We start from the raw sequence: 576,716 nt of genomic DNA on the forward strand, positions 1-576,716 counted from the left end.
ACTTGTGTAAAATACTCTTCGTGGGAAAACAGTTAGCCTTTTAGCTTAAAATCGACATTTGCTTTATATTTTTTGTTTTATTGTGTTCACACCCATTAATAAATATGATATTGGATTTTGTCCCTAATATTTAACAAACAAAACATTTAACCTTCAAGTCCCTTGATTATCTGCCGAACTTAAAAAAACATATCGAGTTAGAATCGGAATCTGAACTGAACAAGGTCAACTTCACATTTTCATAATTTGGCTTATTGATAATTAGTAGTTTCGGTGCGTGTGCCTGAAAATTGCCTGTTTAAAAAGCAGGCTTTGTTGAAGAAAGGAAACATTTAACTTCTTAAGAAACAAACGCCAATTATTTTTTGTATTGGATTTCCCCAAAAATGTTTTAAAGATTATGGACTTTGAAAAGTATGCAAGAGTACAAAGGCCACGCCGTAACCGCAGCAAAAATACACTTTTGAGAAAACACAGATAGCCTATGTATATCACGAAATATTTAAAAAGGCACAGTTATCAGGAAGCAGTAATAAAACCATAGCATTACGTCAACTGTATGTTAATTTCATAAGGCACGCTATCAGCCACGTTAAAACGTGTACGCGATTAACGTTAGCTTGAAACAGAGCCCGTGTCGACGTTTATAAATAAGAAGGTAGTTCAATTTTAAATGTTACCAAGTCAATGTTATAACATCTGACAACAAGTAACTCGAGTAAAATTGAGTTTCTTTTGAAATAGTTTAGCTAACAACTTCACACGCACTTTCTTGTGCGATTCTCCACAGGCCTTTCATCTTAACATTGCCGCTTTGAATACGCTGAATTGCCTTTTATAAACTCGGTCGATAGGACAAAGCCTAATTGACAGGTGATTAGCATCACAACAAATTAGCATCACATGACCTCACATTACCAGATAATGAGTTCGTTTAAGATTAAGTTGTTTCTACTTAACATTTTTGCAAACAAACCAAATAAAATCTTTTACATTATACACAATACATTTAGTGTTTCTTAGACATCACAGTACATTCTTAGGAATGTAAAAACAAATTAAAAACTTAAGTTATAAAGCTTCATTACATTTTTAAGTTAAATCAAATTAGCTTTATGAGTCAATTCAACTGACTTCAAAAATCTAGTTGTATTTTACATCTCGATTTTTTAAAGTCAGTTCAATATAATTAAGTTCAATTGACTCATAAAGCTAATTTCATTTAACTTAAAAACTTAAGGAAGCTGAAATTGGTGATTTTTTTACAGTGGGCTACTTTGAACACAACCAAATCTTTTTGATTTACCCCATATTTTAAATGCCAAAAAGAAATGCACTCCCTTTTTTATAACCCCCCCCCCAAAGAAGAAACACCATAATATATCTGATACAATTAAAAATATATATTTTTGCTACTGACCTTATTTTCGTGCATTGACTTTTCTCAAAAACAAGTAAAAGCAATGGGTACTAACATAAGCATTTATTAGTTAAGGATGCTTCAAATATATTCAAAGTTCGGTTTTCAAAACAAAGTTCTTCAATATTTATGTCCAATAGATAAAAACACTCAATAAACAGCTACATACAAGTGCAAATTTTCTGTCTCTGTTGTAATATAAAACAACATGTGCCATAAAATACAGCTTAGAAAATCCAAAACTTTTGTATTACTTTAAGGCAATATTTTAAGGAGAAATCATAACATAAAAAGAACAAATGAGAAAATTACAAAGAACTAATCAATTCTAATAAGTTAAAAAAATAATTTAGAGAACTAATCCTTGTGTGCATAATTTCAGTTTGATGCATAGAAGTAGTTACACATGGCTTACGCGTTTCAGAATGTAAGTGTCTCAGCCACATCTGTGTCTTTGCATCGTTTTAGTTTCTCCATGTTCAGGCAGAGTTTATCCAGGAACCTTTGGAGCTCCTGGAGGTACAGGTAGTTAAAGGTGAACGGGAAAGCCGTTTCGGCTTTGTGCACCGGGGTCTCGTGGTTGGGAAGGGGACATCCGTGTGATATGGCTAGTCCCTCTAATGTGCTAAGGAGAGTTTCCAAGTCCACTTGAACCTGTCGCAGATGCTGGGATGGGGGAACTTGCAGCCTTATTTGCACGTATCTCAGGTGAACAATGACAGAAGTGAGACCGTCAATGGGCGTGTCAATGTCAGGACCAGGAAAGTAAATTTCAGGAGACATCCGGAAGTGCTGTGGAGACATTCAGTTACAGTTACACAGTTACAGTATCAAGTGCTGCTACACTGCTAACTGAGAAACTGAATAATTTTAAGCTTTTCTGCATCTGGTTAGTTTCCCTTATTAATGTTAATATTAAATGTAATATTTTATTCAATACATTTTTTCATAAAGTGCATTGATGTTGCTAATATATTGCAAATGAGTGTGAATTTCCTTACCTGTACTTTGCACTTAATACTGTATCTTACCCCAAAATAGCAATTTTTTATTCCACACTACATCAGTAGGATAATTCTACGCCAGAGCGACTCACAACTGTGATGTATTGTTGAAAATGCATGCATAATGTCATTGCTTATAGAGCTACTTTTGTAGAAATCAAGAACATTTACCTCATCTTTAATTTTTTTAATTCTGTTGATGGTGGTTCGAGCCATGATCCGGATCATGTCCAGCGTTGCTGTGGGTCGGCTCACAGTGAGGACCACAAGGGCTGCCATTAAGATTGAGCAAAAGATCAGTGACGAGTGCATCTTTCTGCAAAAGAACAAGTCATATTGAATGTGAAATGAATGCTTTGTTTTGAAATCATTTGTATTGTCATGTTTGGAAAAATAAAGTTTTTAAGTTTATGTTAGTTAAATCCAAACCTTTTCAAACTTGAAAAGTTGAAACAAAACTGAATTGAATACATACAGTAGTAAAACAGTTGAGTGCATTGTAATAAAAAATCAAGTAACAAAGATGTCAACAATTCATTTCAGTCTCAGATACATGTCATGTGATGTTATGTCTATGCACATATGAGCGTGTGTGAAAAAGTGAGTGCTTACCTCTGGTGTGTTGATGTGCACAATGAGAAACTCAAGCAGGAATCTTCCTTTTATTGTAGTACGTGATTGACTCATTGCTCTGGTGAATCACCCTCCGCTGGTCTAGTCTGGTTCTCATGTTCACCATGAGATCAAATGCTGTGGAAGTCCCGTTCCATACCTTCTGGTCCAAAAAGTATCCATTGGCTCCAGGTAAGGCCATATATAAATATAATATTCTTTGGTGTCAAGCAGATTTGGACTGAATATCTTGCTGGATGTAATGTGTCTGAGACCCATAAATCAAAATTCTCTAAGGACACACAAAACAATGTTGTTAGGCAAGCAATACGTAGGCAGTGCCGTAGGCTGATCTAGCATGGAATATTGTAATAGCATGTCTTACAGTTTAAGGTAAAACTAGTTATTAATTTATAAACTAATTTATTTTTATTAATAAATAAAGCCAAGGTAAATTGTATTATTTTTATAAAATGGCTTTGAATGTGAAATAGTCTTCATGTGTGCTGTTCTGCTTGCTTTATAACTTGTTTTATAAAATAATAAATTGATGTTATTATGTCAAACAGATTATTATCATATTATTTGAATCAGGTATGCTACTTGTTTCCAATGACTCATTTATTATTTTTATTGTATTGATGTTTTTTCTGTTTTTTTTGTGCCTTTTTTGTGAGTACAGTGAAGATATGACAGGAAGTGAAGTGGGAGAGAGAAGGCGGGTGGTTTTGGGAAATTACCAAGAGCCGGGAATACAATAGCGCCATATGTCAGAACACTGGCCACTAGGCCATCGGCTCCGACTATTGTATTGATATTACTTCTATATTATTATATTTAATATTAATTTCATAAACATTTAATTTGTTCTAAGTCAGTTTTTCGAAGAAAAAAAAAATATATATTAAGCGTTAATCCACATTTTACAGCAATTATAATTTATGATCCAAAATATATCTATACATTTTTTTTAAATATTGAAGGACATATATTAAAGGTGTTTGTTTTATATCTATATCTATTTTTTTGTGGATACAATAAAGACATTGTATTGATAGTGGAAACATGTGGACGTGGCCAATTGAAGAGTTAAGCTTTGTAATAATTAATAGTAACTTTGCCATTCAGTGCCATGGTGGTATTATATTATTATGTCGGCAAAACATTTTGTAAGCACAGTGTGTTGTTACCTTGTGCAGTACAACAATAAAATATTAGAGATCAAAAAGAATTCAAATAAGTACTCAACACAAGTTGAAGGTAATAAAATGATCAAAAACTAACTTTTTTATATGTTGGATGAACTTGGTGACCTATACATACCCCTACAATTAATTTGGTTTATATTTTATTAATTTATAATTTATATAAATAAATATAAATATATTTTATAAATATGTTTTATATTTTATTTTTATACATTTTTTATCAACCAGTTGTTTGTGTTTCTATGTCACTGTATGAAAACATATTCATTACGCAGTAACTTTTCGTTATTATGTCATATAACGTTTTATAACTGAAGGCTGGATGGCTGGATGAAGCAATTTCACATTATACTAAAAAAAACTGGTCTGTTCTGGAATACTCATATTCACACTGAATACCCTAGAATACATTCCATTGAACGTACTGATCTGTGTTTGCATGCTCATGCATGTTTCCTGTCCTCATGTGTGTGTATGTATGTCTACTTTTACATGTGTGTGTGTGCGATTGAGTGTGTTATATATGTGCTTCAGGGAAAGTTCCTGGAAATGACGTGTGTTGGATTTTTTTGTTGAGCTTCACCTTCTTTGCTATAGCTGGATGTTAATTTTTGTTGTCTTACTTTTCTAGGAAGAGTACAACACAGACCAGACCATGTATGCAGACATACAAAAAAAAAAAAACTTAAATACAAGCAACAGGATTAGTTATTGTAATAGTAAATTGGGATTTTATGTTTACATATCCCCTAAAGGAAGTCAAAGGGCAATGGGTGGTAAATATTTGATGTACAGCCAAATACAGTTTGAATATAATCTTTTAGTCTAGAGGTGGACTAAATAACGTCATTTACTAACCGTGTGGAACCCAAAAGGAAAAGCTTTGCAGACTGGAAAGGAAAAGTGCAGGATGACTGTAAAATGCATGTCCTATTGTTGATTATAAAAGAACGTCTTACAGGTTATTGAACAAATGACAAAATTCTCTTCACATTCTTAGTGTCTGTGATCAAAAAGGGTTTAGATTGAAACATGTGGTCTTGGTTGTATTTAGTTTGTAAGTATCCTAATCTAATGCTATTTGTCAGGAGCTATGAAACAGCAATAGCACTGTTTACATTTATTATCAGGGGAGAGCGCCCTTGATCAGGACACATTTTGTAATTCAGCTGGTCATCTTCAACAGAAAACAGTGACTTGACAAATTGTTCTGTGAAACAAAAGACTTTGGGTCATTTCCCACAGTGTTACCGTAAACCCTAATTGCTTTTGTTCCTTGCTTTTGCTCTTCGAATCTAGTTACTCAAAAATATGCTAGTAACTATTTTGTCTGGCATAATTACTGTAGAAAAAAATATTTTACGGAACATGTTCCTTGTGTTTTGGAGTCTATATATGCTATAATGAACTGATCATCTTTTTCTTACCATAAGCCCGTTTGGCACAATTGTTCTCAGACACTTGGTTGGTTTGGTTGAGCATTAATTCATGCTCCATTGAGACTCAGTAATGTGTAAGAGTTGAATGCAAGAGGATGTGCAGACAGGCATGATTCACTTCTATTGGAGAATGTGTGTGTGTTTCATACACACATGTATGCTCCCTTTCGATTAAGTTGCAATATCTGAATTGGCCTGAGATTACATGATGTTGAAATCTAATTGTAAGTATGGGAACTGCAATATAAAAAAATCAGCACAATCACATAGACGTTTTGAAATAAAACATATTTACATAGATTTTGACTGATTATTTCCTGAGATGTATAATTACATATTAAACATATCTGATTTGATATTTCTTTAAATTAAGTTTAATACTGTAAAATGATATTATAACAGATGGTAATTTTGCAACACACAACCAACAAAATGTGCACCCTATTGTATATAACTTTGTAAAATTGAATATTGACATACACGTTTATAATAAGGAACATTCTCCAAAATAAAGTGTTATTCCACATTCTTCTTTTCTCGACTTTCTATTGACACATTGAGTTACCGATAGTAATACTCTGCTCTTCTCGTAACCTGACAGTTCATAAATCCTCAGCTTGATATTTTTTTGTTCTGACGCATATTCTCTTCCTGTCCTTTTTCTCAGTTTACTGTCAGAGGTTAGAGTTTAAATCCAGGTCCAATCCGATTGGAGTGCAGGAGATTGGCACATATTTATAGCATCATTCATAAAATCCAGAGGATTTTGATCATTTGTCACATCTTTTCTTAATCATTTTTTACAGCTTCCTTTGGTGGTCATGTGTATATGACCCGACAGAGTATGAGCCAGCAAAAACAGTGGGGAAACAAGATTTCCTGGATTTAATAGCCTGTAAAATATGCATTTAATGAGATGAAGTTAAAGAAAAGAAATTCATCAGAATGGTATTCACATAAAATCAGTTGATGCATGTTTCCCCTTCACTGTGTCTCAGGAGTGTTCATTGTTTTCTTTGTGTCATTGGACAAAACATTTAACGTTATCCCTAACAACGATACATTTGTTTTTTTATAAATCATGTGGGCTTTTGGGTCATGAGTCTTTGTATATTTAGAATTAAGATTCTGTCACGGTCCCACCGTCTTGTTTATGAAATTCTAGTCGTGTGGTGGGATCGGGGCAGAGTTCTTGGGTTTTATGTGGGAAGACCATGAGATGTTTATGCCTCTCATGTGTTTTTCCAGTGTCTCGTCTCTGTTCCCGCCATCTCGTTTCCTCCTTATCCTTCCCTAAGTGTTTGATTACCCACACCTGCCCTGTGTCGTTATCCCTCGTTTGTGTTCCCTATATATACCCTCTTGTTTCTTTGTCCTGGGCTCGTTCGTTGTTCTTGTTCCTGTCCGTACCAGTGTTCTGTTAAAATATTCTAAGTCAAGTCAAGTCGAGTTTTGTAAGTCTGTTGTTTAGCGTTTGTCTAGTGTTATTCAGTTTACCCTGTCTTAGTTCATCTGTGTTCTGTCTGCTGCATGTTATCTTGTTTTCTGGGTTTTTCCCCATCGTGGGTGTTTTAGTTTCTGTTTTTGTTTCTTTGTTAAAATAAAGTATCTGTTAACCCCTTCACTGCTGCCTGCATTTGGGTTCTTTCTGCCAGACCGTGACAGAATAGAATACACGAGCCAAATACGAACCCAGTAGGCAGCATGGGCACGAGACGGTCCCACCAGGCTCGCCTCCTCTGCGGCATTCGTCAGGGGAACGATGACATCGAGGACTATCTTATAGGTTCCTGGATGCCGCAGAGGAGGTGTCTTCGGGGAGGAGGAGGTGGCGGTGCTTTTTAACGCCGGTCTCAGGGACCCCCTGTCGCGGGCGGAGATGCGGTCTTGAGACCGCTGGACTTCGATGTCGTGTGGCAGTACGTCATGAACCGACCGGAGTCCAGGGTCTCAACACGTCACTATCACCCATCTCCGCTGAGCCGCCATACAGGAGGGTCAGACCCTGCAGATCGGGGTTTTAGGCATTGCCACACCGCTCTCCTCAACCCCTGCAGCCTCCGCCACCAGTCAAGCCTGAGGTGGCAAGCGAGGGAGACGTGAGTCTTGGGGACCCACCTCCGAGGAGTCCCAGCCGGAGCCAGCCGTCCGTTATACCTCCTTCCATCACCCGACCACCAGCCGGTGGCTAGGCGGAAGAAGAAGAGGCAACGGCGGGCAGCGGCGCTCCAGGCCGTGCAGCCGGCATCCAGTCCGGTGCAGCCGGCGTCCAGTCCGGTGCAGCGGCGTCCAGTCCGGTGGTCGCGTCCAGCCGGGGCCTGTCCAGTCCGGTGGTGCGCCGTGTCCAGTCCGGTGCGCGTGTCCAGTCCTGTGTCCAGTCCTGTGTCCAGTCTGTGTCCAGCCTCTTGTGTCAGTCTGGTCCAGGCCAATGACCCAGCCGGCAGTCCAGTCCGGTGATCCAGCCGGCGTCCAGTCCGGTGACCAGCCGGCGTCCAGTCCGGTGACCAGCCAGCGTCCAGTCCGGTGGATCCAGCCGGCGTCCAGTCCGGTCGATCCAGCCGGCGCCTCGCGTCCACGCTCCCGTCCGGCGTCCCGGCGTCCCAACGCGCAACTGTCCAGCCGGCCTTCCAGCCGGCGTCAAGCCCTGTCCGCCGCCGGCCTTACCAGCCGGCGTCAAGCCACTGTCAGCCAGCCGGCCTTCCAGCTCGGCGTCAAGCCATGTCCAGCCGGCCTTCCAGCCGGCGTCAAGCCACTGTCCAGCCGGCCTTCCAGCCGGCGTCAAGCCCTGTCCAGCCGGCCTTCCAGCCGGCGTCAAGCCCTGTCCAGCCGGCCTTCCAGCCGGCGTCAAGCCCTGTCCAGCCGGCCTTCCACCGGCGTCAAGCCCTTCCAGCCGGCTTCCAGCCGTCCCTGGGAGACTCCCAGGGTCAAAGACTGTTCCCCCCAGGACTTATCCTAAGTCCCCTAGGACTCCGCGCCCTCGAGCGCAGCCGGGGACTGGGACTATTCCCCACCCCCATGGACTGCCCCCTATGAGCCCTTGTTTTGCCCCACCCCCCTCCCATGTTTGTTGTTTTTGTTGTCCCACCCCAGTCCTGTGGTCTTGTTGTCATGTCTGCCCCTTGTCTTGTTCACCATGTTTGTCTGGTTTCTGTCTTTGGTCCAGTCTGTCAGGTCTTGTTAGTCACCCCTTGGTGAACACCTGGAGGTGTTCATTAAGGGGGGGGCTCTGTCACGGTCCCACCGTCTTGTTTATGAAATTCTAGTCGTGTGGTGGGATCGGGGCAGAGTTCTTGGGTTTTATGTGGGGGAACCATGAGATGTTTATGCCTCATGTGTTTTTCCAGTGTCTCGTCTCTGTTCCCGCCATCTCGTTTCCTCGTTATCCTTCCCTAAGTGTTTGATTACCCACACCTGCCCTGTGTCGTTATCCCTCGTTTGTGTTCCCTATATATACCCTCTTGTTTCTTTGTCCTGTGCTCGTTCGTTGTGCTTGTTCCTGTCCGTACCAGTGTTCTGTTCAAATATTCTAAGTCAAGTCAAGTCGAGTTTTGTAAGTCTGTTGTTTAGCGTTTGTCTAGTGTTATTCAGTTTACCCTGTCTTAGTTCATCTGTGTTCTGTCTGCTGCATGTAATCTTGTTTTCTGGGTTTTTCCCCATCGTGGGTGTTTTAGTTTCTGTTTTTGTTTCTTTGTTAAAATAAAGTATCTGTTAACCCCTTCACTGCTGCCTGCATTTGGGTTCTTTCTGCCAGACCGTGACAGATTCTGTTTAGGGGTCTGATTCAGTCTGATTCTGCTTAGTATGGATACGGCTATTCTGTTACTCGCATTTTCTCTGTGGCGATTTCCATCTGTTTATAATTATGAGCTAGACATAGAAAATTATTTCCACAGATGTCTTCTCATGTGGTGGTATTAGCACTGATCTGAGATCATTCAGAATGGGTTCCAACTTGCTTTTGTCCCAACCAAATCTTGTAAATGCTGCATACTGCTGGGGGTGGGAGTGAAGGAGGGTCCTGTCTGGAAATCGCATGCTGTTGTAATCGAAGCAGGACATGTCTCTCCAAATATGGACACCTTTAACCGTCAAGAAGGGTTTTAGAATAGATTTGTCTTCAGAGAAACATCACTTTTTTGTCACCGATGGTCTTTTTCACAAAGCTGTTTTAGTTAGTGCCTATGACTCTTTGGGTGTTGTTGAACACTTATGCTCCAGGTAGAGGTGCATGTAGGAATTCTTAGTATTTTAGAAAAATGAACATTACAAAACTGCCGTCTCTTCTCCCTGAGTTTAGAGTGAAGTTCTCCGTTTGACCAGCAGGAGGTTTCACTGAGTCAAATACTGAAAAGAAACAAGATCATAGGTCTAATACAAACGGACCACGAGGAGAAAAAGAATAAAACTGTGGATCACAGTAAATCTTCAGAATGATCGGACACAATTAGACAATTATTAGTACAAAAGCACATTTTCTGCATTGGTTGATGACATGCAACTGCATCATTCTGTTGTCCTATTTTTTACATTTAAGATCGATTTACTGATTTTTTAAAGTCTTGGTGGCCCCAAAACAGTTTTCCTGGCAGCTTGACATTTTCTACATCTTATTGTCCCAGGGAACACACATACTAATATAAAATTATTAAACTGAACTCTGTAATGGCGTCTGCCAAACGTATAAATGTAAATGCATTGTTGAAGTATTTGGCACTTCTCTGTCATCTACAGTATCATGCCATAATGCACAAACAATGAGCATTAACATTTTTAACAAAGAAATAAAAAGGTGCAGATACACTGAGATCACAAACGACGTGTCATGCTTGTAATGGATCTCTGTAAAATCAGGTCTAGTAAGACAAAACATTAGGCTGAACATTTAACTGAACTCTTTTTTTTCTGTTTTATGGAAAGATACACTAACAGTGTGAATTGGCATTCTGGGTAAACTCCTGATGTGTCAGGAATGTATGGTTGCTGATGTGTTGTATGACCCTAGATATGAATGGGAATTTATTTATTACAAGAATATGTGTTTTGATAACAGCCTGTGCTTTAATGAATCAGTCTGACGTGAAACTTATTCAATTTCAGAATGTTGGACATTGTTAAAGTGTGCTTAAAAATTTGATGCGGAGGATAGATGCAGGAAAGACACACAGCATGGAAATGCACCAATCATTAACGTTTTTAATGTTAAGAATGATATCATATGCTGTAACATTGCAAGATATGAATTTATGATAATTCCATGTTAAACATTTGTTTCAAAATAAATTAACAAAAGATGAATTACACGTCTTAGCCCCTAACAACGCTCATCTAAAGTAGCGACATCATTAGGTCCATTACAATATTGAGACCCAAAAAGTGGTGCCACAATAATGCGTCCTGCTGATGACATCGGCAGAGCACTGTTCTATTTCCCAAGGCTACAGGGTGACACATATTGTGTCCCATGTCCATGGATCATAATTCAAAGAGACTAACCCTTTTTCACACATTAAGTTTTGGTACATGGATTATGCATTTAAAAAAGACTTTTTTATCCAGATTACATTCACTAAGATGTGATGCCACTTGATGTAATGATATACAGTAGAAACTCATACAATTCTTTCTATTCCTAAACAGAGACTTGATAGAGTTTTTTATATCATAATTTAAGGGAACCTTATTTATAAGTTTTGTCAAGCATATGGTCTCACAAGTGTTGAAGATCTCTCTGGGAAGAACTGGGCAAACGGGAAGGCCTGCGGACGGTATAGAGTCACATGACCAAAGCACTCAGCTGGTGGACCAGTGAATGGGGAGGAAGTTATGGAGATAAATGCTCTGGGCAAAAGAAAACAATCACAAGATGGCCATAGAGCTGGCTGAATGCTCAACTCTTGTATCTTACGGGTGTCATCGGAACAATGACACAGACTCTTTGCCATTCATTAAGGTTCTTTATGACCCATTTAAGACTTTTTTCAGTATACTTCTTTTCTGTATTTTATTAAGGAATAATTAATGCATTAAATTAATGGAACTCTGGGTGATGTTTAGTGATATTTTAAACACACTGGGAATGTGTTGTGTTCTGCTATTTTTCTGCCTTTGGACACTGTATGTACAAAAACTTTAAACAGAAAACATTTTTAGGTTTAAGTTTTTAGGTTAATTAATGGACAGTTATTTAACATAGACCAACTAACACTAAAATAAGTGATTTTTGTATATGGTGCCAATTGTGTGAACTGCCTTGTTACACAGTTTGTCTTGTTGCTTTTTTATATATTTTAATAGGTGTTTTAATGCTTAATGTCTTTACACCAAATGTAATCAAACTCAGCAAAATCAATCAAGTAGGCAGAGAAGTTTAAGTTATGATCTATGTGTATTTCAGGTTTGTCTGCATGGTCACTCTTCATCCTCTGTGTCCGGTTTGTGTCCAAAGATGATCCTTAAATTCTCAACAGATAAAAATGACTATTCTGTTTTAGTTGTCCTTTAGTTGTCATGTTTTAGTCAAATTATATTAAAAGGTATAAAGTGTGTAATTTCTCAACAAAATATGAATAATTTATTCTATGCAAAATAATGTGAAATAATCAATCTTAGGCTTAATGTTAATTTTGTTAGTAAACATGGATTCTCTAAATTTGTTATATACATCTAGATCATTAAGGATGAAGAAGATTTATTTTTTTAAAAGTGAGAGGATACAGAGGTCTTGGTGGTGATGTTGAGAGCTTGTTATGTTTGTTCGGATGTTGTTGTCCTCTGCAGATACTTTTTGGGGTAAGGGCTTCCTGGCTAGTGGTTTAAGGAACAGCAAGCCCAGACCGCAAAAAGACCTGAAAAGGACAAAGAGGGTCACAGAATTCAGCTTCGTCTGTCTAAACAGAGAAAGGGAGAAAGAGAGAAAGAGAACAAGGGGAAAGAATGAAAAGGGAATTTGTTTATTAAGAAGAACATATTTTAATAAATACATTTTTACACAAACACACACATACATTTCTGAGGCCCAAATATCTGGAGAAGTTAGACGCACAAAAAAGACACTTACACTGTATGTGCAACTGATTAAATGACACTTTATGAACATCAATATTTGATTTTTCTTTTACTCGTTGATGGTGCTAAAATCTGTTGGTCTTATCATGCTAAAATGATCTACAGTTTTTGTTTCTGTATAATTGTATGACGTCAGAGGACAGTCAATCTAAACCAATCACACGCAGCCAAAGTGTAAGAAATAGGCCACGTCCTGCAGCCCACATACGTCAGCATCAGATAGCTATTTGCGCAAGTCCAAATATCATTTTAATTGTGGAACTCTGCTCAAATGCACCCCGAGACCCGACAGGTTTCGGATGTGAAAAGCCCCTTTATGCGTTCCTTTTTGTTATTTATTACCCGGGCCGAAGATGCTTGAGGTCCGGCGGAGTAGATGACGTAGGCACCCGTTAGGCTTACCTCACTAAATGCGTCATATGTGTAAAAAGTGTCGGCCTCCCTTGCGCTTCCCCCTCCCTTTTCTGATTGCGCTGCAGCCACGATTCCTTTTACGACTTTAGCGGATTTTCTGTATCTCTTATCAACCAACAAAATATAATGTTGCTGTACAAGTTTATATATTTTAAACGTATTTTTCCTCCATGTCCAGATGTAACGTGTCTTTATATAAATGAAATCGTCACCAGATGAGACACTTAACATATGTAGGAGCCCAGTCTCACATGAAGAAAAGCATAAACAAACGTACTGCTTGCGCAGATGTGATGTATTCTGGTTGATTGAAGGAGGCGCGTTAATTAAACTGGTGCTGTCCATGGTTCTGAACGGGCTGCTGTCCACGGCGCTGAAACCCACCCGCCGCGGTGAACGCCCAGTACTGCACACACCCACAATTTGTGGAAGAGTGGGGGAAGGAAGGGGTTTTCGTCACACTGATGACAAGTTAAATAGGGATGCTTGTAATCTGGAATATAAAATTAAATGCAATCATTCAATATTTTTTTCCACAACAGATTTTCCCTATTGAAGCACTCCCTTTCTTTCACTCTCTCCTTCTGTGTGTGTGTGTGTTTAAGTGTACTTGTTTCAGGGTTGTGGGCATTTTTGTCCTCTGATATTGCAAAGATGTTTGCTTTGAATTCATGTATGCAAGTTTGATCAAGCAAAATGTTTCAATTGTTCATATACGTTAACACGAAATTCGCACATTACAATCCTTTCAGTACTTGTTGCTAATGCTTTTGCGATGCCCAGTCGGTTTGTGTTAGATATGTGTCGTGGTCTATGTAATTAGATATGGCTGTCTTATTATTTCAGTTCTTTACATGCCGTTGGCCCAGACCTTCAAATGTCTTTAATGTCCGTAAAAACACTAACATATCAGTCGGTTAACATATGGCATACTGGTAGGGCATTACGCCTGTTCCACACCACGAAGTTAATACCAGTCACGAGTCAGTATTTCAGAACGTTATCAAATATTTGAAGGCAATTTTAGGATGATTACAGGTACAAATAAGTCAGAACTACAAAATGGTACACATTTCAACAGTTTTAACGACACTAAATGGCTTTTTAAAAGAGCGCAAAGGGACGCAGGGCGAAGCACGCGCAGTATAGCTCATTTATAGACGCTTATAACCGCTGCTCACCTACCCGCTCCACAGAGACCAGCCGAAACAGGGTGTTTTCTCCGTGTGTTGAGTTCAGAGATGAAGACAGAACATGCATCAGGACTGTCGTCAGAAACTACTAAATACATTTCTAAATCTGTCAAACCCCGTTACAAGCGGACGACATGAGACAACGCGCATCTGTAGCCGTTAAATGAAAATACATGTCAGACTTACCGTGTAAGTGATGCTTCAAGGAAGCCGAGATGTTTTTTCTTTGGTTTTTCGCAATGATAATTCCAATAAATTCTGATCTTCCCATTTTTCGGTCGCGCGCATTTTTCGGCTCTCTGATCTTTGCGTTTATAAAATTGCAATCTGATATTTTTTGACTATATTTTAAACTAATCCATTTTGTCCTTTCCGCGTTTCTGGAAAATACTGCAAAATCTAATGGAAGCGCTCAATTCCTCCAGTCTGCTGTTGACCTGCATTGACGTCATTGCGTCATTAGGTTTCCCCTGGAAACACAGGCGCTCCAAAAATAGTAACACATTAATTCAACTCTGGCTGAGGGTTGGCGCGAGCGACTATTTGTATCAATCCATAATATTCTGATTCGCACCCCTCCCCTACATTGTCTTCTTTTTCTCGTTCTTCCTCTTCATTTTCCCATTCCTTATCTTTTTTCTTCAGAGGGTTAAAGATCTCATGGCGCACGAGCAGGCGCGACTTTTCGACTATTTTAAGGAGCAGGCACGGTTATGAAAATCAAAGTGAGGGACAGAGCAGATGAGAGTGTTCTCCGGTTTGTTTTATTCCCGCCCGCAATCAAAAACGGTAGTAAGAGCAGAAACAGCGCCACTGGGACAAAAATAGAAAGTGCCGAGCGCGAGCAGTCATCTGAACGGGAGGAGCTCGTGAGCGCTCGCGTGTTTAGCGGGGGCTCTACTAAAGAAAGCATTCAAAACAGAAACAAAGAAAACAGTGGCTCTATCATGTGCGTTTTGTGCTGTTTTGAGCCACATGCATATTAATAAAATTAGCGAAAATCTTTTGCGCCACTATACTCTATATCTTAACTTGCTATCTATATGTTTTTATTTCAGATTTGCCATATTGTAACCCAGTTTATCTCCATTATTTTCTGTAGTCAACATGATTCAAGCCGCACCGCCAAAACGATAGGTATCCCCTTTTGAGAGTATCCATTGAATAGTGTTTCATTCATTGTCATCATGATATTCTCATTAATTCTTATATCCACACAACTGGCTTATTGTGATATATGAACCAGTCGATGTACATTCACCCAAAACCTCACGAGATCAAAATCAGTTTCCTCTTTATTTTAGAAGCATTTTGCTGGGGCACTCTGCGCTGCCTCGTGACTGAAACGCAGCAGACTGCACATGAGCGGCGTGAGTGCAGCACCACGACTGAAAAACGCCACCATCAATTAATTCATAAGATAAATACAAATCGGCTTCTCTCTTTATCAAATAATACACAGCCTGTGCATTTTGACGTTGACAAAATCCACAAGGCCGTCTACCACGGCTAGTCTTTTTTGGACGGAGAGATTGAGAACTGCACAGGCGCCTATGTCTTGGGGTCTATTTCACTGCACACGACTACAGAAAACGCACACACGCTGGCCTTGATCATCATCATCATCATCATATCTTAAAATGGATTATATGTGTATTTGACTAATAGCGGAAAACCTCAAATGCAAACAGCATTCATTCATTCGTTCAATTTTTCATCCATTCATTCCTTCTTTCATTTTCGTGTACAGTGTGAAAACACTCAAGTTCGAATACATGTAAATATTTTCCGGCTGAGTCTGTCTTTCTAAGCGGTTTGTAATAATGTAAATTGTTGCTTTAAAATGGAGGTCGAATTAGAAATCTGTTTAAATGAGTCTGAAGGGGTTTAGTTCGTTGGGATGAGGATTTAAAAAATCTGTAAAACAGCTCTTTGTTTGTACACACGCACACGCGCACACGCACACGCACGCACGCACGCACGCACGCACGCACGCACGCACACACACACACACACACACACACACACACACACACACACACACAGGTCACACTTAAAAATAAACGTTAAAGTCAAACAAAGTAAAGTAGAATGATTCTGATTACCAAATGTTAATAACCATGCTTATTAAGGAGTATACACCAAAATTTTGTATCTGATTTAAGTAAAATGGCTTTGGGAGCAGTTGGTTAAAGGTAATTGCAATAATAAGAAAAACAGGGAATTTTGAAAGATTACAAAAGGCGCTTGGTTTGACATTTGCTATCTGATGCAATGGCATTAATACATTTTCAGGTTTGCTTTATAATCCCAAATAATTTTTAGAGGCAGTTTATGTCAGAGAAAACCAGCTCATGTATTTGCTTAATGACACATAGCTAAATCTTGTATTGTGATTTATATATTTAGTGACTTTTTTGTTGTAAACAACTGTTTACCGATTATGGCCGTTTACTGCCTACATTCTGTTAGATAACTCGCAGGACATACTGCATAGTATTGTGTACAACATTACTTATGTGTGTATAAAATATTAGATAGATTGACTGGTAGAGCTATAGTTATAGTGAGCATAACCACTGAGTCTGTTTTTCTTTTTCCGGATAGCATGTTGTCTTTTGCTACTAAAAATCATGTATGAAGTCAGCTTTAATCTGGAAAGACAGAACACACAAATTATTTACCTTTTGTTGTAAGTGAATTTTAGTTATTGAAGGATGAAAGTGAGTTATTAAGATTAACATAGCGCTTGCATCTGGGCAAAAACAAATCTTAGGGTCCAAAATCACACAGAGACAGAATAATTACACCCCTAAAATATTTGAGAAATAGAAGGAGAGAGTGAAGGATATATGAGTCCATTGCGTAGTTTCTCTAGTTTCTACTCTTTACATGACAGCCATGTACTGTAAGAAGGTTATCCTCTTTTAACTTTTGATGCCATCTACTGGTAAAATAGAACAACTGCTGATACTGAGGCCTGCAAACTCACATCACAGTGACTCACAGTGAAACTCACATTTCAGTTTTCAAAGTTTTAATTGATCAGAGGCCTCAAAGTGACTCAGATCATAAAGAGTTTTAAAGCTGACAAAGATTAATAATAAGAAATACTAAACATATGTGAGGTAACTTAGCAGCTGAATGCATTTGCATAAAAAAGTTGCTACTGAGTAGAATAGTTGTTTTTATAACTTGTTAATTTATTAGCTTTGTCTTGGAATGATATGAAATCACATCAAGATATCGACTGGTTTAGATATCACAATAAGCCATAATATGTATATGATATATATAAATCTAACCATAGTTAATTCCATGGATAGTTTTAAAAAAGTAGAAAAAATATTAAAGACACTTCCCATGCCACAGTGATTTATTCATGATTTTTTAAACTATTCTAAATGACATTTTATTTGTTTTGGACAGCTGCATAAACATCGGTTACATATTTTTTGACATCAATCTTAAATATGTCAAAAATGTTTCAGTTTCAAGGCATACAAACACATGCATATGACGCAGTTCCATTGACTGGCTCAAAACACTCTCACACTGACCCCTTTTTGTTAATTGATGAAGTAAATTCTCTAGGATGGGATAGATATTCCTATATCTGCTGTGGCTTGGACAAGAAATATAGATGCTTTTTTAGAGCACAGTATTTACATTGTGATCCCACACACTGAATTAACTTGGTAAAGTATTTCAGTATGTTAAGTAAGATGGAGTAAATCAAAACACAAATGAGACTCGATCATTGTGGCACTAAAAGATGTCTGATTATAGGAATGGTAATTCAGTACATTATTTTTCAAGGTAGTAATATATTACAACATCTTTGTTAGTGTATATCAATATGAATATAATTTTAAATAAGCTTGGAAATGTTTAGCTATTTTTCTTTATCCTGGCCCTACATCAGTAATAAGACATTCACTGTTCCTGTAGTAAAATACTTGAAATGTCAGCTCAATCATGTGGCTGTAGCTGGAGTTAAAGGATGGATCATCATTTTTCCCAATTTTAAAATATGCCCAAATTCAATGTAGAAAGGGGAACGGAGTATAAATGAAGTTCATAAGAGTTTGCATAGCGTATTTGGCTATATTATAATATTGAATTAGTTGAAAGCGATTCTGGGCTGAACTCCAGCTGAACCTGGTCAAAATTTTGTATTCATCCATAGATGCATTTAAATTAAGGACACATGCCAAAAATGTTAAACATGCTGCATCCATTAGGTTTTAAAAACGGGTGTACTTCCCCTTTAAAATGGCATCTCTGTTCAGTGAATTTCCAGCAGTCAGATGTTATTTGAACACCAGGGGGCAGAAGAGGTCATTAAGCGATCAGGCTCCTGTTTTTCACTTGGTCTTCTCAATTTAGTCTCCTCTTGGCTGACCCTGCTCTTTTTCTGCTTAAGTGCATGAAGGCATGAGTGTCTATGTAATAGAGAGAGATAAAGAGAGAGAGATCTGCAACAGTACATTTACAATCTTTTTAATTGCTGTATTTGTGTACCTAAAATGTAAAGAAAATAAAAACATCAAACAATCATGCACACATTACAGATTTATAATCAACAATAAAAATAATGTTATACTTTCTGTCTTTGTATTTTTGGAAGTATATCAAATAGAACGATTTAAAATCTCGAGTCAGAGTTCCTTTAGTGATGATTCATGAGAATATGAAAAGAAAGGGAATAAGAGCGATAAAGGAGGTGGACCAAAGGACAGAGAGAGAGAGAGAGAGAGAGAGAGAGAGAGAGAGAGAGAGAGAGAGAGAGATCAAGCTTATCAAAGTTCTTTTCTTCTAGTGTTCCTCAGCTCAGATCTTTAGGAGGTGAATGACCTTGACAACCTTGAGACGAGAACTGAATGCTTGCGAGGCAGAACTACATCTTCAAGGCTCACAGTTTTGGCCTCCCTTTTATTACTAATTAATTCATGTTAATTGCTGGATTAGAAAGAAAAGGTCTCGGGGAACCAAGGACTGCAGAGCATCTGCCCTTCACATGACGTGGAAGAATGTTTCTGATGCTTATAGCATGATGCAATGCATTAAATATTCACATTTATATAAGATAGGATATAAAACCAAGGGGCTCCAAAATAACTATGTACTCCCCTGCATGTTCTTGACAGGCTGAGAGATTCACCCATTGAGGACAATACTGCATATTATTGAAGCTGTTATAAGTGGTTGTGAATAATTGACATTAAGTGTTATTCATTGACACTCTAGCAGGGTGATGTTTATGTTTGGTGTTGCGCCATTATAAATGTATTACATACATAATTATTCACTATTGACATGACTAACAAATGACTCATTTAGTACAGTATTGATTACACAGCACATGTGTGTTACAGGGACACAAAAGCTCATCTCTGCCCACATAATCCTCCAAGCCTCTTAATGCAGAGTTGACTGCTCTGCTGGGGGAAAGTGTGTGTGTGTGTGTGTGTGTGTGTGCGTATTTTATAGGCATCTTCCATTCTGTGCAACACACACTGAATAACGCACCCACTGCAACCTCTCTATGAAACCTGTCATAGCATATTTGCGAGCTATGACAGCAAATTATTTGTGTGTGTGTGTGGTTATGTGTTTATGAATCTGGATGATGTAGACAAGCAGGGTGTAGTCTGTATATGTGTGTGTGAGGATACAATGGGAATCTATGATTGAAGCTTAAATGGAAGGGTCTGTGTGTGTGTGATGGAGAGGTAGATTGTTTCAGACAGGTATTAAAGCGTAATAGGTTATGTCACATCGACTGCTCTGTCTACTGCTGTTAGCTTCAGCGTTCAGCCGTGCCCTTGTCGGTGGCGGTCGTCGCGGGCAACCCCGTCTCCCCTGCGGGCCTTTTGAAAAAGTGCACATCCAAAAGAAATGTCAGTGTGTGCCCTGACTGCCACTCCAAAAACCAAACAACCTCTCTCTACCTACATGTTGTACTCCCCCCTGCTCTCTCTCTGCATTTGTTTTTTTCTTTGTCTTGTATGTTACATACAGAAGCATCCCAGCTTTCTCCCAAAGTCTTGACACAAACTTTACTGGACTGCCCCCAAGCGGTTGGCATGATTTACGGTTTGTTTTTTCTTCTCCGAAGTAATGCATGTATATTTACAAGCTTGCGTGTGGATGAGCGCAGCCACAATACGGTACATCATTAACTCGATCTTTAAAAGAATTTGTCTTGCTTGATCTTGTAGTTTGACTTTTGATGTTTAAAATTCATTATTTTCTCTGCTTTCTTACTGAGGCACCCCCTATTTGGTTTGACTAACCCTGGTATTGTGTAATCTTTCTCTCTTTCTCCCTTCCCATGCTTCTCATTAGTGTGCATGGGCACCTCTGTGAGAGAAGCTGTCAATCAGTCGCTCCTGTGATCTTTACTGCCTGGTTGGTGGACGCCACAGGGTTTCAACTTTAAAAACACAACAGTACGGGAACTCTGACCAGACATCTTAGAATCACAGCACATTGTAACCAGGAGGTCAAGGTTTGGCTGGTTGAAGGGCAAAAAAACTTGTTTCTTTTGTCTGCCATTCAAAAGTAGACTGAATTCTGACGAAATATTTTTTGCAACTTATATACATATTTTTGGAGAGCTTTTTAACAACGTGCAATAGTCAAAGCTTGTACACGGACACCTTTGGTGCCATTAGCATTGTCAAGATGTCAGTTTTTCTGTGGTCACATTTCACGTATGGCTAAGGTTACATTTTTTTTTTTCAAAAAAAGCAAAGATGGCAAACCGTCAGTTTACGTACTTCTGGGGCTAATTGTGCCTTTTAAAAAAGTGCCATTGAGAGGAATAGAAATGAAAAGTATAGTTCACCCAAAAATCATTTACTCACCCTCAAATTGTTCCGAAGCTGTATAATTTCATTTGTTCTGCTGAACATAATTGTTTTTTCTGACCAAACAGCCCAGAGGCATTGAAAAAACTACCATGGAGTCAATGGTGCCCCAGAACTGCTTCGTATCCCACATTTTTCAAAACATACAGTCAGAAATTCTTCAAAATTCTTTAAAATGATGTGTTTAACAGAACAAATGGACTTATATACTGTAGATTTGAATCATTTTGAGAGTATGCAAATGATGACGGAATTTTTATTTTGGGTAAACTATTCCTTAGAAGTCCAGTGTATGAAATTTAGTGACCTCTAGCGGTGAGGTTGCGAATGGCAACCAATTCATTATGTAAGGTCTTTATACACCTCTGATTATATTGCATTTCTGTTAATAGATCCTCCAAAAAATTACATACAGGGCCTTTGTTAGATGTCTCTTAAAAATATATATAAAAAAATCCTATTTCACATTCATAGTGATGTCTTCTGTGTTATATGGCCATAGTTACATTTCTATAGTGTATTGCCACATCACAAAGCCATTTGTTGACATGGTAACAACAACAATGGCATTTCATAGTACTGACACTCCTCTGTATTTTGCATGTTCATCAGTCTTTTTATAGCTTCTTTTTAGTATTCATAGAAAAGAACGATTCCACATAATATCACAGTACTCTCTGCAGAGATACAGTCATATTGGTTCATTCATCATTTCATTTCCATCTTTCCTTCGGTTTCTTTTTCAAAGGTTAATGACAGTGATTATAGCAGAGGTGCTTAATACAGCTCCTGTTGAGATCTGTCATCCTGCTGCAATTAATTCCAGCTGTAATCAAACAGGCCCGAACCAGCTCATCAGCGTCTTTTGGGATCACTTCTTCATTTCAGACAGGTTTGTTAGCGCAAGTTTGGACGTAAAGTCTGCAGAAAGTTAGATTTCTAAAAACACGTTGAAGACTTTTCAGATGCAAATTTGCTAAACAAATCTCTAAAGAAATGTCTGTTAAGAAATGTTTGTTGAAATGTAAAAATGATTTAGAAATAAGCAATAGTGTGAGATTAAATCTAGGGCAGAGATGGATATCTGATTTGTCCAAGTACATAACAGGCTCAGATTTTTTTAAAAAGCGGCATTTAGATTCTAAATCTGAAAACCTCCAGCATTCATTCGCTTCATCTGCATTCATATTCATTGCTTAGCAGGACTGTATCTCTCTTTCACAAATGGCCAGGCATTAGCTGTATCTATACAGTGAAGATATGTCGAATTCTTCTAAAGCTGAGCATTCCGCAAATTCTCCAGACCATAATGAGCAGCAGTGAGCCTTGTGAAATAACACATAGAGAAATGAAATCATGAGCCTTACATACACTATAAGTTTATGGCTAAAAAGACTTGTTGAACCAAAGTGTTATTTCTGAAGATTGTGGAAAAGGTGTTTCAGGTTTGTGCTGTTGGTAATATATCCCTCAGGAAAGATCTTATATTTGCATAATATTTTCACATGACTTTGCCATTGGGCTTCATTAAATGTATACATTTGGTAGTCACTTCATCTAAACCAACATGAAAAGTATTCATTTTGGTCAGTCTGTGTGTTCCAAAGTAATTGAACCCAAGGTCAAAAACTCTTTTTGTGACTGTCAGTAATGACAAGGTGATTTTATGGCGAGCTGGTGAAATGTTTTCACTCCATGAATAGACTGATGACCGTGCCAAAATTCATATAATAATACAGTACCATATTCCACATATGTAGAAGCAGACGGCAAGGAAAGGATATAAAAGTGAGTATATAATAAAAGAGAAAGTTCTGCTCCTCTAGTTTAGCTCTAATGATCAATAGTTTGTAAAGGCCCACATTTGCACATCTGCTGAAGACGCTTTTCTCTTATCTCTCCTCTTTAATGGGAAAACATAATTATAGCACGGAGAGAAAAAAATGAAGAGCTTTACCTTCGATTAGCCACGGCCTCACTCAAACCAAGAGCAGGTCAGGGCAGGGCAGAGAGAGAGAGAGAGAGGTTGGTAATAAGCTGTGTTTGCACATCTTTCACTTTTCATGTTTAGTGGCAGATGAAATGTTGAGTTATGTGCTGCTGCACCTCTTTTCAAATGATTTTCAACTATTATATTTATTTTTTGACATTATTAAAAATCATTCTTTTTTGTAATTATGTATTCTAATTAAACTGTTTATATGACCTCTTATTAATTAAGAGAATATTTTACTTTTAATCTATTTAAATCAACCGGAAACAGTTCATGAAATCTTGTATTCATTTAGTATTGATTTTCAGTTCAACAATTCACTAAAAGTATTTGTCATGAACATTTTTTGTATTAAATTCAAATGCTAAAAAAATTCTAAAGTTTAAATAGTGGTCTTACTTCCACTGTATTCATTACATCATCCACACTGTAAAAAACGTAATTTTACAGAATTTTCCTGTTTTTTTTGTATTATTTTCCACGTATAATGTCAAAAACCTGTAATATTACAGAATTTACAGGTTTTTTGTACAGTTTTTCCTGTATTTTGAAATATGGTCAAAAACGTAAAATTAAACAAAAAGACCGCAAATTTACAGGAAAAACAGAGAAAACATGCCATCTTACAAGGAGAAACTGTTATTTTTACGGTTCTGCTGCCCCAGCTGCCAAATTTACAAGAAAAACAGGCAAAACGTAATTTTACCAAGAAAAAGTCTCAGTTTCGACTGTAACCTCCGTTCCTTGATGGAGGGAACGAGACGTTGTGTTGAGAGACAGACTGGGGACCTATCTTTACATGCCATGGCGCTGAACCGTATCACGACCTCCAGCGGAGCGACACTGACTGGACTAGCGAGTCACAAGTGAGCGCTACTGCGAGACGCAATCTTCCAGTGGGATCAGTACTTAGTACTCAGTACTCTATTAGCGAGACGCCGCCCGGCGCCGTAAGGAACACTGGGGAAACACTGCTCTGTTATGGAGGCCACATCCTACCACAAGGGACATGTGGAGACACCAACATGGTCTCACCAGTGGGGAGAAAAAATTGCCCCAGCCTGAATAGGGGGGACAGAACCCAGGTGGAGTAACCACCAGAGGGGAGGTCACAGGTTCACCGACAGGGGAACCAAGAGTGAGGAATTCATCATACGGGACGACCCTGCAGGGGAGTCACTACGTATGGGGCAACAGTATAGGGGCCCACCTGAGCAGGGATGACTCTACCAATACTGAACTTGGTTACAACAGACCGCTCCGCCCAGTCTGTTACCATAATTGCCAATGCTTAGTGATGGATGGAATGCCTGTACTCCACCCTCGGAGGCTGAAATAGCGCGCTAGACTCACCTGGAGAGAGGAGAAGGCGCTTTCGCAGGCGTACACCGAACCCAGTTGCCGACCTTACACGCCAGCACCACGAGCTGACACTGGTTCTACGCGGAGGTTGTAAAACCTCACGAAGGTACTGGGTGTAGCCCAACCCGCAGCACTACATATGTCTGCCAGAGAGGCGCCCTTAGCCAGTGCCCATGAGGAGGCCATACCCCGAGTGGAGTGGGCTCTCACTTCAAACGGGCAATCTTGGAACCAGTATGCCAATGTAATGGCATCCACGATCCAGTGCGCCAATCTGTTTGGAGACAGCCCTCCCCTGGTGCTGTCCCCCAAAACAGACAAAGAGCTGCTCAGAGCTTCTAAGGCTCTGCGTGCGGTCCAAGTAGAGGCGCAGTGCGCGTACTGGACACAACACGTTGGAGGTTGGGTCTTCCTCCCCGGAGGGGAGCGCCTGCAGGTTCACCACCTGGTCCCAAAAGGGAGTGGTGGGAACCTTGGGCACGTAATCTGGCCGGGGTCTCAGGATAACGTGAGAACTACCGGGCCGGAATTCTAGGCACCCATGGGACACAGAGAATGCTTGGAGGTCCCCCACCCTCTTGATAGAAGCGAGCGCCATCAAGAGTGCCATCTTCATCGTTAGATGAGGGAGACTGGCGTCTCTGAGGGGCTCGAAAGGGGCTGTATAAAGGCCCTGAAGGACCACATTAAGGTCCCAAGAGGGCATGGAGCGCGGTCGAGCTGGATTCACCCTTCTCGCACCCCTAAGGAACCTGGTGACCAGGTCATGTTGGCCGAGAGACTTACCCTCCATGAGATCGGTTACTCTCTCAGGTTTTTCAGGGCTTTAGCCTGAAAAACCTGAAGGACCGCCATAGCGTGGAGGGTGGAAGCGGCCTGTCCTGCAGCATTGTAAGCCTTTGACATGAGTGTCGAAGAAAGCTTACAAGCCTTGGACGGAAGTCTAGGCTGACCCCTCCAGGTGGCAGCTGTCTGCGGGCACAGGTGCACCGTGACTGCACGCTCCACCTGGGGGATGTCGACATAGCCTTTGGCCGCCCCACCATCCAGGGAAGTAACAGCCCCCAAGCCCGCTAGCCGGGAACGTGCCGAGAACGGGGCATTCTAGGACTTAGTGAGTTCCTCATGCACCTCCGGGAAGAATGCCACCGGGGCGGTGTGTGGCTTTGGACCATACTCCGACCTCAGAAACCATGAATCCAGCCGCGAGCGTTTCAGGGAGGGCGGTGTTACGCACGGCTGCCCGGGCAAGCATGGCTGACATGCCCAGGGGAAGTCCGCTGCTCTGCGTCGTAAATCCAGCAATAGAAATTGTGAAGAGTCTCGAAGAGATAATGCTTGACATAAGCCATGCAGGTTCCCCCTTTTATACCCATATGCACGGGGCGGGGACTGGCGTGCGTGTGCCATTCACCAAGCCCATTGGCATTTTAAAATTCCTCTCGGAGATGATAGGTTCTCAAGATCAAACCTCCTCAACACAACGTCGAGAGACCGACTGAAGGGGAACTGTTATTTTTACGGTTTATTTCTGGCGCCCCAACTGCCAGAAAAGTTTCATTTTTTTACAGTGCACCTTAATATTTTGCACTGTATAATATGTAATGATTTTTTATGTATTAAATTAGAAAAATGCAAAATAGAAAAAATGCACAATTTTCACTAGTCACTAGTTCACTGGTCTAACTCCCACCACATTCATTCCATATTCCACCCTAACAGTAATAGGACAAGACTGATTACACTTTTTTTCTATGGCTTATAGCTAAACCTCCTACAATGATTTAAAACATGCCATATAACTATGATACACTTTTATGCAGCTATTATACAGCTAGATTTTTAACAAGATGAGCTGGGCACATTAGTGTAATGGTGTTGCTGCGTTAAGTTATGGGAGGAATATATTTGCAAAATATTTATTGCTAATTCCGAAGCCGTTCAGATGCACACATTCATTTCAATCTATATGCAAACATTTAACACATAAGTGAGCCTGTCCCCGTTTCTATGGCAACCCACAATGTCACAGTCCTGGGTCTCTGCAGTGGGTCCATTTCTGAAGTCTAAAGTCAGCCCCTCTCTCTCGCTTTATTTCTGTAGCTAAGCCAGTATCCTTCACATTGCATTTCTTTATAAGGTGGTTTTCTTTCTCTTGGGTTTTAGATGTGTACTCTTCATCCCTCTCTCTCTCCCCCTCTCTCATTTTAGCTGTAAGCATAAATATTTTGGGCCTTTGCAGTCAGATATAATGTTAGTCTGTCAGCTGAATCATTTCAATGCTAATTTTCTTGGCATCTGTGATAAGTAAATTCTCTGTGGCAAACACATTGTCATCAGCTTTTGAGGACTGTACTGTATTTTTTCACCACTGTTCGCAAAAGCACAAGGATCTTAGCCTGGCACTTGATAAACACACACACAGGATCTGAAGGATAAACGCACAAGCTTGCTTGACACGTTCGCACACACTGGAAAGGCACACACGCAGTGTGCGAGCTCTGATTTTAATTCGCATGTTACATAAGATGGATATCCGTATACTTGTGCGCATCCAGATTTTCACAGTTTTATGTAGTTATTTTCTATTCATGTATGCGGAGATGAAGAGACTGTAAAGCGCTATGCAGTCTTGCTGTAAAGCAGAGGGTCCCACACACATCAGCGCGCCGTGCACATCAACACACACGCAAACAAAGAAAATATAAATACGCTCATTTTGCTGGCTACAGCTTTTGTTTTCGATTCGAGCTAAAGTGATGCTGTACCAGTAAAGAATGCTAGATTACCCAGTGATCTGGAAAATCCAAGATATCGGCGCGTGGCCACCGTTCCTGCAGGGTCACCGGTCCATATCGCACGACCATAGCCCTGAACTCCACACGGGAAGGACATATCCAAGCGTAGCCGAGGCATTCTGCAACAGACGCGGTGTAGCGCACATGTATATATTTAACAAACATCTGCTTGCTCGCTGTCTGGTATAACACTGCTTTGCATAGTGAGAAGTATTACCCATGCATGTACAGTCACCTTGGCCATTACGTCTATTGTACCTACACACGTGAAAGTTACCTGTGCGTGGAGGTCAGGTGTAGTTGTCGGAGCAGGCGTCGTGTAAAGCCAACAGGCCAGCGCAGCTCTGATGCTGACCAGATGATGGCAGACACATAGGGGAGTAGATCTGACCTCCAGATGTCCCCTTTCATTTACCGGCCATTGCACTGACCACTTGGGGAGACTGTGTGGATTTCTGTACTTTTAGAATATGCACTGAATTTGATAAAAAAAACTGTTGAAAAAAGTAGAAACCATCACAGAATTTCAAATGGATTTAATGGTTCTAATGTGAATTGCATTGGTTTTAATGGAAACATATAATGGTCTCTGTGGGTCTGTACTGGTAATTTGTTGGTATCTATTGGTAGGATGTTATATGGCAGTTAGGAACCAATGGAGCACCATATAATGCTACTGGAATAAGGCACAAAACACACCTCATAAAATAGATTTGTAATGGTTTTAATGAGGAAAAATCTGATGGTTTAATGGTATTTGTAATGGAAGACGTTAGAATTTGTAGTGTTTTTTTTACAACTTAACCTAAAGAACGGTTTTTTTCGGTACCTACACTTTAAAGGATTCTTCTGAGTCGACTCACAGTTATCTTAAGTTTATTACTTCTAGGCCCGGTTTCACAGACGAGGCTTAAGGCTAGTTCCAGACTAAAATTAAAGTTTGAGTTGTCTTGAAAATAACTTGCACTGACATATTTTAAAATATGTGCCATTGTTTTGTCTCAAGGTGCCCTTAATGTTTTTTCAAAGGCATTTTTATAAAAGAGACATTAATATCCTAATTTAACCAAGTCATAGTCCTGGCTTGAGCTAAGCCTTGTCTGTGAAACCGGGCCTTAATGTTTAAAAATCTCCTTTGGCCCGGATAACAAGGTGTCCACTGGGTGCGTACTTCTAAATCTTTGCAAACGCAGTATATTATCCAGGTATTGTTTGTCTGCTGTATCAGACATCCTTCTCTTTTGACATTTTTTCTTGGGATAAATAACAAGCCAGCATTTGGGATTTGTTAAGTTTGAGCTTTAGCATACACCACAAATTACGAAACAGACACCGTCAAAATCCGCCAGTCGTATACTGGCCTCAGTTTTGTTCCTCAACGTGAACTCATTAAAATCTTGTTTAGTTGGGTCTTTCAGACCGATTGGAGTGGAGCTAATTCTGCGATGAGCTCAGGCTACTTAGAATTAATTGAGAGTTTTTGACATAGTGTTTTGGAAACAACTGTCTGCTGTATTCTCCCTCTCAGTGTCTGGTTTTGTCAGAATTCCTTAGCGGTGCGGCATTGCCAGCGCCTCTAATCCTTAAAGGTGGTTACTTTGCTGAGTGCCCTCTTATGCCTCCGCTCTCTGTGTTTGTGTACGAGCGTGCATCTGCGTGAGCTCTTAGTGTTGTTCTACTTGTCTAAGCCAGTCTGAAGCTGCAGGACGTAACCGCTGGCCAGAAAACTGCTGCAGGCTTTCAGTGCAATGCCATATCAGTGTCAGAGAGAGTAACACACACTAAATCCAGGACTTTAGTTTACAACGCCTAAACTGGAATCTTCGGTCAAACACTTAAAGTCAAAGTTCAGCTTTGAAAAGCATTTTGTTCATTCTGTAATTCTGCTTATAGTGGCAACATTTCATTTCAAAGGTATTATTCATGGGCGTCACTCAAACCCAAATTGTTTATATAGTGTAATGTTCTTTCACAAATGCGGGTAAATTGCTCGTAATGTAGAAATCGTTATACAAAATTCCATCTCTTTGAGTGATGACTAAGATTTTGTGTTTCTGAATTATAATAGGTTGGGTAAGGACACATATCTCTGTTGCTGCGTGCACCTGTATAAACCTTGTTTTCTCAAATCTCTGATGTTACATTTGGCACAGTGTGTACAGAATTGACTCAACGTTGCACTTGTTTACCCAGAGTGCATCTGTGTTCTGTCTATTTAGAGACGAAAATGAGAACGAGAATGGCAAATAACAAAACGCAGCAGGAGTCAAACAGTTTGATGAGATGATGTGCGGTTTGATTCAATTGCACTATTTTTATCAGACTCTTATCAGACATGCCCGCCTAGGGGTGGGGGAAGGAAACTGCTGACTGCAGAATTGGAGCTATACGCAGCGATTTCTGTGTGAAAAATGTGTTTAATGAGCCACTTTAACTCTGCACATTATCAGCCTTCGTGAATCTGCAGTCCTACAGTGCCTGTTGGAAAGAAACACCACAGAAAGAAAGAGATCGCATTCATTTGGAAACAGAGAAAAGATGCGAAGGGTGGAGAAAAAGAGGGAGACAAATCCAGTAACTAGAAGGCTGATTCTTATCTTAATCCCACAGTTATTGGCCTCAGGATGTCGGCTCTGATCTGGGGATTTTGTAACGGCTCCTTTGAGCCGCCGTCCCGGGCACGTTCCACGGTTTGCCTTGGTTCTACCTACCGGCACAAAGGGACAAGGAAGCAGCTCATCAAACGTGCAACCGCGGGCTCCTTGTGCGAGCTGATTACAGAGGCAAAGCAATCATGCGGTGTTCGCAAACATGTGTGGGTTTATATCTATCCCTATGAGTTTCCCAACAGGAGGCTTGCGCCGAGAACATAGATAAGTATTGTGCAAGATGGCAAAACACCGGCTGTACCTCGTTCAGAGGATATGGTTATTGTGTTTCACGCAAGTTTCCGTTTGTTGGTTTGAGTTAACTTCATCCAATTGGAAGCAGATCAGATGTGAGGGTTCTCTGCAGCATTCTCCATTATAGAGCCCTGTGGGGTCACACAGGAGGTGTGGAAGGGTTGACGTGTGGAGAAATGCACGGAGATAAGAGGCCCCTGAGTCACAGGAGGGTGAATAATGAACTCATTGAAAACTAAGATGGCAGCACAGCTAATAGAACCAGACACATCATTAAAGCCCTACCTCACAGTGTGCATTTTAGGAGCGTGTGTGTGTGCTGGGACTCAATTTCGAGCAAGAGTGTGGTCGTCTTCTTTCTTGTGATATTGAGTCATAAGAAATTGAGAAGGGGTGGAACAACAACTGAATAGGATCACAAAGATGTCTGGGAAAAGATGACAGTGATAGAAGTGATAGAAGTGAAGTAGCGAGCGGATGAATGGAGATGCGAAATAATATGAAGCAAAAAGAAAATGGCTTTGAGAAGTGGAAAAAAATGTGGGCATCTGGGAATGAAAAAGGTACAAAGACGGATTTATCTGAAAGAGAGACGACGATTCAGACTTCTTTGTCAGGCTTGTAGTCTTTTAAATGAATTTAACTAAACTCAAAAGCTTGACGTTCGACCTTTTTCATCCACACCTTACCATACATTTCTATGCGGTTAGCATCACCAGGATAGGAACTGCAGATTATGGCTGTTTTTACCCAGTTTCTGGGATGTCTGTCATTGGTTGGTTAAATAGTTTACATCATTAAGCAAGTGAAACATTTCACTCAAATGACTCTAAGGGATTTATTCTATGAATGTAGCTGGCTCTGCACATGATCAAAAAGAAAGTATTTTAACAATGAAAAACTGAAACGCTTTGCATCATCTGCAAGAATGACCGACCAAGAGGAACTCAAACTAAAGAAGAAGTCATTTGAAACTCTTTGCAGTCCTCTTCCTCAGCCCAGCGAGTCGACAAAAGATGACATGGGCTCACATCACAAGAATGTAGCAACAAAGAAAGAGGGGAAAATGCGGTGGGTGAGGGAGGATGAGAGTTTTTGAGGTATGTGGGTAAATCACTTCCTGTAGAGTGAGCCTTGGGATATTGAAACAACCAAAGCTCTCCGTCTCTGGCGCACTTTCTATTTTCCTCTCTTTCTTTCTCAAAAGATTACTAAAATCAACAAACAAATGGATGTTCCTCCTATACTGCTATGTCTCCACAGACCAATTGTAATTTGGGCAATGTATCGGTTTTGTAATGTGTCTTAGCCACGTTATTTTCTGTATACGTTGAAGTGCTGTGTGGCATGTGTACTGTATGTTTATGATAATTAATATGACTCGCACATGCAGAGAATATTTATCCTGACAACCAGATTGTCTGTGTTTGGTTAACTGCAAAGATATTCCCCGAGGGCAATTGTTAGACCACTGGGAATAGGATTTAGTTTTTTTGGAAAGGAGGGAGATCACAGCTTTGCCTGAGGTGTTCCGGGAACAAACGTGGGAAGTTTATGTGTGTGTCAGAGGTGTAAAGAGTACCTGAAAACCATACTTAAGTAAAAGTACAGATACCGTGCAGTGATGTAAATGACTCCATTACAAGTTACAAGTCACCAATTCCAAAACGACTTCAGTAAAAGTCTTCGAGTATCTGATTTGAACAGTACTTGAGTATTTTACTCATACTGAATGTAGGCTCAAAGCAGCACTATAGTCCTCAACACTTAAGAGACACGTCAGTGAAAAACAAGAAACAGATGATTCGTGAGGAGAGCAATCGCATTTATTTTCTTAAATCATAATAAGACTGAACACCTCAAAATGCAACAAATCATGGTCGACACCATAACCTACGTCATTACAAACACCCAAGTCTCATTTAATCTAAGTGCTCATAAGTAAACCAAACTCCTTCAAAAAGGTCTCTTCAATATAACGGATAAATAAAATAATGTTAAGTAGAATTAAAAAGTCAAAGCCTTTTTGCACTGGACATGCTGGTTTGGGCCTCATGGCCAGCTGCAGTCATGTCCTCATTTCACATACACTGTTAGCCCTTACCTGCCATTTCTACAGTCATATACTGTCAACACTGTTGCCGCTAGTTACTGTAGGTGTTTTACAGTAAACTACTGCAATGGCTGTTTGAAGATACATTATAAAGAATCTATTAAGCACTTAAGTCACACAGTCTTAGATGAACAGTGTAAATACAGATGAACACAATAAATCTGTCAAGATTTCACCAGAGGAGAATTAAACACAAACATCAATAACATCTTCACATATTACAGACACCACTTTCACTTTATTTCTGTCATCTCTGTAAGATCTTTTTGGGGCGGTTTCCCGGACAGGGCTTAGCCTAAACCAGGACTAGGCTTAGTTAAATTAGGATATTTAAGGCGTTTTTAAAAACATGCTTTACAAACAAACATTACAGTGTGCATCTTGAGACAAAACAATCGCACTGATATATTTTAAGATATGCAAGTGCAAGTTGTTTTCGATCAAGATGCCACTCATTTTTAAAGTAGTCTGGGATTAGGCTAAAACCCCGTCCGGGAAACCAGCCCATTGAGATTTAACTCTAGTTCATAGTGGTTCAATTATGTTTTAAGTCACCATTATGGCGATCAGTGTTGCTTTGGTTGGACTCTTTGACTTTCTTGTAGCTTTAAATGTACACTTATACAATAACACTGAAAGGGACTTTACAGGAACCGCAACTTTATGTTTGCTTAGTAACTGAAGATACATCTGAAAGAATTCAATCATTAAATAATAATAATATAGCATTTAAGATTTATTGAGATATGTTTGGTAAAGTGATACATGTTATAATGGAAAGATCTCTGTCAGAAAATCTTTCTTTGCAATTGAGACACAGTTAGACACTTGACATACAAACCTCATCAATGGTGACAAACAATCATGAATGAGTTTTGTACTATGTACCCAGCATGCATTGCAGCATGAAGCTGTTCAGTTGATTGTCACCATTGTTGAGATTCATATGTGGATTGTTCATTTCTCTGTGTCCGACTCATTCTATAGGTTAATATTTTGTCTATATACTGTAGTGTGAGAGCACTTTTGAAAATTGAAATACTATACATTCTCTTTACTGGTTTACATCACTTCATGGCAATAGTCCCACCACATGGTCAAATTTTGAGCAAACATGTTTAGAGCACATTTAGGAAGAGTTAGTTTTAAAAATAAGAGCTTTTGTAGATGTGTGACCTACAGTAACTAGCTGGCAACAGTGTTGCCAATATATTACTGTAGAAATAGCGGGTAAGGGCTAACCGTGTGTAAACCGCCAGCGATTGACATCTACCTGATACTGCACTCATATTCTATAAAGAAGCCATGTTGACAAGTTTTTGTAAGTTAAGGCAAAATCCACAAGATTGTAGTACCTTCATTGCCCCTGTAAATGGCAATATTAATTATAAGATAGGTGCATGCAAAATGTAATGTGTAATTGCATTAGTCATTACAAATGTAGTGGAGTAAAGAGTACATATACTTGTTCAAAAATGTAGTTAAGTAGAGAGTAAAAGTTGCTAATATCTTTAATACTCAGTACAACTACAAAGTAGCCAAAAAGATACTTAAGTAAAGTAACTAAGTACATTTACTCCAATACTTTACACCACTGGGTGTGGTGAGTGTTTACACGTGAGTAGAAAGGGTTTGGATATGGGATATGATTGCAATCTTGGTAAAGAGGTTTGGAAAGTTCATGCAGCTGTCTCGTAGGACACCACACACAGCCAGACGGCACTCGCACGAACACACAGGCACGCACACACACACACACACACACACACACACACACACACACACACACACACACACACACACACGCACACACACACACACACACACACACACACACACACTCACACACACACACACACACACGCACGCACACACACACACACACACACACACACACTCACACACACAAAAAGACACACTCAGCTGATTAATCAGAAATGCATCAGTACTTCTCAGCGCTGACCTCCTCATGTAATCTAGATAATGGAAGGCAATGTGCCATGTCAGTCAGCTCATAATGAGCAAGTACAGTAACTTTACAAACACGCTCTCGCTCATCTCTGAGTCAAGGGGATCAGGAACCCGTGTGACAGTTTAAGTAGGACTATAAGATGGGATGGCGTTGCAGAGACAGCAAAGGCTTCTTAAGTGCGTTTTGACGTGATTCACGTCAGTTCTTCAAGGCACTTCTCAGCCCAAGCATAATGCACTTTGACCTGCACTTTATAAGTGTTGCAGAAGGACACTTGATAGGTGTCAAAAAGGGGCAATTTTATAAGGTTAGCTAACAAGATGCCGGAAGAGTAAAACAGTAAAAATTGTACTGTAGATGCATGTGTGTCATTGTTCATTACATCATTTAAAATAGTGATTTTCCATTAGTAAGGGGAAGATCTTTAATCCCTCTTAAGCATAGTCATAAGCAACAATGTTTCTATTGTATCATACTGATGTTGCCACTCATTATTTTATAAAAGACACCAATGTACAATAATTAGTCGTACTTATTTAGAATAAACCATTATTCTGCTAATTCTTTGCATATTATTGGAATATTTGTGGCTGCCAAACAAAATAGCAACTTTGTACATTTACATATAATATCCAATCAGAATTTAGAGTTGGTTTTCTTTTTTTGTTAACTTATTTTCAATTTTTTCTATTTTGTGTTCGACCTAGGAGCTGAAGGTCAATGTTCTGTATGTAGACACACAAAATCTTTTTTCTTCCATTATGTTTTCATTTATGTGCCAGCATTGCCCATGTAATGATGCATCATGAAAACTGCCCCGTAAAAATCTGTTGCACTCCGAAAGTTGCTAGAAATGGTACTATAGATGCTTCACTCTATAGATTTCAATGGGTTGGGGGCTCCTAAAAGGGTCTTTAGTCATCTGGAGAAGAACATTGCTTCCATGTGCATTATACTAATTCCAGAAGCTCAGCCAATCAGAGCTGATGTCCTTTAGGTTTCTCTCTTTCGCTCTCAACTTTGTGTCCTTTAAGTTTGTTTTTCTCAACTACTAATTTTTGTTTGTCCTTTTTGGGGTTTTCCCTCCATCTGATATTCTTTATTGCCTCCCCATCTTTCTCTCTCTCTCTCTCTCTCATTGTCACATCTCTCTCTTTGTGTCAGATCTCTCTTTCCCTCCGTGCCTCACGGTCCCCCTAACAAAGAAAAATGAACAGCATAATGCTGACAAATTAGAGCACAACCTTAGTAAACAAACACAGCTACAGTTGAGTGAGTACTACTACAGCTTTGCTTCTTATCATTAGCACCGAGCCGCTAATCGCTAATGTGCTGTTTTTCATATTAAAGATAATGTATCTGATCACACAGCAGCTTATGGGAAATGAGGTTAATAATCTAAACTCTGTGTGTGTGTGTGTGTATGTGTGCTCGCTTGTGTGTGCCTTCTGGTGTATTGGAAAAAACTTTTGTTGTATTTGCTGTTCATTCCTTTTCTGCAGATTAGAGCTGTTTTTTTATGTTTTTTACTGTATGTTTGTATGACATCTGTTTCACATGGACTATATACAGTATATGCCTTTTAATGTGCAGTCATATATCTGTGTGCCATGTGTATCAAAGAATAGGCTATGTGATGGAATTTGACTCAAAACACCATTTCAACACTAGATGCAACCCTTTTAATGGACGTTTTTATGGACGCATGGACGTTATGTAACCAAACCTCAAAACTTCAAAATAAGGATATAAATGCAAGATGAGAAAACTGAATAAACGGAAAAACGTGACTCCTCAGATCTGCTGGAGTGTAGCAGCATTTAAAAAGCAAACGCAGCAGCCATCACTGTGAACGCATCAAACGAATCATCACACAAGCCTTTAATACGAGCTGAAAACAGAGCGGCTTTCTGCTCCGGCACATGCGTGAGCCTCAGCGGGGCTTCTGACTGCTCAGAACATTTAGACCACATAACGCTGTCAGAAAATACATATCTGTGTTGTACAGATTAGCATTGTAGCCATGATATCCTAGAGTGTTGTAGGTGGTTGTCAGGGTGTTGCTATGTAGCTGCTAAAATGGCTTGGGGGGGGGGTTATAGCGATGTGCTATGCTTGCATATTGGTTCAGAATTCATCTGCATTCCGGCAAATTGTATAAAAATAATACAATTGAATAATAATAATTAATAATACATTTGTTAACAAGCCGCATGGTGCTTTACAGAAATCTGTTTGAGGAAAGAGAGAGAGTTTGTATATATGGTTAGTGAGAGCTGACAACGGGGAGGGTAAAACCTATTGGCTCCTACCTCTATCTCACTTTCTGTCTTTTTCCTAAAATTGTTTCTATTCTTAAGCCCTTTTGCTCACCCTCCTCCACGCCTTCTTTTCTGTCTCTTTCCCTGTATCTCTGTAGTCTCGCTGCAATCAGAAGGCTCTGTGCTCTCGGGGAGACAGTGAACAGTAGGTGGGCTCACTTTGTATTACCAAATAAAAGACAGACAGGATGAACACCCATATAGGCTGGAGAGGGTGAGTGGGAGAGAGTTAGAGAGATTGAGAAGGGGAGAGAGATAAAGGAAAAAAGATGGAGAAGTGAGTAAAAGTTCCTTGCAGTTGCATATTCTCGCCTGAGAGGGGCAGCAGAGATACAGCTCTGTTGCAGATACGGACAAGACAGGCAGGACTGCAGTGAATTGTGCTCATAGAAACATGTGTAGAGATGATAAAAACATCTAACATGTATTTTACATGTTTTTTCTTTATGTTTAAAGGAGAGTTCACCCAAAAAAAGAACATTTTTGTCATCATTTACTCACCCTCTTGGCATTTCAAACCACCATGACACTATGACAGAACACAAAAGAAGATATTTTCAAGAAAGTTGGTAACCAACCATGCAGGCACCCATTCACATCTATTGAATGGACACCAAACCAATGCAAGCAAATGGGTGCCGGTTAATAACATTCAAAGTATCTTTTTTTGTGTTCCTTTGTGTTCTTGCAACGTCTTAAAAGTATTATTTAGTAATATAATGTAATAGCTTACAATATGGTTAATTATGTTAATGCAATGTTAGTTACACTACCGTTAATAATAATAGTAACATGAGCTAACAATAAAAACAATTGTAACAAAGATATTGGATACACATTTTCTATGTATGTGCATAGATTTCTAGCATTAAAAGTTGTATATATATATATATATATACAACTTTTAATGCTAGAAATATATATATATATATATATATATACTCTGTCTTATACATATATATATATGTATAATGTAGAATTGCAAACTAACATAAACTATTTACAATTGCATAATTATGTCAACCAAACATGAATGTAGTGAACTGTGAATGTAGTGAACAACTAGGCAGAGGATTTATATTTCCCAGCATGCTTTGCGTAAGACTGCATTTTGAGAGTTATTTTCTGTGTTTTTCAGTAAAGAGAAACACTTTTTAGTGTTTAATGTTCATTTATCTTTGAGATTCAGAGGAGTTTGTTATATTTGATATGTTTTGTGGTTACAATTGTTCCGAAAAGCTTAGTTGGCGGTTACATCTTTAAATTTGAATTTCTGTTAAGCTCTGTGTAATACAGTTCAATAGAACGGAAGGAAGGAGGCGCGAACCGGCGAACATTAACAAACTTTAATTCAAAAACAAACAAACAATAATCCAAGAATAAAAGGCCGGCAGCCACCTCACGGTCGACTGCCGGCCACACAAACATAAACAAACTTAACAGTTTCCGGGCCCGGGTCCTCTCTCTCGATGGTCCGGTCGCTCGTCCTCTTATGCTCCCGAGCTCCCCCGTGAGGCTCCCCCGAGCTCGCCCCACGGCTCTCGCCCCGTCTTCCTCGCTACACTCTGTTAACTTAATATCTTGTTAGAGATAAAAGAAAACTTTATGTCACATTAACTAAAAACACATATTTTTGAGAACGTTAAATGAAAATATGAAACCTTAACATGTAAAAATCATGTTTGTTTAACAACCATAAATTTGGCAACTTGAATATAATGAAATTGTGCTGAGTAAACATAACTTTATTATGTGCAACCGATGTGCATAATTGTTTCAGATTTTTTTTCAGTGTAGATAAATTGATGGAGCATTGCGTTAGCAGAAACACCATAGATTTGATTCCTAGAGTACACAAAAACTGATCAAATATACAGTACACCCTGAATGTACTGTAAGTCTCTTTTGATAAAAGTGTCTGCCAAATGTACAAATGTATATATACCATTACAAGAGAAAAACAAGAGAAAATTGTTACTACATTGTTAGTTCCTGTTTTAATCCCACAAAAAAACTTTAATCTTCATTGTAAAGTGTTACTTTCAGCTTCTCACAATGTGTTTCAACTTTCACTCTAATTCAGTGTTTAGCACCCTGTACAGGTAAACATCATCAGCGCTGCAACAACTGCAAATTGGTGCCAAAGAAAGCTAGACACATTCATCACACACACAACGCAATTTTAGTGCTAAAATCTGCAAACATAGCTAGCAGTTTGATAAGCTATCACTAGCTAAAACACTAATCTTGTGAATTCTTCTTCCCCATGTCTGCCAGAGGTGCTGGTTGCTAAATAAAAATTAAACCACCTGCATCTACACATTGCTTCTCCAATTGGACCTCTCTCTTGAGCTGTGAGAGAGCAGCATTAGTTTGATTGTTTTAGTTTCTATCCAAATTGTTTCTGCAGTCAGCGTGTAGAAGTGTCTGTACCTTATCCAGAAGCAGCGAAGCATGAACAATCACATTCATTTGTAGAGAGTAGGATAAGATGTTTGATGTAATGATGTAGTAACTAGGCTATCACCTTGTTACATTAGGCTTTCCATTTTATTTTCAAGGTTAGTGAAGCTATACACATGCACACTACATACATTCTCAAAATTCTTAAAAATAAGTTTGTTGAAAGGTGTGGGTGTACGGTAACTTCCATATCCTTTCTACTGCTCGAAAAGAGTGCCTGTAGATTATTTCTGATAACAATCAAAAGAAACCGAGAAGAACCGTTACTTGGCTAAACTTGCCTCTCCAATATTTTGAATTTAGACTGCGATACCAATCTCAACCGCTAGATGTCAATGGCCCATAGGGTTTCTTTAAATGCGACAAAAGATATACGATGCACTCGACAAATTGTTATTTAAAACATTTATTATACAATAAAATAATTATATAAATGAACATTACCATAAGTTGAATTAAATATAAATAGTGCTAGACACTGGCCAGACCGATGAACAAACACAGGCCGGAACTTAACGGCAGTCCAGACGCACGCGTCCGATTAAACGGTCTATACCTAATTAAAGCAGTTTTGTTTCTTTTCTCGCCTAAAACACCCACACCCACAATTAGCCAAATACCCACTCACACAATTAGCAAATATATTTATTTACAATTTTTTACAGGAAAACAAGACAAAAATTATAATTAAGAAAATTAGAAAGCTGCAGTGTGACATAAAACACAATTAAGTGCATTAAAACCATTTGTTTTATGTAAAAGAAGCTTATAGTAGCCTATTATATTGGTCTGAAACTAATATTGCATATTATTTATGGAAGAAATGACCAAAGGAAGTAAGTTCATGATGTATCTTCATTTTTATTTTTAGCATGTTCCAGATGTTGCCAGTGGTTATTGGTATGGCGGGTTGAAATGTTATTAATCATATGCACACAAGAGAACACACGTAAACACACACAGTCTGAGTGTACCTTTGACGTTTGTAAAAGGTCTTTGTAACTTTGACACATTTCAGAGTAGACATGTTGGGCCTTGGAGACAGTTTGCGTGTGTACATGGTATGTGTATGACTGACTCACTATCCTGAACCTCATGATGCATGAAGGTTTGTTTCCTTCCCCAAGACGCTCGTACTGGCCCATCTGATCATACACACTCTTCATAGCCTGTAGCGAAACACAATCTCACTCCGGTCAAGTGTTCAGATTGAGCATTCGGTTCAAGTCTCTCACCGAACATGACATGAAGCCAATCACTGCCCACTCACCATCGTGACCAATTCAGACAGTACACCCAACCTGATCGTTCAGCCACTCTGGTGCTCACACATTCAGCTCAACACACCTTCACACACGCTCGCCAACCCAACACACCTGCTCAAGCTCAACGAATGACATGGTTGTACGAACAATCTTCATATCACACATTTGAATTTTGAGCTTCGCTCAAGTCAGTTGTATTTTTCATGTTTTAACGTTTATGACACTCGTACAAATCTATTACAACAAACTCCCTGTCAGAGGGCCTGAGGTAAATCTGATTCGTCAGACGCTTGTCTGAATCAACAAAACAAACAGCCTGGAATTCGCTGAATCGTCAATTTAGTCGCGCCGCAAAAGATTCAAAAGATTTATTGGGTCTTTCACACAAAGGACAAAAGAATTCTTACTTAAGCAGTTTTCGTGTTCCGGGCCGAAAAACAAATTGAGAATTGACAAATACTGTTGGGACCTTGTGCTGTAAAATACAATAGCATGTATTACAGCACAATACTGTTGATCCAGAGATCGGAAAGCGTGGTTGATCCCTACTGGTTTGACCAATGTGAATTGCTGGTGTTATGCTAGCTAGTGCTGATTTGGTGCCATGGTGCATCAGAAAAGCCACCAGGAAACCTTGATGGTTACCCAAGAAAATCTTGCTAGTTAAGCTAGTACAAGGGATGGTTCACCTAAAAATGAAAATTCTGTCATTATTTACTCACCCTCTTTTCATTTCAAACCTGTATGAACATTCTTCAAAATATCTTTTTTGTTTTGCAGAAGAAAGAAAGTGATAAAGGGGGTAACTGACAATATTGGGGGGTTAATGATGACAGAATTTGTATTTTTGGGCGAACTATCACTTTAAGATCATAAAGGTCAGTTGCTACAATATGCTGTTTTTTTAAGCAGAGGGATGAATTTCACAAAACCTGTATATCCTAGTCATTTATAACACCAAAATTGTGACATTCTTGTCATTATCAGCAGGTTTAGGGTAGCAAAAGAAAATACTATATTACAATAATGAAACTAAAACTAAAGTAAAACATCTGGACATACTGCATGACAGTATAATAAATATCAATTTAAGATGAATAAAACTTTCATGAAGCTAAATGATTTAAAAGAACAACGCTTCAAATGTATTTAAACATACAAATACCATTAACTGTAAAACTTAAATGAGAACTATAGATAAACACCTTATAAAGACCACATCTTTGTAGTTAGTGTGAAGATTAATTGCTCATTTTTTCAACTCAGCGTGACTTTTGCGTCTCGTCGGCAACTTCCTCATATAATTCTGGAGAGAACGTGACAAGCCTTAACAAGCACTACTTCTGCCACCCACAGTGCTTTAAACATTAAAAAGCAAGCACTCAAACATTCAAATAGCCACAAAGTGAGAGTTGTCTTGACTTATTTTCTGTGTTTCCGTCGAATGTGAGCATTTTCGGGATAGATGCCGTACTCTGGTTCCCAGCAATGCACGGCGGCATGAATAAATTATGGAGATTACTGTGAAGCGTTTATTGTTTTACTGTTTGCGCCTTTATTTATGCTTGTGTTGTGGTATTTGGTGCCACAAGTTCTGGCATGTAGTGATTATTCAGGGCTCATCGGTTGGGTTGGATTGGATGTGAAGTGAAGTGCTGAGGTCCATTCTCGTCTAAGGCGAGTCGTGAAGTTAAACTTCAGTGTTTATTGGATGGATTTAGAGTGTGAGTGTTGGATTAGCTTTCTTACAGTGTATAGGGGATGAGAATCAGTCTCACGTCAGAGCCCTGTTGAAAAAAACTGCATATGCTGGTTAGGTAGGCTTTGAATAATGGTAGCTGGTTTGTGCTGGTTTAAACTGGTCGTGCTGGTTTAATCTGGTCATGAGCTGGTCCTAAACTGGTCGTGTGCTGGTTTAGGACCAGCTTAAACCAGCGCAAACCAGTTACCATTCTTCAAAGCCTACCTAACCAGCATATGCTGTTATTTTCAACAGGGAGTGTCCAGATTTATCCCGTCTATTCTTCACAAAATGTACTGTCCCTATGTACATCCCATGTGTGATACACTTGTGCTGTTTAGAATCAGAACCAGAATCAGAAGAGCTTTATTGCCAAGTGTGCTTGCACACACAAGGAATTTTCTTTGGTGTTGGAAGCTTCTAGTACAGACATTCAACACAATGACACCACAATATAATAAGATTTACAGTCTAAAAGATTCTAAAATATGCATATATAAAATAAAGACTATTTTACAGAACATTTTACAGAAAATGGGGGATAATAACATAAGAAACATTGTGCAGGGTAGTATACTGTATAGTAGAATATACTGTACATATTAACAGATTGTATGTACACTTGTGAAAATGGATAATGTAGTAAGTAGAGGTAGTGTTATATACATGTATGAATAAAATATATACTAATAAGGCAATAAATAAAATAAGGCACTATAGTGCACACTATAGGAGTAGTGGAATATTGCTCTTAAGGAGCAGTTATCTGTTTAGGATGGAGATTGCCTGGGGGAAGAAGCTGCTTCTGTGTCTGGAAGTCATGGTGTTTGGTGCTCTAAAGCGCCGGCCAGAGGGCAACAGTTCAAAAAGTTTGTGTGCTGGGTGTGTGGAGTCAATGATGATTTTTCTTGCCCTGTTTTTCACTCTGGAATCGTACAGGTCCTGAAGTGTGGGCAGAGGAGCACCAATAATCTTCTCAGCACTACGAACTGTCCGTTGTAGTCTTCGTAGGTCTGATTTGGTGGCCGAGCCATACCAAAGAGTTATTGAAGTGCACAGAACAGATTCGATGACCACTGAGTAGAACTGGGTCAGTAGCTCCTGTGGTAGGTTGAACTTCCTCAATTGACGGAGGAAGTATAACCTCTGCTGGGCCTTCTTTACAATAAAGTCTATATGGGACTCCCACTTCAGGTCCTGAGAGATGGTGGAGCCCAGGAACCTGAATGACTCCACAGTGCTGTCCAGGATTGTGAGGGGAGGAAGTGATGGAGTTTACCGACTCATCTCACTTGTACATGAGAGATAAGGGAAGTGAACGAGAGAGCACATGTTCATAAAAACACTCATGACCTACATAAAGATCTCCAGCTCCGTAATGCAGTTTTAATGTAATCTTTCTGCATGTGTCAGCTCACTTGTGATATTTCATCCTGCTGTTATTTCAGATGAGTCCACTGTCCAACAGGCTTTTAACAGGTTGATGTTTGTTGTTGGTCTGCCGGGAGATTGGTATCTGACGGCAGTTGGCCCCACGAGCGGATTTATGTTTAATCTCACCGGACTGATCGGCGCTGTGCGAGATGGAAGAAGGATGAACTTTCTTGTCCGTCTTTGGTTGAAATCAGTCGATAACTCCTTGCACTGCTGGTGCACAGCTTACCCTAAAACTGTCCACATTAAGTGAATCTGTTTACTGTCTGAGCGATTTACATACCCTGTGACGCCTCTTTGTTTGGATCCGGATCGCGGAGACGGAGCGTGTGTTTTTGCTCGAGCTTGCATATTGGAACTGTCTCTTTATCCTTTGGCCCTCACATTCACAACAGCTCTCCTTCACCTTTGGCTTTAAAGTTCTTTTCATACTACTTTTCACATTTTGGGCACCCTAAATATCCCAAAATGCATTTCAACAGCTCCGGGTTCAGGTCGGTTCTCGCAGTTCGGAGTTGAGCGGCAATGAGCAGACAGCAGAAGTGGGCGGCGTGAGTGTATGTGTATGTGTGTTCCCCAGCTGGTGTGTTAATTGATGGTGGAGTGGTGAGCTGCCAGATGGAGTTGGGAAGGTGCAAATTGATTCCTTGCATTCGTCTTCATTAAGGCAACAGACTCAGGGGCCTCCGTGTATTATACTTTGTACGGAAGAGAAAGAAAGACAAGTGTGCGTCTTTGGGTTTGAATGACCTGTATGCTCGTCTATGGCCTTGGTACCTTCGATTGCCTTAGCTTTCTGGATATTACTGTTTGTGTTTGTAAAAGAGCAATAAGTGAGCGTTTGTGTGATCATGTTTGTTGGGTTGAAAGAGAGAGAAAGACAGCGAGAATGGTCAAGGACAAGAGGAGCTTGTCTGCAGTTTTGTTTCAAACAGAGATGGTGATAAAGAGATATAAGTTTGCAGCTTTAAAGGGATACAGTAGTTCACCCAAAAATGAAAATGATGTCATCATTTTCTCACTCTCTTGCCATTTCAAACCTGTATGACTTTCTTTCTTTTGCAAAACACAAAAGAAGATATTTTGAGGAATGTTGGTAACAGAACAACGGCGGTACCCATTGACTTGTATTGGTTTTGTGTCCATACAGTAGAAGCGAGTGGGTACCGCCGTTGTTCGGTTACCAACATTCTTCAAAATATAAAAATATTCAAAATATATAAATCACTGCTGTCCTTCTGAAACCTTAAATCTCCACATTTCTTGCTTTTTTTGCCATTAATCATTTTTATTAGTCACTCTTTATGTTCGTCACTGGGTTTGAAAATATCTAGCCAATAAAAAGTATTAAAAAGTGCATGTCAACGTTGACAACACAGTATTTAATCATTAAAAAAATACAGTGTTTTTTCCATTTCCTGAAAAACGGCAAATCTGGACATCCGAGGTTTCGGAAGGACATCAATAGAATAACGGTTACGTCAATGTTAAATACTGTTAGGTCTTCAGTTATTTTTACGAAATGACCAGATGTATGATTTTTGTTTGTTGGACAATACAACAGGAAAAAGAATTCCATAGGCATTTTGGTGACCAGAATATTACCACCCAACCACCTAGCAACTATCCGGAACCAACCACACAGCAAAGCCCTGGCTTTAACCACTAAGATTTTATTTAGAAAATTGAACAGTTTTGTTTACAACTCTACTCATGATGTTGTGACGTTTGCAGGTACAGAAACGCATGATGGAGCGGTTTGTTTCAGCCCAGTTTTTCCTATCTTCAAGACCGCCAGGTTGCCGTTCCATTCAAAGCGTTATGATAAATGGCTGAACGGGTAAACAAGCTAATTAATCAATGAATTAATTAAACAAACAGGAATGCTTGTACATCCCCTGCATATTAATGGGGGGTTTGTCTACACAGATGAGGTTTTAGAGGTGGGTCACATGATCCTCGCAGCACGGGAGAACGCTTGATTGGGTTTAAGTTGGCAGACAACTGCGCAGATGTTTGATGTCTTCAGGTTCATTCACGTCATGTTAGAAGGATTACACGCAGAGCAGGTAGATGGACGGCGACCCCTTTGCTTACCCCCATGACAAGATTGGAGGAGAAAAGTCAAAGAGTCGCCCTCCTCCTCAGCCGCCCCCTGTCTTTCTTTTTCTCCATTGCTCTTTTCCTTCTTTCCTTTTGCAGGGGAAGCTTACAGTGCATTAATTCACTGGATGCTTACATTCGCCTCAGACCCTGGAGAGTGCTACATTGTCTCTCCAAATATAGCGCATGTTTATCTGATTCAGTCACTTTACCATGGCTGTGTGTGTGTGCTTTTGCCGGGGTTTGTCAGGTTACTCTTTTTCTAAACAACAGGCCTGTCTTTAAAGACCTAGTGAACTGCCTTGCTTTCTTGCCCATCTAGGCAGCTGCCTTCTAAAACAGCATCCTAACCAAATGTGACCCTGGACGACAAAACCAAGGTCTTAAAGGTCAATTTTTCGAAATTGAGATTTTTACAGCATCTAAAAGCTGAAGAAATACACTTTCTATTGATATATGGTTTGTTAGGATAGGACACTATCTGGCGGAACAACAACTATTTACAAAGCTGTAATCTGAGGGTGCAAAAAATCTAAACATTGAGAAAATTGCCTTTGAAGTTGTTAATCTGAGGCACTGTAGCAGGCCATCCACTCACAAAAATATTTTTTTTATACATATACAGTAGGAAATTTATAAAATATCTTCATGGAACATGATCTTTACTTAATATCCTAATGATTTTTGGCAAAAAGAAAAATCGTTAATTTTTACCCATACCATGTATTTTTGCCGATTACTAAAAATGTTCCCGTGCTACTTAAGACTGGTTTTGTTGTCCAGGGTCACAAATCTGAAATGGAAACTAAGAAGCTGCATTGCAAAGGATCTGTACTTGGAGAAGTCTTCGCCATTCAATGTTAATTTCTTATATTGTGGCTAATTTTGACTATCCAGAACAGGATAGTTCACCCAAAAATGAAAATTCTTTCATTGTTTACTCAACTTCCTGTCATTCCAAACCTACTGTATATAACTTTCTTCTGCAGAACACAAACAAAGAACATTGGCCCTCTTTGACTTCCATGGTATGGACACAAATCATTTATTTAGTGTTCCACAGTAGAAAGATCCATATACCGGTTTTGAACAACACGAGGGTGAATAAGTAATCACAGTTTTTTATTTAGGGTAAACTCATCAATATGGTGCCTTATAAATAAGCCTAAAACAAGGTATTTGTGTAAAGCATATTACTGCATATCTTTGAGTACACAAACGTAAATGTGTGTTACTGTGAAAATGTGCTTTGGTTCAATTAACATTTCAATGCATGTGATGTGTCAATCATAGCATGCCGCTACTAAGAGATTTGTGATGAGTAAACCAGAAAGAACAAATTCACGTCAAGCTTTCTGATGTACTTGACTTTATTGAATTATAACCAGTTAATGACTAACCATGATTAGTCTTATCCACTTTAGTCTTAGTCACCTTATACACATACAGAACAGGGCTGCGTTTCCCGAAACCTTCTTATCGCTACGTCGTTCTTAAGTTATATCTTAAGCTGTACCTTATCGTTAATACGTGTTTCCCGAAACCTTCTTAGTTAAGTATACCTTCTGTAAGTCATACTTTCGTAAGGTTAGTCTGGACCGCTCTTAGCTATACCTTATCGCCTTTGATGGTTCATACCACTATGCAAAAAGCTTTTCTACACCGCAGTTTAATTTCACATATAACATTTAATATAATAATTTAATATAAAATTCTATTTAGTATTAAATTTACATTTTTACTTTAACTTAGTTTTAATTTTACAAATAAAATACTCAAGTGTAATACACTCAGTGTAGGCTATTGAATTGTTTTCATGAATAAAATTGTCATACACTGATGGTTGTTCGCCCATTATCCGAAGGCACATCAGCTGGTAAACCATTTGACAGGAAAGGCGTAGTCTATATAAAGGGAATGAATGTTATGGGGAGTTTGGTCCTGATAAATGCAATTTCTACTATTTCTAAAGCGTTTCTTTATAATAAACATTGTTTTCTCAATACTTTACCCACTCTATTATGCAAGGTAGAGCGAACAATCTATTCTCGAGGCATCAACCAATTCAGCACCACCGCCATGGACAGCACCTGCTACATCGCACTTAAGAAGCTTTACCTTAAGTAACCTCAAAAGGTATAGTTCGGTATATATACAAAAGGTATATATACCTTTGGAGTCTTCATCCCAGGTCATTAGAGAGAGAGAGAGTGAGAGAGAGAGAGAGAGAGAGAGAGAGAGAGAGAGAGAGAGAGAGAGGTGTTTATATATCAGTCAAGGACATGTGAAGTAGTTCTGCTGCTTTCTGCGAATGGAGCCTACAAGTCGCTCTCTCTCTTTTTCTCTTCCCGCTCTCTGCTTCCTTTTGTTTTTGTTTATAATAAAGCATGAAAGTGATGCTTCAGGCGAATGCCTATAGCTTTTTTGCTTTTTAATTCATCTGATCAGGTATCCCAGGGTTGTAAGGGAAAGAGAACATTATTACTCTTCAGCTGTGTTTGCCGATGTTCTTTCTGTGCTCATTATGGCAGCTCATGCAGCCGGCCGCTGCTGGGTCACATTGGCTCTTTGGTGGCCTCTGGTTTTGAGGGATTTTGATCTAAATGGTGGGAGGGACTGCATCTTTTGATGTGTGCACTCAGTGTTCATCCATTGCGACGTGGGATTTCAAGAAATCTTCTGAGTGTGTAAAGTGAAGGCATGAAACGTTAATGAGGAGCTTATGAACTTATGACCTGGCTCTACACACACACAAATACATACACAGGCTTCATAGGGAGCAATTCAGAGCATCCTAGGTGTGCTGCCTCTTAACAGACCTAGTTGTGGACAAATTCTAAGGCAACGTCCCATGTTTGGGGTACATTACTGTGGCACGCCGGTTAGGCTGAGGTATCAGAAGCCAGCTGTCTACGTTGGCATTAGATAGCAAGGCATCACACCACGTTTTGGAACTGAGCTGGTTTAATGCCTTTAAGCCTCCATGAATGGCCACATCAATCATATACATCAATCATAAAGTATTCTAGCAGATTTAGCTGCTTGACAGCATGATCCATAAATATGACAACTGACTTCCTTTAAATTGAAAGCAAATTCCCAGTTTAGGTAGACGTGTATATATAGTGATAGTTTGTTAAAACTCAAAAAAAAAAAAAAGATCCAATAGCAGAGCCTATCAGCATGTAAGTGGATGTCATTTGCTAAGCACTTTATGTAAATCTGCTATAGAGCATTTTAGCAATCAAAGCCAAATGAAACCATATGCTCTTATATGCCATATGCTCTGTTAATCAATGGTACTTGCTAAGACAACCACCAATCCAAAGTATTAAACTTTAAAGGGGGAACATCCTGTGCTATTTCTTCTGCAGACATGAATGATACTTCAACTTGTAGAAGAAAGTCATTATATTACTTTTCTATGTTATCTAACACTAATTTTCACATAGCAAGACAAAAAACAGGCAAATGAATCCTATACACTAACATTGAAACATGGACCCGAGCCATGTAAGGACCATTGGAAATTTTGGTTCCACAAAGAACCATTTAGCCAAAAGCTCTTTAAGGAACCATCTCATACTTTTTTATAATCTAAAGAACCCTTTTTCACCACAAAGAAACTTTGTGAAACAGAAAATGTTCTTCAGATGGTAAAGGTTCTTTATGGAACGAAAAGGTTCTTCTATGGCATCGAAGAACCTTTTGAAGCACCTTTTTTTAAAGAGTGCATATGAATATTTTATTGTATATTAATTTTATGAAATTATATTAAAACTACTCAACGGTTATAGATTCTTTACAGAGGTCTACTAGAAGTTAAGTTTGGGCCAAATAACATTTGTTTATGTTGTTGCCAATGAAACCGTCTATAGGATCTGGCAACCAGCTACCAGCATCACAACAACTTTACATTATATGGGCACCATTGACATTTTGCTTAGAAATCTATTTTAATGACTAATGTTCTAAAAGCGAAGCAAGATACAACAGTTTTATAAACTGATATTCACATTACACTGTCCATTAGCGAGCATATTCTTACACATCTGTTGGTATTTAAATTGTCTGTAAGCTTTGGTCAAAGATCAAATATACTTGGTTTATCACTTAGACATGTGGTGATGTAAAATATTTGCATTTGTGAAAGAGCTGATGGGGGTAATTAAAACTGGTTTATACTCAAGTACATTCATTACACTAGCACTCGCGAGTGTTTGTTTTGTAGATTAGACGAACTACATCACAGCGGTAGCAGAAAATGTACACACAGACAAGTGATTTTGATCCTTTCAGCCAAATAAACAGTTACTTTTATAAAGTCTAAAACTGACTGACATAATCCTGGCGTGAATGTTAACGCTGTTAAACTGTCTTATCTCTGTCATGGGCGGTAAATCATTCACAAAACTACAGAACGGAAGGGCCAGATATGTCACTTTCATCGTTTTGGAACCAAAAAAAGAACTTAAGACGTCTGAAATGTTTTGATTGTTAACATTTGCTAGATCATATTTCTCCCCTTGAGGTGTGTTAATGTACTTAATGAATTAAAGGTGTGGGTTTGGGATTACCATTGGTAGGTGACATTTTAAAATCACTTTTGTAAACAGAAATCCCTTACTGTACTTTTACATATTAGTGTAGGTTGTCACTGTATCTAACAGGTGAGTTGATGAAATGTGAATCTGAATTTTGCTAAAATCTTGCTGATTCAGACATTTTTTTAGCCTTTGTGATGTATGTGCCCTCTATAGTGGTTTGCTGCATTAAGCTTGTGTTCCAGTTTTCCTAAACAAGACAACTATTATTTCTGTTTTATAGAAAAATAAAAAATTTAATTTAACGTATATTTCATTTAACAAAGTAATACTTTGAATCAGACATATTGAACATTATTCAATAGCTACAAACTAGGTGTCATGGAACCCACAGACGAGGTACTTCCAAAACACGTAATACGTATTTAATGAGGCACGCAAGATTACAACAGCAAACAACCAGGTAAACCCAATTAAGACTAGACAATGAACAAAGGAACAGATTGAGTATTTATAGTCCATGGGTGATGAAGGGCAGGTGTGGGGATTGCAAACGAGGAACTGGTGTGGGAACGTGGAGGATGTTGGGGAATGGAGTCCAGAGGGAAACCGTGACACTACGGCTGTTAAATTGATTAATTGCGATTAATTGATTAAAAATACTAAATCGTGTGGTGTGTAAATATGTGTAATGTGTTTATATTTATTTTATACATAATATAAATTACATTTAAATATAATTTTTTATATCACTTCTGTCCTTCTGAAACCTTGTATCTCCATATTTCGTGATTTTAATTTTTTGCCATAAATCACTATTAGTCACCCTTTATGTTCGTCACTGAGATTTCCAAATATCTAACCAATAAAAAGTACAGAAAAGTGCTTGCCAACTTTGACAAATACAGTATGTAATCATTTAAGAAGTTCTCAGAATGACAGCGACGATGTTAAGGTAAATATTTGTTAGGGTTATGCATATAAATATACACGGCACACACATATATTTTATGTAAACAAGCTTTTTTTTGTGTGGATTTGACAGCCCTAGTACAAACATGAAAGAACATGAAAGAGTTCTTTATTCTGTATAACGTTTGGAAAGAGTTGAATGGAGCATTAGTCATGTGGGAGGAAATGCTTTATAGGGAAAAATGAGAGAAACCCAAATGATATAGAATAATAGTTAAAAGGGAGAAAATGTGTTAGCGAGGGAGGTATTCCTAGAATAAGAGAGAACATTCTGGACAGCCTAATGGACAACCTTCCCATCATCCCTTTATTTGCAAGAAAGGGAAAATTGCCAGAGCCGTCAATGCAGCGGACTGATCACAGTGTTTGTCGGCCGGCTGCGGCAGTGACATATTTTCCCACATCTGTTATTTCTATCTTCTCCGAATTCCGTCTTATCAAAGGTCACGCTGACTTCAATACTACAGACGGTTAACATTGTGATGGACCTCGTGTGCCTCGGTAGATTGAGGCAGTTTAAAAGCGTTTTAAGAGTTTTCATCACTTTCATGTTGTGCGAACATACAGTACATCACTGTGCGGTGGTCTGTATGAAGGCTGCAGTGTGCCAGAGTCTGTGGTTGGTCTGTGATCTGCCAGGCTTTATAGAACAAGACTGCTCGCGTGTGGCTAAGACCACAGCCTGCATCTGATTTATTGTAACCCACCAAGCTGCTCACAATGAACACGATGGCCATCTGTCTGTCTGTCTGTCCATCCTTCTGTCTGTTTTACAACTGTGATTCTTTTCATTTAAATATTATTTGTTATTTTTTTTATCTCTTTCCCTATCATAAGTGTTGAGCTGTATATACTGCCTGCAGTTCTACATGTAACACACAAGCAGATAAAAGTGTGTGCTTGTTTCTTTGTGAAGAACACCGAGAGATGACTGGACATAAAAGCACAAATCATAGGTCTTTGTTACACACCTATGTTTTGTGTAAGACCTCCCATTTCCTTGTCATCTTGGACACACACTAGATCAAAAGCAGTCTACTGACATTTTGGGGTTTCTGTCTGCGCATGTGTGCCTGTAACTTTCTGTCGCTGTGCCTCTGCCCTTCTGAATAATTTGACAAGGTGAGCTGTCGCTCTCGCCTCTTGCTTTTATCCATTATCGAACATCTTTGAGGAAAACAAAAAAAAAGAGTATAACCTTTTCTGCACGGTGGTGATTAGTCAACATCAATTGGTTTTTATTTAACCAAACAGATTTTTTAAATGTCACATTAAAACTTCGTTTTGAAATGATTTTATTCTTCTTTAATGTATTATTTTTATGTATTTTTCAGAATGAAGTATTTAAAGTGTTATTATATGTTTCATCTCAAGACTTGTCACTACTGCTGTTGTCTTTTTAGTATCAAGTACATCAACTTTCAATTTACTTCAAGGAAGAAAAAATAACTTGTGCGGTGTGAAGAAAATAGTGAAAAAAGCGAGAGAAAAAATCAAGGTAAATATCACATGTGAACAGAATCTTTTCATATCGTGTCATAGTCAAGTTGTGATTTTTTCACTTACTATATGCAGGTGTCAAAATAATGTCTGCTTAGGATGCTGTACAACAGGCCATTCTCATGAATTGCGTATAAATAACACGCGCGTTGCATTATCGTGAAATACGTACGCCAAAGTTCAATTTTGCGTGCATAAATACGCCTATTTTTGCGTGCATATGATACGCCAATTTAGCGTGCGTGCATATTAACCGGCAATTTGTCTTATTAACCTGTCCCCTAACTCAAACCCTAAAGCTAATGTTAGCATGCGTGCATATTATAACCTCTACCCTAACTGAAATAATTATTTTAATTATTTCAGTGTTTCCTCTTCATGTACGTTTCAAAATGGCTGCTCTCCAGCGAGGTGCACGCATACATTGGCGTATTTATGCACGCAAAATCGAACTTTGGCGTACGTATTACACGATAATGCAACAGCGTGTTATTTATACGCAATTCATGTGACCGGGTTGTGTACAAAGGAGACAATGGAGTTTGACATTTTGTTCAAATTTGTTTTGGAAATGTCAACTCCTTGTTATCAATGCAATGTAATTACAATGTTATCAAACACAATGCCCATTTGAATTGTGCCGGAAATTACATGTATGTCCATGTTTGAGTATTGTTAATGCCAAATTAAATTGTTTTAAAACTGTTTGTTTTCAAAAAGTCCTCAGGGCGTTCTAGCATCTGTGCCAGTTTTATCACACCTTGTTTATAAAATGATTCATTTGATCCTTTTATGCTGATTGCCGGCTCAATGGCGTGCCATAAAAAAGCCGTAAGTAAATTCTAATCGTGTTGATGTGCCCTGGTAACGGTGCATCTTTCCATTGATCTGGTGTGATTGATTGCAAGTTTGAATATGGTCTCAAATGATTGCCTATCCACCTCTGAGCCTGGTCTCGGTTCAGACGGGCTTTATGAGTCCGGCCCTCTGAATGTAATGAGATGCATTTGTCTCTGCCATGTTAGCCTTTAACTGTAGCCCACAGAAGAGCCAGTATATGATGAGACGCTTAAACCACAGCGTCTTCTATATATCAGTGATACTATTCACATTTGGACAGTCTATAAATATAGTCTGTTTGATATGACTTTAGTTTGTTTACACAGTGTCAAACAGACTATATTTAACACTGCACAGTGTTGTGTGGCACCGGGTGAGCATTAAGGTTTAGGCTATGTGGTAACTGTTTTAACTAACTGTTGCAGTTTTTCTTATCTGTGTGTATAATAATAAAAGACAGAGTAAAATGAAGGAACTACAGTTTAAAGACGGATATATGGATGGATGGATGGTTAAGCATGAAGCAAATAAACTTACCCCAAACATGTAATAACCTTGTATAATAACCTTGTAAGACGCAAACTCAAATGCAAGTTTGTGTCTGACAAGGTTATTATAGATTAATAACACTATTAAAACATTTCTGTTAATTGTCAAATAAAATATCTGCCCAAATATTATTTGAAAAAACTTAAGTAATAAACTGAAATAAGTTTAAGTTGAGGTATTAAAACGATTAAGTGAAAATAATTAAAACCTAAACTAAATCTAAAATGTAGTATAAATTTAACTTATACAGAAATATAATACTGTAAATAGACCAATACATAAAAAAAGATAAGCACATAAAAATTTCCATAAAAAATATTTTTTCATCTGTTTATCCACTGGAAACTTTTTAGAACAATTAAGTTTGCTGTTGTTGATAAATAAACTAAAAATTTACAAGGAAACGAAAAATATCAAAATAAAAGCCAGCATTATAACCTTCAATGACCTCATAAGTGACTGTTTTGTAATGCTTTACAAACTTAGGCAGCAACTATACTCACAAGAAAAATAGCACGCTGCACTCAACTTGCAATTGATTTCAACAGGCCTTGACGTTAGAATGTTGCTAAAATAATGATGTGATTTTCTAATAAGCATACAAATACATAGCATACACAATATATTGGATAAAATAATCAATTTTTAATTACAAAACTTTTATCAATACTGAAAAGTACAACTTGTATATAAACAATTTCTGTAAACCATATTTTTTTCAGTGAGTTTAGCTCAATGCATTCTGCGATTGCTTTGTCGATGGGATGCTGCCCATGTTTGGAACATGCCTATGATGTCTTCAAATGCAAGCTTTTTGGAACAGAGTGATAAACGTGCCATAGTATGAACTACCTCGCTTGCCTACATAAACTCTTTTGTACAAGCTTTGATTGTATTACAAGTGTCAAGAGACTTAACCAGCTTCCTGAGGATGGAAATAATGTGTAGGATGAATGCACAGCCACATCCTTTCATAGCCCTTTCCTGACAATCCCACTCATAGATTCATTTTTAACATAACCCTAACCAAAATGTGTACTTGTGGTTTCCTATACAGCTATAGGTGTGAGACTTGGCGTCAGTTAACCAGATTATAGCACCTGCTGGAAACAGGCCCTGGCAGCTCTTAAAGTCCAATTCAATTTCACACAAGGAGCAGTGAAAAGACCTCCAAAAAGACGAAATCACTGCTGTAATCCCATTGAAAATCATGCTGAATACAGCCTCTCTCTCTCTCTCTCTCTCTCTCTACAGAAACTGTCCATTCTCTCAATCTCAGGAGAGGAGGATTTGGATTTTTGGAAAAAGAGAAAGAAAAATGAGTTTTAAAAGTTTCAAAGTTTTACAGATAGATGTCAGGTCAAGATCAATGTCTTAAAACAAACTTGTTAAATATTAATCCTTGCCTGTCTAAATATTAAACACTTCCCTATACGACTGATTTGTCATTTACACTACCCACCGACTATTTGATTTGTTTTGCCCATCCCTATTAGAAAGAGAAAGGAAGAGAGAGAGAGCCCTAAGATGTCAGGTGTATGATGGGTGTTGTGTTTAGATGCGTCAGTAAATATCCCACCTGGTTTGAGGGTCTCGGGGTGATTGATGGAAATTTCTGGTCCATAACAGACACTCGGGGTTGATAAAGTGACCCGAGAGCTTCAAGTCATCTGTATTTCTTTGCGAGTGTGTGTGTTCGAGAGAGATCCATCAGGAAACGGTACAAGATGGCCTTCTGGACATTCATTACTCAACACATTTGTCTTCTGCCACGCTGCGGTCTGTGTAGGTTTATGTGTGGCAGTTTGTGTTTTAGAGCTCTGATCATAATAAGCTGCTACCCTCACAGAATTTTAAGGGCATTGAAGGCGCATGCAGATGCGACGGCTGTTCCAGAAGTATAGGCATCAACATTGTACTGCTATTTTTGGCCAAATTTATGGCATTGCATGGCAACCAAAGGAAACAATTCCAAAGTGCATTGCAGCAAGATTAGTCCAAACAACTTTAACATTTATAGCAATTTAGGAATACGAGAGCTTTTAATATTTGTCAATGAGACTACACTGAAGCACAACATACGGCAGAAGATAGTTCTGTATGTTCTGTATTGTCCTGTATGAACTAGAGGATTCCTTTGGGGAGTTTATTTGTTCCTAAAAACAGAAGGTAGACTTGATCTGTCGTATACAGCTGCATACTCGCATGTCATGCCTTCCCGTGTGTGTTGAAGTAAAACTGTTCCTGCAGCACCCGTAGCTTTTTTAATCATATGTCATTGTCAGACGAGAGCTGAGTCACCCAGCCGCACCTTCAAGGTTCTGCTGACAAGATTCCTGGAAGAAGATGAGAATCATGTGCATGAGGGTTAGAGAGAGAGAGATTCTCCGTCCTTTGAGAAGCCAAAACAAAGGAAAGCAACAATGACCTGTGGTTGGTTATTTGACCTTTTCAACAGGTTGTGTGTGTCTTGTGGCCTTACAACAGAATTGTATCACCGCTGAGTATTCTCTCACAAGCTTTCACACATTTCCCGCATTTTACTTTGGCCTTTTAGATTTATTTTTATCATACGACCTTGTTTGCTTGGTTAATGTGAGCCGAGCTTGAGTTGACTAACTTGGGCGTATCTGTTGAGGAACTCTCGCCTAACCTCTTTGTAGGATGGACACACGCACAGCTCTATTCACAAAGCTCGTCCATAACTCCAGCAAAGCAGAGGACAAACCTTCACTGCCAAATTACAGCACACAGGGATCGATGAGGCTTTATATCAGGGGCAAACAGTGTGCTAGGTTGTTGTGCTGGTTTTTTGCGCTTTCTTTCAGTGAGCTCTCGGATACAGGTAAACCAGCGTTTCTGAGCTCTGAGTTTTGTGGGGATTGGGTTAAAAAGCTTCTTAGGACAAAAGAGCACTGTGTGTAATATTTTTTTTTGTATCTCTTTAAAATTTCATGACCAAAATACAGTGATGCTGTCTATGGTCTGTATAGAGAGCTATAGTTTACAATAACATGCAAATTCCATGCAAATGTAAAAAACTAAATTTTAAGTGAATTGTCTCACAACCATAACAGTTCACATTCTTCATAAATGGGCACATGATTATTCAAATAAAATAACTATTTTATGTTCTATAAAGAGCCTTCCCTTCTCCATTTATTTGGTATTATGGCTTCTTGTACATTTTAATTCACAGAAATCCTGCAAAGTATGTTGTCTCACAAAAACATGTGACCCAAGTTGATAAGCATGAGAAAGGACCATAACTATTTTTTTAAACTTTTATTTAAATAAAATTGACTTTTTAAACCAATACTCGTTAATTCGTTGGTGCTTGTTTTTGTAACAATATATTTTTGTATTAGTTGAAGCTTGTGCATATAATTTTTGTCTCTTTTCTTGACTACGCATTTTCAGCAAAGTATTCTGGGATTGTTCTTCTCTGAAAAGGAGACAGTACATGTTGCTACCTTTATATGCTTGTGATGTCTTAAAATGCTGTCTAGGTAGCTAGCCATTTTTGTCTTTGAAGCCTGTATAACTTGTTAGTTCATGTAATGCAGCGTTTATAAGCACTGTGATGAATACTCATGATCCTCTCTGTCAGCAGCAAACATCAAACATGGTTTCTCCACTTTATCAACATGTACTGTATACATGAGATTCAAGCAAGAAGGTCTCCAATTTTCTTTCTTACCACTTATTGAACTGTCAGACAAGGTTCAACACGACTGGATTTCAGGCTTCAGTTCCTGATAGAGATTAGGGCTGTAGTCAAGTCCACCATTGTCGAGTCCAAGACAAGTCCAAGACCAGGACTAGTCGAGACCGAGTCAAGTCCGAGTCCAAAGAGGTTCGAGTCCAAGTCAAGTCCAAGTCCAAAGAGGTTCGAGTCCAAGTCAAGTCCAAGTCCAGAGAGGTTCGAGTCCAAGTCAAGACCGAGTCCAATTGAGACAGTCAAGACAGAGACAGAAAAAAATCATGACTACAAGACCACATACTTAACTATTGATAATTTATGTGATGCAAGAGACAGCATATCTTCTATTCTAAGATAATCATTTTCATTATTGTTTGTAATGATCAAAAAGCAGATAAAATAAGGTCATTTTATTTTTACTATATAGGTATAGCACTAAAGTCACAAAGCCGAAGTGTAACTGTTTATTACTGTTGGGTTTGCCCCACTGAAACTGGTGATTATGATACTGATCACTACAGTACTCTGATCAATGAGTTAGAGACATCGGATTGAGGTTGGCCATTTATTGCACTAGTGACCATATATACATTTGAGGTAGGCAGACATATGTATAAAGGTAGTTTCTGAAATAAATAAAATAACAGAAATCAATATGTAAATAGGATAAATGAGATAACAACTTAAATTACAAATTCAATAAACAATATGTGCATTGTTTAAATATACAAAATCTTAACCAAGGCTTGTCCATTATAATCATAAGTTACATAGCGCAATGCAATTTAACACTTGAAATCCGACTTGTATGACAATTACAAACATTTATACAGCCAGTAATAATGCTAAGTCCTGACAAACGTCAGAGCACCAAGAACATTAAATGACAACTAGAAATTGTGGAAACATTTCCAGCACGAGCCGAGATGCTAGCGGGCTAATGTACTGCAGGTGCAAGTGCAAACATAAACGTTATCTCGTAACCTGGTAACCAACATAAGAATTACACAGATGGCAATCGCATTACACAAACTGTGCCATTGTTAGCAAACATAAATGCAAACTTACTGGTTTATAAACTTTATCTAGCGCATGAAAACGACGCTAGTGCTAGTCTGCTGACGGACAGCTGCGTCTGATTAACTCTATGAATAAGCAGCTGCGCTAAGTCCGCCTGCCCTAGAAACACTGCATTACGTAACTTACGTACCTCGTAACCTCACGCGTCACACCGGTAAAACACAATATACTTAAAGAGGGGGAATTCACAACAATTACTTTTTTAAGGAACTTTTTTATCAGCCCTCCTAACAGCAAGGTTGTGCAGCAATGAACACTTTTGTGCGTGTGTGCGTGCGCGCGCCTGCCCGTGCACGTGCGTGTTCGATAGAGGAGCCGCTTGAAAGAGCAGAGGCTCCACGGCTCGTTTATAAGCACGTCGGTGCCCATCCTTAAATAACATGTTCATCACAATGACAATAAAAATATATGGAGCGAAAATTGTGCCTAAACTTAACAAACAAATCCAGCGTTTTGCAAACAAACGCAACCTTTTTTGCAAAAGAAACTAAACTCTGAAACAAACAGAAAGCGTTTTACAAATACATAATGCAATTCGAGAGAAAATGCAAAGGTGTAACATATAAATGTACTGTGTTTAAGTCTCACCTTTTTATGAGATTCTCTCAGCTTGATTTTCTCACAAATGTGACCGTGCAGATTTTCTCACAAATGTGATCGTCCAGATTTTCTCACAAATGTGACCGTGCAGATTTTCTCACAAATGTGATCGTGCAGATTTTCTCACAAATGTGACCGTCAGATTTTCTCACAAATGTGATCGTCCAGATTTTCTCACAAATGTGATCGTGCAGATTTTCTCACAAATGTGATCGTCCAGATTTTCTCACAAATGTGATCGTCCAGATTTTCTCACAAATGTGATCGTGCAGATTTTCTCACAAATGTGACCGTACAGATTTTCTGAGTTATGCAACTTCTCCCAAAACAGCAGATAGTTCAATTGTTTGACTTAGATTTATATTAGTGTTTTTTTGTGCTGGTTTATTTTATTGCAAAAATTGCCCAAATAGCTTGAAATAGCCAAAAAAAATAGCAGCATTCATTTTAAACCTAAATAGGCTAATGGCAACCAAACAAAGCCGACGACTGACTGAAACAACTGCCACGATGATTTATTTGCTTTTCCATGTTTTATAGCCTAGAAAGCTCTCTACTTTAATGCCATAGTGTTTAGACATAATGTTAAATACTTTTTATCTATGAGTTGTTATTTATAAAAGTCAAACATATGTATCAGTGCAACTTTCATGCAGAAAAATCACTAAAAACCGAGTCGCATCTCAGAAAGAGCTCAAAATACTATACTGAAATCTTACAAAAAAATGACATATAAAAATATAAATAAATATAAATCAGGCCCGGTTCCTGCCAGGTGCAGAAGTGTGGACTTGCAGATATCCTGGGTGGGGATATACCCCAACCGCACAGACAGTATAGCTGCAGACAAAATTAAGAGTCCATTTAAAAAGTATTTTCCTCTTTTTCTGATAAGAATGTGATTTGGTAAAATGATAATTTTTGTTTATTTCCGTGAACTTTTGACAACATTTCTCCCAAATTTCATATAATTTATTTTTATTTATTTGTAGAAAATGGGTGAAAACTGGTGAAAACAGAAAAGATGATCTGCATTTTTAAAACAGAAACACAAAAACAAGTTCATATTTAGTTTTAAGCAACACAAAACTAAGAAAACGTTAGAAAACGTAAAAAAATGTTTTATGAAATAACCCAGATTTTTTTTAAATTAGTTTGTTATCGTGCTCAGTCACTCTTGAGGTTTGCTTTTGTTGGAATTCAACAAACACTGCAGTATATGACTGCAATACATGCAGGATTTAAATGATTTATTTTTATATAAATATAAAAAACAGACAACATTTCATTGATGTTTTACACCTTAAATAAAGCGGTTATGTAAACTGGACATAAATAGAAGCCTACAAAATAAAGTGGGCTAAGAACATTCCCCATTCACTGAACGATCACTGATTTCTGTTTAATTTCTTTTAATGAATTGAATGAATTAATCTGATTACACTGCACAATGAACTTTACATCGTGTCTGCTGTTTTTTATGTGGTATCGTGAGCGCGCATCGCGCCTAAACTGAACTATTTTGCACATTGTTTCGCTACCACCTGCAGAGTGAATTGGGGTGTTTGAGATGGAGAGAAACAGATTTATTTCTGAAGCGGGAGCTTCGGAAGATGGAGCTTTCAGTCATTACTGAAAGTCAATAGGTTAAAATCTAGCCTATATATTGCAAGCAAATAATAGCTGTTTGTTAACAGCACAAAATAAGACCGCAAAAACGAAGAAATGAATCTGATTTTACTGCACAATTAATTTGACATGCTTAATTTTACATATGTGCAGTGCTCTAAAATTCCTTTGCACAGTATTTTGCTTCCACCTGTAGCATGTAGCATGCTTCTCTGTTACAAACTAAAGCCAGAGCAGTGAAGTGAAGAGTGACGTTGCTTTCAGCCAATAGAAAATACAACAATTTTTGGTGTTATTTTTTGATTCTCATTGGGTGGGCAAGACAGATGTTTAGGGGGATTCAGCCCACCCCTGCCCATGCCTAGAGCGCCCTGATATAAACACAAAATTATGTCAAAATTCCCTTATAAGAAAGTATCCTTGAAAAAGTAGTTTGTTTTGTGAACGTAAACAGTTGGGAAACAAGAACGAGAGAATGAGATGGGGTGGAAGGGGTGACAACATTGCAAATGCATCCAGTTTGTTGTAGTTATTTGTATATTAAAACCAATGCATAATTCATTATTTATTATTAAGAACAGCAACTGATTATTATTAACAGTTTCAATAAATTTCATGAGACTAACTGAATGAAACTTGATGAATGAAATTAATTCAGTTTCTGGCACTGGCAAGGGTGGCACGCAAGGTAATGTTCATGGCTTCTTCCTATAGAAACTAATTCCCAATAGCACCACCTGCTGTTGCACATGCATTTGTGAGAAAATCTGCACGATCACATTTGTGAGAAAATCTGCACGGTCACATTTGTGAGAAAATCTGGACGGTCACATTTGTGAGAAAATCTGACGGTCACATTTGTGAGAAAATCTGGACGTCACATTTGTGAGAAAATCTGGACGATCACATTTGTGAGAAAATCTGGACGTCCATTTGTGAGAAAATCTGGACGTCACATTTGTGAGAAAATCTGGACGATCACATTTGTGAGAAAATCTGCACGGTCACATTTGTGAGAAAATCAAGCTGAGAGAATCTCATAAAAAGGTGAGACTTAAACACAGTACATTTATTGTTACACCTTTGCATTTTCTCTCGAATTGCATTATGTATTTGTAAAACGCTTTCTGTTTGTTTCAGAGTTTAGTTTCTTTTGCAAAAAAGGTTGCGTTTGTTTGCAAAACGCTGGATTTGTTTGTTAAGTTTAGGCACAATTTTCGCTCCATAAAAATACGACCAATCTTATCTTTAAGACCTACTTTCCAAACTTTCTAAAATACTCAAATGAAATGCTAACTCTGAAACATGGCATTAACTTACCTCTCTTTGTGATGCCTTTGCAGGTGTCTTACGAAATTGGATGTTGTCCCACATGTTTCGGGGAAAGTTTTGTTGCAAAAAGTTTCCTTTTAAGCGCACTGTCGATACATTTATTATGGTTTGTAAAACCAATCTGTATTATGCCGCTGCTGGCTGACATCGTGCCTGATGAATGAAATGATTGACGCTGGTTCGCGCCGCGGACGAATCGTTCATTTGAACCGGTTCTTTCTTTTTAGTGAACCGGTGGAACCAGTTCAGCTGAATCGTTCCCGTTTAGCGTCTCCCGTAAACACTTAATATTATCCACAAATTAATTCAGTTATTCACTTTATGGCGTGCATGACAGTCCCGCGAACTTGAACCAATATACCAGAGTTATTTAGTTACTACAACAGCACACACTGAACTGAACTGCCTTGTGAAGAGAGAACTTATGAGCACGCGCAGCTCTCGTTCTAGAGTCGATTGTCGGCAACAGTTTTCGGATCATTAGTTTTCGGATCACAAGAATATTGCTCTATCAATGTTTTGTTTTGAAGGATAAAATAAAACATATATCGCTGGACTCGGACGAGACCGACTAGAACATTTTCGAGTCCAATGACCAAGTCCGAGACAAGTCCGAGTTCAAATACCAACGATTCCAAGACAAGTCCGAGACCATTAAAAAACGTCTCGAGTCCGGACTAGAGTCAGAGACCGGACTCGAGTACTACAGCACTAATAGAGATGCAAGCAATTACACATTCCACTCATGTCAATGTGTTCATATGTGTGTTGGTTGTAGAATTCAGTTATGTTGTGGACTGCAATTGCCCTTATCATCCATTTCTTGGCATTGTAACGCAGTTTAATGACCTCTGACCCCTGAATGTCGAATGTTAAGCATTTGCAGTGTTGATACCAACACCTCACAGCCATTGGGAGTACGTGTCTGTGTGTAAGAGCCTGTCCCTCATTAAGCTCTCTCATATACTGTACACGCACAGCTGTGCTGGCATCGAGGGAATTTTGCATAGAGACTGTCTGAATGGCGTTTCTTCATTTATGTAACATGCTCTTATGTGCATCATTATATTTGTGCAAAAAAAGACTGACGATTGAGATAAACGCAGGTTCCTGAAGGGGTTCAGTGCTAATTACGGAGCTATTCCTGTGAGTCCGGTGGGAATGTTTTTTCACTACAGTTTTAAATGCGATACTTGCTTTTAAATGACCTGTTTTTTTTCTAAGCATGATAAACTGCAATATTGACGCCCACTGTTTCAGCTGCCTAGGATGCGAAAGTGCTTTTATCCATAGGCATTTAAAAAAACCTTTATTTAAAGAGTTTCCAGCTCTGAAGGAAACAAACCACCTTCGAGATTAGTCATAATTTGATTTAAAGTAAAACACTAATTTGAATATCAAAGCCGCTCATTGTTCTTGGCACATAAAAACAGTAGTGGTGATTTATGCTTACATTACAACTACGATACAGGTAGACAGCTATGTAGATAGTTAGTGAGACATTTACATTTTCTAGCTAGCCTACGCCAGGTGGCAAAACTCACCGCATCCCTGTTTGTATCAATTCCTGTTTCCATGGTAACAGCATCTCGGTTCAGGATTGTGGGTAGTGTAGTACTTCGCTGGGAATTTAAAAACGAAATTAAAATCACAATGAGGTATACAGAGGCATACATCATTATTTAAAGGGGCTGTAAACCATTTTTTATGGAATGCACATACACAAAACATTTCCTCACCTGACAAATATCAGTGATATAGAATATCACACTCGTACACAAAAACAGACTCTGTAGACTGCAAAGAAGATGTGGCAATGGTCAGGGTCTTTGCAATCGGAACACATTGATGCTCTTTGTGCCTTTCAATCATTTTCAAAACCAAGAAGCTGAAATGAATGGTTTGACGCAAAATAAAAATTATTTTTTGCTATCAATTCCTTTGTCACAATGATGTAACAAATATATAAGGTCATGGCAACTCACTGTTTGGTTTCATACATTTTTTGTTTAGTGTTGACATTGAGGTGACGCACTGCTGCATTGTGACTAACGATCAACTTTTATTTGACAGTTTTGAATGCGATTTTACTTCTTCAGAAATGTGTTGGAGTTGGATTTAGACACAATAAAAAAGATGCATCCGCCTGAACTAATCACTCCAGATGCCTCGCACAGAGAGTCTGTGTGTCTTCTGCTCAAATCTACAAAAATAAACACAAAATTACATAACAGATTTGATATTCTGAGTAGTTAAAACTTTAACTTTTGTTACAGTGTCTAATTCCTGCTGTGATACAAAGTGATTTATGAAGACTTGTTTATGGCTCACTAACACTTTCTCACATTGACAAAAAGATGAACAGTAAACAGCGCTACACAAGTACATATGTTTGTTAGATGATAATACCCTATTTTCATTAACTGAGAGAAAAAGTAATCATTTGAGGTTCTAATTTATGTTTAATTTTTGGAGCCAGAAAGCGTTTTGTTTATGCAATTCCAGATTAAAGACTCTTTCTTTTTTATCTAAGATTTCTGTCTGTTTTTTCGTTCTCCACCACTCTCTCTCTCAGAATCAACACATCTAAACCAACGCTATAAGATCTAACTATTATGGTTCCTCACACCCGATCTTCTAATGACATTACAAATCTGTGTAAAAGATTTTGTGGCTTATACTTTTTAATTATACATCATACCACTAGGCATTTTAAATATGCTCATCTTCTATAAATATGATCTATGGGTTTAGTTCTAGATGGAAACCAGCAATCGGACTCATTTGTGGCTCTTACGTTTAAATATTGTATTATGTGAATGAAATAGTTTACATGAACTAATCTTTTATTTGATATATAATGGAATTCAACAAAAACAAAAAAAGATTTGCAATGTCACAAGTTTACTCACGCTGAGTACTCAGATTATTACCAGTAATTGGGGGCATTTATTATGATTAGAATTTGCATTAATAAGTTTAATCTTATGAAGAAATGTCCAAGTCATATTTCAACCTTGAAAAAACCCCAGAAATATTTCATAATGATGCCTATTATTAAAAACTATAGTCTATTTTAGGACCATAAAGCTTTTTTGCATGATTTTCTGATGATTTGGTCGATTTGGGTTAATGGTTCATTGTAAAAATCTTATTACATATGATATGATATATGATATGATATGGCTTTTTGACATGTCTGTGTAACTCACACATACATGCAGGACCCAGGGCACATAACTGTCTTGAGAACCAGGTAAAGGTGTGTACTCCAATCAAACACATCATTACAAACACTAGTATAAAATCTCACAGGACAAAGAGACAGATGAGGATAGAGGGAACGAGGAGGACGAGAAAAAAACTGTGCTGGTGAATCCATCCGAAAACAGAGTCCAGAACGCTAGAGTTGTAACCCGTGAAATGTGTGCACGTCCCATGGGTCTACAGCAGTCTTAACTCAGAGCTGAGCTGAGATCCACACTGAGGAACTTTTGCAGCTCCCGGGGTCTTAACAGACAGTTTAAGCACCATTTCTGTGATATGTCTACTTTACGTTTTGTTGTCATATGGTTTGCTTGCCCGCAGACATACAAGTCTTATTACATTATGATATTTAATTTTGTATTCACACATTAACATTTAATATGTTTAAATAATGCATTCGTGACAACGTCTTGGAGATTCTATAATTTATTCATGTATTGCATCCAGTAAAGATATTAAATGCCCTCATGCTAAAAAAATCCAATTACATTATATCCAGCGTGAATCACATAAAACCAAAAATTTTCAGCCCAAATGGTGTCACAAATAGCCAATAACAGAATTGTCAGCACAAACAATTTTCTATTGAACAATGTTGCCAGTTCGTAAATGTTTGCAAACTCCCAGCATACACTGCTGCATGAATCAATTATGCATTACTGCTATATAATTCTTGTTTTGTTATTTGTTATTGAGCGTATTTATTTTGTTGTTGTTCTTTTGCTGTCACTGTCAGCTGTTTATTGTGTGGTGATTTTAAAAGCTCTAGTTATTGAGGTATGTCGATTGTTGTCACCGTAAATGAGGTTTGTGTGTTAAGTTTTATTGTAAAATATTTATAATATTAGTTATATTTTATGTTGTATTATTGTAAATAATTATTTTACAAAATGTTGCCTTACTAAAGGCAAAGATTGCAGACCTAACATAATATTAAGAGTCATAAAAATGTTGATTATATTTTTGTTTTACTGACATAAATTGAGTGACCCTGGACCACAAAACCAGTCATAAGTCGCGTGGGTATATTTGTAGCAATAGCCAACAAATACAACATTTTTCTTTTATGCCAAACATAATTAGGATATTAAGTAAAGATCAAGTTCCATGAAGACATTTTGTGAATTTGCTACCGTAAATATATGTGGATGCAGCAACATCGCGAACAAAAATGGCCGGAAACACACCTACAAACTTCGCTCACTACTGCCCCCTTTGGTATCTATGTAAATCTTAGAATTTCTGCTTTCAGGCTAATCTACTCTCCACAACGTCATTATTGCAGTAAGAGCGTTAAAACAAACCTGTTTCTTCTTAGCAACGGCCTGCTACAGCGCCTCTGATGCACAACTTTAAAGGCGATTTTCTCAATATTTAGATTTAGATGCACCCTCAGATTACTGATTTTCAAAAAGTTGTATCGATAAAAAATTCTCAATTTCGTAAAATTGACCTTTATGGCTGGTTTTGTACTTTTGACAGGCAAGCTTTTTTGCAAAGTGACTTACATAACGATAAACTGTATGTATTAAATGTGCCGTAACTATCCCTTTAGAACCCACAATCATGGTTTTGCTCTACTAGTTGAGCTACAAAAATGTATCAACCAAACTAAAATTTTGTATATGTGACCAAATTAATAAACTAATTTACTAAAAAAAACTTTTAAAATACTTCTTCAAAACTGTCTTTAACACAAAGTCATGTACTTTTCCAAAACATAATTTGTGCTCCTGACTAGGTGTGAAAGAAAGTTTTCTTTTGTGCTGCCACTAGGAACACCCTTGAGGGAAGCTGATTGAAAGCGTGTGTAATTTTCATCTGACAAGGACTCCATGAATAAGTCATTCCACCAAGACGTGCTATAAAACCTAATAATTGACTTCTGGCTGAAGTTTGTGTGGCTTCGGGTGGTGTGACACTCATATCAATGTAGTAATGGAGATGCAGGTGTGTGCAAGTACAGAACGTCAAATGTCTCAGAGAGACGTTAGATTAGTGGGAAGATTGAGACAAAACAGGCTTGATTCCTGCTGTGGTTTCTAAAACCGTCTTTAGTTCCCTTTCTCTTAAAGGTCAATGCAATGAGCGTTTTTATTTTTCAATCAATTAAGGTGAATCGTCATGGGGGAACAAACAGTAGGTGAAGGTATAAGCTCTCGGCTCTGTGAAATGTATTATTCTCGGAGCTGTCAGCACTTTTACCTCCACCTGCTTATAGTTTTTCAAATCATTGTTTCGTAGGAACTACACTTACATGCCTGAATGATTTTATTCTGTGCTTTATCATTGAAATAAACTCAGGTAGAAAAGAGAAAGGAATGTGAATGGATGGAGAGGGAGAGCAGAAATGAGATCGAAAAGGGAAGGTGTGCGATGATATGGGCACTCATAAATATTGTAATTGTCAAGAGGTGGGTGGCGGGCGGCAGGTGGACAATAATTGATTGACACAAAGCTGTCTGACCCTTTAGATGGAAGAAACATGAGAGAGAGAAAGAGTTTGAATATGACAAAAGGCTTTTTGTTCCGTACATTTCCTACGGCACAAAAAATAGAGACGTGACATCTGTATTATTATGCATAAAACTGACATTCTACTTGTCTCAGGAGTAAATGTCGTTTTTACCAGTTGATGTACTCTTTTACTTACTCTGACAGGTATTAAAGAAATAATTCTCCCAAAAATGAAAATTCTGTCATAGTTTATTTACTCATGTGTCGTTATAAAACCATATGCTGTTATTTTGTCAGTGATACAAAAAGGAGAATTTCGGGCAGCTGTTTCCACACAATTACAGTTAATATTTATAAAAAAGTATTCAGTTGCAGCTCTCAAATATTATTCTCCATACCATGTTGCTAGACAACTTTTACTGAGACATAAGCCCCAATACAATTCTGATTTGCCCCAGTAAAATTTCACGGTTTATTGTTTGTGTCTCTGTATTCGATCAGCACTAGTACACTGTAAAAAAAGAGTTGAGTCAACTTAAATAATAAGGCAACCTGTCACAAGCACGTTTTTGAGTTAACAAACAGAGACAAAAGTTCACCCAACTTAAAAAATTATGTTTAAGTCATTAGTTGTCACAACATAGTCAAGTTTACCAAATGAACAAAATATGTTTTGTTGGCTGAACATAAATTGAGAATATAAATTGGTTATTTAAAAATAAACAAATTGATTAGTCTTTTACTACAATTGTAGGCCAGTTGTTTTCTGCCTCAAACAGACCAAAACTTTGATCAAATAACTGTTTGAACGGTTTGTGTTGAGCGCATTTATACAGGTCTGGTGTTAGGTCATGCACTTACACCTCAACATTGAACACACAAACCTCAACCATGGTCACAATCAAAAACCATCATTCATTAAAAAAACAGTAACAATGATATTAAAGCATAAATTAAGCCAGCAAGAACAAAAACACGAATACTAATCTTTAAAACAAAACCAAATAAGAAACACAGAATTGAACATGCTGCAGTGCATCTTGGGAACTTTCTGACTCATTTTGCCCAACACTTGAGAATCTAAGTCCAGTCAACAAAATAATCTTCGTTAAAAACATGTTTAGGCTCATTTTGTTTAGTACTGTATATGCAAAACAATCATTTGACTCATTTAACTCAAAATTCTGTGTTCAAGTTACTTACTTATCTTTGTAGGGAGAACATTCTGAAAGTTGGATTTTGTTACAGAATTTATTCACAAGTAGATTTAGTGTACTTGGTCAATGAGAAGGTGATGGATAAAAAGGCTTAGACTTCTGTTATGAATATAAGAGTCACATTAGTCTGTGCTTACAATGATATACAAAACAGTCAAGAATGTCAAAATGCTACTCCCTATATGAATTATTTAATGGTGTTTCAATAATATTTTGTCATTTAATATTTGTTTTTGGAAACATGATCCCTACTTTATTAACATAGTTTCTCCATTGTTTACAGCCTCATTTGCACCATTACGTCAACTCCTTTCCACTATCTACCTGCTCCGTGTCCAACCTAAATCCCTGAACATTCGTCATACGAGATCCCTGGCCACAATCTTGGAGGTAATGAATGGAACTGTCTGTGGACTTTGATTCAAGTTAGAATCCCGGTTGTGAATTGTTTGTGTCTGACCCAAGGTTATTTGTGACAGGGCTTCAGACCATGTACGAGCAGAAACCAGAGAGAGACGAGAGAAAGGGTGTTTTTGCTCTCCCCAATGGGCACGGTCTTAATTGGGATGATGGTTGGAGTGTTTGGCCGCGTGTCTGCAGGATAGAGAGCTTCAGGCTCGGGTGAACAGGTGAGTGAGTTTAATCTCAGCTCAGATCCTGCAGGAATAGGACCGTGAGATGACTGGCACTCGAACTTGTTCCCAAGCATGGATTTGAAATGCTTGTAAAGGTTTTTGTTTGTATCTGTTTTCTTGCTATTCGTTTTGTTGTCCCAGACTGGAGGAAATGTTTGTTTGGGATGCCAGTCTTCCACAGACTTAAAATATGGATTAGCTTCAGAAAGTGGGACTTTGATTTTAGATACACGTTTTCCGTTTTATATACAAAAGTCAAGCCGTATCTAACACACAAATAGGAATGCAGTTCCAGAAAGGGATAGAGATTAGCAAAACGATTGACTGCATACATAGAGAAGCAGTGACTCTAGGAGATGAAACGATGAGTTGACTGCGTTGAAATGCATCATGGGAGTCTTTTCGAGGACTGGGAAATGGGTTGAGTTATGTCTTCTAAATAGACTTTGCAAGCACTTAGCATGTATGTTTAATATCGGCACTCATGACTAATTCTCTTTTCCCCCAGAGCTCATATATATCTCTTCTCTAGTCATAGCGTATCTCCTTTCATGTTAATTACAGGATCTGATCTATAATCAATGGCGCTCATATGCCGCAAATGAGAGCTCGCCGGTGAAATCAGAGCAACCAGACTAATATTTAAAAAACAGAAAAACCATTTTCACCCAGTAAGACTGATCTGTAGCTGTTGTATTTTCACGCCCTGACTTTGAAACCACGAAGCTTCGTGTTGGCTAAATCTCTAATGGGATGCTGGGTCGCGTATGATGCGGTGTGTTACACGTGGACGGCTTACACGCAGCCGAGCAGTTCGTAGCGTTTAATACGCCGCTAATGACTCCGATATATTGGTAGCAGGTCTCCCAAACACACTTCTGCTTGTGTTTTACAACTGGAGTCACTGCCTCCTTGCATTATTTATGTTTACGTTGCGTCCCATAAATTTAGTTCCATTTTTCCTAATTAGAGCTGTTCTAATGATTATTAATTGCTGCTTGCACAGAAGAGGCTTCATGAGACAAACCTCAGCAATAATAATGAAAGCAATAGTGCACTCAAAAATGGAAATGCTGTCATTATTTACTAACCCTTATATTGTTCCAGATCTGTAGGTGTTGTGGCGAATAATAATTAAAAGAGTAAAAAAATCACTCAATCAGATACTGTAGTACCCTGTGGTTAAATCAAGGCTTTGTTGAAGCTTTTATCTTTGGAACATTGGTGTTGGCACAGGGCCTCTTGCTGTGGGCTTCTACGTTTTTATAATAACATTTTGAAATTGTTGTGGGGCCGTATAGACCTGTGGACCTCTATAATCATTCCCACCTTTCACCCCTACTACAGCCCTGGGTGTCGGTCTCAGCATTGACTCTCAAAAAAACCTCAATGATCAGTCAGATCTGTTTTTCAGTTTCGATTCACCTTACCTCTTGGAGAGACAGATTTTGCTTTACAGTACTTTTCTTGTGAGCACAAAGAAACACGAGGACCGCTGCAGTGGAACCGATGTGTTGTCAGGCTTTGACCCAAATCCCTTAAGCTCCTCTTGAGATGTTAGGGGTTCTTTAAAAATATTCCTCTCTAGCACTGTTACACAATTACTCAAGGACTTTCCCGAAGAGACTCCTGGGATATTTCTGTGTGAATGCAGGACAGTGGCTGTATTTAACTAGTTAAATAGATGCCATTGGGGTTCTGCTTGAATTGTGGTTTGTTTTCTTTGCTTGCGTTCATTGACCTTGCTTGTAGCTTGTTCCTTGTTAAAGCCTACAATGAAAGCGAGATCAATAGATCAGCTTCACTCTGCTCAACAGATTTGGGTTTAGAAATAGGCTTTGTTTTTTCCACTTCATTATTTTTGAGCAGGATTGTGTGTATGTGTGCTTGTTTTTTAACTGTATTAATTCTGTTTTATCTCAGAACATAAATTGTCTGTTTCATCTGGGATTCCGAATCATGCATTGCAGTGGTTTCTGTACATGAAAATGTGTTTCTGATGTCCATAGATTAGCTTGATTTGATATGTTTGTATTTCAAGAAATAGGCAATGTTCTTTTTATAAGATAGTAACTTAATTTAATACACGCTGGGAAACAATATTTTAAATCTGAGAATGATATATATTTACAGACCAAAACTGTTTAAAATAATTTAGCAAGGCAGCACGGTGTTAAATTCCTTATAGCCTCTTGTATTTGTTTTTTCTACAACTTTTTCAATTAATAATCAGTTTAAAACCTTTTTCAGTTTATTCTTTATTCTTCCATTGACTATTTGAATTTATAATAAAAGGATAAAATAAAACAAAACAAAAAATATTACCCAACAGCAACTGAGTACAACATCGATGACATATTTTTATATTGTAGCATGTTAGCACTTCCGGTTCTATCGCACCAGAGTCATCGCGTTTTTTTAAAAGGTGCCTGAAATAAGGTGTGTGATTAACAAAACATCTAAGTATTTAGTACCATTATAACCGGCTCGTGATTTCAATCTTTTACGTGTCTTTAACTCTGTGGATGCTAAAACGTAGTTAAAAACGTCTGCAGACGTTGGGGACGTTAAACGTCATCAAACATAAAAATCTCACAAATAATGCAACATGGGCATACATTTCTAAAAACGTAGATAGGGATTCATTCACAGAGTTATTACTTACCAGGGAACAGGTTTTTAATAAAGTTTGAAATAGTTGTCGGAGGCGGCGATATTTATGTTGAGCGACCGTGGTGTGGTCCATTTAGCCCAATGTTGCCTTTTTACTTCTGCCGATTGTATTTACACTTATAACAAATGTTGTTAATAACGTTTTGTGTAAGTATCATAACAATTATCACCTTTGTTAATCACAGAGATTATTTTTGGCGATCTTCCTAAAGTCTATGGGAAAAATCCATAGGCTTTTGGTTGAGGGAACCAGTGTGGTGCTAACTTTTGGGTTAGACTACAAAAATGTTGTACAGTACGTCATCCCTTTATACGGCTTTTTCATTTTTCTACTGGATTATGATCGGTCTTGCATTTATTTGCATACTGAATTTTGAGCAGCTCCAATGCAGCATTTCTTTAGAAAAAATGAGTCGAAGCTTAAAACCTTATCAAAAGATAAAATATTTTTCGCTGCCTTGCAAAATACTGATATTTATGCAAGTTATTTTTGTATTTTTTGTGGAATTCAAACTAATCTGTGACTTAACCTTAAAATGCTTTGAACCATAATGATATAATGATGTACAGTTTCTTAACTGTCTTTGTATCAGATAGCACACAACCACCATCTCCCCACCCCTCTCGCTCTCTATCTCTCTCCATCCCTCTCCCCTCATCGCCTTTGATAACAATCAGCGGAGGAATATTTCCATCATAAAAAGCAGCCTGCAGTCTAAAGTCAAGTCAGCACTGCACAACAAAGAATACAAACAGCTTCCCTATGGCTGCGGACTCTGAGAAAGCCAGTTCTCTCATCTTCTCTTCATCTCAAAACTTGATAATCCAAACCGAAAGCCCCAGATTCCCTTTAATACTGCCATAAATAATAATAATGCAGCCAAAGACAGACTCTGAACACGCGAGGCTCTGAAACGCGGCGACCTTCCTCCCCCTTCCTCTGTCTTCAGGTGGGCCCGTCGCCTTTGATGTATTCTTTGTCTTCCTGTCTGGTCTTTCCTCTCCTTCGCTGTAATCATGCTATAATCGATAGCCTTGTTGATATGTGCATCTGGAAATGCCGCTTTCAGTGTTTGATGCAGATATAATGGATCCCCGTGGCTCCACGGGAGACGAGAATGACCCCGGCACAAGCTGCACATTTCAGAACGGACCATCTTTTACAGCCCACTTTCACGCTAATGGGAAAGATAAGGCCTCTTCCCCCTTGAACAATCAGCGCAGCTTCCAGCGGTCCAGCTGTGTAATATACTTCCTGTGAAGAGATGACCCTCCCCGTGGGCCCGCCAGATCAAAGCCTCTTCAGCCCTGATGTCATAATTGGAGAAAAATGGATGTGGAGGTAGATCATAGGAAGGCTTTGACATTGGCAGGTTCCATTAGTGGAATCAAATCTTCTGTACCCATCTCTGTCAGCATTTATCACTGATGGATCACTTGTTTATCTTACTTACACAAGTAGGCGATTTTTACTCGCTCGGACTAAAATTATGCCCCTGATTACGTGATATTTCTCCCTTGGTGTCATGTCTAGGAAGAGATTACTGTGCGTTCGGAGGGTTTCATAAAGAGCGGACTGTAGGTTTTTCTAGATGATGCAGCAAAAAATGGTTTATTCAATCTCTGCTTTTATTACAGAGGCTTTGTCAGTTTGATGTGATGACACATTTTGTGACATTTATATTCAGAAAGACTGAAAAAATCTGAAAAACAAACCTTTATACCTAATACAAAAGAGACTGTTTCAAACTGTGCTGCTTTGTGACCATTGGAACCAGTTGGCAAATTTACAGTTTCTTTTTGTTCTTTGGTGCTGAAGGAGCGTACATAAAACATCTTTTCTTCTTATGTTGAATCCCTGTTTACCACATTTCAGAATATGTCTGAACTGATGAGTACCAAAGCTTTGGAAAAACAAACAAAATTCTTGGACATATATTCATGAAGATGTCGCTTTTTGTGATATGTTTATATATGTATTTTATTTGTATATTTTGTATTGTATATATAATTCAATATGTTTTGTATTGAATTTTTTGCCTTCTATGTTGTTTTTCGAATGCAAAAAAGTTAAATCTCGTTAAAAACACAGCGCCACAGTGCCACATTAGCTGTCGACAATGTTGTTTGGATACCAATGTTCTTCAAAAGATCTTTTTTTATGTTCTGCAGAAGAAAGAGTCAAATACAGTCTATTCAGGCAGTACATCTCCTGTTCCTTCAAAACATTGCTGCTTGTTTATACGCAAACTTGAAAGTGTTTTTTGTGCAGGGTTGCATGTGACAGTTATTCAGACAAATCTCAGTGTATTGTACATATATTAATCACAAAAAATGCAAAACAAATATTTCACATTTGAGAGAACTTATAAAGATATCAGCATAGAGGTCACATAGTTCTAAATCTGCATGCTTCACCTAAGCACCTGTTATTGAGATGAACGTGTCCTCTTCAGTTTGTTAGGTTATGTCACATCGTCTTAAGTATGTGTGTCCTAAGCTGCCCGCTTTGCCAAAGAAGCACTCAAAATCATCGCAGTGAGCTTTGTGACTAATGCCTCGAAAGATCCTGGAGTACCTGAAAGTTTGTTTCCTATTTCAGAGTCTTCTCAGCTCAGTGGAGCATTCGGAGCTCATTTAGTTTCTCAAAGTAATGTGAGATTCGAGGCAACGTGAAGCATTAGCATGGGAGCCATTAGCAGGAATGAAGAGAGCCTCTTACACTCGTTAATGCTAGCGTTTAGCATTTAGCACCTTTATTTGCTTTTAGCGATAATGACACTTGGAAACGCACACCTGCGAGCGCGCCGTCGAGTTTTTTTTATTCGCCGAATGATATCACGAGGTGCAACTCGCATTAAGAAGCAATATTCATAATCAAATCTCTCCCTGTTGGGTAAAGAGGGATTCGAGTTTCTGTTTTCGTGATGTAATAATAAAAATGCTGAAACTGATTTTATTCTCTCTCCCCTCGCTGTGTGTGCTCTCATTGGCTCTCTGCTCTGGGTACAAACGGTTAATTGCTTGGTTGCTTGAGGCATTTTAAAACAATAAGAGTGCGTGTCAGTATGGATCAACAACCCTTCTGATTGGTTTATTTTTAAATCATTCGGTGTGGTTATTGGGTAAACTGTTATAGCATTTAGGACGGCAGCTATTTAGCATTACCATAACAGCCTGAAGGAAAGCAATGTGTGTATGGACGTGTGTTTTTCGCATAACAAATGACCATTTTTCTATCAAAGGTCAACACTTGTTAGTAGGAATGTGTGTGCGTGCATGTAGTGGTGTGCTGATAAACTAGCTTTAGGCCTGTGCTTTTATCATTTCGGCTTTCTCAGGATAAGAACTTTGGAATTTTTAGCTATTAAAGTTATTAGGGATGTAGTTAGGTTTGTTTGTGTTGTGAAGTGATTCTAGCGACTTGTAACTTAAAATGTGTTAAAATAATTTTACTACAGTGTTGACAGCATTTATGGCAAAAATCATATTTAAGGTAATGCACTTGTAATACAGGTCTATGGGGGAAGACATTTAATTGGGATAAATTTTCAAATAAACACCGTTTTCATATTCTCCCACTGCTACAAGAACAATTTACCATTTAAAGTTCAAATAACACATTATTGTATTGAATTTATGTATATTAAGCTCTTCACTTGTATTAGTATTTCAGTTTTAAAACCTTTGCCCTAGACTTCAAGTTCCTGCTTATTTGAACAAGCCTTGGGACGAGTCAAACTTACTGTCAGGGGCAATCGACAACATGCCACAGATTCTGTCAATTGAGCTTAACTTGTCTTGAATTTAAAACATTTCTTGAAACTTCCCTAAACCCCCAAAATGATCCACTGAATGACGATATTTGATCGATTTAATTTTGAAGCAGTGATTCATTGGCCACGGGGAGGCTCAAAGCGCATTGGTTGTATTGATGTTTGTTTGTTGTAAGTGATTAGCAGAATCCCCCTAAAAGCATCTAATCTGTGAAATCCACAGGAGTGATTAATGTGGACAGAGGTTTTTAGGCCTCTCAAAGCCCAGGCAGGGATCAGAACTGCCGCTGATCGCTTATAATCAGATATCCAATCGGATCTCTTGATCTGGGATTCAGCTACAGATTTCTGGCTGTTGCTGGTTGGAGAGTTCAGTCACTTATCAGGGCTTTAATTACCCGGACTCTCTGATAATGAGCTTCTCATTTGAAGCCTGAGTGCAGGAAAGTGATGTCTCAGCACCTGGCAACAATGCTGAAGGTCAGATTGGGTGGAGAGAAGAGTTTTTAGGCAGGTGAGGTCCAGATAGTTGTACATAATGCAGAACTAATAATAATATTGATATTAATACTATACTCAAACTAATAATAAAAATTGTTTTTGTTTAAATGTAATTGATTAGCATTATTGTCTTGTTTTCCAGATGTTCCTAGACAAGAATATTCTTGTTTGAGCACTTCTCTTTAAGTTTTTTAGAGTTTTTAGATTTTCTCCTGTTTTAAGCATAATAATAAAATTATTTTTATGAGACTTTAATATATTTTCATACCTCCATCTCATTACAAAAGGAAGTGCCTTGTTTTAGGGATGTTGAGACAAGACAAAATACTAATTTAGAGGAGATTTTTTCAGAAAAAATATTATTTTTGTCAGCAATAACATAAATATACATTTAAATAAGTATATTAAAGGGATAGCTCACCCCCAAATGAAACTTATTTGATCATTTACTCACCCTCAAGTCATTCCAAACCTGTATACATTTCAAATATATTTTAAAGAGTGTTGGTAAACAGACAACATCGGCCCCAACTCACTTTCATTATACAACACAAAACCATTGAGACATTTCTCAAAATATATTATTTTGTTCTACAGAAAAATGAATCACATACAGGTTTTGAATGACATCAGGGTCAATAATTTATAACAGAAATGTTATTTTTGGGTCAACTATCCCTTTAATAAATAGACATTTCAATTGTTTATAGAAAAAACTCATTATTTTTAATTCATTGTATTGTCTGCAGCAAATCGATTTCAACAGGATGACAGCAGCTGATTTTATTGTCATTTCCACATGTCACTCTCACTCAGCCACTTGTTTTAGAGTTTTGCTAATGTGCGCATAGTGGATATGTGCCTCTCTCTCTCATTAATTCTCTTCAGTCCAAAGAGACTGAGAGAAAATCATTGAAATCATACACACATTCCCAGGATAGACTCTAAAAGCTCAACAGAACACACTCTTCCTCTCTCTCACCCTCTCTCTCACCCTCTCTCTCTCTCTCTCTCTCTCTCTCTCTCTCTCTCGCTATTGTATTCAAATCCACCAGGCCAGGCGGATTACACAAAGACCCGAACTAACAGCAGAACCTGTGACATTCACTTCTGTAAGCGTTGCACTGTCAGCATTATGGACATATGTGTATTCCATCTCAGACAGACATTAGCATTCCCACCGTGTGTCTGGAATGTAAAATTAATCCTCAAGTAATCTGCCAGAGGAAAGGGATGAAACAGTTTCCAGCACAGAAAGTTGTGCAGAACCGCCAGCACTATTCTTGCTAGGTGTCCAATAACACTTTTTACACAATGGGGATCGTGCATTGACTTTAAAGGATGTATTTTGAGTTACACCATCCAAGAATAGGTAAAGAAGTAATAATATTAATATACAATATTAGGGTTATTAATATTAATAAAGGGTGACCAGACTATCCCATTCCACAATGATGTTGGTAGTCATGTTACAATAGTAGTCCCAACAATAAATTTGTCCTAACTTTTTGTCCTAAAAATTGGTTTTATTCTTAGCTTGACTGCTGTAAATAAGCTTTTAAATGACATCACTGTTATTCACGCTTTATAAAGTGATATATTTATATGTGCTTCTTTAAATCATTAACAGAACAGTACATTTTGCATTACAAACAGACATCTGTTGCTTCTCAGTGAAAGGTACATCGAAAACATTTGGTGTGAATGTAATTGCACAAATAATTCATCCTCCGAAGAAACACATGCTGGTTTTTAATTGGCCACAATCTGACAAGCTCATTTAAAGCATCTTATAGTTGTTCGACACAAACATCCACTCACTTTTGAAAATCTGAGTTCAACTTTTGCTTTGTGTTAAGCTTTGGTATCAACGTGAGAGGTTTGTTTTGACTTGTGTGCACAAAGATCAGATGATTTCCAGCCATAACTGTTTCTATGCACTTCACAAACTATTGTGAATTAAAACAAAAACATTGACTAAAATACCTTCAGATTTAACAGCTGAGAACAAACTTATTTATCGGACCACGTCTCCTGTCTGTCCAAGCTTTTATCTGGGGCAACAGTCACCCTATATTTATACGTTTGGGTTCAAAACTACAATTAAAAGAATTACAATTAAAAGTCTGTGTCTGTGCCAAAGCCAGGATCATGAGTTTGAAACCTATGAATGTATGAACTGATGAAATGTATATATTCAAAGCAGTGTCGCTTTGGTTAAAATCATCTGTCAGATGCATAAAGGTAAATGTAATATATATTATTCAAATGCAGTTGAAGCTAGATAGGAGATTGATAACATTTTTGATGTTGCTCTCCTTACTCATTAATTATGAAAAATATTATATGAAATTAATTATGAGTCTTCCAAATGAATAAATGTAAATGTAATTAGTTTACCCCCAAATCAAAAGTTTTGTCATTTTTCACTCCCTCGTATCTTAGATATCATTCTGTATCTTGTACAAAAGTAACATTTTTGAAGAGTGTTTAAATACCTATTTATTGTGTGTAGTAAGACACCATAATTGTATGGATTTACAATATGTTTCTCCATTTTTGTGTTCCAGAGCAAAAAATAAATAAATAACAGAATACATGTTCAGAATGACATTGAGGTCATTAAATGACAATTGCAATTTCATTTTGGTGAACTATTCCTTTAATTTACAGCTGAAGCTCTCTGTAAGTGATCGCTTTGGATAAAAACGTCTGCTAAATGACTAAATGTAAATGTAAATGAATTTGAACCCCCCCGCCCAATTTTCTTCTACTCTTTCAGTCTTAAATGGATTCTATTTTCCATCTTAGTCCCTTTCAGGAGGGACATTTTTCTTCAATTAATCCTAATCTTGCTGAAACCGAGAAAGAGTTCAGAATGGACAGAGGGTAAAACTCCTACGGGCTCAAGTCAGAGCAGCCCTGCAAAACAAACCACCACAGGCGCTGGCAATGTAATTAAAATGTTGCAGGAACAAGAGGAGTCCTTGAACCTCCGTATTGCAGTCCTCTCGTTGCCATGGCGCTTTCTGTGAACCGAATGATTGTACAGAACATTCCAGAGAGTGAGAAAAGAGCTTTAGCAGTCCTTGATTTTGAGTTTATTTCAACTAAAGAGAAAGCGTTGTGTCTGTCAGCAGCAGTTGCTAAGTAGGCACTTACATCGTGTTTTCTGAAATGCCAAAACCTCTCTGCATTTACATTGACTTACTGAAAAACATGCACCATCTTGTTTTTGTAAAGACTGTAAAAATTGTAGTTTTGATCATAAAACCTACAGAAAAATATACAAATACCTGTGTGTGTGTGTGTGTTTGCATCTTCACTCAGACATAGAGGAGGTCTAACCTAGCTAGATCTAAAGGCCAGAGAGAGCCCAGCAGAACAGAAAACAGTGCAGATTGGGTAATGAGATGTCACTCATTTTGATTGGCGTGTGCAAGAGTGCAATAGAGATGACAGGAGGAAAAATTGAGGGAGAACCGGTATGTTTGTGTAATGATTGATGCATGAAGGCAGGGTAGGTGAGGAGAGGTCATATTTGTTTGATGTTGAACCCCTTTTTTCGGTTGTTTGCTGTTTTGACAGAAGGATGTCTGTTTTGTTTTGGGTACTATCGGTTTGTGCTGTAGTCGAAAAACTGTAGTCAGAATCTCTGTTGTGTTTTGTGACATATCTCTTGGACCTGGATGCTGTTCATGTTTTCTTTGGCTGAACATCGGATGTTTCAGAACTTTCTCAAACAGTGACACGTATAAAACGGTGGCCATGGCAACCAGACACACGGGTGGGCAATCAGGCGGCGAGGTTTAATGTTGTTTGCCAGGATTCGCACTAACCACTGAGATGTTTTCTTCAAAGTCAACATAGTCAAAATTAACCCGATGTTTTTCATTAACTTCTGGTCATGCTGTGCGAGTTATTTCTAATACGGAAAATGTTTGTCTTTCATGTTTGTGGGTAATATTACAACAGTTGCTTTGCTGAAAATATTTTTGCTCCGAGATCTCTCACATTACAAAAGTAATAAGGAATGTAGATGCTTTTCCTTCTGATTTTCTCTTGAATAAAAGTTGCTTGTATATAAGTTCTGTTGCCATTTAAGAGAATCAGGTTTTGTTGCTGATGCACGATCCAAGTCCTCTTGTAACTGTGTTCGACTAGGAGCTTCAGTTACACATACATTGATTTAATTATCAAAAACAGGGACTGGGGTGAAATGTAACTAATCTTAGTCAGTTTGATGAATGGTGTTATTGTACAACAGGCTGAAATTAGCCGGGGAGTGTGCGTGTACTCGCTCCGGCCTGTATTTGTACGGCATTTGGAGAGGGGCTTTTCCATGCCCCTTCAGCAATGTGTTGTGCTTCATTCCGAAAACATGGCATGCATCATCATTACACTGGGTAATAATTGAACCCGCCTGAGCGCGTGAGCCCGGCATGTGCTTCAGATACAAAGGTAGGCTGTTATTTGTGTCTAGATTAGTGCGCCGTGTCATCGGTGAGTGTATGAGTTTGGCAGATACCGAGGGCTATTATTTTTGTGTAAGTTTGCGTGCACATTTGCATAGGCTTTCGTAGGTACGTAGGGCAAAAACTGTTAATAACTGGTGTTATTTGAATAAAGTTTTTCTTTTCCAATTAATTTAGTTTCAAGTATAGCTTATTGCATTATCGAACAGGTAATAAAATGCTCCATGACGCATTAAACTGGCATGCGACGACACCGTACGCTACGCATGCAAATCATCTCAAAATGACATTACTGTTATGTCGAGCATTGACTGGTTGAACAAATGTTTAAACAACAATTAAACGCCCGCGCTGGCATGGAAACGCTCATCTCGGCTGAATTGTATTAGGCCGCTTTTGTTTGCGCTCTCATAATTTCAGTGACAGCCTTGAGACAACAAATAACAAATAATTGCGCCCGCTGTCAGGAAATTAACTCCTCGGTTTGAGCCGTTTCGTCAAACGACACTTATTTGCATTTAGTGCTAAAGTATTGATTTCAGCAGGAAATTTATAAATCAATTGCTTTATTTTGGTCTTAATTGGTCTATTGGATTCGCAGGATTTGATTAAGTTGTACTGCGGCCTATTAAGAGAACAAATTGTAATGAGCTCTTTTGCCGTGGGCCACGGCGGCTAATGAGACGACACAGCCATCATTCCCCTCTGACCAGCGTCTTCTCATACAGCATGCATCGCAGACAGTCATTTTTATTATTGTTGACAAAGGTCTTTCAAATTGGTGCTTCTTCAAAATGAGTGGATTTTTGCTAATGTGCCGCTTTTCAAATAGTAACTCGGAAGATTGAAAAGGTTTATGGCTTATTAAACATCATCTAACATAGTTAAACAAACGGTTCATGCAGAATAAAATGACAGTTTTCTTACTCGCCCACAACGTCGTATACAGCACCAAAGGACAACTTTGTGTAGAATTGTTAAGCAGCTCTTGACATCATTGACACTCTTGTGATCATGGGCTGTCAAGATCAAAAACTGACCATAAAACCAACCACCATGAAATCCCCATAAAAGCGGTCATTACTTTGACACTAAAACGTCATTGATTCTTCAATAAGTAGCAATGGAATAGGATGCAACATTTTTGAATTCAAGATGCAAGTAATAAAGATATTTCTTAGTAACACTTCGCTGTTGCTTTATTGGCTTGAGGGATATTCAACAACACATGACAATAAAGCTGCAATTTAGCCACTATATCGCCATCGCCGTTTAAACTATGAACTATATAAATGCAGGTTACTTTCCGTTCTTATATAAGTTAAAGTAAAATGACATCAAACAGATGTTTGAATTTTTGCGAAATCGTACCCGATAGCTTAACTTCTATTTCATTATATTGAACATATTGTTGAGGCAGTTTTGAACACAGATCCTTTATATCCTTGCTCAATAGTTGATGTTTGTATATTTATAACCCCCCAAAATACAGAAGCAGAAACTCTGATTAAGAGGCTGTTTATATGATGTCAAAAACAGACATATTTTGACCATGGCGCTTTGGGGTCTGAATATGTAAACTTTTGAAAATGGGTCTCAAAGTGCAAGTTTTAGAAAACGGTGCTATTATCGTCGCCGTGTTAACTGCAAAACACAACTTTGTAAAAACGCTGAGGTCACGCACATGCAAATAACGTGTTCAGTCGCTTGAGTAGGCTATACCCAAAATAATAATGCCGACGTCGGGAACAGTGTGCTTGTGCTATGCGACACAGCGTCTATCCAGCAAAAAGTATATGATCTAATGAGACCAGCGGAGAAACATTATTTACATTTGACAGACTTTAAACAGACGTGTACGTCGACCAACGAAATTAAATAGCACTTTCAGCTTTTAGGGTATACATATTTGCGCAGGCAAGCCACGTTTCTTTACAAAGTAGCGTCACTATCCACTGGCCTGGCATGCATCCATGTGAATGCAGATCATTTTGACAATGCAAAAGAAAAAACATCAGTTTTTCATTGTGTAAACGTGGCTTTTATTACAACCGTTCTCTCAAACTAATGTATAAGCAAGTGTGTTTAAGTAACATGTATTTATGAACATAGTCAGTTAAGTGTCCGTTATTAATGAGTGAATGAGAGTCAAGGGTAAGGGGTGAGCCTCACCTGATGGACCAGCTGGGTGTCCTCCTTTCCCATAAGCACTCAATCACCACAACCAGAGGTCAATTGGAAGGTATGAGTTTTCCTCGTACTGAAGAGCACATAAGCCCACAGCTAATGAGGTTTCTTTGACAAATAAGCCATTTTTGTAATGCACCTGCGTGAGTAATCGATGACTCGTTCTTAAGGAAAGAGAGAGCTGCTTAAAGAGACACTTGAAGCTGGTTAGTGCCACGTACAGCTGTGTCAAATGTGTACTTGTGCAACCGTGCATTCTGATTTTTTTTGCATTTACCCCTTTACAAGTAATCATCTATGTGATTCATGAAGAATGAGCGAGCGCTCGATTTGATAGAGGTGGGAAAGGCCAGTTAATTATTTCCATATCAAAGTTGACCGCAGCTCTCTAGCCCTCGAGTGTTCCCGTGATGCTCTCCTCTCCTCTTATCGTTCTCATTCACACACATGTGGAGGGTCTGGCTGCCACTCTGGAGGGATACAGAGTGAGACTGATCAGAGGAGATAACCTTTAAATCCATCCAGACAGAGGGAGGAACGTTACCCCGGAACCCAGCCAGAGACCGGGGGCCGTTGGCAGGTCGCCGTACTTTGGCGATGCCAGCGCTCTCTGCTTAGGCCTGTCTGCGGGCTCAAAGCCAGGCCCACAGAACAGCATCACTCCGCAAAATAAGTGCTGTGGGTTGTATAAGGACGTGGGTGACAAATGCAAAGGTGGGAAGCACAATGTAAAACGTAGTTGGAGTGAAACATTGACACCATCAAGTGGTATTATGGCTATTATTGGTAATGCAACAATAAACATCCTCGAGCAGCAGTTAAGAGCGCAATATCAATAAATAAATGTGAATTGGTGTATCACTCTTAGCAATAGACTGCAGGCTTTGTTTGCAATCTCTAAAATAAGCCATATACTGTAAAGGACTGCTACTATAGTCATGTTTGTTGAGGTTCATCGCCTTCTTTGTAAACGGGCTAGCATGCTATCTGAAACACTAGACACGCTTCAGTAAATACTTTAATAATATTAAAATCTGTTCACTTTCTAGGCGCATATCCTTACTTTTTGGTTAAGAATTGAAGCTACATCAGGTTGTCTTTCCTGAAAAGATCAACATAGGTCTTATCATGAGCATATGTTGTTTTCGATGCTGGTGTGCTGGTGTCGACCTCACCATCCATTCCAAACCCAACCTTAAAGGGATAGTTCACCCAAAAATGAAAATTGTGTGGAAAAATAAAATATAATTGGTTCTTTTATGAAGTTCTTTCACCTTAATTTCTCAGTGTCTTGCTGACACATCTCGGTTGTTATGGCCACAATCAGACAGCTGTTTACTTTTGTAAGTGCACACAGAAATGAAAAAAAAATCTTCAAATAACAGATTTATTTAATTTCTTTTTTCAACACCAAACCCATGTTTGTGCCTTCAGGACACTTGAAATATACAACATGAGTCACGTGAAGTTATTTTATAATAAATGTCCTTATTTTTCTTTGAGAAAATAATCCCCATTCACTCCCATTGTAATCAGAAACTTTTTTAAGTCAGTGCTTTGGTTTCAAAGATCAAAAAAAGCCATAGAGGGTTTGAACAGTAAGTTAATAATGACTAAATTTTCACTTTTGGGTCAAGTACCACTTTAAAGTCCCAGTGAAATCAAAATGAAAGTTTTTTTCTTTTGATTAAAAACGAGTTAGCCTTAAGGACGTCAATAAACTGATATGTTCCTATGCGCTGACAAAATTCCCATTTAGAAGATATAAGCGTTCAAAACTGGCAGGTGCATTCAAAAAAATCTAGAAATTCCATGACCGCTTTAGAATCCGAAGAGTCCCGCACCCTTCACTATGAGAGCTGCGGAAGCAGCGCCTCATAACAGTCACTTGTTCACACATTTATTATGTCCTACATGGTGAATGACATTGTAATTCTCTAGATGGTAGGGATGATCCAGACAGTGTAACCATTAACATTTAAGTCTTAATGTCGCGTTAGTGCCACGCGAGTGGTTGCATCTCTATGGAAGAGATCGGACATCACAGCCTTGATGAGTAAAGTAGAAGACAAACGCCAGTGTCACTCACCAACGTAAATAACAAGCTTAAAATGACACATCACTGGTATCACTGATCTTCCGATTCTTTTCGATAGACTTTTACACCACTGTGGCTATCACCCTGTTAAATGCAGCTTTGCAAGGTTGACTGTGTGCCGTAAAGAAACGCTATTGGTTATTGTAAAAGGGGGCAGGGTCACTCGAAATGTCTCACGCTCTCTGCATTTTTCAGGGCTTTAAGCAGTACACAAAGCTCATATTGCATATACAGTAACAGCCCATAGAAGTCATCTTCAGAAACGTTTTGTAAGTTGTTCTTTAAATAAATCCATATGAACGAGAAAAGGTGGCATCAGTTCATAATTGACGATTTTTAGCACAGTCGGTCTGTCAGATGGCGCTATGGTACGTTCAGATGTTACGTGGGATTCAGAGCTGATGTATGTGAGAAATGTATTTAAATTAATGCTACAAAGTCGCAGCTCAGCCACTGGTGAGTATGGCATTAAAGCAGTGAGAATAACACACACATTATTTCCCAGAATAAACCTTAACACTTGAGCTGTTAATATATGAAATGTTGAGAAAATACACAACATAATGTGATCAAAATAAATCTGATGTGCATCAGTGCGAGTAATAATATGTAGGTACAGAGGGGTTCAAAAAGTATGAGACCATATTGAAAATGTGGGATTCTAAATGTAATTTATACCTACAGGAAAATAGTAAAGCAATAGAGCAGTATACATTTTAGGTCTATGAAATATTATGACATTAAGTTAAATAGGTGAAATTACGTGAATGTATGGCATTGACCAGTTTTCTCATACTGTACAAAAGAGCAGATTTCACTGGGTCTATTGAAACACATTCACAAACCATGCTGTATTGTCAAACTTTTGGAATTCAAGTGCATGTCAGTAAAGCAAAAGAGGAATTAAATATTTATTATACATTAGTAAATGCATTTACTAACATGAACTAACAATGAGCAATAAAATTTTTAGCATTTCTAAGTTTGGTAATGTTAGTTAAAGTGAAACTAAATGTAAATTCTGTCATTATTTACTCACCATTTTGTCATTGCAAACCTCTACGACTTTCTTCCGCAGAACACAAAAGAAGGTATTTTGAAGAATGTTTTTAACTGGCACCCATTCACTTGCCTTGGTTTTGTGTCCATACAATAGAAGTGAATGGGTGCCGCAGCTGTTCGGTTACCAACTGTTCAATTACCAAATTAGTTTACTTAATTACAATTAAAATGTGCAAAATGTAATTATTTTAGTTAATTGTGCTGTACTGGACTGTACTATACTGTAATCACGTCAAGAGGTAATCTGCACCACAAGATACAGTAGAGTAGACAGCTTGAATGAATATTTAATCGTACCCACAAACACTTAAAGCAGTGAGAGTAGTTGCACAGAGAACACACACATCTGTTTTTTTTTCCGTTCACGTCTAACCACTGTATGATATATTGTCCTCCCTCTGGAATCGTTCTGTTGATGTGCATTTTGGACTATTGGGACTCCGACCAACTCAGTCAGCTCTGTTTTATCCTGCATACGGATTCAAACACTTTTTTACAGAACTGCTCAATTTTCCTGCCTTGCCAAAACTATCATGAAACCACAGCGGATTAATTTGTGTAGAAGATCATGTTACGGTGCTTGGCAAATGGTCCCGCAATTCGCCTTCCAAACAAAAATTGACTTTTTCCCTGTTATCGGGCAGATGCCCAAGGCTGTCATTGTGGTTTCTTCTCACCCGCTGGAGTGAAATAAACCCTAACGCAGACAGACGGCAAGTGTCTGCCCGCCGCCACCCTGGGTAAAGCCATTTAGCCCGCTCCCTGACGGAATATTAATGAACGACGCATAGAAACAAAATGCCATATTTATTTTCGCGCTCGTTCATTGAACCACTAAATGGCAGCGTGAAACTCGATCAATATCACTTTGCTGCACTCACTGCGGATTCCGGCACCTGCTCGGGGTGCCGTGTGGCTGCGAGGGTGCCCGCTGGGCTTGGCGACGATTCCTCATCATCATCATCTTCATCGACCTGCGCCCGCTCGCTCGTTAGCTCCCACCAGCTGAACCAATAGGCATCTGTCGGGGTCAAGGGGGCAGCTCTCAGTAGGTTAAAGAGGTCTCAATCTGATTTATAAAGGATGGCGGGCGCATTTGGAACGTGCGTGTGCCTCTGCCTGGGCCTATTTTCGGACAGCCAGATTTAATCAAGCTGACATGTGAATTGTCCTGGTCTTAGACTAATTGTGTCGGTACAGATGTCACATTCTAGACGGGTGAAAGCTTCTGCCAGTCTGAGTGATAAAACTGGTTATCTACTGGATGGATGTGGAGAGTGAAGGAAATCTTGCATGTAATTGCATAAGTCAGGCGGTGATAGGTTTCGTTTGTATGGATGGGAGCATGTTGACCTCACACAGTCAATAAAGGAAGATGTGTGTTTATGGTATTGTACAGTCTTTGTTGTGTTTTTATAGAGTATGATTCATAGATGTTTGATTCATTCCTCATATTGTTTAATTTATATTGTTTCATTCCGGTTTATGTTTCTGAAGATTTTATTGTTTGGGTTTTATTAGTCTTAGCCTCACGTGACATGCCCACTAGCCATGCACAGTCCATCTACTGACCATCTGATTCACATTGCTCTAAAATCTGGAAAGCACTCAATTGTTCTGGCAAACTTTACACAAATTTTGGAGTTGTTTATATCAGTCTTCCCAGAAACAGAAGCACAAACAATATTTATTAAAACATTTCTGTTAATTAAAAATTTTAATAAAATGTCAGGCTAAATATTATTTACAAAACAAAATTTACAACTAAACAAAAATAAGAAATTTTGCCTCGGCAATAAAAAAAAAGTTTATTTGAGGCACTCAAATTATTAAAAATTATATATATAAAAAATATATAAAATATATACATGTATAAAATAAATAACAATAAATTATAATATTGAATAATAAATGTAATATAATAACAAAAAACTGAACTACAAAAAACTGAAATCAAAATAAATTTAACATGGCAACATACAAAATAAAGAAATAAATTGTCAAATTTGGATAACATTTGCTAAAAATGAAACTGAAATCAACATGACAACTAAACATTTAAGAATTAAAATAATAAAAACTACAATAAAATTTAAAACACAACTATAATGCTTCAAACAAAGGCAGTAAGGCAGTAACTTCAGAATACTATACATGAAACTAGCTTTGCATGCATTTATGACTTTAAATAACATTAATTACATAAGTAATATCTTTATAAAAAACAGATTTTCAACAATTTTCAACAGACCTACAAGCAGATGTTTTTGAACTGCGCCAACCTATCAATACCACAGATTTCCTCTCTCTTGTTAATTGCGAGTGGCACCAGTACGACACAAATGTATTGCTTGTGGAATCCACAGGCACCCTATCGCCATGGCAACTGCTGCAGTGACTGAGGTGAGGCCACTCCACTAAAATATGGCCAAATGTATCTCATGAGATGTCTGGATTGAGGCTGGGATCACTGAGGTGAACTGCGGCTGAACCGATGAGCTGAATCGCTGCATTACTTTATATGATTTGTAGCTGTTGTCAACCCAGAAAATCATTGCACATGGGATGCATAGCTGCTAAACATACTCCTTTTTTTTTGGATTGGACCCTTTATTAATTTATTATTCGCTGTGAGAAGAAAAGCGAGAGAGGGAACGTTTCGGCTTTGGTAATGATCTAATCATAGTGTGTGCTGACAACCTCTTTTGTAGGCAGGTCTCCAAGCCTCTGTTTCCTCCAGTATTTATAACAGCACAGGAGCTTATATTAATTAAAAGAAGTGCATCTCCAAGATTAATGAGCTTGATAAAGAGCAGATATAATGTCTAGAAGCATACCACAGTAGACAAGAGTGATTTTTTAAGAACCCACCCCCTTTCACTTCTTCCCTGAAGCTGAGTTACACGTGGGATTAACATGTCATTAATGTTTTAAAATGGTCCTAGGAAGATTGCATTTAAAGGAAACTGTGCTAATGTCTAGGGCATATTGTCTTTTAATTTGCTGCTGCGTTATTTCTTGACATAATGAGATATATTGGTAAGATATTGGTCAATATCGGACCTGCTTTTGATCACAATTTTTTTGTGTGTTTGGAGTTTGTGGGCTGTATACACTATGGTCGTTCTTCAAATCGGCTTCAACTGCTCTAAACCTCTTAATCTCCAAATCTGTCAAAATCAAGTGAATCTAATGCCTTCTCTAAGATGAAAAATGTATATTGTACTGTTGATCATGTCCTCCATCGTTTCGTATACTTGTCTGCAATGAAACACTATTTGCTTTGAGTATTTCCATTTCTTTATAGTTTACTTTACTGTTTATAGTTTACTTTACTGTGGCCTTCAAGCCGTTCAATTAAATTTGACAAATATCATATCCATCAATCTGATTTTTTATTTTAAAAAACCCTTTTGCAAACGAGACAAGCAAGAGCAAATTTTGTCCGTGGTTCTGAGATAAGACATGTTTGATTCCCAGTGTTTTGACAGATGTGTGATTATCTTGTTAAGCTAGCTCCATGATAAAGATCCTCATTCTCTCATGTCCAGGATCTTGCTCCTGCTTTACAAACCTTTCATAACAATTACTTTGTCTAAAAAATGTATATTAATATGTAACATTGGTTGAAGATACTAGATAATACCATTTTAATTCGATTTTATTATCATGAATATATATTTATCGCATAATATAGGAATGTATTGCGGTTTAATGACAATAGCAGAGATGTATGTTATATGTTTTAACAATACGTCCATTAAAATAAGTGAAGCAATTGTCAATTTTATTCTTGAAACAGAATACATTTTTTTATCATTTATAACTCCTACCTAGTCAAGATTTAAAAGTTGAAATGACTTGTACAGTTAGTTAGATTATACTAACAGAATTATCGCAGCAGCAAATTAAAATTCATGTTCTCATTGTTTCTGCTATATTTCTGCTAGATTATGTATGACTTTTATATATATATTTTTTTCTTGGAACAACATGAAGCTTCATGAACAGGGTTGGAGTTAGTTTGATCTAAAATGATGGTTCCAAATGCATTAGCCAAAAGCTAATCATATTAGCTCTGCATGTTGAGATGGTGTGTCAAGACCAAAAGAACAATAGGAGAGGCTTCTAGGGGCATTCAGCTATTATCGGCACAACATAAATAGAAAAGTACTGTGGAATTTTAAAAAGCGACAAAGTGATTTGATTATGCAACCCACGTTACACCCAACACCGCAAAGCATCTCTAAAAGAACTCTGTACATGACGAGCCATTCGGGATTCTCTTATAGCCAGAGGGCAAACGCTTTTTCTGCCATTAGAGAACACGCTTTCCTTGGAGAACAATTGCATTTTACTCCTACTAAACAATTGCATGCTTTGAAGGAAATCTGAATAGAGTGGGAAAAGAAGGAAAAAAGACACCCACGCACATTCTACCTGATAATTAAGTTGCCTGTCTTTCTGTTTTTTTAGGCTACATCTATGACAACCTTACAATTCCCTTGAGCTCGAGACCCAGATCTGGCAAAGTGCATCGGAGAGTTACAGATGTTCGTTAAAATCGCTGCATCTTTTCTTTCTTCTAAATTATAATTTTCTTACTCCCAAAAGCTTGTTCAACATTCTGAATTTAAACAAGTCATGCATTTGTATTCTAGACAATTAAGACCAATTTGTAACCACTGCTGAACTTTCAACTGAATTAAGTCCCGCTAACAGGCATGATGGCGTGTAATAGATTGTAATTTATTAAATCCAAGACAACCGTCTGCAATAAGCCACACAAGGGATGTGAAAATGTCATGCTGTTTTAATAAATGCATCAACTAGCTTCAAAGGAGTCGATCTGTATCATTCCTATTGTGTTTTCTGTGAGCATAATCTATATTTAACTTTAGCTTATTAGCAGAGCTTTATTTGATTTTTATTTGCATTGCATGCAACGCCAAAAGATCAAGTTAATCTACATAAACCCATTTATGTTTTTTCTTCTTGAATGGGCTGTTGTGATGAATAAGGTCATATCCTTAATCATTTTCAGAATGACTATCACTAACAATTCGTATATTCCTTTATCTCTTCGTTTTGCTTGACTCAGTGAACAACAGCAAAGCCAACACTAAGCAAAACGCATTGTTCTTTTTGCAGCTGCTTTAGATATAAAGTGCTGGAGATGGAGTCCAGTGATTAAATTGGTGGAGACAGTGCTGTAATCACGGGTAACATGACTCAATGCCTTGGCAGCAACAAGTGGCGAACGGCGCCAGCCAGCCAACATGCAAATGCGCTAGACGCAAAATGCCTGCATCTGCTTCCGAGATACTTGGGCCTCTCCAATAAAAAGGAGATCAGATGTTCTTTTCACGTCCTTTTTTGTTTCTCCTCACATTTCCCGAGTGAGCGGTGAGTGTTTTGAGCTGTATTTGTTTGAATGTTATTTAGGGAATTGGCACACAGGTGCGCCTCCCGTCTCAAATAAACGAAGGCTCGCCTCTTTTGGTACCTTGTGCATGTGAGGCATGTGTAGTGAACTGGATTGGAGAGGTTTCTGTGCCACTGTGCTCATTCTTCTGTTTATAAAAATGTCACTCTCATATTTACTGTCAACATAGACTCTAAGCTTCAAAATCAACTTCTCTGGCAGTCTGCATCTTTTTGGAAATCTTTTCTGGATGCAAGGCATCAGCCGCTTTTACTATATTCATCAGTATAGTCTTCAATTTAATTATATTTGTATTATGTTTTTATTTGTGAAAAATTGTGATACGATTGAAAAATATAATTAAAAAAAGGTAAAGACGTACTTATAAATAGTTCTCTCTTTTTAATTTTCTCAGTTATTTATTCCGACAAGGAAAACAGGGCGAAAGATCCATGAAATGTGGTTGCATTTGCAACCTGAGACGTGAAAAGCTCTCATACCACTTTTTGTTCTTCAAACAAAGTCAAACATTCAGACGACTTTTAGTGGCACCAGAGGTCTTTACCACCAGGCCATGAAGGACTCCGCTAACTGAGTGCACCTTAATCTTCCTCCTTTGGAGCGAGTCGGAGCGGAGAGATCTCTATCAAAGCTGGACCACTTCATCGCCTTTAATGCACTTAAAGCGGCTTAATACAAATGAACAGGGCACAAAATAACTCTCTCAACCTTAATGCAGGTAAAGTCTCGGACTGGCCTATCTTAAGCACTTGAATGACATGCGAATCAAAAGCCGGTCATTATAGATGCAGAGAACGGCCCACAGACCAGTTTGGGTTTTACTGGAGGGTGGGAGATCAACCCGAAGCGGACGTGAAGCGAATGGCGATAGTTTTCTTCTGTTATAAGTTACCCGTAGCCCTTAAACGCTGGGGTTTGAGAGTAAATCTGTGCGAGAAGTGAGGGATGAAAGACCCAAGAGTATTCTGGGATGGAAGACTCGGAGTTCTCATTAAGGGGTGGTGCTTTTGAATTGAGCCTGACAGAGCATCTCTTTCAGTGCCTGTATCTCGTAAATAAGCTGTCAGTGAACACAAGCCGCCTCTGTAAGGCTTTTATCCCAGAACTGATTTCATATTTTCTCTCTCTCTGGGACTACATTCATTTGATTTGGAGATTTTCACACCAGCTGTCGAGAAAGGAACTGTATTGAAGCACCACATGGTTTTACAACGGCGCCTTGCGTGAGGGTTCCAGCTTCCTCCAGCCATCCTGATTGGTGCGAACAGCAGGGGGAGCTCTGACAAACCGGGCAGAGTTGTGGTGTGTCTCCTAGCAGTCCTCAACCACGGCGAAACATCTGTCTTTATAGCTTGAACATGATTCCTCATTATGAGTGCTGAATATAATTACTGTGCATTTCTCCAAGCCATGGTCAATGAAGGCTTCCATTCACTTTACTTACAGCGCCGTGACATCTCTTCTCATGAAAAGTTGCCCTTGCATTTGTTATCTGTGACATGTTGCGATTAGCTCTGTCACTGGGGCTGTATTAATGAGGCATAAACAGATGAAAGAGGCTTCTCCTGCTCTCGCTCATGCAGGGTTACACACGCTGCATTTGCGTTTGCAATCTCTTTCGCTATCTGGAGTACTCTGCTACTGTATATGTTGATAGGTGAAGGAACACTTTGGATGTAAATAAGTGCTGAGCATGTAGAATACCAATACACACATACATCCAAAGCGCCTGATACTGAGCCGTGTAATCATTCAGCTTCAGACGACCTATCTCTTGCTGATCCTTGCTTCCTGTAGTGACACACACACACACACGTGCGCACACACACCAATCTCAGCTTGTGAGTGTTAGCCCATGGTATTTAACCCTGCAGCAAAACCCCGCCATCAGTCACGCACGAAACACGATTGATTTCCAAGATTCCAATGGTTACCTTTTGTTGCTCGTGCTCACATAGAGGAATGGGACTGAAAAATAGGGAGTGATTTTAAGAGAAGACGGAAGGGTTGGTGGCCCAAAGATCTCTTTATTTAGTTCTGCTGATTTGTGCACAAGTGTGCATAAAGATGATGACAGCCTCACGTTTCTGAAGGCTGAGCGGTTGACAGAGCACAATTCAGATGGCCGGTACGAGATTCTCATGCAGTTGGGACAAGTTCAGATAAGTTTGCTGAAGTGAATCTGTTTGTTGAAGATCCCTTCTCATGATCGGTTTAAAAAGAAGGCATCATCTTGTTTTACTGGTATGCCATCACCATAGATGGTATAAGATTACAAATTTAAATTTAGGTTCTAGACCACTTTGGAAGATGTAACGACTGGTCCAGAAGCACTTCCGGTTTCATTTTTAAATTGTATTTGTTTTAAATTAATTGTATTTTATCTTACATATACAATTAAATCTTAAAGATATTCGTTAACCCTTGTGCATCAATTAAAAAAACTCACACATAGGATGAAAATGGACAAAAATGTCCAAGACAGCGTATAAGGGTGAATTCAGTCATAAATGTCATGTTGGCTGCGTTTTGTTCGAACGTTTGTGCAATGTTAAAAAACTGAAACAGGAAGTTCTAGTGTTGGACCAGTGTTGTTTACGTTTTCCGAGGTGGTCTATAGGTACAGAGATACAGTCAGAACGTTAGTGTAGGTGGAAAAGGTCAGACTCTCTTCACTACTGAATATGTTTATTCAAGATTATCTTTCTAAATATGAGAAAAATGTGACACTTGGCAAAAACATACACAAAATTATGTGCTAAATTGATAAAGACAGTGACTACAAAATAATACTACACGAGAGGTTCAATAAATATTAAGTGCAGTCAATGCAGCATATGCTTTAATTCCTGTGAGCTTTTAGTTTTTTGTTGTATATTAGAATTAAAGGCATATTCCCTGACACACTGTAGTTTGCATTTTTGCCAATTTATAATGTCCAATAAACACCTAAAAAGTTGGTGTTTTGTCCATTTTCTTCACTACACCTTATATTTTCTGCACTCATATTTTGATATTGTTTAATTGTACCTATAGGACATTAACAGCTAATATAGCACAACAATCCCACTACTGTGGGAAACGGAAAGATAGAAAGATTCAAAAGTGTCCAGACCCTCTTTGCTGAATTGAATCTTTTAAAATTAAAACATGAGATTATTTTATTTGGTTGGTATTGAGATGTAATGGAAGATCTCAAACACAAAGGTCAATAGGTGATGTGTGTAGGTGAAGGTGAATGATGATCATCTGTACGGTTGGAGAAAAGTTGCTAACTGTCTGTCTGTCACCTTCTACTTGGCAACCCACACGTTTTTGGTTTTCTATCAAGGCGATAACTTTATCAACTTTGTTTTTACACTGAGGCTAATAATATTCTCCATCCACTAACTTTAAACCTACCCTTATCTTAGTTATCTCTTTTATTTAGTTTTAGATTTTTTTTGTATGTTTATGGAGACTTTTTTCATGTGACATATTTGAGAGGAAAGAGCTGTGTCAGAATATGACTTCTACGCATGTATGCAGAGAAGCCTGCAAGGTTTGATTTGACCTTTAAAATGAGCAAGAAAGCCATCTTCATTAAACTATGAATGTATACGGACTGCATTAGGACCTTTCTGGCATGAATTAATGATCTGATGGTCTAAGTGAAGTCCGACACGTTGTATTTCAGCGTAACTGTGCAGAAAAAGTCAAGCTGTCAAACTTCACGAGAGGTCGTAATTCGGCTACCTCGGCCTGACTTTGTGACCGCTGATGCACTAAAAAACACTTTCCTCAGAGCAGGTTTGGGGGCCTCGTTTCTTTGCGCTTTTTGTTCTTTATTGAGCCATAAACTTTTGCATTAACGGAAGAAACCCGCGGGAGAGGAGGAAAACAATAAATACTTGTCTTTTTTCATCTTCCTCTCCTCGCTGAGTGGATCTAATTAGCGCAAAGCAAAGAACCAAAGCGTACTGCTGTGCTGCAAAGCAACCTTTACCTAACAATTGATTCGCTCACAATAATGAGAGAGGGTGAGATAGAAGATGGACAGCTCACAGAAGAAAAAGCCCATCACTCCCCGGTGAGCTTAAACAATGTTTTTGTGGTGCTTCCAGGGCTAGGGCTTTGTACACCGCTGTGAGATACAGCTAAGCTTTTGTTGCAGTGTGACATCCCACCGGTTCTGCTCTTTCAGTCTACGTGCTGTGCCAGGACTCTGATTGGCTGCTGGTGACACATCCTGGGGATTTGATTGGCCGTCCATGCGCAGTGGGCCCGGCTGCTGTCCTTCAGGTTGAAGGTGTATGCATGGGATGGAAGTCAATTTGAACAATGTGCATTGCGAGCCTTGACTGCTCAAATAACTACAGGAAGAAAATTGGAATGATATTAATCTTTTGTTTATGAGAATATAATAAAAATGTAATATAATTTAAAGACCCTACCCCCACTGCTTGGTGCAACCATGAATGACACTTAAAACCATGTAGCTTGCCGAGATTTTGATTTTCTATGACGATTTTCACCCAGCAGTCGATCAAATGAGAAAAAAAGCCCCTAGACTTGTATAGCAGGAGACCCAACTGCAAAAATGAATTTCTTAGTATTTTTGTCACATCAAAAATATGTGAATTACAGTCACTTAAATGGTATTAGAAAAGTTGATACATTCCTTATTTCTGTACTCTTTTCTGAAGAAAAACATTCTGACTACACAAATGTTTTTCTTACGCACACTCTTAAAAGGATTATGTTCATTATTATGACACATTATATCTTACACAATAACATATTTTGTGTTGATTTTGTGGGAAATAAATGAAAGGGACAACACAGAAATGTGTAGTATTTTTGCTTTCCAGTACAGTTATCTAAAAATGTTTCAATCAAGACACGTTTACTTGAAAAGAAAAATGACGCAAGATATTAAATTTGTTTTTTATGCCTAAAACAAGTAAAATTATCTGCCAATGCGTTAGGAAAATAAATGTAAGTTTATTGAATTAAATTGAAACTTGAATTACGTTTATTTTTTTACTCTGTAGGCAAATATTTTGTGTTTAAAGCATAAACTTTTTTTCAGTATTTTTTTAGACTACACCACTATTTTTAGTTAAAGTAAATGTATCTAGATGCATGAATTTGGTAGAGATTTGTACTGGAAAACAAAACACTTGTCATAAGACATAATGTGAAGTTTTGCATGACTCACATTTTCTTCAAAAAAGTATAAACATGATTCATTTATTACCTTTTGATGCACATATTTTTAATTTCTGCGGGCATCTTGTTCTGTTTTGTTCTCAGTTGTGCTAGTTTGCTGGAAATAAACTTTCGGGTACATCTGGACACCCTTGACGATTTATTCACGACAATGTAAAGGGCTAAATGTTATTTTCGCAAGCCGCCCATAACATCTATTTTGAGGCGTTGATGCGGGCCGTAATAGACAGACTCGTTTGCGACGTGTACTGCTTCATTAATCATAAATTGCAGCTGTGCTGCTGATTAGCAGAGTCCCAGCAGGCCCACCACTCCGTTAAAGACCCAAAACAAAAACAGACGAAATGCTCAAAACCAGCCACTCTTGTCGAAGCTTTCTTCTTCCTATTCACTATCAAAAAGACATCCCCAAATATGCATGGAAAGACCTTGCAGCAGCTGATGTTTCAGTTGGGAAATAAAATCGCTGGATAAACACAAACGTGCATTGAAACAAACACTTAATATTACACTAAAATAGCTTCACAGTGGTACCGTTGTGAAATTCCATTAAGACCCTCATAAGAATCCGATTCTCCAATTTAAAACAAATTTCCCATTATGCTTTGTAGACGTGGCTTTATCATATACAGTATTACAACTCTGAGAATTAAAACATGACTCAGTTTTCATATTTTAGGTTAACAATTTCTTTAAAGACAAATTTTCATCAAGTCTTTGCTTGCATGTGTTAGACTTTAAGGATGTCCACGTCACTTTCTGACTGATAAGCTACATGTTCACGAAACCACACATGGTCCCTCAAGGCCTTGTGAAGTACTGTTGCACACACGCACACACGCACACACACGCACACACACACACACACACACGCACACACACACACACGCACACACACGCACACACGCACACACACACACACACGGGTATCTTCGGTCTCATTAATTACACTCTGCTCTCATTCAGTCAAGCCCCTGAGCTTGCCGAGATAAAATTCTCATTATGCAAGGAAATAAATTGAAATGACTGACGTAGATACGTGGAGCCAATTCGTCTCCTTATAGCTCTCAAAGGCTTGTTTGACCTTCTTATTTACGCATGTCGTGATCGCAAACACGGACAAATGCATGCAATCTTTTTTAATAGCGCTAACAAACTGTAATAGAGAATGTTAATGCATCTGAGTGTTTGTGCGCAACAAATGATGCAAGTGTCTGTGCGTAGGAATATCCCATTACATTGAAAATGCATTTGAGACTCAATATATTAGCCGGTATGTTTATAACCTGATCTGTGAAAGTGTACACAGTCTTTGCAGGTGTGCGTAGCCCAGCGCGTTTCTGGGACAGTGTGTACGAGAGCTCGTCGCCTGGGGAAATTTATCCCGGGCATGGAAACCCCATTGTTTATTCATGCCAACTAAATTGAAGTGTGCATCTTCAAATTCTCCCCGCTACTTTCCCGAGTGAATACGACGAAAGCGTGCACGAAAAAGTGAACGGTGAGAACGTGAAGGGGGTGGATGGGATTCAGAGTCTTAGATGGAAGTCAAAGACTCTTGATTCCTTTTTCTTTAGGTTTCCAGTTGTAAGATTGGCCACAGAGAGGATAATGAGACCCATTTGTCCATATTAAAGCGATTGGGGAGGCCTAACCACTGCAAATAAAAATCCATTCGTTGCTTCACAGTGAAGGCTGGAGAGAGAGAGAGACTAGTGCGTGAAAAGAAAAAAAACATCGACACAGATGCAGCGAGACACCATATGAGATAGAGACCATTATCTGTTATTCTGCAACAGATGACAGCAGCGAAATTATTAAATGCTGAAGGTCCATCTACAATCCAGTTAAATGCACACTGCTGTTTGTTTCAGCGCAAACTATAAATTCATATTATTATAGATTGTGCCTTATATGCAAAATGCAAGATATTTGTGTGTTGCGATTGTAACACAAAGAATTGAGTTTAAAAAAGGCATTACTTTACATTTCTTGAAAGCAGTTATTCATAAAAGAGTTGTTTTAAGTGTCTGGACTGCAGTGTTGGAGTGATGCTGTACAGTCCCAATAAAGTAGCAGACTGTAGTAATCTGCTGCTTCCTCCACAGCTCGGTATCTGAGAATTGCTCAATGCAAATTGTGTTCAGCACAGATTGTGTAGCCATGTTTGTGCCATTATTTGCATAATTCCTTCAAGTGAATCGGGTGCTAAAACAAAGCTGGCAGTGGGCGCGAATAAATGAAAGTATGAGCAATGCATTAGCCTGTATATTTAACATATGTTTAATTAGTTTATCATATTAAAACTAAATGCAGAGGTTGAGGTGGAATTTCGTGGAACGTTTGGAGAGTTTTTACAGATGTGTCTGTAAGGACAGTTTTATTTCTAAATTATAGGAATAATTATATACAAACACACAATAAGCCAAAACAAAAACACAAAGATATGCAGAGATTAGGGGCCAGTTGCATAAACGTAGCTGCTAAAATAAGACTATGCCTTAACAGCAGTTAGTTAGGACTAATCAGTCTTACTTTTCAGATTTCAATTAGGCCAATCTACCTTTTTATGTAATTGATTTGAAGTTATGTCCAGTCTTGAAGAAAAAAATGAGATGACTAACTTGTAAGACTAGTCTAAGCAGTTTATGCAACCGGCCCTTGGATAAAACAACACAACAAAATGTTCCAGTAATAATTTTCATCTTAAATATGAAACATTACTACTTTCCTTTATAGAATACAGTATATGGGTATTTGACAAATCGTCGCTGTCGGGCGGAATCCTCGCATCTCCAAAACCATTATTTTTCAGGAAATTAAAAAAACTGCATATTTTTTGAGTTATTAAACATTGTATCGTTAAAGTTGGTATTATACATTATATTGCTATCATATACTGTTGTGTACCAACATTAACACAACATTTCCCCAAAACCATGTTTAATCGGAGATACAAGGTTTATGACTTGGGAGCAGGGAGATACGAGATTACGCTGTCATTGATAAGAATGGTACGGACACAGACGTTGCTGCTGCCAGCAGTGTTCATCAAAGTCTGCAGTCGCGTTGAGCCTTTTGACAAGAGATGAGGCTTTAAGAGCTAATGAAAGCTAATGATTGTGGTTACATACATCTTCCTAAACTCTATTTTAAACGTTAGAGCTATGAGTGATGCAATACCAAAATAAAACGTTAAACAGGCTGTCTAATATAGGCGGAAATTAATCTGCACGCAAATAAAGTCGGCGGTCGCGTTGAGCCTCTTGACAAGAGAAAAGGCTTCAATCGTTAACCAAAGCTAACGACTGTGGTTACATACATCTTCCTAAACTCTATTTTAAAGGTTTAAGAACTATAAGTGATGTAATACAAAAAACGATGAGCTGACTAGACTGTCTAATAGGCAGAAATTAGCCGAATCTGCTCGCAAACTTACCCTTTGTGACTCACGGGCTTCCTTCTGCACCGAAGCATTACAGCTATCGATTTTTAACAAAACAGACCTATTCAAATGTATCTAACCTAACTATTTTCACTCGTTGTTGTCTAAAAAACTTTCAATCAGGAGACGTAATGCCGAGAAGCTCCCGCGGAGTGAAGAAGAGGTGGAGTTACGAGACTTCTCAGACAGTTGAAGTGTCCAATGGAGTTAAGAGATTTGATCTCAAGCTATTTTCAACACTTTAGATTGCTTAATAATTTGTGAAAATAACAGACCCACATGGGGACTGACCAATAGCATCGATTTGTGAAAAAATATGAAATTGACCAAATTTGGACATAGGAGGTTTCCGCCCGACAGCGACGAAATAAATAATGCCATATCATGTTATGTCATATTATTTTATATTATTAACATTTATTTTTATAGCATAAAAGAGATTTGTTTTCATTGTTAATTTTTTTCCTGTCACACCATATGACTAGCAAATTCTAAATCAACCACAAAGACTGTAGCAACCACAGGGGGGTGTAGTTTCATGTTTTCCCTTCTACCCTCCAACTGATACAAAATTAAACCCTCAGGAATATACACAAAGGTCTCATATATAGATCTTTCTCTTTCTACACACAGTGGTCACAGAGGTCCTATTGCTTTTACTTTATTTAGAACTGCAGTATCAGTAAAACAGTACACCATATATAAATCGTACACAATGCTTTAAAGAGGTGATACAAAAGTTTACAATTTTTCCACATAGCCCTACTCTCATTCTCATGAGGCTCAAACCCTGTATGTTTTTTTTGGGGCGACCCAAACTAGCAAGCATCAGAAATAGTTTGTTGAGAGAAACAGACTAAGACAGCATCCAAGATGGCATTGACGTGACTGAACTAAAACTCTGCCTCATAAATAGATGTTAGCATGTAGCATCAACTTCTGAATCAACCCTAAAATGTTGCCTTTAAAGGTAGCTCACAAGGTTAAGACAGAGCACCTGACTCCAGCTCTGTGATTCAGCATTGATGGAAGCAGTTTTATAATGAGCTCATTTCCTCTTTCCTTGGCAGTGAAAGCTCTATTTCTGTTTTTCAGAAGGTGGAGGGCCAAATGTCTTTAGTTATATGTACAGTAGAAGCAAGGGATAATTGTGCAAGTGGGGAATTCGACAGAGAGGAAGAAATTAGATTTTTTGTCTCCCATGACACAATTTAGACATCATAGCTTTGCACCATGAACACACAGTGAGCTCAAGGAAAGTGTGTTTGTGTTTTCTTGTTTGTCTATTGTTGTGGGGACCAAACGTTTATACAACGATGCTAAAACATCAGATCAACCTACATTGTGGTGGCATGTGTTTATTTTTGTAGAACAAAAATTGTTGTGGGGCATTTATAAATGTAAAGTCAAAGCTAGGATTTGCCTGGGCATTTTAAAATGCGTTATGCCCCAATCCTTGATAAGATAAGATATGTTTTTTTCCTGAGTGTGAAATCAAACCTTCAGTGAAGTGGGATGGCAAAAAGGGTGAGAGAAAAGTTTATTTAATTTGCAATGGATGAGAGTGTATTTTGATTGCTTTGGAAACAATGTAGTAATTTAGCACAGTATAGGCTGCCAGGGTGAAAATGAAAATTCTCTCATTAATTGATTTTCTCATTTGTGTGAAAGACATGCATTTTAAATGATGCTATATAAAGGCCCATTCAGTCAAAGGAAAACTATAATAGCATCCTCACCAATGGACAATAATGTAAAGTTTATTTTAAGGTTGTAAACTACATTTTAAATGTGCAGGCCCTTATATTTGAAAGTGTTTTGAATCACTGTTCATCAGCTAGATACATTTCTTAGTGTGAACCCAAGGGTATTTGCCTAAAGTGAAGAAAAAGAACAGTGCATGACTTTATAACCATAAATCACTTTTACACAGCGATTATGTGACTATATCATGTTGGACAGGCTACTATCCAGTTTGTCCAGTTCTTAACCAGTCTTCAGTCGTGCATGTTCTGTCACTCTTCCTGTCCTCGTTTTTAAAAAGGGGCTAATTTGGTAGACTCTTAAAGGAGAAACCTATTGAGAAACATTATAGGCTGAAATGCTTTCTTGCCACCAGAGTCATTATTAAAGAGCCCTACTGGCACACTCCACACACCATCTGTTTGCCTCTAATGTGAAATATCTAAAATAACCATGTGAAGGATAAGACATTCATATCATATATTCATCACCGCATAAGATAACTAGGGGACATATATTTTTTTGAAAAATAGTACAGTAAAACAATAAAACAAACGATTGACAGCATGATTGACAGCACTAAACAAGTTTTCCATTTTGTAAATCATAAAAGACAATATTAAGGAAATTATAATATGAAGAGCATGTCAGAGCTCTATTTAGATTGACAGTTTTATTCTATATGTTAAACCATCTTAAGGTCTTTCATAAATGTGTCATCTGAGTTTAAACATTACTTTTCTCTTGCTTTGAAATACATAAATATGTATAACAACCATCGGCCTGGCAGCTGCTCTTATTTTGAGAAACACGCATAAGATTTAGCAATTTTGCTTTCTTGATTTACATACGAGATTATAGGTGAATATAATTTACATGATTTTGTATGTATAGGAGAAAGATGAAAATGTTCCGTGCAGTGAGAGATTGTGTAATTACCGACATCATTATGCAGTAAAATTTATCAAAGTTGTCGCAGTTATTTGAGGCAGAAATGCAGTTCTCCAGAGCTCTGCGTGTGAGATACTCTTGAGGTGGACCTTAACATCTAATTGCAAATGTGTGAAAGTATTAACAGAAGAGACTTGAACTTTAGTAGGACAGTACAGTGAAGTGTGTACATAGGGTGAGCTGTCAGACACTGGGCTTAGTGGAAACAGTATATCACTGACACACTTTCCTCAGATTGATTTCTATTTCAGATGTTATTGATTTTGTCTCCGGTCCTGAGGGACGTTGTATCCTCACCACTTAATAGTGGCTATTTTCAGTTTCTCGCAGAAAGATGTTCAGAGTGGTCACATTTTTAGAAGGAAGCCTCTCTTTTGTGCAGATGATCGATCAGTTTGGTTGTTTTTGTATGGATCAAGTCAGTGATTGGGGAAGAAAGAGCTGACCTAAGGTTACATTATGCATTTATGCATTTTTAAATGTTGTTTTTAAATATGTCGTTTAATTGGAATGTCGTTTAAATCGGCGATTGTAGAAATATCAGTCTTGTTTGAATTACGTAATAACTGTCAAGATGGCCGCCGAGTGGCAAGGCTTCCCTAAACGGACTTTGCTGTCATTCAATTCATATGTGTAATAAACCACAAGGCATTACTACTTATGTACTAGCAGTTCAGCAAATACTAATATCATGTATAATTCATTCACAATTAAGATCATATTTTCCAAACTCGACCTGAAGCCATTTCCAATACTGTCATGTTTAAAACAACAATCCTCTGATCTATTGTGCTGTGCTACACATCAACACTTTAATAAATCTTAATTTAGATGGTTGGACACACGGGCTTGTGTCAGCACATCTGAGAACCTTCTGATTATTAATTTATTCCCTTTCCTTCTTGTTTGCAGTCGTTCTTGTTCTCATGTCAGACATTTTATCAGGTAAGCACTTTCTGCATTTCTCAAGACATACTGTACAACCAGCCTTTTAACAGAGAAAGCATTTTCAGATTCATAGACTACAGTACTCTTTCTGTTAATCGTGGTAATAAATAGTAGCACAGAGAGGGAGAGTTTAATTAAACACTACCCATAGGGAAGTATCTATAGGCAATGATGTCTAATGTGAACAGCATCCTGAAATCCCAGACTTTCTCTCCCTCTCTCAGGGAAAAAATGCAATCATGCTTATAGCCTGGCACTTATAGAAGGACGGGGGTGCGTTTATTCCTGGAGAAAGGATACTTCATCGAAATTTAATGAAACTGGAGGCAGCGTTCATGGGGGAGCATATGGAAGCATCATTGGCCTGAAATTACATTCTCTCCCAATCCTGTTTACAGATGAATATCTTCTGGCTGTTGACCCGGAGCCAGGTGGCCTCATGCCTCACATCAGGTAGAGTATATCTAGCACAGATGCAGGTTGAATTGGACTTTTCACCCTGACACAGGTGTCAATATGTGAGCGATGGCATTTTAAGCAGATTAATGCAGATCTGCCTACAGCCGTGAGCCTCTTGGTCATAGATTCAGTTTGTTTAGATAACGAAAGTCCTTCCACCCTTCTCTGACTCAGAGATGGCACAGACTGTAGCACAAGCTTGCTTAAAATACCTCATGGAGGTAGACACCTTTAATTACATTTTAACCCAATACAGTGCTTTATAATTACACACTATTACAACTGATTGTGTTTAGTTATCATGTAATTACTATGTAATTACAATATATTAAGACTCAGCCCATTTTAAATATAAAAAAATCAAAGCCTTACCATAGAGAACTCTGCCCTTGCTTACCAATAATGACCTTGTCTCTGGGCACTAATTTAATGCACTTCATTTAATGTGCACCTGGGTGTCATGTCCTGCCATCGCTGGTGTATATTTTGAGACTCCCTCCATCTGTGGCTGTACGTGGCTAAACTTTGCAGAGGTTGCTCAGTGTTTGCACACAAATAATGGACCAGATTAGACCTCGGATGACATCGTCAACCAGATCACATCATACATGAATCGTATTTGCATTTATTAGGCCGTGCCGGACGGAAGAAACATAGCAAGTAGGTCAGACAAGTGGGTGGGTGAGAAAGAGAGAGAGAGAGACCCTTTGAATGAAAGATGCTTCGGTAAATCAAGTGGGGATAATTGTTGATGGTGGTTTTCTTAAAGTTACACAGGTAATATAATGTATAATAGCTTGCATTAATAACACGGACAAACTTTATTATATTATAGAATGCAAACTCATTAGTCACATTTATTCAATATAGTTAACATTTGAAAAATGTTTATTTGCTTTAGTGTATCAGTGGGAAATTTGACCCCTTGCCGTTCAAATAACTTTGTCTTTGGTCTGCTTACAGTTTTTAACTAATGTAGCATTTTTTTAGTTTTCTTGCCACAGTCACAATTTGCTCACTATGCTCAATTACAGAAAATATTTTAAGGCATATTTCTCTCTGCTGTAAATGGAGCTTCTCAATGTGACATATGGATCTGACAACTAAAGACATTGTTATGAAATGTTATTTTTTCTGTAAAACTGCTTTGAAACAAATTGTGATAAGCGTTATATAAATAAAATTTAATTCTTCATTCTAGTTAATACGTTTGCCATCGACATCTGACATATCCATTTTTCTCTCCGACGCTGTAACTAAACAGCATGTGAAAGTTTCTGCGACTTAAGAAACCACATGCATTTTTAATAAGGTAAGGCTAGATTGCAAAAAAGTTTAATGTTACTAAGATTTGTTAATGTAGGTTAAATAAATGTTACCAGTGAATCCAAGTTAAGTTTTCCATAGATCAATATTTTGTCAGTGCTTTTGTATTTTCATTATTAAACATTAGCATTTAGTCCACCACATGTCAAACTCATGCAAGTGCTCCTCCACAAAGACTTTCTTTCATATGAAACCGATCTCCCTTGTGTATTCCGCTCATTTGACTTTGCTGCATCGTAACACCTGCAATCTGAGTCCGCAATCTACGAGAGATCAATTTTAATATCAAAATGTCGGAACTCGTCACATGCAACCTCAGCTGTCTTGTGGGAAATATTGAAGGCATTTTGAAAATTGTAGTTGTGTTAATCAAAATGTCAGCGTGACCTACAGCTGAGTGCGGTAGCAGGTTAATGGTTTGGTGGAAAAAGACACATTGAGCCGAACTGCTCAGAGCTGCTAACTTCCCCTTTAAAGGAGGAACACAGCAGATCTTTTAAAGTAGGTTACAGCAGTCAACTCAAATTTAAGGATTATATTCTGTGTATAAAGGTCAGAGCCAGAAGTAAAATGGAGGTTGAACATTCAGGAAACGTGTTGTTCATCAGATTACTTTCATGTCCTGGGTTGATTTTTTATTAAACTATTAAGATTTTATTTTTCCTTTATGTTAGCTGAAGGTCACATTGAAACATGTAGCTATTTTCATGGGTCTTAAAATATAAAAATGGTCATAATCTAAACAGAGTAAAATAATGGTGACATTCAACTTTATTTGTGTGAAAATTATTTTTTATACATAATCATAATCATGATGCATAATGTAAGGTCATATCAAAGATGGAAATCAATGCTCAGAAAAACAACTTATTTATGTGTACAATAATAAACAAAATGTCAATAAAATATTGAAATCCAGTATTAAAAAAATCAACAATTTCAGTATTAAAAATCATTAATTTCAGTATTAAATGAGTTATCAATTAAAATTTGAGTACTTTATTTTGAAATCCATCACGAAATGTTTTTTACACTCATTTTTGATGTGACAATAAAACCGATTCGATTTTTTTTACGCATTACCTATTTTGTTCATTTTTAGGGCTATGACTACTTTAATGATTTAAAGTCTCCATCTAATAAGGAGCATCAATTTCTGTATGAAATGCTTTATAAATGAACATTTGAGTACTGTATCTTGAAAACCACCATGAAATCTACAATTTACACACATATTTGGTGATGTGACAATTTCTTTATTTACACATTACCTATTTTTAGGGCTATGACTACTTTGAAGCTCCTTATGAAATTGAGACTTTATTTGACAATGAAAGTATAAGGTTATGTAAATTACAAACCTTTCATTTGATTAGTTAACAAAGTTTTCTTAATGAACAAAAGATAAGCTAGTGAAAATGGTTTACGGCCTTCATAAACAAAAGTGCCCATAGTTGAAGAAAATTCGCTCATATTGACAACAAAGAATAATATTGTCAGAGTATGGAATGACATCTCATTTTAAAGTGTGTTTGTTTCAAAAGCTAAATGGTTTCTTTCTCTCTTAATAAATAAAGCAATAAATAAGCATCGCCTCAGGTGGGAATGCCAAAACACATACCTACATCTCACAGCGTGATTAGAGCAGGATATTTGTGGCTGTTTATTGCTTTTCCCTGACAATAACTGCCCATATGGTCTCTTTGGTTTTGATTAAGGACCATGAGCCTTGCACAAGTTCGCGGCCGTCTGCGTCTGCCAGCTGCATGGGTTACGTTTGAGAATTGGAAGCACGTGTTTCTGCCTTGAAATGAGGTGACCGGAAGAATCCCTCAAGGGTCTGACCCATATAGTTTGCTTGAGTGGCAGGCGTATTGATATGATAATATGTGCCAACATTTGTTTTCATACATGTGAAATGCCAATGCCCACTGTCTGTAGGATCCTCGTGCAAAGCAGATGGGTGCATTTTCCTAAAGGTGTTTCATTGTGATTCTCAAGGACACAACAAAAATAAACACCTGCCGGCACGGAGAGAAAAAAATGGAAACATCAGAGACAGCAATATACCTTTCGGTTTACAACAGGCACCTCCATTGGCGCACTTTATAGTGTATCACAAAGTTCCATTCAATAAATCGACCATGTTCCTGGCCAGTAAGTAGACCTGAGAATGTAAAAGCAAACAGACCCAGCTGCCATTTTCTCAGCGTTTGGATCACAATTGGGAAGCAGCGGGCACTTATCCGGGGGCAAGAGCTTGTAATCTTCTCCTGGCTCAGTCAAGCCCGTCTCTCCGACTCAGTCTCTCTAAATGAGGTGCTTACTGGCCCAGCTGCGGTCTGGATCTAAACCAATGGCCTGCGGGGACGAAGGCCAAACTCTGTGGCTTCCAGGCTATGCGCACTTATTGAAATTGCCCTTCTCCTCAAGAGGACCACGCATGAATTCTACCATCTACCAACTACCTGTGGCATTCTCCACAAAACCTTTGGTGTTTTTGGAATTTTGGTGTTTATTTTCTCTGCGAGCTAAAGTTATCTACTGTAGCAATGCAGTAGTATATTTGCCTTTGAGTCTTCTACTCTTTAAGGATAGTGCCTGTGGCTCAAGAGCTGGCTGGAATGATAAGTCACTCTCATCTATAAGCCTTTGCACCGGTCTGTCTTCACATCTATTCACGACTAGTCAACACCCTTTATACTTTTTATCTTCCTATCAGTTTTCCGTAGCTTCCCTTATGGGCCTTTCCTCTCCACCAGCCTGCCGGCACCAGAATGCCTCTTTTCCACGGTAAGCAGGATGTGCCTAACCAGCCTTGTCCTGTCTGATAGTCAATGTCTCTTTCTCTCCGTAGAGGCCCGCTCCTCTCTCTTCTCCATTCCTCTCATCTCCTCAGCCCCCTGTAGGGCTCTTCTTCATGCTTGGCTTAACCGCGTCTCTTAGGGCCTTTCAGCTGGCTAAGGCCCGTGTAGATTCTTGGCAGGACTGTTTCAATAGCCACAGGTATGGTTTGTAGATCACAGGAGCAAACCAGCAGAGAATGTGAGAACATGATCAGTACCCACCGGGGCCAAGCAGGTGGACCTTGCATGCCAACTATGCAATCCAAAAAACAGGTACATCCTAGATTTTTTTAAACATTCTTACAAAGTTTTTCCCTCTGACCTTTGCATTCTTTTTTTGTTTTATTACATTCTTCTTTCTCTTTGTCTATCTGTTCTCGTGCTTAACATTTTTAACCGAGTATAGGGTTTGGGATTTCAACAGTATTCTTATCAAAAGATGAACAAAAGATGCTGAATCAGGAGCACGTCCCTCAAGCCTAATCTCAGTCACCAGGCAATCTGACTCACTTTTGGGAAACATAGTCATTTGTGGCACTCGAGGATGAAGTCAGACTGGTTGCATGACTTCTGTCTTCCTATGGCAAAGCAAAATTTGCAATAACTGCTATTCCAGAGAGGTCCTGCTTGAGAGTCGCTCTTACTTCGTATCTTTTCGCTTTCAAGTGGTTTCCTCCTGCTTCTTCCAGACAATGTCAAGCAAATCTGAGGCTGCATCCTCCAGCTCAGAATATCACTTATATTTCTTACATTCAGTAGCCAGGAGCTCCGCCAGAAGCACTTCTCTTTACTATTTTAACTCAGTTTGCTCTCACTGGAGAGGAATCTAAACCTCGTGATAAATTGACTGCTGAAATGTCTGTGATTTATTTTCAAGCAGCGTCCGGCAACAGCAGGCCTGTTTGTCAGTTTTTAACTCATCGTTCTTGCTGTATAACACAATTGTTTCATCATCAGTAAATGCAAGCATTGCATCACATCAAAACAGTTTCATGGAGACTTTTGAGAAACAGCAAGCCTGCGTTTTTGCACACAGAGGTTGACGCATCTTTGGATCTCTGATGGATGTTTGCTTTCTCTTTCTGTCTGTGCATCTTTTGCTGTATATCTGGACATGGGGAATTCACTTTTTATTCCGATCTAGTTCTGTCACGATCCTGGCATTAACAGAATCAGAAAAACTGTTGCCACTGCCTCAGCTGATGAACAAAGGTTGGAGATCTTTGATATTCATCAGGAAGTGCTTCTTATCTAAAATCTTATCTTATCTTCTTTCCATGCCACATAAATGCCATTTCATCGGGGAGTATTTACATATCATAGCAAATAAGAGCCCAAGCATTTTATTACCATCTGAAGGAGAGCAGATAAGAGCGTTTGGTTATTTGTTGTGGTCTTTGAATAGTCTCTAAAGACTTTTCAAATCCTTCTGTGTATATCCAGTACAGTGGGCCAGAAACTCTTTAATATGTCTTTCCAGTTCAAGCCAAAGGCTTCGACTGCTGTACATAAACCAGCCTCATTCAGTTTGCTAGACTTAAAATGATAGTTCACCCAAAAATGAAAATTCTGTCATCATTTACTCACCCTCTTGTCATTTTACTCCTGTGTGACTTTCTTTCTTCTGCAGAACAGAAAAGAAGATCATTTGAAGAATGTTGGTAACCAAACCACGGCGGTACCCATTGACCCATTGTGTCCATACATGTTGACAACTTTCTAAAAACCGTAGGTTTTATTACCTATTTTGTTTCAGAAAGCTCTTTGTGCATTCACCTTCTCCTAATCAATTAGGTTCATTTGTGCACCAAATCTAGGATCTATTTAAGCCGATGTCTGTGATCCATATAGTAAGTTAAACAGCGTTCTGCCTTTAGTCAAATCCTGACCTTTCAAAGAACTCTTCTCCATGGACACTTGGTCTGGTGGCTCTCAACGTCTGTAGGGCCGTTACACATTATCTGTACCTTCACACCACACTAGCGAGGCCTCATTAACAAATTTCACCCTCACGGGTCAACATAGCCGTTGCCCACATCATTTTCCCTGCAAACTCTCATCATGTCAGGCTCTCATGGGCCAGCACCTTTCTCCGTGCGCTGGAGAACCAATCAGAGTCAATGTGTATGTTTACCTCATTAATGACTGTGAAAGGCAATAAAGTCCACCTTCAAATCTACTAAAATGAACACGGGCCAGTTAGCGCTGCTGTTTACGGCTATCTGATGAAGAAGAACCGCACTGAACTTTGGGTGAATGCGGTGTCCCGCTGTTCGTGCCATTTAAAGGCAAAACAAACAAGCAATGATGATCGCATATCTCAAACACAGCTCATAACTCAGCCATCTCACCGCACTGTCAGGAAACATTCTTTATACATTTGCTGATGGTTGTAATATTCGCTAACACTGAAAAATGACAGCCCATAAACATATTTCGTATTATGAGGAAAAGCATGCAATGTATTACATTCTTCCGCGTTCGGCGTAATTCGCCGTTATCTCTCTGACAGTTATGTCTTCATTCATTTTTCATATTGTATCAGAATGGAGAATAACATGCATCAGAGTCGACACCATGGGCCGCTTTACGAGCGCTCTGACGGATTGCGGGAATGATGACCTGACGGCTTCAAGCGTATGTGTTTTTTCATTCAGAAGTCACGACATGATGAGGGCTGCGTGAAGAGTCAATTGCTCTGACAGTTGGCTGACCTGTCATGGAAACGCTGCACCTTTGGTGCTGGTCTAGGACCAGCCTTTTTCCAGAAGGCAAACATTAACAATGTAGGGAAATCACAGTGTTGTAAGAACCATGTTGGGAGGTTTGACTGTTTGCTGTCCTGCAAATATACAATAGTAGCCAAAACTATTTATTTAATGTATTATTAAAGATGTATTAAAAATGTTGTATTCGTGTTAAAAACTTTGTATTCATATACTGAAGTTCAACTTCGAGAATAATTTAGGGAGGCTGGGCAAAAAATGATAATACATGTGCAAAATTTATAAAGACAGTTACACATGGCTACAAAATATTACTATTTGAGGATAAACAAATATTAATAACAAATAATGTTGCAGTTAATGTCCTTATTAGTCCTCATTTTGTTTTTTATGCAATTCTTTTGTTTATTCAAATAAAACCCAATTTTCCCTGACATGCTGTAGTTTGCAATTTTGCCAAATAATTCTGTCAGTCATTTTGTCCATTTTGTGCATAAATCTCATATTTTATTGGTTTAATCGAACGTGAGAGAGCATTTAACACAAATATTGTACAAACATACCCCCCGAACATCACTTTTGAGCACCACTGTATGGATTAAAATATGTCACAATGTATGTTTTACTCTCAGAATATTGCTATTTAAATATTATAATGTTTCGACTATTCTGCTCAAAAATAAAGGTTTTTACTTTTTATTTTAACATGGCACTAAACCACGTTGTAGGTTTTGGTGATGCACATCTAAATAAATATGTATTGACATAAATTAACACACGGGCCATTTTCCTTACATTTTCCTGCCTGTCTCCCTTATTCATCACCAAATCGAAAAAAAAATTTCTTTGTGTGCAAAGACTATGCCCGTGTGTTGCAATCTTGATCTAATCTTTCCTCGATGAATACTGACTCACTCGCTCCCTGTTTGCCTTTCCTGCTCCTTTGTGCTTTTCTGAATGGATGTGAATGAGAGTTACGGCGTAAAAACGCCCCCCGCTGAATGAGTTCCGCTCTCCTCCATTTCGCCCCTTCCTGCCTGAAAGCTCCAGACTCTCCGCTACGTCCCGGCAGAAGCCATTCAACCATTGAATGTCTGCCGAATACACCGAGGTCTACGATCAAAGCCCTCCTGCTTCTGACGGCTGGTGACAGCATCAAGACAAAGGCGCTGCAATGAGCGAAACGTTCAGAGGCGTCATTATTAAAGTTCAGTTGGGAGAAGAAAGCGTGCGTTCGACAGATGTGCCAGCTTCGAGAGAGAACAGCCGCCTGGTCTCTCTAACAGCTCGGCTTGTGTATGATAATTATGACATTTGCATTTAATTGGCCCAATTGTCTCAATGAAGTCATCCATGCTAACTGTTGCTAGTTGGGCCCATGAGGCATCGTGCCATTTGAGATTACAGTGCATGTGTTTGTACACTTTTATAACGAGCTAATGTAACTTTAGCACAAATGAGCGTAGGCTCGCTCATCAAAGATGCCGTTTTGCCGCACGCTTGTGATTTGGGGATGCGTGTGTGTCTGAATTCACGGCGATAAAGCTATCCGAAGGTTTTCTGCTCTCCCTTTGGTCCTGGTCTGTGGCAATGTGCTGTGGCTGATATGTTTGTGCAGATGTCCGAGTGTGTGTGTGATCTCTTGCTTTGGTCAGACTGGGGGCCAACGTTGTCCTTAATCGCAGCAACCTCTCTCTTTGTGTTTCTTCTAGCTTCCAGACAGCGCTGACATTCTCAGGGCAGAAACACAGCGTATCTCAGCCAATACGTCACCTTTCTGTTCTCCTCACCACCTCTTATAAACAATCCTTTTATCGTTCTCGCTCAACCTCTCTCTTCATCTTTCTTTCTCCCTCACTCTACGCCCCATTTTAATCTGTTGTTCTCGCTCACGCTGCACCTGAAATGATTTAGTCTGTTTTCCCTCTCTGGGCTGTTCATTAGAAGTTGTTACAAAGATTTCTGGGTAAAGATCAAGAGAAACTTGCAGACAGATATGAATGAGGGAGAGCACTCAACTGTTTTTTTTTCGTGAAATGCCACTTCTTTTAATGATGATGTTTAGGAATATTGAGGGTGGAAACAAAGGTTGGTGACTTTCTTGTTGTGGCCACGCTAATTCATCTGGTGCCAGCAAACATGACATGCATTTGACCACAACGTTGATCAATTTGGCATTTCCTGTTTTTTTCTGTCTGTAATGCAGTAGAAGCTTTGAAATTTATTGATCCCCAGTGACACGGTCTTTGCCAGGCCATGTGGGAAGCTTGATGTTGACCGTCCGGAATTGGTCGGGGTTGTGGGTGGCAGTGGGGTACTTTAATCTGTGGCTAAAACGGCTGAGATTGATGAGATCCACATGTCCTACTGTTCATTTATCAATAAAGCCGTCATCTCTCCACTAACTTGGGTGGGTGCGTGTTAGCATTCATCAACACCATGGCATCAATCACCAACCTTCTCTGAGCAGCTGCTTGGCAGTCCATTACACCGACTTGAGCAGGACTGCCACCAAAGTTCTTTCTTCCTTTGATAGCTTACCTTAGGGCTGGGGGTCCTTAGAGACAGCTGTCCATGATGTATGTTTGTGTTGGTTTAACCCTCTATTGCATGCAGTATGAAAGCATTTAAAAAAAATACTATACATGCAGAAATTTGCATTACATTGCATTGCATTATAACCAATGTTTTATGTGAACTATTTTCAATTTAAAGATGGAAATAACACTTTCAAAATCAACATCATCCAGTATAGGGTTAAAAAAAAGTGTGTGCGGTCTGTGCACAAGTGTTTGTGGTATGCTCTCTCCAAGTCATTATCATTTACCTAACTGTGTAAATTCTTACAGCGTGTTTTGGCAAAAGACAATCGACTGCCTCCAGCATCTATTTACCCCTCTCCTGAGACGAAGTGGCTCAGTCATAACTAATAACAGCAGGTCAGATCAAACATGATGGATCTGTGTAAATACCAACCCAAATACCAACTCGCCATGAATTTGTTCTTCCTTGTATCCGCTCATTGACACGTTTGAGGTCATACATTGTTTTCCTGTTTAAACTTAGTGTGAGTCAATGATTTATAGAAATCCACGAATAACCTCATCCCCCCAACGAATAAATAAACAACAATCAAGTAAATGTTGTTTTAAATTAATTTAGACTAGGACCATCAAAATTTTGCCATTGTTTTTGCTTCAGTTATTATTATTATCATTACTATTATTACTACTATCATTATAATGATCATTACTACTTACCTTATAGTAATTATTATTATAATTATTATTGTTGTTGTTATTGTTATTGTTATTGTTACTGTTACTGTTATTATTATTATTATTAATACTATTACTATTTATTGTCAGCATTACAGTAATTTGAGTCTATCTTTTGCATTACAATAACAAGAAAGGGTGCAGATCAGATGTGCTTCATTGTAATATAAAAATAATGTTATAATTAATTAAATTGGATTTTAAAGAATGACTGAAATATTTACATTGTCAAATAAAAATATCTTAATGGTCCCACAGCATTCATAGACTTGATCAGTTTTTTCATTAAAAAAAAAAGATTTCACCCAAAAATGAAAATTCTGTCATCATTAGCTCAACCTAAAGTTGTTTTAAAGCTTTATACATTTCTTTGCACAGAGTTCTTGGCCACCTTTGACTACCATAATAGGAAAATTGCTTTATCGTCTTTGTCTTTGTTCTGTAAAACATAAAAGAAGATACCGTATTTTGAAGAATATAGGAAGCAAACAGTTTTGGGGAATGTTTGACTACCATTGTCATTTTTCATACTATGGTAGGTAAACTTGATTTACTAAATTTGATAGATTTTATGTGATTCATTCATGCTTTCTTAAATCAGCTTAATTTTAATGCACTTCATTTTCTCCAATAAAGAGAAATCAACCTTGTTTTTCAATGTTTGGCTATAATCACTCAGTAATGACTATAAGATTCCCTTGAATACAGTTGGCTTGAACAGTGACAAAACTTCCTTTAGTATAAATCAGCTTTTGCTGAACTGGTCAATCCGACAGTGTTGGTTAATTAAAAACTGACAGTAATTGACTTTTTTCTAATTACAGCCTAAAGCTTTGAGGGGATAGTGGCCTGTTTGGTCAGTGAAACAGACGATTTTGATTCGAGAGCCCCATAGATATTACCAGAACATACAATAGACACACACATGCACTGCTATCTTTGTGTATTCAGATGCTTAATAGCCTTATAAGTACCCTTGTAATTATGCATCTTTCCTTATATGATTAAATTCATATAAATCATGCATCTGTTATAGCTCTAATTTAATCCTGGTTCTCTCCACAGATTAGTTACATGTTGACATAACCTAACATTAGCCTTTCAATCACTAAAAACACAATGTTTTTTTCCTCTTTTCCTGAGCAGAATTCGATTATAACGCCTCAATTTCATTACAGCCATGTCACTCAAAAGAAGATTAAAACCCTCCAACAATACGAAAATGTATTTGTAGAGTAACTAATCTGAATAAGCATCAATCAGTGTGAAATGTGCACCTTACTGAGCTACAGTAACTGATGGATTTTGACACTTGTCATTTAGCTAGTCTTTTCCCTGTATATGCAGTTTGTAACTATTTCACGAGATGACTAATTGTTGCAGGATCTTATTTGTACGTTTTAGTACGATTTGCTTTCACGCCAGTGACAGTTTAGAGGTGGTAATTAAAACCATCACACACTCCTAATACAAGGGCTTCTCATCTTATTTCCGAGAGGGTGTTACAGTGCTGCTCTTGCTAATCAGGATGGATGTAAAGAAAGGCCCGGGCGCTGCAAGTGAATGACTTAGCCCTGTTTGTCTGTGTTGTGAATGGCTAATGAGAACCTAAGACAGTCAGATTGTCTGGGGCGATGTCTTCTTCCTCATTATCCCTCTGCAGATCTTTCAGTTTCTTAAGTTTCTCCTTCCTCTGCTGTCTAGGCCATCTTCCTTTTTTGTTGTTAAATAAACAGTCCACCCCAAAAATAGGCATTTTCCCATCACTCATCTTCATGCCGTTTTCAAATGCTGATTTTTAATCAAATAAAATTGTATACACCTATCAGCTTCAGAAGATGAATTCATTCACTGGAGTTATGGATTACTTTTATGCCTGTGGATTTTTTATGGTATTCTTCACTTGCATTGTACTGAATGGAGCTAGACGGATAGCTGGGAATTCAAATATTGAGGATATTTTTAATTTAGAGTGAAAGTATATTCTATAATTCAACACAGCGTGGTGCAGGATGAGTCATCAATATTTTGCATTGTTTTCACAGAAAAGAAAGACTATAACTTTTACATTCATCTGTCTGCTAAATGCGCGAAATATAAAGAGTACATTAACATATAGATGACTCAAAAGATAACAGACACGGGTAAACTAGATGCCACAAAACTGAAGAAATCCAAAATAATTTGATTTCATGGCATCCAGCATAGCACATCTAAAACCAATGAAGATCATCTTGAAATCTCAGTTCATTCAAAGTGGTCTAATCGTTTTTTTCCTCATCCTCTGCCTCCTATTCTCTCTGTTCCTCTCTTTCTGCTCAGTTAAGCACCAGTAAGGTGTGTGAGGGAGGGAGGGCTGTGTGAGTTTTAAAGTTTTACTCTGTGTGCCTGGCAGGCGCTCAGTGTACATCTTCTCTAGCACATTACCACAAATAAGGAGACACTGACATCATGACTCCACTTTATAATTTATGGTCGCATCAAGGACCACCTACACACAAATACACACACACAGCCACTTTTCCCAATATACACACAAACACACACACACACACACACACAAATCCGCATTCATTCTTATTCATCCCTTGCCTTTTTTTATACAACTGGCAGATCTGCTGAACTATGCAAGTGCCCTCAGATGGGAAGGATAGTCAGAGAGATATTTTAACCCCGTTTTGCCTTTAGCTGTGACATGCGGAGATTAATAATGCGCTCAATGAATTAGTAGCCTGGGCATTTACAAGGTTGTCCTTGATTATGCAAACTTTGCAGAACGTGCCAGTGCCGAGCCCCACAGGTTTATTTCTTTATTTTCCTTTGGCACCTGCTAGCGCAGTGCCCACAACGTTAGCTGCTCATAAAATCTGCATTTTAAATATACCCGAGTCATCCATACTGAAGACTCATAGCACCGGCAGTGCAGCCAGTGCTGGTAGGAGATAGCTTTAAACAAACCTAATTCAGGTTCAACATTGGGCCCATGGCTGCGAGTTCTGTGAAGGAAATGGCACGTTGTTACGTTTCTGTTTTTAATATGACAATTTAGATTGAGTGCTTTCTGTAGCGTTAGTGTATTAGCATTCTCACCAGTCCTGAGGGCTTGATGAGTGAGATGTTAGCAGTAATAATCGAGCCAGCAAGCGCCTATCGGCCAGTCCCTCCAAATCTACTAAAATGCAGATGAATTACAGGCGTGATTAGATTTTATCTGAATCTTAATGTGTGTGTGCTGATGGATGAATCACTTTCTTCGACTTGGCTGCTAGCTTCAGGTTCCTTATTTGTGTGGTGGAAGTACCTGGTGTACAGAGAGACACTCTTTGCAGCCATCCCATATTCTACCATTATCTTCTTCTGGAAGCCTCTTTATTTGGCAGCGTTTATATAGTAATATTTACATCCTTAAAAGAAGCATGGCATAGGCTAATTACTGCAAGTACAATGAGCATTGCAAATTTTTTTGTCTTCGCCAACTTGATTAATGTTGTCAAAGCGAAAGGTAGATATACCAAAGGCTAAGAAGTTACATTTTTTATTATGCAGATACAATTTATATAAAAAATTACATTGTATTAATTTTATTCAATTTAATTTAATACAATATTTAGCATTTTTAAATTGTTAAAACATTGTAAAAACACGTTTTGTTCACATTTTATTTTAAGGCCCAATTCTCGATATTAACAAACCATTAACTACGACTTTTGCCGCAATAAACTCGGTGCTTATTAATATTTAGTATGATAGTTGTTAGGTTTAGGTATTGGGTAGGATTAGGGATCTAGAATATGGTCATGCAGAATATTTGCTTTATAAGTGATAATAAACAGTCAATATGTTAATAATATGCATGCTAATAAGCAACTTGTTAATAGTGAGAATTGGTCCCTATACTAAAGTGTTACCCATGTTTTTATTTCAAATCTTATTTCAAAAACATTTCATTTGTGCGTGCGTTTTGGATTCTATTACTTAGTATACCTTGTAGTACGTAATACTAGTAGTATTAATACTACACAAAATGAATACACATTAAAATATTAATAAATAATGAATTAATACTAATTAATACTACTAAAAATGCTCGGTTATTTTCAACCCAGCGTTGGTTAAAAAGAGACGAATCGAACCGTTTGGCTAAATGAACCCAATTTGATTTTAATATTTGACCCAACAATGAGTTTAAACAACCTATAATTGTTTCGGTTGAAACAACCCAGCATGGGGTAATTTATCACCCAACGCTGGGTTTAAAAATAGCCCAACATTTTTTGTGTATTTTTCTATCTATTATGAATGCACACAAATAGGGCTGTCACAATTATTAAATAATAGTCTCATCGCAATTATTTGACATCATCGCAATTATTTCAGATAACCGCAATTATTGTGAATCCTTTGAAAACAGGGTGATCTGCAGTATCTGCTGCATTTTACATCCACCTTCCTTGATCCACGTTCACTGTTACATTCAAATGTCATTTCTCCATCATTTGAGTTGTATTAGCTTTGCATTTTATTTTTGTTGATTTGTTTTGTTTCCAGACTTGCTGCATCTACACAGCAAGACCCTCATATCTAGTTTTAGTGCTCAAGCATCAAGTCTTCTCTGTTAAGGTCACTCTACAGTAAACAGTATTAGTTATTTTCTTAAACTGAATAAATTAATTGCCATTAATATTTATATTGTCAAAGCTTTAAAACAGACAATAAATCGCCACAATTGCAATTTTTTAATAGACAACTAACCGTCAGCCAAATTTCATAATCGTGACAGCCCTACACACAACGATATCTCAAATGTGGCTTATCGCGAAGAAGTTTTTGCCTGCTATAGATTCAAACAGGTTTAAAAAAATCTCAAGTGATTGACAGTACATGAAAGACGGCAGCTGAGCCATATCTAACACTCTCATTTAGTCTCTGTGTGGGTTTGGTGTAGCTTAGTCAGGCAGCTCTATTGGAACGGTGACATCTGTCACGGTTATTAAAATGTTTCTGTTGTTGTTCAGCAGTTCCATGATCGTAGTTGGACGTGAAGGCTTTAATGCCCGAACTGTCAAATCGGTGCCAAGCGCGAGCACAGAAGTCATACCAAGAAAATGGCACAGGCCCGGCCTAAAGCATGGTCACTTAGATTGAAGTAATAGAGCAAGATCTCTGCTGTTTCGCCTAAAGTCATGTTATTCTAAATGTCAGCCTTCTGCTTAACCAGAAAATAGCAGTATAGGTGCAGCAACTGTATGTTGTGCCATCATTACATGAGACAGTGTCTCAAAACACTTCTTAAAAATTCAGAAAGCTCAATTTCAGCTATTCAGTGTGAAACAAGGATTTGGAAGGGAGTTCAGAAGATGTAGACGCCGATGTATAACTGTGCATGTGTGTGTCTAGATATGTATGCATTACATTCTTTTCTCTTTATATACATATACAGTATATATAGGTCTGTATAGGATTTCTTTACACTTACTAAGCATATAGGCCTGTCATTCATATTCATTAAGCACATCAGATGAGCCTGACATCTGCTACATTAAAAATGCAATTATCCGAATTCATAAATATGTAATTGCAGGAGATGAATAATTGATGCAGTCTAATGCTCTGTGTTAAGTTATAAACTCGCTTTTAATGGGCGCGTAAAGGGAAGCAAAGGTGAGCTTAGCGCCAGATTAAAAACTAAGACTCCCTGAGAGAACGGCCCTCAAATGACATTCCTTGTAATTAATTAATAATTATTAATAAACACATTCATAAGATCTGCTGTCTGAGAGGCCTGCATCTCTGTGGTGGTTATGACCCTGATTATCAGTATTTTCATATCAGATTTAAAAACAAGTTGAAGTATATCTGTGTGTGTGCGTGTGTGTGTGCGCGTGTGTGTGTGCGTGCGCGTGCGTGTGTTATACAGTGTGTAGAGGCTTCGGCTATGCTTGTGACGGTACGGTTTTCTAAAGGTGCTGTGTGTTATTTTTTTTGAGGATCTATTGACAGTAACGCAACACAATATACATAACTATGTGTTCAGAGGTGTATAAAGACCTTACATAATGAAGCGTTATGGTTTTATTACCTTAGAATGAGCCATTTCTACAGCACGGGTCCCCTTACATGGAATTCGCCATATTGTTACTACAGAAGCCCTAAGCGGACAAACTGCTCTACAGAACACGTTTCGTAAATACATCACATTCGGCAACGAAGCGAAACCGCGATGACATATTTGCCCTGTGTCAGCTTCCGTAGTGCTTCGAAAGGGAGGGGGGAGTAAGCTGTTGGTTGCAACGCATAACCTCACCGCTAGATGTCACTAAATGTCATACACTGGATCTTTAAATATAATAAAATATGCGATAAAACTAACTTGAGGACATTTTGTGGCCCTCGCGTTTGATAAAAAAAGTACTAAAGGCTCATACATTTTTTAAATCTAAATGTCAGAAGGGTGGGAGGGTTAGGTTTAAGAGTAGTGTTAGGCAGTAGTATAAAATATCATTTGCTTGAGATAAAAAAACAATGAAAGTCTATGTGATGTCCTCCTATGTGTGTAATTATGCTTAGACGCTGTGGAGACCATTGCGGCCTCTGCTGTGGTTTCGATCACAGTTGAATCAAGGCGATCTTTATTACATTACAGAGAAGCAAGAAAGACTTGTTTAATATTTCATTTCCTGTCCCATCCTTTAAAAGCCATGCTTACGTTAAGTGAATTAATTTGGCCAAATGACGTGATTAAAATAAATCCACAGGAGCAGAGGGCTTTTAACCCTTTGCCGTCACAGATCGGAGAATAAATACTTGCATAGTTGCATGTTCAGCATGCTTCATCATGTCTCAAGATTTGCATGGATGAAGCCATCAATATGGCTCACCGCAGGATGCCAATATTATGGCTTGGCAGTTAAGTCTCAGCGCTGTGATAATAACGCTATTAATAAATTACCCGCAGTCTTCCTGGACCGCAAATGGAAGGCCTATGGTGTTCGTGTGTCCGAATCGAGGAGTTTGTCTCACTCTCAGCTGCTGTCATTCTTAAATCTTTAATGTGCTCCCTCTGTCCTTCTTCTCAGGTGCATTCAAGGTAAACCAACTCAAACAGCAGTGTGCACAATTTTCTGGTGTCGCACTGTGTGTTCTGATGAATTACGTGATAAATGTCGCTTGCTCAGCAGAGTTTGAGAATAATAACTTTGGCGTGTGCCGGGGTGTTTGCAAGAGCAGCGCAACGCGTCCTCGCCTGCCCCGTTCAACGATGTGACTTCTGGTTTAAACGCTTAGAGGAGCAGGGGGAAAATCTGTGACTCATTGTGGGTTTTGTGAACTCTGTATGTGGCCTTAGGGTACGATAATGCAATCTGTTGAGATCGAGTGAACCGGGAAACTTTGTGCCCTCGGGGTCAGACGTCGGGTTCACGTAGACCACGGGGCTCGAATTGAGGTGGAAGCGGTGTGTTATCAACAGAAAATTAACATTTTGTAGCTCACGCTGGACCTCAGTGACCTCAGACCGGGAGAAAGTATAATTATCATTATTGTCACCCAATAAGAACAGGCGAATTACCCAGGATTCCAAGGTTGTCTACGTGCGGAGGCGAAGGTGTCATCTGACGGCCCGTCTGAGTTATGCGCCCATTTGTCATTCGTCCTTCTCAGTTGGCTGCTTCCAGCATCCCTTTCTCTCCCTCCCTTTCTCTTCCTCAGGGGACGAACGACGATGTGGATGCTGGGCTTGCCTAATTGTGCATCCTCTTGAACAAATCTGTCCTTGCATCTTCCTACTGTTCTTCGTTTATTCCCACTCTCTATATCCTGGTAACTCCCTCTCCCTGTCATTTACACGAAGCCCTTAATTAGTGTCTCGTGATGGAGTGTGAGAGAACGGCGGAGAGTCTTATAGTCCGTCTAACGCGGCTGTCTTTTTTTTGCTATGGGACGCTTTGATGGCAGAAAGCCTCTAATTATTCAAGGACACGCACACCTACACACACGCTGGGCCTCCAGTTTGTTACGAGATAAAGAGCAACAGGATGCACGGTAGGGTCGTATGTTGCGTGACCGTGTTTCCCACGGTCATCTGTGTTCTGTGCTGTATCAGGGTCTCCATCTGCTTTGTCGGCTGGTGGGTTTACGATCGATCGATGGCTTAGAGTTTGTTCTTCGAGAGATTCCACAGGTGAAGTGTGGGAGAGCCACTTCGCCTCTCGATTTGTTTGCTATCACTCCTCTGCACCGGGATTGGCAGAGATTGTCGTCATAGCTGAAATGTATTCCGCCTACCAGCTCTGTCATCTTAATGCAGTTTTAATTTTGCCTTCCATTCCAGCAGCTGTATTCTTCATCTGTTAGGGGAGAAGAGAGCAGTCACCTCTGTTGGACGTACTGTAGTGCATCTGTATTTTTAAGGTCATAAATGCATTTCTTCTCCTTTTCTTCATGTGCAGAGATGGGTAATCTGTAGTACTACGAGTGAGTCACAAGTAGGCTACAGTAATATTTTTAAGAGTGGCTTTGTGACATGTTTCAAACACTGCTCTGTTTGATGGTTGTGTGTGTGTGTGTGTGTGTGTGTGTTGTGAGATTCACATGCAATATTCAGCGTTTATGTGTTATGAGTGAAGACATTGATCTGTCTGTTCTGAGATATGTACCTTACAAAAATAAGTCCAATTCAAGTTCATTTAATTAGGCATACTAAGGTTAAGTTTATTAAGTATACTTTATGTATTGAGTATACTAATGTCAATGTACTAATGGTACTCATTTAAGTGTGCTATTTTAATACAACTCGAGACTAAATGGACCCACATTTTATTTTATAAATGTATACTTTTACAGGCACTCTAGGTGTAACAGTAATAAACTTTGAATGCAGAACTATGTCTAAGTCTTACAACATTTTCTGGGTTCATTTAGCCCAACATTGGGTTGAAAATTTTTAGAGTCTACTTTGCAAATTTCTTTTAGTTCATCAAAGCATACTTTGAAGTATACTCTCAGTAAACTGCTAGTGAAAGTAGTGCAAAAAGTGTAAAACGTATTTAACAGGTGACTCAATCAAAAGAGTAAATAATGTAATGTTTAATACATCTCAGCTATGGTGTGATGCATTATGCATTGTTGCTATTTATATACGAAGTCTTTATCATCCACTGTGTTCATTTATAGCAGCAAGAAAAATGATTCCTTGTCAAAATAAACTGACATTTTATTTTTACTACTTATACTTTCATTTGTGATACGATTTCCCAAAGCTATTGCCGCTGTGCAGTCCCCCAATAACATTAGAGCCTCCAGCAGCAGCAACAACGAACAACAGGTCTTCCCAAAGAGCAGTGTTGAATTTGCTGTCACTGCGGATAAGGCTTCTCGTGAGTTTTGCAGAATAAGGTTTACCACCTAAATTTGACCCTAAAAAACTTGTTTATGAACTCCAACAATGTGCAAGTCAACTTCTGGCTCCACCATCAGTGTTTGGGTAAACGTGGGAATCAATTTTTTCTCATTCTGTTTAGTGCCACAAGCGACAGAAATTACACGCATCACTTTTTTAAGGAACGAAGAGAATCTGATGAAATAAAGACAGTCTCGAATTTGTAGCACAGCAGGTCATTATGTTTCCCGCAAACCATCTTCTTGTCAAATCTCTGCCCTCATGTTCCATCTTCCCTGCCAGCGCTATCAAGTTTCATTGGTTTTCCTGTCCTCCAGGCTTTCACTAAATACATATTGCTTCTTCCGCAGACAATCATTGAACTGTTTCATGTGTCGGATGAAAAATGTTCTCGGCAGACAGATGTGCGAGATCTCTGCCCTGATTGATTATAGCGAATATGTCTGGATGTGCATACACACATTGTCCTACGGTTATCCTTTCTGTTCCAATGTGAACTTCAGAGTCATTGTAGGCTACGCAAGGATGCGTGAGCATTGCGAGACTCCAACTTCCTTGTGTCAAGTACGAAACCACTGACAGCCTCCATTTCCACTCATGATCAGTGTCAGTGCAGTCTGATACACAGATGACAGAGTATAGCATGATTGAGTGTTTATACATAAGTGGGACCAATATATTCTTTATATCTAGAAAATACTCCTCTACAATAGAGTATTTTGTATGATGACACTCATTCTGTAGACACTGATGCTCAAGAGAGATACACAAATATACTTTGTGTGTGATATATACTTTTTTGTACAGTTTCATAATTGTGATAAATTACATTTATTTAAATACATTTATATAGCACTTTTTTAAAATGTTGCATTGATTCAAATCAGCTTTACATAGAATCACAGAAAAAAAGTATTTATCATTTTTCATCAAGCGGCAAAAAATGCAACAACACAAAAACGGATTTGACAGTGCTTTTACCAATGCTTTTTCTATTACCACCGTTACCATTATGAACTGAGGCGCTAGACTTAAACTTACCCCCAAGCAAGGTGTCATTAAACACAACCACAATCATTCAAAAGTTACAGTTTTATCTGCACAACCCCAAATCAGGTCACTTCAGGGTGTTTTTCATAATGCACCATGATGTACCTTGTCAAATGGGGATTAACAAAATGCAGCAATTGAAGAGAGATCCTGGGAACATCTTACTAAACGTCGCTATAATTACAGGAGTAGAGATGCTATATTCTTACCACAGGTGAAGATGAGATGAAAAAGAAAGAAAGAAAAAAATCTCTTCAATTACGCAGCTCCCGAGCAGATTCTGCGTTTTCTGAAACGCATGAAGAACATTTGAATGAGAGGCTAACAGAGAAGGAAAATGAATTATTGATTCAATTTACACAGGCAGGAGTTGAGGCTATGCAGTTAGACATTTTATTCAAGTCAGAGTGTGAGTGTGTGCGAGTCAGAGAGAGAACGAAGACAAAACAAAAAAGAGGTAAGGATTTGACCCATCAAATGTAATCATCGTGAAATTCGGTAAATTATAACTATAAGAAAGCAAAGGCAGTGTGGGTGGGCCGAACACTCTACGCTCTCAAAAACTGCCCGTTTGATTAACACTATTTATGCTAATGTAGGTCAGATTCGTATTATTTTACAGCAATCTCTGGCACTAATCAAATTTATATTGCCGAAATTGCTGTGCTTAAATGACAGTTCATGATGGAAATATGTCCATTTGAGGTAATAGCAGATGTTATGGCTATTTTTTAAAGATGGTAGGACAGTAACTATTAAAGTAACCAAGTTACAGTGTTTATTACTTAAAAGAATGCTAGTGGCTAGTTGAATACATTTAAAATGGGCATATTTGTATAGAAAATAAGCTTTTCGCGGACATTTAGAAATAGCTGGAGGAAAATGTGGCTTCTGATTGGCTGCGGTCATGATTACATGTTGTGTCATATGTTGTTGAACAGAATAGGATGATCAAATATATTAGAAGTTTTTATTTACCAAACACCCACATTCCAATTCGCACACTTCACACACACACACACGTTCACTTTGAGATATAAAAATCACTGTTTGCTTTGTACCCCGCGTAATTGCTATTGTTGATATCTATTAAGACGGTAAAATGACCTTGTTTTATATCTAATAACGTGTGTGGGTGAGAGAGAGGTGAGATTAGATTGAGGTCCCTCAGCACAGGCATTCTCGCGGTCTCGTTCCAACAGGGATGCTTTGTAGCACCCAAACTCCTCAGAGAAATGGCAAAAAGAAAACGAGTTAAAGGGAATGACAGCTCAGCGTGACAACGCTTTGACATGTTAACTGCGAATAATTACATGCACAATTTGAATAATGAGTCTCAAATCTGGGTTCGCTTGCAGGTGTCAGAGAGACCATCGAGCAGACACATTCAATATATATATTAAAGCTTTTTCAAATATTAACAATGGGTGTGAACATACAGAGCAGCCCTTTGCTCATCCCTCAACTTCTTTCCGTTTCTCCCTTAAGACCTGGAAATGAGAGGGAGGGGAAAGAGATTCTGTCAGGATTAGAAATCACGATTTTGTACATTCCTCTGGGACGCAGATGATCATTTTTGTCCTCTGTAGAGGACATCTGCTTTTTGTATGTGTGTGAATTTCTGTAAAACAGTTTTAAGGCCTGTCGTATCTTAATGCAGACATCCTGAAATTGGAGATTATGTGATAACTTGATCTCCTGTTTTAAAAATAACTGACATCACTGATTATAAAGTTGTTTCTCTTTTACAACACATTTTAACAGAGTATGGTTTTGCCACATCTTTATTGGTTAATAAAATGTATTAAACGACACATTAAACAGACATCACTGGGAATAACCATTTTCTGTAGCTCAATAAATTACAAAATACTGTAGCATAGAAAGAAGTCATTCAGTAATGCTTTACAAAACATGAAAACTATTTGCAAATTCCCATGTTTATGGTTTGTTTGGTTTTAAAGTCTTGACTTTCAGGAAACACAAAGAAATCGCTGATTTATATAAAATGGCCAATATTTGTTTCCCTTGTTAGACCAACAAGCTTAGATAGAGGTAGTATATCTTCTGTTAGGTGTTTTTATTTGCATTCATTTTCCATTTCATTTTCGCTCATTTTGGTCTGGTGAATAATAACAGTAAAATGATAATCTGTAGGCTTTTACTTTTCAAGGTACAAAGTAATATTTGGGAATCTTTTAGTTAAAAACTGAGCCCAAGGAAAGCCAAAAGCACAAGCCCCGAGAATTCTCAAATGGGAAAGCATGCACTTTCATTTTTTTCTTTCCCCCAACTTCTATTTTTAAACAAACAATTTCCATTCACCACCCACTTCCCTTCAAACTGATTCCCACTTTCCCCTCTCTCCCACATGTAAAACTCACAAACTGAGGGTTTTAAAACCTCTTAGTAAATGGTAACACCTGTTTTTATTTATTAGCTCCACCCACCTCATTTAGCTCATTGGTGTGAGGTAATTACCAGAGGAATGTTTCAGTGGATACCAAGACATTTGAGATTATTTTTTAACATTTGTTTCGTTTAAAACATGGATTGGTTTTAATGGTGTTCAGCTCCATAACAACTGTGGCAAAATGATCAATCTAACTAAATAAAGTCACTTAAATCACATGTAAAGTGTGCATAGATTAAATCAAGTTTTTTATTTAAATTTATATAGAAACTGTTACGTGAATGTTAATATTGTATATAACATTTTATATCATATTATATACTGTGTATATACCCAAGGAAAACTAAAAGCACCAGCCTAGAGCATTCTCAAATGGGAGTACATACTCCAAAGAAAAAGGAACCCATGCTCTTTATTTTTTTTCTTCCCTCGTCTTTCCCCCAACTTCTATTTTCAGCTAAACAATTTCCTTTCACTTTCTTTCAAAATGATTCCCACTTTCCCCTCTCTCCCATGCTCAAACCTCACAAACTGAGGGTTTTAAAACCTCTTGGTAAATCGCAACACCTTATTTTATTTATTAGCTCCACCCACCTCATTTAGCTCATTGGTGTGAAGTAATTACCAATTTGTGTCTAACACATGGATTGGTTTTAATGGCGTTCAACACCTAACAGCTGTGGCCAAATGACAAATCTAACAAAATAAAGTCCCTCTAATCACGTTTTTTATTTAAATTTATATAAAAGCTGTTACATTATTTGTTAATATTGTATATAACACTTCATGTAATATTATATATATACACAAAAGAAACTTAATTCTAAATTTCGAATTCTAAATTTCGCTGGGTATATATGAGCATCAATTAATCATATTTCTCATAACCTCCATTAGAAATGTTTCCATCACCAGACTTTTTAATGCAATCTGAACTGAAGGGTGAAAGAAGCAGATATAGAAATAGATGTGAAAGAAAATGAGAGATTTCTGGCATTTGCTTGTTGCGTCTCATATAGAGCACAGGAACGGGTCAATCGCTCTGAGAGACAGAGCGAGGGGGAGAGTCGTCTCCATAGCAACAGAGTAAACAGCCTGAGATTTGTGATGCTGTGGCTCTCTGAGGTACACTGAACCAATGATGGAGAGGTGGGCAGAGAGGAGAGGTGGATGAGGGATGTGAATGAAAAGGTAATAAAAACCAAAACACAGCAGGTCACATGTACTGAGTAATTGTGTCTCCTGTCTGACTTGAACTCCATCCTTTGAAAACCTCGCAGCCAATCAGACACCAGGGACCAGCCTCTGGTTACCCTGGGAGACCAGAGAAGAGAAAAATGATTTGAGATGTTCTCAATTGCTACTTCCCCGGGGGTTATATGTTGTTACCCTGGCTAAAGAAGGCTTGAACCTGTGTGTGTGTATATGCGTGTATTGCGATGGGTGTTTATGTGGAGCGTTTCTGTTTGATGATCATGACAGACCCGGCTGTGAACTTCATCCCACGCAAAACTACCCAACACACACCCATAAAGCAATGCGATTGGGGTCATCTTACTTAAAGCTGCATTCACTTTTTTCTTTTTCTCACCCAAAGTTGTTTTCCCAGTCCACCAAGTCTTTCATCTTGTGCGATCTAAAACGTTTGTAAAAGCATTTGCTTGCGTGTGTGAGTTGAGAAGCAGAGGAAGATACGAAGGCTGAATTATCTTCACCATCATTCGGTACGGTTTTGATCCTTCAAACTTTCTGTGTGGTTTCCAGAAAATGTCTCCCAAGGCAGACAGCTACAAAAACTCCAATAACCTTCAACCTTTAAAGATTCGCACATATGTGTTCTTATATGAGGATTTGCCAGGCAAGCTTATCGTTGTTATACCAACAAACAAAACTCGATTTTAACATTTACTAAAGGAAAGTAAGTGGTACTTTTCTGTGAAAAGCTTGCAGACACAATGCTATAGGGGGGTCAAATGGGTTTCAAACGAGATCTTATGTGATTCCCAGGTGGTTGCTAGGGTGTTCAAAGTGGTTCCTAGGGTATTGATAGATGGTTGCTTGTTTGTGGTCCATTCAGTATTAATGGCTCAGTACACCCTCATTTAAAGGTATAGTTCACCCAAGAATGAAAATACTTTCATCATTCCATTTATTCATTCCAAACCTGTATGAGTTTCTTTCTTTTGAAGAACACAAAAGAAGATATTTGAAGAACGTTGGTTAGCGAACAATACTGGCCACCATCAACTTTCACTGTATGGATGTAAAACCACATACAAATATTTTATTTTGTGTTTCATAGAAGAAAGACTCATTCACAGGTTTTAAAAATCTTTTTATTCAATATGAATCACATTGTGCCTTAACACCCAACAAAAATCATAAATATGCATAAAACATAACACATCACCAAACTGTTCAGAACTTTTCAATAAGTGACACTGTATTATGGGGTTATTGATTCATTCAAATCCCAAAACAAAATATGAGCATAGTATTTTTTATACATATCGGGTGGGTTGTTTATGCACCTAAACACACTTATAAGCACACAAGCAATGTAGTCAGAATCTTCACAACAACTTCTATTTGAATAAACCTCTGTTTTCCATTTCAATCTGTGCATTTTTTAAAAACATTTCGTCGTGGTGGGGAAGGCCGTTGTCGGGCAAGCCTCACAGGACACAGAGCGCTCAAATTAGCTTCAGCGCGGCGTGCTCCAGCGGTTCAGCCCATCTCTGCAGCCATTATAGAAGCTGTGTAATTAGTATATGCTAATGCACTAGCGATTAGCTCCCCCCGGCTCCCGCCATCCTGTTCTACAGACGAGAGCGGCAGAGCGGCTGAACCCGAAGGCTCACTGCCCCTCGCTCATTTACTGCATTGGTCTTGCTTGCCGTTACTCCCTTCATTTTATTTCAAATGTTCGGTTTAGAAGGACAGGAAGAATGAGCGGCTGTGTGGATCCCAGCTGTTTTAATGGAGGTTCTGGATGAGATGGGAGGACCGTTGTGAATGACCATCACTTCCTTCGTCTTGTGTTTTTCCGTGCTATTTTGGGTGGCGCTGGAACAGAGGCCTCAAGAAATATAGCATGTTGTAGATGAACTGTTTATTCATCCTTTTTTATTCATACTTTAAAGGGATAGGTCACCCAAAAATGAAAATTCATTCATTTGTTGACCGTTATGTCAATCCAAACCTGTATGACTTTTTTCTTCTGTGCAATACAACAGAAGATATTTTGAAGACCGCTGGTAACCTTACAACATTGGCTCCCATTGACTTCCATTGTGTGGACATAAAACCACTGATACATTTCTCAAAATATCTTCTTTTGTGTACCACAGAACAACGAGTCCTATACAGGTTTTGCATCACATAAGGGTGAATAAATCATGACAGAATTTTATTTTTGGGTGAACTATCTCTTTAAGCTGACTGGATTGTGCACAGCCTTTGGACACACTCTGACTAGAAGGTTATTACATCTTTCACACATAATATCTCAGATTGCAGATTTTAATGTCACTGCGTTGGCGGTTTATTAATAATGGTTTTATTGCATCGCCGCACAGACACGAGGGTTTCTAGGTGGGTGCTAGGGTGTTACTTGCTTATTGACCCAAGTCAAAAGAGCCCACCCACAACTGTCTATAATATTCTGCTCTCTAGATACATGGCCTCCTTTAGATTTAGAAAAATGTAGGAGTTTCATCGTCAACCAGGCAGAAATTATATGAATCTCATAATGTGAGTTACATTTACACTTTTGTGGTTTGTTTAAATACCCAAAGTATAAACCTTACTGCACCACATAGAGCAGCACAAATAAATCGGCACATGCATGTGTGAATCAAGCAATAATTGTCATTATACAGCTCAGAACAAAAGCCCTGCCGCCAACCCAGCACGCCCATTGAAAATTCTGCGCACGCAAATGCGTTATTAATGCTTTAGCCTTCCTCTCCTCCACAAACACCTGAACAGCAAACTCATGTTGAAGCACACTAGTGCATTTAATTAAGACAAGAGCCTCTTGCCATGCAGATTAATTCCATCACGGCAGAATTGTCTTCTTAAAAGCTGTTGTTAAATCCCAGTGTGTTTCATCCTTTGAATGAATTATCATGCTCAGCACTAATGCAGCTTTTTTTTAGATGTGCCTGTTTGATCAAACGCTACAAAATGGCTTCGACAACAAATGTTAAAAGGTCACAGCAAGTGGATCTCTTGTACTCATTCATTTAGGTTTAGCCCCAGTGACCACATCTATTGGTTATTGGTCATTTAGCAGATGTTGTCTCATCCAAAGCAGCTTACAGTACACTTTCCACAGGACGTTCTCCCCAGAGCTACCCGGGGTTAAGTGCTTTGCTCGCGGGCGTCAATTAATTGATTGTGTTCGAGGTGTGATCCTCATACATTGGTAAACCCTATTTACTTTCTTAAAGCGGCAAAAACGTTTGCCTCCATAATACCATCTCTGTTTGAAACATGAAATGGGCGGGGCAAATCAAATGTTAAGCAATAACTAAATTTAGGCATTATTTTTGGCTGCTTTTGCAGGAAATTCTGCTTTATTAACACGAATAATACTTTTTAAGTTAATGTTAATATAAGATGTTTTTCATCAATAATAGCAAACTTTTATATAATTGAAAGAGAAGCGTTAACATGGGACACATTGAGATGTTGTCCTCCACAATTGCCTCCAAATTCATATTCTGGTCTGGCACAGTTCTGGAATGCCTAATTTTCTCAATCCGATCAATTCTAAATTAAACATCAAGGCCCTACATGTTTTTTTAATAACTCGTTTCTCTCTGAAATGTGTGACATTACATAAGTAAACAAATAGTTTCCGGGTGCCATTTCATGTTGACATTAAATTTAATCCTCAGCTTTTGATGCAGAGATGGTGACCTTTAGAAACCCACAGAAAGGCTGTGACCACAACGACTGTATGATATCACATTACCATCGAATCAGACTAAACAACTCTGTTACTTTCCCATAATCCTTTGCATTGCTGTTCTTATGGCAATTGCAGGATGAAAACTGTGGTTAGGGGAACTCCCTGACTCCTACCACCTATGGTTCTCTCTCTGTGAATAAAACATGAGAATGGTAACATACAGCCCTTATATAACATCTCTCCATCGCTTTCTCACTGTTGTTTTATCTCTCACTTCTTTTCTCACCTGCATCCCACTGTTTTAATTATTCTGTAGGAGGCCTACTTGACTGCAGGGAGACTTTCCCGCACAGCACGCCAACCTGCAAACACGTTTTGCAGTGCAAATTACCTTTACCTTTTGTAGTCCATAATTTTGAATTATTGTTGTGAATCATTTGTCACTAAATATGCCTTATTGTTAAAATTGTATACTTTTGGCGCTCATTGAGACTCAAGATCTACAAACACTGCAAAACAACGGCCTGTTTCTTATTATGATGGATGACTTTTTATACGTCACTCAAGTTGACTGAATGCATCGACATTGTAATTGAACGCTGAAATTGCTGTTCGGTTTCCTCTGTGGACCAGACATGTGTACATAGACAGGCTCTTCTGGTTTTCAAGCTATTTACAGTTGTTTTCCTGCAGGTTGTGATTTAACATGCCAGACTCTGAATATTTGAATCCAATCACATCTAAGAGCAGCTATTTGCCAACCTCTCCTGCTAACAGGATTCAATTATTGTTTCCCTGCAAAATGATTAGATTCTCCGGAGCACTTGCGAACTGCTTGCAGAGATGTCAATTTGCGTGCACGTGTGTAAAAAGCTGCAAAGGTTTATTCTGCATTTGGGAAGCTAGTTTGAAATGGAGGCTCACTGAGATACTTATCAAGTAGTCGCTACTGCGAATTACAGTCGAGCTTGTCTTTTGAAAACTTTCTTACAGTAGCTACACTTGAACACATATACATTTACTTAATGCAGCTAATAAGAGTAAAGAACCATAGGGTGCACATTTCCTGGTGAGCTTGTAGGCCGGCTTATGAAACCAAATGTATATGGAGAATTGTATTTACTGTGAAAGGAAAAAACGTTTTGACAGCCTTGGGAACTTACCAGAGAAAACATTCTCCAGTTCGGTACGACACGGCGCCACGCACACAGCTCTCAGACTCTCAGACGATAACGTTGCTGCTCTATCACACTTTCCTGACAGTTTACAGAATGTTACTGGGAAAGCTACACTATTTTATAAAAAGAGGAGCTGCTGTCACTTTACTGAAAGATTTTCGTAATTGTACAACTACTGGCAATACATTTGTGTCATTCACATTTTCGATCAAATTTTGATAAATTGTAATAATTTTTATGTTAGTGAGTAATTATATGTTAATTTTATATTTTGATCATTTTTATTTATTGAGGTTGATCAGAAGATATTAAGTTGCGAGGGCTTGTCTACACAGCTGCGCATTTTGTTTGGGAGGACTTGCCAACTATAGCAAATGCCAGGACTTTAAATGTATTTTTAAGACTGCATTGACAGAAATGCACATAACTAGTCTTCAGAGATGTATTAAAGATCTTACATAATGAAGCGTTATGTTTTTATTATCTTAGGATGAGTCCCCTTGAATAGAAGTCACTATGTTGTTTCTACTGTAGCCCTAAACAGAAAAGCATTTCGTAAATATGTTATCTATTTCGGCAAAAACGTGACAACATCTTAGTTGTGTGAGCCACCGCAGTGCTTCGAAAGGGTGGGGTGGTGTGAGCCGTTGGTTGCAATTCGCAACCTCACCACTAGATGCTGCTAAATGTCATACACTGGACCTTTAAAAAATGTTGGGCTGTTTTTATGGCGCACATGACATGCGAAAACAAATATATTGTGTCAACAAATTAAGAAATGGCTCCCACAATTTATTAATGCGTGGGCACGGTTTGCTCGATTTAGGTAAATTGTGCTCACTTAAAACTCCTTCCCACAATTTAATAAAACCATCACTGCTTAATAAAAGATGTAGCTGCTGTTATGAACAAAGAAATTGGTGTTTATTGATTTACAAATCACGAGCACAAAACAATTAAGGCATCAAATAAATAAAACATTAGCACTGTTTACCTAAAACAAGGAAAGAAATAAGTAAAACAAGCTCAAATAATAACAAATCGGGAACAAATATTTTATTTGTTTATTTTTAAAAATGTCATGTTTCAAACATGCTAGGGTTAAATGACAAATCTAACTGTTGGTTTAAATTAACCTAACAATGTCCATATTCCACCCAGCCATGCATAACACAGCATTTTGGGTTGATACAACCGATCAAATGTTCATTTAAAGCCAACAGTTGTGTTCGTCCACATTTGACCAAACCATGGGTTGATAAATCGAAGAATGTAGAGTGAATATTGAAGTTATTAAAGGCTTTGAGGCTGTGTACTGTAAATATACTGTGTGGGTACACAAACTTTTAAAAGTCGCAATAAACTACTAATAAACTACTTTTACTGGAAAATGCATTTTGGTGAATTAAGCATGATTGAAAACGACTGAGTTTGATTTAAAACATGTGTAGCCTAATGTACAAACATCTCGTTTCAGCAGAATGAACACGATTAGATGTGGTTGGATTTACTTAGTATAATTGAACATGATGTAAATTCTAAATAATGAGTTTATGCGACTCACATAACTGAAATCTAGATAAATCAATTTCATGTAACCACTTTCCTTAATAACATTTTCAGTACAGTACTTTTTAGTATGTGTACGAGCCTGTGGGTCTGTAGTATAAGATTTTCCTCCGATGGAGATATTATTGTACCCGCTATCGGGGATGACACCATACCTGGCAAATCAGACTACGCATCAGTGAGGCACAACTTACCCAGGACGTGCTCAGCAGCGGGCCAAATAATTTGAGCTATAGTAAATCATTTCAAAACACCACGAGAACGGCTGCTATCACGCTTTAAACCCTGTTTGGCTCCTGATTGCTTTGTGCTTGTTCCTTGAATTCAAAGCCACAGTCTCACATGAGTCTGTGAATATTTAGGCAGTGTTTTAATGCCTCCGAGCCGTGTAAACCCTCAAGGCCTGTGATGGAAATAGAAAAAGAGCGTTTGGAATGCCATGAAAGAGAAAGAGAGAGGGGAAAAAACAACTACATTCTCTGGGAATGTGCTTCGCACCTCAGCTGAATGCTTTCTCCTATGATGCCTGCCGAGATCCGATGCCTGGGGAAAGAGAAGCTGCCAGATATTTAGCGCACTCAACAGAAAAAAAAGAAAAGGAAAAATGACTCAAAAAGTTGCAAAAACATGAAAAGGATTCATGCCCAACGTAGCTGGGCCTCTGCTGTCAACCAGAGGAAAATAAATCACACAAACATTTGATTTTGATCAGGGTTGGGGAAGGGTGAGCAGTCCTCTTCAGTGTATGTTTCACAAGCAGAGCATCAGGTGACTGAACGAAGAGCAAATCTGTTTGTTTGGTATTTCACAACGTATAAGCATCTTAACTGCAGAGTTGCCTGCAGGGAAGAGCATCAGACATCTCTGGTGCTGAATAATGAATATTTAGTTATTTTTTACGTGTAGAGTTTATTTGATTTGAATGCAGATCACAGGATGCATCATTTTCCAGCAGAGAACTCCTTCCAGTACCTATTAAACCTCGGCCCCACTTAACATCTTATTCAAAGTTTGCTAGTATGCTGTAGTAAATATCATCTGCTTTCTTTCTGTTTGAATAAAAATGCCTTCTGGGAAATGCTATTATTTTCCTGTCCTTCTATTTTTGGCTGGTGTGATCTATAGTGGTCCCTGCTTAAAAGATCAGCTTTGATTTTGATTTAATTCAAATTTATTTCTATATCACTTTTCACAATATTGCATTATGTAAATACAAGAAAGTTAAAGGGGTGATATGGCGCGAATACGTATTTTTCTGTGTCTTTGGTGTGTTATAAGTTGCCCATGAGTGTATTAGACACGTAAAATTGCAAAAATGAAAGTGTCGGAACAAAAGATGCATTCTGTCTAAAAGCGAATGCTCACCCAGACCTGCCTGAAACGCCTCGTGTAACCACACCCCCACAAATCTACGTCATTTCGTGGTATGACTTGACTAAGACCGCCCAAATCTATGGGCGTACTTGTAAATCTCATTGTATCGTCGCCGCCGCAGCCATGTCGTGGAGACGCTGTGTGTTTCGTTGCGAAAAGAAAGCCTCTTTGTTTGCTCTTCCAAAAGATGAGACCCCTAAAAACGAATGGTTACATTTTATTTACAATACTGTTCCAGAACAGTACAATCCGAATATTCAAGTGTGTGCAGCGCATTTCACAGATGATTGCTTCATGAACCTGGGAGAGATCAAGGCCGGCTGTGCACGAAAGCTTTTGTTAAAAAGTGGGGCAATTCTAACCATGACAACTTCGCAAGGACAGTCTGGCGCTTCAGATTCGCAGCCTGTAAGTATATTTCCATTGTAAAAAAACTTTGTTACGGACTAACATGAGTTGAGTTTGTCGCAACGTGAAAAAAAGACAACATAAGTCCTAATAATCAGTAATTATGTTCCAACTAGAGGCAACAAATGTCGTGTTTATAATGGGGTTTATTGTCTTTGTTGAGTCGCGACGAGACATGGCGTAACACTGGTTGATCACTATCGGCAAATCTTTATAACGTTGTATATAAAAGGTAAAACAGTTAGCTATAGTTTTTAACTATTTTACATAATATTTTTTTTAAAAAACCTTACCAATCCTTTACATCCTGCTCAAGTTGGGCTGGCAAAGTTGATGTATCGGCTTGATCACCTTCATTTTCCGGATCAATAAAGGAATGTACCAATGACATTTTATCACCTGTGAGTACAATTGCTTGGGAACATGATGATCCGAATATGGTAAGAGGTGTTACATTTCCATCACACGCTTGCAGTATTCGACCAATCACTACGCACTGGTTAACTGGCCAATCATAGCACACCATGCTTTTCAGAGCAATGAGTTTTTTTTTAAATCTGCGCGTTTCAGAGAGGCGGGGCAAAGAGGAGATACAAACATGCACGGTATGTGGAAAATACAGCGTTTTTTAACCTTAAATAATGTATACACGTTGCATTACATCTAAAACAAATGATAATATTCGTTTTAGCCCTGTCATATCACCCCTTTAAGTACAGGCAAAAAATAAAGAAGGTTTAAGATATAAGACATGATATAGGATGTATAGTATAACACACAAGTACATTGGCTGTAAAACTGTGAAAACAAACAAAACATTAAATAAAAAAATAGAAGTAGGGATACACCAATATGTACATTTTGACCGATAATGATAACCCATAATTCTTTAACATTGGAATGCCGATAACTGATATATTGGCCCATATACAGTATCTAAATTATTATATAAAATTTTCTGAGACTGAAACAAAAGGCAAAAGGTGGACAACTGCTTTTATTTGAAATCATCGACTAAAGAAAACAAGGTTACATTTAGTTCTCTTTTTCCTCCTAAAAATCGTGTACCAAGCATACTTTACACTGGTAAATTTTTTATTTAAAAAACGAATTATAGATGTTCTTCCAGAGCAACCCTTAAAAGTGTTCTCAATAGCCACAAGTCTAACAGGTCTCAAGACAGAAAGCATTTAGATTGCAATCTTCTGCTTTTGTCGATTTTATTTGATTTTTTTAACGATAAATCATACAAGAAGATACGATTATTTAAAAAAGCAAGCACAAGTCCACTCCTAACTTTACCTTTAAACACAACTATCACTGACACAAAACATAAAAAAAATAATTATGTTGCAAAGATATTCATACCTATATTTAGCTTGCTCTGGGGGTTTTGTTTTTTAAGTGAACATTAAGAAAAAATGTGAAAGAAAAAACGTGTTATTAAATAGCTACTTGCTATTTTTGTGACCCTCAACAACAACAGTTGCATTACAGTATTGACCATGTTTCTGTAGCTTTTGTCACCTTTCAGGTGACAGCCTAATTGAAAGATATTTTCATGTACACTTAAATTACCCTGTGTGGCCTCTAGTTTAGTTTTTTGTTTCCCTGCTTTCACTTAAAAAAAACGCCTGTGAACACATGTCTGGCATTTCGGCGCATTGCTTTCAAACACATCAAGTTGTAATTAATTGTGCCATCGATTGACTGGACTCCGGCTTTTCAGGAGCGGAATTGATCCGGGTCAATCACGGCGTCGGGAGTTTTTAAGAGTCATGTTGGAGCTGAAAGTCCCCTGTGGGTGCGCATTAAGGTAGAGCGTTTTACATTAGGCCTTTTCCGAATCTCTTTCATCTTCCAAATGTAGTCCCATTAAATCATATGCATACATGGGTGACTCTAGCAAAGTAATCAACATGCAGCGATTGGTTTTCTCATCTGAGGCCAGCCGCACATCAAAGCCTCCAGGACTCACTACAATGAGCTTTTTGATCTCACCACTCAAATTTAGAACTGAGTTCATGTGCTCTCGCGTACCCACAAAGTTCGAACTCTCTAAGTCGGCCTTTAAAGAGACAGGTCATCCATAAATGTACATTCTATTATGATTTATTCACCCTCATGTTGTTTAAAACGTATACGTGACTCTTTTCTCTGTGGAACACAAGAGAAGATATTTTGAGAAATATCTTAGTGGTTTTATGTCATACAATGGAAGTCAATGGGGGCATATCTAGTTTGGTTACCGACATTCAACACGATTTTTAACGAGTGAAATTGAGCCTGCAATTGCAAAAGAGAGGGAGCAATTTATCATGAGAATCTCACAATTCTTTCTGGAAGTTCTAATACCTGCCTCAGTGGATAAATATTATATTAAGGATCCGAGCCTTCTTCAAGATCCTCATTTAAAAGGGTACAGAGTAAAGTGATCACATCCTCTGCGTTGTCTTTAGTTTAATGATCAATTACAACTTAAGCCAAAAGCTCAGAATTCTGGGTGCAAATAGAAAGGAGGGCCAAGCGGGAACGCGGAGAAACAGACACGGAGGCATTGATTTATTACATAACTGTCATTGTGACATTTCGCAATATCACTGTGTTTATACCTTTGATTCTCTCCAAAGGGCATCGAGATCCATCACCACGGCAACAGCGTGCTAAAGGAAGTGAACCTTTGCTACTTTGTTCTATACCCATAATCCTCGGGAATAGACACCTACGCAAGGTTCGCCGTAACTTTATAAGCAGTGTTAACTTTCCGTGAGAGATTGTGCTGTACATGAAAACAGTGGAGACAGTCAGCATTGACTACACATTCACATTGTGCTTCTAGTGTCATTCAGAATCTGGGTTTTCTTCAAAATGTGCGACTGCCCTCGACAGTACAGCAGCATCTGGGTATTTGTATCACTCTCTTGCTCATGAAATGTAATAGAAGAGTTCGGCAGATATAAAAGGCTTAGATGTGAGCCAACTGTTTGATGATCGTATTGATTACAGACCTTCGTCTCAAGGATACCGCCGCCCAAATCTTAGGACTGTGCAAACATAAATAATAAATTCAGGGATATAATCATTCTGTTAGTGATATTTTGTAGCATCTGCCTCAGGTCAGTCGATGGCTGCTTTCGTATTGATTCCGGACAGCCTAATGTTTGTATTTTATAGCCCTGCTCATCTGGGAGAGTGCCACTCGGGGTTAACCGAGACAGACGCCGGTGTCTGTATTTACAGTTCATAAAAGGATCCAAACGCATGTATTTTTAATACGATTTTGTTCAGCACAATTTTAACGATCATCATAGCAATTTGAGTTAAATGAGAAGAGCGAGAAGAAGCGATTTTGTAAATATCGAAATATCTGTTATGCTCCTGTTTTGCTTTAATCGCCACATGCACTCAAGCTGGGTTTGTGCAAAACCTAATGATATTGGATGTTGTCCCAGCACCATTTGAGAATGTTCCAAAGAGCATCTTGTGTGCTTCGATTGAAGCAAGGAAAATTGACCTTTTGTACAACACAGTTAACTTGGCCAATGTCGCAATGTTACTTGTGTGATTAGTGAGCTGCAAATAGCTTACAAACTTCAATATTTTGTATTGTGTCATGGCATTTTCTGAACGTTTTCAGGTATACGTAAATTAGATTTTTAAACCCCAGATTTTCAATGTGGTCTTATTTGGACCCCAATATATAAAACTGAAATCTTAAAGCATCCAAGTGCAGACGCATTAAAAAAATGTGTTTAACACAACAACCTTTTATATTCTTTATCACAAAGACCGTAATGTTGGTGAGCCTAGTGATCAGGAGACGATAGAAACCGGCATGCTCACCCAGAGTTCTAATCCCTTGTGAATTCAACACGATTTGTTTCTCTGTCTGAGCAAATTTCTTGTTCTTTATTTCTCTCGCTATTGCTGTCTTTCAGTCTCTCTCCTTTAATCAGATTTTTTTCTTTTGGCTTTTTTCTTTCTTCATCTTTGTTGGAGAAAGCCAGACTGCAGCAGCGGGGAGCCTGTGATGGAGACACAACCTCTGATTTACATGACAGGGCCTGTAAATGGCACTGTAATTTGCATGCTGATGTGTGTCCAGCAGCAGATATGTCATCGCCCTATCAGGATCTGCAGTCTGCTTTAAAAAGATGAGAAAATTACTCTTAAAACTAAAAAATAAACGATTAATCCGAGTGTAAAAAACATCCTTAAAAAGCTGTTAAAAAGCCCAAACTTTTAACAACTCGTTCTTTTTAGCTTGACTGTTTTGATTCTGCATCGAAAAGGCAATTGGAAATATCATTGTGTTGCTTAGCATCACTTCCGGTTCCCCAGGTCTCATTTAACCAATGGAGCAGTCGTAATGGCTTAAAATTCGCACATTTAACTCAGGGCGTTCTGTCTTTTGTTGCGCTTTAAAGAGGGTTAGGGCTGATTCCAGATTTAGGACACAGTGCTAATGCGTTTAAAAGAGACAACTGTCATGTTAGGGCCATTGAAATGTCAAAGCTGACAACTTGAGTGTTTGAAATCTACAGGCCCCATTAAACTCTTAATACTGCAATCATTTGTACAAACTAAGTTTAAACTCTGACTTTCCTCTTCTGTTTGTTCTGACCTCCTCCCTCTCTCTCTCTCTCTCTCTCTCGGGATGATCGGGTCAGTGCCGACCGGCATGACCCCAAATTACGCTTAGATCTACTCTGACCACGGGCAGTAATGTTGAATCTCATTACAGTAGTCTGGAGTCTCTGCTCTGTCGTGCGAGGACTCACAATTAGCTTCTTCCAGAGTTAAAGTTTGAGGATGATTGAAGCGGTTTTAAATGTGATTGAATATGACTTGTCGTTTATTGAAACTTAGTTTGAAAGCCCTGTTGTCAACATAACAGGTAAATTGTGCACAGTAGCTCTGGTCTGGTTGTCTACACAGGAAGTCAATTGAATTTAAATTTGTTTCTATGGACAACGCTGGTCAACGCTGGTTTCATTTTTTGACACTACACAAACGTTTAAAAAAGACAATCAAAAGAACATCAAAACGTTAAACGGATATCTTGGAGATGTAATTATATATGCAAGATTAAAAAAATGAATCCCGGAAGTGCTTGCAAAGTTGTCTATATCACTTTTGACAATTTTGCATTGTTACAAAACAGCTTTACAGAAAATACATTTTAGCAGTATAAAAACGTAAACAACATAAAAAACAGTATTACTGGTCTTGCTTTTGTTGAAACTATAGTAAACTTTGTATTAGCACCTATTGTATTATTGCTCCTGTATGACATATCGCTTATTGCTACATGAACTCTCTGTAAGTCGCTTTGGATAAAAGCGTCTGCTAAATGACTAAATGTAAATGTAAATGTAATACATGGATTGATATATGGTATTAAAATACATGTCACTTTGGCGTCCAAACTAAAATATATTCACTTGGGTAGAAACTCCATGCGCCTTACATTATTCGCATGGAATACTTTGTTTGCAAATATTTTCAGTTGAATTTGCCATTAGCATGTTGCTAAGCTAAATAAAAAGCATACAGTATACTTAAAAAAAAAAAACTGGGAGCTAGTAAAATACCATAAAATTTTTGTCACGGAAATGACATGTTATGTTACACCCAAAATACACAATTTACAAAATATTTACAATCTTGGAAAATTTGCAGGCTATTTCTGTTATTTTACATTTTTTTACTGTATTTAATAAATACTTGATAAATGCTCTGTTGTCAACATAACTGGTAAATTGTGCACAGTAACTCTGGTCTGGTTGTCTACACAGGAAGTTAAAATGTGTTAAATAAAACAGTAAAGTTCTGTAAAATGACATGTTTTTTTTTTTTACAGTGTATTGTATACACAGTGGCTTGCAAAAGTATTCATCCCCCTTCATTTTATTCACATTTTGTTATGCTGCTGCCTTATCTTAAACTACTTTAAATGATTATTTTTTTACATTAATCTACACTTTATGCACAATAATGACAAAACAAAAAACAGATTTTTGACAGCTTTGCAAATTTATTAAAAATAAAAAACAAAAATAAGTACATTGCATAAGTATTCATACCCTAAACTCAGAAAATGGTTATAGCGCCTTTACAGACTCAAATCTTTTTGGGTATGATGTGAAAAGCTTTACACATTTGCATTTGGCAATTTTCTGTCATTCTTCTCCTCAGATCCTTTCAAACTCTGTCAGGTTGGATGGAGATCATCAGTAGACAGACATTTTCAGGTTTCTGCAGAGATGTTCAGTTGGGTTCAAGCACTAGCTGGGCCACTCAAGGACATAGACAGAGTTGTCCATAAGCCACTCTTGCATTGTTTTAGTTGTGTGCTTAGGATCATTGTCATGTTGGAGAATGAACCTTCTGCCCTGTCCGAGGTTCTGAATGTTCTGGGCTAGGTTTTCATGATCATTATCTCCGTACTTTGTGTACAGTCCCTGAAGCTGAAAAACACCCCCACATCATGATGCTGTTTCCACAACACTTTACTGTTAAGACGGTATTGTACAGGTGTTGAGCAGTGCTTGTTTTTCTCCAGACATGATGCATGAATCTGAGATTCATCAGACCAGAATATCTTGTTTCTGACAGTTTGAAAGATTAGTTGAAGTAAGTTTTTGCATATTTCAAGTTTCCATGTGTCTTCACTTCAAGGTTTGAGTCTGGCCACTAAGCCATAAAGCCCAGATTGGTGGAGTGTTGCAGTGATGTTTGTCCTTATGTAAGTTTCTCCCATCTCCATATATGATCATGGAGCTCAACCAGAGTAATCATCAGCTTCTTGGTCACCGCTCTAACCAAGACCCTTCTCCATCGATGGCTCAGTTTGGACAGGAGGTCAGCTCAAGTAAGAGATCTGGTGGTTCCAAACCTCTTTCACTGAGGATAAATGGAGGCTACATGCTTCTGTGAACCTTCAATACAGCAGATTTTTTTCAGAAGTCTTCCCCAGATCTGTGCCTTGATACAATAGTGTCTCAAAGCTCTACTGGCAGTTCTTTTGACCTCATGTCTTGGTTTTTACTTTGATATGCATTTTCAGCTGTTGCACCATTTATAGAGAGGTATGTGCCGCTCCAAATCATACTTATTCAATTGAATTTGGCACAGTTTAACTCCACTCGAAGTGTATAAACATCAACAAGCAAAACTAATGCTTCTGAGCTAAATTTCAAGTGTCCCAGAAAAGGGTATGAATACTTATGCAATGAACTTATTTTTGTTATTTATTTTTAATAAATTTGCAAAGCTGTCAAAAATCAGTTTTTTGTTTTGTCATTATTGTGCATGGAGTGTAGATTAATGTAAAAAAATAATCATTTTAAGTAGTTTAAGATAAGGCAGCAATAACAAAATGTGAATAAAATGAAGGGGGATGAATACGTTTGCAAGCCACTGTATAGTATATAATACACCAGTCAGTTTAAACCTCTTTTTTAAAGCCTTTAGATGGATATTTTACGTTTATAAATTCAAGTGTGTCATGTGGAAACTTGAGTGATTTTAGAAAAGTGACTTTGTGTCTTTTTTAATGGAGTCATGTGATTACGTATGAGGGTAAAGGTCACGTTACATAACCGCACCGCATCACAGTCATTAGCCTCTATAAAGTAAGCAGGTCAGCATCTCCCTGAGATCCTGAGTCAGCCTGTGACTGTTAACCCCAGTGGAAATATGTCTATATGCAGGTCTCATAACCACTGACCCCAAAACAGCAAGGGTCAGGTAAAACAAACGGCCATTAGGAGCAAAAAAGATCCTCACAAGACCCATCATCAAACTGGAAACCTGAAATAGTCATCAAGCGCAATGTAAGTTCTGAAAATGTGTCGACCAAACCGTGGCAGTTTATTTGTGTTTTTGCTGCATAGACATTTCTGGTAATAAGCTGATATTGCACTCCTTCAGGTAAAGGTGTTGGAGTACGGGAAATGAAATTACACCACATCAATTGAAGCACGTTTGTGTGTGTGTGTGTGTATGTGTGCATGTCTGATTCTCAGATTTCATCTTTTTTTGTCGTTCATTTTTATGAATGACACGTTTTACACAAGAATATTTTGCTTTGCAACACCTGCTTTCCTGGATCATGTTATAAAATATTAAATCAAATGTGTTTTTTCTTCAGTTTTGCCTACATTTTGACAGGAAATCCACCCCACAATCATATGTCATGTAATATATCCCAGCAGTCCCTCCAGACATCTAATGTTTCTGCTGATATAGTATTATATGTGGGTCGGGAGTGGGAGCACCCTACAAACCCTCTGTATTTTTGTTGGGTACTATTCTTTTCAATTGTGAAAATAAAAGACTTGAAGTTTAATCGATGACCGTTTGTGAAAGATTTTTCCTAGAAGGCTGATATGTAAATCAATGTTGATCAACCAATAATTATGCTTCTGTACAAATATCTCTCTCCTTCTCTGTGATTTCTTAAAATAATATTGATAAACAAAAAGCAACATGCTATAATCTTTCTAAATACCAAACAGGCAAGTACACAAACAGATGTCTAATCTAATACGTCACCAAAATAAACAGCCTCGTTTCTACTCACCGCTGTGATAAATTTATATTCGGCCCTGCCATCTTTGACTTATTTTGAGATTCTTGAGTCATTTGGTTTCCATCTAAAAACAGTTTGTTCTCTCTTTTTGTTTTGCAGATGTGCTTTGGACAAAAGGAAATGATGTCACAGTGTATATCCATTCTGATTGGTCAGAAGCCTTTTGCTGTCTGACTCCTCAGGCATTTGCTAGTAATGAAAACTAACCCGGACTATGAAAAACAAAGCATCTTTTAAAGTCAATTCTTTTTTAAAAGAATATATTTTTATTTTAAACACATTTGCACATCCTCTGACTAACTGACACAGTTGAACTCTTATGTGCATGACATATGGGTCTCGGTGATAAACGTTGGCTTGCGTATTAAATCTTGACAGGCTCAGAGCAGAATGTAGGACTTATGCAAAGGTTAATACGATTCCATACATACGGATTAGTCAACGCAATAATCACATTTTAACTCTGACCTTGGCCGCTTGACTTTTTAATTACCAGATACAGTATATGCGTTTGCCTGAGAGCTTCTCATTGAGATTCTGTGAAAAGCTGTATTTTAAACGTCACCTTCTGAAAAACGTGTTTGCCACGCGCAGCTCTAACCCGCAGAGAGAAGATCAAAGATATGAAGGTCAATGACATGAGTTCACTGCTGTGTACAAAGAGAGTCGGTCCTTTGTGAAAGACAGCGTTGCGGCTTGGGCATCTGTTAGCTGTGTTATCATTTGCCTTTCACTGTAGACTCATTTAAAGTGCATGTTTAACCCAGGGGTGATGCCGGGCCATTGATTCTGCTTATCTAATGTGCTTTTTCTTCCTTTGTTTTTCGCACCCAGAATTTGATCAATTTTGCGTAGCATCGATGTTTCAGTCAGAGATTAATTTCATTGTAGAATGTACGCTTTGGCAATCAGATAACATTTTTAAGGCCTCGCTCGATTCGGGATAAGAAACAGAAAGGCAGTCAAGGCGCGTACCCTTTATTGAGCCGAACCGCATTGCATTCAACCCAAAGTATGCCCAGTCGAACGGTTTCGTCATTTCCCTTTTAACGGAATACTCTAACTCTCCATTACTCACAAATAGTGCAGCTCAACCCCTATTGAACAGCCCTAATAGTCCTTCAACTCATTCAGTGATCTGTGGTGATGTGGGGTTTGCATTCTGACTTAATCCCTCATCTCTGAAAGGCTGTATGCTCCGCCACACCGTAAACAGATGTGTTTAAAGTGACCTGTGCAGTAGGTGATGGATTAACTAAAATACACTGTATGACGCCAAAGCTCATCTGATTTCACTTTGAGAGATGCCACAGATATTCACACTTATCTGACAGAAACCATTTTTTAAATTACAGAGATTATGAACAGTCTCGATCGCACATCTCAACGGCGTAAAATCGTGAGAGGGAAACTCACAAAAACTGTCAAGAGAATGTCGGGGTTGTTCTCCACTCCACTCCAAAATCAGAATAAAGAAATCAAAAAGTATAATGTTTTAAATGTAATTACATCTATTTTTAAAAACAATAATTTTGATGATTGACAAATGATTTTTTATCCAAACCAGAGTTCCTTAAACTATTGTCTTTCTTTCACAATAGCAAATATCAGACCGAATATAGCGAATGACTAATGAGTAATCATTCACCTTTATTGTATGGTAAAAAAGAGCAGCAAGAATGTTTTTCAAAATTATTTTACACCGAAGAAAGTAGTGAGGTCAGGGTGAAGAGTGAATGACATATTCAGTATTCTTTTATTGCACTGGATGGACGGTTTAAGCGACAACAACATAAACTAGATAGTACATTTTCTAAAGAAACTGTGAGTGATGCTTTCGTGGCAAACCGCGGAACTCGGCACTAGGGTGATGACACTTTAAGTACTAATGAATCTAACCGACCCCCATGACTCTAAGATGTTCTGATACAGAGATATAGGTCTTGCTAAATGGTTACTAGGCTAATGTGTTTGGTTGCTATGGGCGTGGTTTGGCATCTGCCAACTGATGATGCTTCAAGCCACAAGTGAAACAAATCAACTCCCATGTCTCTACGATGTTCCTATGCATAGATATAGGTTTTGCTAAACGGTTGCTAGGCTAACCTGTTTGGTTGATATGGGTGTGGCTTAGCATGTGCCAATTGATGATGCTCTAAGCGATGAGTGAAACGAACCAACCCCCGTGTCTCTACGATGTTATGATGCAGAGATATAGGTGTTGCTAAACGGTTGCTAGGCTAACCTGTTTGGTTGCTATGGGCGTGGCTTAACATATGCCAACTGATGATGCTTCAACCCACAAGTGAAACAAACCAACCCCCATCTCTCTATGATGTTCTGATGAAGAGATGTAGGTGTTGTTAAACGGTTGCTAAGTTAAGATGGTTTGTTGCTATGGGCATGGCTTCGTGGCTTAATGAACTTCCTGGGCCACTGATTGGTTGCCTGAGTAATACGTGCCCACCCCCTAGTCTCTACGACACTGTACTGCAAAGATATCCATATGAACTTTTGATAATGGGAGACAATGGGATCGGTTGCTAGGTTGCTGTAAATGGTTGCTATGGGCGTGGCTTAATAGCTTTAAGATGATCCTGTAACACTGATTGGTTGGTTGAGTGAAATGAGCCCACCCCCTTGTCTCTACGACACTGTTCATATGGACTTTTTATAATGGTAGTCTATGGGATCGGTTGCTAGGTTGCTGTAAATGGTTGCTATGGGCGTGGCTTAATAGCTTCATAATGATCATGTGACACTGATTGGTTGTCTGAGTCAAATGAGCCCAACCCCTTGTCTCTAAGTGGTTGTACTGCTAAGATATTCAACACGGGACGTTTTACGCCTTATATGGGCATGCTTCCTGTGATTGGGAAATTTTGGGAGGCTCTCACACCCCAGGGGTATAACTTACACCCCATTGTGAGTGATGTTCTTACAGATCCTGATAGCCTCTTCAAATAGTGTATTATTTTCATGTTTCTACGATGTCCTCACTCGGAGCTACGACCCGTCAAAGTTGGGCGCAATGTTAAGTCAATGGGATTTTTCGGGTTTTTATTCGCACCCCCTATCGCACCCCCTCCACCCGATCGCTTCCAAAAGTCATCACACACCATTCCTCAATGGGCCGCTCGATTTGATGTAGTCATTCATGGGTCCAAAGCGAAAAAATAACGCGTGAAAATATAGGTATCTAGGTTTTGAATGGGAGTCTATGGGCGCCATTATAAGTATACAGAAATTTTGGGAGGCTCTCACACCCAAGGGGTGCAACTTACACCCCATTGTGAGTGATGTTCTTATAGAGCCTGATATCCCCTTCAAATCGTGTATTATTTTCATGTTTATACGATATCCTCGCTCGGAGCTACGATCCCTCAAAGTTGGGCGCAATGTTAAATCAATGGGTTTTTTCGGGAGGTTTTTTGCCCCCCTATCGCACCCCCCCCACCCGATCGCTTATAAAAGTCATAGCACACCATTCCCGAATAGGCCCGTCGATGTGATGTATTCATTCATGGGTCTACGTCAAAAGCTGCGGGACAAGTAGCGTGCCAAACTTTTGGCGGAACAAGAATAATTATAAGAAGTATGTATGTTCGAATAACAATAGTTATGCTTTTTCAAAGCATCACTAACAACGTTATGTGGCCCAAACTTAACTTTCTGTAGACAGCTGCAATACATTTGAATTTAATTTAATTCAATTCATGTACAATAAAATATTAACATAATTTGATATTAATATGAATTACACATAAAAAACTGTTTTATTACTAGCCACTAGCCATACCGATATCCAAACTCACAGAAGTTCACTTCGGGCCAGGTGCCTGCGTCCGTTGAAACGGTGTCTCTCTCTCTCTCTCTATATATATACTGTATATATTGCTTTTTTACATTATGGTAATGAGAATATGAGAGAGCGAATCTTTTGTTTCCACTGTGTTAAAAGGTTTTTAAATATTTAATTTAAATGGTAAATATTTACATTTACATTTTTATATAAAATATTTTTGATAAATGATATAACATATAAGTTTTATAACAGTTGTATTATATAGAAAAAAATTAAGAACTATACTAAATTTATTACGTAATAATTATTATCATTAAAGAAAAATTTAGAAGACAAAAGTCAGGATATCTTATTGAAGTCACTAAAAAGTGAGATGGACCCACAATGTAGTCATCTTTCCTACATGAAAAATGTAATTTTCACTAAAATGGCGCTGAAATATGAGCAGACATTTCTTTTCAGGTTTTGTGAGATTCATTGTTTTTAACCGCAGAAATATTCCACTGGATGTAATATAGATCTAAAGCTTGTTTAAATGTTAAACGATTTTCATCTGTTGGCCAAATATACAATATGCAATGATACAAGCACCAAATTTTAAAATCAAAGCGCGAGAACAGGTAAAGCTGTAAACAAGGTTGTGTACACCCCTCTGTTAGTCAATATGAGACTGAAGCCCATCAAAGTGTCATTTTGTGCAAACATCAATATGAACTAGAAGTCTTCAGATGAATTTCTCTAATAGGTCGCCACAGAAAGATCATAAAATGGATTGATCAATAGAGCCGGAGACATACTAAGATGTGGAAAGGAGAGATTTGGTTGAAGCAGCTTCAATTGGCATCAGTCCTATTTACAAAGTGTTCTGTCTGGAGCAGCTTGTAGTGATGCCATTAGACATCTTTAATGAAGACAATGACTGACTTAATGAAGTGTTTTCTCCAGTCATAAATCACACGTCTACGCTGAAAAGCCCAGTTTCTTGAGCACAGATTGAAGGGCTCTCCCTCAGTCAGTAAAGAACACAATGTTCAAACCAAGGTCTGTAGTGGTAGTGACCCCCTAATGGTTGGCTCAGGTGGCCTAGGATGCCCCAGATGAACATTTTGCATGTACACAGAGAGTAAAGGTTGGAGAAAAGCATCGGTGGCATGATGAATAACCAGATCCCTGAAAGAACCTCAATCAATCACATGCTTTTAGCTCCCGAGAAAACACTTCAGCGTGCGCCGCGTGTGTTAGGAAATCCGATCAATGAAGAGATCTCCATCGCCTACACGTGCGAGCGTGGTTGATTGATGCTTTTGTTTGTAAGTAGTCCCGAGGCGTCTGAAGCACAGCGTCATCATCTCAAAACGTACTTATGATATTCAATGATGAAAACAGCTGATGGATTACGGAAGAAACTTGTGTGACTTAGCCAAGGCAAGCCACCACAATTCAGCCCATGCTTTTTTTATGGAAATCGCATCTCTATTAACATAAAAGAATAAACATTTTAGTTACTTGGGTGGCTGCCAGAAAAGCAAAGAGGGAAATCTTGGCAGGCAGACTTGCTTGCTGAGTTTCAGTGTACTTCGGACCTGTAGAACTGATCATTTAGTTTGTGCTTTTGGTTTTAAAAATACTGTTGCACTAAATTGTATATTTATTTAAAAACAAGACTTAATTTTCATAAACACGTGCATTTGTAAGCAGGTATACAGCCATGGAAAGAATTAAGAGACCATTCCAATTTTTTATTTCAGATCTTTCAAATCATGTATTGTGGCCATTTCAGTACAGTGTCTGTTGAATTGCAACATAATCAAACCTCAGGACTGACAAAGTCATCCAACAGCAATGTGAAAGGGATTATCGCATAAAAAAATCATTTTTGAACTTTTCCTAAATACTTAAACTTGTTTTCTTTGCAGTATTTGAGATACAAAAGATGAAAAAAGACAGAGCCATCTTTTCTGTCATTTTGACCTGTTTCTCCAGTTTTCATTTTTCGCAAATAGAAACAATATTTTATTTTAAATTTAAACGTGATGAGTAGTTCACAGAATGAAACCAAAATAATCATTCTACCCAAACACATACCTATAAATAGTACATTTTGTAATCAGAAAAAGTCTGAAATCGTCTCTTAACTTTTTTCGCGGCTGTTTCTTACCAGTAAACAAAATCCGAAATACTAACATATCATTTTTTTTATTAACTCATTATGAAAATTGTTTTTGCGTTGTATCATGGGATTACAAAAAGGACAAAGCCTGTTGAAAAATTCAGATGCAACAAGTCAATAGAAAATCTTAAATTGGAGAGAGCTGTTATTCACAGTGCTGTGTTTTTCTGTGCTATGAGAAATCGCATTAAAAATATTTCTATGTCCTCTTCCCAGTCTTTATAGTTTACTCTGAGACATCTGACCTCTTGTTAAAGCAAGCCAGGGAAGTAAACACGTCTTTATATTTTAAATGTAATCTAGGCAAGGTCATCTGAGAATATCCTTCAGTATAAGCACAGTTCTGTGTGTTTTCTGCCCTGTTGCTTCACCCTGACATGTAAATGAGGTGCTGCTCGGAGGACATTTCATTTGCAGATATTATTCTTACCGCCAACACACGTCTTTCTCCAGATGTCTCTGCGAAGGAAAGGTGACAGACGTTTGTGCAGTTACTCATCGCTAAATAGGCCTGGGAGGACTCGAGTGTGAATGAAAGATGACCCAGGTAGGTGGATGGTTTAATATCTCCTATTTAAGATAAAAAAGGAACCCACGGGTCCATAAAATCAGGAATGTTATGGATATCTTCTATTAAAGTGGCCAGTGGGGCTTGGGTTGGAAATTATGAGTTGGGGTATTTCCTTGATAGATGAAGAACAAGAGGGCAGACGTTGAGAGAATACATAGAGATAAATGATGATAAGCAGGCCCGTGAGAAATTTTATTGCTCAGACAGCTCGCCGGAAATGCAACGCCTGTCATTCACGAAGCTCTCTGACCACACGCAGAGAGCATGCGCTACCTGATTTGATTTAAATAAGTGATGCATTCAAAATAAATATATAACCTTTAAAATCTGAAAAAGCTGCAGACGCTGTCTGCTCCAACTGACAAGGAATATTTTTCAACTGGTGTTAAAAATGACTTCTATATCTCCAAGTCCACCACTGATAAATGGGTGTCATGCTGTAGGTCAAGGAGGAAAAGTGCCGACGTGACAACGGTGGCATCACTGGCATCGTTGTATATTATTTCCAGCGGCCGTTTAACAATAGGGTAGCCCCAGAAACCGAACGCAATTCTCCATCCAGCTAGCCAAAAGCCTGAGGTCCCTTTCCTGCCCCAGATATTCCTCAGCCTCAGTATTGGGTTGGGAAATAGATCAGATTAGTTAATTAGACAGATTTGAGCTTGTTAATTCTTGTCCCTGAGTCTTTAGACATGTTCCTCATCCATCTGGTAAATGACCCAAGAGAAGATGTGGTTTAATCGTCTCCCTCTCTCTGTACATCTTAATTAACTGCAGAAGCTCCCTCCTCTCCGCTGGATTTCAGCTGAGGCCTTAGAGCATATTGCAAATATGTGGGATTTTTAGAGTTGGGTCACTGACACTGTGGTTTGACTCATACCTCGTGCACCTGTATGCAGGAACACCTGTCAGAGAGAAGCAGACAGAAAGACGGAGAGAGAGACGGAGTACTATGCTCTTTACTGCTTTCTGTGAAGTATGCACACAGTATTTAATGCAAAACGTTTAGTCAGTAATATGCTTTATTGTTTACATGTTTAAGTTTGGAATGCAGTTTATAGTGATTTATTTTAGAGCATGGTCCCGTTGGAGCGTCACGTTTGGAGCTATCAATCAAAATGAGATTCTATTTTGTTTTGGTTCAGCCGTAGGGTTTCTGTTCACGCAGAACGTGTTTTTGCGTTCCACTGCACTGCTTTTCAATAGATTTTCAATGTTAACATGCACTCGGCGAATGTCTTTGACCGCCACGCCCGTACCTCATGTGTTTATCACGCATGAGCGCCATGTTTTTACCAGAATAAATGAAAACCAGTAGCTGCTGATGTTCAGCTATATCTGCTATTTCTAGTATTTGAGCGCATCGCAGAGTTCTGTGGCGTGCTTTTTGTCTAAAGCCATATTTGAGAAAATATACATTTTAAAAGTCACCCTAAACGCAAAACTACTGCAGGGTTTATTATAAATGATTTATCAGCGCTGGTCGTTCTTTTTTTAAATGTATGTGCCCTCATAATCTTTAATGAACATTTGAAAATGTACTTTCGCCCTCTAGTGGCGATCCTTCTCTGAAGACGTCAGTTAGACGGCATGGGCAGAACATATGTTAACTCCTCCCCTTCAAATGTCAGCCTGCTTTAAGTTCGAGGTTCGAAGTTCTGTTTCGAGGAGGTAAAAAACGAGATGATAGATGACATCATTCAGAGCCAGAATCTTTGCAGTAGTAAATGCAAGTGTAGCCGTGGTATCAAGGTCCTGCCCATATTCGAACAAATAGTGTTGCTACGCCCTCTTTTTATAACATCTTATAACTAACTAAAACCACACTTATTGGAAAAACGTACATTAACATGATTAGACCTAACTAAAATGACAGAAACCATCTTTGGCAAAAATGTATTTGAAGTGCATTGAAAGTGATTTTTTAGTTTGGCGTACATCCCACTCGTTTACATAAATATGGCAGGGTTTATGAGCTATAGTTCAGCCAGCCACCATGGGGCGATTAAATTGCTTTAGTTTCACTTTTCCGGACGTGTGCAGAACACTTGTTTGAAGCATGTTTGGAAATGGTCTTGAAGGTGTTTGTATCTTGAGCCTATACCGTAGAAAAAACCACTTGAGTTAAAGTCGTCCATGTTTGTGTATTTTTGACCAAAGTAGACTAGCTCACGACTTAACCATGTGTCATCTAAATTTGTAGCAGTCGGGGAGGACAATGTGCCCAGGCAGACCACTGCCATGCCAACACATACCAAATCCTCCCCTAACCGGCCTAATGAGTTCTGATGCTAAGTGTGCACAGTGGAAGGGTCATTTTGCAAAAAGACAAGAGTCAGGGGTAAGGAAACGTTTACTTATTTAAATGGAAAGGTCATTAGTGCAAAGACACAGAAGGCCTTTGACAAATGAAGTCAAAGCCACTTAGCGTCCCGCTCCTCGAGCGAACGATAGCATAATACATAAAACCGCTCTCATCTGCTTTGGGAACCGGTACAGCCGCTCGGCGCTGGCACGCTGAACTTGATTTTAATACGGCTTCCAAAGATGAAAATGAATCGCTCCCTCATGCTTCATTTGTCATTATATTGTAATTTTACACTAAACGGCATAAAGAATTTAATTGAGGAAAAGGTAATGTGTTTTTTCGTTGCTATTTGAGTAATTAGATTGGTGAGCAGTCATTAGCTCCCTTGCTGTGTAAAATACACCGCCAACAAGCAAGGAAATAGGGAGCTTCTCATGGCATCACCGTACAGACACAGGTTTAGGTGACACCCCTGTTGAAAAACCAGCATGTGCTGGGTTAGGTATGTTTTGATGCTGGTTTGACCAGCTTAAACCAGCACAAACCAGCATCAAAACATACCAAACCAGCATATGCTTTTTTTTCAACAGGGACAATAACAAACTGTGGTTGTTCACTTTTTACATTATTAGACAAAGAAATGCTTTTTATTTCTCATCTTTTCGATCAATGACATCGAGGTTTGGCCCTTTTTAGCTCTCTTATATGTACCGTAAAACACACACACACACCAAGACATCACTGCACACGCAGCTGGTTATGTTATTATAGGGATTTTCCCACTCTCTTTCATATGCTTATGCCGGGTTTCCTCAGGCATTGATAGTACAGCTGTCACCCGTTACATGCCACGCACACATATGGAGCACATGGTGGTTACACGCATGTTGCCCCACAGGAAACACGTGTCAGAGCTCATTTCAGATGCTATTGGTGGTTTCGTGTTGCGTGTGCGCTTGGAAAAGTCTTTCTCTCGGCTTTGAGGGAAAACCACATTTTTTTATGAGGGAAACAATTTCCCTTTCAGCATTTTTTAAGAAATCTGGTTCATGCTGCCACACTCCGAATCCCTTGGCGAAGCTGAGCAGAAATCAAACACTTTGCCTATAATCGCGATCATATCGTATTCAAATGTATTCTAGCCTTCCATAGGGCAAATGTAAAATTTGCATAAAAAATATTTTATATTTTTTTTATGTCTCATGTTCAGGCCGCTCTTTAAAATCAATACGAAGCGGTGTATGGCAACACATTTCGCCTCCATGACATATTTTAGAGTGAAACAGGACATTGTGAAAACATGTGAGGGATTGATTTTGTTCAATGGGAATTGACTGGATCAATTCGTAAAAACTGGCCATTCAATATAAGAATGCAGTCAGGGGGTTAAGGGAAGGGGGTGATAGAGGGCAAATTCGTATTTTGTTGAGAGATGACAAGACCATTGTTTATTTTTAGTAGTATTGCAATTCACTTAAAATAGGTTGATAGTTTAATTTCATTATTTACTTACTGTACCCTCATTTTGTACCAAAAAATATTTATTAAAGTATCTCCTTTATCTCCTGTGGTGTTTCACTTAAGAAATTTATAGAGGTTTGAAACGACATGAAGGTGAGTACATGATGGCAAGAATTTCATTTTTGGGTGAACTATTCCTTTAATCAGACATCAAATCAAATCTTACACTAAACAAACCCAACCGCTCTAACAGACACCATAAAGGAAGAGTTCATGTGAGGGACAGGCATAACTCTGGCGAAATGTATCAGTGATCCCACAAACTGCAGTTAAAAGGAATGAATGTGTTTGTGTAACGTCATTTAGGTGAGGCCGGAGGGGTAGGGGGTACGTTCAAGTGGATATAAAACTTACTTCCACACAAAATTGTTTACCGTCTTATGGAGTATCGTTGGATGGCGAGGAGATGCCCACAGGGCATTCTTAACTTTGTCATCAGAGGCACAGCCTAGTCCTTCTCTTTGTGTTATGGAAGAGAGGCCAAGGTCAGACCCTTTGGGTTGCCAGTGCCCAAGTGTCCGTGAACCATCGATTCCATTACAAGCTCCTATATCAGTCAGAGTTGAGATCAGAAATCGCTTATGGAGCGATGATCAAAAACCATTATTAAAATCCAGGTTCCAGAGGGCCACAGTCCTGACCTCTGGTCTGGTAGACAACCCTATTGGCCTTAGCAAACTTGTGAGTATAGAAAATCAACTGGCTAAAAGATGGCTGTGCTAAATCACAATGTAGAAAAAAAACAATAATCCCACCCCCAAGCCCCCAGTATCTCCCATTTTCTAAGAGCTTAAGGGAAGTGTCAGGCAGCGTCAGCCATTAACTAATGGAAGGTGAAAAGCGTTTGATGGCCCGGTTGTCCGCAATACAGTATGTTTAAAGAGAGTTTACCTACTATTGACAGAACAGCTTGTTCTTTCGACCCTCAGTGAGAGGGAAAAAAGAGATTGCGGAAAAGAAAAGGACATTTCAATTTGATGGCGAGACCAGCCACTTTGACACTATTAGACATTGTAGTGAGCTCATCTAGGACGCAGTCAAAGAACAAATTGATGGCCATTTGATGTAATCCTTTATTCTATTATTGAATCATTCCTAATCATTATTTCTATTATTAAATTGGCCCAGCTGAATGTTTATAATCTGTGAAACAGGACTGCTTGTTTTTTGGATCAGAGGAAATCTAATTTAGTCACTCCAGACAGCTGTTTTACTCCTTCCCTGGAGAATGATAAACTTTCAACACTCTAAAAATGTGTAGCCTTTTGGAACACTAAGCAAAAGCATCCAGGCAGGCAGGAATCGGAATAAAAATGAACTTCGTCATGATTATTGACATAAGACAATACTATTTCATTTGTTCATTTGCATCGTCTTGCAAGCCAATATCCGTTTTCTTAGCTATCGTTGCTCGCCTACAGTAATGATGAAAATATGGTCATCGCCAGTGCATGTAATTGAAGTAATAATTTACCAAAAATTATCATTCTTTATAAATGTATTCATCTCAGAGTCATATGAGCTTCTTTCTGTTCATGTTGCACTTTTACATGCAGTGGATTTCTCTGTCCCTCTCAAATAACCAAATGCAGACCTTTCATCTTTTGGTGTACAAACCTTTTTAAATGGCCTACTGTACATGGCGGTGGCAATCCCGAAGCATCACAGATACTATCCATCCACATTGACAACCGTGGTATGCACTTTAGCATGCTACCCATCTAATCCAGCTGTCATGCTAGCGAAATTCTTTTCTATTCATCTCATAACCCTACTGCCACATTCCATCCGGTGATCAATATAAATGACACCTGCTATTAACCGCCAACCTTAGAGCATGATGGGACAGAAGCATCCCGTGAACAGATGGGGTTTGAATAGATGGGTGTCTGCTCAGATTTAAACATAACATCAAATTACACTACAGTATATTACAATCCTTCTCTCCCCAATGTGATTATCCTACAAATGGATAATTGTGCTCGTGTTTAGGGAGAAAAAATTGATTTCAGAGCCAGAAAAAGGGGTTAGCAGGTCTTGCAGGAGGTCTTGCAGACTGCACTTTGTATGATGAGGATCTTTTTGGGACGGTGGGTCAAAGAACCCACAGCTGACACGTCTGTAAGAGGGCAATGGTTACCGCTCTAAAAGACACCATAGCAATGGAGCAATGGTTCAGATGTCAAAAGCAGCTAGACCATGACCCAACACACAGCATCAGCCACCATCAAATAACCCTGGAGTGAGGCCAGATTCTTCTTGTTTTACCACCTCTCTCTCTCTGTCTCTCTCTCTCAAGACAGAGGAATCTGATCACTCTGATGAGCCATCTCTTTCACTCTCATCTCACGTATCGTTTTGTTTACTATGTCACACTTTACATTTAACTGCCACTGTTGTTTCTGTTATACTGCTGCTGTTGCCAAAGTTTTGAGTTGCACTGTGTTGTATTGTAATTCACAATCACTATTTTTGTTCTGACAGAGTTTACCTTAAGCCATGGATGTCCAGTGCTGCTCTTGGAGGGTCACTGTACTGCAGAGTTCAACTCCAACCCAAACTGAACACACCTGAACCGGCTAATCAACATCTTAGCAAGCACGCTACAAACTTACAGACAGCTAGTTGCAGTGAAAAATACTTTTTTGCAGTTATATGTAGTTAGATTTGTTAGTTCGTACATTTTTGCAGTTAGATTTGTTAGTGTTTACATTTCGTAGATCTGTAACTGTATCTGTCACTGTCATAAGCCTCTAAACTTTGTATTCCTTTGGTACGTGCCGTTTTTTAACAAATTAATTGTTTTATTGTACTTTAATTGTTTGTATTGGTCATTCATAATTTATTTACCAAACAGCGTTCTTAAACGGTGAGATACCGGAGAATGAGTGATGACGGTGACGTAGGACAACCAACCCGTTTGTGACGAATTCAAACGACCAAAAAATTTTTGTAAGTTTGAAGTCGCTGAGCGAGGCTCAAGCCCGTGATCTCAAAACTACTGAGCAGCGTTCTTAAACGATGAGCCACCAGGGAACAAGCGGCACCGTTTTCGTGGGACAACCAAACCGTTTTTAACCGATTAAAACGACAAAATAATTTTTCTAAGTTTGAAGTCACAGAGCTGGCCTTGAAACTTGTAATTTCAAAACGACCAGTTGGCATTCTTAATCAGTCTGATGAACCCAATTTGATTTAGACCCATTGAGATGACCAAATACTCCCAGACAAGCAAGCAAGCAAACTTTAATTATATAGTCATTACAAGACATGACCTTTGCTTCTCGTTTCCAACTGTACAAGATTCCAAGATCAAACCGGAAATTGCAAAAGCACCATCTAACGTTGTTGCATTGAGTTATTTTCAAAGTGGTGTTGTGTTCTTACGCATTCTAGCATTTTAGAAAGCAGACTTTTTACATTTCAAAGCCAAAATTAAATGACAAAAAATAATTGTCACAAAATATTTCTTGAAGTTAGCTTTCATTTAAAAAGACCTATTTAGTGTCACCACAGTGAAATGTGAGGATGCAAGAACTCTTGACTTAACAGGTAGACACCCTTTATGACTATGATTATACATTTATTACCGACCCAACAACCTTTTGAACTTGAATCCGTATGCTCTTCTGATATGGGGTTTTCAAACTAACCCTCATACATTACATAAAGGCTCTTGAAATTGCACGGACCACTTGTAAGGCTAAGGATTAGTATCTTGAAGATGCCTGAAGCCCCACTGATGTCAAGGAGATTTGGAGTAGACCGCTGCCATGTGTTTTTGATGTTATGGCCCTTTTATTTGCAACTTTTATCAGGCCATTTCTTACAACCATGTTTTTTACAATGAACTTGATAACTTCATATTTTCTGAGCTCAGCTCACATTGCGGCAGTCATAAGCAGGACATGTTTGTTACACTCCTTTGCAGTTAACGACTTCGTAGTCAAGATAAAAATAACAGAACAAACAGGGTGAGACAGAATCCGTTCATTGCAGTTGTCCTGGGGTAACCATGGTGATGAGAAGTCATCTTTTGCCACAAAATGAGACGGCCACCTATAGCAGCTGACATTTCCTATAAAGCGCTACCCTTTAGCCTTAATGAAACCAGGAACATAGAATCACGGGCTATGGTACATTGACTTAGAATTACATTCTGCTTGATATTAGTTCGCGAAATGTGTGCAGGATAGACACTTCTAATATTTGACGAGTCAAAAAAAACATGCTAGTATATCAACCCACAATCTGACAAAAACTCTTGAGATAAACTATATACAGGTGCAGCACAGGAAGAAATAGAGTAAGGTTTTGGGTAAGCAGGGAACCTCATTCATATTAACAGAACATCCTGGAGGAGACACAAGCGAGAGGAAGCAAACGCTCACCCGTTAACCCACACATGGGAACCACTTCCATCTGCAATGAAGACAAACTGCTTTATTTGTTAGACAGCCCTACAGCCATTCTGGACACAATGATGTATACAAAACTAAATAAATCAAGACTAATAGCAACACTGAAAAGCAAAAACACAAACTTGTGTCATTACCTCAACATGTGCATGAGGCTTACATCAGTCTTTACCTACCCAATTGGCATATACTGTACAAGTGGTGTGCCCATGCTAACGGTTTGAATAAGATAGGGATGAATTATCCTTTTAAACATTGCTGGTGTCTCCAAATGCTGCAGTCAAGATATCTCAATGCCGTATATCCTGAAGCGTCTGAGAAACGTTTCCATTGAGTGTTTTTTTTTACTCTGAGATCAAGGAGCATCAAGTAGCCTATAAATCATGCCAAAAACCTCTGTGAATGTGTAATGATATCTTTGAAATGACAAGATATAGGTTTAGTTTTGCTTTTCATAGCTAGATATGAACTCACAGCAAGGCACGGGTGCGATTTAGTCTACATTTATTTGGATTTAGCCATTTCAATGAATTTCAAACCCACACTAGCCCGCAGTGATTTAATCTAACAGCTGTGATTACCTGAAGTAACAAACTTTTCGATGGAGGCAGTCAGGGTGTAGGTGTTTGCATGACCTAAGGGCTCTCCGGAGACATGATGAAATCGCTGAAACCTTTGGTGAAACAACTGACGACTGCTCGCACAGTAACCTTCTATGTTTTGCTTCAAAATGTGGAACATTATGACAGGCCCTGGGCTAGTAAGGCTGGCTTCTCTCTTTGTCGTAATGAATGTTCCCTGAAGCCTCGGGTGATGTTGTCAGATTCTGTAACATGACAACCATGTACGTGTGTCCTTGACCCTCAGGAGGAGTTAAGCTGGTGATACGTCAGAGAAATGGACAAATAAACACACATGGGTTGTTACTTCAGGAAGTGTATTATATAAAAGTAAAGCAGAAATCAGCTCAGGCATTTTTTATGACATTTTATTACACTGCTCGTTGGAATGCTTGATTCCGATTGGCCAGTCGCGACATTTGCAGGTTCGTTATTCCCAGATAACAACCTCTCAAAACTAATAACTAATAGCAAATCATTTGAGTTTTTTATTTGACAAATGAAATATAAATATGTCTTTTATTAACATATATGACATCATATGTACAAATGATTAAACCAAATTGCCTGTTCGTGACATTTGAATGTCATTTCTTACCTTAAAACCGAAAGTAAATGGCTTTTCGTCGCTGAAGGTCTGCATTCGGTAAAATTTTGCTCTGCTTCATGTCGGGTCCTGATCCCACTGTCGGGGCTTATTTCTGCGATAACAACCGGCTGCCTGTACATTATCCCTTACTTAAAAAATTAGAAATGATCAGGATGTCCAACATGATGGATAGAAACAGTGAAAGCCAGCATAGTACTGTCACTTTAAATATAATTGTATTAACTAATGTTTTTAACGAATTAAAACCGTGTTGTTTGGGGTGAGATAAATCAAACATTATCAAAAATACTTCTAAAAACCTTCATTAATACGTACTGATGTTTGTCATGACGTGTTCAGTGATGTAACTTCCAGGTGATGATTAACCACCCAGCTTTAGTTAAAAGGATACACAACACTTGGATGGGTAGTGAAATTGAGGACACAAAAAACAGAAGGTAAAAAATTACTTGTATTTAGATATGCACTAATATATCAGCCAATAATCTGTATCGGAGGTTAAAGTTTTCACTATTGGATCACTAGATATCGGTGGAGAAACTTAGTAATAATAATAACCATCCCATTTTCATCTTGAAACATTTGAAACAATATATAAAACCTATAAGTGAAAAACTTTTAGGAACTTGCCGTGACAGCTTTTAACACATCTGTGGCACACGTGTGAAGAGTTCATTTACGTGTATTCTTTCGGAGGAGATACAGTCGGGGTAATTAGAGGGCTTCCCTGTGTGTCGATGATGGAAAGAAGAAGAAAGAGTAGCTGATTGGAGAGCACTCATCTCACCACTTCCTGTCTGAATGCTTACGAAAACCGGGCCCATCTGTTTAAACAATGCACAATTACCAGCGTTTAAACAGCTAAATTCGTTAAAGTGATTAGTTCGGTGTTTACCATAAGCAACACTCACACACACTCTCACCCACTTGTACACAAAATAACATACTCATCTGCATATGCTAATTAGGGCAATTAGATATGCTCCACAGAGTCATATCTATTCAACCAACCTACAGGCAGTTTTAGGAGATTATCACAAATAAAAAATAATTCAATCAATCACATAAAGGCTAATATATGCGCAACAAATGGCAAGGGGAAGCCAGAAAGACGGATTTAATGTCACGAACAGGAGAAATAAACACGGTTATCATCAGCATCCTGTGTTTAAGGAGATTACCTGCTTTTGTGTCAGCGAGTAAGATACGGATAGATCTCCGGAGAATTTGATGTAAACGTCTTGTAATCTCCCAGTGTGAACTGGAGTGCTTTGTAAGGTGTGCTTTAAGACAGTTTTTCGGCCAATTGGTTGGTAAGTGGGCAAACACGAATGCAGATCTTTTTCCACAGTGTTGATTTTTGTTTTAGGGTGTGCGTTAAAAAGAATAATAAACTAGGCTCCATTGATTCTTTCCTCCCTCGATCCCTCAAGTTATTAATGAGGGCCTGTAGTCAGAAGACGTGTGGATAAACACGGAAGAGGATCAGTTTAATTTGAAGCTCTGATGCGTTATCAGAGAGCAGAGGCAAGATATGAAACTGGAAACTACCGTCGCCCGGCATGAATACAGAAAGAGAGAGGTTCTCGCTGAACTTCATGAGTGTGGATACTAATAAGTGTGTTTAGAAGGAGACATTGAAGAGGGATGTCAGGTGTGGTCAACAACCCACAGAAAGGGCGTGGCTTCGGAAACCATCGCTACACCAAGAATAATTATAGAATCACCTGATGTTACCGTAGCAACAGAAGAGTTATCAGAAACCTGTAGTTCACACCTGCCCCCCGCTGCGCTGCGTTGCTACGGAGACACTCTCCTCTTCCGTTAGCACAACTGTGAACACTTAATCTGATCATTTAAAAGAGGTGTCATGCCATCGCTTTATTGCCATGAACGCATTTATTCTGCTCTGCTCTTCATCTCATGACATCAACTAACGGCTTTAAGAAATGAGACAAAGCTATTAAGCCAGGCCAGACAATTTAGTTGTCCTTTTATTTATACCGTAACATGAGAGATTAAGGTAACAGATGCTTAGAGAAAGTGGGCTCGCTCTGTTTTAGCAAACAGAAAAACATTGGGATAGGAAAATGCATTATGTGTGAAGCAGCATCATTTTAAAGTGTCTTCATGTTGCGAGTATGCCTAAAAAAGCTAGATGACCAGGGATTAATACAGAGCCTGCTTTCTCAGGTTAGTGGGCTTGTAGTTTTCATCATAAGGAGAATGAATCTATGATCGCTGACACGCAATAATTACACTCTTTGTCACAACTCTCTAGAGCTAATGAGAATCCAGCATGATTCAACTGACGTGAATGTCCCAACGTTCGCGTAATTATATTCGCATATGCGATGACTGTCTCATGATAATTGTGTTGTTCATAATATACATTTAAATTCTCTGGCTATGGTGAGCTAAGAGGAAATGATTAGGCAAGAGAAACTGTTATTTTGGACCGTCGCTGTCCAATCTGTCACGCGGTGTGATGCGCCTGCCTCTCGGAGGCAGAAAACAAAAGTTTTTTTTTAAATAGCGCCGCAGGGTTTGTACTTTAAAGGAATGTTTTTAAAATATAGTTCTTAACAGTTAACATGTTAACTGATTATTTTGAAATATCCTGACGTTAAACAAACAAATAAAGATGTTTACATAAGAGCATTTACAATTAAAATCAATGGAGGTATTGTAGAGCATTTAAAAGCAGATATGTGCTTGTATTTTTGTTAAAATGGTTTTAAAAGGTATGTTATTCTGTAAAGTTGTTTAAATAATCTTTTTAACATTTGGACTAAAATCACATGTGTGTAAGCCTTGTGGCTATACTTTTTAAACTGTGTATTTTATTTCCAGTGTTATTTTTATTATATTTTAAACTGGCTTTTATTTTTATTTTTTGTTCATTTTAGTTATTTTTTAGCAATTTTGTAATATGCGTTTGTCAGTTTATTATTTATGTTTATTTTTTATTTAGCGGTATAAGATTAATTGTTTTTTATTTTAGTTTTATTGTTATAATTTTAGTGCCTTAAACTTACTCCAGTTTATTTCTGAAGCAACATTAAAACGTTTTTTTAGTTTAAATTTTTCTAATAATTTAAAATTTTAGTAACCTATAATCTTGTATTTTATGCACTATTTGGGTTGAAAAGAAACAACAAATGTGTCTTAAAAATATTTCATGCACAGTGGCTGCCACAATTCCTATAGTGATCTTGTCCATCATAGTTGAATGTAAGGATGTGTTTTGAACAAATTAAAGTGCTTCTTTTTCAGCTTTAGTTTATTTTTCAGGTAGCCTACAAGTCGTATTTTATTTGAAACACTTTATTTTAAATATCATATCTGAGGTTGTCGAAAATTTCCTAACACTTGGTGGTGTTGCAATTACATAGAGAATAATAAAGCAGTTACATAGCGCCACGAATAGAGTATTGTCATTATTACACTGGTCTTGTAGTTTCATATCGGCCAATGCAGAAGTCGCAGATTATTTTTTGTATTTCAGTTTTTTTTGTGCGTGGCCAAACCATCCTTTACGTACTGACTCGTTTAAAAACGCAACGACTGTGATTATGTGTATGCATTCACGCACCTGCGCAGTTTCGTGATAATGTCAGCTTCTCTCTGAACGAGTGCTGTAGACCAGTGGTTCTCAAACTGGGGGCCGTGGACCCCTGGGAGGCCCCAAGATGGATCCAGGGGGTCCACAGATTTTGTGGCATTATATGAAATATAGACATTTATCATACATTTTATATAACCAAACATCAGAAAAATAAGACAACCAACCAAAAGTATTGATGTCCCAGGATTGTATAACAGAATTAGTTTTTGGTGTAATTAAAATGATAAGTTTAAGATAATTAGTTTTTAGAAGGGGACCCGCAAAGCGATGCACTCTACACAAAGGGGGCCACACAACGGAAACATTTGAGAACCACTGCTGTAGACAGTTATGGGATGGATGAGAGCGCAAGTTTTACAAGTTGTTGTAAAACAAACAGAAAGATAAGCAGGTGAGTCTCCGATGTTCTTTACAGAGCACCTCAGTTTGTGTTAAACGCTGAGTGTCTGTTGAACTATGAGAGGCCAAACAAACGACGCGGTTTAAAGTCCGCCGCAGCGCGCATGGCAAGTGTTGAGCAGATAAAATAACCGACGCATTTATTTTATATTCCGCAAAACGTGTATACCGTACCGAAAGTATCCGGATGCGATTCAGCACTAAAATGCGCGTTGTCAAACTTATAAACTTAAAATTATTTTAGTCAGGTAGGCCTAAACACAGAATGTGTCGACACAGCTTAACTTGTATTGAATCCTTTTAGGCGAAGGTTACAGGCTAACGTCAGTGGAGTCATTATGGAGAGGTGAATGTCAGAAGTGGTGTTTTTTGGCAGGTGATTGTGGTTTCACTGCCACTTACAGCTTGTTAGTTTCGACAGACACAGGTTACACACTTGTGCAGGTAACACCACTCAGACATTATCATCTGCAGAAAGAAAAAAACAAACCGAGGTTCTCACAGCACCTGAGGTTCATTGCATTTCTTTTAAAACCATGAATTTTCTTCGTGTTGCCTGGTATTTTGAGGACTATCAGACTGAAAATGCTGCTGAGCAACTGGCCAAACAAAATTTGGCAAATAGTAGTATGGCAAAAACTGTGTGTATATATATATATATAATATCGGACCTCCAGGTTCATGGTTGTGCTTGAAATGCGTGGATGTTAAGTATTTCGTTTCAGTTCCGCATTTTCTGACATTTTTTATTTTTGGGAGTCCTTAAAGGGATAGTTCATCCAAAAATGAAAATTCTGTCATCATTTACTCACCCTCATGTAATTTCATGCCTGTATAAATTACTTTGCTCCGATGAACACAAAGAAAGATATTTGTAAGAATGTTAGTAATTTTCAGTTCTGGGACATCATTGACTACCATAGTGGGAAGAATTAAATGGTAGTCAAAGGTGTCCCAGAACTCTTTGTTTTTCCTAAATTCTTCAAAATATCTCATTATGTGTTTAACAGAACAAGAAAATACAATACTTTTTGCCTACTATGGTAGTGGATGATGTCCCAGAACTGAAAATTGCTTACATTCTTCCAAATATCTTTCTCTGTGTTCATCGGAACAAATATTATACAGGTTTGAAACAACCCGAGGGTGAGTAAATGATGACAGACCTTTTTCATTTTTGGATGAACTATCCCTTTAACAAAATGTATTATGCAGTCTGCATATAAGCACAACATGAAACTGTTGTCAGCGGACATGTTTACTCAACTCTCAACTCAACTTTATTTATATAGCGCTTTTTACAATTTTCATTGTTACAAAGCAGCTGTACATGAGACATATTGACTATAAGCAAAATAATTAAAGTTGTACCTGCAAAAACAAGAAAAAGTTGAAAACACAGAAGACAGACATACCCACATACAAAACACTCCACACACACAATATGCACACGTACTAACACACATAGACATAGAGACACACACACACAATATGCACACGTACTAACACACATAGACATAGAGACACACACACACACACACACACACACACACACGGATGTGCACGCACACACACATGTACGTACACAAACAAGTACGCACACACACATGTACGTACACAAACAAGTACGCACACACACACGTACGTACACAAACAAGTACGCACACACACACACACGCTCAGTGTGAGCACACATTTAAGATAAAGAAGAGAGAAGCACACGTCAAATATAACAGACTATAAATTTTACAAATGTATGGTTTCAAATACAAGCCTTCTCTTACATTTTAAAATGAATCAAATGTTTAAAATATCCACTTATGAATGAAACATTGATCTCACATATCGTTTACTATAAATGTGCAAAATATTAAAACAGACATGTGTCGATTAGTCCTGGATTGAGTTTAAAAGGATCCCTGGGTATAGAGCGATGTATGGCTTAATATATGAACAATGGCATTGACTTTATAATTGTGAAATAAAAAAACAGTGTAACTGTCACAGTATTCATAAACTTTGAAAAAATATTTTTACTTGGAGGCCGCCATTTTTTTGCGTCAGAATCCGTGATGTCAAATGGTTGCGACCTAAACCTGTTCTCTTTCGCAACAGCGAAGCACACACGTTTTCCATATATAACAGTAAAATATGACACGTAAACCATAAGATCAGATAAACAAACACACAGGGACAGTAGGTGGCGGTATGTCCTCTTGACACAAGCCAGCCTGCCAGCCATAAAAGAAGAACGCGTTCAGTATTAGACGTCTGTTCAAGGTGAGCGTGCATTAAATCATAGCTTTAAACTACCGCCTTTGAGACATTTAAGACATCAGCATCCACCGTAATCGTATACTTTATACATTATGAGAATATACTGATAAACACAATAATAATGCTTGCGGTTTGGTTATTTATTCTGTATTAGAGCACAAGTGAATATTAACCCCCGTCAGCTAATGACCGAGGGAGAGAAGACAATAACGTTAGGCTACTGATGTTGATAAATCAACATCAAAAAGTCAAAATCTGGATAAAATGCATTGTATAATGGCTAAAACATCGTGTATATGATAAATTCGAAATGATTTTGGTTATTAATATGCATGTTTGTGTTGTTTCTGACAAACAATATTAAAATGTAGGAAAATACACCAAATAGCGTCTTCATTTTCTTTCTTCTTTTAGCATTATATAAAAGCAGGAGCGACAACAGTAAAGGACGAGAGAGAACCAGGCCTGGACTTTACGTTTTGTTTTATTATGTGTGATTATTATGTGCATTTTACCTTCGTTTCGTTGTTTGTTTATTTGATTAAAGTTTTGTTGGTCAACGTTGGCCGGTTCCCTCCTCCTTCTTCCTTGCTGTGAACATTGTTACACACATATATATATATATATATTATCCCACAGAACCTTATATTTACTGAAGAACTGATTAGTGTGTCGGTGTTTAGTTTGGCTGCCTAGCTGTGCTTGCAACCAGTTTACGTCATCGAAAAAGAACATGGAGGCCTCCTTAGGTTAACATGATTATTACATTTAGATTTTTTTTTAAGAACTGAAAATATTTGATGTGTTTCTAACGACAAATGCTAGTAGTGTAAGGCTATTACAACGCATTAAGCCATACATCTCTCTATACACCGGGTTCCCTTTAAAAATGTAAGGGGGAGGGGGCAGGGGCATAAGATTTTCAAGGTGGGCTAGAAATTTTCTTCAACAAACCTAATACAGTGCTGTGAGACAAATGCAAAACAGAAATTATTAAATTGTTTGCACAGCAATACTTTTTTTCAGATAGTGGGAATATAGGGGAAATTAAAGGAGATAGTTTTTTACATCTTTTACACAAATGTAATTTAAATCTTAGGGGTCCACAGAATGTGTCTGTGAAGTCACCGCTCAAAATACACCACAGATCTTTTATTATACCATGCCCTAATAGGCCAGTTTTGCATGTGAGGAGAAACGCGCTGGTTTTGGTGTGGGTCTCTTTAAGTGCAAATGAGCTGCTAGTCTCCGCCCCCTTTTCAGCAGAAAACGCAGCCAGGGCTGCGAATGAGAAATGCTGTGCCTCGTCTTTAAACACCAAACACATTGTTTTCTATAAGCGAACAGACTCCTAACAAAGGCATCACGTTTTCTATATGCAAAAGTGCACATGACAAACCGGTCGTGTATTTACAAAATTGCTTTCTATAAGTGAAAGTACCCATGACAAACCTGTCGCGTGTTTACAAACCATGCACACTGCTTTCTATAAGTGAAGGTACTCAAGACACTGGGAACAGTGTTCTGTGCTGGTCTGTGCAGCCAACAACAGAACAGTTATCATGCTTTGCTTACTTTTGCCTTGAACTAATTCACGGATGTCGCTTGCGAAAACAAAAATGGCGGCAGCGCAATGGGTGGACACATTCAGAAAAAGGGGCGGTAATATTATAATAAGAACGGCTATTTACGTCAGAAGGGGAGCGAAATTTGAACGGCTAGTTTTTGCACAGGCTTGCAGAGATAGGCTCACATAAACAAAGTTACTGGGTTGTCATTTTTCATGTTTTCTGAGTTGGTAGATGCACCAGAGACCCGATTATAGCACTTAAACATGGAAAAAGTCAGATTTTCATGGAATTTCCCCTTTAACAAGTGGATTTGGAGTGAACTGAAATGGTTTACTTTTGCTCATTGCTTACCCTGGTACCATTGCTTATTGGTTTACCCTGGCCCTCCCAGTGGAGCAGAGGCTCAGACCAATTGACGTAAATGTAATTGTCTGTTCAATTTCCTCCCCAGTGTCTGCGACAAGAAGAATGAAAAGTGAAGGGAGGACCGAAAAAACACCATAAACAAAGTGTCATAAACAAATGATTGGTAAGAGCTCACAACATGCCACATTAATGCGAGTCTCCCTTATGTGTGTATTACACACTCAGAGAGTAGTGGCCAAGTGATTCTGGGAGGGCATATTCCAAAATTATATTCCAAAATTGGAATTACTAATGACTTTTTAAATGAGTCATCTTTTTTGAGTCATCAAACAAATGATCCTCTGTAGCGCTCGTGAATAATCCTAATTTACATACTAAACAGCATCAAAGGAAAAAACTAAACTTTTTCTTTATTAGCAGGAGTGACTCATGAGATAACATTGCATGAGAAAGTCACAACAGCACTTTCTGTATCTTCACGTTGTTATTAAAGATATAGCTTGAAGTCGTATAGGGAAGATGTACATTTATTGTTATCTTGACCCATTTTACCTGCCTAGATATAAATCCGAGCAATTTAAAGCACAACGTCTCTGTTAAATGAACTGTTACATCACAACCATAGATGTTTTCCTCAATTAAGGTGATTATGAGTGCCATTGATTCCTTTAATTATATATAGTAAGGTCAATGAGAGGTCAATTGTTGTAGGTCAGTGATGAGGTTAGTCTTTATTGACACAACAGTGGTTTTCTGTTGGCCAAAAATGGACAGTTCGAGCTCATTAACCTACAAATAAGTTATTTCATGCGGTTTGACTTGAAATAAAGCCGAAACATCAGATAAATGCAGCAATGAAGCAGAAATATCCCAAATTGTTCTTTAGCCCTTGTGCATCAATTAAAAAAAACTCACACTTAGGCTGAAAATGGACAAAAATGTCTATGTCCAAAACGGTCATAAACATATTATAGATCCATGTTTTTCACACTTTCAATGACTATTTTTTTCACTAGAATCAGTTCTTATCATAACTACCAAACATTCATTCATTTTTAGAATTTTAACCCTTTAAATGTAGTTTGTTTGCATAGTGACCCTGTTGTTTTTTATGAAAAAAATGAATAATTCTAATGATTTTCTATATACTAAATGTGAAGCTGATTTTTTTATTATTACAGTCTTGGATATGTTAATAATTAACAACATTTTTGTTGCATTATTAATTTTTCAGCAGTGTCAGATTTTCTAAAAAAAATCACACTTGGGTTAAAAATGGATAATAATGTCCATGTTCAAAAACCCCCATAAAATGAAATATATTCAATTTGTGTCTAATTTAAATGTTTTAACCAGATCATAACTACTAAAAATACATTCATTTTCAGAGTTTTAACCTTGTTTGTTTACACATGCCACATCTATTATGCCTTTATGGTGAAAACTGTAGTGAGGGGCTTCTGAACTTCTACATCCAAATCAAGCTCACCTTTTATCTCAGTTTAAAAAAGTATTAAAAATGCATTTGCATAATAAAAGTATTTGCATAATAATGCAAACAAGGGATAAAAAAACATGTGAATTAAAAATATTCAAATCTCAGTAAACTACAGTGACTTAAATATAAGGTGTTGGATTTGTGATTTGCTGTTAAATATGATGTCTTTCTTTCAAACTGTATATACACACACGCGCAAAAGAAATGTCAGTACACACATACAAACCACACTTTGACATCTATACTAACACATAAACGCAGTTATAGCTGTATCTTTTGTTCGGTTTGCCCGCCGTGCTGTATAATACAGCACACAGAAAAATGGAGAAAATAGCATAAGCAAAAAGTAAATAGTATTCATTTGAAAATGTTGAATTTTCTTGAAATGTATTCCTTTTTGTCCAAATGGACCCGAGTGTAACAATTGTATCTACCTAGTTTAAAAAACATTTATGAAAGCAAAATATGATTAAATATTTTATAATATTAAAATTCCAAAAAATATACACCTTTCACGAAATTGATGGTGTTTGCATAAACACGGCCAAAACGACAATGAAAACAAAATTGAATTGGACAAACATGTCCGAAACAGCGCACAGGGTTAAACCCGAAAGTTTAATAAAAAACTACATTGTGCCATACTCTTATAAAAAAGCCCTTTCTCATCAAGCTAATGAATACCTTAAGTTGCCTTGGGCAAAATCAGGGAGCTTTTGGATCATTAGGGCCACAGATAGCAGAAGCAATGATGGGCTTTGGCAGAGATGTGAGTCATTCAGAGGAAGCCTCAAACACAAGCCACCCCTCAAGCGAATCTAAATCAATTCACTGCGGCTTCAGTAAGAGACCACCGTAGGTCTGTCAAACCGAGAGTAGAACTTGTTTTAAATTCTCTGAAATTGAACTTGGTTTACAACATTTGGTTATTTGAATTATTCAGAGTTTCATTTTGTCTCCAAAATACTTTGAATGAGAAACAAGCTCTGGACTCATCAAAAATACATCCCTGGATGATCTAATGTTTGATACAAGTTTTCTTTTACGAAACAAATTCCATTCAGAGTTTGCACTATTTCTTTATATAGAGTGACATAACATATTGGGATACAAAAATATTTAAAATTGTATCGTAGAGCTATGGAGTTTTTTATGACATCACGGTTTAATCCTTTTGGTTAAGATGCCAACACATGCATACATGCGTATAGAAGGTTCAATTAAACCTTAATGGGCGGTTTCCCAGACAAGGATTAGGTTAGGTCAGGACTAGGTCTTAGTTAAATTGGGACATTTAATTAAGTAGCTTTTACAAACATGCCTTACAAACAAACATTACTGATGTGCATCTTGAGACAAAACAATGGCACAGATATATTTTAAGATATGTCAGTTCAAGTTGTTGTCAGTTAAAACAGCTGTAACATTTATTTTAGACTAGGACTAAACTAAAGATCTGTCTGTGAAACCGCAAATGTTGTCAATTCAACATTAGATTAGGGTCAATTTCTCACTATTAACTACGACTTTTGCCTTAAACTGATAATTAAAGGTAGTTTTAAGGTTTAGGGATTGGGTAGGATTAAGGGATGTAGAATAAGGCACTCATATGTGCTTAATACATACCGACATGCATGTTAAGTAGTTAATAATGAATTTGTGTACCTTAATATAAAATGTAACCAAATATTTTTATTCAGAATATTGTGATATAACTGTAACCGTGAACGCAGTATCACATTCAAATCATGAGCTGAGTGTATTGCGACACTCTTCATGGGTGACAAATTCTGCACATTGGCTTTATTATTATTTTACAGTATAATAACAGCAGTAGGCAGCAGGGCTGGACTGGGAAGAAAAATCGGCCCTGGCATTTTTAGGCATGCATCGGCCCTCCACCGAATCTGTCGACGGGGGGGTGGGGGTGTTGTGCATGCATACGTGTCTTTTGCATTCATAATACATCCGTCTAAGCGTCTCCGTTACGGCCCCATACGTTAGCGGCAAACGCGTCTGTTCCGGCCCCATAAGTTAGCGGCCCACCGGGAAAACGCCCAGGTACTCCAGATGGCCAGTCCGCCACTGTTAGCCATTAAGATGTGTGCTGTATGGTGAATATAGTCATGGCGAAGGACTCCTTCATCTGTGACTGTATTCACAATACTTTTTTTTACTATAACTATAATTACATTAGAACCTAGTCATTAGACACAATTTTTCAGTTGTCATTAGTTAGAGAATCTAAAATAAATATTTATCAAAAGCGGCTGTGACACTTTTAGTTAATCAAATTCTAAGAAATAATATAGATTTTCAGTACAACTAACGCATGGATAGAATGCTGTACTGACCGATCACCACCTGATCCTGTTTTGCATTCTTGATACATAGTAATAATTGTCACAAATTGTTGTAGCTTGACAAAGAGAGAAAATCACCACCAGATTCCCTTAAAACCAGTCATACAACATGACACTTTGCTCATTTTTATTTATCAGATTTAAATACAATGACAGGCTCTAACTCGGATGAAAACAAAATCCAAACACTGTTTCTGTAATGACAGGCAAGAGCAGGAAAAAAGAAATAATGACCGTTGAGCAATCCTCGCAGGGGAGGTCACGAGACGCTTGTAAAGGTGCAGGCAAGCTTTTCTTTTGCCATAGAAACAGAGAAAACACACATCCTGTACAAATGCCCAGAAATGCCACTGAACACTCAAATCACATTAGAGACAAAAATACACCCAGCAAGTTCACTTGATTCGTTTGTATCTAACTTGAAAATATCCATATATATATTTAAATATAGAATCTTATCTCTAAGGAGGTGTTTTCTCAGCGAGCTGTTGAGTTCATGGTTGCTCTGTGCATCTCCCTCATATCTTTAAAAGTCTAGCCCCAAAACACAGAAATCTGATTGGGCGGAACAGGTTCGCCATGATGGGGTTCGACAGCTGGTGATTGGCTAAAAATTTACACGGAAAAGGTAATTGGCTATTATGTGAAAATTTAAGATTCAATGAAATAAAGTTGGTCCTATCTGAAGCAGCTACAGGTAGATTTACATCTGTAGCCTACTTAAAAAAATAAAGTAACAAAGTCCTTGGGCAGAAGAGAGGTTATGCACAGATGATTAAAAAACAAACAAACAAAAAAACAAAAGAGGCAAGTGTTTACCATTCGAAAAAGAGCATACTGAAGTATGTTGAGATTTTTCATGACTTGTGTGTTTTGTGTTCTGTACGAATGCATCATCTTCCACAAGGTCTTTGGAATGGCGACTTAACGTTTAAACCCAAATTCATCTGCGTCATCTTCACGGAAATCTCCATAACGCCAAATGTTGAGCTGAAAGCAAAGACAATTAATCAATTTAAAATTTTAGCAGCATACAACAAAGTATACAATATTCGGTTTTGGTTTCCCTAATCTTACTATAAAGGCAGCATTCAAAATTGTATGTAACATCACTAGCAAATCTCACTGTTTACATCCCCCAGCGTTGTCTGGCGACATGCATTGGCTTTGTTTGAAACGGTTTTCATTAGCTAGTAATAAACAAAACAACAGGCTAAATTGGGTCTTAAATGCAAGAAAAATTATACTAAACCAGTATTACACAATTGTTCAATAACATATATATACTAGGGCTCGTCAACGTTAAAGCGTCAGATTAATTTTTTCAGATTAACGCGTTTTGAAAAAATATTTAACGCCATTAAAGCAACATCCGTTTTTTCTGTCATCATTGTCTAGCGTTACATTATATAAGCACGCTCTTATTCATATTAAGGCCTTTAAACTATTTAGGCGCGATTTGAAATGGTTGTATTTACACGTCCAGTATAGATTGACAGTTTCTGGCTGTGGAACACGGCTCAACGCAACACGACAGCGGTCTCGTCTGGTGTACACATGGGCTAAAGGCTGCGTCAGAATCTGTCAGACAGCGCACCAGTATTAACTTCTTTTTCGTGCTTGAATGAACAAAAATACACAAGATTATGCCAGAAAGCACATTTTGACTAGTATTTTCGCAAGCAGAGTCTTCAACAAGTTAAATAAAGTCTTAAATGAATGCAAAGAGTAGTAAAAATAGGAAGCGTGTTAGACCTGCTTAGAGCAGCAGCTCTTAAAGGGCCCGCGTTCTTAAACATGCTGCTGTGACTCCTGTCACTAATGTTAATCAAAGAACAAAAGAAAAGAAGTCATTTTCTAGCTATAATGAGAATTCTTCTGTATTTCATGTATTTAGCAGTAATAAAGTGTTTGAGAACTTCATTTATTTTCTGTATATTTCCTACCTGTTAAGACAGGTAGGAAGGGCACACTTATTATAATGGGTTCGATAGTAGAAAAAAATAATATATTTAATAAAGACATCAGTTGCAAAACCAACAATATTCGAATGTTGGCTTTCATTCATAAAATGATGCTGTTAAAGAAATGTGTTGTTTCTACATTAATTTGGAGATAAAATGGGAAATTATTAGAATGTTAAAGTATTATTAAAAACATAAAAGCTGTATGTGATTAGTTCATTTTTTAAATCGATTGACAGCACTAAAATAAACATGTTAAACAAAATAAATAGTGTATGTTTAATTTCACTATATGTGTGCGAATAATCGCAGTTAACCGCACGAAGAGGGTGCGATTAATCACGATTACTTTTTTTTATCTGTTGACAGCCCTAATATGTACTTTAATAAGCAGTGGAAAAATGAGGCCGTGCGACATTTGACAGCACTGATTCACCATCATTAAACCCTGATAAACATTCCTGCTCGTTTGTCTGTGAGACTGAGGCACAGATGGCCAATGTGTAGATAGACCATTAAAACGCGAGCTGGTCTGAAACATCATCACACCTCTTTAATAACAAGGCGAACAGTCATTTACGGTCCTCTTAAACGCGCTCTCTTCATACGCATGTGTGAAGGCTTTACTTCTGACAAATTTCACTGCAACCCTTTTAAACATTGGTTTTATCAGAAAGCACTGAATCCTTTAAGCGTTTCGTTTATGCAGCGGTGGATCATTTGGGCAACATCGATTCTTAGAGAAGAAGTGAAATAATTTAGTTATAATTTAGCTCCGGGGCTTTTATGCGTTCTTCGTCTCTGTCATCTGTGCGTGTGTATGTGCGTTCGGTTGTTAACTCGCGTTCGGAGTGAATCACAGCTAATTAGCAGCTATGATAATTAGCGCCGTCGTTAACAGGGACATCATCATCGAGCTCTTGGGTTGGCGTGGTTCTCTCGTCTGCTTGAGTCTCGCGAAACAGCCATTGGCCAGTGATACAGAGCAACGTTAAAGCCGAAAGAGTCACGCCAGGACGCACAAACTGGAAGCCAATGTTTCAGGTAGGGTCTGTGCTAGCCATCCCCAACTTTGATAACAGAACAGTTCACGTGCCAGCAATAAAGTGCCCATGAAACAGTAGAGCTCGTGAAGGAAAGAGAGAAGAGACGAATAATGTACAGACAGTAAAGCAGGTCATTATCACAAGACAAACCCTGAAGGGGTTTAATGGCTGACTGTACATTACTGTTTATTACAGTATATGGCTACTTACCAAATAAATAACGAAAATGCTGTTTTGAGTTAAAATGATTTCATTATGCACGAAGAAAAAGGTCATGGAGTGTAACGAGAGATTAGCGCAGTTATGTCTGGAAAAACAATCAATTAAGCAGTTTAGCAGTCATTATGTAAAATTATTGCAAAAACTCTCTGTAATGCAATACAGTCAATCACAACATATGATAATACAGCTACTGCTAAACTTAATATACTTGACCGTTGTTCTTGACAAACTATGATAGTCAATGGTGGCCAAGAACTGTTTGGTTACAAGCATTCCACCAAATATATTTCTCTGTATTCATCAGAACAAACAACCTATACGGATTTGGAAAAACTCGAGAGTGAGTAAATGATGACAGACTTTTTATTTTTAGGAGAACTGTCCCTTTAAGTGTTTTCATTGATTTATTTATTCATTTAGTAAAAGACTGTATAATAAGTTAAAAATTGTATAGATAGCTGGCGATGATGGCAAAACAAATCCCTTCAGCTGGCAGGCTGTACAATATTTCCAACATATTTGACTGTACAATGCGGTGTCACAAAAAAGGTACAAAAACTGTCACTTGGGTGGTACCCTTTCAAAGGTTACACATCTGCATCTAAAGACTGTGTTTTAGTACCTTAAAAGGTGCATATCGGTAACAAATGTATACAGATATATACCTTTTTAAAGAGTACAGTCCCAGTGACAGCTTTGGTACCCTTTGTTCTGACAAAATGCATAGATTGAACAATTATAAACATGTTTTTCAGAGATACAAAGTGATAATTAGAGATAAGAAAAAAATTTGATGATGTTTAAGATAATCTTACCCTGGCACTTTTGGCAGATTCCTGGCCATTCAGATACTCAGTCACCTAAAACACAGACGAAAACACAAAACGCATAAAGCATTACTTAAACATTAACACAACATAGTTAAAACTACAAACCGCACACATGGGGCATTACAGAAATGAACACTGCTTTAAAGTAGGGCTGCCCCCGGCTAAAGATTTTCTTAGTCGACTAGTAGTCCTTCATTTCAGCAATTAGTCAAATAACTGCACATTTATGATATTAACATAATTACTTGCGTATATATACATGGAAAATAATAGTCTAAGTTTACCGGCTGAGAAAATATGTTTTTTAACACTTCCATATTACAGAAAAATGCTAAATCATAATAATAAAGCGTTTAAAATATAAATTAAGCGCTTAAACGGACACATAAATGAGCCGCAGTTATAATTTACAGTTATAATTATCACGTGTTGGAAAAACAGCAAGGAGACTGCCTGTACATTTAAATAATTTATTAACAAAAATACAAACTATAACATCGGTTACATGCCAAATGAACTTGCCAACAAAATAACCATAAACATAAAACACCCTTTTGAATCAAATAAACTGAAAATTTCGTTCTTTTTTAAAGGGAACAAATAAATAAACATACCGCATACGGCAACTCTTTAAAATATTAGTACAAAATAAAATATTAAGTAGAAAAATACAAAAAGTAAAAAAAAAGTACAAAAAGTAAATAAAAAGAAAAAAAACAGGCCTATGGACAAGTCATAAACAAATTTGTGCAAAGCAAGGCAAACAAAATAAATAAATAGCAAAAACACTTAACTGAAAAATTATATTGAAGAGGGAAATTAACGAAAACGCAGCAAACGCCAAACCTTAGAATAAAAAAGAACAGGCTACAAACAAATACAAAGCCTATAAGTTCTTTGCTTAAATGGTTTAGAACAAATATATTATAAACAAAACGTGGAGCAAATAATTTAAACAAAACGAATACAAATCAAATGGAAACATTCAAGAAAAATATCAGCGCATACTGCCATATAAAGCCGACGGATGAGTCTTTACCAGAAACAACAAATAGAAAAATCAGTCTGAAGTTTCCAAACAGAATAAAAACAACCTCTATATTATATAAAGTCGAATAAATAAAAATAAAAAACAGATAGCAAACAGAAATACTACAAAAAGGGGAAAATAAGCTAACTTGCGTCACTATTTTTCCATCCGATCTTTTTTTATATTACGCGTCAGAAACACCAGCTTGTCCACATCGTTGGGAAGAAGTGAGCTTCTTGACTTATTCACAATGAAGCCGGCCTTCGAAAAGTTGTGCTCTGATGGTGTGGATGTGGAGGGGATACAGTGCAGTCGCTTGGCTGCTTTAGCGAGCTTTGGATATCGTTCTTCATTTTTTTGCCACCATGTCAACGGTCCCGAATCAACCTTTGTTTTGTAAGCCAAATACATCTTTATTTCATTCTTCTCTGCTGCATGCTCCTCCTCATAAATGGCCATCAGCATGGATATCTCGGCCTGATTTTTCTTTTTTGGTGCGGGCTCACCCTCCTCTGTAGACTGTAGTACTAATGCTGTCATGATCCCTATATTGCGCAGCTTCTGTAGATAAACTTTCTGCCAGATCCGACGCTGTGGAGTATGCATCTTCTCGTTTGTCAGTGTCAAGGAATGACAAGCTCTTAAAACGTGGGTCTAAGACTGCAGCTTGTGTATAAATGATGGTCGCGAGATTTCCCGTCAATTCCCATCCCATCAGCGAGTCGTATCTTCAGTGCTTTTGTGGTCAGGCTGTCATCCTCGCGCAGAACCAAATGGCGTCTCTTCATATTTATTAACATAGGCACTGTTTGCGTTGATCTCGCGTTGTTTCTTTTGATGTCATACACTGATCAAGCTTAAACGCGCATACTGACTATATTTCATTTTCGCGACTAACCGACCAATGAAAACGTATTCGACCAAGCCTCATTCACATCGACTAACGTTTAGTCGACTATTTGGGGGCAGCACTACTTTAAAGACAAAATTTTCCAAGATTTCTGTGGAGCCGATTCCACATCAGTCAATCAGCATAAGTGCAGCTTGTTTATAAGATATTTTAGCAGACCCCTCTCTTCAATTCATCTTGCGTACAGGCGTTCTCTGATCATCAGGGTGGCCATCAGAGCGATGTGGTTTGAGAGGATCTATTCAATCATAAGTGAACGTGTGGGTGGTTAAAGCCACTAGACAGTCTTTCTCTCTCTCTCTCTCTCTCTTTTCTGAACCAAACAAAGAGCTGCATCACAGACAGGCCTACACAACACTAACCATATTGACCACTTCTGCCACAGCAAGCATTTAAGAGTCACTGGCTGAGACGTAGATGAGTCAGAGAGCAAGTGTGAGAGAAACGGCAGAGGGCCAGCGAGAGAGATCATCTTAGTTTCCGGATCAGAGCTGTATAGGATGACATTATGATGGATGGTTTATGAAAAATATCTGGGAAGATTCAATGAGCTTCCATAATAAAAACGGAAGGTCTATGTTTTCCAAAGCACTGGGAATGATATCGCAGCCAAGGATTTAATGCACAACGATGCCAGATGTTAAAAGCGTAACGTGTGCTGTTTTATGCTTGTATGGGGGGGGCTGATATTTAGAGGGGGTTAATTGGCTGGCTGAAGAGCAGACAATTCTTCAGAGCTTTGGAACAGGGGCGGAAAACCGCAATGTACATCTGGAAGCTGCAGCTGCAGACGGGAGAGAAAAGTGCAGCTAACGCAGTCCCCATCCATCATGCGTTAGACGCACCACAACACGCAACAAGCCACCTCGCGAACCGCATTCACACGCGGTCACATGTACACACATCAGCAGTTTTACATAGTTGGCAAAGAGGCCAAAATTTCAGCCTGCTAGTAAAACACGTGCATATAATTGAATACAATGCAGATATTAGATTTATCAAATTGGTCCTTAAAATGTTTCAATTATGAAGTCACATTACATCACAGCATATGAAACAATTAGCATCATCATTGTAAGTCTAACAAGTATTACAATAACACAATGAGTAAATTCGTAAAGGCCACAAACTACTATGTTGGGCAGAAAATGATGGACAGTGATCAACACAGCAGTATTCTTACAAACTGGAAATCAATGCGTTCGTAGACGCGGCTGCACACTATTTGAAGAGAACAGTTTGGACTTTGATCATCTCGGTACAGAGATTAAACAACAGAAAAATGCTGAAGTTGAAATGGGTTCTCTGTCCCAGATCAACCCCTGCGTTCAATCCACAGGGCACGGGAACGAAATGGGGTTTTAAGGCAGCGATGCGTATCATTCAGCATGTGTCCCGGCCTGTTTGGATGTGCGCGTGTTGGCGTTTGATACGAGAAGAGCAGAAAATCCCATCCTAAGATGGGTACTCAGTTCTGCTGGTTAATAGGTAATGGAGTTGTCAAAAGTCAGGTATGATGGGATATGACTGGACTACAGGTGGCCAATAAACAACTGTGAAATAGTCAACGCGCTTAAGTTTAGGAATAATTTATAACTAAATAGTCTGGAATAGGATGATTATAAAGACTTAGCGCCTGCATAGCTTAAAACGCACATCGCAGATGAACAGCTGTGATTGGTCTGCTTTGTACTCGGAGACCATCCTAAAGACCAGCTGAATGAAAATGAATCAGCGAAGTCATTCTTTACCTCAGAGACACACTAAGGTTCTCTTGTGTAGTTTTCACGCCATTACTGATGTTGGCGTTATTACAAAACAATGAGTATTAAGAGCATGATGTCATCTGTTATGTATCCATCGCTCTCTTCTCTCTTTATCCTTAGCTGGCGTTGTGCCGAAGACGACTTCGTGGCTCATACGCTGCTGTCGGTGCCGATGAACTTCTGACATCATTCACAATTCGTTTCCATGCTAAGCGGTCAGTGGATAGGGTCCTGGCTTCCATGAGTGTGAGACGGCGATTTTTGAGGTTACCTTCGACTTGTTTCACCACCCAGGTCTTCTTTGGCGCACAGCGGTGTGTCTTCCACATTAGTGATTGTCGGCACCAGTGTTGAGTGTAACTAGTTACTAAGTAATTAGTTACAGTAATTTAATTACTTTTCACTTCAAAAAGTAAAGTAAGGGATTACTCTTATTTTTTCTGTAATTTAATTACAGTTACTTCTCATGTAATTAAACTAAATACTTTATGTAATATATGTGTGTGTGCAAGGAATGGACATCAAAATTCTAAGTCTAACTTTAAAATCCGTGCTAATGTATAATTCTCACATTTGTAATACTTTGGTCAGTTAATAATACTACTTTATGTAGTTTTATATTCTTTATTTGAATGAATGAAAAGAGCCGTTTCATGTCTTTCTTTGAATTACTTAACAAATCAAGGTTGATATAGGATATAGAAAGTAATTAGTAATGAGTAATTAAATACTTTTCAGAGAGAGTAATTTGTACAGTAATCTAATTACACTATTGAATATGTAATTAGTAACTAGTAATTTAGTACTTTTTCAGAGTAACTTGCCCAACACTGGCGTCAGAATAGTTTATATGGCACATGTGCCCAAACCACTGCAGTTGTCTTTTCTGTATCGCCTCCTCAATCGTGGGCTGGTCACCGCATTTTCGTCTTACAGTTTCGTTTCGGAGTCGGTCTAGGAGAGATACACCCAAGATTTGCCTGAGGCATTGCATTTGAAAGACCTCAAATTTATTCATTTCCTTCTTCAGAAGGGACCAAGTCTCTGATCCATAGCGTAGAATCGGAATAATCAAAGTCTGGAAAATGCGCATTTTGGTCACGATCGTGTCTCCATCACTCCCTCTCTAATAACACATGATGTGGTTTGTCTGATTCACTTTAAGTTGGAAAAAGTGACAGCTTCGAAAATAAAGAGAGAACAAACGCATTAATGTAAACCACTATATGAAACCTCAGATCACTTACCATAAACTGCTAAAAAACCGCTACTCCCACAGAGCAATTTCATCTGCTGATACGGAACAACCATAATAAAAATACTACACCTCCCCTGGGCCTTATCATCTGGACTCCACAGCTCAATATCAACAGGAATTAGAGAGAGAGTGAGTGAGAGAGTATTAACAGTGCTAAAGCCATCAATAGCACCAGAGGTTTGTAGAACATCTCATGCTGTGATTAGACCACCTTTCATGCTTTAATTAACATCTCCAAGGGAAGGCCATTATACATCAACAAAAGTGAGAAGTACATACGCTATCTGAAACTGCAAGACCGGAGTGTAGCCCCTTTTAATCAACAAGTCAATTCTCTATGCCTGAGGGAAATTTGGTTTTATATATAATACAGTGTAATAGAATACAGAATAATGTTGCTTCTTACGTTTAAACAATGTTAAAACAACGTTCAAACTACATTTACTACACCTAATCCATATGAAAATCCAAGCCCAGCCTTAGTCTCTTTAAATCAACAAGTCAATACCCTATGCCTAAGGAAAATTTGTTTGGTAACACTTCAGTATAGGGACCAGTTCTGACTATTAACAGTTGCTTATTAGCATGCATATTATTAGCATATTGGCTGTTTATTTGTAGTTATAAAGCACATATTCTGCATGACCATATTCTACATCCCTAATCCTACCCAAAACCTTAACCTAACAACTATCGTACTAAATATTAATAAGCACCAGGGGCCTCATGTACAAAGACTTGAGTTGATTCCATACTAAAACACTGCGTACGGACAAAGCTGTAAATGTGCGTACGCACAAAAAAACTCACGCCAGACATGAAGTTGGCATGGAGGAACGCACATTCTCACGTTAATTTCACTGTTAGTACATCCGACCGTGAGCGTGAAAGCTGGCGTACGCAAAGTTTTTGTGTGTACACGGCGTTGAGGCCCCAGATTAGGAGTTTATTGAGGCAAAAGTCATAGTTAATGGTTTGTTAGTAGAGAGAATTAGACCTTACAAATAAAATGTGACCATTTGTTTTTATATATAATACAGTTTAATATAATACAGAATAATGTTGCTTCTTACCTTTAAACAACGTTAAAACAACGTTCCAACTACATTTACTATACCTAATCCATCTGAAACTCCCAATTCCAGAGCTTAGTCCCTTTAAATCAACAAGTCAATATTTTATGCCTAAGGAAAATGTTTTTTAATGTTTAATACAGTGTAATAGAATACAATGTTGTTTCTTACCTTTAAACAACGTTAGAACTACGTTCCAACTACATATTAGATACTAGTGTAAGTAGCTTGTGTAAGTTCGGCTCTATAAACCCTTGTGTTCATACCATACAGACATCTCATCTAAATCCAGAAGACCAGAGAGAGTTAGCTTGGCATATGATTGTCCTAAACAGAAGAAAGAGCAGTGTTTGTCAAACACAGGGAGGGAAATGACACATCGATTTCTGACTAACACACAGCTATCGATCGTGAAAAGTCATGAAGCTCACACACACTTATCGGAAGGCCTGCATTATCCACACACAGGTGGAGAGAAAGAGAACCCGAAGGCCTCATCTGTCAGGCTGACGTACCCATATCTGCCTCAGACTTTCACGTTAAAGATTTCCCTTCCCTCTATCGTTCACCCGGTACGGATGTTCAAAGACGCTTCACGCTGGACCGCAGCGAAAGCGACAGAGCTAAGATTTGTTGATAGCGGAAAGTCAGGTGTCAAACATGGCAGATAACCTTCAGGAACCTAGAGGACGTACACCAAAGACTCCACTGCGCTCTACTTCACAGAGAATTGTGTTTAAAAAGAATAAAATATCAAAGAGACGAAGAAGAGAGAGAGGGGTCACGAGTGAGATGGCTCTGTGTGTTACGAAGACAGCGTAAATAATGGCAGCGTATGAGAAGAGTTTAAATCATCGCTCATTTACGGAGGCATGAAAGGTTTGATCCACGGCTTTGTCTTTAATTCTGCACATTATGATTTATCGAGCTGCCGTCATGCAAAAACATGCAAATGTACACACCAAGTCCTCCTGCACACACTATGCAGCACCAGAGGCCAAACCAGCCAAAAAAAGAGGAAAGAGAGAAGGACAAAGAGAATAAACAAGAAGGGGTGTGCGTGAGGAGGAACGATAATAAATGAGAAAATAAATGGAGAGCATCATGGCATCAATGTAGTGTCAAAGCTCTCAAAGACGGCATCTTATGCTAGCCTGCCTGCGGGCACAGGGCAATAAAGAACACATCAATAAAACAAGTGTAAGCAGAGACTTTTTCTCCTACAAAAATTGCACTGTATTTTTAAATGAAGGTCAAGTGTACAGTATGAATACACATGACTGGGGAACGGTGTTTTACAAACACAGAAAACATGAGCAGCTTGGCTGATCTTCAGAGAGTGCAGCACAGGAGCAGAAATGAATCCCGGCCAAGCGAGAAGTCACAGTACTGACCAAACACAACACAGAAACCCATCAGACTGCTCAACTCTACACAAGGGGCCGAGACTGAGTAGCCTGTTAGCGAAACAGAAAATGAAGAAAGCGAGCGCGAGGGAATCAGAACAGCAGCGTTCCTATGGGAACAGGAGAATGCTGGACCTGACGTGGCTGTCACAAACACGCTCCAAATGCGCTCCCGACTGATTCTGAGCATCAATTTCATTACAAGAAGACTCAGACCTGTGTGGTCTTACAAGATTTAGGAGTGATACAAACAATCACATCTGAGGTCAGGTCCTCTAAATTCAGGGATTGTTACAGTACGGCTAATAAAAACAAGCACACGTATACATTTGATATTAGAACGTACTTGGTTTTAACACAAATGACATTCATTTTCGATGTAATTTTTGAGCAAACCTTAAAAGAGAAACTTAGTTCAGTGACATCACGAGATTGCATGTGGCGTGTAAGTGCATGCTAGATCATTATCAACTGCACCTCTTAAGATATAAACAGATGATCAAAGAACGAGATCAAATTTCTGTATAAACATACTGAAGAGGAACAGTCTGTAATGTATTAAGAGTCCCCTTTCCAAATGCTAGTGCATAAACAGCTATTGAACAGGATTTGAAAGTCAGCTGAGCGAAATCGGAGTTGCAGCTTGTGTAAACAAATAAACTAACCTCTCAAAGTAAAAGAGCTTTTGAATATATGAAGCCAAATGCTCTAACTCGCTAAGTCCTCTCATGTCCTATGTGAGTGTTAGAAAATGCTAAGAGAGGCTTTAACAAGGGCAGAATGAATGGCCGGAGCTCATAATTGTACAAAATGGCCGCCGTCGGAGGTCCTGCCGTGAACCGCTGCTGAAACAGTGAGGCGCATTGCAGGGCAATATAGATTATAACACATCCCAGACAGAACTAATGTCTCTGACTCACAAACAGGCCTGCAGCCCGCTGAGAACTCTGGACTCTTGAATTTAGATTAAAAATGGTAAGAATTGATTTATTTGCTTTATGATGTCTTGGAAACATAGTGGCATTTCCCACTTATTTTATTGTTTTACCCTTGTCGCACTTTAAAACTATGATAGTCTAAACAAATACTGAAATACTCATAAACCATTTAAATATTCATTGTGTGGTGTAAATAATTAACATTGATTTATTTCAAAAGGCAAAATGTGAATATTTAATGGTGTGTGTTTAGACTACAAAAAGCGCTTACTATGAAACTGGCCTTGGCCAGACAAAGATATCTGCCATTTTATTGCAAAAACGTCCTTTTACTGAGGTAGAAATGTTTGACATTTAACAACAATGACATTCTCCTGTAACACATAACTTTGTGCATACGTGCTATTGTGTAAAAGAGCAGGTCTTACTCACCATTTTCTGGAGATGTTTTTCTTTCCGCACGTCCACCATGACCGTCCCTTCTTTCACCAGCCCCAGACCCACGTCATCTTTAGAGTCTGTAAACTGCAGCGTGACGTGCGGACAGGAAGATCCGCTGTACTCCACGTTCAGCATACATTGTGTGTTCTGAATGTCCCTGACCACACTGTCCACAGCATCGGCTCGTGCATCTTCCTGTAGAGGGGTCATCGTGGGTTAGAGCGCATCACATGAATCCGTTACAACTCTTCATACATACTGGCATTTCAGTGATAAACTCAAGTTCACTAAAGTTTCTAAAATATCCTTTTCGTCACGAGCACACAAACACTACAACACAAACATTTGACAGACACTCCATGGTCCTCAGTGTGTGCCGTGAGCCAATCAGACTCCATCTTTCAAATTGACGCCGCTTAGCCACATCTCCAGCTAGAACTGCTCATTCATCACCCACGTGCACGCACACACGCACACACACGCACACACACACACACACACATACACTGAGATAATGAATGTAGATTTCAAAACAAAGAGACCAAAATGCTTACGTACCAACACAATGTTTCACAAAATGTTCAATACACAAGGTGAGAGATACTGATCTGATCTTTCCATCACACACACGCATTGCTCTTGTGAGCCAACCCAGTCTCCATGGCAACCTCAGAGCATGTTCCCCTTGGGGGGGGAGTTATGGTGGGGGTACGAGATACAGAGGCCAGAGAGAGAGAGAGACGGATAGATAGAGAGAAAACATCAAAGATAGACCACGTCGCAAAACAACAGCAGTTTGATCTGGGCAGGTGGCATGCTGTCACAACTACATACACGCATACCTATACACACCAGTATACATTTCCATACTACGCAACACCTAATGTACAGAAAACAAATACTACCGGATTGTATACTCTGAAGTATACATTAAATATGGCTTACTATATTATTTTTTATGATGTAGCGTTTCACATAGTAGCAGGCTACGATGATAATCACATGACCTCATGAAGTACGTTTAATTCAGTGACATCCTGATTTATTCATCATACAAGATGATGATCATATTAGGTGCACAGCATTATGAAATACACTATTGCATGCACTGGAATTGATAGATGCAAAATTTTGCAGCATTTCATACATACTTTGCAGAAATACTCGGGTGAAAAAAGTGCACTATATAACACTTAAACGAATTTAAAGTGCTCTATTTTCACACACTAATTTGTACTTGATATACAAAAATGAACTTTTAGTACTTAAGATAAACTTAAGATGCAAGTGTACTCACCTGCGCCATTTTAAGACACCATGAATCGAAGTACAAAAACTATATTTTCAGTTTATTAAGTATCAAATGAATGTGTGACAATAGCACTTTAAGTACATTGTGTAAGTCTACGTGAATGAAGTGTACTTACTGCACCTGTGTAGTTTCAGTAGTTTGTTATTCCAAACACTGCCACAAATACTAGCGTGTTATGGCTCATAACTCACGTCCCGTATAACCGGAATGTGACTATAAGCCATCCTGCGTGTAAATAAACCATATGTTCTACAGGACCCGCTTGAAAGCCAAGACGTGTGATGCATCACATGACAGCGTGTATAGGCGTGTAGGTGCGAGAACTTACATCCTGTGGGACCTGAATGTAGGCAAAAGCGTATTCTGAAGCCTGTGGAGGAAGCGTACGTGTGCTGAAGGCTGGAGGAAGGGCTGCAAGACGTGTGGACGATAATATCTCTCTCTGAAATGATAAGGAGAGAGAGAGAGAGAGAGTCACATTGTTGTGTTATAAAACAGACTTCATACCTCTTCCATACACCGACTGCCCCTACAAGGTCCTCATTAAATGGAGGTGTGAGTACTGCACGGCAGATAGAAGCAGTCAAGGATAACGCTTCACTCCTCCACACAACACACTCAAAGCCGGCAACACAATATGAAAGAGACGCTCTCTACATCTCTGCTGGGATTCAGTGGAGCGCTGTGGTCATGTGTCTTTAGAAGAATCGGTGAATCAGTGCAGAACATGTGAAAGCAAGCAGGCTAAAAAGACTATTTTCAGCATAGAGAATGAGAGACCGGAAGACAGATGAAAGGTGAAGATTCAGCCAGTTTATGCACAAACACAACTATGATGTGTACATTCAATTCATACATGTATGTGTATGCTTATCCAAAAATAATAATATAACTAAATAATAATAATTTACCAATGCATTAACTCTAAACAAATGAATGTGATTTGTCTTTTTTGTAGAACGCAAAAAGAGAAATGAAATGCACAGGCAATAGAGATGTGTGAGAAAAAAGTGGTCAGAGCAAGATCTATTTAGTGACCTGCTGCATCCTCTCTTGCACTGACCTGGGAATAAAAACAACAAAGCATGCTGGGTACAGTACCATTCAAGCCCTTTTAAAACAAACCAACATTATTTTCATTGCAAAAACGGCACAGATTTATGTCACTGCTCTATTTAGCCTGTGATATAACTGAGGCAGCCGTGATGTGGCGGAAAACAACCGTTTTCCACATAAGCGGAGGTTTGACTGACGGATCCAGTGCTGGCTTTTGAAAGCACATGCAGTGTTTTAAATAGAAGCCAACGCAAAGTCAGCCTGGAATCCGGAACATTCATCAGTCAGCGCCTTTCTGAAGAGACACGTGTAATACAGCTGAACCCGCTCTGGATTTCATACGAACTGGGCTGAGGAGATACTCACGTTTCCATAGTCGATGTAGAACACGTGAACCTTTGCTGGGGATTCGCCCTTCTCAACACGAGCTCTGTACCTGTAGAGAGAGGAATTGTTTGATCTATACATACTAATAAGTGAAGGAAGAAAACTTTATGAACTTTATCTTCGTCTACTGGACAAGATAATGTGGAACGTTTCGACATGACAAAATGTGGTTTCTTAACACCAGCCATACTACCAGCTGGCTCTATCGTTCGGTCTCAGAATCTGCCTACATTTCCATTTACCTGGTAGCCAAATGATGATGCAACTGACTGTTCCTACGTAACTTATCCACAAACACACAACACACTTTTGCAGGGTTGCCAGATCTGCATGCCAAAACTAGCTCAAGCGCCAATCAAAACTAGCACAATGACCCCATGCTTAATAACAAAACTCAAAAAAGTGCCACTACTATATCTAAAATACATATTTTACAGATCCTGCCCTGCATTTCACCCAACTTCTTTTAAAATATAAGTTATGTAAGAATAACATAAAAAAGATAGTTATCTGTAAATATAAGTTATCATAAAGTCCGATTTCACAAATAGCTTCATCTTACCTTAAAAAAATGAACACGGATAAAATAAATGCTTTTATTATTTTCGCAGCAGCGTAAAACTAGCCCACTTCCGGGGGAAAACTGCAGACTTGGCAGCCTCTGTTCTACTTCTAGTTTTACTTTTAACAATCTCTGTAAAAATCCAGGTCATTTTTTGTGACTTAATGTTTTAAATGCTCTAGTATTTACATTAGACAACAGTCTGTACTGTACTTAGGTGGGACTGAAAATTAGGAGTCAAGCAGTTGACTCCCTGGTGTCAGAGGTTAAGGGTTGTGATGATGTCCTCAACATGTGAAGTTAAAGTAACATTGACAGTACATAGTGTTCCGTCACTGGGGGCTTCAGGAGAGAGTCGATCTTGTATTCATAACCTCTCGCCCTAAAATCATAAATGCAGGAGAAGCCTCTTATATTCATAAAGAGCGGTTCAAAGCTCTGCGCGACATCTCAAACACAAGAGAAGTGGTCAAAGAGGAGTTTTCCACTCTCATCTAATCAAACCCAGACATTTCCAGACCCCCTGCTCAAGCCATACCATCTACTTATGCTAAACCGCCCCAATCATCTCGAAACCTCTGCCTGATCCAGAGCCTCCAGCTCTCAAAGGCTTTTGAAAAACATCTCTGAGACTTTCTGCTGGGTGAAGGCCAATCCGTGTCCACCCTTTCTGTGGATAACACACTTAATGAGCCATTCCTCCAGGGAAGGACCCTGTCCCAACTGCATCATGGGAAAACGCAGTCCCCGGAGTGGCTGTCACAGAAAAAAATAATTCTGGGCATGTAAGTAATGGCCTTGGATGGAGCTCAGATTCGTTTATAAACAAAAAGACGTCATTCACACAAGCACCAACAGACGCTAAGAAAAAAGAATGCAAGAAAACGATTTGGCTGAAACTCGTGGACAGACAGGAAAAGACAGGATGTCTTCGAAGTATTCAAGCACACGTTTCTTACCATTCTCCATCAGCAAACTTTGCGATGCAGAAATCTCCTCTGCGCGGGGTGAAAGATCCTTCCACCGGAGGTTGGGCGGCGATCTCTGCTCGCATGCTCTCCATCAGGTTCTCCAGCTGAGTACCTGGACAAGGTGAGAAGAACAGAAAGGCGCATATCACAAAACAACCTCTGCTTATTAGAGACATCAAAGTTCATCAGCATTTGATGCCCTAGCCTCTTTATTTGTACTGAAACGCCAAAAATGATGACCGTGGCAGTGATGCATTAACCTGCAATCGTGTACTTCGGCCAACATCATTTCTCCAACAATGAAGCTCTAATGGCTCTGGCCATAATATTTTGCTCGATTAAGCAAACAACCGATCCTAAATTACACTGATCTGATGAAAACCCAATGTCCATTCAGTTTTTGCCGATCCCTGAGGTCCGTCACAAATACAGAAATAATTTTCGCTTAAAACTGAAAAGTCCTCTAGCGCAGGAGTGTGCTTGAGGGGGGACGCGTGACCAAAACAAACTCAAACCAACTCAAGGGCAATAAGGCTTTAATACATCGAAACATCTTTCTAATGAGAACATCCAGAGCAGATATTTATTTTTTCATCCGCAGTCGTACAGCTGTTCATTCATTTCTCCAAACAACAGAGCAATCAGCGTAATCGCTGAGGTGTGGGGTTTGCTGGGGTACGGAAATGTGTGACAAAATGGCCCCACAGTCAGGCATGACTAATGTCGTAGGAAAGCGAGCGGAGGGAGAGAGAGTACGAGAGAAAGAGAGAGCTGTAATGTGTGACAAACACCCCTCCAGGAAAGCAGTTTAAAAGAAGGCAACTAATGGGCCTGTCTTAAACTGCTCGCTTTCCTTCTCTCTCTGACGTCATTACTGTTATTAGAATCGTAATTTTTTGCTAACACAATTGCACTTACAAAATGAAAGTGCGGGTGGATGAATCAAGTAAGCGAAAACCACGGAAAGTGAAAAACGTGTAGCGTAAAATCTGGCTAAAGCTTCCACGCGGCTAATTAGCGTGAAAAAAGAGCAACGCTAAAGTGTGAACGTATGTTTGTATACACACGGGGGGCGATGGAGGTGGGGGGAGAGGGTAATTTAATGACAGACTATGGGGCTGCTTTCCAAAAGGGGCGTGGCTTAAATGCTCTATTTAATTGGCTGGTTGAAGGCAGTCTGTTAAACGATTAATAAGCACACACAGGAAGAAGCAAGCGCACACACATAAACATCTCAGCTGTTTCGCACGCGCTACGGATATTAGTGGCATTTTGAAGAGCCAGCACTTTTGAGATGTTAAAACGCGGCCGTGTGACTGCAGCTATAGAGTAGCGTGTCAGATGACAGCTGAACGCGCGGCCTTGATTTATTAAACTAATTTAAAAAGTTTTGCATTTTCTTCCCAGGCAGCATGGCAAAGAGAGTGCGTTTCTCCAGCCTCGCTCATCCATGCCCCACTTCCGTCCCTGCGTGAGCTCGCTAAATAATAAATAAGGAGGGGGAGTCCTCTGTATGCAGGTTTAATGGAGGCTGTGTATTTAACTTCATTAGACCACTCATTTACGACACATGAAAGAAAAGTCCGCGTCATACTGGTAAATACAATGCATGCTCAATTACTCGACTGTGCTGGCTTATGGGCTTAATACAAATGGTATTAAGATACAAACCTTTACCGTAATTGTTAATTAACGGCTACGTAGTGAAATGTAATACAAAAACACAAATTCAAATCGATACGATTATAATTTTCACGTTGCAGGGTAATTACATAATTCTCAAAGGTGCAATTCAATTCAAAAGCCTGGACAGTCTTCACAGGATTTGTTTCTTAGGATCTTTCAATTGTGTTAATCTAAACGCGTATGTTCAAATGCTTATTCACTGTACCAAAATAGGGCATAATAAAGTGTATTCATATGAAGGAATTTTCCATTAATTCTCTTTAATTTTGTATGCACCCTGTTGCATTGTTTTCGCCTGTTTTAGGGGTGTCCCAATATACCGTTATTTATAACTGTGATAAAAACATGGTTATCGATATCAAGGTAATTTCACACATATGGTAATATCGCAAATAATTGCCACAACGATACACACAATGGTAATAACCACAATGGTTACAAACTCTGTTTCTAATCTATAAACTCAAATTTTAGGTGTGATTTGCTGGCCAAAAACGGAGAAAACACAAAATAAACAATTTGAGATGAATTTGACCTATTATTTGTTAAAGATAAACATTGAAATGGATATTGTAATAATATTGTTATCATGAATTTGTTTGGCCATGATAACCACGAAGTGAAAACCTGATATTGTGTCAGCCTTAGTGTTAATAGAAATGTCTGTAAATTTAACTGATAATATATTGTCAGAAAATAACAGAAAAATTGCGCTTATATATGACTGTCTTCATAAAACTAACCGATAAATAACTGTACATGGTAGCTTCTTTGATTCGGTCCCAGAATGCACATCATGAATTTGTTTAAATGAAAATGACTAGAGTTTGGACTTAGAATGAGCGAAAACACATTTGAATAGTTTTGCTTTCTCTAAAATATCAATATAATACAGATAAAGTTTGTGAATTCAATCTTGTAATTAATGGATACATACAGTATGTTGTTAGTGGACTACTTAATATACATAAATCTGCTTGGGGGAACTTTTTGCCCAGACTTGCAGTGGCCCATATGGTGCGGGTTCAAGTGTTCGGCCCTGCTTACGCTCCCCGCATGCTTCATTACGTCCTCTTCAGCTGATATACTGGAGGACATCACAAAGGATTCATCTTTAATTACGGCGGGGTCAGATTCTCTACCTCCTACTGTAAATCTACAACACTCTCCTGGCTGCGCGCGGGTAAGCCTTCAGTGCGTGGGGCCTTGAATGCGGCTAGCTCGCGGTCGGTGTGCTGCGTTAATTAGAACGAACTGAACGTGTCTATGGATTCCAGCTCACCTTCTGTTCTGATGAGGGACAAACGAGAGTTGTGGGGAACAGTAGGTGGGAGCTCGCAGGTGAGCTTGGGAAAGGGAATTGGGAAGTGTGATGTTCCATATTCTGATAATGAGTACTGAGCAGGACCCTTTGAGATCTCATAGCAAATGTAAATCTTTGATGTTATAACTCAGAGCTTTGCTGCAAAACTCTCTCTTACTAATGGTGTTATTGAGACTATTTTCAAGTTTACTTTACATTAACATGAATAACTTGCATTAGATACACTAAAGCAAAATACATAAAACAAAAACGTACTTTAGGTGCAACATTTAAGACATACACACAAATGCATACAGTACCCTGTAACTGTCACGGTTCTGTTATGTTCTGTTTTGACTTATGCTGCGTCCGAAATAGCATACTGTGACAGTACGTACTGAATTTAAATAAGTATAAACCTATCGGCCGTTAAAACAGTACGTCCTATATAGTATGAGTGGGAGTAGTATAAATACATTTAGGACATACTGCGTCCACCATGTTTTATGGTCATGTGACCCATATGCTCTTTGACCCATGACGTATTAACAACAACCTACACGTGAGCGTTGATAAAAACATAATTTAGTCACGAGAAATTCATTTATTGGCACTTACAATAAAAACGGACGGAAGTTTTGCGCTATATTTATTTGATTTACTTTTGAAATTTGAACGTTGCTCAGCTCCCGTGGCATCATGGGATAGATAAGCGTCCATCCGATCCACACTCACGATTCTCGGCGGAAGTAGTAGACCATCCAGGTATTTCTCGCCTACTGTTTTTTGCATACTGAAGTTTAGGACATACTATTCATGACTCATTTTTGCCTACTATATAGTATGGAAGTAGGCGATTTCGGACGCAGCCTTAGTTCTGTGTTCCCTCATTTGTTCGTATGGTTGTTAATTAGTCCCGCACCGGCTTCTGTTCTATCTGATTACATTTGCTCCTGTATTTAAGCCCTGTGTTTGGCCTCATTCCTCTGTCCGGTATTGTTTATGTGAACGTGGTGTGTCTATTCTTGTGGATTTATTATTAAAAAGCTGTTTTGCTATATTCCTTCGTTGTGCGCTTGTGTATATTGCATACACGTGACCGTAATTGAGGAAATAGAGATTATTTTAAAGGTCTCTATATCAGTTACTCTATACATGGATGATTCACAGCTGAAATATGACACATTGTGTCTTGACATTAAAAGCTATGGGGGATGCGCAATGCTCGTACACATAGCATAGCTGCATACGGCTCTATAAATAACCTGCACCAGCTTTTATTTTACTTGAATCTATTGTAGTCGCATCCAGTGGGTCAAACACTTGCACGCCTACCCTACGTTACCCAAAACGCAACCAAGTGGGATCAACCTCCTGCTCTGAGCTTTTTATATCATTTGAAAGACACAACATTCAGATGTATGATTTTCATCTGGCAGCAGATGAAACTGACGAAAAAAATCCATATAATTCCATATATTCACATTGAAAGAGGCATATCTAAGGACTATAATATACTATAAAGACAGAAGCACTTCCAGGTAAGCACCCACCCTAGCAACCACCCACCGTGGCAATGGCGGTACCAAGTTTAAACACATGCAAGTGCCCCTCAGATAAAAGATTTCTTAAAAATGCAAACATTTCTAGTTCATTTATATGAGTTTTAATGCCGCTGTCGAGAGCACNATCATATGCAAATGCATCTGAAATGGGCAGCACAGAGAAAAGAGAGATTAAACCTCAAAATTATTGCGTTGTGATTGTGGTTTCATTTGGTGGAATGATGCCCAGAGGCAAGAAGACTCAAGCCACTTATGTCTCTAAATCATCTGTTTAAACCGAAATAGAGCAAAGATCAGCACATTCACATGCACGGAAACATTCACAACCTACCATTAAAAAGGACATACTATTCATGACTCATTTTTGCCTACTATATAGTATGGAAGTAGGCGATTTCGGACGCAGCCTTAGTTCTGTGTTCCCTCATTTGTTCGTATGGTTGTTAATTAGTCCCGCACCGGCTTCTGTTCTATCTGATTACATTTGCTCCTGTATTTAAGCCCTGTGTTTGGCCTCATTCCTCTGTCCGGTATTGTTTATGTGAACGTGGTGTGTCTATTCTTGTGGATTTATTATTAAAAAGCTGTTTTGCTATATTCCTTCGTTGTGCGCTTGTGTATATTGCATACACGTGACCGTAATTGAGGAAATAGAGATTATTTTAAAGGTCTCTATATCAGTTACTCTATACATGGATGATTCACAGCTGAAATATGACACATTGTGTCTTGACATTAAAAGCTATGGGGGATGCGCAATGCTCGTACACATAGCATAGCTGCATACGGCTCTATAAATAACCTGCACCAGCTTTTATTTTACTTGAATCTATTGTAGTCGCATCCAGTGGGTCAAACACTTGCACGCCTACCCTACGTTACCCAAAACGCAACCAAGTGGGATCAACCTCCTGCTCTGAGCTTTTTATATCATTTGAAAGACACAACATTCAGATGTATGATTTTCATCTGGCAGCAGATGAAACTGACGAAAAAAATCCATATAATTCCATATATTCACATTGAAAGAGGCATATCTAAGGACTATAATATACTATAAAGACAGAAGCACTTCCAGGTAAGCACCCACCCTAGCAACCACCCACCGTGGCAATGGCGGTACCAAGTTTAAACACATGCAAGTGCCCCTCAGATAAAAAATTTCTTAAAAATGCAAACATTTCTAGTTCATTTATATGAGTTTTAATGCCGCTGTCGAGAGCACATCATATGCAAATGCATCTGAAATGGGCAGCACAGAGAAAAGAGAGATTAAACCTCAAAATTATTGCGTTGTGATTGTGGTTTCATTTGGTGGAATGATGCCCAGAGGCAAGAAGACTCAAGCCACTTATGTCTCTAAATCATCTGTTTAAACCGAAATAGAGCAAAGATCAGCACATTCACATGCACGGAAACATTCACAACCTACCATTAAAAAAGAATATTTTGCAAAAACAAAATCTACTCTAACAATGAATCATGCACTAAAAAAGTATGACGTATGTAATATGCTAATGAGACACAAAGAGCATGCGAGACCGAATGAAAAGATGTTAAAATTATAGGTAATGTTGGCTGTTTATTTCATTCAAATTTGACCAAAGCCATCTCCAACGTCGCCCACAAAAAGAGAGCAAGCACACACGCTCACCCGGCAGCCGATCGCCACTGCTTTCAAAGCCATACACAGTAACATCTTTATCTCTTTCAAACTGCGTTTTTCATTTCCCTCTTTCTCCTTTCCTCTCCAGGTAAAAATGACGGCCTACGCCGGGCTTAAAGACAAAGTCACATTTCACGCTGACACCGCGGCGGCACGTGGCGGAGAGCACCGGCCCACCTGCCCGCTCTTCTTATTAAACATTCATAGGCGGGTAGACGGGGTCTATCCAGCAAGGATAAGGGTAGTATTAAAGAATTTCCACATTGAGATCGACTCGGAGCAGGAGACGGGGTGAACGAGCCCCAGCGGGGGCAGGCTGGAGCGAGAAAGGCAGACGGAACGACCTCAGCGGTGAGGGGGAGATTTACCCTTGGCTTTCGCTGCATGTCGACAGGATTCTCAGATCGGTTATGGCTTTCCGTTAGGAAATACAAACAGACAAACTGGATGTTTTTATCGAGTCATACTAGTAAAAGAGACTCAAAAGAAGACGGGTTATGCACAACGGGTCCCGATTTGGCACGCAGATAGTGGTCGCACAGTAATCAGCACCCGGTGGTAAATTATAGCTTTGTGATTTCAAAGGCATTGTGAAGGCAGGGCAGGGGCAGCATCTGTGGTTCTCTCCCAACGCGCCGCCTACGTGCGAGACCCTGACTCTATTTTGATTGCACGTTTCCAAATATACCCATAAAACCCTGCAGTGCACCAGCCTTCAACACATGCAAATAAGCTGTTGGGGTTTGTGTCCTTTCAAAAGTGGCCACAGCAGAGCTGTTTGGTTACCTGATTCACAATCTTGAGGATGTCTGTGAATGCTACATTATAACTCCAATTGAGAAAAAAACGACTTCCAGTGATTCTCCCGACTGGGCATGTGGGCCGGGCATCATTAGGTGTAAAACAGATGTTGCGTGTAGAGGTGAGCGGTGGAGGATGTGTATAAACCGGGAAGCACTCCAGTCATTAAGCTGTGTGCCAGAGACGGCCCCTAAACCCATCGGCCAAACTAACACCAACGGGGGCCAAACTACACAGAATACCCAAATACGACTCGGTTTTTTATAGCTAGACAAAGAATTTGAGATCATTTAGGAAAGGTTGCTAGGGCAGACTTACATTTGTATGGCAGGTAGCAAACCTAACCGACTTCCCTTATTAGGGTACAAATGTCAAGACAATGAAAATTGAATGTTGTTTAGGGCGTTTGTCTATAAGCTTCTATGTGCCTCCCTCACTAGTGTCCCTAGTTTTTCGCTAGTTGCATCTGCCACCCTGCACATGTCACACAGGTGGTTAGCCTCAAGGGACATACTGATGTTATCATGCTGGCTTGTGTGCCAGACTGCAAAGGAGCTGATAAAGAGCACATTTCTAGGGTAGAATATATAAATAAAATATGTTTCAAATAAATATAAATACATATTCAATATGGACTATATTTCAATGTTTATGAATGATGGAATTTCAAGATTTTATAAACCCGGTGACCTTTGAAACTCTCCAAGCCTTTCCAGCTTTTCTATGATCGCAGGGACCCTAGTTAAGCGAGACCTAAAATGAAATGCGCATTTGAGGTTGAACAAAGAGTTTGTGCAGACAGAAAGGGAAAAAAACAAGAATAGGAGCCAAAGCTGACATGTATAATTATACTCACTGCGAACTGGCATATAATTACACATGCAAACATCTACACAAGGTGGAATACTCTTATCTCCAGCAGCTCAAGACAAACAGCAGCTAATGTGCGTTGCGGATGTGTTTGCTGATGATAATGCTGAAACTTATCTATCAGTATGAGTAACTAAAAGTGCTTGTTTCCTGAGGGTTCGGTTATGCAGCTAAACACCCCCCCCCCACCCGAGAGAGCGGTTACATGCGGCCTCTGGAGAGACAAACAGACACTCCTTTGCCCGAGGAATTCCGCTTCACTCACACTTCGAGTAATTACATCGAACTAATTAAACAATGAAAAGAATTGATAGAGAAAGCGAGAGAGATTTTCTCGATTCCCATGGGCCGCTTGAAACCGGAGATGTTATCTAGGCGGTGATCTGTGGGTGTTTAGTCTTTTAAATGAAGTTGTGATCTGAGATCATTACAGTATCAAGCCTTGCATTAACGGCAGATCTCGCTGTGCCCATAAGGAACGGCAGCTCCCTGCGCTAAAATCAATCAGGCCTGTTTACTTTGACTTGACATGATTCTGTATATACAGTATGACTGTGTAACAGGCTGGATTTGATTTACTGGAAAAATAATGATGTGCAAAACACTTCGGTTGAAAGCCAATAAAATCTGATAAATGTATCAGGTTTATCACATCAGGAAAAAACCATATTTTTCAGGTCGCCCAAGTTAATACGCAGAGTCTTCCAAGGTAAAGACCAGGCGATGTCTTTGTGAATAAGGCGATTTCCTGTTTGAATTGGAAAACAAGCCACAGTGGCAAAAGGCCAAATCTGGATATATTAGATCAAATGACAATAAAGTCTCTTTTGGGTTTCTCTCCATTGAAGGATTTATAATCTTCATTTCTTAAAAGCAACCGGTACGCGTGTGTGTAGTGAAAGATGACAAATTCAGAATGGCAAGTACAGTCATTTGTGTTGTATTTCACATCTTACAAATATTTAAAAATGAATTTGTAAATACATATATTTATATTATTATATTATATGATTTTTTAAATATGTATTTAATTTTATATAATTTTCAAATGTATATATTAAATCATAAAATATCTTTAGTTTAATGTTACGTTGGGTCTTTACATGAATAGATAAGGTAGTGTCTCAATCTTAAACTCATTTTCCCCTACTCACACTCTTACATGAAACCCTGACATCCAGACTGAAAAAAAAACCCTCGCACGACCTTTTATCTAATCTCCAATGACGAGGACTTTTTATTTTTAATTTCATCTGACTTTTATTGAAAAATCTCATGCTTCTTTCAGCAGGATAACCATATGGGAGGAAAGTGGAATTATTAGATGCAAATTTGTAGACATAAAAAGTTATGTCATAATCAAAAGACCCGTCTTCAAAGTGTTTATGAAAATCCTGCATGGCCTATTAGAATTTTCCTGTCTTTCTGAAGTTGCTGTGAGAAACTGGTAATGAAATTGCAAAGCGTCTGCCTAGTAGGTTTTTATACGGCTCGGCTTTGAAGTGCTCTACAAGGAACGAGACCTCCTTAATGCAGTTTTGCGAGAGAGAGTGAGAGATTACTTTTAGCTGAAAATAACAATCCAGTTTCTCTAATGAGCACATCTCTATCTCCAATTCCAATTCTCACCCTGGAAAACATTGGCCAATTAAAACGGGAAAAAATGCACATTTGCTGGTTCATCTGAACACACGCCCTTAAAAAAAGAAACAACAAAAAAGCCAAAACAGTGCAAAGCTGCAAACATACTGCACATTCAGCTCAGCATTTTTCTTTCTTATCTTATTTCTCTATTTTCTCTTTTTCATCTCCTGTTTTTTGCTGCGACCTGCTTTTTCCACGGCAGCTAACCAGATAACCCGAATAATTATCTCTCAAAGAGCTCAGCTGAGTGTGTTGTACTGTAGGCGTGAGAATCATCTGGGACCCGGCGATACGTTATTATATTGATACAGTATCTGGGTCACTATATGGTAATATTGGGCTTGTTTGTTTGTTTATAGTAAAACATTCATATATGTTTACCCAGACACACTTGAGTGCTGGTCAATTTCCAAAAATAGGATTTTTTTGCTGTAAAAATACTGATACTGATTTCAATTTCCTCCATCTTTACCATTTAGTGTGTGTACATGACTGTTGGTATTCATGGGTACTGCATGATGCCTAGATGTGACATCAGGTCAAGGTTAAAGGTCACATCTGAGGAACCAAAGTGAACAAGCTGAACAACACTTTTCTTCAGTTTCATAATGTGCTTTAACAATTGCACGTTTGAGACGGAGTTATTTGAAGCCGAACAGTACGCTAAACGTGATGGGATTGTCACGCTTCCAGCAAAAGATTTGTTCTAAATTCATGCAAATTAATTAATTAGCAAATTAAGACCCATTAACACACAACAAAAGTCAATTTTATGGCCCTGCCAATGAAGCCTGCCCCTGGAACATGCAATAATACAGACTCTAATTATACAACAAACAACTGTTTATATGCTTGTGTGCGTGTTGTATAATTAAAATGATGTATTCATTTCCTTTATTGTCAGAGTAGAGACCGAGTGTGTGCGTTTCCAAACATCGCCCCCTTTGAATCACAGGACGGTTGCTCCGTTGGGCCAGGTCAGATCCGAGGGCACTTTAAATGTCATGTTTAATGAACAGTTGCTATCACACTGTGGAGGAATGAGCAGAAAGATCACTCAGGGCATTCAGAGGGCTATAAACACACAACCTGCAATGTTTCCTAACTGGTGTTTGCTGGAGCGGATACATTTAAGGAATCGTATCCAACCACATGAAAACAAATCGGGAAAACGGCCTTCAGGTTTGTCATAATCACAGCAGTAAACGTTTGAAAGTGGACTTGGATGCATTTTTCTGCGCAGTACCCTCAGGAGAGCGTCGTCTTGACCTAAATAAATAAAATATGAAGGAAGATCCTTTAAATGACGCCGTTCCATTGGTTTTTACAGCAGAGCCGGTTGGGATGCTGAAATCTGATTGGCCAACTTCCAGGAATCAGTGTTTGTCAGACATCAAAACTTGGATAATTCAGAGGTTTGTTTTGGATAAAATAAGATATCTACAGGCAAAACTGCATTTTTCATTTTGTTCTCTTCAGTTCACCTGGCTATAAAACTTTTTCTTTTTAATGGACTTTTTTACTTTTAAAGGGTTTTATATATCGACCGCGGACTTTTATTGTGCCGTAAAGCACATTTATATGAATCTGCCACCAAATGGCATAGAAAAAAACAAATGGCGCTGGTTGGTTTACTTAGACAGTGTCCTTCTGTCTAATTGGGTAGAACCAGCAGAAGTTTGGACCAGACCTTATACTGAAAAACAAAAGTCCACTGAAAACACACGGATTGTCCACTTTCTTTTTGTTTTGGAAAGAACAGCACTAACCGGTTTCCACATCCTGTGCGTAGAAGTGCAGGCCATCTGTGATCTCGGTGACATAGACAGGTCTGTACTTCGGCACCCGCTCGATCTCTTCAGTGATCTGAGCCACCTCTTCTATTGGTTTCTCTTCGTAATTGGCCCAGACCTGTAGGAAAACAACAAAACACGAACAAATGCTTAATTATTTATATCAAATGGCTTTGTCTACCTTGTACAATTTTGTATGTAGCCCTAAAATCTCACACACTTCCAAGTGAAACATTCCATTAAAAAAATCCAGTGGGAATTGTTTACAAGGAAATGTTTATTAAAAAGTAAATGGGGTTCATTTTGAATTAATTTTGCAATCCACACAATGGACTGAACAAGAAATCTGTGGCAGAACCTGGGTTGCAAATCACAGTTTTCAGGAAAAGAGTTCCACCTCATCATTGCTTAAAAAAAAACGTCCGAAAGCAACCGTGCGTGCAGTTTGTTCCGCTTACTAAGCGCTGAAGTTTTCGACTTATGAACTACAAACACAATGAGCCAAGACTCTTAAAGAAGCCACCCGTTAATTTATTCCAAGCGCTTTATTAGCAAATGATGTTCATCAGCTATTGAAGTTTTCTTATTCCATTAATTTTTTCTCTCCCTGAGAGCGGTAGGCGGCTTATTACAAACGAGTTTTGTATGAGCTTCCTTGTGGTTCTGGTTTTAGTTAATGATGTCCACCAGGACCGGAAAACCGACATTTACAGGGGCAGCTTGTGAATAAAAAATCCAGAAGAATAGAAATACAACCAGTGACACACAGTGAACCAGTCATCAAATGATAAACTACAGGGTCAAACAACCTAATTACTTTCAATTATTTCCCCTGAGGCGTGACAAAAACAAAGAAACGCAGAGAAAAATAATTCCCTAAAGAAAACGTCTGGGTTAATGAAGATTCAAACATGCCACGCTCTGCAAACCGCTAGCACAATCCGCTACAGCAAGGGCATTAATCTAACCCACTACCCACAATGCCCTGGCACAGTAACATGACCCAAGTCGTTCAGATTATAGTGACCCAAGTCGTTCACATTATAGTGTCACCGCTTGTCACCGACTGTCATAATGTCATTTTTTGGTGCTGTAGGCCAACACAGAACCTACGCTTCCTGCAGCCATGCGACCCCTGACACATGCCGTAAAGGCACAAACAAACGTGAAATCCACTTGTATCCAGCGCTGCAAAAGCACAAAGGAGCCACAAACGCACACTGTGACTCAGAAACACAATGCACCCTGGGCAAATGACCTTCTGTGGGCAACCAACCATTCTTGTTTGTTCCACATGAGTGCAGGTATATGACTGCTGCTGGGCGGGGTCACAAAGAGAAAGGATTTGTGATGTATTCTGCCATTGAGCTGCCTGTGGCCTAAATCCATAGCAATAAGCCGCAAAAAACAAGTCTGACAGAGAGAAAGATGGAAAGAGTGATAAGACGCGTTCCAAACTACCCAGAATCCGGAAGAGGACAGACATGCGCTTACAGATATTTCCAGCAAAAACATATAATTTCTAATCAAAGGTCTAATCAATTCTTACTAAACCCATAACCACATATTTTATACTAAAGGGATAAGTCACACATTTTTTTCTCATCTATTATTAACACATGTTGTTCAAAACCTGTTTAAGACTCTTGTTCTTTTGTGCAAAAATGTCTCATCGGTTTCCCAGCTAATAGGGATCATTCGCAGAACTTTAGCTAACGTTCTCTAAAAGTTCTCTTCGTTTCAACAAAATGTTCCTGCAGTAATGTTATTGCATTACTGTTATGTTCCAAAAAGTTAGCATAAAAACCTTTTATTGAAAGCTTTAATAAAAAAAATCTAACGTTCTTATTACTAAGAATGAACGTTAATACAACGTCTAAAATGTTTTTATAACTAATAGGTATATAATAATAGGTGTCCCTCAAGGCTCAGTGCTTGGTCCCATGCTGTTTATTCTTTACATGCTTCTGCTTGGTCGTATCATTGGCCGGCACGGAATTTTATTTCATTGCTACGCTGATGACACACAACTCTATATAAGGACAAACTTCGTCTGCTGTCCAGCCATTGTCTACTCTAACTACCTGCTTGGAGGAAATAAAGGAGTGGATGAATCAAAACATTTTGCAGCTAAATAGCTCCAAGACGGAAGTCATTCTAGTTGACACACCAAACCAGGTCTGGACATCAAAAATAACCAGCATTGCCTTCTTTGGTCAAGATTTTCCATTCTCTACAACAGTTACCAACCTGGGTGTTAAAATGGACTGTAATCTGACCTTTGAGGCCCATATCAATCAGCTGTGTAAGACTTCTTTTTTTCATCTCAGGAATATCTTCAAACTTAATTCCACACTGACATTTGCAGATGCAGAAAAACTTATCCACGCCTTTGTTTCCTCCAGACTAGATTATTGCAATGCACTCCTCATCGGGATCTCAGGCAAATGCCTTCAGAAGCTGCAGTATGTTCAGAACTGTGACGCAAGGATCCTAATGAGGGTGCGCAAGTACAACAATATTACTCCCATCCTTAAATCCCTTCATTGGCTTCTAACACAGGATTCAGTATAAGGTCTCTCTCCTTACCCACAAGTGTATCTATGGCGATGCCCCTCTCTACCTCAAGGAACTTCTCACTCCACAAAGCTCAACACGTAGCCTCCGCTCTGCCAAAGCATATCTTCTCAAACCCACTAGGACTAAGCTTCATACTATGGGCGATCGGGCCTTTTGCTCAGCTGCTCCCAAACTGTGGAATGCTCTCCCTGACCATCTGAGGGCACCACAGTCATTGAGTGCATTCAAATGTGGTCTTAAGACTTATCTTTTTAGTCAAGATTTTAATTGATTGAATCCTCTATTTTGTAGCACTTTGAGATTTCTGTAAATATAAAGTGCGCTATAAATAAAATGTATTATTATTATTAGGTAACGTAAGGGGAACGTTCTTACAAAAAAATCGTTAGGGGTTTCTGTCCATACAATGGAAGCCTATGGGGTCCAGTGTTGTTCGGTTACCATTCTTCAAAATATCTTCTTGTGTCTTCAACTGAAGAAAAAGTAATACAGGTTTGTGAATAAATGATGAATGATTAAATAGCATGTTACTGTGATTTTACGACCATTAAAGTTACTCTTCAATAGCATTAATCGGAGAACATCCCTTATCCACAGTGAAATCACTGATGTTGCATAACCCCAAATAGCTTATTGCTTTAATATAAGCAACATCACTTCTTATAAATAGTATGTTAATGTGCCTTTCACTGTTGCATTCAGAAGGAGAGGTCAGGCTTTTCTTCAGGGACTAAAGATACACAGTTACATTCATAAAAATGGCCTCTCTCACACACAGTTCTGGGGAGGGGGCCGTTCCAAACACTGATGAAAGGTGACAGCGTGTCAATTCCAATAGAGTGTGTTCTAGCCTGCGAGAGCGAATTCCCATCAACACCCCGCGAGCACGCGCACACACAGGCCCAAGGCTAAAGAACCAAATGTATAGTCCCAGTTTATCCTGGAACACACTGAACTGTACCTGCCAAATTAATCTATATGCAAGCGAGTTATCCGCAGCAAACAAGGCACTAAGCCAGGGAAAGAAACTACAATACCCATAAGTCACTGCACCCGAGGCGGGTAACTGTTAACTGAGCTCTGTGTTTCTGCAAGCAAGACAAAAAAGGCAAAAAATAAATGCACCCAGACATTTTAATGAAGCCTTTAATTCAATCAAACAGCCATCTATTAATGCTAAAAGAATCAATAGCTGTGCTTATTATTAATCAAATTATACTTAGTAAATCAATTCAACATCCATTATATTCATAATGAAGGCACCTTTGGAAATAAAGGCTCATTAATTCAAGAGAACGCACACTTCAGACGCCTCTGTGCGAAACATTAATGGGATGACAGGCATTGCAACGCGCACACACAGTAGTCACAAAGACCACCACAACGCAAGAACTGGTGTATAAATTGGAAGACATTTGCAATGACTTGAAAAAACAAACTCATGTCTGAAAAGTGTGAAAGGATTTTTTCCATTCGAGACGTTCACCGGTATGTTTAAAAACAACTTTCCTCTTATTTCAGTTACAGGACACATACATACAAGTATAGCAATACAGGGATGATTTATAAAGCTCTCAAGTGTGTGAAATACATCACTTCATCTACTTAAAAACAAAGACATTTGGATTTTGCAACCCATATTAGTTCCCTAATATGACACATTTTTAAGTGAAACATAATCAATAAGGAAAGTAGGACAGGACATAACATTATCCACTCCAAATTGATTGTAATATAAAAGTGGCCATTTTAAACCAGAACAGACCAGCTTGCCAGAATTTATTTGAGCACGCTCAAGTCAAGAAAAATTGTTGACCAACAAGTTACCCACAAGACTGCCATCATATAGAGATGGAACTAATACTGTCTCTAACAAGAACACAACTAGAAAAAGGCTACAGACTTCAAAAGATGCTTAACTATGACTCCTCCCACCAACTTCAAACCCAACCAAAACTTTGAATGTTTATATGCAGTGCTACACCATACAAACACCCCATTTATGTGAATGATAACCAGAGAGGTGTGAGGTATTACCAGCATGTTTTAGCTGAGTCAATTAAAATCTATGAACCGTGATGTTTGTCTGCTCGATTCATCGGTGCATTTTGATGAAGCCATTGGGGATATAGAATGACTAACAAGATAGCCACAAATAGCCGTCTGCGGATTGATAAGATGTCTATCTACAAGAGGTTGAGCTAGACTTTTTTATTGTCCAGGCTCGTAAAATATCCGTCATAATCTATTATTACCTGTCACTGTTGTGCAAGGTGGCATTACGTGGTAATTAGCATGTTCGGGACGTCAACAGTTGTCATCACGCTTACTCTCGGAACTTGCTGTATTTTATGCCGACTTCACGTGCTCTTGGAATTATCAGTTTCAGAGGTAAAAATTGCACATGAACACCCTCCGATGTCACGTTTCCCACTGTGAAGTTGGGAAATCATTTTGATACGCGAGTTCCAGAGATGGGCGGGCCTTACACAATCAACATGGTGGATAGAAGGATGACGGATATGATTTATTCGTTTTTCTGCAACAGCTTCATTGCCTTGTCTTGTCAATAAATTAGTACATATTTACATATATGAATAGCCATTTGAAGCATATTGTATGTTTTATACACTGCGAAAATAGCATGTCTTTCAGCAATATTAAAATGACACTGTAGGATGTACGGTTGAAAACTATTACCATATAACATTTTCCCAAGACCCACGCAAGCATGAATTTGGCATCCTCCATTCTTTCCGACAACAAAGCACCTGAACAGAACCAGCTTGGAATCATGACATGAGAAGTGGGAATTACCAAATTTCAGAGAGCGCATGAAGGCAGCATCAATCCAACTGAATACCCAATAAAGCCGTTGTTGTTTATATTCATTTAAATATTTAATGTTTCTGATGTCAGACATAAAATAATAATAACAGACAAATGTTTATGTTCATATGTCGAGTCAGTAACAATGACAGGTGCTTGTAAATGGTGTTTTGTACTCACTCACAAGTAAGCTGTGGTTTGGTCATGAATGTGATGCTTCTGCCGCTCACTGAACAGAGAAGAGGCCAAGAGAGACATTTTCCCACTCACTGAAAGTTAAGGTTTATCCAAAAAGATGCTAGTCGCTTTTCTGAAGGAAACAACTCTGTAAACACAGCACCTCTACGCGCATTTGTGTGTATGCGTGCACACGACGAGGGGGCTGAGATGCATCTGCACCGCGAGTCACCGCTGACTGCGCACGCTTTCCAAAACGGACCAGGCATTGAAAGTAAGCTTATGAATGGGAAACAAACGTCCCTTCAGGGCAGGGATAGTAGCCTACGATGACAAAAGGTTACAAACTGCCCTTATTGTAATCCGTCAAAGCGACGGACGGCCTTCAGATTTTTCCATCACTGGTCAAAAAAAACCTGTCAATGACGAAGCATTTTGGGTTAACGCGACCTCTGCTATAAACATTACTAAACGAATGAGTCCACTTCCACAGAAACACAATACAAATACAACTCAAATATAGATATCTAAGCAGCAATAACCAGAATAGAATGTTTCAAGTCCAAAATGTTTTGCTGCTGTTGATTTGCAATTCATATGACAACTTGTGCATATTTTTGTTCTGATTTTGAATGAATAATTCCACTCGCTGACTCAATTAGCAAAATTGTTATGTCCTAAACAGTAAACAGTAACGTCCTTCTTCACCCTCTGATTTTCTGAAAAGATGAGTTTAAACAACTCGTGGGCATATAGGATGCAAACCGTGCATGCTCAAAAGCCAGTTCTTAAAGATGTTCAGCATTAAAGTGCAATGACCCATTTATCAACACAAGAGCCTCATGTCCAAATAAATATTAAGGTAGGTAAGACCATGAGGGAATGAAATCAGTCACGACAGTACTAAGCTTTGCTTGCGTGATTAACATCTTACAACTAGAACCTCAAACCCTGGTAGACGTCCACAATGAAAAAGAACAGGAGATCCAGTCACAAATTGAGTTTTTGCTTCAGACAGATGCCACATCTACAGATTTCCACCCTGTGTGGCATTTAGTGTGTTAAGATCAAGTTTGATAACTTCCAAGTGTCTGCACAATAATCCTCATATCAGTCTGACATGAGATCCAGCAGTGACAGCTCGCAAGTATGTTAGCGCGCCATGCATTTTTCAAATAAATGCATGCGTGCGCAATGTGGATAACACATTTCATGCTAACATGACTGTAAAGCGCCATTACACCAGACAGCAGAAAAACGCTCTCGCCCGTCACTGTCACACTCTTTCTCTGGTACAAATGTGCTCAAACATGCGGGTCCAAGCAGCACGAGAGGGCAGCCGAACCATCAATCACACGTTTCACAGTCCACATCAATCTACTCAGGGATGCTGACAAACACATCAACTAAGTGACCTACACTGTCAGCAACCACTTAACCTGCAAACACTGAGTTAGCGCAATAAACTCGCAGTCATCACACGCAGCTGTACGGTCATCCAAAAACATTAGCATAAGTACATATGCTGGACAAATCTGTGTTTTTTGACCCGATCGATTTGGGATGTCACGGATGCGATGGGTATGAGTGGAGGGCTAGGGGACAGTTGGACTTTGCATCTTAGATGGGGTTACTTAGCAAATAAATTTATGCATTAAAAGCGTCCAGGTGGCGCAACACTTTAGGAGTCAACAGCTGCGAGTTGTCAGCATGCAGAAGGCTTCTCGTCAGCCTCATATCACTGACAGCAGCTGTTGGGATGCAGCGGCGGCTGTGCGGCTTATACCCCGGCTTACACCGCTAACGGTGTCGCCCTCCTGTCAACCGTCACTGACTCCAACCAGCCTGAACGGTACCAAAACGGTAAGAAACCAAAACTGGCCTTTTCCACCTCGTGTTGGTGTACTTAAACGCAACTCAAGAAAGCGTTTAGCACTGTTTTAATGGTGCGACTGCGGAAACCATGGCAACACAGAAAGCCCAGGCTGGTTTAACGGGGTCTGGCAGGCATGTCTCGGCTCCCCACCCGCACAGATGACGGCCCCAAGGAAACACTGCGGCATATGGGGCCTTACACAACACAAATCCTTTCTGCTCCCACGCTGAATTTACACGCAGCTAATAAGGGAAGGACACAAAAAGACATATTTCTTATAACGTGAGCAGATTTAATGAGATTTAACTCATGATATTCACATGTGTGTATATCACACATCCTAATGCAGTTGGTCATTATTCAAAACCGTTTTCTTCAGCATGAGGAAAAACCGAATGCACTGAAGAAGTTCGGATGTTCCACACCATTCAAAACAGACCTCCTGATTTTTGCTTTGAGTTCATAAAAATAAAAGCCCTTCAAAATCAGCATTCATTTAAAGTAAAGACTGGAAGCGAAGCTATTTAAAGAGGCTTATTTCCAGGTCCCTGCCTAACTGCTGTCTGCCCACACTTCACTGCATGAAATAACCACACGCGACATATGTTTTAATCAGACTCCGTCATGACACAGGACCTCCAGGAAGGACCTAAAATGCAGGTAAGATGGACTTCACAAAAAAAAGGTAAATTACCGTGTTTGTTTAAACTAAACAAAGTTTCATTCATTGCACAGCTTTTTAATGAGTACAAATGAGCATTTAAAAGCAAACCAGTCAACTTTACTTGATATAACATGGTGGGTTGTCATGGCTACAGAGCTCAATGCAGCCCCTTGGTTTTCTCAGATCGAATATCGGTCTTGCTCATCAACTTGCTCGCATCTGACAGAAAACATGGCCATGTGGCTGTTGAATACTGGGATTATGAAGAGGAATGGGAGTGAAACAGGACTGGCATGGACAGCGGGGGGACACTTACATCCTGAAGGAGGTCTGGTAGCCCACTGAAACCAGTCAAAGCAAACACACATACATGCGCTCGCTGAAAGAAGCACATGAGAAAGATGAGAATAAAACGAAGTCTAAGTACGTGTTTACAAAACAGTGCGACTCCTTCGAGGTAGACAAAATGTCTGTTTGAATAGAGCGACTGAAATAGATCAATAACTCTACATTTAAACATGCATTAAAGTCTTATTTAAACACATGCAGTGGGTATGCACATGAAGTCACTTTCCCACGTGAACATGCCAAAACACACTCCCTTGAGTGGCAAAACACTCAGCAAAATGGCTGCTTACAATATCAGGAAACGCAATTCCACGCAACATATCAGTGTCCAAGGACACCTGGTTCCTTTGTAAGTCGTAAGGATCGCCATCGAGTCCAACTGCTTTTAATTTCAGCAAATAGGATGTCCTGCCAACTTCCTTAAACTCAACTTCTTGGTCTCAACTACAGTTTATTACACAAATATTAAAGGGAACCTCTGTCCAAAAATGAAATTTCTGCCATTAATTAATTACTCACCCTCAAGTAGTTTAACATCCAAATTAAGGTAGTTTTGGAAGTTTTCTGACTCCTCCATGGATGGCAACGCAACCAAACTTTAAAGTCCAAGTTAAAGTGACATTGAAATATGTGTTCTGAGTTTGTCACACAACAGAAAATTGTGTTATTAACCACCCAGCCAAATTTGAATGGAGAAAAAACATCTAAGTAAATAAAATAAGTTATCAAAATCTTTTTGAGACTCTCTGCTCTCAAACGCTGTGGGCGTGTCCGCTGTTGGCGCTGAAGCCACGCCCACTCGAATCGCTCAAGTCCCCAGCCCAGTAGGCTATATGTGAATTATGTGAATATGTTTTATTGGAGGATTGGAATTCAAACACGCGCGATATAGATAATTCAGGAGCAGGTTAAAAGGTATGCGTATTTGGCGTGCTGTCCGGAGAGAGGGCTCCGAGCCCGGCAGTTTCTTCAAAACACCGAGTACTCACCCCATGTCCGGGGAGAAGGCTCCGGGCCCGGTATTAGCCCGAACCCAGAGTGCGTTGTGGTTACAAATAGCACCCGGCAATGTTCAAGATAGCATCTGTGCACGGAGGCACAGCTTAGAGAGACAGGCTTCATACGCAGCGTAACGGAAGTCCATTTGAATTATAAACAGTGAGCGCATTTGCTATAACCAATCACATATTTAAAAACTACAATATTAATTTCTCGCTAGAAATGCTATCAAAAGTTATTGAAAGTGAAAATTAAACGTACATTTACTACGTACAAAACTTTGCCCCAACGGGCGTTTCGGCTGCCATTTTATTTTTTCGAGCTTGAGCCTTCTCGACCAATCACGTTCCTCACATGTTGTTATGGAAACGACAGGTCTCCGTCATTGGTTAGCTGTGAAAAAGGTGCTTCACAGGATGTTTTTTCAGAAAAGTTGAACTTTTTTCCAACCTCAAAAGATGCTCTGAGCTGCAGAAAAAGACGCTGGCGTTTTTAAAAAGCGCTCAGGACTTTTTCTGAAAACACGGTTTACTCCATAGGATTATAATTTAAAACAGATGCTAGCAGTTTCAAAAAAGAAGTCAAGTGTGAACACAGACAGTTTTGTCTATTTGTAGTGGTTCTCTCTTGAGCTGATAAGGTAGATGCTGAAATTGCTAATAGCGAACCAGCCGGGTGGATTGTCTGTTATTTGGCGTGAGATATGTTTAGTTGGGAAGAGTGAGAGCCTGAAAGCATGTGCAAAAAGCTTACAACCCTGAGCTCGTGACTAAGCAGACACCTGATGCTAGGCACTCTAGTGATAGGGGAGCAGTGTTGGGTGTAACTAGTTACTAAGTAATTAGTAATTTACTGTAATTTAATTACTTTTCCCTTGAAAAAGTAAAGTAAGGGATTACTCTTATTTTTTCTGTAATTTAATTAGTTACTTTTGATGTAATTAAACTAAATACTTTGTGTATTATATGTGTGTGCAATAGTGGAATTGACATCAAAATGCAAAGTCTAACTTTAAAATCTGTGCTTTAATGTATAATTCTCACATTTGTAATACTTTGGTCAGTTAATAAGAGTACTTTATGTAGTTTAATATTATTTATTTGAATGAATAAAAAGAGCCCTTTCATGCCTATCCTTGAATCACTTAACTAACCAAGGTTGATGTAGGATATAGAAAGTAATTAGTAATAAGTAATTAAATACTTTTTGGAGAGAGTAATTTGTACAGTAATCCAATTACACTTTTGAATATGTAATTAGTAACTAGTAATTAATTACTTTTTGAGAGTAACTTACCCAACACTGTAGGGGAGGGGCCGTGCATGCTCAGACGCTCCATTGCGTCATCGATCCCCCATTTTTTAGCCCTGCCCTGAGTCTTTGTAATGTGTTTCAGCAATACATTTCTAACATCTATAATTGTGTTTAGAAACACAGACTTTAAAGCGTGCGTTCCCTTTAAAGTCTTCACTTGCTATGTCTAGTCTATTTGTAGTCTTATTACATCACTTTCAAAATTAGCACAAAGTTCAGACCAAAAACAACAAAGAATAGGTTTTTAAAATTGTTTCAGAACTAAGAGAATAGTGGAATCCACATCACAACTGTAACGACAGAGACTGACAATATTATTGGAATCCCTTTCAAAGCATTATTTCCAGATGATACGATAAAACAATGAAAAAACCATTTCAAAAATCCATTTGCAGTAGAAATGTGAAACTGCACATCACAAACTTAAAATACAGTAAACAAAACGTCATTGTCCGATTCTAATATAGTTAAAATAAGTTATCTTTAATTCTTGGTATGAACGGGCATTTCGACATTTGGATCTGCATGATTAGACCTGACTGTGATTTACTGAACACCGTAAGTTGTCAGGTGAATGTGACTGGATAATTTGATTCTGATTCAGTCCGATCGATTTTTGATAGAGTTTCCCGTGCGAGCGCGCAGTGCGGTCCCGGCCACGGGCTGCCATGTTTAATAGAATCTCGGAAGCTGACATGCTGTGAGCCACTTCTCCTAACTCTCAGTCCCAACACACACTGACAGCCCATGAGAATCAGAATCAGAATCAGAAGAGCTTTATTGCCAAGTGTGCTTGCACACACAAGGAATTTTCTTTGGTGTTGGAAGCTTCTAGTACAGACATTCAACACAATGACAATACAATATAATACGATTATACAATATAATACGATTATACAATATAATACGATGAGAAACGGCTCGCATGCTTTCCAGCTGAAGAAATGACTCTTTCCGTCAATGAGCCTATGGCTTTCTGTAACCGCATCCTAAAACGTAAGTCCGGCACGGTCAGATTTATGTTTGGGTGTTAAACCCGTCTGTCCACAGGGGTCGGAGGGGTTGTCGAGAGAGACCGATGGCCGGGGACAATGCAGGAGAGGTCTGTGTGATTGATGCTTGGGGGTTTTAACGTAACGGCCCTTACAACTCTTGAGGCAATGGGATGTCAAAGATGGAACAGAAACACACACATGAAGGCATCCGAGCGAACAAGTGCACACACAAATAATACATTTGCCACACTTGCCCACATTCAATGACAGATAACACAGGAGCTTTGAGGGAATTGCATGAAATTCATATAAGATTACAACAATTGACTGAATCGCACAAATTTATTAAAAGATTGTTCCAAGTTAAGCTTTATCGACAGCATCCCTAACATGTTTTTAAATAACACTGAGAAACTGTTAGCATCCGAGTTCAACACGTTTATATTAATGCACCTGCAATGAAAGTCAATGTGGCAAGGAATTATGTGGGGTTTTTTGTATTTTGGTTTTGTTTTGCATTCATATCAACTCTTCTGTACAAAAATGTGCTATAAAGTGTCCAAATAGTACTTTTAGTACTATTACAATAGTGCCAATGCTATTCTAGGAATATGAACATTTGGTTCTATTATAGAGGGTATGGACATGTCTTCACTTTACCACGTGAACACCACATGAGCACGCCGGAGCGTGCCCTCCTGGGTGGCAAAACACTCAGCAAAATGACTGCTTACAATATCAGGAAACGCAATTCCGCGCAACATTTCAGTGTCCAAGAACACCCGATTCATATGTAAGTTGTAGAGAAGTCGTAAGGATCACCGTCGAGTCCAGCTGCTTGTAATTTCAGCAAATAATTGCGTGTTTTAGCCCCGGTTTCTTTGTATCTCCTAATCTCCTCAGCCAATTTGCTGGGTGTTTTGCCACCCAGGGGAGCGTGTCCCTACATGTTCACGTGGGAAAGTGTCATCGATGCATACCCTCTATAGGTGCTTTTCATGCACTTTATGGCCCAAAGAATAAATGTAAATTTACAATTAATAAAACACACACTCTCATGTTGGCACATATAATCGGTTTATTTTGTGCATATACTTTAAAAGCCAGTGTGTAATTTTGCATTTCGCCAACTGCAATTCTTTAAAGGAGGAACGTGGAGATTTTAGCAGCATCTAGCGGTGAGGTTGCGAATTGCAACCGTCGGCTCACTCCACCGCTCCTCCCTACCTTTCGAAGCGCTACGGCAGCTCTCACAGGATAAAGATGTCGTCGCTTTGTCGCTTCTTTGCCGAAGGAGATAACGTATTTACGAAACGCGCTCTGTAGAGCAGTTTGTCCGTTTAGGGCTAATGTAGAAACAACATGGATGAATTCCATGTAAGGGGACGCGCGGTGTACGGTAATAAAAACACGCTTTATTACGTAAGGTCTTTTTCCACCCCTGAAGACATAGTTAAAAGTATATTATACTGCATTTCTGTCAATAGATCCTCCAAGAAATTACACACTAGAGCTTAAAGACCACCACAGTGAGTGCATTGCTACAAACAAACTAGAAAAAAATGATCAAGTAAATCCATGGCACGCTACCGATTCCTACAGAAAATAGAGTTCGGCTTGTATCGAACCCAGGACATGTTAGCATCTTCAACAAACTCCGTTCTATTCACTATTCGAGCCATTAGAAAATGCAGAGCGAGACGATGGCGATTGAATCCCCCAGACGCAAACAAAATCTCCTCTTACAACACAGCCCACTCACAACACATTTGCAGGCATTTTGCTCGCAAACAAAGCACGCCAAATAAATCAACAATCTGAGTGAATAGAAGAGAAGCATCGCACGGAGAAAAGAAACCCAAAAAGAAAAGGGCTGGTGAGAAAGTGAGCGAATGCATTTAGGAGAGCAATTGGCAGCAGATCTAAGAATAGCCTCTCTCTCGTTGCACTGAAGAGTTTTTTTCTGGAGCAGGTAATAAAGAAAATTGATGAGCCGTTAGCTGTAGCGTTAGCTGAATCCCCAACCTTAGATGTGCCGGCTTAAACCCGTCTACTGTGCTGCTTCTCTCTCAGGAGCGGTTGTGTGTAGCAGACGAGGAAAGAACCACAATGACCTGTGAGAATGAGAGAAATGTTGAAGAAAGAGAGAGAGAGCGAGACACTACTGTTCTGCTCTGAAAGCTTGGCTCTCTGAGGTGGTCTTATCTTGGCATATAATGATAGGTTTTCAGGCCCCGGAGGGTTCGGATGCATTTCTGGACAATGTTTTTGGACAAACTCAATAGCGTTCGACCAAATACAACAAAACTGCTATACATTTTATCTCTTTATTTTAAACCTAATTGATTTGAAGAAGTTATTACATCCCAACCTCCTCAATAAAAACAGCTGTAACGCTGCTGGAGTCGAGTAATGGAGCGGTTCGAATGACACGGCGATCCTTACATAAAAAGACAGTAGCAACTCCGGCAGCCAGAAACAAACCTTTAGCATTTATGAGGCAGACACGAAAGGGCGTCCCGTAGTCAAAAAACATCAAAGACCCAGTGAGGAGCGTCTGCGCTCCGCAAATGTTACACTGTGCGTGAGGAAAGGTCCACTCTTTTTAATTACTGTCAGGCGATTAGAGAGGACACCTGAAACGACAGCAGAGTGGAGGGAACTAAACGGTTTGGCGTGGAGAGTTTGTACTCCCGAAAAGGAGCAAATGTCAGTAGGCTAGAGGGAAATGCCATGGTTGTGTGTATATGTCTAACTCCACTCGCAGGGAGTGGAAAAGCAGTGAAGAATGTACACACACACACACACAGAAGTGAGTGGATTTCAAAGCAAGTGACTTTTAGATCTAAACACTGCTGCAGGTACACGGTTTAGGCATTCGGCTTTACATCTAGTTCCATAACCATTGCAGCCTGGGATATGGGTATAATGTTCTGAAGAGTTCAAAGTCTCTAGGTGTGAAAATAAAGGAGTCAGTTTGTTTTTTCAAAATTCAAAATTAATTTCATAATGTCATAAGCTTAAACTGAGTGATCCTTAAAATATGAACACAAAGATATTTGGAAGAATGCTTGTAACCAAACAGTTCTTGGCCACCATAGTAGGAAAAATGACAATGGTAGTCAAAAGTGGCCCAGAACGGTTTGCTTTCCTACATTATTCAAAATATCTTCTTTTGTGTTCAACAGAACAAAGCAATCTATAAAGCCTTTTTTACCTACTATGAAAGTCAATGGTGGCCAAGAACTGTTTGGTTACAAGCATTCTCCGTGTTCATCAGAACAAAGACATTTATACAGATTTGGAGCAACTCGAGGGTGAGTAAATGAAGACAGAATTTTCATTTTTGGGTGAAATGTCCCTTTAAAACAACATCACTGTAAAAGAGGCAATATAGCGAATATAAATCATGATAAAACCAAAAGCTGATCCGATTTGAAATATTTAGAAAAAGACACAATAAGAAAAATGATTCAGTGTATTACAGTATGTACACACAGGCCTACATGGAACACAAACTTGGACAGCAAACAAGATTTTAATTGGATCATAAAAAGTAGATTTTTCACATTTTAAAGGTGGATATAAAATAGTCCATTTTAATTCCATGTTGCTTTAAAACTCAATCAATCTCATCTTTTGACTTCCACAGCCTTTTAGAAAGTGATTTGATAACTGTATGCAGACCTCCTTGCATACTCCAAAAGACTAGCAACATTGCTTGACCAAGAGCGAGAAACACGGCTGCCACCAACTCGTGCAGACAAATGGCTGCTCATGGTCTGTGCAGTCCCTGGAGGGGAAAACGTCACCATGCACCACTGCAGGCCAACTGTCCTTCAACCTTACTCGCATTAAGAGGTCCTCGAAGAGGGTGTGCGTGCATTGGAGAGAGACCGACGATATATGGAGGCTGTTGTGAACAATCATTCGTTCAACCGTAGTAATGCAATTCACAATGTCATATCTAATCAAAGTCAGAACACACACACAAAAACACACACTCATCTGCTTCTCCATAAGAACAGGACTAGTGATGCAATCTGTTAGACTTCAGCTTTTGTCCTGCTAAATGACTAAAAACAACAACCAAGTCTTCAGTCGTCTGTCTGATGCATTGGTTGATTTATCTGTCAAGTATTCGAGTACAAAAAATGTCTTAAATGTCTATCCAAATCAGACAAGTTAAAAGAATATCTTCCAGGAGCGGGAATGATATGCCATAATCGACAGGAGGGTGGCTACGGAGAGGCCAAGGACACTTGATGTCACTGTGACATAACGACTGTTTGCACAATGACGCATATGTGTGCGTATATACATGCAAGTGAGAAACTGCATCGTGAGCTAGATGTCTTCCTGCATGCATGCAATGACTGAATGACGGATAGATGAGCGTCTGCACAATCTGCGTATATACCCTCGCCCATGCTTTGTTTCAAGCTGGGAATGACACCAAGTGTCAAACGTCCTCAGGTTTGTATGTACAAGTTTATATGCGTGCTTTAATTTGTGTGTGAGAGAGAGAGAGCTTGAGAGAACGTGATAACTTTTAATAAAGGTACTGTATTTGCGGGTCAGTGTCCCTCCAATCTCATCTTTGTGGAGGAAAATTGTTTAACAGTGTTTTATTGCAAATCTACAAACGCGAAAAGGTTTGTGTGAAGATCAGGTGTAGAGGTTTGGTAAGAGGATAGAAAATATCAGCTCAGTTTAGAAGCACAAGTAGTCAAAATCCTCCCTATGATAGAAAAATAAATATATGTAAATGGTCTGCTGAGGTGGGTTAAGAACAGAAAAGGCAGACTGCTGAAACCGCATCCCAAGATACGCTAGAAAAATGTGTAAACCCACACACAAAAGCTCTGCACTTATCCGTGCATGTGTATGTGTGTTATAAAAAGTCCCGGCTTGCCTTCAGGGCTGTTAAGAATTGCTTGTGTGTAGTGTTCGAGTGTCTTAAGAGTAGGTGACCCAAACCCGTATCTATGCAGAAATCTTACATAATCCATGAGATGTATGAAAAAACCCTTCTCAGCATTTACCTTTTGTGTGACAAGAGCGATCATCTTTTTCTGCCTTCTACTGAGGTAAGCGAGAGCATGCACTTCATGTCTACACACAGACACTTCTTAAACAGTCTAATACCAAGCAAAAAAATCTGTGTTGCTGAATATACATTGACATACAGATACATTTCCCATGAGGCATTGCTCTTCCATAGCACACGGTCCCCATAGAATCTACCTCAATATTTCCTATATGATTCTTTTCACTACCATGACGACAAATGCGTAAATATAGCTGCAAGCAGCAATTACGGGGTCAAGCCCGATAACGACTTAAAGCGAAATATTTTGGACATGTCAGATGACCATTAGGGGGCGCTGGCCTATAACATTACAGGTCCTCTCAGACCATGACCTTGATGAACCATATCATGTTTCATAGAGATTTGCCATTGTGTTTGTAAAATACCGCATTTTACGACAAAATTTCAAATGGGATACGCCCAAAATGGCAGACTGAGGAGTCAGATGATCAGATTTTGAAAATCAAGTTTAAAAACACAGGGAAAGGCAGGCTAAATTTTTATGAGACAGACAAGATAGACCTGTGATTATACACGCCAAGTTTCGTTTCAATGCACAAAAGTGTCGCGAAGATACAGCCACATGACCCTTTGGCGAGCTCGCCTTATAATTCGTTGACACTGTATACAAGAACCATTCAATCAATCAAAAATCGTTTAATACGTTTTTGTCAGTACTGTCTTCAGAAGCTACATACCAAATTTCGTGCAAATCTGACAAATTTTGTTGGATGAGTTCAAAAAAGTACGTTTTCTATATAATTCAATATTGGGACAGGAAGTATGGCGGAAAATGACAACTCTGATATCAAACAACTCTGCTTAAGCCAACAAATATACTAATGTGAATTGAATACCATTATGTTGATTTCTTCATATTTCATAAGCCTTTTAATAAATTTAATTATATCTCTTGACCACTAGGGGACGCTGGGCTATAACTTTACAAGTCCTCTCAGAACTTGACCTTGATGAACCTTGCTAAGTTTCGTAGCGATACGTTATTGCCTTCGTAAAATACAGCATTTTTATGACAAAATTCAAAATGGATGTCATGTATCCGGATGCATTCGAATCGGCATGATCCAGGGGTTCAGAGGAAAATTTGTTTTGTTTCTAGGATGTACGGTTCAAGAGTTACAGGCAAAAACTTATGTGGAAGTTTGAACTGTTGGTGGCGCTGTGGAGTTTGGGTTAGAGACTATTTGCCATGGTAACATTTCAGACTGTCCTATATGTGTGTGCCAAATTTCGCAACTTTCTTATGTACGGTTCTGTGGGCTGCCATAGACTTCCATGGCAGAGGAAGAAGCGGAATAATAATAATAATAATAATAATAATAGGAACACTAACGGAAGCAATAGGTGTCTATGCTCGTCCCCCTAATTTTCACAAGCTACATCCACATAACACATCTCTGTCAATTATGAGTCAGAAATGAAGAAAATACTGCTGTTTGGTTCAGTAAGCAAGTCAAGATTCGCTCAGACAGATTTAGTGAGTAAATGAGTTATCAGACCTATTAATATAGTCAACGTATGAGCTACTTCTAGGAAATTATTTAAGATGTGATCCGTAATTTTTTGGCTAAAAATACTGTCTCCTTACCTAACCCTGATTTATGCCTATAAGCTTATAATAATGATTTGTCATAATGAGGTGTCAGGTACGATTACACAGAAAATGTCTAACGTTAGACTTCAACCCACATAATCAGTACCCTGAGATTGTCTTAATCTGAGATTTATGGACTGTAGCTTTAAAGGGATAGTTCACCCAAAAATGAAAAATCTGTCATGAATTACTCGCCCTCAAGTTGTTCCAAACCTGTATAAATTTCTTTGTTTGGTTGAACAGAAAGCAAGATATTTGGAAGAATGTTAGCAACTGAGATTTCTGGGGCATCATTGACTACCATAGTAGGAAAAAAATATTTAAATGTTTTGTTCTGTTGACCACAAAATTAGATATTTTGAACAGTTCTGTGGCACCTATGAAAACCAGGTTTGTAGCCAATAATGCCCCAGAAATCTCAGTTTCTAACATTTTTTAAACATCTTTTTTTAGTTTAACGGAACAAAGAAAGTTATACAGGTTTGTAACAATTTTAGGTTGAGTCATTCACAGAAATTTCATTTTGGGGTAAACTATCCCTTAAAAAACCACCATCTCATGGATCATCGATGGGGCAGGTCAAATGATGCTGCAGCAAAATCTGACCTTCCACACTTTTCAGATACAACACTCAAGACTGAGATTAAATCAACCGATTCATTAAACTATACTGTTTGGAACAAATACTTAAGCGAAAACAAAGACATATGGTCTGGCACAGATAGCGTTATTGCTAATGTATAAGAAACCAGTGCTAAGTGTCACGACAACGCTAATTAGTTCCCTTTATAAAAGTGAGAGAAGAATTAATTACTTTTTGTGGGGTTTGTTGACACAGAGATACCCAATTTGCTTCCCTGCCAGCTGAGAACACTCGGTCGCGTAAACAGTCAATTAAACTTTTGTTGCGCATTGGAAAGCGTTCTGAAGATCTTTATTAGCACATTTGCAGAGAGCACAGTCAAGAGTAACAAGATCTGCCAAACTTTTAAGCACAACAAAACTTCAAAAATTCGTGTGTGGGTTTGAAAACAGGAAAAAACTCCATAAAGCAGCATGGGGGAGGAGTGCTCGAGAACCGAGCGGATGCCGACAGAGGTTCCTGGATGGATTGCGCTCATCTCCAACGCATAGGTGACCTCAAGGAACCCTCAGCGCTGCTCATAATCACAGCCTGTGCAAGGGGAAGCACTCTCATTCCCAAGAAGCAGGGTAGACTGCGGTCACTCATGAATTCGAGATGAGAAATAGGAAACCACAGAGGTTCCACAAGCGAGCAAAGAGCCTTTTCTTGTTTGTTCGAGATTCACGCTGGAAGGCGTTTTGTTCAGATTTGGCATGGAGTGCACTTGAGAAAACTTCTCCACGGAGGAAGCCGACAGGCAGAGAAGGAAGACTTAATGTGATGAATTGTTAAAAACGTACACAGCATTATGATACGATAACCTCATGCTCGGTTTAACAGGGAATTACTTATGGAGCAACAAATGAGATACAATTCTCACAAACGAAACTGGCTTCCTGAAATCTGCCAACGTGTACAAAAAATCAGGCTTAATATCTTCAGAAAATGCAATGCAATGCATCTTTAAAGAACTTTATAACATGCAAAATCAAACCAAAATCCTAACTTTCATTAATCCAAGAGCCCGTGTTTACACGCAGACATGCATGCAGCCAATGTTATTACATCAGAGACATGCCATGTTTGTTGTCTCTCTCTAGCTGGCCAAGTCGCTGTTGTGGTGGAGCAGGCCTTAGCGCGAGCCTCTGGGGAGAGTTGCTGTGTCTAATTGGATAACTCTTACTGTGATTCACCACAGTGCTCTGGTTGTTTCTGTCTGACACAGCCTGCCCTCCATTTGTTAAATTAGAAGCCTACGATGACAGCAGTGAGAGGAGTGAGGAGCAGAATGGAAATACATATATAATCGAGCGCTTCCCTTTTAGTGCCATTTCTGCACGGCACCTAATGGAATTTACAACTGCCCAGAGCGCCGAGATGGAAAGACTGAGAGAAAGACGTCACTCCATTGCTCTGTTTCTGAAAACCTAGTGAGCGACAGAGGCGGAAAGTTAAGGTATTATAATGGTAGAAAGAGGTGGGCAACATACGTTTACGCATTTGGCAGATGCATTTAGTGCATTCGAGCTATACATTTGTTCAGTTTGTGTTCTGTGGTGACTAAACCCACATCTTTCGCATTACTCTACCAAGTATGCGGCGACATTGTATGTATCTATCAGAGAGGGCAATACCATGGATTGAAAAAAAAAAATTTGAAAATCATCCAAAACGACGAAAGGGGAACTTAATTACTACTCTCTGTACAAATGTATTCTTTTACACAATATTTGTGTGTGCTATTTTTATTTTGATGAGCAGCTTTCCTTCGAGCATCATATCTATTGAGACATGGATTGAGATAAGATGCCATCATGCGGACTGTTTTTTTTAATAAGTGACTAATGAGTTTTAAAGTCTGTAGAAAGCCTGTAGGCAGTGTACTAGGTTTTGGAAGAGCTTACTTTACTTGTTTTAAGACCGAGACAGAGGCAAGAAAAGAGGGGAGAGAAAACACATTTATATGACATGACACATTCACAGAGAAAAAATAAAAACTGTCGGATTTGAATTTGGTAATGCGAACGGAACACCTGAAAACTCCAGAATAGCATTTACTTTCACTCATCGAGCGCTCAGATAACCTTATCTGTGGCATGTATGTAATTATCTTGTCGTGCTTAATAATATTGCCATGGCAACAGCCACTGCATCACTCGAGTCTGGATCTAAAAAAAACAAAGCGTGATATAAAAAGCGTTAAAACTTCATTTAGGCCACTTTACTGCTAATAACAGAGAAATGGTGATATATTCGTCGGTTCAATTTCGAATTTCGAGAGTAAATCTCTTGCATCGGAGGAAATTAAAAGAGAGACCTTTAATTAAGATGCATTGTGCAGCATAAAGAAAATACAGAATAAATAAATGCTCCGTGATTTAATCTCAATGTCAAATATTAAGGTTGTAAGTAAAAATGAGCTTGGTGAGTAAGTTTTCTCAATTTACTTGCCTGCTAGCTTCACTAAGAACGGCATTGAGAGACAAAGCCATAGCTGAGCTTTGTAAATTAAAAGAAAAATAAATTCAAATTCATGTACTAAAGAATACCTGTTGTTAGAAGAACTATGATAAAAGATTCATTTGGTAAAAATCCTTACTTTTAGCCACCGAAACAAAAATATAAAGCAGAAAATCCCAATGTTTTGTGACAGGTTGGTGGAAGTAATTTGACTGAATGTATGGCATCTTAAACATGACCGAGCATCTTTTAATTGTCTGTGGTGCAGAAGAGCTACAGAGAGCATGGATTTGGCCCAACAAAACAAGAGTGCAACTAAAACATTCTTTAGATCAGCCATCCCAATTAATTCTCTTTAGCCAAAGCACAGGAAATATATTCTGCGGAACCGTCCAGACGGACGCAGACGACATGTGGTGGCGAGCAGCATTCACCCACCGTACAAATTTATCGAGCTTAAATGTCACAAGCAGACGGCTGCCCTTCTCAACCCCTGCGGAATCCTGTCACGAGTGTTGTAAAGCACACGAGAGCCCGGGAAGGCTATTAGAGCTGAAATCAACCCCCTGGTGATGGAATTATGCCCCAACAATGCCAGCAAAGGCAAGAACAAGCAAAAAAAAATGAGTGACTGTTGGAGCAAAGAACGCGTGAAGGGGGAAAGACAAGCTCTGTAATGTTCTAAACGATGAAGTTGATGATAACCTAAGGGAGGATCGCAATCGGTCGGCCCATTCCAAGATCTGGCACGGGCTAACAAACACCGAACGCCAAACCAATGTGAGATTAGGACAGATTATTAGCCCTCATCTCGAACAGAGCCAACTTCTCTTTATATTTGTCTTCTCATAATTAGCGTGTTGTAATTACAAGAAGCCTCTTTTAATAGCTTCTGTGGTGAGATGCGAGAACAGGGGTTGGCTCGGTGCACGGTGGGATGTAAACCGCTCTCTAATCAGCAGCCATAACCCTGTTTCCCGGCAACCAGAAGTGTTTCAACATCTCCTTGCAGCAACTGTTTACATATTAGAGCAGCGTTGGCACCGACTGCACATGATGTTGAGAGGAAATTATAAATGGATTCCCTCAATCTACAAGGAAACGGTGTTCAAATAAAAATGTGTGATGAAAGCGTGCAGGGGATCGCAGGACCTGAGGGCATTTCTCGGTTTGCTTGTCTTTCATTGCCCTATCTTCTCAGGAAACAGAAATAAATAATTCAGCCGCTTCTGTTTCCCGCAACACGACACAAATGTAAGACTCTTTGTTTTGAGTGAAGCAGGTTTATGAAGACGTCTTCCTTCATTAACAATAAAATCCTTTGGGGGTGCAATCCAAACCTCGTCTTGCATACACAGACGTTTTTTGTCTTGTCAGCAGGGAGCGTGATCCACATTTCTGCTAATTCTGGCTATGATCTGCATTTAAAGCAATGAGATTGATATGCAAACTGTCTGAACTTTGCTCTCTTCTTTACATGATGTCCAGAAATGGGTAAACCTAAAAGACAACGCTGATAAACTCCGACAACATATTGGTTTGCAAGTACACATTTTTTACTTGTTTAAAAACATCCTAAACTCTTGGACATCTTTCAGGAATTGAGTGCCACAAACCTTAAAATCTTCAGAAATACTGTTTGTAGAAGCCAGGCTCCGTGTAAAATCGAATTTTCTTCCCTGTCTGACTCATAAAAATGTGCAGTAGAAGCCAGCCAATCAGATAACTGCAAACTATCTATGGCTGGACTGTTGGTGTGCCGTCTGGGACTGAGACTCATCCAGACACATCTAACAAATATAGTGCATTAAAAAGTAATGTGATCCCAAAGTGAACCCAAGTTGATGTTACGTTAAAAATGTTAAACCTAGCAACAGCAAAATCCTTAAGTTAAAATCACCTGTTCTCCTTGGTGCCGATTCAATTTCACAGCCACTGGACCACTATTCTAGACTACAGGACCTTTTTTATTCCTTTCAGTATAAAGCAAGACGCTGTAAGAAAAAAGGCAAACTTTTAATGAAATCTGACCGACACCCTCTGAGCACATTTCATTACTGAGGCTTTCTCAAGCCGCCACCTTACACAGCAAACATCTAACACCTCCCCATCTACCGGCACAAGATCATTAAAGAGAAAATAAACACTTCCCAATGCAAAAAACCATCAACACCCGGCTGTGTTGAACGTGAAGGCCATCAAGACAAAGAAGCACTGCCCTTAGAGCATTCCATTCGGACGTCCGCTGGTCCTGAAGGGTTAATTATATCCATTATCCAGCATGGACTAGAAAACATCCCAACATTCAGCGCCTCAGAGTGGACAGAACAATGCAGCTGTCTGGCTCACGGGTCGTGTTATTCCTTTTCAAAGAGATTCACATCAGGGTGGGCTCAAGCTGGCAACCCCCTTCGAACAGCCCCGGGGCCGAATTAGAAGAATAGGGCACGACAAACCAAACTTGTCGTCTCTGATTTACTGCCAGCATTGAGTCAATCTGACCCACTGGGAAAGCGACAGCACAGGAAGTAAAGGTCAAACTGAGCTTTCCTGAAGGTGCCACTCCAGAACATGCCACACTTTGTTTACAGCGAGGTGACACTGTGACAGAAAGGTGTGGGAGTGAGTGTGTGCCTGGGTGCATCTTCTAGGCAGTGTAAACAAGAAAGATTGAGTTTTTAATCCAGGCGTATGTTCAGTCAGGCGGGAAGATCTATGGATGCACATTTCAGGTTGATAGCTACAATTTGGCTCACAGATGCACATACTTCTTTTCAGATTCAACTCAAGATTCATTCACCACTAAAACAAATCTATTTCTAACATCTTACTTTACTTTCTAATGTTTACCTTATATCTCAATTTCTAAAAATCCTAAATACCTCACACAACATGCAAGAGGTGTGTAAATCTATGGATGCGGCCTGATTTTAAAAGAGATGCGTCAAAGGAATTGGTCTGCAACATTCTGCAGAGGCCAGAGCCTGAGATAGTAAAAGAAAGAAAAATGATAGATTCGACAGAGAGGACAGAAACACGCTCCTCGCCACCTTGAGCAGTACATCATATCGCTTTCAGCACGGGACCGTTATCACTTTCTCACCAAATGAGCGATAGAGGACAGAAGAAACAGCTGGCAGGACTTAGTTTGTCCACCAGGGCCGTCGCTTTCCAAGGGCTGTTTCGGCCATAATGAAAAAGAAGAAAGAGATTAAGATCAGGACGAAGAGGGCTTCATCAATCAAAGCTCTATAGAGAGAACAAAACTGATGGTGCCAGAGATGGAGCCCTGTGGCACCCCCTGAGCTACAGACCAATTCCTGTGCCTTTCATGCAGCTCCCACTGTTTTTGGAAGTCCAGTGGCCATTTTTTCTGCCTGAACTAATGCAACATGACAACAGATTTGTGTATTCTCTTTGTGCACACACACGCTGCATGACAGGTTCTGGCCTAAGCTCCAGGAGCACTAGGCACGCTGGGCAGAAAAGACATGATATTTATTACAGTAGTGGAGCTGAAAATATCTGGAATGATAAATGATAAATCTGGCTCCCAGTCAGATGCATGCAAGTGAAGTTGGATTTGAACTTGCGATTGTGTGACTGCGAATGAAAGACTCTGTTCCAAACCTGGTGAGATGCCTTGATGTCTACCATCTACATTGGCAGGCATGTTTCCAACATGGCACAGTAATTTACAGAAATTACGAATAGAAATTATGTATTTCTACTAGGGGTATAACGGTTCTCGGTAAAAAATTTAACTGTACGGTTCTCCACCAACAGTTCTGCACGCAGTCCAACGCGCTTGATCTTAAATCTGTCACAGCATTGTGTCGCAGCATTGTGTCCGGCAGCAGATGTTGCTGTTTTAATGGCATAACTTAAGCAAATAAACATACATTATATATTTTTAAGTTTTTTAAATATGCTATATAATATAAAACACTTATTTAAAAACTTTTTAAAATATAAAATATGTGTTTATTTGCAATTTAGTTACGCCATTAAAACAGCGACATCTACTGACAGACACAATGCTGCGTTGTCACGGGAACATGCCAGCTGAAGATAATGAGGAAATTACGTCGCTCCCTGCCAAGTGCATTCCAAACGTCTACATAATGGCACACACATACCCTGTTCACTCTAAAGTCTAAACTCCAAGGGCTCTGCCCTTCGAAGGGAGTAGGGCATAGGAATGATGACTTCATTTTGAATTTTCCCCGTGACAGCTCGTGACAGTTCGGTACGAATACGCGTACCGTTACACCCCTAGGTGTTGCCCCTAGGTGTTGCCTAGGTGGGCAACTCGCTTGTTTTGTAACAGAGCTTGAATTTGTGCAAGAGACGCTGTATTACAAAACCTACCTTCTCTTTTCGCTGTCTGGCGGCTTCCTCCACAGAAACAAGTGTTTTGTAATAGGAGCTTCGCTCTGCTGTAAAGTGGACCTTGGACAGGGCATTCTCCACAAGAGCAACTGACAGATTCACGCCTTCAATGTGAAGCCAACCAATGAAATTCCCAGCCTTGTCCATGCTCTCCACTTCAACTTCCACCTGTGAGCAAAGGAGAAAAGACAAAAGAGTGAGTTAATGTATCTTGGAATATCTTATATTCCATTACAAGCCATTGTGGCAGAAGAGAGCGTTGCTTTTGTCTTAGACGGATCACTGGAGGAGATTGAGCAATCAATTGATCATCCAGACGGCTTGTTCTTTATTCAACTCCGCATACCCTTGCCCATCTTGCACACACACAAACATGAATACTTCCTGTCAGTAACATCACTGCTGGGCACATCTTTTTCGCACAATTAACGGGAGGCTGAGATTCAGCCCGGCGCTAACTTTAGCCTGACATTCTCAATTAAAGCAGTGACACCAGGGAACATGCACCACTAATATATTACATTTGTCTCTGAGCACTGAGGCTGTTCATTGGCCAGTGATCAAAGGCAGACAAGGACAAAAGAATACATTTCAAAGAGAGACGGGGCTGGACTATTTAGCAAAAAAGTAGTACTTGTCACCTATCTGACAATATTTTTTCAAAATAATATTCTAGTTCATTATTAAAAAATGATCATTTCTTAACGTTTTTATATTCTCTACGAACAAGACAAAGACATTGTGAAACTAATGGCACATTTTCCCTTGGTCAAATAAAAAGAGCATTAAAAGCATCACAATATTAATGATGTTAATGAATTTTATATCACGAGCAAAATCATTACAAACACATTTATAACGAACATCTGATATACTGCACAGCTCGGATGCTTAAAGGCATAGTTCACCCAAAAATAAAAATTGATTGTATGACTGTAGAGAAGAATACTGGTAACCGAGCGGTACCCATTGACTTGAATTGGTTTTATATCTGTACAACCGAAGTCTATGAGTACCGCCATTGTTCAGTTACTAACATTCTTCAAAATATCTTCTTTTGTGATCTGCGGAAGAAAGAAAGTGATACAGGTTTGAAATGACAAGTGGGTGAGTAAATGATGACAGCATTTTCATTTTTGGGTGAACTCTCTCTTTAATACACCTCCGTTTTAAGTAGTCGCTCTAATCCAAGCAAACCCTAACTTCCTGTTTAATATTATGATTAAATGAATAGAAAAAGCTCACTCTGCCACATCAACTGGTCTAAACATTATATACCACAAGCAAAATACCATCCACATTATGTGAGCATGTGTTGAGTGGGTTTATGGGAAATAGGCAGGTGTTGTGAAAAGACACTCCAAAAGTCAAACGATTAAGAGTGCGGTTGTTCAGGCACAAAGTCCCCTGGGAAATCTGTTGGGAATTACTTCGGAGGCAGAGGCTGCATACGCAGGGAGAGTAAAAGCTTTTTAATGAGGGCATAATCGGCACTTTGATTAAACATGAAAATGACAACCAAGCTCACATTATGAGGGACAAACAACGACCCTCCCTTGCCGGGTCCCGCTTAGCGGCAAACCAACGCTCTACACGGAAAGGTAATGGGTCTGGTCAGGTTCACACTCCGAACGTTCCGGTAATCTGGGTAGGCCGTAGCCACGGGGCAAAATGTATTAGGTCTCTCACAGCCGGTTTTACACACCCCATGTACTTTATTGATGGAACACAAAGCTCTCAGTTGTTTTAGTTATCCTTTATTTGAGTGCAGTTTACGTTAAAATAAATGTTTACATCGCCCAAAGAAAATATGTCACTATGATGCTAAATGTCTGAATTTAACACTTGGTTTAATATGATTCTAGTCCCTGAACCGGAATATAAACTGGCTTCTCTGCTATCCTTTCTTCCCATTTGAGCCACTAAATGTTTTGGCGATTCTGTTTTGAGCTGAAACAAGATGAGAGAGCGCCAGATATACAACGGAGACCAGTCGGCTTTCTGCTAGCATCCTCCGTTATGTAAGCTAGTCTTTAGAGGAGCGCCGTTTCCTCCCGAGTCTCAATGTCAGATGACAGAGTTTCAGACACGTTTTGGCAGCACACGTTCCGGGACAGTCCACAACTCTCTTTAGTACCTCCGTCCACCTGTCGGACACCGTCCACTGTATTCTTACACATCTGCACTTCACATAATGAATTATTAGACTTCCCGTTAACGTATATGGTTGCTTGTGAGAGAGGAAAGACTGGAGAGAGAATTAAAGAGATAAGCATATGGTCTTACTCTTGGCAAATAGATTGAAAACGTCACGCTTATCCAAATACAAGGTCACACAATACAGTCTTCCTGCAATTCGGAGAAAACGCCAAACATTTCACGTAAGCTCTAATAACACAATTTACAGTTACATGAATATAATCCGAATGCCCCCAAAACCGAAGATTAATATCGTGGTATGTATTATTTTCTGGCACAATATCATGATTCTTACACAAGACACACACACAAAAACCACACGGATAAACAAAAGGAAATATGCCAACATGATTAACTTTCCACACATCATGCAAGACATATGGCAGGGGAATATTCAAACTCCTATACTGACAATCCGTGCGACACATTACCAGATTTCAATTTAGTCCATTAAGTAAACGCTCACTTACGCACACTTGGCAAGAACAGTGATGTTAGTTAAGAAGAAAACAAGTGGAATAAGCTGAACGCTTGGTGTTGCATTGGCCCTGGCCAACTACATTCTTAGTTCATTTACAACCAACGGACAAGCAATTTGTTGTTTCTTGATAAAATCACGCCTCCAACCGTGAGCTACTGAGCCTTACATAGGCTTCGAGAAAGCAAACATGGGGAATAAATATGTGTTTTAATGTGAAGATGTGAAAAATTGTCCTTTTCCAGTAAAGCCACACACAATCTCGACACAGAGCCCTGGAGTGAACCTGGGCATGTGACAGACTGGAGGTGGATATATGGGCAATTCATGGTTGTGCATTTTAGAGACGGCCTTCCCACATTGATCAACACCGAACCACGTCACCACAGCCAGACATAAACCAGCGGAATCGCATTGCATTTTAAAAACTTTAGCTCTTTTAGTGCAAGTAAACAGTTGAAACCAACAGTCCTGGACTCACACACTATACTTTCATCCCACACGTCCCACACAAAAATACACCGGCACGGTAAAGGCAGGCGGAGGCTCAGATAGCCAGCCCAGATGGTTCCCAGTGGAGGTTTCCAGAGCCACTATGGCTCCCTGTGGGTGGAGCGTTTGAGCCAACATGGCTCCCGCTGGATCACAAATGGCTTCTGTAAGTGTGAAAAATGCCGCACAGAGGAGAAACATTAAAACAGAACGAGATTGATTTCCAGGGTGGCTCACTTTTAGAGGGAAATTGGGCCCTGCACACTTCAGATGGGTTGCGGTGATTTTATTTTCAAGAGCTGATGGTCATTAAGTTCCTCAAGGGAATCTATTAGGCCCGTTTTACGTTAACGTGCATTTCGCACTTAGGCATAATCTGGATTTGTCTTTAGCTGGATTGCATATATACTTTATATGCCAGTCCAAAGATGCATTTCAAGCATTTCCAATGAATATCCTATTGCCACCTACATACTGTATTTTGCAAATAACAATCCCTACATTATCCCTGCAGTAATTTTCAAGGTTTCAACCTGCTTAACCTTGCCTTAGAGCACTCCTTCAGATGATATACATTCCCCTGTAGTCAACACACTACTGGAGTAATATACACACTCGCTGGACTCGTGCCTTCTCGTTTTTAATCACCTGACAACCCTTCACAGACATTAAATCTTATTTTATGGCACAGACCAATTACTGGGGGCGTCTCTAGCTACCTAACACAAAGCCCATCACGAGGGAGGATATCCTGGCGTGACGGTGCCACCATAGCTCGTCCTGTCTCTCCGATGTCAGACGGTCCACGGTGTTCGTTTCTTATCGCAGTGTATATGTAAAAATATTTTAGACAGATAAATTTATAGACACGAATGTCTGTGTGGGTTAGCATACACCCATTTCCAATATAAATAATGAAATGCAATGAATTGCTTTTGTATTAAATTTAAGGGAGACAAAGTGCATCAGGGCCTTTGTTCACAACATAGATGACAACTATAAATAGAATGGCTTAAAACTTAATGTTTCATTTACATTGTTTCAGTGCCACAGTTAACCACAGTGTGTGGTCTTGTGTCCTATGGCTAGATAAGGATTCAGTTTTATTAATACATTTGTCATATATTTGTGTGTGTGCACGTCAAGAGATGGTCGATAAAGGTGAACTTTCCCAAGTGTGCATTAAGCCAGCTCACACAGTACAAACTCCAGGGGTAAAAGAGGAGAATGTAGAAAATGTGTGTGACTGTGTATTGATTGGGCTTCAGGACACATCCATCAATGATGCAGTCATGCCCGTCTGAACGGAATCTCTCAAACATGGGACCATTATGAACACGGAAAACATATGCCAGGGCGGTCCATCACAAACACACATGACAACACACAGACCATGCTCGATCAAATAAAGCAATAAGAGGCTGTGCATTACAGTGATTTTACCATATGATGTGAAATCGACAACAGCAACCCGACAGAAAACCAATAAGCAGTCCAATTTATTATTAATACAACTGAAATAATACATTAGCCTAACAGCAAGCTGTTTTTGACTGCCAAGCATTAAAAGAAAATTGTGAGGTCACAGGTGAGAGTTTATAGTTTGGAACATTGCTTATCCAATCAGAACTGTTTAAGAGTCAAAACGGTTTAATGACCACCCACTGCCGCTTTCAACATAGCTGATGCAAACTTTTGACTTTTTAACTCGAGCAAAAATTAAAATGATATCTATGCCTCACTCCTTTTATCCCCATTATCTAAATTATGGATCACTTGAAAGGGCTAAAGACGACGTCTCGCATCCCGTGAAAGCGGCTGCAATCAGCACAGACGTAATATTTTCAACAGTCGAGACTAGAATCAATGAGTTTTGGTCCGTAGAGACAAACGTGAGGGAAATAATAAATACATCTGAAAATGAATGCAGAACTCCACACGAGTAACTAGTGTAGTATGTGTGTGTATACACTGTATGTGTGCATGATAGCTTGTCTGGCGGCAATATCGACTGAAGTTCCAGGTGTGAGTCATAGGGCCCTATTTTCACGATCTAAGTGCATGGTTTAAAGCGCACAGCGCATGTGCACTCAGGGCGTGTCCGAATCCACTTTTGCTAATTTAACGACGGGAAAACATGTCGGCGTGCCCGGGCGCATGGTCTAAACGGGTTGTCCCGATTCTCTTAATGAGTGTTTTTTGGGGCGTAACGTGCAGTAAACCAATCAGAGTCTCATCTCTCATTCCCTTTAAGAGCCAGTTGCGCTCGCGCCATGGCAGATTCGCTACTTCCACGGCGGAATTTGCAAGAGCAAATACTGGACGCTTCTCTAGAGAGGAAACGCATCTGCTCGTGCGTGAGGTTAAAGCGTGCGAGCAGATCATCTACACGACAAGCCGGATTTTTATCTTTATGTACACAATTATAATCTTTTACATTGTAATCCATTTCTTTTTTATATTTGGCATGTTTGTGTGCTGATGCACTTCTCTCTGTGTAATAAGTAAAGTGAAAGCGCGTTGTATGTTGACCCACCCAGAGGCGCATTTTCTACTAATGCACTTTTTTTAAACAAAAAAAATATCGCGCCATTGACTTTAGACCAGGTTTGAGTTGGTCTATGGCGCATTCTATTTTCAGTTCCTCAAAATAACAATGCGCCAACAATGCGCCTGAGCACACCTCTTTTTTAGACCAACACGCCATGGGCGCGCAAATGAGCGGCACCACTGCTGTTATAAAGCGTGTGTTTGTTCATTTCAGTTCAATTTAATTTCTGTTTTCTAATGTTGCAGCAGAACCTACAGTAGTTTTAGTTTACACAAATATTATACAAAATATAGCACCCCATTAGCAAACTAAAGGCAACTTTGTAAAAAGGTAAAAAAATAAGTACAAGGGAATTAAATTACAGCTCACAAACAAAGCAAATGTGACCCTGGATCACAAAACCAGTCTTAAGTAGCACGGGAACATTTTTAGTAAAAGACAAAAATACATTGTGTGGGTCAAAATTATCGATTTTTCTTTTATGCCAAAAATCATTAAGATATTAAGTAAAGATCATGTTCCATGAAGATATTTAGTAAATTTCCTACCTTAAATATATAAATACTTTATTTTTGTGAGTGGATGGTCTGCCACAGTGCCCCTGATTAACAACTTCAAAGGCAATTTTCTCAATATTTAGATTTTTTTGCGCTCTCAGATTCCAGAGTTTTAAACGGTTGTATCTCAGCCAGATATTGTCCTATTTTAACAACTCATATATCTACAGAAAGTTTATTTATTCAGCTTTCAGATTATGTAAAAATCTCAATTTCGAAAAATTGACCCATAAGACTGGTTTTGTTGTCCAGGGTCACAAATGTAGACATAGTGAATCCTTAACAAGCTTCTGGCAAAACACAACCAAACATGATCACATTCAGGTTATCACTGTAAACTTGAAAAACACACTGCGTTAAGTGAAGCACACCACAAGGAGTCTCAGAGGTTTCACTTAACCTTGCGTAACCATAGCAACCGCATCAAATGGTGGCACCACTGTGAGGTAAATGCAAAACAGGAAGAAGAGTGGGCCAGAACAGGAAGCAGATCCAACAGATGGTCCTTGTTGTAAAGTCCACAACTTAAGTGCTTAAGAAGTTTCGAAACTGCGTTTGATAGTACCTGGTCTCTCTCTCTCGCATATACACTGACAAGTTTAATTAGCCATCTAAACGAGGATTTACAAAAGACTTTTATAAAATTATAAATTCAATATTACTCCATTAGAAAAACTTCCCTGTTAAAAAAATGTCAATCATTTTAAAAAGGACCTCCTCTAAATGCCCTCTAAACTATAGCTAAGCACACACTTGAGTTCTTTCTGTTTAGGCAACAAAACACACAACACACAAACTACAATCTCCGGCACGACAACCAAAGCCAGTAGAGGTTTCAGGGTGAATCCATAAAATGGATCAGTCCTCACAAACCCCCTCCAAAAAATGTGATGGATCGATCCACTAATGGTGCCGATCTATTCTGGATGCAAATATAGAGTTAATGGGGCTTTTAATCAAAAGAAAACGCACTCATAAAACAGAGTCATACTACCGTATCAAAGATCAAGCGAGGAAGAGGGTTTCGTCTTTAAACACAGCTTAAACCAATAGCTGGAGCAAACGCCGGCGTGCGGCGGCTCCATTAATTAAGGGAGAGAGGCAGCTCTGTTGAACCCCTCTCAAAAGACAGCAGAATTACACATGTGGGATAGCGCCCTATAGGCACTTCCGTCCATCACGCAGGCATGAAGGTGGCAGTAAAAGGTTTGATCTTTACTGCAGTCACGCAACTACCAGCGGGCTGAGGTTCAATAGGAAGTAACGTCGTAATGCCGTGTATTTGTGGGCGAATATGTAAAAGTCTAACGTTTATGGATTTAGTGCTGACCCAAAAGGTCCACCGCTGCACTAAATAAAGGCAGGCGAGCTCTTTAACGGGGCAGTCAATGAAGTGAGAGCAGCGCGAGGAACGCTTCCATACAAAGGAAAAACTCACGAGTTAATAAAAGTCCAAGAAAGGTCAAGGGTCAGATTTACTTAGCGGATGAAAGTGCATACGCCGGTAAATGATAATAAAATGAACAAAAACACTACATGCTACTGTAACACAGAAAGAAAGACTCTAAAGTGCATGTTTTTAAGGCAGGCGTGTATAACCCCTTGGGATGCAGCAAACACATTTACAGTTTGTCCTCTGTAGAGGACAACAGTGCTGGGGTATTTTAAAGAAAACATTCCGATACTGTCACATACTGTACGTCCTCAAGACACATGAATAAAAAAACTGCAGGAGAGAATATTCACCCATTTTTAACATTTATTTTAACATTGTTATAAACCACTTTGGAAAACAACCAACATTGGTTCAATGCTGGCCAAAAGACCTTCCTCTTTCAGTTTTTTAACACTACATAAATGTTTGAACAGAATACAACCAACAAAACATTTATGATTGAATCAAAATGATAAAACTGCAAATATCTTTTAAGATTTAATTATACATGTAAGATTTTGAAAAAGTAAAATAAAAAATGAAACTGGAAGTGCTTCTGGACCAGAGTTTACATCTTCCGAAGTGGTCTATGAATGAAGGATCATGTTCAAGACAGGTTTATTTGATAAATAAAAACATTTTTGACAATTTTGCAAAACATAAACAGGCCCTGATCCAGAAGCACTTCCTGTTTATGTTATTAACTTATGATTTTTAAATAATACAGATATATACAATAACATTAATGAACAGACAAACAAACCTGCTTCTGTGAATAAAGAATGCAGAGGTTTCCAAATTCTTCAAAATTTGTTTGACATGTGATTAAGATCATAAGTTAAGTTTATCTGTCGGTGTTTCAGTACAACCTTTTGGAACCGAATATAAATGTTGATGGAACAGTTTTAAGACTTAATTATACTTCTTTATATTTATTCATTATTATTATTATAATTAGTAAGTGTATTAGTTATATAGTACATGTGAAGTAAACTAAAACAGGAAGTACTTCTGGACCAGTGTTTAAGTCTTGCAAATGGTCTAGTGCCTTGAATTAAAAAATAATTCTCTAAAAAAAAATAAAAAATTCTAAAAAAAGGTCACATTGTAATGCTCCAAACACACACAAACTGAAAAAGACAGAATCACAATAGCTTTCAGCGAGCCTTCATCTAGCTTTACATTAGGCTAATGCGCATACAATTCAAAATTCCTGAAATGGGAGAGGAAGCGTGTGTGTTTGTGTATTGATTGAGCTTCAGAACACACCCATCAATATTGCGGTCATGCCAGTCCAAGCAGAATCTTTCAAACAAGGGGACCCGTTATCTGCATGACAAACCAGATAAATGCCCCATCGCAAATGCACCGCTCGCACACACACCTGTCCTCATAATGCCATTACTAAAAAGATCAAACCAAACTATGCCAAGATATAAATGAGGAAGTAAATGAAGGTAATGAAAGTCTCATATCAGCGTCAGGCCACTTAATGACCTGGCAGACAAGATGTGAAATTAAAATGTGATGCATGTTGGAATGGGGTTGATTTTTCTCTCTGCCGCATGTCGCCCTTTTCAGACGGGACTGGTCGTCGTCCCAGAGGAGGTCGGGGGAATGAATGCGTGCTACACAGACGGTACTTTGTGATTTTAATCCCATCCGAATGGAAGGTACCCGTGTTCCTCTCACGACCTCGGTGAAAACTTTTTTGTCTTACTCAGGGTCCTCTGAGAAATCTAATCCCATTCGCATATTAAAGTCTGTGATTGAGGTACGTTATTCTTCGGAAAGATTTTCCTCATTTATTTTGACCTTCAATAAATGTGTAGCTTAAGTTAAAGTTCTCATTCAATTGCCTGGTGCGCCTTCACTATGGCTTTACACTTTTTATTAGATATCTTTTCTGGGTAAAACTGAAGTTGAAGGTTTAAGTATTGCAGGAATCCTTTCCGACGAAAAGAAAAATGAGAACCCGATTAGAATGCTCAGAATGGCCACCCGCGCAGCAACTCTCAAACTAATCCCATCCGAACAGTGTTTAAGAGCTTTGGTACAGTTATCTGGATTACAAAAATAAGGTGAGGGCCTTTTAATGCAAAACACCCTCTTTTTGATACATTAGAAAGACAGACAAAAAACACGGCAAATTACTGGACAATAACAGCGAAATATGTATCATTTAAACCAGTTTGCTGCCTCATGACTGTTCATATGGGTGCACGTGATGGTGGCGTTTAAGTACTGTGTCCATTTGTGGTGCTGCATTTTGAACAGTTGCATTAAGCGGCTTTAATCATGCACAAACACACACGCAAGCGACGACAAATCCCCTCTTTAACAATACACACACATGCAAACGCTTTGTGAATGGCTCAAGTTTGAGAGCGTGCGGGTGCCGTTACCTGCTCTGGTAAAAGCATTACGATCCTTACGTGTGTATGCAAAGAATGTGTGCATTTGATTAAGAGGGAGAGTATGGACCTTTTAAAGGCACAAGAGCCTTTATTCTAATGCCTCCCGTGGCCTCTGTGGGAACGGGTCAATATTGAGTCGATGGGAGCTGCGGTGGTCCCCTCTAAATGGCCTACATTGCTTTATAGAGCAATCAATTATAGAGCCAGTTTCACCATAAAGATAACTTTGCAACGCAAGATCTGGGATACCTTTGTGTGAATGTGGGTGGGTGAATTATCTTTCACAAAAGTTCCCTTCCAGGGAACCAAAAGTCCAGCTGGCAAACACACGAGGTCACACGTCATAATAAAAGTGTTTCCTTTATATCCTCTCTTAAGACGGTCAGTCTGCCCTGGCATATTACAAAAACCAGCAGGGAGTGCGGAGAAATCAACACCCCCGATGTTTCTCCACAGGAGTACTTGCATTGCTCCCTTCACCTTGGGAGCTCAGCGCCGAACGCCATTGGCCGGCAGGGTCACGTGACTAGAAAACGCGATTCACCTTTGTATCTATGGGTAGGGTTTAGGTGATCAAAGAGAAATAACGACCCGCGGTGTTAAAGACAGTGTTAAGAGGGGCAGCGGATAAATATTTAAATGATTTTTGTTGGAGCACTCCAGGATAATGAACAAGAATATGAGAAGTCACGAGTGTAAACAGAGAGACCCGATTGGAGGAGTGCATACCGGTGGAGGCCAGAACGACTGAGTGCGCTTCTGGATGGACTCTAACAGCCTGGTTGTTAAAATCAATGATGGCAATAACTGCAATCCATCACTTTCGCAGCTGCCCTTGCCCCCGGATCGATGCGCATCGAGCTACATCTGTCATATTACTAATATCAAAACAGCATTTCCTTTCCAAAGGTGACGAATCAGTACTGAAGTCATTCATTTGCGTGTGAATGTTTCTAAATGCTCAGGTAGGTTAAGTTGGCAAACAACTTAAAACATCTATAAAGAGAAAAGAAAATTGTCGGTGACTACAAACGTAATTTCTGCCAAGTGAGCGCCAGTGCTGATGGATATTAGAGTGCTTTTTTTCTCTCTGGAGTTCTTTGGACCTTATAGTTGTTAGGAGGGTTGTATGAATAACAGTTTTGGGGAGTCGTCCAAAAATCCGTCAAGCTCTACCGATCCCTTTTAGGGTTTGGAAATAATTTGAAACTGTATTAAGCCACACTCTTCCCAAAAGTAGGACATTCCCATTGAGTCAATTCATGATCCTGGGTCAAGGCAATCCGAGCAAATAAAAAACAGACAATGACGACTCAACATTTTAGAAACTGTGACTAACGCCTTATAGCTCTCTATTATTTGAGAAAATGCTGTAAAAGTCCAAAACACTTGGACCGCAAAGCTTTTCACTTTACTTACCGTGCACCTTAGCCTTAGAAAGTCATGAGGAGCTACGAGGTGGATTGTTTTCAAGCGTGCCTGTTCTCAGTGATAATGTAGACTATAAAATCAGCAAACACATAAAAATGATAAAGGGTGCAGAAGAATGTATCCTTAACACTAGGCTGACATTTCTCATTGAACGCAGCTGTTATTTAGCATGTGTTGGAGGGAGGGGAGATCGCAAGCAGCAGGCAATCATGGGAAGCACATCACCATTTATCTAGAGCCCCTTTTCCACCAACCCTCAAAATGATGTGCCAACCAATGTCACTCAAAAGGCCATTTCTGCCCATCCTGCCCTGACAGACAAATGAGAATGGAACGGAACTACAAAGAACAAGGGATGGGGGGTGGAAGGGTCGGGGGGTTGAGAATCGCGAGTCATTTTTCAGTGTCTGTCGTTATGTTAGAGTCAACCAAGTGAGGCATGGTGAGATGAGACGAAAAACCTGCCACACAGACGAACATCCTATTGAGAAAATTCAATTGAAAACAGTACTGATTAAAAAAGGGTTGGTGTGAATTTTCTGATTTTCTGGTTTGAATTTGGCTTGCAACGTTTCCTCCACAATGAACAACACTTTTACAGCAAGTTTTATTCTTAGATTAACCTTGTTTCAGCTTTTACTAATATAGTTTTAAAATCAAACGTCGTAACTTAACATTGGTCAATGCACCAAAAATTAGCATGAATAATTGTATTGACATTAATAAACATTAACAAAGATATACATACTCAAAAACTACAATGTTCATTGTTAGTTCACGTTAGTTATTGCATTTACTAATGTTAACAAATACAACCTTATTGTAGTGTTACCAATTTTTTTTTTTAAATGTAAAAGTTTAAAAACCGACATGGAAAAAGTATTTTCAAGAGAAAAGGGTCAGACTCAGAACCAGGCACTGTAGCACATATATCATGTACAGAGCAATTGGACAAATTAATGAGCTGGAATATGCCAGTGAATTTCCATTTGTCTCGGAATGGCCTTTGGCCTTGTGATTCATTGAGGAATCTGCTCTCCATTTTGACAACGGCTGATTTTTACAACACCAAGAATAAAAAGAAACCATGACATCAAAATAAAAACCTCTAATTGGTAGAATAGTTTGTCGTCGTACCGTACATGACATGGACTTTCACATGGTAATAACCAGAGCGCTACTAAACCAAGCGCCCAAATGATCCTAGTACACATTGACCGTTAACATTCAATCCGTATTGACTCCTAAAGGAAAAAAGCTCTTAAAAGGTGTTGTGTAACATTTCAAATGTCACAGACCATTCAATACTTCAGTTTTGCAGAACTGTGAACACAATGGCCTGTAAATGGCGTATGAAGTGAGACACAGTGATGATAATGTCAAACAGCTTCACAGTCGCATCGGTACCTGCTAATCGAATATGGCTGGTGTACCAATGCAATTACAATGTGCCCGTCTCTCATTCGGGACGCACCTTATGTCCGTATAGCCCATTTTAGAGTGACCCATGCCCGGTGAACTGGTCATTCTGTTCAAGTGAGCCAAATAACAGCTGTGCCGGTTCAGCTGAGGATTCTGTCTGAACCAGAGTGAACCAGCTATAGGAGGAAATGGCACATTATTCCTTTTAGGCAAAAACATAAGCGAGTGCCTAAAAGCAAAAGCAAGTAAAGCGAGTGTAGCTAAATTAGCTCAATTTTGTTCAGAAATAAAAGAATATGCATTGTACTTTATGCATTCTAAAGCAAACGTTAGCTATAGCCACAGCTGAGCAAGTTAAAGTTAGCCAAACGAGCTATGTTTATAGCTAGCTACAGTACCTCAATAACAACATATCTGGTTTAATGCTACAGATATTTGAAGGTAACTCTATTGGAATGAGGTTTGTTATCGATTGCAATTTTAATGCCGGTAAAAATCAATGTGAACTGCCCTTTACAACCAAACTGTACTTCTGTAAGAAGTCATAAAAACAAGACTGAATGTGGCCAAGTGATTGTCTCTTGAAAATTGGGCGTTACATACTAAGTGTGCTTAAATGATTCTATTGGTCAACAGCTAAAGGTCTATGCAGCTTAAGTGATGTTTTGAAAAAACATTTTGATTCAAGAATCATGTTTAAAAAAAAAAACATTAATTAGACTACTCCAAATAGTAGTACATAAGAAAAGTCCCAAGGATGACCCGTCAAGTCAAACCCAAATCTGGGCAGAGAACATTAATCAATAAGTAAAATATCTTGAAACTCACCTTGATACGGTACAGAGCCATTGAGAGAGAGAGTCGCGTCAACTTTTCACAGCAATGGAGGCTCTCAATAGTTCCCGGAAGTTACAAGTAACGCATGAAGCTGCTACTAAACAGACCAACTGAGGTAAACTTCTAACCCATTTAAAGACGAAAGCCATTTAATGAATACAAAAAATGAATGAAATAAAGCATTTAAAAAGAAAACATGACTTCCTGGAACTATCTGAAGGCTCCATGAATCAAGTGACGCGGGCTCTCAATAGTTCCTGGAAGTTACTAGTTACGCATGGAGCTGCGACTAAACAGACCAACTAAGGTAAACTTTTAACCCATTTAAAGACGAAAGCCATTTAATGAATAAAAAAATGAAAGAAATTTAAAAGATTTTTAGAAAAGCATTTAAAGAGAAAACATAACTTTCTGGAACTATCTGAAGGCTCCATGAATCAAGTGACGCTCCAGCGTTTTGGACTTCCGTTGGCAGAACTCTCTCTCTCAATGGATCTGATACGGTAGAAACGATTGACTTCTTGTCAAAACCAATGCCGCACCTCCTAACGGCTTCAAAACGAGAGCGAGGCAGTAGAAAGAGAGCGTCAAAGGAGAAAACCGCTCTTTCTTTTTTCGTAAAGCCCCTGAAGACCGGGGGACGCACAGATGCTGCTAATCAGCCAGAAAGAGGCAGTCTGCCTGAACATAGACACACTCTGACTCTCAAATCAGGGAGGAGCAGATAAAAACAAAGAAGGGCAGAGGAGAGGAGAGAGGCAGAGATCCAATACTAAGATAGTACAAAGTGCAAGGAGATGAAAGAACTGGGCTCAGTTACGCAGTCTTACATGCAATCCAGAAGAAAACTGGGCTTAACCCCTTGGAAGCATATATGGGCAAAGCCAAAATACAATATTCAGATAAATGATGAGAAAGAAAATGAGTGATGAGGGTTCGAGTACATAGTACACATGCCCACTGCAAACCCTGAACCAAACAAACATCTAAAAAATTCAGTGGTAAAAGCCCAGTCAGCATTTACGCCAGTGGCTTTGGGAGTTGAGCGCTTATTGGTAAGCCGAGGAAGCGCTGAGAGGTGTGGTTATGTAATATTGCATCAACGTTAACAGGGTTTATGCAATCGCGGGTCACTGATGTCTGCTGATGAAATTAGCAGCCTCTTGTTGTTCGTTTAATACCAGTTCAAGCACTTTTCGCAAGCAGTCACAAACCATGAAAATCAAGATGCCACGGGAAATCGCCATCGCATACATGCGGATAAATGAGTTTATTAAATAGAGGGAGTGTGTTAGTGAGGAAAGTGTTTTCGAATGCATAAGTGCTTTAATGAAGATTAGATCTAACTAGGTTAAATGAAGTGAGCTCCAGCACAAGGAGATTCAGCACAACTACAACAGCGGCGTCACACTGCATGACATCCTCGGAATTTATACACAATCCAAATGCGAGTTGAAACAGTCTTGGAGTCGGTTTTCTGATCCATATAAAACACTGTAAAGGCACAGCAACAATTTAAAAATCAAGTTGTTTATAGCAAGATTTTAACTTGCTAACTGAATATCAACACAACTGCTTTAATGGCAAAGACTTTTAAAGGCATCCATAATAGTTTCTAAGTTTTGAGGTCTGGTAACAGCCACGGTAACCTAAGTACACGCTACATATGTGCTGTTTGCAAATTTACAGTTGTCTAAAATTTCGTGGCCTACCAAACTTAAAGGTCAAGTGAATGAAATTTAACGGCATGTAGTGGTGAGACTGCAATAACGTATTTACGAGCGCGCTCTGTTGAGCAGTTTTGTCCGTTTAGGGCAGTGGTTCTCAAACTTTTTCGTTGTAAGGCCCCCTTTGTGTAGAGTGCATCGCTTTGCGGCCCCCCAAATAAAGACTTATAATCTTAAATTTACCATTTTTATTTAAACAAAAACATATTCGTTATACAATGCTGAAACATCAATTCTTTTGTCTGGTGGTCTTATTTTTCTTATGTTTGATTGCATAAAATCTATGATCAATTTCTATATTTCATAAAATGCCACAAAAACGGCTCCCAGTTTGAGAACTACTGGTTTAGGGTTCATGTAGAAACCACATGGCGAATCCCATATAAGGGGACCCGCAGTGTATGTAGATAGAAATAGCTCATTCAAAGGTAATAAAAACAAAAGGCTTCGTTATGCAAGATACTTCTACACCGCTCATGACATAGCTGTGCATATTATATACCATTTCTGTCAACACATCCTCCAAAAAATTACACACAGCATCTTCAAATTTACTACAATTAACAAAAGATGAGTCTACAAGAACTCAAACTGCTCGGCGCAAAGGGGGGATTTGTAGCGGTTTCAAGACAAACTCTGATAATTACATGGCTCCCTAGTTTCTGACAACTAAATAAAAGAAACATTATTTAAAATGTATAATAGGAAAACGAGCCCTGATGACTATCATAAGCATCCGAGCCCAGGCAGGCTTGACAGGTAGAATGTGGGTGTCTTTACTTGTTCTCAATTTTTTCTAAACATTATATTGTCCTGTAGTTTGTCTATACATATAAATTACATACATTTTTATTATATTATATATCTCCTAAAATATAACGTTAGGTCATATAACACTCCCATCACCCCCACCCCATGTGCTATAAACCAGTGTTCCTGTTTTCGACTAGATGGGATGCTCAAACAAACAGAGCAATGTTTTGACAGAACAACAGATCCACAAAGTTATCAGCCCATGGCTTAATTATAGCTGAAAACATTTTATTTTTGAAAAAAATGACACTTATCTAAACCGAAAAGACACATTTACTATTATGTGTCTGTACCTGCGGCTGGTAAGACAGTTGGGAAATATGCTCGTTTTTACCATATTCTCTCTCATGAGGAAGATATGAGGTGACGTAGGCCCTGTCGTAGGCAGCTCTGGGGATGAGTTTACTCTCTCGCTTACTACTTCTACTCTTTTCTTCCTTAATTTTCATGTTCCTTTCCTGTCTAATGTTCTGTGTGTTCCTCAGTGGAAGGTTGAAGAAGCAAAGGAACACACACTGCCTGAAGACAAGGCTTTCACCAGAGAGACAGAGAGAGGGGGGGGTGGAGACTCCACGCTGGGATGACCTGCACATGGCACTGCAGAAAGTACCTTTAAATGTGGGGCTGGGGACAAAATGTAAGAAAACAGAGAGAGATTTTTGGTTTGTTTTGCCAATTCATTTTATAGGATGCGTGTTTACATTTGATTCATCTAGCAAGTGAAATCCAATCTGTTTGCTGGACAACATCGATATCTGCTAATGCAAACTAATTTAGACGACCTCCTCAGGGAAAGTTAGTGCTGTCTAAACAGACCAAAAAAGACCGTCGATGTAGAAATTAAAATGGTCCATCATGACATCTTGCAGTGCTGTAAGATCTCACCAGGCAACATCTGAGACAACACTGTATTTAAACATTCATGCACATACCGCATTGATTCTGTTCAGCTTCAGACTACAAACAACACAGATTTATTTGGATTTAATTTTTTGCTCTCATTCACTATTCTGTACAAAGACAAAGAGGAATCCTGCAGAAATGTCCCACAGCGGGGATCCCTTCAGAAACACATGATATCGAATGACAGCACACGTGTCTGAGAGTGTGTGGGCCAGAGGCTCACTGGTTTCATCATATAATATTTAAAACCATGTTACGATGTCATCCCACAAATGAAATACATCCTACAGCTGTATCAGGATGAGGGAAACCCACATCCTCAAATACTAGCAAGAGCGTGTCAATTTTAAAACAAGCTCCTTTTAAAACACGACATTATGCAGAGACTCAAAAGATGTCAAGAACTATGGCATGCTTTTACTGTATGTCAAAAACAGCTAGTATGCATTCTTGACCTCAGTAGATCATACTTAATATGAAGAGAAATGAGATAACTCAGTTTTTTTATTATGTTATCATGTTTTTATTGCGTTTTATTGTTAGTTAGCTGTATTATTTTTGTTATTATGGCTTAACTCAAAACAAACCAACTGCAGTTTGATTGATATTAATTGGAATATGGACAATATAAAAACATGATTTTTGATTTTTTTAAACAGAGTTCTCATTTTGGAACCAAACTCTTCATATGAAAACACGTAATATTAAATATTTTAAATCTAAATGAAAACATTCCAAAGAGTGGCAAAGCCCACTTAAATAAAAAGCCTCTCATGTGTTTATTAAATATTTAAAACACCCCTATAGCATAATAATAATAATGCTATAGCAATTGATACACTTTTATTTTATGGAGCTTGCGTGTTTTATTGACTATGTACATTACTAAATTATACCGTTATAAAATTGTCATTTTTAATTTCACTGGGATTTTAAGGCCTTTGTGTTCCCACCTTATCAATTTTAATGATGAGGATCAGCCCACATTTATGTTTTTTATTCGCTTATGCTCTTCTTTTGAAAACATGCATCCACAAATACAAAAAAATCTGCAGCATCCTTCACAACTTTCAAAAACAGCTCAAAACATACCTGTTCCGCATTTATGTGACTAAACAATAACTCTGTCTGTCTGTCTAAAAAAAATAAAATTCTTGTTGTTAATTGTCTCCTTTGCTTACTCCAGATTTAATCCTCCTAGTAGCATGGCCTTGTAAACCAACGTTACTGTTTAGTGTGTTGACAAAATGTTTATATACCCTCCTACTTGTAAGTCGCTTTGGATAAAAGCGTCTGCCAAATGAATAAATGTAAATGTAAAATAGATCGAGTATGAGTACGGAGTGGAGTAAAAAAATCTGCTAGTGTTAGTAAGGCCTGAAACGAAAATGTACACCCTGATCACATTATACAGGTTTGGCCGTGTATTTTTATTTATGATATTTGTGTTTTCTTTCATTCTGAGCCATCAATCGCTCACTCTTTATGCCCTCATTGTTGGGGGTTTTGAGAACACGGGCCCAACTAGGACCGAAGGACCGGCCGCTGCGTTATTGAGTTGGGCTTTGAAAATGTACCCTGCATACAGCAGGCAGTCACCTCTGGGAAATCCTGCACTGCACTGCAACACAAAACACATTCAAGAAAGGTCACAACCCAGTTTAAAGGGATTTATTCTAGAGCTTTCCATCACATTCACCGGGACCCCTTTAGCTTTTCCCGAACCCTCCCACCTCAGTGTTGAACCAGTTGCAACACACAGCGCTTGTTGTTAACCAAGTCAGTTAGACATCAACTAAACCTAGCATTAGCATATTTCTAAACGGCCTCGCACAAGATTAGACACACTCAGCTTGGTCCATAAAACTTGCAGTTTACTTGAAAGGAGGATGTGAGAATGAACGACAGAAAGTGATATAGCGAGCCACGGTGACGTGAGCTATAACATAAATTTTACTTCACATTTCAGGAACCCAGACATCTATAAATCAACAATTCAGATGTTAATAAGAGGAGGGCTACAGAGTGCAACCTTGGATTGCCGGATACAAACTAGCATATTAAGAAAGCATGGGAAAGTGGCAAACCACTGGCTTTCTAAGAAAGATCCATAATTTTCCACCACTGTTCACCTTGATGTGCCTTTTCTGGGCGAATATAATTTCCTATGCATTAGATTACGTCTGCTTGTAGGTCTCTGCACCTTTCTCTCTCTCCTCGCACAGAAAAGGCTGTGGGCATATTGTTCGTTTAAATCTAACAGACCTCAATCTTCCTGTAACTCCACAGCTTAATGGTGCCATTGGAATATATTAAGCTCCATTATGTACCGGAGTATAAAGCCCCCGTGAAATATTACACCAAACCACCTGCATTCTCTCCCTTCGGTTCGTTACTCACGGCCCTCTGCGTTGTTGGCGATGGCGATAGTTCATATCAGACAGGCAATGGTGGCGACATGCGACCTTGGTCTGTGGCACAGAACATTGTTTCGCGAGATTTGAGATCTAAAATCAGAATCGGCATGGGCGTAATCTCTAGGTAGGACAGCCAAGGTGAAGATAATGTTTGACATTTGTGATTGAAGGTGAGATGGACCGATATTTCAAAGCGAAAGAGGTCCGGTGTGATAAAGTAATAAGACACTGGTGATTCATCAAAAGGCAATTAAATGCAAAAAAAAAGACTCTAGTCTATGAACTAGCAAACCATTACACAACTTGATTATTTTGATAGAGAGAGAATACAAATATTATAAGCCTGCGTAAGTGTTTTGGTCCAGATGCATGAATTCTTACTGTATGCCATGCAAAACTCAACTTTGTTTTTCTGTGAATGAATATTTCCACAGTGAACATTGTTGTCACCAAGGTAACGTTATCTTACAGGGACCTGGATGATGGGTCTGGTTGTAAGTATGTGTGCAAAAAGATCTTACTCTATCCTTCAGCTATTTAGTCAGAGGTTTAAAGCCCCTCCGTTGAACGTGCCCATTTATTCACCAAGCCCACACAGGTTCTAAGAGGCTTTGACACACACTGGGTAGCATGACAACTCGTGGGAAAAAAGCACCTACTGTTCTAGAATGTTAAGCAAGGCTGGACAACCACAATGCTGCTAAGCCCTGCACTCCTTCTGAATTATTTTAATGGCCTGCACCACTTTAACATATTCTTGAAAAGGCTGAGGTCTTGGTTTTAATTATACTGTCTGGCACAGTGGGGCATTTACGAGGACCAAAGGAAATGTCAAAGCCTCTGTCAAAGCACACTCTTGTGTGTGTGTGATATATATGGTTCTTCACATTGTTCTAGGCCAATATGATCTACCTTTGTGGCATGCAAGAGCATCATCATCATTCTTCAAAACGTCTCCCTTCGATAACCCTTCCTTTTGTTCTAAGTGGTTATATAAATTTAGAAAGACATGAGAGTGAATGAAAATTCCTAGCTTATCTACATCTACACCAGATATACTGTGTTTATAGGCAAAAAAACACAGTTTGGCACTCAATAATGACATTGTTTTATGCTTCAGCGAATTCTCCATTTCGGTATATATATGTTATAAAGGGGATTTAATACGCAGTTAAATAAGGACTCTGAGACCACATCCTTCCCTTCTAATGAGAACTACATAAGTTCTCAAGAACCAACAGAGAACAAAAAGATGTCTCCGTATGTCTCATTAAAGGAGTGAGTCAGTCATCTTGACATGTAGCACTTTACCACAGAAGTGAGTCAGCTGTCAGTTAGAATACGTTTCGAGCAAAACGAGACTCGATTCTGAAACGCAAACAATGAAACTGATCGCTCGCAGTGTGCGCCGAAACAGCGGTGTTAATAATGACAGATGCAATCTCAAGACAATTGCAGGGAAGAGACACTTGTTTACAACATGATGTCTGGCAAAGACCTGCTGCTACTGAAGCTAAAAAATTGAGATATCCCCGGTATAAGTCTGGAGAGTTTGTCAGATTGGAATGTGTGCTTGTATGTCTCTTTAAAACAGTGATTCCAAAACAAAGGGACACTTCTTTCTAAAAAACAAAAACAAGTCTACAAATATCACACAATGGCCCATTGAACTTTCAAAACAAGCTCAGGTGTCTCATTAAAGGGAGAGAAAGCGGCTTCACAAGTTTGTTGTTCACCCACAATATCAATTGTTTTTAGTTTACAACAGAGTCATTGTAACGAAGGCCTTTCAGGTAATATTAACAATAATACAAAATGATAACCAGTATAATGAGTAAAAAGGAACACATTTCTGGACACATTTGAAATCGACGATAGGGTACTCGAGCCTTACTGATGCGATTGCGGGGGTACATAATACAAATAAGGTTGGAGAAAAACTGCTTTGAATTGACTGCACGAAGCGTTTTTAATCTGGGCTGGAACATTCGAATAGACAGAGAGGTTTAATGAAGGTCATTAGTTTGCAAACAATAGTCATTAGAAGAGTGCTGGAGCAGAGAGCATCTGACACTCCCTGCATCCTTTCAGAGTGGATTGTCTTGAGCTCCGCCAATCCATCACGGGAAAAACAACCACAGTAAATATCATTAACCATGCACTGGCCCTCAAATATTATATTACAGACAGTAAAAATAGCGAGGGAGGAGAGTCCGATGGAGAGAGGGGGGAATCAAACTGCGTCTTCTAATAGTTGTTTGCAGTTGGACATGATGATGTGGATGGTAGTGGACAGAGTGCCCTTCTTAGCATTGCAGTGGTTTAATCTTAGCTTGAATTAATTCCTGGAAATTGAAATGAAATTGAAAGTAAGTGTCTGGCCACCCGTCCCCCACTCAAGGTCATAAGTGTTTGCTGAAATGACAGCGTTTCCACCTGCCCCAGGCTGATTGATTCGGAGCTTGAGAGGGATAATGAAAAAGCAGAGAGTTTGTTTAACAAAAGTGGGCAGAGCATAAATTGCAGAAAGTTGACAGAGAATAGACACACTGGGTTGTGGACACAGACTAGTAACACAAAATTAAAGGAAGGTGCCTGTAAGGAAGGCATTCCAAAAAGTGGCAGGAAAATAAATCAATACATAAAAAATTAAGGTAAAATCATGAAAAGGTTTTTAAAAAAAATCAAGTTTCATTTTGCATAACTTATAAAATGGAGCTGAAATTGGCTAAATTATGTTGGTGAGTTGTTAACATGACTTACAGCACATTTTTTAATCTATCACAGACAGAATTCTATACATCTGCTCTAAAAGAACCATTCACACACAGCTCTCTCAGTGGCGTAAACACAGATATCACTGGGACGGTATTGGTCCGTCTCCAGCGAGTTGGATGAGGGAGGCAGGCTGACCTACATGCGGCAGACCCTATATCCAAGATACACTGGCAAACCCCAAGGCGGCAATCCTACCCCTCACGCACCCACTTACTGACAAGACCTAACCCGCCAAACTGGGCCACCGGTGCCGATGCACAGCAGACCTCTCCCTTCGTCCTTCAGCTTGAGTTGGCAAGCTGGGCCCTCTCGGCCTGCATAAGATCTTTCCAGAACGCCTGGGGTTTGAGGGGGTGGGGGTTGGGCATCCCTACTACAGCCATGGCATTCTGGGTCAGCGTCACAGCCGGTGAGTGGCATGGCCCAAATGATAAAGGTGGCCTGCCAATGGCCACCCACAGCATGACACGAAGAGGTGTGTACCACACACACAAAAATATAAATATATTATATATCAATTATATATATGTAAATTATACACGCTTGCACAAATAGGTCATAATTTAGAGGGTAAGCCACAGGCAACCGGGTCACAAATCCTCCAAAGTGTTCTAGTTTATATCCAGGCATTACCAGAAGCCATGGGTGTCATTTACAAAGACATTCACAATCACACTTTCGCTGTCACACATACACGGTGGCGTGTCAAAATGCCAGCCATCAGTTGCCCAGGGTGCCGTGCTGTTTAGCACTGCTGTTCAATTCTATAACATCTGCTGTTACAAGCGTGAGATGCAACCTTTCTACAAGTACCTCTTTAAAGTACCTTTCACCTGCTGGCTAACACTGGGTGAAAGCCAACATGCCAAAGGTTTGAGAGACTGATAACAGGGGCCGTGCTTTAAAAGAGCAATGCTTAACAGCACTCTCCATAGAGAAAAGGTTTAAAACTGCACATTCTATTCTCCGAACAGGGACCATCTTAGCTCCCACTGCATGACAGGAGAGATATTTTAATCTTAGAAGGGAAAAAGAGAAAGAATGGAAAAAAGTGTCTCTACATCCGCTTTGCACAGTACAGAGACTCCCCTCTACCGCATCCAAAAGAGGCTTAATCCATCTGAGGAGAGCAAATGCCTTTGGTGACACACACACACAAACACAGAGCTGTACAGCACCACCACCCCCATGATACGCTGCAGACTAACCACTCTGGTCGGTCAGTAGTGAGCACTCAAAAAAGGTTCAGTCAACAGAAGTCTAGCCTGACCACACAAATCGGTCCACTTCGCCATGCTAAACAAGGGAAGAGAGGAGGGGGGAGAAAGGAGGAGTGACAGAAGAGACAAAGGTTTTGAGGAGAGTCCCAGAATGGAGAACAGGGAAAAATCATTCATCAGTTGGACTGTGTTTATTCGATATATAGGAGTAACCTGCTTCAATGCACAGCAGTTCACTTGAAGACTGCAGCCAACTCTAAACAGTCCTACAAAATACCAGAACCTTGGGCAGAGAGAGAGAGAGAAAGAGAGAGAGAGAGAGAGAGAGAGAGAGAAAGAGAGAGAGAGAGAGAGAGAGAGAGAGAGAGAGAGAGANCTCTCTCTCTCTTTCTCTCTCTCTCTCTCTCTCTCTCTCTCTTTCTCTCTCTCTCTCTGCCCAAGGTTCTGGTATTTTGTAGGACTGTTTAGAGTTGGCTGCAGTCTTCAAGTGAACTGCTGTGCATTGAAGCAGGTTACTCCTATATATCGAATAAACACAGTCCAACTGATGAATGATTTTTCCCTGTTCTCCATTCTGGGACTCTCCTCAAAACCTTTGTCTCTTCTGTCACTCCTCCTTTCTCCCCCCTCCTCTCTTCCCTTGTTTAGCATGGCGAAGTGGACCGATTTGTGTGGTCAGGCTAGACTTCTGTTGACTGAACCTTTTTTGAGTGCTCACTACTGACCGACCAGAGTGGTTAGTCTGCAGCGTATCATGGGGGTGGTGGTGCTGTACAGCTCTGTGTTTGTGTGTGTGTGTCACCAAAGGCATTTGCTCTCCTCAGATGGATTAAGCCTCTTTTGGATGCGGTAGAGGGGAGTCTCTGTACTGTGCAAAGCGGATGTAGAGACACTTTTTTCCATTCTTTCTCTTTTTCCCTTCTAAGATTAAAATATCTCTCCTGTCATGCAGTGGGAGCTAAGATGGTCCCTGTTCGGAGAATAGAATGTGCAGTTTTAAACCTTTTCTCTATGGAGAGTGCTGTTAAGCATTGCTCTTTTAAAGCACGGCCCCTGTTATCAGTCTCTCAAACCTTTGGCATGTTGGCTTTCACCCAGTGTTAGCCAGCAGGTGAAAGGTACTTTAAAGAGGTACTTGTAGAAAGGTTGCATCTCACGCTTGTAACAGCAGATGTTATAGAATTGAACAGCAGTGCTAAACAGCACGGCACCCTGGGCAACTGATGGCTGGCATTTTGACACGCCACCGTGTATGTGTGACAGCGAAAGTGTGATTGTGAATGTCTTTGTAAATGACACCCATGGCTTCTGGTAATGCCTGGATATAAACTAGAACACTTTGGAGGATTTGTGACCCGGTTGCCTGTGGCTTACCCTCTAAATTATGACCTATTTGTGCAAGCGTGTATAATATACATATATATAATTGATATATAATATATTTATATTTTTGTGTGTGTGGTACACACCTCTTCGTGTCATGCTGTGGGTGGCCATTGGCAGGCCACCTTTATCATTTGGGCCATGCCACTCACCGGCTGTGACGCTGACCCAGAATGCCATGGCTGTAGTAGGGATGCCCAACCCCCACCCCCTCAAACCCCAGGCGTTCTGGAAAGATCTTATGCAGGCCGAGAGGGCCCAGCTTGCCAACTCAACCTGCCTCAAGCTGAAGGACGAAGGGAGAGGTCTGCTGTGCATCGGCACCGGTGGCCCAGTTTGGCGGGTTAGGTCTTGTCAGTAAGTGGGTGCGTGAGGGGTAGGATTGCCGCCTTGGGGTTTGCCAGTGTATCTTGGATATAGGGTCTGCCGCATGTAGGTCAGCCTGCCTCCCTCATCCAACTCGCTGGAGACGGACCAATACCGTCCCAGTGATATCTGTGTTTACGCCACTGAGAGAGCTGTGTGTGAATGGTTCTTTTAGAGCAGATGTATAGAATTCAGTCTGTGATAGATTAAAAAATGTGCTGTAAGTCATGTTAACAACTCACCAACATAATTTAGCCAATTTCAGCTCCATTTTATAAGTTATGCAAAATGAAACTTGATTTTTTTTAAAAACCTTTTCATGATTTTACCTTAATTTTTTATGTATTGATTTATTTTCCTGCCACTTTTTGGAATGCCTTCCTTACAGGCACCTTCCTTTAATTTTGTGTTACTAGTCTGTGTCCACAACCCAGTGTGTCTATTCTCTGTCAACTTTCTGCAATTTATGCTCTGCCCACTTTTGTTAAACAAACTCTCTGCTTTTTCATTATCCCTCTCAAGCTCCGAATCAATCAGCCTGGGGCAGGTGGAAACGCTGTCATTTCAGCAAACACTTATGACCTTGAGTGGGGGACGGGTGGCCAGACACTTACTTTCAATTTCATTTCAATTTCCAGGAATTAATTCAAGCTAAGATTAAACCACTGCAATGCTAAGAAGGGCACTCTGTCCACTAACATCCACATCATCAATGTGGATGTTAGTGGACAGAGTGCCCTTCTTAGCATTGCAGTGGTTTAATCTTAGCTTGAATTAATTCCTGGAAATTGAAATGAAATTGAAAGTAAGTGTCTGGCCACCCGTCCCCCACTCAAGGTCATAAGTGTTTGCTGAAATGACAGCGTTTCCACCTGCCCCAGGCTGATTGATTCGGAGCTTGAGAGGGATAATGAAAAAGCAGAGAGTTTGTTTAACAAAAGTGGGCAGAGCATAAATTGCAGAAAGTTGACAGAGAATAGACACACTGGGTTGTGGACACAGACTAGTAACACAAAATTAAAGGAAGGTGCCTGTAAGGAAGGCATTCCAAAAAGTGGCAGGAAAATAAATCAATACATAAAAAATTAAGGTAAAATCATGAAAAGGTTTTTAAAAAAAATCAAGTTTCATTTTGCATAACTTATAAAATGGAGCTGAAATTGGCTAAATTATGTTGGTGAGTTGTTAACATGACTTACAGCACATTTTTTAATCTATCACAGACTGAATTCTATACATCTGCTCTAAAAGAACCATTCACACACAGCTCTCTCAGTGGCGTAAACACAGATATCACTGGGACGGTATTGGTCCGTCTCCAGCGAGTTGGATGAGGGAGGCAGGCTGACCTACATGCGGCAGACCCTATATCCAAGATACACTGGCAAACCCCAAGGCGGCAATCCTACCCCTCACGCACCCACTTACTGACAAGACCTAACCCGCCAAACTGGGCCACCGGTGCCGATGCACAGCAGACCTCTCCCTTCGTCCTTCAGCTTGAGGCAGGTTGAGTTGGCAAGCTGGGCCCTCTCGGCCTGCATAAGATCTTTCCAGAACGCCTGGGGTTTGAGGGGGTGGGGGTTGGGCATCCCTACTACAGCCATGGCATTCTGGGTCAGCGTCACAGCCGGTGAGTGGCATGGCCCAAATGATAAAGGTGGCCTGCCAATGGCCACCCACAGCATGACACGAAGAGGTGTGTACCACACACACAAAAATATAAATATATTATATATCAATTATATATATGTATATTATACACGCTTGCACAAATAGGTCATAATTTAGAGGGTAAGCCACAGGCAACCGGGTCACAAATCCTCCAAAGTGTTCTAGTTTATATCCAGGCATTACCAGAAGCCATGGGTGTCATTTACAAAGACATTCACAATCACACTTTCGCTGTCACACATACACGGTGGCGTGTCAAAATGCCAGCCATCAGTTGCCCAGGGTGCCGTGCTGTTTAGCACTGCTGTTCAATTCTATAACATCTGCTGTTACAAGCGTGAGATGCAACCTTTCTACAAGTACCTCTTTAAAGTACCTTTCACCTGCTGGCTAACACTGGGTGAAAGCCAACATGCCAAAGGTTTGAGAGACTGATAACAGGGGCCGTGCTTTAAAAGAGCAATGCTTAACAGCACTCTCCATAGAGAAAAGGTTTAAAACTGCACATTCTATTCTCCGAACAGGGACCATCTTAGCTCCCACTGCATGACAGGAGAGATATTTTAATCTTAGAAGGGAAAAAGAGAAAGAATGGAAAAAAGTGTCTCTACATCCGCTTTGCACAGTACAGAGACTCCCCTCTACCGCATCCAAAAGAGGCTTAATCCATCTGAGGAGAGCAAATGCCTTTGGTGACACACACACACAAACACAGAGCTGTACAGCACCACCACCCCCATGATACGCTGCAGACTAACCACTCTGGTCGGTCAGTAGTGAGCACTCAAAAAAGGTTCAGTCAACAGAAGTCTAGCCTGACCACACAAATCGGTCCACTTCGCCATGCTAAACAAGGGAAGAGAGGAGGGGGGAGAAAGGAGGAGTGACAGAAGAGACAAAGGTTTTGAGGAGAGTCCCAGAATGGAGAACAGGGAAAAATCATTCATCAGTTGGACTGTGTTTATTCGATATATAGGAGTAACCTGCTTCAATGCACAGCAGTTCACTTGAAGACTGCAGCCAACTCTAAACAGTCCTACAAAATACCAGAACCTTGGGCAGAGAAGAGAGAGAGAGAGAGAGAGAGAGAGAGAGAGAGAGAGAGAGAGAAAATTGAAGGAGAGAGAAAAATGAAGGAGTGAGAGAGAAAGGGGAGGGGAGCAAGAGGGACGGAGAGAGAGAGAGAGAGAGAGAGAGAGAGAGAGAGGGCGGACACGGATGAGCTAACATACTAAAACCAATGCATCAAACCAATGCACTGCTTGGAGTGTGATGCGTCAGCAGTACATTCACGTTTACATTGAAGGACAAAAGGAAGAGCAAGCATGTAAAGTCTATGTCCCGGGTGCCGGCTACCATGCCACAGAAAAATATTGGTGCCTGTCGCACGCGACAGCGGGAAGAGGATTAACCAGGGGCTGGCAAGGTTAAAAATAAAAGGAGGAAGCAAAGAAAGATGCTGCTGTGGGGAGCCACTTTTCCCCTACCTCAGCGTTGGTCCACCAGCTCGAGCTGGACAGCTGTGCCGCTGACAAAGCTGAGAGCTCCAACTCTGCACTGAGCTTAGGGCACTGCAGCGCTATACGGATACTTCTCTGATCGACACGACGTCACGGAGAGGGGGGAGAAACGCTCTCTCTTTTTTCTCTCATTCCAGGGAGTGAGAGAGCGCGCTCGAAAGCAGGAGAGAGCGACGGAGAAAGAGGCAGACAGCGGGCAATCTCTCTCCAGTGAATGGGCTTTTTTAAAGAGCCGTCACTGGTCCCTCACCTGCATCTTCCCTGGACTTGAGTCATTCACTCCTTTAAGAAGAAACTAAAGGATTATTGGGAACTGCATAGAAAAAAGCTCCAGCCGTTGTTGTGCGCGAGTGCGTACGGACATGGAACACGGAGCTACTTAAGGAAAGAAATGCGCTAATGACCGCAGTGTCACAGTCTTTCAGCTGGACAAGGCATTGACAAATCAAGCGGACAAAACATACCAGATGACACGGACATAATAAAGTGAGTGGGAACATTGGAGGGACACTTTTATTATTCTTTAAACAAAAGAATAGAGGAACATTTGAAAAGACTGGATTTCTCATTCTTATTCCTCTCTTTTTTCCCTCTCAAACTACCCCTCCCTTTTTTCCTCCCCCTACTTTGGTTTAGCATGTGTGAGCGTTCCTCTATGGAGACACAGGCATTTAGTGGCGGCGTCAAGCGGAGGTATCCAAGGACAAGCATCTGTGGATAGTGCGGGAAGAGCTCTTCTATAGGAGCAAAACTGGAATGGTACTCTTGCCTAAAGCTCTAAGGCCCTGCAGAGCCACTACGCTTTTCTTCAGATGGTTCTTTGTGGATTTATTAGGGGCCATTTTGGCATTCATCTCTTGTTTTCTGACAAATGAATAAAGAGAAGGCTTTGCTTCTCCTGGGAATATAGGACTTTGAGGAAAATAATTATCAGCATCAATTTTGAGATTGCAAAAATTGGACGTGTAAAACCTTTGAGGTAGGTGTCCAGACTTTCCAACCCTTTTTCTATTTTAAAACACATAATCCCCCTTATTATTTTGTTCATTATCAACGGCTTTTCACTCCTCCCCCTTTACTGTATTTGTTGCCACTGAACATTTAGTCTCCAGTTCAGTAAATGGAAAAACAATCTAGAGTGTTGTTTAACCCAGGATAGGGCTTCATTAGTCAGGAGGTGAACCCCTCCCCTTCCCCCACTTACTACCCCCTTCTCCCCAACCACCATCATCACCCCACGCCCCCCCCAGACGATGCTGAATTATGAATGTGCCACATCATGAGTCTCCTGGGGCGGGTAGCTGTGCGTCGAGCCAGGAAAGCCGCCCTGCTCTGTGTCCTGTTCCTCATGGTTCAAGTGTGCGTGGACGTGGCGGCCGCGGCAGGGTCCCAGGGCTGCCCGACTGATTGCTCCTGCAACAACCAGCTCAGCAAGGTGGTGTGCACAAGGCGTGGGCTCACTCGTGTGCCACCGGGTATCCCTACCAACACCCGGCACTTAAACCTGATGGAGAACTCCATTGAGTCCATACAGGCTGACTCTTTTCGCAACCTCCATCATCTGGAGGTGTTGCAGTTGGGCCGCAATGCTATTAGACAAATAGAAGTGGGTGCCTTCAGTGGACTGACAAATCTCAACACACTGGAACTTTTTGATAACAGGTTAACAGTGGTGCCAAGTGGAGCGTTTGAGTATCTGTCTAAGCTGCGAGAGCTGTGGCTGAGAAATAACCCTATTGAAAGTATTCCATCTTACGCATTCAACCGAGTGCCCTCCCTAATGCGACTGGACCTGGGTGAACTGAGGAAACTGGAGTATATCTCTGATGGGGCTTTTGAAGGTCTAATCAACCTCAAGTACCTCAACCTGGGGATGTGCAACATTCGAGGTGAGATGCCCAATCTGAGCCCTCTGGTTGGGCTAGAGGAGCTGGAAATCTCAGAGAACCTCTTTCCGGAGATTAAACCGGGCTCATTCAGAGGACTGACTTCACTCAAAAAGCTATGGATCATGAACTCTCAAATAGGGGTGATTGAAAGAAATGCATTTGATGACCTTTCTTCATTGGTGGAGCTGAACCTGGCCCACAACAATCTCAGTTCACTGCCCCATAACCTTTATTCCCCCCTAAAATACCTAGTGGAGCTCCATCTTCACCACAACCCGTGGAACTGCGGCTGTGACTCACTTTGGCTTGCACGTTGGCTACGTCAGTTCATACCCACCAACTCGACGTGCTGTGGACGATGTCACTCACCTGCACACATGAGGGGCCGGCAGCTGGTTGAGCTGGACCGGGGTGACACGGGGGCAATGCAGTGCTCCGCCCCTTTCATCGCAGATGCCCCAAGAGACCTGAACATTTCCGCTGAACGTGTGGCAGAAATGCGATGCCGAACAGCAGCCATGTCTGCTGTACGATGGCTCCTACCAAACGGGACTATTCTAACTCATGCATCGAGCCACCCACGGATAAGCGTGCTAAATGATGGGACTTTAAACTTTTCAAATGTGCTAGCAGGTGACACGGGCATGTATACCTGCATGGTGTCCAACGCAGCTGGAAATTCCAACGCTTCAGCCTACCTAAATGTAAGTGCGGCTGAGCTGAACACATCGAACCTCAGCTACTTTACTACAGTCACAGTGGAGGTGCTTAGACCCACATCAGAAATGCCCAAGACCAAAACCACCACAACCACAGCAGGCGCCAGCACCACCACCACGGCCTCGCCATCAGTCTTTCAGCCGGTTTTCATTTCTACGCCGACAGTCCTTCTCCAGAGTACCGACACACCACCAAGTCGCCCATCTGCTGTACCTGGCTCGAAAGTGACAACAGGAAAGCCACCCAAGCCAGCCAGCACCAGTTTGGATGAGGTGATGAAGACAACAAAGATTATCATTGGTTGTTTTGTGGCAGTCACCCTGCTTGCAGCAATCATGCTAATTGTATTTTATAAACTGCGAAAACGGCATCAGCAAAGGAGCACAGTGGCTGCAGCCAGAACTGTGGAAATTATTCCAGTGGAGGAAGAATTGCCGCCACCAGCTTCTGCTGCCAATATAGCAGGAGAGGGGGCATTGACTCTGCCAGAGATAAGGGATCATAACAGTATTTACAAACTGGACTACAACACCCACAAATCTGACTACAGCTACAAACCAAAACCAGATTACAGTACCCATAAAACTAAACAGGATTTCAGCATCTACAAACCCAAGTCAGACTACAACACCTACAAGCCTAAGGCGGACTACATGTACCAACCTACTCTGGAATATAGTTCTCACAAATTAACAGACTATTCACACAAGTCATTGCCAGATTACCACATGCATAAAAAACCTGATCAGAGTCCCTACGAAGCAGGATATAATACTCACAAACCTGAATACAAATCTCACACTCCAAAACCAGACTTCAGCCCATTCAAACCAGACTACGGAGTTCCGAAATCCAAAACTGACTACAGTATGCCTAAACCCAGAACAGATTACAGCCCCTTCAAGACAGACTGCAGCCTTTTCAAACCAGACTACGGTGCATTTAAAGCAGAGTACAGCCCTCTCAAAGCGGAATACGTAAGCAGCAAATCGGACTTCAGCCCCCACAGGTCCAGAATGGATTACAGTCCTCATAAAGTGGACTACAGCCCGCATAAACTCGACTACAGCACCATGAAGCCCAAATACAACACTTACAAGCCACCAGGCCATGGAGCCAGATGGACAGAAAGTAACAGCATTGGAAATTCTCTGCCCCGAACCTTGCCCAGTGGCATTACAGCTGCTCCAGAGGCTCTTGTCATAAAAACTCACAACAAGGAAAAAGTACAAGAGACTCAGATATAGTCCGCCCCCCTCCCCCTCAACGAATCACAACATCAGCCAAAATCTCCTCTCTTTCCCCATTATAATGTTATCCTTGCACCGTCATGAAAACATGCAATAGAATGCACAAAGAGAAAAAAGACAGGAACGACTTTTTTTGAACAGAGTGCAAACCCTACAGAGACTGTTTCTTGATGTACATGCTTCTAAATAAATATATATGGAAAAACTGAAACTACCATTGGCCTGTAATAGAGAAGCAGATTATATTAAAAAAATAAACTGAAATTATTTTCTAACTTATAAATCCTATTTAAAAGACGAGTTGTTTTAAGATGCAGTACTGAATTTAAGACATGAGGGTAGTCTTGTTTAAAAAGGGCATTCTGTGTGATTTCTAAACAATGCTACAGAGAATGCAGAAAAAACACAAAAAAGAACATTTATACTGAGAATTCTTTCTAAACAAAACAGAAAAAAGGTCAATGTCGATCTTTACAGGTTTATCTTGTAAAAGCACCATGAATTTGTACTGTGCCAAACGTTACAAATGCAATAAAAAGGATTTTTGGAAGAAAAGAACAAAAAAAGAAAGACCAATTTAGATTTTCCTTTTCCTTTCTCGTGATGTACTGTTGCGATCAGCCAATTGCTTTAGACACTGCAGTAGGACTCACTGCAGTTCTGCTTTAACCCTCACAGTGCTGGGTGCCGGTCAAGTCTAAAAGGAAGGGCAGATGCTGTTTTACCCCTTTTTCATTTTCTTTTGTATGGATTCTAGTCTTGCAGTGGCTTAATTTATCTTACATTATAATTGCGAAAGGACTATTTTACGCCAGAGAAAGTGGGTTTAGAAAGGACACATTTTACTGCCTTTACCATAGATTCTGCTACAACGTCGGTAAAAGATAAAAATATGACTGCGGGGTTGCTGTTTGGACTATTGCTGCTCACAGAAGGTTTAAAAAAAACATTCAAATTGTTTACCTGAGACGTCTGCACAAAAAGATGGGCTGCTTTTGCTTTTGTGGACGGTCTAGTCAAAAGCTTTGGTTATGTCATTTGAAAAACACTTGGGGCATCTCTTTCCTTTAAACTCAGTGACTGCTTATATGCGTTATATTAAAGTTTTTATACTTTGGTCAAACATTAGCATAAGGTTAAATGGGCATTTTATAATATGCTTTATTTACATACTTTATAATGCTTTTGTTATATTGCAGATGTACAAACCAAATGCTGTATAAATTAAAATCATAACATGCACAAATGAACGACATCATAAGATGTGCGTCATGACATGTTGTACAGACTCGCATGCTTTGGCTGCGACACATGCATTAGTGCATTCCTCTGTGCAAACAGAAAAGCCAGCTTGAGTCTCCTCAGCAACGTATTTTTACCCTGACTAATTGTAAAGCCAAGAAAACAAAAGATATAATACAAAATAAAACATTCGGCCCACAAATTGATGGCATATTAGTGGGTAATAAAATATAATCCATGATTGCATTGCAAGGCATATTGCTTGAGTGGATGGAGTCTGTATGGTAGATTAAAGCTTATTACATGATAATTGATCTAGCTTTCACACACGCACACCTTTCACATAAAATTGGGACATCTGGCCATGGTGCGATCGAGTCCCACGGTGCATGCACACACATACAGCGCACAACAGAATGATCCTTGCTTTAGGCTGTGCAGTGCCCCAGTTAATACCAGTCTAACACTTTTTGAATCTGTGCTTTAAAGCTGTATTTCTGTAAACAGTGTCCGTCTTATCAGTGGTTCTGGCTGTCTGACAAAGTAGGGGTGTGGGGTAATCCGTACCACGGGCCTTGATATTGTGGCACATTGTGAGTAATTGTATGGAACTGCAAAACAGCGATGCAAACTGCAGCACACGAGCATACTAACACAAAAACGACTCAAATCTGGCATTTAATCATCTGAACACGCAGCAAATAAACATGCAGGAAAGATGGCCACAGACTGTCACTTAAATAGATGTTAAAGGTGAGGTGCATAATACCTGCAGCACTGGCGACACCCAAAGGAATTGGAAAAACAATGTCAAGTTCCAAACAGGTCATCTCATGCTATTAATGGGACAAACAGAACTGTCTTGGTTGAGTAAGAGGCAGACATGTCAAATGTCAAATTTGCAAATGTTTGCAAAATGCTATAAAGCACAAATAAGCACAATTTAGTTGGCTCTGTACACTATTCTGGGTTAGAAGAAAGTTTTTTTCCGCATTAAACAATGATGCACTTTAGCGTATTATCAGTTTTTTTTTTATTAAGCATCACATTTAAAGATTTCACAGCTTATAACCCTCACCCTGGTGTCTTCACAAAAAATGACACTGCTGTTGCCGGCAAAAACCGCAATTACAGCCAGCGAGCCGCTGTTTATGCAGTCGAATATCTAAGCTATAATTGCCAGTCTGGCTTTAATGGCGCATTGTATAGGACTGAAGTAGATCCCTGAGCAGGCAGCTTACAAAAGCGGAGAGAAAGAGAATAAAAGACGAGGGTGCATTCTGCCGAGGGGTTTGAGGACCCTTCATGCTCTTCAGCTCATTGGTGAGATAAAAAGACCTGAATTCACTGATGTAGGCTGAATTGTGGCTTCTCAGAGCCGGACGTTCACAATAACATATCTGCACAAACACAAGAGGTTTGCTACAGATGCTATTAAGACATGGAAGCATGGTGGGTGTGTTGGATTGAAGTGTTCTCGATATTTCATTCACGAGCCATGGTGCAATGTTGCATAACAGTTAAACAGGAATAAAGTAAATGAAATAAGAATGACTAAGATAGGAGAGGATTAAAAGATGGGGAATGTGCATGACAGAGATTTCAGAGGAAATGCATGAGGTTTGACTGCCAACTAGAGCTGAAGACAGGAAGGTTACGGCTGTGAATGCCGGGCTGTACTAGTAGAGGTGTGAAAAGGGGGAGGGGCTAATATTAACCACAGATGGAATGTGGAATGCAGGCAAGTGATGGACTGCCTTTATTGGCAGATAAAGGCGATATTGAGTTTTCCCTTTGGTCAGCTCAATGCATTGTCTTGTTAGTAAATAACGAGTATTTTTATGTAACACATTTTTAAATGTTTCGTTTGGACAGCGTGATATTTATGTTCACTCCAATTTTCATTAACTTTGTGCGCATCTAATTTGCCTAATATATTGTGTTTATCTATATGGCCTGTTCACACCAAGAATGATATCCATAAAGATAACTGTATGGAGCAAGAAAAAAATCCCTCTAAATTTAAGAATCCATATCATAACTATAACAATAATACTACAGATCACGTTTAAAGGGATAGTTGAGTCAAAAGTTCCTTCTGTCATCATTTATTCATCCTCATGTTATTATACAAAACTTGTATATGAACCTTTATTCTGTGGAACACAAAATAAGATATTTTGAGAAATGTCTCAGTGGCTTTATGGCCATACAAATCAAGTCAATGAGGGACAATGCTGTTCTTCAGAATATCTTCTGTGTTCTGCTGAAAAAATAAAGTCACACAGGATTGAAATTACATAAGAGTGAGTTATGAATAAAAAATATTCATTTTTGGGTGAATTAACGCTTTAAGAGCATTTTTTAATCGGATGAACAGTAAAACAATGACAGCCAATCAAAAGAAGTCATGCATTATCCTTTTAGTTATCTTTCTTGGTGTGAATCGGCCTTTACATAGACTGAAAAAAGCATTAACTCTAGGGATATACATTAAAAACCCATAGTAATAACATGCTTTATGGATATCGCCTGTTTGCAAGCTCAGCAGCAAAACAGAGACAGGAGCTATAATTTCTAATGATTCGTGAGTGTTTGCATTCATAATCAAGTTAACTGCTTTGTCTGTTCTGGTTTATTAGAGGAGATTTGCAGATTCTTCCATTATTTGCCAAAACAGCCCCTGCGCACTGACTAACCGAGCGTTTGTCATTGTCTGACCTTCTCGTTGGCTGTCTCAGGAGGTCTCCTGAGCAGATGTTAACTGGCTTCACTTCTGTTAGAGCCTCTGTTCTCGCGAAAACAAAAGAAGTGGCTTCATGATGGCCACCGAGGGGGAATGAATGAAAGACAGCACAGTTAATCACCATTTTGTTAGGTTTTGTTTTGTCCGTATCCTCGTCCATAAAGGGTGAGAGGAGGGTCCAATTACCCATGAAGTAAACACAGGAAAAAGCATTGCTGGGGTACCAAGTCACCCATCATTAATTTAGATGCCACTGCCTGGAGTAAATGGCTGCCGCACAGAATCTGTTTCATCATTTGTTAACCTCTGCGCCTCCTAGCATTTAAAACCGGCAAATAGAAAAGATGCATATCCTCAGACACAAACCAAGTAACTTTTCAGACAACTAATACTGAGGTAATATAAAGATCATGTTAAAATCCTTATATGCATCTGAAGACCAAAAACACACACTTAGGATCCTCAACAGACAGTTCGGGTTGTAAAACCGTCGTCAAGCAGTGCTCTTGTAGTCTGTAGTAGTCTTGTAAAGTGGAAACCTGAGGTTTATAGGCCCCTCTCCATGGCACATTTGCATATCTCCTCAGTGCCATTTCAGAAGCCTCCAGTGCCGCAGGAGGTTGTCTGTGCCAGCCTGCTCCCTTTAAACGTCATGCAAATGGAAGCAGTACAAGCAGGAATTCAGCGCTCTCTGTTATCGATACGTTTAAAAAAAGACCCATAGTCTTTGCAACTTCAAAAGGGAAAAATTAAAAATAACACGGCTGCTCAAAAGAGTAGTCGTCAAAGCCCCTGTGATTTAATGTGCTGAAATGGATGAAGTTCATGGATTTCACCAAAATGGAAAAAAGGGAGACGAATGTTATATCTGGGCATTTTCAACAGTCATCTTTCTTGAACAACTTAAAAAATGAGCAAAACTACTATGTCCTTCGGAAACCTTGGATGTCCAAATGTACTTTTTTTCAAGAGAATAAAAACTGTGTTGATACGTTTTACTGGTCCGATATTTGCAGGGTAACTAATGTTTATGTCTGGAGAAAAAAAAATCACAAAATATGGAGATACGAGGTTTCAGAAGGACAGAAGTGATATACTGTGTTGTTTAAAAATCATTGTTTGGAAATAGATTGTGGTGTGGCACGTACAACAGGCTGGTAAACCATGGGCTTTGAAGTTTCTTTAAACAGATAAGCTCATTTTCCTCTTTTTATTTATTGTCGCCATTTAGAAAGCTATTAAACCACGCATAATTGCTTAATGTAAACGTGGGAAAAAGATGGATTCAAATCCAATATATTAAGATACAGTGAAAGCAGTTATCCTGAATTCTCAAGACGGTTTTATGAGCAGGCGGCCAGCCTCTAGTTTTTAATGGACCCACATAAATGCGATTCGAGAAATGGAGAAAGAGAGAGAGAGGTCGAAAAAGAAGGAAACCAAACGTTTTTTAAATGAGCATGCTTGAGGAAAACAAATGTGTATCCCCATGTCCTTATGAGGTCTTAAAAATAGTTTGACATATTACTAAGTATGAACACAAGGTGATTAATATAATTGGACAAAGTCAAGGCAGATATATGGAAGAGATGGAGAAAAATAAATTAAGAGTAATCTCAACAATCAATCAACATGGCGGCTGTAGGAAAAATCCATATAAAAAGCCAACTGCCTTACATGTTTTGCATCCGTCGCATCCCACAAACATACATGCATGCATTAGCTAGATCAGCCAAATTTATTCTAATGTTGTTGACGTGTATAACTGCAGGGTTTATGATTTGACAACCTGTTATAAATGAGCAAACCTGGCACAGTTTTGGTGAGTTTCCCAATGCATCCATATAGCGGGTGCACGCCTGTTACATAAATGCATAGCAGCTAGCGGTTGTTGCCAAGATGGCCGCAGATTGTACTGATATGCATGAAAGGCACTTTGGTTAGAATCAGTTTGAGATCTGGAGATCGACAGATACTGTGCCGTCTGCTCAAGGCAATTGCCTCTTTGCCTGCAGCACCGGTAACTCTACGGGGAATATGTAGACACATCAGGTGCATCTTTGCATCAGTGCTTCAACAACCAGACTTCACAATTCACAGAGGACATTTACAGTACCAGCAGACAGCATCATCCCGATCAGTTCTCTCCCCAAAATGTTCAAACCCTCTAATTCGAGAATCGGAAATGCATGCTAACAGTAGTGGGCGACGCGTGCTACACATCCCCACCGCTGATGATCATGTCAGTACAAGCTCCCACTTACTTTAGCCATTCACCTGTGACATGCTAATTAAACTCATGGGCCTTGTCTCAGAAGTGGATCATATTTTGGACACTAACGTTTCTTCTAAAAGGCAGTCTCTAATCACCGGACGCTGCCGTGAAAGAGGCAGCCGACAAACTCGGCCCAGGGCAGCCTGACATTTCCTGGCTGATGGAAGTTAGCACCTGCTAAATCAGCACAGGTGACAACGTGGCGAGCAGTGGCGGCTCGCTTTCTAGATGCGAGCACTGATGCCAAGAGTGTTGGATACATAGTGTAGATTAATACAGCAATAAATCTAAGCCAGCGCTGTACCGGAGGCTTCCGGGAAATTGAATAAAGATGTGCATGATGCATAGGCAACTCTAGAAAAAGAAGAGGGGGCTTTCTTACGCCATTCTTCATTTAAAAGGCTAATTCACACTGCCTCAACAAACACCAGAGTCTAACAACTGTTGGAGATTTTGTTGCAGAGTCAAATTGCAATGTAAATGTGTTAGCATTTGTTGGGGAACTGTGAACCACAGACATAAAGGGAAGGTGATGCTCACGTATATACATCAATAGAAAAACTAAGCTAAGCACAGTGGCTGTACACCCAGACTCCAGTTAAAAGAGCCAGGTGGATTTTTTATGGAGACATCATAACTGATTTTAATCTGGTGGTTGGATAAATCTGGGGGAAAAAGTTCCAACTACCCCATAAAGAGCAGTTAAAAATCTTCTTGTTTACAAAATGTTATTTAAATCCAAAACTGTTGGTTCAGATTCATTTCAGTCTTTCCCCATTCAAGTAGAAAGGGGATATTCATGCCAATTTGGTCACTGACTGAACTAATTTTGATGTTAGACAGCCAGGGTGTTAGCACAACCTTCCAACCAATACAAAAAGTGTTACAGGACAAACAAGAATACAAAGCTGCCTTGTCATACCCCTGACGGCAGCCTGCTCTAGCTTCAATTCCTCCGCAAATCCTGTTAACAAAAAACAATCAAGTGTTTATCCTCAGGCCCGCAGCGCAAGACGCATCCAGTGCCAGGTTTTGCGGGCCCTGGCAGAAAACGCAGGTCCCGTGCATGAGACGCTAAGACAACATCGGGCATCTTGCTGGCATGTGGCAGGGTGAAACGAGCAACCCTGGCACGTGCCTCACACCTCTGCTGGCACAGGCCACGCCAAGGCATCTAGATCTTGACAAACACAGCCATTAGCAGCCCGTTGGACCTGCAGAACAGATAAAGCAACAGAGGCAAATGTACCTGTGGGGACGTCACAGGAGACAGGAAGCCAACTTCATCGCTTTAAAAAGGTGGAACAGGAGGCCGGCCAAATTCCGACTAGTTCTTGGCACGGGATTGCGCTAAAGAAACGCAATAAAGTGAACGTCGAAAAGAAAACAACGTGAAGGGATGCCGCTCATCGGGGCCAAATGTTTTACCTAGCGAGAATCTTGCCGTCAGGGTACGAGCCGCAGTTAAGACGACTCTCAGGCTCTCAGGCGTGAAAAAGCTCCATTTCAGAGTTCCGGCTGGCGGAGCCACAAATGCACACGCGCTCCTAATGCTCTCATTAGTGTAATTGAGCAAAAATGTCAGCATAGCTGCAGCTATTTCCATTTTCTCTTTTAAGTTGTGAAGAACTCATTTATAGGCAGAGTCTGGAACACAAATGATCAGTAGACTTTTGGAAGCGCGAACGTATTTTTTGGTGTGAAACCTGCATTCTTTGTCAGGCACTTAAGAGGCAGCTGCTTCTGCCATTAATACTTGTATTATTATCATCATCATCTCGCACGGTTGTGGCACACGCGTTTGTGCTCGTCGAAACAAACGCAGATAAGAGAAACCATTTGGACTGGATTAACAACTGTTATGATCTAGACCATATGGTATCTTTTTTGCCAATTACCCATGATAGCTTTGCCTTTTGCACCATCAGTCAATAATATTGGGGGAAGTTTATGACTCCAAGTACAGAAAAGCCATGCTTATTGTTGGGTCAGCCATCTTGTTAATGTGACTGTGGCACTTGTTCTGCTTAAGGGGAGAACTATGTGACCATTAGAGCCACAGATACAGACTCAATTCAGTGAACAATCGTCCATGACCAATTTATGGAGTGTATAACATTAATAAAGACAAACTGAGCAGATGCTCAGATGCTGTGCATTTCAAATACAAACACTTCCTCGGAAACTATTTTCTTGTTGCTGTAATCCATTACTTTAAGGGCTAAAAATTAACGTAAAAATAATTCACGGATTATGTACAAAAAAGGAATCAGGATTAAACACCGTCTCAACCTGATTCCCAACAGTAAACTTATAATGATAATAGAATTAACAGGGATATTTAAAGGGATAGTTCAACCAAACATGAAAGTTCTGTCATGAATTACTCACCCTCAGGTTGTTCCAAACCTGTATTAATGTCTTTGTTCTAATGAACACAAAGAAAGATGTGGAAGAATGTTAGCAATGGAGATTTCTGGGGCACCATTGACTACCATTAAAATGGCTGTCAAAGGTGCACCATAATTGTTTGTTTCCTAAATTCTTCAAAAACATTTTTTTGTGTGTTTAACAGAACAAAAAATATATACAATAATTCTTTCCACTATGGTAGTCAATACAGCCTCAGAAATCTTAGTTGCTACATTCTTCCAAATATCGTTCTTGTTCATGTTCAACCAAAGAAAGAAATGTAGACAGGCTTGAAACAACTTGAGCTTGATGGGTGAACTGTCCCTTTAAGATTTTAGGTCAGACTTTCGGGGAAAAAGTCAATTTTATGACATTTGACTTCAAACCAAATATAGATTATATATTGCAACCTTGTTTCAAACAGAGACAGACAGACAAAAGTTAAGCATAGGCAGGCATAAAAATAAAATAAGGCTACTTCGCTGAATACTATCAAACGTCATGACTCCTATTATCAATAACTCGATCAAGATTGTTACCACCCACACCAAGTTATGAAATACGGTTGGATGTTTATTAAATGATGAAAATGATAAAAAGGTAATTGAGACTTGTGAAAATCTGGCTTTTTAATAAAGCCAAAATGTGCCAAGAAACAACAGCCTGATAGCCAGCTGCTTTATATTAACTTTGATTAAAATTCATGAATACCTGGTCAGAAATGATCTAACCTACTTTTTTAAATTAAGGGCTTTATTGTATCTAGACTACTATAATAAAAAATAATATAATATAAAACATAGCTATAGTATGTAACATTGTAAATCATAAACACCTACCTATTTTAACAAAATTAAAAATAGACAAAAATTGCTGACATTTTTGTGCTAAACCCCACATAATTCTCAACATTGGCTTTTACAATAAATCAATCTTTTCTCTCAAAACTATTAGGGAAAAGGTCCAACTGTGTTGGAGCTCTACAGATGAATTCTGTCCTGCTTGCCCTTCCTCGAGCTGTGTGTGGTAGGGCGCTGACGTGGCGGGGCAGATCAGGCCCTCTCCTCTGGGCTCTCGGGGTGTCCTGCCTGCCAGGAGAGGTCAGGCATTGTGCTGGAGTAAGCTACTACAGGATTACACTGCAAGAGCTGATTCCTGAGGATATAATGGCCATCGGGCCCGACAGCATTTACTAAGCCACGACTAAAACTTGCTTTCCTGTAGCTCAACTGATCAACGTGGCGCTAGTCATGCCAAGGTCATGGGTACAGTTCCAAGGGAACACTGCTTTAAACCGTTAAAATAAATAGCTGGAATTCATTTCAGCTCATTTCATTTCAGTCAAATGCGTTAATAACAACCTAAAAAGATTTATTACACACACCCTAATCAGAAACTGCAATTCCCAAGAGCTTCCGCGAGACAACAAGATTAAGAAAACCACCAGAATGAAGTGAAGGAAAAGGGAAACCAGATCTAAAGTAAAGGCAGAGAAGATGCACATAGAAAATGAAATTGTTTTTGAAGGAGTACATCGCAACTGTGCCTCGGATGCAAATCCACTGCATCTGTGTCTATAAAAATGTGCACAGCCAACAAAGGAACAGATTCATCAAGTGAATATGTTGGTTAGGTAATCCTCAGGAGAACTCCGCAGGATCCCATTTGCTGGGTTCGGCTCAGGGGCTTCCTGTGGACCCACTCGAGGTGTTCCGCACAGGAGGTCTTGTATGTTTAGTCGGCAAATTAGTCTGATCACATAAAAAGTTCCATTAAACATTTCTACCTGCACCCGCCCATAAGCACTATATGAGAATTTTGTTTATGAGAACGACCAGTCAGCCGAATACTTGCAGATCAAACTAAACAGAAAAACGGGGGTGGAAAAAGGAATGCTGGCTTGAGAAAATCTGTGTGTGTGTGTATGGCCGAGATGACAGCTGTCGAGTGTGAATGGGCCAAAGGAGAAACCAGGATGAGGCTCCCATGGCAACCAACAACCCGATTGTCATAGGAACCATTCAACCCAGTGCAAGAAGCTCCTTTAAAACGCCACCTTTGGCTGTTCGTCACATAAACGCATTCACCCGCGCATAAACAAGCATTAACCCGACAGCTCTTAACGGCACCATAATGGCGGCTTTGCAAGACACCTTTCAGAAAGGCATAATATCTCAAATCCCTTGAAAACAAAGTGGAATCGGCATTGGTTTTCACAAAAGGCCGCTGACGGAGGTGAATAAAACTTCTAACCACAATAACACGGCTCGATATCATTGATTAAAAGATTACGCTCGCGCCGCGTGAGCACGAGCCAGCGGGAAAAAAGAGAAAGACAGAGATGTGGAGGAAAATGGTGCGGGGCGTTACGTCGGCCGTGGCGTTTAATTCCTGCAGCAATTAGAACAATTATCATTCCGTTATCTCGTTCCATGTGAGGCTGTGTTGAGACAGACAGCGAGAGCTGATGGACACACAGTTTTACTGTTCGGACAAAACTCTGTAAAGTCACATCATAAAGCAGCCTGGATTAGGGGGCTAAATCGGTTACGAATAAATCGCACGCACATGCACGTATGACCATGTTATGGACACCACCTAAATCTCTTCGCATGAAGGTCAGGTTGTGCCCACCTCGCGATGGTGCTCCGAGCTGTGGTTCTGATATAGTCGTAGTATGACTGCAAAATAAAAGATGATAAATTCAATAATTCAGGCTTTATTCCTTATTGACGGCACACTAAAAGTGACAAAAATGTTGTTCCCTGAGATTTTCAGGGATAAAATGAATTGCCTTTGATATAAAATATGAAGCCCTATTGGATGAGGTGTGCGCTGGCCAAGGAAGTTTAACAACATTGTATAACCAGATGCAACGTGACAGGTTTAATTTATCCTGGAAGCAAAAATGCAGTGTGACGCAACAGTTACAGCCAATCAGAACCGACGAAATTATTTGGGTTTGGTTAAAAAAATAGTTAGAAACTCCAGGTTAGGGAACGGTGTAAAAATGATGCATGCAAATGATGGAACTTGCAATTTTAAAACTATGAAAAAAATAGTTGATTTTAAATACAAGGGTTTCTGTCTATTGGATGAAAAGGAAGTTTAACAAGATATTGTTTATGGGTCATGCCACGGTGACATTACTGGGGTAAAATAAATGCTAAAAAAGAATCGCAATGAACAATGGACCCGTGGTCTCTTTAAGAAAAAAGACAAAGGGAGTGCGTGTATGTGCTTTCTGGAGTGGGGTTCTCTTGGAAGGGCATATCCTCTGTTTGGAAGGACACAGAGGGATTTGACTGCTGGCACCTGGAAACACTGAAGCAGAAAAGAGGACAAGTCTATACTAGAGTTCTACTGAAGTGATTAATACCACCTTCGGAAAGTTGACAAATAACAACTATCCCTCAGAGAGACTTCAAACTGACATAACATGTAAACCAACAAGTTTTTCATATGCTTATGCTGGTCACCATCATGGTTTTTACCACTTTAATAAGTTGACGAGGATTTTTAGCATTACTTAATGTAGTCATTTCATTAAAAGGTCATATAAAAATGTGAGAATCAAAAGGTCAAGGCAAAATTATTTTAGTACAGCATGTCACATTGTAAGATATTACTGGTTCTGCTTAACATTTCATGTCGACTACCAAGTTAAGCATTGTGCCCTACAGTAAAATCAATACAATCCACAAGAGAAATGTTATACTGTTCTTAACAATTATAGACAGAAAAATGCTGTGTGGTGTGCTGTATTTAATACAAGAAAAACAATATGCCGCTACACTTGTGAGTTCTTTCCAATGTTTCATTTCCTTCAAAAAAAAAAAAAACAGCAACTTTAATCAAAGGACACAAGGCAAACTCCTTTCGTACCGCTTGTGAGACTGCAAAAAGAACCACGACGGACCGCATCTTCAAACGATGAGTGTGCACTTGTGCAACAGGGGCCTTGACGAAAACCACCAGTGTCTCATTTGCACGACCACCAGCCAGAGGACACGCTATCTCCATGGAAGAGGGAATGACAGCATTTTAATTTGCTTCTATTTTAGCATGGGGGAAAAATAGCTGGGAGGCTAATTGTGCACACGGCGTTGAGTTTAAGCTCAGCGGAGGTCTGTGTGCCCTCTGCAAGGAAACATTCACCTCATCTAACACTGACAAGGGCTCTGCGATAAAGCTGTTGTTTCCGGATCACGGCACACGTGAACGCAGAAACACGGGAAGAGGTCAGATTAGACGGCACTGCTGTTATTCTGATCTACACAATCATACATCAAAGATCATGCTGAGATTATATCAGAAGACCCACAGTTGCTGGTAATGCCTGACAGGATCTAATGTGTCAACCGATATGAGTCTAACAATGCCGATACCGATGATAGCAGGGAATCTACATACACGGATTTGTCAGAAAACTCTTAAAATGTTCAAAGTATTACACATTCCTGGCCCTTTGCCTGTTTTGGGCTCATTTCACAATTAAAGTGATAGTTCACCTAAAACCGAAAATTCTGTCATCATTTACTCTCCCTCTTGTCAATTCAAACCTGTATGACTTTCTATCGCAGAAAACAAAAGATAATTTGAACAAAGTTAATAACTGAACAGCAGTGGTACCCATTCATGGCTAGTGTATGGACACAAAACCAATGCAAGTGAATGGGTGCCGTCGCTGATCGGTTACCAACATTCTTCAAAATATCTTCTTTTGTGTTCTGTGGAAGAAAAAGTCACACAGGTTTAAAATGACAAGAGACAAGTGCATAGAAAGTGTCCAAAATGCAGATTTATTCTTGGCCCACAGAAGGGGATAGAACGCTGATATGTAGGTAAACAAAACACTAATTTTACACAATATTAACTAAATGAAACTTGGTGAAAAAGGGGACAAAATAATTGTTTATTTCCTGCCACGCAAACATTTATTGAGCAAACAATAATATCAAAACGGCCAGATATCACATTAATCTGCCTAGCAGATATATCGGTCGATGTCCACAAAACACAACATAATCTTTCCATTTAGACAACATTAAATGCTGAAAGAGATAAACTAAATAAGAAAAACAAACATTTCAAGAAAAACGAAGAGAAAGTTCGAAATAGTGAGAACAACTCCTGAGTTTAATTCCCAAAGTTCTCGATTCAACAGAAGACAAAATGTCACACTCACAAGAGGGTCAGAAAGAGAGAGCCAGAGAGGGAGGGGAGACACAAAGCAAAAGACAAATTAACTGAATTGGCACTTAAAAATATCCAGTTCTGCCTAAAACTCTTAGACTGTGGCGTTCAGACAGTCGGAGGCAAGAACAAGGACTGAGAAATGGCTACTTGGTGAATAGAAACTATTAAAGAAGCAAGCGAACGAGACGACGGCAGGAGTTTAAGTGCAGAAGAGATGACAGCAAATGAAAGCAGACATCGGTCTGCCCTGCAGAGAGCACACAGGACTTCAAATATTCACTCTTACAGACAGTAAAACAAAAGCTTTCCTCACTAGTACATTCTACTCCAGATTCAGTTTAGATATCTTGGTGAACTTCAATCAAATTAAATTTTAAACTCGACTTTCTTGTTATAAAAGTTGTCCCATCACCAAGTCCAATATCAGATTTTTTTTTAAAATTCAATACACAGTGACTATCTGACTAAATATCCTATTGTATTATGTGTTCCACATAAGAAAGCCAATTGACAGAAGGGTGAATAAATGACAGAATTTTCATTTCTATTTTTAATGATCTTTTTCGTATTTAATAATCAGTTGCAAATAGCATTACTTTCACAATTCTTATTTAGTTTTAACAGAAACGGGGGAACACGATATGACCCAACACTGTAGTTCAAATTTGCAGTGTTGACAATACACATGAGAACCTATGAAGTGAATGCACATTTCTTTTTGGATATTTAAAATCAACCGTCTACAATTAAAATGTTGTGCATTTTTGCAATACAGAAGGAAAAACATTGTGTAGGCACATTAATAAATAGTGTAAAGCAACTGTGAAAACCATATTTAAAAATCAGGTTTTTTTTAGCAACAGAAACAAAAGATTACAGTGTTTTTTTGGTAATAAAAATGGGCTTCTTTCTTAACTTAAGCCTGTGTTGTTCCTCATTTTACATTTCCTTGGCAAAAAACATTGCTAAATGAATGAATATAAATGATTTATTGTGATTATTTAACACAATTAAGTGCCAGCATTAAGCACATGAGGATGATGGGAAGGTTTTTTTGTTTGTTTCATGTATTAAGTTTATAACCTAATAAATGTGTGTATTATGTATGTGTAGCCTGGCCTGTGGGGCAACAGTACAAATGCCCACCGATCTCATGTCCAGAAATGCCATCAATTAACACAAATACGAGAGAGCGAGAGAGAGAGAGAGAGAGAGAGAGCGAGAGAGAGACTGCAGTACTCAAGATACAGAAGATAAGCCATAAAAGCCATAATTTTTAAGAAGTTTCAGATCCAATTTTTACTGACTTTTAATCTTTGCAAAAATCTATTAAAAACATTATTTTAATAACCAAAAAGAGCCCTTTTTTGCTAAGAGCTAAACCAGATTTATTTATCTCATAAAGTCAGTTCATTAATACTTAAAATCACTACAGCAGGGCAAATAGAGCAAAAATCTGAAAGTACCATGCTTATTGTTCTCGAAATACACATGAAAGGCTGTTTCGGGTTGAAACAAGAGGCCGCTGGCAGACATTATGGCATATGTTACAGACCATGTGTGTGGTGAGGAAAAATCGAATGTGACTACCACAGCGGCACTCCCAGAAGAGCCAGCCACCCAAGTGTGTGTCCTGCCTGTCAAACACGCCATTTATTATTCAAAAAGAGAGCGAGAGATTGTGGGGTACACAGATGAAGCAACAGAGAGAGTGGATAAAACGAATAGGGCTGTAAAGCTTATGTCAGAACTTGAATGGAAAATATATATCTTTTTTTACATAATTTCTAAATTACGTAATTAAATCTTAAAATTGTAGAAGCCTTTCATTTAATATAAATGTACGCATGTTTTTTCTGCTTTAGTATCGTCTAGTATCGTCAGGGCAAAAAGTGATGTCTTACTTAGCCCACCTGTCCCTAACAGACCTTATGAACTGATATCATTCTTGACTTTAGCACAAACGCCATGTTGAACAGCAAAGTTTAATACTCAGGGTTAGGGATTTGAACAGCCCCTGACTAAATATGAGCAATAACAATAGCGCTGCGTGGCATAGCAAACACCAATAAATAAAGCAGCAGACTGAGAAATGAAATACTGCGGAGAAAACACAAATAAAGATGCTTACATAAAAGAGAGCTTTTCAAATGGTTTAGTTTACGTAAACAGCAGATCCAAAACAGGTGGTTTAAATGCATACACACACACAGGACATAAAACACTAAAGACAAACTCTACAAACTGGCACGAGTGTGTGTGCGCATAAGACTTCGCCGTTTTGAACAGTAAGGTCATTTGTCGAGTTTGGGCGATCTATAAGAGCAGCTGAGGTGACACGCATGAGGATGAGTCATTACTGTGTCCAAGCATCTCTCTCTCTCTCCCCGAGTAGCCACGCTTGAGTTTCTGCATGTGCTGCCATCAAAAAAAATCTCTTCCCCCGAGTTTACTGCATGAGCGCACACTTCTACCCTCCTTCACCGAGGCAAGAAATGAGACATGGAGAAGGCGCAGAGGAAGAGGCAAAATCCATTATATCGCTTCTGTATTTTAACCAAATTTTACAGAAAACATCGTTGTACCTGTGTCTAGACAGTGTGCGCTTTCTGCGGCTCGCTCTACTCTCAAGCCAGCCTGTATTTCTAAAATTTCAGGGTTAATAATTGCATTACTACAAACCCAGTGAAGTTATTCATAAAAGAGAACCCGAGCTCAGGTGGGGTGTCGCACCTTTATCTCCAAAACAACATGCTCTTATTTTCTTTCTCAAACACACACAAATGACCGCTGACTGACTCAACCATATTGAACCGCACAGATAGTAACAGGTGCTTTGACTCCATCTCTAGCAGCTTGCTATGTGTGCTTTAGAAACTCCAAAGCCTACAGTTTTAATTCTACTCGGTGGAAACCTCAAAAGCAGGAAGCATGTGCGGGGGAACATGCGCGCCAGTTTAATTACGTGCTTCTGATCGTAAGAGATTAGGGCCAGATTTTTAGGATGCGGCTGAAAGTGGGAAATACAATTACAACGCTCCGTCACGGCTCACGGTGATGAGTGAATGGAAATCGGGTCGAAAAACAAAGATTCAGAAACATTGCAGACATCTCATCACTGATCTTATATGCAAGCCTTTACACCAAGCCTGAAATAGTGTGCTAAAATAATTGATTTTTTAATTACAGACTAGAATTACTCTTTGGATGCTAAGCATTATGTAACTTAAAAAAAGTTTTGAATATATAAATAAACTCTTCATATAAATGTATATGAAGAGTTTGGTTCCAAAATGAGATCACTCCGATTTTAAAATTCTGTTTTTAAATGTATGTTTTTTATTATGTTATGTTTTTATTGTGTTTTATTGTGTTAGTTGTATTTTTTTGTTATTATGGCTTAAATCAAAACAAACCAACTGCAGTTTGATTGATATTAATTGGAATGTACAATAAGAGTTCTAATTTTGGAACCAAACTCCTAAAAATATACAATATATAAAATTGAATTCTATAAAATCTGGTCCTAATGCACCATTGGATATGACTGTGGGTCTAACGCCTGCACACTGACCTGGCACACTGACATATGGATGATGTGTCCAAATACCTCACACTTCACTGTGAGTGGACCATTGCCCACGCTCTACTCAAGAACTTCCATTTAATAACCGGCAATGCTTTCAGTTTCACAGTGGGCACAGGAGGTCATAAGGGCTCAATCTTTTTTTATTTCACCTGCTCTCTTTCTCTTTTCTAATTCTCAGCAGTAGGCTTCTGTGTCCAGTCTTTATAAAGAGCAGGTTAAAGTTAGGCTCTTAAAAAAGCTCTTTTCATTAGGCCCGGCTACACTGCCAACCTCAATCATGGCGCGCTAATGGAAACGGCACCTGCGCGGCATCAAGCACCCCGAGGAGAAGGTAAGAATAGTGTGCATATCTGCAGTTCTTTAATCTGGACCTATAATTTCTGCGGCCATTATTCATAAAGTATCCATATACTCTGAATATGGCACATAAAACATATTCTGTACTTCCGGTAAAGGCAGATTTGCTTCTAAAGTGTGTTTGAGGATCTCTGAAATATCAAGACAGTGGTAAGGAGGACAGACAGATGGCTGCAACAAAATGACCGAAGAGACCAAACATCACCGTTACTGTCCCGTCAGCTAGAAATGGGGAAAGAAGTAGGACTGGGAAGTCTAAAAACAGAACCTGTAAAGAATCAAGGAACGGAGACAGATTTTAACAGACTGGAGCAGAAAAAGCAACCTTACCTCTCTCTGAAGAACCAGCTCTTTGGTAAACAATGTGGCTTCCTCGCTGTAAGGTTCTGCAACCTGCATCCCACCCGGCATGTTCCGAGACCCTCGGGGACACTCGATACCTGTGTGCACAAAAACAAAATGTCCTTTAGTTATATCATGACACGCATTGGTGACATTCAATAAACCGCCATTATACAGTTTCATGCTCCCGAGTATGAGAGATCTTAATATATTAAACAATAAATATTTTTACACTCCCATTTAAAAAATCATTTCTGTTAAACAGATCTTTCCAACCGGTTTCAATTCATCTGTACTGATTTAATGATTCGTTCGATTAACACAATAATGTCCTAGCAGGAAAATGTTGCTTTGCTTTATTAGCCTCGTGTTGGAACAACGTTATTGATAATATAATTCCACACTGAACGCAACGCAACAGGAACACACGCACACAAATATGCAACCAAACACAAAGCGCCATCACTCTTGTCATAATAATAGTAATTCTCCCTATTGTCCACAAAGACAAATACAAACAAAACAAGCAACCAATCGACATTATCCAGCTCGCAGAAAGAACAAACGAAACAACTCAGTTATGGGGTAATTGTCAGTAAATAGTGCCAGAATTAGCATTTAAATTGCTCCGGGCGTCCAGTCTGCTCAAAGGCAGTACACAATTTCTGACAATAAGAGGAGTGTTTTAAAGATAGGTGTCTGTAGACTGGTTGAGAAGCACGCAAGAGAATTGCATAAACTATTAGGAATGGATCCGTCTCTGAATTTTGGTATTAAAAGCACACAGCCATCTTAAAAATCACACCTTGACAAGCTCCTAGTCAAATGTCGTCTTTAACTGCCTTCAATAAGTTTACGTGAGCCTCGTAAGCCTTGACCTCTTTGTTAAAGGACTCGGTTTATACAAAGCATCGACATCATTTACAGCGGCTATCATATACGCACATCAAAATAAGCATTTGGAGAATGATCACATAAAAATCACATTTTTCCTGAAGCAAATATTTTAAAAAATCCTATTTGTACAGTGTTCCAAGGTTATGATAAAAATGCCACGTTGCCACGTCTTTGTTCTCCACTTTCCTTGCAGTTTTCAATGAATGGAGATTCTTATATGAATCATTCACTTTTGAATGGGCTCATGGACCACTAACGGTCTTTGATCTCCCACCGTGTCCCTGAAAAACGGCATTAAATCACAGGCCGTGTGACTTCAATAAAGCATGCAGAGCAAAATACGACCCTGACTTCCTCAATTACAACACGACGATCATACATTTGAAAGTCTTGCTGATTCAAAAACGTCATGGGACACATACAGACAGTTTTCAAGAAACATCTGAGAGTCAATGATACACAAGTTGTTTACTTAAAAATAGGGATGCACGACAAATAAGCCATATCGGGATCGGCTGATAATTTGGATACTATATTTCGGCCAATATATCGATTATCGGCTTCCAGTGTTAAATAATTATCGGTAATTTACATATCGGCGCATCCCTACTTATTAAGAACTACATCAACACGCCCAAATGTCATTTGTGGCAGTGTGTAGACCTGTACAAGGATCAGTTTGTGTCTATTAGGCTATAATAGTAACTATAATAAATGCAGAGAGAACTCTGATATTAGATCATATCAAATATTTTGACAACAGAACGACCCAAAATTCTTGTCTTTAGAAAATAGAAAGAAATCACAAAATTATTGTATATAAAATTATTTTAGATAAACAATTGTACCAAAAAATAAACAATTATTATTATCAACATCATTATTATAAATAAAAAACAGCTAGGTCAAATTATACATCTGAACCAATATCATAAAGCCCGACTGAGTGTAGTATAGATGCTGAACGTGACAAATGCTGCATTACCCCTAGAGTCCAAATCTGTCTTTAGATAGGACACTCGGTATAACTAATGCAGTGCAGAGCCTTAGCAAGAGCAGACCGTGTGTGTGGGTGAGTGTGTGTAGAGAATATTTCGACAAGCCGCGGATCAGAAACACTGAGCTTCTCAGCCACATTTACAGATGCCGAAATGTTCAACGACTCCAGTGCCGAGACTGCAGAGAGCTCCCGCAGAGAGTATGAACACGCTCACTCTCTTCCTTCTGTTGCCCAATATCACGGCTTTTCACACGAAATACAAAAGGAAAGAAAGAGAGGGTTTGCATGAAATCTACGAGGGGATGTCAAAAGTATTTCGGGACCATGTCAGTGCTAAAATAAAATAACGATACCAGTTTTGTTCAGAATCGGCTGCACGGAATTGATTTGCTACCCTTGTGTTGTCTGGCAGACAATGTGAACAACAAAATGAAAAGGAATACAAGGAATTGCAGACTAAAGATCTTTGTACATACAGTCCGAAATTTCCGTATGCGTTTTTTCGTATCCGTCATCTTAAAAATTCGTCCGATGCATGTTCATAAATCTGCGAAAAACGCAGACATTTTTTTAATGGACTATACAGTATGTGCAAAGACTTTTACAAACCTGCTCATTTTATTTGTATAAAAAACTAAATCAGTGACAAAGAGAAAACTACTGTTTTAAGTTTACTTTATTTCATTGGTCTTTATTACTGACTGTTTACTTAAAGGATTTCTTTATAACTTGTGTAAATAAAAATACTTGTTTCAATGTAATGGAATGGGTCTAAAAGCATATTAGGTTTTTTCTGTGCCATTGAAATTGGTATTGAGAACTGTGAAATTGCACTGCAATTGGTATTGACTACTGAAATGTTGTCATCGTGACAACCATACAAGCTACCCATCATCATTTCTGCAAGTATGTGTTTATCCTTTCAACATGTCAGCCTATTTTAGTGGCACCGAGTACAAGAGAGAATTAAAACTTGCTCAAAGACATGCCTCAACATTCAGTCCTGTAGTCACTTCAAGATTAAAGGCATGCAGAAGCAGTAAACTGTCTGGCTTTAAACTTGTATGTCATCTGTATGTCCCTAAAACACTGTCTGTAAATGATGATGCTGCAGCTCATCTCCCTTTTAAACTTTATCAGAAGCATTAATATAAAGTGACTGATAAAGAAAACCGATTAAACTTCAATTGAAACACAAATTTGTCATTGCAGCTGCCATGCTTCACCAACTGAGCTACTAGGAAACTATCACACACTACAGGAATATCTGCAACCCAGATCCGAGTCTGACAGCCCCATGTTTTATGCAGGAACAGACAGCCACTTTCCGAGATTAAAGCCTTTTTCAAGCTGTCTCAAATATACCAGACCTAAGGTTATGACTGTTTTGTCAGGGTGATATTTCTGACAATCCCACCTTATCTAATATACAGTAAAACATCAAATTACACCATAACTTCTCTCCTGTATCTAACACACACACACACATACACACAAAATCGAGCCTAACACCCGGAACATTCCGTTACAGATGCGGCTGCTGTCTGCTCCCGTGGAGGGAGACGAGAGATTTAAAAGAGAAAATTCGAAACCAGGAACAATGTGTCTAATATCCTCGAGTGAACTTGTAATACAGGCCTGTCGTTAGTGGGCAGGTGTCTGTGTGTGTCCGCAGAAGGGGGTTGAGACCCATTTCGCGATGTGACACGTAAAGGCAACAAAAAAACAGAGCAATTTTTTGGACTGTACGATTGGTGACATGAGTTTTAGCCTCTGACAGTCCAACTACGGATCATTTTAGAGACCAGCAATACCAGTTCAACCAGTTCATTTAGAGTGCCTTTTTCCTCTCATCGGCTTGAGGAATCAGTGGAGCTCTGAGCTCCCTCCATCTATGAAAGGATGCATGACTGAGGGTGGCCAAGGCCAGGCCTTAAAAGCAGAGGCTTTGGATCTATAGACAAAAGATACCCGGAAAGCGCAGCGCTCTGTAAAAGCATTCCAAGACCTTCAAACCATCTCCAGTTCAGCACATGTTAGAAGCACAAAAACGGGTACTACGTTTCCTCAGGAGAATCGCCAACAAAGTGCTGCACTCACAACAAGACACTCTCTCTTCGAAAAACACTATATCCTGTGATGTACAGAGCATTAGGCTATGTCATTGCGGCTCCTGTACGATCTCCATCGGGACATTGATGTCGATCTATCACAAAACAATGTCGCTGTGCTGGAGCCAGAGTGAAAATTGTTTGCATCCGAGAACTCCGTGTGGGTCCTGTCAAATGAAAATGTCTGGACTTACATAACCAAGCACGGTTTCGAGTTCAGAGTCCAATTTATCGGTATACTCGCCCGCATGAGAGAGAGAATATACTTAAAGCCGCTTTTGGTTGGGGTGGAAAGCACACACACACACACACACACACTAAAGAAGGGAAGGAAGGAACGTTCTAAATGATCTAGTTTTCATGAAAACAAGTTTAGTAATGACAAGCCGAATGTCTTTTTAAGGCGTTTCACACAAACACGCACACACACACCAATCAATCCTTTGCTCTAAGCAGCACTGCAGGGTTGCTCTTTTTTTCTTCAGTGAACAGTAAGTCACTGTAAGCTGCAGCATTCTGGTTTAAGGACGACACACACAAACGCTTGCCTGCGAGCTGACATGCATGCACGCTTAAAACCGACCCAAATGTACACTGTCAAGCCAATGCACACAGCATACTGGTAAAATAAAGACAGATCAAATGCGTAGCAAACATATCCCCTACAGGAAAAAAACACAAGACACACAAAAAAGTAATTAATGTGAATCTTATGTAAATGTCCATGTAGAAACTCGTTGGAAGACATGTAAAAACCCATGGGATCATGGGAAAAATGGTGATATGTGAAAAGCATCATACAGCGTATGTGCTTTTTGCTATGGAATGGTTCTGGAATGGAGAAATCAGCTTAGAGTTGTATTATGTCATCACAAGACCGAGGCAAGCGAGAAATGTTGCAAGCTGGATTCAAACTCATCTTTTCCAATTGAGCACCATGGCTCAATATATCACTCTCACTATAGGCTATGGTACACCTCTGACTTGAGAAATCAAAATCAAAAGCGATTTACTATAATAACAATCGAAAAAACTAAAGAGATGCAAGCAAACATGTTGCAAGCTGGATTCAAACTCTTTTTTTCTAAATGAGCACCATGGCTCAATATCACTCACCATTCGCCAAGGTACGACTCTGATATGAGACATCAAAATCACAAGCGTTTTACTATAATAACATAATAGAATAAACTAGAGAGATGCAAGCAAAAAATGTTGCAAGCTGGATTCAAACTAATCTTTTCTAAGCCTCAAACGCATCAAAGCATGTGCTATTCACAAGGGTATAGTTCTAGAAACCAACACAATAAAATACTTAAACTACAAATCACTCAAATCCACCTTGCCGTTGCACACACACAGCCAAGGGCTGGCCTCCTCCGGAGCACGTGAGCCTGGAGTACATTTTGAGCAGCTTATGAAAGTTACATCAGCTCCAGAGACGCCCTGAAGAGGGAAAATCCCCCCTGCTGCTGGCCTGTCTCACATACATCTCGACCTAAACACAACTCTTTGATGTCTGCTTCAAACCTCTCCTCCTTCCTTTTCTTTTCCAAGAGACGACCGCTGTCTTCCCTTCCTGGCTCACTTTATAGTGAGGCAGGAAGGAAAGACCCTGTCGAGGTGAGGAGGACTCTGTAAAATCAAACAAAACAAACGTTCCTTCTGATCCGAGCTCAAGAGGATGAAGAGTGTATCTCAGGATACAGATATGAGCAGCAAACAAGCACTGCCAAAATAAGACATAAGTACAAAATGCAGTAAGTTAAAGATGCATTATATATGAACTGGATAGTTCAGCCAAAATTGACAATTCTGGCATATCATTTACATATGCATCATTTACGTGCCCTTTTGTCATTTCAAACCTGTATGACTAACTTTCTTCTGCAGAACAGAAAAGAAGATATTTTGAAAAATGCCAGTACCCATTGGTTTTGTGTCTGTACAATAGAAGTGAATGGGTAGCATCGTTGTTTGGTCCCCGACATTCTTCAAAATATCTTCTTTTGTGTACTGCATTAGAAAGTTATATAGAAATGACAAAAGGGGAAGTAAATAATGACGATTTTCATTTTAGGGTGCACTATCCCTTTAAATAACAAAATAAAACCGCAACATGGAATGAATGGGTCAAAGTTTCATTAACAACATGCAAGTTATGTGTCAAGTATACTTACAGAGCACACACACACATTTAGACGCTCGTGAAATGTGCCTTAAAGTCATTGATTTTTTTCTCTCCCCAGATATTTGACAGTTTTATCAAGAGACACGTTGTTCAGATCAAAATCAAGAAAAGTTTTCAAGAAAGTTTGCAAACAGTATTTAAGGACATCATTAATTTCTGAGTCGTGCATATATCAATATTTTTTAAGGGTTACTTCTTAGAAACCTACTTGAAATGCCTGACCTAAAACCCTTAAAAACTGTTTAAAAACTGTTGAAACGTAATTTTAAATTACGAACGCTCATGTTTTTAAGCCACAAGGAGTCACTTGACACCTACAATTAAATTTTTGTAGTACATGGGTATTATTATCTAAAAGAACTAATGGAAACGGCATCTAAAACATTTTATTATTTTTCCTGGAACCCAGTTTTTCTCTGCATTTTAACTTTGCCTTTCTCCATGGCCATATCTGTATTTGTATTAAGTAAACTCTCTGCAATAAACATTTTGGACAAAGACGATATATTCAGAATTATTTTCCTCAGTGCACCATCAACAATACAGTATGAAATATCTCTCTTAAAACTCTTTAGTCGAAAGAAAAAAATAGGCTGCAGCCCAGTGAGATTTTTTTAGATGCTAACATGGCTCTTCCTTTAAAAAGGAGGTTAACCGCCCAGAACAAGAGAGGTCCTTTATTCTTAGTGCGCTCAATGATGGTTCACTACGTGTTTGAAAATGATTCCACCTCATTTCAAGAGATAAAGCGAAACATTTTTCTTTAAGAAAAGACTGCGCTTGTGCGAGACCCACTTTTCCAGCGGTTATGAATAATGTGCTCTATTCTAAGATTTCTATGTCCACTTGTAATGTTAGTCAGGGTTTTGTCATAATTTCATATTACATGACCATTTTCACTCTCTTTCTTGCACTCTCTCAGCAGATAAGATATTTTTTGTGCCTTTAAGACCTCTATATGATCTTGTATATAATCTTAATTTGCTAATTTGCAGATCTGCAGAGGATCAGAACAAGGTCTGACATAAACCAAAATTCTGAACACAACATCTATATTAGAGATGCACCGATATATCGGCCAATAATTGTTATCGGTTGATAAAAGCCATTTTTCACACTATCGGCTATATTCAAACTTTAAAAATATGAATTTCATCTTCAGAATTTAGTTAATGCAAGTTTATATAACCACCAAACTATCGGTATCGGCAGATATCGGTAAAGAAATTTAGTATCAGTGCATCACAGTGCAGACTGCTCGTGTATCACACATAAGGTTAAAACTCAACTATGAAGATCAGGCCTGCTTTGACATGTTTTTGACATCCACAACATTACAAGCCACATGCCTGTCGATGCCGACCCAGTAGAAAAACATGCATTTTAACAGAAAAGAAAGCGAAAAGAATGGACGAAGAAGCAATGAAGCATTTCTGTCTTTTTAATGCAGTAACCTTTGCTTGGCGAGCCTGTGTGTGGAGAGCCTTTCACCATAGCAACACTAATAGGGAACTGAGCGCAGTAATGGAAGTTTGAATGACAGGAAGCACGTCTGTCTTTCTCTCCCTTTCTTTCGTCAGAACTTTGGCATTGTCTGACCTTTCAACAACTCAACCCAGAGCACACGGTTGATTGGACATCTGCGTTCTACGCTCTAATTTATCATTGAGCTCATTCATGCAACAATAATGGAGAAACTTCCTGTCTGCATGAACACGTACACACACAAACACGCAACCAAACTAATTACGAGATGTCAGGATGGGAAAGGTTTTCTTTAGGAAACGCACAAATTTCTATTCTATATCATATCGATCAAAATGAAACCATAGAATTCTGTTCGTATCTATCCAAATAAAAACACCATAGACTTCGGTTGATTTTTAGAAATCTACTTATAATTGTGACTAGGGTTAGTAAAGTACTCCAAAGTCTTGAAAAAATATTAACATATTACATTTTAAAAACACTACCATGTAGTCCTGACATTTCTCATCCAAGTAAATTATTTTATTCAAGACTTTAAATCTAAAAAAAAGAAAATCAATAGCAAATAGTTAATGTTGCAAAGCCCTGTGTGTTAAAGTAAACCTCTTGACCTGCTTGATGCTCTCTCATACGTGCTGTAGCGTGTTTCACAGCTAGCGGTGACAAGTGTTTTCCTTTCTGACAGATATACGGTTCCTACAAACCCTTAAAACATCACTGGAAAAGATCAGAAAGAACAGTGCCAGGAGAGAGTAGATCCCCAAAGCACCCAAGGCTGAAAGCATGGGGATCGTATTTATCACATTTATCTAAAATACTGCGATGCCAAAAAAACAACAACCCTATTTGCTTTGATTATTTAAAACCTATACAGGAGAAACTGATTTAGGAATCAACCTAGCCCAGATGATCAAATCTGAAATCGCAGAGAAAGAGAGAGAGAAATAGAGAGAAAGATAGGCAGAAAAGTCAAACTCGACCCAAAAATTGATAGCATGAATAAAGTAGAGATACAGATAATGAGAAAAAAAAGAAAAGCAGTGCGATAAGGAATGGTTTTCTGTCCAAAATCCCTCACAGGAAGAAGGCGAAAAAAATAATTACAAAAGGAACAAATGAAGGAAAGCAAAAACAAAAGGAAGACACTCAGGAACAAATTACCAAATTAATTGAAATATCTCCAATGAAGATATGCACAATTGAGCACGCTGGGGGTGGAGGGTGTTTGTTCTCCACTGGGGAAAGTAGGAACAAATAAATGGAGAGATGCAGAAATAGATGGGCGTCTCTCACTGTTTTTAGGGTGAATAATTAGAGCGGGTGGGGGGACATAAATATACTTCTCAGAAGTGACACAAATGAGCCGGTTGCTAGAACTTTTCGTGAGTGATATGGAGGTTGTGAGGCTGCTGACGTCCAGGGTTTCATATGTCTTACTAAACCTGACATCAGGCAGAAATTGATTGATCGCAAGAAAGTGACACTTTAATGAAGTCTAATGAAGTCTTTAGGTAGTCTAATGAAGCTTGACCCAATGGCTGTGCACTCTACATAGAAAGCCTTGTCGTGTTGTAAAATTCAAGCAACAATTAAAATAAAAACTTGTTTTTTGCTGATGCCTATTTAGCATATTAATTTTATAACATTAAAATATGTAAACTGGTGTCTTTGAAACTTCAAATTATTACACAACCACAGCAACAAATAGTACAAATAAACAGCAGTGTGCTTTTAAGACATCAGATTTTTAGTACACGATTATTGTGAAAAAAAATCACTATAACAATATTAGCGTAATACGTATACTTTTTTAGTGAAGAATAAATTTAAATTCAAATTTATTTAATGGTTTATTTTGTGATTTCTCTTTTTTGGCGAAACAAATCGGTAATACAAATAGGTTGTAACTATTGTGGCTCTTAAGGCAAAACTTCACACAGGTGCTAGTTTATTGATATTATATTTGTAGAATGAACACGATAACGATAATCGTGGTTTTAAATATCACAGATACTGGTTTAACACCCTTAACTGTCAAATTTGACACCAAATCCACAAAAAGGTATTGGCTGCATCACTTTATAGATAAACGTAGAAAGGCCCGAGAATTTTGTGGAAATGAACAGATGCCGTTGAGCGGGACCTAACAGGCTGTGACACTTCACCTTCCTCAGATTGAGCCCTTCAGATCGCCATGTAGCCTTAGGGCGGGTCAGAGACTTGGAAAAACCGCCTGCACCAAGATCAGCTTTGGAGACCTCACATAAGACATCAGCCTCCGCGGGTCAGAGGGGAATGACAGAACTATTGAATCAGAAAACTCCACCAGCATTTTGAGGAGGCAGTAAAAGCATCTTCCTAAGCAACTACAGGCAAGCCAACATACAAGCATGCTTTTATAGCAATGTTGGGTAAGTTACTCTCAAAAAGTAATTAATTACTAGTTACTAATTACATATTCAAAAGTGTAATCAGATAACTGTACAAATTACTCTCTCCAAAAAGTATTTAGTTACTTATTACTAATTACTTTCTATATCCTATAGCAACCTTGATTAGTTAAGTGATTCAAGGATAGGCATGTAAGGGCTCTTTTAATTCATTCAAATAAATAATATTAAACTACATAAAGTAGTATTATTAACTGACCAAATTATTACAAATGTGAGAATTATACATTAAAGCACAGATTTTAAAGTTAGACTCTGAAATTTGATGTCAATTCCACTATTACACACACATATATTACACAAAGTATTTAGTTTAATTACATCAAACGTAACTAATTAAATTACAGAAAAATAAGAGTAATCCCTTACTTTACTTTTTCAAGGGGAAAGTAATTAAATAACAGTAACTAATTACTTAGTAACTAGTTACACCCAACACTGGTTGCAAGAGGTATTATATTAAGCTTTTTCACATCGGGTTTGGAGGAATAGACGAAGCCGGAGGAGCGACAGCGGGTAACAGATGGTGGCGTCTTCGACAGGCTGAGGTGGACTGACACTTACCGGCGAGCAGGAAGGTGATGAGACACGTCTCTTTGGGCATGTAGAGCTTGAGCCTAGAGCCGCTAAACACGTACTCGACAACGGCTTCCGAGCGCCCCGCTCTCTGCAGGAACGGCAGGAACTGTTTGGCTTTCTGTGTCTCCTGCAGAAGACAGAAAGGGAAGGAGAACGTGAGGACAAAATAACCAATGATAATTGACTAGTGGCGTTTGTATATTATGAAAAAGGTACATTTATTTTATACATGACATACTAATGTGCAACGCAAACCTAAAAACAGCAAAGCTTAGATTCAAAAACAGCTTTATGTCTTGCACACGCAAGAACTTTCTTTTCTAGTTCTGTGTAATTGAAAGAAGGGATGCAGCAAACAGAATTTCTGACTGCATAACTAGACCCGCCTCTCTGACGTTCTCATTGGTCACCTTGAGCACATTATCTTCTTGAGCATTGAAATCAATGGATTTGCAGCATTTTCTGAAACATATCGTTGCCACGACAATCATCAAATTGTGTTTCCTGTTAGGTGCTTGCAGATAAGCATTAGTATTAATATTATGAGAAGAGGTAGGTCACACATTTTGGTGCTTCTAATGGCGCATTAAATATTTAGACAGAATTTGAGGGCGGATCTGTGACGGTGACTCCTTCAGTGCCTTTCTCAGCTGGTTTCCTTACGTGACTTTGGACACATTTTAATGTGTAATTCGAATAATTTTGACTGGGCTAAGAAAAAAAAATAGCAGTCTGTGACATCGGGAGCCATTCTGGGAGAAGGGAACGTCTATTTCAAGAGTGCCCCGAGCGAAAGTGTAATTGCAAAAGCGAGAGGGGGCATCTCTGAGGTTTGACACGCGAAGGTCTGATATGTATAGAAACACTGCAGGTTTCAATTTAAAGCCATCCTGTGAGTCAGCACACCAGAGCTGCCCACCGCAGCTGGAATTAACCGTGACCAACACATCGAGAAAACAAAACTGAATCCAGGATAGAACAGACAAAAATGAACCACATGCAAAGATAAATGGTCCCGTCAGACCCACTGCCCAAATCCAAACGACATCATTCTGATTGTCAGTCGTTTAACAAGGCGATCTTGTTTCTGGATGAGAAATGAGAACACTCTTGTTTGAGAGTGACACAACTCTTTTCTCTCATGCTAAAAGCCTCCTACACAAACCCGGGTGTAAATTACATCCTGAAACTGTTCTCAAACGCCTGCCGTACACTTCATTAAAACCCGGGGAGCTCATTCATGAACTCAAAGATGAGAGAGAGAGAGAGAGAGAGAGAGAGAGAGAGAGAGAGAAAAATCAAACAAAAAAGAGAAGAGACAAAAATATTTACCGTTCTCTTTGCATTCTTCAGGGGGCTTTGCTTTCTTGGCTAGCCGGGGGTCCAACCACGAAGTCGTCTTTGTATTGTGGCTTGAGAAGAGAAATTGAGGAGAAAAGGAAAAGAGACACAGAGGAAGAGAAGGAGAGAGAGAGAGAGAGAGAGAGAGAGAGAGAGAGAGAGAGAGAGAGAGAGAGAGAGAGAGAGAGAGAGAGTTGAAGTTGAGTTGAAGAGGGGTGAATGGGAAGTCGCGGATTCACACACTGGCTGAATAGCAAGCCGGTCGACGTGTCACAGTTTACAAGCCGGAGTAAAATTTTACGCTCGCTTGGTGTGCGGCCAAAATGGGATTAGACGAAAAACAGCTTCAGATTGACTTTGAGGGAAAACTATTTTTGGAGAAGCGTTCATTAAATAAATGGGTAGGGCCGTAATACAGCAATAAATCAGCTGTCACAGGCTTTAAGAGCCAGATTCAGGAGAGACTTCTGGGATACGTGTACTTAAAATACACTATCCTGGGTCATGCTAAGGTGTGATGAAGAAAGATGTTTAATATGAATAATTTCATTGTGTTAATGATGATCACAAAAACTTGCCAACATTGTTAAGAAGTTTGAGTCTTGCTTTTTCACAAACTAGCTTCTTACACTATCAATTGAAACGAGCCTCCAAAACACACACACACACACACACACACACACACACACACACACACACTTACCCCTGAAATGTCAGCCACCCTGTGAATGGGCACCTCTTTCTTGCTGTGAAGTCCTTTGCCGTTCTTGATCGCCCTGAAATGATTCAAAACTCAGTCAAAAGTATTCATGGTTGCCACAAAACAGACAGAAAGAATGAGCCCCGGACTATAAAACAGTCCCTGGCTCAGCTTGAAAAAAAAAACATCACACTTGAACAGACCTGTCCATACATCCACCCCTCATATCACCAAGCAGTCAACAAATCACATGTATAACACCAGTGAGCAATGCCGGTCAACAGATCTCATGCATGACATGAAAATTGTTTTGGAGTGCGTGCGCGTGTAGCACCGGAGCTCAGTGTTTTAGCGCGGTTTGTGCGAGCAGTGATGCTTGCAGATTACAGCGGATATGGAGGAAAAGAGGGACACGTCTTTGGCCTCTTTAAGGCAGATGTATCTGTGGCTGTAGCCTCCCTGGTGTGTAATCATGTTCAGCTGAAGCGGGGGAGAGAGAGAGTGTGCTAGTCCCGAGGTTGATTTCTCCGAGGATGTAGGGTAACGACCAGCAATCTCAACTAAAAATAAATTTGAGACCCGCAAACCGCCCGTCTCCGCGGGGAAGCATTACCCAGAGAGGACAAGCAAGAGAGAAAGAGAGGGGGAAAAAAACGTAGAAATGTGTGTATGTGGGTGTATTAAAAGCAACAACAAAAGTGAAGAACAGCTGTGGAAAAGAACGAAGAGCAGATAAGCAGAAGCGAATCTCTTTGTCTTGAGGGTCACCCATCTATCACAGACCCCAAGATCCAAATCTCTTCCGGCGCAATAAAGAACCCCCCGGAAACTCAGCACTGCAAATCTATATAATTATATTCGTAGAGAAAGAATAAAAGGGCCATGCTTTAGTGCTGGCACTTGAGGTATGAGCTTTGGGACTGGTATTGCCTCCATGAGATGAGAGCTAACCAGACAAGCCGTGACTTATTGCGAAGAACAAAATGGCTCCATTTCACAGATGGCTTCTTCTCTGAAAATGACCTGCATTTGTTCACTGGTGATTGTCTTTTCTGTGTCTTGGCTTACCTCGCCTCTGCAGCCAGAAGCTCATCGTAGTGGGAAGATCTTTGGTCGTCGTCCTGACGATACCTGATCACTGTGGCGAGACCTTTACTGATTAGAGCCTCTGCGATGTTTCTACAAAAAGAGAGTTAATTGAAAAATGTGAAAGCTTTGTTTTGATGTTGTGCGTCTTTTTTAATTTGGTTCTTTAATTAAAATCGAGTATCTCATAATGACAACACGCTATCTGTACTGGAAGTGTTGATACTGTAAACAACAAGAGATTGATAACCACAGACCAATCAAATTTAAGCTACAGGCTACACTTGATCGACAGTAAAATGAACTTTTTAAAAACGAATACACAACAAATTTACAAGTTTCACATTATCTCTGTGAAAAGAAAGCATCGCTCTTTGTCTCGCTAGTCTCCATGCTATCTACATAAACATAAAAACTTGACCATACATAACTTCCTGAAATATTAAAAGAATCCAGTTATAGCATATATATATATATATATTGTGATATGTACATATCGTCGCTGTCCTTCCAAAACCTCGGATGTCCAAGTTCGCTGTTCTTCAGGAAATGGAAAAACGTTACTTTTTTAAACGACTAAATACGGTGTTGCCAAAGCTGAAAATTGCTTTTAATACATTTTATTGGTTAGATATTTGCAAAACCCAGTGACAGACATAAAGGGTGACTAATAATAATGATTTATGTAAAAAAAAAAAAATCGGGAGATACAAGGCTTCAGAAGGACAACAGTTATATGCAATATTTCAATATTTTTTAAATGTGTCGTTCTCCGTTTTGGTAATAAAAACAAAGTGGAAAATGTTTTTTAGTAGCTTTTCATCATTGGTTGACTGGAAGATGGTTGAAACTACAGTACTACTAGTACATAGTACTTTTAACGCTGACATAAACGAACGGCAGTTCAGACTCAAATGTGAACAGAGAACTGCGGGGGCAGGGGGGTGAAACTGAATGTGCTAAAATAGTGTTAAAACTCAAATTTTCTCAGTTTGCAGGTGTTTTAGGTAAACGCATGAAGATTGCAACATCACGATTCCTACGGTAGTTCTACTTCACCATGTTCCCAAATCAAATGTTTACTGAAAGGTAACCCTCTATTGCATCCTCTAGCTCTTAGTGCGATACATTGCTGGCATGAATTTTTACGCCTCGTCGCTAGCTCAAGCCTTAAAAACAATGAACTGTCAAGTAAAACTGATTCCTGATCAGTGAGGCAAGATCTAGCAAATCAGCTGAGCCCTAAGGCAATATGACCACCTGTTACCCACAATGCTCTATGCCCAGCACTGGGGCATGCTTGGGTAATGACATCCCCGGGTGAAGAATGACCCCAAAACCATGTGCTATGGCCTTGCTTACGTTAACAAGGAACGGTGTGTAATACACATCAAAAATATAGATTTCACAGAGAAGCCGTATGGTATTGAAGCATATGCTGTCCTCAAACGAAGGACGACGAGTTTAAGAACGTTACAAGGTCTAAAAACACATTGAGCAAAGAGAATCTGCTCATTTCATTTAGAAATTCCTTTTAACTTTACACTGCCTCCGGATGTCAGCTATCATCTCAAAGGCTCTGAGGGAATCTTAATATGAAGATCTTTGTTATACTGACTTTTCAGTTTCCTTCTTTTCCTAGAAGATCTAAAGTGAGAGAAAGAGACTGATTTGGTCTCTGGTACTCACATTCCTCCAATGGTAACCGTAGCACAGGTACGTTCTGGGAAGGCAGGGACGCCACCCGTTTCCAAAGCCGTGGTGGCAGCTCTGATGTAATCGACCATGACATTAACCTGTAAAGATAGAAAACGAAAAGGTTAAACCACTGGTCTCAAAGAGTCAATGTAAGGCCAGGAAGCACAGCCTACATACAGACTATAAGCCTGTCAGAGGCCCAGGCTATGGAGATAAATTGACCACTGAAGGCACACGTGAGAACATGGAGAACCGCAGTGTTGCAGTGTTTTATGATGTCGCATTAAACCTGACAGAATTACGCCAAGAAAAAGCAACACATCAAACTCTGAATTTGATATCTTTGTACAGGATTGCAAATCAAGCGAAAAGCTGGCTGTAAAGAGAGTTTACTGACCTAAAAAAATAAAAACAATGGATTACGAGGCTTTCGGTGAAGGGTGGACAAATTGTGTTAGGGCATCTAGCGATGGGTTTTGTGTGTGTGCGTGTGCAAGCATGACTGTGGGCTACTTTCCAAGGTGACCCCGAGTCAGTGTGAATCATGTCAGGCTAGACCGTAGATCTCCCCAGAGGAACCCTGACCAAACATGGAAACTGTTTATCACATAGCGAGAAACAGGCCGGTAACTATTTTACTTAATGGCAAAAGAGGGAAGTGGGAGAGGATAACAAAACCTGATTATATCACGACGAAAAGCATAGACACCAAACTGCTCCAGGCTAGGATATCGACTCCCTTTGTGTCAAACTCTCTCAGAGGTCATCGGATCATCCTGGAAGGGGCGCTCCATTCAGTCCCCGTCCTTCTTGTTAGATCCGAGCAAATAAAGAAGCCTGGTTAAGAAATTCAGAGATAGGAGCCCTTGCCTAATGGAGAGACTGTGATCTTGTCAATTCTGTTCCAATAGTTCAGCGCAAACAGAGAGTTGGGTGCCAATCTGAAATAGTGAGCCGGATCTCTCTTCTGCCTTGACACCAAAGGGGGGGGAGGTGTGTCATTAATTAGGGTGACATTGGGACCACGCAAGGACGAAGACTATACCGGACCAATTGCCACACGGTCTATTGCGTGCGCGTGGATTGATTGTATCCAGTTATAGAATGAACTACAACGCATGGCTGCGCATCTGTAAAGATACCTTTAAAAATAAAAGAGAGGCACAGCCAACAGTCATGTGTCAAAAGACGTCGCTTTTATCTGAAGGTCTCTGCCCAGCAGCAGAAACATACGCTCAGGACAAGAAAGATCAATTTCAACGTGCCTCTTTAAAACGGAGCTCTGCCCCAGTAAATCCATAACTAGGGGGATATTCTCGCTGGATTGTACGCGGGTCATGTTGAAGGGTACAGTTTACATAGTAAAACAATTCCAATGCTCATTTTGTCTAACTCAAAAATATTAGTCATCCCCTTGGAAGTCAGCTGGGGCCCCCCTGTTGAGAACCACTGCTTTAAATAGTGGATTTTCCATTAATGCTTATTTTATAAGAAATTACTTTTGACAAACAATGTGCACTCTTTGCATCCTTTGAAGTGTATCTATAACATACAGCTGAAAACCCCCTTGGATATGCCATAAAAGTGCATTTGATGTAGTACGACCTTTGGTGGCTTCCCTTAAACTGGTGCTGGGGCATTGTAACGCTGATAAACACAAAAGTACCTTGCTTTAGACCCATATTCCTATACCAAATTATTATATTATATATTACATAATATTATGTGAACAGAGGCTCTGTGTAAGAACAAAAGTGCATCCAAAGAAAGTAAATCAATTAGGCAAAAGGCAAAAAGATTACAAAGCTACTAACTAACGTCTAAAGTCTTACGTCTCCCCTTCGTGAACTCATTCCGATTATCCCGAGCCCATTTGCCCCAAATGAGAATGTTACCCAGTCTAATGGACGTAAATGGGAGTTCATTAGGTGGGGGAATCCTGTGGCCCCTCATTTTCTTACCCCAGGAGTTTAGTGTTTCATCAACAAATAAAACACGAAATGATTGCATTTTGATCCTCTCTTCTGCTCTCGTTTCCTCTCTGAAAGGCAGAGACAGCTCTGCACCATTGGGCAGGAGTAATGAGCTTGGTTGAATGACCAAGTCTTCTAAAGAAATGCAAAACGCCAACAATTCCCTCTCTTTCAGAGGAGCGAAAGTGCTCATGAAGAAAGAGAAAATGAAAGAGCGAGACACAGAGAGCAGCCATTTGGGAGGCAGATGACAGATTAAATGGTCTTTAAGAGTCGTGTCTGAATAAGAAAGATCTGATGGAAACATAACAGCGATAGGGGGTGAACTGAGAATAGCCCAGACCGGGAGGATGACAGAGACTGAAATGATGGTGAAGCATTTGTCAAAACCAGAGAAAGGTCCGCTGGACAGAAATGCAGCGTGGCACGTATCCGGTGAGCGTGCATGCATGTTTTAGAGACACGGGCGGCTATAGAGCTGCTCTTGGCGAGCTTAAGTCTCTGCGAGCGGTATAATGCGGTGAGGGAAGGTGTAGTCAGGAAACTCAGTAATACATATTTCATGGATTAAAAGTGAGCTACTAGACTCGCACGCTGCTGTAATTCCCTCTAAAGCAGAAGCCCGAGCGGAGGAAAAAGATGGATGGGACTGTGCCGGCAGCTGCGGGTGAGAATGCATCAGGGCCGAGGTGCATTTCTTAGCAACACGAAAAACTCTCTGCGCTCTCTTTCATAAAAGTGAACAAATGAATAAAAATCACTCGCATACACCTGCACAAACACAGACATCAGATTCTTGACGCTCGCATTCACTCGGCTACTCTCTCATGCTGCGTCTTGTTCACACCTCACACACGCATAACAGAGGCACTTTGAGCGGGCAGGATTATCCAAACGTGCTCTTTCCTGATAAGTGGATTAATGAAACATTTCCATTTGACTTTTTGCTGAGGCAGAGACCCTCTACAGAGGCGCTACTTAGAAAGTTAGCCAAATCTATCTTTGGATTATGTCACCGGGAAGTTCGGTTTCGATACGGGGAAGGAAAATGGAAAAATGCAGCTCTCCGTAGATTTACCTCTATTACCCACAGCTAGTCAATGCCATTCATTCTTCTCTATCCTCACAAAGGAAACACGATCTGAACAGACGGCACGCTCCAGCCCTTCCAGAGCTGCGGTTCTCAGGAGGGCGGCAAGAGCTCTGACTTTAGCCGATTCAACAATTGCTAAGATTCTTTTGACCAATGAAATTGTATTATTTTTGCAACCGTTTGAGTTCATTGGATAAGGATGTTTCAAAAAGCTCACAAAAGAGCATTCTAGTCAAGAAAATACTTTATAGAGCTAAGAATATCCAAACAAATAAACACAAACAAATTTCCAAGGCTTTTCAGCATTTTATAATATTCTCTTAACCTTACCAGGCCCAGAAATCAAAACGTAAAAATGTTAATACGTTTCCATATCTTCCTTGATCATGGAAACCCTGTCAAATGTAAGGGGGGGTTCAGTGAACTAGACTACATGCAGACTACATCTGAAACAAATGGATGTGAGCGTAGATGTAAATACCTAGATGCCACATTAGCAGCTGTTTCTATGGGTCGCTATACGTAGGTCGTCCGCCATATTGGAACGGTGCGAGTCGGTCTGTGTTGCCAAGTCTGCGGTTCTCCCGTGGAATTGGGTTACTTTTTTTACCCAGTGTCTGGAGCACTTCAATGAGGCATCTAGTTAAGTATACCTATGGATGCGAGGAAACGGCTCCATCCTGAACAATACTTATAACGTCAAAACATTCATAATAAATGATATCCTAAATGCATTAAGAAAGTTAAATGAAAGGTTTTGGAGCATAAAATCTTCGCTTTTGACCTGAACAGGATGCATTCAAATTGTACTTTCCACTATCAATAACAAAACAATCAGTCCTTAACCACAGACCTCTTTTTCTGCTATAAACATCTAAAATTGCACAGATTATTTTTCTTCTAAACAGTTGGAACATGCAAAAATGTCCACAGCTGTTGCTAGGGCAGCAGGAGATATGCTAAAACGTGACGCGCCTCAGTCCAAGGCCTCATCTTCACACGACATTGTGTCCTAGCAACAACAAAAGCAACCCTCCAAATGGTTGCTGCGGAAAAAAAAACACACTGAGAAAATTCAGCAGAAATTAACTCTTAATTATTCAGGCAAATCCAAAAAAATCACCTCCAGTAAAAGATCTGTAAGACGTTACCTTTGATTCTGAGGATGCTTAATATTACACACCACAATTTCAAAGCACTTCATTGACATTTAATGAGTCAAAAGTGGATCCTCAAGATGATTGCATGCCTGCGCTGGCATCTTTGAGCGGTAAAAAGTCTGAATAAATCCAAACATTCCCACACTGTTTGCATTAATATGCAAACAGGCATCGTACCGTGCCGAGCGTTGTATAAATCAAACTAAACTGACGACTCCCGCTGAGTGCGTACACAGGAAATGCCTAGCATGAATCTGATCTGAGATTAAACTCGTTCCTTTCCGTTTCTCGTCTCTATTGGCTAAATATTCAAATGATTCCGGGTCAGTGAACCAGCAAAAGCAGCAGCAATAAAATGTCGGTTTCCAGGCATACATTCCAGTATAATATAAAAGTGCACTGGTAATCCAGCGCCCGCCGAACATTTATGAGAAAACGCTTGTGTGTGAGAAATTGGATTTCTTTGGGGTTAAATCAAATGGCCCTTAGAGGTGGAATTTTCCATTACTCTACACAAACACTTAACTGTTTGAGCGAGAAACGTCTTCAACCGCAGCCATACTATCTACAGAGGGCTGCCCATTACACTTTAATGAGTCCAAACATGAGAAGAACTTCCTAGACCAGTTTATAACCTGCTGACTCAATAAAAAGCATGATGCAAGTAGGGATGCTTCTGGTCATCATGAGTGGATCTCACAAAACCTCTCACAAAGTCCATTCACCGCAAAAGAAAACATGAATATACTGTCCAATTTTGACATATTCTTAATATTGACATTTTTATTACTACAATGTGTCTGATGTTGTTTCAATTATTTTCTTATTATGATTTACATTAGCAGGAATCAAAAAGCAATAGTAAATTATATTTTGCAATTCAATTTAAAACGATACATTACGAAGTCATCATACACGAATACAACAGCGTTAATAGTAGACATTTTCCCAATGCAATCTTTTTTCCAAAATGTGACTATTCATAATGGTTAGCTTGACATTTACTTTACTTTAATACACGTTCCTGGTCTTATTGTGAGCGAATTATCAAGGCTTGCCATTGCAAACCATGTCACATGGATTTGTGAGCCTCTTGCAATTTCATTTGCACGTGTATGTTATTGAGAGGGCACATGTTTATATGCACATTTTCAACTGGCAGTGCCCTGTGCTTTTGCATTCATTGTGCTTTCACCAGAAAATGTTATTCATGCCGTGCTGGAGAAAAGTTGTTGAGCTCAAGGTCTGCGCGGTCAATGTGCTCGGTGACTCCAAAGAGAATACAGAAAAACTCAGGGAAATAATATAACTGACTTTTGAAATACTGTAAAATAAGAAATATCACGTAGGGAAAAAAAGGCACAACATTAACAACGAACGTGTAGAAATGCTGGCATAACTGATGCGTTTAAATGGAATCTTACCTTTTTCCCAATGAGCTTCTTCCTCATGAATTCTCGTGCCTCGAACATGTAAGGAATATCGTACAGAGGACGGAAACGTTTATCTTTGTCCTTGTTTTTCTCCTGTAGACAAAAAGAAAAAAGAGAGAAGTCAATATCAGACACAGACAGAAGTCAATATCACGGCAGTTGAAAAAATCTGCCCCAAACAGGCACAACATTTAATCTCTCCCTCAGACTCTCACAAGACTTCCAAAAAAACCTGTCTCATCTTCCGCCCCTTCAAGTTCCCTCCAAATTCACGCTCTCACCTTCTTTCCATTCTTTTAAATTGAGGTTTATATTGTGGTTTTGTCTCGGGTGATCTCAACACAGCCACGCACATTCCTTTACTAGAACTTGAACTTTTGTGAAGATTTCTTTTACTGTTATTTATTTAGCTTATTCCAGCTGTGGCCACAACAGTATGAATTAATACACTGAACCACATTCAGGGACACTCGACCCAAAATAGAGAGAAACATGATGTAATTGAGCGTTCTGGGAAGGAATGTGGAATTCCTGTAGGAATTAAGAGCGAATGCTGGGAAGTCTTTTCTAGGATTGGTTGGTTCCAGGCAACAAAGCACAGAGACAAAGCTTAAGGGAAAACAGAAGCAAGGACAGAAGCAAAGAAGCCGAGAACACGGTCAGGATGGGATTGTATTGGTAACCCTACGGATCTAATCTTTAAAAGGACCATTCATAAAATATGAAGCGTTTTAAATCCTCATGTTTTAGCCTAAATCCAGCAGGTTTATCTCTGCTGCAATATTAACCCACATCAGCTATGCCCGTCTGCATAAAACATTAAAAAACATTATGACTTAAAATTTGCATCTTTCATGTTACATGACTATGGTAGGTCAATAAAGTGTCTAAATACGGACATGGAATCAATTTGTTATAACATGTACCACTTTATGTACTTATTCGTATATATACACACAATATCTACATAGATATAAACAAACACTACCACTACACTAACATGTCCTGTACTCCATATAAGTAACTGTAAGGATTGAGATGTTTTTCAGTGTTATTTTTATTTAACTCGCACCTTTGGTCATGTCTCATCTCACCTAGAGCCCCAGTGAGTCATAAGTGCCACTGATGCCCCACAAAAGAAATAGGTGCATGACGCCCCTGCTTCCGAAAGTCATTTCACAGCATTGAAATGTTGCACGCAATGCGCTGAAACTCCTTTCTGATGTAGGAGCTTTCAGGACGGAACATAATACAGAAACCTCTGAAACGGAGGACAACCCATTTTCAGCCCGCCTAAAAATATCCACGGCAATTCCTTTCCCCCCGAGCAAAAGAAAAAGAAAAAAATGGAGCGTGGCTATGTAGTCGTACGTTACAGCGTGTGCTGTGTAGTTACAAGACAAAATGTCAGCAAGCGTGTTGCACACAACACAAAGTAACAAAGCGTGTAGAGCCTCGGAAGTGAAGTAAAGTGAGATTCTGTTGTAATATTTGACCCGTGGGATGGGGTTAACAATTCCCAAGTCATGTCGGCAGACATTTGCGATGGTGCTAAATAGCAAATCTCGGAACGACACAAAGCTTTGTCTACTGTCGAGATACAAGTCTTTGTGATTGTACAGAGCAAATCAAGCGTGTTCTGAGAAGACATGGCAGGGTGGCGACTCAACCGTGTTGAGGAGAAATGAGGATTTCAGTGCCTGGCTCATGATACGTCGAAGTTTGACTGTAACCAGCTCAATGACAAAAATATATACGATAGTTTACCCAAATATAACCATTCTGTCATTTGTTCACCCATGTGTCGTTCAAAATCTAATAAGGAACTGACAATTTCCTTTTTTAGATAAACTATCCCTTTAAGACAGGGTTTATGTGCTTTCTCCTCAAGTGTGTGATGTATCCTTTAAAGAGCAGACTGTCAGGGAACACAGGAGTGTGTTTGGCAACTCTGTTTACAGAGTCTGCCCCGGTCCCACCTCTGCTCCTAAACTTTAATCTGTCTCTCTCCAAAAGACACACACACACACACCTCCCACTGTTTCGCTATTACTGATTTCTTTGTCTCCAACAAATACACACACACTCAAGTTTTCATTCTTGTCTCTCTCTCTTTTTCTCATTATTCAGTCTCATTATCAGTAGGTGATAAATGGCTCACGGGTTGGATGTGACTATGAAGCAGAAAGAAAGTGAAAAGCTCTTGCCAGCATCGGGCCTGAGGGTCCTGAACCTTCACAGGAGCTCCTCCATCAGGGAATAACCAATCACACAATTCAGCAGCCAGAGCCCATCACAGGGGTCCAAAATCATCATAATAACCAGTTATAACCCCAGTTCCTTAAATAACCAAAAAGTTGAAGAGAAATAAGGGAAAAGTATCTAACAACGTCTTGCGTATCTCATCAACCACTCTGTGCTCTTACTGGAAGATCCAGCAACTATTACTGGGTCAGATTGTCCCCACAAGTAATTTGGAGAATGACACGCAAAGGACATTCTTGAAGTCATTGCATTAGGCTTGAAATCCCTATGTAGTCATTCAAATTTTTTTCTTTAAAAATAACTCCTTTATGCTCTAAAACAACTTGAATGTAACTCTACGTCTTCATTTAATATAGTACAGTACATAATTCAGAACGGTGATATGCAAATTAGACCCCGCCTCCACTCAATCACATCCACTCGATCAATTGTGTGAGGTCATTGGTTACAACATGTTCATGGCGTAGAAAACAGCCGTGTTTCTTTTAGACCGTCTTTGGAAAACTGCAGTTTTAGGGAGAAATTACAATGGAGTTGATAATGATTTTGGACATGATTTGTCTAAAAGCAAAGTTAAAACATCACACAAACATGAAATACAAAAATATATATAAATCACCTTGAAAATTAGATTGTCACCACAGGTGGCCTTTAAAGCCTTATAAAATAACATGTGCTGTAAAATTGTCTTTTTAGCTTTGAGACTATAGATCTAGGTGGATTTCTGGGTTTCTGTTACCATGGTAATTTCTGAGGCTGGATTTTTTTCTAATTAAACCATCCTATTCTGGTATCGCTGCATAGGAACACAAGACACATGGTTTACTGGCATCATGCGGTCATGACAAAATAAATATAGGATATAAACAAGAGCAGAGGTGACCATATCACACTTAAGAAACAGTCCCCCCAACCCCCCATTTATCCAGCAGCAATGCATTCCATATACAAAACATTTCTGTCATAAAACATCAAACTTCTTTAACTTTAGGCATGAACAAATAAAGCCTTTACACAAGTATGATCCGGAATTGCCCTAGCTATTCCATCACAAGAACAGACAAGCATAACACGAACAACAAGATTTAATTACGCTACTAACTTTTTTAATCAACTCTGACTATTGACTTGGAATGACACAAATAACAAATTGTGAGTTACAATTAATGACTACTGTATGTCAAAGCATAACTGAGGTCAAGACCTTCCAGCCTCTCGTAAGAGCACATATGTCTCGCACGACAGCCAGAATGGAGCATTATGACCCTCTGTATCAGTCAAGGGAAGCACAATGAGCAATTTAAACTTATATGGCAGCGGCAGAGGCACCTTAGAAAATAACCAGCATTTAGGGCTAAAATTATAATGACTATTATGCCTCTTAAAATAAATCAACGATGACGAACAACAGTAATGCAGAGAGAAAAAGGGGGAAAGAGATATAAAGAATATGAATAAGAATATAAATTGTGCGAGCACAAGAACAGATTATGTTTTATGTACCTTTTTTGATCATTAGTTTTTACATTAAAATAATTCCGTAAAAAATCGTAAATCATCATTTAACAGAATCAGAAAGAGCTTTATTGCCAAGTATGTTTGCACATACAAGGAATATGGGCAGTTGTGGCCTAATGGTTAGAGAGTCGGACTCATGACCAGAAGGTTGCCGGTTCGATTCCCAGGGCCGGCGGGTAACAACTGAGGTGCCCTTGAACAAGGCACCTTAACCCAACTTGCTCCCCGGGCAGCTGTAGTGATAGCTGCCCACTGCTCCGGGGGTACGTGTGTTCACTACTCTCTGGATGGGTTAAATGCAGAGGTCACATTTCGTTGCCTTGTACATGTGCAATGACAATAAATTAAATCTAAAAAAAAAAAAAAACTTTGTTTTGGTGACAGGAGCATCCAGAACACAGAAACAGCAACAACAGTACACAGAGACCATAACACAATAGAATACAGTACACAATGATTTAAATAAGGGCCTATGGGTATAAAAATTAAGAAATACAATACAATAAACATAAGATAAAGATATAGAGAGTAAAGCTACGTATGTATGTAAATACGTACAAGTAAAAAATACAAACCCGATTCCAAAAAAGTTGCAGGAATGCAATAATTTAGAATCTCATAAACTTATATTTTATTCACAATAGAATATAGATAACATATCAAATGTTGAAAGTGAGACATTTTGAAATGTCATGCCAAATATTGGCTCATTTTGGATTTCATGAGAGCTACACATTCCAAAAAAGTTGGGACAGGTAGCAATAAGAGGCCGGAAAAGTTAAATGTACATATAAGGAACAGCTGGAGGACCAATTTGCAACTTATTAGGTCAATTGGCAACATGATTGGGTATAAAAAGAGCCTCTCAGAGTGGCAGTGTCTCTCAGAAGTCAAGATGGGCAGAGGATCACCAATTCCCCCAATGCTGCGGCGAAAAATAGTGGAGCAATATCAGAAAAGAGTTTCTCAGAGAAAAATTGCAAAGAGTTTGAAGTTATCATCATCTACAGTGCATAATATCATCCAAAGATTCAGAGAATCTGGAACAATCTCTGTGCGTAAGGGTCAAGGCCGGAAAACCATACTGGATGCCCGTGATCTTCGGGCCCTTAGACGGCACTGCATCACATACAGGAATGCTACTGTAATGGAAATCACAACATGGGCTCAGGAATACTTCCAGAAAACATTGTCGGTGAACACAATCCACCGTGCCATTCGCCGTTGCCGGCTAAAACTCTATAGGTCAAAAAAGAAGCCATATCTAAACATGATCCAGAAGCGCAGGCGTTTTCTCTGGGCCAAGGCTCATTTAAAATGGACTGTGGCAAAGTGGAAAACTGTTCTGTGGTCAGACGAATCAAAATTTGAAGTTCTTTTTGGAAAACTGGGACACCATGTAATCCGGACTAAAGAGGACAAGGACAACCCAAGTTGTTATCAGCGCTCAGTTCAGAAGCCTGCATCTCTGATGGTATGGGGTTGCATGAGTGCGTGTGGCATGGGCAGCTTACACATCTGGAAAGGCACCATCAATGCTGAAAGGTATATCCAAGTTCTAGAACAACATATGCTCCCATCCAGACGTCGTCTCTTTCAGGGAAGACCTTGCATTTTCCAACACGACAATGCCAGACCACATACTGCATCAATTACAACATCATGGCTGCGTAGAAGAAGGATCCGGGTACTGAAATGGCCAGCCTGCAGTCCAGATCTTTCACCCATAGAAAACATTTGGCGCATCATAAAGAGGAAGATGCGACAAAGAAGACCTAAGACAGTCGGCAACTAGAAGCCTGTATTAGACAAGAATGGGACAACATTCCTATTCCTAAACTTGAGCAACTTGTCACCTCAGTCCCCAGACGTTTGCAGACTGTTATAAAAAGAAGAGGGGATGCCACACAGTGGTAAACATGGCCTTGTCCCAACTTTTTTGAGATGTGTTGATGCCATGAAATTTAAAATCAACTTATTTTTCCCTTAAAATGATACATTCTCTCAGTTTAAACATTTGATATGTCATCTATGTTGTATTCTGAATAAAATATTGACATTTGAAACTTCGACATCATTGCATTCTGTTTTTATTCACAATTTGTACAGTGTCCCAACTTTTTTGGAATCGGGTTTGTAAGAATAGACTATTGTAGTACAAGGTATGTGCTATATACAGCAGAATGAATGAAATATAATTTACAGAAAAAGTTGTACAAAAATAGATAGTGTATTAATATTGCACTTAATTATTATTGCACAGAGTTATTAATTGCACAGTGTGTAAAAACATTTAACTGTTCAAGAGGTAGATGGCCTGAGGGAAGAAGCTGTTTTTGTGTCTGGTTGTTTTGGTGCTCAGTGCTCTGTAGCGCCGACCAGACAGCAGCATTGTGAAGAGATGATGGCTTGGATGTGAGAGGTCCAGGGTGATTTTCTGAGCCCTTTTCCTCACTCTGGATGTATACAGTTCTTGGAGGGTGGGCAGGGGAGCACCAATGCTCTTCTCAGCAGTCCGAACCGTCCTCTGTAGTCTTCTGATGTCTGACTTTGTGGCTGAGCCAAACCAGACAGTGATGGATGTGCAGAGGACAGACTCTATGACAGCTGAGTAAAACTGTTTTAATAGAGTTTGTGGTAGGTAGAACTTCTTCAGCTGATGTAAGAAGTACAACCTCTGCTGGGCTTTTTTAGCAATGGAGCCAATGTGATTGTCCCACTTCAGGTCCTGAGAGATGGTGGTGCCCAGGAACCTGAATGACTCCACTGCTGCCACAGTGCTGTTCATGATGGTGAGAGGGGGGAGTGCAGGGGGGTTTCTCCTGAAGTCCACAATCGTCTCCACTGTTTTAACTGTTCAGAAGTTCATCTCTTTTGAAACTGATTGTATGGGAAAAACATAAAACAGGAAAAACTAACAAAAACACTAAAACAACTGGAGAGCTCCACACCGAGGCAGCCATCTGCGGCGCCATCTTGGATGAAATACCAAGGGATTGGCGTTTAAGTGGCGGACCTGATCTGTGGGACCTGAAATGTTGGATATCAGTCTCATGTTAATACATGAGGTTTAATTCTTGTGCTTATTTTAAAACCATGCTTTCCTAAATATTAGTTCCAGTAACACAATCCATTCAAGTCTTAATTTTCCATAGTATATCAACATGTCATGACTTAAAGGTCCCATGTGTCATATTTTGGAGGATCTATTGACAGAAATGCAATATAATAGACATAGCTATGTCTTCAGAGGTGTACAAAGACGTTACATAATGAAGCGTTATGTTTTTATTACCTTAGAATGAGCTATTTTTTAACATACACTGCGGGTGCCTTAACTGCACATGGAATTGGCCATGTTGTTTCTACAGTAGCCCTTAACGGACAAACTTCAATACAGAGCGCATTTCATAATTATGTTATCTCCTTTGTCAAAGAAGTGAAAAGGTGACGAGATTTTAGTTCCGTGTCAGCTACAGTCATGCTTCGAAAGGTTGGGTGGAGTGAGCGGTTGGTTGCAATTCGCGACCTTGCCGCTAGATACCGCTAAATTTCATACACTAGACCTTTAACATTCCTTTAAAATAAAATGACAATTTCCAACCTCCTTGCTGGGATACCAACAGTCAGCCAATCCCTAGGCAAAGCAGAGTCCTCTGTAAGAAAGAGCCTGACCAACCATGTGTGAGATGAGCCATGGAACCATACACTGACCCCAGACGAGGGCCACAGGACACACACACACACACATCTCTTCAAGCACACAGGCACTGCAGATAAAAATTCTATGAAGAGACACATTCTGGCCTTAGAAGAATTCTATACTGGCGTAGAGCACATATACATGCTCACCGTATCCACAAACACGAGCAGCAAGGTGACGGCAAGTGACACGGAAGCGCCATTCAATGACTGATACATATTTTGCAGCTACTTCAGTGGGAAAGACGAGGGTAGATCAGCCTCTGCTTTAAACCCAGATGTCAACATTTCTCCGGCAGTCCCTTACACACACACACACCCACAGAGGGAGTGGGGATGACTCATTAAGCTGCTCTGACATAACTCCGCCCCCACCACATCCTCACGAGGGCTCCTAAAACGGCTGACACCAACATGCAGCTGGAAATAGCGAGCAATGGCGCAAAAAATAAGCCTCCATCTGGGCTCGGGAGGGGGGGTAAAAATTTAATGAATGAGCAAAAAATAAATTTGGCATGTGAGGTCACCTTTCAATGTCGTCAACATTTCCTTCAATTTTACCATTTACTTTTTTTTAATAAACAAATTATGGTGTAACGATAAACTTATTTGACAATATACGACGCATGATACTGGGTACACGAGTACGACTGCATCACAGCATTTCAAACTAACTAAAAAAAATGTGATTGAAATAGGACGCAAATTAAATTCAAATTGAGAATTTCTTGAAATCGTACAACTACAAAATAAAACACAGTATTTTTTTATATAGCTTTTATATAGGTTGAAGCAGGTAACATGTTGGCAGCTCAACCAATGGGATTAAACAGATCAAGGATAAATGTCTTAATTTTTTGTATTTTTTTGTGCAATATATCTATATATTGTTATAGGCGGTTTCAGCGGCAACAACATAAACAAACGTTCTGTGTCCCAAACTCAACTTCCAGTAGACATCAGCAAAGAATCGATGAGTGCCGAGTAGTTTTAATTTAATACAATTAATATACAATAAAATATTAATAAGATTTTATATTAATATAAATTAAATGTCAAATAAATTGTTATATTATAACCCAGCACAGACCACAAGTTAACTTCGGGCCAGCGTGTGCATCCGATGAAACCGTCTATGACACTGGTTATTGAGCAGATAAAAATTCTTACTGGTTTACAATGGCGAGTAATTGACAATTTGAATTTTGGGGTGAACTTTACCTCTAAGCTGGAATCATAGCATCACTATGTAATACGATAAAAAAGGTTGAGAATGGGGGGTCCCAACACAATACATGACAAGATAGGGTCATCTGGGGAGAGAGAGGAAGAGACTAGGCAGCAGCTGTCAGAGTTCATCTTTGTGCTGGTCAACACATCTGGCTCTGAATCCCCCCAAAGTCCTCAAGGCAGGCGACAGAGAGTGAGAGATAGAGAGAGAGAGAGAGAGAGAGAGAGAGAGAGAGAGGGAGAGACACACACACACACAGATCCTCAGGCTGGCCTGAGGTCAGGTTTGTCTCTTTGAGTTGAAGTGTTTGTACGACACAGCGAAGGGACAACAGTTTCATGCCCTGCATTGAACTGAGGACGAGAGAGTGTTTGAAAAGCAGAACACAAGAGGATGAGAGAAAAAAACAGTTGGTAAAAAAAGGTAGAACTGCCACATCGTGACACCACTCGCAAAAAAATAAATGTGATAAAAGCCATGTCGTCCAACAAATAACAAGCTGCATTTTACCAGTCACTTGGTGAGATTTCACTAAACCACAATCTTGTTCCGTATAATCCATATGCTATGAATTTCTATTCATATAATTTGTTATTATGGCACCAATCCACTAGAGAAAGCACTGACGGATATAATGGGTATGATTTTTTAGGCATTAGGAAAAAGCAAGATTAGAAAGAAAGATACACGAAAATGATCAAACAAAACCAGCAGCATCAAGCTATAAGCTACCCGAGTATGAACTGTGTGGTTACATAACCATTTGACTGTATACAAAGTACAGAACAACTGTAAAGCCTCAAACGCCCTTAACTTTGTGTGCGTGTGTGTGCGGTTCGCCATTAGAGAACTATTTTGATGAACACAATCAAATGAGTAAATGGAAAAACATTTGCAGCCGTTTAAAGCACAGCTAAAGTACAGCTGCTGCGTGAACGTCTGCAGTATAAATTAATTACAAATCCAATTCTGTGTTGCTTTGCGCTAAACTACATGGCACATACAAGCCAAAATTGATTAGTTTGATGAAAAGATTAACAGCCATCTTGTTAGTTGTATAACACAATGTCAAGGTTAATGTAGCATCAGATTAGACAGAAAAATCAAGGTAACTGCCCCTTTTCGATTGTGATGAAGCGTCGGTTTAACAGATATTGGCACATTTGCTAACACTCATGCTACAAAATAAACATTACCAATAGCTCCAACTCTCTTTTTTTTATTAGAATCCTGGGATCTCAATACACTATAATAACCACGTAAAATCCACTAGAAATAGATGTTACCTGATCTCCATTAGACCCCTTAGAACCAAGGAGACAGGAGAGATGTACTAATGAGGTTTAATCACTTGGCACGCATGCAATGTTTGAATTTCCCAGTTGACCTTAACACAAAGGGTGGTACGGAAGTACAGGGTTAGAGTTCGGATTTATCATGCCAGCATCATTACTGATGAGACCCCACATGCAAGGGCGGCACAACCTCTAGGACAGCAACGCTTTAATACAGGCACGACTCTGCAGTCTCCTCTCTCTCACCCTCATCAAAGTGTGCAGCTGAGCAGGAAAACATACTGCAAGAACATCTGGTGCAGAGATGCACTACAGAAAACAGAGTATGTAAAGTGAACAGGAGGTGAAGGCTTCTATAAAGGAGGCACCTCCAACACATCAATACTTCCAAGACTTTAAACAGAAGCACGGACTTGTAAAATAAAACCCCTGAGCTGTGAAATAAACTTCGATGATTAGAAATGCGTGCAATCAAACACTACAGAACAGTCACCAAGGTATTATTATAAGTACATCAGCCCCTATCTGATTAACGTTCTGCAGCATGAAGACAGCAATGAAAAAATAGATCTGTACATTTTTGAAGCACACCAGAGTGGTGCTTGCCCATGCAAAACTCGCCGCCAAGATGCTGGGGTTTTGTGGCCGGTTGCCAGGGCATTGCTATAAAGTTGCTAAGGCTGTTGACTGTTGCTATCCGGTCGCAATGTTGTTTTGGGTTTTCTGGGTTGTTAAGTAGTTCAACGGAAGAGCCCACTCTCAAGTCTGATATTCTAGTGCCTAGATATGGCTCAGGTCCCTCCTTTCATGCACATCTATGGGATTTTCAATCGTTTCATCATCCGTCAGGGAAAATTTAAGCAATAGCAAAACTCTTCTCATCGAGGCTCAAAATGTGAAAAACCAATCCAGTCTTGACCACTTGCGATAGAAAACGAATTTAAACAAAGTTTGATTCTTAATAGTATTGGTGATACTTACATTTAAAGGGGTCCTATTTTGCCAATTTATAAGTCTTCATTATGTTTATGGTGTGCTAAACAATAAGTGTTCATGTTTCGGTTTTCAAAAAATGCTTTATATAATACATATTTCACCTGTATTTTACACAGTCATCTCGATTCTCAGAAAACAGTCTGTTGAGCTCCTTGTTCTATGAAGTCCTTCCTCCCTAAACGCTCTGATTGGTCGAGCTGAGCCAGTCTTTTGTGATTGGTCTACCGCTCAGAGCGTGTATTGAGATGTCCCGCCCATTACCCTATCCGTGTTCCAGGGGCCAGGGTGGATGTAAATTTTGGGATTCATGATGTCACTAACCCAGGAAAAAGTTTGTTGTAGTCCCAACGAGCCTTCAATGTAGTCTATAAAAAGTGATTTCTGAGAACTTTGAGCATTGCAAATTGTCAGATCTTGTTTATGCCATCCCCTTTAAAGGAATGGTTCACCTAAAATTTACCTTCATCTCAATGTCAAAGAGCCCCAATCAACCTTAAATCACCCTACATGACTTATTTTTTTCAGTCAAACACAAAGATTTTGCATAATAATATACATCAGTCATGTTCATCTACAGGTCCCTTAGATCCCTTAGATCTAAAAAGCGCATGAAATGAATCCAAACAACTTCTTGCTTGTCATTCGACAACTAGTCTCGAGAGAGCCAATGAGATTTGAAGTTGACATGTCACTAAATTTGCATATCACTCTTGTGAGTTTCATTTTCACTAAACAAGCTCAAAATATGATTTGTTTTCCTTCCTTGTTTAGCGAAACAAAATTTGGCGAACATTTATTAATCCACTCTTGTCAGCTGGATTACTTTTATTATGGATGTACAGTATGTGCTTTTTGGATAAGTTTCAATAAATTGGGACCTATGCGTGGACATAGTGACATTTTTTTTATAAATCTGAAGAAACAATGAAAAGATGGTCAGTATTATAAAAGTTTTCAATAGGAACTATTCCTTCTACATCACTAACTGCTTGATGGAAAGCCTGTGCTATTTGATATTACTTGAAAGTAAAAGCATAAACAGAACTTTTAAATATTGAAAAAGATAACATTCAATATTCTTGAATACCACAAACTATCCAACGATTTGTCTTTTTTTGTCTACATCACACTAACATAATGTTTCCCAACACTAAGCTTCTAGGTTTATCTTTGGATAGTAAACTGGTCAAAGAAAAAAGCGACTTATTTTTAAAAGCATTCTGGTTCACCTCATACTTTAGTATGATGTACAAGATCGAAATACATCCGTAATCTTTATTGTTTTGTAATCAGCTCTGATCTGATTAAATCTATCTTAGCTGGCAGGCTGGAAACGCGCTCTGATCCAAAAGCTCACAGCAGACCGTATCCATAGCTACAGAAATACAGCTCCGCATTCCAGAACTCTGTTTACATGTGCATGACAAATAACGTCTCTCTGAAACACATCCTTTAAGAATAATAACAAACTTAATTATAAATCAGACATATTTGGGCGCCTGAACCATCAAAACCCATTAAAAGCTAAAAGAATGAGAACATTAGCTATATTGTGCTGCAGAAATGTGCGTGCAAATGCGGAGCACTTATTTCAAGTCCTCCTTAATAAACAACGTGTAATTTGTTCAATCTATGCCAACATAAACTCGCTTTGCGTTGTGCCGATTCATCGTGTCTTATTACAGGAGGTCAGAACGAAGTGACTAATAGCAGCAAGATGTTTCCACACTGGTTTTAACTGCCTTCATTATAAAATGCATTAAACCACTCTCAGACACGCTTAGTCCACACAAGCCACCAATTCCTTATTAGCTCGTATTAGAGTGAATCAAAACAGACTGCAAAAATGCATGTGCGCATATGCAACCCCAGAAATGGATGCTTTCGTATTAATTTGTTAACATGTAGCAGGAATTGCACTGGCTCGAGTAGACGTGTATGACATTAACAGATCAGGAAGAGAGACTCAGCGAGAGCGTGTGCTCATTATCAGAGTAAATCTATAGGGCTTTTGGCTGCAGTGCAGCACTGGCGTGTCAAAAGCCAACATGGTTCTGACTCTCCATCCCCCCCTGGTGTTTAGCAAAGGTAGCGCTTTGAGAACAGAGTGAAAGATGCATGAAGGCAGGAGATCAGCCTCTTAAGAGACTGAGATGAGAGAGAAAAACCTTCACATCAGCACTTTGAAAACCGAGTATGTGACAGCGGCACCCTGCGGATTCCGTAATGGCCTTAGCGACGGTGTATCCAAGGACGGACGTGCATTAACTCGTACCTCGGCTTCGAGTCTCGGGGGCCTGATGCTGGACAGGTGGATGGTCTTGTACTCCCCAGAGTTCAGCTTCACCACGATGGCATCTGCATTCACGACCTGCATCACCTGTATGGAAGAGGACACAAAGAAAAATCAATAATAGAGCAAAGGATGTGCGGTTAGACGATGTAATAATAAACCACTTAGACCACCACATGCTGCTGTTAATTTCGCGTTTCTTAACCGAGAAATACTTGAAAGTTACGTCATTGTATTATTTGTTGCCACTCATTTAATGTCATTGATAAAGGTATTGCGACAACATGGGTCTGCGATTTTCAGAAGGAAATGATGAAAAATAGGAAATTAAATTGTTGAGCAAGTTTGCTAGTGAGGTCAACCAGTTTTTTGCATTATTTTTCAGCTTTATTCGTCAGCAACGACATTTCACGGGGGATGTTAGCGTGTTTAAACTCTCTGAGAAGATGAGGCGTTCTGTAATCATCCTGTTTAAAGCACCACCGCTGCAGCCATCAAAGCAGCACTTTCTACCAAATTCACTGCCTTCAATAAATTTCAAGACAATTACTGTTGGACTTCAAAACGGCCTGCTGTGAGCAATGTTCCCGCTATTAAGAATAATCTTTAAGTTCTCATTTTTTTAGGTTTTGTGCATAAAAGGTTATAGTTGCTTAAACAATAGACCGAAGAGGGATTTTAATAAAGGGCTGCATTTGTATCACTAACAAGTCTAATCATACATCACCAAAGTGACAGGTCACCTAAAAATCAATTCAGTCATAATTTATTCACCCTCATGTCATTCAAAATCTGTGGAACACAAAAGAAGATATTTGAGAATTAAAATATATTTTTTGTGTGTTTTCCAGAATAATGAAAGTCCTACAGGTTTGGAATTGACATGATGGTGAGTAAACGATGACAGAAATTTCATTTTCAGGTAAACTATCCCAAACATACAACAAATATAACAAATGAACTAGTCTAACCCTACATGAAATCCTCAATATCAAACAGTCACTAGGCTGTACAGACAACTAATTGATAGGTAGAATTTGAAAATATGTGATTTCACGTTTTTTTTCTTGAATATTGAGGAGTGATGTAAAGACAGTGAGCGAGTAGGTGCTAGCAAGCGAGAGTCATCTATGACCGAGTCACCACTACACTTGGACTACGGAAGAGACTCGCTCGTTGCCAGAGAAACGTTACTGTACCCTGCTTCAAGCCTTCTATGGTACAAAGAGAACGCTACAAACAAAACACTTCTCCCACTCACTGCTCGTGAACGAACATCTCTCCTCTCACCGATTCTCTCATCCTACCGCCATTACCTCACCATTTCACTCACATTAGACTATGAAAACAAACCGCAGGCGACACAAAGGCGCTGAGATATGGAGAAGGAGCCCAACTTTATGTTTAAAGGTGAAGAAACAGAAAAAAGCTTAATTGTGGGACTTAGAAATGCGTCAGTGCATTTGTTTAGCAACAGAGATATTAGACATGAAAATCATAAAGGGTCAAAATATTGCATGTCAACAAGCACAGTAAGGAGAAAAAAAAGTTTTTCAATATATTGTGAACACGAACAGTACCTTCCCGTGCAAAAGTCTCATAATTGGTTAGTTACCTTCCCCCCTGATGTTCAAAATAATGTCTATGAATATCATACCCGGCATCATTTTATATGACCATCAACTCCGGCTTATTTAATGAAGTGTCAGTGATGTGGAACATGACAAGCGTTTGTGCAGGTTTGGGTAATGGATCAGATATAATTAGACCTGAACATGCAGAGAAACGCTTCAAAAACATACGTTATCAGATCTAAGCAAATGAAGACGAAATTACCATCTTCAGAGGGGCGAGATGATGAAGATACGGTGATATGGGGAGGAATTGTGGCACAGATTGACAGACCGGCTTTTAAACGAACCATCGGGGTGGAAATTAAACAGATTTTTTACAAAAACACCTGCTTGATTGGTCTGCAGAGTTACGGCAGAACCTCTCGCTCTTTGCGAGTCAGTTCATAAATGCGCTCGGTCCCAAATCAAAAAGATGTCCAAGTAAAGATGCAGCTTATTTTCTCTGAAACGGGAGGTATGAGGCACATTTTGCAGTTTCATTAGCAGTCACACATGCAGGGCACTTCACCGCAAACTGCCAACAGGGATCTACAGCCCAGATCCATGACTCACTCGGTTACTGCAGCCCACGAAATACTGCAGGGAATCACTGCCACCTACAGGCCAGGATTGGAACGGCAACAACAGCACACTAGCACCAACAAGATCCAAAAAATAAAAAGGCTGCACATTTTATAATGTTGTTAATATTTCTATTTATACATCTACAATTCTTACATGCACTTTTACGTACACCTTGTATGCTATGAATCTAAAATGGTTACGTTATTGTAATCTAATGCAGTCTTTGTATTGAGTGATTACCATATATATATGTATATATACATATATATATATTAGGGTTGGGCGATGTCTACCAAATTGGCATCGGACGATGCCTACAGTGAAACATCGTGATGGACGATGACATCGGGGGCGGGGCGAGGTTATATTATGGCCATCTGCCAAAACATTAAAAACAATTATATCAGGGCTCTAGACTGCCACCAAATCGCATTTTGCGGCCAGTTTTCAAAACAGCGTACTTTTCAACAAGTATTTGCGGATGTACGACCTGCACATTTTCACACAATTTCTTCCAGTTGTTATTTCACGTGGAAAGACGAGTAGATCTTGAGCCCACCCATGTAGGCTGTGTGTGTGCGTGCGTGCGTGCGTGTCGCAGTTTTTTTTCGCAGTACCCAAATCATACTCGACCGACTGTACGCGTACGGGATGTGTGGACGACCGCGTAACCTCCTGATGACGAAAATTACGTCATGCAGGGGAATCACGATGCCAGCCCAACATCGTGATGGCTAGTGTCAGCCATCGGCGATGGACGGTGTCATCGTCTATCGGCCCAAGCCTAATATATATATGGCATATTTCTGCTAGTTACATAGTATCCCATGCTGTCAATGACTAATAATGTTATGCTAATAATATTATTAAAATGTGAGAAAACGTGACGCAATTAACATAGATATGTACAAAAACCAATGTAACACCATTGTAATTACATTGCATTACCACTAATCGTTCAGATTTACTGTCTAATTGACCTTACCTTAAACCTAAATTACTACTTTGCACTTACACGTGTGCAAATGTCGACGTAGCTGAAAGTCAACAAATATTTTATCGCTGTTATTCTCTCAATTATCTGGCTGGCGCCTTGAAAAAAAAAGACAGAAAAGGCGACAACATTCAGATAACTAATGTTGCTATCGGAAATGATTCACGACAAAGTCGTCCAGCATACATCTGAAAAGACAGCAAATGCATCAAACAAATTAAAACAGCCAGATCTGTGTGGCAGGCCACAGAAACAGCTTACAAATACCCGCCATTCTGCATTTGTCAGTCGCTTTTTCGCCGGTGCACACACTTAAACACACACACACAGACGCACAATTTCAAAGTATATCTTCTTTCACTTCGGGCTCACGGAGATCTGAGGCAAGCTAAAGCTCATATAAATGTTTTATTCCTCACTTCTGGTATTTTCTGACTCAGGGAAAACATACTTTGTGTCTGCGGATTTTTAAACTAATTCAGTAAGCAGATTGCAGTGCGACACCTTTACATAACCAAAGGCCGAGCATGAATATTTTAAAGGTCGTGAAGTTCGGCGAAACAGCCTTATATTAAGGGGAACGGAGAAACTTTATGCACAAAAACACTCACGGCTGACTTAAAAATGTGCGGGCAGTGTCACCTTATCAATAAAGACTGTGCGGCACTAGTTTCAAAAACTACAAACTATACTTGTGCGACATTAAACAGGAGATTAGAATGTGCTAACATCAGCTGCAGTACAGACACTTCTAAGCAATGCAGCACATAATTCTAAATGCCATGCGAAAGATACCAGAAAAACTGTTCTTGCAACCTACAATATTACAGTAACTAATAAATAGAAGCTAAAATTTACCATTAAAAAATAAATGATGTCAAAATAATTCATATAAAACATTTAAATGAAAATGCATCTGTAACTTGCCTGTGTCATCATAATATTTTATGCCATTGCTTACATAATTGATATTAAATGATGTAAGCACACCCGTTTAAAGAACAAGGTCTTTTGATTTTTTAAGAATATTTAGACAATGAAATTAGAATGTAAATGTTAATTGGACTGTAAATTAATATTCAATATAAATAAAACATTAATTAAATACACACGATTGGTTGATTTGCATTATGAGCGTGTGCGTGAGTCTGACAGAGATAGTCAATACAGAGCTAACAGAGACTGAGCCATGGGCTAAAATGTTTACATCATTCAATTTAATGTAAACAATGATATATGTTCATATAATGCATCACCACAAATGACAGACGTCGCGTTTATATTTTGCTTGAGAAGTCGATAAATTGACTAGTGTGAGCCCTTGGTTTGGGTAAAAAGAGAAAGTTGTGACCAACCCATTTATTTTTTATATTACATAATCATTTTTATTTTACTTTTTACCATTATTACTAATTAAGTATAACATGACAATTTATTCAACAAACTAAATCTTTCCTCCTGCATTCCGGGCCAGGGATGCAAAAGCCAAGCTTCAGCCGTAAGTTACCAAGGGAGCTTTGAAGGCAGCAGCCGAACAGAACCGCTGAGACGGCCCAAGGCTGAGTTTACAGAGTATGCAAAACGAAATGAAACACCTGAGACCCGAAAGCCCTGCCTCGCTGACAGACACAATACAGAACAAGGCGTCAGGGAGACGAGCACGTCAACCGCAGTCAGCACTTTAAAAAGGCTGCCGCGCTCAAGTATTCTTCAGAACAAGGTGGGATAAAGGAGTCTGAGAAGATGAAGTGGAGAAAAGGTCATTTCTTATGTTGGGACTCTAGTGAAATGTCATCCTTTGCTGGCGTGGAAGCGTCGACCAAATTCGTCCGTCCGTCATTGTTTTATTGTCAGTTCTGAGCGAAACAAACCTAAGCTGGCGGTCCTGAAGTCTGATATAAAATCAACAGGTTTCAGCGACCTTCTGAAAAGGGACCTTTTCGTCTTTGATTTCGTTCAACGCTGAACAGAAACTCTTCATAAAGACCAAAAACTCACCTTGGCTACAAACTGTCTTTCCTTCTGGTCCAAATTAGCTGTCGGAGCAACATAGTTCTTCCAGATTCTCACTTTACGCTCTTTCGCTGACCTGCAGGGTTTAACAGAGATTAAGAAAGTATTTCAATAGAATACATCCACTAAAATACTCCATAAAAATACTGACTCAAAAGGCGCACGTGCACTTAATTGGATTAAACACACAACCTCATACACTCCCATCATATTTCACTGTGACAGGGCCTAAAGCTTGGCTTAGTTAGCAGGTGGGTATCAGGGAAGGTGTACTTCAATGGCAGCATGATGATAAGTTGCCGCATTTGCCAAACTATTCTGCTGATACAGAGTTCGAGCAGACGGAGGAATTTAATAAGCTCTTGAGTCTGATGAAGCAGCTCAGATAGAAAGCGTGTTTTGAAATACACAGAGGCCATTAGCAAACAGGACGCTGGGGGTGACGGGCATCCAAATGTGATGTACTGACCGTTCAGCCGCTCTGAGTTTCTCGGCACCCTGGGAGTACACGGCGATGGACCAGTCCACACAACGCGCAAAGCCCTCCTTCAAAAGCAGCTCTGTGATGTTTCCGTTCTGTAATGGACATACACACATAAAAAGAGTGACAACATGAGATGCTGTACAGATGTGACAGAAGTATATTCAAAAGGTAAAAAATTACATTTTACCATGTTAACTACCAAGCAAAACATTTTACAAGCGCACTACATGAAAAAACTCGCCGATCCCAATAATCGACTAGACAAGTAGACGTCCACTGTGACTCATCCTTCCCAACAAACGAACAGACAAAATGTTAAATGAATGTGGTATCCCGTGATAGCATCAGCATGAGTGTATCTACAGGAGTCAGGTTATCTCAGGGGTCCATTTGTAGTCTGGCTGCGTCCTGTCAGGTTCAGCTCAGGACCGTTCCCATACGCATCGTAAATAACGGAAATGAGCACCGAGTGTTTTACCCGACAGGCCAGACCAGATACAAACCGTCAGTGCAGACAGTTCATTCCTCCCACAAACGCATACACATTTCCAGACTCCAAAATGTGGCCCCATCTGCACTCTCGGGGGGGGCGTACATGCATCAAGGTACGTTGACCTTGCTTAGAAAGAGAAATGGGGGGACTACAGAATAAAACATTAAGCTTAAGGGCTGTAGGAAGTTCACACAAGGGGTTCACTGAGCTGAGATTATATTGATTATATGTAAAACCACGCCACATGTTTGGTGAAGGTCAGTGCAGACTGTGCCTGACATTTGTTGTGCATCAATCCAATAAATCAACTATTCATTAAATAGTAAAAAAAACTGTTGAAATTAAGACTAGATTTCCAAAAGGGTCTAAACCAGGGGTATTCAATTAAAGTTCCAAGAGGTCCGGTCGTTATATTTTCTTCCAAACGGAGGTTCAGACAACATGTTTTTGGAAAATAAATCAATATTTAATCAATTTAGCCCACCTGGATATATATTGTTTATATAAAACATATGATCTTTTATCAGGCCATTTATTTTATATTTTGATACCCACAGTATGTATGTATGTATGTATATATGCATGTATGTATTGTAGGCTCTGTGGCTAGGGGAATGCCCTCTTAATAGAAAATATAAAATAAAAAAACTACTGACAACATACATACAACAAATGTAACAATGAAAATGCTCTCATCATAAACAGAAAACAAATGTACTTACTAAATTAGCCTTTCCAAGCCATTCATACCAGAACTACTTCTATCTTTAAATAATTTCCCAATTAGAACGTTGTTCATTACAAAATGTGACCCTGCTTGTGAAAACCCGCCAATGGTCTTTTTTCCACTGTTTTCTACAAAAAATCATCCTACAGAATATTCTGTGAAAATATAACAACAATATCTTCAATATTGACTGAATAATGCCATTTCAAAGATTGAAATCTTAGTGAAATTATTGCTTGAAATTAATATTTGATGTTTGTTATATAATCATTAATTAGATTATGAGACTTTAGCCTGTGTTTTCACAGGGTCACAAATGTTTACACACTGATCAATAATGCTAATGCTAAACGTAGATAAAAACGTTATGGTTCATAAAATATCACAAATCTGGTTGAAAGGTTGGAGACATATATCAAACATTAAAGGGGTCATATGACACGGCTAAAATTTATATTAGTTTGTTTTAGATTTAATGCAATGTTTATACACGATTTAAGGTTCAAAAACGATGTATTTTCCGCATACCATGCATGTCTGTATCTCTTCTTTGCCCCGCCTCTCTGAAACGTGCAGATTTTTTAAAAAGCTCATCGCTTGATTGGCCAGTTAACCAGTGCGTAGTGCTTGGTCGACTACTGCAAGCATGTGACAGAAATGTAACGCCTCTTACCATATTTGGAACATCAGGTTCCAAAGCAATTGTACTGACAGGTACGCCCACCTTACTTGCGTAAACATTTGGGCGGTCTTAGTCAAACCATACCACGAACTGACGTAGATTTCAAGGCAGGTGTGGCTGAGCATTCACTTTTAGATAGAATGCATCTTTTGTTCCGACACTTTCATTTTTGCAATTTTACGTGTCTAATACATGCATGGGCAACTTATAACACACCAAAGACACAGAAAAACATTTATTTGCGCCATATGACCCCTTTAAACAGACTGACAGATACAAATACTTTAAAATTGCTGGATTTTGTTTACTGTTGTGTGTCCATCTCCACTGCACTACTGTTGTTGAAATAAGCACGTGTATGCTGATCTTCATGCGGTGCTTCTTTGGCGGGAGAGAAGCAGCACGTGCCGCGCGTGGACCAGAAAGCGTTAATTGGCGCTAGATAAAGATATTAGAGGATACAGAATTCGCAAAAGACCAAATAAATAAATGTTCCTGAGAGCACATGTGATGTGATTCTCCGTTGTGTAGCTCAATTTAAACAACCGAAATAGTCAAATGTTTTAAATGGTTTAGTAGGCTGTCGTCCGGATGAAACGAAGCAAAGGTCCGGATCCGGCCCGTGCTAATTGAGGATGACTGGTCCCTAGTCTAAATACGGATACAGTAGAAGCACATTTTTACAGTAACTGACATTATTATGAGACCGATCAGAATGATATGGGCTTCAATGACAACGTACCGGGTGAAGGATGGTGCCCAGGATGATCTGGTTGGGGCAGGACTCCAGAATAATCTGCACATCTCTCTGGAGCAGTCGAGACTCTGTGAAAAACTTTGCTTCTGCGGCGAAGGGCTCGGGGGTCTCGTTCCCATCCGGTTCTCGTTTAAATGAAGGACACTGGAGACAGATTTATCATGAACATTTTTACCAGAGAAGTTACTTATAAGATTCATTTTTTCCCATTGGGTAAAATAAAGGTAGTTTCAAGACCTACTGCACTCATAACAAAATCAGGAGAGACTATACACAATCAACATTATATACGAGAAGACACAAAGAACAAAGCAAATTGTTGCTGTCCTTCCGAAACCTTGTTTGTCCAAATTCAGTTTTTTAGGAAATGGGAAAAAAAACACTGCACTTTTTAAATGATTAAATACTGTGTTGTCCAAGTTGACAAACACTTTTCAGATATTTGCAAAACCCAGTGAGACAAACAAAGGATGACCACTAATAAGGAGTTATGACAAAAATTAAAAACATGAAATATGGAGATGCAGGGTTTCAGAAGGACAGCGCCGAAATTATAAAAAGCCTCATTAATATTATATTACATTTAGGGATTGGAAAGATTTTTTTTCTTCAGAGGGTTATAAATCATAATGCTCACCTTGACTCCGGATAGCATGACTGTCACTAGATAGTAGTCGGGCAGCAGAAGTGCTCGGACCGTGCAGCCATCTCGCACATGTTCAATAATGGCTGCCGTGTTGATGAGAAAAAGAGAAAGTGAAAATCCGTTTCACAAATAGACAAGTCACACACCCTTTATGCACAAATGAGACATTCGCTTGTGTATTTCCTCATTTATCAGTGGGTATGTAAATCTCTCATAACATTTTACGTTTGTGCATTTGACATACAGTGCATTCAAGATATATATTTTGTCAGTATGGGTGTTCCCTAGGAATCGAACCCATGATTGTTGCGCTGCAAATGCAATCCTCTACAAAGTAAGACTTGAGTTCTCAATCCTGTATGAAATGCACGGCACACTCTCCTTTATTCCACAGCGAGAGCTTTGAAAACATTTATCCAACGTGGGTGATTCATCACCAGCTACTACAGGTCATGTGGCTAAGTGTGTTGTTTTAAATACAGTCACAACTTTGACTTTTGATTAGCATACAATCAGCGTATTAGTGGTGCTGAGAAACAGGGCACAGTTCTGTAGCATTTTGTGACTCACGATCATTTGTGATGAGCTGGTGCTCCATGATAGAGGTTGACTATCATGAGTGTTAGTGTTCAGGTTAAATTGAAGAAATTAGCTAATGTGCAGAGTAAAGAGGGGAGGGGCTTCTGGAAAAGGAGAAGTGAGACACCAGGTCTGAGAGCATTATGGGAATTTACCAAGAACTAATGAGTGCAAAGCCATTGACTTAATAGTGTATGACAGTATGAGTGCCTAAATATACAATTCCATTTTATGTTAAGGGGGGACTACATCTTTTGAAGTGCTTGCCTGTGACAATGCCAATGACAATAGATTTCAACGCAAGTCTAGAGGATTTATTTTGCCCACATTATCCACCACACAAAATCTTAAAATCATATTTAAGCCCTGAAGTTTATTATTTCCGTTCAGGTTTGGAAAGAAATCCATGCGTAAACTCATTAACAATAATTATGCTTCTACTTGCAAGTGCCCCTAAAGAGAAAACATCATGTGTATCACAAGCTCTTTCTTCATTTTAAGCAAAATATGTGAGCTAGAAAGCTAAAGCTCATCGCACCGTTGACTGGTTTCTGGTGAAGAGAGTCCACAAAGTTGCGAGGGTTCTCGATGGAATACTTCAGATCTCGAACGGTTTGTGAACCTCCACCCTCAGACCACAGACCTTTTTTGGAGGCCCTTGCTTGGTCCTCCAAATCACTCAGTCTGGCAAGATCAGGACTGAAACACACAGAAGTACATCAAGTCTGGTAAATATCAAGTTACAAACCAAAGCCCAAGAATTCAGAGAACCAAGAAAAACAAAATCAAGATTTAAGATGATGACTTCAGTTCTCTCTGTCGATCAACAGATGTGGAGGTCTCTCTCTCAGTGAGCTGAGGCTTTCTGAAGTCCAGCTAAGCTCTTTAAATGAGTTCATTATCAAAAGCCAACAAACGTTTCAATTAATTTCTCCGTTGCATGCGCTAAAAGCTGTCATTATCTTTAAAGGGAATTAAATGGGCTGACCGCAGCAAACACTTGTCAGATTTTGAAAAAGCTCAGTACTCAAGAAACTCAGAGGAAATAAAAACACAGAAAAAGGGTTTAGGATGGGGGTGGTGAAAGATTAAAGGCTGTGTTTGACCAGCGATCATTTTAATGGTGCGACAGCTCTTCCTTACAAGTCTCAACTTGGACAAAAAGCCGATTATGAAATTGAATAATTCATTACGTATATTTCGACAGACAGATCAATCTATATTAATCTAATCTTTACCATCATATGCATGCCTCACTGATGAAAGATGAAAACACACAATCATCTGATTCAAAGTTAAAAATGTGTTTTGTTGGAATATCGGATTTACACTGGATATTTGTGTAGAGATGTAGAGAACACCCCAAAAATATATCTAGATCTAAACTATCATCCTATATAGAAGTGATCAGAGTTCTGTAACATCATTTCAGACCAGAAATAGGGCTCTCAAACGAATAATCACGATTAATCGCATTAAGAATAAAAGTTTGTGTTTACATAATATATGTCTGTCCACTGTGCATATATTTTTTGTATTTATAAAAACATACACATGCATGCATATATTTAGAAAAAACAAAAATCAATAAACATTTATATGTAATTTAAATTATTGGTAAATATTTATATTATTGGTAAATATATATATAAAAAAAAACTTATCTCTGTATACTGTGATAGGCTATATGAGACCAATTTGCTTTTTGTTGTCCTTATGTTGTTCCAATTGCTTCCATTGTTTCCCTCATCTGTAAGTCGCTTTGGATAAAAGCGTCTGCTAAATGACTAAATGTAAATAAATATAAATATTTCCTAAATATGTATACATGTATGTGTGCCTGTATGTGCTTAAAAATACAAAATTAATATGCACAGTACAGTACACAGACATACTGTATATTATCTAAATACAAACTTTTATTCTTTTATTCATCGCGATTAATTGTTTGACAGATTGTTTCATTGTCATTGCTTCGCATTTCGGCAATCTGCTTGCCATTTCCACAAGAGATTTTCAATTTTGTGTGCAGCTCTATATGGAACAAACTGTAACAAAACTGTGGGCAGACTGGGGGCATGTCCAGGATGGCACCTCATCTAGACACAAAAGCTCGAAGGAAATCCCACATTTGAGGCACTGAACCTCCGGTAGGTAACATTGAAAGGCCCCAGGACACTTAATAACACCCAATCTCAATTTAAACCTCACTCATGCAGAAATAGATAAGATTGACAGTGCAAATGTCAAAAGAAAGGCCCCCTCTGCCTGTTACATGCCAAGCCCAAAGCTCCAATTATCCGAAGCCTTCATAAATATTAAATACAGGAAATAAGTGCCTGCCAAATCTCAGCTGCCATCTCGAGCCATCTTTGTCCTGTAAAGTTTTATTTCTCCTCATTTTTTTTCAAAAGAGAGTCAGGCGTCCAGCCCCAACGCCCCTGTGCCTAATTGAGAGCTGGTGGGCTGAGAGCGCAGCTCAGGTTTAAAAACGGCTCCTTTGGAGATGATGTTAGCCGATCCAGTGGGCTGTGATGGGCCACAGCAGGACTGGCTAATGAGAAGGCTGTTCAGGGCGGCAGAGGAACCAGCAGGGCCAAAACCGCCATCTCCTGTGGGGAAAATGAGCCTAAAGCAAACAGATTCCGTTGGCAATTGTTCAGGGCCATTTCACAGAGCCCACACACGCGTCATTAAGTCCCAGAAGCTTAGGACAATATTACACTATCGGGAGGACCAAATGAGGGGGAAGGACAGTGAGATTGGACCTGTAATGAGCAGATGTGACCAGAAGAGGGGGGAAGAGATCAAAAAGAGCTTTTAAAAGACTGCACAAACCATCTAACAAGCAAAGGACAAATGATATGCTTTTTGCAACAATGCAACCAGTGACATCATAGTGATTTTAGAGAAAAGAAAAAACAAACTATTGTGTAGGATGTGACAATGGGTGCATGATCTGTACCGACACCAAACAAAACAAAGCGTTTCTCTGTGCGTGCAGCAAGTTTCTTACTTGTTTCCTCTCATGCCCTCTCTGCGCACTGTGGCGAGACCCTCTGCCACCAGGGACTCTGCGATATTTTCGCCTGATGTGTCTTTGAAGAAATCAAACCCAAAAGGGACATGTTACTATAACAACACTTCCACACATTAAACCAACAATACACATCCAAATTCATTTAAGTGTACACTAGAAAAGTTCATTTTTAAATATACCAAAAGCTCAGTGCCCCAGAATGCAGTGGGGTCACCATTATTTTACATAAGAACTTTTGCACTGAGATTCATAACTCTATAGAGATATTGCTTACCTTTTCCCAGATACATCATGCCGTATTCTCTTGTCAAAGCGCCTTTTGGTCTGTCAACAGTGAAACACACTTCTTTGCCGATTACCTTCTTACGCAGGAACTCTCGTGCTTGGAAGGCCCACGGCTGCACAGCAAACAAAAACACAAAGCTTACAGCCATTCAATGCCAGAGGACAGAGAATTAACCACTTAAAACCGCTTCTTTACTTTAGAACAAAACTACAAAAAATGTATTTAATTTGGCAGAGCATTTGAAGTGTAAAACTGTAATTATGTAATTAACAATTAAGAAAATTGTTTTCATGACTTTTTAAGCTGCAGAATAGCTTACTGAGAAAAGTGGGTTACTAGGACACGCACAACACTCACAATAAAGCGACACGCTGCCAATAAAATTAATGAGGTACTCATGCTATGGATACGGCTACACATTAATTAAAAAAGTATATTCATAATAATTGTTTCTGGAAATTCATGTTTTAAGATGATCATTTTCTACCGACACTGTACCGAGCCTGATCTGAACTTGCTGATACATTTCCATTGCGGGAAAAGCAGTACTTGGCCGAAAAAGTTTCCTACGCACTTGCCCCTAAAACCTACAAGGCCTGATGTATAAACGTAGCTAATGCGCGTTATGCGTTTCAAAATGTGCATATGCAAATCTTAATGCACATAATTGAATTTATAAAAAGAATAATAAACACTGCACAAACACTGTATGTATGAAATCTGAAAGGATGAAATTTATTTTAAGTTTAAGGCCCCGGGTCTTCAAATAGGAACGACTAATGTCATCACCAAATGTCAAGTAAGCTTGGATAAACTGATGCAAAACGAAAATCACTTCCATTGCAATCAACCAAGCTATTTACTCTGTAAATCACAGATGCATTTTCGCTTATGTATAGCACATTGCACTGTGATTGACAAATTACGCGTGCATTCATTTATACGAGTTTTATTTGTTTGTTAGTAACTTTTTTGCATCCATTTTTAATACACTTCAAACCTAATGAAACTAGTTAATGATAATGGTCATAAAAAAACTCAATTGGCTCTTGGGTGTAAATGTGGGCAGTTTACATAGAGGTTCATATATCCATTGGTCGAGCACCAGCTCCTAAATAAGGACCAGCACCATTTTGATGTGAGGGCCAGACAGAGCTCTTTCTGGCGAGATATTCACCTCATCTTGTGTGTCCTTGCTTTCTGGCTGGGCCTGTGCAGCACGGCGGGCAAGAGCTCCGGCACGGATGTTGCTCAGATTGATCTGGCGTTCTGGAGGGGGGCCTCCTCGTGGTTGGCCCCTAACAATGATCGCACAACCGGACAAGACCTGCGGGGATAAAAATCATAGTGAGCGTTTATCAACAACACTGGATCATTTACACATCTTTGTGGGGAATCTTTGCTCAATTGACTTACAAAAATAGTTCATCATTCCAGCCACTGACTAAATCACCAAACGATCAGAAATGTCAATAGGGGTGATGATGACAGTAATAATTGTAGATGCATCGGCAGTGCATGATGCAAACAATCAATCGGCAAGTCAAATACAAGCATAACCAAGTACTGCCGGGAGCCTGAGGGATCTGATCTGACTGAGGTCACAAAACCTTCAGGACCTGTTTGTTTGCGCTTGCGCCACAATACACAATCAAAGCTGATAACATTGGTAAAACACTAAACAAACACTACAAAACACAGAGGTCAAACATTCGATGGCACAAAACACTGACCCCTGCAAAGTGAATGATCACTTGTCTGTATGTTTGTATTCATTAGCATTTGAATCAGCTGAAATGTCTGTAATAATCACAGCAATAATGTTTACAAGACCCAGCATGCCCACTTTTTGCTCTATAAGGATAACCTTTTGGAACCCCTTAGTGACATTCGGGAGAGGCTGGTCCAATCAGATGTCAGTTCAATGGCATTCTTAAGAACACATAAAAAAATGACATCAACCACATTGTATACTACAGATAATATACATACATATATTGCACAGCACCTACACTTTACATGGACACTTCCCTACACTATTTATATTTATATATTGTTTATATATAGTTTAACCTTCCTTCCTTTCCTACTCTATTCGGACAGTTGAAAAAGCATTTCACGGCATGTCGTACTGTGTATGGTTTTGTAAGTGACGAATAAACTTTGAACTTGAACGAGCAAATGTATGCATCTCTCCATCTACACACTCGGGGAAGAGTTCACTCTCTAGAGAGGCTCGGTGGCCCTTCCTTTATAATTACTGAGTGACTGCATGAATAAATACACAGGCCTCTGCCACCGCAGTCCTGGTCAAAAAAAATCTGTGCATTTTTATTTTCATTCCAATACACTCTGATCTACGAGGTGAGTAATAGGGGAGTTCTGACATAGCCCTTACAAAAATTTACTACAGTAACCAAAGTAGCTAACAGTTCCAAATAACACTTGGCAGTTAAGTTTCATTTGTTAACATTAGTGAATACAGACAAACAATAAAAAATAGGCTACTTCTAAAGCAGCTATTCACTTTATTATATGTTCATTCAGAATATATTCAATGAGACCTTTCGGTAAAAAGTTACAAGTTTAGGCTACTAACATAAAATGTAGTTACAAAAGTTACTGTTGTGTTACTACTGTAAAACCATAATAAACTACTATAGGATCTCTTTAAACGTATGTACATCGTGAAAACTTTTTGTAGGGGCCAGGAGACTAAATAATCAAAAATAATTAAAATATTGACAAGTGGGATAAACAGCGACTATGCATACTGACGTTCGGCTTAGTTAACCGCTCGCTGTCGCCGTGGGACGTTTTGGTGGGCAAAGACCTACGTGTCAGTTCCTCGTATCTGCTCCCCCTTTACTCTCCAGAACAGGCAAAGTAAACAGTCCAAAACTGATGAGGGGGACTGACTCAGTCCAACAGATTAACTGACTTAAACCCGGCTCTGACAGTTTAACAGAGCTTAAACTCGGTCTGAAACACGATATCCTCAAACCTCAGTCGTTTTGAATACGAGACCGATAGACGCGCAGAAACAGACACGAGTCTTCACAATATCAACCGAGCAGCCCTGAACTTTGATCTGCAGTTACAGTAACAGCGAAACCCTTCGGTAAGATCTTATAAAACGGGTCAAGAGAGTGATTGTGGTTGCTGTGGTAACGCAGTAATGTGGAAGTCCAACGCTATATACGTGCGTGAAACGCAAACGTAACAAATCTCGGCGAGTTTTGCACGTTACGCTAATTAATCTCACGTCACAAAAACAAACTCTTCACGTGCTTTACAAGCTCAGGTAAAAGTTTGTTTACAAACTGTCGATACTTTGTTGTGAAATCTGCGCATATCTGTAAACACTGGGCTTTAGATGCAAAATATTTAGATTCAGCATACGCAACAGCATTTGTTTTCATTTATGAACAGCAAAACAAATAAACTGCTTAAACGTTAAAGAAGTATTGAAGATAATGTTACATATCTGGCCATCTGGATCACAGCTGAAGAATGTTCAACTTATTGGAACTACAACACTTTGTCTGAAGCTCAAAGAACGAGGAGGAAAATAAATAAAGTGCAGAAAATGCATTAGCAGCCTCAAAAATGTGAACTTTAGAAGTCTTCGCAGTCACTTTTCTCATGAACCTTAGTGACGTTAAGTTAAGTTAGCCAGCCCGCTATAGTTTCACCCTCAGTCCAACACTTCTGCCCTCTTACCATCTTCACTATTCCTCTCTGCAGCTGCGGAGCTGGACCAGGGTTGGACTGAGCTTGTGCTGATGCCATGTCCGCTGTGCTTGATGATTATTCCGATCGGGAAGAGAAGAAAGAGAGGTAAAAGTACCGGGAGAGTCCTACGAGACGCCTCTACTGTGAGCCGAAGAAGGGAAGAGAGACTGAGCACGGCTGATCACGCTTTGCTTAACCGGAAGCACAGCACGGGGATGTACACGTCGAAACGTTGCACTTCCTCGGTCAGAGCGTCGCGCTCGCGATCTGAATGGGGCGATTTGGTTGTGATGTCAGAACGCGAGTGATGACATCCGGTACGCGGGGAGGTGCGACACGTCAGCACAGATTTTGAAAAAGCTTGTGCGCCAATTAAGTGACACGACAGTCACGGCACACAGATAGCACTGTATGGACAGTCATATCACACATATGGGGGTTTGGTGAATGTAAAATGAGAGACGTGTTTTGTGATCCCAAAATATTATAATTCGAGTAACATTTCACTTTATTTTTACTGCACAGTTATCCATGGTTGTACTGTAATAACCACGGTTTAACTGTAACGGTTTAAACCATAGTAATCGCTATAAAGTTACCATTATCTCAGCAGTAAACATAACCAGGTTGTGGTATGTCATGGTAATACAATTTTATAATAAATCCGCCAAAAACATGGTTACAAAAGTTTTAATAATGGCTAATTTTCGTAAATGATAGCTGTAAGAAAATAGTTGTAATTTGTTTTTAGTTTTTAGTTTTAAATTGAAGTATGGGATGCAGGGACAGTTCAACTTTTGGACCCCTGGAGGTATCGGTAACAACGGATGTGGTTTTATATTTTCCCCACTAGGTGACACCATTCGACAAACATTAAGAATGCATTTTGCCCTCATACCTAAATATTACTCGTCTATACATAAATATCTTGTCAATTTGTTGGAAACTGTTGGTCGGCGTTTTCCGTTTTGTCTTGCTAAGCATCCTGAATTATTTTAACTATTTAGTTGTAAATGCATTTGAACAATTACTCTACTTGAGTAACACACAAAACACAAAAACATACATGAATACCTACTTTTTGTGCTTAAATGGTCTTACATTTGGTTTATTTCAAAAGCATTTTTTGTATCTCACAAACAGGAATTTATGAAAGTGGTAATGTGTGCTGAAAGGCAGATTGGACATAAATTCACACGCATCCAAAGCCACAAGAATCACTATTTTGAACATTTTAAAACTTGATTAATACGATGACTCTGCGTCTTATTCTGAAACGGGAAATATGGAAACACACGCAGCGTGATGGTTCAAATATCATAAAATACCAAATTAATTTGATTCGACTATTTAAATAATTATTCACAACTGTATCTCAGGGGAAGCGCAAGAATGTGAAGACATAACCCATCAACCACAAAGAATGAGTTAAAGATACTACCATATATTGCGTGATAATACTGGCATATCCAGTTAGTGTGTAATTAGCTAATTTAATGTTTTTTTTTTATTCTGGACTGATGTCATCGCACAAACAAAATACATCATGCAAAGTCATTTTAATCTTACAATGCTGGGTACCCAGTGGAAGAATAGTAAGATAGCCTATAGTATAAATCATATTTAAGCCTGGCCCCTGCTAAGAAAATGTGCATATTTGCAATTCTATGATTTAATTACTGATTTGGCTGTAAAAAATATAAAAGATGACAAAGTTGCGTTCTTGCAACAGAAATATATTTTGTTCTCAAGAGGTCTCATTGGAGCTGCATGTAATGCGGTCCATGTCTACATCAGTTTAAATGTTTCAGGAGAGTAAACTTTCATTTTGTGACTATAAGAAAAAATATTTATCTTCTTTTCAATGCATTTATAGCTGCTTTTTAAATTGATATTCGAATGCATGGCAAGATCAACACGTGTGCGCTTGGAGAGCTTCATGTGCACATTTACGCGGGTGTGATGTAGCAATTTAGCAGCAATAATTCGAACCACAACATTGAAAATGCATTAGTACGTTCTTTATGCATTTTTGCTTCTACAAATTCTTCGAAATATCAACATTGTTTTGATTTCAAAGTTCGGATTATAAACATTCCAAAACGTCTAGACATAATTGCGCACCGAAATAATTTCTATTTTTTCTACTAACAGTGAACTTGTTTTACTCATCTTACTTCGTTGAATAAAATTGGTAATATCGTATGTAAAGCTGCTTGCAGCAGGGGTTCTTTAAAGTAATAAATAAATACTTTATTTATCCTTTCATCCCGTTGGCAAGGAGATGTTGGCCTTCAAACTTGTCGTCGCTTTTATATGCGGGCCATCCAGTCCTGCAGATATTTTTATGCTGTAAGGGGTGGTTAATATGTAATTTGGACCATATGGCATTTAAAAACCAACCTTTATTTCCACAATCTTCGATCTGTGTGGATTTACCTAATGATGCCCAATTAGTCATTGAGCAGGACCAAATACGAGGCTTGTGTGGATACTCTCTCGCTAATATTTGCTCTCCAAATATTTCCTTTGAAAGGTTTACAACACATTTTATCTGCTGGCCAGACAGGGGACATCTGTGTGGGGTTTTCAACTCTCTATTTTTATAAATAAAACCACAATTGGTCCACATTTCCCCCTCCGACTCTATTTGTTCATGCTTGAAAGAAAATGTAATAAAAGAGGCTCCGTGATGGATTTATGATTTATCAAAAGCACTTTACCATATGGCAGTCGTCTATGGAGCAGGTTTTCAAATGTTTGTTTTAAAAGAACTAAATCTGATTAACACGTAGATTCGGAGCGTGGAAGGATGAAAGATGCTCAAGTCACGTGACCACAGGAGAGTCGCAGTCTCCAGTGATTTGAGTGGCACGACAATAAAATGGAGCTTGTGGGTTTATTAACGGGTTTAATGTTTCAGAAGTTGCCCTTTACGAGCTGACTGCTTTCATATGTGGACTACCATCCTTTTCAGGCGCACATTCATCGCGTCAGGGGATCTGTCCAGCAATAGGTGGTGCTGAAATCACACCACCCCTAGACTTGCTTTCATGTCTGTGCTACACCCAGATGCTGGTGGCATTTGCGCTTTTTTACTCTGATGCATTATTTTATATGATTTAACTCGGAGTTAAGCATAATTCCGTTGAATTAACTAACTATGCCCATCCATAATACTGCAAGCACAGGAAACGTCATTGCACCTGTCCGAACACTGGTAAGCACATTGTCACCATAGGAAGTTGCAGCGTGCGTTATTTACCTTTTCCTATCTGGACAGTACGTCATCTTGATAAGGGCACTAGGTTATATATAAGAAGTCAGGCGTGCAGATCATGAGTGGGCAGCGCGCGAGGGCCACGCAGGACTTTCATTTTCAGAAGAACAGCGCATTTTTGTATACTCTCTATTATACCCGCGTTTCAGTTAAAAGGCAATCGCAGTTGCTTCGTCGTGCATTTTGAAATAATAGACTTTCGATGACTTTTTTGCAAGGAGACCAGGCTACCACTGGAGTGTGCGGCGCAAATTTTGATCTGACGAATGAAGGTTGGCATTTGATCATTAGCTACTTTTAGGCAGTGTTTATATTCTTTATTATATTCTTCTTTTCACTTCTCCACAAATTCACTAAGTCGAATTCCTTAGTCAGACTATGTGAAATGTTATACTGCAAAGCCTCTTTTGCGACTTAAAGCTGGTGTCCGATTTAAGCCATTACAGAACTTGTAATTGATTTCATGATATTATAATGCGAATGATGTCAAAGCTATAGGTCTCTGTTGGCCTCTGTTGGTAAGAGCTATGTTATCTGGGGGAAAATAACCAAAAGAACGCCATTAAATCCTAATGGAATAAGGCGCAGACACGAATGGAATTTTGTAGTGGTTTTAATGGTAAACAGCTGATGGTTTATAATGGAAATCATTAAACATGTATTTGTAGCAGGGTTTATTTAATCAAAATAATAATAATACTTCAGCTTCTTCAGAAATACTTCAGAAATGACTGACAGTAATTATGTTTAAACATGGATGATGTTCAGAGGAAGGGAGTTTGAATCAGCTGGGTGGTGTGTTTCTGAATGGTCGTCCTCTGCCCGTCTATAAACGGAAACTGATGATTGAGCTCGCCACCGAAGGCGTAAGACCATGTGAGATCTCCAAAATACTGAAGGTAAACTCTGATATAACTCTTGCCTGTTCCGCGTATCTCGACACACGCCGGATAGTAACTGTGCGTTCTGTACAGGTCTCCAATGGCTGCGTCAGTAAGATTTTGGGCAGGTTTCAGCGCACAGGGGTCATTGGCCCTAAAGCTACTGGAGGCAGCAGACCCAGACTCCTGACTCCTGAAGTCATCTCCATCATAGCGCAGTATAAACGACAGAAACCCACACTCTTCGCCTGGGAAATCCGACAAAAACTGGCGGCGAATCGAGTGTGCAGAGAAGATAGGGTCCCCAGCGTAGGTTAAAACTTGATTGTTTGTCAATAAATACCTGGCAATTATTTTTTCTTGACAATTTATGTATAATACAAAGCTTATGTTCATTTATATGTGGAAGTCACCCTTTGAATTCTTGTAAATACTTCTTGACAAGATAAATACACACTCTAAAAAAAAGCCGTAAAAATAGGGCACAATATACTGTATTAATATGAAGGAATTTTCCGTGTTCATTTTTACAGTTGTTTTACCTGTATTTTACATTTTGCACTACATTCATTTGCATTTTAGCATTAATGGAAATGTCCGTAAAATAAAGGAAAATGTACTGGTAATTTTCTGCCAGTAATTTATCTGTTTTTTTACAGGATTTTTTTTACAGTGCAGTACACTGCAGCTAATGTGCACGATGAACAATTGCATCTGCATTAGCTAACATTCACAAAGACAAATAAATGCTAATGTTAACTAATGTTAATAAATAAAACTTTAAAGAGTTACCAATAAATCGTAATATAGCTGTGAATATGATCATGACTCATGAACCCATTTGTATCATCAGGTGTCCTCCATAAACCGTATTTTAAAGAAGATTCAGCTTGACACAGATACGATGGGTGGTACATATCCATGTGCACAACACAACTACACAGGTAACCCGTTTAATCGAAAGCTTTAAAATGTTTATATTTAACCACAAACCTCCTCAAACCTTCGTTTTTATGTTACCTTATAGGTGAGAGAGTGTATGAACAAATGAATGAGCAGGGAACGAGTTTCAATATAATGGACAAGCAACAGTTAAACACAAATCAGCAAGACATCTCGAATTGCAGCAGAAGCGCTTTCAGTCCGAATCAGTGCCAGAGATTAGAGAAAGGTGAGCCACTGTTAATGCTCTTAGAAAACTTATTGTGCTAAACCACTAACATCTCACCTCTACATTTTTCACTCGGTTAGAGTTCATCCATGGGCTTTATCCAGACCTGCTAACCAGAGAAAATCTGTCTGAAGAGACTAAGCTTCCTCAGGACACTATAAAGGTAATTCTCAACCAAAATGTCACATTGCACTGCAACATGTACTGTAACTGTAGATTGTCTCTGATCTCCAATGTTCTGTCTAAAGGTTTGGTTATCCAATCACAGAGCAAGAATGAGAAGAGAGCAAACAGAACCTAGCAAATGTGCACCATTGGGTACGTGCCGGTTTCTTTATTGTGAAATATCTTTCCAGTTGCTTCTCATTTCCCGGTTACCTTCATAATCACCATATGTTCAGTTATCACAATCCAAGTCATAATTTAGTCATTATTGACTGTGTTGTAATTAAAGGGAAATGATTTCTCTATCACAGGTATTACCAGGCCAGGGGTTCTTGGCAAGAATGCTTTGATTTCCTTGTCAGAGTCTCCAGGAAACGCACTGGACAGCTATTTGAACAACAACGGCGCAGCGGCATATCACGCACAATCCGCTTTTCCAGTGGCCCATCACACTGACACTGACAAAAACGCCTTCCCATCGGTTCACTTGAGCTCGAATGCATTTCCACTGGATAATCACGCAGATACTTTGATGCAGTTATCTTACCAGGGAAACGAGGACTCTGCGCACCGATTGGTTCCCTTGAACACAGATGAAAGGATTTTCGTGGCTAATTGTTCACAGTGGGCTTCTCATCAGAGTTTGATGGGACAGGATGCTTCCATGTTTTGAGTTCTGTGGACAGCAGAGGGCAGCAAAGGAAACAAATAATGGCTTTTGGACATTTTTACAATGCTGGTTTTGTGTTTTGTTTTATGAACTAAAAGCTTTTAAAAAAGCCAGATAATGCTCTAAAATTTAATTACATATTTGAACTGGAACGTAAATAAAGAACGAAAAATAAAGAAAGGGCCTGGTGCACTTAAATAGACGGACTCATTTATTCACACGGAAAATGACTCATCCAATAAGTTGGGTAGAAAAAATGACAATATATAAGTATGACAGAGGCCTAAAAACAGCAGCATGGTCTTAAAGGGATAGTTCACCCAAAAAGTAACCTTTTCCTAATTTACTCACCCTCGTGTAATTCCAAACCAGCATGGTTTTCTTTCCTCTGTCGAAAAAAAGATATTTTAAAGAATGTTGATAATCACAACATTGGCTCCCATTGACCTCTGCTGTATGGACACAAAACCAGTGAGACATTTCTCAAAATATCTTCTTTAGTTTTCAAAAAAATAGTCATTTACAGGTTTTAGGCAACGTGAGGGCAAATAAATAGATTTTATTCCCGGTGAACTGTCTGTTTAAGGCCAGATTTGAATCTTGAACAACCAATTTGATTGAACTTAAAAATTTAAGGCATTTAAAACCAACAGCAATGTACATTGACCTAACAAACTGAGAATAAGTACTGTAGCTCTCTCCCAGACCACTGTCAGTGCAGGTTTATCTGGTAAAAAAATCTCTCCTGTGAGCTTTGGACAGAATTCGCATACTTCTGCACGCTAACTGAGCAAGACCAACACTTGGACACAAACCAGAATGCTTAAAACGTTATCAAGGAGTTTGGGCAACATGGACAAATATGCAGAGGTCAGAGCCACGGGCTGATTTCTAATATAAATGCCATTAATCTAATGATTTAGAGAAGGACTACCCTTTTGCTACCCTTTTTTCTCTTCATATACTCTTTTATCTTTAGGAATATCTAGCCCGTACCCCTTGAGCGAAGATCAGAAGCATCCAATAACCTTAAATAGGCTCCAGGAATATCCATAAAGAAACTATGCGCCGTTCTGCACAAACACAATGCTCGTAAAGAAACAAAAGGTCGAAGAATGACATTTTCCGTGCAGTTACCAAACCACTGAGGCATAAAATGAGTTGCTCGAGAGTCATAACAGACCGACAAATGATTCTCATCAGCACCGCATTCCTTCAACGCCTGTCAGATGCTGTGGAAATGTTGTGTTATTTCTCTTGATTAAATACAAAACCTCTGGGTTTTACAGTACATTGGAGTCCTATAGAAGATCGGCCGTATAACTCTGGAAGCACATAGTGTCTGATCCAGAGCTTTATAGCTTATCTCCTCCGGGACCCCACAATAGCATAATTTGTTCCAGTCTTGAACTAACACATCTGATTCAACAATAATCAACTGCTATTGGATTAATTGAATCAGGTGTATTGGTTTAAGCTCACGTTACGACGCAAATCTATCATAGGCTGGAACTAAAACGAGCTTATGCATGAGAAATGTATCTTTAAAAAGAATTACACTCAGCTATGATTGTTTCACCATACCGCTCTTTCACTTTTGACCGAAGTACCTCTGCGCTAACAGGTTTATAAATCTAGCTTTTCAACGGCGCGAACTCTGACCTTTGACCTCTGCTGAGTTAAGCGCTCAGAAGGACACAGGAGACTATTGGTTTGGCTTCATGTGCCCTTTTTCTCACATAAAGGAAATAAGAGAGCTATTGGATGTGATGAGGCGGTTTTCATCAGCTATGGGTCGCCCGAACACAACCTGTTGAAAAGAAAACTGACCTTTCCACTTGATGTTGAAACGTCAAACGTGAGAGAACTGAAAGCTCTCAAAAGTAACAGATAAACACATGAGACCCTATCAGAACATTAATGATGACTTTAATGCAAACAGATAAAAAAATACAGAAAAACACTTTCAGACGTTATCCACAAATAAAACAGAAAACGGCGGCAGGTAGCCTATATGTATTGAAGGTTTAAATACAAATACAAAATAGTGTTTAAAATGACAGCAGCCAAGATGTTTAAAATTAAAGGGACAGTTCACCAAAAAATGAAAATTCTGTCTTCATTTACTCACCTTCGAGTTGTTTCAAATCTGTATAAATTTATTTGTTTTGATAAACACAAAAGAAGATATTTTGCAGAATGTAGAAAAGCAAACAGTTCTGGGGCACCATTGACTACCATTGTAATTTTTCCTACTATGGTAGTCAATGGTGGCCAAGAACTGTTTGGTTACAAGCGTTCTTCCAAATATCATTCTCTGTGTTATCAGAACAAAGAAATGTATGCAGATTGGGAACAACTCGAATGTGAGTAAATGATGGCAGAATTTTTGGGAAAACTGTCCCTTTAAGACCATTGACGGCAGCAGCGTTAAGTGAAACCGCAACACTGAGTTAAAACAAACCAGGTATAAAAATGGATAAAATGTCATTTATAAACAAAACACAAGCACCTTATATACACAGCAAACATATTTGAAACAATACATTTTCTTGTTTGTTCACAAACATTAGAAAAATATACCCTGCCTGTTAAGAGCTGTTCTTAACTGCTTCGCAGTCTCTTTGCACCCTTTGGTTAAACTACTTAAAAGACCCTCCACTTTGAACTACACACACGTGCAGCTTATAGACCTTTAGGGAGCCATCTTTGCGTCTGGACCCTCTTTTACGGCACACAATATTTTCCTATAATTGGACATCTTGCTCATTTGTTTTGTTTACAAATGTTGTGTTTCAAAACTACAGGCCAGATAAAACACAATAACCACTTTTGGAAGATAAAATGCCATGACTTTTGTAGATTTACAAACGTTATAAATAAATATTTTGCAAACTGCTTATAAAAAATCGACAGATATATTACACCACGAGTAAGAAAAGACTTCAGATACTTGTATTGTGAGATCTATAAGATCCACTGACATACAGAGTGACATCAGCACACTCTCTGGAGTGCAGTAAAAATAATCCTCAACACACAAACACAGCCCCAAAGGAGCCACAGTACGCTCCAAACTGGAGTAAGGCAAGATGCCAAACATTAAAATGTCTTTGAACCTTCTAGGAGTTTGGAAATACATTTAAGACGCTGAGATAAACTCACTTGGGCATGCGAGGCGACCACTGTGCATTTTACGTTATTCGTAAAGATGTATGTGGACGATGGTGTTTGAGAAACAATTATTCCAAATGTTGCTTTTAGAAATGAAACAGACCATCGTCGGTGGTTGAGACCATTGGTCTAGTTCAGTCTTTAGGCCCGATGAAAGAAGAGCCGGCCAGAAACATACCAGCGACGTCCCTGCCAGAGCCTGATAAATGAGATTATATCTACGTCTGCACCTCAATAATCAGTTTGAATCTAAAGAAAACCCTCAGAGTCACAAACAAAGCACCACAACATGTTGAGTTATTGCCATATTCAAGTATCTCCAGGGAATGACACTTAGAATATATCTGCTATGGTCTGAGGCAAATACGTTCAAACGATCGAGCACAGTTCATTTATCCATCTGTTCTGGATTTTTAAGTGCTCACTTACCAACCACAAACTCCTCATAAAGCATTTAGAAGTCTTCACTCAGTTCGTTGGTTTACCAACATGTAACCAATGTCTGATCGCCTGAAATCTGAACCATTCACAGTCTGCCAGTTCTTCACCTTTTTCGCAGTGGTTTAATTCCATCCTCCAAGTCATTTGTGTCACTTATATATGCATTTTTTTTGCAACCGTCATGTTCTTTGTGTTGACATAGCAGAACCACAACATGTGCCACGAGTTCCATTTACCACACTGGTGGGAAATATAATAGTCTAGAAACTTGTCTCCATGTCTGAATAGTATTTGAAAACTTTACGGATCCATTCAGAGTAAAAGGCCACGTTGACGAACACGGCAGGACGCCGGGCGACCGCACACCCTCGACCGTTGATGCTCACGCCCACTATGACCTTGCTCTCTCGTTCCTGGCACACCAATGGGCCGCCGTAGTCTCTCTGCAAGAGATGAACCAATACAATTAAAACTACAGAAGTGATACTGTTAAGTGATTCACAGAAACAAAGGTTTTAAATCATACCTCGCAAACGCCCTGGTCTCTCTTGCCTCCAGCACAGATTTTGGTCTCGGTCATGGGCAGAATGCCCTTGTGGCTTTGAGAACACTTCTTGTTGCTTACAATGGGAAGTCCCACCATCTTCAGACTGCCCTCGTCACCTGTGCCTATAACAGAGTTCAAAAGGTCAGTTTAATATGTATATACAGTATATACTGTATATGAAGAGTTTGGTTCCAAAATGAGATAACTCCATTTAAACATTTTTTTTAAATCATGTTGTTTATTATGTTATCATGTTTTTATTGTGTTTTATTGTGTTAGTTAGCTGTATTTTTTAAGTTAATATGGCTTGAAATCAAAACAATCCAACTGCAGTTTGACTGATATTCATTGGAATGCACAATGAAAAAATGAGTTATCGCATTTTGGAACCAAACTCTTCATATATACAGTATATACAGTATTTTTTTATTACAGTATGTATTTTTTAACAAATCTTTTGGCATGGGTTAAATAAGAGCTCAAAATGTTTAGTTCATGCAAGTCTTAATATTAATTATGTCCTTGAGTCACATGACCAGTAAATATGGTCTTGCTTCAGATACACAGTGCAAAAACAAACAAAATAATGCAGTAGGTCAACCTGGAAGTAATTTAAGAACTGTAAATGCCTGTCTGCCAGTCAAAATGAAGATTTCCCAAAGCAGTCATACTACACACAAATAAATGTTTTTTTATACATGAAATAAACCAATTAATGAACAGAACAGAATACTATACTAATACTATATTAAACATAAAATATTGTTTTTTTGTTATATGAATATAACAGTATAGACCATAGAATAGAAAAATAAATGGAACAGAAAATAAAATAGAATACAAAATGTAATGTAATAGAATAGAACAGAATAGATAATGGAACAGAAACGGAATAACAGTAGAGAACAGAATAGAATAGAATAAAGAATAGAATAGTACCTTTTGTGTCTCCCCAGCCATACATTAGGCAAAAAGTGCCATCTGCAACAGCACAACCCGCGACAGGAAGCTGTATGGTTCGCACATGCTCAGAGAGAGGGGCAGGCCTGGGCATAAAAGCATGAACGAATGAATGAATGAATGAATGAATCCACGGGCAGATGGATAAACTAACTTACGTTGTGAGTTTGAGCAGGGCCAGGTTAGATCCCTCTGGCCCGCAGACCACGTGTGCTATCCGGAGACCCTGTGCACTGGCGGAGGCGTTGAGATGAAGAAGTCCCACCTGGACTGTGTACTCAGAGAGATCAGGAACACTGAGGAAAACACAAAAAACTCATGATACCCTACTTACAAGTGTATCCATCAAAACCCAACCCATTCACGAGAGGTCTGCGTGCATCTGAGGTATAGTAGTAGGATGGCGATAAGTTAGCCTTTTGAAACTACGCAGTTAATGCGGATCACAGGCAGAGCACATCAGCCTTTCTACATTCGCGAGTTGGCGCGCGTTCCTGCTAAACTCATCCGCAGACGCCATCAAGGCGCAGAGGTCAGTTCAGCGCCTCAGCCAGAGTCCAGCCAGGTCTGCGTCTTCACGAGAAGCATCAGATAACTGAACCCACCAGGGAACGGATCTGGGAAATGTAGAGATGATCGAAAACCCAGGCATGCTCTTTCTCCCTCTCTTCTTTATCCTTTTCCCCTGTTTTCTACCTCTGTCCCCCTTTCCACCCTCAAACTAAACAGAGACAGCAGGCTTTCACTCAAAAACCACTGAAGCAGATCCGCGGACATATATCAAGCAGCCAAATGCAGAGGCTAAGCAGATGCACCAATGTCAAAGCAGAGAGCCATCACTCAAAACCCCCGAATGGGCCTGTCACTGCGCTCTTTTAAACCGGAAACGCCGGATCCGCATGGCTCACAGAAAACATCTTCTGACAGTTAGGAACATGAGGATAAACTAGCCCTAACAGTTAGGGCTGTTTCCACATGGAATCACGCATACCATGAATGTTTATTACAGACCTTTAATGTACAATTATTAAATGCTATAATTTCTGTGAAATAAAGTCCCTGGTATGGAAATATTAAAAGAAAGTTGCTTTGCATTTAAATCCAATCCAGGATCAGAACTATCATTTTAATATTTAAAGCAGCAATTTGTCACTTCTTTTATAAAAATAAGCAGTTATTGACCAAGTACATAAAAAAATCATTGTTGAAAACTGTATCTCTACTTTATTGCAATTCACAACGGTAAGTTTATATAATGATTTATAGTTTGAGCTCTAGGGGACAGTTTTTCCGGAAATGTCAGTTTTTGACATCATTTGACTTCAAACCATGTAAAGATAAGTATTTAAAGTAACCCCCAATTTTTACAGAGATGGTCTTAATATAGGCAACAGTTTGTGTAGTGTGGTATGGTATTTTCAAATCTGAGGTTAGATATGAGTTCAATGGAAGGATTACCAGGTGGAGAAGCACTGTTGATCGGTAAGAACCCATTCCTCTCTGATCAGAGAGCCACCACACCAGTGTTTGTTCCTGTGGAAGGAGAACAAAAACTGTCAGTTTTGTCAGACGATTGGGCATGATTTATGTTTCCGGAAAAAAAAAAAAAAAACTAGAAAATATTAGAAACATAATTAGAATCAAAAAGCTAAATGACTTCTCTATGAGGGCCAATTGTTGATATACATGTAAAGAGCACAGCTTGTGTAATTTAATGGAAATGTATAGATTTTTTGATAATTAGATTTCATTGCTGTCTAGAAGAAAAAACTTAAACATAGATCTTATTTGTGTTTATTCTGTGGATAAATATCTTTGATGTGAGTTGCATAAACCATGAATAAAAACAGGAAGTGTATACCTTTTCTGAATGCTGACCACCCAGCTTCCATCCTCTGCCCGCTGCACCTGCATCCCTCCAACAATCCGTGTGGCTTTGTGTATAAAACAAGATGGTTTTGGTCTCCCACCTGAGAAGAAAAAAGAAATGAATTTTCAAACATATTGTACTGTATGTGCAGTATACCATATCCGAATAAATCATTTACACAGAGTATTTATGTGTATGAATGTTTATTTATAATCATTTTTATACATTTTTTAAGTGCTCACTGTCCACAGCAATCACTAATCTGACTCCATAAACTACATACTGTAGTTTTTTTCCACTGTACTGTATTCTGTGCAAATGTTTGCATGAATGAATCTCGAAAACTTCTACCGTTTCTATAAGGTCAGCCGCAAAAACAACTGTGTTCACACCTTTTCAGCGCTAACTTTGTGTCTTTAGTAAATCCTGAAAGTAAGTTTTTAAAGCCAAAAGATGAGTTCATTCCATAGGTCTAAGTAGTCAGTTTATAGTAAGTTAAAGCTGTGAAAGCAGTCAAAAATGTGAGACTGTCCAACCACTATCCAGCCGTTTTCTTAAAGTTAAAGACATAAACTCACTTACTCATCTGATGGTCATCGGAGAACATCGATTTACCTGAATAACACAGAGACAAAATGATGATTTGTTCCCAAAATATAAAATCAAATATTTAGCACGACCACAAAAACTTAAAAGACAAAATAAACAACATAAACAAAGTTATCAGTTTGTGGAAAATATTCGATAAACTAATTTGACCAACAAGACCAAGTACAACCAATCCATCAGCTAGGCCAGATCTAAACCAGCATAAACCACTATAAATGAATCAGATAAGACACACGAAAAAGGAAACTCACAGCGTTCCAGTCTGCAGTAATCCCAAGGAATGGAGGAGTTAGACGTGAAGCACCACGGCCCATGCTTATCACGGTCAGGATTCCTGCACAAGTTCAACTCCAAGCTCGCGCTGGCCGCCGCTGACCATATGTCTCTCCTACACACAAACACACAAAGAGGAAATCGGCTACTCTGTTGAGAGGCACAGGCCAGGACAGGAGGGATGGAAACATTGACTTGTATGCGATTGTGTGACATCCCAAAAAGACCCTCAAGGAAGGAATCTTTTTTAGATTTTTCCTCCATCACCCGTAAAAGATTCAACGTATGAACTCGGAACCGTCACCATGGCACTGCGTATTAAACCTCCTGTCACGAGCCAGCTCGAAACTGCACGCCAGGCAACTTTTACAGAGTTGACTTACTAAGAAAATAAATCGTAGGGCGAGACGGACAGTCCTGGTTAAAAATCCAGAACGAAAAATGTGTAGGAAGCAGAAAGTGGTAGAGAAGAGGTCATTTCGCGTCCCCCGCGACCACCGAACAAGCCGATGTTGAGTTTTCTCAGAGACGACCTCTCGACCCCGTGTGAGGCAGACTCACTGGCTGGCCGCCATTTGAAGAAGCTGATTGGCTTTGATCTGCCCGTTCCTTGAGAGCGGGGGACACTGCTTCCTGGGGTCAGAGGGCGCTCCTGGAACATGTCCATCTGTCTGTGCCATTTTGGCTTTTAAAATTCCTGTAAATTAAGTAATGTTAACAGCTTATCCCGAGCACAGGGCCTGCAGGATGCTGAGCAAGCTGCTCTTTGAGGGCATTATTTGTCTCCCTGGAAACAGTGTGTGGTATTTTCTGTTCTCAGCATGTCAGTGATGAATATGACCTGCCCGGCTCCCACTTCTGCTTGTTATCATAGACCTCTTTCAATGTTGTAATACTGCTTGATAATCGCTTTTCAAAACAAACTCAACATCAGTGCTTACGTAAGGCTTTTGCAAGGAAACATGGAGTAAAAGCTGGAATAGAAGAATGAAGAGACCACTCCAAAATTATTTTCAGTTTTTCTGAATGAACTATTTATTGGTGTGCTTAAGCAAAATTATCCTTTTTGTTTCATTATGTGAACAAGTGACAACATTTCACTCAAATTCCAAATAAAAAAAATCCTTTTTTGTATTTGCATTTATAAAAAAAAAGATGCAATGTTTGCAGATCTTGAATACTGCAAAGAAAACAAGTTCATATTCATGTCTAAACAACACAATACTAATGTTTTTACTAGGGCTGTCAAATGATTAATCGTGATTAATCCCATCCAGAATAAAAGTTTGTGTTTACATAATACTGTATATGTATATGTTTGTGTACTGTGCATATTCATTTTGTGTTCATAAAGCATACACATAATGAAATTTTTTTTATATAAAAATAAAAAACATTCAATATAATTTAAATGATTGATGAATAGAAATAAATATATGTAAATATTTTCAAAGTATGTATACAGTACATGTATGTGTTTATAAATACAAAATTAATATGCACACCGCAGAGTACACAGACATACTGTAGATTAAGTAAGCACAAACTTTTATTCTGGATGCGATGGATCGCGATTAATCATTTGACACCCCTAGTTTTTACATTTATTTATAAGATTAGTTCAAAAGGAGAATTAGTTTTTCCCAACTTTCATGCATCTATGCATTCTCTAAGTCTTTCACTTTGCTGTTGGGTGACGTTCCTGTTGAAATTCAATAGACACTGGACTGGAATTGTTGTTTCCTACAAATTTGTTTACAATATTTTTTACATTTTCTGTTTTTTAAGCGTCACCTTAAAAAAACACTTGCCTATCTGTCATTGGTTGAAAAACTAGTCCCTCACTTACCAGTGTTTGCCTTAAATGACCCAATCTTAGGTTAACTGTGCTAGCTGAACAGAGCAATGTTAAAAATTGTCCGTTTTCACATAGTCAACCTTCAACCTGTTTACTTCTATTTGTCAATGCACATTAAAATGGGATAAAAAAGCACTGTAACACAAAAAATGAACCACATCTTTAAATGGTTTCAATCATATCATGGAAACATCTGTGTACCTGAATGTGTGGTCAGACCACAGTCCACAAGGAAATCCAGATCTTGTTTTTGACAAATTACCGTGGTAACTCTCCCCGTTGTCTTCATAACAATCTAGGACACAGATATAACAGACATAAAACTATCATAAACAACATAACCCGCATGGCTCCAAGCACGTGTTCACACTCCCTACTCAGTTACGCTTCATTTAAGCACCATGTTTGTCTTAGACGTTTCTCCTAAAATACAAAATGCATGTGAATTGCATAGTTTGAGATCCTTCCAGAAACATGAGACACATGAGAAATTACCAGGGTCTTTTTCTCAGGAATAACATACAAGAAGCATATTGAGCCTTAAGGCAAAAGTCTCGATTTCATTGGCATTTAATCTCATTGTCTTGGAGAATCAACTCCAAGATATTAAGGAGTTCTCACTTTGATTTTACTTTCCTATCGGAATTCCTTTAGTAAAATCCACACCTATTCACAGCTCCGTGTTTAGATTATTTATGGATTTTCACATACATGGAGTGTATCCATGCAGTCATGAAGTAAGCATGTTCAAATAGCATTTTATTAGCGGGTGAGGGCCAATTTCACGTCAGGGGCCGCTTTACAATTGGTAGTTGGCAAACATGTAGAGGAAAAAAACTTTGGTCAGTGCCAAGATCTGATTGAAGTCTGAGTGAATCCAGAGAGTCACGCCTGCATCTCTAACCTAAAACCTCAATGGGACACTTCTGGGGAGAAATTTGTCTTTTGAAACACAATGTTAGAACGTACATGAAACAAAGATTATTCGAACAGGATTTGAAACGGTTCACAGTACAGGATTTATGTTGAAGAATCTTACATTTTAGGGGCTTGTGATTTGTCTGACACATTTGACTGGGAATGTGAGGCACCGCAAACAAAACCACACTTGAGAGGGTGCCAAATCTTTACAGGCAATCCATGACCGCGCCTATGCAGAAAACATCTTTCCTTCTCGTCATCATTAAAATGCTTGCGAATTATGATGAGCTAGGAATTTTGAAGCAACAAAATTTCATGCTGTGGCTAAATATGGCTTTTCCACACACTACAATACATGAGTGAGATTTTGCGGCTGTGTGTAAGCATGTAAGAAATTTGTAAGGGCTCACCTGTGCTGTCAGAGTTCTCAGATTCACATCTGGGGATGTTGGTACAGAAAGCTTTGCGGATTTTCGGGTCTGTGGTAAAACACCAGGGGATTTCAGAGCCATCTGGATTTCTGCAAAAGTTCTCCCTGAGATCCCTGAGCGACACACACACAAAGTAACTGTACAATCCTTCTTGTATGTATGTACAGTTTCTATTTTTATTTGTTTTAGTGTCAAAGCTGATTTAAGATCGGTCAAAAATGAAATTATTGTAATTATTAGTCAATTGTAATTATTAGTTAACTGGAATGGTATACAAAGGCATTGCAAAGTATTCTCTATGTAACCCTAGTATAGTATACTTATATTGTTGTGCTATAACTTTTTAAGAATAAGACGTGTAATATTTAGTTGGCAAAAAATGTCATAAAATGATTTTAAGGGAATTCAAGCATGACGTAACTTGGAAAAAATCTGTCCAAAACTAAGCCATTATGTAAGTATTCTGGGGCTCCGCCTTTCTTTGACATGGTGGGTCTTTTCTGGTTTATTTTGTTCCGCGGAGGTCAGACGTTGAACCAAATGTTTTAAAAGCTGTAAGATAAGAGCAACACGAATACGCTGGTTTGTACAGTTGCTGAGCAGAGATTTGGGAGATGTATTATTCCTTAAAATAAACGGTTGAATTTTGCAACGTGGAAGTTTTCTAAAGTCATGAAAATGATGAAGAGAAAGAGTGGCAATAAGGTAAGCTAAACCAGTTGTTCTCAAACTGGGGGCCCCAAGATGGATCCATTTTATGAAATATATCAATTTTTCATTGATTTTATGTTACCAAACATCAGAAAAATAAGACCAACCGTAAGAATTGACATTCCAGCATTGTATAACTGAATATATGTTTGGTTTATTTAAAATTCTAAGTTTAACATTATAAGTCTTTATTTTGGGGGGCCGCAAAGCAATGGGGGCCTTACAACAAAAACGTTTGAGAACCACTGAGCTAAATGCTATTCAATTTATAAGATGTCTTCGTGTAGTTCATTTCTAGTTTTCAAATGCATACTATAAAAAACACATATCTAAACCCTGCCTACTGTAATAAAACGCCATTGGAATGTTCAAAAACATACTTTTTCTAGCTTTGTTTCAAAAAGAACAAAAATTGAATTTGCCCAAGTGTATTCCCCGCTTTAATACAGCTACTCAGATCACCCGACAACTTCTTAGCAATGCCTTTCAAACCCCTCAGAATACCAAGCAACCACATAGAAACACCCTGGCAACCATCCACAACACTTTTAGCATCACAACAGCAGATTTCGCACAGGCTGGCACCACACACATTTTCTTAAGCTATTTCTAAAAACACTGCCCTCATAAAACCAGCAGAGACTAAATGCGACTCACTTGCATTTGTAGTTGTGCGGCGTGTAAGAATGGTTATGAGGAAAGAGCGAGTCCCAGCGCTGACAGGTCACACCTGCAGAGGTGACATTGACAGTACCCCTGTACCCCTCCCCCTGACCCCGGAAACAAGAGGTGGTCGCATCTACTTCAACATCCTCATCCGAGTCTGAAAAAGAAAACGCAAAAGAAAATGTCAGGAATTTGAGAAATGTTTCTGCAGAATGATGAAATGCTATGGACGAAATGCAGAAGTAACAAGTGGAGATTTATGGTGAGCTGGAGCACCTGCACTGAATACCAACTAAACTAAACATCACTGATGCACACAAGTATCTGTGAGAAGAAAGGGGGTGGGTTCACATGTATTAGAAACGTGTAGCTTGTATGCACATACATAACTATTACCACCATAGAGATTATAAGTATTCAAATCAAAAGTATTATAAGATTTAAAAAAAAATTTTGTAATTGGCCAATTCCAAAAGTATTTGCCTACCCCATTCTTATATATTTGGCTACATGTTTGCACACATATACATATATACAATTAGTCAAGCAAAAAATAAAGCATGTGTTTAAATTTACTGTAAAATGAGGACATTTTTGTCGGTTACTTTGAGGCTCTTTAAAGGTGCAGTGTGTTATTTTTTAGCTGCATCTAGCTGTAAGGTTGCAAATTGCAACCAACCACTCAGTCCACCCAATCCCCCCCCTTCCTTTCCAAAGCAATATGGAGGCCGAGAGAGGATTAAGATGTTGGCACCCGCGCTGTATGTAAATAGAAATAGCTCATTCTAAAGTAATAAAAAGATAACGCTTCATTAAGTAAGGTCTTTATACACCTCTGAAGACATAGTTATGTATATTATATTGCATTTCTGTCAATAGATACTCCAAAAAACTACACACTGGTCCTTTAAAACAAATAACAATGATAATAGGACTAATGTTCTTAATCATTTTTTAATTCAAAACAGAAGACGATAAATAAAACGAGTTAAGATATTCTATCAATGGTAATAAATGTCACTTTAAATTACTGTTCAATGAGACAAAAAAATATCATTCACAACGTATTACACAACACACATTATTTCATTTTCTCTAATATGATTTATCATCTTTTTTCCCCTATCATCATTCTCCTTTTACGCTAAAACATACACACAATCTTCCTAATGAAACACAACACAATGCATCAAAACAATAAGCAATACAACCTGAAACATTACGCCCATAATAACCAAAGCAAAACAGTGCAGAATAGCCAAAGGGCTTTGCTTTTTACAGTTAGAAAGACAGAAATGCAAACAGACCACACACGCTGATGTTGCAGTACTCCCATGGTGTATTTCTCTCCATCGTGTAACACCACGGCCGCACGTCATTATTGGGATTACGGCAGTAGTTGTCATCCAGGCCTTTATCAACATGCCTGTACATATGGAACACATAGAGTAGGCTGTCTTAAATCAGTGCCCTGTGTGTGTGTTTGGGTGTGTGCTGTATGTATGCTTGTGTACCTGTGAGGCTGGTAGGTGTGTTTATGAGGTTTCTGCGAGTCCCACCTCTGACACGCTTTTCCACTTTCGGTGTGATCCATGGGTCCTCTGTAGGTCTCCCCATTACACCTCATACACTCCACTACAAACACACACACATATGCACGGACAACAAACACACAACAAACACACACATGACCAATCTACTATACAGAAGCATGCTGTCGTTTCACATATAAAATAACGCACAGACACAAAAACACATAACATCTGTGAATGGCACAGAAATAACGTTTTATCATTATTTTCTAACCGTCTGAACACTGGGGTAGACCGCATTCCTGATGTCGAGTCTCGGTGAGTTCTGTGAAGCACCAGGGTCCGCTTGGATCGTTGTCTGGGTTTCGGCAGAAGTTCTGACGCAGGTCAAATCTTTTGTGTCTGGCAGGCTTGAAACTGTTTGATAATTATATGGAAAGACAGATATTGAGAGAGAGAGTTAAAAGTCACAGTGGTTTTCTTTCATGCGTTATGGCAACCAGTCAGTTGAAAATGACAGGATGAATTTAAGTCAAGATGGTCAACCGGTTCAAGCTGTACAATAGAACAAAGAAAACCTGATCAATCTACCTTACAAAGACCAGATTAGATCAGAATCAATCTGTAGTTACAGTAGTGCTGGTTTAGCTGGCAGACATAGCATGGTTGTATGTTGGTTGACCAAGAAATTCTTGACCTTTCCGACTGGTCCAAAAGAGCGCAAGTCTACAAAATTGACTAAACCTGGTGAACCACCCAAACCAGCTTGGACCGACCAAGGAGGTTCAAACTGTTTAAAACCTTGTAAAGCCAGCTATCATGTTTTTAATGATTCATAAATTACATTGGTTTAATGTACATTGGATATTGTTTGTGATCTAGAACGTCTAAGGCGACCTGGAAAGACTGCTACACCTAAATTGGCCACAAGATCTTTTACCCCGCAACACCAAAAATAAACAATGGCACCAGATCAGGAACACAGAACTCCATCTAAACAAAGCAAGAGAGCAGATGAACTCCTTGCCTAAACAACTGGGTTACAAAAGGCCCGTAACGCTGGACGGGACTGCGTTCCTGCATCTGGATCTTGTGCCTGGTTCCACATGAGACCTGTGATCTCTACGGCTAATGATGTTGTGCTAACAGATGTTAGCCAGCCATTCCTCTCAGGCTGCCAACAGACACTCGGAAACTCTAAACCATCTTTAAATCAATAAACACACGCATGTTTGATTTTTTCACACCAGCAGAATGTCAAATAGGTGGGAAATGGGTCACTTATTGGAAAACTGAGTTTGTTTGTGTTCGAAAATTGAAGTTAATTGCATTGACAAAATGAACTTTTCCTGGCAGTGGGTCGGCGGCGGTGATTCATAATGTGATAACTCACGCTTAGTTTCCGCTGCCTAGAAATGACGTAGGGACACAAACTAGCTACGTCAACACAAATGGTGTCGCTAGCTACAGTACGTCACCACATAGCATGTGTAAACAAATCAACATTGCAGTACATTGCAGTCTAGATTTATAGTTTCGTAAACAAATTTGAACATCTAAACGATGGGTGGAGCATCTTTGCGCTAGCCCGAGAGCTTTAAATGCAACAATGATTAAAATGTGAAAAATAACATTCAAAATTCTGTCATCATTTATTCCTCCCATGTCATTCAAAACATGTATGACTTTCTTCTGTGGAACACAAAAGAAGCTATTTTGAGAAATGTGATTTTGACCATACAATGGAAGTCAATGGGGGCGAGTGTTGTTTGGCTACCACTGTTCTTCAAAATATCTTCTTTTGTGTTCTGCAGAAGAAAGAAAGTCATACAGGTTTGGAATGACATGAGGGTAAGTAAATGATGACAGAATTTTCTGTAGCGAGGTAACATTAAGAATTCCTATAAATACATCTTTGCTTAGGCATTCACTTCCACGTAACTCATAACTTCACTTCAAGGCCTCAATACTGCTTCCTTCCAGTTTGGCTTAGTTAAACGGGGGCAGGTGGATTCATTTATTCAGTGAATTGAGTCTTCCTGAGAAATCAGAACTGAAGTTTGAGAAAAAGATTTTAATCACACGAAAGAAAATGAAAATGCGATGGGTTCCAAAAGGAATCAAGCTCAAAGGGAGGAGAGGGTCTGTATTTAGGTCTCCGGGTTGCCCGTATTTTAATGTGTCTGCGGATTTGTGAGCTCAGCTGGAGGGCAGACAGAACATGACTTCAGTCCATAAATCCTCCGTCTCTCTTTCTTTCTCTATCTGTCTTTCGTTTGCTCTCTCACCTCAAAAATCTTTACACAGCTTGTAAGCAGCACAGCTCGTAGAGCTAATAACCACTTGGCTAACGAGGACCTGGCAACGTTCTACCGCAATAACGGCAACGTTCGCGTTAACTCAGTTGAGGCGTCACTCAATGTAGCGACTTCTGTTGTTGTGCTAATGTTCAGACTCAGACGACAGGGCCTGAAAACAATCTCAACGGCAGCCTGAACAAATCCGGGACTGTAAACAGACATCACGCAGCGAGGATTACTATGAACACTGTTAGCTGTCAAAGACCATATGAACGAAAAGAGAAGCTAATTGAAAAAAATACGTTTAAGCTTAGCGCACACTACAAGAAAAGTCACCGCCCTGCATGCATTTAAAAACAGTTTCATCATTTTGCATTGTGTTGCTGTTGCCGTTACGACATTTAACACAAATAATCATAGACTAAGATCACTCTACTCTCACACAAATTTACACACACAGTTCTTGAATAGATTTGAGTTTCAGATTGTTGAGTTGCCAGTTTTTTACACTGACTGCCTCGCCCTCTTCTAACAATTTCATTGGCTACTGCTCATTGCTGCTGGCTTCCTTGACAAAAAACAAGCAAGGCTAGATTTAACAATTTATTGTAGCACCTGTGAGTACTCGATGAATGTCTCACACGTGCACACGCTTATGTCTTGTAGCATGCACTAAGCCTTACAAAGTCTTAGGTGGTTTGAGAGAAAGTAAAAAAGAGAGAGTATTTACTTGTGCTCATGTGGTACGGACATATTCCAGGCTTGACATGTAATTCCCGTCTTCGTGAAGGATCTTCTCCCCTTGTAGTTGAATCCAGAGCCGATGATACACTCCTTCACATAGTCTGTGGTAAACATTCAGCACACAGCTATTCAAATAATCTGAAACTATAAAAGTTTACTGATTATGCTTCTCTCTGACATCCTAAGGGGATTTAATGCTAAACAAGACTTTTTAATTCACGACAACGTCATAAATCAAAATCCTCAAGTCAAACTCTTGGGGGTAACATAAACAGGTGGCAACGTCACGATTTTTCATTCTGTTTGCTTCCAAATCTCTTAAGCGTATTTTGTTTACAAACGACGCAGGTGGATTTATACAGTACATAGGGAAAACTTTTTTGCTAAGTAAGAGTAGTGTAAACAAACACGACCGTGGAGTTTCTCCATACAAAATGTTTGCAGAAAGCGTTCGAAGAAGTGACAAAGTAAAAGGTCAAGTGCGAGTGAACATTTTCGAAGGAAAATAAAAATATTTACCTTTCTTCTCGTAAAGGTCGTAGTTGGGTTTTCGTTCCTTCTGTGCGCCTTCGGAGAAACGGTCGAAGGGAAGCAAGTGGCATTTCCTGTTTAATTGGTCGAAGTAGAACACCCTGTAAGGAGACAAGCAAAGACAAAAGATAACTTCATTGCTCAGTGGTAGCTCTTTTAAAGCTCATGAGACTTTAAGTATTATTATACGTACAAATGGGATGTTAACTATCGTTTTATATCGAAATCTGTGAATGTCAATTGCAGACTGCTGAGCAAATCTGAGCACAGTTTGAAACACTGCGATCTCTTTTGAAACTCCAGAGGAGAAAAAGCCGAAGAAACAGAATATACAGTTCAGCTCATTTGTGATTGATCTTTTCAATAAGAAGAAGCAACAGGATCAGATTAAACTCTCACGAGAGCTGCGTGCCGGTGTGTTTGTTTGCGTGATTACATGCGCGTCCGTCACCTGCAGGACTTCTTGCTCTTGCTGCATTTGCGTGCACAGTCGTCCAGCGAGAGGCTCTTGACTCGTGGAGACTCTGAGCAGTCTGTACACAACAGCCTGGTGTTTTCAGTTTTCTGGTACCTCTGCAATGTCTGTTTCTTGCACTCTGAACAAAAGAGATGGATTAAACACAAACACATTCAAATAGCTGTAATGCATGCAACAGTGGACACACATTTTTGAGGGTCCTTCTCAGGAAACGGTGCCATTTGTGCACCAGTTGTGTCTCCATGACTTACAATGTATGAAAGATTACAAAATGAATGTTTGGATGATTCAAGTATTTAAAAAAAAAAGAATTTGTCTTTGTCCCTCGTGTGATATTTTTATGTTTCTGGTCTTATTTCAGAGAGTGAAAGTGTTTTGAGCCTCCTGTATATTGACAGGCTTAGGATTTCAACTCTTGGTGAAATATTGGTGAAATAGTAATCCGTTTTCTACCGGCTTTTGCTTTCTCGGCCAAATGTAGGTCTGCAATGAAATATTGAGTAAATACTGCAAGTTGCATGTTGTGATTATTTTTGCTGGTTAGAGACATGGTTATCTAATTTTGCACTTTTAACCATGTTAAACCCAAAACGTTGTATATGTAACAGGGTTACAAAAATGAAATGGCATGGATTGAAACACTGTGTGATTCCTTAAGGAACCAAGAATCTGAAAATGACCCCGAAACATGTAAACACATGCGAACTAAACATTCTCACACACTCCTTATTACAGATGCTCTGAATCGAAGGCCATTCGTAAATAAACAAGCAAACCATCACACACTTGTTTATAAAACATGAAAGCGATCGCTCGTTAGCTTTAATGCCCGTTTTTGGCATTAGTAAAATCCGTTATGGCTCACTTTGTATGATATGCAAACTATTTTTTCGACAGAAATGAATGAGTCAAGAAGAGGAGCTCCAGACACGTGTGTCATGATTCACTGTGCTCACAGACTTCGCTTACTTACATGCATGTGTAAAGCTCACACGTTGACTTCTACCCAAGAACACATTCCTAATCTTCCCGGCAGGCCACACTTTAGGGGTCAGGATGTTGTACCCCTTCTTAAGTTTATTTGTACTTTTACTGTGAATTTCGATGCCACACTGTGAAACTAAAACAAGTAAATACACTCTTTCCCAAAGGTTGTTTTTGCACTCAGCATGGGCAAGAACTTGGAAAAGCTTTGCTCAGTAGCCCTGGGCCCAGCGCTCGTACTATCAAGTGATTTGCGAAACTATTAAAAAAGTAGTGGTGTAAGGTAACAGACCTCAGTACGCTTCAGACGAGTACCGTTTTGCGCAGCCGTATCCCCCGCCGAACTCCTGTGGCTGAGGTGGTTTTGGTGAGAACAATGTTTGGGCCGCATCGGAACACATATGGCTTTCATCAGGCCGGTCTTCAAACATTGATCTTTTCCTTCAGCACCCCAATTAGACTCCTTTAAATTCCTCTCTGTGGCCTGTCGGGGGCATCTTTATCTCCTGTGCCGCTTATTAGATTTGGCTAAATCTCTTCCTTGAATAACAGCGGGGAAATGCCGAGCGTAACGTTTATGGTAGCGACGGGCATCGGCGAAAGATCAGCATTAATGGGTTCAGGCAGGCTCGCTAATGTCTTTCCTTTCCTTGAGCCTCAGTGAAAGTTCGAATAGCCTCTCGTACTGTGTTTACGCAGCACATCTGGTCCGATGAATATTTGCAATGGTGAAATATGGGAGAAACGGCTCTGTCCAGATGTTGCGCGGGGAGTTGATAACGCTCGCTTTAAAGAGCGCATTCGCTCCATATGTGCTCTTGCCCGGGACATGTGCGACCTGAGAGGGGCTCCTTTGCTGTGATCTGTGGCTTTTTTGGACATTTTCTTGTAGTGCATCTGCAGATGCACGTCAGTGCTATTTAGCATCAATTGGAACGTTGAATTCACTCCATTGAAACGAGACTGAGGCAGTTTATGTTTTGGGGTGGAGAGCTCAACTAATTACGCATTTAGCTGATGCTTTCATGCAAGACGGCTTTTATCGGCAGACCTCCGTGGGTGACCTGGGGTCAAAAGACTTACTAAAGGGCACGGTGCTGGTAGTTCATGGATAAATGTTTGTGGGGATTGAACAAAGATGTGACTTAGGAAGTGTAATTTAATAAGTAGCCATTGAGAAACCAAGCTAGAACTGATACTATTGACTGCTATTCTGAACATCGAGGGGAACGGTCTCGATGTCTTGGATGGCCCTGCATTTGAACCTATGACCTTTTTGTTACCAAGCAAACCCTCTTTCACTATAAAGTTCCAACATCCCAGGGTTACGTGATGGATGCAACGACATTAAGCTTTAGTTTATAAGACTGAAATATGAGATGGGCTCAACGGATTTGCGTAAACTTTAAACTAAATATACATTTGTGCCAATAGGGACAGTTTGAAAACTGTGGACCTCTAAACATGTCTATCTGTATATATAGAGCTTGCTCGTTTATTCACTTTCCCTTAAAATGCTTTTTTTTGTGGTCCACCAAAATACTGAGAATTTACCTCCTAATTTGAGAAAATATATCCATTAAAACCCAAAAGTCTGTCCATGATCTTCAGCAACATAAAACACCAGAATCAATGTTACACACAAACAACTTCCATCCATAGTTTTCCATATACTGTATATACTGTTACTACTGTAAGATTGAATTGTAATCTCATTAAAGTTGTATACAACATGTCAAAGTTTTATAGTAACAATAGCTGCAAAGAGAAAACATCAACACCGTGGCAGAAATTATAGTCCATTGTAATTATATGTAAGTGTAAAAGAGACTAACACAGGACATAAAAATAACGTCCAATAATCACGACTCGTAAAATGTATTTACATAATTAAACAGTTTGATTCTTAATATGCATAAAGGTTAAGCCTAATATAAGTTATAAATGCTACATTTGAATACGCACAAAACAACATGATAAGCGAATGAATTAAGCGCACTCCAAACTTACATGCGCATTACGCATTACGCACGGATCACTTACCCATATCCACGGACAGTAAAATGCACAGAAGAGCTTGATAAATCCACATTGCGTCTGATTTCACGATTCCCGATGTGATATTCCCGGATTTGGTGGACTGATTATAAGGTCTGGTGCTGCTGGCGTGTGTGATGAACAAGTAAAGGTCTCAGCGTATCCCGTTGCGCGATCTCTCTCTCTCCCTCTCTTTTCTCAACTCACCGATACTGGAGCCTACCGCAACCTGTTTAATCCTGAGTTGGGGGTGGGAATTGATCAGAGCATGAACGAGTCATTGAACGAGTCATTTAATAGGCCTAACCAAGGTTTAAGACATGTCTAATCATGACGTTGCGGTTAACTTTGTAATTACATAAGATAACGCAGGGTAATGATAAACACACGCACTTGCGACTGTTCAGATAAACTTCTAAGAATGAGCGAAAACCTGATGTGTTAATCAATACGTTTGAAATGCGGGTACATATTAGGATAGTGCGCAAATTTTACAGATGAAGGCAAAAAGTTTGTTTATTCAATGCAAAAACTGACCCGGTTGAGCAAGAAATGGAAAAGCTGTGCAAGTGTCAACATGTTAGATTATAATGCGGTATACTCTTTGATATTAATGAGATTATTATTGTTTAGAGTTTCATTACAGTGATCTAAGATGTACATGCTGAACAAGATGAAAGAAATACAAATCATTTCAGATGTAGAAGGACTTTCATTGCTAATAGCTACTAAACATCAATTTCATCACAGATTAACAAGTTTAGAACCACCAAAGTTGCTTTACGTGGCATTCAATAAAATGCATGGCTCACAGAGCAGCACTTTGGCTTTGATTCACTGAATCGAATCAAAAATACAGAACCAATCCCAGACAGAATATGGACTTCTGAAGAGTTACAGCACAAAGTCCTCCACCATAAAAATAAACGTTCCGAGACATTAAAGCAGTCGTCTGCCAGGCCACCTCCACGGCACACGGTTTTTAGATGGCAGTCTGAAAGAAATGAATGAAATCACACTTCCATAAAGTGCGGTGGAATGCGAAGAGCTGACCACTTCACACCCACCCTTTTATTCCACAGAAAAACCAATATATGCAATATACACCACACCATCAATAAAGAGAAAGTTCTGATGGATCTCTCTCGCACTGGATGTCGGTTGGTCGGACACAGCTGGAAACAATCCCATTCTGATTGCCGTACGCTGGGCTTCATGTTTAACTAAGTGTTCTTGAGTATTTAGACATGAACCATGTGGAGGGCACAATCGTTATTTCACAGGAAATCCACACTTTGGCCGTTAATGGGCAGCTCTAAATGCCCTCTTGAGAGGGAGAGAGAAAGGGCGAGAGACATAGAAATATAGAGAGAGGGGGGTGGAATGATTCGAGGTAACGCGCAGACCACAGATTCCTTCTCATTAAGTCGCGTGGAGCTTTTAAAGTTGGTATTACTGTTGAAATGTTTGCATTGCAGTGTGTGTGTGTGTGTGGGGGGGGGTGAGCAGGTGTGCCCAAGCTGCACGCCGGCCGGGAGTGGTGGAACCCAGGTGTCAGGGTGTCACGTCAGTCAGAACGAAAGAGCTATGCCTGGCCGGGCTGTTGGGAGAAGATTAAATGCCTTTACTTAAATACATCAGCCTGGGCTTTGACCACCACCCAATCCCCATGGGCGGCCTGTCCTTGTGAAGGCTAAACAAAGCTGTTACAAAGCTGCACAATCACAGTCGCTATGAATTCCACCTTATCCACAGTGAAAAGACTTTTGTACTTATCGTATGTTTTTCGATAAGATGAAAGAGTTGTTATTGAGCAGCTGATAAAGGAACAGCTCCATTTGTCAGAGCATCTGTCCATGTTGTGCATCACACTTCAATATGACAGGTGGGGTTTGCTAAGAACAAAATTTACAAGATTGAGCATTTTAATCTCTAGGACAAGAACATGCATGTACAGTACATTGTAATTTTACTTTTGTTAAGAAAAGATGTGGTACTACTTTTTTATTAATTCTACATAGAATTTAACTTGGTAGATGAAAAATTTTGTGAAAAAAATCCCTTACACCCCACCTAAACTACAAGCAATGCAATACATTAACAAAACATTAAAGCTCTTTCATGTAAGAACACCTTAGTCATTGCCAGTGTTGGGTGTAACTAGTTACTAAGTAATTAGTTACTGTAATTGAATTACTAATTCCCTTGAAAAGTAAAGTAAGGGATTACTCTTGTTTTTTCTGTAATTTAATTAGTTACTTTTGATGTAATTAAACTAAATACTTTGTGTAATATATGTGTGTGTAATAGTGGAATTGACATCAAACTTCAAAGTCTAACTTTAAAATTTGCGCTTTAATGTATAATTCTCACATTTGTAATACTTTGGTCAGTTAATAATACTACTTTATGTAGTTTAATATTATTTATTTGAATGAATTAAAAGAGCCCTTTCATGCTTGAATCACTTAACTAATCAAGGTTGCTATAGGATATAGAAAGTAATTAGTAATAACTAAATACTTTTTGGAGAGAGTAATTTGTACAGTAATCTAATTACACTATTGAAAATGTAATTAGTAACTAGTAATTAATTACTTTTTGAGAGTAACTTACCCAACACTGGCCATTGCATAGCAACACCCTAGCAAAACCCCGGCAACCTCTCAAAACACCCTAACAACCAGGAACACATCACACAGAACATAGTGGCTGATGATAGAAAGTCTGGACTACATAGCAGCTTTCACTGGCCAAGGACCGCCCTAGAGGGTGATTGACAATCACAGACCATTTTGTTCAGCATCGTGGACGTTAAAAACGTTGTTTTGTTCCTATGTTTCTTAGAAATCCTATACAATTCTTAAGTGTTTCTAGTTTTGTTTGCCTTATGCATCAGACGTTCAGCCAACACTCTTAAAGATAACAGTGAAAGATTCTTCCCAGCGATGCTACAGAACAACCATTTTGGTTTCCCAATGAACCATTCAGTTAAAAGTTCAGAAATGTTCCTTATGGAACCACACAACCAAAAATGGTTCTTTGATGACATCATGTAGCATCTTTATTTTCAATGGGCATGACATCTGAGGCTTATACACACAGCCACATAGCACCCGGAACATAAATCCTGTTCCCTGTCCACCCTGCTCATCCCCTTCTTACGTAGCTTCCTTCATCTCCCTGACCTTGAGTGTGGCTACAGCATCTCGGCTCTGTGCCAGCAGAGCCATCCAGTCATTGAGTTTGTGAGCTTACAAGTGTGTCTGTGATCTCCTTCCAAAGCGCTTGCTGCTCGTAGAGAACACTTCATTAAACTACCATCAGAACTCCCGTCTGAAACGATCGGCCGCTCCCTTCAACCTCGGTCTCTTTCTATCTCCTGCCGTCTCGTTCATTAATTGCCATTTCGATTCTTTGTGATTGTATCTGTTGCTGACACTCCCAAACAGTCTCACATGTTCTCCACATCGCTGCCTTTGCTCAAACGCTCCTCATCAGTGTGTGTGCTCTGTGTTCAGACGTTACGGTGCAGCTGGACAGAGTAAAGGCTCAAATATCAGGGGAGGGAAGGCCAACCATGAGCACAGGGGTCTCAGAGTCACATTAGGACAACTTGGGCCTCTTAAAACGAGAACGTAAGAGATTGAGGTTCAAGTCAGATGTGCTTTTGAGCTTTGGGGGAAGTTGGTGCCAATAAGTTATCACCAAAGCATATCCAATGATGGGCATTTAAAACTAGTTTAACTTTATTTCCAAGCAACATCTAAACCTCAAGGCTCTAAAATGCATGAAATATTTTCTGATAATAGTGAACCGCATTTTTGCGGTGCCATCAGCATTGCTGTGAAGTCACAGCCTGCAGCACAGTCACTACATGCCCGCATGCACACACGCATACAGTATGTGCTCAAACGTTAAATTTCACACACACCCCTCACACTGGTTTATTTGAGGTGTTGTGGGCTGTCTTTCACACACAAGTCTGGTTTATTATCATCGGGGGGACTGTTCAAACTGTATATTTTATCCCCTAAACCTAAAGATCACAACTTTTTGCATTTTTAGATTTTCAAAAAATATTGTTCTGTATGATTTATAAGCTTTTTTGCCCATGGGGACCTCAACTTTGGTCACCACGGTGACACGAGTCCCCATGTGTTGGTGTGCATTCAGGTTTCGGTCCCCACTGGGATATAAAAACAAGGGCAAACACACACACACACACACACACACACACACGCACACACACACACAGAGGGAAGGGAGGGTCCTCGCACCAGAGGCTAAAGGGGAACACTTATTCTCCAAGGCTGGGGTCTGTCGATGTACAATAAATGTGTGCGTACACACAAACACAAGTACCCTTCCCTTGTGGGACTAAAATGTTAACCCTCACAGAGGGGCCTAATTATTAGTGGGATCACCTTTCGGTCACCTTTGACCCCAGCTTGTCAAAGAAACAACCTTGCGCACCTACTTTCAATCACCAATTAAAATGTATGTGTCTGCCGTCTTTTCATGTTTGTCTTCGTCTCTCACCACTGTAATGTCACAACGTCGTAAGAACGTTGATATGACATTGCTAGGTGTTATTTGTGTTTTTAGCATGTTGGTTGCTAGGGTGCTTTGGGTGGTTGCCAAGTACTGGCCCAAGTCTAAACAGCCTATGCACAGGTCTCTTTGATATTCCGCTCCCAAAAGGATACTTGTTTCCCTTCTTTAATGAAACTCTATGGGACGTTTTCCAACAGTTTTATCATTCACAATGTAAAAAATCATAAGAAAAGTAATAGCACACCTCTCTGTCACAAAACGCTCAATTTAAGGCATCGTTCAAGTCTGTAAGACAAAAAGTCTCATGCCAAAGTTTATACCGGGCCATGGTGAATTGAATTGATGCCTAAGCATTACTAAATATATTTAAAAAAAAGCACTGGAATAGTAAAAGATGTGTGATGAAAGTCAAATTTGAAAAGAGGTTACGTAGGAAAAAGAAAAAAGATGTTTGGAGAGTTTAGTGGGAATAAACACATGCACAGCAGCGACAGAACGGCGAGTGATGGCATCCGCGCGCAAGAACCGCAGTTCCCTCGTGCTGTAATAAAGCAGCCCTATGGATCTGTGCGTCTGAGGCTTTCCTTGCTTGTTGTGTAGCGAGTGCCGGTCCTGCGCTCTAATAGAGAGCAGATGGCGTGCTATTTCACAAGTCGCGCCTTGGAAAAACATTCCTGCACATAAATCCAATTACAAACGAGCAGGTTTTTTAACCCTGGCCCGCGCCACGGCCGCGGTTCAGATTGGTGCTGCACGCGCTTTTTCCAGATAACAATGTTAGTGATGGAAACAAGGAAAAGTGGACAGACCTGACTTTTGTAACTTGATGTCCGTCTGGACACCCATGAATGGGTTTCGCTGAAGCAAAAAATCAAGTAATAGACAGGATCAAAACAATGTTGAGAAATGCTATATGGTTTTCAGCGCGAGCAGGTCGCACTCAAGGAGTCTTTGAGAAAAACAGTACATATTTAATGTACTGTATCTTTTCCCGTAAACTTCAAGGAAAATAATGAATATAGAATAATGCGTTTTATTCAACATAAATTAGTTTATATACAGTACATAAGTAATATAGATATACAAGATATAGGGTGCGCTTAGGTAAATCAGGACACTTTTACTTAATGTCACACAAGTCATTTTCGATAATCTTTAGATGTATCTCCTATTAATATTAACCATGGTTTTACTGTAGTTTACTTCAAATATCATGGTAAAACTGTACTATAGTAAAACAATGATAAATTTACTAACGTAATATAAATAACATTGTTAAACTATGGTTACTGGTAATTTTCAGTAATACTAGCAAAAAGTTCACCTCCACGTTAAAGATCTAGTTTATGAAATTCAGCAGCATCTAGTGGTGAGGTTGCGAATTGCAACCAACGGCTCACTCCCCCCTCCCCCTCCCTTTCGAAGCACTACGGTGGCTGACACAGCACTAAGATGTCGTCACGTTTTCGCTTCTTTGTCAAAGGAGATTTTTACGAAAAGCGCTCTGTAGAGCAGTTTGTCTGTTTAGGGCTACTGTAGAAACAACATGGCCAATTCCATGCAAGGGGACCTGCGGTGAATGTAGATATAAATAGCTCCTTCAAAGGTAATAAAAACTTAACACTTCATTATATAAGGTCTTTAGACACCTCTAAAGACATATTTATGTATATTATATAGCATTTAAGTTAATAGATCCTCCACAAAAAAAATACATGGACAAATGGACATTTAAAAGACATGGACGAAAAGCTACAAAACTCTAATTTAAATTACACAGTGTCTCCATGTTGAAGTTCTTTTCAGCGCCGCGTTTGGCTTCAGCGTTGACAGCTGACAGCTTTTTAATTCTCTGTTGTGTGCCGAGTTTGACAATCCTGTCAGTAACAGTAAGAAAGACCGAAGTTGTAGTCGCAAAGCCTAAATCAGTAAAGATCCAATGAAAACGTTTGATAAAGACCGAGTGGGAAAATGTAGTCCTAAAAACATTACATAATTCAAAAGAGGTGTACAGGCTCATTGCCATTTGCTTAATAGTTGTCTTCCACTTGAAATGTTGAAATGGTGTCCAAAGAAAAGGCCAGAGCCACGGCCGGAGGAAAGGTGGAGGGTGAGAGGCTGGAGCCCTGGTGCTATGGCAGCTGTGAGCTTGTCTGGCACCTCATTGCTTACTAAGTGGCTCCACGTGTGAGGGAACAAGCCCAAATAAATTGCTTTACCCTTCCTGCTGAGATCGTTCAAGACCAGAATAACGGTGGTGTCCTAAGAGGAGCTTTCAGAGAGAAAGAGAGGATGCAGGGAAAGAGTGCAAGTGAGAGACGGGTGTTAATGAGTGTCCTGCTGCTTTGTAAAGCCTCTCATGGAGGTCTGCGTATGAGGTTTAAAGACACAGGCAGCAAATTACCTGGACCGCAATTTGACCCCCTTGGCTTCTCAAATACCACCACCAAAAATGTTAGGAACTTCACACACAATCGTTAATTGAGGATACTTAGGGTGTAAAGCAAGCCACTTAAAGAGATGGAAATCATTTTTACACCCAAAAATGAAAATTCTGTCATCATTTACTTACCCTCATGTCGTTTCAAACCTGTATGACTTTCGTTCTTCTGCAGAACACAAAAGAAGATATTTTGAAGAACGTTAGTGACCAAACGACATTGGATCCCATCGACTTTCGTTGTATGGACAAAACCACTGAGACATTTCTTTAAAATATGAAATATGACAAATAAACATTGACGGCCAATAAAAAGAATTCAAATTTAAAGGAATCAAACCCACAACCTTTGAACTACTAGCACTACCATCTACCAGTTGAGCTACAGCAACATGGTCTCTAAGGCCCTACCAGCTCTCATTGTGGTCTCTGTGAACAACGAACAGTTTCACCTCACCCTCACCTCTAATGCACGCTCAAGAACTGACAAGCCACATTGTCCACCGTCCAACAAATGTAGTCTGGTTAAAACCTTTCCGAGGATCCACTTTCTCCGCATACATCTAACAGCAAACGCCGATTGTTATCCACGGTGATTGGTAACGTTTGCACAACGTCCCTGATCTTATTTCCATGAGATTTGTGCTGATTCACTGCCAGAATGAGGCATTGCATTACATTAAAGCAAATCAGTGAGAAATCTCAGAGGCACATGTTAATTGAAACCCATACTAAGGGTTTTCTTAACTTAAGGGCTTTGTTGCAACTGGCTACAAACCACATTCTGGATAAACTATCTGCACCCTGTTCTTGAGCTGTGGGGTGAGACGCTTGATTAAACCAGCAAGCCCAGAAGGTAAAATTAAAGCTATTTTCCTACCCGGCATACCTGGATTTTTGAATTAAAATAGAAGACCAACAGATGTTTCTGTCTGTAATGCTTTCAGACGTGAACCCTAGAAAATGATTGAGAGACGTTTACATTGACCATGTAACTTAATAGACAGAGAAAATGAGCAAAGTTGGTTCCAAAGTCAGACAGTCTCTCTCTCTATTTGGCCCACACACAGACTTTTACCAGTTGCTGGAATACCAAAAGGTGATGTTGAACTTGAAAGACGACGAACTAGGTGAAGAACACGTGTGGGTCTGCGTGTATAAATAAAACAAGCCCTGTGGCAGAATGACATACGGTTGAAACATAAAGCGAAGTCATGCCAAACACTCCAGCAGCTGCCTAACATCTCACGCCGTACAGACACTTTTAATAAGACGTTCATGTCACAAGATCGTTATCACAATCACTGCTTCCTACTTCAAAACACATTGTGTTTTTGTGAGTCAAGAGGTCGTATCTAGAAAAGCTGATTCGTAACAGATTGCATCCCACACCTGCAGATCCAAAAAGAACATCTATCTCTCTTTCTCACACATAGACACACACACAGATCCAGACATTTGACTAAGAAATCTCTTGTAACTGTATCTTTAAGAGATAATTCACTCAAAAACGAAAATTCTATTGCCACTTAAAATTAAACATTCCATTCTCTTCTCATTTCAAACCTCTATGACTTTCTTCTGCAAAAGAAGATATTTTGAAGAATGTTGGTAACCGAACAACCGCGGTACCCATTCACTTCTATTGTATGGACACGAAACCAATGCAAGTCTATAGGTAGCCTACACCATAGTTCGGTTACCAACATTCTTCAAAATATCTTCTTCTGTTCTGCAGAAGAAAGAAAGTCATACAGGTTTGAAATGACAAGAGGGTAAAAGATGACCGAATTTCCATTTCGGGGTGTACTTTCCCTTTAATGTCTCAGTACATTCATGTGTTTTTTAACACAACCATTTTTAAAACATGGCTCCATTAATACAATGACACTTAAGTGCCTTTGAAATAAATTCAAGTCATTGTGTGGGTGGTTCCGCTGTATTCTTTGAAGTACAATGCCTTGGAGCACCAAATGAATGCCAAAGTATATGAATACATTATTTACAGTATCAGTACTGTATACAGTACCATTACGGTATTACTGTATTACTTTTTTGTCAGAGTGGTATAAGAAAACTCTGGGAAATGCTGAAACTTGTGAATTGTAAATATATCTAAATGACAGAATATACAGTTTTAAAGTCCCAGTGATATCAAAATGTACCTCTTACTTTGTCAGCTGACATTACAAATTTGGTGGTGAACAATAGAGTGGAAGCGAGTTAGCAATTTAGCACTTACGGTTCCATCGCCCCAAAGTCTATAGATTTTCTTGGTAGAGTTTTTGGTAGTTTGAAAAAGTTGTCTGGGCTTGGTGGTGGTGACGTTGATATGGTGGATGTGGTCATTTACCAGATTATGTGCTACATTTTTGCGCTAATTATATTACCAAATGATAGCTTGGCAACATGCTAATCACGGCTCCGGGTGAAACATTTCTGAACATTCCACATGGATGGATGTGGACTATCCCACTTATTACACAGCTACTTGCCACACGAGTAAATAATTGGACATGAAAATTTGATATGAAATATTTTATTAGCACATCTTTAGCAAATTCAAACCTGCATGAAAAAAAGACACAGGAAGGATACATTAAATTAGTTGTACTGGTCAAGATGACTTGATGCTTTAGTGATGTTATCGGGGGATAACAGACCTGTTAATGTCACGGCTGACCAATCAGAATCAATTATTCCAATGATCAATGTAACAATAGTTTTAGAAACACAGTATAACATTGTCTATTTCCACCAACAGTTTAAAAATGTCTTACTTGTACATTTGTGACGGGTTCAGCCGGACATTACACACATCTGTGAGAAGTTATTGTGTTTGGCTGTGCTGCGTGCTGCGGCCAAATCATTTTCACAACAGACAGCAGGACATGAAAGGACATGAAATCCAAAAGCGCTACCAGACTCCCGCCTTCAGAACGCGTGTCTCAAATGAATCACAGGTGAGTCACAGACACAGTGGTTCTGGGGGTCTATAGAGTTTACAGCTGCCGCATTGGACAGTATGTGTGTATGTCTATGTATGTAGGGGGGGCATGTTTCCTCTTTCTTGCGATGACCCAAAGTCAGAAGAAAGACTTGGCAACTAAACATTTTTGATTGTAGTGGTTTTGTTCTACAGAACAGAAATGTTGTTCACAGTGACTGGAAGTTTCTAAACATCTCGTGTATGACCACCTTTAGGACAGGAAGCAGATACTAAACCACTTCAAAGCAACAGGTGATCATTACTATATGCCAGGTGATCCATGGTCCTGTGTGTAATTTTTTGGAGGATCTATTGTCAGAAATGCAAATAATATACATAACTATGTCTTCAGATGTGTATGAAGACCTTACACGATGAAGCATCATGTTTTAATCACCTTAGAATGAGCTATTTCTATCAACACTGTACATACACCACGGGTCCCCTTGCATGGAATTCGCCATGTTGTTTCTACAGTAGCCCTAAACGGACTCTACAGGGCACGTTTTGTAAGTACGTTATCTCCTTCGGCAAAAGTGGAGTGAGCCATTGGTTGCAATTCGCAACCTCACTACTAGATGCCGCTAAAATCTCTGCAATTGTTCCTTTTAACATTTTCTGAAACATTTTTAAATAAAAACAAACTTACAGTATATAACATTGCTAAAAGGTTGCTAGAACATTGCTAGTGGTTGTTTTCGGAGCAACTGCTTGTTCAAATTTAAGAAATTATTTAATGTGTGGGGTTATATTGACCCCATAAATGTTTAAATCTATAATAAATTACTCAAACTTAAATTGTTATTAGCTTTTTTACTCACACAACTTTACAACACAACGTAAATTTTATTGTATATAATTTTATTGTATATAATTTATAATAATAGATTTTTACAATCAGGATACTTTTTAGAAGTCGCTTTGAAAACAAAACAAAACAAAACAAAACAACCTCACACTATTTAAGCTCTAGTATTTTTCAAAGATTTCTCAAGATTTTTACAATCAGGATACTTTTTAGAAGTCGCTCTCGGTCAATTTGAGGGTTACTAAAACCATGAATTAAACCAGTGGTTCTCAAACTTTTTCATTGTGAGGCCCCCTTTGTGTAGGGTGCATCGCTTTGCGCACCCCCCAAATAAAGATTAAAATCTTAAACTTAAAATTTTTATTAAACCAATAACGTATTCAGTTATACAATGCTGAAACATCACTTATTTTGGTTGGTGGGCTTTTTTTCTGATGTTTGATTGCATAAAATGTATGATATATTTCTATATTTCATAAAATGCCACAAAATCTGTGGCCCCCCTTGATCCATATTAGGGCCCCCCAGGGGGCCACTACCCCCAGTTTGAGAACCACTGAATTAAACTATGCATATGTTCAGTGAATATAAATTCTGTTTGGATAATCATTAAGTTTTATGGATCATAAAACGTAATTTAGAAATAGAAATAACCTCCTATATTATAAACAAATGAGATCAACATACCAAATCCAAGTTTATTCATAAACACTCAAACCTCAAAGTTTGCAAGAGACAAAAAAATGATGAAGAAAACGATTCTATGAGTTTCTATGAGTCACAAAACATTTTTGTACACAGAATTTTCCCCTAAGCATTCTTATTTAAAAACACACACTGAATGTGCTACAGTTAAAATGAGTGTTTAGTAAAGAAATATGCTGTTTTAACACATACAAGGCCATGGAAACCCTTACAAGGAAATAGTTGATATCTTGTTGAAATATGTGAATCATGAGCATGTTTAGTTTTCAGTCGGTTCTGTCCATTTTTGTTTATGGGTTTAGGATTATACGGAAGGAAAACATGAGGACACGTTCAATTCGAGAGCCACTGCACCTCGAGTGTGTTGGGAAACAGGGCCCTGTCAGCAAAGAACACAGAGTTCAAGATCATTCAATTTATGCTGCTAATAGGACCTAGTTGGCAAGGCATTGTGTTTTACAGCTCCGATCGTATTCCATTCCGAATGTCTCAATCTCAAAGCAACAATGACAAACTCAGGCGGTTATTTAAAGCTACTTTAAATGTTAACGGCCATTAAAGGCCGTTTTGACTTCTCCACAGCTGGCACCCGCTGCACTTTTCACACCAATTCCATTGCACAATTAAATATTTATGTATTGCTTTACAGTCCACAAAATATTTCACATTTCTTCCTCGAACAGTCGGCATTACAAGACTGACACTTTTAATAATGCCTCGGCCGTTAATATTATAGCACATTTCCTCCTTCCAGTCTGTAAAATATGTAATTTTATATTGCATGTGTCCTTTTGGTACTTCCCCCAGCTGTTTCACAAATATAAATGGCCCTTTCATTAAACAAAAACACCGAAGGGACTGATGGAACTGATCTGAAACGTCCCCGAGCGCAAAAGTACCATTCGCGTGCTTTAACGGTCTCACATCGCAAGAGCCCCTTTAGTATCGCCAATAAACAGTGGAACAGGCACGGAGGGTTGTGGGGGGTGCCCGGTATAATACGCGCACCCAGCTGGTTTCACGTTCAATCTCGAGGTGAAACTCTGCCGAGGCCTTCAATGTCAAAGCGAGAAGCAAAGCAGAACAAGCGAGGACGGCTATGAAGAAACAGACTAGCGATGGTAGCGCGATAACGCCGTGTGAAAATAGCGATGGCTTTCCGCGATTGGAGGCCCGTGTTGTGGTTGGCCCGGTTCGGGTTCTCTCCGATGACAGAAAAATGACACAAGAGAGAAGAGAAACTGCAGACTCGCACTTCCATCTGACATACTGTACAAGGGGAAAAATGTTTTGGCACCGGGACAAATATAAGTAGAGGTGACTTTGGAAAAGGAGAAAAACTGCAATCTGTGGCTATCGAAACAGTCAAGACAAAAGAAAAAGCACAACTCGCAATAATGATAAAACAGTTTTTTTTATTTTCAATATGCTAGAACATGAATTGAGACAATTCGGGAGTATAAAGAATAGGATTGTTCATTTTAAACTGTGTTTCTGTACAGATTTACACACTGAGTGACTCGAATCATAGATTCATGAATATGCATTAAAGCAGTGGTTCTCAGCTGAAATGACCTTAGGATCCAGATTTTACATCATGTGTTTAAATGCGTTATACACAAGCCCAAGCCAATATGAGAAACTGAGGGTTTAAAAACAAAAAAGATGAATATGAGCCCAAATACTATTGAGTTTGATTCAATGTGTGGCCTCTGACCTCAACACATAAAAAAGATATGAAAAGCATATTCTCCTACCTTTCAAAATAAATAAACATATCGGTTTTATAATCAACATCAACTAATCCACGGTTATAAATTTAGTCGCATTATTGTTATCAGATCAGAGCCGTGATCCATTTACGGGTCATGACCCATCAGTTGAGAACCACTGCGTTAGAGAACGATTAAGGGGGACTAAATAACCCTGTAGATAATTCATCCGAAATCCTGACTATCGGTCAGCCAAGAGGCAAGCGGAGGCAGCGGGGATATTATGACTGACCGTTCAAAACGCGCTTCAAGCTATCTCAGAATTCCAGAGATGAAAACCCACACAGTCCAGAGAGACATAGATGTAGATACCGATACAGAGAGAGAGAGAGAGAGAGAGAGAGAAAGAGAGAGCAACACTTTGAATCACATTTCCTGACCGCTTGGTTCCTGAGGTGACACCGTTTGAACTCAACAGTGGACGCATTTAAATGGCTTTAGGAAGCGAAACAAAAAGCCTCTTTGCTCTCATTTTACAAGAAGAACAGTGGCGTTGAGTTTGACGATGGAATTGATCTCATAATTGCAGTCAGACTAAACATCTGTCTTTTTGATATCCTAGAAAACACTTTCACCTCTGCAGTTATCCTGTAAACAATTTCTGTTAGAAGCGGGTAACCCTTAATGCTTTCAAGCACTGGTCCCAAATCAGTTTTGACGTGCAGGGTTGGCTTTGACCTTCAGGATCGGGATAAAAACTGTAAAAAAGGCAGTGAAATTTAGGATATGTTTGGAGTGGAACATTGAATTAACTGCTTACTCGATACTACATAGTATACTGTACAGTACACTTCACAGTATACTGCCAACTACATTTTGAAAATGAAAAGTGAAACTGTTGGCATTATTCAATAAAGAACAATTCAACAGTAATACGCTACATTGTGATCTAGGAAATAAAGATGCTTACTTTGCACTCCTAATTCAATTTTTGTCAAATCTGCTGATATTACTTGTTCATTACTCGTCTGTCAAATTGGAAACTGTAAAGTTCAAGTTGGGTGCATTGCCTTATGCGATACAGTATTTCAAGCAGATATCACTGCTGCACACTGCACGTTTTGGCAAATACGTGGTATAAAAGGCATACAGAAAATCTTATAAATCTTGTAATCTGCCCACATACGGCAGCAATTGGATATAACAGGATTCTACTGAGCATAGCCATAATTTGTGTTCAATTCATCAAACACTCCAACGCCTACAGGTAAATGTTCTTTACATACGGATACGGACGTGCACATGCACTGCTTGGTTTTCCAGTGCAACACATGTGTCATAAGGGTCATAAGGGTGTCTACACGGGTCATAAGGAAGAACTCTGAGTCTTAAAGGTTTGAGTGTCCTTGCAGGTCAATAGGCCGTTTCCTGCTTTTGAGAAGAACAGCATTCTATGGCACTTTGAGTACAGGTAGACAACAGAAACTGATTCGTTTCAGTTCATATTCAGCATAGATAAACAAGATGCCGTTTGATCTTCCTGGAAAATTTCCATTGAACATTCAATGCAATGGTCTGGAACTGGGGATGTTTGCTGTAATTTCTCTTTTCTTTCTGGCACAGCCAATTAACTTTGGTGTTTGTGTGATACAACACAGTAAACCATTTATGCACGTCACTTCTGAAATGCTCGCCGGGTAACAGCAAAATGCTGAAAACAATGCGAAGATCTTTAGATGGATGGCTTTTCAACGCAAGCCAAATCCACGTAGTCCAATTAAGTTGTTTTGCAGCAGGAAATGATGCGTGAAGCAGCAGTGACGTCGCCCTCCAGTCTCAATGCCGGGTTTGATTTAGCATTTCTTTGTTTTTCTAAACTGTTAGAATTAATAAGAACACAATGAAGGTAATTAATGCTGCATTAAAGTCAATTTGACACATTTCCATCTTGCAATTAGTACATTTATAAGCTAAAATAATACAAGATTGGTTGCCAAGGTTAACTGCCAGAAATCATATGTCTTGTGGCTCTGAATGGCAGATTTCCAATCAATATATTGGGTAATGGCCTAGTAAAAAAAGACAAAGCGCTAGTTTGCACACATGCTGCTGAATTCCTTGTCTTGTTATTCCCCTTCATAACATTTAAAGTGATTGTTCACCCTAAAATGAAAATTCTGTCATCATTTACTCAACCTCTTGTCATTTTAAACCTGTATGACTTTCTTTTTTTCTGAAGAACACAGAAGAAGATATTTGGAAAAAACGACACCCATTCACTTACATTGGTTTTGTGTCCATACAATAGAAGTAAATGGGTGCCGGAGCTGTTTGGTTACCAACTTTATTCATAGTCATACAGTCATACAGGTTTGAAGAGGATGAACTAATGACAACAGAATTTTCATTTTTGGGTGAACTATGACTTTAAATCTTCCTATTTTTCCTACTTCATTTCTATGAAGCTTATTTAATTTGATCATTTTTTAATTTGTGCTCTTACATTTCCTTAAATGTTTAAATGTTCTCTTAAAGAGGCCAGTGGTTTCATTTGTCAGCAAAGATTCAGTCAGTCTCTGAAAAACAATTAGAGTCAGATAGCACATTGTGATATTCCTTCCCTTACTTTTTATACATATCCATTTACATCAAGGCACGTTGACAGGAAGGAAAAGCTGACAGAGTCATGACAAACTGAAAAATTACACATCAGAGCGCGCCGACGAAATGAACTTGAAAGACCAGCAAAACCAGGGACAAGTGGCAACATCATGTATAAAACTCTCATCCGTTTCAAAAAATCTGTAAACATTGGTTGCTTTTCGTTCAACTTCTTTGAGTTCTTCGGATAAGATTTAGTGTAGCAAACAGCAAAAATATTTGTCATGAAGTGCACCACTAATACAGCTTTCGTCCTAGCATTTGCATTTTCACACACACATGAAATATACCATAATAAACGCAACATTTAACAAACGCAAACACTCTGCGCTCATTTCAAATAACTTAATTGTCCTAAAACACCAGAAAACAAAACACACGCATGCAACGGCGGCTTTTCTCTCCGTAAGCCTTAGGTCAGGCCACCATTTAAAAAGCCCTAAACACAGCGCAAGGGCTGATGGGCCAAACGACCTGCTTGGCATCGAGCGCAAAGTACAGCGAGACCACACAAGGGTAACGTTTGGCAACAGTGCTCTTTTTAATGCACCGCGGGCGGATGAAAATCGCAGCTTGATGGTGAATACGGGCAGCCACAGATGTATAGAGTGAGGGATAATTCACACACAGCGGCGGGAAACGAAACCGATATTCCCGAGGCACAAAGGTGGACACCTCTGGGAAAAACAGGAGACTTTTGCCATTGGGTCAGTCACTCATTAGTCCATTTTTTTAAATAATGGGGTGTAGACCAAAAAACCAAGGCTGGATTTGACCCAACCCAGAGGGCTCCATTAAAACATCTCAGCGACGCATGTGGGTTGGCCATAAAAGTCTGACAGTTTGTAATACTGACGAATCACGCTTTATAAATATGTTGAAGGACCAAAAGGTAAAAAAATAAAGGCATAGGGCAGAACTTTGGTTGGCAGTGTTGTGAATGGATCGTGGAAAGAACAGGACCCACATGCCCCAAGTGAAGATGAAGTGTAAAGGTCTGCCCACCCAGGTGAAACTGCCCACCCTGTCGCCCGTGTGGAGAGAGTGCGACCTCAAAGGTCAAATGTGGAAGGTCATTGCTCATTTATCATCCGTGACCTTCTTTGACCTCTAAGGCTGTGAGCGATCATGGCATTGGTTTTATACTTCCTGGGTCAGAGCCTCTCCCTCCGTGTCCTGGATTGTAGCGTGGGAGTCCGGATGAAAGTTAAAATGTGTCGGATGCGGTAGGTATTTTGGCATTGTCAGGGGGCGTGCCGTGTCTGTGCTGAGGTCACGATAGGCAGTGTCCCTGTCCAGGTAGGAGCCAGAACAGAAGCAGCTGGAGGATGACCATGGATACGATTGGTGGAATCAGACCTGACGCCCCGCCACAGTCTGCTCCCTCTTCCTGTTGGCAGGCCATAAAGTCAGCCGATGCTTTCTAAGGATGAGTTCATGTCATGTCCGACATACTATAGTTACAGGTTGACTGTGGTTAAAGGGATCGTTCGACCAAAAATGAAAATTCTGTCATCATTTACTCACCCTCAGGTTGCTCCAAAACTTTATACATTTCTTTGTTCTGCTAAACACAAAGGAAGAAATGTATACAGCTCTGGACCTCCTACAACCTGAACATGAGTAAATGATGACAGAACTTTCATTTTTGGGTGAACGATCTCCTTAACCTAACTATTGTGATGTTACATTAAAAAATAACTAAAACAGCTTCAATTGTAAATCATAGACAGTTGCAAAAACTGACATATTTTCTGGAATATTACAATTTTATTTTAAAGAATTTTCACGTATTTTTGAAATGCGGTAAAAATGTAAAATTACAGAAATCGGTTGCAAATTTGAATGTAAAAAAACATGAAAAAAAACATGTAATTTTACTTTACAAAAATGCTATTTTATGGGTTTTTTTCCGCGCTCCCCAGCTGCTGGAATATTACCGTTTTTAACAGGTATTTTTTCAGACATGACAATAACGCACCACAAAACATAATCTTTAACAAAACTTCTTTCTGTGTGAAGTTCTGTATTTATTTTACAGCAACAAATCAATGGGTTTATTTTATGCAATAGATGGATTATGTTGTTGGTTATTGGTTATGCAGGTTGTGGAGTAAAGAATGGACATATTATGATTTAGAATTAAATACACATCTAAAAAAAGCACCCAGATAAGTTAGACTCATGCAAAATTAAAGGAAAAAGAAAAGAACATGGAGAAATTAACTTCAACCATATAGAAAGAAAGAAAGAAAGAAAGAAAGAAAGAAAGAAAGAAAGAAAGAAAGAAAGAAAGAAAGAAAGAAAGAAAGAAAGAAAGAAAGCGGAGGCAAAGAAAAAATAGACATGAAAACGTTTTTGCATTGTTTTAGCAAGAACTTCAATAAATGGAACAATGAAAATTTTGTTTTTGGGTTTGGGTCCTGTTGCATTGATGAAAGTGCCTCGTATTGTAAATACTGTACAGGGGTTGGACAAAATACTTTGTATTTGTTTAATAATAATAACAACATTTATTAATTATAAAAACATTGTTTATTTCTTTGTGTGCCAGAACAAGTTTTGTTCAGCAGCGGTTAGTACCTGGTTTCTACCTTGGAAGAAATTGGTCAAATGAATAACTTCAGATTTCCAAAGGGGACAAGGCGACTGTTTGGTGTTTCAGGAGCAACAACTTCCACAATTATGAGACGAGCGAGAAGCAGGTTCACTAAACCAACCTCTCTGAAGCAACCAAAACATCTTCTGACAGACCATTAGTACAATTTCTATTTAAAAGTTGTATTAAAAGGAGAACATTGGTCCAACACCTAAGCTATCGCTTATTTACTCTGGTGTTCACAAAATTTTGTACAACCCATGTTTCTGCTTTAAACTGGATTGTGGATATGTGGTAAATGCAGGTTTTTGCGCTCATAAGTGCATCAACTGTTAAAACTGAAAGAGAGAGCAAGAGAGAGAGCGAGAGAGAGAGAGAGAGAGAGAGAGATGGACTGACCCGAGACAGCACAAGAACACTGGCAGCAGTAACATGAGCGGAGAGGAGAGCAGTGGAGAGCCTGCATTTCTCCTACACACGGTCTCATCCTAACACACATTACACAGCCAAATACACAGCAGGAGAGAGAGAGAGGGGGAGAGAGAGAGGAAAAGATGGAAGAAGAGTCATGCAGAAAAACACTTGACAGTCAGCAGTTTAACTCAAACATAAAGTGCTTGAACCAAAGAGTGTTAACAAGTAGAAGGAGAGAAAAGTATTAAAACAGATACGAGACCGAGTTACAGTACATACACGGCCAAAAGTATACGGACACATCACACCCACATGTGAATGGGAATTGAATTTTCGCTCTAAACCATGGAGATGAACAGCTTCCACTCTTCTGGAAAGACTTTCCACTTGATGTCTGAACACGGCTGCGAGGATTTGTGCCAATATAGACATAAGAGCATCAGAGAGCTCATGCACTGAGGTTGGGTGATGGCATCTGGATTACAGTACACAATTCAATTCATCCCAAAAGTGTTCAATGGGGTTCAAGTCCGGGTTTGTGCAGGCCAGTCAAGGTCTCTGAGACTCGATAAATCATTTCATTATCGCCCTCTCTTTGTGCACAAGGGCATTGTCATGATGGAGCCCAAAAGGACCCTAATGTACAACAACTGTTTGTCTAAGGAGAACGCATGGCCGCATGCCTGATTTTATGCACCTGTTGGCAATAGCCGTAGCTAAAATAGCAAAACTTGCTAATTAGAAAATGGTTTCCACATACTTCGGCCATGTAGCGTACTGTATGTCTGCCTAAGATCACAACATGACCAAGCTCTCCTACATAAAGATCTATCACACAGAGACACTGTACGTTTTTACTCTAACAGTAATCATGACTGAAAAGTGTCAGAAATACTCATGGTGGTCTCGGTTTGGTAGATCTCGGCAATGATTGAGCAAGATTAAGCAGCCGTTTAAGAAGAATATGCAGCATGTGAGATTCAGGTGTGAAGCACGTGTGGTCATGCTGTCTGTTGAGAAGGTGACGGGGGGACTCACTCTTGAGTTGTCGTCAAAGCAAGCTTCTGTACCCTTTCGGTACCGTGGGTTCTGGGCTATCACACAGGGATCTGGACCCGGAGCTGTGGACTCAGGTTCAGGAGAAACTGATAAAACCAGTCTGATACGCTACTGACATTGGGCACTCGGGCGAGCATAAAACACACCACGCTTTAGTTTCAGGATTCAGATTAGCACAGGAACGCTAAAAGAGCGCTAGTTGTCAATTGTGTTTTTGCACGCGTATTGGTGGTTGAAATGCAATGCCGGCATGTCGCCAGTTTGTGTGTAGTTTTCCCATCTATACATGTTCAAAGTCTAAAGTGATCTCGCTTGGCTAAATATGCTTACAATATCAATAGTTTTTATTTGCAAAACATATCGTTGCACTTCAAAAGATATTTATCTACACACTGGAGTCGTACGGAATACTAAAAGTTTGTCTGGCTGTAGAAAGAAAGTCATATACTTTAATTAATTAAATTAATACTTGAATTGAATTATTTCTGCAATTAATAACTCTGTGAAATAATAATTAAGTGCAAAATTAATTATATCCTCCAGGTCTATTTTTTATACAACTTTTTCTGTAAATTATATGTCATTCTGCTGTATATAGCACATACCTTGTACTACAATAGTCTATTCTTATTTTTTACTTGTACGTATTTACATACACACATAGCTTTACTCTCTATATCTTTATCTTATGTTTATTGTATTGTATTTCTTAAATGTTTATACCCATAGGCCCTTAATGATTTAAATCATTGTGTACTGTATTCTATTGTGTTATGGTCTCTGTGTACTGTTGTTGCTGTTTCTGTGTTCTGGATGCTCCTGTCACCAAAACAAATTCCTTGTATGTGCAAACAAACTTGGCAATAAAGCTCTTTCTGATTCTGATATACTGTACACCTAGGGTGGCATGTGGGTAAGTAAATTATGGATTCAATTTCATTTAAACATTTAATGCACTTGCCCGCGTATAAAGGATACAAGGCTTCTCATTGTGCGAAAATGGAGCTTCTTGGCATATTTCACACTGATAGTCAGCAACAATAAGCACCAAATTTGTTTTTGGAAGCTTTTCGGCTGTGAACTGCCTATAGTCAAAAAGACAAAAAACACACAATGTGCAACATCCAACGGCAACATTTTGGCTTTGAGCGCAAGGGGTTCCGCCCTAAACAAAAATAGCAAATCAGCAACGTTAGAAGTGGTGATGCATGTATTTCTGTTTCACATAGTCGTTTACTATAGAACAAAGCGCTGCGAGCAAAATCGCGCACCGAAAAATGCCAGTCATGTTTTTACTTCCTTGCGTCTCCAAATCAGTTCATCTTAAGAACGACTATGTTTGTACTCTTACCTGGAGCAGTTCCCACATTCAACTAATCCCTTAAAGCTTGTCTTGTTGTCCTCAAAGAAATACTGCGTCTGCTCCGTAATGCAACTCTCCTTAGGTGGCATTTTATACTGGTCGTCATCTACATCAGCTGTGTACAAAACACAGGTGGAATTTAATGCGGCATGCACAAAATAAAAGGCTTTAACCACATAATATTAAGTAATAAAATCTACAAGGGTGGAATTCACTAACAGTTAACTATCCCCACATGTTTTGTACGTGCAGTCGGCATTGTTTTAAGGAATTAGGGCAAATCGGAAAAAAGTGGGATGACAAAATGCAGTTTCCCATTTTTAAGTAGTTGTAGAAGGTTTGATCTACTGTATGATTAGACCAATTTCTAGGTATGTATGTGAAAATACAATTGCATTTAAAAGCATGACAATGACTTTAAATATTCGAGCCACAGTGTTAAACTTGGTGTTTAGTGATATTGAAAGACGCAGGTTTTTGCATTGGAACACTGTTCACCAAATCTTATGAATGAATTCGTGTTTTCTTTTATTTTGTTGTAAATGTTTCATGACACGTAGTCATATGAGACAGGTTATTATCTAATATACTTATGATTGTGTTTAGCAGCCTCTCTAAATTGCATCCAGCACCAAGTGTCTACAATGGCATCATTTTTGTTTGATAGTAATTCATTATTAATGATTCTGGCTCTTACCTGCTTCAAGGTAGCTAGAAAATGTTATGCTGACAAACAACTGCTGCAACATTGACCTGAATAAACAAAACAGAGATGGATGTATCACAGAACATCACATGACACATGATGCTCATTGACATTCCTTTGAGACTCAGAGCTTCACTCACCAGGCGGCCGCAGATGCCCACCAACCAAGGTTCAGGATGTTAGCTATGGTGGGCTGAAAGACACAAACAATGTATTAAACGTGTTATTTTAGTGTACTTGTGAACATTCACTATTTACTTCTCTATTTATTTATTTTACATGTCTGCTTTAGAGGATGTAACGATAAACTCGGCTCAGGATTCAATAGGACATCAACATCATATTCACGTATTACAATATTGCGAATAAATTAAACCGAAATTCAAATATCACATTTGTTTCCAAAATGTTCAATAACTACTGTTATTTTGTTATTGACTCGACAACACTCGAGATCTACCTTACCCTTCTGTATGTATAGTGCACGCTTAAAGGGGTCATATGGCGCGAATACGTGTTTTTCTGTCTCTGTGTTATAAGTTGCCCATGCATGTATTAGACACGTAAAATTGCAAATATTAAAGTGTCGGAACAAAAGATGCATTCTATCTAAAAGCGAATGCTCACCCAGACCTGCCTGAAACGCCTCGTGTAACCACACCCCCACAAATCTACGTCAGTTCGTGGTATGATTTGACTAAGACCGCCCAAAATTATACGCAAGTAAGGTAGGCGTACCTGTCAGTACAATTGCTTTGGAACATGATGTTCTGAATATGGTAAGAGGCGTTACATTTCACTCACACGCTTGCAGTATTCGACCAATCACTGCGTACTGGTTAACTGGCCAATCATAGCACATCTCGCTTTTCAGAGCGATGAGCTTTGTAAAAAATCTGAGCGTTTCAGAGAGGCGGGGCAAAGAGGAGTTACAAACATGCACGGTATGTGGAAAATACAGCGTTTTTGAACCTTAAATCGTGTATACACATTGCATTACATCTAAAACAAACGATAGTTTATCGTTAGTTTTATTTAGTTTTAGCCCTGTCATATGACCCCTTTAATAGATCTGTCAGTGAAAAATGAAAATTAATTAATACAAAATTAAAATTAAGAAAGGAATTAAGAAATATAAACCATATGACAGTACTTCCTAAAACAGCAAAAACACAAAATGAGATAATCAAAACATATATGTTGATGCAGGTCACATTTTAGGAGCTCAACCAATAGGATTAAACAGATGTCATATCGTAAAACAATCGCAGAAACTCTACGATGTTTAATTTTTTGTATTGCGACATACATCTATATTGTTACACGTCTGCTGCTGTAATAAAGTAATGTCTTCAATATCTTCATTTGGGGGCTTTTATATACAAATATTTACATATGCTATTGATATTTTTTTTCTCACACTACATGTATTGATTTTTTCCAATTAAACTCGCTATTGTAGAGCTGTCAATTCATCATATTAAGCACAATTAGTTGCAAATATAAAGATTCGATTAGTCTGTGCACACTATATCCCAGGGCTCAGAATCTCATTATTCTCTCAAACATTCTTTTCTAACTTTGTAGGGTAGATATCCGGAGTAGAGAAGCACCAAAACATCCTGATTTGTATTGGCAGCGGACCCCGCTCAGCCCTGCCAGACAGAAGGAATGCCGTGCCAAACAACACGGGATATATTAAGAGAAAGCTCAGCAGATGTAAGCATAAATCTACAAACATGGCTAAACGAAACGCACGCTGCTCCTATTAGCACGACAGAGGAAATTCTCGTGGTGATGATTCACGGTTGACTCGGTTTTGAAGGATTTAGTCACCGTGTTTAACAGAACTGAAGACACGCAGAGATCAGAGAAAGTATCGTGAGGGCAACCTATCAGGTTGTTGTGACGTAAAGTTCACCGCAACACTCTCTCTTTACAGCTGACTAAGCTTTATTGTCTAAAGAAAACAGAAAAACATGCAGAGTATGCACATTTTAATGACAGGTGATGTCTTAGCCGAAAACCCTTCTGACAGAGATCATAAAACTGTATGGTAACAGAAAAGTTCATGTTCATTTATGCATTTGGCAGGCGCGTCAAAATTTATGGTGGATTTAAGTTACAAAGTTTTGTATGTGTGAACTTAAATGGATAATTCAGCCCAAAATGAATTTTCTTTCATCATGTATTTTGTTATTATTTTGTTATTATTCATTATGTACATGTATATGTCATGTTAGACTTCCAGTCTTCTTCAGAACACAAAAGATGATGATATTTTGAAGAACAACACTGGCCACATTGACTTCCATTGTATGGACACAAAACCACTGAGACATTTCTTTTGGGTTCAACAGAAAAAAAGAGTCAAATACAGAGTTTAAACGTCATGAGGATGGAAAAAAATGATGACAGAGTTTGTATTTTTGTGTGAACTATTCCTTTAACAGTCCTCCATTCCTGTTGCATAACACTTGTTTGTTTTTACATGGAGGCCACAGACAATGTTGATGAAGCTTAACTTCTTTCTTCCTCTAAATTCAATTTTATTTACTGTGAAAAGGAACTGAAATCAAATGAAACTTACCACATAGACTGATCTGAGACCAGCAGCAGCTTTGGTTTCTTTGATGGGATCACAGAGAGACTGATAGTCATATGTTTTGACGACGGAGAACAACGATTCGTTCATCAAATTTCTCATCAGGCCAGGATCAATCATGCCGAAAAACTCTCCAATCTAAAGATAAACAAAACACACATACATTTACATAGACATATAAAGATACATAAAGATTTGTAAGATAATCCTAGACCAAACCAAACCCTGCTCTTATCGAAAATGTTTTGTAATTTTAGAAGAAAAAAAACATCCCACGATGTCTCAAAGAGATGAAGCTGCTTTGCCAGATTTAGCAGACTTTTGGAAACAATTTTGCCCCGGAAAGTCTAGCTAAGTAAACCCACTTAAGAAGCTTTTGATCGAAAGGTAAAGCAGTATGGCTTTATCATGCACCACTGCAAAATATAACAATATTAAAAAACATGTCATTATAAAAAGCGTTTCAAAGTTATTCACAAATTCACCAGTGAAATAACACTTTACCTAATGTATTTCTATAGGCATTTGGTGTTTAGCTCTTGGAGCTTCAAGCAATATGAGGACTAAAAGCCATCAATACACATCACTGATGTATAATACTGTATATATACATTTGTGTGGGTATGTATGATTCAATTTTTTTAAACTATATTTATATAAAATGATTAGAGGAATGCATCTTTTTTCATCTATCACTGATGATATACGTGATTCCGCACCTAACTTGTGGTTAAAATCATTGGGGTGGTTTCCTGTACAAGGTTTAAGACTAGTCCTAGACTAAAATAAAAGTTAATGCTGTCTTAACTGAAAACAGCTTGCACTGACTTATTTGAAAATACATCAGTGCCATTGTTTTGTCATAAAATGCACAGAAGTAACGCTTTTTGTAAGGCATGTTTGTAAAAAAGAATTAAATGTCAGAATTTAACAAAGGCATAGTCCTGACTTAATCTAATCCCTGTCCGGGAAACTGCCCTATTATGTTAACATCATTGCTAACATCACCTCCAACATGTGCTTCACTGGAAACTGATGTTAACGGCATGATATAAACACAATTTCTATACTGTGCAAATACTTTCTATATAGCGGAGAAAATTAATCGATTTAATAAGAATTGATCTAGAATGCTAACATATCTTACTGGCGTCTTAAGCTCACAATACTACATTGTTACTAGTTGGTAAAAGAGTTCAAAATGTTTTAAAATCTAATATGGAAAAATGAACAAATTCGCAAGAGGGGAAGAATTTGTCAAATGTGTCGATGCTGTAAAAAACTGCGTAACTTCTGTGGCCACAGATTCTGTGTGGGACTTTCTTCTAACTTGTAGCAAAATATCCCAGCACGAAATGTTATAGCAGGAGTTTTTCACTGTCTCTGGGTCGAAAAAGATGTATTTTCCACCGGTCCTATCTGTAATGCTCATGCTGGAAACTCCATCCTCCAGTGTTTAAAGATTGAGGAGCCAACCGTGCTCAGGGGAGGCCAATAGGATCTGTTCTAATCTTATTAGGACGACCTACAACATTATCATAATTTAAACCAAAGAGCGAGCTGTCTGTGAGCTCAGAAAATCTCTCAGGTGTTATATTGACTGGTGCGAGAAAGAGAAAACACTCCTGTTCTGGTTACTGTTAAGAACACACGCAGCTTAACTCCAGCTTTGAATCAGAGGTAAAAACGTACGAGCGTGTGCGTTCGAGACTATAAGTCAGTCCAAAGGCGGTATAAATCCTGAAGTGTACAGAACGGCCGGCGTTCCCCGTGCAATAACAGCCGTAATGAATGTGCGGTCTGCCCGACGGACCCGGCTGACCCCAGGAGAGTCTGCCACACAGAGGGGGAATAGTCGGTATTTAGGGCAGGATCGGTCCCTGCGGCTGCCAAACACTCCGGCCGTGATTTATCCTGCGCACACTCCGCTCTGATTGGTTTCCCTCGCTGAGCTTAACTTTAAACATTTACTCTGCTGCTGCTGTCGGCGGGACGCGGGTGGCCGATCTCCAGGGGTCAGGAAAGGGTAATGTGGAATGGAAGTGCGATGAAGTGGTTGTGATTGGGTAAAAGAGAGGCCCACCTTACTGATGTAGTCGTCCTGATTGGCCATGATGAGAAAACCGCCGTCGTCCAATAGAACACACTCCAGATACTTTGAGAAGAAAGGAGAGAATGATAAATGGTTGGTGTGCACATAAAAAGTCCAAATCAGCGTCAGGATTTTAGCTTGAAATCTATATGAATTTACACCATATGGCCGAGGTGGACACACAGATGACCACACCCAGATGTCTCAAAACCATACATCATCTAAATGTCTTTGAAGGTTTTTCAATAGATGTTTAACTGTAGCTACATTCAAACAGATGCGCGGTTGTGTTCATGTTTCCATTTTTGACCAGGTATATGTAGACTTACATATACTGTACATATATATAAAATATGTATATACTGTATGTATAAATAAAAACCACATACAGTAAATGTGATCTTACCGGATCATTTCTTTTGCATCCACAGATTTCGCCGTTACACTGTGCATGAAAAGGACAAAACAATATGGCACAAATCAGAAAACACAAATCCACTTAAAACACACATTAAATTAATCACACATTATTTCATATTAATGAGTAATAATATCACAATATCTTTTACAAATGACAATTAACTTCAAGTATTCTCACCTTAGATGTAATCGTAACATTCATAAAGCTCTCCATCCACATCTCGACATCCAGTTTTACTCCAACCACTGAAACAGGAATAAAAGGAGTTCACTTTTGACTGCAGATTCACACATTGTTCAATGAAAAATGATTATTTCAAATAAACAAAAATCTCCCACCTGCTGGCTTCAGCATGAACTCATCGATTCTCAGGTCCATTGCTCTGCTCACTAAAACAGACTCATCGGTTCCTGATAAGAAAACGGCGCAAAATGTTTATTAACGCGTACGAAAAGAGTGGATAACAATCACACACAAACACTTACCGTTTTTGGCATATGATGGTCTTGATGTAAATATGTAAATATCATTGTCCAGACTCCTTTTGTAGAAGCTGCACTCGTATGTTTCTGCCTCTTCGGTCCATTCAGCGCCAGCACTGCAAACACACAGTTTTAAGTCCAGATCCCATAAGCCTGTTATTTCCTTTCTTTTATAAAGTAACTTTACCTTTCAGGATAGACCCTCGTAACACCACCGTCTGTAGCCACAAACTTAGCTCTGATTCTGTCGTTCCTGTTTGGAAACAAACACTTAAGAGACCCTATCACGCTGAAAGCAGCATACAACAATCACTTCTGCACAAGATAAGATGAGAAGATTATCAGTGAATAATGACTTTATAGATCTGTTCACCTAAAAATAAAATGGTGATTTTTACTCGTTGTTTGTATATTCCACAGAAAAGTTACATGTTATACAAGTTTAAAAATGAAACGCAAAATGAAACATTTTCAGAATGTGAATTAAATTAAAACGTTTTTTAAAGGTTAACTTCACTTTTATTGTAGTGTTTTGCTTCGGTGAAACTCACGGTCTCTGTTTGCTCCAGTGTTTGGACAGTTCGGCGGTGATGCCAGCATCCAAGAGAAGTCTGTTAGTCAGGTTAATGTTACCTGAGAAACACACAGAGCAGACGCAATTCAAAACATAGCAATTCGTAATATTCCTAACAAAATTGACAAGGTAGTCAATTCTTATGAATTCATCTATTGACAGAAATGCAATATAATATATATAGCTATGTCTTCAGAGGTGTATAAAGACCTTATATAATGAAGCGTTATGTTTTTATTACCTTAGAATGAGTTATTTCTATCTACATACACCGCGGGTCCCTTGCATGGAATTCGCCATGTTGTTTCTACAGTAGCCCTTAACGGACAAACTGCTCTACAGAGCGCGTTTCGTAAATACGTCATCTCCTTCGGCAAAGAAGCGAAAATGTGACGACAACTTAGCCCTGTGTCAGCCACCGTAGTGCTTCGAAAGAGGGGGTGGAGAGAGCCGTTGGTTGCAATTCGCAACCTCACAGCTAGATGCCGCTAAATTTAAACACTGGACCTTAAATTCTCGCAAATAGTTACAATTCCTGTGAGATCAGGCTTGTGCGGATTCAGGCTTTAGTTGCAGTGTTTCCAAAAATTGCGTTTTTAAACGCTCCCAGGGTGGTGAAAATACGCATGCCCTGCCCATGACAAGCAACAGTCCAGTTACCACCGGATGATAAATGGCCTGATAAAACATTAGATTGATTGATTTAACATTATTTATTTAAAAAAGTATTGTCCGGACCTCCGCTACAAAAAAATATAGAGACCGCAGCCCCAACCCCTTACGAAAATTTACCATGGTTTTACTACAGTTAAAATTGAAAAACCATGGTTTTACTACAGTTAAAACCAAAAAAACATGGTTACTGTAGTAAAACCATGGATTTGCCCCAAGTAATCAATGCACCAAAAAACCATGGTTACTACACTTGTACCACAAAAAAAAAACATTGTTAATTTTCGTAAGGGGGCCTCCCCCAAGGGTAAACACAGAGTTGTATTGTGTCTAAAAATGAACGCCCCTTGAAATACTGTTCTTCAACCATTACTGTGTTCTTTTACTTCAACTGTTAGAGCACAGTGCTTGCAACACAAAAGTCATGGGTTCAATTCCCAGGGAACACAAATAAAAACTGTCCAATGCACACCATGAAACCACAAGTCGCCCTGCATCAGTATCTGTCAAATGCAAATGTACAAAACGACTCCCACACTACAGAAGCAAAATCTAATGGAGGATCAATAGGCCCACAACTAAACGTGAACCTCAGATTTAATGAGATAAATGCATAAACACCTGGTCATGAATAACAACGGCTCCACGTTCTGACCTTTGCAGCAACCGATGCCAAAGTCATAAGAACTAGGACTTCATAAAAAGAGAGAGAGAGAGAGGCAGACGCAAACAGAGGAGGGGGCGTTTGGAAAAGTAACACGCAGATTAATTTTCCGAGACGTGGAACACGATTGTATTCTTCGGCTGTATGAAACAGCACTTACTGTTCAAAGGCCTGTGTTTTTTGCGCGCTTCGAATGTTTTATAACATCTCGCTGCAGTTCATTACCGCGAAGCCTTTACGACAAAACACGCACACTTCAGAAAGAGCAGCTGGTGTACAACTTTATTCCGTCCCCCTATGGCACACTCCCCCCTGCACGCTGCATGCTTTTCATTAGGACCTGATTGAGAGCAGCTCGAGGACACAATTCAACCGATCGGCCCGTGTTTGACACCGAGGAAATCATAGACTTACAATACCAGAGAACTCTGTTACAAATAGCCATAAATATACTGGTATGAGTGTTTACAGCGCGATGTTTCGCTGGTCATGCAATTTACGCGAGGAATTACGCAAATAAACATGCCAGCCTCTTTCTCAGAATGGAAACAAACAACAGCCAATTGAATGAACTGAACGATTGTTTGATGGTGAATTAGACTTTAGGACATTGGAAATGTTGACTTTTTTGGCGCATTTATTTTTAAATTCCTGCAGTCTTACCAATGCACCTCTCCCTCTCTCTCTCTCTCTCTCTCTCTCTCTCTCTCTCTCTCTCTCTCTCTCTCAGGACAAATATTCATACATTTGTGTTGCCTCTGTGTCTCCGTGTGTGTGACATGTCCTGTTTTTCCTCTTTCACACAGGGTAATTGGTGCAGAATGGGGGGGGGGGCTCATAGGTATAAAGTATTAGCCAAACCTACACGTTTAACACATGTGCACCGAACCAAGTGATTACCGCACCACCAACTGATCCTGCTGAGATCAAAGTGGCCCGCAGAGAGGAACGTGTGTGTGTTTGGGGAGGGGTTGTGTGTGTGGGGGGGCAAGAGGAGGTGGTTTATACCCTTAACAAGGTCAACAAGAGAACAATAAATTTAATTTGATCAAACCTGAAATACACAAGCCACTCTGTCAGGGTATGAGTACTGCTTTTGATGCAAAGGTGAGCTGTCACATTCTGAAACACACCAGAAGTTGTGAGATGTAAAAATTTCAAGTGGATTGAAGTTTTCATGTATGGAAAGGCTTGGATTTTAGAAAGCAACACAATTTGTAACTTTTTTTTCCTGTTTGTTTTTTGCAACAATGTATCAGTTTATGTAACAATAATTTTTTGTTGGCTATAACAGCATGTATAGAAATCCAGATCCCGAAAGACGTTTATGGTATACAAATTTAATTTAATTTGAGGAAATTCTACTGTTTGTGTATAGTATGTTATGCTCTGCGAGTTTGGTACAAACCTAAAAACTATAAATAAATAAAATATAAATAAATAAATTATGCTTTGAAGTTAAAATATGATTGTTTCTTAAAATAAATAGCCAATGTTTGGTTCAAAACTAAAAACTATAAATAAATAAAAAAATATGCTTTGGGGTTAAAATATGATTCTTTCTTAAAGTAAATAGCCAATGTTTGGTACAAATATCAAAAACTATAAATAAATAAAATAAACATAATATAAATAAATAAATAATGTGTTGAAGTTCTGGAATATGTGGCAAAATAATGTATTAATATTTTAAGAATGTGTTAAAGTACACTGAATTCATCAGAAGAGCACAACATGTCTACTGGACAGCTGCAAACATTTTTCTCTTGTTTTTCCAAACTCAACAAACACACATAGCTAATACTGGTTTAAAATGGCCAAGTCCCTGGGGTTGGTTAATTAAATGTTGAATCTTCAGCGCTACTTGTTTCGATTAAAATTATGACCCCATAAACTGCTCTCTTAAATCTCACGGCAGCCCGGGGGATGAACTCTGAACCCTTTAACTGGTGGTATGAATCCCTGACCTCAAAGCCACCACCATCCGTGTTACAGCTCACTTTTGAATTTGAACCAGCAGGCCTGACTGGCAGAGATGGTAAAAATGATACTTACACAGTGGGTTGTTGGGGGTCTTCCTGTCGATGTATTCGTTGAAATCCTTGAGAAAATCTTTGTTGCTGTTGCTCTGAGGATCGAGGTCGCTGCAGTATTCTCTAATAGACACCAAGAGAGTGTTTGTCAGAATCTTTTGGAAGATACAGAATTCAAATCCAAATTATTTGTTCCGTTAACATTTCCTGAACTGTGGTGCTATTTAAACTTCTTTCATAATTCACTCCTCATGCTTGGTTTTCAATTTCAAATGTACTTATACAATTTTTTGTACATTTTGGTCAATATCAGCTTTCTGTGTTTGGAAAAAGATACGCCCGTAAAATGTTTCAGAAGAACTCCTTTTGTCTTTTCTTGTGTTTTTCTATTAAAGAAAGTCATGTGTGTTTGGAACAACATGAGGTTAAATTTCTTTCAGAATCTGACCTGGGGGCTATGAAAGTATGTCCATATTCTTCAAATTTGTTAACCTACAGAGTTTCCGAGACTGAAAGAAATATAAAAAGATCAGAATTTTGTTACTTTTAAAAGTACATTTTTGACTAATCAGCACATTAATAAAATACAAACTAAAAACTTCTCACTCCAAAATGACCTGACAGTGCAACTCAACTTCACAGAGAGCAGACCGCTACACAACGGCTTGTAAAAATATGTCTCTGAGCATCTGTGTAGTAAAGCGGTTATCCGCTGTGACACCCTGCTGTTCAGACACACGGCCCCTCATACGGGTGGGCCGCAGAGAGAAAGCTTAAAATTAGCTAGGACAGAGCTACTCCCATTGATATGCTATATAAACATATCCGAGATACGTTTACTTTATATATATATATATATATACGGTGGGGTCCAAAAGTCTGAGATTGCTTTAAAAACAATGGGTTTCCAATTTACTGTAAGTTAAACTCATCTAATGTTTTAGGGTTCTAAAATGTAAAAAAATTAAAATGTACAGTAAATAACTAAATCAAATATTTAATGGACTGATATGAAAACAATGGAAGTCTATGAGCTCAATAATCTGAAACAAACCTTTGTATATGTCACACATAGCACATCAGGGTTCATACATGAAGGAAAAGACAAATGGGAAGAAAAACTACTTGCCTTCTTCTGAAGGTCCAAATGCCGTAGAGAGGGAAAAAGGGAGCGATCGACCAACGGAGGAAAGAAATGCAGAGAAACAGGGTAAAACCACGGGGATCAAAGGTGATCAATATTTTTGCACAGGACAAGCCTTGAATAAAAATATTGCATTCTGATCTAAGGGTTTCTGCTCATTGTAAATTGAAAGACAAGCTAAATGGGTCTTACATGTGGCCCAGCGGTCTGTTTGTTTGATTATGGTGTCATCAATGAATTATGTATTCACATGAGCCATAACAGATGACAGGGGAGGGGCAGAACTTCATGTGACAAAAGACAAATGTAATTGTACTTTACGCATTGCATACATAAGCAAATGTGACCCTGGACAACAAACCAGTCTTAAGTCTTATTTTCTAAATATTGAGAAAATCGCCTTTAAGGTTGTCCAAATAAAGTCCTTAGCATAGCACATTGCTTTCAAAAATAACATTTTTATATAATAACTGTAGAAAATGTACAAAATATCTTCATGGAACGTGATCTTTACTTAATATCCTAATGAGTTTTGGCATAAAAAAATTGATAAAATTTGACCCATGCAATGTATTTTTGGCTATTACTAAAAATGTTCCCAGTCTACTTTTGTGGTCCAGGGTCACAAATCATTATGCCATTGTGAGGTTTGTAAATTGCATCTTTAGTTAAGTGTGTTACAACGTAACTTAAATCAAACAATTTTAATTCATCCTTGAAAGGATAGTTCACCCAAAAATGAAAAGGATGTCATCATTTGGTAATCCTGCTGTTGTTTCTAATCCATAGGATTTTAGGTAAAACTAAGGCATTAATGGAGCTTGAAAAATCACCATGAAAGTAACACAACTCGATCACCATATTCCAAAAGTCTCAAATATGAATATGAGGAAATGCAAAATACATCTAATCCATATGAATAAAAGACCTTATCAGTATAAATTGTAGCATTTTATGGCATAGAAGTTGGTTTCCAGGTAACGGAAAGCACAACAGAAAGTAGATTATATTACAGAAAACAGAATGTAGGACATAAATTGTATTGTATATCTAAAATAATGTTACAGTGCTTTTAAAAGCACATTTTTGGAGACCCACTGGTCATCATACACTATAACCTTAATTTATGTTTTATTTTACAGAAATTTGAAAATGTTACATTACAGAAATAAACAGCAAATTTTATTTTTTTACACTGTATGCATTCATTGCATTCTTCAAATAATCTTTTTTTACATCGGACCAACAGGGATGAGTAAATTCAATTCAGTTTTATTTTATTTTAAAGTGGCTTCGCAAAAAAAAAAAACATTTTAGTACAAAATGATTAAAACATAAACTTTGGAAAAAATTCCACAACGTGCCGGTAAAGAAAAAATGCTACAAAATCTCCACGTTAAAGGTGAACCAATCCTTAAAACAATTTGCTTGACCATTTTTACAGACCGTTTAAGAAAGCTATGCATGAAAAACGTATATTTTCGCATGATTGACATTAAACTGAGTGCAAACTGTGTTATCCAATCTCTACGGTGAGATCGGGTATAAAAGGGCCTGCGGGTTTAATGGTGTAAAATATAGTTTGGTGGATGTGCTTTTACAGAGGGAGGCAGAGATCTGGTGGCAGATGTGTGATTAGTACAGACTGCAATTGCGGAACAGTAACGTTAGAAGCCTCAGAATAACACTGTCCTGTTAAACCTAAAAAAAATGACCACACGTACCAAATCCACACCTGGACATGCACACATGGACGCAACGCACACAAAGAAGAGGAACGTTTTGAAGAGCGAGGCCTGTATTTGGTTTAACTGTCCCTTTATGAGGCTTTTAAAGCATCCAGATGATTCAGAGAGCAAGAGGGCGGAGATAAAATCTGTGCTTCAGAGCGCGGGGAGCCGCACTTGTTTTCTCTGCGGTTTCACCTTTTAAGCCTCTAAACATCTCCTGATGCGCATACACTGCTCTATCCTGGCATGGGGTGTAATATACACATTCTGATTGACATGTGACTCTGACCGTGCCTTTGGTGAACATAGTGAAGCTACAACGAGAGAATCATCTAGCTTTATTTAGCTGGAAAACAGCCACACATGCAAAGCAGATGCACAAAGCAGTTAACAATCTGCATTATCATTTACAACAACTGTGATTTAAGCAAGTGTACAGCAGGTGTGAATATTGGAAACAGACTGATAGTGGGTTCTTTAATGTTGGGTTTACCAATTCAAACCGAAACAAAGATGATACAAATTGGAAGTGTGTTAGGGCATATACAGTACAGACATGCACATGAACGCAGACAGAAATACGCGTCAGGCCTTGTAATGGTATTAACGTGAAACCGCAAGAGTAATGTAGTTATGTTGTTGGCCTATTCCAAAAAATCTCAAATTAAATTATGGCTTTCTTTCTTCTGCAGAACACAAAAGAAGATGAAAAATGTTGGCAATAGAAAACTGTCGGACCCCATTGACTTGCATTGATATTGTGTCCATAGTCGCCAATGGGGACAGACGGTTTTTGGTTGCTGACATTCTTCAAAATATCTTCTTTTGTGTTTTGCTGAAGAAAGAAAGTGACAAGAGGGAGAGTAAATGGTGACAAAATTTTCATTTTTAGGTGAACTATTCCTTTGAGAATATTGGCAATAAAACCAGTTCTGATCGATGCCACTAGAGGGATCATAAACTACACACTTTTAAACAAAATGTAGTATTGATTATTAAAAAACATTTTCCGTGATCAATGATAATATTGATTATAACAGGTCAGTCAGACACCACAAGAGCGAGAGAACAGATGGAAAAAATACTTGCCGGAATCTACCGAGGGTCTCCAAGCTACAGACAAACAGGGGAAAGAGGAAAGGGCGAGAGATATGGAGAGAAAAGAGAGAGAGAATGAAAGGGTTATAGGGAGGGAAAGAACATGAGGGATTTCACAATATTTTATTCAACCCCAGAAGCTTTGAATAAGAATATTGTATAGAAACTGTGAAGGTTTTCCTGAGGGGAGGGGCATTCGAGATTTACTTTCCTCTTCAAAAAGCCACATGAGAGGATTAGAGGGTAAACACGGGTGCAGAGGTGCGTCTGGAAGGAAAAAATGGGGTAATGTACACGGGGAGAGGTGCTTTTGCCATTAAAGGGGTCGTCGGCACCATCTGGTGAAAGCTCCTGGAGACAGACCACAACTGAGGAACCTTGCTGTTACATCTCTGGAGGAGGTATGGGTGTCAAAATAGAGATGGGGAATGGACCTGAGGGCGCGGGGTTGAACTTATGGGGCTGCCTGAATAAAAACCAGCAGCTGATGTTCCTCTGAGTTTGATAAAGGTGCGTGAGGGAGCCATGGTTTGGTGGGTACTTACATTTGGCTTGAGTAATGGTGTCTCCTATAGCTGCATTGATATAGTGGAGACTGTACTTGGGTAGAACCAAAGCAAGACTAGAGGGAAGATGAGAGAAATAAGTGAGCTCAAAAAGCATGAAACTCCTTGAAATTCTTAATGATAATGTCCATGCCCCCACAAATTTTGACAAAAGTGCAACTTGTATTGAAGGGAAAGTTCACCCCCAATTAACTCACCCTCTTATCATTTTAAACCTGAATGACTTTCTTTCTTTTGCAGAACACAAAGAAGATATTTTGAAGAATGTTGGAAACAGAAAACCGTTGGTCCTCATTGACTTGCATAGGTTTTGTATCCATACAATAGAAGTGAATGGGGACCGACGGTTTTTGTTTACAGACATTCTTCAAAATATCTTCTTTTGTGTTCTGCAGAAGAAAGAAAGTCATACAGGTTAGAAATGACAAGAGGGTGAGTAAATGATGAGAGAATTTTCATTTTGGGGTGAACTATCCCTTTAAGAGGTGAATGTACTTTCATGTGATTTGGTGGGTTATGGATAACATTTGCAATAGTAGTTTATGGTTTCAACGTAGAGGGATTACTGTGATAGCTTTCCTATTACATCCATTATTTAAAGCATTTATTTAGCAATAACTCCATCACTTTTCTCTTTGTCCTTGTGCTGTGTTGCTTTGATCTGTTGGACTCTATTAACGTGACCCGAAGCAGTGCCCCCTTGTGGCTTTTTAACGAAATCCATATGTTCACCAACTTCTACAACACACTTTATATCATTTAATAATTTATACAGTATATTAAAACAATTGAGAAAGAAACCGTCTGGACTGTTTTACCTGTAGTCTGACTGTTTGACTGGAACCCAAGTGTAAGTTCTTATGCCACTGTCAAAGTAAAGCTGCAATGTGAGGAAAACAAATTACAGGTTCATAAAAAAAAAAAACTTGAAGCAGGCGATGTGAATGACGCAAAACGGGCTGCGAACGTGCGTAAATCGTGTCTTCCGTGCAAGTTGAAAAAATGTATTAAAAAAATTAAACACAAAAGAAGATATTTTGAAGAATGTAGGAAAGCAAACATTTCTGGCGCACTTTTGATCACCATTGTCATTTTTCCTACTAAGTTGGCCAAGAACTGTTTGGTTATAAGCATTCTTCCAAATATCTTTCTCTGTGTTCATCAGATCAAAGAAATGTATACAGATTTGAAACAACTCGAGGGTGAGTAAATGATGACAGAATTTTTATTTTTGGGTAAACTGTCCCTTTAAGACTGACTGCTGTAGCATGTGTGCTTACCTCATCATGAGACTTTATAAGCGTGTGGAACCTGCGGCTTCCCTTCTGACCATCTATCATGTTTTTTCTGATCTACAGACAGACAAGAAATAAGACAGTCCTGTAGTTACTATCTGGTAAAATGAGAGATCCTTGTTATTCACTATTGTAAGCAATAGTAGTACACATTTAGTCACATCCAAACTCAAAAACAGCTGTCTAGTACGTTTATGTAGACCGATATTTAAAAAAAAAGTTGAGATAGGCTACATGTCCTGTTTGTAAATCTTTTTAAATGTCATTTTTAAACTAGAATTTAATTTGTACTCACATCTACTTTCACTTCATCTTCCAGTTCGGCATCCAGAAAGTCCAGCGTCACAGGTTCCTGAGACTTCAGATCCTGATAAAATAACAACAACATTGTACAAGGTTACATAAATCAACACTGGACACAACACGCCATCCTCTCGAGCAAAACTATTTACTCGTGAGTCACTTTTTCCTCTAAATCGTGTTACGATGAGAAAGCGTTTCTTGGTATTCCTACATTCTTCCACATAAAGTGTCAACTACTCTCACAGGTCACTGACTAAAGGTTTACTAATTGCCGTGATTTGTTTTGAATCAATTCTCCCTTTGCCATTTCGTCTGTAAACTAAACGAAACAATTGTGTTTGGATTCCACAAATGATTATTATTACAAAGGACAGTAGACTTACGCGGAGGAGGGTGGCCTGCATTTTATCATCTAACATGAAGGAGAATTGAAAAATACAATGGTGGCAGAAATGACAGCTGTACCTTTGGCTGAAGGTTGGGATGGAGTAACACATAGCCATTGGGGTCGATTGCGAAGTAATATCCGTTTGGGCCAAGCTGTATGGAAGAAGAGACATGAGCGATGGAGATTTTGCCTTTATTCCGCAGTTTTGTGGCATTTAGAATTACACTAATTGTCAAAAGTTTTCGAACACTTGAACAAGATGTTTCATATTATCTTAAATATATTCATCGCAAGATGTATGCTTAAATGTAAGAAATTAGTTTCGTAGACAAAAATATAATTGTGCAAATATAAACTTTTTTCATTGTAAACTATGTCTTTGAAATGGATGTCTTTGACTAAATCATGCAGCCAATAAGAGTTCAGAATTGATGGGAACCACTTTATTATTGTTAAAAAAAGATCTTCGGGTGAAACAACAAGAAGTGGCATGATAAAACGCCGAGAGAACATTTCTGCAAATTCTAGGCAAAAGGTGACTACATTGAAGATGCTAATATATAACAAGTTTTATATTATTGTTTAGATTTTTTTAGTTGAAACATAGACCTCATAGCTGCCTTTATGGCATTCCACAGTTTCGATGAGCTTACTATTTTTCTAAAATGTGGAAAAAATATGAATAAGTGAGTGGGTAAGTGTTCGAAAACTTTTGACTGGTATTAACGCTTGCTTTAGTACTGTACCTTTAAGACTGCTGTATGCAAATACATTCTATGATCTCATTTCTTTCAAAAGAGCTGTAAAATCTTGTTTACCATTATTAATTTCTTGCCATTACAAACAGAAGACAAGAATTGGTAAATACGAGGAACACAACAGCACTGGTAAGGAGGAAGAACACAAGGCAGCTGTTGGTCAGTCTATGCTGTGCAAGTCTGCTGATGTTGCAAACCAAGAGTTGTAAATAAAGCAACACAGATCAACACTTACAGTGAATCGTGGAGTCACTCTCTTGATTTCTCCCAGAGACACGTCTACGGCCATCACCCCCAGAATTAACTGGTTCTGGTTTTACAATAGATAGAGAGGCCAAAGATTAATAACACACTACGACTACATTACATTAGCAGGTACTCAGATATGTTATTATTTGGTTAGATGTCAAATCTGCTAATAAAATGTAAAGAATTGTCAAATTTATCATCCCTTACAAAAATAACTTAAACGTTATTCAGAGACTGACACATATGGTTTGTAAAAGAGTTACATTGAGGTGTCAACAAATTCAGTGAGTTTTTACAAGGAAAGTAGTGGTTTTTATTATAGTATTTTGATATCCTGTACTTAACTCATTTATTAGACCATCACCCAATGGAAGGTTTGTGTCACAACTGCCCTAAACTAACAGTATTTGTTATTACCTTAAGTATTTTATGTTTTTGTAATGGTTAAACCACCAGTATGTGTAAGCCCTTTGGTCACTGTTGTATTCTAACGTCAAATATAATTATTGCTGTTGTTATCCATGAATTTTTGGATTTACTATTTTACTAAAAAGGCAAAAAAACAGCACTTTATTCAGATGTTATTTCCTTGCATCCTTAATAGAAAAATAAGTTCTCATTAATTTCAGTATAAAAACATGAATAAAGACTATTTTGTTGTTTCAATTTGTTATTTGCCCAATAAATATTCCTAAAATATCTGTGTTTTCTCTTTATGACAGATAGTCTTATAAATTTGTAAAGCCCTGTACATAATATAAGTTTTAAGCTAAATTTAGCTCGTTTATCATTTTTACTATATAATATATTATATATTGACATATGTGACCCTGGATCACAAAACCAGTCTTAAGTAGCACTGGAACATTTTTAGTAAAAGACAAAAATACATTGTGTGGGTCAAAATTATCGATTTTTCTTTTATGCCAAAAATCATTAGGATATTAAGTAAAGATCATGTTCCATGATGATATTTTGTAAATTTCCTACCTTAAATATATAAAAACTTTATTTTTGTGAGTGGATGGTCTGCCACAGTGCCCCTGATTAACAACTTCAAAGGCAATTTTCTCAATATTTTGATTTTTTTGTGCTCTCAGATTCCAAAGTTTTAAACGGTTGTATCTCAGCCAGATATTGTCCTATTCTAACAACTCACATATCTATAGAAAGTTTATTTATTCAGCTTTCAGATTATGTAAAAATCTCAATTTCGGAAAATTGACCCATAAGACTGGTTTTGTTGTCCTGGGTCACATATATATATATATATATATATTTATTCACCGTGCATATTCCATGAGAATTTATTGAACATGTTTGTAACCAGCGACATGCTCTACTACAGTAGAATGAGGGGAAAATACATGTTCTATGTGCATTCAATTGACGTTTAACACCACAAAAGTGCAGTAGTACCTTATTCGTGGATTTGGTTTTATTGAACACTGGTAGAGTCCCTGTGATCACAAGCCCCAGCTCCTGCAACACACAGATACAGGAAAATACAGCCCTCTGTTTATCTAAATTAGCCCATCAAAATCTTTAGCTGCAGCAATTTTCAATTTTCAATGACTCAAGCCAGACTCACACATAGGCTTATGAGTCTGACATAACAGCCCAATTTAAAAGAAGAACTGACGTACCAGAGCATCCAAATAAACGTTGGTCCACTGCACAATCTTTTTGCGTGCTTTTACCATTGGTCTGCCAAGCACATCTAGATATTCCTGCATATAAAAGACACTGGTTTACATTCATGCAAAGTTAAATGAAAACTAATTTTGGTTGCGGCATGCTGCAGTGATGCTACTGGACACTATATAGTACCTGGGTGTTGATCCGTATGGCTCCGATGGAGGGGATCTCATAATAATAACCTGTTGGGTATTGTGCAGCATGATCACACATCATGCCAGCACCACAATATGTCCCATTAATACTTCATATTGTTGTTGTGCATTGTTTACCTCTGTTTTCGCAGGCCATCCATTGAATTGGTCCCTTATCGTAGTTATGCTGGCCTACAGAAAAGGTGAATATTCGAACCTGACAGAAGTCAAACAAAATAGACATGAGCACAGGCACGATTTAGGCAGCTTTTCTTTTGCCATTTATTGTTTAGGCCAGTGGGATTTCTATTCATTGTTCTGCATTTAAAAACTTGAAGCACAAGGTGCCAAAATGGTTTCTGAAAACACCTGAATCATGCAGGTGGTGTGTTTAATACTTTTAATAAAGTGAAAAAGTGTTCAATAAACAATTAATAGAATGCAAATGAAATCAATAACTAGGCGACTATGAACTTATACTATATTTTATTAGTACAATTAAAGCATTAAAACAAATGGTGTGCACATGTGTGTGTCTGCGTGCAGACCGTCACCTTATTTTTATCGTTGTTAAACTCTTTAAAGATGTCTGCTGCTCTGTCTTCTCCTCCATCGGTAAACAGCATGATAATCTTGTTGCAGTGTAACTTTGAAATGTTTAACTAGTTAAAGAAATAATATAAAAAGGAGTTACGTTTCATTTTAAATCAGACACTAACATACACTTCTGCTGTTATAAGAAAATATACAATGCTCTTCTGCCACAAGATGGCAGAATACACTACATACATTGGGCTCAGAACAGAAAGCAAGGTTTCATGTGAGTTTTATTTTGAATGTTTGCTGTAAAAGGATATTTATTTATATCCGTTATATTTTTTATAACATTCGTGTTTGTTTTTAATGAAATTAAACCTAAATACATTTACAGAGATGTAGATATATGTATCTAGCTGAACTGCTAAATTCCTTATCTGACTGAAAACAAACAAGGCATAGGTAAATACTTTAATGCTTTTGTGCTGTAAAAATCAAATTATTATATATAGTGCGTTATTGTATTCTTACTGAGTAGAGCTGAGAGAAAGCCTCTTTTAAGCCAACTTTGTAGTCGGTGGTGCCATTTGCTGCTATCTTATGTACAGCCTCCCTTAGAATCTTCTTATTGCGGACGTTCGCTTGAACCAGGCTGTCAAAGCAGGCGATTGACTTGGCAGTACTATTAAACTGAAACCATACATTAGCATTGTGGTTAATAGGTTCTCGGTAAAAATGCATAAACAAATTCGTCACACACGCACACACAAAGAAAGTACATTATGAAATCAGTTTCACTATTTTGACTAAATTCCTCTAAAAGTCCCATGGCTCAGTCCCAGCAATATACTTAGAGCCCTGTTGCTTATTTCATTACTGTCAAGCTACCGTCACACAACCGCCGTCAAAAAACGAATTACAACCAGGCCATTAAGGGAATTAAGGAAGAAAGTTAATTGAAATACATATGCATACAGAAATCAAACTTATTTACTCTAAACCCTGCTGCTGAGATTGCGTTATTTATTTCTGTCAATAGTCTTAAAAACAAAATGAAATGCACCATTGTATTTCATAAATGATTTGGGAGCAGGGGATGATGGAAAACAGCAATAATTCTTAGTCCTGCCATTTCAGAGGTGCCTTACTGAAGCAGAGCATGAATGTAACCAAATGACGTTTGGAGTCTTAGGAAAGCCACTTTCTTCCAAATTTTCTTCCAAAACCCTCATTTTTGGAGACTATTCTGGAAGAGCTACAGTTTATCATCTCTATAACAATAGCGTTATTTTCTCCAACACACACGTATACATTAGCAGAAAAGGATGCATAATTGATACGCAATTTGGTTTAAACTCACAGAGACAATGTTGACGTAATCATCGTCGGACAGTGTTTCCAGCATCTCACTAACAGAAGTACGAATGAGCTTTAACGTCAGTCCAGACACACTTCCACTTCTGCAAAAAAGTAATATATAGTCATAACATGCTTATTGCATGTTTATAACATAAACATGCATATGTGAATAAGGTTTAGTGTAGAAACTATAGTTGTAGTTCTAGATCTTTACTGTGTAGTTATTAAACAAAACTACACTGATACGCTAAGCTACACTAATGAGCTAAACGCCCAGACAAAAGCATTATCATTACGGCCGCGCAATATCAGAAAAACTCTTCAAGGCTTTAAAACTGAACACAATAAAACGAATTACTCACGTAATGAATAAATCAGTACAGTGTATAAATAAAGTAAAATAAAAACATAATTAAATGAATATGCATTTACTCGTGATATATTAAATTAATAATTTATTTATGTACATTGAGATGAATTCTGTATGATATGGTGCCATATCTGATACTTTGTTGAAAGGACCGATAAAATAAGCTTTATGCCAAGAATGACTATAATGTTGCATCATGTTTTTTGAACGCAAAATATTATTTTAGAAAAATTATATGGGATGACAATATTTTGCGTCTTAGGTGCACTAAGGAAGAAGCACGGTGTTAATTGTGTTTTTAATATCTGCTTGAAAAAAATCCAACGTTAATATTCATGAACTGCTTCATTTGAAAAATGATTCAGATACCCAACAGCCTGCTAAAGATTTCCAAACTTCTTCAAGAGAAAAAAAGCCAAAAATTGATTTTTCATTTTCGTTGCTTTTATCTCTCTTTGACTTAGTGCCACACTGTGTCAGTCTTTAATCAGCATCTGTCTCCATCTCTCTCTCTCTAATGCTAATAAATGTGTCTAATATAAAAGTAACATGAGGTCTTTAAGTGGAGACTCTGGAATTTGTCGCACACACTGTAAAAACCCCTGTAATTTTTCATGTACTGTATATTTTCACTGTCAAATTACAGGAAATACTGCAAATTTACTAGAAAAACGGGGAAAACACGTAATTTTACACAATTTTATTTATCTTTATAGAATATTTCTGCCGCCCCAGCTGCCGGTAAAATTTCAGTTTTTCTAACTGCATTTTTACAGTTTATTTTTGAAATACGGTCAAAAACCGTCAAATTACAGGAAAACAGCAAATTTACAAGAAAACCATTGGGGGAAACAATGTAATTTTACAGGACAAAATGTTAATTTATGGAATATTACTGGCGCCCCAGCTGCCAGAAAATGTCTTTTTTTTATTGTTAATATATGAAAAACATCAGAAATATATACAAATATAAAATAATAAATAAATATTGAATATTTATTCAAATTTATATAAAAAAAATTATCTTATGAATATTTTTGGCCAAGTATGTATTATATAGAATTTAATTTACTTTTAAAACAATAAACTTAATAGCTACATAATATGCGTGTAATGTATGTATGAGCCCAAACAAAAAAGTCAAACTGAAAATCTCAATAAACTCACACATCAACCAGGATCAGCATGTTCTTGGGTGAAGCTGCACCCTGGATATACCTGCAGACACACACATGGCACAAACAGCATAAAGTCATAATCTCAAACACAATGAACAACCCGTCACCTAAAACAACAAGTTTAAAGAGTTTGAGGACAGGTTGTGCTCCTTCTCTCCCACAGACAGACATACAGTACTTGTTCACTCACCAGGGTCTCCTGCGTACATCATACAGGTCAATCTTCTTATTTGTGTTATTTTGTGTGTCATCCCAAGGAGAAGCTAGGGGAGATCGAAATATAGGATACCGAATTTAATAAGAATATGACTATATGATTTCCCTATTTATTAATAAATAAAATCATTTCAAGTAACAGTTCTTAAATTGTTTATGGTTTATGGAGCACAATACGGGATTTGTGGGTGCTGTATAATGAGTTGACTATGCGTTTGTATTTTGTTGTGTGACTTTAAATGCTTTGTGCTGAGAGCAACATGAAGCTGATGATACAGCTGACAGCTCATTGCAATGACTCAGTGTTTATAATGTGCACGTATGTGTTTGTTAATACCCTGACTGAATAAGCACAGTCAACCGAAACTAAACATTTAAAAATATCATTAGGGAACATGGCTTGAAAGGTTATCTTATATTTATAATTTAAGTGGACTTTGGCCAAATCGTGATGTTGTGGTGATTAACGATCTGTAATATGTAGTTCCCGATTATTCCAATGTTTTACCCGGGAAGTATCGGGCCAGGCCCGTTGCACTGCCAAAGACCTGCCACAGGAGTAAAGGGTCATCTTCTTTGTTTTTCCTGAAGACGTCATCCAGACCCGCCGTCCAGTTCAGCTCATTAAGGATTATAGCGGCTGTCAAAAAACATATACACAAAGTCAGAATGAGATCTCAGATAGTCTGTCTTTTCCACATGGACAGTATTTGGGCAAAAGCATCTTGTGGTGATTATATCTCACTTATATGAAGCATCTTATGAGATTTAAAACTTTAGAGTTCTCAGAAAGCCCGAAGCATTGAAACATCATTGCTGTTCCACATCACACACTGACTATTAAAACTGCACATTTTAACATGCAACGTTAGACCAAAGAGATAAAACCCGCAAAGAAGTTTGAAGGGGAAATGACAAAGTGAGCAAAAGAACTAGCTAATGCAGCTTTAATGGAATTAGAGGGGGAATGGGAGCGTTTACCAGAAAGTCTGAATCTGACGCTATCTGATCTATGTGAGAGCGATGCTCGAATATTCCTATGTAAACATCACAACAGTGAAGAATAATTTAGTGATGCTTTATTTTACAGTGTTCTTTACAGACACCTATTACATGTATTTACCATAGTAATATTACAAAATGATGCATAATTAAATATATATTGTAACTGCACTTCAACAAAACCACCTCAAAATAAATAAGTCCAATAAGCCTGCCTTGTTGGTAAAAACTATTTGCACTAACTCCACCCACCAGTATCTGATTGGAATAGAGAAAGTGTGAGAACGATGTGTGGCGTAAGGTGTAAAGTGTGTGTAGCTTTGATGTTGAAGACCCGGGTTCAAATCCACCTTTTGCCAAAATCGCTCTTTTACCTTTTTCCATCACATATCAGATCATGAAGGCATCTGTTTTCAATCAAATTAATTTAAAACTTCAAAGTTGTTCTGATTCTGATTCTGATTCTGATTCTGATTCTGAAATTAAGCTAGTGGAATTAGCATTTCGCTAAGAAATGCTGCTATATTGACTTAGTGTAAACAGAACCTCCTGCTATTTAAACTTAGTGTAACTAGCATCTGACGCTTTTTTCACTTAGTGTAAGTAGTATCTATTGCGCTTTACACTTGGTAAAAATAGCCGCTGCCAAAATAAAATAACCAAAAATGTGTCAAGTATCACGATTGCTACTGCTCATAAGTTTGGGGTTAACTTAATGAGTATCCCATCATAAGCAGTTTGTCAATGACGTGATACCTCAAGTCTATTAGTCCCTGGCACAAACACTTGCCTCTTTAATTCATTTAAAATCAGATTCTCTCCTTTCTTGGATCCTTTCAATTCACTTCACTCCAATTCACTTTAATTTAGTTCAGAATGGCCTACAGTCATTAATATAAGTTATGCCATGTTTCAAAAGCTTAAGTTAAAGGGATAGTGCACCAAAAAAATAGAAATGATGAAATTCTGTAATTCTGTATTCACCCTCATGTCGTTGAAAACCTGTGCTGTATATGACTCTTAATTCTACACCAAAGATATTGAGAAATGTCTCTATTGTGTCCATACAATAGAAGTTAATGGAGTCTAATGTTGATTGGTTACGAATGTTCTTCAAAATATCTTTTTTTTGTGATTTGCAGAAGAAAGAAAGTCGTAATGATCTGAAATGACATGAGGGTGAGAAATTTTCATTTTTAACCAAAACATGAGGAGATTTACCCCTATACACACAACACACATCTCCTCTATCAACATAAATTATTTAATGAAAATTCTATCATCTGTTTACCTTCTCCTAGACAATATTAAATGAAACACTGACTTTTGCATCTATATAAAACCAGCTCATGGGGGCATTATAATTTACTGTTCCTTAAAGGAAGTGCATTAGTGAATGAGAGTGTAAGGGAGGAGATGACAACAAGCAACAGTGTGTGTGTGTGTGTGTGTGTGTGTGTTTATGTGTGTGTGTGTGCGTGCGTGCGTGCGTGCGTGTGTGTGCGCGTGTAGGTGTGTGTGTGTGTGGGGGTGAGAGTGATTTCAGGGGTTTCACACCCCTTCCTGTTGTTCATCCATCAGACTGCCAAACTACGAGGTTAGGCATTAGGCACACATCCTTATTAACAAACACACACATTTGTTTCACTAAATTAGTGAGGACATCTTATAGACAGCCAATGTTCTCATACCAGGCTAATGATGTTTTCTGTCCCCTAACCTCACATAAACTTGTTGACGTTATTAGATTGAAAGAAAAAAACACGATTTGGCCGATTTATGAGGTTATTTACCAGAAAGGGCCACTGTCCTCACAGGTTGTTTGTTGTGAACACATTTACAAAAATTGGTACACACAGTACACACACACAGCCCAAAGCTTATTTAACCCTTTCTATAAAAAGTAAGAAATGTCAGTTATCACATCTCATTACTGTCAAATGTCATCATGAATAATTAAAAAAATGCTCTCCGTCCACACCGAAATGTACTGTAATGTACTTTTGAAGAATGTTGTTAACCGGCACCCATTGCTTTTTTTGGTTCATACAATAGAAGTGAATGGATGCAGGGGCTGTTCGGTTACCAACTTTCTTCCACATATCTTCTTTTATGTTCTGCGGTTGAAAGAAAGTCATACAGGTTTGACATGAGGGTGAGTAAATTATAGACACTTTTTTATTTTGGGGTGAACTTTCACTTTAAGAGCTTGTTCTATCTGTGAGCTTTTCATGACAGTCTGTTCATTACAGAACAAAATTCACGGCTCAATTTTCTAAAGAACATGAGAGAGAGAGAGACAAAAAAGAGGCTGTGGAATGACAGATTTCTTGACTACAGCCAAACTTTTAGCGGTTTAAATGAATCACGCCAATTATTCAACAGAATATGGGAGAAAAAACAATCTGAGCACCATGAGCACCATGAGCACCGCCAGAAGGAGCAGTGTTACAGCCACACGCGTATGCGTAATCATGCTTGATCTGTATCTCACACACATGGTCAGAGTGTTTCTACGTCCATCTTGAGATTGAGTTGACAGCTGACACGCTGGGTTGAGGCAAAAGCACAGATTCATGTCTTAATAAGAGACACGCAGCGACAGCCCAAAGCTTCTGATAATACAAACACACATGCACATACATAATGTTTAACTAGGCGCTGGAATCAGCAAAGACTTATGTATGGATATCTAGGTCATATACGATGCCATAGAAGAACGTTTTTTGTCTAAATGGTTCCATAAAGAACCTTGAACATCAGAACAACCTTTCTGTTTCACAAAATGTTCTTTGTGGTGAGAAAAGGTTCTTCAAATTATAAACAAATAAGAAAGAGAAGATACTATAAAGAACCTTTGAATGAATGGTTCTTTGTGATACCAAAAATGGTTCTTCTATGGCATCGCTGTGAACCTTTTTAGCCCCTTTATTTTTAAGAAATATACTGTAAATATTTAGGGAAATGTTACTTAAAATTGATACATTTTGAATTTTTGTTCCCTAATTTACATTTATATGCATTTGATTTTGGTAATTTGCACAAAGACCCACATCGATAAGCTATTTACAATAAACGCTGCAATATTTCATGAAAAAATAGGATTTGATATTTTAAATTTTCACTGGGACTTTAAAAATACACAAAAAAAGAAAAAATGCATAAAACATTTATCTGAGATTAAAACGGCAATCTACTACACACAAATATTATATACAAAATGTTTTGAAATTATAGCGCAGCGTGATGAAAGCATCTCTCTCATCTTCCATCTCCCTCTCTTCCAGTCTGTACAAAAACCCTCGCTTACATTTGTTTGTCCTCGCACCTTTTCACTTCATCTCTGCCGTCTCAATGTCTCCTGACACATTCTCATCTCACCTCACCATCCCGCATTTATATCCAGCGTATGGTCCTTCACCTCTTTGAAATCCTTCTTATTCCTGAATTGAGGGCTCTGCATTCTGTCCTTTTGAAAGACCCGCAGGCCGCGAGGCTTTGTTAAAGGAATACATTCCTAAAAGATCACAGGCATCTCATCTGAGTTCACGTTCGTGTATGTTGCGTGTTTCGTGCAACTCTTCCAACCAGAGCCGGACACAAGGGGCTATAGATACTGTATGTTCTGTGTATATACAGATGCGACATCACACAAACAAAGTTTGATGCAAACAGCTTTGGGAACGTTCATTCTGATAGATCACACTCATTGAATGTAGTACATACTGTACTTTAACAGCATTTGATTTCAGGTGATTTCTTTTTAGTAGTTTGTTTAGTAGTAGTTAGTTGTAGTATGTAGTTTGTCATCATATACTTACAACCATTGTAGATGTCAGTGGGGATGTGCACTGCTGACGTGTTGTATGAAACTCGCCGCTTGAAATCAGGATCTTCTTTGAATTGCGATGTGGTCTGGTTCTGGGAGAGGTGTGTTTCTGGGTCATTAATGTCAAACTGAGGACATGAAAATATGCACACAAAAAAACAGCAAAAAACAGCCTCTATTTAGGTTAGATGGCTGTATCTACTTTACCTATAAACTGAAAAAAATCCGGAGAACGTGTGAATAAGTAAATACATGCATTTTAGTAATGAACGATGAAATTGGCCTACCTTGTCTTTGGCATTATAGTAAAAGACTTCATTCTCCTGTTAACAAAATTTTGGAAAAGAGCTCAGTGAGTTTGTTTTTATGTTGTATTTTTCAATTTGCAGTGTTTTATTTGGAGAACTCGGGCCCACATGGAATATGCAACCACAAAACTTGAAGTTCAGTACATTCCCCACATTTACGTTTAACAAGTATTTAGCAAAATAATGTTATGATTTTTTTATATTGTACCCTGTTCAAATATTTAAATAAGGGTAAAATTCCACAGATTGCCATCCAAAATCAGCCAACAAAATGTGGACCTATACAGTTCCATGTGAGCCATATGTAAAGATATCAAAACATCAAATCAGATTTTTGTGTATTATGTTTATGTATTTTGTAGGACTGCATGTTAGTGCACGTGTTCATATTATAAATAGCTGTATAAATGTAGTTATGTAGTATCTACAATTATATTGTGTTTTACACAAATGTTCTTTAATTTACCTATAACAGTATTAATGACTATATTGTTACACAAGCAGAGGTAACTCACAAAGAGACAAAAGAGATTTTGATGAATTTTTGAACTCAGCACTGATGTAAAATATTACTTTAGGGTGTGTGTATATCTCCTGGGGTTGTTCCCCTCACAGTGTGAGGGCGCTGTCAGGACCGGCAATAGTGGGGCGCTAACATGCAAGTTCTCTATCTGACTTACGGTTGCCTTGGAGACACAGGAGTGGATCATCACCGACTGGTGCCACTTGTCCTGTTAAGTTACTAATCAAGTGTTTTTAGACTGTAGTACACTAATCGCTGAGACACGGATTCACAAGTCACCCCTACATGGAATTAAGCCTGTGACCTTGAGATTGGGCGTTGAACATAATGTCACCAGCATTCTATCAATAACTAAATAAAACAACTGTCATGTGTGCATTTATGAATGCAATGCTATCATTATAGTTTTTGTGCCTGAAACTATATGTCTACTTTTTCAGATCCACGTTTACTTAGCTTTCAAAATGACTTTCGTTAGACTTCTATTGCTTGCTTTCAGTAGATTTAATGTCAGATTATGTTGGACTGCAATTTAGTTTAATGCATCTCAGTGATTTAGATGCAGGTTTTATGCTCTAAAACAACACGCTAGCTATTTACTTGATTCGTCCCACAGTCTGATCCCATTTTTAAAAGCAAATATGACTGGGGAACAAATTTGGATAGTTTATTCAGACATCACTTCAGACTGGTAAATCCATAAAAGACACACAGATATCACACATCTGTTTATATGCAAATTAGAATTGATATTTCAGTTCATAAGAAATGAATGTGCTCATGGTCTGAGAGATCAGGATTGTCTTGCATCTACAATAGAACAGACATTGCAATTGTGTGTGTGTGTGTGTGTGTGTGTGCGTGCGTGCGTGCGTGTGTGCGTGTGTGTGTGTGCGTGTGTCTGGTCTATTATCATACACTGATAGTTAATGAATAACAAATTAAAAAGAATGCTTAAGTAAAAAGTGAGAATTTTTTTAAAGGGGTCATATGACAAAATTTCATGTTTTGCTTTTGATTTAGTGTGTTATATATCCGTTCGTGCATGTATGAGACCTCCAAAGTCTTTTAAGTTTTGCACTTAAAAGTATAAACACACCGTATTACACCAGAAACACAAGTTTTAATCATGTCACATGTCCCCTTTAAGATTCGGTAGCTTCATTTCTTTGGCATGTGTGTCTGCTTTTGTGTGTTTACAAAAATGTATGTGTGAGGAGTTACGTCAATATCATCCTTCCATTGGTGATCCATTTCGAGGGCCTCAGCAGCACTGGCCAGTTCCTAAACACAAGGAATAAGAATGTTACAGTACACATGCACACAAACGTATATTTCACATAAACAGACGTCAGATCAAATCTCTGCACTTTTGGATAACTAAACTAAGACACTTTACAATCAAATAAAAACTCTTATCGTAGCACAACTGCAATATAAACGTCAAAACAGAAGAAAGTCTTACAAATCTGAGTTTAGATAAGATTTGCTTTTTATATCAAATCAAACGAAATTAAAAATAAAATAGACATATTTTTCTCGGAATGACCATCATTCAGCCTATACTCTTATCTTCTATGAGAAAAACCCTCCTTGACAGTACGCTAAATTTAGACACCAGTGTAACCCGGGACTCCTCAACTGATTAGGTTAATAACAGCATAATGGCACTATCTTTAAATCTGACCCGCACTGGAAACTAACTGTACGCCTAATTTCCCGTGGGAACTTTCACGTCTCACTGCCAACTTTTTTCTTTTTTTTCCCCCTTTTTTACTGCCCTCAAAATGAGATGTGAAGAGTAGGGTTTGGGGGTGTCAAATTAATCTAGATAACCAGGAGACCAAAAGCAAATTAAGAAAAACTAATTTGATGCCTGGCAACACATCATACTCTATGAGATGAGACTTCGAAAAAAGCATAAAGCGTGATTAGTTTGTCATTTCGCTGCTGTTTGTAATGAAGTCTGAAATGGTTTTGCCCAGAACTGTCATTGTAAATGATTTAAAGATATTGTGAGAGGATATTATGCTGCCTTTAAGTCCTCCTGAGAAGTTCATACATACGAGTTTGGTTGCATAATTACAATATGATGTTTTCAAAAGATTTGGGGAATGGAGACATTGGGGAAGAAAGCTTTTCCTAAGATTAAAAGATTCCTATTAGATGTGAATTGTGCTTAGATGTAGTTATGCATTCTAGGATTTTTGTGCTGCCATATTGGAAAATGCAGTTATGTCACATAAGCCTCCAAAACTAGCTAAATGGGAAGAATTTTGTGGTGAACTTGACTTTATTATTTTTAAACCGGCATGCCCCCAACATAGTCTTAGTTCAAAGTATATACGAGTGATAATTATAATCTTGACATGGACTGATCTCATCATTCTGCCATAACTTGAAGACATTAAAACTCTTCTTAGTATTACATCAGCATGATATCTCTCTCCTCTCCCATATCAGAAAAACTTAATTAACGCTATTAAAACCAATTAAAGCCAAAATAAACACTCATTGCATAAATCTGAGAGTCTCTGGATGGCTTTGTACATTGTAGGGACACAATATAGTACAGTATATATTTGTCCTTTTGCATAGTAATCAAGATGGCTAGGTTTTTCATAGTTGCTATGAGACCAAAGTATCCCCATTACAAGAAGCCTGAAATATCCGCTCACTCCTTCAGGGGTAATGAACGTAGTAACGCTTAGCTAGATGATGAAACCCCTCTCCCACTTCAGACATCCCATAATAACCCACTGACCCCAGGGTCTAAGCACTCAGCCAAACACTCTGATGAGCTGTTGCCATAACAACCCGAGTGATGTGGTCTCATTAGAAAGATCAGGGGTGTGTGTTTGTCTTACACACACTTAGGGCTAAGGACAAATATAAAGTATAAATATGGGCTGAAATTGCTTGGTCCCTCACTATTTGATTCAGAATCGATTCTAATGGGTCATGATTCGATTCAGAATCGATTCTTCACCTACTAATAAGCATATATATGTGACGTCATCTAGTCGCATTTGCAGTTACTTCCGAGTTACTTTACGAGTTACTAAGAATCAAATTTTCCCCAACCATTGGTTCTTTCAACCCATGTTGGGTCAAATATGGACATTTTCTAGATTAATTTAACCCAACCCAACAGTTGGCTTCGTCCCTTCTTGACCTAACTATGGGTTAAAAATAGTGCATTATCATTTTGACAGTAATTACAATACTTGCAAAAAATCTACTGTAACAAAGTTCAATGTAGGGAAGGAAGGAGGCGGGAACCGGCGAACATTTAAACACTAAACTTTAATCAAAAATAAACAAACAATAACACGGAAGTAAAAGGCCGGCAGCCACCTCACGGTCGACTGCCGGCCACACAAACATAAATAAAACTTAACATTTCCGGGCCCGGTCCTCTCTCCTCGGCAGTCCCGTCGCTCGTCCTCTTATGCTCCCTAGCTCCCCGTGAGGCATGCGGGACCGGTGCGCGTACAGCTGACACTCATTATCACTCACGCCACCGGCCCCGCCTTCCTGCCCCACAGCTCTCGTCCCGCCTTCCTCGCTACATCTACACTTTAACATTTAACTCCAACATCCAGTAAGAAAAACTATCCAAATACCTCAAATATGCAAAAAAAAAAATTTGTTAATAATTTTTGTTAATAATTATTGAATTGTATTATAAAAAATATATAATATAACACCACTTAGCAGCAACACACATACTGACATTATGCTTTCTGTAGCTAATCTGTTGCTCTTGTACATCTACACTTTAATTTCTAGATTCTTAGAGAACAAGATGTATACAAAAATAATCACACACATCTTCAGACAGAAGTAGAAACTGGGGATTAGTCCTGCTAAACTAATTAAATGTCTAATTCTAGCAATAGTTAAATAATAAATGCAAACTACTTAAAAAAAAAAAAACTCCATTCAAAACATCCAGCCCATTCACCGTCTGTGTATTATAAAGAGGCTTGCCTGTTTCTGCATGAAAAGGAGAGCGAGAACAGCTCTCGTATTCCCCATTAAAACTGGCACATTTTGGTGGGCATTGACAATATCTCAGAACATCAGCCATTTAGCCTTTGAATCCTGCCACATGGAGGAAGTGGTGTGAAACGTTGCAGGGTGGATCTGTCATCTCACCCTGCTGTTGCAAACATGTGTCATTCAGCCAAGTTAGTTTAGGGGGATCTGAACTGTCTGTGTTGTCTTATTTTTGTTTATTACTTTCTGGTTTCAACAGCTGTTGGCTAGAATATGAGTAGTAATTACTGTAAATTCAACAAAGCATGAACGGCACATCATGCAACAAATTTACATCGTGTGAGTTTGAATCTTCATGTTACTTTCTCTAAACCAGAACAAAGAAGCCTCTGATTCCTATTAATCTTATTCATCCTGGCAAAGGCTGATGGGAAATGGAGCCATGTTGGATTGATACAGAGGAAACTGCAATGGCTTGGCAGAGAGAGAAGTGAAATGCAACAGGAGCCATTTTGGCTCAAGTACTGTAAGTCTTTGATTATAGGTTGTTTGCAATCGCGTGGTTTTTATGATGCGCGAAGCGCAGCTGGAGGGCAGCAAGTGATTTTCCTCCATAGGAATTCACTATCACAAACTCAAAGTACCTATGTTTAACGACCTGAACAACGACCACGTAAGCCCAAATTTCTGTCAAATCGTACTGGTAATAAACACTAGCTTCCGTTAAAAGAACGGGCATTTATTATTAAATGGATAAAGTGAAAAAACTTGCGTTAAGCATTTCTTCCCCATTGACGTCTGTTATGAGGAAACAGTTTAACGTACCAAAACAACAACAACGGAAACCCAAAATAAATACATTTGTTTATCACTGATATCACACATAAACATGATAACAGAAAAGTGCATGTTCTCAGTTTGTCACTCCCTTGAGCCATGTTATGTGGTTAAAATGAACTTCTATGAAGTACAATTTTAACGTGAGACTATTATTGTCCCTGGAATAAGTGCTTGTTCTTTTAACAATAGCTACACTGTAAAAAATTTCTGTAGTTTTTACAGCATTATTACTGTAAAATGATCAAATCCTTACTGTAGAACCTGTATGAAATGTGAATAAAGTGTCTGATTACATCTGATCAGTGTGCATATTTCTTTTACATGTGTTACAGCGGTGAGCCTTACAACCTGTCATAGTCTCGGTGCATGAACGTAATGGCCAATCAGAAGTTTAGATGAGTCGCCGCTTGCTTATAAAAACAACAGGTTGCAGATACGATGTAAGTCAGATTCATTTATTATAATGGTTTAATGCAGTCAACTTCATTCATTATAACACGAGATTATAACTGCAGTCATTTACTTTTTCAGTTATGGGTTTTTAAGTTTTGTTTATTCCCAGTTTGAAAAAAAAAAGTTTTCTATGCTACTAAAAGAAACAATGTGAAGATGTATTAATGCAAAAAACAGCAATATCACCCATGAAATATTTGTCTATATACTCAATAAGAATGAACTGTAAGAATGACATGCTAAACAATTTTTAACATATTCTATTATTTCACAATAATCATGATTAAAATATCAATAGTACTATTTAGATAATTTGTAATATTTCAGTCCACTGTAAAGAGTGCCTGTTTCTTATATTTATGGCATGTGATATGCTCCTCTAACTCAGTTTAAAGACAGCATCAGCCTTAAACTTTGTTTTTGTCTATTTTTATCGTTTATCTTTTCATAATGTATACACATGCATTTAAAATTACATTAATCTTTATTGAGTTGTGGTGTAAATACAGTTAAATACAGGTAGTCCGTGTAATAAGCCAGATGCAGCTTCTGCAGAATGAATATCACTGAATATAATGAGTCTATGTCTTTTGTCTTTTACTGCAAGGAAGAAGACTTCAGTCCAGGAGGATGACTCCAGTTCAGGAAAAACATACAGGACCAGAGTCAGTTACAAATAATGATTTTTTCAATGATATATTGTACAGATCTAACAATGTCGTTTTTTTATTATAAACAATGTATATTATATCATTTTAAATGATAAAGAACACAGCATTCTAATACTCTAATTGCAATTACAGAACTGTGATTATTACTGGATTATTACTGTAATAAAGAATTACAGTATTTAATAGTTACTGTGATTAAACCTACAGTCAGCATACTGTGGAATGTTTTACAGCAACTTACTTGCCAATTGCTGCCAGCAAGTTGCTGTAAATTTCACAGTATTCTTTTTACAGTGTAGTGTTTATAACAATTAAGGTTTAATAGAAATTTGTTTATACGTGGTCGTTGTTTCGGTACGTTAAGCTGTTTCATTTAAATGGACTTCTATGGGGGAGAAAAGCTTAAGGCAAGATTTATCACTTTATCCGTTTAATCAGGACTCGATATTTGCAGCTAGTGTTCATGACAAAGTTTGACAGAAATTTGAGCTCATCTGGTCGTTGTTTAGGTAAGTTAAACCTCGTTAAGCGTTTTAGAAAGTCATCCAGCTCGGCTCATCCCAACCACAGATTCAGGTTTACAAACCACTTTCATCTCCGTTTCTCAGTACATAATCAAATTTTCTCCCTTCATGAACATCAACTTTTGCTACACAATAAAAACACCTTTCATGGTTTCATCGATTTGAACAGTCAAAAACTACGCAAAACATAGGTATAGTGAATTCCTATGGCGAAAATCATTTCCTGCCCTCCATCAAGTGCCGTAACGTCATGTGCAGTGTTGGGTGTAACTAGTTACTAAGTAATTAGTTACTGTAATTTAATTACTTTCCCCTTGAAAAAGTAAAGTAAGGGATTACTCTTATTTTTACTTTTTTTAACGGAGATACATTCACTTTTTTGATATGTATATTTATTGTAAATTTGCTGACGTGAGCAACAAAAATTTGTAATTTAATTACAGTTACTTCTGATGTAATTAAACTAAATACTTTGTGTAATATGTGTGTGCAATAGTGGAATTGACATCAAAATTCAGAGTCTAACTTTAAAATCTGTGCTTTAATGTATAATTCTCACATTTGTAATAATTTGGTCAGTTAATAATACTACTTTATGTAGTTTAATATTATTTGATTGAATGAATTAAATAAGCCCTTTCATGTCTATCCTTAAATCACTTAACTAATCAAGGTTGATGTAGGATATAGAAAGTAATTAGTAATAAGTAACTAAATACTTTTTGGAGAGAGTAATTTGTACAGTAATCTAATTACACTATTGAATATGTAATTAGTAACTAGTATTTAATTACTTTTTCAGAGTAACTTACCCAACACTGATCATGTGCAAACAAACTATTGGGGATGCACCTCCTGTTACCATTCCAAACCCAGCGTACAGAAACTGGATTCGGCTAATACAGCATACAGGAGGACAGCACGTAGCCAAGTGATCATATCCCACCACTCCATGCTTAACAACAGATGGTTCAAGTGTGTGTTTGAGCCAAGTTATGCTTAAATATTGGTGACCAAGGTTAGTAAAACCATGCTGTGGAAAGCAGTTAATGCTCCTCTTTAGTAAAAAAAATGCTTATTTAAAGGGAGAGTTCATCCAAATATGAAAATTCTTTCATTATTGACTCAGCCTCATGTTATTACAAACATGTATGACTTAGGCCTAGTCCACACGTACACGGGTATTTTTATAAACAGAGTTTTTCCTTATTCGTAAAAAAAAAAAACAGCGTCCACGACCACACCAAAACGCAAAAACACGCTATAAAGCGCTGTCAAAAGCATGCCAAACCAACAGGTGGCGATATAACCATAAAGCCGAGTTGGCCAATCAGAAGCCTGGAATCTGACGTCAAACAAAGGAGAGCGGCACGCATTCCAACGTCATATGCCAAATCTCTATAAAAATCTTTCTAAAAATCTTAACCCTGGCCAGAGTTTTCAAAAAAGTTTTGTTTCAGTGACCGGGTACTGCGTTTGCATGTGGATAAACGGCCAAACAGCATAGAAAAAGCTGCGGTTTTGAAAATACCCGTGTTCGTGTGGACAGGGCCTTAGTTTGTCTGTAGAACTAAGATATTTGGAAGAACATTGGTAACCAAACAACATTGGACTCCATTGACTTCCATTGTATGGACACATAACCACGGAGACATTTCTCAAAATAGTTTCTGGTGTTCCACAGACATTTACAGACATGAGGGACATATTTTTTATTTGTGGGTGAATTTTGCCTTTTACAAACTAAACGAAGTCTTAAATGTAAAAGTGCACAAACGATTTTTAAGATGATTGGAGAATTGGAGAAAACTCTAAAAATCACACATGATTTTATTTAGAAGACATCTCTCAAACTATGCTCTCATATGCCAAAACACCACTCTGAGACCAAAAGTCTGAGTTTTCAATATAACCGTAAACATTTCTCACCATGTTTTAAAAAAAATGCACTATGAACATCGATTTTAGAGATCGAGAGATGTCCCACAGTACCTAAGGACAAATATGAGACAGTTAATAATTGAATAAAACATAATGAGATCTCCACTTTGTATCCCGAGATATAAAAGAAAAACTGGTATTACAAATACATACAGCCATGCATATATTCTTATAGCAGCCTCTTGATTCTATCTTTGTCTTGTAAATAATTAAAAAGATAAATAACATAAAATATGTAAGAGTGCATTGATGGTTCCTAACGTCCTATTAACGTTCCCTGTGCAGGGTGTTTAAAGTGAACATATTCCTGATAAAGTCCCACAGTGGGTGGACAGCACTGTAATTATTCAGTTCTACATTGGTTCACATTAACTACTGCCAGCTCCCACACTAACTCTTCATCATGTCGTGTGATGTCAGGTTGGGAAGTTTGCAGGATCCTTCCATCATTTATTTCTTACACTGTTTGTTGTTCGAAAAGAAGATTGCAAGCTCAGTTGACATTAGCAACATGCAACCAGCATCATGGCGACCAGCCGCTACTGATGCATCTGGTACCACAACTGCAACTAAATCTACCCTTTTCAGTTAAATGTCTCTCTTTCTATTTTCAATAAGGTTAGTTTTTAATATGCAGTACTGGCGACATCAGATCAGAGTGCTTATGGGTATTGTATATCTGACGTCATACCCTTCCTCCGTCCTTGAATCTCTCAGTCTACCTTATACAATGAGCGACTAATTCCGAACATATCCCAAGGTGCACTTCACATTCCTACAGTCTAATCAGTCAGTCTAGACTTCTACTGAAATTGAGTAAGAATAAGACTCGTGTCGGAGTTGGGAGAATATCTTCATCATTTGTAAATATATCCTGCTATTTTGGGCTATTCCAAGGGAATATATCATCATTTTGTGAATCAGAGAGCAGGTGAATTAAAGAGAAGAAAGCTAGACATGATAAGAATGTGAATGAAACTATAACCAGTAGGGTTTCAAAGGTGATGTATTGTATGGTGTATGTATAGTCTAGGTACTCCGGTGGGAGCAGTTAACTAAAACTGACCTTCCCGATCCATCAAGAGAAAAAGCTGAATAATTCATTGCTTAAACATCAAGGAGGAGTTACGTTAGGGCAGTGATATCAAACACCATCACTGGACCAAAATGAAAGAGAGGTCAGATCAATACTTCGCACGCAAAATATATACAAGATACACATACATTACACTTTGTCATAGAAACATACTTTCAAAATGACATTGCATTAGATTTTACATTTTTAGACAAAGGTAACTTATAGGTTGTCACCTGGTTGTTGCCAAAGCATTGCTATGTGGTCACGAAGGTATTTTAAATTATATTATAGAATGTTACTATGTGGTTGCTAAGGTGTTACTAGCCAGGTTCGAATACAATCACAAACATGCTTAGTCCCTAGTTTCTATAGACCACTTCAGAAAACGCAAACGATGCTGGCCCAACACTGGTCCAGACAGTTTTTAAACACTGCAAAAACAGACTACAGCCAACAGAACATTTATAACTGAATTAAAATGTTAAACGAATATCTTTAAGATTTAATCATATATGTAAGATAAAAAAATGCTTCTGGACTTGTTTACATATTGCAAAGTGGTCTTTATATGCTTAGGTCTCACATTCAGTGCAAGTCAATGGGATTTTTCACTAATTTCATAAAAAAAGATTACTTAGAAAAGCAATACTATAACACTTTCTTCTCAATGATCTGTACGATTTGAGATGGGACATGCAGATTTAATTCTAGAAATGGCAACAGGGATTTTTAGCAATATTGTTTTAGATGATCTGAAGTCTTCGGAGGCTGTTTACACAACTCTGTCAAACTAAACAGAAAAGTGTATGCGTTTAACAGTTTACCTTGAAATTTACACTGCAACGGCATTTTGGGGGATTTTAAAGTGGAAGTTTTTGAAAATTATACCATTATCGTATTTGTGTAAACTACAAAAACTATGTGAAACCACTGTAATGCACAATACTGTGAATATTACACGTATTTTAACAAAGTGACATTGCCAACTACTGGTCTGGTGTGCATAATGCACTGTATTTAATGGAATTACCGTATAATACATACACACACAAACTTTGTTTTAAAGCATAACTTGCTTCACAAACAGGCATCTTAGGCATGCTCCCAAAACAAAGGCTGTTCCCAAAGGAAGACAGCACAGAAGTTGGCCAAAAGTATATACTTCAGATAAGTAAGGCACTTCATCCCTCTGAGAATGCAAACCCAGAATTTAACGAAACAAGGTTATTGAAAAAAAAAACTGTGAAATGTCAAGTATGAATACACTCATACTGTACTGTGTGTCCAAAAATGATTAATCAAAATGTAGTCAAATCTAAAAAATCTTCTTTTATTGATTACATTTCTGTAATTTACATGCTTGTTAAAGTACGGCTCTGATTTTAATATCATAGTAGAATAGTAAATCACAAATGATGTAACATTGTGGAGAGATTAATAAAGTCTGAACAAGAGAGAAGGGGGACACAAAAGAGTAACACAAGCAATTGAAGTTTTAGGCATCAACGTGATTTAAACACTGCCTCCGTCAGCAGCCTGAAACATTCAATTTCCTGGTACATGGCATAACATCCTGATCGCACATCAAGCGACGTCTGTTAACTCACACGGACACTGTAGACATGCTGACGGACAGATCCAAATCAAAGACACCCACTGATCAACTTAAGCAAGCTGTCAATCAATCAATCTAATCCAACCACAATCACGTTTTGCCTCAAGATGACCCAGGCTCAGTTCAAACAGGTCTGAATACATATTGATTAGAATAAGACATAATGTGTGGTCATCCTGTGCAAGAACGATGACTGGAATGTGATAACCGCCATAACGTCTTGTTTACCTCTTGCCAAAAAGCACAAAGATTAACAGCAACAGATTCACATCCCGTTATGCTTTTTATTGGGATATAGCTCATTTTGTTTCATCAATTAGGTAGTCTGTTGTGTAGGTGGCACTGTATAAAGGACATTCTAAACTGGTTTAGAAGAGGACAGTGACCAGGGTGGGCACTATGAGTGAAAGTAGAGACAGTTAGCCAAAAATACACACACACAAATGGACACAGAAGCAAAGAGCCATCCCCCCATTAGAGATCCGATGACCTAATAGCAGTTGTTTCCATCATATGAGGTGTGTTTGACCTGCGATGCTTCCATATCCATTAAAATAAGAGCACTTCATTCAGGCCAATTACACATGATAAGAAGAACCAGCAGAGGAAAGAAGGAAAATAGAGAGAGAGTTAAAGGTCAATACTGTTATTTAGCGTTGTCTGTCAGCGATGTGTTTAATGAGCTCCATAGAGACTGCCTTATACATCACCTGCACTTCACGGGCAATGCTTACAGTACATTTATGCATCTGGCAGACGCTTTTATCCAAAGTGACTTACAGTGCATTTAAGCTACACACTTTATCTGCATGTTCCCTAGGAATCCCTCGCATCTGTGTTGCTAACCAATAATAATCAGTGTGAATTAGCCTTTACTGATGCAATCTGTAACTTTTGTTTGTATATCGCCATCTCTGTTTGAAACAAAATTGCAGACATAACAGACTTAATTATAGTAAATAATTGTTTCACAATATTTACTGTATCTTATCTGCACAAGTTTAAGATTTGAAATTATTATTATAAAAAGTTGAAGGATCCCCTAAGTCTATTTTTCACCTCTTATAGGGGGTCCCTAATGCCTAAACACAATCCCCCCAGACCCCCCTTCAATTCAAGCACTGTTTGGAATGGTATATTCGCTTAGTTTCTAATACTGAGCAGTAACCTAGTACTAGAACATTGTACCTATAGTAAATAGTCTTTAAAGACTTGTATGTGTTACACTACGTCCTATCCAGATGCGAGCTTGATGTTGCAACACATAAGAACGGGTATGGTTTTACCCACCAAGCAACAGTGGATCCTATATTAAAAACATCTTTTAAAAATGTTGTGCCGTTGCGTCTGGCTAAGATATGGTGTAATATGCAAACGTTTCTTTTAAAAGAAATCAAATGTATACTCAAAATGTATGGGTATGGCCACATAATTAGTACTTACTTTTAGAGCTTTGGAGCGATTGTAGAGGAGGGTCTCAATTTCGAGTGCAGCATTTGCCACCAGGTTTGAAGCATTGTTGTTTTTTACAGTGTAGTACCTTCGAAGTTTCAAGAAAACCTTAGACAGACAGAAAGAGAGAGAGATTTTATAAACACTGTAACTTTCTATTGGTTTGTCCTGCTTGTTTAAATGCGTCTCAGAAGCCAGTTAACAGTTAAAAGACAGGAAAGATCAAAACTACTGGTTGAGCCCTGACAGGTAGCATTTATTTTAAAAAGTACATGTAAAGCTAATTAGTCACATAAAAATTAAATCCAGACAGCTATGTGGTGCTTAAAAAATATTAGTGATATATACCCTTTTCATCAAACCACTATGAAAAACTAGCCACTTAACATAAGACATGATTGAATAAAATGAATGAAGAGTGTACAGTATTTGATTATAAAATATGATTCAAAGTCCTCTATGCCAAACTGGTTATTATTCGAAAACAATCATTTTCATTTCAACAGCAAGGAACTCCATCACATTCCACCATAATATATGATATAAGAGGATCTTATGACCCTAATAAGATGACCTCCATTATAGACCCCCACCATGTTAAACAGCAGACAGGAGGCATTGAGGATTAAAGTAACTCAAAAATGAAAAGTCTGTCATCATTTACACGCCCTCTTATCATTTCAAACCTTTATGACTCTCTTCCTTCCGCAGAACACAAAAGACGATATTTTGAAGAAAGTTGGCAACAGGCCCTTATTCACTTCTATTGTATGGACACAAAACCAATGCAAGTGAATGGGAACCAGTTAACAGCATTCTTCAAAATATCCTTTTTTTGTGTGTTCTGCGGAAGAAAGAAAGTCATACAGGTTTGAAATAACAAGAGGGTGAGTAAATTAAGATAAAAAAAATATTTAGGGGTAAACTATCACTTTTATTTTAATTATTTGGCTTTCTCCAGTTGTAAATTGGACTCGTGCTTTCAGAATGGCAAACCTGTTGTAATTTCCAATTTTGTGAAGCTCATAATAGACAATGTTTGGTTGAAAGTGTGTCACAGAAGTGCCATGTAGTAAACAAGTGTTCCTGTTGACCTAATACTGTTGTTGAAACATTACAGCCAAGCATCTTGAATAGCTGCCAAATACCACTAATTCCCATCTACTGTGACTCACCTTCGAAGATGCACTTTTGTGGGCAGCATATAAAATACGTGTATAACATGTGCTAAAAGGCAGATGCATGTGATCTTACCTCTTTGAGAGTGTGTATGCCACTCTCAGCATCGATCAACTGTATCAGCTCCTCCTGCATCTGCTCCGCCCATTTCTTGGTCCTGTGAACACAAGGGACCAATCAGATTTAGGCCAGATTAAAATTCTTTTTAGGCCTAATTTATGTAATCTAGCACAAAAAAAAGAAAATGGTCTTGAGATTGACATGAATTGCACACTAAAACTTATTGGGTGAGACTGTTTAAACATGCTTTGGAAACTTCACAACTTGCGTGCACGTTAGTGGGTATAAACATGTTCCTGACAGATTTTACACATGCTGTGTGATTTGCGGTTGGAAACTGAGAACAGCTGTTTTGCACGTTCAGCGATTTTAAGCAGACCCATAGACAAACTTGATACAGATGCTCTTTATTCTTCTTCATACATGGTCGTAAGTGGAAATGACCCATTTTAAAGAGATAGCTCACCCAAAAATGAAAATTCTCTCGTTTTCTCACCCTCATGTCATTACAAACCTGTATGATTTTCTTTCTTCTGCAGAACACAAAAGAAAATATTTTAACGAAACCAAACAACATGGCCCCCCATTGAATTCCTTTGTATGGACACAAAACCAGTGAGACATTTCTCAAAATATCTTCTTGTGTTCCACGGAAGAAAGAGTCATTTACAGGTTTTGAATGACATGAGTCTGAATAAACAATGACAGAATTTTCATTTTTGGGTGAACTGTCCCTTTCAAAAAGATCCATTGTGCTTCATGCCCACCTTAGAGTCAGTTATACGAGCCTTAAAGCCATTGCACATCGAGTTCGAAATTTGCTTCCGAAATTTCTCACGTTAAAAAATAAATACGACCTCAAATTGTGTCGATCAAATTTACACACTGCCTCCGATATTTTCGTCCGTCATAAAAAGATTCGGACTAGTTTCAATTTTCTGCGTTTTCCGCATCCGTAGCAAGCATTTTGAGAGGCGTTTTGACAATCCAGAGACACCGTACAAAGGAGCGCCAAATACGAAAAAACGCATACGTAAATTTCGCAAAGACCAAAGAAACTTCAGATATTATCTTGCCTCACACTCATATAACGCAGCAGTATCTCTTACTGTACATCAGCGTTTACTCATTCTTTGACCCCGCCCAGAGTCTCAGATTAGCCCACTGCTGACCAACCATCTGCTGTTTAAAATACCCAACATCGCTCTAAAACTGATGAGCAGACAACATGCCGAGCACCTCCATCTTAGGGCACTACGGCCTTATAGAAACCCTTTAAAGCAAAGCAGGAGGTACAAAGAGACAAAGAGAGGTTTTAAGGGTGGGCTACGGGTGCCACATACATTAAGTGAACCCTGTATCTGAGTGCTTATCTTGTCATCATCATCGTGAATCTCATGCGTGTGACTCAAAGCCAGAAAATATCCCTCTTTTCGGAGGGTAATGAGTCTGGGGAGAGCCTGTAACGGAAATGATTTCTAATAAAAAAAAGTGTAATTTGAGAAGACGAGACATGTGTGGAATGGCAGTATATTTAGCCATGAGCACCAACTGGTACAGGCATACAGCATTTCTGACATATGAAAGAATGATAATGCCGGGATCTACAGTATATCACATTCTTATTGAGAGGCAGAAGATTTAGACAGAGATATTGATGAGATGTGTTTTTCTTTTCTTATGTGAAGCTTTATGCCGAACAAAGTTGTCTCCGACACTCTTGAGACCTATTGAGATGAATCATCAAATCATTTTTATGGCTCATAAGTGGCGAAACATTGTTCCTTCAAAACCCAACCAAGACATGAAATGTCTGCCAGCCCCTTTTAATTTAGAGAAATGTTTTTTAATATTACAATAGCAGTACATCATACAAGAAATCACATACGGTCACCATAATGTGATCATAACCATCACAGAGACAGAAACACAGAGCACACAAATGTTCAGCTCAAGCTTGGGGAAAATGGATGTGATGACGGAAACTTGGAGTGGTAAATGGAAAATTGAAATAAGAGCCCCTTTGATCCCTCCCCTAAACAAATCCTCTGGAGAAAGGGAAGCCGGGGCAATCCAGCGGCCTGTAAAACATTATATAAATACACATGGGTTGGCTCATTCAAGACTCCAAACTTCATTTTCTTTGTGTAATTGTCAGTTAGTATAAGATACGTTTGAAAACTGCATTAGGAACGGGTTGAAACAATTTGTTTCCATGAAGTTTGCTTAGAGGGAAACTACTTAGCTTAGTGGGTGATAGAATGTTGTTGACAGCATTTTGCACTCTGAGATAAGCATTCTCTGATTGGCTGTTACACCGTGTCTACACCGGACGCGACTGGCGAGACACGACAAAAGACATTAGAAACGCATTAGAACCCATTATAATTTAAAATTTTGTCCACACTGGATGGTGTGACGCGACAAACCCATTAAGAACAAGCAGGTTGTCATGTCGCGTCGCGCCTGTCGTGTCCGGTGTAGACACGGTGTTAATGTGCAGCGTTGGGAATTATTTCACTTTCAGTGTGGATGGATAAAATAGTCTGTAAAAACTATTTGGGTTTTTTTGTTGGTTTAGCTAAAAAAAAGGTTGCCTTAAAACTGTAAGTTAATTCAATATAAAAATATTAGTTAACTTAATTAATTTCTTGTTGAGTTGACTAATATTTTTTAAGTTGAATTAACAACAACCGGGCAACTTTAATTAAGGGAACCGGGTAACTTATTTTTTTGAGTTTGGGCCAACAATTTTTCTGACAGGGATAGACATTAAGCATTGTCATGTGGTTGCACTTCGCCAAGTAAATTTGTCATTCACTTGTCCGAGTAAAAAAATGACTTGTCCAAAGATAAAAAAAAAACATGATATTTCAATTGAATTATAATTTAATATAATCAATATAATTGTTTTGGATTTAGATTTGTTTCTAAGCATTTTAACTAGTGTCCGCTCTGGCCGCCTGAATTTGGTTATAGGCCTACTCTCTGTGACTGCTATAAAACAAAGGCAAGCAGTAATTATTATTAGTGTTAAGGCTGTAAGTTAACTTTTTTTGCACATAGCACTTGTGCTAGAGAGGTTTAAAGTTTGGTAGCACAGGCCAAACAGTAGTAGTCATCATTAAAAAAAATATGCAAGTGCAGTTCATCATGAATATGTAGGTAACTGACAAAAGACATTAATGTTACATACAGATGGATAAATTAGGGCCATATCATTTTTAGATTACGTAAATTTGTTTTAATTTTTCTAAGTTCTGTGTTTTTCCTTTTTAACTATACAATAGTGGTATATTTGTCCACATAAATTACTGTAGTATACAGGTACTATAGTATTTACTATAGTAAACTGCAGTAAAATTCTTAGATACAATAGTGTTTTTGAACTTTACAAAGGCACTACAATTTTCAATAGCAAATACTATAGTAAGTACATTACAGTATTTTTTGTCTGAGTGTTCAATTTAACGGGACTTTTATTTTGATGGGTCTTCGGGAAGACGCTTAAGTTTTGTGTGTTTGCCGATAGCTTCACTCAAACAGTAAAACACTAGTAAAATAAACTCTCAGAGCAACTCTGGAGATGAAGTTCATGTGTTCATATCCTCATACAGTGCAGATGCAAAATCCTCGACCATCACTCGTGTTGTATGTTAAACTGCGCACATAATTCACTCAGACACGCAGAACAGCCAGATGACATATTTAAATAACAGGATTCCGCGTCCGCATCTAGTTAACATGGACTCAGTGCGGTGCGCCATTGATTATTGTCACACACAAACAAGCACGACAAACGCACTTCACACAAACACGCTGCTCTGTCTAATGCACATATTCTTATTATTCTACATTTTTGTCGCACTGTTGTTGGTTTGTTTTCAAGTTACTTGTCCGGTCGGGCAAGTAAAATTCTCTCTCACTTTGCCCATACAACACATTCACAAGCGTTAATGTCGAGCCCTGCAGTGTAAAAACAGTTTGTTGATAAAAAAATGTCTGCCATATATTGTCGTTAGCCTTACTGTTGGAGCCTGTGGAGCGACATGGGGGTTGTTAAAATGTAAGCCAAATGACCTCTTAGTGGAAATTTAGAGCATCAAAGGGCTCCACAACAACAGGTTACAGGTCAGAGGTCGAAGCAACAGGTGCCACTTGTGTACAGTAAAGCACAAGCATCAAGTGGTAAGACAAAAACACATTTGCTGTAGAAGAAAACAAAAAGGCAATCGGAGGGTAACAGATAGTGGGAACAAATAACACACACAGTGTCAACATCCTGTCAGATAAGGCATGACGCCTGAACAACCAAATATTAGACGCAGCACACAATGTATCCAGCCAATCAGAGTAAGTGATACATCGAGCAGCCTTTAAATAGACTACATGAGTCAGATTTAGAGCCCCGCATCTCGACCTCTGGCTTCAGTACCCATCAACTCTATAAAAACACACACGGATAAACACAAATCACAGCCCAGTGTTCATCACTGTTCTGTTTTCTCCACTTCATCTCCTTTATCTTAATTCAGTTCAGTGAGTTCAGTTTCCTTATTACGGCCAGCAGACCAACCACACTGGGCAGTATGACTGTGCAGTACATAGTGTGCAACCGCAGAGATGTTTCAGCTCAGATTTTCTATATATCATTTAAACAGCGGTCGATATTTTTATATGGCAATCTGCTGGAAGGTCTCGATAATGTTGTTTACACATTATAGCAACAAACCATACAAATTTAGTCTAAGAGAAGAATGTGCCAAGACAAGGAATAGCTTAAGGGGTGTCTGTTGGGAACAACATGAAGCTTATCTGTTTGTGAAAGTATATTTGCGAAGACTTATTATTCATTTGTCATGAAATATGCTTTTATTTAAGGATGCAAACCAAAAGAAAGCAGAAAAAAATTAATTTGATGAAATATATGATACTTTTTATATTTGTTTTAGTCACCAAATTTGATTATCATTGTGACGAGGGAGGCGTGACGAGAGCCGAGGGAGGAGGAAGCGAGGCCGGGACGCGATTGATAATGAGTGTCAGCTGGGCGTCATTCCGGCCTCGTATCTCTCACGGAGGACAGCGGAAGCATAAAAGGACGAACAGCAGGAGAATACGGCGAGAGAGGACCGGGCCCGGACATTATTTAAGTCTTGTTTATGTTTGTGTTGCCGGCAGTCGTCCGCGAGGGGCTGCCGGCTTGTTAATTTTGTATTTTTGTGTATTTATTTTTGATTAAATGTTTTGAATGTTCGCCGGTTCCTGCCTCCTTCCTTCCCTTTTATTGAGCTTTGCTACAGTGGTGCCGAAACCCGGGAGGAAGGAGGGACATGCTGTCGAAGAGCCCTCGCCCCGAGGGGTCTCGCGGTGCTGCGGAGTCGGGCAGCGCGGACGAAGGATGTCTGCCAACGGCTGCCCGAGGCGGTGGTGCTGAAGCAAGTACACTTCGGCTGGGACAAAGAGCTCGCTGCCGTGTGCCTGGGTCGAGGTGGGGTGGCTGCCATCCGAAAGGGAGCGGAGAGGTCAGCCCCGCTTGCCGTGGGCCGGAACCTGCTGCCATCCGCCAGAAAGGGGAGGAGCAGGAAGCGGGGAACCTGCTACCGGCTGCCCGCAGTTGGAGGAGCCACCGCCGGCCGCCAGGACACTAGGGCCTCGCTGCCGCGCCCCTGGGTCGAGGAGGGATGGTCCGGGATGGAACGGAGGAGTCAGCCCCGTTTGCCGTGGGCTGGAGCCTGCTGCCGTCCGCCGGAAAGGGGAGAAGCAGGAAGTGGGGGACTCGCTTGTAAAAACGCTGTATTTTCTACATACCGTGCATGTTTGGGCAGTCGTGGCCTAATGGTTAGAGAGTCGTACTCATGACCAGAAGGTTGCCGGTTCAATCCTCAGGGCCGGCGGGTAACGACTGAGGTGCCCTTGAGCAAGGCACCTTACCCCTACTTGCTCCCCGGGCGCTGCAGTGATAGCTGCCCACTGCTCCGGGTGTATGTGTGTTCACCACTTGCTGTGCGTGTGTTCACTACTCTCTGGATGGGTTAAATGCAGAGGTCACATTTCGGGTATGGGTCACCATACTTGACAAATGGGTCACTTCACTTCACTTCACTTCATGTTTGTATCTCCTCTTTGCCCCGCTTCTCTGAAACGCACAGATTTTTTACAAAGCTCATCGCTCTGAAAAGCGAGGTGTGCTATGATTGGCCAGTTAACCAGTGCGTAGTGATTGGTCGAATACTGCAAATGTGTGAGGGAAATGTAACGCCTCTTACCATATTTGGAACATCAGGTTCCAAAGCAGTAGTACTGACAGGTTACTTGCGTATACATTTCGGCGATCTTAGTCAAATCATACCACGAACTGACGTAGATTTGTGTGGGTGTGGTTACACGGGACGTTTCAGGCAGGTCTGGGTGAGCATTCGCATTTAGATAGAATGCATCTTTTGTTCTGACACTTTCATTTTTGCACTTTTACGTGTCTAATACATGCATGGGCAACTTATAACACACCAAAGACACAGAAAAACACGTGTTCACGCCATATGACCCCTTTAAATGAATTTCCATAAATAACTATATTGCGATATTTACAATTATTCAAGACATTGTGAAACTGTCCACCTTTACTTCTACTCCATTAAGAATTACACATTTTCTCAGGACAAGAAAACTTCATATATCTATTGTTAAACTAACAAACACTATAAAAATGTTTCAAGGGGTTTTTACAAAGGAATCAATGCTTGTTGGACTCAGGTACTGTATTAACATTTTACCTTTAATTTGCTGTTAAACTTCTTTAGACTCTGTCATTAGATTTCAATACAAAAATCCTAAAGTTGTATGCTACAGAACAACTGTATGCTGCTATGAGGATGCACTTTATACGGTTACAAACCAAACAAACCCCACTCCTGGGTCGTCACGTCAGTGTCTGAAACTGACATGAACTGAAACAATCACAGCTTGATTCAGTCTCTAGACTTGATATTATCAAGTAGCTACAAAGGTAAAATAAATGGAAAACAGCTTGAAATTTCTACAGCAAGTGGAAACCAGAGGTGTGAAGTACTTCAGTATACTTCAGTACGGCAGCCCTAAACGAACAAACTGCTCTACAGAGCACATTTTGTAAACATGTTATCTGCTTCGAAAATGCGAAAACGCGATGACATCTTTGTCCTATGAGAAGCACCATAGTGCGTGAGCCATTGGTTGCAATTCGCAACCTCACCACTAGATGCCGCTAAAATCTCCACATTGCTTCTTTAAATGAAATGCTTAAATGAAACAAAACTGAGATGTTCAGAAATGCACCCAAACAGCCAAAATTAAGAACACCGGGAGATGTTGAGTGGGGTGCTGTGACCCACCTGCAACCCAAACTGTGCTGGCATGCTATATTCAGCACAGTACCATTACAGCCATTTAAAACCTCTCAATGCTGCTGTGCTCAAGTGGGAGGGGCTGGGCACCAGACAAAGTCACGGTGACATTGTGAACGCCCAGGAATGTTCTCCTAATACAGTCTGCTGTATTATTAGAAACTGTTAAAACTGAGCTGGATTGCTTAGATGTGCTTTCAGGCCCTCATTTACAGTATGTAGGCCAGTATGTGTAAGTGAGTTATCACAGCAATTCAGGTTGATTGTGTAGCTCTGCCAGCAAAATATTGAAGAAGAGAATTTCACGGAAATACTATGAAAAAGAAATGAATGAATGAAACCATGAAGGTAAAAAGAAACATTTTGTATGATGGGATGTTCTGTCTGAGCCTGTCTTGTAAAACATGCAAAATCCATTTCTTTCTCTTTCTGCCTGAGTTTAACTCAGGTGCTCATATTGAAATTCCTTACTAAAACGGATTTGTGTCCGAATAAATCGCTATATCTGTGCCAGAAATCCAAATATGCTCTTTGTGCATTCCACAATAGCACCAAAAAGTGTGTGTGTGTGTGTGTGTGTCCATCAAGGAAAGTGTAGGATTTCTTTACACATTAGTAATCTCCTCTGGCATTCTTGCCTGTCTCCACAAATATCTCTCTCGTTCTTTCTGTCTCTCTTTTTGTCCTTCCTTCACTGATGGTTAGGACATCTGTCTATCTCACCAGCAATTGTCTCGCCAAAAGACGTCTAAGCTGCACGTGTACGTTTAGTCCAATGCACCAAGTTCAAAAGGGTTAAACATAAACATATCGTACTCTAATTCAGACCTAACCCTAAAAAAGTACCTTTGGCTAAACAGAAAGACACATTGCAAATCAAATCAGCTAATAGCGTGGCAGCATCTGCTAAAGTTCACATTTAGCATCAGGGAAGAAAGTTGCCAAACTGCATTATTTTCAGAAAAAAAAATCACTAAAATAACTTGCAAAACCGCGGATCTACTGGGATTTTAAAACACAACAATCTGTAAGAAAATGGTCTACAAACCGGATAAAACGTCAAGTGAACAGGAGTTCTCTAGGCATATGCCATGATGCCAGAGGACACGGGGGAATGGCCAAATGGCCAAACTCCACTCCACTTGAATCACACAGTATGAAACTCATGTGTAATATCTCTGATGCAATACTAATGAGCCACAGGACATCAATATTTGTCTCTCTGTCTCCTTTCTAAAGCCACAAGCTGTTAGAAAAAGTGCATTGATCTGTTATTTTGAGTATAATGGATTCACTCTTTAGCACACATGTGCAAGGATTCTGGGATATGGGCCCACGTTTCCATTAGCACTTGTGGAAACAGAACACTAACTGTAAATGCAAACAATATTAACTGTTTGGCTTTCTCCACCTGTGAAGTTCTGCACTGTACAATCCTAATAGTGTTAGCGGTGGAAAGCAGATGTGCTTCCTGTAAAGAAAGTGCACGGGCATTTAACCAGCCAAGCAGATGCAAGCAATTTAGATTCCAGTTAGCTTGAGGAAACACGAGAAGAATGTAACGATTCTAGAAAGATCCTCCATTTGGTGTAGAATAATGCGCCAGGATGAAACCAATTGCTTGAATCCCTGAGATTCCATTAGTTGGGGTCTTGTGCAGATAAATAAATGAATGCAATACATCATGCATACTTTGTAATGACACAAAAAATGACCTACAACGTCAACATATTTATTATTATTATTATAGTTGTATTATTAATTTGTAACCTCGCCACAACATGCCGCTAAAATCTCCACATTGCTCCTTTAAATGAAATGCTTAAATGAAACAAAACCGAGATCTTCAAAAATGCTCCTGAGCAACCTCAACAACGCAGTTCAAAATAGGAGCAAATACTGACATATGCAACAACAGTAAACAGTAAACATTAACTGTGGTTAATGTTATCAAATCAACACGTGTAATGTAATGTAAAGCAAATGTTCTTTTAACATTATTTTGTAAAATCTTTAGATGGGAATTGGAACAGGGAAAGAGTAACAATACTTTATGGTTGTGTGTCAAAAATCCATTTGAGCTCATCCAAAGACGTTGTCTTTTGGGAAAAATCCAATGTAAGGACATAAAATTATAGAAAAATTATATTAAAACGAACAATAAAAGTTTGAATTCAGATGTACAGTAGGGTTAGGGTATGTGTTAAGTTAGTAGTATCTACAATTAGATGCATTCGGTAAAGTGGTTTTGTCTCCATTTTTCAGGGGGAAAAAAATATCATTACATCAACATAAAAACAATTAAACTCCCCACTGTAACCCAATCTTAATAAAGAAGCAATAATATTGACTTCTTCCAGCGACCTACACAAGAATATTCATTGGAAAGACAGAGACATTCTGGACCATTACTGTTCGCCCTGAATATGACTGCGTTTTTAAGTATGCCTTTGTATTTGAGTGACAGAAATAACTCCCAGCTGTTTTCAAAGGGCTCAGAAAATAAACCTACAATAATGGCTCCCTGCTTTGAACTACACGAACTACACAACGGAGTATAACATAATACGCTACCTTAGGATCATCTATTATACAGAACCAAGAAGATCCACAACTCAGAGGTTTAAGTCCAAAGATAGCATCTGCGAGCTGGCTGATTTCCACAGGGTGCCCCTTCGGAGATGGGAAGAATAAGCCTAGTAACGGGAAAGGCCTGTGCTGAACTACTTAGTGTTCAATTTGATTATGTTAGCAGTCAAAGTGGAACACAGACGACAGAGATTCTCACACTTACAGCATTTGAATCTATGCTGAGGCCCTGAAACATGAGACAGGCTCCAGGTCCAAACACATCACAGGCTCAAATGATACAGAATTCACGCTGTAAATCACACTCAATGACTCCGTCTTAAATGGCAACATCAGCCCTTGCGGTCCGCCACTGAGTCACACTTTGCCGCAAGGCATGTTGGGTAACAGTTTGTTATGGCTGAACCATTAAATGCTCATCAAAAGGGCGAACCGAGGGTGCAAAGCGGCCCTCCGAAACCTCACAAGACAAGTGTGACACCCTATGGCCTCTTGGACTTCACAGACACGGGCTGGCGAGCCAAGACCACACCAAGTACCCCATTTGGGACAGGACCAACGTTTTTACAATATGACAATAGTACAATATGATGCAAAAAAGTCTATGTTTGAAGATGAAACGCAGGAAAACAAGAGATGAAGAGGAAGACAGGTGCCAAACCGAAGCTGACGAATAACAGCAAATAAGCACAGATGTGCTACCTGCACTGAGAAGCTTTCAGAGACAGAACGGATGACGTCAGACTCGGATCTGAGGACAATAATCATCTGCCTCACAGAACAGCTAGAGCCAGAAGACAGTCGTAAGAGGTGTGGGGTGATTGGAGAGAGAAAGAGGAGCGCAGTCATGGAACATCTGAAGCAGACAGGCTCTGGCATTAGGAGGTTAGGGTCCGGGCACGAAGACGCAGTCACACAGATCAGTGCCAGGGAAGGAGAAGGGCTCAGAGAAGCATGAGGCGAGGCAGAGGGGGAACAAGAAGAACACAGGACACTAATAGAGACAAATGTACGAGGCATTTAATTGGAGGACATTTGTAAATGCTAAAATTAAACACTTAATAGATGCTTCTTTTAAAGTCAATATAAAACAGCAGCCTTGCTTTTTTCTTTTAATGTATTGATGAAATAAGGTTTTCGACTACAAAAAAAATATTTAAGAAGTGGGTTTTTCGTCAAGAAATGACGGCTAAAAGTAAAAAGTGAAGGGGTCCAAAAAGTAAGTAACACTTGTAATGTTGGTTAAAAAAAAATGTCCGTTTCGATTTCACGTTGACTTTAACTTCAGGTAAAGCATTCCTAAACGTAACAATGCACATCACAACGACAGATAAAACACAGGCATGAGGACATCAGACTGTCATTTATATATTTCTCTTGTCCGTGAATACGATTGGTTGCTTTTGACAGTTGATTGTTTCTATGCCTTGAGCTGTCCTCGTATTGATTCTGTCAAATGGAGGTCTTACATCACCTTGAAGATGTGGTGAAGCACACCAAACACAAGACTAAACTTTTTCAACTTTTGCCAGAAAATGAGTCTGCAAAATTGAGTATTTGTAAGATTGCATACATCTCTTAGTGGGCAGATGATAGATGTTACATGCCTTAGATACATATAGTGCAGAAAACCCATAGAAAAATAACCATGACTTTAGTCATTAGTTGTCTGGTTGTTTGCAGTATAACCAGTGTAGCTCAACCATGGTGTTTGTAATAAAACTTTGGTATTACACATGGTAAATAATATTCACTTTTTTAGTGTAATAAAACCATAGTTTATACTGCTAAAGGATCATTCAGTTTATTTGTTTAAAACAAGCCACTAAATAAATAATAAATAGCCTAACTAAACCAGGCAAAAAAGCCAATGTTATTTTAAAACAGCAAGTAATAAAAAGGCGCTTTGATGTGTGTCACATGTTGAGTTTGAAATAATACAGACAGGTGACACGCTCCGTTCAACTAAAAATAACTCACGGGTCATAGGGGGTGCGTCCACCCAGTGACATTTGTCTGCTTCTACAAGTGGTATTATAAAACACGAGAACGTGCAGTAAGCTTAAATAATTATATTTGCTTAGATTTGGAAAAGTTTTCACTCGGTCGTGCGTAAAAGTTCTGCGCAAAGAGACGCGACGCGCATTGACACTGACTAAATGAAATAGCTAAATGACTGACACGCGTTCACCATTAGAGAATGTGAGAAGGTCAAGTTTATCCAACACACCTCTATAGTTGAAATAGTTAAAGTGTTTTGTTAATTATACTTTTCGTTTCTGGTCTTATTAAAACTTAAGCATACTGTTGTATAGCTTGCGTTATTAGAAACCCAGAAACGCGAGGCGCAAGACCGATTTAAACGGAACGGGTCTCGAGACGCAACTTGTGGAGAACATCGCCTTTCACAATCTACAACTACAGAAGAGATGAATAACAATGTCAACAACGTTAGCAAACATACGTTTTACGCTTTCTACTTACAGTACAGAGTCTGGAAACTGTGTTGTGTTTCCATAGCTGAATAAAGACACAAATAGAAGAAGAGCCGCGGAGAATCTCAGCGTGTCCATTATTCTGAGTGACATATCGAACACGCGCGTTTCTCCCACTAAAATCCACTAAAAACCTTCTAAAGAAGTCAAGCAGCCGCCATCAGAAATACTTCCACAAACAAATCACAGATGCTTCTGGTCCCTTGGACTCTTCTGGAGTGTTTCTTGGTTAAATTTGTTCAAACGTTATCCCCAGAGCTGTGGGGAATCCTGAGTGGGGTGTTTCCGTATGTCTGCACTTTAAAGAGTCTGTTTTAGACTGCGCTCAGATCAGTTTCCACACGCCTCCCACCCCATCTGCAAGCGATCATCATCACGCGTTCAGCTCCATACAAGGAGCTCGAACCGCCCGCCTTATAGACGACATGAATGAGCTAATATTTAATAGTTAAAATATCAAAAATGTAAATATAACAATGTGAGGGTTATTATTAGATTGAAAGCAAATTAGTCAATTTCATGTGGGAAATTACAAGGAGTGCATTAATGACCAGAAAGAAATGGACAAAATGCTCCAAGGCCTGGTTTTTAAAAAGTCACCAAACTTGATGTCAACATATACAGCCCTTTATTTGAACTTTTTGCAAGTTACAAATCTGATTAGTTAAAAGAAATAAATAAAATCACAGCATTATGTACAGTACCACAAAAACCGCACGGTACCCCATACAAATCGTAAAATATCACAACCTTTGAGTTAAGTAAGCGACAGACAGATCTGATATAAATTCTTGGTTTCTGTGCACAAGTGTGTTCAAATGTCTAAAAGAAAAATATTTAATCTCAATATAAATAGATTTTAATAACCTTTTACAGGTAAGATTGCTCTCTAAGGTTATGATTTATGTGTTATGAAAGGATATGCAGTGTTTGCTGTCTGGAAGAATACAGCCGAGCGGAGGGTGAGCTCACCAGAGCGACGCATTTACAGATCAAATAAGCAGTGAAGTCTGATCTAAGCAAATATGAGGATTTACACTAGGGCATATTTCAGGAATTATGTGTGTTAGCAACTCGAGTATGTGAGAAACCAAAAGAAGAGGGTCAGAGTGAACAACAACTGCTAAAAATATAAACATTATACAAGAAACTCATTCAAAAACAGAGATTAGTGGAGAATATTTAATGAAAGACAAGACACTCATATCAATTTTTTCATTCACATGAGAATATTCCTTTTATCAAGTGTTTTTGTTTCCATAGTGAGACACTCAGCAATACATGAAGACAGAAACTCATTCTCATAAAAGCTTTCTTAGGGACCGCGGCACCCTCATAACCTGATGTTAAGTGGATTACAGGGCTTTAGTTATATTAGGTGGTATTAGCAAGAAGCAACATTCAACACAAGCACACACAAAAGAGCAGTGTCGGTCAATGTGACATTGAGAAAGACACAACAAGATCTTGTGAGATTTTTGTCAGAATTCTTACGATATCTTTTTATGGCTTACACATTATGAGATTTTAACTTCATGGTTATCGTGGGTAATACAATAATTGTATTATTACAATATCTATTTTAATTTATTTATTGAACAAATAATCAGTCAAATTCATTTTTAATTTTGTGGGCGGTTTTTTGGACACCAAATCACACTTAAAATTTGAGTTGATAGAGATAAGAGAGAGAAAGTTTTTAGCCAAGCCAAAACTTTAAACAGGTGCTGAATTGTTTACTTAATATAATCAGGCATATTATATTATGTAGAATTAACATTACCAGTACCGGTATATTGTGACACCCCTAATTCATATAAAAATATGATTTATACACAATATGTAACTATAATGCTCCATCCCTCATAGTCACGCAAAACATATAAAAGAGGTTATGCAAATACGCCATTATTTTGTTACACCATAAAAATAATTACAATTTGTCTTTGGATCAGATTCTGTTTTTTTATTTTGAAAAAATAATGACTGATGCTTTGCAAGTTTTGTTGTGAGTGATGATTTCCTAATAAACTTATTTTAATATCACGACAAACGCAACAATGGTTAAAAGCCATCTTGGTGCTTTTATCTCTTTAGTGAGAGAGAGAAAAGATGCTCGTTTCTGTGAAAGGATCAAAAGGGGAAGAAAAGCCAACATACTAAGTACTCAACTTCCACTCAATGACCTCATGAAACCTGGCAGGATATGCCAGAGAGAGAATTGTGCATTTACTGACAACAGTACTGTTATGGATCCCTCTGCTGGGATTACACTGAGTGATGCAGGTGGGTTTATTGCCACTTGGGAATGGCACAATTGCAGTGGAGACAGAGATCATAGTGGGGTAAAATACGGGCCATAGTTTTGTGTTTTCCCTCTGGTTTCCCATAATGCATCGTCCCCTTCATGTGGGATGTTTATTAGATGAATCATATTGGAGTGATGGTAATTCATACTCTACTTTTACTGTACAGTATACTCTATGCAGCCCACATCTACAATCTGTCCTGTTACATAATTACATAATGATTATTCTGATGCCAACCTGTGTATTACAGACATCACCTCGGGGGATCGACTGCGGCACATTTTGGTTCTTTGTTTGGGTGATTGTTGAAATATTATGAAAGTCATAAATTATGAATGCAGACATGAAAAGGATGAACAGAACTGCGTGCTGGGAAAAAAGAATGCGGTCAATATAAAAAGATCCTCTATTTGTAATGGCCGCTAAACTTTGACTAACACACCATTTAGTCTTTCTTTGTCAAACATGCAAACCTGAAATAACGCGTAGTGATAATAATGATGGTAATAAGAACAGTCTATATTTTCACCTGGTGGGTTGCTTGAATTTTTAAAACAGTCATTTGGCAAAATCAGCCCTACACTCTGTATCTTTCATAGTAACTGATGATTGTGTATTAATATTTAATGTTGGTCTAATAAATGTCCCTGATTAGCTCTTTAGGTCTATCTGGAAATAGTTTTCAAGAAGGAACATTCAGAATACGTTTTGTTTTGGGGATCCTGGACATTTAGTTAGGACACCAAAGTAGCCAAGAACAAGTTTTGTAAATAAGTCTGAAAAGGTAACTGGTTTAGGATGATCCATTTTTAGTAAATCAGAACAAACAGTAAGTTGTTTATAAACAATACGTTTGGTTGTATACACCAATTTGTTCATGTTTTATGTAAATTTTGTCAATTTGGGATGGAAATCAAAAAGTCAAATTTAAAAAGTGAATCTTATTTTTGCTTTAGATGATAAAGGTGAGGTCTTCTTACATTGGAAACATTAAACAAACAGTCATTTTTTGACATAAGCTGACGCTGTGTCAGAAATACTTTAGTTGGCTATGATGGAGGGTGTTGTTTTGTTTTTGTTTAAATAAATCATTTTTGAGTTAACCCCTTCAACGCCTGCCTGCATCTGGGTTCTGCCTGACCAGACCGTAACAGAATGAACCGAACAAGAAAGAGCCCAGCAGGCATGTACACTCACACTGGACGGTCCCGCCAGACTCGTCACCCCGGCGACATTCGCCTGGGAGACGCCCATATTGAGGTTTACATGGAGGATTTCCTCAGCACCGCAGAGAATGGGATCTTCGGAGAGGAGGAACTGGCGGTGTTATTTACCCTCTATCACCAGCGGAGATGAGGAAGCTGAGACCGCTGGACATCGACGTCGTGTGGCAGCACGCTTCGAGTCACACGAGGTCCAGGGTCTCAGGCAAACCCAGCTACCCATCTCCGCTGGACACCATCTCAGAGGGTCGTGCCTTGCAGCTCGGGGTCCTCGGCATCGCCGCACCTTCCACGACCTCTCCATCTCCAGCTAGTCGCCGGAGTAAACGCGGACGGAGGGAGTCATGGGACTACCCTTCTGACGCCTCCGGTACAGAGTTGGTCGGGCCATCCACCGCTTCTCTGGAGCCTGTTGGTCGGGCCATCTGCCGGCCCTCTCGCCGGAGATTCAGCCGGTCTTCCAGCCGGGGACTCAGCCGGCCTTCCAGCCGTTCTCACAAACCTGTTCCGACCCGGCCATATGGCCGGCAGTTCCCCCCAGGACTTCCCCTACCAATTCCCCTGGGACTTCGTGCTCTTGAGCGTCCCCACGGACTAAGACTGTCCCCCCTTGTCCCAACCCTTTTGGACTTCCCCCCTTGAACTCTTGTGTTCCCATGCCCCCCCCTCATGTTTATTATTTTTATTGGCACACCCCAGTCCTGTAATTGCTGCTCTTATGCTCCCTTTGGTTTGTTTTGTGTTGTCTTTGTGGTGTTTGTCTGTGTGTTTTACTGTTTCGTCCCGCGGAGGTTTCTCCCTTGGAACGCCGTGAGGCGTTTCTTGGGGCGGGGGTTCTGTCAGGACTCTGTCCTTCCTGTTTTCGAGTTCTTTAACTCTATGGACAGGGTCGTGACAGAAGACATGTCCTGCGGGTGTTTTGTGTGGAGACGCGTGGCTTTTGTTTACTTTGTGCCACGTGTCCTCCTGTCCCGTCTCTTAGCCCCGCCCTCCTGTTTCCCGTTGTCTCGCCATTATTGTTAATCCCGGTCACCTGGCCACACCTCCCTTTTGTAATTATCCTCTGTGAGTGTTTCCCTATTTAATGTTCCCCTCAGTCTCTAGTTTTTGTCGGTTCATTGTTCTATGTTCCCTGCTCGTCGTTCGTTGGTGAAGTTCTCGTTCTTCTGCCTTGTCTTGCCAATACCTTGCTTGTTTTGTGAGTTTGATTTTGTATATCTCTTAGTTCTCGTTTTGCCCCCTTGAGGGAAGTTTTGGTTTGTCTTTTGAAAAGTCTCTTGTTTATATGTTTTTGTTACCCCGCCGTGGGTTGTTTGTTTTGTTTTTGTTTAAATAAATCATTTTTGAGTTAACCCCTTCAACGCCTGCCTGCATCTGGGTCCTGCCTGACCAGACCGTAACAGGAGGGCATCTCTGTCCTTCTGAACATTTTACGCTTTAGGATTAAAATGTAATAATGTGTCACAAATACATCCTTGAAATGAAATCAAAATGATTTGCTCTTAATAATCATTCTAGCTGATACATCATTTGTTCATACAACACAATTTCTGTTCACTTGAGAATGAAGAGAATATTGAAAGAATCATCCGCAAAACAATATGCCTTTCCTCTACTCGTGGTTCGCCAAGTGTAATTAATTAAATAATTAAACAATAAAATCTGTCCCATGGAGATTATTTCCAAGGCAACTGAGGACATCTACACTTTGAGTGCGTCCCATAAGTTATATAATAGTTTGGGAGTGTTTGCTGAAAAGCTTGAGCTATACTGTTTTTCTATATGACTCAACTTGAACATACAAACATATGATTCATCAAGTCTAAAAATATACATATTTTTTTGAAAATGGATATACTGTTCTACTGCCATGTAGCTACCCTGACATGAACTGCAGTCACCAACCAGGACACCCTGGAAGGGACAGGCAGCTCTAACCGGCCAAGCAGAAAGATAATCAAATTTTACTATCTAATGTTGTGCTGGTTTTCTTCTGCTTATGATCTTCTTCTGGTTATGATTTACAATACATCCAAAGATGCAGATGCAAAATACTGTATGTCAACGCCCTTGAAAAACAAGATTCATGGTCTAAAAAACAAACTCACAGAATAAATAACTCTTGACCATACAATAAAACAATCAATTGGTCAGATCTGCAGACCATCGAAAGTCACCATGATGGGGACACCATGATACAACCACACTAAATAGTTTGTTCTTTTGGCACGAGACAACAGGAACATCAGCACAGATGACCTTGTTCTGTCATATTTCTACCTTGAGAAAACAAAACCAAGCATCATCACGCATGTCGATCAGTTTGAAACAAACATGTTGTGATTATGTCTGTCTGACATTGCTAAACCTCCCCTTTTTGGCATTATGTAATTTTAAAAAAGCACAGCCGACTCGACCTTTAAGACTAAGTTCATCTCTGAGCGCAGAATCTAAAGGTTTGCTCATTCAATAAGAGCGCAGATGGGCAGGCTGTTTATCCAGGCAGCTGATGTGTAATTGTGTTACTGTATCTAATGGCTCTCTTCATACGACCCGTCACGTGCCGAAGAGGGAGTAACAACAGGCGAGGGAGGAAAGCCAGGTGCAGGCCAAATGCAGGTTTTAAAGTCATTAGGAGTCTTTGCAAGACTCTTTATAGATGTAAGGTTGTGAATGAAACTAATATGTAGACCACCATTCAAGTTTAGGGTCACTCAGCTGATGTTTCTGCAAGATCTTAAAGGGATAGTTCACCCAAAAATTATCATTTAGTCACCCTCAAGTTGTTTTAAGCCTTGGTAAATTTGTTGTTTTGCTGAACACAAAAAATATATTTTTTAAGAATGTTGGTAACAAAACAGTTCTGGGGCACTATTGACTACCATAGTACCATTTTTCTCTACTTTTGTAGTCAATTGTGCCCCAGAGTTTCCCAATATTGTTTAAAATAACTTATTTTGAGTTATACATAAAGAAATATATACAGGTTTGAAACCACTTGAGGGTAAGTAAATGATGACAGAAGTTTTCATTTTCATATGTTTAAATGTTTTACAATTGTTATACAAGTGTAAAATTGTTATTTTGCTTACTAGATAAATACAATTTCATTTTAAAAAATTTTTTTTAAAATGGATGACTTGGGCCAATTAATGCTCAGAACAGATAAAAAAATGGCAAGAGTATTTTTTGCTCATTTTAGGCATATACTGTAAATATTATTTTAGTTCCAACATTATTATCACATTCATTCTATAATTTTGATTAGTTAACAAACATTTTTTAAAGGGGTCATATGGCGCGAACACATGTTTTTCTGTGTCTTTGGTGTGTTATAAGTTGCCCATGCATGTATTAGACATGTAAAATTGCAAAATGAAAGTGTCGGAGCAAAAGATGCATTCTATCTAAAAGCGAATGCTCACCCAGACCTGCCTGAAATGCCTCGTGTAACCACACCCCCACAAATCTACGTCAGTTCGTGGTATGACTTGACTAAGAGCGCCCAAATGTATACGCAAGTAATGTGGGCGTACCTGTCAGTACAATTGCTTTGGAACCTGATGTTCCAAATATAATCACTACGCACTGGTTAACTGACCAATCATAGCACACCTCGCTTTTCAGAGCAATGAGCTTTGTTAAAAATCTGAGCGTTTCAGAGAGGCGGGGCAAAGAGGAGATACAAACATGCAAGGTATGTGGAAAATACCGCGTTTTTTAACCTGAAATCGTGTATACACATTGCATTACATCTAAAACAAACCATAATATTCATTTTAGCCGTGTCATATGACCCCTTTAAAATATATAGCCTATTAATAGTGAGTAATCATAAACTTCTTAGGTAAGAACGAAATCTCACATCTGCTGATCCCTTTTAAATGCTTGTGTCTTTCTGTGAGCAAATTGGTGGACAAACATAACAGACATAATCAAACAACAAGCTTTAAATTGCCAGGAATGTAAGTTTTTTTTTTTTGTACTTTATTTTTTTATTCAAGACATACAAGAAAATAAAAATACAAACATTACAGAACTGTTCTTTGGTCACATGTACAGTACGTTTTTTTTTTTTTTACGTTGACAGAAATACATTTCAGGAAATACAATGGCCATCACTGGTATCATAAGTCCTTATACACAATCCATTTTTCCCAAAATTGTAAATATTTCTCCATTCGCATATTCAATGAAAAGGATATACACTCCATACTCTGAATATTGGACACATTATCACAGGAATGTAAGGTTTTGTGTATCGGACTTATCAAGGACAAAACCAACAGCATCAATGCAGATCTGTGATAAACAAACAATTCTTCAGAAGTTCAGATCTGAACCTTTGAAGAGGCAGACACAATGGTGATGAAAGAGAGAGAAGTGAGACAGGTGTCCCCCTGATCAAAGTGGACGACCACAAAGTCTCCATCCTCTGCTGCCTCTCCTCGCATAGTTAACAAATCTCTTACATAACGTTACCTAAACAAAATCTGTACTCCAAGAACAATTACGATAAAAAAAAAAATAGGTCTGAGAATCGAAACTATGTAAGTATGTGAATGCAAACGCTTCTAGCTACATTTCACGTCATTCTGGTTTGGTCTGCATTTTTCGTAATTGTGTCAAATACAGTATGGTTTTGGCCTAATAAAACAGGAGAAACGAACACACTGGGTCATGCTCTAAACACCTCCCCCTTTGACATTTGATGACATTTACAAAATACGCAGTTTTTCTGCTCCTCCATATACACAAATAATATGGGCATCTGTCTTAGCTCTTGGTAGCAGACAGATGTCTGTGTCTCTCAGCGCAGAGCAGCAGATGTGCCTCATCTGGCTGATATCAGAAAAGGAAGCTCTGGTTTACAGATCTCACGCTATAAAGATCCCATTGTCTCATTCTGAGATAAACATCCCATAAAACAGGATGCTGTAGAGTTGATGCTTTTGTTGACGTTCAACACCGATGACAACGGGCGACACTGACATGGGATACTGTGAGATCTGCTCAAGACTGAATCACCGTCTTGCATAAGCAGCATCTCCCTCTGGCTCTCTTTGGTTATGTGTCATAGACATACAATCTGAGACCAAATACACACATTTTTCCACTCTTTCTCTCTTTTCCATAAGATTCCTTAATACAACACAAAAACTATTGCGAAATCTTTATATGAATTAAGCCTCATCTGACGTTAAGGGCTCATAATTAAGTCTTTCTTTGGACTAAAAACGTCCAGACAGGCTTCCCAGAACACAGAAGACTTTGATGGTGACAGATGGTGTGGCACTTGGGCTGTAGACGCAGCAAATAAACAAGAGAAGCTCGCCGGGCCGCAGCAGGTGGAGAGAGAGGTGCGATCCATCACGGCATCACGGCAACCCGGCAGTCTGATGTCCTGCTGGGGTACTCGCACACATCTGTCACGGAACCAAGACCGCTGCAGAAACTCCTGGGACCGGCGGACTCGATCAACACCTCTCTGCCTGTTAAAGGAAATCTCTCCTACCTGTGCTCAAAACTGAAAAACTTTTGCCTCAATTGGGAAAAAAACTGTCACTGGTTTAATTAAATAAGTAATGTCTCTATTTGCTACAATTGATTTTTATTTCATAAACAATACACTGTGGTAAAGTTTCTTTTTCTAGGCAAGACTTTAAGATGCAGATGCAAAAGGAATATCAATGCAAAGCTGATTGATAAGAAAAAAAAGTGTTGCCTTGTCCCTCAGTTTGTAAGAAACAGGTAATAACTGTGTGTTCACCTTCAGTGAATGTCTATAAGGCAATGCATACATCAAAATAAACATGTCCAACACGGTTAACTATACTATTTTAAACTTTACAGTATACGTTTTACCGTCAGTGTGATAAAATCCCTCAATAACCATCTGTGCAGGTTATATTCCATATTTCTCCATAATATAACTGCCATGACGATATAAAAACTAGGTTACCTTAGTCTGATGCATGCAAGAATACCAGAAAGAATTGGTTTGCATTGACAGAAAATCCACCCACAGAAATTATGTATTTAATCTGCCAGTACAATGTGTGCGTGTGTGCGTGTGTGTCCACCCTCACATTAGTCTGCATTCTCAAAGTTTGTGTGCATGAGGGAATTAAGAGATGTACATACTCACTCATGCAAAAATAACCTGCTTCATGCGCTCTTGCACATCATACATATTAACATAACAATGCTCATACAGTAACAAATGACCTAAATACTCATATCTTTAATGTAACATATAAATACATTGGAGGTTTATTGAGAATCTTTAAACAATATACTAGACAAAACATGTGAGAAGAGCAGTGGGCGTGGAAATGTGTGTTGAAGTACACTGTACAGTATGTCACTAGTCATGTGTCAGATAAACAGAGCAAACCAGCAATGCACCCTTCAAACCGCATCAACATAGACACAATAAAAGCACCGCTGAATACACAGTTTTAACATCTAATCATCATCTTACAGGGCTTTTATCTTTAAAATGTTTTATCCTTATTCAAGACTAAACTGTTCTTTACACTGCGTACAGACATTCACTGGCTACTGGCTCCCTCTAACGGTCACAATTGTAACATGCTCATTTCAACATCCTTTCCCAGTTTGCTCTAGCTGTTTTGTACTTTTGAAAACCTCGCTTCATCTTGACTAGGGCCCAAATACTTAGATTTTAGACAATGTTTAGACAACATTTACATTGTAAACTTCAATAGTTAATTATAAAGATTATGAAGACACGTACAATAATTGTATCAATTTACTTAAAAAAGTGGTGAGCATCGACATGAAATAAAAATTAAAATCGGCATAAACATACAACCTGTATCTTTTATCATTTACACAAAACTCAGCAGCGTCTTGGTTGTAATGTAAATGTAACAAAAACATTATGTAATGGCGCCCTCTTGTGGTCATAGACTATATGACAGAACAAACGCTCTATACTTGTCTGATGTTCTGAGTATGAACTAGCGATACTTAGCATAAATAAATAACGTCACGTTCAAACCCAATTTGGCATTTAAGCAACGTGGCAAAATCACACTGAATCGACACCTTTACATTTTTGCATTTATTTGTGTCGTACTATGTAAATGTTATGTGTGTAGGATTTTGTTACTTACGGAAATAGGGGCTGTAGGTTCTCTGAGGTTAAAGATCCAGTTTCTGTGTTTCACCGTCAAGTTGGTAAAACGCTCAACACTTATTTATAAATACAAACGAAAGCATTCGCTGTTTGTTTATTAAAAAGCTACTTAAGTATTTGTAATTTGTAAACAGTTTCCGGTTTAATTGACGTCGCCATCTTTTTTTCTCATCGTCGCTGTCACTATGGATACAGGTATTCTCGGCTATCGCGAGAATAAATATGACGTCCTGATAACTATTTGTTTATTCATACAAATTCGAGTTGCTGCTGTTAGTAAGTACAGTTATTAATCACAAATACTTGTCTTGATCGGGTGCATTGGGACTCAAATAATAATTGGTTTGCAAATTTTAATACAGCTCTCGTCTGACCCCTGGAGGAAGACAACATCATTGTATCATGAACAGATGGGTTTGAATCAGTTTAATTACTGATCATTTCAAAGTGCAGTGCAATACAGTTTAGATATTTTAAGCATATATTTCAATTAAACTCTGCTTTTAAGAACCGTTTCTGAAAAAGTACTTCATGGAACTGAAAACATACAAGCTGCCACAAGCAGGGCTCATGAAGGCAGCCCAATAGATTGCATAACTCGCACACAAAATACACAATAAATATTTCTAGAATAATACAAAATACTACAGAAACTTGATGCCTTCAGTGGTTTGTATGAGAAGTAGTAAATACTAAATTGTATGTATTAGTAAATTGTAGAATACTGTAGTAAATTGTATGTTCACCTTCATATGCATTAAAAGTCTTTCATGGTGCTCATGGTCTTGGCACTCTCACATTTTTTCAGCTATGATTGTGATGTTCCTTCATTCCTAAAGAACGTGGCGAGGAGAAATGGGTGCCCTTGCCTCCTGCAGATAGAGAAATGACACACTTGAGTTTAAAGGACAGAATCATAAGGCTTTATGAAAATAAAACATCATCTTTTGGTTGCACCCCAACTGGGTTATAAATTCTGACACGTTTCCGTACATTATTTAAATGCCACAAGATGTCAAGCCTATTTACTACAATTTCTTTAACAAATGTTGACATGGTAAAACATTTATTCATCATTTATTTCATTATTTTGATCAAGTGAAACGTGATAATCAGAACATAAACATACAATTTATATTTATTTTAAATGCACACAATTGACATTTAGTGTTTATCAACAATCTCAGTCCGAATCCATTTTTCATCTTTTCTCACTTTATCTGCATGAATGTGCATAATTAAGGCTGATATGTGCATAATACCTCAAAAACACAACCTTTACCAGCTCAACATGAGGAGAAAATCAAACTATAAACATATTTCAGTAAATATCCACACAGAGTGGTTGTTACTTGTTTAAAACATTACGACTTAAATTCAACTGAGTCCAGTTGTTGAAGAGTCAGGTTTTAAATCTGCTCATCTGATCTGTGGTCTCCTCGCTTGCTTTCATTACTTCGAGAGATTTCTCAGTCGAACCTTCAACTTCCAGTCCGGCGGCCTGCTGGTCGACTGTAAACTGGTCATATTTGTAACAGTGCCGCAATTCACTTGACTCATCATCCACTGTGTCTTCATCATCGCTGTAGCAAAAATCAGAGAGCATGGCTTTATATGGATTTGCATTATTACCGTTATCTTCATCAATCGTCATTAACATCGCTGGTCCCACAGAAGTGTCCTGATAACAAATGTCTTCAAAACTTTTCTCTGGGGTTTCATTTTCTGTCCCTGCTTCATTCCCAAAAGTATCTTGCTGTTGGCCAGGCATTAACATATCCTCACTGGTCTCCATGTCACTGTTTATGTCTAAAAAGTATCCTTCTTCCTCTCTGGAAAAAATCTGTTCCGCCATTCTTGGACCTTCCTCGCCCATAAAAGAGAGATCTGTTTTCCCATTGGTTAAAAAGGAAGATGAGTTTTTTATTGAGGTGATATCTGGAATCACCAGAATGGGCAGCATGTCCTGCAGCGTGGGTCCACCAGAATCTTTACATCCGTATGCCCTGGTTGTTGGTGGGGGCCTTTCATCTTTTTTGGTGTGCAGCCTGGGTCTTCCAGTCATACCACTGGAACCGGAGTTTTCGTGGTCAACGTATGCTTCATTGTGGTAGGCTTCTATGAGTGGTATGGAATGTCCTGAATCGACCTGTTGATCACGGAGAAAGGGCATATAAGGACTTCCACGTGTCAAGTTCCACAGATGGGGTCCAGTGGTGATTATAAAGTAGATCAGTGATGGACGTGGGTTGAGAATAACTTAGAACTGTGATACTGTCTTGAATCTTTATTGAGCTTACAAATGAAAGTCTGTGTTTCTTTAACTGTGAGCACTTTTTGTTCTGGGGTTCAATTGTATTTTATTTACAAACGATTGTTTAGCCATTGTTCGCATTAAAATGAACACAATTTCAATATTTCAATTTTTATTGCTTAAAATGATTTAAATACATTTTTATACACAACTTAACCATTATTTCCACCGTGATTAACAATTTAGGTCATAATTGACTGTTAGTTGGTTTATTACTTTGGTTTAATTTGAACAAATAGTTGACAAGGGGCCAGACCCACAGATAAGGAAACAACTAAATACACTTACAGTAACACACAAACACAATACTTGTTGTATCTACATGACACAATAAAGTTATGTAGATCATCAAACACAGGGGTGCTCCATATACTCACTGGTTTAAATGGTGTACCATTTCTATACTGACATACGTTCACATGAGCAACTCCATTTAAACCAGCCTTTCTAGATAGTAAATGACTTTGGGTTTATCAGCAAACACGTCTCACCTTCAAGATGGACACTGAAGAACACGTCTAGCTATTTCATGTCAAGTACTTACCTGTTGGAACCACCTTAAGGTCTTCACGAGAGAAATTAAAAAGAGGGAAGACGAAGAGTCTCTGAATGTTTCAGTTTCAGAATGTTTCCGATCGTGTCTTTGTTATATTTCGGTCATTTTTCAAGTCTGTTTGTTGTTGAAAGTTTTGCAAAACAACCTCCGTCAGAACCTGATGTCTTATTTATGTGGGACCACAAAGGGGGCAGTTTTGACCGAGAATATAACCCTGATGCAAATTATAAAATGAAAACAATCAAAGCATAGTTTGAAAACTGAAGACTTGAGTTTTCACCTCACAGAATATGGTTTACAAGCATTTAGCACATTTTCAATCAATCCCAAAAATGACAGCTATTTTAAATCATTTTAAATGTATTGCATACCTATTAAATATGTATTAGTTCCTAAATAATACCTATTTAGGGAAGACGTTTCTTTATCTCCTGCCTTACTGCATGCTGTAAAAGATCTTCAGCTCAAGGTTCCTTTTGAATTCCTTTGGTATTCAGTATGTTCGATTTAGTAAAGTAGCCCTTACCACATTTGGGTGCTTTCCAAGTGCTATGGCACCCCTCTCTGCTGGATCCTGTCTCTCTCTTCGTCTCTTGATCAGCCAGAGGAAGATGAAAAGGGTTGTTATAGCCACTATCAGAACAAGACCAGCGATGCCCCCAGCCATCCCTGCATTCATGTCTCCAAATAGGCGTTCCTCTCCAAACGGACTTCTGGGAACTGTCGCAGAGTTTAGAGAAGACAAATGTTTGTGCTTTCATTCAAAGCAGTTTACAGCACATTTAAGGTATACAGCAGTATGTCCATATTTGACCCAAAAATGGGTTGAAAATTCCAGCATGTGTCAGTTTAGAATGTCCAATTAAAGAAATTCCCTTACATTTTTTCAAAATATTTGATACGTTTAAATAGTATTGTTTAAAGATCCACTTTATTAATGGTCCGACATTTAATATTAATAGGGAATATTATATTAAAATCGCAGCTGCATGTTCCAAATGTATAAATGTATCAATTCATCAAGAAAATATGAATGTGCTGTTTTTAAAATTATAACAATATAAGACCATGAAAAATTGCCATAATCTCCCAAATAACTCTTTTTAGTTATGTTTATAGATTAGAACTTTCACTCTTTACCTGGTTGTCCCCTCTGTAGAACTTCAATGTCCACTGAAGCATGGGCAACCTCACCTGATTCTTCATCTGTTGCAATCACCTGTGACAAAAGAGGTCATTACATCATCAGTGATGTCAAAAGTCTTCATGTTGCTTCTTTATATTTTCACGATGCTTAAAAACGTTTGCCGGTCAATGTAGATGATGTAGATGCTCTTGCTTGTCTGTATATAGCTAAGGCGCATGTACAGTTGCTGTGAGGTCATATAGTCATACACATCCATTAGTGTCACCTCCAGGATGTGGCGATCAAAGGCTCTCAGCCGGTCGGTCTTGGCGATCACAATGCCATCCTGAGTGATGTCATACAGTTTATGTCTGCCTGTCATGGGCTGGAGCGTGTAGTGAATTGTTGGATTTATTCCCTGCAAAAAAAAGAAAAAACGAATGAAGTCTACAAATCCACCATTGCATTTATTAGAGTCCGTTTATCTGAATTCATAGGTGGCTATTGTTTAGAAATCAAATTAAAAAGTATCAATTTGTCAAAAGAAATGTTTTCACTGTACATCTCTGAAGTCTCCGTCAATGGCCTGGACCACCAGGACTTGATTCCCATATGTAGTGACCAGTGTAGCAGGACTGGAGTTCTCGATAAGAAACCCTTTGTAGATGGTTTTGTTGAAATACGGAGCAAAGCGGTTTTCGGATATCACGTGCACCAGCGCCGTTGTCACTGAATATTTCTTTGGGTCGTTCGCCTGTGCAGCCTGTAAGAGTTCGCGATGGTGAATATGACAAACATTGAATTTTTTTTCCCTTATTGTCTCACAAAATGTATTGTCCTTTTCATATAAAGATGATGAATTATTGCTGAAAAGTGCAGGTAATGTTGTTCACAAACAAAGACACTGTAAAGCCGTACCATTATGCGAAGCCTGAATGAAGGGGTTAGGAGCCTGTTTTCCACACGGTGCTTTAGTGTGATCTCTCCTGTTTGATTGACGATTGTAAATCTGCCATTGTCATCACCTGTGATTTTTTTTATTTCAACCAATGCAAATCGATTAGTCCATGCAACATATCAATCTAAATAAAAACACGCTATGAGGTTGTGCGATCATTTACAAACCCGACAGTATGCTGTAAACCAGAGGTGTCTGGATGTCTTTGTCTCCATCTTCAGCATGAATAGGACCCGGTGAGAAATATAGCACAATGTCCTAAGAAAACAGATCATGTTCTAGGAAAAGCATTTTGCTGTATTGCTGTTGCCGGATGTGATGCTTTTAGTATTTTAGTGGCATCCTAATAGACACAATGTTATGCAAACATTAGATTTAGACATTCTCACACCAAGAATCTCTTCAACGTTACATTTTATCTTTCAACAACGTTCTGGAAGAAATACCACTACACCTCGTCTGTCTCTGTGATGTTGACCGTGTAAATAGGATTGGTACAGATGGTATGATCTCCATCTTCATAAACAGGCGAGCAGGGCAGAAACTGCGGGTACTGATCATCACCGTCCAGAACATTCACAGTAACGGTGGCTGTTGTGCTGTATTTTTCTTTGGTATTCATTTCCTTACGGTAAACGTAAGAGAACCAGGACGGTTATAGCCAATGACACTTTGTTTGATTATTTTAGGTTACACAGGCATCTTGAGTGAGCATGTAAATGGATAAACAGTGTTTTACGTACCACAGCATGTATGACCACCTGCAATTGAGATTTGGTCTCAAAGTCCAGCGGTTTGTCCAAGATCACCATCCCACTGTTGGGCAGATCTATTCTGAAATAGCTGGCATCCGGCTGAAAGACAGAAGCGCTGTGTTGTTATTTCTCCTGAACTGTGGAAAATAAACATCACAATTCGCAGCCTTGGCGAGGAAAATAATCGATATTTATTTGGCACACTGCATTCCAAGCAACATTTTTTGAAATAAAGTTTTTTAAATGGTAGATATAATGTTAAAGGAATAGTTTACCCAATGACAAGAGGGAGAACAAATAATGACAGAATTGTCATTTTTGGGTGAACTATTCCTTAAGATCAAACGTTTTTCAACCCTTTCTGGGGTCAAACACGTATAGTAATGATATATCATTAATGTTATGAACTATATATGTGGCTGTTCCACTAGTGTACCTGTGTGACATTGAGGTTAACTGACAAAAATCCATTAAAAGTGACCTTGGGACCTTCTGGTTCAAAGTAATTGCAAAAATGGCTCAGAAAAGTGCTGTTTAGAGATAAGGTCTGGTATCATTTGCTCGCAGATGCCACTCGGATTGACATTCTTATCTAAACTATATGTTAAATACTTTTAGGGGACACTATGCTGTAGGTTACATACTGTATATTTATGAGAACTCAAAACAACGTTGAGGCCAAAAGGGCAATTTCGAGGCTACTGCGCCAGTTTTTTAGCCTTTTGTCTGTTATTTCATCATTATCGGAAGTCACTCACTGAAGATGTATCGGTCACGTAAGTGATTGTGTCTTCATCCGCGTCTTTGGCTTTCACTGTGAACGCCATGGAGTTAACAGCCATCAACTGCACAGAGAGAAATCAGAATTTAAGCATCAGAGCTGTAGAATAAAACAATCATATTTGAAAGAATATTTACAGATTCAATAGCCGTTTTAGGGATGTAAAATGATCAGTAAGTGTTAAAAGTTTAATCTTCATTTGAGTTTTTAGAACGTAAAGAACTAGACAAGAGGGTTTCTTTTACCTCACTTATGAATCGTGGTTGAATTGTGTCCTCCAGGAAATGTGGCATGTTGTCGTTTTCATTCAATATTTCCACGAGGATTCTGTATCGACTCTAAATAAAATTGTAAGAAATGTTTTTTATACTGTCACTCTGCCCAAGATCACTATCCCAAGATTTTTGTTTGAATAGGCAGGTAAGACAGGACTGATAAAATCGTACTGCTGTATATTATCATGTATTATTTATGTGTTGTTGTTTTTTACTGTACCCGTATTGTTTCATTCTCATAACATGTCAAAACAGCTATCAGGACTGATCCCAAGACCTGCGAAATACCACAAAAAACATTTAGACCACATCCATTGACCATTGGATAAAAGCAGACAAAAAAACAAGACTTTCTATTTCAACAAACAATATTGTGGTTTGAAAAGCCTGCGTTGGTTGGCCCCACATCCGAACATCCAGCAGACTTGTTTTAGTCACCTCTCGATCCAATGCCTTTGAAAGCGATGAGTTCAGTCTGATTGTACGACCTTCGAGGTAGAACCAATCAGCGTCGTCTCCCGTGAGACACAGGCGGATGCTATTGGCTCCCAAGTCTCCGTTGATGCTGAGGTTGGCTATGAATTCACCGGTGGGGCTGTTCTCTCTGACCGTGGCAAATATATCCTGACCACCGAGGCATAAACTGGCTGCCATTCAGACAAGAGACTGATTAGATTAAAAGTACAACACAAATCATCCTATAACAGATTGCACGGAATGTTTAAGAAAAGTAAAACTTCAGTAAGACTATTAGTATGCTCCCCCAGTCAACCACAGAGATGTGATCACATTTTTTACAAATGAGATCTGTTTTCTGTCTCAGTTATTGCTCTTAAACATCAGTGAAATCCAAACCCGTGTTATTTCTCCTGAGAAAAAGATCCAAAAAGCTCACAAATAGAGTTTCAGAAGATAGTGTTGAGATTTGTATAAACTCAAACATCAAAGAGTCCGTTTCTCAAGAGAAAACTCTGAGATGCTCAAGACTTGAATTGGAATAATAAAGACATTTGAGTGAATTTGACAGATTCTCAATTCTAGAACAGATTTATTAAGGGTTTAGTATAGATTTCTGCAGAACATTTCTGGCATGTGTTAACAGTCCCTGCATCACAGACAAGTGATTCGCAGTCACGATTCGTCTCTGTTGTACGGATTTACCTTTCGCGATGTGATAGAATATGTTCAGTGCCATCTGCCAAAGAAACATTCTCCACGGTGTCAACATGGTTGATATTCCCCCGGGCTCTCGTCTCAGCGTCCCAGCTGCGAAAAGAAATGCCAAGCCTTGACGGTAAATCACTCCAAAGGATTTAGAGTACCTTACTGTGATACACAGTACACTTTCTTATTCAAAACTAAAGGTCAATTTAATCAAAAGATTACCAAACCCCATTTACACTATTGAGACACACTAGCGTCTGTCACTGTGTAATGATGGCATAAATCACAGTTACTGAGGTGAGTAAAAACTCATTCATCAGAGATGTTTGTTTACCTCTGTTGACACTTTAGTCTTGCTTGCTCTTGACCTCTGAGCCTTTCCTAGTACTTAAAACTTATTGTGGTGTCTTCATCCTCCGTCAAGCCACCGGCCTGGCAATGATGTCGACTGCGTGACCATCAGTTTGCTCTTTTGATCTTCAACCTTACAACTCACCACACTGAGCTTTTCAAATCCTCTCATAATACCTGCAAAGCTCCCTATAAGAACTTTATTTACCGCCAATGTTTTGCCACCCGCCTGGGCAAAAATAAACCAAACAAACTGTCAGTGATTCTATTTTCAAATGACTTGCAAAGCATAATTCCGTGTCTTCTGTTGAATTAATATGCTCAGTATGTGGGTGCTCAGTTGAAGGAATGTAGTAACAGCGTTTTACCACTAACGGGCACCACCCCCCACATCCTGGGATGATGATGAATGACAGCAAAATTTAGGATGAGTAATGTTAAAAACACAGGTGCAAGGTAATCTTAATCTGATTTTTTCAGGTATCTCAAGTACAAAAGACTAAAATGACGAAGGTAAAGTTCAGAGCTGAGCTGCTTTAGAGGTCAGATGTCTAGGGAGACTGAAAGTATATTTCATGATTCAGGTTTAACCAGCATGCTGTACTTTTTAAATGCTTCATTTAATATTTTCATTCAAATAGATTGAATATAGACATTAAATAAAGATCAAATGCATTGTTTTTCATTCTGGAAGGTGCTTAAGTATTTTGTACTGTAGCTACTAGGATGAAAGGAGGGCTCAGTTATGCAAGGGGTCCTGTTTATGATAATGGCTATGATATTGTGGTCCTTAAATGGTTAGTTCATCCAGAAATGAAAATTCTTTCATTATTTATTCACCCTCACGTCGTTCCAAACCTGCATGACTTTCTTTCTTCTGCAGAACACAAAAGAAGATATTTCGAGGAATGTTGGTAACCGAACTCTTCGGCTACCTTAATATGGCAGAAAAAGTACAGGATGAGTTGCATGCCAACGTTTGTTCTGATATTATTATGTCTATTATGTCAATATATTCAGCCACAGTGAGGATGACTGTGCATAGATTCCATGAGATTAGGGATTAAATGGAGTCATAACCGTGAAACAGGAAGTAGGTCTCTGCCACAGCTAAGATTATGGGATTACAACACAATATGGTTTAATATTCTTTGAGCTTGCTATTTATTATGCAAATGTGTGTTTCTGATTCTATGAGCGAGTGCAGATCGAAACCACTTTGCCAAATGAATTCTCTTCTGAATTCAGATTTTGCATAGGTTTTTTTATTTATGAGTCTAATCTCACATTGGAGAGCACTCATCGTAGATCAGTTATCTGGAGAGGAGAACATACGCTCTGCAGTCCATGCAGACTTTATAAAGAGATTTCGGAAGACGAATCATTGGAGGCCTACATTTAACCAACAACCAAGATCTCCATCTCTAAAGGAGGAGGATTAGATTCATTACAGTTGCTTAGGAAATGATTCAAGCATAGCACAAAAACAGCATGAAGCATAATCTTATGAAGAAATACTTTATAATATTATAGAGCAAATATGGCTTTATGTATTAGTGATGATAAATTCATTGACCTCAATGGAATCACAACATATTTATGTGTATGTCACGGATTATAAGATCAAGGCAAATTAAAGCTTTAGTAATCAGATTGCTCAGAAAGAGATTTTTCTAAAAAGGTCAATCTTTATTTCTGGTGTGTGGTCTTCAAATACACCCATATCACAGACATTTTCTTTTTAGCATTCACTGTATCTCTAAAACTGGATTGCCCAACTTTGGCATTCTGGGAAAGTGATCTCTGGTCACGACTTGCAAGCAAAAAAGCAACAGTTGTTCCTTCAACACACTTGAAAACACACACTCACACAGTCTCTCTCTATTTGCAGTATTTCTCTCACCGTTGCTCAGTGGGAAATATCCTTTGTTTTCACCTCAGGGGATCCTGTTGGCCTCTCCTGTTCCTCGCCACATCTCTCTCCCGTGTGGGGGGCCGATACCTGCGCCACAGGCAGACAGCGTGTAGCCACAGCACGAAGCGCTAAAGATTCCCCAGGCTTGTTAAATCAGGGCTGCCGAGGCAAAGTGTGAGAGAGAAAGCAGAATGCGTTTAGCTGGAAAGAATTAAGAGCTCTCCCACACAGCATGCAGAGTAAGGGCTTAGAGAGCATTTCCAGGACAGGATAACTCTGGCTGCTGAGAGGGAGGTTAAACAGAGAGCGTTGGCTAAGGAGCTGGCGCCAACACAATCCGAGGTGAGCCAACGCTGCTGGTCTCTCGTTTTGCACACTTTACCTCCCTTAAAACGTACAATTCAGCTCAAGGGTTTTTTTAGACCGTCTGAGAGACTACTGTATCTTAGGGGTTTAAAGGCCTAACCTGCTTCTTATAGCCTACATGCTGTAGGGTTGATGTGTGTAGACTGATTTTAACACCAAATCAAAAGAATAAATAAAGAAATTCTATTTGTTTGTCCGTTTTCAATTATTTTTACACAAAATTGTTTTCATGACAACTAAGGTCATTTTACCCTGAATTACCATAATACCAGCATATTCATATTTAATTGTACTGTACATACAATTATTCTAAATGGTGATTCTCTCAGGCATTTTTTATTTAAAATTTAATTTAATTTCTTTATTGATTTATTTAATTGTAAATAAATAAAAATACATTTGATTTAGTTATTTATCTAATTATGTTTTTAATCATTTTTATTTTCATTGTTAATATACTGTACATACAACACAACACATAACACATTTAATTAATTAATTAATTATCTTTTTAATACTTTTATTCTTATTGTTATATATATACTTTTGTTCTTATTGTTATATATATATATATATCTATATATATAATTTGATTATTTAGTTTTTTTTAAGTATTGTAATTAAATAAACATAATAGAAAATACACTTAAATTAAAAAATATATTAAGTTATTTATTTAATTATGTTTTTAATACTTTTTTTGTTATATTTATATTTTATATATTGTTATATATAATTATATATATATTTTTGAGTCAGTAAGGTAATTAACAGTAAGTACAAAACATAAAAGCAATTTAACAAATTCTACAATAATATCTAATTAATACACAATTCATAAAACAGATACCAGATATAAGAGATATTAAGAATTAGTTATATGTTATAAAAGGTTTTCTAAAATAATCTTATTCCTTATCAATTCTAAAAGCTTACATTTCTTTTAGCCTACTTTTTCTTTCTTTCTTCATATTTATTAAATTATGACCCGAATTTACAGGTTTAGAAATCTTGACATACTTGTACTGATACTGTTATGTATTGATATTTTTAAGTTTTAAGCCATGGGTTTAGGACTACAACTGCTTGGGGTAAAATCTACTCAATTCCGAAGCTTTTATCTCTTAGCTGATGTGAGTGAATGTCCACTCCTGTCTTTAGACTGCTGTCTTTTTTACTCTATCACCGTTTAAAGGTGACTCAACTAACACCTCTCTTTAATTCCCTTTGACTAGGGATCATGATTTCAAGGCACTTTTTCTCTCTCTTTTCACTTCCTGTCTCTGAGACCGACAGGCTTTTTCTGGACTCATCTGCTCGAGACGGGACCACTGCTTAACGGTAGTATGAGGGGAGATGATTGGATTAGACCTCTTACTCGGGCGCTATGATTAGGTGTCACTAAACACTTTGGCATTCACTTCCCATATTTAGCAGCAGGTAATGAACATATAGGTGCTCAAGAGATTCTCCGAAAGACCCTTCAGGTGCTGTTCTCTCAACCTCACAGTCAATCAGAGGAATGTTTGCCATCGATCCCAGGGCATCCAGAGGAGTTAATTATCCGTTATAGCTGATCTTTGTTCCTTGTCCTTCCCTGTCGACTCTTCACCTTTGGCACATTATCCCACAATGATCTGTGGGGTGAGGGCCGCTGGGGATTTTCCTGTTTGTTTTGGAATTGGTGGATCTTAGACTGACTTCACCTTTAGATCCGACAGGTGAACCCGTCCCGATGAGGAGAGAGCTCAGCATGCACGCACATGCACATACACTCAGGACAGGCCTGCATGCATTTAAATGCATTACACAAAGTTATTTATGCGTGTGAACCAATTTTACAAAATTAAGAATGTGTTACATGTCAGTACTGGAAAAAAAACAGCTCATGCAGTCTAAAGGTAGTTAGATGGTTTTAACTGGTTTAAAGATGGTTTATCTGGTCCTCCAAGATGACAATGTAAAAAAGTGTCGCAATCCCATTAAAACCATCAAAGCAGACCAGCTTAACCAGTCTAATTTAAAACCACTATGGTTTCTGTCATAATACCACATTTACCGCAGTAATCAAACTTTTCAAACTATTGCCATAAAAAAAAGATTTTAAAACATTTCTCAGTCTTTAGGTGTTCCCAAAATAATTTCTTTCAATTTTTCAAATAAGAACTATATAATATTATCTGAAATGTAGCGGAAACTCCAGTAAATGTTGCAGGGCAAACAATTACTGTTTACATTAGTATTAAAGTAATTGAAAAACCCTTTAAAAATAGCGTTAAATGTCTCAATAAATTCCTTCATCATAAATTTGATAAAAGCTCTCAAAGAAAGCACAGTGTGCATAAACCACTCGGTGATTCAGCATCGGATTAACTGTCCTGTGCTTCTCCTCTGTTTATACACTTCATGCTGTTTTTATTCCTTTTATAATAAGTTTGGTCTCACCCTATAGAAGCTGTTGCCACGCAACACGACCGCCGTGTTCGCTGAGAACAGAACATGAAACGATGTTAGTGGCTGAAGTATAGGCTGTCATTACTTGTTTGAGTTAACAATGAAAAACAACAAGGTTTATATGAGAATACATTTAAGGGAATATTTCACATGAATTTTTTTTATTTTGTCATCATTTACACGTAAAAATGAAGGTTCCCAAAATGGTCTTCTTTTTTATTATCCACAAAATCCTTCTGTTGCACAAAATGAAAAAAAAAGTCAGACTAACAAAAAAATATTCTGATATTATGTGATGATTATGTTGATGTGACAAACACAATGACATTTATGTAATTACAAAAAATATTCCACTCCAATAAAATACTTAGAATTAGATACTGCATGTCTAATCGGAGTTATTTGTTGCACTAATTATTTTCACCACCAGGATTATTATTTATTTCCACAATCACTGTGTCTGATTTCATTCATTTATACTGATGACTCTCTCGCTCTCTCTCGCTCTCTGTGTTTTTGTGTGATTCTTTTTCCATTTTCTTTATTTATTCATCTTTTCCACTTTTTTCTGTCCACTGCAATCTTCTATAGTTTGTCTGCGTAAAGGCCAATTTCCTCACATGGTTTCATTTGGTTTAGTGGCCGCTCTGCCATTGTTCTGATCCACTGACCTTTCCCTCAGAGCTGGCAGCACAATTAAATAAGACTGTGGGCACACATGTCAAGAATTTTTCTTTCTGAATGAATCCGGGGCTTATTTCGATGAAATTTGACCTCCATCAAAACTTAGGGCATTTAATGTTTTTTCACCCGGTGTGTGACAGGAGCCCTTCCAAAAAAAAAAATTATGGATTTGGCCTCTGGAAAATTGGTCTAACTGGCCCTTCCTGCCTTTTAGAGGAGGCTCAATTTAACATATCCCCCATATTCGTGTTACTGTTGATTGTGTAATTTTGGCATACATTTAGTCAGACTAGCATTTGTGTGCCTATTTAGGGACACAGCTACATTTAGTCTTTTTTACACTCAAGTGAGGTCCGTGCAACGGCTTTTTTATCACAGCTCAGTTTGGATTACTTCAACTTTTCTCAGAATGAATTCCATAATTGTTTAAATGGTGATGTACAAGATAGTAGATAGTTTCTGGACGTGTCATAATTGGATTGCATTGTGATTGCAATCTGTCGTTGAATGACTTTTGTTTTGATTTTTGAGACAGCTGTGAATTTAAAATGTGCTTTTATTTTTGAGCAGCATTCATTTTTTATGTTTTCATGTCACTAATGGTAAATAATTCCATGGTTGTAGTGCATTCTGTGTTGTTTCTTTGTTAAGACTATAATTCATTGTGACAGCGAGGATGTAAATCTAATGTAAGCAATTACATACCATGGTCATTCAGGCATGAATTATGATATTTTTTTAAATTGGCCAATTATACTTGCATTGTACATTATTGATGTTTGTGTTTGTTTGTTTGTGTGTGTGCGTGTGTACATGGTATAATTTGCATGTCTGAGCTTGTAGAACAGTTGTATAATTATGTATCGATTACTCTGTGATCTATTTCTTGTTTTATTTGACTTCAAAACGGCCCACAATCATTCTCTCCCTCACAGCAACCCCTCTCTTTCCCTCTTGGACATTTCATTCTGTTTTATGCTTTACACATCCTAGCATTGATTTTCTCTATTTGTCTTTTTCCACCCTAATAAATGTCTTAGCACTGAAAAAAAAACAATGATAAACTTTAACTGGCTATGAACTCCTGTCAAGACATTACATTAGAACAGTTCTAATAGAACTGCAATAGAGGTCTCTCCTTTATTAGCGCAGACTACATCTATTAAAAGTTTGTTTTGTTATCTTCTTTTGTTAAGGTACACTAGCATACTGTAGCCGTATAATTAAAATAATTATTTATCAACACATTATTGAAAGTTTTCATATTTAGCAGAATTACATTATACATATATAGAGAGAGGCTATATTTTTCAATATATTGTCTAATTGCTGTGTTGTTCTGCTATATGTTGAATCCTAAAAATTTCTAGCAATATCAATTATAGCATATATTAGCATATTCTCCACACATCCTTATATAACACATCTCCTGCTGAGGGCTGCTATATCCCCAGAGCCTCTTACAGCTGTTAACTTCCTGACAAATCAATATGAATTTGTGTAATGAAGCATAGAAATTGTTGTATTCCTGTCCAAGTCAATTGCTTTCACGTTTGTCTGTTTATGTTTTGCATTATAACAAATATCAAACAATATGGCATTTGGAAAATATGAAACTAGACTTTATCTTTTTGCCGTTAATTATAAACTGGTCACTTTATTGGATATATTAAGTCAATTTACACGTGCCATTTCAGAGTAACCACAGGTGTAGTTCATCACAATAAGTTATGTTCCACCTAAATGATGTAGTGTAAATAAATAATTGAAATACCTGTAAACGAAAAAGTTCTCCTTTGAAATTGTGCATCCATGATAATATATTATAGTTGTGTAAAGCAAAGCCATATGTTTTCAAATGTCCTACTTTAAAGTCAGTACATTTCCTACAATGTCCTTGAATGTTTTGCTGTGTCCACGAGCAAAATACAAAAATTTGACGAGATTTTTCTTCACGTATGATTAATGTACACAATTAGAGACTGAAACCTTGATAACAGCCTGTCAATACTCTTTACCAGCATGTGAGAAGTGGTGGACATCTTATTGTCACGGTCCCACCGTCTTGTTTATGAAATTCTGGTCGTGTGGTGGGATCGGGACAGAGTCCTTAGGTTATGTGTGGAGAGAAACATATTGTTGTCCGTTTGACAATAATATACGTTCTCTCCAGTGTCTTGTCATTGGCCCCATTCCTCTTGTTTCCTTGTCATCTTCCCCTGAGTGTTTAATTACCCACACCTGCCCTGTGTCATTATCCCTTGTTTGTCTTACCTATATATACCCTCATGTTTCTTTGTCCTGTGTTCGGTCATTGTGTTTGGAGTGTATCTGTATGCATGTGCTATGTGCTGTATTCAGTTGTCTTGTTGCTCGTCCAGTGTGTTCCGGTATTGCCTGTTCCTGTCGTGCTGTTTCAAGTCATAGTAAGTGTTTGAGTTTAGTTTATGTCAAGTGTTGTTTTAGTTCAGTTTAGTGCAAGTTAGTCTTCGTCCCGTTTATCCTGTTTTCCTGTTATCAGTTTTCCCCCATCGTGGGTTTTGTTTTGTGTAATAAAGTCTTGTTTTGTTAACCCCTTCACTGCTGCCTGCAAGTTCTTATCCGCCGATCGTGACAGAATGACCGAAACAAGTCGAACCCAGCAGGCGGCTCCCAAGGACGGCAAGGCGTCATCTCCCCGATCCGGCCTGGCTCACTTGCTACTGGGGTTCCGCCAGGGGAGTTATGGGGACCAGGAGTTCGCCAGAGCATTCTCGGCGGTGGCAGAGGCGACCGGGTTCAGTGATGCGGAGTTGAAGACAATCTTCAACTGCTGCCTCACCCGGCGCCTCACACCGTCGGAGAAGAGGCTGCTGGCTCCTCTCGGGTTTGCAGATGCCGGGAGTGGTGTTCCATTTGGAACTTCCGCTCCACGGTCGAGCGTCCCGGGGGGTTTCGTCCTGGCTGCCGCTGCCCGGGGGGACTCAGTACCCTCTGGCTGGAGCTCCACGGTTCCCGGTTCGCCTGGTGGTGGCGAGTGGGGAAGCAAGGACTCAGGGATGACGTCTGGGGGTTCCCCCAACGCTGAATTACCTCCGGTCCCCACGGGTCAGCCAAGGATGGCTGCAGACCCGGTGGTGCGGAAAAGGAGGAAGGAGCGTTACGGGGGAACGTGCTGTCCAGTGCAGCCGGCCACCACTCCGGTGCAGCCGGCGTCCAGTCCGGTGCAGCCGGCGTCCAGTCCGGTGCAGCCGGCGTCCAGTCCGGTGCAGCCGGCGTCCAGTCCGGCGCGGTCCAATGTCGACGTCCAGTCGGCGTCCAAGTCGACGTCCAGTCCGGCGTCCAAGTCGACGTCAGTCCGGCGTCCAAGTCGACGTCCAGTCCGGCGTCCAAGTCGACCGGCGTCCAAGTCCGAGTCCGGCGTCCAAGTCGACGTCCAGTCCGGCGTCCAAGTCGACGTCCATTGTCCGGCGTCAAGTCCGGCGTCCAGTCCGGCGCCAGCGGCGTCCAGTCCGGCGTCCAGTCCGGCGTCACAGTCGGACGCTCCAGTTCCGCGCCATCCAGTCCCGCGATCCCAGTCCGGCGTCCAAGTCGGCGTCCAAGTCGGCGTCCAAGTCGGCGTCCAAGTCGGCGTCCAAGTCGGCGTCCAAGTCGGCGTCCAGTCCGGCGTCCAGTCCGGCGTCCAAGTCGGCCTTCCAGCCGGCGTCAAGCCCTTTCCAGCCGGCCCCTGGGAAACTGCCAGGGCCAAAGACTGTCCCCCCGAGGACTCCCCCTAAGTCCCCCAGGACTCCGCGCCCTCGAGTGCAGCCGGGGACTGGGACTTTTCCCCAACCCTATGGACTGCCCCCTATGGGCCCTTGTTTGGTCCCTCCCCCCCTCCCATGTTTGTTATTTTTGATGTCTCACCCAAGTCCTGTTGTTGTCTTGTCGTGTTTACCCTTGATTTTGTTTTTGATTTTGCCTTGTCCTGTCTGTCTCCCAGTCTGTCATGTCTTATTTGTCAACCCCTTGGTGAACACCTGGGGGTGTTCATTAAGGGGGGGGGGGCTCTGTCACGACGTCCTACTTATATCTCAATGATATTACCACTTATATGCTAATATCATTGAGAAACTGTCTCTGTCGTGTGATAGATTCAAGAATGATTATCAATAAGGTCCTCTGCAGATTTCTATGTCTACAAATACAATCCGAAGTAAAGTAAATAATGAAGTATAAAACACGGTGACCCCAATATGCAGGTGTGATTTCTGTGTAGCTGTTATTCGTTTTTTAATGACTTTTTGACCCTTTCACACAAAAAACGTTGGAAAACAAGGGCTTTTGAACAGACCTGATGTTAATTAAAAGTGTTTTGAATTTAAAGAAAGCGTGTGACAGACAATTCTGCCAGAATTCAATGCTGTACATTTAAAACCACAGTGCCGTTTTAATAGCATTTCCATGGCCAAAACCAGAGAACACCATTAAATTATTGAAAGGAAAGTCATTAAGCTATTTATAGAATGAAAATAAAGGGCATGATCACATGAGCTGTAGCATTTACTCTCAGTAATGAGTTTTTAACTGTGGTCTACTACAGCACAAACTGACCTCTTAGCTTTTATTTAATCCAATCTCCATTTATTTTTCATATTTTATTCATATACTCCTTCCATTTCTGCAGAAAAAGGCTGAAGCTATATAATATACGAAATCTCCTTGTACGATTGAGGATATGTGAGAAAAAAATATCTTAACTGCTTTTCTAAGAAAGCAATGAGATTCAATGAAGAGCAAAAGATTTTCTTCCAGAGAGGAGTAATGTTTACTGTATATTGAAATTTAGAAATGTCAATATAAACATTTCTCAGCAGATTCTACAAAGACATGTTTTTTAACCTCAGGAGAAACATCCGAGATGTTTTAAACGAGTCTCCTGAGCATTAAAAAAGCAAAAAGTTTACTTTCGGAAGAAAATTTGTTTACTCTTATGGTAAATTCCCTCTATGCAGGGAACATTTCTAATATTTTTAATAAACATCATAAAATGCCGTACATTACCTAAACCTAACATGATTTCAAACATGGGTGTACCATACCATGGTACTATACTGTATTTTAAACCATGTAAATACTGTACCGTGAATATAGTAAGTACAGTAATCTTGTACCCATCTAATAATATGACACTATTGCTGTACAATGATTCAAGATGTTTATTTGTCACACACACAGTTATATGGACATACAACCAGCAGTGAAATGAAATCTGGCCAACTCTGCAGACTGTGTAAGAATACAATAATTTAACTAAATTGAAAGGAAGGGAAAGGTAAAAAGTATAATTAAAACTAAAATATAGAACGAACACCGAACAAAATATAAGCACACACTTTGAGAGTGTGGATTATATATACACTTTGCGTGTTAATTTGACCTTTTTTAACACTGGCGATTTTACTGTGCAGCATTTCTTTTTTTACGAAATTGTACCACAAAAGCCCTTTTCTAAGAAAGATAAGATAACCAGATCAGTAAGGAGCTCGGGCTGTGTATGTCTTACTTTCTTTAAATGGCAAATGACAGAAGCTCTGAGAGGTGCGAACTGACACTATGAGTCATGATGACATTATGGTGTGAATACTGTAATCCAGCCTGGAAATAGGGTTCTTTTGCGGCGCTTCATCAATAGTGTAGATCTGTGTCGATGTCATCCTTTATACACTTTAAAATTAAACAGCTGCTCTCAAAAGCTATCATGCAGCACTCATGCTCATGCTCACATGGACTAACAACAAGAGGAAACAAATAATGATGTGTATGCATGTTCATGCAGGAACATCTCATTTGAATTGCTGTTTCAGTTTCTGTGCAATGAACAGTACTGAGCGGCATTGCACAAATAAAAACTGTTTTAAGGTAAAGAAACACAAGAGGAGAAAGTCTAAAGAATGTCAATGCTGCTTTGTTTTTCCATTAAATGTAAATGAACGGTGAAGAAGGCTCATATTAAATTTGCTTTTGAAAGTGAATGTTACACATTTTTATTTGTTGAGTTTGAGCCCTGTATGGCGAAATCACTTATCAATGTACAGAAGCATTTTTTAATATTATAGAATAATAATTAAAGGGACAGTTCGACCGAAAATGAAAATTCTGTCATTATTTATTCACCTTCATGTCATTTAAAACCTGTATGACTTTCTTGCATCTGCAGAACACAAAAAAATATTTTGAAGAATGTTGGTAACCCAACAACACTGGCCCCCCATTGACTTCATTGTATGGACACAAAAACACTGAGACATTTCTCAAAATATCTTCTCTCGTCTAGCTTTTATTTAAACTATCACTTTAAATTCAGTTCTCTGTAGTGTAACACTGTACAAAACAACTATGAAATCCATGAAGCTCCGGTAACCTAACATCATTTGTAGACTCATTAACTGATTCTCATTAGCTGATAATTTGACATTTAATTCTGGAGATGCGGCTATTATGCATTAGTGGCGTTCAGATGCTAGGCTGAAAATCTCTGATCCTCCATCCTGCCCTTCAGATGATGCGAGACCCTGCTCCGCCTCGCTGTGTGTCGTTTCCCTGGTTACTCCACACGCCACTTACACAATCCTTTTAATCTATTTTTGCGTACCGCTGTGAGTGTGGACACCCACCTACCGAAAGAGGCACGGAGGAGTCATCAACTCTTGTTAAGCAAACCAGCGTGTGGCGTGTTCCGGCAGCGTGATTATTTCATATGCGAATAAAACCCCATCAAAACAATGACTGCCAGCTAACTCTTTACTCCTAGTGCCGCACTTCGTCTCGACTTGAGAGCTTTTTCCAGCAGGCTGCTGGTTATTGGTTCCAGCTATCAGATTGCCAGAGAGCATCCCCTCCACCGCCCAAAGTCTTTATGAAGGCTCCTTGATGCATATTTCAGGCTTAGTAACTAACTATATAGTACACAAATTGCCCTAATTTCCTCCGTCTGTCTTTTTTGTGCTCTCATCTGGGCTTTGACAGCTGTGTTTATAGGGCAGAAACAGGCAGATCAATTCGCCATGTTGTTTCTACAGTCGCCCTAAACCGACAAACTGCTCTACAGAGCGCATTTCGTAAAATAGGTTAAGCAATTGCAACTCACCAGTTAAAAAATATTAAATTACAGTAAAATGACTTGTTAAAAACCCAGTTTCATCGTACCTAAATTTCAGGCAGCAAAAAACAAAAGCTTACATTGCAGTCAAAGCTCGTAGAGATGATCACAGAAACAGTCAACCACCTGCAGCTCCCATAGGGCACAGCAGAACTAATTCATACATCACAGGCTAAATGGCGTTACACTGCACGGTGTCAACCTTTTTATGATTCATAGATATGAAACAGTGCTCAGCTCAAAGGCTGCGAATGTTGTTGTTTTTGGAATGAGGTGGCGTGATTGTTATCTGTTTTATGCAGGAGACCGTTTGAGTCAGATTGTTTACATGGATTTTAGAGATTTCTGATGTAAATGATGTGCATAATAATGGAATCATCAAACGCCTTGTTTTTTCCAAAAAGATTAAACAGTTTAAGATTTATTTTTGGAAGCGGTTCAAAAACCTGCCTTGGTAATGCACAATGAGTGCGTTTACATGCACAAAATAAACAGATATCTATCAAAAATCAGCTTAAAAAGATTCTCCTCTGTTTTCACGCATAGTAATAAACCGGCTACGCAGAAAACCGCGTTTACATGGAAGTTTGAGACTTGCCGGGTTTCTCGCGTGCAGTGGCGACTGAGGTCATCGCCGATAGTCTGTTTAGTAATTAAAAATGCAGCGGGAAAACCATCATAAGCTGTATTTTTATATCTCTTCTCGTGTCCGCAGTACCTGCATATTCAACAATAGTTCTTCATTTTGACGTTTCTACATCAACTTTATGATTCGAGAGCGGACTTTTAAGTGTTATTTTACTATTACTTCCGTTTGGGACTTTTACTATTGCGCTGTCAGACATGTGCACATAAACAAAACTGAGAGAAAACCGGTAAAGGCGTTTACATGCAGCGCGAAATCGAAGTAATGGGCAAAAAACTACCTCTGCCGAGTGGGTTTTGCTTACGCCGTTTATGAGCTTTCCGCCATAAGAGAAAACTGTTTTACGCGTTTACATGACCTTACACCTTTAACAGCTTATTAAGCATAACCGGAGTAAGACTATATATGTAAACGCACTCATTGATATTTATATATAGGGTTTTAGAAATTACTATTGGTTTTACTGGTAAACACTTTTCAATCATGTTATTATCATTATAACATTTTGTATGTCCCACAATTGCTTTAATGACAACATGCACTCATGCCCTACACAGTTTCTTTTATTAGTTTGTAGTTAATGAAATGAAATTATTTTGGTTTTGAATGTGGTCTCAGATGTACCAACCCAACCCATTTTGTATGTTTATTTTTGTATTCGTACAATTTAGGCAGGACAAAAACATGCACATCTCCAAAAAGTGACAGATGCACCAATGATATTGTACAATAACATTAATACTCATTTTTACAACACCAATTCTTAGAAGCACAATTACTATAATGCCATACAGAATGTACCCACAATCCCCCACTGCAATGATTCTCAACACTACACATCTACATGTTTTGTGAATGACACTTGCAAAAGAATTAAACTGGCAGACTGTTTGCACTCGGGAAGAAAAAGGCATCCATTGGATTTGGAATCATTACACTGTATACACCTCCAGCAGTTGGCACATTCTTCGGTTGTCTGAACCCACGTGGCATTTTCTAAACTGCTTAAAGTCACTTTTTTGAAACTAACAGAGTTTAAAGGTTCTCTGGGTTAAAATGTATTTTTGTTTAGTTTGATAAATCAGGCACTCGTTCTCAACAAGCAAAGTGGTCCTTAAACTGCACAGGTCATACTCATAGTTATACAGGGTTCCTTTTAGCTTTAACTTATCAGTATAATATTAACAAATCTCACCATTACGAGTCAATGGCTGTGTTCAAGACTGTGTCCTGAGTATACTGTGTACCAAACTGTCTGTATGCATAGAATACCCATATGACCCACTACATTTTCCAAATATGCCGTATACAGTAAACACTACACCGTGAGACAGGGGCTCAGCTTGACATTCCTTTTCCATTAAATCAGAATATACGCTACAAATTCTTTTAGGCTTTTTTTATCATACAATCTTGAGTTAAAATGCTTTTCACAAACATGGATTAAAAATGTGAAATACCTTTTTTGAGACAGTAACACAAAAATGTCCTATTCAGTTCTTACCTGGTCAATCGAACGATCTAAATGTGTCATCTTGCTTCTATACCAACACAAAAAGCTGCCTGTCCAATCTGCAAATCGATTCACAAACGCCTTCAAAATAGGATAAGAAAGAACACGACCATTTGAAATACAGTATCATGAAATCAACACTGATATCAATCACATACCAAAAACACTGATATTCACAATGTGGACATTTTCACATTTTTTATGCCTATGGGCTATGAAATCAACAGTTTTCTGTTATCTGGTGTATTCACGAAACGATTTTACAAGAAAAGTTTAGTGAACTAAGGCATCAGTTTTCTTCAATGGCACATTCTCCAGTGCTGGCCATGTCCAGAGATCCATTAACGTTTGGTTTCTTTCTTTCGATTAATCCTTTCGTTTAAGACCATTGTGTGCTTAGATCAAAAAGGTGTGTGATCTTTCAGTACGTGGATTTGTGTATTTTGTCATGAGTAGTGAAAATCCCTATCTTCCATACAGCAATCCTCCGAAGACAGCTGAAAGACCGCTCACCCTCAGGAGCGACAAAAAAGCAGTTTGTAAAAGACATTCCTGAACTCCACGTTGAATGCGGTGTAGATGATGGGGTTGACAGCGCTGTTGACGTAACCCAGCCACGTGACCACGCTGATCAGCGTCGGCCCGATGTCACATGACTTGCACAGCGCCTTAGTTACATGGACCACAAAGAAGGGAGTCCAGCAAGCGAGAAAAACACCTGGGGAGGAGAAGGGCAGGTTTAGGAGTTGACACACCTTCTCCCGTCATGTAGCTTATAGAGCATTGTGTTAGCAGTGCAAATGTTTTGATACCCAGGAACAGTGTTGGGTAAGTTACTCTGAAAAGTAATTAATTACTAGTTACTAATTACATATTCAATAGATTACTGTACAAATTACTCTCTCCAAAAAGTATTTAGTTACTTATTACTAATTACTTTCTATATCCTACATCAACCTAGATTAGTTAACTGATTCAAAGATGGGCATGAAAGGGCTCTTTTAATTCATTCAAATAAATAATATTAAACTACATAAAGTAGTATTATTAACTGACCAAACTATTACAAATGTGAGAATTATACATTAAAGCGCAGATTTTAAAGTTAGACTTTGAATGTTGATGTCAATTCCACTGTTACACACACATATATTACACAAAGTATTTAGTTTAATTACATCAAAAGTAACTGTAATTAAATTACAGAAAAAATAAGAGTAATCGCTTACTTTACTTATCAAGGGAAAAGTAATTAAATTACAGTAACTAATTACTTAGTAACTAGTTACACCCAACACTGCCCAGGAAACACACATACTGTTAAAACTGAACCTTGAATGCACTGTACATCATTGTACAAATGCATACATCTAAATGTTGTTACAATATACTACAACAGGGGTCCGCAACCTACTATTGGCACGCTGAAAGGAAATCAACGGCACGCCAAGGACATGCAGTTAAATGTTATATTAATTCCAAAACTAATATTATTTGTTTAGTTTGCGAAAATGTTTAAGCCCAGTTCGAGTTCCTAGGACAAACTACATATTAATCATTATAATCATGTTTAGTTATAGTTGTCACATCAGGCGTTAGCGCTCATGCAGTTGGCGCACAGCCAGGTGCTGATCGAGGAAATGGTGCCGCACAATCTTTTAAAGAGGTCAGTCTGTATGCACTCAAAGTTGCCATACCAACCTTACTTTGAAACTAAACACGAGAAGATCACTGAGATAAGATGCACCACAAAATCTGCCTGTAAACAATGTTTTAAAAACACACAAGACGCATTGCACGGCGCATCCCAACAAGAACAGCTCACAGGTATGGCACACCGGACACGTACATTCTGTATGCACAAGCTCAAGTTCAAAGTCTACTCCTGATGCAAGTTGGACCAATTTTTACGTATTTTTACTTCATTTTTATTAAACAATATGTGGTATTTGAATGTTATTTAATCAATAGGCTCTATATCACGTTGGTAAATCCGTTATTGTTGTTCTGTGTCTGCTATTATTGTGGTAGAATTGAGTAACAAATAGTAGTAATAGTAGTAGTTGAGTAACTTTTTGTATTAATGCGCTGTTTTTTTCGTTATTCCCAAACAGATCAATATATCTTGCAGTCTCTATGATGAGGTTCATTTGTACAAAAAGGTGCAGCAGGGTTTTGAGCAGAGTCCAGACCTGTTGCTGTGCGCCACCAACATTGCGCAGCTGGTGTGTGTACCGTCACAGAAAACAATAAGGTTTTATTTGTTAACATTAGTGAACTACATTTTTACCATGACTAAAAATACTTCCGTAACATTGACTCATTGTAGTTAAGATAATACAACTGTTATCAAACAAATGTGAAAAAAAAATATTTTATCACCATTTCTTATACAGGTATAAGTCCTATTCGATGTTCTATGCTTTTTCCTCAAAAATATAATTGTTCTTCAAAAATGATTCTAATGTTACGGTGAGCAGATTATATATTCCGAATAATTATATTGAGAGAATTTTTTTGATACGGCACAGTGATTACCAAGAAAAAATTTAAACGGCACGCCATGTCAAAAAGCTTGCCGACCCCTGCACTATAACGAGCCCAGCGCAGTCTATAGCCGTCTAATGCATGTTTATTCCACCTATTCAGCCTAACACAAAACTTCCATGTACATCATGACCTTCTCAGAAATATACTTAAAATCACATTTATACGTTAGGTATAGCTGACTTAAATTGGCAATTTATTTGATCAGAAAAGCCAATATATTTGGCCTTTTCTTGTACTCATCTTTTGACCAAAACATATTAAGGTATAATCAAGTAACCCAAGCATACTTGGATTACTTTTTTTGATTCAGCAGCCTATTAAGAAAGTTTCACGTAATTTCTTATAAACGTACATGTTCTAGTAATTATATAAAGTCTAATGTTCAGTTTATTTAACAGAAAACTATAAGTATACTTGCTTTATTGACAACTTTAAAAATTAGTTTACTGAGAGTACAGTATACTTCAAAGTGTACTTTCATAAACTAAAAAATGTGCAGTATAGCATACCCATTGTATAGTTGCATTACAAAAAAAATGTTTTACCTTTACCCTTTACGTACTGATATTTAAAAGTATACTTTTATAAACTTAAAGGTCCCAAATATTATTGAAATACTACTCTTAAATATAGTACACAAATATACTACAAGTACATTGATATTACTGTAGTATACATAAATTATCCTTAAAGATATGCTTGAGCTTTACTTATGTATACTTATTAAAATAAATATTAGGTATACTTCATTTTTTAAAGAGTCATATGTATTGGTATAATGTCGGTCAAACAGCTTTTTCTGTATAAGTGGGCAGTTCATGTCCAGTTTAAGGCACATAAAGTACCAGACCATTGAGCCACAATAAAAAGTCTGGCTAGACCAGACAAAACAGACTTCAGTCTGCAAAAGAGCAAATCATATCCAACATGTCTGCTCACTGGGCACTTCAATAAAAGTGTTAATTACCCTTTCATTTTTGTATTTCTTTATTTACACTGTTGTACTGCACCACACTGATCTCATATTAGAATATTACTCTGTATAAGCTTCAAGAAACAATGGCAATCATATGTTTTGTTCACAGCACTTTTTTTCCCTGGAAACAGCCATATGTGTTTTTTACTTTAAAGAATACGTCTGAAAAGCAATTCTCATGTTAATAATCCAAGAGCAGAAGGTGTCACGCCAAAGCATTGAAAGTTTTTATATATTGCTGTGCATGACATTTTAGCTGCGTTTTTCGTCACGGCTGACCACCGACGGCTGTCATTTGGTTTTCTTTTTCGCTCATGCATTTATTCATGATGAATTATTTTCGCATAAACGAACAGTCACAACATTACGTGCTATATCTACCACATGAGTGGATGACTACAAACAGGACTGCAGACCGTATCCTTTTATGTATATTTGCATATGCCTGTTTTACGGAAAGCTCTAATCGTGGTGCGACACACTCAGCAATGTGTGCATACTTACATTTTGATACTTCCTAGGTCAGCCCAAGGTTATTATAGTTTACTGAAACTAGAACCATTCATATATTTCTGTTAATTGAAATAAAACAAAATTGATATAAAACACTAAGGAGAATAAAATATATCAGGCTAAATATTATTTGGAAAAACTTTAGAAATTTTGCCCCAGCAATACACTAAAATAAGCTTAAAATAAAAATAAAATAAACTTACATAGCAATTTAAAAAATAAACAATAAAATGACAAAATCACATAACCATGAAGACTAAAAATATAAAATAAAAGTTTTATTAATATTACATATTAATGGTTTAAATATAAATAAAATATGACTAAATATTATTAAGATATGAATACATTTTAATAAAATAGTTTATTAATCAAACTGCAATCAAACTAAATAAGTTCGTTTTGTTTTTGAAAAAACATAACTCTTTTAAAACATTTCAAAATCATGTTTTTTATGATCCTATTATATTATGTTTTTATTGTATTTTATTGTGTATTTGTTATTATTCCTTAATAGTAACCCAACTGCAGTTTGATATTAATTGGAATACATAATAAAAAACATGTTTTTGAGATTTGTTAAAAACAGTTATCTATTTGTGGAAATTAGACTCAGTATGAAAACAGTATGAATACAAATAGTATATACATACCCACAACTACAGGCAACACCTTCATAGCTTTCCGCTCTCGTCGGCTCACCCTGTTGCTCTTGCTATGGCGTCGCCCCGTATGCCCCCGATGGTTCTTCCCCACACCGTTCTCTCGCCCGCTTTCATCCTCCGTGTGCCTCTCAGCATTCTCCGCATCAGATATACTGTCCATCTGGGTGGTCATGGGGTCACTTTCTGCCGCTGGAGTCTGACCCTGCTCTTCTGTAGTAAGGGTAACTGGACTAGTTAAGGAGACTGGAGTAGTCGGAGTGGTGGATAGAGATGTAGGACTGAGACCTCCGGGCATGAGGTACGCCACCTTTTCCCTCACTCCGCCCTTTTCCTTCTGAAGAGCTCCTCCCAGCCTCAACGACAGGCTACTATGCCCCCTGGGGGCCCGGTGGAAGTTTGAGCGGCTACGCCCGGAGCTCCAGCGCTTTAGACCTCTGAACATCCAGTAGTACAGGAGGAGCATGACCGGACAGGGTACGAAGAAGGAGCAGATGGAGGAGTAGACCACAAACTGGTTGTCCTCTAGTTTACACACGTGAGGGTCTCTGTTAGGCACCTGGTTTAAGCCAAATATGACGGGACTGGCGACAACCAGAGAGAGCACCCAGGTGGCTGTTATCAAAGCCAGCTGACGAATGCTAAACTGGTTTCTGTTGTACTTCAGAGGAACCACTACTGCTATGTACCTGCAACAGACACAAAGAGGTTTGGTTAAACTTAACAAACAAAAAAATCATACCATGTTAACCAACGAATATCATTGATGTTGATTCATTTAATGCATAATTCAAGGTTTATTCTTCCTTATAAGTTTGCTTTTACTGCAGTTTAAATTCTATTCCTGCAAGCTCATATCAATGCATAAAATTGTGATTGACAACCCCTTAAAACACGTTTTGTATGCATGTTTAATATTTAATCACAGTGACCTGCTGCGGCAACGGAAGATTTTAGCGCAATCATTTTAAACTGCATGAGACTTCATAAGTCTGATTCATCCTTTTAATTACCTACATCCTTTCAAAACGCAAACCTTTGTTTTATCTTGAGAGACGGTCTCTCTTTGTTTTTGTGTGTGTTTGAAAGACAGGGTGACCCCTGCTTTGCCTCGGTCTGAGACCTCTTGAAGTCGCTGTATATTGTTAATGGATGCGGGGCTGCTTGCTGCAGTGTGATAAATGATATTCAGCCCCATGTCGTGCAGGAGCGCAAACGGGAGCTGCGGTTTCATTAGCATCCCACTGAACGAACAAGCACACATTAGCACTGGGTTGAGGTTCGTTGTATGAATCTTGAAATGCACAGAGCAGAGCTGCCGATTTAAAGACTGATGAAGTGTATCGTGAATGCATGGCCTGAAGCATATCTTTTACCTGCACCAGCAAACCAATTTATGGTTTTCACTAAGTTCTGGATGTAAACATCTTCCTCGTGACATGTGGCAGTAGGATTATGAGGCTGGGTCAGGTATCCAACACAAATGTTTGTGTTAAAGTTTGAGTTAGTTTTAATAGACAGTGGGTGTGCAGGTGTGTTTCTCACCTGTCCACACTAATCGCACATAGGTTCAAAATAGAGGCTGTGCACAGCATCACGTCCATCGTCATTAGGGCATCACAGATATACATACTCAGTGTCCATATGCCTCCCAAGAACTAAAAAAGAGAGAGATGGTGTAAGACAACAGGATACACACTAATCCACACCTGCCCTAACAAAACTGCATAATCCAATGCGGTAGGAAATGCTTATTTGTAAAACAACAAGAACAACATTATTCAATCGTGAATCTGACTGAATCAGTATAAGGAGTCTCAAATCAGCACTGACTCGTTGAATCAAGAACATCATCTTTTTCAGACATGATTGGTTCATAATAACCAAAAAATGAATAAATATGCAAATAGTACACAAAGAGTATGAGCGTTCCACTGGGATTTTACTGTGAAAAAGTACTATAATAACTGTCCTCGCAAATGTTAAAATGGACTGGTAGTATGTTCGATGTACTTGATTGTATTACAGTTTTATCAACAATCTTAACACATTAAAAAGTTGCACAGCAAAAAAGGAATTTCTTAGTATTTTGTCTAATAAATCTTAAATGAAGACTCGTGTTTTCTGTAAAAAAAATCTAAATTCAGCTAGTTTGTGCCTAAAACAAGCAAAAATATCTGCTAACGAGATAAGAAGAATTTACTTAATTCAAGTTTCAACCCAATTTAATTAAGTTAATACAAGTTTATTTTTTTCATCCTGTTGGCAGATATTTATGCTTATTTTAAGCATAAACTCGCTGAATTTTGATACTTTTTTCAGGAAATCAAGACTTATGTCATTTTGCTTCTCAAGTAAATGCATCTTAAATCATTTTTTGACAATTGTATTGGTAAACAAGATAAAAATACTAAGTAAGAAATGCCTTTATTATGTGTAAATTCATTTTAGAGCTGTTTTTGTCAATTCAAACTTCAAGTTCAAAATGAGTTTTCATCACTACAACAAAACTCAACTTTTAACGTCACATTCAAGGTCGCAGTTGTCATCTTACATCATTATCTAGTGTTAATGGGACCAGATGGTAGGTGTTTATCACTCTGGGTTTTTAACTGATTGAAATTAAAAGTTGAATTCATTCAACCAACCAAATCCTTTGTGATGTACACTATAATAAAGAAAGGAGGTTTCTTAGGGAAACAACTCACTGAAGTGCATCAGGAATCATTTCACAAACAATACTAATGAGATTCATGAGAACTTTGGAAACAAAAACACGAAACAAATGCGGTTTTAGTCCCAAGGTAAGGTGTGGTTAATGCCAAGGTAGTCTAAATGAATTTATATCTGCAGTATAACCTAAAGGTTGCAAGTACAAATGTATTGATGGAAAGTCCGTGAATCATGATTTTGCCCTTGAGCAATGCACTAAAACCCATTTGCTCCAGGGAGACTGTCAGTTAAATGCACTGTAATTCCCTTTGGATAAACTCCAGACTTCCACAAAAACATATCAGTGTTTACCTCAGAGTAGACGTAAAGCGGTAGGACCAGCACCGCCAGCAGGAGGTCGGCCACAGCCAAGCTGACGATAAAGTAGTTGGTTGCGGTTTTGAGGGACCGTTCTGTTAGCACGCTGAGGCACACTAGAACGTTCCCTAAGATGATGATGAGGATAAGAGGCACGCCGCATATTAAGGCGAGGTAGTTGTACCCCTCACGGGCCGTCAGTGGGTCTGTACTAGGCGTCACATTGACCATTGTGCCCGAAGGTTCTGCTGCCAACCCGGGTTCAACATCTGTGTAGAGGACATCGGGCAATTGGAGAGAAAAAAGATTGACGTCAAGTAGCGTGGTATGTTTATGAAGATGAATGGGGTTTTGTGTATATAATGCATGCTAATGTATGTGTTTGTATTCCTGTGCATGTGTTTCAAGGACAAATGATGGCATGATGAAACAGTGAATGAGTCACCTTATTTAAAAGACATTCGTATGCTTGTTTTGTGCATTCATGTGGCCTACATATGGCATGTCATTTTTCTTTGACAGTAATATACTCTCTTCCCATTTGTCATCTCTCGTGTTTCTTTCATATTTGTTTGTTGTTTGCGCAATCACGTCTCACTGATCTATCAAAAGTGACATTTATAGCTACATTTCGCCTCCTCCATTTCATTCTCTCTCTAATCCAAGTTTGACAAAGTCTAGCCAAAGTTCGTACCTTGAAAATGTCACAAACGAAGTGTTTCGTGGAGGTTTGTACAAGATGTAGCGTCGTCTGACGTCAGACTGCATGTTCTGGAAGCGTGCACGAGTCTCTCCATCGAGGTGCACGGTGGCCATGTTTAAAGATTCAACACCTCATTCGTACATTCTGATATAGCTGGTGGAAAAGAAAGGTGATAATTGAATTTTCTCTGCTGCTTTATATAGGCATCATCATCATCTATGCATGTGACTGACCTGATAGTTAGAAAAGGACAGACTTATCCTAGTGTAAGTTTGGCATAGTCGAAGCCGTCAAATTTTATAATTTGTTTAAAAAGTTTGGAAGGTATACTTAAAAGTAAATACGAGGCAAGATTTAATTGCCATTTTGACGTCTAAATTAATCAACAATAAGAACAGAATATACTTTGTATGATGTACTTCTCATTCTGATCAGTTCCTGACTGCTGTAGGTTAATAGATTGTTAAATAGCTGATCCTATCATTGTATTATTGTAAAACTAGCAATTGAAGTAAAAAAAGTCTTCATCATAATTCGCATTTTTACTCTTGTGTGGTGTTCAGATATGTGGACGCCTCAGAGACATCAGAGCCAGCGATAAATTTCAGAAGCATTTGTACGAGGTGAGGCTGCGTTAGGCGGGGTACATGAGCACTGAACGCCCGGTGGTCACCTGGAGCTCACTCTCCGAAAGCGTCCGAGCAAATTTTCAAATAGACGCTATCTTTATTAACCGACTGCATATTTGAACTTAAAACAGATACATTCTCGCCTGAACAACTCTTAAAACTACATTTCATGACCGAATAACAGTATTATAGGCATTTTACTGCGCAACGCATGAAATAGGCCTGTACAGTATAGCTGTCTTAAGTCCATATATGGACTAGATTTGACTTAATTAGTTCAGCCAACATTCGCCATTCTGAATGTTGACTGGATTTGAAAATAACCCTTCATTTAATGTTTTAAAAATAGATTTATGCTAACTTAAAATAATATGTCTTCCTAACTAAGCCCGAACAAGAACATTTAATTAATTGCCGTTTTAACAGTGTGATAATCTATCCCCGTTGTTCTCGTACCCTGCATTCTGCTTGTAAATGTCATCCGAAGCAGGACATCGCTGGGTAATGGAAACAGCAGGGAAAAGACAAGAAAAACCCCTACTAGCACACACTGGTGTTAGGTTATCAGACCGTAACGTTTCATATGGGGCACATTGATAACATAACCATCAACACCCGCTTCTCTCCTGTCCAACAATGTCCATCTGCGAAACCTGCGGAAGCACAAATAGTTCCTGTCTGTATGTTGACAGAGGACACGGTGAATAATCTCCTAAGCCTGAATGTCGTTGTCACATAGACGTCTGCCCTGGAGCATACAGACTTAGAAGGTTGCATCTCATTATGCTCCACCTTCAAGCATGAACTGTTTGATTTTGCGCACGGGAGCCTATTGAGGCGTTTTATGGGGATTAAGTTCATGCAGAAAGCAGAAAGGTTGTTTCAGTAAAGGTGGAATGATTTTAATATTTATCCCATAAGCGGAAGTGTCCTTTTGAGGCTTCATTTCGTTTGACCTTCTCAAAGTGTGCGTGTGCATTTTACTATCGGGGCTGCCAATTTAACATGTAAATTAAATACAACAATTATTCAAAATAGTTCAAACAAGAAAGCTAGCGTATTTAATTGTTTTCCATTACCTGTGCATAAATCTCATAATTTTGCGTCCTTTGTGAATGGCCCCCTAAGATATACAGGTACCTGTTTGAAACATTGATCGCTGTGGACTGTAGGCCAGTGTCGTTTTTGTGTAGTGATATGTAAATAGTCACTATATCGACTACTTTTGTTTACTTTTAGTCTATTGCTTTACACATCTGCAATAATGTAATGGTCATAGTAGGATCTTTACTTAGCAAATATTGACGTGTATAGAATTCATTGCAAATAGTTTGATTAGTTATCTGACCAATAATGAAATGAATTAGACTAAAGCTTTTTCATTGATTGCCATTCAGTTACATCTGTTTGTATGTGTTGCGTCTTCGATATCACTGGAGCATTTATTTCTCTCTCCTTGTTGTTCATGGCTGTCGAGCCAATACATAGTTCCCTTTCTTAGTTTCAAAAATGGTGTCACCTTCAAGTACATCCAGTTTCCCTCTGTAGCGGTGACAGCCGGCTTTAATTATAGACAGAACGGTTCAGAACAGCTATATTCCATCATAACGGAACAATGAAAAGTGATCAAGGTAATTGCTGCCTTCATCACTTTAGTATAGTGATTTGCTCTGAGCTAATCAAAGCTCGCCAAGCTTTTGTGAACTTCTGTGCCATCCACGAACAGTAACGAAGTAAAACTTTTGCATAGTTTAAATGTAAGATTAAGATTTAATTAGTAGTAAAAGGTTAGATGTCTTTTGTCAATTTATTTTTAAATTGCAGCAGGCAAGAGTGAACCAGACTGAATGTCGCCGGGCAATGTCTCACTATTTGAGATGTTTGTCTTTTTATGTCTGACAGAAAGAGTTTCTCAACCTTAAACGATTTGATTCATGCGAGGTGTTCAGAGATGGTAGATCGGGTGATGGCCTGTGGCGTTTTCTTTGTGTGGCTAAATGTCTTTTGGAAGATTTATGACAACGGGGTCGTACAGAAAAATGCTGAAGGAGAAAGCCGAGCAATGAAAGAGGGTCATTCACAGCAACAATAAAATCTCCACACGAAGGTGAAGAGATGATAGGTTTTAAAGGAGGCAATTGAGCATGAGATTGTGCATGTGTTTGATTGAGTGTATGTGCAGCGGGAAAACAGGATCATGTTAAATCATCAGACATCAGTGTTGTATAATTCTTTGTATGAAAAAATGATAAATCACAATTTAACCAACATTATATAACTAATATGTTACTTTTACTGTGATCTATTCCAGACTAGCAATGGAGCAAAACAGTTGGGTTCTCCAAGTAAAAATCACATTCATTTTCCCACTGGGTGAATTGATTTTTAAAGGTAAAATATCAGATATAATATAAAGATAGACCTACTGTGTGCTCAGAGGCTGTTAATCAATGATTTATCCTTGTGTTAACGCCAACGCTACATGTTATTTACCTTAATTATTTAAAAACCCAGACATTAAATCTATAGTTTAGTTTTTCATTAAAAGTCCTTCGCAATCCTTCATGCTTTGACAAGAGGATCATTCATACTGATCCAACAAACTCCAACAAGTGTATTTGTAGGATCAGAGTTAAACCCCTGCTGGTGTTTGTTGGATCAATGTGAATGAGAATCTTGAATGTTGGTGTTGGAGTTTGTTGGTTTTTGTTGGAGTGTGCATTAGCCTTAGGAGCTATTGGGTATTGAAATAAAATGAATAAGCCATTTGTCCACCCCAACTTCCTGTTATCAAAAAGAAACTGTACTCATAATCTTGTATGTAGATATTTGTAGGATTATATTTTATTTCTATCAGTTATCGCTGATAGACACAGTGCCGTGTTAAAGGCTAATAAAACATCTGACGTAATCGACAAAAGCTTGGGTGTCAGCGCCCATTTGCTTTGTTAAACAACTCTAACATCCATACAAAACCGAGGTGATGGCTGATAGATATATGATTGCAGACCATCTAATGTTCTTCATCCACCATTAAGGCTTTAAGAAAATTGCCCTTCTGCGAGATCTTGGTCATTGATTTTCAAGTCTTAAATCTTCCAGATCAACTGGTGAATTATTTATAGCCTCTCACATCTCTTTTCCTCCCCCTCTCTCTCTTTTTCTCATGTGGCCTTTTAACGTTCAACACAATTAAGATTTGTAAGAGAAAAGGCCAATTTACATCTGAGCTAAACAATTCTGGCATTATAGGGGAATTTACATCACAATTTACAGTATTTGTACAAACACAATAGCATTAACTGCACTAGAAAAATAGTGCAAACTTTTAAGAATAAAGTACTCATAATGACTTTCATTGTGGTATGAAGGTGGTGTTTGCACAAAAAGAATATTCATAATATAATAATACTTAATAAAAATAAAACATAACTAGGGTTGTGTATCGTTTGGATTTTTTCCAATACCGGTGCCAAATCGATACTTTTAAAACGGTACCTAAACAGTGCCTAAATCGATACTTTTCAAAAAGAGCCACAAAACACCGGTGGATGACATTAAAGAACAAAATTGTCATGATTCTGCCTCATCATGTCATGTCTTTCTTGGTCTTGTGGCAGGATCATGGCAGAGCCTCATGTTTTGTGTAGAGAGAGACATGCCATTGTTTGTTTTGACATCTCATGTACTCTCTCTGGTCTCGTCTTTGTCCCCGCCCCCTCGTTTCCTCATTATTGCTTGTAAATGATTTCATGCCCTGCACCTGTTCCCCTCTTGATTTGATCCCTTTTTAATGCCCCTGTGTTTCTGTCCTGTGCTGGTTCATTGTGATTGTATGGTGAGTTCCTGTGTCTTGTCAAGTTTAGTCTAGTGTAGGCATTTGTAAATTATGTCACGTGTTAACTTTAGTCTTGTTTAAGTGTAGTTAATCTTTGTCCTTGTCCTGTTATTATAGTCCCGTTTCGATCATTTACACCCCGCCCAAAATACACAACAAATTCACAATTAAAGTTTTAAGTGAATGTGAAATGAGCATGGACACAAACATTGCTAGACACAAACATTGCTAGATAGATGTTATAGTGTTTACTGTTTAACCTCCAGCTACAACTAAATGCTCACCATAGTTGTATTAAATAGGGGCAGGAAATGCGTTGAATATATCAACAGATTAAGTCAATTTACAGAGAGCCTTCTTGGCTTCATTATATGTGCATTATTTTAAAAACCGACATTATAATCAATAAGTATGCCTATACATGCAGTCAGATTAAAAAAACATATTGGCACCGGGTTTCAATACGCAACCCTAAACATAACTAAAATAATTCATTTAAATACAGTACTGTTTCAGAATATTGCACTCAATAAAATGCAGGTTTTTGCATTATCCTTATAGTGGATTTAGCAAATTTGGCCTTATGTTTCGGCTAGTATGCCCTCATGAAGGGAATGATATTACGGCAATAACTGATACATTATGTTATGTGAAAGCAAAAAAGGGATCCCCACTCTGCCAATTACAAACGTTTTAACAATGTTGGCACCCACACTGTGAAATATCATTAGGGGTCTAAATAAACTCAACGCTTCAGTGGTCTGCACACAGCTGCTTATGTGGGAGGTCATCTATCAGACGATTTAGCCCTCAAATTGACAATTAGATAAGGAAAATGGAAAAAAGAGAAGATAGGACAACCCTATTTTAAAATGAGGTAATTATTATGATGGGAGGATGAGATTAGATATAATGCAGACTGGGTGAGAAACTGCAGATCAGCTTCTGGTTCATTCACAAAATAATTTGTGTTTGAGAACATGCTAATATACAATCTGTTTTATTTCACAGATGTTTAAAATATTTACAGTTTTTAAAAACTCTGCTTCATAAAAATGATCCGTCACATAATTTTGGAAACAGGTAGTACTGTTTTGAACGGACAAAATATTAAATACAATATACACACTATGTTGTTTTTACAGTAAGTCTTGAAACAATATTTTACAGCCTACTCTTTAGTCGTGCTGAATTAAACATTACGCTTATCCTGTATTTAATCCACTTTCTCTCTTTAATCTGCTTTCCTCGATTTCCATCTTGACTCTGCTTTTTATTAGCTTTAGTCCACGATTGTGAGTTGGATACCATCTGCTTGAATGGCTCTTGAATGAGAAAGTTCAGCTCTGTCACACTTTAACACACACACACAGATGACTCTCTTCACCACGGTAAGATTACTATCAAGTACCCCGGCTTCAATGTATCCAGGTGCCAGGTATTTACATCCCCCGCCGGCTTTGTGCCAGGCAGTGCCGAGTGGATTAGAAGTACAAGATATGATTGACCTTTTCCTACTTGATCTCAGCTTCTCAGTGGATTTAAGGATCTGGCATCCAACAACACAACTTGTCCTTTCAACCGGGATTTGGGTTCAGCTCTGGTTTAAGTCCAAGTTCAGAAGATGCACCCAAATAGGTAAATTTAACCATAAACCAAGAAAAATCACTAAGAGTTTCTTCTAGACAGCATAACCCCAAGATGTGCTATTTACTGATCTAAAATAAGATATAACGAGAAATAATTGTAACTCTTTATTTTAACAATTAACCCATTTTGGGTAAAATATAGCAAAACAAATGTTGGGTTATTAATGAACTTATGCTGGGTTGTTGTACTCAATGATGGGTTGAAACAATGGTTGGTTTTGTCTATATTTCACCCAACAATGGTAAAAATTCATTTTTTCTGTAGTCCCATGTTTGTCTGTTTTTATATCTCCTAGGGATTATTACTGTAGGTGAAAACACTGAAGAAATAGTTAATACTTTACACTAAACAAATCTCAAAGTCTTTCGATCTATGAAAAAGCAATGTCTAAGATAAGTTTTTCTATATCCATGTCTGGCATGGAACAAGATTTCTTTCACCACTTTTTTACCTTTTAGGAAAAGAATTGAAGGTTAGTCTTATCAAATCTTTCCTTTTTGTTTTTAGGGAATTGTGCTTGGAAAATCGGTCAAAATGTGTTGAACCAGAAGCATGTTCTGCTCTTCAACATCACAGTCACTCCGGAAAACCATCTGATGTTTGTGGTTGCTCGTTTCTGACCTCATCCTCAGTTCTCTACATGACTTAAAATAGAGTCGGGCATATGTAATCTTATTTATACTACAAAGAACTGACTGGGGGTTGACACTCGTCACTAAGGGCCTGAAATAGCACACCGATCTACTTTCTGCATTTCACAAGAGACTCTTTGACATGTAAACGTCTTTGTGCGTGTCACGCTGAACAATGAAAAGAGGGTGTTGGTATGTGGATAGGTTGGGCAATAAATAAAAAAAATCCACCCACTTGCTGTCCACAGTACCATAGCAACCAACCTGTGGATTTTAGTGGCAGATGGCAATAAGGCGTTTAATCACAGATGTTTCTTACCCATCATTATTACCCCCCGTAATTGCTCAGAGAACTGCCAAACATGAAAGATGTAATAAAAGCCAATATGCTTCTAAAGAGGGCCAGGGGGTCAATGCGCGATCACAAATGTTGGAAGGGGTGAGCCGCAGCTACTGCAACAACTATTTTTTAATGCTTTCATTTCATTGGTTTGATTGCTCCATCTGAACCCCAGTTCGATCTCGTCCCTCTCCACCTGCCCAATGTAAAAAAAATCGCACCTTTAATTTTTGTTTCATTTTTGCATGTTTTGTTTTGTCAAATCAAAAAGATTGGACAAATCAACTGGACTAACACAATAAATTATGCTACAGTAAAATAAAATAAAAATGACAGAATACAGGTCTCTACTTTTGGGTCAGAACCAGGGACAAACTGGCCATATTTGATTCATAGGTGACTCATTAAAGCTGTTTACAGCCAAACAGAACTTGCTTGCATCACAGATTTGCAGATCTCCGAGATGCAAAGAATGTGAGATGCTTGCTGAAGACAATGTATTTGGATGAGAAGCAAATTGTAAGACGATATAAGACAGATTTCTATGTTCCTATACCAATACGTTTTTTTTAATGACAGTGACTTTTTAAAAGGTGATGTCACTTTGTCAATTTAAAGTTTATCTCTTCCAGTTATTCTATATATTCACTGTATTTATAGTGACAGTTTTTTTGTTTGAAGTCTTGGAATTGTATAAACTTATACCAGTGTTATTTATTGCAGCATCCAAAACACATTATTACTATATTTATTTATTTATTTATTGGGATAAACCCCTTGAGATGAAACATCTCGTTTTCGAGGGGGGCCCACAAAATATGGAAAATAAAACATTAAAAACGAAATAATTTAAAGTCCCAGTGAAATTAAAAATGACCATTCTTATTTTATCATGAAATATTGTAGCATTTATAGTAAATAGCTTAGCAATGTGGGTCATTTTCTTTTTTTAAATTAATGTACCTTTATAATCTTCAGTTAAAATCTGAAAATGCACTTCCACCCTGAAATGACTATCCATCTCAAATGACGTAAATTAGACGGCTTCGCCGGAGCATCCGTTAACTCCTCCCCCTCAACTGTCAGTCTGCTGCCAGTTTCATTTCAAAATCAATGCCAATGCGACAGCTGTTTTAACACATCCAATCAATTCGAAGTGAAAAACACAAGCCACGCCCACTAATTTTCTCCTTTGAAATTCCTTTTCACTCGGAAATGTGTCAGAATACGGAAGTAAAAACGATGGAAACTTCCGGTTCACAGGGACTTTTTAAAGCTGCAATTCACAACTTTTGCCTCTCTATCGCCATCCCAGTTTAAAACATAAAATTGCAGGTACTTTATGTACCACAAAATTGTACCATACAGCTCTATTTTATTTCAAGTTTACAGTTGTGAATCGGGGTAAGGTAAGGAGACAGTTTCATGTACTTCAACGTATTTTTTTTAAACCAATAGAACCACAGGCCATCTTTTCAAGTGCCATTATATGCAGTTCACTGACCTACACCCGAGTCGTAAAACTGCTTTCTCACCACCCAAACAACCCACATTCTTCTTATAACAAACTCTTCTGTACTCAAAGCTGGTTAAATCTATGCTGGTGGTTTGAAAGTGTAAGCAGGAGTTTCGCTCACCAGAGAGTTATTAATAGACTTAATCACGGCGGTGCAGATGCTGAGCAGAGGCGTGAGATTCATACTTTTCTGTGTGAATTGTGACATGTTGTCAGAGTATTAGTTAGTGAGCTGCTCGTGAGTGGTGAGCAACAGGTGCTAGGCAGCCCTGGCCGTATTATACTGTCACCTGCCTGGTCTCAACAGCACCAGTGTGGTTCTGTCGGACCTGCTCCACTGAATGTCCATCAGCAGAGGAAACAACAACCTGAATGAAACCATCTGAGAAAAGAAATGACAGAGTGAGGTGTGCTGTTGGGGAATTCAGCTGGCAGTGGACCTGCTGGTCAGCCACATGTAAATATGTGTAAATTGTATTAGTTGCTATAGTTTCCAAAACTCATGATTGTTTCAGAACACTCTTATATGCTTTCATGATAGTAATTCAATGAGGGTCTAAATAGTATGAGAGTTTTAGATTTAGGAAAGGGCACAGGGTCAGTGAACACTGATTATAAAGACAATATTTTTAATCAATCTGAACGAAGTCAGGCTAAAGCTGTTCTTTTATTCCTTTAAGAGAGAACATATCTGATTTAGTTGCATTTGTTTCAGTAAAACATCTTCGTTGCACATAACACTGTTAAAAACATATCTGTTCTCTCTTGTGTTTATTTCTTTTAATTTTGCGTGCGATCTACTTCAGTATATTTGTTAATCTGTGTATACACAAACTATGGGGACCAAAAGTCTGAGAACATGATTTTAAATGTTTTAAAATATTATAAAAATAATATTATCAGCATAACATACTGAATGAAAAGTTTAACTGAAATATTTACTTTTAAAATATATTTTCTAGAACTAACAGTTCCAATTTTAGCATTTGGTACAGCCGCCTTTTGCTTTAATGATGACATACACTTACGCTGGCATGAAATCAACAAGTATGCACAAAACCTAACACGATTTGATAGTTTTCCAAAGAGCATAAAAAACCCAATGAACTCTGACCTTTCGTAGAAAGGTGTTAGCTTGGTGAGTGTCACACATTTGATTAGCGACCTTAAAATAAGTCAAATATTTCTTAGTCATTATTCATAACAATTTTCAAAATTCTTTTTTGAAAGACAATGTCTTTTTATTAAATTACAATGTGATTTTTAATTCGGTGATTTTTAATTCGGTGCTGTATATTCTGTTCTGTGTAGTGCTTTATATATCGCAAACATTTTTCTGTAATAATTCAAATTATGCATAAGATAACCTTTCTGCAGGGGATGATGAAATTACCTTATTACGTATCCAGCGGTTTGGGTTACAGTAGTTCTGTTGAATTGTATAATAACAGGTCAAAACGAGAATTCACTCAAGCAGAAAAGGTTTTGCACTGATACACCATGAACTAAAGATGATTCGGTGCTAATCCATATTCATGACATTTTGCTTTCCATTAGCATGATTTAAAAGGCAAATCTCTTTTTAGTGAATCAAAACAAAGCCATGTAAAATCTGTTATGAACAGACCTTTTCATTTAGTCGTGTTTAATCCTCAATGGAGATCATTCAAATTAACCAATGTGCTTATGAAAAAGTATTTCCCTCTTACCTTCACTCAAACGCAGTGACTCCAAACCACCCCAGGAAAAACATCAGAAATCCATTAGAGTTCATCCATCCTAAAGGAGTCAACACAAAGGTCAAAACGCTGTGTGTCAGCCTCCAATTGTCAGAGCTTTTATGTTATTTTCCAAAAGAAAATCTCGTCTTCTTTTTTCTATGTATCACCTAATAACATTCCCTGATGGACTAATACATATCAGAAAGTTTCCAAAGGTAGCAGAAATCTGGTTTTATATCGGCAGTTTCTCCCTCTCTCTCTCTCTCTCTCTCTCTCTCTCGGTTCATTAGCTGCTGTCTGTGGATTGGACGAGAGTGCGTTTCCATTCGATGCTCTTCTGTCTGCATGCTATGTTCTCTCTTTCCATTACTCTCTCTCTCTCTCTCTCTCTCTCTTCTCACCTCTCTCTTCCCTCCTTCATACCTTGTGACTTCTTTCTTGGTCTATTTATGTTTTTCCTGCTAACTCAGTATCTCTTTATACATGTCTATCTGCCTGTCTCACGCTTACTTGTCCTCCCTCTCTCTCTCTCTCACGCTTAACTCGTCCTCTCTCTCTCTCTCTCCCACGTTTAATTGGCTGTGGTACACCTGTGCCAGCCGTGATTGGTTGATACATGAGTGACTTAGACTCCCTCACTGTGATGATGCGTGTCTCAGAACAGCTGTTGACCAATCACTGACCCAGAATGGATTTCTGGTTCCGACACACAAATCCGCCGGTCTCAATCATGTCCTTCATGTCTCACTGGTCGCTTTCAAAGAGAGAAGACAGGGGCTGCTCTTTTGACTCCACCGTTCAGTTGCATTATTTATCTGATAAGAACCAATTAGGTTTTGTGTATTGTGGTCGTGGCGGCTGGCCCTGTGGTGCCCCTTTATGTCTGTTTTATTTATTTCTGCCTTGAGCTTTTAGAATAGTAAATGTTTTTGAACTTGAAGTACAACCAGTAATTCAAACAAAATTGGCCTTATTTTCCCTTGAGTGCATTTTTTAGGCGATAGATAAAAATGTGTGTACAGGTATGTGTGGGCACGGCTTGTTGCATAAATGAGCTTGACAGAGAAACATGGTTTGCAGAAACTAAATGGGTGGCTGGAACATATTATCCTCCAGCCAATGTATCCACAAATACAAAGACATCATAAGGCATGGACACAGTCCACTCATATATAAATGAAAGAAATCGTAACGCTCAATATTTTAATATTATTATACACTATAAACTAGTTACTTGATGAAAAGAGTTGTGATTGTCACTATGGTTGAGCTTGAGAAAAGGCTTGGGTTACCTAATTGTACAGACAAAATTCAATCCACTTTTGTCTGCTGTAATGTGAACAAGACAATTCGAGAATGAGTTAGTAAATGGAGGGATCAATCCTAGACACTGACTAAACGCAGCTAGTCTCCTTTGTGTCGCTTCTGGGTTGTTTCCGTTGACGTTCACAAAGCGGAGATTTAATAAAGGTTAGCTCGAACACCCTGTCTAGCATTAAATATCAATCCAGTCGTCCTCAATTGATCAGGTCGTATATTTGCGCGCAAAAGTCGTTAGCAGAGAAGGCGGTTTGTGTAATTGGCTTCTCTCTTTAGAGACAGCTTCCAAGTTCAATGCCATTGCAATAAGTAACTTGTGTAAATCCTGAAACTTTAATTACCCACTAATTACACTGATTGGATAATCACTCCTTCGAAAACAGGGCAAACAACACCAGTAGTAGTGATGGGTCGTTCTTTTTGAACGAATCTTTAACATGACTCGGGAGTAACGAGTGTCTCAGCGAGTGATTCGTTCATTTTGTGTTGACCGCGCATGTGCAACATTGTACCAGAAACAGTAATGAAGTTCGTCTCTCGAGTCATCGGGTCCGAGTCCTTATACTGGAAAGAGAAATGATTAGTTCGTCTCTCGAGTCATCGGGTTCGATTCGTTCTTTTGTCAAATGGTAGCTCCGCAGGCAAACCTGCAGCCTGTACCGGAGTCTTCGAGTCCGAGTCTTTAACGTTACGTGACCACTTCCCGGATCATCAGTCAAATGCATGATGCACGTCTTATATGTTGTATTATAGGAAGAAATATTATAAAATAATCAAAAGATATGTGCAATAAACATCTTCTCTAAAACGTACCGTTCTGTTCTTTTTTCTGTCAGTATATTAATAAATGTGTTTTTAATTTACAAACCCGATTTCAAAAAAGTTGGGACACTGTACAAATTGTGAATAAAAACAGAATGCAATGATGTGGAAGTTTCAAATGTCAATATTTTATTCAGAATACAACATAGATGACATATCAAATGTTTAAACTGAGAGAATGTATAATTTTAAGGGAAAAATAAGTTGATTTTAAATTTCATGGCATCAACACATCTCAAAAAAGTTGGGACAAGGCCATGTTTACCACTGTGTGGCATCCCCTCTTCTTTTTATAACAGTCTGCAAACGTCTGGGGACTGAGGAGACAAGTTGCTCAAGTTTAGGAATAGGAATGTTGTCCCATTCTTGTCTAATACAGGCTTCTAGTTGCTCGACTGTCTTAGGTCTTCTTTGTCGCATCTTCCTCTTTATGATGCGCCAAATGTTTTCTATGGGTGAAAGATCTGGACTGCAGGCTGGCCATTTCAGTACCCGGATCCTTCTTCTACGCAGCCATGATGTTGTAATTGATGCAGTATGTGGTCTGGCATTGTCATGTTGGAAAATGCAAGGTCTTCCCTGAAAGAGACGACGTCTGGATGGGAGCATATGTTGTTCTAGAACTTGGATATACCTTTCAGCATTGATGGTGCCTTTCCAGATGTGTAAGCTGCCCATGCCACACGCACTCATGCAACCCCATACCATCAGAGATGCAGGCTTCTGAACTGAGCGCTGATAACAACTTGGGTTGTCCTTGTCCTCTTTAGTCCGGATGACATGGCGTCCCAGTTTTCCAAAAAGAACTTCAAATTTTGATTCGTCTGACCACAGAACAGTTTTCCACTTTGCCACAGTCCATTTTAAATGAGCCTTGGCCCAGAGAAAACGCCTGCGCTTCTGGATCATGTTTAGATATGGCTTCTTTTTTGACCTATAGAGTTTTAGCCGGCAACGGCGAATGGCACGGTGGATTGTGTTCACCGACAATGTTTTCTGGAAGTATTCCTGAGCCCATGTTGTGATTTCCATTACAGTAGCATTCCTGTATGTGATGCAGTGCCGTCTAAGGGCCCGAAGATCACGGGCATCCAGTATGGTTTTCCGGCCTTGACCCTTACGCACAGAGATTGTTCCAGATTCTCTGAATCTTTGGATGATATTATGCACTGTAGATGATGATAACTTCAAACTCTTTGCAATTTTTCTCTGAGAAACTCCTTTCTGATATTGCTCCACTATTTTTCGCCGCAGCATTGGGGGAATTGGTGATCCTCTGCCCATCTTGACTTCTGAGAGACACTGCCACTCTGAGAGGCTCTTTTTATACCCAATCATGTTGCCAATTGACCTAATAAGTTGCAAATTGGTCCTCCAGCTGTTCCTTATATGTACATTTAACTTTTCCAGCCTCTTATTGCTACCTGTCCCAACTTTTTTGGAATGTGTAGCTCTCATGAAATCCAAAATGAGCCAATATTTGGCATGACATTTCAAAATGTCTCACTTTCAACATTTGATATGTTATCTATATTCTATTGTGAATAAAATATAAGTTTATGAGATTCGTAAATTATTGCATTCCTTTTTTATTCACAATTTGTACAGTGTCCCAACTTTTTTGGAATCGGGTTTGTATCTTAATAACTAACTATTTTGCATAAGAACTGTGCTGGCAAAATATAAACATAAGCAACACTAGTAAAGTCAGTGTTTATGTCTAATGCATATATTACACAAGTGATCTCTTATTAAATAATTGCACATTTAAATGATTTCAATAGCCAATTATTGTATACTTTGCTAACTGCATGAGACTTTTTAGTAAAAAACAACAACCTGTAAACCTTATTGCATACCTGAGTAACCCAAAATTGTTAATGAATTATAAATACATAACTTTACAGAAATGCATCAAAAGCAAGAGTTAAAAACTGCATGAATATTTGTAAGGGAAGTCAGGAAATAAGTTATTTTTGTATGTAATACATTAAACACGCATCTGTCATATCACGTGACAAAAGAACGAACGACTCAAACCCAAAGACTCGGTAGGTGAACTAATCATTTATGTTTTCTGTAAATGCAGCCTATATGGGCAAAATAACGAATGACAAGAAGTCTCTAGAGTTGAGCTATAATCCTTTTTGTTTCTTGTACAGATTTCAGAGCTAATATGGCTGTCAGGAAATAATTAAATTACCGTTTCTCATAACTTGCCCCTAACTACAATCCGAATCGCAAAAATGACTCTAAATTCCCATCACTAACCAGTAGTGAATGGGAAAGAGATATACCATGTCCCTGTCCAAATGATGTGATTAAGTTGCAAAGTTCAAACCAACTGTTAAAAAGACGTCTTTTAAAATGGGAGTAATGTTGATAGAACATTTTGTCATCACACTGAAAAACCTCATCGGTCCAAAATTACACTTAACTATATGTTAAATATAAAGCAAGTTTGATTGGCTGTGATTGTCTCATTTAGTGTGTTAAGATAAATGATTACTGTCGGAAGCCGGTAGAATCATGCCTGGTTAGGACAAGATGTTAGTCACGATCTAGGAAACGCAATTTTTCAAAATGTAGATCTGCCATTTCTGTTACTCTGTGATTTCACCCAGCATAGACGTGTCTGGTGTGTGATGTCTGATCTTTGTCTTAACATGAAAAAGCTTTTTCAAGGAAATATTAAAGTTTCTTTCTTTTATTCTGCCTGTTTGTTTGTCTTTCTTTCATGTTTTTGTGCAATTTAAGGGTCATACTGTCTGGCTTATGTGACTCATTCTTGTTTTAGCATCTTAAAGCCTGAAAACAGCAGCTGACGGCCCTTCTGCACACACACCTAAGAGCTACTTTTATCTAACCTCTCTCAGCTTTGCTCTCTCTCTCTCTCTCTCTCTCTCTCTCTCTCTCTCTCTCAGTTTTCCCCTATCTCCTCTTTCGTGAAAAATTAATTGAGTTTTCTTGAGGCTTTGATGCTGTTGTCATTTCAGTATTTGTGAAAAAGTGCTAGTGTGGGTCCTGTGTGAAGCTGTTCATAACCGGAGTATATTTTCTTGTTAACTGCACATAAAAAATTGTGCTTGTGTGTACATTCTCCTGAAGAAGAGAAATTGTTCATAATCAAATTTACAGTCATAGTGTGTTATGATATGTGATGAGATGTGTGTGTTTGTCTATCTTAACCTAACCCATACAGCTGCAGTAGTGCAAAGATATATAGAGAGAGAAGCTTCAATTTTGTAGAAGGGTTAAAAGACAAAAGCCTGCTTAGTTTTATGGCAACATCAGCTCGGCAAGGACATGTAAAGTATTGTTGCTATTCTCAAACGATATCGTACAGTAAAAATAATGAGGGTAATACAAAGAGACGGAAAGAGAGTAAGTTTTCTAATTAGGTAAAAAACTGAATGTAACTGGATGACTGGAGTAGAATAGAATAACTGAAAGGAGATGAAAGTAAGAAGAAAAGAAATGAAGAGAGTAACAGGAGATAAAGTAAAGAAACGTGGATGAAGAGAGTAACCGAGAGAAAAGTACAGAAGAGGAGAGATAACGAAAATAACAGGAAGGTGAGGAAAGCAAGAAAGAAGAGGGATAAAGAGAGTAAAAGGAAAAACAAGTAAGAAGAGAAGGGATTAAGAAATGAACAGAGAGGAGAGTACAGAAGAGGAGAAATGACGAGAGTAACAGAGAAAAGAGGGCAAAAACAGAGGGATGAAGAGAGTAACAGGGAGGAGAGGAGAGTAAAGAAGATGGGGATGAAGAGAGTAAAAGAGAAAGAATGAAGAATAACAGGATGGAGAGGAGAGTTGGGAAAAAAGGGATGAAGAAAGTAACAGGGAGGAAAGAAGAGTAAAGAAAGGAAAGAATAGGAGAGGGAGGAGAGGTGAATGAGTCTGTGACGCTCCTCTTTCATCAAAGCACTCAGCCCCGTTTCCACAGAGATCAGTCTTCATTTGTCCTTTCTCTGCCCCTTTATCTTTCGCTCTTTTACCTCTCTCTCTTTGTCTTTTTCTGTCATTGACCCTTACATTGAAAATGGCAGGGACCCAAAAAAAGAGCAGTGAATTCATCCATTTCTCCCTCTCTGTCTTTCACTTTGACACACACTCAGCAGCATCTAACACAAGTGACACACACAGACACACAGCAGGCCTAAATTGGGTGACTTTGTATGTTGAAAGCTCCGCAGTCCGACTGCGCATCAGGGGAGAGTGATGGTACATTTTACTCACTAAGATCATGCGCCCCTTCATTTGGAAAGACAACAGCAGTCAGACATGAATGTGTGTGTGTGTATGACTGTGTCGCAAAGATCGTAATTGAATTTGAACAGTGAGTACAGGGGGGATTTTGTTGTCACTGGCTTTGACTGATTTTATTGTTTGTGGAAATAAAAACGTGCTCTGCTTGTTTATTACTGCAGGCGCTGTGGTTTTCCGCATGGAGATTTGGTATTGCTGTTTTGCATTTGATTTTAAAATATTCTTTCTCCCTCTCATATATCTGAAAATAACTGGCTTGCATTTGTACAAAGCACCCGCAATCCTTTGCAACTTTTTATGATATCTCGCACTCAAAACTATCATTCCCGCTTAACTGCTATAACTACAATACAAATTTGTTTATTTGATGATAAAATATTATTACTTTATCAATTACTGTATGTAAAATATGGCATAGCAGTGAGGTCAAGTATTCCAAAATTCTGTCATCGTCTATCCGCCCATGTTGTTCCAACTGTTTACTAGTGCAACGTAAAAAAGTCAAAGCTTTTTCTTGCAACAAAAATACATAATAATCTATTAAGCTGCAATTTCACTCCTTTTTAGGTCAGTATTTGAGCACACAAAGCACACAAAAACTGTCACATTGTACATTAATACAGAAGAAGTAGTACATATGAAAAGATTTTTCTTTGTTTTATGTTTAGTTTATGCACCAAGACACCTTTTAACCCAGGACTGCCACAAACAAACAATAAATAAACAAAAAAAATGTTCAGAGCTCCCTGTTTTCAACTTGTGCATCAAATCATTTCAACCACATACTTCCAGCCAGACGATGGCTGAGATAGAGATACGATCTGTATAAAGAGAGAAAAATAAAAGTTACAGGTACATATCTGCTTCCATTTTTGCTGCCTCACTGTTTATAACCAAAGCGTAGAAGTGTTAATAAAAGTGAGACTTATTTTATGAGCGACATAAAATGTATATATTATCTAGACTATATTTAGTGAGCTACATTTACGTTTACATTTCTTCATTTGGCAGACGCTTTTATCCAAAGCGACTTAGGAAAGCATTTTGTCAACACATTAAACAGTACCGTTAGTTTATAAGGCCATGCTACAAGGAGGATTATAGCTGGAGTAAGCAAGGGAGAGAAAGATATTTTTATTTTTGTTTATACACAAGACAAAGACAGTTATTGGTTAGTCAAATAAATGTGGAACAGGTATGTTTTGAGCTGTTTTTTGAAAGTTGTGAAGGATGCTGCAGTTAGGGAGGAGGCTGGCAGTTCATTCCACCACAGGGGAACCGAATGAGTAAAGGTTTTTGCAAGCGATTTGGTGCAACGCTGTGATGAAACAAACAAGCATTACTCATTTTCAGACCGAAGATGACGGGAGGGGATGTAGACCTGGAGCAGTGAGTTAAGTGGAATAAAAAATGGAATGAGAACCCATGTGCCTTAATAATTGGACCCAGGGAGGTGGTCTATATAGAAAAGAGGAGAGGAGCAAGAACTGATCCCTGAGGAACTCTAGCTGTCAGCTGGTGAGATCTGGATGTCTCGCCTCTCCAGGATACCTTAAAGGATCTGCCTGTGAGATAAGAGTCAAACCAGTTGAGTGCAGTTCCGGAAATGCCCAGTTTGGAGAGAGTTGACAGCAGGATCTGGTGGTTCAGTGTCAAATGAAGCAGAGAGATCAAGCAGAATAAGGACAGATGACAAGGATTTAGCCCTTGCCTGCCGTAGGTTTTCGACGACAAGACAGGAGAGCGGTCTCCGTAGAATGTCCTTTCTTAAAGCCGGATTGTTGATTGTCCAAAAGGTCATGTGCGAGATAGGCAGATCTTGGTCAGTAGATCTGCCTGAGATTGTGAGATTGGTCTGTAGTTGCTGACCCCTGAGGGGTCGAGTGTTGGTTTCTTGAGTAAAGGTGTTACCAGGGCTCGTTTAAATGAGGTGGGGACAGTACCAGGGGTGATGGAGGTGTTTATTATGTATGCGAGTTGAGGCAGTAGAGACGAAAAGAGATAGCCTGTAGGAGGTGGGAAGGGATCGGGTCGAGGGGACAGGTAGTAGGCCAGGTGGAAAGGAGAATTTTGGAGACATCAGTCTCCGAAAGGGGAGAGAAAGAAGGGAGTTGAGGATAGCAAGGGGTAAGAGAGAGATCAGGGATGCGTTGAGCAGATAATTGCCTGCTGATGGTCTCCACTTTATCAGTGAAGAAGCTGGCAAAGTCATCAGCAGTCAGCGAGGTATTGGCGGGAGGTGGAGGGGGACAGAGAAAAGAAGGTTGAGAAAGTTGACGCGGGTTAAATGCAGTTTGGATTTTGTTTTGAAAGTACTTGGTTTTGGCTGCAGATATATCAGTAGCAAAGGAGTTAAGTAGATGTTGATACTTGGAGAGATCAGCAGGGTCTCTAGACTTGCGCCACTTTCTGTCCGCAGCCCTTAGCTTGGTCCAATGGTCGCAAAGAGTCTCAGAAAGTCAGGGGCAAGAGGGTGTAGCACGTGCAGGCCTAGAGGTTAAAGGACAGACACTGTCAAGACAGGATGTTAAGGTTGTACAGAGACTATCAGTAGCTTCCTCAACGTTGAGAGAAGACACAATGGATGAAAAGCAGGTGGGAGAGAGGGAATGAAGATTATGACGGAAAGAAACAGGGTTAGGGGTGGGAGATGAGATTACAGGGAGTGTTACAGTGAACTTTATAAAGAAATGGTCAGAGACATGCAGGGGAGTAACTAGAATATTATTAACCCTGCAGTTACGAGTCAGAACAAGATCTTGCTGTTGTCCTCCTATGTGGGTGGGAGGGTTGTTGGCCCCGTGAAGGTCAAACGAGGAGAGGAGAGCCAAGAAGTCGGCTGCTTGTGATTTGTCTACGTAGATGTTGAAGTCGCCTAGCATTACCAGTGGAGTGCCGTCTTCAGGGATAGAGGACAGCAGTGTATCAAGCTCTTCTAAGAAGTTGAAGGACGAGGAGTGTGGGTGAAGTTGAAGTGAGTGGAGAGAGCTGATGGAGTAGCAGTGTTCTTTTTACAGATCCATGTTTCAGTCAGTGCCAGAACATTGAGATTAGATTGACTGGCGAAGGCCGGGATGAAGTCTGCCTTGTTGACAGATGACTGGCAGTTCCAGAGCCCTACAGCCAGACAAGCAGACTGTGGAGGGCTAGTGCAGAGTGACCGAAGATGGTGCTGAGGTCTCCGCTGTGTACGTTTGTAAGTGTGTCTACGGTGGGCAGTCTGAATGTACTGGAAACACATGTTAGTAGCAAAAAAAAATAGACTGTAGGAAAGTAAGGGAAAGAAAAATTAAATAAAAGCTTAGCGTGGCGTGCCCTGCTCTGCTCTGCTCGGTGGAGTCGCAGGTCTTTACCTCATCAGTCTTCACACGAGGGCTGCCGCTTCAGAAATCAGTGCTAATATAAATACAGGCTCCCTGATTCCTTAATGGGTCAGTGATAGCTTCACAGCTGAGCCCACCTACTCAATTAACAGCTCAAGGCTTCAAAGTGACTAAAAGTGCTAGGTGAAAAGTAACTCAAGCTAGATGACTAGGTGCTAACAACAGCTACTTAACAAACAACAGTTTACCTTAAAAGCAGTGCAGGAAGTTCAATAGTCCTTTGCTAACAAACAGCTACTAGTCCAGTTCAAGCAAACACAGCAAGCTCACTACAGCTACAGCTAGCTAGGCAGACAAAATGCAGTCCCATACATTTTATCCGTGTTTAGATTTGTTAATGATTTGAATTATCATTTGATTTATATGCCTGAACTAATTATTAAACACAGATTTTTAAACACAGTTTATTTAAATGTCACTAATTACATTTTCATTTTAATATTACAGTTAAGCAAATGACAGATGTCTATATGGTATTGCTAAGCTCTCAGTAACACACACAAAAACCCTTTTTGTTGTTTTTTAGTCTGTCAGAACATATAAACCAGGCGTTACAGTGTTTAAACATGTTCAGTCTATCGGAGATGAAACTAAAACACACACCTGTTTTTGCTGATGAGAGGACTATTATACACAATAGACAGGGAGAGGTCACAGACACACAAACACACCTGGGTGTTTGTCATCCCTCACTTAATCCCCATATCTGAAGGACATTACAGATAAAACCGCATCTCTGTTTTCCCGATTGCCGTGTGTGCGTGTTCGACCTCCATCTGCCTATTGTGTTTCGATCCCCGGCCATCACACGTGCCCCTGTTGACGCCAGCTTCGCACTGCTGACGTGTCCACCTTCATCAAACCATCTGGAAATTACACAGTTTCATTTGCCACGTCACTCAAAAACTGCCCTTTCAGTCCCATATAGGAGGCTGATATGTGGCTTTTCACTCACCGTAGGGTTTCATAAAGACCAGCCGAGTTCCTTGTTGGCATGCTGAGAGCGTATGGAAGGCATGTGTGGCAGAGAGCGCTTAATGCCCTTTGAGTGGCATCTATTTCAGCCATGCTGAGAGATTTAAAACACACATGGTCACATGGTCCTTCCTTACACACTAGGTCATGCACACACACAAACACTAATATATTACACACATATACTGCATACACAAATTATTTTCAACTGGAAAGAGAACATGCTGTAGTGGCCCCCCAATGAGAGTTTTATACTTAACCAGACAGGAAGTTCAGCGCATCTGTTTGGCCATGTCCATCTGACTGTCCTAATTCAATATTCCACAGTGAAACCCAGCAGAGCTAAAGGTTAAAACCTTATTGCCATTTTCATAGGAGGACAGTGACCTAATACAGGCCAGAGGCACACTCGCTGCTCGGATATCTGCTTCATGTAAAGCCTGGTTTGCTTCAAAAAGTCAGAAAAGACCGCTTTGGGCACTAAAAAGCATGAGGGTGGTTTTATTTTTCTTAGAACAACCTTGCAGAGATAAAAGCTTCTTTACACTGCTGGATGTGTAAGCGCTGGCAGCCAACATAATTTTGTCCAGTGCTATATACTGTAGTAGCTAAAAGGACCTAACAGCTCCAACATGAATCTTTCTGACATTTTTATATTTTGGTTTTCATATTTGGTTTGCTAACTGATTGATTAGCTTATCTAGATGAGTGCTAGTAGCAACATCAAGATCATAGGTTCAAATCCCACATATACTGTACATAAATATAACAAGCGTTGCTGTTGCTTATACCTGGAACAAATTCCCATTTAATAAACTTATGAGCACATAGCTCATCCCTCACTATTTGATCTACATACACGTGAATGATATCTCGAGGATATAGAGACCTGCGGGTATTAAGCAAGCAAACCGTAACCACTTCAGCAACAGCATAGCAATGCACTTGAAATGATTCAGAACACATTAGCCATGCTCTCGCAACCACTCAACACTGAAGCATTGTGACAAACACCATTCACATTTCCTTCAGAAAACGTTAAAATCTAAAAAAAAAAAAAAAAAAGAGTAATTATGTCAGACTGAAAATCTGTGACAATTTTCTTGATGCGACAGACTTTTATTGATTTATTCTCTGCGTACACACATCCCCGTTTTGTGTGGCTCGTGTGAGGAGCTATTTTGAGAGATCAATGACGATTTGTTGAAAATAATTTCCTATGGGATTTTCCAAAGCTCTATCTGTACATTCCTTCACATTTCGATTCCCTGAGCACCGACCCATCACACAGTTCAGCTATTACGATTTTCACATCCCATAGATACTGTAGCAGAGCCGTAAACTGCAGCAAATCCTTTACAAGAACTTGGCATTAACAATACCTTCTGCAGTAATTCTGCATTACGCATGCATGTTTTGACCTCAAAGGAGTGTTATGCAGTCTCTATTCTTTGTGATGCATTGCATGGAGGTTCTGAATGCAAAGCGTGTGTTGGTCACAGATAGCGGTGGGGAAAGGAGACGCATGATGGAGCTCGGCCACACTGCGTTTGGTAAGGGAGATCTCACGGAATACCGAATGGTGCTCGAGCATTATAAGTGGCCTTGGCTCTGCAATATTTCACTCAGGCAGAATAACTGTCTTAATTCGTAATACCCTGCAATCCACTGAGCCCATTTGCGGTGTTTAAACATTCATTCTGAAGCATTTTGAGCTTTGGGAGGGAGAGAGGTGAGCAGAAAATGGCTAAAGACAAAACCCTTTTAGGCACCTCATTACATTGAACATTAAACCCAATCAGAGTGCTACGGTGGGGCGTAGATCTTATATAAAATAAATAGGTAGATATTTTAACGTATATTTCCTGGGAATTATTGCACTGCTAATCCAATGCCATACCAATTGAGCAACATTAATACCTATTAGGGGTGTAACAATACACTCAGCTCACGATTCGGTACATATCTCCATGCTGGGTTCACGATATGATACGCATCACGATATTTTTAACAAAATTAAAAAATAAAACTGAAATTCAAATAACATTTATTTTCTAAATACTAACAATTTCTGTAACTTTTTTGTTGCACATATAAATAATAAAGAATTTTAACATTTTAAGGCTTAAGTGAACCTTCTGTTGTACTTCAGGTTTGTCACAAATATTTTTGCAATTTAACATGAAATTAAGATCAGTGTCAATTTTGACAGCAAATTTTGATATAGCTTTAGCCATAGTCTTTTGACTAATGCAATTTAGTTTTAGTCATATTTTAGTCATCCCCATCATTTTAGTTTTAGTCGACGAAATGTACATTATATTTAGCGTACTAAAATCTAACTGTTTTAACTAATTTAATTGCTGTAATTAAATGTTCCATACTGTTTTGACATAATTTACTTGACCTTCGAATTTAATTAAATCAGGTCATTACAGAAAAGTTCAGTAACTACTGGATGTGCAGTGTTGCAACAAAGAAAATATTAGACCATGAACGACATGTACCAGTTCATTCAGTCTCATTTTGACTCAATTGACTCAATTCAGTCAAAAAAAATTATTAGTAGTTCAGTGGTTAGAGCATGGCGCTAGCAACGCCAAGGTCATGGGTTCGATCCCAGGGATTGCACGTACTCTGATACAAATGTATAGTATAATGCAATTTAAGTCGCTTTGGATAAAGCGTCTGCCAAATGCATAAATGTAAATGTGAATGTAATGGCCTCATGACAGCCAATGTCAAAACCAACCACATGACAGTTTTATATAATGTTAACCCATAAAGCTACGTAGTTTCTTAAGTTTGATTATTATTCTGTTATGTCATGTTTATGACAGGTTATGTTGTCTTGGTAATGTCAAGTTGTCCTGACAAGGACACTGACAGATTATGATGTATTGCTTTATGTCAAGTTGTCATAACAAGACATCTCAAACAATGTCATCTTTGCATAAAAAAATACATAAATGAGCGAATGACACTTAATGACAGTTGTCATAAACATGCATAAAATCTCCTTCATATTCATGACATTTGTCATGTCATGATTATGAAGGTGTCATGTCAGTCTTATGAACACCCCGTCAAATAAAGTGTTACCGAAATATCTTTCAAAAAGACCAATTAAACTGTATTACATTTCTTCAATCATGCAAAACACATACTTGGTTCGATCTTTAGCATGTCGCAATCTTTTAATGTACAGTCCGACTCACTTCATCACTTCTCTAATCGGTACAGCGCTGGTTTCTTTGGTTTACTTTGTTGCATTTCACATTAGTGGACGTTAGCGGATAAATTAACATTGGCATATAAAAACTTTGTGCTTGCCTTTGTAATGAGTTTCGGAGTGAATCACCAGCAGTCACGCTTCAAGTTTGATGTGTTTTACCAGCGATTGTGAAGGAAAATAAGACGCCTTGTAAACCACGTGGAAACACAGATTGTGTCTTGTGCTTCCCCTTCTCCCAGAGACTTCTCTCTACCGCATATGTGAGATAAGCACACGTGACACGCTGGCGCAGAGTATGTAGCGTCTTGACCGCTCAATGAATAGAATTAAACATCATATCATAAAATATCCCCTTCTCTCTACGATGCGCATCGTAACATTTTTGCATTGCGAAATATCGTAATACGAAGTATCGTTACATCCCTAATACCTATATTTGAACAGCATGGCATAACAAACATAAAAGGAACTAGAGGAATAGATTAAAATGAAGCCAGAACAAACACACCATAAATTAGGTGGCTGGCTACTCTGATGTTGCTTGGTTAATGCGTAAAGGTGGTTAATGCGGTTAATGCGTATCAACTTTAAAAAATGAGAGGTAAAAAAAACTTTGCACAAGTGTCTTTTCCTAACATCGCCGCTGTCCTTCTGAAACCTCGTATCTCCATATTTTGTTTGTCACTGGGTTTTGCAAATATCTAACCAATAAAACGTATTAAAAGGTTTTTGTCAACTTTGACAACACAGTATGCAATCATTTAAAAGTCAATTTCCTGAAAAACAGCAATTTTCGACATACAAGGTTTCAGAAAGACAGCGACGATATACTGTACATGTATATAAAAGTTATCCATCCAGCCATCCAATAAACTATAAAAATTAGAATTCGAGTTCAACTATTTTTCAAGAGGTTGTCATAAGTCCAGCCCAAAATAACCCAAGATTTTCTTTGTAATCTTCTTCTGAGGTCTTATCATACTCAACAGTGGTCATGTAGCGTGAGGTCAGGGTTTAGGGCTTTCGAGGATGTCACAAGTGCTCATGTAACACTGCATTTAGGATAGAGTGTGTCTCTCCTCCAAAAACGAATAGAAGAAAAGTGAGAGAGAGAATTAACAGACTCACACTGCAACATCTGTTTTGTCCTACATGACAGATGAGTGCATTACATCATTCCTTTTTATAAAATGCTATTTGTGGCCTTTTGGTAAGTTTATTGATAGGAGCAATGGGACAGGAAATAAAATGAGCAAATTGGGACTATAAGTGATGCAAGTCAGACTCAAGGTTGCGTTACTAGGGACTGCCATCATATGCCAAATGAATAAATGTAAATATTGTATATTTGTAATTATTTAAAAATTAATTAAAAGTCTTTTTTTTGTGAAATAAACCAACATTGTGAATATGAATATTCTTTCTTTTTTTAACAGTTTTAAAACAGTATAAAACTGTTTATAGGCTTTTTAGCATCTCTGATTTACATTTATATTTAGGCATTTAGCAGACGCTTTTATCCAAAGCAACTTACAGGAAACAATAAAGCATTTTGTCATAAAGAGGCAATAATACTCTAAAAGATGCTGGGTTATTTTCAACCCAGCGTTGGGTCAAAAAGGGACAAACCTAGCTGTTGGTTAAAATTAACCTGGCAAATGGTTTATATTGGACACAACAATTGGTTAAAACAACCCACATCTTTGGGTGGAAACAACCCAGCATAGGTTAATTTACAACCCAATGGCCGGGTTAGTCCTTTTTTGACCCAACGCTGGGTTAAAGATAACCAAGCATTTTTTAGGGTTAAACCTATTTCTGTGGAAAATACACAAGTATCCAAACATACATGAAATATATTATGCAAATTTATTAGACTAATTATTATAGATAACTATTATTAGATCATAATTATTAATTAGGGCTGGGCGGAATGACGGAATATTCCGTTACCGCGGAATGAATTGTCAACCGTAAGGGATTTTTCTATTCCGTGTATTCCGCGGAATGTAAATAAGTAGGCGTGGTTAACTCGGCGCTCTGCAAATCGGGCGTCATGATGAAAAAAACATGTGAATTAATTCACCGATAACAAATGAACAAATCAAACATTCTTTTGACCTTCTTTCAGTCTGTAGTTTCGTGATCTGGTCCAGTCCGGCGCTTCTCTCACCCGCAGTGCTCGTGCAGTGATGCAGTGATCTGCGCGTGCATAGAATAAAGCTCATTCTCAGGTATTTCAGAAGACAGGTCGCTTTGTAAAGCTGTTAATAGTTTTAATAAAGTTTAACTTTAGGCGAAACTTGCGTTGTTACGCGCAATGATGCTCGCCACGTGAGCGCTGCCACTGGGAGACGCGTGTGGAGCTATGGTGTGGAGTCACCAGACAGACACTCGCAGTGCGAAGACAAGCGCGAGAATAAACAAACCTAAAGACAGAGAGTCGCAACACACTAAAAGTGCGCATCTGATAAAAAATGAAACGCGATAAAGACCTACAGTACAAACCCCATCAACACCAGTTTATAACACCAGTCGTATACAGTGCTCTCATTGCTTGTGCATATATTCAAACTTCATTGTCATTCTTGTTGGCTATCTTCCTACTGTATACATATGATATAGCTAGAAGATAAATATAAATTAATAATAAATCTCATTATCAGAACTTAATTTGATATCTTTATTACATTTTCATAACTTTCCTACATTTTAACTATATGGTGAGCCTTTAAATGAACTGTAATATATAAATAAAGGAAATCAATCTAATACCTAATTTTTCTAAGATATAGAATTAAAATAGTAGATTGTTACCATGAAATATATCGTTACCGTGAAATAAAACTATTCATTCCGTGAAATAGATTTTTGGTCATTCCACCCACCCCTATTATTAATTATGGAAAACAGAAATAAACTCCACAGAAATAGACCCTATCGCCAATCTGAGCTCCACCAAGTGTTGAAGCAAGTGACTGAACCCCCAGGTCCCATTTGTCTTAGATTTGATTTCTCTTGATATCAGTTGATGTTCTCAACTGTATGTGATGCTGTAGCAAGTCACGCTCACGCCTTTAACAAGATGAGCGTCATTGAATCGCAGCAATGTGTCTCCAACAGCTGCTCTCTCTCTTTCACGTAAGTCTTTGTTTCTGACAAACTTCGGATGTGAGAGTCTAAACTTTAGATGAGAGAGTTAAAAATAGGCCTGCTAATGAAGTCATCTATGCATAGCTTGAATGAAATCACGCAGTGTAATTCAGTGGTGGCGGGGCCCGCGTGCTTTAGTAAGTAGTTACGAACTTTCCTCATTTTCATTTAACACTGTGAACAATTAAATATATACTTTTTGACAAGCACAATTTCTGTTGGTTCAAATGAATTCAGAAGATTACAGTGTCTCTATTTAAGAAACTTATTGTCAGTATCGGTAATACAGTTATTTTGGGGGGAAATGTGAATTATTGCATTACAGGCTGATTTAAGGAGTGCCTAAATGTTTTGCTTGCGCTCCTAACATTTTCAGTCGGGGGCTACAGTACTCCTAGTAAAAAAAGTTAGTCTGGAGCCCTGACTTTCAATTTTAATATCCCTGTTGTAAATCCTATATTGTAAAACAACACAGACTGTGAAGAGGTTGTGAATACAGACAAACATACGAATGAGCCCTTTCAGTAAAATTAGCCTTTAGCCTCAGACAAAGTAAAGAACAGAAAGATGAAGGCTATAGCTGTGATTTAGTCCAAAAGCTTTTTGATGCATTTAAGTTTCCACTAGCATTTGGTTCCTTTGTCAGTTTAGACTCTTTCCATTATCTCCTCAAAACATACATTTTGGAGGACTGTTTTTTACTGAATATATATATTGTTCTACTGTATGATGTTTTCTGAATAAGTCTTGAGTGTGTGAAAGCAGCAATAAAACAAAGAGACACAACCATCCACAACACTGAAAAACATTTCCCAGAATGCTAAGCGCCGGTGATTCACACCAAACTGAGAATAGAAGCATACCCAAAGGAAGCCACTGAAACACACCCTCTCCAAACACCAGTAAATGATGTTGGCTTCCAGCACAAAAAGGATTCAGAATTCATATCTATACTTCCACGGAACACATGGCAGAAGAAAATGAAGAGGTGAGTGAAGGTGAGTGGAGGATCCGCCCTCGTATTCCATGTTGAATTCTGACATGACACCTGTCTCCGACATTTTTACTGCAAGCTAGAAGATAATATGGGGGTTTCAGATGTAATTAGGACCTTTCCCAATGGCTCTGTCTGCTTTTACGAGCGGCTGTATAACAACATCGGTAAACAACTATAAAACCGCCTTCAATTTTATTGGCCAGCAAATTAAATATATTGACAGTATTGATGGATTAATTAAATCGTCGTTCAGGGTGCATGAGCTTTCAAAACACGTATGCTCTTTAAATGAGAAAAGATCCCTTGACAATAACACATCTGCTCTTTAAAATAGCGAGAAGTCCCTTGACAAGGGTAATTGCTTAATAAGGTTTATCAGGCTTACATACAGCACATGACATTCACATAACATGACGGTATTCAGATAAACTTAACAATGATAATAATAAGTGATATAATGAATCTTCATCTATAATAAGTGTTAAGACATAATAAGTCTTGTTTGCTTGGTGTGCATATGTTTGCAGAAGGTGTCTGCACTTGGTTCTATATAAGTACTACATTTTCAATTTAGAATTAACATTTCGATGAAAGAAAAAGAAATGCTGTATATTAATGAACAAGGAATAATCGTTTTGCAACTACTTCAGGCAAATTTTGAAATAAATTCATTTCTGATGTGATTGTGGTCTTAAATTGCACATGGTTCACAACAAAACTGACCTAATCCAATTTCACATTCCTAATCCAAGAACCCTTACCCAGGACTCTATGTTTTCAATTTGTTATCTATGTTATATGCAAGTACTTGAGATCTACACAACAACCAAATCATCTGAACAAGAGTGTAAATCCAGGTGGAAAAGCATGAAAAAAAAACTACAAAGCCTTTAAATACCTTGGCTACCAAAGTTCAGACAGTAAATTTGTGAAGTAGTTTTGTGATCCACAGAGGGGTTGTGACATTTTTCCATTAACCTCCCTCTTGCTCCTTTTCACCTACACCCGAGAAGTTTTTAATGTCACACCTATTTTGGATGATGGCATTTTGCATTCCTCTTACATCTCACGCACTGCGCTCGAAAGCGTGCTAATTATTTCTGTAGCGAAGCTCTTCATTTCTTGAAGAATCAAATAAACGCGTTTTACAGCTTCCCATCTGTGTGGATTAACACAGTAGGATGGCAGCCCAGTTTTTGTATTAAAGCTGAAGAATCATAAGTATCTTTTTTTGTATACACGAATTTGACAAATTCACAGCTGAATGCTCTCATTCCCAAATTATGCAGTGATTGCCTAATTGCATGAATAAAAAAACAAAACAAACCCGCTGCGTTTTGCCAAAGATCATTTAAAGTAAAACATCTGCAGTTGTGGAGAGTCACATATGCTCACAAACACGTTTCAAAATAGCAACTCACTTAGCCTTAAATAAAACACCCAAAGAAGTCATTTCAAAGGGCAGCTACTAAAATCTTTACCATGTCCATGTACACTCAAAAAAATTATTTGTAAAGGTTGTTTAAGTATTATATTGTTTGCTTAAGTATTATAGTTTGATCTAACATATTTGTATAGGTTTCTTGTTCAAACACAATTGCAATGTGTAATACTGACATAAATGTGTGACTCTTTGACATAACTTAATCCATTTGTGTTGGGACAACATAATTCATTTTCATTGACTAACTGAAACTACACAGATTGAGTTCCCAGTACTTTGCTCTCATAACAGCATTTAGACAGTAAATGTTAAAATTACAGTTTTACATTAAGTATGTTGTTAAGCAGGATGAGAGATAATGAAACTTTTAAGTGTTTATTGTTCTGTAATGTTAAAATTTACAAGATTTTCTGTTATGTGCAAATTTTTGGAGATTACCAGTGGTGAAGAGTGGTGGTTTCATTTAGTTTGAGGACAAATACATCATCCCTTTTCTTGCATGTACTGTGTGCAGCTTTACTCAGTCAATAAATATGTGCAAATGCTCATGCAGTAAACTCTCGGACTTCCTACTAGTGCACCATACATTACACATGGTAAAAATAAAGATGTTTATTTTTGAAAAAGTGACACTTTGAAGCATTTAAAGTTAGTTGACTTAACACAAATGAATTACATTCAGCTAAAATGAAACAAAATGAGTTAAATTAATTACATTTTTACTTTCCGTATAATACACTCAGTTTAAGTTCAGATAAATTAACTCAATTGTGTGGAAATGGGTGTCATAATTAAATTAATCCAACAAGTTATTTTTTGACTATAAATTAAAAAAAATTATCAATACCAAATATTACTAAAACTGAGATGTCAACTGAATGGCAGATACATGTAGGTGTTTATAGCGATTTAATACTAAAGACTAGTAATTAACAGTAAGCCTCAACTAATTTCTTTATTTTGTTCCTTTTTTATTTACAGTGATATAAGATCAAGCATTTAGTTTCCTAGTCCAAGCAAGTCCTAGTCCAGGCTCTTGTCCTGTTCAGACTGGACTATTGCAATGCGCTACTGGCTGGACTTCCAGCTTGCACAACCAAACCTCTACAGATGATACAGAAAGCAGCGGCAAGAGTGGTCTTCAATGACTCGAAGAGAGCACACGTCACTCCTCTCTTCATCAAGTTACATTGGCTCCCTATAGTAGCTCGCATTAAAATTCAAAGCTCTGCTCTTGGCCTACAATACCACCACTGGTTCGGCACCACCATATCTTCAATCGCTAATACAGACTGTACGCGCCAGATCCTTACACTCTGCAAACGAACGACGTCTTGTGCCATCCCAAAAAGGGAAAAATCACTCTCACGTATACCTTCTCTGAATCTGTTCCACATTTGTGGAATGATCTACAAGATCAGCAGATTCAGCCATCTTTGAAAATCGTCTGAAAACACATCTCTTCCGTCAGCACCTGACCGATTAGTTCTGACTTTATATTTCTTTTCTACTCTTTCTATCCTTTAAAAAAAACATAGCTTTGTAGGCTATGAGACCAGTTTTACTACGTTTAAGCTTTTTGTTGTCCTTATGTTGTTCCAATTGCAACCATTGTTTACCTCATTTGTAAGTGGCTCTGGATAAAAGCGTCTGCTAAATGACTAAATGGAGTTTCAAAGTTCTTTCTTCTTATTTATAAAAACACATAATTTCACAGTAGTTCTAAACTTGATTTATATCAATTATACATGACCCCTTGTTATTACTGTTCTGAAAATGAAGAAAAAAGATTTGGAACAACATAAGGGTGAGTAAATAAAAGGGATTATTATTCAGGGTTTTTATTTTGGGGTTAATTATCTTGTTAAATGAAATATCATGACTATAAACATCAAACCATAACCAAATGTGAATATCAAATATTTTAGTAAAATTGAAAGTATGTAATCATGTTTTGTGGAATAGTATACTGAATTGTGGGTCCTGGGCAATATGACAGTGTTTCAGTTGTGAGAACACTTGAAAATGTACTTTATTTTCATTATCTCTTACCTGCCTCTCACTCTGTCACCTGTGACCCTTAAGTGTCTTTCTCCTTGTTTGCCCTTCATCATTTAAAAAACGTTGTATATCCATCTATAAAAAAGCAAGCATGTCTTTGAATGTCAATTGGGGTCTACCTGTTTTGTATTAAATATAATATTTGTAAACTACAAGCATTTTATGAATGTAACAGCCAAATCTCACAATGGTATAATGAGGTATTTTATAACGGCTTAGAACTCCGCTCAGCCAATCAGAATCAAGGACCAGAAGTGACCGTTTTATAAATGTAAACATGTTAGCCATTATATTAGCCAATACTATTGTTTGATAACTTAAGACATAAACATAGACTTCGTATTCAAGAAACGTGTCATTTATGGCTGTAAATTAAAACGCAATTACTTCAGTTAGCAAGCACGAGCAAACAATCTTGAATTATAAACGGACACCGTAACGTTATGTTAACCGCTAGCTAATTCGAGATGGTAGATTTTATCAAATATAGTGTGGCCATTAAATGCATTTACGCAAGCTTGCAAAGAATGATAAGAAACATAAGAAAATACCTTATACAATATGTGCGTATTCGCTAGATATTTATAAAACAGTGCTTTGAGTTTACCGCCTCTGTCTGACGTGCACAGCAGCAGCACTGCGTGCGTGATTGACAGGCACCAGGCAGCGGTTACGAAGGGTACCACGCATGCGCGAAATAGTGCAAATATAAAATAAATAAAACACTACAAAAACACTTTATTGCGGTTGTTGGAATTTATTTTCAAATATATAAATTATCCTTTTTATACATGTTCTGATAGTTCGAGAGTTGGTGGTTTGTTTGTTATTTTGGAGTAAAATGTTTTAGCACAATAGGCAAACATTGCTTTCTCATGTCTTTGTATGAGGATACAAAAGGAATTTATTTGAATGCCAAATAGATAATAAAACCACGATCAATCATGGGTGTTTGTTTGGAAAGAAGTAAATTGCACCCCATCAACACATCCTCCAAATCATGCACCTTTATAATTTATTAATGTAGAAAAGACATTAGAATCAATTAATTATAAGAAATATATGAAGCACTGACCATTACAGAGACCTCACTGAATTATTAATGCTTGCTCTACACCACTGTTCTCTATATAAAATCATCATCAAGGATTGAAATTTCAGGATCAATCCACATCCACTCAGAAAATATACAGTCCCAGTGGAATTGTGTGACATCGCCGCTCAATTTAAGAGGTCACAGTGCACATGTAATCATGTTAATGCACTGAAAAAAGGGATTTTTGCTGCTTGTCCAATTTGATTAATTTAAATAAGTTGAATCAGTGGTTGGGAACCTGTGCCACATGTGGCTCTTTTAAAAAATCATGTGGCTCGCCGTATGACATCAAAGTGCCGCAAGAGCAGAGCTCCGTGTGCTTTCGAAACGTGGTTCACTGATGTCAAACATTCGCCGATCATGCAACATTTCAAGAAGTCGAACATTGCAATGCAAAGTCAGAAGACACATGCAGTATTTTGTATCAGTACTATGAACGTGCACTTTTTAAAATCGTTATATGTTAGATATAATGAAGTTTAATTGAATTGAGGCCTAATGTAAACCTGTAAGTTGTTTTTTAATAATAATTTAATTAATAAAATTAATTTAATAATTTTTTAGAGGCCCAGATGTATGCACTGTTTTGTTTGTTTCACTGTTTTTGCCTGTGGACATCGAAGGCAAAGAACAATTGATCCCCACAGGGACCATAAGTGAGACTGTGGACATAAATCAAGTTATTAGTATTGAAGACTAAGATGTTATAGTTTTTTCAATGGCTCTTTTGCAAAAATAAATTAACCAAAATTGGAAAAATGGCTCTTTGGTTAAAAAAGGTTCCTGACCCCTGAGTTAAATCAACACAAATTTTTGTAAAAATTTAGTGGCGAAATGATTTTATCGTGTTCAGTTATGTAACTTAATCCCTTCTCTGGATCGTTTCCACTTTTGTGGAATGATCTGCCCGTTGCTACAAGATCAGCAGATTCTGTAGCCATCTTTAAGAATCGGCTGAAAACACATCTCTTCTGTCAGCATGACCGATAAGTTCAGACTTCTATTTCTTTTCTACTCTCTCTATCCTTAAAAAAAACTTAGCTTTGTATAATGTGGTAGGCTATATGAGACCAGTTTTGCTACGTTTATGCTTTTTGTTGTCCTTATGTTGTTCCAATCCATTGTTTACCTTATGCTTAAGTCGCTTTGGATAAAAGCGTCTGCTAAATGACTAAATGTCATGTTGGCACTACATAAATGATTTGTGTTGTGTTAGCATATAATTGTTACAACTAGGCAGAGGATTTATATTTCCCAGCATGCTTTGCGTAAGACTGAAAGAGAAACACTTGTTAGTGTTTAATATTCATCTATCTTTGAGATTTAGAGGAGTTTACTATATTTTTCACATTACCGAAAATGTTTATTTTGAGAATATTAAATGAAATGATAAAATATTAACATGTAAAAATCATGTTTGTTTAACAAAAATAAATTTGTCAACTTGAGCATAATGAAATTATGATGAGTAAACTTAACTTTAATAGGTGGAACCGATATATATAATTTTTTCATGTTAATCCTACAGATTGTTTTTTTCAGTGTGGGATGAGATGGGACGATTTCTTGACGTCAGTTAAAGCCATTGGTTTCGTGTCGCTGGAGTTCAATGCCAGGTGTTCCTACGAAATGATGAGCAGAGTGGCAACCTGTTTTGGTCTGAATGCACATCTTGCCTGTGTACGTTTATGGCTTTTGTGTGCGTGTGTGTGCGTGCGTGTGTGTGTGTGTGTGTGTGTGTGTGTGTGTGTGTGTGTGTGTGTGTGTGTGTGTGTGTGTGTGTGTGTGTGTGTGTGTGTCGTGTGTGTGTGTGTGTGTGTGTGTTTGTGTGTGTTTCTCAAACTTGGCAATAGCCGTTTTTTGCGAAGCCAGAACCACCTGCTTCTCCGCTTACCCCTATCTGTGCTGATAGTCTTGGCTGAATGTCCTGAAGGGATAAGTACATCTCTCGTCCCCCAGCCGTTTTAATCTCTCCATTTACTCTCTCAATTTCACACCATCACAGGTGCTGCATGCGTCCAAAATGTGCCGTTTGGATGGCGAGCAGCGGGTGGTCAGTGCCACAGGATGCTTTATTTCATCTAGCATCTTATTGTTTTGAAGATATCAGACAAAGTTTGTGTCAGGAGTTTATCGATCAGTGTCGGTCAGTCAGTGTCCTGAGAGGTACCAATTCGTAAGTGAGACCACTTTATTATTTTATTTTGTTTATTTTATCTGTGCCGCAATGAGATTAAGAGCAAATGGAGAATTAAGTGTTCTCCTTGTCTTTAGAACTTACTTTAGTAATCTAATATGCATCGCATCAGGTTTTTAGAAGATACGCTTCGATGTAACTGGATTTGGTCTGGATTTACAATTTTTAGATTTTTGGCCTGATTTGTATAGGTGAACTGAGAGCATAGCGATAGCAATGCCAATGCTGTGGGTTCAATTCTCAAGGAACGCAAGTATTGAAAAAAAATGTATAGCTTTATTCCGTTCAGCATTGCTTTGGATAAAAGCATCTGCCAAATGTGAATGCCATTATTCTTTAGAAGAAACAAGTTTAAAACCTGATGGTCAGATCATAATTGTCTACTCTATTTAGTCTCCTGTGAAAGAATTTGCTCTCTGGTGGTATTTAAGAGGTTTCGAATGAAGAAATTACACCATATGATGTTTTCAGACAAACTGTAAAGTCCAGAAGAATAAACCCCATTTGTTCCCAAGAACACTTTGAAATCCACAACAAATCAATTATCGATTTCCTTTTATTCTGGAATCAACATATCCGACCTTCACATATGAGCCACTCCATGCAGCAGATATCAAAGAAATCAATTTGCTTGCTTTGCAGTCTTTGCAGGTGAGCATTAGTTTTAGTGGTGTTTTTAAGATCAAAGCATAAGAAACAGTTATTTTGCAGAGTGCTTCATGACTGTGATGTTCTGGAGGGCTTTTAGTTTCGGATCACGCAGGGAGACAAATCATCTTCTCAAATCATCTTCATTTTGGGGAATCGTGAAGAGCTCTCAGGCTCCGAGCCTGAAGTGGAGACGCCTATTGGAGCAGATGTGAAGGAAAGTAACGTAATTACGATTGAATGTTTTCAGAAAAGACACACGCTTTCTTATTAATGTTTGTGTGCGAGTTGTTGTGTAACCTTTTGTCTTTCATGGTTGCAGTAAATCTTTGAAATACCCATTGACTTTGTGTCAAGTGACCCTATAGTTTGGTAAACGGGTTTAGTGTTTCTCTTATGTTTCTCAGGAAGAAAGACACAGATCATTGAAGACACTATGAATTTTGTGCAGGACATAGAGTTGTCTAGATCAAGGATAGATAGATATATTTATAGATGATTTATAGATTATTTTATTCATAAGAGCAGAAGTGAAAATGATTTTTATTCCATTTCCGTTTTTTTTTTTTCTCAAAATATAAAGCCCTTTTGATGATGTATTTTGTTGTTTAATCAAAAGTTGTTCTTATCATCAGATTAGATTGCTTCAGGTAATCCTATCAGACTGTACAGGTCAGTTCTGATGTTAGCTCATGACTCATAATAAATACCTGTGCAGTGATCAGTTATGGAGTGTGTAGGCCTATGTATTAGAAACAATACATTTCTGCCACGGGTTACAGAACTATAAACCCGTCCTGGCATTCTCCTCTGAAACTGAATTGTTTTTCAACAAAAGGACTTTGAGTAGTTGTTTAGAAACAAATAAGCAAAAATATTGAGGCATGGTTGCATTTATTTGAAAACATTTTCTTTCCGTATAGTGTAAATATTTATTGAGCATTTTTCATCAGTGTTTTTCCCCTTTAATTCTATCCTGCTTCTGCTTTTATATGAAATCTGTTTTCTGGATAAAATTATGTTCCGCCCTCCATCCTTTTTATTAAATTTCCAATTTCACTCAGCAATAGTATGTCAGAATATGCTTTGCGAACATTTAATGCTGAATTTACAAGGAAGCAAAAGTTAATTGGACACGTAGCGCCAGTGTAGCGTCCAATGATGTCCGTGATGCGAGAAACATGGACAGAATATGCAAACAATTGCATAAAAATTAAATGTTTGTATAACGCAGAATGAGATGGAATCTGGTCAATTTAGAATTTATTTATCAGAAAGTGGATAGAAAGCTAATAAAATTCAAGTCCGAAAGTCGAGTTAACATAAACAAATTATGACACACCCACATTACAAAACTGTAGTATACTATATTATTTACTAAATTAAATTAAATGTGTAAAATTATCAAAAATACTCAAGTTTAGTAGACTTATCAATAACATAGGTTTATAGTATGTTCTATTTTTTTCTGTAAGGTTAAAAAATGGAAAACACATAATCTAGAAAAAATGGAATTGGGGAAAATAAAATGGATTTTAGGGCCCTACCAATAGTCTGTCTCATTGAGTTGTGCTGGTCATACAAGCAATGTGAGTTTGAGTGTGGCTCAAAATATTTCCCAACTGTTTCCTTCCCTCCCTCCTCATCATTAACAATGAATAAAAAATGTTGAAAAAGGAGTCAATAAGCACAAACACAGAGAAAGAGCTGGTGAACAGATGCCAGTGTGGCTCTGGCTAGAATGGAAACTTAATCCTGGAGCAGATTGGATCATAGAGCCATTGGCTGTCATGGTGTCCAAATCTGAGCAAATTAAAAAGCCAGCAGGAGGAGCTATGATAAGCTTGACTGACTGAATCACATCTGGACGATTTAGCAATCATCATAACATAAACATAACATGTATGCTCAACTAATGACTGCACATTGCATGACTCCCTGTATTTGCACACAAATGCAGGCATTTGCACGTTTTCTGCTCACATTGTCAGTCGAATCATTAGACCTTTGTCCTGTAAATATTGTGAAAAACCTAATTCACATTTTAAGTTACAGTATGTGCAAATAATAAAAAGTTTTGTGGCCATGGAGTCTGTCTAGAAAGTTGTAGTTAGTTCCACGGCGATCTTTACAAACTGTACAATTGTAATGTAATCTACTCTTTCTCTATTGCTATTCCACTATGTTTCTAATAAGGGTTTGATGACCCTTGATGCCTCGTAGGGTTTAGCAGTTAGTCTATTCATTACTAGCACAAAACTTGCCATCAATCACAGCAGTTTTGTCATTATGTGCATGGATGTCCTTTTTCTTTTGCCAATCATTTTCTGCCAGAGTTTCTTTCACGAGCTTCCAAATTCTGGCCGCGCCGCAGCACATCCATTATTCGTCCTCCTGTGGTGGCGATATTGACAGCCATTTAAAAATCCCCTGGTGTCAGTCAATGGCTTCCCCAGCAAATCCATTTAGCAGTGATTGATGGGCACACCATTTTCCTTTCATTTATTAGCAGTGAGACAGACAGCTAATTGGTCTCTATGTAATGTTGGAGAAGTTGCTTTGAAACTGCAGTTTCTAGGCTATTACCTATAAAGTCAATAAAAAAATTAAGCTACATTTTTGGGGAAGTATATGCTACAAGCACTTTTTGTTGTTGTTGTTGTTGTTACAATACCCCTGTGCACAAAGCATGATTTTTATCCTTCCTTTTTATTGATACATAAAATATGCAGATTGAAGTCCACCAATGGTGAAATGAACATCTGTGATCACAAACTTTTCCTGTCTATCCAAAACCACCTAATAATAAGAAAATACATTTTTGTGGATGTCTAAACTTCTAAAAATAAAAGTTAAAATCACTTGTCACTTGCTACCTATTTTCAAAATAACTAATAAAACTATTATTATTTAGCACCATCTCAGTACTGACTTTTTTCGTCCAGTGCTGCCATACAGTATATCTGTAAAAAAAATTAAACACTCTTTACTTTTTTTTCACATTTAAGAATAATAGTAAACGCATCAAAAATATGGAATAACTGTTTATGGAATAACTTCTGTTTGCATTTAAAGTTGTGTTGTTTTGTTTGTATTTGATGTCTACAGTAGATGTGTGTTCAAATCACACTTTCCCACTTGTTTGCCTTCCATTTGTGTCCTAATCCAACAACTCTCTGCATCACTCTGCCAGTTGGACGTAGTTCCCTGTGCAGTGATGTGGCGAATGTTCAGTAGTCCAGGCCATGTTCACAACTCCCCATGGAAGTGGCTTCCTCACACCTGCTGCCGTCTCCCCCTCAGGCATGGCTGATTGCTCCTGGAGCTTCCAGCTCCTGCAGATAATCATCTAATCACCCAGCTACAGTGGGCTGTGATTGCTTTTCCAATCAGTTAACCCTGTTTCACCCTGGTTCACTCTCGGTTCTCCTGGTACCCAGAGCAGCTGCCATCGGCACCACTAATTAAAGCAAGAACACCGTGACTGAGCACGAGAAAAGATTAGATGCCTGGCGAGTGCTATCATATTGGAAAATTAGTCAAATTGCTAATTAAAAGATTGTATTGTTTGTGTATGTTTGCGTTTCATTGACGTGCAGGTACGACCCATGGTACTTTCCACAAACACTGTGCTATTTTGGATAGTTTTTTTGGATAGTTTTTTTTTAAAGCATTAGAGCTACAAATCCCATGTTTTGTTATATCTGCATGTTTTGGATACACTGTTATCTAGCAAAACAAATGAAAACAATCCTACAGTATATCAGTTTGAAACTTTTTTACAAGGTGGCTAATTCGTACACAGCAAAATCGCAAGTGTGGATTATATATACTTGTACACTGTGCGTGTTAATTTGACCTTTTTTTTAACACTGGCGATTTTACTGTGTATGATCTCATTGGTGCGCTTTAGTATAAGGTGTAGGGGCGGGGCTTTATTATACTTTTTTTATAATTGTACATTATTGTAAAATTGTACAAAATTTGTCTGATCCACTGTAAAAAAGGGTTTCGCTGTTTAGTTTCAATGTAATTTTGACACATGATGAATGAACAAATTCAGAAACTGCAAGCTGGGTCAACTACGAAACTATTTTTTTAAGTGCAAAAGACAATTTTTTATTAATTAGCCACATAAAAAAACATTATTTCATATTTTTTCAATTTAACTTGTCATCATTTTTAGATATGTTACATTAATGTACAATTTGTAAAAAGGACTTGCATACATTGCATACATAATGTTTATTTGAATTACATAATGACCAAATATGTCATTTATCCATCTTCAAATTACAGTTTTTTACGATCGCTATGACAATTTTTTCAATACTTTTAACAATTTTGCTAAACTCTTAACACAGTTAGCACAACATCTGTCTGTGTAGACTATACAATTAACACATTTATTGTTGCTTTGACACAAAATGCATACAGTTAACACAAATTTAAAATGCTTGAACTTCTTTTACACACAAGCTCAACCAAGACCAAAACAATGTAATTTTACTGCCAAATTTTCATATGCTTTCACACTGTATATATGTCAGAACAGATAATATCATGTTCTAAACCTAACTTGTAGGCTACAGCCAAAGTGAACAGCTGTATATGTGAACTGAAACACAAATATGCCCCCTGTGTTTTATTCCATTGCTAATGAGAAACAGCTGATCAAAGTTATGCAAATATATACATCACAGCTGAACACTGCCAGGGGTGGATAAGGCATACCAAAAGATTCTTCCCAAGGTGCCTTGCCAGAGAAGATATCAGATGTGATGTGGATGAGAACATGTGGCCAAACGCAGAAGACCGGGCCGATTAGATTACAGTTTTTTTTTTTTTATTCTTCAGTGGGTTTTTTTGTTTTTATATTCACATAATACAGTAAATGACAGCTATCTTGCATATTTTGTTTTCTTGAATTCTTGTTTTCTTTCTTGTTTTTCTAATGCAAATAAAGCCTTTACTGCAGCAATTCTGTCTCTGTCTCTTTTTTTCCCACATAAACCGCTCATTCTATAAAGCTACTCTGAGATTGGTCATTCAATTTTTGTATTTAATTTCTGCAGCAAAATAAACAAAATAAACCCAAATAGAAAAATAAACTGTACTGTAAAACACAATCTATGATCAATGCAATATACTCTCTATTTTATAAGGTCAGACCTGACACCTAAAACAATGCAGATTCTGTAATTCCATTTGATGTTAGTGTTTTTATGATATTGTGCTATGATTGATTAAATGTTCCTGTTGGAAGATAACATGTATTAGTGTTTTGAACTAATAATTTGATTTTGAGACATGTTTGCTGTGTTTTTGTAGATGTAGTGTATTGTGTTATATTATTGTAATTTGAAAATTAGTGTTGGAGTTTAGTTTGCAATGTGTGATTTTGAGCATGAAATTAACTGTTTTGTCAATTGTGTGTTGTAGGTGTGTTGGTGCGTTAAGAGTTTAGGAAAATTGTTAGAAGTATTGGAAAATATGTCATAGCGATCGTAAAAAACTGTAAAATAATCTCGACTTTCTGTTGTTCACAGTTTAAAAGGCAAAACATTTTGGAAAGTTCTCTCTATACAATATAAATGATAGCTGCAGCATACAGAGAATTTCACTGAAAGGAAAAACTATACAACACATTTGACCGTTTTCTTGACATTTGGATAGATTAACTGCTTTCATTCATCACCTCTATCTCTGGAGGTCTGTCAGAGGATGTGACATGCGACCAGGACCCTCGGTTCCGGCACGTCCGTAGGCGGGACTGCAGACACCTGAGGAGGGACAGATATCTGGCTGACAGTAGGCGAATGCTGTTTTGGCAGAGCAGAGTGACAGTAGTCGTCGTTTTTTTCCTGAAGTAGGACTCATCCAACAGCGCTGAGAGGCAACACCTTGACATTTCACACAGGGACATCACACAAAAGATGGAGAACGAGAGAAAGGCCATGGATTCAGCATGGGGAAAGAATAGCAGATGAGTGAATAACCTGCAAACAACAGATGAATAGGAATAAAATAAATGAAGAGACGCAGGACGGAATGAAGAAGAGAGTATGTATTAGAGAGTTGATAGCCTGGCTATGCACATAAAAAAACATGTCAGTTTTATTATCAAGGTTTTGCAGATACTGTGTATGTGATAGGTTGGCAGAAAGGATCCAGTGTTTGTTATTTGCGTTATGTAAATTTGCACATTGAAATGGGATTTGTCTAATAAATTAAATAAAGGGACAGCGCACCCAAAAATTTTGTCATAATTTACTCTCTTTTGTGTCATTTCAAATTGAAAAACATGGGGTGACTATTTTGAGTGACATTTTTGTTTAGAAATCGACTAAGCTGTTTAAGTGTAAGTCAATCTAAGATTGTCTCATTGATTGAGTTTTTCTTATCCCTACATACCAGTCCATTTACTGGATCATTATTAGTATTTTTAACTTACTCTCTATACTGAAGAGGACTATAACACCCCAATGTCTGTGGGCATATGGCTGTCCTCTCTGTCACTGTAGAATGTTTTGCATATTTCATATGTGGGAGAGAGATGGAGGCTCACTTGGCACAGACGTGTGTGTAGGGTGTGTGAAGGCATTGGCCGTTTGATTGCGAGCCGTGCGAAATCATTGCCAGGGTGGCCGACAGCCAGCTGCTTGTGAGATTCATTTTCAAAAATGAGCTGTAATTTGTTTCCATCTCTCGCACAATTACCCTGCTGATAGTCCAGGTTTTACATAAAACAGACCACAGGGTTTGAATGCAATTAAAGTCGTGAAGATGGGATGAAATGTGATGAGTTGAAATGGTGAGATGAGATGAGTTGCTCTAAGTAGAGCTGAGTTTAATTGGGAAGAGATTGAATGCGATGAGATGAATTAAGGTTTGAGATTTCAGCTGAGTTGCATTGAATTGAATTGAATTGAATTGAATTGAATTGAATTGAATTTAGTTGGGATGAACTAGGTTGAGATGAGTTTTGGTGATGGAAGCTAAGTTTAAATAGGATAAAACTGAATGATATGATATGAGATGAATGAACGTAAGATTATTTAAAGCATTGAACTGAATTTAGATAAGAATTAAGTTAAAATGAGTTGAGTGGAGCCGAGGTATCTTTATTTATGAAAAAATGAATTGAGATAACAAAAATTCAGGTAAGAGAAGACACAGTAAGTTTAAAGTTGAGTTGAGTTGAAATGAGTTAAGTAGCGCTAATTTAGGTTTAATCAGGAAGAAATGATCTGAGATGAGATAAATGAAGGTAATAAAAGTTACAAAATGTTTAGAGTTGAGTTGAGTTGAGTTGAGTTAAACTGAGTTGAGTAGCGCTGAGTTAGGTTTAATCATGAAAAATGACATGAGATACATTGAATTATAAGGTAATAAAAGTTACAGTACGTTTAGAATTGAGTTGAGTTGAGTTGAGTGGAATAGAATTTTGTTGGGTTAAACTGAGTTGAAAAAAAGTTAAGTTTAATCAGGAAGAAATTATATGAGATGAATTAAGGTAAGAATATTTACAATACATTTAGAGTTGAGTTGAGTTGAGTTGAGTTGAGTTGATTCGAGCTGAGTTGAGTTGAGTTTAGCTGAATTGAGTTGAAATAAGATTAACTGAATGAGATAAAATGTTAATCTTATGCTATTAAAGGCCCAAAAACGAGATTGGAGATGATAAACTATCACTATTGTTCTCAAACAGCTAAACCTCATGTTGCTCAATGATACTTTCATTGTAGTAAATTAGTTCACAATAAGTCAGTTCGGATGGAAAAGCATCTGCTCCATGACAAATCATACAGCATCAGTAATCTGTAATGTTAAGACAGGGTCTCGCACACTTCACCGTCTGCCGAGAGTGGGTGTGGAGAGGGTTGGCCTGTTCTTCACACAATGAAAAGGGATTCAGTGAATCAGAGTGGATAGAGGCTCATCAGTGGCTTTGAGCGGAGACAGGAGGTGATGCTGAAACACTCTCATTAAAATCCCTAAAGATCAGCCAACATCGACTGCTCATTCTGCCAGTGAGCGATGAAGATAAGAAGAGAAGGATGGATTGATAGAGCAGGGACGCCGATGATGACGACCATCGACCGCCAGGGTTTATTTTTAAACATGGAGGACGAACTTGGGCAACTCAAGTGATTGCCCAAGAAGTATCGAATAGTAGTGCGAAATTGACTAGACTTGATTACAGAAAAAAACTATTATGGAGGAGAAATGTTGTGTGGGGGGAGGATGGGTTGTTGGTGGATGGTACAGTTCTGCCTTTTTTCACCGTTTTCAGTGGGACATTTTTTGGTCCGCATGAGGAAAACAGCTTATAAATCAAACAAAATTATGTTTTTTTGAGAATGAAAAGATTCAGAAAAGTTTGTGTTAGGGTATGGTTTGGGGGTAAGGTGATGGTTAGGGGATATAATTTACAGTATTAAAATCAATATGTCTATGGCAAGTCCCCATACAACATGGAAACCCAACATATGTGTGCGTGGGGGGTACAGTATGTGGTTGTGTGTGTGGCAGAAGTCCACTTTCACGGCACAGCATGAGGTTTCCACTGTCTTTATCCACTTTGCAGTAACCTCGCCATTGTAAGAAAAGCTGTTGTTTGCAAGAGAGCAAAACATTCCAAACCATTAAAACCTGACAGACGACCATAATGTTTACTGAAAGAAAGTCAGTGGCAGAAAGTACATAACAAGAGCAGTGGAAAAAGGTAGAAGACAAAAAAACCTTCAAACAATGTTCATCTACCTGCTGTAAAAAGTTAACAGTCTCCCAGTGAAGTGTCCCCACTAGGAGACCAGTTAAACCCAGTAAAGCAAGGAAAAGTCAAGCATGCACCTTAGGCTGGTTTAAGAGTATTTATGTCAGCAGGGCTATTTTCACAATTGTCAGAGGACAGGTGCAAAGAGAGAGGACAGGCGCAGTGGCCACTTTTCATAACTCAAAACGCATGAGTTCTCAGTTATGTTAAATGTGTCAACAAACTTTACATTAAGTGAAATAAAACATACATTAGACAAAAAATGTTGCTCCCAAGTCAAAATTGAATGTGAAATTAGTTTTAAATTGAATTATCTGTGTTCCCATAGGAAATTTTAGGTGTTAAACAATTTGTGAGATTCTGTTAAGATGTATGCTGATCAATAGATTAAGAGTGTTAGAAGTTGAACATCTGAAGTCTCCACTTGGTCTCCATGTATTATCTTCATTTATTATAAAAAAAACTAATTTATTTTTTCAAAGGGGTAATAAAATGTATTAAAGATCTCATTGTAATCTTACTTTCCTAATGCCTCCAACAAACACAAAGCCTAACATCTTCACCAGAAGCTAGTGCATCACTGTCTTTANATTTTAGGTGTTAAACAATTTGTGAGATTCTGTTAAGATGTATGCTGATCAATAGATTAAGAGTGTTAGAAGTTGAACATCTGAAGTCTCCACTTGGTCTCCATGTATTATCTTCATTTATTATTTAAAAAAAACTAATTTATTTTTTCAAAGGGGTAATAAAATGTATTAAAGATCTCATTGTAATCTTACTTTCCTAATGCCTCCAACAAACACAAAGCCTAACATCTTCACCAGAAGCTAGTGCATCACTGTCTTTACGACCCAGTCGCCCTTTGCAGAGGACGAACAGGTTGTGGAGTAGTTAGCAGTCTTCCTGCGACACACATAAACCATTAAAGGCTTATTTTGTTTCCTGTAGAGGGCGGTTAATGGCGTGACATGACACGTCACGTTCCAGATTGATTGACAAGTGGATGTCATGATGAAGAACCTTTGATTAACGTGAAGTCATCACAGATAATAATGTCTTTCTTCTCTGAGAACTCAATATTCTCTAAAGCTGCTGGTCTTCCACGCTTCCACGCTTGCTGCTGGTCTTCCACACAATCAAGATTAAGTTTTAAGTTTTCTACATATTGTTAAAAATATATGCTTTTATATCTTTTAAATTTGGAATTACATTTTGGAAAGACTGGGAAGATGGTGAAATTTTGGAACCATCTCACTGTCACACTGTTTGCTACATATTTCTCATGCTATCATAAAACATGTCCATTGAAGGACATTGATACACAGTTGAGATGTGCACAGAGGGCGAAATGTCCTTTGGTGACAGCTGTGCCGAGACCATTAGCTACATAAGGAGACTTATTCCACTAAATTGCATATTGGCTAAAATATTCTCACTAGAAATGATTTTGGTAGGCTCTGCCAGTATTCGAAAAAGAAATAGCTTTATGTATTGTTATCCTTGCATTGTAATATAATGGGGCCCTCTGCTGGTTGCAGCTAAACATTTACTACCTGTAATGCATTGTGGTGCCATGCATGTGCATAATTTTGCATAACCTTGTTTTTTAGTGGTTTATGTAAAGGGAACAAATTACGCAAGAGATATATTGCGTGCATTTCATTCTAAAATAATAAAGGATTTTTTATAGTTTTATGGAAACATGTATGCATAAAAGATAAAAAAAGATACAAAAGTCTTTTTCAATAAACAACAAAGTGTATCAATTTAACAAAATAAAATGTAACTTAATTATATTTATTAAGAATATATTATTAAAATGAAGACAGGATCAGCACTTCCCCATTCTGACTGAAGACGACGTGCCTTATGACATGACTGATGACATGTTTCCTGTTTTCACCATCAATAAAAACAGCACGCCCAATATAAATCAATTAGCATAATCAAACTTTCACTTTTTTCCGATTCCCATCGGATCATTGGTCAAGTCTCCGGCCCTCTCATCCCCCATCTGTAAAGACGAACCCAGGTTCGACAAGGAACAAGTTGCCAAAAGACAAAATGGGCTAGATTGAATCCTGTTGAGAAAACAAGAAAAGTAGATTTGTATAAAAAAGATCATTCTTTTGTATGATAATTCGTGTTCTAACAATGTTACATTATAAAGTCAATGATAAATTTGACTGTAATTTGTGTCATTTTAAGAATTATTACGCACATTTTAGGAATGATATTGTGAATTGTCAATAATATACATTTTTATGGTAAATATAAATTAAAGGCTTACCTGGTATTCATTCTCACTGGGAATTCGGTTCTATAGGATGAAACAACATGTTTAGGGAACACATTTTTTGTTTTTGAAGAAAATCTTAAATAAAGAGCAGAAAAATATGTCTAAGATAAAATACATACTCTTGGTGGCTGTTAGACATATAAGGTTCTCATAAGAATTTTATGTGTCATTAAAATAACTTACATAATTATTTCAACAAGAGCTCAAAATATCTGCAATGGTCAAAATTCTGTATACAATCCAGTTGTAGATTTCAGAGATAATTTCCATTGGCATCGCAAAACTCAGTCTTGTGTCATCTTAACAATTTATGATTTTATGATTCTAATATACTCACTCACTGTATACTCACTGTAGAGTTCTTTGCTGTGTCGTTAAGAGAGGTTCCCATTTCAGATCCACTGGTTAAAAAAAACAACACACCATTTCTAAAACTGTCACCATTTTGTGTCTGGCTTTGCATGCATAAACTTTGCGTGTGCAGTTGTAAACAGTTGAATTGACCATAGCACCAAGATCACCACATGCAGAGAAGCTTCAATCTATTTTTGTTATGCTGTGTATTTATTAATTACAGTAATTGCACCCCTAACATATTTTTGCATGCAGTTATTTGAATTTAAACCTTTTTATAGACAAATGTAATATTTTTATCAGAAAATATATTACCTTGTGGTATTGAAGATGGGAAACCCAAGAGTGTAGTTCAGGAGCACAAAACTCAGAGCCCAAACAGGAATCATGTTGTCCAGCACCGATTCACTGAGCAGCGTAAATCTGAATGACTCAGATCAGTTTTAAGCATATATTCTCTCACCTGCCCATTCAAATGCTCTTTAATCTGTTGATATCTGAATGTCTGAATGATTCCCACAAACCTGAATAGATTTTGTCCTTGGATAAGACATGAACAAACATTGTTTAAGGAAGACGAATTCAAGCAATGAGTTCTGCTCAATGTTAGAAAAATATTTTGCAGCCTAAAGTGACAACAATAAATCAATTCACAATGTCACAATGTTGGATAGTAATAATGGGAAAACATTACAGTTTGATTACTCAAGTGTGTGGATATTCTGTTGTTGTTTTTTTCACTGTTTTAGTTCGTTTAGCAGCTTTATCAGGAATGTTAGGGGTTGGGTATTGTGACTAACAGCCACTGTCTCTCTTTTGCGACAAACCAAGCTGAATAATTGTCTTATGAGGGAGGATATCAAGCACTGTTAATGGTGGTACATTAGACACACTAGCTATTATTAAATTCCAGTTAGGATTTTCATAGTGTTTCATGTATGAGTGACAATCAACTAGGGCCAAAGTTGGGATCAGTTGTTTTTTTGTTTTTTTCATAAACGCCATGTGATGTTTGACTTTGACATGCATGTTGCTGAATGTCTTATTTGTAAAATGAGCATATATTTATGTATATATAACTCAATGTATTTTGAGCATGTAAACATCTACATAAGTTATTTTGAAAGCATAAAAACATCATACACAAAGATATTAAAACAAGGTGATTTTAATTCAGAGATCTCAAGACACAAGTGTACATCTTAATAAGCTTTTGTGTTGCTAATGATTGTTATGTTTTTTATGTATTATAAAAACAATAAGTAATCATAAAAATTTGGTATGATAAAAAATCTTCAACATTTGGTTTTGAAGAGATGACATTTGCAAAATGTCTGTATCAAAGTGAATGTTTTAGGAGGATTTAAAAAAGAACAGACAAGAACTCTCTGTTTCAATGCTTCTCTTATTTTTTCCCAGGCCCAAAAGGGTCCCATGTGGATCTCCCTGCAGTCTCATCACCTGTCTGCAATTTGTAATCCAGATCGTGTTTAGTACAGGAAAAGAGATGGCATCCAGATGAAGTGAATACACTACAAAGTACAAAAAATAATGCACCAGAATTTCGTTATTTTCTTCAATGTTTGGTCAAAAAGACCATAGTTTGTGAATATGTTAACAACATGACCTTATTATAAACTAGAACACAGCATCACCATTGTAAAAAAATGTAACACTTACCATGCATGGTTTTACTATTCACAACTCACTATTGTTATAATTTAACTCTGTTTTTCAACATGAAAGAACATTCTGTGAAAATATATCCTTGAAATCTTTAATATCTTTAATCTTTAATAATATTAAAATTGTATATGTCAAAGACTGAAATCTTCGTTATGTGTACATTGCTGTCACGCCTCAAAAACAAAACATTGTTTTTTGTCTATATCATGGTTGTTGTTTATCGTCAGAATATACTTACAATGTGATGTTCGTGTCATTCGAAAAAGGCTCCACATCTAATCCCCTATGAAAACAAAATGCATGAATATACGTATACGGTCATTTTCATAAATCCACCAATAATCCGTCACTCATGCTGTCTAAAAATATATTACCATGTGGTATTGTGGAGGGGGAACCCAAGAGTGTAACTCAAGAGCAGAAGATTCAGAGTCCAGAGAGGAATCATCTTGTCCCTTAAGCATTACTGATTCACTGAGAAGAGGGAATCTGAATAAACCGGATTAGTTTTGGTCATATATTTAATTCCCTGCCTATTCAAATGCTCATTAATCTGAATGTGTGAGTGATTCCCACAAACCTGAGAAGACATGTGTTCTTGGATAAGATAAATGTTGTTAAAAACCAAATAAACAGGCAACAGGTAATATTTCACAATGGACAGCAATCATGGGAAACATTGTTTACAAACTAAAGTGTGTGTGTGTGTGTGTGTGTGTGTGTGTGTGCGTGCGTGCGTGCGTGCGTGTGTGCGTGCGTGCGTGTGTGTCTAGTCTGCTCTGCACCTTTTGTAAAGGTCAAATTAAGCTGCATTTTTGCCTTACGTTTTATGTAATGTCATGTATTGTTTGGTGTTGTACAGCAGGCAAATCAACTGTAATGAGACAAATTTGCTGTATAGATTTTCATATAGTTTTAATAAACTAATAACCATCAACTGGGGGGAAACAAGAAGTGATGCCTTCAGAATCCTTTTATACATTTCGTATACTTTCAGGTTTTTTCACAAACCTGATTTCGACGTGGTGGATCAATTTGATGAATGTATTTTTTGTGAAATGAGCATCTTTAAAGAGACTGTCATATGTATTTCATTCATGCGGTATCGTTTTCGGAAGCTTTATTGCTCAACACCAAGGTCATGGGTTTGATTCCCAATTTTGATTTCCCAGTTTTAATGATCTGTAAGTTGCTTTGGAGAAAGGTGCCTTCTAGTGAACATAAAAGCCATTATGTATAGATAGCAGTTAAATGTGTTTTTTTTAGCATTGAGTTTTTTCTAAACATCATATAGCCTACACAGTCATAAAAAACTAGTGCCAGGTAAAGATACAGTACAAGTTGACATCTACTTTACATCACAATGCCAGGGTTATTGTTGCATATATTCTTGTTGATCTTCTCAAAGTAATAAAAACTCATCAGTGGATTTTAAATAAAACATTTATTCTTAATTTTTGTGTAAAGCTATAACATTTGCATCATGCTGAACCAAGATTGATGTCAAAAAATGAATACAATTTCAACCCTCCGTTTATACACTTCTCTTGGATCTTACTCCTCTTATTTTTTCCCATTTTTATAAGGGTCCCGTGCAGATTCCCCCGCTTTCTCATCTCCAGTCTGCAAAAGGTTTCCCAGATTAAGTGTGGAAAATAATCGAAAAGGGCTACAAGGTACAGAAAAATATTATTTTATTGTGTTCTCTAAAATTTGGGTAAAAACTTCTTTAACTTTAACTTCTTTGTTCAAATTAAATGTGAATATTTATAAAATGTTCATGAATAGACAATAAAATGCCATTGTTTATATGGTAATTATAAATTCTCACCTTTGTGCCAGGCCAGGTCTTCATGGCCTAAAAAGAACAACACAGAAAAAACAGCGCAAACAGCGCCTCTGATGGACAACTTTAAAGACGATTTTTCTCAAATGTCATTTTGATTTCTTTGCACCCTCAGATTCCAGGTTTTCAAATAGTTTTATCTCGACCAAATATTATTCTATCCTAACATACATCAATGGAAATCTTATTTGTTCAGCTTTGAGATTACTGTGTGTATAAATCTCAATTTTCGAAAAATTGACACTTATGACTGCTTTTGTGGAGGATAGGAAGCCCAAGTGTGCTGTTCAGAGGCCAAACATGAATCATGTTGACCATTAAACACCAGCACTGACTGAATCTGAATGACTCAGATCCGTTTAAAGCACATTCTTTCCCCTGCCCCTGCTCTTTAATGATATCTGTGAGAGATTCCCACAAACCTGAATAAATTGTATCCTTGGATAAGACATGGACAAACATTGATTGAATGACACACTGTAAGAAAATCGATGAGATGTGCTGAATTCTACGAAAATATTTTCTTTACATGAGATGCTATAGAACAATAAATCAATTGAGTGTCACAATGTTGGACAGTAATCATGAGTAAACATTTTCTTTTTGACCGAAGTAAAATTCAGTGTGGATCTGTGTGTTTGTGATGTGAAACTGATCAATCGTTTGATAAAACTGTTTCAGTTCATTTAGTCTACTGAATTGTCATATGAGCTAGAGAGAATCGTGTTTAATATTTTACAGTTTATGGTTTTTCAAGGCCAAACCAAACTGTATAATTTAGCTTTGGACACTAGAGTATGAAAATGAATTGTTATCGGACAAATATTGCTGTAGGATTTTCATAGTGTTTCATATAAATAATCATTGGCTGGGGCCAAACAAGATGTGATGCCTTCATAATCATTTAAATTACTTTTTTATTTCACAAACATCATGTGATTTCGACATGCGGATCAGTTTGGTGAATTTTTTATTTGTAAAATGAGCATAATAAAGAGATTCATTTTTCATTCATGTGGTATCATTTTCTAAAGCTTTATTGCTAACAAAATCAAAGTCATTTGATTCCCAGTACATGTGATAGGCTACAGGTTTAATGATCTGTAAATTGCATTGGATGGAAATGCCTATCAGCGAACTTAAAATCTTGTCAAATCTTATCAAAGTGAAAAGTCATTAGTGGATTGTAAAACATTTGATTTATCATATCATTTGCAACAGGTTGAATCAAGATCAGTGTCAAAAAATGAAAGACATTTTAAAAGTAACACGTCGGGCTTGTTTGTATCTATTTTTTCCCAGGCCCATATGGGTCCCTTGTGGATTCCCCCGCCGTTTCATCCCCAATCTGCATTCTGCTTCCCAGTTCATTCATGATACAGGAAAACACGTTGCATCCACCAGTCCTACAAAGTACAAAAACATTGTCTTTACCATATATTTATATCATGTTCGCTAAAGTTTGTTAAAAGGTCATTTGTTTATCCACTCTAAACATTGTTGTGTTGAAAACAACACAATTTGTCCTTAACTCAACACATCTCTGTGTTAATGGACAATTCAATATTGTTTGTGTGGAGAAGATTTCCTAAGCAGCACATTTAAAATAATCAAATGAATGCAAATGCATCACTAACCCCCATATACCAAAACAGACTGTAATTACAGAATATAACACAAAATTAACACTCACATAGTTATTCATTCGTAGATTAATTTGAAAATGAAGTAGGCTATTAATAAATTACTGGAAAAGAAAGTGGAGCAAAGATTTTTACACTTCATATGTATTTTTTCATGCATTTTCTGTTAAAGCATTAAACACGAAACTGCACAGAAGAACTCACAACATGTCACTGCCGATGTTATATCCAGGGATCGTTATAATCTGAAAAGATCTGGTAAGAGATTAAATAACATTATAAAACATCAAACATTAAGGTCACACTTGAATTTACCTGGTACATATTACAATGAAATACTCGCAGTAGTTTTTCCTATTGTCATAAATCAGTGCATCAAGGTTTGATAATAAAGGATTAAAAATGCAGAGCAAAGATTTTACTATTTCATCACATTTTTGTGCATATGTTAACGGTATGAAACACCAAACGGCACTCACATGTTCTTTTGGTTTGGAGGCCAGTAATAGGTGATGTTTTGCACAGAATTAAATCTGGTAAAAGATAAAAAAACACGATTTTATCAAGCTAATGTTAATTAATAATAATTCATTACATTTATATAGCACTTTTCTGCCTGGGCACTCAATGTCAGGGTCGTGTGTGGAAGTGGAAAAACCCAAGTGCAGGCAGCGGCAGTGAAGGGGTTAACAGATTTATTCATATAAACGGGAACAAAAAAAGGCCCACGATGGGGGTAAACCAAGACAAGACTAATACTGTAAGTAATAAAACAACAAGAAACAAAACACTTCCCTCGATGGGGAAAAATTAAACTAAACAAAACACGACACAACGTCAAGGCAGGATAACATAAAACAACTACTCGTACAAACTATGACACGACTGAGAACAAGAACATCCAAGGGCAAGGTAATCCACAGGGAGAGCACGACACGCATACAAGCACAAAGCACAACGAACGAGCACAGGACAATGAACAGGAGGGCATTTTAAAGGGAGACAAACAAAGGAAGATAACGAGGGGCAGGTGAGGAACATAAGACACGGCAGGGAAGCAATACGGAAAACGAGAGGGGCAGGGCTAGTGACGAGACACGAGAAAGCACATGGAATGTCAAAAGATAAACACCCCATGGCTTTCTCACACTAAACATAAGGGATCTGTCACGATCCTGCCACAAGACTAGAAAATCCTAAACAAGAAGGCAGGACCATGACAACTCAAAGCGCTTTTACACGGAAATGGGAATCTCCTCACCAATGTTCTGCTTACCTGTCTGTGTTATTAGTCTCATAAGTGACATTCACATTCGATTTTATAAAAATACAAATAGTAAATAAATAGAACAAACCACAATGTTTTACTTGTGTTGAGCTTATGTTCTGTATACCTGTTAGTGAGGTTCAAGTTCAAATCCAAATCATCAAATTCAGTGCTGAAACAGAACACATTATATATTACCTAAAGAGATTTTATAAAAATACAAATAGTAAATAAATAGAACAAACTACAACGTTTTACTTGTATACCTGTCAGTCAGATTCAAGTTCAAATCATCAACATCATCAAATTCAGTGCTGAACAGAACACATTATATATTACCTAAAGAGATTTTATAAAAATACAAATAGTAAATAAATAGAACAAACTACAACGTTTTACTTACGTTGTATACCTGTCAGTGAGATTCAAGTTCAAATCATCAACATCATCAAAATCACTGCTAAAACAGAACACATTATATATTACCTAAAGAGATTTGATAAAAATACAAATAGTAAATAAATAGAACAAACCACAATGTTTTACATATGATGAGTTTATGTTCTGTATACCTGTTAGTGAGGTTCAAGTTCAAATCATCAAATTCACTGCTGAAACAGAACACATTATGTATTACCTAAAAAGATTTTATAAAAATATAAATAGTAAATAAACAGAACAACAACTAACACTAAAGAGTATACACTAACACCTTACTCATGCTTGAAAAAACTTACCTTGTGATGTTACGGATGGGAAACCCAAGAGTGTAGTTTAGGAACAGAATACTCAGAGCCCAAACTGGAATCATGTTGTCTATTAAACACCAGCAATGACTTACTGACCGAAGTGAATCTGAATGACCATATGATCAGGGTTTTTTTTAGCATTTATTCTATTCCCTGCCCATTCAAATCCTGTTAAATGGGCAGGGAATGGAATCCTGTTGGCATAACGAGTGTGAGTGGTTCCCATTGAATTAAACAGATTTTATCCTTGAATAGACTAGACAAACATTGCTATGAAAATATTTGGCTGCTCACAGTGATGGAGTGCATTACAGTAGATTTCCACAAGGTTGAAAGAGTGATAATAAGACATAAAGGCCCGGTTTCATAGACAAGGCTGAGCCTAAACCAGGACTATGCCTTAGTTAATTTAGGCTATTTAAGTCGCTTTTATTAAAATGCCCTAGAAGAAACCATTACTGATGTGCATCTTGAGACAAAACAATGGCACTGAAATATTTTAAGATATGTCAGGACAAGTTATTTTCAGTTTAGATAGCTCAAAATTCATTTTAGGCTGGGACTAGTCTTAAGCCTAGTCTGTGAAACCGGGGCAAAGAATAGATCTGATTTTTGTTTAATAAGTAAAGCCACTTAACTATTGTACAAGATTGAACATCTTACTGAAAAAAATTTGAATTAAGTCTAAGTCTTTTATGTATTCTATATGAATTATTTTTGTCACTATTATATTCAATATAAAAATGTATATAATATAAAGCAGCTTTTCAACACCGCAATGAAAAGCGCTACAGAAATCAATTTGAATTGAGTATAAAAAGCTGCTTATGAATCAAAGGATATATCAGCTTTTATCTTACTTTCCAGTTAAACGTTCACACCGTTCAGCATTGCGATTTCCAGGAACTGCATGGAGCCAATATGTAAAGTTTTCCATTGCAATCATTGTAAAGTGCTTTGCAAATTAGACTTTAGTTTATCAGACGCTATATTAGACATTAGTCCTCAAACAACACCAACACCAAAAGTGTCAGACTTACTTTTTATAAACTTTTTTATAAAAGTTTTATACTTTTTATATTACTTTTAACAAACCGCAATTCGCAGTTTTCAAGACACACGTTTATGTTTATTTTTTAATGACATCACATTATAAGAGCTCTCGTGGTTACAGTGCCCAAAAATGCCACAAACTTATACGCAAACTAACAAACTTAAAAAACTGAGCCACAAAGCAACAGAAATCGACCTGACCTCTACTATAACTATTTATAACAGTTTACAAGTTCAAGCAGTCAGTCATATTAACATGAAAATGTATTTCTGTTAATTTAGACAGAAAAATATAAAGCTGTGAACTGTATTACCAGAACTTTACAAATTATATCTATATATTAATGGTGAGATATATAATGTCTATTAAATAATGGGCAGGGTGAAATAGTCCATTTCTATTTGTTTGCATGTATGATATTATTATAAACAATTCTGACCAGGGGCATTTACAATACACAATACACACACAACATCAACTGGATACAAATACATTATATAATCTGGTTTCCAGCTTCAGCAGGATGAAGGAGAACTAGAAGTAAACCACATGGTAGACCACACGTCACCACCAACCAAACACACAACTTCTCTCCTCCTCCATCCAGCCACATTGTGACACCATGGGGGTAGCTGCTTATCGGAAGTCCTCTGCACAGAACATGCCCTTGGCCCTCCGCAGGATTGAATCTTTGGAGGCATCATACGGATGCTCTTTGGAAGGAATTTCCAGCACTGCAGGGATAGACTCCATGTGGGCATCTATGGCATGACGAATCATCTCGGCAATGAACTGGTTGATGAGGATAATGCCAATGTCATTGCGAGCCAGGAAACTCCTGTAAATGAAGAACAGATATTTTTTCAGTTTGTAAGAAAAACACACGTTTCATTATCAAATGATATATGTAGGCAAATACACGTGTATTTATAATAAACAGGAAGTATATAAAGGAACAAGTATATAATATATATATGCCTTTATTTTACACATATTGTATCTGTACATGACACCTTTATAAATGATAAGATATGCAATATATACACACATTATAGGCTATTTTTATATCTTTGTTATTGAGGATCATACTATAACATTAAATAATTCAAATCTTACTTGAATGTCTCCTCTATCTCTGTGATGCTAGTGTCCTTCTCCACAACCAAGAAATTAGGTTTTCGGTTTTTATTGAGCTCCCCGATACCACCAAGCAGAAATCCGGTACATGTGTCTTCATCCCCGATAACAGCGATTAATTTCCCCCGTCCTGGCATCGCTAATTCGGTTTATGTGTTCTTAAATTTACGAAAGAATGAATGAAATGTTTTCCCGTCCTGCAGGATCATATGCTTTAATCAGCTGACTAGTGCACTTCCGCTTTGATCAGACGTCACGCTTCGTGTCCTGCAGCTGATCTGAGATCGGTACTGCTCGCAATATTGACGTACGTAATCATGGTGATTCTCACAGTAAATCTGATCCTAAATCAGATGGCCGGTGCTCATGGGCAAAATGTACCTATTACTGTGAGAATTGTGTGACGTTATACGTTTGCGAACCCACATTTACATATGTTAGATTTGCGAAGCATTAAACATGAAATAAAGCTATTAGTTAGCTATGCGGAAAAGACAGCGCCGCTTGCGATGACGTCATATACACGCGACACTCGCTCATCCGTCACGTGAGACGGGAGTTGCAGGAAAACAACAGTAAAACTTCTCCACAAAATGGTATGTTTCGTTTTTATTGTTTGGCCATTTTATTCTTTTATTTGTATGACAGTGTTTTTATGATGTGATCAAGCTTTTTAATTTATTATGGTGATGATAAATATTGTGGTGAAAGGCTTGTCATCTTACGTCTATTTTTCAATATCTGTTTCTTGAATTGCAGACCACGGCTTTGACCCAGGGTTTGGAGAGAATACCCGATCAAACTGGGTATTTGGTTATTAGTGAAGACGGTGTACTTGCGGTGAGTAATGAAATGTGTAGTTAAAATAATTCTAGCCATTTCTAACTGAAAGACTGCAGTGTGTTGACTTGGCCAGTTGCTAAAAAATAATATAGTACCTGAGATGGAATTTCCTGCTGTCATACAAAACAGCTTTGGGAAACTCGTGAAAATTATGTTCTCTACAGGATTAAGGGAAAAGAAAGAAAAACTAGAACAGACTTTTTGTGAATGCAATATAAAATGACTAGACATCCTCAAATCATACGAATTCATTGGTAAACATATTAAAACATTTGCAACTCAGTGGTAAGTGAATTGTTTGGTCATTTTTAATAACAGTCAGCAGGAGAGCTGGAGAATGATGAACACACAGCAGGAGTGATCATGCAGATGGTGAGAACAGCTTGTCGGTTTAGGTTACATGGGACAGCAGAGCCTCCTTTCAAACGGATGTCAGGTAAGACACATGCATGTCTAGGTCAAATTTTGCACAGTTATGCAGTTGTTTTTTGTTACTGTATTGTGAAATAAATATAATTCTCATTAACACAATGTGGCAGAGTATTTTGTTCAAATTGTTTAATGTTTATGCGTTGTTGCGTATGTTAAAAATATCACCTGGATGTGAGAGAGACTGTTGATTGCTTCCAACCTTCATTTAGTAAATATTCTGCTGCTATTCTGTGGTTTTCTTCACAGTGATGTTTGAAGACTACGTTTACGCTGTGACCATCTCCGGGCAGAAAGTATTTGTTGTCAAGAGGCAGAACAACCAACGAGAACCTGTTACTGTCGAGAGGAAAATATGAACTGGCATGCACATACACACTCTTTTTCAAGCGTGAAATAGCGCCCTCATATGGAAACAACCCAGCCATTACAACTATTTGCCATTCAGCACAAACATACTCAATTACTTGTATGAAAACCCTATTACACAGATATGGGACCTTGGCAATAACGGGTGTATTTGGCCTGAGGCCTAGTAATCTTATGTGTTATTAATGTACAATGTCACAGATGGTGGTCACAGGTTGGATGTGTTGTCTTTTTGACACATGATAAGATACTGTCTAAAATGAAGCCCCATCTACTTGTTTTTTGTAATTGGTGTGTATTAACATTTTAAAGTATGTAATTTAATAACCATCAGCTTCTTGTGACTCTATAGGCAGGTTTAAGGAAGGACCTGATCATTCTGATTTCTTATTGTTTATGCATAATGAATGCTCATAAAAGCAGTTTACCATTGAGATCGTTACACTGCAAAGGTGTTATTGATTGTAATGTGTCATGTGTAAGGTGTGAGATGTTGTAATGAACAAGAAACAACAGAGGATTTATGGGTGTTATAAAATATGGTTTCACTTGAATCTTTAGTATAAAGCAGAACCTTAAATGCCATTCATGATTTCTTTTTTAAATGTGATTAATCTACAGGTTTTAAATCACCTTCCAGTAGTTGCATTAACAATACATTAAATAAAATACTACGCATAATTGTAGTTTCTTTTCATTTTTCACAGTTGTTGTTTTTACTTAAATTATACATATTCTATACTAATTTAGACATTATTGTTTTGTAGCTCTTTATGTTAGAGATAATATGTATATAGTTAACTAGTAACTATTTTTATTTAACTTCACAAACATGAAAACAACATAACATTTTAGGTTAATGTTGGTCTTTTCAAAGGCCATTATTTTCAAATCATGTATGCTTTAAACCCCAATACACGATATTTATCATCATCATTAAAACCATCTAAAGACTCCCCCATATTTCATTATATATGTCTTAAAAGGCTGTAATAGTTCAAGTAAGTTTTAAAAAAAGGGGAAGGATAAATGGGGAAGAAAAATACAGAAAAGTGCTTTAGGACAGGAAACGATTGCTTAAAGTCAAGTTGAAACCAACAGACACAGAACATTTCAAAATGTTTTCCTGCAATGTTCATTTGGCATCATCTGTTTCTCCATTCTGGTCCTGTTTTCCTTCCATGTTAACGCTTTGATAGTTCATTGGATAGCCAGTCCAGCCCTTCGTAAAGTCCTGTTCCTTGGGTGGCACACGTGGCCTGAACGTACCACTGCAAGGTTAAAGTGAGAGAAATCAAATATAACTGCTTAGTAACTCAACAGAACATTTGTAAGCACAAAAAGAGCTTCAAGACAAGACAAGAAACTCACAGTCTGACTCCGTAGATTGTGTAGGCTTAATTTATCTGTCAAGTCACTCACTCCCACGGCATTTGGCATGTCTTGTTTGTTAGCAAACACTAAGAGAACTGCATCTCTCAATTCATCCTCTTGCAGCTGATCACAGCAAAAAAAAGCATAGTTTTAGACAAAACCAAGAATTTGGTTGTCAATTCCATAAACTGAAGTCTTTTTTGGCTTTAGTGCATCCTAAAAGTGACTGTATTTTGTACACAAACTGAATGCCAGTGTATGCCACCTTTCTTGCTCCCACTGTTCAGCAAGTCTATCGATTTTCAGATTACTTACCATTTTAGAGAGCTCTTCTGCTGATTCTTCTATTCGTTCTCTGTCATTACTGTCTACTACAAATATAAGGCCCTGCAAAAGACCACAGTCAGCATGGATAGAAGAAAGCCCATGATTCAAAGAATATGCATTTAAGCAGAGCTGAAACCTAATACATTAACTCCGTCCAGCTGACACAATGGAAAACTACAGTAGCGGTAGATGGTCCGAGGTCATGAGACCTCCTTCATACCTGTGTGTTCTGAAAGTAATGTCTCCATAAGGGTCTGATTTTGTCCTGACCACCAACATCCCATACAGTAAAGCTAATATTCTTATATTCAACCATCTCCACATTAAAACCTGCCCAAAATCACACAAATAAATGTTGACAACTTTGATAAAGCAGCAAAACTACATATTCAAATAATTTCATTCATTAAATAATTTTTTTTGTGATGTGAGGATGGTACGATGTCATTCTTTGTATGTGATTTTTTTTAGATTTTCTATGAAGAATTGAGGTTATTGTTATTTGATGTGATTTGTTACTTTCATGAATGAGTATTTCTAATGACGTAGGTATGGAACGTGATTAGACATTGACAAACTCTTGTAGTGATTGGTGGTGTTACTATTTTTAAAGGAACTTGTATTCACACATGTATGTATTTGCCTGATGAAGGTCATGAGACCGAAACGTTGTAATACTAATTAAATTTATCTTTTTTGCAAGGACTGATAGTGTGCAGGATTTCTTTTCTTTTTGCTTAATTCATTCAAATGGAAATGCTCACCAATGGTTGGTATGGTTGTTACAATTTCTCCCAGCTTCAGTTTGTAGAGAATAGTTGTTTTACCAGCGGCATCCAGACCAACTGAAGCAAACATACATAAAAAGTGTTAAAAACGTGTTGTTGGTGTTTTAAAACACCTGGCCACTTACACTATGACAACATACTGCATATACATAAGCCAACATCTTTACACAGTTATACACCACACTGGAATAAATACTACACTTTTCTTAATATATTATCTTCCTACCTATAATAACTATGTGCATTCCAAAAACTATTTTTACAGTGGTTGGTTCCTTTACGATCCAGTCTAACTCACCCAATAAAATACATTACAGTTAAAAAAACATACATAATTTATATGTGTATCAAGAATGCTGATAGGTCTAGGATTACAACACTTTGGTAAAGTGGCAAAAACAACGGCTTCACCCAACAGGGACATAACAGAGATTTCTATGATGATGCTTTAATAAGTCATTACGAAATAAACGCGCTAGTACGTAATTTAAATGATAAACATAAATCCTTTACACTAAAGCATCACGGCTGCTGTTTCTATGATTAGGAAATACTGAGCCATTAGTATTCTCATCTGTTTCTCGCCGAAGAGTTTGGAAAACAGCGACGTAATAGTAAGCCCCATGTTAAAACTCACACAGTCAACAGGATACTAAAGAAAAACAACTAAAACCTTCACGCTAAAACCATGACAACCTGCCGGTGTGTGTCAGATCAGATCACATCAGACAGATCATCGTGGGGTGTATGACGTCACTGCCTTTAAACGTCGAGCTTATTTAAATGTGAAACAAACAAACAGACAACAATACGTGAAAATCGAATCGTTTTATTCCATACAATTATTGAAGCAAATAATTGTATAAATATAAATACATGCATGTCATTTCGTTTTTACTAGCCGATTAAAGATAAATTGTGCATTTTTTGTGCTTTTCTTACAAATGTGCAATTGGTAACAAAATATATAATAATTTTACCTATAACTTAATGCAATTAAATCCTGTCTGTAATACAGTCATAACTGCATCGAAAAACTTTACATAAATCTTTAAAAACTAAATGGTTAGACTTTTATTTTTCACGCATACGTCACTTCCCATTCCAACCAGGAAGAGATTGTTAAGCAAGTAAACAGGACACGTATTCAAGTAAATGCGGTAATTCTCTTTGTAAAACTAATTACGTGAACACCAATAGTACCAAATATCACATACAGTTAATGCTGTATGCACAACGCGTTTCGTGTCGTGTCGTGAGATGTGCTTTTATGTGCTCATTTTCTGTGACTTCCAAGTTGCTAGCTAGTTAGCCAACAAACAATAATATGATCAGTAAACCTAATGCCATATTTATTTTAAAGTCTATGTCAGCTTATTAATATTTACTTGTAATTTACCTTAGTATTGTAGCAACAACACTGTATATTGGTCATTATTTAGCTGGCTAGTGCAATACTACTGGTTATGATGCATTGCATGTATTTATATTTATGTGTCCATGTGGATTCACTTCATAAAACGTCAAATATTACAATTCTGCAGTGTTTGCTTTTTGATATCAAAAAAGTTGAATTTGCTCTTTTGCAGGTGAAGATTATATCTTTAAGTATGAAACCTGACTGACAGTGATACAACATGGAGAAGTTTGGAATGAGCTTTGGTGGAGGCCCAAGCAAGAAGGAACTGCTTGAAACCATTGATGTTCAGAAGAAACAACTTGTAAAGTACCAAACTCGTTTTAAAGATGTTGTCAGAGCATACCAAAGCCTACTTAAGGAAAAAGAGGCCTTGGAAGCCAGCCTGAAAGTACTGTCCATTTCTCAAGAAGTCGACCTAAGCAACCATCGAGAAAGCCTTTCTTCAGGTGGAAGCTATGGAAACGCAGAACGACCTTTGCTGGCTGACCTCGGGGATGACCGCTGTTCCCTTCATAGTGAAGATAGTCAGGACACAGCAGCTTCTGCTGATACAGCCAATAGTGTGACTAGTAATAGCACTAAGGGAGACCTAACAGAAGAGGACCAAACCTGTACTGTAGATGGAGCTGTTGGTGCTGTCGCATCTGTCTTGCACCAGCAAACTGAGGAGGCGAATGGATCCGAAAGTGGTATCAGCACCAGCAGCAGTGGATCTCTGGAGCAACCAACTGCTGTTTCCGGTGCAGTAGACGCAGACCGTCGTATCATCCAACTAAAATCGCAACTATCCACCCTGACCAGTTCTCTGGCCACCGTCACTCAAGAGAAATCCAGAATGGAAGCTTCGTTCCAGGCGGACAAGCGGAAGATGAAGCAAGAACTGGAGGAGATACAAGCCAGGTTGGAAGAAGATCAGAAGCAGCACCAGGCAGAGCTCCAGAGCTTGCAAGAGCAACTGGCAGAGAGCAAAGCCCGAGTCATCACCCAACAGCACGAACGGGAGCAGGAGCAAGGTGACCACGCGCACATGCTCAGAGAGCTCCAGAAACTCCTCCAGGAGGAGAGGGGTCTGAGACAGGATGCAGAACTTACGCTCGAAGATGCTCGAGAATCCCTAGCCGAAGCAATCTGGGCGGCAGATAGAGGGCTGGATTACGAGGTGCGACTGAAAGAGATCACTGAGGAACATGAGGAGCTGAGGAAGAGCCTGAAGGCTGCAGAAGTGGAGAAGAGCAAACCCGACCCGCGTGTGGAGGAGCTCCAGCAGGAGATAGCAGAGCTGAAAGCCCACTTCAATCAGCAACTTCAACAAGAGATCCAAAAGGTAAGTTTAAAACAGATTTTTTCGCTTTTCCTTTAACATTTTTTGTAGTAAATTTTTATTCGATCTAGGTATTACTTGTGTCAGGATCAACTAAATTTGTGAAATTTAGCAGTTAATTTATTTATAAGCGTCTGAAAATTATTTTTTATTTCTTGATGTGTCTATGTAGGCGGCACATGCAGAGGAACGTCAAAGAGGCCAGGCTCAGATGGAGGAGGTACGAGTTGCCAGCCTTGAGGAGCGTGTGTCTGAGCTCTCCGAGTTGCTGGGTGCCTGCGAGAAGGCCAGACAGAAGGACCAACAGAAAGCTCAGAGGCTGCGGGAGCGCATCCTTCAACTAGACACTGAAAACAAAACCTTGGCTATCGCAGCGGTCAACAGGACAACCTCCGATCTAAACATCGATGAAACAAACTTGAGCATGGACGTGTTGAAGGACAAGCTTGAGAAGGTGAAGAAGTTACTGCTGTTGGCTGCACAAAGATCTCAAGACCAGAATCTGGATATTGATAAGCTTCTGGAGGACGAGAAGGACTTGGACGCCTCGGATGGTGAAAAAGCCACCGCACTCCACTACCAGCAAGAGCTCCGGCAACTGAGGGAGGAGTTTGAACGCTACAAAACAAGGGCCCAAGGTGTTCTGAAAACCAAGAACACAAAAGATGGCAACCAGGCCCAGGAGCTGGAGGAAGCACGAGACCAGCTGGCCGAACTGAAGGAGAAGTACATCAACCTTCGAATTCTGTCCGATGAAGCAGAAGCACGGCACAAACGTGACCTGGAGGAGCGTCAGAAAGGGCTCGTGGTGCTCCAGCAGACCCATAAACAGGAAGTTGAGAGGCTGGAAGCCCAACACAGGGAGAACTTCCTGCGGCTTGAGGGAGAGCTGCACAAACAAAGAGACCGCACAATGGCCCTGCTGGCAGAGAAAGACCACGAGCTGGAGCGGCTACGGGCAGCCGCAGTGATCGGCTTCGGAAGCCATCAGAGGCATGCTGCAAATAACGGCGCAGCGATGGAAGAAGGTGACTTGGAGGGGGATAATCCAGCACATGACGAAAGTGACATCATCGCTCAAGCGCTCAAAATCGCCGGGCCAAATGAACCAACTTTATTACTGTACGCCGAACAGCTGGCACGCAAGGAGGTGGAGGTAGCCGCCTTACGCAAGCAAAAACATCGACTCGAGGAAGACCTGCGCCAGCTACAAGGGAAGCTGATCGCTAATGGGGAGAGACATGAAGAAGAGATTGCTGAGATACGTGGTCAGCTGGACAAGCGTATTCGGGACCAGGGAAGAGATGGTGCTAATCTTGAGTACCTGAAGAATGTTATTTATAAGTTTCTCACACTCCATGATACCAGAGGACGCCAGCAGACTCTCACGGCCATTCTGACTATTTTGCACTTTAGTCCTCAAGAGAAACAAGCCGTGCTGAAGCAGCAGGCATACAGTTGGTGGACGGCAGGGATGCGATAAAGACAATTTATGATTCTACTGTGCTGAGAGAAATATTCTGTTATTTTTATTGACCAATGATTTAGTGTGCAAAGTTAAAGGGTAACGAGGGTAAAGAGTTTTGGGTGTGTTTCTGAGAAACAATAAATAAAACTTCTCCTGTAAGAAACAAAGTCGAATATTAGATCTTGACACTGTTTTGACTCTTGCACATGGGTGCAACAGACTGTTTCAATTCAGTTTGTATAATATGTAGAGATATGTAATATAGTCTCTGCTGTATAGACTTATATAACACAACATTTTAATAAAACACTATTTTGGATATGTTTAAAGGTTCAAATCTACAGAATGATTCATGCCAAAGAAGGCCCTGTAAAATATTTGTTTTTTCTAATGAAAACTAAACGGGCTGTTAAGAGGTAAAGCTATTATCAATCTGACATTTACTTTCAGACATAAGCACATTTATATGGTTCATGGTGAACTCCATTCATATATTTAACACAGAACTGATTCTAGTCTGCTTTGAATTGGTTAGCCTCCAGTACCTTTCAAGTTTTCGTTGGAGGTTTTTTCCTGATATATCCTGAGGCTTTTGATGACTGCACTGCTACATTTGTTTATTTCTACTGTATGCATATAAATCATTTGAGAAACTTCATCACCATGTCAGTCTTTTGTAAATAAATTCCAGCATTCCTGCAGTCATACACATACAAATAAACAATTTTTCTCTCAAGCATTTTGTCATTTTTGTATTAAAAACAGTGAAGAAGTAGAAAAAAAATGCACTTGGGAGTTGATTCAACAAGTTTTATTTCCATACATTGTATGCACAACAGAATTTGCCATTGTCTAATACTAACATTTTAAACCCTTGTAATATTAAAATGATAAATTAGGAAAAGTCAGCTCTTACTAGGCACAAAACAAAATGGCAAAGGAAACTTTTGTCATTAAAAAAAAGATTTTGTGCACTTGATTCTTCCTAAAAACAGAGATGCGTCCATTTCTTCAGACATGACTTCAATAAGCACTGTAGGTCAAATGTCTTTACCACATAAGATGTCTTGCTGGTCTGTTTAAACAGACTTTAATATAAAACACGACTATGAAAACAAAATAAAGCCCTTTCAAAATGAAATTGTGTGTAAAAGTGGATCTGTAGCAATAGTTTAATTTCAGCCTGCTTAAGAAAATAACAACCCCCCCCCCAAAAAATAAATAAATAAATCCTTAAAAGCACAAAAAACCCAGACAGGAACCAAAAAGCATTCATTTGTGCCCAATACAGTTTATACAGATTTAAGTACCTTACACATAATGGTACTGTTTTTTAAGTATAAACTTAACCAGCTCCACATTTGTTGCGATTACATTATGAAACACATCACCCAACTCTTTCATGTGACTAAATCTCTCTTGAAACCATGCAGACATTATGCTAGCCTCAATTCAAAAATCCTGGATTTATACTATCAATTAGGCTTCTGAATTAAAAATGAATTTCAATATGGACTGATCTGTATTCAATAATCCAGCCCTGAATTACATAAAATCCTTATCTCATATAAGAACTCCATAAAAATCGGCCAAACAACAACGTGCACGAGGTGATTCTGTGCTGAGGTTAGAGGTACTGTGTCAAAAACTGTAACCAAAAGTGATGCTGTGAGTGTCCTTGACCCCAGAATAATACCACTATTACAGAACTAAAAGCTTTGATATTTAATAAATCATTTTTAAAAACCCTAAAATCACACTTACAGATGAGAACATAAAATTATTGCAATCTATGAACTGCAGTCTTCCCGTGTTCTTCATGTGTTGTCTAGTGCTGTCTAGCAGCATCGCCTGTAAATTCTCTCCTGTATATCTATAATGAAAGGCCTCTCAGGTAGTGTGTGTGTTTTACTGGTAAAATAGTTGTTGGTTTATACCTGTGCAGGTGTCAGGGGTTCATTGATAGCTGGTATTCTGAAATATTAGCGTTGTGGCACAGAGAGCCTGTGTATATGTCAGTGTTCATGTGGTTCTGACTGTGATTGTCTGTGTAATACTGTCTGTAGATCTTCTGGCAGGGAGCTGATGATGGTCTGAATGGACTGCTCTAATCTCTCCAGTTGTTCTTCTTTGACTGGAAGCTGGTGCCTTCGAGCTTTTGCCTGGATAGGAGGTGCAGAGAGAAACTTTTTCAGGTTCTGTAGCCCAGTCGGTAGAACGTGACGCTAACACCCCAATATCATGCGTTTTATTCATGCTATAACACAGACATAAAAATGAATTAACCAGTTTCTCTCTCAGCTTCAGGATGAGGTCAACAATTTCTACTTCCGATTTGTCTCTGGTCCAAGCCAACAGATCCTGAATGAGTGAAAACAAAAGCAGAAAAAAATATTCTTGTAGTGCAACACCGATTTGATGTAACCACTCCAGTGATCTTTCATTTTAGCAGGCAGGTGTTTTTCATTTAAAATTATGCATTCAGAATTACAGATTTTTTTTAAGTTTCAATGGTTTTGAAGCAGAGACTATTTTAGGGAATAGGGATTAATATACTCTCACAGCTGCACAGATGGCCTCTAAATGGAGACATTCCACTTTCTGAGTCATCTCTCTGTGCCTGAGACGATACCAGCCGTCAAAGTTTGGAGAACGGAAGAACCTCCTGAAAGTCAGACATTACTTCATATGGACAACTGAATAAAAGGTTTGGGTTTTAATTCTGATCTTCCTGGTGTGTCACCTGTACAGTCCCATCCAATCTCCTTTGAGCACTGAGGTAAGATGAGGCCCTCCTTGGTCCAAAGTCTTAATAAATTCCTCTTGACTGAAGGGTCGGATTTGTGGAGGAGTCTGAGAAACATGAAACAATTTAATATCTAAACAAGCTTGGGAACTGGCTTTGTATTTGGAAACTGGCTGAGATTCAGATGGAATGAGGCAAGCGACCCACGTCTCCTATTAATGTAATGAATTGATCTCTATCAATTCAAATCTAATCATATCATCTTGAACCAACCTTCCATGGAGACACAGTTCTCTGCGGGGGCATGAGACTGGACAAGTACTGCTCCTAAAGACAAACAATGGTGTGAATTCGAAGATGAGGACTGTTCAATGAATGAAGTAGTAATAAAATAGTAAGACTGTCATTAGGTACCAGTGGAAAAATGAAACTCTGCGTCTGATCCAACAGATGCCGCCTCAATATGGAGCTCTGCACCTCTGATGGTCTTTTTTTCTGGATACCCTGAAGGCAAAAAGAGGACACTTAATATTGCTTTTGGTTTCAATTCAATACCGAACGAACAATTGCAGCCAACCTTTAAGATTCGTTTGATGAGGGCTTTGTCTTTCTGTAGGAAAGTCTTGTATGCTGTGTATATACCTTTAAGAAAGAACAGGAAAAATCTCAAAGATACAATTTTGCATTAAAGGGATACTTCACGCAAAAATGAAAATTCTGTCATCATTTACACCTTCGAGTTGTTCCAAATCTGTATAAATTTCTTTGTTCTGATGAACACAGAAAAAGATATTTGGAAGAATGTTTATAACAAGACATATTTTGCCCCCCATTGACTACCATGGTAGTAAAAATACAATGATAGTCAAAAGTGCCCCAGAAATGTCCTGCATTCTTCAAAATGTCTAATTTGTGTTCAACAGAACAAAGAAAAGATAAAGTCATTTTTCCTACTGTGGGAGTCAATGGGGGGCAAGATCTGTTTGGTTTTAAGCATTCTTCCAAATATCTTTCTGTGTTCATCAGAACAAATAAATTTATACAGATTTGGAATAACTCGAAGGTGAGTGATGACAGAATTTTCACTTTTTTGGGTGAAGTATCCCTTTAAACAGACTAACGCAATCTCTTGTTGTGTACCTGGTTTTGTATCCAACGTTTTCAACTTAGCCAATTTCTTGATCTTCAACTGCTTTGGCAAATCACCTGCAGGAAAGAGAAACCAAACTCAAACATCATGCATGCACACATCATATACTGTACAAGTCATTATGGGGTTAAAATGCAGTGTTGTTTACCAGATATCTTCAAGTCTCCGAGGCGAATGATGTGTGGCCAGCACTGAAAAGTCTTTATGAAGAAAGGGTTTGTGACACCCAGTATCACGTTAGGACTGTCAGAAGAAAATACACAGAGGTGTCACATGCATTAAACAATGCGGAGGTGGTTCGCATTTTAGAGAATCCATCATGAAATTCTTAAAGGAACAGCATCACCCAAAAATGAAAATGATGGCATAATTTGCTCTTAACTCGTAGACAGTGTTTTAAAAACGTTGCCAGCCAATGCAAGCTTTTTATTATCGAGAAAATGCTTAAAAGAAAATATGATGGCACATACAATACATCAAATGCACCTCCTACTGTATAACACTGAAAACATGGAAAGCCAGATAAACATTCTAATAATGGGAAGCGTTGTGTCATAAATGATGGAAATCTTGTCAATGGTGGGAATTGTATGTACTACAAAAATGGTGTCAACCAAAGGTCATATATATCAAAGGGATGAATTTAGTTACAACGATTTCATCTGTTTTTCACACAAAATTAAATGGCTTCAAAAACCTTGAACTGTTGTGGAATTTTTTTTACCTTGGAGCCCAGCTCCAATTCATTTTCAATATATGGGAAAAGCAGCCAGGTATTCTTTAATAATAACATTATTTGTGATCCATTGAATTAAAGAAAGGCAACGTAATATATATAATTATATAGAACAATGAGGGGAATAAATACTAACAGATTTTCATTTTTCTGAAAAACTGTCCTCTTTAAGAGTGGCTGTGTGTCTTTGCTTACGGAGCCTGAGTTCTGGTGGTATACTCCTTGAATTCACTGTCATGAATGGTGAAGTAGGGTCTGTAATCACCACAGTACCGCATCGGGGCGATGGAGCTACAACAAAAGAGCATCTCATATAAACACAAAAGTTTAAAACTGCTTTAAAAACGGCTTTTTGACCATTTATTAATATCACTTACCAAACTAATTTTAGTTTTATATGTTTTGCACCATAAAGGAGATTTTTACATGCTAAGTTAATAATAACCGTCATGTGTGCACTGCTGGGAACTGTGTAATGAGAACACAATGTCCCTACCTGACCAGGGCCAGCACAGTCTCCGAGGAGCCAGTTGGAGAGGGTGCCATGACAACCACTGGCTCTCCTAGCAACATCAGCTCCCAGAGCATCTGCACGTGAATCAGGACTGACTGGAAACATCTAATCACATGAAAGGTCAATTAGGGTAATCTGTAGCTATGGTGCGCAATCACTGAATGCTGCAAACTCAACAGATGGTTTAGTCATTACAGAACACATGTAAGCAGTAACATACTTGAAAAGGTCCAGCTCGTGAACTGATGGAAGAATCATGGGGGCAGGGAGCAGATTCTATAAAAACAACATTTTATGTTGTTATCTTTGAGCACAAAGTCACATTCAAATACAAGTTCTTATTAAGAGAATGCATGTGCGAGGTACAGTAGGTACCTCTTGTTGTGTCTGTTTAGAGAGGCTTCCTGCTGGTGTTTCAACGTTTGAGGGAATTGTGACCTGCAAATAGAGCTCTGGATTAGTCTGTGAAACTACAATCAAACACAAAGTTATCAAACGTTGATAGGTCTCACCTGCATCACCACACCCATCACAGGTAAGTTAAGTGTTTGCCCTGGTACTGGTGCAGGCCACTGATCAATCTCATTGCAGACTACAACAAATAATATTACATTAGGTTAGGTTAAGTTGTTCCCTTAAATTCTGCTCTTTATTGAGTCAGAACTCCAAAAAGAAACATATAGGCCTGGTTTCACAGACAGTGCTTAAAGGGGTCATATGGCGTGAACACGTGTTTTTCTGTGTCTTTGGCGTGTTATAAGTTGCCCATGCATGTATTAGACACGTAAAATTGCAAAAATGAAAGTGTCGGAACAAAAGATGCATTCTATCTAAAAGCAAATGCTCAGCCAGACCTGCCTGAAACGCCTCGTGTAACCACACCCCCACAAATCTACGTCAGTTCGTGGTATGATTTGACTAAGAGCGCCCAAATGTATACGCAAGTAAGGTGGGCGTGCCTGTCAGTACAATTGCTTTGGAACCTGATGTTCCAAATATGGTAAGAGGCGTTACATTTCCCTCACACGCTTGCAGTATTCGACCAATCACTACGCACTGGCCAATCATAGCACACCTCGCATTTCAGAGCGATGAGCTTTGTTAAGAATCTGCGCTTTTGAACCTTAAATCGTGTATACACATTGCATTAAATCTAAAACAATTGATAATATTCGTTTTAGCCATGTCATATGACTCCTTTAAGGCTAGTCCCAGACTAAAATGAATGTTCGACCTGTCGTTACTGAATATAACTGGCCCTGAAATATCTTAAAATATATTAGTGCCATTGTTTTGTCTCAAGATGCAGACCCGTAATGTATTCTTCAAGGCATTTTTATAAAAGCGACATAAATATCTTAAATCAACTAAGGCATAGTCCTGGCTTAAGCTAAACCGTGTCTGTGAAACCGGGCCATAAAGTCAAATTAACCTCACCAGTCTCTAAACAGGGTTCAAGTTTTTCAAAGTACTCGGGGGCGATGACCTGCAGCAAAGAGTGGAACAACTCCACAAACGGCAGTCTGGACACCACCACCAACGACTGTAAATAATATTACATATAATTACGATTACATTATATTCTGAACAAACTACCAAACAGCTATTCATGCACATATTTGTTTTTTTAAATACAGTAATTAACAGAAGACATTAAATTACAGCGTTGTAAACCTTTGTTTCCGACAGAATAAACGTGTATATTTCAGTCGAGTTACACACCTTCTGAAAGTAGCCTCTTTTGACAGACGCATCTTTCACTTGTCTGAAATAGACATACCCATGGAAATGTGCATGCTCCTTCTAAAAGAGAAATTAAATCATATACATGCAATTTTCATGTAAATTCTGGGTTCAGTTTTTTTTTACCCATTTTTGGAATGTATTGCTTTAAAGGAGGACCACTAGTAGGCCTAAACAAACTTCAAAGGGGGCCTCAAGATTACTTAAAAGTTTTCAAAACAAGATAAACCTATAGGCTTAAAAAAAAAGGTAAAAAAAATTGTGTCATTTCTTTTTTATTACAGATATACAGTACATCTTTCATGTTATGCCAAACTCTAGAATATCTTGTAGAAGAAATTGAGAGTGGGGGACTTTGGGGTCAAATTGTGGATAATGGGGGGTTTAGATTCACTGGTGCACTTACATGCTATTATAACAGATTAATTATTTATTGCATTATGAAATTAATTTTAGTCTATGGCAGTGATCTTTATTCTCCAACCTTGGAGAGCTACCGTCCTCTAGTGCAGCTCCAACACACCTGTCTGTAATTATCAAGCAACCTTGAACATGTTAATTAGCTGGTTCAGGTGTTTTTGATTTGGGAATGAAAGCTCAAATTTTCAGAATGGTACATGGTAGCTCCCCTGGAGCGGGGTTGGAGACCCCTCGTCTATGGTTTAAAACTAATGTTGCCTTCATGTGCTAGCGCAAATTCGATAATTCCCACTTCAACCTGGAATTAATCTATGGAAAAGGGCTCTTTTATTGTTAGTAGATACTTGTAATGTTTTAATGCAACTAAATCATTAGTAACATTAATGTTACTAAATACTGTTAATGTGTCTAAATCCAGACGTTACTTCCGGGTTGAACTGGGAATTATCGAATTTCCGAGAGCACGTGAAAGCAGCATAATTCACAGGACAATGTCTTCAAAAATGGGATATAAAGTGCAGTTAATTAGTTCTAAAGCAATATATTTGGGTCATTCTGGGAATATTTGTAATGGCCATACTAAAGGTGTTATTCCACCCAAAGTTTGTGTTAGTACACCATCAGTCTGGTCCAAGTCTAGTAAACATTTTCTGGACACTGGCATGACAGTCGTCCACTAGTGCTGATAGAAGAGACGGAGGATGAAAACATGAACATGAAAATGTCTGAATGCAAGTACATTTCATACCTGCAAAGTCACAGGTGCGGCCCGGTTGTATGCATCTTCCTGTCCAAACCAAGAGCCCCTGCGGCCCACCGAATGCCGCAGTCTGAAGCTAAACTGAGTGTCTCCAAGGCATCCTGGGAAAGACATGGACTCATGTGAATGAGCTGGAATGCTCATGTTTCATATATCACAACAACATCTATAAAAGACTCTTAATACGAATTACCTGAGTATGAATCAGGGAAGGATAAATAACAGATGCTTGTTTTCTAAAAACAAAAAATGAGATGATTTAATTTAATAAACAAGTGCATTTTGATCATCATTGCTACATATTCTGTTACATACACAGCCATTTGAAATATAATTCATGGGAAATAAACACTAATATTGTAAATTCTTACCTCCTTCTCCGTGAGCTTGACATCATGTGGGTAAACGAGCTGATGATGACAATAAGGTTAACGTCACATTGATACACAGACAGACATGTTGTTGAATTAACAATGATATAAAGAGCATTGCAAACAAGATAGACTGACAAAGACACGCCACTAACGTTACACCTTATCAGTCATTTCAAGGGTGTAGTACAAACACCCTTGTAACAAGCAAACAGATGTACGAGGTGCATGCACATCATTTGTGTACCTCTATGGCTTGCCCGAGCTCGAGGTCGAAGGTAACGACGCACACGCACTCGAGCCAAGCGGAGAACCGGGACCACGGCTCCGGTGTTTGTGAATTCGTAGCCGCAGTCTTTGAAGCTCCTTCCCGAGAATCACAGCTGTCAAATGGGTCCATTGTGAATTAATCCATTTGATCTCCACTTGCTCATGCTCATATGAATGGTCGCGTCCTCGGTCATCCTTCAATAATGGAAGTCTGGAAGTCTTAACAGCGCCCTCGCGTGGGGAGGACTGACGTATGACTGTCATGACTCGTACGTAATAAATCTCTAATATATACCAAATTGTTTCTGGTTTGAAATTAATTAATTAAAAACAGAATTGACCAGTTTTAAATGGCTGTAAGAGATGAAGTTATTAATAATGAGTTAAAGTTAAAATATAGTTTGGTTCATAAATCATAGTTTCTTTTGGCTTATAGTTTGGTGTTGAACCTGATGGGTGGTGGCATGAAGGAAAGAAGACTGAAAAACAGTGTAATTGACTATTTCTTATATTTCACATTGCACCGTGTAATTTCCCTCAGTTTGCACTTATTTTATAGAATTATTTTCCATATTTATATGTACTGTAAAGTCTAAATGAAGAGTTTGGTTCCAAAATGAGATAACTCAGTTTTTAATTTTTTTCAAAATACATGTTTTTTATTATGTTATCATGTTTTTATTGTGTTTTATTGTGTTAGTTAGCTGTATTTTTGAGTTATTATGGCTTAAATAAAAACAAACCAACTGCAGTTTGATTGATATTAATTCGAATGCACAATAAAAACACATGATTTTTGAAAATCTTTAAAAACGGAGTTATCTATCTCATTTTGGAAACAAACTCTTCAAATGTACTTTATACGCTTTGGGAATAGAATGTTGTAAATGTAAGCATCACGGCAATAAAGCTTTGTTGACTCGTCTTGACTAGTTGAAGGGAATGCGCTCTGTGCGCAGTCAATAATGCGCGCGCGCGCGCGCTTCTATAACAGAGTTTCGCCATTTTGAATAGAAACATATCAACGGTTTTTATTTTCCTCTCCCCCACGTCTCTCGCCGTGCACGAGAGCGCCCGTGACAACTCTGCGTAGTGATTTACATCAGAATATTGCTTAATTATTAATCCTTTAATAAAATAAAGGGTAAACCCAACAACTTTGATGGGCACGATGGCTCGCGCATTGGCCAGATAGTTAAGAGGAAAACGGTCTCGTGGCAGCTGCGGGGTTTCACACAGCGCGCGCGGGGCAGCAGCAGCGCCACCGCTGCACGAGCCTGACCAACACTAACCGATAACCAGTCTAGCAGCCTGAAGACACTTACAGTGGGGGTAAGTTTAAGTGGAAACAGCCTGTTTACATACATAAATAGCCCTGAACGGGCCGACTCTGCCCGGGTTGTACAGAACCTGGTTCGTTAATAGGTGTTTTGCGTGAAGAACGTGTCAGTTTCGGATAAGGAGAAACTTCTGTGAGAGATTGGGTTGGAGTTAGCCAGGCAAGCTAGCAAACAAACCAAAAACATCTCGTTGTAGACACTAAATAAAGACATACGCATTGTATACGTCCGATGTTACATTTAATTATAAACGAGGGTGTATTTAATTTGTTTTGTTTCGAGTTTGTGTCTCTTATAAAACACGGAAACCAGTTATGTTGCTAATGTTAGCCACCGATGCTAAGGACAGCTAGCGGGGCCCAGCTGTAAACATGCACCCACAGACATTTTCTCCTGAAACAGGTATTCTGCACTTTTAAACGCGTCTCGTGGTTTGGCTTTATGTAGGTAAATATTTGTACGCTTCTGCTTTAAATCTCTGCCCTTTAAAGTGTAAAAATGCGCTGGTATGTTGTTGACTTTGTAAACACGACTGAAATTATGTTGTCATTGGCAGCCACCATTGAGTAACGGTAGTTCATATGTCAGTTCATCCCTCCAGCTATTTGACTATTGACTTGCACAACATCATTATATTCATTCAGTATGATAAATGCAATCTCGTATTGAGTTTTGTAATGCATCAACAGCCCTTCGTGGTCCAGGGTTCAGCACAAGTTGCTGGATCAATTTCCTAAGTAGGCAGCTTCTGGACGGTTGTGCAATCAGAATATAACCAATTTATGACCTTCCGATATTCCCTCCGACATCCCTTCTCGTCTCTCCTGTGTGTGGCAGCTTATATTGTTTGTAAATGCTACCCTTGTTCTATTTTTGATGGATTGTAGAACAGAGACGTGCTTTCCTGTTTAGAGTTCATCGGGGAGTGCGTGTTTTGTTTGAGTGCACTAGTTGAATGTCTCTGCACGTGCACACAATGATGTGCACATAAAAGAAGGAAACAAGTCCTATTGTCTTTTTTGGAAGCTTTTCCCAATTGAAAGAAGTGGTGGTAACTTGCACAGCTGCAGATCAATGATGGAGCTTCTTTCCGGTGTAGTGCGTGCTCTGTGCTTGTTGTCAGATCAGTATGTAGTGTTCAAGGAAGCTGTTACCAGCTGCTCTCTCGAGTATGCCAACTGCTCCAGAGATGTGTCATAGGTATACCTTATTTATGGGGAGGTATGATGTCACCAAGTGACACCTAGTCTAACTTCCTATTCTATTTAACGCTGATTTAAAAATGTGATTGGAAGATTTTCTTTGATGCGTGAAGTATGTGCCATTTGAGCAAAGGCTTAAAATAACCGTTTACATATCTGCTAGAGAGGCACCATGGGGTCAATTTGAGGAAGAGAGTTTGCATGTGTTTGTTCGCTGCTGGCAAGGAAATGGTAATTTCTCATTCTTGTTTCTTTTCCACAGTGTCGGTTCTTCTGAGGAGTGTATTCGAGGAGTGCCTGGTGGGAAGTGGACCTCATGCAGATTAATGCTAGGTCATTCTGTGCTGTTTGCATCTTGCCACTCAAATGCCTGTCTGCCTGTGGAGGAGGTGTAACTAAGGATTCACGAGTTTCATCAGCTGGTAAAAATCTATTCATTTAACTAATGCTATAAATGTTACATTCATTCCTAAGGAGTCTACAGGGGTGCTGGATCACTCACAGTTCTTTGAGCGTATGGCCTGTGTGAAATATAATCATATATATATATATATATGAAAGAAGGAATTGTTGCGCTTCATTTTCCAGTTGCGTCATGTTTTGTTTTGAGTGGGATGTGTTGGATGCTTTAAAAGTCCTTCAATTATTTTTGTTCCCTTCCTTGTTCTATTGGTGTCCAAATTCTCTTTCATCTGTTCGTTCTGCTTTCTGTCGTGTTTCTTCCTCTCTCCCATTAACTCCAAAATGTATTTCAAAACCTATTCAGCTGTCTACTACATACATAGCTGCCTACTGTCTGTATAGCAGCCATCAGCTGTAACTGAAACCTATAAGGGGCTAATATAGAATGCTCTATATAGACTACAAGTCTAAGCAAAGCGTCACACACATTGGTTGGCAAAGGAGCTTTGACTCCAATTTATTCCACTGGAGTTGACATGTTGCTAAGTTAAAGTGATAGTTTACCCAAAAATGAAAATTCGGTCATCATTTACTCACCCTCTTGTCATTTCAAACCTTTATGACTTATAGAACATCATATTTTGAAGAAAGTTGGTAAGCGAACCGAACTGGCCCCCATTCACTTCTTTTGTATAGACACAAAACCAATGCAAGTGAATGGGGGCCAGTTAACAACCCTCTTCAAAATATCTTCTTTTGTGGTCTGCAGAAGTAAGAAAGTCATACAGATTTGAAATGACGAGGGGGTGAGTAAATGATGACAGACTTTTTATTTTTGTGTGAACTATCACTTTAACAATGTGGTACACTTTGTCTTATTGCTCGCTTTCCCTTTTTGACATTCACCTCATCCCGTCCTCAGGTCTGTGCTTCCTGCCATCATGTTCTGGAAGTTTGACCTGAACAACACCTCCCATATCGACCAGCTGCTGGATCAAGAGGATGTGACTCTGAGAGAGTTGATGGAAGAGGAGGATGTTCTGCAGGAGTGCAAAGCACAGAACCGCAAGCTCCTGCTCTTCCTCTCCAAGGAAGAGTGTATGCAGGAGCTGGTCACTCTCATCACCGAGGAGCCACCTGCTGATCTGGAGGAGAAAACACGCTTCAAGTAAGGAAAAGGATGCCACACAGCTTTGTGTCTCTCACTTTAGTTTTATAGCTGTTTTATGAGTGTTTCTACATATACCTAATTCATGTGTTAAAACTAAAATGGCACATTTTCTTGATGATATGCTTTAGCCCAGCCAATATTTTGCTGACCAAGTGCAGACGGAAAAAGTGTTGTAAGATCATGTTGAAAAAAAGAGACCATTTGATGATAATAGCCGTGCAGCAATGACACCATCATCGTAAAGGATCCTTCCATTGCAGATTCCCTTTAGCCTATGTGTACATACGCCTGGCAGTAAAAAGTATTCTGACTGCTACTGAGAATTGTTCAATTAAGACTTTAGGGTGTATGTGCTGTACACTAGCTGACCTGCATACTTGGAGCTCCTAGATACAGGAGTGCAATATAAAATGCAGGTAAAGACTTAAAAAGTAAGAGATCAGATGAGTTAGGAGGCAAGGAACGATCCCCAAAAAGGTGTACAGATGGAGCAGGAGTACTTGAAACATAAATGAGAAATAATATGGAACATGAAAAGAGAAATAGCTTTTGAAAGGAAAGGACACCTGTATAATATTAGAATACTAATAGTATAATTGAAAGAATTGTAGTGTTTGTGAAGGCAGTGAAACATAAAATGTGTGCATGCAATTCACTCCAGATTTGACAGGCTTTAATGTCTCCATCAGTTTTAGCATTGTGTTCGACCATATGGTGTGTAGGAGGCTGAATAGCCTTGAAATGAGCAACCAGATGTGCTAAACTGTTTTCCTCATATGTTGTGAAAGATTGGGTGGAACGTGTTTAACAACATCTGTTGTATCAACCGCCTGATTCATATTTTTACATATGTTTATCAAATGCAGTACTGTACTGCAGGATGTAGGGCACTAATGCAGTGTATTGCCCTGCAAGCTGTATCATTTCACCATTGATTTGCCCTGTAACACTGCAGCACTGATTCTTCCAGTATTTACTTTTGTGTGAGTCACAAAAAAGATCAATAGTTATTTAGTGCAACTTTGTTTGAAATTCATTTGCTGGAACCAAAAATTAACTTTATTGAAATGATGTTCTGCCACACATGTAGGTGAAATACACTTGACTGGTTCTGTTCATCCAGGTTTCCAAATATTGCCTGTGAGCTTCTGACCTCAGATGTGGCTCTTATCAATGATAAGCTGGGTGGAGATGAATCCCTTTTGGAGAAGCTCTACCACTTTCTGGAGCAGGAGCCACCCCTTAATCCCCTGCTGGCCTCCTTCTTCAGCAAGACCATCGGCAACCTGATTGCACGGAAAACAGACCAGGTATTAACAAAGTGTGGGACAGATACAAACACAAACACACTTAGCATTATCTGATACTATAGCTAATGTAAAAAGGTGATATCATGCAAAGCAGATCGGCAACAAACGTCACCTGTGAAATGCTGGACTTTGGACCAATAAAGTCACAGATCTCCCATATGTACCATGTAGTCAGTGTTTTTAATTAAAAAAAAAAAGCTGAAATACTGTTGGGTGTTAGGGGTTGTTAGGGCAATTATTGGATTAGTTGGGAGGATAGTAAAATTGTATGTTATTTTGTAGGTAATCTCTTTCCTAAGGAAAAAACACAACTTTATCAGTCTGGTGCTGAATCACATTGATGCCTCGGCCATGATGGACCTATTGCTGCGTCTCATCAGCTGTGTAGAGCCTGCCCCCTTGAGGATGGAGGTCCTCAATGTAAGCATACTTTTTATATATAAATAAAGAGAATGATCAAAACAGATTTCAACTTGGTATCGTAAATGTCTTATTCCCTTCGGTTATTAAAGGGATACTTCACCCAAAAATGAAGATTCTGTCATCATTTACTCACATTCGAGTTGTTCCAAATTTGTATAAATTTCTTTGTTCTGATGAACACAGAGAACGATATTTGGAAGAATGCTTATAACCAGACAGATTTTGCCCCCCATTGACTCCCATAGTAGGAAAAATGACGTAATCATTTTTTTTTGTTCTGTTGAACACAAAAGAAGTCATTTTGAAGAATGCAGGACAGTTCTGGGGCACTTTTGACTACCATTGTATTTTTACTACTATGGTAGTCAATGGGGGGCAAAATATGTCTTGTTATAAGCATTCTTCCAAATATCTTTCTCTGTGTTCATCAGAACAAAGAAATTTATACAGATTTGGAACAACTGGAACGTCAGTAAATGATGACAGAATTTTTGGGTGAAGTATCCCTTTCATATGGAATGATTTTGTAGACTGAATTCAAAAGGAATTGTAAACTGCATTTGCAAATGGCTAATTCCAGCGTTATGGATGTGACAATTGCAGTCAAAACTTGAAGTTTAAATTCCCAGAAAATTAATTTGTTACCAATATATTGAACCATCTGTTTATATTTTTCTACAGCCCTAACAATAGAGCGCAGACATCAGAAAGAAATCAGTATATGCACGAGTTTTCTGTTAAAAAAAAGGAAAAAATAATGCGTTATGGACGTGACAAAAAAACACACACGGTTTTGGGAGACAGGAAGCTTTGTTGAAATTCTGTGAATTAAAATGCACAAACCAAAAGCAATAACACGCAACAAATGGAGAAGGGATGGCTCTTTATATAACATGAAATATTGATTTTGTTTTAATAAATGTCTTTGCATTCATAAGGAAAAAACAACGTTACACCCATGACGTATCTCCGTTACGGTCGTGACTGCTCTGAAACCGGCACTTACCCGACTATGGAAAATCATGAACAAATGATTTACAACCACAATCAGAGACTTCAAATGGATATCGGATGTTGTCCTCCGAGATTTCAGTAGATTCGGCTGCAAAATTCATCAACTTCATACAAAACAGCCACACTGCAAATTATATGGTTTCACATATTATTAATGTGTAACCAGCGTCTGCGTTCAAGGAGACTGTGACGGAGTGGCGGCGTTTGCGCGGATAATCTTGCGTTCATTGTACTTTCAAAGATCTGCTATAGAGGAGCGCGAATATGCTCGCCTTTTTAAAGATGCGCATGCGGCGCATTTAGAGCGAGAATATGCTCGCTTTCTGTGTACTTTTAAAGATGCGCATGTGGCGTGTTTGGAGCGCGGATATCGCTTTCAGTGACTGAGCAGGTCTTCCCACAGGCAAATGAGTCTGAGACCCGAGATTGTCTCTCAGGACACGCGCAAGAAAGCGAGGGAAAATGCATCAACTAGAGAGGCTTGCCTTTTAAGGTAGGACATAAACAATCAGATGAACGCTATTCGAATGCTGCAAGCACAATCACAGTGTGGCGATCTGTATATCCCTATGATATCGACGTTCTCATAATTTGTTATTAATTAATAGTGTTAGTAATTTATAAAATGTTATAGGACAAAATAATTTGTACAAATATTATGATATTTAAAACAGATCACAACATGTCTGCATCTGTGATACATGATTCAATATTACGTGCTTAAAACTGTCACGCCCGTAACGAATTGTTATGGTTGTTCAGAGCAAATAAGTGAGATGCCTTCATCTTTCTGCAAAATGCCTTTTTTAAACAAAGTACAAAAAAGGGAGCCTTTGATCCCTCTTCAGAAAGCATGAAAAATGGTTGGTGGAAAATGTCATTTTGGCATTGTTGTATACCTGATGTGGGTGGGAAATCAAGGCGATTTTCTTAAAATGTTTATTGAAGTACATTAATACAATATAAAGCAGGCCTAAATGGACAAATTAAAAATAATTTTGTTCTTTTAGTAGAAACTTAATTTTTTCATGGTAAGGTTGACATTTTCATGGAATTGCTCAAATGTGTTTTCTATTTGTTCGTGTCAAAATTGTGACATAATTCAATCGCAAATGCAAACCGTCTGAGCCGTCAGGGCGACACCGGTTGTGGCTAAAAGGGATTCAACTACAGCTAAAAGACAAAAATAATAATAATGGAACAAACGAGGATCAGATGCAAGTTTCATACAGAGAAAGTCTTTACAATGAATCACAATTGCGGCACTTAACAAGTATAATTTAAAGAAGTTCAACGGCCCCGATAAACAGATCAACACAAACAGTGGTCTGGTGATTTCAATGAGCTACCAATAAAAGTCATATTAAAGCCGTGTGGATTCATCATAATTACATACATTTCTCAGGTTGGTGCATCACCTGATGGGCTCATTTACTGCACATGTTGTGGAAAAGGCTGTTCGGAAATTAAATGAATGTTTAAATACAGAAACAACTCCATACAGTAATTTGTAGATGACAGCTACTTCTGCGTCCAGCAAGCTCACTGGAGCTGGAGCTCAAGCTTGTCTTTGTCTCACTATGTTATGATACACAAATAAAGAGATGTAGAATTTACGTACTTTTGTCATTTATTAATAACTTGTTATATGCATAACGAACAACAATGATAATGCAGGATGCTGTTTATTCATACAAAGTGAACATGTTTTGTTATGGTTTACAACAGGTACTAATCATGATGCATCACACGGTCACAGTGTTGTCAATAAATGTCATGTCCTCGCTTTTACTACGGAGTACTGTGAAAATAAATACCATAAACAAACAAACGTGTAGAGGAATGTTGCAGAAGGTGATGATTATCCATCCTGCACCGAAGTTTCACATGCTAAATGTGAAATGCTTTTCCTTTTGAAATTTGGCAGACATTGTACGTTCGCGTAAATGCGAAAGCAAACGGTTTGCATTTGTGTTTGAATTGTCACAATTTTAACACGAACAAATAGAAAACGCATTTGCAAATGCAGTTTGAAATTCCGTTTTGAAATCGGTCAGCAAAATCATTCCATACTTTCATGATGCGGTTGATAGTTGATAATAGAACAGTATTTTTCTGTAAATGATTTAAGAGAGAATCATATTGGACAAGTGAGCTAATGTCAAATATCACTACACCAGTGATTTGATTGTTTAAATCAGACATTGGCCCGATTAGTTATTATGGAGTTGTGATTCTGATCTGTAGTCAGTGTGTGTTTGTGTGTGTTTATAGTGGCTGAATGAGGAGAGGCTCATTCAGAGACTTACAGAGCTAATGCATACAGGGAGAGATGAAGAGGTACAAACATCACCACTGAACTTTTCACCTTCATCTCACATGATTTCAGTTGTCTAAAACATTTTGTTCCACCTCATTCACTGCAGAGACAATCTAATGCATCCCAGACTCTTTGTGACATCATCCGACTCAGTCGAGACCAGGCCAATCAGCTGTCGGAGGTCACTGAAGCAGACCCCTTACTCGCTGTCCTGGAGTCGTAAGTGTCAAAAGTGATTAGCGTTTTGTGTGAAGATCTTCTTACTTACATGGATGAAGATGGTTTCTTTGATCGCTGTGTCTGCAGACAAGACAATGTGGAAGAGCTTTTGAAGAACATGTTTGAAGGCGAGAGGACTGAAGCGTCCATCGTCAATGGAACGCAAGTGCTTCTTACGTTACTGGAGTCACGGAGGTCAGGGTAAGTTCATGACCAGGTCCAATTGGCAAACCTTTTGAACTAACAGCTTGACTCTTTCATCCTTGTTTTTAACTTGCCTTAAGTTAGTCTCATCTGTTCTGTGTCTGTTGTTAGGCTGGAGGGTCTGATGGACCTGTATTCTCAGGGATGTGAAAGGTCTTACACTGTCAACAGCAGTATTTTCCGTGCTATTGAGCCTCATCTAAAGGACTTCCAGCAACTCCTACTGAACCCTCCAACGGTACCAGAACACACACGCCTTCTAAACTCCCAGACATACTGTAAATGTCATCTCAGGGTTTTAAAACATTTGATAAATTCCACCGATTTGACTATTAAAAGTCATACCTTGAAAATAAATGCACACTCCCAACGATCACTGACTGTGTCTTTGTGTGCTGTGCTGTAGGCATCTGCCCTTTAAAAAGATTTCTTTCTTTTGCTGTTGACCAGAGAAGTGCAATACTCACTACGGTGGGCGTTCTGGAGCAGCCCCTGGGGAGCGCCCGCCTACATGTGGCCAGACTGGTGGCTTCTCTGCTGCAGACTTGCGACCTCAGCATCTGCCAGGAGATCTGCAGACTCAACATCATGGACCTGCTGTTGGTAAATCTCACACACACACACACTAAGTACTGCAGACTCAACATTATGGGTCGACCGTGGGTGGGAGCCTATGCACAATGATCTCGTTTCCATCGCTTTCTTTCTGTCCTTCTAACTTTTCTCCTCTCTGGTTGCAGGATTTATTCTTTAAATACACCTGGAATAATTTCTTGCACTTGCAAGTGGAGCTGTGTGTGGCATCCATCATGAACCACTTTGCCCACACGGACCTCCAAAGCCCAGGCCTGCAGAACCACGAGGAGAGGCCAGCCGCAGGTGCAGGCAGCCCTGTGGAGGAGGAAACACCTGGCCAGAACAACGCCTCAGACCCAGCAACTATACCCGATCAGGATGCTCTTGTTAGCAATGTACGTTTAAGGTCATCATTTGTTAAAACCAACACCATTTTGTCCTGCTGTTAATTTTAGTCCTACTGTCTTCTTTCTCCAGCTCTTTCAGCATTGTCGGCTGGTGCAGAGAATTCTGGATGCCTGGGAGGAAAATGACAAAATCCAGTAAGAGACTCTCATCTGTTTCCTTTCAGTGGTTTATATACAGTGACTCTAAATACACACCTCCAGACACTTCAGCATGACATATAAGCAGGGTTGTTTGATGTCTGTCTGTGTCTGCAGGTCTGAAGGGGGCAGACGAAGGGGAAATATGGGTCACCTGACGAGAATCGCTAACACTGTGGTTCAGAACCTGGAGAAAGGGCTGGCTCACTCACAGATTAACGGGTTGATTAAAGGTGTGTAGTTCAGTTAAATAGGTTTGTGGACTTATTGCTAATGTGAGAACGTTTGTGTGTGTTGATGGTTACTGGGTTGGTAATGTGCCTGTACATCCACAGAGCTGCCAGAGGACTGCAGAGGTCGCTGGGAGAGTTTTGTGGGGGAGACTTTGAGAGAAACCAATAGGAGAAACACAGTGGACTTGGTGAGGAAAAGCATAATGTGCATTCACGCATAAATGGATGAATTTAGTGCCAAGAAAACATCTTTCTCACCAGATGACATCATACTCGTAGTATATATATCATATGGCATGGTTCTGCTTTCTGATTGGTTGTGACCTTGTTTTCCAGGTGAGCACTCATAACTTGCACTCATCTAGTGAAGATGACGATATGGAAAGCCCCTTCCCCAACGATCTGTCCATCCAACAGGTGAAAGAACTTCCTGTTAGATAGTAGAGCATGTGGACATCATAAACAGCCAGCATGTTAGCAAAACTTTGCCTGATTAAACATTTAAGCTTTACCATTGTTTTTTTTCAGGCATTCTCAGATTACCAGATTCAGCAGATGACTGCCAAATTTGTGGATCAGTTTGGCTTCAACGATGAGGAATTCAGTGAACATGATGAAAACATCAAGTAAGTTAAATATATTTACACGTGTCTGTCTCTTACATCAATGTGAAGAGTGTGATGTGTATCAGTTTGGTAGATATTACAGAACTTTAGAGACTTGTTCTGATATACAAGTGTGAATCTTTTGTAAAGTTTGTGCCGTGAACATTTTCATTGAGATTCTTTCAATCTTTCAGTGCTGCATTCGATCGGATTGCTGAAATAAACTTTAACATAGACGCAGATGATCATAGTGTAAGTGCCTTGTACCGTTAAAAAGATTAACAGCTCAAACCATTAGTTCATTTATTATTATTATTATAATTTTTTGATGATTTAATTTGGGTTGTTGTGTTCCTGTAGGCCAATGCTGCAGCTTTTGAGGCGTGTTGTAAAGAGCGTATCCAGCAGTTTGATGACTGCGAGGAAGAAGACGACATTTGGGACGAAAAAGAAATTAACTATGCAACACAAATCAAATCCAGATCGAGGTACAAAACGTAACTGATATCCATGAAGAAATGAGTGGGCTGTTTTGTTTGTTCGTTTGCATTACATTTAAGTTTTTAAATAAAGTGCTATGAAATCACATCTCTTGTCTCCCAGGTTTGGGGTGTCTCTTTCTTCAGACAGCTCACCCAAAAGTGCCGTAAGGAACGGAGGTGGAGGCCGCGGGTCGGCCTCTGAGGATGAGGATGTTGAGGAAGAGGCCAGTCCTCCCTCTGCGCACACATCTGCCGGCAGGGCAGCAGAGTCTCAGTCGGCTCAAAGTGAGTGTTGTGCCATTAACCATTTACGTTTTTTTCTTAATGTGCAGGAAAATTTTCGGCTAAGTCGATTCTCCTTTTTGTTCTGTGTCGACAGACTCGGGCTGGACGGCAAGTTTTGGCGAAACGGAGGCGAGCTCATCCAGTGCCTGGGGTGGGTCACCTCAGCAGAGCGGTGAGGGCCCACAGGGCACAGGTTGGGCCTCCTTCACAGAGTTCCAACCATTCAGCAGGTGAATGAACGCTCGTATCTGCATGGAAAGAGCTTGGATTCAACAGTATCATGCTGCTTTTTTTGATGTTTATTGAAAACAAACAGTAATTGATTGATTGTTTATATTTATGATATGCTAGAAATATCGGTTTACATTAACACATTGATCTCTCCACAACAGCACAGAGTCCAGCCTGAAAGAGGGACAGTCTCAACAAGGCCAAGAGAAAAACTGTGAGTGTGCTTTATTTGCATGTGTCTGAATATTAACTTCCATGTCCTTTGTGTTCTTTGTATTAAGACATTCATGTTCTATGACAACATACTGTCACTTTTAGCATTTTTCTATTTATCGAAACTGCTAGTCAAATATATCTGGGAATTCCCAGCATCAGAATTTGAATGCATTAATATAATACTGTATATCTCCCAATTTATTCCGTGTTAAGCAACTTGGTCTGCCTAATCCTGAACGAAGCTCTCCGTAAGGCATGTAGGCGATAAGATTGCATTCTGTCTTGTATTTGTGTAGCGGCCGGCAGCGGTTCGGCTACGGGAGAGTGGGAAGCAAGTCCCGGACAGAAAGCCCCTCTCGTGGCCTCGGACAGCAGCTCATCGGGAGGCTCAGACAGTGAAGAGGACCCTGGAGAAAATAAGAGCGAGGGCTCTCCTAAAACACCTGCCAACCAGACAACAGCACCCACGAGGTAAGTAGTTCTGCCATCCAAATATGCCACTCCTGAATTTGGACTTTACATTTGACTGGTTCCCTGCATAAGCTACAGTAAGGTTGAGGTTTATGAATGCCGTCAACAATACAATTTCTATCAAAATAAAGGGAAAGCGATTTATTTATGAGTTTTGAGGTATTTGATGGTATGTGTGCTGAAACTCCCTCCTGTGCCAGTGAGGTGTCCACTGAAGCTCTGGAGAAGCTCAGCATCACAGATACGGCTGAACACAACAGCGAGTCTTCCGTACCTACAGAAGACTCTAACACCACTGTGACGGAGACGAGGTAACGCAGTGAGTCAAGGCACGTTACAGTGACTTTAATTGATCAAAGTATTAAACTACTCTCTCATCCACAGAGTCAAGTCATGTTCAGCTGAGATCACACCTAACGGACCCGTCTGAAGGTTCCGGATTAGAGTCCGACAGAGACCCGGCCCACTCTCCACCTCTTCCATTCTGAACCCCCAAACCTCAATACCACTTTTGGTGTTTAAATAAAGAATGCTGCCATGTTATTGGTCCTGGATACTGCCAATCAGCCCATCATTGGAGGAAGGAGCCAGGGGCATGTAACACAAACCAGTAACCAGTACAGTTCTCAGAGGTGTTAGTCTGTTAATCCTTTCAACTTTGTATGAGATATGCACAGTTTTAAATGTAGCAGTGAACCGTGTGATTACAGGATCTGTCAGGACTTTATTTTTCTGGGTTTGTCTCCCTGCTATCATTTTTCTGGATTATTTTTCGCTCGCAGTTTGGGACGGTAAAAAACGGGGATGAAATTGGAAAGCACAGGCTCATCCTTCGCCGCACCACATGTAGACACGACGTCACGCAAAATCAGATGTCGCCTCTGCAACGATTTACTGTATGTTGAAGCACAACTGAAGTTGTCTGTAATGCTTGACACTTTTCTGCACAGGTCACCGCCCCTGCCAAGATTTTTAAATCCTTTTTATTATTATTGCGGCCTGATCTCATTAAATCATATATTTGAATGTTCGGAAGTGCTTTGGGGGAGGTAATATATGAATATTTTAGCTCTGAAATGGTGCCAACGGCGGCACTTGTGCAATAACATTTAGGAATTTCATTTCATTTGAATCATTCGGAAAATGTACACTTAATGGTGGGACTGTGCCTGTTTGAATTATTTTGGGTTCATTTTTTTCATTGCATGCAAAGCGTTCTTTATCAAGCATATACGAGCAACCATTATTCTGGCGACGTTCTGGTTGGTTAGTCAAGACCTTCTGATTGTATTGAATTACATTCATCATTATACGTTATCCCCCTCAGATCAACCAAACAGTATCTACCTAATTTCTACTCAATGTTAAGCTTTCTAAAATGGGAATCAAGGGTTTAAAGCAAAAATCTAAAAGTATTCATAGTAACCTTTGCCTTAAGTTACAAATCCTTTGAAATCCCTGTAACAGGATAGAAGGGTTTGCTTCAAAAAAATGCAAACAGACATCTTTCGTCTGTTTTTAAATGACAGCGGGTCATGAAATAACTCCCCCCACAATTTTACCTGAATCTCTATCTAACGTGAACATGTTCCAGAGGCCAAGCTTTTTCATTCTAATCCCTAGCACACTATATCCTATAAATTATTCCATGGGACAGTGTTATGCACCATTTTTAAAAATATGAAATCTTACTATATGCTGTCAGATGTTGTCTCCGAATCTTCCGGTAGCTCTTGTATTACTTCATACTGAATATCATGTCATTATTTTCCTACAGGATTTTATCACGTATCATTTCTCTGCAAGCTTACGATGGTACCAAATCTGTTGGATTACAGGATTGGGATATTGCATTATTTATTTTGCACTTATTGAGGTGTTGGTGCGGAGACCTGGTCTCCCATCATGCATTGGAACACCCTGATTTTTTTTTGTCTCTCCCGCTGGAGTGTAAATCCTCCATTGACTCTGCTTCTTATATCTATGACATGTTCAAAGGTTTGTTTCCAAAGCCAAAAGTATGTATTTGCCTTTTCTTTAACTGTTTAAAAAAATCTTATTTTTAACTTTAACCAATATTATTTTACATATTGTAGAGATTCTAATTTATGTGATCTTCAGCAACCAAAATATTGCTCTGTTCAATTCTGTTCATGTGTCTGGGTTGTTTCTTTGTGGTCACCTACGTCAGAGACATTTACCAAATGTGTGATGATGTGGGTCCCCAGAACCAGGATAAGTAGTTAGTAAAGGTAACAGGTTCAAGCCCCAGGGAACAGACAAACTGATGAAATCTATAGATTACTGTAAGTTTACTGTATGTTTGTACATTGTGTTGTTGCCTACATCAGTACTTTTATATTTTCAGAATTGTTGTCAGTTTGTTGTCCGATTATCAGGTCAGCTACAAGTAGAGCCTTTTTTAAAATGGGTGTTAAGATTGACTATTTCTTCACTTTCTACATTATTACTTGCTTGTTCAGTGGTGTACTTTGAAACCTCTTTACTTGGGCAAAAAAGGTCGCCTTCCAAGAAACTACAATGTAGTTTGTAAACGCATGTACCATTTTGGATCGGTACGTCAAGTAGTAACAAGTCAAAACAGATGCACTAAGCATTATTGGGTTTTCCAGGTCCTAATCTAAACAAAGGTAAGAGAAAACCCACAACACAAACCTTTGCTCAGGTTCATTTTAATAAGAAAACTCTTTACAAAATAATTTTGAGACATCAGGAGTGAGTAACGGAAACGGCATAATCACACAAAAAGATTTACATCAATTTAAAATAATTTAAACAACAGAAATCATAAAAACACGAGCTGATTTAGATTACACACAACTGATGTGGATACATTTCTAGTATTATTTAATCACACATAAGGCACGTGGGTTTTCTAAAAAGAAAGACAGGTCATAATCTGCAGCATCGCATGGATAGTATTTGGATAAAAGCGTATGCCAAATGTATTTTGTTACTCATGCATAACATTGGAAAAATGAATATATTACACATTCTTCATTAACCGTGGGACTTTACTAGATGTAAATGTGGCATAATACTTTATGATACCAAGAAGGGACAATATGGAATATAAAAGCCAAGTGGTTAAATAGTATCAACGTGATGCTTAATGTGCATGAAAACAACCTCTGTTGTGCCACAGCTCTACAAAATCTATAAAGCTAACAAAAAGTAAAAAAGACATCAATAGAAATCTTCATATGCAGTAACCTCCCAAATGTAACAATATTCACTGAAAATAATTTCATCAGAAAGTAAAAGCAGTAGTCCTACATCACACTGGAGCATAAAGTGAAACAAAGCTAGTAACCTAAGATTTAAAAAAATCCTTTAAAAACAAATCAATTGATTAGTTAATAAAAAAAATCCCTTTTCCGCATGTTAATACATTTTTTATCACTTTTTAAGGAGACCAAAAATAAATTAAAGTACTGCAAGCAGAGAATGTTTGGTAACAGCAGATGTCAGCCATTCATCTTTGAATCAACATACTCAGTCATTCAGTGTTTTACAAAGCAGAAAAAAATGAAGAGTAAAAAATCCTCTACCTTCAATCTCTGGACAATATTTGTACGCAGTACATTAGCAGTATAACCTAAATCAGGTTTCCCATAGTCAAGTCGGTGATCTCCAGGCCTGTTCGAATAGTTTTTATTTATGTGCAAGGATGTGCTCTTTGTGAGTACATGCTTTTAAAAAAAACTGATTAAAATAAATGACTGTAAAAGTCATGTACATGTGTTGTTAAAAAGGCGCATGAACTATGCACACATGTAAAAGTTTAAAATACAGAAAGATGGCCTTCATATGTTCAACTTAAAGTCTATATTTTACTACTTAAACAGTAGGCTATTACCTTGTATATATATAAAAAATTGCATAACAAGATTCCTTCCATTACCTCTCACGCTTTCACATCCCTGATAAAGGTTGTTTTGGGGAAAATCTGGGAAAGAATTTGAAGGGAGGCTGCTTTCAGTCGTGTTTCAAGGGAATGCATCCTTCCATCTCCAAAACCTCTGGCCAGCCTTCATACTTGTTGGTCTCTTTATTGTTCTTGATATGCTGGAGACATATGACATATTTAAGGTAAACCTCTCTTAAAGGGATGGTTCACCCAAAAATCAATGTTTTGTCATTTAATCACCCTCATGTCATTGAAAACCTGTATTTGACTTTCTTCTGTGGAACACAAAAGAAGATATTCTGAGAAATGTCTCGGGGGTTTTGTGTCCATATAATGGAAGCCAGTGGGGGCCAATGTTGTTTAGTTAACAACATTCTTCAAAATATCTTCTTTTGTGTTCAGCAGTAAGCCATACAGGTTTTCAATGAGGGTGAACAACTGAGATGCATGAGCTTTTCAGGTCACAACGCCCCTTACTGACAAGACCTATGGGGAAAAAAAAGAGCAAATTTACCTGTTCAAAGGGGCTCTTCGTTTTAATCCCTTTACCACCAACAAACACCCAGTTATCTCTGAAGGCCAAAGAATTGATGACCGAGCTGCCCAAATCCGCTATCAGTTGTCTAGCTTCATCATTCAACCTGTTTATAATGAAGATCAAATAAATGAGCAAGTCAAAGAGGACGACAAACAATTCTTTCGTTTTTCCAGAAAACTCACTTTGAGGCAGGATCATCAAACGTTGCCATCATGACGATGGTTCCATCTTCAATCGCAGTCAAGAACTTGATAAGCAGGTTGACATCTAGATAAGTTAACAATTAGTGTAAGATCTGCACCAGTGACTCATTCATCTTGAAAAGGGAAATGTCATATGTTCGACATCCAGTTCAACTACCATAAACGTAAAGGCATGCAAAACGGAAACAAGAATTTACCTCCGGCCCACATGTCAAAGGAATCCATCCTGATGACCTCGCCGTTCTTTCCTGCAAACAGCAGAACGTTGATCAGATCAGTCCGACATCTGTTTGTACATGATGTGACTACCGGAATACAGTATTTGATACTATATCAAATTATTTTTTGGAATGGGTCCAGTGAAAATGTTGGCAGGGCAGGTAAATCCACTGAACTACAGGTTTGACAGGGCCGGCGTAAAAATGTTCTTCTTAATCTCAATAAACACCTCCACATTCACCTTAAATTGAATGTAATAGTAGTTTCACCCATGTTAAATGTGGACTCATATTTTCAATGTTAAACCAATTCATGAATCAACCTGACATACACCGTGGATCGAGTTAGCATGGGTGAGTTTAGGGAGGTATCTGTCCAACCAATAACAGAGAAGGGGAGTGGTCAAGATTCCAAAGATACAAAAGGACCATACCGTTGATCAAAGCGATGTTAATACCCCGTCCGATGTTGTTCCTCACTCCACTCATTACTCTGATAAAAGAAGTAGTTGAAATAAGTCTTTCACAATGACGTCTCTGTTTTCTATATGTTTACAGAGCCATTGCAGCACAAAGGGTTGTGCAATAAGAGATGTGTCAAACCTACATGTTGTCCTGAAGACAGATTTTAGGGCCGACTACACTGGCAGCTCCGCTGGTGACCTTAAAGGCTAAATGGTCCTCAGGACACGGTTTAGAAAGGCCGCATTTGTTGCGGGGAGGTTTGGGGGCTAGAAATGACATTGGTTTATATTAGTGTCTTTATTAGATTGGATACACACACACACACACACACACACACACACACACACACACACACACACACACACACACACTTTTCTCATAATAATCTATTATGTATAACTATCTATTACTTATGTAAATATGCATATCGTTGCGGTCTTTCTGCTGTACCAATTCACAGTTTTTCAGGAAGTGGAAAAAAACACTGAACTTTTTTAATGATTACATACCGAGTTGCCAAAGTTGCACTTTTTATTGGTTAGATATTTGCAAAACTCAGTGACAAACATAGAGAGTGACTAATAATAATGATTTATGACAAAAAAAATGGAGAAATATGGAGATACTGTTCGAGGTTTCAGAGGGACAGCAGCGATATGTACAATTTACCATAAATTGACACAGATTTTACAGCTATTCACAAAAATCTGTTTAGATTTTTTCATACTTTAAGTAACACTTTACAATACATTTGGTAACATTAACAAAACCATTTAACGTTAACAATAAAATAAATCATTAATATTAATAAATAAATAAAATGGATTAATAAACAATTATATTTATATTAACTAACATTAACAAAGATGAATATATACTTTAAAATGTATTGCTCATGTAGCCTATTGTTCATGTTAGCAAATGCAGTAACAGGTGTTAATGAATCAGACCTAATTGAACTGTTACCATATTTCCTCATGATAATTTATTTTTTGATAAACTGTAAAACATTTATTTATTGTTAAAAAACTATTAAAACCAAAATCAAAGTTATTAAAGTTATAATCAAAAATATCAAAGTTTTCACACAAACACAGCTATATTATAAACATAAATAAATGGCAAGTAAACAACACACCCAGAGTCCCAACTAAGAAACACTGTGCCTTATATAGCAAAATCGAACACGATACTATTCAGCACGTCACGCACAAACACTATTAACCTAAATGCCAATAGGCCCTTTTCACAATGACGTCACTTAACTTCCGCCTTTTCACAAAGCACATAACATCCGTTTTGCGAAGAAGAAGAACTTCCGTTTTGCCGTCGCGCTGGAATTTAACAACAGTGGAAAAAAACTGACAGAACACGTATTCAACTACTTATCCTAGCACCTTCGCTAACACAAAAAGAAAACAAAACACTTACCTTCATAACCAAACAGGTACTGTTCAACGAAGAATTTGTATCCTTTCTCTAGCTTTGATCATGTCGTTAGCGAAAATTTGTCGGCAAGACCTTTGTGACAAGCAGAGCGGAACGAGGGCCGTGAGGGAACTGCGCGAGGCAGCTGCGCGTTGCACCGGTCTCGCATCTCTCTCGTCCCGCTCTGCTTGTCACGACGTTGTACATCATCTAGCCATATTTGTGGCAGATGTGCAAGGGACTTGGTAAACTCCATTCTGAGGCTCAAGCGAAAGTAACTTCTTGAGTTTTACTGGCGGTTGGCAAACCAGCTTATAGGTGCATTACCGCCACCTAATGAACTGGAGTGATAGCGGAAGTAACGATACACTAACGATACATACATAAATTCATTAATTAATTTAATAAAAGTAAATATGTACTTACACTCCGTCTCTACAGGTGCAGATCGTGCTGTCGAGAATAATAAGCCAGTTAGCCAATAAAAATATGCCCTTTAAGTCATGCAGAGAGCAAAAACACACAACTCTAAACAAGCATACTGTATTACTTTACTAACAGAATAACTGTGCGATCATTGATGATGTCGACCAAACTTACCGAACACTTTTCCCAAGTTTCCCAAATTCCCCAAATTCATATTATTCTCTAAAAGCTCAAAGGCAAGGAACACGGCCAGAAAGAAGACAAAAATCAAGGCCGCCAGTTTCAAAAGTCCTGTAAAAGTCAAGGCCGCAGTTAGCGAAGAGATCGTCTTAGTTGAAAGAAACACTTTAAATGTTCTTCAAACACACATAATATAACAATGACACGTCCTGCATTCTTTTTTGTTCTTGTTGCATAAGTTTGTCCAATGAACTGTAAATGTGAGCCCTGAATTGAAACCAGTTAGGAAGCCCTGCTATGCAATATAAACTGTCCCATGGCATTGAATTACAACATATTCTATAAACGACAAATGAGCAATTAGTTGTCTTTGCTAACAGTACATTTACAGTAGTATACACAATGCTAGGGTTCAAACGTAAAGAAACGGAACAGACCTCCGGCTCGAATCATCTTGTTGTCTCATGCAGCTACCGTCACCACAAACCAGATCCAGACACCTGTCATACGATCACATCCATATTACACAATCTAAAATTCTGAATTCATAAATATTCAGAGTAAACCACTTATATATTATAAGGCATATTATAGCTGCACACGCTTTTTAAATACTATACCAAACAAACTACTCATTCTGATCATTCTTGTTGAAAAGTACATCATGTGCTTAAATGTTTGCTATATGTGTGCTTTAATGTGCTTAAAGGACTGTTCTCTAGGTGAAATATATGAACTCATGCATTTTAATGCACTCATAGAAATATATTACAATATGTTAACATTAATGATAATTCCAAGCACTTCCTATTATCTTTCAAAACTTATTTAGATTTGCTCTTAATAACATATAATGTAAGGTATATTGTCACAATGCAGTATATTTGTTTGATATTGCTATGACCCTCAAAATAAATCAAAATCATAACTCATAAAGAGATGATAGACAGATAGATAAATAGATACAGAGAACACATACAGAGAAATAAGAAAAGAAAAGGTAAAGTACCTGATGCCACGGCGACAGCGTTGAGTCCTCACATCCGGGTTTACCAAAAAGTAGGCGTGTACAGTTATAGAAAAGCGCTGGGTGAGTTTACGTGTATGTGGCGTAAGGTGAAACGTCAAAGCAGGGGCGTGTATTAGAGGAGACCCGCCCACGCTGCAAAGAATGTTGCGCACAATGAAACATTTTTATTTAGGATTATTCACTTGTCAGTAAAGGGCGGAGAGAAATTATCATTAAATATTATGGGTATTTGGAATCATTTTTAATAAATGGTACACTTTACAACATACAAGTTGTATTCGTTAAAGATAATAAAAGCTGAAAACTGCTAATTGTTAGTTCGTGTTAGCTGATGTATTTATTAATGTTAACAAATATTGTAAAGTGTTACCAAACAAGCTCATTTTAAAATGATTTCAGATACATTTCAAACGTGTTCCAACTAAATAATTCCAAAATAAATCCCCTTGGCCAAAGGTTTATTCATTACTGGCAAGGTGAAGCTTGACCATGTCATGTTGCATAAAGATTCTTGCATTTTGTGTCAGCGTGTTAGACAGGGTGTGAAAGTGTAGTCTGTATTAGTGGGGGTGTGTGAGGGTGTGATGTGTTTTAATAAGGACTTGTGATAATGTGGTGTGTGTTAGTAAGTATTTGTGAGTGTATATTACATTTACCTCCATTAAGCACACTGTTTCATTTAAAGCAAATCACAAATTATGATCACCAAGCCTCCACCTGTTCCTACAATGCCAGGTTTAAAGTGTAAATTGGTACACAAGCTAGAGCAGTTTTTTGATGTTAGAGTTACAGTGTTTTTGTGGATTAGTCGTGCGTGCATAGGTGTATAGAAATCCACCTTAAAGGATCTGCCTTTGAGGTATGTGACATGGTTTGTTTTTCTAAGACTTAAAGAAGTGTTTGATTCTTAACCATTTCTCTGGTCAGTAATTTTAACACAGTTACACACTATATCAACGCATATTAAACTAGTTTGAATGTCATTTTTGAGAGACTATTTTGAAGAGCACAAATTCTGCAGACTTTATGCATTGTGATTTATTTACAATTCAAAAACAGTAGATTTGTCTTTCTTGAAATCACAGACTATGCCAGAGCTCGGAGTATTTCCAGCAGCAGCTTTAAGGAATATGAATGATTCCAGTGCAAAATACAAAGAGGTTGAAAGTAAATTCATGCGTGACAATAAATTATCCTATGATTCCTGCATATAACATTTCATAGAAGGAAACAAAAACGTGTTTTGCCTGAGCAATGCATTGTTTCACAGACAGACACAGTCACTTTTGGGCGTTCTTATTTTTTTCTTGTCCAGTTATGTGCTTGAGTACAGATGTTGGTTTGCTGAGTTTAAATGATGTTCATTCGATGAGATCCTAAACAAGGTATAAATATGGTCAGCAAGCTAGTCTAGGTGTACACATACCTGAATAATCCACATAATTAAAAAATATTTATAATATTCAGCTTAACATAAATAAAAAAGACCTAAAAGAATAGATGCAATGAAGTATGATGAGACAAAACTCACATCATCTGAATCATCCGGACCTTCTAAACTGCGCCGCTTACTGCTGGGGCCGCTCTCACTGTTAACACACACTTCCTCTTCTTGAAGTTGCAGAACAGTGAAGCGATAAGCAGGTGACCTGCAGAGGGCAGAATTTGATCAGAAGAGAATGACAAAAGCATAAATGCCAGACTTGAGGTCTATTTGCTTATTTAAAGCAGATGTACAGTAGATGTAGTTTCCAACAAAGGTCAAGCTGGGGTTGATCATGTGACCTCACCTGCGCCTGCAGTTTGTTTTTCTTGACATTATGATTAATGCTGCAGCTATCACCAAACCTATGAGCCCTATACAAGTACACACCACAATAACAGCCAGCATGCCCTTCTGCAAATGAAAAGATAGACACATGTCAAAATTAATCCAAAAATAAAAATGTAATTCCACTGATGATTCTGTTTTACAGTAAAATAAAAGATGTAATATATTTTAACCAGCATAAAGGCAGTACAACAAATACTATTAATATTAGGGATGTACCGATATGTACATTTTGGCCGATAACCGATAATTCTTTAACATTGGAAGCCAATAATTCAATATATTGGCCGATGTACAGTATCTAAAAATTAATATAAAACTCCCTAGGTCTGAAACAAAAGGCAAAATGTGGACAACTGCTTTTATTTGAAAACATTGGCTGCAGAAAACAAGGTAACCATTAGTTCTCTTTTTTCCCCTAAAAATGATGTGCCAAGCCTACTTTACACTATACGATTCATTAACCTTCAAACTTTTCTGGTATATTTTTTATTTAATAAACAAATTATAGATGTTCTTCCAGAGCAACCCAGAAAAATGTTTTTAATAGCCACATGTCTAACAAGTCTCAAGACAGAAAGCATTCAGAAAGCAGTCTGATTCAAACAATATGCTTTTGTTCCTATAATTTACACATTCATATATACTGTATTTACATACTGCACCGACATCAACAATGTTTTGCTAATAGCAGTAAGTGAATGGTCACGACATAAAGACAGTACTGTACTGGATTTTAACTGTGAGCATCGTGCAGCTGAAGAAGTTTAACCAGAGGAAATTATTTATGATTTATCGGCTATAATATATCGGCCGATACCGATAACATTAAAAATGGCCATTTACCGGCCGATACCGATGTGGCCGATAATTTATCGTGCGTCCCTAATTAATATCTATAAATAATAAAGCATTTAACTAACATTATTTTTGTCCTCAATGCAATATATTTATTTCTGCCGTACAATAACAAGAATTGTGGGGTTTTGTATATTATTTATAATAAAACATCAGAAAATCTTTGTTGATAATCAAATAAGATAAACTGACAGGTCACTCACTGATCTCTCAACTGGTAAACTCGATGAGGATGATGGACTGAGTTTCTCACAATGCTTTTTGGTAATGTCTTCTTTTCTCGGAGGACTGAAACCACCCTCACATTTATCACCGGGAATCTTGCGATACCTGCATGACATAATAGTGTAACTGTAAAGCATGTTTGAGAATGTGTGAAACAGACTAAAAGATGTATGTTCTTTACCCTATCGTTTGAATATCATCTAGATTCCCATTTAAGCAAATCTCCAGAGTCTGATTCAGGAGGCCAGGCTGTGGCAGACATTCTGAAGTGTCTTCATGCCGATAGAAACCATAGTCACTGTTGACAGAAGAAATGTTACAAACACAGCAAAAAATTATAATTTTCAGGTTTTACATAAATATCTGACTTGTTTTCCAATAAATATATACCGTAAATTTGCTTGAGAAGCAACATTTGCTGTTATCAGGATTTATGAATAAGTCTATTTTGACGAGCAGTTTTAAGCAAAAACAAGCAAAGTCTGAATATCTTATCAAGTAAATCAAGTTCAAGTCACTCTTATCAAGTAAAATTACATGTAGTTGGGGATGTTTAGATATTTCTACTGAAAAACAAAATTACTTAAATTACTTAGAATAGGTTTTGTGCAGTGTGTGGACTACAAGCAGAAGTTCAGACCTCAGTATTGGGAAACGCATCAGCAGTTTTTCCTACCACATGTAGTCTTCTTTAGTACAGGGACATGGGCTCTGCTGCTTGCTGACCACATAGCCTCTTCCATTTCGGCAGGCAGACAGTTTTCTGAGTCTTCTAAACGTCTCCTTGTAGCCCAGGACGCATCCGTCTGTTTCTGAGTCACTTCCGTATTCAGAGTGAGCCAACCACATCACATAATCCTGTTCATCACCTTAAAGTTGAGAAAAATCCACTTTAGTTACACTATAGATAGAACAAGATCTATAATGCATACACCAAAAGAGAGTAGGTACAATATGTAGACAGAAATTACCCATAACTTTCAAGCCACACTCTACTGTAGCAGTGGCCAGACAACTACTCAGAAGACCTAAGCAACCCAATCTCAACGCTGTGGCAACCACCCACAAAAGGTGGAATAATGCTGTAGTTATTGTAGACTAGCTTACACTCTCTGGTTAGCAGATGGTCAAAGTCGACGGTGACTGCTACCCACATGGGCTGATCATCATCATCTGGTCGGTAACCAAAAATGCTGATGTTCATGGTCTTAGTGCCCGGCTCAGATGCCACGCCTGCCAGGAAGATTGGGTGATCTGTGAAATTAAATATGTTCCAGCACTGGCCTTCATCTGTGGAAAATCTGAAAACATACAGACATTCCTTTTTTTTGCTTAGTAGTGCTTGTGTTATCATTCTTTATATAGAAATGAATTGTGTACATTTCGTTATGTCACTTGGCTTTATATTTTATCATCTTTTGTGATGATACTTATTAATTTTAAGCATCGTTTAGCTGTCTGAATTCTTTTTGTAGCCAATACAGTATTAATAAGAATTATTAAATTTTTAGAACATAAACTATATTATACATTATAAATATATGTATACAAACACACAGAGACCATTAGCGTTGTCTTACTTTAAAGAGTTGATTTGTCTGTCTTGGTGTGCCTCCACGGCCACTATCAAACCTCCAGAATCCAGGATGCTGTAGAGATGTGGTCCTCTCAAAGTCCCCCACCAGGTGTATCCTCCATCTCCAGACACATACACATCCGGCCGGGTAGCTGATATAGAGTCTCCGACACTACCTGCAGAAACATTCAACTTACAGTAATTCATAGAGCATGTGCAGTTTATTGGTCAAGGAAAGTTGTGAGTTTTTTTAGGGGTGTACAAGAGAGGGCTCTTACCATGAGCAATGATCAGACCAGTGGCAGTGGGCTCAGAGAGAGGCAGCATGGGAGGGATTCCACTGAAGGGACTGTGCTCTCCGTGGATATGAAGGTTACACTGCAACAGGAAACACACCGTTACAAGTACCTTTATATATTATTATTTTATAAAATGACAAATTGGTCCACATTA

At 38.7% G+C, this 576,716-nt stretch overlaps 17 protein-coding genes and 1 long non-coding RNA gene across 24 annotated transcripts in view; 5 read left to right on the forward strand and 13 right to left on the reverse strand.

The window, feature by feature from the left end:
- Nucleotides 1-1,585: 1,585 nt before the first annotated feature.
- Nucleotides 1,586-3,412, reverse strand: lepb (leptin b). Its single transcript, XM_057324725.1, has 3 exons — nucleotides 3,037-3,412; nucleotides 2,596-2,740; nucleotides 1,586-2,212 (listed from the first exon to the last, which is right to left on the reverse strand). Exons 2-3 carry the CDS (start codon nucleotides 2,734-2,736, stop codon nucleotides 1,841-1,843), a joined length of 513 nt encoding a protein of 170 aa, XP_057180708.1. The 5' UTR covers nucleotides 2,737-2,740; nucleotides 3,037-3,412; the 3' UTR covers nucleotides 1,586-1,840.
- A 7,451-nt stretch (nucleotides 3,413-10,863) lies between these two features.
- Nucleotides 10,864-15,127, reverse strand: LOC130548022 (uncharacterized). Its single transcript, XR_008961965.1, has 3 exons — nucleotides 14,542-15,127; nucleotides 13,440-13,655; nucleotides 10,864-12,570 (listed from the first exon to the last, which is right to left on the reverse strand). It is a non-coding gene; the product is annotated as an uncharacterized LOC130548022 (long non-coding RNA).
- Nucleotides 15,128-174,314: 159,187 nt separating this feature from the next.
- snd1 (staphylococcal nuclease and tudor domain containing 1) lies at nucleotides 174,315-330,670 on the reverse strand. Its single transcript, XM_057323628.1, has 24 exons — nucleotides 330,432-330,670; nucleotides 327,886-328,035; nucleotides 326,697-326,820; nucleotides 326,399-326,480; nucleotides 323,921-324,081; nucleotides 322,795-322,886; nucleotides 322,143-322,301; nucleotides 319,484-319,590; nucleotides 319,000-319,090; nucleotides 313,792-313,896; nucleotides 300,501-300,602; nucleotides 294,842-294,948; nucleotides 293,135-293,245; nucleotides 292,070-292,142; nucleotides 290,011-290,152; nucleotides 279,298-279,407; nucleotides 228,648-228,836; nucleotides 202,679-202,820; nucleotides 191,363-191,486; nucleotides 189,821-189,890; nucleotides 188,727-188,840; nucleotides 187,078-187,281; nucleotides 178,250-178,294; nucleotides 174,315-175,192 (listed from the first exon to the last, which is right to left on the reverse strand). The coding sequence occupies exons 1-24, from the start codon at nucleotides 330,498-330,500 to the stop codon at nucleotides 175,127-175,129; spliced, it is 2,739 nt and encodes a 912-aa protein (XP_057179611.1). The 5' UTR covers nucleotides 330,501-330,670; the 3' UTR covers nucleotides 174,315-175,126.
- lrrc4.1 (leucine rich repeat containing 4.1) lies at nucleotides 256,979-264,480 on the forward strand. The gene is made up of 2 exons (XM_057323629.1): nucleotides 256,979-257,774; nucleotides 257,925-264,480. The coding sequence occupies exon 2, from the start codon at nucleotides 258,556-258,558 to the stop codon at nucleotides 261,142-261,144; it is 2,589 nt and encodes an 862-aa protein (XP_057179612.1). The 5' UTR covers nucleotides 256,979-257,774; nucleotides 257,925-258,555; the 3' UTR covers nucleotides 261,145-264,480.
- Nucleotides 330,671-333,607: 2,937 nt separating the features above from the next.
- pax4 (paired box 4) lies at nucleotides 333,608-336,767 on the forward strand. Of its 2 annotated transcripts, none has more exons than XM_057324689.1 (8): nucleotides 333,608-333,663; nucleotides 334,492-334,622; nucleotides 334,698-334,913; nucleotides 335,458-335,548; nucleotides 335,632-335,775; nucleotides 335,856-335,938; nucleotides 336,024-336,093; nucleotides 336,252-336,767. In XM_057324689.1, the coding sequence occupies exons 2-8, from the start codon at nucleotides 334,566-334,568 to the stop codon at nucleotides 336,611-336,613; spliced, it is 1,023 nt and encodes a 340-aa protein (XP_057180672.1). In that variant the 5' UTR covers nucleotides 333,608-333,663; nucleotides 334,492-334,565; the 3' UTR covers nucleotides 336,614-336,767. The 2 variants fall into 2 exon arrangements, with proteins under 2 accessions (XP_057180672.1, XP_057180671.1); XM_057324688.1 differs by lacking the exon at nucleotides 333,608-333,663 and adding an exon at nucleotides 333,897-333,995.
- A 1,752-nt stretch (nucleotides 336,768-338,519) lies between these two features.
- On the reverse strand, nucleotides 338,520-357,894 carry hgfa (hepatocyte growth factor a). The gene is made up of 18 exons (XM_057324773.1): nucleotides 357,684-357,894; nucleotides 354,630-354,774; nucleotides 354,167-354,279; nucleotides 353,634-353,748; nucleotides 350,878-351,020; nucleotides 350,586-350,706; nucleotides 350,379-350,497; nucleotides 349,063-349,228; nucleotides 347,674-347,807; nucleotides 346,544-346,637; nucleotides 344,463-344,599; nucleotides 344,185-344,217; nucleotides 343,594-343,702; nucleotides 343,191-343,265; nucleotides 341,891-342,028; nucleotides 341,712-341,818; nucleotides 340,752-340,894; nucleotides 338,520-340,668 (listed from the first exon to the last, which is right to left on the reverse strand). The coding sequence occupies exons 1-18, from the start codon at nucleotides 357,730-357,732 to the stop codon at nucleotides 340,486-340,488; spliced, it is 2,124 nt and encodes a 707-aa protein (XP_057180756.1). The 5' UTR covers nucleotides 357,733-357,894; the 3' UTR covers nucleotides 338,520-340,485.
- A 12,468-nt stretch (nucleotides 357,895-370,362) lies between these two features.
- On the reverse strand, nucleotides 370,363-434,506 carry cacna2d1a (calcium channel, voltage-dependent, alpha 2/delta subunit 1a). Its single transcript, XM_057323997.1, is given in 38 exon segments — nucleotides 370,363-374,939; nucleotides 377,601-377,683; nucleotides 378,600-378,706; nucleotides 378,973-379,099; nucleotides 379,682-379,737; nucleotides 379,831-379,883; nucleotides 382,281-382,433; nucleotides 384,379-384,450; nucleotides 384,794-384,832; nucleotides 384,986-385,053; nucleotides 385,147-385,218; nucleotides 385,294-385,406; nucleotides 385,478-385,543; nucleotides 385,842-385,923; nucleotides 389,256-389,356; nucleotides 389,682-389,742; nucleotides 393,751-393,827; nucleotides 394,590-394,651; nucleotides 395,052-395,123; nucleotides 395,362-395,433; nucleotides 395,835-395,909; nucleotides 396,751-396,825; nucleotides 398,184-398,246; nucleotides 398,411-398,494; nucleotides 398,595-398,644; nucleotides 398,735-398,813; nucleotides 399,151-399,258; nucleotides 399,665-399,823; nucleotides 400,494-400,593; nucleotides 402,030-402,080; nucleotides 402,231-402,303; nucleotides 402,765-402,896; nucleotides 407,080-407,215; nucleotides 407,375-407,410; nucleotides 409,143-409,202; nucleotides 420,486-420,602; nucleotides 421,749-421,830; nucleotides 434,192-434,506. Coding segments are annotated over 38 exon segments (3,237 nt in total). The 5' UTR covers nucleotides 434,296-434,506; the 3' UTR covers nucleotides 370,363-374,822.
- A 9,491-nt stretch (nucleotides 434,507-443,997) lies between these two features.
- cdhr5-rs (cadherin-related family member 5, related sequence) lies at nucleotides 443,998-455,311 on the reverse strand. 2 transcript variants are annotated; one of them, XM_057323998.1, is made up of 16 exons: nucleotides 455,083-455,311; nucleotides 452,826-452,930; nucleotides 452,103-452,311; nucleotides 451,885-451,941; nucleotides 451,635-451,727; nucleotides 451,367-451,453; nucleotides 450,597-450,707; nucleotides 450,308-450,478; nucleotides 450,021-450,111; nucleotides 449,814-449,920; nucleotides 449,458-449,658; nucleotides 449,182-449,313; nucleotides 448,910-448,988; nucleotides 448,296-448,489; nucleotides 447,758-447,778; nucleotides 443,998-447,048 (listed from the first exon to the last, which is right to left on the reverse strand). In XM_057323998.1, the coding sequence occupies exons 2-16, from the start codon at nucleotides 452,890-452,892 to the stop codon at nucleotides 446,302-446,304; spliced, it is 2,367 nt and encodes a 788-aa protein (XP_057179981.1). In that variant the 5' UTR covers nucleotides 452,893-452,930; nucleotides 455,083-455,311; the 3' UTR covers nucleotides 443,998-446,301. The 2 variants fall into 2 exon arrangements, with proteins under 2 accessions (XP_057179981.1, XP_057179982.1); XM_057323999.1 differs by lacking the exon at nucleotides 447,758-447,778 and having other exon boundaries at nucleotides 443,998-445,771.
- Nucleotides 455,312-466,947: 11,636 nt separating this feature from the next.
- Nucleotides 466,948-487,101, reverse strand: drd4-rs (dopamine receptor D4 related sequence). 2 transcript variants are annotated; one of them, XM_057324000.1, is made up of 7 exons: nucleotides 486,805-487,100; nucleotides 486,626-486,695; nucleotides 476,303-476,464; nucleotides 475,603-475,877; nucleotides 474,124-474,236; nucleotides 472,570-473,267; nucleotides 466,948-468,595 (listed from the first exon to the last, which is right to left on the reverse strand). In XM_057324000.1, the coding sequence occupies exons 4-7, from the start codon at nucleotides 475,837-475,839 to the stop codon at nucleotides 468,393-468,395; spliced, it is 1,251 nt and encodes a 416-aa protein (XP_057179983.1). In that variant the 5' UTR covers nucleotides 475,840-475,877; nucleotides 476,303-476,464; nucleotides 486,626-486,695; nucleotides 486,805-487,100; the 3' UTR covers nucleotides 466,948-468,392. The 2 variants fall into 2 exon arrangements, with proteins under 2 accessions (XP_057179983.1, XP_057179984.1); XM_057324001.1 differs by adding an exon at nucleotides 471,908-471,975 and having other exon boundaries at nucleotides 468,495-468,595; nucleotides 486,626-487,101.
- Nucleotides 487,102-522,975: 35,874 nt separating this feature from the next.
- Nucleotides 522,976-524,063, reverse strand: zgc:193726 (uncharacterized protein LOC561161 homolog). Its single transcript, XM_057323459.1, has 2 exons — nucleotides 523,990-524,063; nucleotides 522,976-523,102 (listed from the first exon to the last, which is right to left on the reverse strand). Exons 1-2 carry the CDS (start codon nucleotides 524,061-524,063, stop codon nucleotides 522,976-522,978), a joined length of 201 nt encoding a protein of 66 aa, XP_057179442.1.
- Nucleotides 524,064-531,959: 7,896 nt separating this feature from the next.
- atp6v1f (ATPase H+ transporting V1 subunit F) lies at nucleotides 531,960-533,289 on the reverse strand. Its single transcript, XM_057324414.1, has 2 exons — nucleotides 533,036-533,289; nucleotides 531,960-532,757 (listed from the first exon to the last, which is right to left on the reverse strand). Exons 1-2 carry the CDS (start codon nucleotides 533,191-533,193, stop codon nucleotides 532,556-532,558), a joined length of 360 nt encoding a protein of 119 aa, XP_057180397.1. The 5' UTR covers nucleotides 533,194-533,289; the 3' UTR covers nucleotides 531,960-532,555.
- A 235-nt stretch (nucleotides 533,290-533,524) lies between these two features.
- On the forward strand, nucleotides 533,525-535,378 carry lamtor4 (late endosomal/lysosomal adaptor, MAPK and MTOR activator 4). The gene is made up of 4 exons (XM_057324439.1): nucleotides 533,525-533,652; nucleotides 533,816-533,896; nucleotides 534,218-534,335; nucleotides 534,578-535,378. The coding sequence occupies exons 1-4, from the start codon at nucleotides 533,650-533,652 to the stop codon at nucleotides 534,685-534,687; spliced, it is 312 nt and encodes a 103-aa protein (XP_057180422.1). The 5' UTR covers nucleotides 533,525-533,649; the 3' UTR covers nucleotides 534,688-535,378.
- Nucleotides 535,379-535,568: 190 nt separating this feature from the next.
- Nucleotides 535,569-537,886, reverse strand: LOC130548123 (ADP-ribosylation factor 4-like). Of its 2 annotated transcripts, none has more exons than XM_057324660.1 (6): nucleotides 537,824-537,886; nucleotides 537,163-537,243; nucleotides 536,619-536,728; nucleotides 536,387-536,458; nucleotides 536,069-536,194; nucleotides 535,569-535,968 (listed from the first exon to the last, which is right to left on the reverse strand). In XM_057324660.1, exons 3-6 carry the CDS (start codon nucleotides 536,712-536,714, stop codon nucleotides 535,882-535,884), a joined length of 381 nt encoding a protein of 126 aa, XP_057180643.1. In that variant the 5' UTR covers nucleotides 536,715-536,728; nucleotides 537,163-537,243; nucleotides 537,824-537,886; the 3' UTR covers nucleotides 535,569-535,881. The 2 variants fall into 2 exon arrangements, with proteins under 2 accessions (XP_057180643.1, XP_057180644.1); XM_057324661.1 differs by having other exon boundaries at nucleotides 537,700-537,876.
- Nucleotides 537,887-538,284: 398 nt separating this feature from the next.
- gcc1 (GRIP and coiled-coil domain containing 1) lies at nucleotides 538,285-542,124 on the forward strand. 2 transcript variants are annotated; one of them, XM_057324658.1, is made up of 3 exons: nucleotides 538,285-538,346; nucleotides 538,776-539,930; nucleotides 540,100-542,124. In XM_057324658.1, the coding sequence occupies exons 2-3, from the start codon at nucleotides 538,824-538,826 to the stop codon at nucleotides 541,408-541,410; spliced, it is 2,418 nt and encodes an 805-aa protein (XP_057180641.1). In that variant the 5' UTR covers nucleotides 538,285-538,346; nucleotides 538,776-538,823; the 3' UTR covers nucleotides 541,411-542,124. The 2 variants fall into 2 exon arrangements, with proteins under 2 accessions (XP_057180641.1, XP_057180642.1); XM_057324659.1 differs by having other exon boundaries at nucleotides 538,295-538,337.
- A 73-nt stretch (nucleotides 542,125-542,197) lies between these two features.
- Nucleotides 542,198-550,315, reverse strand: dennd6b (DENN/MADD domain containing 6B). The gene is made up of 20 exons (XM_057324220.1): nucleotides 550,083-550,315; nucleotides 549,836-549,874; nucleotides 549,658-549,700; nucleotides 549,453-549,565; nucleotides 548,264-548,344; nucleotides 547,979-548,084; nucleotides 547,054-547,133; nucleotides 546,917-546,979; nucleotides 546,762-546,817; nucleotides 546,524-546,646; nucleotides 546,223-546,318; nucleotides 545,440-545,534; nucleotides 545,282-545,347; nucleotides 544,719-544,783; nucleotides 544,556-544,645; nucleotides 544,415-544,468; nucleotides 544,139-544,248; nucleotides 543,958-544,060; nucleotides 543,682-543,756; nucleotides 542,198-543,557 (listed from the first exon to the last, which is right to left on the reverse strand). Exons 1-20 carry the CDS (start codon nucleotides 550,233-550,235, stop codon nucleotides 543,411-543,413), a joined length of 1,758 nt encoding a protein of 585 aa, XP_057180203.1. The 5' UTR covers nucleotides 550,236-550,315; the 3' UTR covers nucleotides 542,198-543,410.
- Nucleotides 550,316-551,083: 768 nt separating this feature from the next.
- ppp6r2a (protein phosphatase 6, regulatory subunit 2a) lies at nucleotides 551,084-565,504 on the forward strand. Its single transcript, XM_057323916.1, has 24 exons — nucleotides 551,084-551,437; nucleotides 552,910-553,069; nucleotides 553,972-554,217; nucleotides 555,344-555,530; nucleotides 555,813-555,950; nucleotides 559,242-559,307; nucleotides 559,394-559,506; nucleotides 559,594-559,707; nucleotides 559,822-559,948; nucleotides 560,161-560,313; nucleotides 560,451-560,681; nucleotides 560,764-560,828; nucleotides 560,949-561,064; nucleotides 561,167-561,252; nucleotides 561,401-561,481; nucleotides 561,593-561,690; nucleotides 561,864-561,921; nucleotides 562,030-562,157; nucleotides 562,273-562,436; nucleotides 562,531-562,666; nucleotides 562,829-562,881; nucleotides 563,180-563,354; nucleotides 563,555-563,665; nucleotides 563,739-565,504. Exons 3-24 carry the CDS (start codon nucleotides 553,991-553,993, stop codon nucleotides 563,782-563,784), a joined length of 2,673 nt encoding a protein of 890 aa, XP_057179899.1. The 5' UTR covers nucleotides 551,084-551,437; nucleotides 552,910-553,069; nucleotides 553,972-553,990; the 3' UTR covers nucleotides 563,785-565,504.
- Nucleotides 565,505-566,254: 750 nt separating this feature from the next.
- On the reverse strand, nucleotides 566,255-571,823 carry fam3c (FAM3 metabolism regulating signaling molecule C). Of its 2 annotated transcripts, none has more exons than XM_057323917.1 (10): nucleotides 571,753-571,823; nucleotides 571,181-571,243; nucleotides 570,738-570,854; nucleotides 570,564-570,590; nucleotides 568,852-568,975; nucleotides 568,679-568,737; nucleotides 568,224-568,274; nucleotides 568,006-568,090; nucleotides 567,800-567,926; nucleotides 566,255-567,443 (listed from the first exon to the last, which is right to left on the reverse strand). In XM_057323917.1, exons 2-10 carry the CDS (start codon nucleotides 571,194-571,196, stop codon nucleotides 567,354-567,356), a joined length of 696 nt encoding a protein of 231 aa, XP_057179900.1. In that variant the 5' UTR covers nucleotides 571,197-571,243; nucleotides 571,753-571,823; the 3' UTR covers nucleotides 566,255-567,353. The 2 variants fall into 2 exon arrangements, with proteins under 2 accessions (XP_057179900.1, XP_057179901.1); XM_057323918.1 differs by having other exon boundaries at nucleotides 571,181-571,282; nucleotides 571,753-571,804.
- A 670-nt stretch (nucleotides 571,824-572,493) lies between these two features.
- Nucleotides 572,494-576,716, reverse strand: part of si:dkey-159a18.1 (sortilin) — an 8,973-nt gene continuing 4,750 nt past the window's right edge. Inside the window, exons 13-21 of the mRNA XM_057324749.1 lie at nucleotides 576,542-576,641; nucleotides 576,268-576,439; nucleotides 575,795-575,988; nucleotides 575,364-575,556; nucleotides 574,869-574,985; nucleotides 574,666-574,792; nucleotides 573,564-573,670; nucleotides 573,305-573,422; nucleotides 572,494-573,149 (exon numbers count right to left, since the gene is read on the reverse strand). Of these exons, the coding sequence (XP_057180732.1) occupies nucleotides 573,135-573,149; nucleotides 573,305-573,422; nucleotides 573,564-573,670; nucleotides 574,666-574,792; nucleotides 574,869-574,985; nucleotides 575,364-575,556; nucleotides 575,795-575,988; nucleotides 576,268-576,439; nucleotides 576,542-576,641 (1,143 nt within the window). The 3' untranslated portion in view covers nucleotides 572,494-573,134. The remainder of the gene's footprint in view (nucleotides 573,150-573,304; nucleotides 573,423-573,563; nucleotides 573,671-574,665; nucleotides 574,793-574,868; nucleotides 574,986-575,363; nucleotides 575,557-575,794; nucleotides 575,989-576,267; nucleotides 576,440-576,541; nucleotides 576,642-576,716) is intronic.

Source organism: Triplophysa rosa, linkage group LG24 (assembly GCF_024868665.1).
Source record: "Triplophysa rosa linkage group LG24, Trosa_1v2, whole genome shotgun sequence".
NCBI lineage: Eukaryota > Metazoa > Chordata > Actinopteri > Cypriniformes > Nemacheilidae > Triplophysa > Triplophysa rosa.

What these genes read in the sequence shown, in the direction of transcription:
- hgfa (XM_057324773.1), bottom strand. Translation starts at nt 357,732, where the DNA reads ATGTGGATTTATCAAGCTCTTCTGTGCATTTTACTGTCCGTGGATATG. An exon ending in TCCGTACCACATGAGCACAA is followed by an intron (nt 351,021 to 353,633) that starts GTAAATACTCTC and finishes ATTATCAAACAG; the next exon opens with TTTCAAGCCTGCCAGACACA. An exon ending in TGAGAACTCTGACAGCACAG is followed by an intron (nt 346,638 to 347,673) that starts GTGAGCCCTTAC and finishes TCTGTGTCCTAG; the next exon opens with ATTGTTATGAAGACAACGGG.
- snd1 (XM_057323628.1), bottom strand. Translation starts at nt 330,500, where the DNA reads ATGGCATCAGCACAAGCTCAGTCCAACCCTGGTCCAGCTCCGCAGCTG. An exon ending in TCATGCTATCCGGAGTCAAG is followed by an intron (nt 322,302 to 322,794) that starts GTGAGCATTATG and finishes ATCTGTCTCCAG; the next exon opens with TGTCCTTCATTTAAACGAGA. An exon ending in AGCTGGTTCTTCAGAGAGAG is followed by an intron (nt 228,837 to 279,297) that starts GTAAGGTTGCTT and finishes CTTTGCTCACAG; the next exon opens with GTGGAAGTTGAAGTGGAGAG.
- zgc:193726 (XM_057323459.1), bottom strand. Translation starts at nt 524,063, where the DNA reads ATGATTCCTGTTTGGGCTCTGAGTTTTGTGCTCCTGAACTACACTCTT. An exon ending in CCCATCTTCAATACCACAAG is followed by an intron (nt 523,103 to 523,989) that starts GTAATATATTTT and finishes TTTTCTCAACAG; the next exon opens with GATTCAATCTAGCCCATTTT.
- LOC130548123 (XM_057324660.1), bottom strand. Translation starts at nt 536,714, where the DNA reads ATGGTTGAATATAAGAATATTAGCTTTACTGTATGGGATGTTGGTGGT. An exon ending in ATTACTTTCAGAACACACAG is followed by an intron (nt 536,459 to 536,618) that starts GTATGAAGGAGG and finishes GGTCTTTTGCAG; the next exon opens with GGCCTTATATTTGTAGTAGA. An exon ending in CAGAAGAGCTCTCTAAAATG is followed by an intron (nt 536,195 to 536,386) that starts GTAAGTAATCTG and finishes TGCTGTGATCAG; the next exon opens with CTGCAAGAGGATGAATTGAG.
- gcc1 (XM_057324658.1), top strand. Translation starts at nt 538,824, where the DNA reads ATGGAGAAGTTTGGAATGAGCTTTGGTGGAGGCCCAAGCAAGAAGGAA. An exon ending in TTCAACAAGAGATCCAAAAG is followed by an intron (nt 539,931 to 540,099) that starts GTAAGTTTAAAA and finishes GTGTCTATGTAG; the next exon opens with GCGGCACATGCAGAGGAACG.
- cdhr5-rs (XM_057323998.1), bottom strand. Translation starts at nt 452,892, where the DNA reads ATGTTGACACCGTGGAGAATGTTTCTTTGGCAGATGGCACTGAACATA. An exon ending in ACGTGACCGATACATCTTCA is followed by an intron (nt 450,708 to 451,366) that starts GTGAGTGACTTC and finishes TCTGTCTTTCAG; the next exon opens with CCGGATGCCAGCTATTTCAG. An exon ending in ACATCACAGAGACAGACGAG is followed by an intron (nt 450,112 to 450,307) that starts GTGTAGTGGTAT and finishes CTGTTTTCTTAG; the next exon opens with GACATTGTGCTATATTTCTC.
- fam3c (XM_057323917.1), bottom strand. An exon ending in ATCTGTCTTCAGGACAACAT is followed by an intron (nt 568,738 to 568,851) that starts GTAGGTTTGACA and finishes TTCTTTTATCAG; the next exon opens with AGTAATGAGTGGAGTGAGGA. An exon ending in CGAAGAGCCCCTTTGAACAG is followed by an intron (nt 567,444 to 567,799) that starts GTAAATTTGCTC and finishes ATATGTCTCCAG; the next exon opens with CATATCAAGAACAATAAAGA.
- lepb (XM_057324725.1), bottom strand. Translation starts at nt 2,736, where the DNA reads ATGCACTCGTCACTGATCTTTTGCTCAATCTTAATGGCAGCCCTTGTG. An exon ending in TTAAAAAAATTAAAGATGAG is followed by an intron (nt 2,213 to 2,595) that starts GTAAATGTTCTT and finishes ATGTCTCCACAG; the next exon opens with CACTTCCGGATGTCTCCTGA.
- pax4 (XM_057324688.1), top strand. Translation starts at nt 333,926, where the DNA reads ATGACTTTTTTGCAAGGAGACCAGGCTACCACTGGAGTGTGCGGCGCA. An exon ending in TTTTGATCTGACGAATGAAG is followed by an intron (nt 333,996 to 334,491) that starts GTTGGCATTTGA and finishes GATGATGTTCAG; the next exon opens with AGGAAGGGAGTTTGAATCAG. An exon ending in GTGCCAGAGATTAGAGAAAG is followed by an intron (nt 335,776 to 335,855) that starts GTGAGCCACTGT and finishes TCACTCGGTTAG; the next exon opens with AGTTCATCCATGGGCTTTAT.
- atp6v1f (XM_057324414.1), bottom strand. Translation starts at nt 533,193, where the DNA reads ATGCCAGGACGGGGGAAATTAATCGCTGTTATCGGGGATGAAGACACA. An exon ending in GAGATAGAGGAGACATTCAA is followed by an intron (nt 532,758 to 533,035) that starts GTAAGATTTGAA and finishes CTTCATTTACAG; the next exon opens with GAGTTTCCTGGCTCGCAATG.
- lrrc4.1 (XM_057323629.1), top strand. Translation starts at nt 258,556, where the DNA reads ATGTGCCACATCATGAGTCTCCTGGGGCGGGTAGCTGTGCGTCGAGCC.
- ppp6r2a (XM_057323916.1), top strand. Translation starts at nt 553,991, where the DNA reads ATGTTCTGGAAGTTTGACCTGAACAACACCTCCCATATCGACCAGCTG. An exon ending in GATTAACGGGTTGATTAAAG is followed by an intron (nt 561,065 to 561,166) that starts GTGTGTAGTTCA and finishes GTACATCCACAG; the next exon opens with AGCTGCCAGAGGACTGCAGA. An exon ending in GAGTTCCAACCATTCAGCAG is followed by an intron (nt 562,667 to 562,828) that starts GTGAATGAACGC and finishes TCTCCACAACAG; the next exon opens with CACAGAGTCCAGCCTGAAAG.
- lamtor4 (XM_057324439.1), top strand. An exon ending in GTGAAGACGGTGTACTTGCG is followed by an intron (nt 533,897 to 534,217) that starts GTGAGTAATGAA and finishes TTTTAATAACAG; the next exon opens with TCAGCAGGAGAGCTGGAGAA. An exon ending in TCCTTTCAAACGGATGTCAG is followed by an intron (nt 534,336 to 534,577) that starts GTAAGACACATG and finishes TTTTCTTCACAG; the next exon opens with TGATGTTTGAAGACTACGTT.
- drd4-rs (XM_057324000.1), bottom strand. Translation starts at nt 475,839, where the DNA reads ATGGTCAATGTGACGCCTAGTACAGACCCACTGACGGCCCGTGAGGGG. An exon ending in CGCTTTACGTCTACTCTGAG is followed by an intron (nt 474,237 to 475,602) that starts GTAAACACTGAT and finishes TCTCTTTTTTAG; the next exon opens with TTCTTGGGAGGCATATGGAC. An exon ending in GGTGTTGCCTGTAGTTGTGG is followed by an intron (nt 468,596 to 472,569) that starts GTATGTATATAC and finishes TCTCCTCCCCAG; the next exon opens with GTGTTTTTCTCGCTTGCTGG.
- dennd6b (XM_057324220.1), bottom strand. Translation starts at nt 550,235, where the DNA reads ATGGACCCATTTGACAGCTGTGATTCTCGGGAAGGAGCTTCAAAGACT. An exon ending in TCAAGCTCACGGAGAAGGAG is followed by an intron (nt 549,701 to 549,835) that starts GTAAGAATTTAC and finishes TTTTGTTTTTAG; the next exon opens with AAAACAAGCATCTGTTATTT. An exon ending in TGAACCCTGTTTAGAGACTG is followed by an intron (nt 547,134 to 547,978) that starts GTGAGGTTAATT and finishes TATTTGTTGTAG; the next exon opens with TCTGCAATGAGATTGATCAG.